Consider the following 576,716-nt stretch of genomic DNA (forward strand, 5'->3'; position numbering starts at 1 on the left):
ACAGTGTGGTACATGCATTAGCTTAAGAGTATCAGGAATGTTAAGGTTTTTTAAGTCTGTATGATGTGTAGTCAAAGCTTACTCTTATTGCTCAAATGTTTTTGCTGTGTTCCCTTGAGGATTACTTTGTGATTGTAAACCAATATGACCAAGTGTTTTACATCATAAATCCTCCAGAAAAACCGAACTACATTTATTAAACAGTTCATTTAGTATTTGATTGAAGTTTTATTTGCTATTCATTTAATTAACAAGGTATTAAACATAACATCACATTTTGTGTGTAGTCACTGAAGTAGATTTCAAGAAAGTAAGTTCTGTTTAGTTGCTAAGAATTCGAAGAAATTGTCCACAATACATCAGCTCTCTGCTTTTTCAAAATGTCTTGGGTTCCCATCTGCACTACACATTTAACACAAAGTTAGTTTTAAAAATCCTTGCTAAAATGCATTATGTCCTCCATTCCTAGTTTTATTTTTGCGTAATTTGTTATGTACTAGAATCCTCTGTTACAGAATATGACTCCCAAGCATGCAATGTGTCTTCATATCAATAGTGACCACAGCAAAATTTCATCTTACATGTAACACCAATGAGGCAATTATTCTTATTTCAGCATGAACAAAAATGGTTCTTTCTAAATAAGCTTTTATGCAATTCAAACTGTGAAGACATTACCAAGTTGTGGTCAGCAAAGAGGCTTTAAAGTTTACCAGAAACCATTGTTTCTCATTCAGTTATTTTACGTTTCTTCTTCAATAAGACATTTTTCAGTCTATCTTAACTTACAATACTAATTATTACTAGACAACAAGAGACACTGAGGAAAAAGCAACACAAAGTCAGTTTCTTCAATTGAGATTTTATTCATCACAAAACATTGACCAGTACAAATATACATATTGCAAATGTAACAAAAGTGCTGTTGCTCATAAATAAAAAATAATTATATGACTAAATGGGATCTTTTATATACAATGCCAGGGGAAACAAAAGCATTTGGAAGACTTGGTCAGTGGCACTAACTTCCTGCATGTAGACATCATCAGCAAGTACACTACTGGCAATTAAAATGGCTACACCAAGAAGAAATGCAGATGATAAACGGGTATTCATTGGACAAATATATTATACTACAACTGACATGTGATTACATTTTCATGCAATTTGGGTGCATAGATCCTGGGAAATCAGTACCCAGAACAACCACCTCTGGCCGTAATAACAGCCTTGATATGCCTGGGCATTGAGTCAAACAGCTTGGATGGCGTGTACTGGTAGAGCTGCCCATGCAGTTTCAACACGATACCACAGTTCATCAAGAGTAGTGACTGGCGTATTGTGATGAGCCAGTTGCTCGGCCACCATTGACCAGACGTTTTCAATTGGTGAGAGATCTGGAGAATGTGCTGGCCAGGACAGCAGTCTAACATTTTCTGTATCTAGAAAGGACCGTACAGGATCTGCAACAAGTGGGTGTGCATTATCCTGCTGAAATGTAGGGTTTCGCAGGGATCGAATGAAGGGTAGAGCCATGGGTCTTAACCCATCACCCGCCAATGCGAACAAGAGATGGCCGAGACGTGTAACCAATAGCACCCCATACCATCACACTGGGTGAGACGCCAGTAGGGTGATGACGAATACACGCTTCCAATGTGCGTTCACTGCGATGTCGCCAAACATGCATGCGACCATCATGATGCTGTAAACAGAACCTGGATTCATCCGAAAAAATGGCTTTTTGCCATTCATGCACCCAGGTCCGTCGTTGAGTACACCATCGCAGGCGCTCCTGTCTGTGATGCAGCGTCAAGGGTAACCGCAGCCATGGTCTCCGAGCTTGTAGTCCATGCTGCTGGAAACGTCTTCAAACTGTTCGTGCATATGGTTGTTGTCTTGCAAACGTCCCCATCTGTTGACTCAGGGATCGAGACGTGACTGCACGATCCGTTACAGCCATGCAGATAAGATGCCCGTCATCTTGACTGCTAGTGATACGAGGCCATTGGGATCCGGCACGGCATCCCATATTACCCTCCTGAACCCACCAATTCCATTTTCTGCTAACAGTCATTTGATCTCGACCAACGCAAGCAGTAATGTCTCGATACGATAAACCGCAATTGCGATAGGCTACAATCCGACCTTTATCAAGGTCGGAAACGTGATGGTACGTATTTCTCCTCCTTACACGAGGCATCGCAACAACGTTACAGCAGGCAACGCCGGTCAGCTGCTGTTCGTGTATGAGAAATCGGTTGGAAACTTTCCTCATGTCAGTCTTGTGTAAAGCCCTGAAAAGCTAATCATTTGCATATCACAGCATCTTCTTCCTGTCGGTTAAATTTCGCGTCTGTAGCACGTCATCTTCGTGGTGTAGCAATTTTAATGGCCAGTAGTGTACTTAAGTGACTTGAGTTGGTTTCTCTGTGGGAGGTAGAACATTCAGAGTGCATTAGTTTTGTTCATTTTTACTGCTGTTACCATACCTGGTAGGTTATATAAGCTGAATAGCATCAGATGTTCAGTAGTCATTATGAAGGGCACAGATGCCACATACTAATGTCAGACAGCATTATCAGCACCTGACAGAGTTTGAAAGGGGTTCATTATAGGTCTCTGTTGGGCCAGCTGGTCAAACTATGTAATATCTAGATTTGTGGGGCGTCAAGATGTGACAGTGGTTCAATAACGTCCAAACAAGAACAAAAGACCAACTATATTTGTCATCGAAGTTACCATCTACCACATCTGCCACAAGGGAGGACTGCTGTATTCTGAACCAGGCACATCATAAACCCTTTGCCACCTGTCTACGAAAACAAGTAGTGGTCTGCCTGCAACATTCTACGTTTTCCTGCACCATTGGTCGGAGGCTAGTAGCAGGTGGACTAGGGAATTATTACTCCGTCTATAGCCCGTTGGTAACACAACACAAATGGCTACATTTGGGCTAGGGCTATGACTGGGCAGTACAGACTGCTGATAAATGGTGTTGCACTGTTCAGCGATGAATTGTGGTTGTGCCCTAACTGGATGACATTTCTCGGCATCCCAGAAAGAGGCGCCATTCATCTGGTGATCTGGAGAGGCTCTGTGGTGTCATTTTTGAATGGACAATATTTATCCACATACAACACATCTTCATGAACTGTGTGCATGATGCTGACATACTCCCATAGCCACCAAGATCTCCAACCCTGCTCCCGATAGAAAAAGTGTTGGACCAGCTCAGACATCACCTCCATCTCAGTACCGGTTTTCAGCGTATCAGGGATCAGCTACAACAGTTGTGGGCCAGCTTGTCTCAGGAGAACATACAACAGCTTCATGACACTCTTCCCAACCACAATAGTGTATGCATCCAGTCCAGAGCCAATACAATACTAATAGGTGGGCTCATATTGCCCAATTCTTTGTAAATTTGACTTAATTTTGTAATCACTGAAATAGCATCACATTCCCTCTCAATCCGTGAAACATCATTTTGTTTCCTCCTCTCCTTCTGTGTGGTTCACTCTTGTCAGGTAGTGTACAACAGTGTGCAAATTAATTGGAACAAGACAAACTTTTAATTGTGCCCATTTATACTATATGTGTAATGCAGTAGTAGCTTACCAAATGTTAATAACTAATTTGTGCTCCTTTTGTTTTAATGAGCTTCTGAATATGCTGAGGCAAGGATTTGACTAGGTTAGAGTACATTTTTGTACACTCTGTCTAGAAACTACACTTTTACTACATTTACTAATATGCATACTTTTGCTGTACAGTCTATTTTACGAAGATGCCCTTTGACAATACTCCACAGACTCTTGATGGGACTGATGTGTGGTGAATTACCAGGTCAATGAAACACCATTACTGTTTTCTTCCATGAAAGTCCTGAGTGCTTTATAATACACAGCACTACCTCATGTTGAAATTTTCCTTAACCACCTGCGAAGGTCAGTAGGAATGGTACACTCCTGTGCTAAGGATTTCCATGCACCTGGATGACTTCAACATGCCATCAACTGGAACTAGTGCCCCAGGGCCACTTGCCATGAAGAAACCCCCAAACATTTCTTTTGGGAGGGTATTTTACAGTCTGTTCCAGATTCTCAGCTCTCATTGTCCCACATCTGCTTCACCTGACAACCCTTGCTCTGTATCCTTCAACAAAGTGGGGCTCAACAATGAAATTACACTTCCCAATTACTGGAGGTCCAATAGTTTTATAATTTGGCCCATGCCAAAAGTTTCTTCTTCGTGCTTTTAACAACTGCTACTTTACTGGCTTTTGTGCCTTTGACCCACAATCAAGAAGCCTACACTGTACCATTAAAGACTCAGTTTCAACCCAAGTAGCCAATAAATATCCCTGAAAGTCCTTACATGTCTTGTAAGGATGAATTCTACTGTTTCCAAGTAGAGTTTTGTCAGTTCTATAAATGGTTTTTTTGTTTTCATCCACATTTGCCTTTTCTCTTTGGAGACAATGAGGCAGTACCACTGTATGCCCTAGTAACCCCTTAAACATTAGACTTTCTCCACACCAACAACAGAAGCAATGTCTCCTACAATCATAAATGTTTGTTCATGAAGGGCAAGTATTTTTGCCCACTTATTGGGTGAAATATCCATTTTAGTTTTCCTCTCGAGAACACAGAAATAGCACAGAATGTTGCTACACATACAAGCACTCAATTGAACTGGAGGGAGGACCTACAACTGTTGTTCACAATCAAGGCAGCAGTAGTCCAACAATTGGGCTGATAAACTTTGTTACAGGTAACCAACTTCAATTCCTTGTAAAATATGAACTTTTCCCAATTAATTCGTACACTATTGAGTATTGATTCAACAATAGGAAATAAATTTATGAGATCTGTACTTGGTAGTAGGAAATACACAAAATAGTATTATTGCAGCCCAAAGCTTTAATCTTAGTACAATGAAATAATGTGTTCGTCAGAAAAATTATGAAATAAACTGTCAAAGCAGCAGGCAAAAACAAATTATTTACTATCAAAAACAGTCTTGATCATAAATTATTTATTCCGGTGACCAGTTTCGACCACAACTGTGGTCATCTTCAGACCAATGAGTAAGAACTTCCTTCTGATGGTAAATCAGAGAGTAGTGATTTACCATCAGGAGGTGGTTCTTACTCATTGGTCTGAAGATGATCACGGTTGGAGTCGAAACCAGTCATCGGAATAAATAATTTGTGATCAAGACTGTTTTTCATAGTAAATATTTGTAACTACATTGATCACTGTTCACTCCCACAATGTATTCAAAAGTAAAAAACAAATTAATCTGATAAAAGAACTGATTTTTGTCTCAAAATGAGGCTTGTCTTTGGTACACTGTGACAACAGCAACAAATTTGTAAAAGACTCAGTAAACATACCTTTTGGACAACAGTAATTTCCAGAGGTTCCTCAGACTGTATGTCCATTCAGCCACCAGGGCTTATGTCAGTAACTTGTAATGATGTCTCCCAAAATTTTAACTGCAAACTATTAACAAACATTAATTCATTACATGTTTAAAACTGAAAATTGGGTTCATTTTTGAAGCTAGTGTAGCAATAACATTCCCTATTAAATTTTCCTCAGTGGGAGATTTGTAATGGTCTCTCACACTTCACAGCACTGGAAGTAATGCAAATGTTACAACTAACATTTAAGCAGCGTACAACAACAATCCAAAAGAAGCAACACATCAGTTTACATCAAATGCAATATGTAGGTTTATATTGAGGATGTTGGAATTAGTCCAGAACTATTGCAAAAATACAAGTACTTTTGAACATGGAACTTATCTCTGCTTATACACTATATAGTAACTGAACAAGTAGGGAAAGGGTGCGAGTGGAGCTTTTGCTGGTGATCTCTCCTGATGAGTGGAGAATGTTCCAACCACTCAAGTAAAATATCCCAAGATCAATACCATGCTAACTAAACAATTTGATGTCTGATTTCCTTACGCAAAGTTCCCCTATTACAAAATTACACACATTGCTCAATTTTATTGTACAATTAATTACCCAAGACAGACACAGTAATGTTTAGGCTTCACAATAAAATGAAGAGTAATTAAAAAGTACTGGAATAGAGGGGTACCCACCATCTTTGGAACTTCTAATATAACTAGAGACCTGAAGATATAGAAACTACACGTGTCCAAAACTGAAGCAACAAACTGGTTTTTCCATATCCTGTGTTTAATTCATTATATAATCATACAAACTGTCAACAGAAAACCATGACATCTGGGCACTATCAAACAGAGTACTGTTGGGTAGTCCTACGCCCACGATCACTGTGTTCACAGTCACAGATGGTGCAGTATGGCACACAGAAGACACCTACCAGACTCTCCATGGTGGAGGGCGATAGGAACAATGGAAGCAGGACAGTTGCAAACTCACGTGGCCTGATGACTTAACATGAACCGTTATGTTTCTTGGGTATGGCGACAGTTTAGAGAGACCAAAACCGTATCACAGAGACCAGGGCAGGGCCAATCACACATGATATCGGACGGAATGGACCATTATTTGGCAGTAAAGGTATGATGGTACCACGTTAATGCTGCATAGCAATTGGCATCGGACCTCACAGAATCCACTGGATGTGTTGTAGAAGGCAAACAGTGTAGAGAAGGCTTCGACTGTGGCCTTTATTGTCAGAGAACTTCCGTATGTGTGCCTCTGACACATCTTCACAAAGGAAACGTCAAGTGTGGAGTCATCAACATACCACCTGGACAGTCGAAGAATGGGCCAATGTTCTTTTGACAGATGTTTCCCAATTTGGTTTGGAGAATGATTCTCAACAGATTCGCATACGAATGGAATGTGGAACACAATTTCGGGACCCGAACACTGTGGAAACCGAGCAATATTGAGGAGAATGGCTGACAATGTGGGCAGGGATTATGTTGGCCATTGTAACACCTCTTCATGCTGTTGTACTGGTGAATTAGAAAGGTTTAACCGCTGTCCAATACCGTGACAATTTTGGGACCTCATGTACAGATGTTAAGAGGTGCCGTGTGTCCAGACTTCGTATTGATGGACAATAATGCTCAACGTTATAGAGCACAGCACGAGTGGTTGATTATTTTTTTTTTAAGAAATGGAAGATACTGCACTCATGGTGAGGCCTGCTAGCTCTCCCGAATTGAATCCCATTGAGCATGTCTGGGATACACTAGACAGACAGGTTGCATCATGTGAACATCCTCCAACCACTCTCCAAGACTTGCAAGCAGCTCTGCACAATAAATGGGCGTCATTGTCTCAACATGAAACTGATGACATCATTCACAGCATGCTCAGACACTATTTAGCCTCTATTTCTGCCAGAGTTGGTCACACCCTATAGTGACCACATTAACCAGTTGTTGGGATGTGTGTGCAAATCCGTTAAGGTATAAAAACAAAACAAAAAACCTTTTCATCTACTGTAATGCAGTTGTTTACATTTTGTTTTCTTTACATTATTTCTACTTTATTGTCAGCAGTCTATAATGTTTTACACCAAAATTTTCGTTTGTTGCTTTAATTTTAGAGACACCAGTGAATTTATGGCAGAATTTGCATCTACATTTATTTTGATTGTTAATGAACAGAAGTACAAATTGAGAACATAGTCACACGAGAGAGAGAGAGAGCGGCCCCGGGGCCGGAGAGGGGGGGGGGGGGGGGCATATAGTGCACATTGGTGACGAGTACAATACTGATAAAGTGATGATCTTGCTGACAAATAAGAAATGGAAAGGAGGCCTTTCTAAACACAGTGCAGCTGAAACACACTGCTATATTAGTAGATTGGTGGACATCATTCAGTCCCAGCTTTGGCAGGTCAAATTGCAAAGCAAACAGGGTTGTCACAGAATGGCTCTGCAATGAATTTGCAAACGCTGTAAATGTCACCAAGTCAAAAATAGTATTTCCCAATCAATATTCATATTCATCATCAGCCAACTGAAGAGATATTTCTCCTAGATTCTCTTCATAGTGGACAAGTGTGTTATGACAAAATTTGTGTACTCTGAATGCTTCAGAGCTCAGCTCTTAACAGAAAATTGCTAATTATATGAACCTGAGAGAATCAGACCTACATTCTGAGTGAGTAATTTGTTTTCGGAAGGACTAGTCTCCCAACACACAAAAATGTATGGGTGGTTTGTAGAAAAAAAGGAAAAATTTTTTTTTTCTTAGTAGTCTCCTACTGCCCCAGTCCTCAAACCAACAGAAGACCGGTAAGCAAGGCTGGCCTTGCATCATGAACTAGAGATATCTTCAGAACTTCATCATGGCAGCATAGGATGATTGATCGATTGAGGTGAGTTATGGGACCAAACAGCAAGGTCATCAGTCCCGCGATTCTGAAGTCAGTTAAAGAAGAAAGATGTTCCGCTAAAAGTGGTAGGATTCAGTCAGGGGAGTCAAATTATAAAATAATGAACATTAAACACACACAGTACATGGCATAAAAGGTGAGACCAAATCTAAAAACGGGAAAGGGGGGTGGCCATCATGGGGTCACAGATCGAGAAGACTATAAAAGAAGTCCCAACCACAACCAACCTGCCCCTGCTCCAAGACTACAGTAGAACCTTATATCTGGAAATAAAAACCACTTTCGTGGAGGAAACTGAGGAACAGTTGAAACATCCATGGATCATCTGCTAATACTAAATTTACGGAATCAGGAAGCCTACACTTAACATGAAGGGCTGAAAGAAGGGTACAGTCCACCAATATTTGGGATATCATCAGTCTGGCTCCACAACCACATTGCAGGGCTGGGTCGTTACGTAGTAGGAAACAATGGGCGAGCCGGGTATGACAAATGGGTAAACAGCATAAAACAGTGGACTTCTTCAGAGAGAAGCGGAAAGAAAAGTGCCAATCTGCAGTAGACTCCTTGACTGTGGGGAGTTTATTACTATGAGCAGTAGCGTTCCAGATGACATTCCACTTTTGGGCAAAGATAGATCTGACGTAAATCTGCATGTCTGCAGCTGGAATCATGAAAGGAAATGGGGGTATGTATCTGCTTCTCTTGCCAAACTGTCAGCCAGTTCATTCACTGGGATGCTCACATGACCTGGGACCCAGAGAAAAATAACTGAACAGGCAACATGCTCAAGGGTAGAGATAAGGTAATGGATAGCAGAGACCAAAGGGTGATGGGAGTAGCATTAGTCGATAGCCTGCAGGTTGCTCATTTAGTCTGAACAAATTAAAACACTGTGGAGGAAGGCCTGAGAAACAAAAAGGAGGGCCCTGTGAATGGCTAGCTCTGCTGTGAACTCATTACATTATCCTGGCATAAATGGTGTTCGAAGCCATTAGGAGACTTGAAAGCGTATACCACTTTATTGATTGTCTTAGAACCATCAGTGTAAAAGATGGTGGCACCCTGGAACTCAGTAAGGATGGCACATATAAGACGCCAGAAATCCATGGACTGACATAGATCTCAAGACCCTGGAATACATCGGTCCTAATCCGTGGTCTAGGCACCATCCAAGGGGAGTATGGAAGGAAAGACACAAGGTGCAATCCAGTGAATGGAGACAGATATCCCGACAGAGGGAAGTGACACGCATGCCAACTGGCAATCCCACCTGTGGGCAGGTGTTAGGAGGGAGACATCCCTTGCTGGCAAAGAGCACAGAGTATGCAGGATGGTCAGGAAACTGGCAAATGGTGACTGCGTAAGCAACAAGGAGTTGGCTACGTCGGATGTATAGAGGGAGAATTCCCACTTCTGTGAGGTGACTACCAATGGGATTAGTGCGAAAGGCTTTTTCTCACCTCCAATAGACAGATGCACCCCACAATAATGGACAGGGTCAAGCAGTTTCAAAGTGGAGGAACTGCTGAACCATAAACCTGACTACCATAATCTAGTCTGGACAAGACCAGAGCACGGTAAAGATGGAAAAGAGTGGAACGGTCTGCACACCAAGATGTGTGGGCGTTGGAGCCAGCACTCAGCAGATGCTAACGAGTGGGAGCTGCACCAGATGCAAAAATCGTCGACATAGAATGCCCAGAGGCCAAACAGTGGTCACAAGCCCATTGATGGCAATGAAATAGAGTATTGACACAGAGATACTGTTCTGAATCCGGGGGGCGCTGGGTGAAATGCCAATGGGAATCCAGAAGAGCCGGTGAGACAAAAACTCGCAGAAAAAAATCTGAAGGGGACCATGGAAGTCCCAGCCATGGAGGGCAACTAAAATGTGGTGGCACCAAGCCTTGTCGCTCAAAGAAAACCGTGACCAGATGCTGGAGGTAAGTAAAAGCCTGTCGGATGGCTGATTCTAATCTGAGTAAATGGTCAGTTGAAGATGACCTGCCCGGAAGTCTCACTGATACGGGGACAAAAGGCCCCGGGATTCGAGTACCAAACATTATCTGAAGATGACCATCCTCTCGAGCAGTTTATGAAGTACATTCATCAGGCTAATTGGGTGGTAGCTAGCGAGATACATTGGGTTCTTACTGGGCTTAAGGAAAGGGTAACTATACTATCTTGCCATTGTGACAAGAAAGCAGTCATCAGCCAAATGCGGTTGAAGACCCAGAGGAGATGCTGCCTCTGGGGAACATCCAAGTGTTAGATCATTTGGTTGTTGGTGGAATCTGGACTGTCTCTTTAAGAGCTAAGAGCCTGCAAGAATTCCCATTCAGTGAAGGTGCATTATAGGGCTCAGCATGGTGCTTAGTGATACAGAGGGATGTCTATTCAACCCTGTGTTTCTGTCGGATAAAGATGGTAGGATAGGAAGAGGATGCCAAGGCCATCACAAAGTGTGTCGTGAGATGTTCCATTAGGACCAATGGATCAGTGCACTGAGCACATTTGAGGTTAAGACCCTGGACAGTTGACTGTCGCTGGCAGCCCAGAAGGCTACGGAGCTTGGACCAAACCTGTGATGAAGAGGCATATGTTCCCAGGGAGGACATATGGTACTCCCAGCATTTCTGTTTACTCTGCTTAATAGGTTAATGAGGTTGGTCTGTGAAGGGTGTCGCTTAAATCGCTGCAGTGCCTGTTGGCGGTCCTGGACAACACAGCAACATTCTTGGTCCACCACAGTACCAGTCGATGACTGGGACCTGTGGATAGAACAGCAGTGCCAGCAGCATGAAGAATAGTGGCAGAGATGCCGTGCGTGACCACATCAATGGAATTCGAGAGGGAGGTGTAAAAGTGTGCAGTAGACTATGTAAAGGCCAATTGGCCCTGCGGAATGCCCAACATAGGGACCCGTCTGCCTGGTGGCAGCAGGGGAATGACACAATCATCGGAAAGTGGCCACTGTCACAAAGGTCATCATGGGCTGACAAATGTAGGGAAACCAAGAGAGCAGGCGAGAAGATTGTGAGATCGATAGCGAAGAAGGTGCCAAGAGCAGCACTGAAGTGGGTAGGGGAACCATCATTGAGGAGAGACAAATCGGGGTCTGTGATAAGTTGGTCAGTTAGGAGATCCCTTCCCATTTAAGTGACATTTCAAGCACAGTGGGTGGTGGGCTCTGAAGTCCCCAAGCAGAAGAAACAGAGGCGAGAGTTGCTGGATTAAGGGTGACAGTTCAATGTAAGGAAGTGGCCTACCTGGAGGGAGGTAGACATTGCAAATGATGATTGCTGGAGTCGTTTGCTCTTGAACCACTATTGCTTCCAAGTTGGTACATAGGGGGATCCAGTCACTAATGACATTGGAGCGAACCAAAGTGCACACCCCACCAGATGCTACCCTGGGGCTCACACAGTTCCAACAGAATGTCTGATAACCATGAAATGTTGCCAAGTGGTTATCACAAAAACGCATTTCTTAAAGAGCAAGAAAGAACGCAGAATAGGAGGAGACAAGACATTGCATTTCCGGTAGGTGACGACAGTATCTGTTGCAATTCCACTGGATGACTGTGTGGTGAGAGTCCAAGTTAGACATACAGAAGCCAAGAGAATTTCATGTCACTCAGCCAGTAGTCGTCACCGACATCTATAACTAAAATGTCAGACTCACGTTGCGAAAGGAGAGATGGCACCTCAGGGGGCATCAGGGGTGCCTTGTCTTGGGATTTATGTTTCTCCTCCTCCTCCCCCCCCCCCTTTCAGAGGTGGAAGAGGACAGGGCAACAAGGGAACCAAAAGAGCAGGCAACCTTGAGGGGCACAGACGGTGTGGCTCGTGGCTGAGTAGTGGTAGGAGTCTTCCGGCCTGAGAGATGCTTGGGAGATTGCAAATGATGATTGCTGGAGTCGTTTGCTCTTGAACCACTATTGCTTCCAAGTTGGTACATAGGGGGATCCAGTCACTAATGACATTGGAGGCACTACTTTAGCCGGGGAGCAGCTCCCGAATGAAGGCCGTGGAAACTGCAGAGGAGGAGGGGGAGGGGGAGGGGAGAGGGGTACAGAGCTGGGCTAACGAAGAGGTAGGAGGAGAAAATGAAATAACAGAGGCGAAAGTTGAAGATAGTGACTCTGGGTGGAGTCTCTCATACTTCTGGCAAGCCACAGCATAAGAAAACTGATCTTGGTACTTGTATTCTTGGATCTCCTTTCCTCTCTTGTAAGCCGGGCGAGCAAGGGGAGTGGTGATCAGCACAATTGAAACATAAAGATGACAGAACATAGGGGCTTCCCTCATGGAGTGGGTGTCCACAGTCACCACACAAGGGCTCTGCAGTACAGTGGAAAGACATATGGCCCAAAACGCAAGCACTGAAAGCACCGCATAGATGGAGGGACATGTGGCACATAACCTTGACCTTCTTTTGAGAGGGTATCCCCCTCGAAAGCCAGAATGAAGACACAAGTATCAGTGCGGTTGTCTTTGCGACCATTCTGCACACATCGAACAAAATGAACACCACACTGCTCCAAATTAGCCCAGAATTACTCATCAGTTTGCAGGACGAGATCTCTATAAAAAATCACTCCCTGGACCATACTCAGAGATTGATGAGGAGTAATAGAAACTGGGACATTGCCAAGACGATCACAGGCATGAAGAGCTGTGAATTGGGTAGCAGAAGCAGCTTTCATCAACAGGGAGTCTGTCCACATCTTACTGAGACTCCACTTCACCAAACTTGTCCTCGATATTTTCCATGAAGAACAATGGGTTTGTGGCGGTGAATGTGTCCCTGTCTGTCCGAGTAAAGATGAGGTAACAGGGAAAGTTTCATCCCAAGATGGTGAGCCTGGCAACCCTGGCCCATCGTGTAGCCAGGGAAAGGAAAGTTGCCAGGTCAGGTGAAGCAGCATTCAATGATCCTTCACCATTAAAAGAGAGAAACGTTTGAGAACAGTCTGATTTTTGCAGCTTGATACACTTCTTGCGCCAAGTATCCGTCCTGATACCACCCAATCAGACCAGTGGCTCTCCCCATGCGCGCTACCCAGCCACACCAAGGGCCATCTGGCACCATTAAAAAAGAGAAACGTTTGAGAACAGTCCGATTTTTGCAGCTTGATACACTTCTTGTGCCAAGTATCCATCCTGATACCATCCAATCAGACCAGTGGCTCTCCCCATGGGTGCTACCCAGCCACACCAAGGGCCATCTGGCACTGCGGCCGTTGCCAGGAGTTCTGATGCTCCAAGAAGATAAGCAACCACTCCTTGACATACATGGGGAGGGAACAGCTGACATATCAGTAGTGTGATCCCTGTGTTGTCAGAGGTCTCAGCCATATGTGTACCACCACACAGACTGGCTACATGTGCTGGTGACCTAGCAAGGTGGAAGGGGGCTACAGCAGGGAAGGGAGAGAGGAGAAGGAAAGGGGCAGAAGAGGACAGGGAGAGAGGAGAAGGAAAGGGGCAGAAGAGGACAGGGAGAGAGGAGCAGGAAAGGGGCAGAAGAGGACAGGGAGAGAGGAGAAGGAAAGGGGCAGAAGAGGACAGGGAGAGAGGAGAAGGAAAGGGGCAGAAGAGGACAGGGAGAGAGGAGAAGGAGAGAGGAGAAGGAAAGGGAGAGAGGAATACACACTGTAGATGTCAGGGAAGGAGTTCTTCCCCAAATGGCTCACACAAAAAAACAGGAAATTTGGAAGTTGAGATCAAACCTCAAGTGAGGACCTAAATGCCAAAAAGGATGAAAGAACAGGCAAAAGAAACAAAATTGCAACCAATACAGGGAACCAGATGGCTAGCCAGGTCGACATAAATCAGAACACCGAGAGAGGGGATGGAGGGGGCAACGGGAAAGGAGTGAGGATAGGGAGGGAGGGTAGGGTGAAGGACGTGCAGCCAGGGAAGGAAGAATTGGATGCAATAGCTCGGGGCCCTGTGTGTGCCCCACATGAACTCACGAAAGAACCGTGAGCCTCCTGCGGGACAGAATAGGATGATTTAGTACAATGGTCTATTGCTCACCTCACAGGCTGCCTTCCATGCACAATTACTAAATTTGAAGGCCTTTAGATGGGATATTACGCGGCCAAAAGAGTACAAGCTAATACTATTATCAAGTACCTACTTTCTTGAAAATTTCAAACATCTTGCACTACACTATATTGTCAGTGCTTAAATTCGGACAGCAAATGTTATAGAAGCCTATTTTTCTTACATTTTGTCTATACTATCAACTGCAGTGTCAGAACTGTCTTCCTCATGCCTTCGCCTTTCTTAGTACTAAACTGATTGCCACCTAACAGATCCTCCCATTTATCTGCTACCTGACTTGTCTGATAAGCCTAGCAAAGCTCTGGAACCTCCATTTTGCAAATACCATTCCCTTGTTGATTTTTCCTGCAGCCATTTTGCTTTAGCTTCATTGAACTTCCACCAAATTTTGAAGTGGGTTTCTCTGGACTTCAAGTATATGATCTCTTGTTGACTGGATATTATAAAACTGAACACTACTGTTACAACTCTAGAAAATTCCATCTGCAAGGAATGCATATAGATGGGAAACAGCTGAGTCATGTACAGCAGACAAATGTTTGTGGCAAGGCAATAATATGGGTTCATATATAAATCTTTAAGCCTCCAGCAGATTTGGTTTACGTACACTATGTGATCAGAACTATCTGGACACATCAGTGGACTTCAATATGCAGTGTTTCCATACTTTTGCCTTTATGATGGCTGAACTCTGCTGGGTACACTTTCAATGAGATGTCTAGAGGAATGGCGGTCCTTTCTTCATCAAGATCAGAAACCAGAGGAGGTAATAATGTTAGATGCTCAGGGCCTGGAACAAAGTTGACATTCTAGCTTATGGCAAAGGCATCCCATTGGCTTCAGCTTAGGACTCTGGGCATGGCCAGTCCATTTCAGAAATGTCTCACTTTTCAGTATGCCCTCATAATAATACTGATTAAATGATCACTTAGGGCAGTGATCATTCTGCAGTTTTTCTGCCTCCTGATCACTTACTCTCTTTGACCTGTGGTGAATTAGTACTTCAATAGAACATTATGAGGTGGCATGGAAGCCACAAACGTGTGTGGCACTGTCTGCAACAACAGCTGTGACAACCAGCAATGAAAAACAGCTGAAGAAAAGAGACATTCATTTCAGGTTGTCTTGTATTTACTATCGGTCTACTGGTGTGATAAAGAGAGATATTTGGATTCTGCCAATATTCTACACAGAACGAACATGGGCAATGGACAGATCTGACATAACCCTTTAACTGCTCTGGACGTGTTCACACGCACCTCTTTGTACCTGACCCTGTGTGCTCTGAACGTGTTTACATGTGCCACCTGGTACTACATATACACATTCAGAATACCAGGTAGAAGGACTGGTGGCACGCGTAAACAAGTTCAGAGCACACAGGTACAGGTACGCGTTAACCAAGATCAATGCTCCTGTTATCCATACCCTTTTTCTTGTTTTTTCTGCATGGGCCTTTGCCTTCTTATTTGACAGATGTTTTCTCCCGTGTCATCCAGCCATCATTCTGTGGTCTTCCTTTTAATATTTTTCCTGTTAGTTTCCACTGGGAAATCTTTGTAGCTCTTGTGTCCTCAATCATTAGGAAATGCCCCAGCCAGGCTATTCTTTTACTTTTAAGTAGCTTTACAAAATCAGCTCCTTGTATGAGACAACCAACTCATAACTGGTCCCTGCTCTCCAGGTACCATCATTATTTCGGATCCCTCCAGTAATTTCTGTAATATTCTCCATTCAAATTTTTTGAGTAGTTGTTCATCAGTGCCATTAGCATCTGTGCTTCACATCTATCTGTAACAAGTGGCCTAATCATAACTTTATACACCGAGGTGACAGAAGCCATGGGATACTTCCTAATATCATGTCGGACCACCTTTTCCCTGGTGTAGTGTAGTGTAGTGTAGTAATTCGACATGGCATGGACAAATCGTTTGAAGTCCCTTGAAGAAATATTGAGTCATGCTGCCTTTACAGTTTCCTGTAACTGCTAAAGTGTCACCAGTGAAGTACTTTGTGCATGAACTGACAACTCTTATGTCTCATAAATGTTTGATGAGATTCATGTCAGGCAATGTGTCCAAATCATTTGTTCAAACTGTCCACTGATCTCCAAACCAATCGTGAACTACTATAGTCTGGTGACATGATGCACTGGCATCCACAATTAATTCATTGCTTGCGAACATGAAGTCCACGAATGGCTGCAAATGACCAAGCTGGCAAACATAACCATTTCCAATCAATGGTCAGTTCACTAAATGTAAACACAGACCACACAGTTATGGAACCACTGCCAGCTCGCACAGTGCCTTATAGATTACTTGGATCCAAGCTACACTTGAACCCCATCATCAGCTCTTACCAGCTGAAATCTAGATTCGTCTGACCAGGCCTGGTTTTCCAGTTGTCTAGGGTCCAACCAACATGGTCTTGAGCCCAGAAGAGGCACTTTAGATGATTTAATGCTTTAGCATAGGCATTCACATCACTCATCTGCTGCAGTAGCCCATACACACCAAATTTCACACCATTGTCCTAACAGGTACGTTCATCATATATCCCACACTGATTTCCGCAGTTATTTCACGAAGTGTTGCTTGTCTGATAGCACTGACAATTCTATGCAAATGCTATTGGTTGTTTAGTGAAGGCTGTTTGCCATTGCGTTCAGTTGTGATGAGAGGTAATACCTGAAATTTGGTATTCTCAGCACACTCTTGACACTGTGGATCATTGAATACTGAATTCCCTAACTATTTCCAAAATGTATGTCCCAAGAGTCTAGCTCCCACTACCATACTATGTCCAGTCTTAATTCCCATTGTGCAGTCACAGTCATGTGAGAAACCTTATCACCTGAGTATAAATGGCAGCTTTGTCATTTTACACTGCCCTTTTACACCAAAATGCAAGCTTTTATTTCAATTGACATGGAATTTACTTTTTTAACATTAGCTCCTAGGTGTTCAAAGTGTGCTATATGCCCTAAATTAAAACCTGCTGCTGACCAATTATCCAAGTAATTTCATATATATAGTTCCTGGTTCGTTAATTTTCACTCCGCTAAGCTGTGTGGCTCCTTTCAGTTCCAACACTACTCTCTCCAATGGTTTCCTTGCAATAACTGCAATGCCATAAACATACCTGTACATCAAATAAGCAAATACAAAAATAAAAAGAAAGCTCAAGAGTGGCATTAAAATTCTGGGTGAAAGGAATTTAATGATAAAATTCACTGACACTGCAATGTCAGTGAAAGTGTGGACAAATTGCAGGATCTGTTGGAACAGTCTAATGAGCACACATTATGGATTGAGAGTAAACTGAATAAAGCGGAAAGTAACAAGGAGTAGTATAAATGAGATCAGTGATAAACTCAACATTAAAACTAGGGACCATAAAGCAAAGCTGTTCTGCTAGCTTGGAAGCAAGCCAAACTCCAGAAATGAGGTAGACATAAGCAGTTACCGTAGGCGAAGAGAGAATTCCTGACCAAAAGAAATCAAATGCTGGCATTAATTTGAGGAAGAAATTTACGAGAATGTACATCTAGAGCACAGCACTGCATGGGTATGAATCTTGGACTGTGGAACAACTAGAAAAGAAATTTAAGAGTGAGATGTGGTGCTATAAAATGATGCTGAAAATTATATAGACTGATTAGACAAGAAATGAGGAAGTTGTCCATAGAATCGGCAGGGACGAATATACACAACAAAATGAATCAGGATGTTTAGTGTATTCCGAGATGGAGGGATAGAGATCTAAAACATTTGGTATATAAAATTCCCAAATTTTTCAATACAGAAACATGGTGAATACAATATTGAAGATGCACTGTGTGTACAAAACTAAATAATTAGGAAATATATTACTTTCCATGGGAAAAGTAAGATGCAGGATTGTGCACTGAGCTCCCCTCCAAAATATACCACAATTTGAAAGCTTTTCAGTCTTATAAATGCTGTATTATAAAATCCTACTCAACTAATAAATTTCCATTCTTTCATTTTCGAAAATGTGTTTTGAGTGAAGTCATACATAAACACACATTTATTGCCACGATCAATTGCAGTCAAATGTTGACTTTCTAGACTGCCACTTTATGACAAAAGTACAGATCTTTCAATAATGTAATGACAGATATAAAATAAAAATGAATACCAATCAGGCACCCACTGTTTAGCATCGCTGGATATTCCTTTTCATATTGGAGATGTAGTAACATGTATTTGCCTTTAATAAGTAAAATTTTATATTTCCTGTGAAATGTAAAAGTAGTAGTAGTAGTAGCAGCAGCAGCAGCAGCAGCAGCAGCAGTAGTAGTAGTAAAAAGTTAAAACTTATCAACAGAAATATGTATTTCTAACTTGGCCAGTGCTGGTTAGGTCCAAAGCCCAGATACAAAAGTATGAGAAAAGCACGCAAGGATGAGCAATACCCCCATCGTTTTGTCAAGTTTAGTCTTATGTATGCTTGCTGGCATTTTCACAGCTCATTCAATCAGACAACTGCAAATCACATTGAGACGTAAATGAGGTTACCACCAGTGTTAAACAGCTTTGTCCAATTTGGAGATGCATTAAAATTATTCTACACCTCTCAACCAGATCCTCTCAGTGATCCATTAATCTACACCCAAGTAGCCATAACACAGAGCATCGATGAGGACAGCAGGGTGTTCACCACAAATGCCATGCGTACATATCTTGGTATACTGACAAGGAAGTCCCAGATCCAGTTCTGTGGTGGCTGCAAGTGCAAAACAGCTGTCAGGCCATTTACACACTGATCATATTTGAAACTTTTGTAATACAATATCACATCTGTTCCAGTGTTCTCATAGTTCTTTGTCATCAACAGAGATTTTATTTGATAATTGGATCTAGAGGGCACATTCAAGGAATACAATAATGTCCACTTGTCCTTTTAAAGATAATGGTTTATATTTGAATAATTGTGCTATGCACGACAAATATTTAAAAAAGATCCAGTTTGTAACAAAATTCACTTTGTATTTTAGTAAGTTAAGGTCTCTAGACGGACCAGAATAAATAGTGCCAACCTTTATTAAGGATCATCATTTAAATTATTTTGTGCACCTCTAACGAAGTCTTGTTTTATCTGCATCCAAAATATGCTTTCTGATTAAGTTTTGTTTAACTTTAGTGTGGGCAACACATACATCCAGTTACTTCCTATCACCTGCCTGTAGGAGGTGGTGGCAAAGTGGGAGTTGGACTGCGTTTGTGAAAGAGAAAGCAGCTGTTACTTTGTGTCAATTGTGGCGTCACATACAGAAATGGTTTGAATTGCCCACAAGGCAACTGTCCTCTCAGTTTTAAATGATCACTGACTTTTGAACCTGACTATATTCTTCAGCCACAAACCTGCTTTACATTCAAATCAGGACCAGAAAAACCACCTGTACTTGACTACAGCTGTAGATGTGGTTAATTTATCTCCACTGTTGGTGATTCAGCCATTTCTAGAAATTAAATGTGAAAATTTCGATTTCCACCTCTGAGGAAGTGGTTATGGTAGTCTCCACCCCATTGTGTGTGTTAAAAGCTCTCTCAGATTGTCATAACTGGGAGTTGTGAAAGGCTAAGGCTTACTCCTCCCATTTTGGAGAGGAGGGGGGGGGGGGGGGGTTTAAGATAATAGAACATTATTCCAGATGTAAAATGTATTGTTACACAACCAACTTTAACTTTTGTTAAGGAGACAGAAGAAGTACTACATGAATGACTATTCCTGTGCTTATAGCACCAATTGTATTCAGAACAAGTAATGACATTGTTTGACAAACCTACCTTAGAGTATCCTAATACATTTAGAGTTCAATGTTCCACTAAAGGCAGCTATTTGCACATTATCATTTTACCTCCACTATAGTTTTTAAACACTGAAGCCTACATGCATGCCTTTTTCCAGCAGTTGTATAATCACGTCTTGACACATTATAACATATTTACTGTACTATAAAATATTGCCTGATCCAAGATTGTCTCCTTATGCTTCTGAGTGTTTATACATTCAGGAGCAGCAGCAGCAGCTTTATTTTGCCCTTTTAGTTGTTACTGTTCACTGAAGCACCATTTCAAGCCACTAGGCTTAAACCCTTTATCACACACAACTCTATGAACCCACGAACAATTAACACAGTGGTAGGTAAGGCACTCCAGAAGTTGTCCGACACTGACGTGTCAGCAACTACTTCAATACACAACTGACCTGGGGAGCGAAGCTTATTTTTTATTCGTTTCTTACACTGATCAAAATACGCAGTTTAGATCCCTATTCTTTAAAACAACATTCAACAACTATTCCAAATTGTGGCCTCCAAAGCATATCACAGCTTACAAAAGCTTTACGAAGATAACTGGAAACATTAATTAGTTCAATAGTACTGAACTAAAAGTTTACGAAACCTGTGCCACAGCCTTGCTGACTTGTTTCTTTGAGTGCTTGTTTTACATGACAAGCTCCTCCATGTATTGTATGATGGCTATGATGAACATGGGACTTATATTTTTTCCAAAATACTCTAAATTCAGGACAAAACTACAACACTGCTTAACTACAATGCAGCAGATAGTTACTGTGTTGTGATACACTGTTTTTGTGGTACTGTTGGCTTGCAGACCACATTTTTTTCTGAAAGTGCTTAAATTTTCTTCTCTGCTTCAGGACTTGGTAAGAGGCAAAGTGGACATCTCATTGTTAATAATTTGAACATGACATTTATTTGATATTACAACATAAGCAATTGAGCATCACTTTTTATGTAATAGCTTTCAAAATACACTTAACAAAGCTTTTTTAATGGCTTTTTGAAGCTCTTACCATTAAAGCAGCATATTGTGCAAATTCTTCCACAGCTGGTAACTCTTCACATCCAAAGAGATGAAAATCACTGAGAGATAAGTATGATAAGATGGAAGATGGCCAAATAGAAGCCATTTCATTCTCCCAATTTCAGACAAATGAGAACTGCAGTACTGAGGTGGTATTGCTGTGAATGGTGATTTCTTGTATTAGTTGGCTGCAACAATTACTGCAACAAGGAATTCTTAACCTTACCCAAAGATCACAATTATACAGAGTGACATTCAAGAAAAGAAATTTATATACAAAAATGCCACTCCAGCCGAGCACCTATAACTTCAAATCAGCGACGAGAAAAAAATTCAAAAATATAAGCATTTCCATTAACGAGATCATGAATGGTGTTAGCGATTGTCTTTGGAAGACTTTCATAGATTTTATTTCCTGTCCATTTACGGCCATCCTTGAAGCCATTACGCCAAGCAAATCAGGCTTTTTAAATGTTTAATCACCAAGCTGTGCTATCAATCTCCAGGAAATTTCCAGCAATGAACAGTACAGTGTACAGTTTTATAATGAGTCTTTTGCCCAGATTTCAATGGAAACAGTAATTTATGGTTCTATGAAGCCTAACCACCTTTCATCCCACTATTGCCTCTTAAACGTCTCTGCCCACTATTCAACACATGCTCAGAACAAAGTTTGGTTTATAACTGATTCACTATCAGACATTTTATTGTAAATAAGATACTGTGAAAGTAACCAATCACATCAGCTACCGTAGCCTTTAACAACAAACATTTGTTAGTGAAAAGCTAACAATTACTTTGATTTTACGCATCTTGTCAGCCTCCAGACCATGAACAAATCACTTTACCTTTTAAGAAGATTTCCAAAACCGTACATTATGTAAGGATGGGAGAGGTATTAAGAGTACTTTATGTTTATGTAAGTACCATCCAATACTTTTTTAAAGTTCAGCAATATGAAGACACTAATAAAAATTCTATTCCTGAGACTGCTTTTGGTCTTGCTTGTTAATGCTTAAGCCCTTCCCATCTTGCACTATTGAGGTATACAGAAATGCTTCCAGGCATCAGTAGTAGGGTGTTTTTATGGCAATTTGATTATAAAAGACACAGTAACTTAGCAGAATTTTACTTGGGTGCCCTGACAAGTCTTGCCACAACCATGCACTAAGACGGCAGAGCATAAAGGGAACTGTTACTTTTACTATGAATGTTCTACTGAGCTTTGTGTAAATGTTGAGACAAACACTTGTTAATTAATACAAAGTTTGCAATTAGAGATGCAAGAGGCATACATTCCTATCAAAACACAAACCTCAATGTGGTGTGTGCAGGAAAAAGAAGAAGAATCTAGTGTTAAAACTCAAGAGCATTTCATTAAACTTTCAAGAAAGTTGTAATGATATTTCAGAAAATGTATATAACTACACCATAACTATGCCTCTCAAGCATCACCATAAGCAGGCTAGATGACATTGCTTCAATAAATTACTTTTCACTTCTTTACAACAATATCCCTTTTACAACAATGATAGGTGATACATATGCACACTTAAATTTTTGAACACATTTTCTAAGTATAACTACAATTAGTTACCTGTTGTTTCTTCTAAGATTTCCTCTTTACTATACATTGCACGACAAAAACTGAAGCATTTACACGATGTGGTCTGATATCAATGTAACTACACAGATGCTGCACACTTTGGTGGGCAAGCCACTGACAGTGAAGTGGTCATTATTAAGGATCTCCATTTGGCTGACTGGTTGAATCTTCCAATATCTAGATTTTTGGGGCATTTGGCTGTGACAGTGACCTGATATCTAACCACATAGGAAAGTGTGATCAGCTGTACTTATAAAGTACCCAGTCGATTATGTCTGACCATCACACGGGAGGATTGCCGTATTGCGCACCACTCAAATCCTGACTTTTCACATTTGCACCTACCATCAAAGAACAAGTAATAGACTCCTTGCAATATTCTGTGTCATCTTGCATCATTGGTTGGAAACCAGCAGCAGTCTGACAGATTTTCACCCCGTGCACATACCACCATTAATACCACATCACAAACGGCTGTGTTTGGAGTGGTGCCATGACCAGAAAGTTTGGACAGCTGATGAACATCAGCACACTGTTCTGTATTCTGTGATGATTCGACGTTCTGCACTACCCCATATGACCATTTAGGAGCATGGTGGCGACATGTGGAGAAGTCCTATTCTTCCAATGTCTTGGAAAGGCACAGCAGTGTTATTCCTGGCATCACATTATGAGGTGCCATTATGTATGACATCAGGTCATCACTGGTAGTGACTGAGGTAACTCTCAGTGCAAGATTACATCACTGCCATCTTCTGTCTTCTGTGTTACTGCCTCTCACACCACAGTAATGAGGTGTCAGTGTTCAACAGCATGAATCTATGAATTGTCTGCATTATGTTGGGACCAGCTCATACATCAATATTTCCAGTGCCAGTACTGAGATTAAATGATCAGTTCACCTCAGGAGAAGTTACAATTGTTTCCGACACCTTTCCTAACCAAAATCAACGCATGTGCCCAGACCAGAAGAGGTGCAATGTCATACTAATAAGTGGGCTCATACTACTTAGTTTTTTGTAAATTTGCCACAATTTTGTAATCACTGAAACAATATCGAATAATGTGTCAACCTATGAAGTTTCTGTGTTTCCTGCTCCTCTTACATGTGCTTAATTTTCTGTCATGTTGTGTTCTTACACATATTTATTTACAGCCAGAAAGAATGTATGAAAATTTTCATCATTGCTCTGGCACTTGATAACACGTCATTGATTTATCTGCCTCCCACTTATAACATTCTATTATTGGAATGTTCCCTATTGGATGGTGGAAAATTATAATCTTACTAAATCAAACTACACTACTTCAACGTATAAGAGAGCCATTCTAATACTAAACAGAAGTAGACAATCGCACTGCGGTATATATTGCACAAGTCTTTATTTAAGATGTATATAGTAAATAGTACAGAAGTGCAAGATCATGTCATCTCTGGATATTTCATAAAAATTATCTACCTTATATTTAACATTCCAGCACAAAAATTAAATTGTTGTGTTAACAGAAATCCAACATTCAGTAGATTGCAGACAATATATAACTACTAATGGCCAGTTTCAAATCCATTTATTTTAACGCCACATGACCTACTGGGCTACAGAGTTCTTTGTTTTACTGTAAACTACTCTAAGTATTTAGTTCACAGAACTTTTACAAAAATAAACATTGAAGTTTTTAACTGATAATGACCACTTACACTAATGTTTAAGTAATATGCCATGCCTAACAAGCAATAAAAGTTAATGATAAATTCTGTATCACTTTCAATAAGTTAACATTTATGAAAATAACACAATGACACAGCAACAGGAATGGCACCACTTAGAAGACGCTAATTATCCAACATGTTGATGTGCCATCATTGTATCTCTTGTTCAACAAAAATCTCATTCCTGACACATTGGAAAATCATAGCTTATGCATCTTATGATTAAAATTTGGTGATCAACATCCCCATCACAGGGACTGCTTTAATGCATCACAGAGCGAAAAACAAAACCAAAATCTGTTTTATCCTAATGAAATTTTATTTAGGAACTTAGTCACCAATTTCTGGCAAAATCCACTTATCAGCCATAATCAAAACAAGAAACTTATGCCACTAGTTAATGGTGCAGAGAATCTGCAAAGAGTTAAAGTCACAACATTAAAGTGTCCCACAAAAGCAATTACAAACCAAACCTATTTCAAATACAAAAGTGAAATCAGTTTTCTAAAACCTGTTTTGTATTCATAATTATATAAAGTATTTCTGTCACAGGACAATCATTACACAATTTGGGCTGAGATAACAAATACATTTTGTGCATTCATTCAAGAAATGTTTAATGAAAGGAACATACAGAGGTGACTTACAAAGACTTCAACTGCTCCAGGAATGTTGCTAGTGGATGGCAGACTAGTCAATATGGTAGTGCTATTTTTATAAAACAAGACCTACACAACATCTTCCCATACAAACCAACAATGTTGGATATTGTCTCAATACATCTGTTGGTTTACATACATGGAGATTAAGAACTACTGTGATGGGCAATTTTAACCTCTCCCTCCCCCCCCCCCCCCCCCCAACAGTAACTTATGACTGAACAAACAAGGATCAAACTGGAGAGGCGCTAATGTCATGGACCAAAGCTCAGAACTTGTTCATTATCCAAGTAGTAAACTACTTCCTTCATTGAACAACAAAATGTGGCACAGCAAATTATCCAGACTTAAACTTTGTAAGTGCAGCAATTCCCAGAGAGAGAGAGAGAGAGAGAGAGAGAGAGAGAGAGAGAGAGAGAGAGAGAGAGAGAGGGGGGGGGGGGGGGTGCACGTATATCAAGCTTTCACCATAGACAAATTACGTGGCAGATCATTTCTTCAGAATACCCCAGGATGATTTAATTCAAGAGGAAGAACAACTTAAAGACAGATGAACATTTCTTTATGTTTGACAAAAAATTGCACAGTCTCTCCAAACACACTTAATTTGAACTCCAAATGCACTCAAATATTAAACACAACTGTTCCAAAAACCTGCAGAACAAGCTACCTAAAAGAGAACAGCTCAATCAGCTGTCACGATAAAAGAATGTTATAAGCTTTTCAATGAAGGGCCTCTTAGTGAGCATGCTCTTTAAACAGCATACCTGAATCACAGGACGGTCTACAGATAAAGCTGATGACAAACTGACTTGAGCACAGCAGCCATCAAGCTTAGGAGCTGTTAAGAAACTTACATAATAACTCAATCATTCAGGTACCTATTTTCAAATTGCTCAACGGTGTCACTAAAATAGACTCAGCATTGACACAAGTTTCCCCAAGTGACATTCCCTGATTTCCAACAAGTTTTAACATTTTTCCCTGACAAATTCCGAGATCCCAACAGTAAGTTAAAAAGTAAGTTGACAATCTGTGTTCGCAGCTACAGTACAAGAAACAATAGTGTAAATGAGGAAATATCTATAAAAAACTTTTAACCAGATGGTGTTTCCTGATGTGAACAAAAATCTTTGGCACTAAAAACAACGTCTTTTGTGATGAATTGTTTAGATGGAGAATGCAAGCCAAATGGTGTGTGTGTGTGTGTGTGTGTGTGTGTGTGTGTGTGTGTGTGTGTGTGTGTTTTTTCATTAAGATCACTAATGTTTTAATTCAACGCAACAAAACATTTGGTGACAAAAATACACTTTTCCTTGGAGTTGCAAGACGAATTTAAAATATCTTCTCTGATTTAAAAAATAACCTCAGAGAAAAGTAGGCTCACGGAAGAAGTTAAGATGCGGAAGAATTGTGTAAACAAAGACTATAGGTGAGCAACAATAAAATGTTGGCTCTACTATGTTTGTTATTGTCACTTATTACCCACTGTGTTACACCTATTATTTTACAGGCATTTTGTGATTTTTCCTTCAAGAAATACGAGTACATATTAAAAACTGCCAGCGACTAAATTTTCTTCTTCTTATCATCCATACTTTCCAAAAAATAAACTTTTTAAATGCCAAAATTTATTAGAACAAATAAAATGTCTACAAAACGCCACACTGTAGAACATATTTGCAGTGAGACAGCTGCAAATCCTGAAATTCATCGCCCATGGCCTATGGCCTGCTAAGGAGCAAAAAAGTCCTGGGTCTGTGGATAAACTATGAAAATCCGCTGTGATACACCACACATGAACAGACTCGGCCCGTCGGCAGATTGGTAAGACTGGATTGGACAGTACAGTCTACACATTAGTTGGAACCGAATGGCTTCAGATCAGCAGGCTCGATCCATTACAGATACCCGCAGAAACTGCCCGCCTGCAGTTTTGGCCCATCATGGAAATCCACTCATGTGGGTAACTATTCATGAGCCACAGACAGCATGTTGTTGAACTGAAATCACAGTGGTCAATCCATGTAACAGGTAACGAGTTCAAACACTTTGAGAATCAATAATAATGACAGGTAACAATTAACCGTAAAGATGATTGCTGAGCCCCAGGTGGGTACGTAGATAAGACACTCAACACATTCAAATAAATTTTCAGCTACAGCTTTTGTCAGAAAATGAGTGTGCACACATCCAACAAAAATCACACACACGACTGAAGTCTCCAGCCACTGCGTCGACAGTCTGTGAGAATCAAATCCTAACAAACCACTCCTCATGCCTCCCTGCCTCTCATCGGCAGCTACTACGCTAGCGGCAAAAGTGGTAGCAGCACTGACTGCAAGCTGAGGGGAGTGGTAGGAAGGGAAGAAGCAGTAGTAATGAGGGATAGGGAAGTGGCACACATACTCGGCTACACCCAGCCAGCAACAATGCACGACACCTCAGTAAACGAACATTCCATATACTGAGACAAAAACAAGATCTTTCCAGTGTGTTTTTTTTTCAAATTTCCCTGGAAAAACCATATGGAGTTTTCAACTTATGATTCTGGGAACTATAATTTATCAGAAAAAATCAATTTATAAACTAAGCTGCATAATCTGAGACCACCTCAATAAAATACTGTCAGTGGAAGAGAAGAGGATGGAGGAAACAGAAAAATAACTTCTCAACAACTCTCAACATCTTCCTGATGTCACTGATTATTGTGCAATTGTTGTTCAAATCAAGAAATTGAGACAGAACAGGACATTCTGGGAGCCAGCTACCGTCTCAACTGTGACTACACATAATTTCCTGGCACATTATCTGATAGTCTTCAAGTTTGTAGCCACATCAGGCAATCATGTGAATACAATTTTCTACAGTCCACTTGGCAGTCATCTTCAGACGATTACACTCCTTGCTAATCTTGCTGGAAGTGATCAATACTGTGAACAGCAGGCCTTTTATACACCATGTAAGGCTAACAGCACCTGTGCCACAAATTGTTGCTGTTGCTCAGTACAAGTGAATGTACAATGCCCCTGTGGTCAAAGCTAGCAAAAATGCAAAACACTATCAAATACCTCTATCAGTATATTCTAATGTAATCGGATAGATAAAATATCTATTCACCAAGGAGCGGCTGAACATACACAAAAAGTGGTTACAATTAGGCAAGCTTTCTGATCCAGTGGTTCCTTCAGGTAGAAGGGGAAAGAAGAGGGGGTGAATGAAAAGGACTGGACAGGTCTAGGAAAAGGAGAAGATTTCTGAATGGTCACCCAAAATGGCAGGTCAGGGAAGACTTTCTGGATGGGATGAGACGGAAAGCCTGATTTTTGAGGATTGCACCGGATTGTTGAGGAGTGCATTGGACGAGATTTGAAAACCTGATAGCTTAAAGGTGGCAGACAGGGTAATATGCAAGAAAGAGGCTACTGCTAAAACATCACAGTCAAGTTGAACATGTTGTAGCACTAGTTCCCACCTGCAGAGTTCTGAGAGACTGGTGGCGCACGTGGTGAAATAGGCACCATGGTTGAGATTGTCATGTTGTAGAGCATGTTCTGCAACAGGATATTGTGTGTTGCCAGTATGCACTCTCTACCTATGCCCATTCACCGTAACTGATCATTTGGTGGCAGTCATGTTGATGTAAAACACTGAACAGCGTTCACAAAAGAGTTGGTATACGACTCATCATTTCAGAGGTGGCTCTCCCCCTTTGCTGGTGTATGTTTTGCCAGTTACAGGACTGGTATAGGTAGTGGTAGGAGAGATTTTGCCCACCACACCTACAATAGCTATTCGTTGCCCTCCCAATCTCTGTAGTATTCTTGTCTGACCGTATGCTCCTTCTATATCTAACTCCCTACACTAAGGCTCCTTCCCCTGTGACCATCAACACTAAGATCTTGCCCTGTGCACTCTCCTACCATCACTTAAACCAGCCCTGTAACTGGCAACCTTATCAAAGGGAGAGCCACCTGTGAAATGAAACGACATGTCATATACCAGCTGTTATATAAATATTTTCCAGCCTTTTACATCGATATGCTCTGCAACATGACAATAGTGACCTCAGTGCCAATATCACCACATGCACCACCTGGGTTCTTCCCCCAGACACTTGTTTCTCAGAACTCCACAGGTGTTGCACAAATTGTAGTAGTAAAAACTTCAGTCAGTTCCCAATGCAGCGACACTACAAAAGAAATGATATTGATTTATACATGCAAATACCAGTCCACATGTGTCTGTTTCTAATAAAACACTGTTCCATCTAGAAATGGAAGCTTTGCACACCTTTGACCTCTGTCATGAACTTTACGCTAGGATGAACGCAATTAAAATGGTTTCCCCAAAGCCACCCCATCAGTTTGCTCAAAGTAATTGTTATTGAAACTGTTTAGTTGGCAAGTGATGGGAGAGCATCATCAACATGTCCAGTTTTTCACCAATTAACATTATTCAACGTTTCTTCAAGAGAAACACAGATAAAAAGACACTATGCTTAGTTCACAAACAAATCAAGCAACCAATACAAGACAACTTCAACTGCTGGATAAAAAGCACTGAACTGGAAACATGTTTTTCAGATTTTCGTATGTGAAAGCTTGGAACAGAAGCTAAAATCATAGCCAATTTGCGAATATGCATAACCAAATTACTCGCAACGGGATGTAGTGGAACCCTTCTTATGAACTTTGGCAAACTGTATAACTCAACAGAACAGCAGCACCAGAAAGAAGTTCTTTAATCACACTGTCAGATAACTAACTCTCCTTGAGAAATGAAAGTGTCTTCCACTTTACTCATTCAGTCAGGTCATTCTGCAATCTTCAGTACATCCTGTTCTTAAGTAATAGATCAATTTTACATAGTTTTTCTGTGAATGAAGATTTGTGGCATTACCTTTGTCCATTAGCAGCACAAAAAATCCCTTTCTCTCATGGATCAGATTGCTGTCCTTTCAACAGAAGGGGTGGAGCCTGATGCAACTTTTGCAAAGTTATTACCCGATTTCTTCTGTTCAGTCCACAAGGAAGTAACACCATTTGCTCCACCAACAAAATACAGCCAGTGAAGAGAAGAGCAAAATTTAGGCCTTTTTCCAAAACTGATGCATGGCATCTTCCAATTCTTTACTCGTGACATCAATCACAAACCACTGACGAGTGACCTCAGTCGAGAAAAGACATTGAAACTCTGAAGACTACCAACTGATGATGATGATCCTGATAGTGCCCAAGAACATTCCACCCATTTTCAAGAAACAGCAATGGCAGTGATGAAACTGCTAAGTGCAGGTAAAATAAATCTTTGCATAAAGGATCCAGTTACATGCGAGTAAAAGAAATATGTTGCCCTGCCAGAACAATATTCAAATTGCCAACATATTACTCTAAATCCTTGACATCGTATGACGACACCTATCAATGGATCATGATTACATGAGTAAAGAACTGGGCAATGACACAATCAGTTTTGGAGAAAAGCCAACATTCTGCTTCCACACTTATGAGTCTTACCTCTGAATTTATTTGCTCGGTGGAGCAAGTGGTGTCTAGTTTTCCTGAAGACCAAGCAGAGTAATATATCTGCTATCGATAGGACAGCAATCTGGTCAATTCGAGAAGGTCCAGATTTATTAAGGCTACTAACAGACAAAGGTAATGCCATACATCTTCATTGATTAGATTACTTTACTTTTACTTAAGGACACACAATACCGAAGATTGCGGAATTTGGGTGCACATGCTTACAACTTGGCTGAGTATTTAAGGGACTGTTCTTAGCCTTCACATAGAAAATGTGTACACCACATTTCTGATTCCATGATTTTTCCCAGTGGTTGAAGTCTGTCTTGATCCCTTGGATTTATTTGTGAGTTTTGATGTCTTGTCTTTTACCTGGGCTTGCCTTTAAGAATCCTCAATGTTCATTAGTGAAAAGCTGGAACATCCATTGTTGGAGGTACATAACAATATGTATATGGTAATGGAAATGGTTGCACATAGCCTTCATTTCAGCATCAAGTTCATGATAGAGGTCAAATGGGATGGAAGGTTTCCGTTTCTAAACTTGCTGGTCTACAGAAAGATGGGCACATCTTTCTTGAAAACCAATGCACAAGGATCCTGCTGACATTGGCAAACAGGTCTTAGGCCATCTCAGATGGGAGAGAGCTTGACCCAAGAGCTGGATAAACTTCACTTAGTGTTTAAGCTGAATGGCTATCCTAACCACAAAATAGTATGTACAAACATATCTGTCATGTCTGAGTTTGGAACTGCTCTGGGATCGTGTGAAGGCACATGTAAACCAGTTGTCTTTCCACCGTATGCTAGAGGCATGACTTCAAAAACAGGAAGAATTTTAAAAAGATACAGCAAAAGTATTTTATCTGCCAGCCAAGATTAGAGCACTTCTTGGCTCAGTACACATGACTTTGGACTGAGAAACCTCAGTGATGATAAAATCCCTTGCCGTTGTGGGAAATCATATTGGCCAGACAGTTCACATTACTCAATACTGATGTACTAAGCACCACCAGCAACACACTTGATGCAGACAAATTAGTCTGTGATGGAAGAGCACTATCTTACTAACAAACAGAATAATTTACATTAAGACACAAATAGTTACCCCTGCATCTTGCTATTGAGACTGGGTTTCAGAGGAAGTTGTTGAAATTACACTGGCAGCCAATACTGTAAATAGAGACAAGGATTACCCTTTCAGTAAGATTTGGAAGTGTTATCTGACAACTGTTGATGACTTGACTGGCAGAATATGTTGATAGTGGTATTGAACAGCATTTTATTATTTTTGTCCGCTTTAACCACTGAGGTGCTGTACGTTCACTCTCTTAAGTGACGGCAGTGATGCTTTGTGGTGCACGTGCTGCTGGTCTTCCGCGGTGTACAAAATGGCTGCCATTCACAGTATCAATCAGTTCCGGTGAGATTAGCATACAGGCAGATAGTGGCCAGTTGGATTATGGAAACACTGTTCACGCGACTGCTTGGTTTGGTTGCAGACAAGAACAATATCACATTCTCAACTTACTAGAAAAACGAACCACCTCAAACCAAACTTACAGTAAAGGAAACCGGGACCTAAACCACTCCTGGGAAGGAAAAATACACTTCAAAATACTTTCATTAGTGCCCTATATATCTAGCACTGACAAAGTTGCAAGTAATGGCCAATGAGCAAAAATTTATGGGTACAACTTGGGCAGCATAATTATAAACTGTAAGGACTTCCTCACTGTCTTTGTGCTACTGTAAAGCTTAGTAATCATGCTCTGCATTGTACTGCCCCACCCTATCAAAGTAGTGATTGTATCATAAACTTGTGCTACTGTCCTGCAAGAATCAATTCCAGCATTTGATGATAACTTTCAGCCATAAAATAAAAGCAACAGCATCTAAAGTTCATCCTGTGCTTTGTTACCAGCAGGAACAGTAATGATTAAAGTTGGGAAAGATTTCTTACAGAAGCTGAGACACTCTAGCACTACTGTAACAAATGAAATTAGACACAAGGGACACTAAAACCCAGACACCTGAAATTAGGATGGGATCCCTCAGTCACACACAAGAATAAATGACAAATGACACAGAAGTCAACCTCAATATATTCTGCCACAATAGGCAAAATTAATCTTCAGAGGTGAGGTCTCCGAGTTGCCCATCTCATGAATGCAAAGCTAAGCAGACCTCAGCCTACTTCATACAGTATCACTAATGCAATTTCTCATGTACCATTAATGACTTGGTAATACTACCATCACTGCACTTAACCTTTAATTAATGTAGTTGCAAACTTGGGACACTAACACCATCATACAGTCAATCTGACATCTTAATTATAGGTGGGTGTAATGTAAATAATTTGAATCCCTTTGGAATTCTCTGTTTTGCACATGGCAGAGTCTTTAATACAATGTAAATAAACGTGAAAACACAAAACATTAATATTAAATAATTATTGATAAACTGGCATTCAGATATGTTTACTACACATTTCATAAGCTAATATGTTTATACGTTTTTCGTAAGCTAATAAGCAAGTTAATGCTTTGATACATTTTTTATTTCTTCTTGACAAACTAATGGAACAATAAATGTAATGCTTTTAACCAGAAAAAATACCTCGTGAAAAATCAGAGCCCTCCAAAGCACAATTTTTCACAGCAGTGCTTGAAGACCTGGGAAGAGCTCGGCATGCATATTTGTCTCTCGCAAATGTAGCAAAAATGCTAGCTAGGCAGATTCTGCACGTTTTCTTATTCCTAGGACCTGATTCTGCTTCCACTGCTGCCTCTGCTGAAGCATCAGGGCCTAAAATCCGGTGGGTCATTATTCTTAACTCTTGCGGAAGTCGTGGGTTCTGAGCTTGCTTTTGCATATGTTTCAGCACAAGACTACGGGCCAGTTCTTTCAGGAAGATACCTCTGTCAACGGGAACTAAATCTGATCCACTCTTCTGAAGAAAATATGCATTTACTGTGCGGATGTCCAATGAACGGTAGAATAAAGACGTCGGCGAATGCCTAGTTCGACTGCAGGAGTATGTGGAGCACTTTTTGTCCAGTTCAGCAACACTTCCTTTAGTGATGTTGTAGTATGGTATTATTTCTGGTTTCTGAGAAGTCAAATCCTCAGTGGGGCTATGATGCATGCAAGAGACAAGAACTGCTTTGTTTGTCTTTGGCACATACGACAAAAGAGTGGTGCCTTGCATAAAACTGTACAAAGACGAAGCAACTGGACTATGCTTATTTGGATGGAAGGCTTGGGGAGTCTCTTATTCTTTTTGAGAGTTCCGACAAAAGTCAATCCTCTTTTCCTTAACTCTTCTACAGCCTGTATTGAGCTGAACAAATTGTCAGCAGTAATGTTGCAATTACTGCCATAGATTGGTTTACACAATCGCAACAGAGACTGTTGGTATCGTCAGTTTCTTATTGTCCGGCAAAGTATCTCCATCAGAGCCTTTTCCAGTGTACATATACCTATTATAAAAGTAACTGGTCCTTGCATCACACAAGGACATTATTTTTAAACTGTATGTACCAGGCTTCTTTGGCATGTAGACCACAAATGAGCATTTACCACAGAAGGAAACTAGTTGCTCATCTACAGTAGTATGTGTCTAAATATTTTTTGGGAATTTTCCACAATTTTTCTAAAGAGAAATGAGGCTGCTACAATTTTTTCAACTTTCAGACATTCTTTTCTAGTTCAAAAGCCATCAAACCGTAAGCAGTTCAACAACATTAGGAAACAGTTCCTAGACATGGCACATTTGAAAATTGCAAATTTACATTTTCGTGGTTGGATTTAAAGACAGAAGAATATATCAGAAGTCCTAAAAAAAGTCAAAAGTGCATCCAAATCCAGGTTTTGAAGTTCAGCTTTGTTTTTGTCAGAGTACTTCTGCCTGACGCAATCTATTTTAGCATTTGTCCATAGTAGGATGTGATCGAGAACTTAAGTCATCAAAATCTATATGCCATAATGAAAACGGGTCTTTTGGATCTCTTGTAGTCAACGTGGTGGATGGAAATTTCATGATGTTATGGCGAGGAGTTCTAACAGCTCAGATTGGATGTGCTTTAGCCCATTTGTACTGATTCTTGCCAGAGAATTAATTGCTTCTCTGTAGCTCATCACATGGATCACTACTTTCATCAGAGTAATTTTCTGATGCACTTTGCCCTGAAAGAGTGTCATGCTCACTCACAATGGGTTCAGTTTCTTTTTTCAGGATTTTCGTCACAGTCACTATCGTCTGATTCCTCCAACCACCTGCTCACAGTTTCCTCAAAGTTTCGGTCTGAAGTATTCACACATTGTATGCTACTTGCATCAGATCCTTTACCTGTAGAATTACTAAGTTCTGCCATATTTCAAAAGCTGTGAAATGGAAAATATTGTGAATATGTAAGGAAAGTAACTGCAGAAAAAAAAAAAAATTACACGAACAGTGCAGTCAAAATGACCATGAGCGGTTTTTGAAATTATGTCCCTCACATTATAGAAGCATTGCCGGTCCACTCACAACTAAACTCTAAGCTAACGAGCTGACAGCCGGAATAATGGCTAGGGAACTGGCTAAATCTTAATTGTTAACAAAAGTGCGCAGTCAAATAAACTGTACCGTGTTCTGGTCTGATATTGTGCTGAAACTACATTTTAATCTTTGGTTGTCATGATGTATTTTTGATCTTGCAACAATAAGGGCTGAGTGCATAAAGCATATAACCTTAGATTAGTACCTACCAAAAATGAACTCTGATCGAGCTGAATATTCAAATCTATTTACTTGAACATTCAACACACCTTATTTGATGTGAGTTGGGTTCAAGTTTGGCTAGCAAAACTTCACTGATCAAGCAGTATCAGTTCCCAATGCAGTGACACTACAACATAAATGATTTTGATTTGTGCAAACAGGAATCTAAAGGAACTAATTAAATATGTAAATATGACACACACACACACACACACACACACACACACACAGCTGAAATTCAAAATTTTCCAATTGCACGAAGTATAGACAATTTCTCTCAATAGCATTCTATGAAAACACTCATCATTGAAGTGAAGATTTGAAGGCGTGCATTTACTTTGTAATAAAGGGACATTCAACTTATTTGCAGGGAGAAAAAAAGTGTACGAGTTCGATGTTAGCCAATAGTAATTAAACTCCTCTTACAAATCTATTACAAGACGGACCCTTTATTTATCACATATTTTTACTAACAAAGTACAAACTGTTTTACTGACAAAGTATCTGCCTAAAACATTAACATTACACCTATTCTAAAAATAAGCAATTTGTTTTTTATATTTTGATAATTTACGAATAAAATAAATGGAAAGATATGGTTGACAAATTCACGTACCACGTCATTTTCTAATTCACGTACCACGTCATTTTCTAATTCACGTACCACGTCATTTTCTAGACTTTTCAATTACTATCATCTGTGGCGGCGGCGGCGGCGGCACCACCACCGGCACCACCACCACCACCACGCTGAAATTTATCTCCAATGCCAGATATATTTGACCATTTCTTTCACATACATTGCTATTTCTGAGGTGGTGATTACCATGGGACATTAGAACACACTGGCTTTTATCTGAATACATACCAGATTTCACTTCAATCCAGATTTGGTAATGTTACAATATCTCTCACTTCCCATCACGTCATCTACCAACCACACACTCATTGGGTGTGTAGAGCCATCAGATGACATGCCCCTTTTTGTTCTGGTCATACATCAAGGTGAGTGTCGACAATATCGCAGCATGAAACGAGTCTGCCACTGGTCCCTATCTGGAGTTTTACTGTCTCCTGCAGACATTGATACTATTGTTGACTATTTGTCCCATTTTGAAGTTAAGTCAAATGGATGTATGTAAACTGCAATTTATATGTGGGAGACATTACTAAAAAGCCAGTGTACACAGCATACATTCCCATGGTTGGCAACATGACAATTTGCTGCCCACTCACTACTCCCATCTCCCCCTCTCCTAGTCCTCAGCAAAGTCCTGCTTAACTGTGAAACGATCTGCAGTACCTTCCAGGGTGCAAGTAATATGTAACAAGAGCAACTAATACATAAATGAAAGATCGCAACCGTGATTCAGTTCAATGTTCGAACTCTCCCTTATCCTGCACACTACTGACATGTCCATTACATATCTTACTGCTATAATTTATTCTCGTGACAACAATTACGAGACAGTTTAATGCAACTTACTTCATTTGATAGACATTCCATTTTGATTTAATTTTCCTTCATGTTTCGTCTTAATGTCACCATCCTGCTCTAAACCCAATTTAATGTTTTTACCTGGTCTTCTAACAGACCAATCGCGACCTAATTTCCCATTTGCAACCTGCTATATCATTAAGTCTCTCACAACCAAAGTACTGATCTGTGTTCTGAATCAAGTAATGTTCTTTAAGCACATTTCCACTTTTTAAAGTTACCTTGATAGATCATCTTATGTTATGAAGAAGTCTGTGAAACATGCAGTCCCTTTGTTCTTTCCCTCCTTTACACCACCACATTCACTAACAAATACTGTGTAATTATGATGTATGGTTAATACCTGTGATTGAAGCACAATATCTTATCAATTAGTGATTTAGTGATGTTGCCAAGAATGTCTCGTGCTGATTTAGAACACAGTCTCAATAAACTGACTGAAGTTTTACATTATATAACACACCTAATGTTAACTAGCTTCATTTTCTGGATTAAAGTAAAAATTTACCTCTAGTCCATGACAATGTTGACAATTTTTGGTTACTCCCATTAACTAGTGACACATTACAACTCTTAATTTGCCCGAAGACACTAACTTTTAAAAAAAGCATTTGTGTGGTGTAGAAAACTTTCACTGTCCCACAACTCCAGATAAAATTCTGAATGATTAATGCTATTTCAATTTTTTTCATTGTTTCATAATGCCTTCACCTCCAATCCAAATACATTAACAAAATACATTTATACCAATCCCGGCAATACTGTACCTTTCTGTTTTTCTAGAATTAAAATCTGTAATTTGTTGCTACATAATATATTGTGCCACACTGCAAACCAGCTACAAAAAGACCTGTACGTTCTTAAATGAACCAATTTACTATCAATTATATTGCACATCTATTCCCCTACAATACACCCACAACCATTAACAGAAGTGTTAAATCTTAGGAGGTATTGGTGTCATCAGCATAACATTTTTGTTGAAAATCACTTATGAAAAATATTGTTACACACATAGTAGACACTTTATGGATCACACACATAGTAGACACTTTATGGATCACGTGAAGCTTCTACAATTTTTCCAAGAGACCATTTTCTCGCTCATGACTTTCTTTCATCTATCCACTTTGTAGCAGACTTTTTGACTTGTCCCTGCCTGGACTTCCCACTTGTCTATTTTGCATCTGTAGATATTACAGTCTGCAGTGTCCTGAATGGCGAGCTGAGCATCAGTAAGGTCTCTTCGTACTTGTTCGGCCCAAGTCATACCTTTAAGGTTTTCATTGGCTGTATCTGGTGTGAGTCTATACTCAGGGAGTCTGTATGTTTCCATAGAATTTAAGGCATCTTTTCTAATGTCAGCAGCAATATTTGAAATTTCCTTTGTAGTTTTGTTGGTTTGCAGTCTATATCCAGCTTCAGTTTTTTGTTGTCCAAGGATTTTCCTAATGACCTTTCGCTTTTTTTTTGCAGATTTTGTAGAAGTATCTTGTTATGGAGTGACAAGGTCTCTGGTACGTATAGCACCACAGGTTTAATGACAGTGCTGTAGTGTGATTTTTGCATGCATGGACATGCACTTTTTTGTTTTAAAGTATGTGCATTCGACTGTAGGCTCTCTTTAGTTTCTGTGCTCAAATTTGAGATTTTTCTAGTCTGGTGGGTTCCAAAATTTCCCCAGGCATTTAAAATGTGGAACTATTTATTCATCCATATTTTGTGGTTAGATTCTGTATGTTTAAGAGTGAACACAGATTCCATTTTCTCAAAAGAAATTTGCAAGCCAACCTTCTCAGTGCATTCCTTGAGTATTTCTATTTGATGTATTGTATTTTGTTCGCTGTATGTCATAATTGAAAGGTCGTCGACAAAGGCTAGGCAGGTGACTTCAGTTTACCTTCCAATCTTCAATCTTCATTGGTTTCCATAGGTCACATTTTCTAAGCTCACTCTCCCATTCCTTATGATCTTGTCCAAAATGATACTGAACAGAATTGGAGATAGTCTGTCTCCTTGTCTGTCTCCAGTTCTGAGATTCTCCCCCCCCCCCCCCCCTCCCCGTGAATTTTACTTTACAGGTTGTGTTGGAGAGTGTCTGCTCAATGAGCTTACGTGTTTTCTGGTCAAGTCCGAGTTCTATTAGTGTTGACAAGGGATTTACAGTTGACCTTTAAGCCTATGAATGTACATATGGTGGGCTTATGTGTAATAGCTCTGTATTTCAAAGTTTTTAGATTAAAAATTTGTTCAGGGTAGGAATGTCCGGGTCCAAAACCCGCTTGATACTCCCCAATCTTGTGTTCAATTTATTCCTGTGTTCTCTGCCATAGGCATGAAGAGAAGATGTAGGTGCCAGTGTAATTCCACAGTACTTGTTGACATCCATTCTGTCACCTTTTTTGTGCAGGCAGTGAATAAGTGCATACTTCCAATTGTCAGGTAATTCTTCTGTTGTCTGAATTTCTTTGATAACTTCCGTGAGTTTAAGTGAAATTTAGAGTTTAATGAATCTGTTACTCACATAAATGGATCACATCACATCCACCTATACTATAATTCGTATCCAACTTTTATACAACACGAAAAAATTTGAAACTCAGTTTGTTAGCAACTGGATACATGACGTGTACTGAAACAGATGAAGAGTAATTTTCCCTTTCACGTACCACAATGTAAACAAATAAACCATATGAGTTTACTCCTACTCCGCCCATGAGCCAACGGTGATTTGAATTTCTGCTTCTGTAATACTGATTTGTTTCTCAATAGCCTTGGGGCAAACTTTTAAGCTGACCTTTTTTTCGATAATATTCCATCCACCATCTGAATCTTAAGCATTCTTTTTTTCGAACTCAAGAAACTGAAAGGAGACAGTTCACACAACACCAAACCCTTTCAAGATCACCTTGACCAATGTTTTCACACACTCCCTACAAACCCAAAGCTTAGAATCTGGCAATCCACAAAGGTACACAAAAGATTCGTATCAATTCCTGACAATGACATGTAGTACACTTGACAGCACAAAAATTTCATAAACTACAGGAAACTGTGTCAGTATTCCAGATCTGTTCCAAGAAGGCACAATTTTTTTCTGCAAACAGAATATTGTGATACACATTTTTGTATGGGGTCCACCTTTAGTACCTTTGTTAAAGAGAACACTGACAAAAGAGCTTCAACCACTAGGATGAGAATATCTTGATTTATCTATAGATATACTGCCATCTATAGATATATTGCCATGTTCACTGAAAAGTGAAACAAGGTGTGATCAAAGAGACAGGAATTTAATTTTGCAGGCTTCATACATCTGATTTTTTAAAAATATTTTGTTGGTGCAGCTGTTCTTGATGTATATCTGCATTATCAGCTGCTTTGAATATTTAGTTAATTGTAGACAGTCAAAAAGGTTGTGCGTGTTTGAGTGCCCATTGAATTTTTACTTTAGAAAAATGAGCAAAGAATTTGCATTAAATTTTGCTTGAAAAATAGAATGAAGTTAAGCATCACAGTTGAAATGTTCACTGGCTTTCAATGAATGTAATACAAGACAAAAGGTTTCCAGTGGTACAAATGTTTCAAAGGTGATTGAGAAGCAACTCAATTACTGACTACAATGGGCAAGAAGTAAAGATAATGGTTCTGGAAAATCATCAAATGACCATCAGAGATGCTGCTGACAATGTCAGAATATGCTTCAGCTCGTGCACAGCTATGTTTTCAGATGTTCTGGACATGCAGCAGGAAAAGTTTATTCCAAAATTTTTGTATGTCGACCAGGAATTTGCCCACAGAAGGCTTGATATCAGGCTTGATACCCAATATGGCATAAAGTTTTAATTTGCCAGAAAGTTTCAAATCAGTGCACACTCCACTGCAGAAAGAACATTAATTCTGGAGAAGATTTAATTAGATGAAAGTAAACAGGGGAATTAAAAATCCACCAGACAAAAATCATCCAGTACTATTTAAAACTAAGCTTAAAATTGAACTTTACATTTCAGTTAATACCTCATTTGCTTTCTCTTGACCTACAAACTCTTAATAATACAGCACTGATCTATATTGAAATTTATTATTTTTCATGCTTTCTGAACAAAACATAAAAACTGCAAAAAATTGAAAAGTCTGTTCTGTGAAATAATTTGCAAAAATGTAAGAAATAAAACAGACCAGAAACACATCAGACCTTTAAACTAAGCTTGAACAGCAAATGAGGTGCTGATTGAGAACTTCAGCTTCCAAGTTTAACGTAGACTCAAAGAATTCTGAAGAGAACCAAACAATTTTCAGGTGGATTATGTAAACTATGCAGTCTTGTCTTCAGTGGCCCTGACATTTCTATCACTATCCACAGAATAATGAAGTTCAGCTTTTCAGTCTCTCAGATTTTTCAATAGAAAATTTTTCAGATATCTGAAAAGAACACATGTGACAAGATCTAATGTATGAACATTCCAGCTGCTACAGTTCTTTGTTTATGATTTTAAATGTTTTAATACATGATTTTCCAAAGCAATATCAACCACATCTTTGGTTCAGTGTTTGAATTGCTCTACATGATTTCAAGCATCATTCAAATTCACATCAAATGTTCCCTGTGTGTTATTTTCTTGATTTTAGACTAATCATTTCACTAAACTTTTTTTTATAATTTTTATTATGCTGTCAAATGCACAAGTGTCCAATGCTCCACCGGTACTAAACAATGATTACTGCAGTATGCCTAAGAAATTAAATAATAGGGGATGCTGAACTCAGAACCTAATGATGATTCAGCCAAACCTTATGTATTTCCCTAGATGCCCTGGTAACTGTCAAGAGGTGATCTAACTTTTACAGCTGCCAAGCTCTTCAGAAGCCACTTATTACAAAAATGTGTTAACCTTTCTTAATGGTGCAAATGCCATCAGTGATCGGTTTATGGAGAAACAGACCAATGTTTTATCAAAAAGTGTGTTACTGGTAAAAGCATGATGTTGCACTCAGGCAGGCATATGGAGACATAAGCAATATATATGGAAATCATTCTCCCCTCTTGACATTGATGGTATCTTTGCACATAATAGTGAACAGCATCAATTGCTTTGAGCTATTACCTCATTTCATCCATTCACATTTTTAATATATAGCATGCTCTCCTGTGTTGTACCATCTCTCACTTTCCCCAGCAAATTTTGTGCAAGTTATTCAATACAAATCAGAATTTTTTTGCTGATCTGTTACATTTAAAATGGGATGCTGCAAGATGCTTTATTCAATGGAAATTCTCTCACCAACTAGTGTCAGTATTACAATGTTAAGTACTTACCTGACAACAAGATGCTGCATCCACGAATGCATTACATCTCCAATTTTTACAACCAACATAAGCAGGATCTTGATACTTTCAACATATCTGTCACCATATGTTTTTATCAAATTACAAAAAAAAGTCTTGTTCAAGATCTAAGGTTTTACGAAGGGTAGTGTAGAGAACAAAAATCATGGCTTGTTTGCTTAAACTTAACTTTCCAACAGACACTACATTATATGAAGTTCCTTTGCTTCATCTGGTAACAGCAAAAAAAGTACTTGCTATTATATTTTGATGTCATTCAGTTATCAAATAAGTTCAATGATTTAACACTAGCAACTAAACAGTGTAACAAATCACAAATTTTAAGGATTACTTTGAAATAACAGGTGTCCTGACAATGAATGAGTGATTCACAAAAACTACGCAATAAGTCAGTTCACAAGTATGAAAGTCAATTCAAAAATTTTCAAATACAGCAGGAAAATTAGAAATAAAGACAATAAAAACTTGTGAAGGAAATTATCGAAATAAATATTGAGTGTTACATTAACAAATACTCCAGCTTTAAAGAAGTATAACTTCTATGCACCGATTAAAATAACTTTGTGATTGATGTTTCAGCAAGTTGGATGGAAGGGACCACTCATCTGCCAATGTCAGTTTTTTCTCATGCTTTGTGCACTCACTGTGTTTCCATTTAAGAGACATGAAGAACCTTGTCAGGCAAAACACATTACAAAGTGCAGAGAATGAAGAGTCAAACAGGTTTATATTAATTGCATTGACACATGGCATGCTGTGTACCAGCCAGCAACATTGCCCTTGCAACAAACATTCAATCACACAGTAAATTTTATCTGAGCTACAAGCTGCTGCTTTCATTACCTCAATCTTCTGAAATAGCCAATCAACAGGACCATGTGTGTTTCCTTATAGAATTCAATGAGCATCCACCAGTTTTCACAGAAATTATGGCTTCCTGCATTAGAATCCATGGGATCATTACAAAACCCTGCCTCTCACCTAGAATTTTAAGTTCAAATAGAAAAGTGCACCACAAAGTTATTTAATATATCTGGAACAGAATCAATAAATGCCAGGTGATGTATGTAAGTTCTTTAGTACAACTCAACGACTTAATGACACCAAATTATATCTCACCGGCAGTAACACGCAGAAGTCTCTGTCCAAGACTTAAAGGGGGCATAACATAATTATGAGGTCTTATGGGGTACAGCACTAGCTCAGCTGGATAAGGATGAAAAAACACATGCACAGCGACCGAGTATAACCTGTCTTACAATGAGTTGGAGGTAGTACTCACAATGGCTTGAATACTCATTAAAAAAATGGACCATAATACACTACATCTATATGTTAATGGCTACTGAAGTGCTATATGAAGTTGCAAAATGGTTATAATTATCAGCTCCATATAAAAAAAAACATTGATCTGAAATATTCCCAATTCTAATAATTCAGAACAAAAGAGCCGAAAGATGAAGGGTCAGGCAAAATACTTACTACTTAGAGGTAACATCTTTTCACAATTTCTCAAGGTGGAAATTTTTCTTGCTTGAGAAAAAACCAAAATTTTCGAAACATTGTAGCAAGTGAATAATGCTGCTCTCTTTGAGAAAATATTCAAATCAAATCAACCTGTAGTTAGTAATATTGCCTAGTGGGTGTAGCAATTTGATCATTTCAAATGTCTATTTCTCCACTTCTTTACTATCACCCACACAAAACAACTGCTTTCACTTAAACCAATATAAATAGAAATGCCTGTATTAAAAAATCAAGAAAATATATTCAATACCAGGAAAAGCAGTAGGCATTACTTTTTTACTAAGTAGTTGTGATGAGTTTTCCCCCTTTAATTCTTCGACTTTCATCTTCCTTTAATCCCTGTGTTTTCAATTATAACTACAGTGAAAATTGTTATCCATATCTCAGTTATACAGATCCACAATTATTCACATTGTCAACCATGAGTAAATAAGTAGTCTAGTCCATTCATGCACAGACATCTCACTGGCATTATCAACCAACAATCTGTGCTCCACATTTTTGATTTTTGTTCAAGTTAGATAGCGTTCATTTAATTATTTTACGAGTTAGACGGCTGCCAAAAATGGAGAATCTGCTAATAAGATAGCCAATAAGTATGGTGTAAGTACTTCTACAATCAACAATAGTAAGAATACCGCTTCATTTTGAAGTGTGCCTTGAAGAAATTGAGAAAACAACTTTTGATAGAAGTTTTCTATTGTTGGTTTTTACAAAAAACCATCACCAGAACAACCAATATCTGGTCCTTTGCTCTGTGAAAAGGCATTACAGTTAAAAAAATTGGTGGCAATCAATCTTTTGTTGCAACTTAGTTTTACAGATTTAACCCTTGTCACGGAATTCACAAACTGGAAATACTTGGTGAAAAAAATGTCAGCTGACGTAGAGGCAGTAAGTTGTTCTAAAGATGGTTTTAAAAAATAATTACTGACTTGGCTTTTGTTAACAAGTCTGATAAGGTTTGAGTACATTGTAAATCATTACTGTGAAAATCCTTAGCTTCTTATCAAGAAAGGATATAAAGCAAACAGAGAGCAAGTCACAATATTAGTTTGCACAAACGCTAGAGGGACCCATTAAATCCCTTTGCTCCTCATCAGCAAATCAGAAAACCTGATATACACAAATCACAACAATGCACCTAATTTATAAAAAGCAAAAACAGACATGGCTGAAGTCCAAAATATTCATTGGCTTATTCATTCATTGGTATGAAAACTTATCCCTGAAGCACGAAAATTTTCAAAATTAAACAAGAGAAGGTCCTAATTTTACTAGATAATGCATCAATTCATTCTTCAGCTTAACTGTTATAGAGAAGATTGATTATTCACAGTAAAATATTGCCTCATATCCTTGCTACAACCAATGGATCACACGTTTTTCAAACATTAAACTGACTATAGGAAACAGTTTTTATGTTATTACTGCATTTACTCGAATGCAAGCCGCACCTGAAAAATGAGAGTCGAAATCAAGGGAAAAAAATTTTCCCAAATCTAAGCCGCACCTTAAATTTGAGACTAATTTCAAGGGGAGAGAAAAGTTTTAGACCGCACCTCCAAATCGAAACAAAGTTGGTCCATTGTAATATGAGACAATTTGGTCGAATGAATGACGATACAGCTACAGTAGTTTGGTTCGAGTCTTAAGCTTAGCAGTTAAGCTTTACCAGGTAGCCACTGCTATGCATCAGGCGCTCTGTCCATATTTATACGGGTACCCTTCCTTTTTGTCGTGCTTCTTCTGGTTTGAATTGAATGCTTATTTTTCTTTGATCTGATAAGTGCCGCTCTCTTTGTTATAGGTGTTTATTTCACTCTTAAGCTGAAAATGCATTACTGTACTGTGTCATGCATTGTTTGTTGCATTCTGACAATGAGTGTTTACGGCCTGTCCCTGCTTGTGGCATGGCTTGCTTTCATGCAAGGGGAATCGTCTCATTAGCGAAACAATGGCAAGAGACTGCCATTTGTTGTTACTTACACTGCTGCTTTCTTTGATAATGATCAACAAGAACCAAATAACAGACTGCGTATGATAGATGATGTTCTGAACGAGTGTTAAGTGAAAATTTTTCTCCGTTTAAAATCTTTGCAGACACCTCTTTAGTACATTACATTCTGCACAGAAATTAGCCATCTTAGATTTAAAAATCTAGTCAATTGCTGTGCTTCATTTCTATCACTATTACACATAAGAATAATACGAATATAAACATGACATGATATGTATATTCTTCCGCGTTTGCTGTTGTCTCACTCTAGTTTAGTAGTTTATTAGGCAGGCAGGATTTAAATGAGATAGCAGCAAACACGAAAGAATACATGGCAAAATGTTTATATTCATATTATTCTTATGGTGAAGAGAATACTGCATGTGATTCACAATTCATAAAAGTTCGCATTAGCAACCATCTCTTCTCACAGGTAGGAAAAAATTCAGAACGTCAAGTTGGCCATATTGATAAACATCCCAAACTGTCTTGCTAGTCGGATTTTCGTAGTACACTGAAATGCTGCGACATTCGTAGATGAACAATACGGAATTTGTATTTACTTTGTTGGATAATGTATGAAAATGCAGTGGACGAAATTCGGGTCAGAGAAAAAAAATCTGTCCTCCACCTTTTTTTTTTTTAATTTATTTACTGACGCAGAGGTTTTGGCGCCAGTATTTATCTTTGTGGCTGCAAAGCATACCTGTGTAGCACTACATACGTTCAACAGCAGAATGTTAGTTTTGGCAGCACCTACCATTTTCAGAACTTCCACTTACTTTGCACTCTATTATAAGCCGCAGACGGTTTTTTGGATTACAAAAACCAGAAAAAGTGCGGCTTAAGATTCGAGTAAATATGGTATCTGTTAAAGAAAATTTAAAAGTCATTTTATCATTTTTGAGTATGATTTAAAGGAGTGTTGTTACATGGTTGTAGATGCAGGTATTTGATTGAAAGGAAGACTGAACAAAGCTTGAAACAAAAATTCAATAACCAATATGGATGATTCTGTTTTGGAGGATATAGATGAATTAATGACAAACATACAAATATGGCAGAAATGTGATGCCAATGATGTGAAAGAGTGGCTAACTTGTGAGACCAAGGTTTTTGAAACATGTGAAATGATGGCATTGTCGAAGGCATATTGCAGCAAAGGACCAGCAATAAATGCAAGACAATGAAACAGAAGAAAATGAAGGTGCACAAAACGATACAGGGCCAACTCATTTTGAAGCATTTTAAATCCTGGAAATCACTTTCAGATTGTTTGACAAATAGTGTGATAAGTGAGTTTACTACACTGAAAATGAACTGATGATGCAGCAGCAATGTAGAGAAAAAATGTATACATCAAATGACACTTCCAGATAATTTAAACAAAACTGAACTACGGCGACTGTCCTATGTGACTTTTTGGGCATTTCATAAGAAAGGTTGCTGTATATTAGTAATTTTAAGAAAATGTGTATGTATGTACAGAAGTGTGAGTCTAAATCTCTTAATAAATTCTCTTTTTTGTTGATTCTGAAAAGTTTAATTTGTTTTTGTTGTTTTCAATAAACAACAAATATGTACTAATCCTAGAAAGAATCCAAGCAATGTACCTGAAAATAATCATATGCACGCAACATACGTTATCTTTCTAGAAGTAATTCTACAAAAATCCTTTTCTTCATACAGGCAATTATCTAGATTTTCAGTTATCCAAATGACTTGTTACAACAATTAATCAAGTTAATCAAGTCTCTACTGTACTTGATAAAGTAACCAGCAGGGCACAGTTTACACACAAATGCAATTAATAATGTGAAGATTAATATTTAAAACTTGAATAAATGATTGTTTGCTGAAACACTGTAGTCCCTTTCATGAAACATGCTTCCAGGCCTACAATTTCCTCTTAGTAGACATCAAATATGTAATAGATTAAGATCCCACTCCAGATTTATCTCATGCCAGAAAATTTAAGACAGTCACTGGGAATCTAACCTTAGATCTCAGGTTTTTTCAGTGTGATTAATGGTATTCTTTTAGGTGTTCAGCAGAGTTTTTCCCCATTTTATACCCAAAAGGGAAAGAACTACTAAACACCAAAAACTACTTAGCGTAACACCCAGAAGCATTAGCAACATCTGACAATGGACAAACCTATAAAGCACTATCTATTCAGTATAGAATTTTCCTAATTTCAGTCTAGGAAGGAACCATGTGACATGATTTCTTTTTTGTGCAGTGTACAGTATTACAGATCTGCAAGCACACACACATTACAGGAGAGCGGAAGGCAGTTCATTCAGTTCAAAACGGTAAGAATGAAAAAAAGTAGATACAAGGGCACAGAAGGGTGGCACAAAAACCTGTCATACTGCCAAGCTTCCTCTAGGCCCAGGAGAATTCCACTGGCTGATGGCAGTCTGTGGAGATGGTTGTGTGAAACATTTTGAATCCATGCCATCAACCCATGTGAGGAGTTTGTGATCCAATGGCTACACTGAGTGAACATTACATGGGTCCCTGTCAACTGGCAGCACTGTTGCCATTCATCAACTGCAGGCAAAAACAATAGCGGTCTATAGATTTACAACAGACATTGTCAAAGATGTCTACAAAATCACATTATGTGACCGGATGACACAGGTGCGTGAAGCTTTCAGCCCCAGCCCAATGCTACTATCTAACACCTTCTTATGCCAACTCAACTAGAGAATAGCAAAATATTTTGTGCACCATGTCATGACATAAGCAAGTTTATTTTATGCTTCACAAGTAAAGCACTCAGAACTTCTCACTTACCATCTGTACAATGCACACAATATCAGAACACTAACATATGTTGCAAGTGTACACAATTTATCTGTTGCCGCTGTGACAAGATTATGACAAGTTATTCTGTATAAAGAATCACCTGTGTGAAGGAGTATTCTCTGTAGGCTGTGTGCATGATTGTATTTATTTGCGAAGGTAGTAAAGTTTATCTGGCAAATTACAGAGAGTAAAATTTGGTGCAATTAGTATGTAAAAGGTAACAACTATCTGAATGAATAATAATGTCTACAGTGACTCAAACTGAGCACAAACGCACACAGTATTGTCATTCACTTCATTTACCAGTATGAATTTTACAGGAGTACTAATCTGATGAAAAGTCTGACAGCAATCAGCATTCTGTTGCCCATGACAAGATTAAACATATTAACCGATGTTCCTGACAAACTAAATTCTCTACAGATAATGTCCCAGCTGTGCAGTGAACTAAAAGAAAAGCTAAAACATTACAACAAGACAAAAATATTTACACATGTCCTATAGAGCATTAAATGCACTGACAATGTAATTATACCGCAATATCCCTTCCAAAAATAATGAATATTTATTTACAGTCTAACATTCTAAATACATTTCCATTAACAGCAAGCAAAGTCCTGGGGGAAAAAGAGGAGACTTTCCAGCTTCTGCCTAATTTTGCTTCAAATTATAGAACACACAGCTATTTCTACTGCCCTTCCATTTATAAAACACCTTTTATAAAGCAAACCTACACTGTTTATATTTCCTCCCAGGGGCAATTCTAGAAGTCAGTCAAGGGGTGGGGGGGGGGGGGGATAAGTGGGAGGGGGGAAATTTGGGGGAATGGAATATGGCTTAACAAAAGGAGAGTTGGGGTCCTCTACCGACAAATTGTTAAAATTTGGTGTCACTTAAAGTAGTTTTTGGTAACTGTTTTTGAGTTCAGGGTAAAAAATGTGTATAAATAGGCATCTTATTTATTAATAAAGTTCAATCATATTTATTGGTTTACGTAGTAAGCATATTTGCCACTCTTATTCTTTTGTTAAGATGTGTTAGGAATACATTGCAACCCATATTGCTACATAATTATAAAAAAAGATTGAATCTGTTGGAGTAATATATTCACTGATTTCTGAAGTCATTTTACCCAGTGTAATATGATACTCCATGAAGGGGGGGGGGGGGGAGTCTATAGCCCCCCTCCACTTGCTACCACCCCTGTATTCCACCAACAACTGAACTAAGTTGGGGAGTACATCACTTCACAGAATCACATTGAACAGGACTACACACATTAAGGTTTGTCACAGCACTTGTCAAAACTGCAGCAATTAAATTGTGCCTCATATCTGACATTTTTTACAACTGAAACATTTTATTACTTTTACTGCAGATGCAAAAACTATCATTTCTGAGTGCATCAATAGCGAAAGTATCAGCATAAACCAGTTTAATGCAGTAGTAAAGGTGGTAAGTTTTCAAGGTGTGACCCATGAGTTTCCTAATAAATTTTAATATAGGCTTACTAGTGTAGCTATTTTTTCAATACTGCATCCACTGCACTACACCATGCACATATTTTTTGTCTTGTTTCAAATACTGTGAATTACATTTAAGACTATAGCAATCTATGTTACTGAACAGCTCTCTCAGTTTATAGTTCACAGTGACAGGTACAATTGCAGGCCTATTAACTTCCGGGAGGGGGGGGGGGGGGGGGGGGCAACAAATATTTGAGATGTCAATCTACTCATTAAGCTTTCACACAGTAAGCCAAGCATTAAAGTTAGAAACTGTGGTATGTCTTGAGGCAGCAAAATTTGCCATACACAATATATTCACCCTTAAGAATGATAGCACTTAGCAATTTCCACAAACTTTACAGTGTTTCAGACCTTTATGAAACTTGCATTATTGAATCAAAAACATGCTTCACTATTAAAATTTGCTGCCATGTGAGAGTTCCATTACTCCATAAATAACTCATGTTCAATGTGAACAGACATGCAGTACAGTGGAATCTCATTAACCACATTTTCCCCACACAGCACATCAATTTTTTAAAGTCGATGTTCCTGCATTAAACACATGTTAAATCAATTCATTTGTGTGTTGAAACTTAAGTATTCATACTGTTTGACAGTTGCAGTTTTTGCTGCCACAAGTTGTGAGAGTGCTGTGAAAATATTCAGGGAGACAGTGCTATTCAGTGTCAGCAACTCTTCCAAGTCCTACAGATCATTCATTATGACAGAACAGATGCAGTCGATTAGGCTGATAGCACCTCCAATAACTTCTGCAACAGCGAAACAAACAGTAGCATGTTATTCAGTCATTGGTTTTTGTTAGCATTTGACATTCGACTGACAGCCCATGATGTTTTGTATGTTAAACAGTGTACTGGTTTGTAATACATAAAAGACATTGAGATAGTTTACAAACAAGAAGAAGATACTTCCAGGAAGTGGGCAAAAATCAACACACGATGCATGCTAATAGTGCACAAAAACTGAACATCCCTCTATCAACATTAAATACCATGGCAAAGAAACAAAAAAATAATTGAAGCATCATGTTTGGAAAGGAGTAAATGGCAAACAAAAATGAGCACATAAGTGGAAAACATGCTACGAAACTGGATTAAGCTAGTTCATGCTTTGAACACATCACATCAACTGATGGTATTTTAATTTGTGCTAAACCAAGCTATTTGGCACCAAAGTTGGGACTTGCAGATTTCAAAGCATCCAATAGTTAGAACAAAAGATTCAAGAACAGAATTTAGTATATAAATATGTTCGAGGCAAGGCTGCAGGCGTGAACATTGACACTGTACTGTCTGGAAAAAACACTCTTCCAATCTTCAGAAAGTATAGCCCCAATGGTATTTTTTTAAAGCAGACAAAATGGACATTTTTTTCACCTTCTGCCTGACAAAACTAGTTCAGTGGAGAAGAATACTACAGTAGAAAGTTTAGTAGAGGGGCAGCTTTTTTATTACGTTGTAATGAAATCAGAACAGGAAAGTTGGTGCCACTATTACTTAAAGCGTGTAGAGCCCACAATACTTCAAATATATGTGGACACTTCCTTCTGTGTCACTATATGAAGCAAGTGCACAAGCAATACTGTATGGCATATTTTGACTTTTTGTAGAATTTAGTTGAATAATGTTGTATATGGCAGTCTGTATCACCTGCAGTAATAGTTAACCTGTTTACCTTCCAAGGGCAGCAATAAACAGCAAGGAGACTTAAGCAATTATTGCACCTCTGCTGTATGTTGTAATAATGGTAATAATGTAGTGAGGTACTGCTTACCACAAGTGGCATGAAACATGCAAATAATGCACAGAAAAGGAAAATTAACATCTGTAACTGGGAAGATATTACAAGGAAAAGGCCTTGTGAAGCTGGACTGGAACATAAATCAAGAGAAGGGAAGGTAGTTCTGCCATACAACCTCCAACACCAGTGAGCAGAATAATGCTGTATGTGTTTTGTAAAAAGGAGTACAGCTAGAAAGTAGCAAATGTGCCCTTTACAGAGGCCTATGTGCCCCGTATAGTACATGGCACTAACATATGTTATGCGCATTTCCTCAAAACATTACAGTAAAAATGTGACATGAATACAGCTAACTACAGTTCTATAAGTATCAACAAAAAAATAACACAATCTGAACACTGTTATACAACTAAAAGAGAATGAAGTATTACAACCCAGCTGAACATAAGACAGTAACACCCACAGTTTGTTACAGATCATGTATGCAATGGAGAAGTGTGCTCAAAAGAATGATGCAAGGACATAAATCCAGAAATTAATTTAAAGCTGTACAAAGAATTTCATGCCTTACTGTACAATGAGCAGTCCATTTACTTGAAAAATCCATGGAAACAGGTGTGCTGGACAGACAAAAGAAAGGTAAGACACACACTTCACAGAAACAAGCAACTTTAAAATACTAAGTCCTGTCAAAAGAAGTTTGCCAAAAGACATTGATATATTGTGTATCACCCAGTGACAAATACAGACCCTTCAAAGTAAACTAAAAGGTGCAATGACCACTCCTAAAGACAGTCAAGGAAAATGAGTTTCCCAAAGCAGATGACCTATTACAGCAGGGACAAACCCCCACAAAAACGTGTGCTCACTAGCCTCAACCTCTGCACAATGTATCTATTGCTTACTGAAAAGTTAACCACTAAATTAATATGCAGGTCATACTAGCAACATATGCTTCAACAGATTTTAATTTGTTTCAGAATACCTAGGTCAGATACTTGCAAACAGTGGGATTTGTTGTTTAGCAAAATAAATGCAGCTTCAGATGAAATATTAACTGCACAATATCGAACTTGAGAGTCAGTTGCATCATGCAAAAGCAGTCCAAGCATACAAAGCACTAAATAGCAGTACAGAAATGGCTCAAAGAAACAAGACGTGTGTGTTGATCTACAACAGGTTTTGTCCTTCCTTGATGCATTCCACTGTTTACTAGCAGACACAGCTTTCATGTTAGTATTGGGAACAAAACAGTAAATTTGTGTGATGAAACCATCACAAGTAAAGGTTCAGCCAAAGTAGTTTCCTGTCTGCTTAAATTTGTGACAATTACAATACACCTGAAGGTATGGAATGCAAACTGACTGTATGGTCTTAACATTGTCAGGTAGAACAGTACCTTTGGGGTTGTAGCACATTAACTTCCATCTGGTCAGCTGCAAGTACTTACAGAATTATATCAATTTTTTTTAATGTTTGGGTTGAAGTTTTCTATATTGTGATAGGGGCTCTGCACAGATTGAGAAAGAAAAGAAAAAATGTGTAAGTTATGGTTCCTTCAAAATTGAAGCCTGTCATTGATAAGGACTTTGTAGATTCTTCAAAACTAACCATTCACGAGATGATGGAAGATTTCAAGGACAAAAGAGCCATTGAGTTGGTTTTCAGAAAGCCACCTGCTTTGAAAATTACTGATGTACTCTGGATGAAACTGCATAGTGATGATCCTCAGGGCATAAGCATGTGTCGTGTTGTCATGATTTGCTTCACCCACAGCACACTTCATAACGAGAACAAAATTGTTCTATTGGATATTAAAGTATATTAAGCCAAAATACAGGCATTTTTACAAAAACTAGCAAACAACTGAGTTCAATGTACCAAATTTATGTATCAACTTTGTAAACTCTTGCTCTATTACTTTAAGAACAAAGTAATCAGTTTACAAGAAATATTACCTATAATTTCCTTACAACTTTTGGATTCTAGACAACCTTATTATTATAGCAGAATACAGAGTGATCTAGAATAATGCTGCATATCCATAGCTACATTACATTTTTTCCATTCTAATACTTTTTTAAAAAACTATGCTTAGCTTAATTTTAAAGAGCAAAACTAAATATTTTCAATTGTCTGTATGCACAAACAATACATATCTGATTAAATTATTATTTTGCAGTACTATGGAATTAACAGTTTTTACTGATTTCCAGAAAACTGCAAAATGTGCCATACAGCATTATTCATGCATGTTTTATATGTGTAATGCAAGTGCATGGGTAGCGACAACTATGAATAAAATTCTGGGATGCAAGACTAGGCATTCGAAATGGAAAAATAATAAAGTTTATTGACCAGTTTGCAGTGCATCACAAAGATACGATGTAACTACATAATAAAAATGCAGTGTTTTTCCTCAGAGCTGTACAAACCACCTTGTCACCTGAGCGAGACATTATAAAATGCCCAAAACAAAAATACATGCCGATTCTTGTACAGAGGAGTCTGGCTCATCTTCATTCTACAATGAGAAAGGTTACATCTTGGATGCTACACATTTTGTAAGAAGTGTCTTTGATTCTGTGCACAAAATCAAAATCTCAAACTGCTCCAAGGCAGCTTGTTTCCATCAGATACCTGTACTTACAGAAGACAACATGCCAGGAAATGAAGTAACTGCAGCTGAATAATGGCAGGGGGGAAGAAAACAAAAAATCAGAGCAAGAAGAAAATCTTGATTACTGTAGCTTCGATAAACATGTTGATTATGATGAAGGTGTTGCCCTGTTGTCAGTCCATGACAACTGATGAAGTGTTGCAGAAACAAATGGCAGAGGAACATGAGGACAGTGAAGACAAGAACGAACCAAAACCCAGGTGGTATTGCTGGAGGCTTTTGTTGGCAAGTAGTTTTTGTTTTGGTTTTATTCTACAGTAATCGTGATCTTTTGTCTTTTGTATATTTATGGTATGTCATAGTGAATACATGGTATCTGTTTTGGTTTCACTTTTTGGAGATGTAGGTGTTTGTTTTCTTATATCAATAGCTCCAGTTGAGCTATATAAGTAAAAGGAAATGTCCAATACCACATTACAGGCTTATAGGTATTGGTTTTTTGGTATCGATAGTTGTGGTTGAGCTATATAGGTCAAGATAAATGTCAGATACCTGCTGTTTTGTTGTAATTTAAATTGTTTTAGATATTATTTGTTTTAGGATGGTGTAGTGTTTCTTCATTGTTTTATATTTTGCTTGCCCCACCGTAAACATCCAATTTTCTGTAGCTGCCCCATTAGTTTTCTTCCATTTTTGGAATGCAACGCTATTGCCACTTATTTTTGCCCGCATTTGTTGGCTTGTGTAAGTAGTGGCATCATTGTCACCTATGGTATTTGCTACAAATGGCTGTTTCTGCCATACGGATGTCATGGGTCAAAGCAAGCATATGGATTCAGGTGCTTCCATAATGCCAATTTATTGCCACAACATGTCCGGAAGCACAGCGTTACGAGACCCAGCATTACCCCATGTTTGGTACCTGTAATTCCATTTTTTCACCAATGAAAAAATCAAATCATTAGCAAAACAGGCATTATTCGGAAGTACATTTTTCCTCTTATGATGTTCAAAATCCTTTCCACTGTAATTTACAGGGGCAAAAGTGTTCCCAATATAAGTTTGGTGTTTTAATCAACACAATATTGGCTTGATATCAAAGTGTGTCTAATGTAACATACATTTTGTTACTAGTTTATGAGATACTAAAATAACCTGCCCATCCAGTACAATGAGTTACACTGCACATTTGGTCTGATGTCAGGTGCATGAGCAAATCTACCTTCCACTCATTTCAGCACTAATATCTCAAGATGACAAAACACACAGATCATAATTTAGTTTTGCAGCAACATTGTAAATGCTAAGCACATTTGTATGAAGTTTATTTCCACGAGTGCTACTGCTTAAGAATTGGATTATCAGAAATCAGATAAAGCCACTTGAGAAAAAATGCAGATCCAGAAGGAATGGAGTTTCAAATTTAATGACCTGCCAACAGAATGATCTGCACATAAGATCAGTTGAACAAAGACAAACCCAACATGGCCCATCCCAAGGCAATATTGCACTTAAGCTGCTTTTAGTAACTAGACACTGAGTCCCACCTCATTCCCCCCCCCCCAATTTTAACACTCTAAGCGCCAAGCCCGTAAAATTTACGGGCCTGGGATCGCGCGAAAATCACCAAGCCCGTAAAATTTACGGGCCGCTACATTTAATTTCATTCAAAACACTGCAACGTTATTTCTACGGGTTTGGCCAGCGCTATACGTTTTTCAGATGTTTATTAACAAAATGCGTCCATAGATGTCACGGCAGCGCTGTAATTCATGTTAAAACTTATCTTTGCGTTCTCAGTCTGTATATCATTCAGTTGTTTGTCATCATGTTTCGGCGCGGTTTATCAGACGCAGAAATTGCGGATTTGATCAATCATAGCGACACTCTGGATAATGTAGAGAGTGATTCAGACGATTCTGAATGCAATGGTGTGTTTGAAGGTACGTATTTCCGAATTTTCCACGTAATTGTGCAGTACGCACATATCTGTTGAACATGTGTAAACGATGTATGTAGTTACACATAATGTGATATTCTTTTTAGAAGACGAGATTGATGACAGTTTGTCTTCAGATGAAGACGAGAATGATGTTGAAGGTGTTGCTTCAAATCCAGCAGCTGTGCCGTATCCGAAAGACAGTGAGTGGACTGCAGTTGACACCTACCGACCTCTGCCTGTCAACACGACACCCAGGCAGATACTAGTGGATATTGATGAGTCGAGTTCTGTACTGGATTGCAGTAAAGTGTTCCTTACTGACAGTGACGTAAATGAACTCAAGAGACAGACAAATTTGTATGCATCACAGACAATACAGAAGAAAAGAAGAGGAAATAATCTGAAGCCCCATTCAGTTTTGAGTTCGTGGAAGCCAGTGACTATAAGTGAGATGAGGCGTTTCTTGGGTATTATTTTCCACATGTGTGTTTCGAAAAAGCCCAAAATTGCGGACCATTGGAGCACTAATCCTGTTCTTAGTTGTAACTTTTGTCCCCATGTCATGAGCCGTTTGCGTTTCACTCAGATACTGTCATGCTTGCATCTTGTTGACAATTCAAATCAGAAAAAACCAGGCGAAGATGGATTTCATCCACTTTACAAAGTTTTGCCATATTATAATAATTTGAAGGAGCGATGTATCCAGGCATATCGTCCCTCAGAAAAAGTGACAATTGATGAAGGAATTTGCCCATTTCGAGGTCGTGTGAGTTTCCGTGTTTACATGCAAAATAAGCCTCATAAGTATGGACTGAAAGTATATGCTGTTGCTGAAGCCAGTAGTGGCTATGTTGTAAATTTTGAAGTTTATGCTGGTAAGCATATTGTTGACAATTCTTCGTCTGCGGTTATTTTGCGATTGTTGTCTGACAGCAGCTTGCTGAACAAAGGCCACACTGTGTATTTAGATCGATTTTATTCCAGTCCAGAGCTATTTCAGCAACTGGCAGAGAAAGGCACTGGAGCTGTTGGTACTGTGAACAAATCCAGGAAAGGATTGCCTAAAGATTTAGTATCTGCTAAGCTGAAAAAGGGCGAAATGTCTTTTCGGCGTAAAGATAATGTATTGGCAATGAAGTGGAAAGATAAGAGAGATGTGTATACATTGTCTACAAGGCATCAAGCAACATTTGGTACGCATACTAAGAGAAATGGGTCTGTAGTATTGAAACCACTTCAGGTACTTGATTACAACCTCAATAAAATTGGAGTGGATATTGGAGACCAACGCCTGCAGTACAATCCGTTCCAGCACAGAACTGTGAAATGGTGGCGAAAATTATATTTCCATTTGCTGCTTATGGGAGTATCAAATGCATTTTGGCTGTACAATGCAGTGCACAGGAAGAAAATTACAATAACAGACTTTATAACAGTGCTTGCAGTTCAGCTTGTTGAAGACGACACACTTGAATTCATTCCAAGAAATGAAGGAACTGTAGGTCGGCTAACAAAGAGACATTTTTTGCAGCACATACCTGCAACTACTAAGAAGTATGCTGCTCGTGTGTGTCACGTGTGCAGTTCCAGGAGCAAGAAACAGAGTGGCAAGGCTTCTCGCAAAGAGACACGATACGAATGTGAACAGTGTGGCGTTGCACTCTGCCTGGAACCTTGCTTTAAAATTTTCCACACTAAAAAACAATATGATTCTGTGTGAAATTTATATGTAATACTGTATACTATCAGAAACATGTAATGTAGTGCCACAATTTTGGTTAAAAATAAATCACAATTGTATTCCCTTATTCGTATGACTTTTTCTAAATTCTTAAAACATCTAAGTGATTTCTATAACTGTACCTTAAAGCTGTGCATTGTAAAGTAGTTTCTTTCACTCAGAATTAAAGTAGAAATGTGCAGCTTCAAGATGGTACCAAATTTGCCACAATCCAAACAGTAGATTTGATGCAGTAATTTTTTTAATATTGGTAAAATTGCCCGGTTTCTAGGGACGGGTGCATAAAATAGGCCTGGTACAGAGAGTGTTAAGCACTTTAGCAGCATCTAACCCAAATTTATCAATAGTTAAATGGAAGGTAATTCAAGTGTCTTACAAAGTTCATAAAGAATGTCCATATTCCAAAAACTGGACAATTTTTTGAATATGGTCTAATTCTTAAAAACTGCTTAAAATTTGAACTATACTGTGAGAGGAAAAACTTTTGTAAAAATAAATGCAACACCTGTATGTGATAGATGAAATATGAACAATACATCATTTAAGTCTAGCTATATGCCTCATACGTAGGCAGAAAGCAGTGATTACAAAACCTATACAAAAACTAGTTAAACCTGGATAAGTAGACATCTAACAACTGCAGTAACATTGTAGTATTAGAAGTTTTTGTACATATGCACATTCTTTCAGTTTGTGAAAATCCCAAATAAACTGTCAGTTACTGCTTAGTGAGAGGCTAGCAACTAAGCAAAACACTTGTTTGGTAATGTTAAATATTACTGTCTGTAAAAATGACTCAACACTGATCACTAACTTTAAAAATATGTTGAAAATTAATAATCAGGGATGGAGATACTCAGTTTTTAATATTTTTATTGCTACATGCTAGCCAGGATTACAAAAAAGGGGATAACGTATACATGTTAGTAATTGTTATGACAGTCCTCAATTTTCAAGTAGTGGTCAACTAGCCACCCTCTGCGTCAACACAGGTCTATAAATTAAACATTTTCACTCCTCCCTGCACATGACCCCTGGAATGTTGTTGAACTCCTGGATAATCACCTCACACAGACATTGCTCTTGGGTAATGGCATTAGAATACACCTTATCTTCAAGTTCTGGGAAATGGGTGGAGGGGGGGGGGGGGAGGTTGGGGTGGAGAGAAGTCTAGAAATCAGGCTGGCCACTTCGTAAGTCCTCACCAGCCAGTCCAATGCTCAGGAAGCACTTAATGTAACAATGCCCAAACAGTTATTTGCAAAGTGTGGCAAAGCATAATCTCACTGACACTACAGTTCAAAGTTCATCTATTTTGAAGTTCTGACCTAACATGGTCAGAGTCCCCATTATGCAACTTTCCAGGAAGAAAGTGCCAATCAGTCCTCTGTGCATCATGACACCCCAAATCATCACTCCTGGAGACTTAATCTTAATGGTGACACTGGGGATGTTATGGACCCCAAATAAACAGTTGCGTGTTCATAATACTTAGGTTGAATTTGACCGTCACCACACAATATTCCGTATGAGGTCAGAACCTTCCCGCTTCACCTCCACAAATTTGAGTCATCTGTAAAAGTCTTCCTCATTCAACTTGTGAATACTTTATGGATGGTATGGCATAAGCTTCAAATCATGCAAAACTCTCTGAACTTTTCCTAGACATGTGCAGCAGGTCCGACAAACGATGGGTATACTGATTTCTCAGCAACATGTACTTTGTGTCTGGAGTTCAGATAGCTCTTGGCTGACTGATTTGTTTGGGGTTTACAGCTGTGACACTTGGCATTAAAATTACTTTTTTACTGGAGCAATTTTGTCTCCATAGACTGCTGGCCATCCATATTTTTCTAAAATTGGCACAGGAGATCAGATAAGTGGTTCATAAAAAGGAAAAGGTGCACACTTTATACACTATTTGGAAACTTTCTTCCTGCCATTTATACATGCAAACGGAGGTGAGCAGTGCCTTCAGTGGAACTACCTATTAACTACTGAAAGTACTTCCAGCTCCTTTTTCTCTGTGAATGCCCGAGTATGGTACATCCTGTATTGCCAGCTAAGCCCATAAATGACCAAAGGTGATTTTCAATTTTGTGGTCCAAATATCTCTAAAATTGTCTGCACCAGCCAATGGTTATTTAATAAGTTGATGGCTCCTGCAATCCACTAACATATGGTCCTAGCAATGAACAGATGTAGCTAACAATATGCTGACTCCAAGTTGGGAACAGTGGACATAAAGAATCAGTCAGCAAAAATTTATCATGGAAGAAAGAGGAATTTAACCTTATGCAGAGGCTTTGCAAATGAAACTTCCTTTAAATGAGGCTATATCAGACAACACTGTATGCATGATTTGCCAGACTTTTTGAAAATCAAATGTGGACTGTACTTTAAAACATAGCTGGCAATACCTTCCAGTGAGTTTTAGCAAATTCCATAAAACATCTAAGGCAATTTTGTCTCAATGTATTCATAGGAACCAGAAAATGATACATCAACTGTTTTTAAATATCAGTTAAATACAGCAATTTTTATAAACATGAGCCTCTTTGTACTAACATTTTTTGATTAAGGCAAGTTGTGAGTTTAGCACTTATGCAAAACCATTTCAAGACCTTTGCTTTTCAGCTGCTACATGTAGGGGCAAAAAAGAAACAAGTGTTAGCTATTCAGCTAACTTTAAGTAGTATGCATATAATCTTTTTAAAAACACTTCTACCAAAGTAATTGTGATCACCAGCCTGAAGATTCGTATGCTGCAACTCTTCCCACTAACCTCTTGTGAAAATGTATTCATGTCTGTAACTACTGCAACCCTTATTCATCTGAACCTTATTATTTTCAAGTTTTTGTGTCTTACAATTCCCTACCCTCACCTCACTTCCCTCCATTACCAAATTAATTGCATCTTGGACAACAGGATGTGGGATCCTATTGATTCAGTGCATTTGTGGCACAAAGCACTGCTCAACAACTGTTCAGTGTCTCTTAAATACTATATCAGAATGTGAAACTTATTTCAAAAATTTCTATTCTCTTCCAGTCAGTTTCACTTTTCACTGCCATGTAAGGCTTAATCTGCAGCAATTCACATAAGCAGTACCAGTAAGAACTTAGCTATCAATTCATGCCTGGGTTTCCTTCAGTGGCCCCAAAAAACAAATAAGCAAAACTTTCTCGAAAACCAACTGAAAACTAATCTTAAGTCATTGCAGTTAACTATAATACTTACACGATTCACTGGAAAAAATGTGACAAAAATCGTATAGCCATCAATAAACGATCCACAAACTGGAGAATCTGGAATGCATTAACACAAATGTTACAACTATTGCCTAACCATTAACACAATAATTATACAATCAAGAACTTTTTTACATCTTTCCAAAACCATGTTGAGTATTTATTTCAAGTGACCATTTGCCAACAAAAAAATCAGTGTTCTGTAAGTCTTTAAATTGAGGTAATTAAATCTCAACTACTGCTGAATTTTTTTAAGCAGTTACATACTGCATGTATACCCTTAATGAACCACAAAGTTACAGCAATTACACTAATCAATTATTTGCTCAAGTAATTTTTAAACCAATTACTCTGATCAATCTCACACAAAGCCATAAAAGTATGCATGTTACATATGCTTACAGAAAGCGAATACTAAATTTTGTCTGACTGGAATACAAAGTTCATCTGCAGTTGAACAATTGACCACTGCCTTTATGTCAACTATAAATTATCAGACTGACAAATTGTATCTGGCTATTAAATAACAAATGTTTTTACTCGCAGCTTTAGCATGGGAACACTTGATGATCATGCTATACACAACCTTTGTCAATAATGTTTATTATCACTAAGAGCCTCTCGGAAATACGGAAGCATCCGATCCCACCCATTTGCTTTGATCCATGAAGTCACAAATATGGCGGAAACGACCATAAACCACGATTCCTAAATGGCGCATATAAAGTCATTACGTACACATGAGGACAAAAATACATCGAAAAACACACACACGTTCCACAAAAAGCCTAATGACACTAACGGGACAAGTGCAGGAAATAGGGGTTTTTTGAGTGGGGACAAACTAAATATAAACAAATTTAGACACCCACCCCCATACAAAACCACGCAAAACGACGAAAAAACCGACATTGGGATCGAACACTTCCCTTGACCTGTTATCCTTACGACATCTCCACATACGGCCGTTCCTGGTCAGAGATGCAGGAACTTTAAGTAGGCCTCATTTCTGCACGACATACTGAACACTTCACGGCTCCATCCAAAAATCCGAATAGTTGAAGAAATTTTATTAGAGACAATGCACTGTCCCCCATCATAGCCGACAACCGAAAACTGTTGACCCTGTCAGTCATATCCATACCTACCAAAGACATAAAAAAGCAATTTGCTAAAATTCACACACGACACCACACTCGCAAACTAAACCAAAAACATCACCTAACACACCACCAGAGAGCACCACCGATCGCATCAAAACGACACCTACAAACACACCACTCTCACAAACTAAATTCCGTGCCGTCGTGACGTCACATCACAACAGCCTTACGTCACGGGTCAAAGCCGACGGGTGGGATCGGACGAACCGAGCCTCTCACCACCATGTAGGAAAATGGGAATGAATAATTTATTCAGATGTTTGGACAATCCCTCAAACTATGTGGAAGAAAGTCCTGGAAAGCAGGGGGCACAAGAAACTACTTTACATTAAACAAAGTAACTTATGAGTTACCTCTAAAAAAATAAAGTGTAAATCCTCTGATATCTTTTGAACAGTAATGTGTTATGAAATTAATACTTTCAAATCAATGCTTACTAAAACTAGCAAAGATTTTAGCTGTAAGAAATATGGAATGTCTTTTCCACTTCCCTAATTTTATAAACTAATTCCTGTTCTTAATTTTTATGCTTTAATTCTGATGTGTAAGGGGTTTTACACCATTTCATGTATCAAGCATATGGCACACTACTGACATCAGTTACACAAGTTATCCAACTTTTCACACAAGACAACTAACATACTTCATTCTTGTTTGATTTACCTCAAATATACTTTGCCTGGGAAAATTCCTATAGTTAATGATTTGACATTTCTTACAATATGTAATACTAAACTCTTACACCAATATAGCTGTCCTGATAAATTAACTCTTCTTAAAGACTAACTTTTTAAAGTTTTAAAGTGAGGAAATAAAGAAAGCACAAATTCCCACCAGTATAAATTAAGTATTATTGCTGCTACAACTACTCTCACACATATTCACCCAATACTGCCAACAGCACTTCGGTTGGGACAGAAGTAATTTAAATCCAATTTTTGACATTTAAATACATTATGGCAACCGTTGCGGCAAATATGATCAGTAGCTCATTTGTAAACATACATTGGTTGTTCCTGCATGTTTAAATAAAAACTTAAGTAACCTATATTTTTAAATGATTCTGCAAGCAACATGCTTGCACAATACTCAAAAATCATCTTACATTTGTGCTTGCAGATGTACATGATGCTGGTGCAGTTTCACACTCCACCTTACTTCATCCACAAGGCACCAATAACGTTGCTTTCAGTGAGCCAGTACTGCCAGAAGTCATATATACCCATTAAGGAGCAATGGCCATAGAGCACGTCTTCATCATACAGAAGATGTCAAGATGCCATTTAACTCTGATTAACTGTCAACCATAAACAGGAATTAGACTACACATTCAAACATTCCATTTTACATGAATCCACAGGATAAACAAAGTATCTGCCAATTGAAAAAGGTATTATGTAACTTTGTTATCAACTTTAAAGTTTACGCATCAAGTTACAAAGAAAAGATGCAGCAAAATTCCACAGTACATCTGTCATTTTCGAAATATCTTGTCAACATTTTCACAACACAACATGTAATAAAATTACATTACTAACAACCAACTAGTTAATAACTGTGGAAGATAATGTCCAGTTGCTTGTCTTCAAGCAATCAGTAATGATGTGTGTACCATGAAAACCCAACAAAAATTAACAGCTGCCTCAGATTAACAAAGTACTTGTTATTTCTTGAACGATATTTCACTACCAAATTGCAATAGCACTATTTGTCAGAATTGAATAGCAGGCTATACAATGTTCTTGTCCTTAGTGTAGCAAAATATATTTCTGTGTGTGTGTGTGTGTGTGTGTGTGTGTGTGTACAAAAATTTTATTCTTTTAACTTTCTATGGAGTGCAGAACAGTTATCATCATGCAAGTGACAGCCTTTTTAGCTGCTACCATAACTCCAACAGTAACATAAGCATGTGGAAAACCATTTCTATTGGTTTTCAATAACCAGGAACACCTTCCTGCTCCCTACGAGCAACATTTTTCCACACCTAATGACACATCAGCACATCTAAACAGTTTCAGGTAAGGAACTCAACCTTGAAATGGTGGAGTAAGCCACATATCAGTCTGATGCCACTTATTGAGCAAATTGAAATGGAGGTTAGTCACACATCTGCAAATGATCAAAGATTATGTCACTGTAGAGTAGAATGGTCAGAGAAATTTTCAATGATAGCTGGGCTGACAAGTTAGAAAGTTTATACTTTCATTTATCAATCAACCTGTAAATTAAACTTGAAATATGGACAAACTACACAACCCTGCCAATTTTGAAACTTTCTACCACTTAAAATTGCACTTAGGATCACCCACAGAACTGCAGTCACATTGTGATCCCAAGCCACACAATTTATTAATGTTCACAATGGACAGCAATGCTGAAGACTATACTTTACAACACCGAATCATTTACAAGAACAACAGCCCTCAGAAATAAACACAGAATATTAGGTTACACCATTTTACTGATTGTTTAGCTCCATGGCTGTGTACTGTATTACCTTAAGAAATACAGCAACCAGCCACTTCATGTATTCTTAATTATTATAACAATATATGTTTTGGGCTTTTGCTTTTGTTCAGCTGGCATAAGCACAAACCATATTGATATACATAAAAACAACAAAGTGGTTGTTTGCTGGATAAAATATAGAATCTTAATGGCTATCAGGAATTCAACAAACAATTTCAATTTGCACACAGTCAAACACACACAACGACATTCCATGGGACAATCTTCTTGAAATTCCACATCTCATTGCAGTTTAAGGCAATGAGGAGACACTGTCCTGAATTCAATTATTAGTTAATACACAGAAAATACTTCCACAAAATTTACGGAAACCAGAATGTTGTCAGTGAATTGTCAACCACCCATAACAGAAAAATATATAAAAATTAATCCTAATTGCTGAACACTGGAATTAAATTCAAATAGTGTTTTCATCTAAGAGCCATATCTGGCAGATAAAGGGATTTTTTAATGGCTCCCCTGTTCATGACTTCTAACAACAGAACATTACAGCAATCCTGGAAACAGCTTATTGTACACTAAAAATAATTCAGTTACACATACCTGAACTAAAATTTCTGGTTCAATGTTAACACCTTGAAAAAGTACATTTTATGATTCTATTACGAAAATTTCTTCAAAACGAAAATGGATACGTACACTACTAATACAATTTATGTAGAAGAGCACTTCACACAGAAGACTACTCAAAACGCAGTTTTTACTCATCTGAACAGTGCATGACAAATCCTGCTCAACGAAAGCCAGAGTTGCCACTTCCCCCCCGACAACGTATCACTCGTCATCAAAATACTGATTCATTAACATTTGGTTAATAATATAAAACTCACTCTAAAGTTTAAACGTATTAACCAACCATTTATGCTGAAACTTCCTCGGCAAAAACACTCCACGACCATTTCCGCCGATAAGTAGCTGAACTGCCCGCATATCATTTACCATGTTGGCCTGTGTAATCTGACAAAAGAACCATTTTTTAATAAAAAAGAATAATTTACATACACAAAAACTAAAATTTTTACAAATTTTATTTTGAAGGAACATTCATTTAAGAGTTAACAAAAACTCAATATGCAACCGATGTTACAGACATTCGTAGAATGTATGTACAATTCAATATGAATTACAATAGTATTTCAACCAATGAAATTACAGTAGTCCCGTCATTACAAACCGCAACGCCATTTGCTTCAAGTTGCGATCTACCGCCACGACAGACCACATCCCGTCTGTCACACGAGACGCCATGATGAAATCTCCTGCAACACGGAAATGGCTTCATGAACCCGTGACCATTAAATGTCTCCTCTATTAAAACATTCAAATATTGCAAACCTTACCTATGATCATCTCTGCGGCGATATCTTCACTTCTTTCAACATAGACATAAAACTATTAAAGCTGTTGATATCATCGCATGCCTGATAATCCCAATCTGAATTGGTGACCTTTTGTCTAGAAGTTTCCAAACTCTTGCAAAGCTCCACTTTCACTCGCTGCCAACGCCTGTAACGTTCTTGCTGCTTGCTTTTAAGTTCGTGTTCCGCCCTAAGCAATGCGCTTGACAAAATCGCCTCCACTCTTAGATCCCTACTACGCTTTCTCTTCATTGTAGATTTCTTAGAGCGGACTTTACTTATCCACTCGACGAGTTCCTCTGTCTGCAGCTTCTTTAATCCGACGTCCCTAAATTGCAGTGAAACCCCCATATCTGCAATTTTAGACCCAAATTTTCCACACCACTTGCTGCAACACCACACGGACACGAACTTCACGACACTCTGACGTCACAAACACGTCATGCACAGAAATTCGGAGAACAGCGCGTGGCCTTCTATATGCGGAGAGGATTAAAACAAAATGGCAGACAGACAACTGTTTAAAGTCGATTCCAATGGACATCAAAGGGCTGGAAAAGAATTGAAGGCGCCGTCAATGACCAAATAGTGTTGTATTACTTTATTGCTAGATCTGAAGCACTTATCAGTCGTGACTGAACAGACTGAGCCAAGTTTACGTGCATAAATATGAGTTCTTTACAAAATTTTATTTCAGGTCCTGTGCAATTTTCCTTTTGAATGGTCGCAATAGCAGGGATTGCACTTCTCAGGACAAAGATAAGCGTTTCTAAAACGACCATTGGGAAACTATTTTGTGTTCCAGACAGTCGACAGTTTGGTAGGTCAATGTTCTCTTATTGTGGGTTCATGATTATGTAGTCTTGCCTCATGCTGAAAACTCTTGGTTCTCTTTTACACAACTGAGGGAGATTAAAAGATCAAAAAGTTATTTCAATACGCTTAACTCATAGGCATTATCTAACGGAATGATCTTGTGTAAATGAGGAAATCCAGAAAACCAACAGGACCTACTTATAATCTGCAGATCGATGAATAACGTTTTCTTTCTGGATACAATTGATTTTTAAGGACTGTGATTCACAAAACATGAAATGTACTTAATCAAATATATATATATATATATATATATATATATATATATATATATATATATATATATATATATATATATGTGTGTGTGTGTGTGTGTGTGTGTGTGTGTGTGTGTGTGTGTGTGTGTGTGTGTATATGTGTGTGTGTGTGTGTATGTATGTATGTGTGTGTGTGTGTGTGTGTGTGTGTGTGTATGTGTGTGTGTGTAACGACGACATCCATACATAGAAATTTGTCTGTGGATGAATGAATGAATAAGTAAATAAAAAAATAAAAGCATATGCTTGGTGAAGATTGTCATTATTCCTAACCAGGTGAATGTAGGCTTGCACTGCTCTAGTCTTTCGCTTGATGCAATGACTCTGACTGCTTTCTTTTATAGAATTAATAAACCTATGCAACCTGCAAAGTGTCGCCATAGCAGTAGGCTATAATTTATGTGGCTGAGAAATAGTACATAATACAATATTTTAAGGTATGGGTTAGTTAATACCCTTTTTAATTTTCTCAGAAGGTGTTCAACGTGGGAGACTTTGAAGCACAAATATACTGTGTGTTCATTCATTGATAGATTGCTGTCAGTCATGAATCCTAGCAGTTTATCATGGTATCCAACATTGCTAAGGTTGCATCTCAGATGTTGCGTTCTTTCTTCATTCATTTCCATTTGATTGTCGATGAACCATTCTTTGACGTTTTCAAAAAGCACATTTGCTGCTTGCAGAGCTTGTGCAGCAGCTTTTCCTTTCGCAAAAACTGGTGTCATTAGCAAACTGTTTCATGTGGTCGCTACAACCCAGATCGTTGATGTAAATAAGGAACAGGAGAGGTCCTATGACAGATCCCTGGAATAAGTCACACTACAGTTTCTGTTCTTGGCAGATTGCACCATGAACTGATACTACCTGCTTTCGGTTTTCAAGACAGGCTTGAAAAATAGCCATCATAACATCTCAAATACCATAACACTTTAATTAACAAAGCAATATTTTATGCAAGATGCTGTCAAATGCCTTTCTGAGGTCACAGAGTGTTGGTGCCACACTCTCCCTGTCTTCAAAACCTCGCCTTATCTCCCTAATTAAGTCCATTGCTGCTGTAATCATTGACTTTCCCTTGTGAAAATCATGCTGTGTGTCCTGAAAGAGTTTATTGTCTTTGAAGTAATTTTGTAACTGGTATTTCATTACAGACTCCATAACTTTAGCTAAAATGGGGATTATAGAAACTGGTCTGAAACTGGACACTTCTAATGGATCACCTTTTCTGTAGACTGGTACTGTCTGTGTCAGTTTTAGGAACTCTGCGAAGACACAAAAGGATACATATTTATTGATTACGATGGCTAGTGGTTGAGCAAGCTCTGAAATACTTTTCTTCAAGGCTGTGCAACATATGCCGTAGATATTTGCACTCTCTGAATGTTAATATCTATTCACTATTTTTGTAATGTCCTTAGGGTAAACTTCCTTCCAGTATTTAAAAGTGTAGCAGCTTACATTTACTATGCTATCTGTGGGATCTAAGTCTGAGTCTGGAATTTAATTTACAGCATTTCCTACTATACTTCCGAAATATTGGCTGAAGGCATCAGGACTACATGAATTTAAGGCAAAGATGGGCTTTCTCCTGTGCTCACTTACCAGATTCCAAGCTCCTTTACATGGATTATAAGACTCTTTAATTAACTGGTCACTTTATTTCTTCTTTGCATCTTCCACTCCTTTCTATAGATCCTCTTGGCTCTTAAGTCGTTACAATGAAGCAGGTTTTTAGTTGGAAGATCTAAAGCTGTCATCATACAGTCCCTAAACATTAATACAACGAATTTTAATTTATCTACCTCAGTTGTATACAACATCTCTCCTTTAATAGGTTTTTCCCTTCCTTGTGATTTGCATGCATGATATTTCTTGAGAATTTTTGGGAATATGTCATCAAATTTTCTTTTCAGGGTTTGAAACATACATTCAAATGAGGAACTGGCCCACATTTTGCAATTTTCTGCAGCCAATTCAGACCAGCTAGTGCTGCTTTAAGGTCAGTTAATCTCTCTTCTTTTAATAAACCTTCTACTGAAAGTACAGTTTGCAAGCCATTTGCTTCATTGCAATTGCTCTTACTCTACATGCTGAGTTCCATTACTAATGCACTGTGGTCTGCAATCAGTGGTTCAATTATACCGATATTACAATCCCATATACTGAGGTTTGTTGATAATAGTGTCTAGACATACATTACCCCTTATGGGGAATTTGTTTGCTACAGACAGTCAATAGCTGTTTATTAAGCTCATGAAGATACTCTCTTTAGTACTACTGTCACCTATAAATATGTTTGAATTATAACACAATGCAATTTTAGATTTAAGGCATGTAAGGTAAGGAACCAGTTTTCCATCTGTACAATAAAGTTCTCAAAGTTACCATCTGGTGAATTGCACACAGTGATAACAGTGGTTCCTTTGCAATAAGATTTTTGTATGCATACACAGATACACGACCAGTAATTGTAGTAGCTCGATATCACGCATTTACCATACCCAAATACTCAGAATATCTGTAATAGTCACCGTCTGCTTCAGCGAACCCGGCTCACTGATACATAAACATCGGTCTCACTTCTTCTAGAAAGAAATAGCGGAAGGTCCACCTTGGTTCTTAAAAACTGGACATTAACAATTGCTATAACAATATGCACATCACTGTAATCACTATTGTTCTTTCTGTATGATAATTTGTGGTCCTATTTTATATTTTCAAATTCTATTTTATTGGGGCGTTGCTCTATCTCCGGAACATAAAACACCTTATTACTATATTCTTGGGCCATATGGCACAGTGTCTATTAGCTTGTCCTTTAGAAGGAAGTTGACACAATCTTGAGGCTGTTGTTTACACCCTTAATTTCTAGTTTCTGAACTTGGAAAGATTTTCTTGGGGATTTTGATTACATTTTCAGTTGTAGTGGCATTTTTCACTTTTCCTAAATGGAACCACGCCTTTTTCTCTCCTTATAGCATTCATTGATCATCACTAGTTCCGATTATCAGATTTTTTTCTGTCACTGGCACCTGAATTTCTGACTGATACAATGGCAGCTGCTTGGGATATTGGTCTTTCTTTCTCTGTAGGTTTCTGAAATGCAGTTTTATAAAGCATTTTTGGTTGTACAGAAGCATTCTGAGTCACGTTTTTGTTTTGTTGGATTACTGTAGCGGAAGAGACGTCTTATCTCTACAATGAGCAGTTCTTTTCGTATTATGTACCTGACACCACATAACAGCATTCACATACAGGCTATTCTAGCTCGAGAGCTCAGCTGTGAACAACAAGGTGCGCACAGATGGGCAGGAGTGAGTAAACAGCTTGTGTCCAATGTAACAGGTGGACAGCGCTGGGCAAGCAGCTTACATGCAGCACTGTGCACAGAACGCGGTGCCTGTTTATAATTAACAAAAAACATTAACATAAGCCACTCGTAGGAACATTTTATGTAGTCTGAGAAATACATTTCCGTTTATTCTCGAGTAATGAAACATTTGGTGTCTGTTCTTGGGCTGCCTCAGGACGGAGAATACTCTTAAGTGTTGGGTCATGCAGCTGGTACCTTTCTGCAGAGTTCACTCTCTTCATTACATAAAACAATTGTTCACAACCATATGCTGAATCAAACATAGATATGATGTCAGCTGTGTTCCTGTGTAAGTATAGAAAGTCTTCTGCGTGAAGATCGCAACACCATCTTGCCAAATTCATGGCTTTGTAATATCTGGCCTTGAGCAGTGGGCTGTTTAACAAATCTATTAGTTCTAGGCCCAGTTCTGAAGGAACAGTATCTGGTGCAACTAAAAATCGAATGCTAAACAGTTTTGACTCGTTTTGTAGGCATCACATACTCTGCAAGCTCGCCTCAAAACTTTGATAAAGTATGATAATTTGCTGATAATCACTAAAACTTATTTCTCCAGGCAATTGAAGGGATGAAGAACACGAAAAAGTTAAGTTTCTGCTACCAAGTTGCCTTTCCAATAGATGAAGTTTGTCCACATATATATTATTTTTATCGTACTACATCTACAATTAATAGATCCTTTCCTTGAACTGACGTATTTAAGCTGTTTAAATGTCTTGCAATGTCAGTTAGGAAGTCCAGGTCTGCTACCAATGTCTTGTCACTGAGTGATGGTTGCCTCTCTCCTTTCATTTCCGCAAACAGCGCAATTTCTTCCTGAACTGCGAAAAATACATCGAGAACCTTGCCTCTGCTAAGCCACCACACTATACAGTGATATGGAATATCACCATAGGTGCAAAATGCATTTGAACTGGCAGTGATTGGCATCAAGGCGCCTTACAAAATTTACACAATTCACCACGACCTTCATGTTGGCGGTGCATTTCACACTCTTAGCACAAAGTATTTCCTGGTGCACCAAACAGTGTATTCTTCATATTTCTTTCCGAAATTCCGTCTTGATTTTTTCCTTCAAACGACTCACAAAACCTTCCTGGCTCCCAACCATTTGCAGTGCACCGTTTGTTGCAACAGAAGAAAGTCCGCACATGGCAAGCACATGTTTTCTACAGATTCACAGATAACGTCAAATATGACGTGACATAAAGTTGTGTCCTCCATCAGAATCACGTCTAGGAGCATTAAAAACCTGTAGTTCCAAATTAACGCCCCTCACAAACATAGCATGCTGAGAAACGTCTGTGACATCTGTGATTTCATGAAGGTCTAACGAAAAAGCTACAAATGTCTGGCACTTCTGCTTGAGTTGATTTTCGAAATCTGTGCCCATGTGGCGCATCCAACGAGATACCATTTGGTAGGAGAGACAAGCTCCTTCGACAACAGCGAGCTGGAATGATTTCACCATGGGATCCCATGAGAACTGTGCTCCCGTTGTTGTAATGGTGTGTGTACCACTTTAGCATGCTCGAAGTGCTGCATCAGTTGAATCTTCGTTGACGTCGCAATCTACAACAGTTGCATAAAACGTAAGTAATAAACGAAATCAGTATGTGTACAGAGCCAACGGCCTTGCCACGGTGGTAACACCGGTTCCCATCAGATCACTGAAGGTAAGCACTGTCGGGCTGGGCTAGCACTTGGATGAGTGACCATCCAGTCTGCCGAGCACTGTTGGCAAGCGGGGTGCACTCAGTCCTAGTGAGGCAAACTGAGGAGCTACTTGATTGAGAAGTAGTGACTCCGGTCTCATGAACTAACATACAATCGCGAGAACAGTGTGATGATCACATGCTCCTCCATAGCCACATTCAATGATGCCTGTGGGCTGAGGATGACATGGCAGCCTGTCGGTAACATTGGACCTTCCAAGGCCTGTTCAGACAGAGTTTAGTTTTAGGTTAATATGAATACAGAGCATGTAGAAGAAGCATATCTTCGTTTGTTTTGAGTTGGATTTACCTCTTGCTGAACTTCGCCCTTCAGTGCGACAATGAGTTGATTTATTGCATTGCCATCCAGCTCATCGTACTGCGTCGCATGAAGAGACATGTCGAGATGCTGCATATGACCCTTCTTTGTCTTATTCAGAACTTTATGACACGCAATACACTGAGGCAACCCATCTTTCTCAACAAACGAAAACTGTTCTTCCCAACTTTGCGAAAACAGACTGTTCCTAGAACTCATTGTCGTCACTACATCCACTACGAAGCACAAGACATAACTAAGCGACAGGCACGTAACTCACCATTGTCGATGTACCTTGCAATGGACTCTTGCTGACTGAGCGAGGTGGTGCAGTGGTTGGCACACTGGACTTGCATTCGGGAGGCTGACGGCTCAATCCCACTTCCGGCCATCCTGATTTAAGTTAGGCAAATGCCGGAATGGTTCCTTTGAAAGGGCATGGTCGACTTCCTTTCCCATCCTTCCCTAATCCTATGTGACCGATGACCTCGCTGTCTGGTCTCCTCCCCCAAAACAACCCCCAACAACCCAACTCTTCCTGGTGGCCTACCCTTTAGTGCCTGCTAACTGGGTGAGACCATGAGCACCTGCAGGCTCCCATGCCCCATGGGGCTGACTTGGACATTATCACAGCGTCATTACACTTACCCCAATACCCAATGTCGAAAGTGTTATACAAAGTAGCAATATACTATCATAATTTAAGTAACTACCAAAGATAACAATCATTAATGGCCATGGTAGATTCAGAACAGTACTTCTTCATAAAATTTATGTGATAAATTGCTGCAAAGTGAAATGATAGGAAAAGGGTCGTTCAGCATTTCAAAACATTGATATTTATTTGCTTCTAAAATATATGCAAAGGAAATAATATTTAGAGGGCACTACATAAAACTTTTTACCTTATCCAAGGCTATTTAGTTTTATTTCTGTGCATCACTTAATGTCATTAACTACTATTTTTGACTCCTTCAATAACATCGACTTCATGACTGTCAAAAAATGTTATTTAATGAAAATTATTTCATCAATATGTGTTAGCTATTAGTTAGTTAGTTTCATGTTCCATGGATCATCTTGCATTATCGATCGTAATGAAGTGGAATGAGTCATTATACTTTCACATTGCAAATTAATTTATATATAGGATTACATTCTGAACATTTCTAAGGTTTTTTTTCAAAAATAAAAATACTTATACTGACATTGTGAGTTAATGAGTCCTACCCACCATATTTTACACATTATGGTGATAGAAATTCTTCTGTGGAAAGGAAGGAATTTTCAATGAGAAACTTTCTCAGTCTGTTGTTGTTTATGCACAATTGAGACCTTTTCTTCATACACATACTGTAAAGCCTCAATAATTTTTAACTTTCAGGTACTGGCCTTTTTGTGGAAGGAGATTCATAGGAAAACTATCCAAGTCCTGTTTGAGTCTATGTGGGAATGAAATCTGGGATGTTTTGACAGCCAGTCAAATATGAATCCGTCTTTATCCCTCTCATTCATTGGAGGTCTGAGCTAACATACAGTTTTTGTAATATAAGTTTATTTGTTTCACGATTGTAAATGCTCTGCATTATGCATAAGTTGTTGGTTTGATTTGTTGTTGTTTTTTCATAATTTCATGCACTAAGTGCATCTTGTTTTCATTTCAAAGTTATGTTCTCTTAAAATTCGTAACTTTCATATTTGTCTCATTACTTCATTATCTAGATTACAATAAAATTATTTTTCCATCGTGAATGAGGAGGTAATGAATAGAATTAGGAAGAAAAGAAATTTGTGGCACAACTTGGCTAGAAGAAGTGATCAGTTGATAGGACACATTCTGAGACACAAAGGGATCACAAATTCAGTACTGGAAGGAAGTGTGGGGGGTAAAAATCGTAGAGGGAGGCCAAGAGATAAATACAGTATGCAGATTGAGAGGGATATAGGTTATACTAGTTATTCGGAGATGTAGAGACTTGCACAGGGTAGAGTAGCAAGGAGAACTGCATTAAAACAATCTTCAGACTGAAGACCACAAAAACAACTTTTAAAATCACAGAATCCCGTGGAGCAGGTGAAATACATTTTGTGTAATTTTTTAATATAACTGATGATGATGATGAGGTCCCATTCTCCGAGGAGCATAGGGGATGATGCGGGAGACCCGCACCGCTGTACTAGGCAAGGTCCTAGTAGAGGTGGTTTATGACGAAATGGGGATGACTAATGATGATGATGATGATGAAGATGACACAACAACACTCAGTCATCTCGAGGCAGGAGAACTCCCTGACCCCACCAGGAATCGAACACGGGACCCCATGTGTGGGAAGCGAGAATGCTACCACAAGACCATGAGCTGCGGACAATATAACTGATACATGTGCCAAATGCGAAGATCTGAAAGTGAGCTTGCTAGCCACTACTGTCTGTATCTTAAACATTGCTACTCTCTGCCTTTACCATTTTGCATATTGTTACTGGTACATTACAGCATGATAGACACACCTTACAACTTGAATGCGTCACCACTTCTTTTGAACATAATATCACCAGGGCAATAAATACCAACATTAATGTATGCATGTCACTTATTTCCACCTGTAGCCAGAAATTTCAACATTGTCATACAGAAGCGAATAATATCACTTCAGTGAAATCTTGTTCAATTTTCTACAGATAATCAACACACTCATTTTATAAAACAATGTCATGATCAAACTTCACTTGCTGAGAACAAAATTTAAAAAAATTAAATTACATGTCATGGATTCTCTATAACACAGTGTCTCTGTGACACACTGTCATTGTTAAGGATGACAATGTTCTCTTTTAAAAGGTACTATTTAAGTGATGATCTGATTGAAAAAATAATGATGAGATGTAATGATGTGATTATCAGAATAATAACAAAACGAAATATACTGACAATTTGCACTAACAAATTATTAGTTTGTAATGCGACATAGCAATCCAATATTTGAAAAGCATATAGTATTTCCCTTGTATCACCTACACAATAAAACTCTCAATAGAGAACATAACAAATTTATTATTTTTTCAAACCTTATTTTTGTGAGTATATTTTATAATGCAAATTATAGAAATAGATCAAAGATAATTTTCTAGGGTTGCTTAGATCGCTTCCCTGTACATTACTTCAGAAACAACCCAATTCATGAAGTGTAGCTAAACCAACATATGGTTCCTGTAAATCACCAACAACATTAGTCAGTGTAGTATTGCTGACAACTGGGAGCAAGGAGAAACAACAGTCATTATATCTGCTGGGGACACGAAGCTCTACTTTGTGGTTTAATGAGGATAGTATCTTTCTGGATGAAATATCTCAGAGATAAAATAGTCTTACATTTGTATTTACAGCTGGGGACAGTGTTGCCAGAAAAACAAATTTGGTATCCTGTGAGTTGGAATGTGAAATGTTAGATACCTTAACCAGGAGGGTAGGATAGACAACTCGACAAGGAATATAAATAGTTGGAAATTAGATAAAGTGGGAATTAAACAATTGTGTCAGTAGAGTCAACAAGATTTGTGATCAGATCAACACATGGTTATCAACACAAAATTAAGTATGGGTAATACAGAAGTAGGTCTAATAATAAACAGGAAAACAGGAATGTGGGCAATTGTTATGAACAACAAAGTAAATACATTCTTGTAGCCATCATAGACTATAAGTGGAGGTGTCTACTAGTTCCATGACTAATGAAAAGAACGAAAATGAACAGATAATTTGTGGTAAAGGCTACAGAGACAAGGCCAATTAGGAATATTATACTAAATTTAACTGAAAGGAGAATATATAAAATGTAGCTAACAAAGTGATAAAAGAGAATAATGAAGTCTACAACTGAGATTCATAGAAGTTGCAAAGTTGCATAGCAGACACGAGCAGAGGACAATTCAATTCAAAGTGGAAGAACTGTAACAACTATAAAAATGGATGTTCCATACAGTCAACATAAAGAAGCTTTTGGAGAAAAAGGTAACTGGCTGTGTGAAAACCGTGAGATCTGGTGGAAAGCCAGTACTAAGCAAAGAAAGAAAGGCTGTAAGTGATAGATGAAAAGAACATATTGGAGAGCTGTATAATATAAAGTAGGTTGAGGATCGCAGTATGAGAAGGGAAGAAAAATGGGATGAGGATTAGATAGGACATGTTACATTGTGAGAAAAATTTCATAAAGCACTGAAATGATTCAGTTGAAACAAAGCATCTGGAGTAGACAACATTCCTATCAGAATTATTAATGTCCTTGGAAGAACCAAACATGACAAAACTGTTCTATCTGGTATGCACAATATATGAGATAAGTGAAATTTCGATGCACCTGAAGAATAACAAAATAAATACAATTCCTAAGAAAGTAATTGCTGACAGCTGTGAATATCACCACCCAATCAGTTTAATAAGTCAATGTTAAGTTATATTAACACAAATAATTAATAGAAGAATGAAATGGCTGATAGAGGCTCACCTGCAGGAAGATCAATGTAAGTTCCAGAGAAATAAAGGAAGACATGAGTCAATATTGGTCCTATAGCTGACCTAAGAAGACTGACTTAAGAAAGAGAAAGTCACATTTACAGATTTCGTGATTTAAAAAGTTTGGGTTTTTAATGGAACCCACTCTTTGCAACTCTGAAGTTATCAGGGATAAAATACAGCGAGCAAAACAATTTATATTGCTTGTATAGCAACCATGTTGCAGTTGTGGTCTTCAGTCCAGAGACTGCTTTGATGGAGCTCTCCATGCTACTAAATCATGTGCAAGCCTCTTCATCTCCAAGTACCTGCTACAACCTACATTCTTTTGAATCTGCGTAGTTTATTCATCTATTGGTCTCCCTCTACGATTTTTACCCTCCATACTCCTCTCCAGTACTAAATTGGTGATCCATTGATGCCTCAGAACATGTCCTATCAACCGATCCCTTCTTCTAGTCAAGTTGTGCCACAAATTTCTCTTCTTCCCAATTCCATTCAGTACCTCCTCATTAGTTACGTGATTTATCCATCTAAACTTCAGGATTCTTGTGTAGCACCACATTTCGAAAGCTTCTATTTTCTTCTTGTCTAAACAATTTATCGTCCATGTTTCATTTCCATACAGAGCTACACTCCATACAAGTACTTTCAGGGAAGACTTCCTGACACTTAAATCTACACTCGAATGTTAACAAATGTCTGTTATTCAAAAACGCTTTCCTTGCATTTGCCAGTCTACATTTTATATCCTCTCTACTTCGACCATCTTCAGTTATTTTGCTCTCCAAATAGTAAAACTCATCTACTACTTTAAGTGTCTCGTTTCCTAATCTAATTCCCACAGCATCACCCGATTTAATTCGACTACGTCCCAGTATCCTTGTTTTGCTTTTGTAAATGTCTGTCTTATGTCCTTCTTTCAAGACACCGTCCATTCTGTTCATCTGCTCTTCGAGGTCCTTTGCTGTCTCTGACAGAATTACAATGTCATCGGCGAACCTCAAAGTTTTTATTTCTTCTCCCTGAACCTTAATTCTTACTCCAAATTTTTCTTTTGTTTCCTTTACTGCTTGCTCAATATACAGACTGAATAACATCAGAGATAGAGTACAACCCAGTCTCACTCACTTCCCAACCAGTGCTTCTCTTTCGTGCTCCTCAACTTGTATAACTGCCATCTAGTTTCTCTACAAACCGTAAATAGTTTTCGCTTCCTGTGTTTCACTCCTGCTACTTTCAGAATTTGAAAGAGAGTGTTCCAGCCAATATTGTCAAAAGCTGTCTCTAAGTCTACAAAAGCTAGAAACATAGACTTGCCTTTCCTTAATCTATCTTCTAAGATAAGTCATGTGGTCAGTATTACCTCACATGTTCCAACATTTCTATGGAATCCAAACTGACCTTCCCCAAAGTCGGATTCTACCAGTTTTCCATTCGTCTGTTAAGAATTCGTGTTAGTATTTTGCAGCCGTGACTTATAAACTGTTAGTTCGGTAATTTTCACACCTGTCAACACCTGCTTTCTTTGGGATTGGAATGATTATATTCTTCTTGATGTCTGAACGTATTTCGCCTGTCTCATACATCTTGCTCTTCAGATGGAAGAGTTTTGTCAGGGCTGGCTCTCCTAATGCTATCAGTAGCTCTAACGGAATCTTGTCTACTCCTGGGGCCTTGTTTCGACATAATGTCTTTCAGTGCTCTCTCAAACTCTTCAAGCAATATCAAATATCCCATTTCATCTTCATCTACATTCTCTTCCATTTCCATAATATTGACCTCAAGAAATACGTCCTTGTACAGACCCTCTATAGATTCGTTCCACCTTTCTACTTTCCCTTCTTTGATTATAACTGGTTTTCCACATGAGCTCTCGTTATCCATACAGGTGGTTCTCTTTTCTCCAAAGTTCTCTTTCATTTTCCTGTAGGCAGTATCTACCTTACCCCTAGTGATATATGCATCTACCTCCTTACATTTGTCCTCTGGCCGTCCCCGCTTAGCCATTTTTCACTTCCTGTCGATCTCACTTTTAAGACGTTTATACTCTTTTTCCCTGTTTCATTTACTGCATTTTTATATTTTCTCCTTTCATCAATTAAATTCAATATCTCTTCTGTTACCCAAGCATTTCCATTAGACCTCGTCTTTTTACCTACTTGATCCTCTGCTGTCATCACTATTTCGTCTCTCAAAGCTACCCATTCTTCTTCTACGGTATTTCTTTCCCCCATATTTATCAATTGTTTCTTATTGCTCTCTCTGACACTCTCTACAACCTCTAGTTCTTTCAGTTTATCCAGGTCCCATCTCCTTAAATTCCCACCTATTTCCAGTTTAACATATCTGCTGTTGGAAGAGGTTCCAAATAAAACGTGACACTGCACAGATAGATACAGAGATGATATGCTGGTTATGGATTTTTGTTAATGAGGAGGAACATAGATTAACAACTGCTGCAGGGACACATCTTTTGGTCATTTGTAATACACCTTTTCGGTAAATCATTTTTTGTGTGTTAAGTTTTGTGTAAGCTTGTGCAAGTGAAGGTTTGATTCATATATAGATTAGGGATCAAAGGATCAATATGGTAATATTAATATTACCTCTACAAAGAAACGATAGTGTGGTTTTCAATTTTTTCTCTGAAGGCATTTTGGGCATGAATTGCTGTTCGATTTTGTCTTTTACAATCCTGATCTTGTCATGTAAGGATCATTGTCTGTAAATCTGAATAATTTCTAATATATTAAGCTTATTTTCATTCAAAATGTATTCAGATGCTTTATTACAATACTAGTCCACATATTTATATTAAGAAGCATTGTGTTACTAGTTTCAATTTCAGCTTCTTTTTTGTGGAAATGATGTGATGCTTCAGTATGCACTTATCTGCCATTGGCACAACTTTGTTACTAATTTTCGATATCTTTTTCTCTTACCATACAACATCAACCTGCTATCATCCAAAGAAGAAGTCCAAGAATTTTTGCTTATCACATCGCAAAGAGCTGTTATTACATCATGATATGCAATTTTTGTTTACAAAATTTCCATTGTTCCAATATTTAGTTGCATTGCTCCCAATACCAATCAGGGAAAATTACAACATGCATAGTTAAATTGCTTCAGAGTTCACAAAGCGAGTGGAGATGGAAGCTAACTCACACTAGCGACTGCACCAATTGATTGTTAAATAATGTCCTTCATATATATTTGTAATTATGTTGATTGTTCTAATTTCTGTTTTCATTTCATGATAGAGCAATTTCTAAAAGCGTTATTGTATGAACATACAAAGTAATTGGAAACCAAAACTGTGTGAAAGAATTAATAAGAAATTTGATAAGGAAAGAAATCTGCAATGCAAAAATTATCAAGCTGAAGACCAGAAAGAAAATATTTAAGGTAAGACGGAATTCATTATTCCACTTTACCATTTGAAGTAGTGAGAGCTACACTGTGACATTTTGCTATTTATTTAAATATCTCTGCAGTACATTACTTTTCTATCTTAGTTAGCCACATATTTCCATATAGTACAATACAGTTGATAGTAACAATTCTAGCAATATCTAGTTTAACTGGTCCAAGATGGATGATCTTGTGGAATGTGGTGCATAATGGCATACTCCATTATGAAAGTAAATATAATCAGTATTGCGGTCATTTAGCAACTGTTTTAATATTTTGCATTATCAGTTGCTGTTATTTATTATAAAAACGGTTTATTGCGATTTATTAATCGTATATATTTTGGTCCAAATTGGTAAGAAACAAAAAATGAGACAAATAAATCCTGGTACCGTATCTGCAGAAGAAGAAAATAATTAAATAGAATTTAGTACAGACATGGAGAATATTAATGCTGCTGTAGGTGAAACCAATATCCAGTCTGAAAGCGGCGCATTTCAGTCAGATATTCGATCAATTTCAAGTAATTAACAGTTTGTGAATTCACTGATTTGACCTTCAGCTGATCTTGTGTTCTCATGTGTACTAGCTTCTAGTGAACAGTATATACAACAAAAGTTGCAAAAGATGTTAACTAATATGACGAATAAAGCTGGAATGACTACATTTAAAAATGAATTTGCTACAATGATATTAGATAAAACGACCTTGAAGTTTGATGTTTCAATACAAATTTCAGGACTTTCATCGACTGTATCTTATTTGCAGTCACAGTTTTTGTAACATTTCTTTAGATGTAACACAAATATCCCAAGGGAACAGAGCAAGAGACGTTAGCTAGCTGTGTAACAAAACTATCAAAGGTTCCTCAGACTTGGTCTGCTAATATAGATATGCTCAGCGGTGAAAATATCATGCTCCATGTTAGTATACAAACATTTCAGTCTAAAGTAGAACATTTCGCTATTGAACAGGAAAAATATTTTAGAGATACAGTTCGATGAATGGGCATACCTTCAGCAGTAACATAGATAACAAAAATAAGCACACTGACAAATGTATTAGTGAAGAGTTACAACAAGCATTGCAACTGTCACCCAATGAATATTTTGCAAGCAATGAGATTTCAAAATTTAACCAGATCCATAAGTTTAAATAACTTAAGCTTTTCACAAGGTGGCCCCCTCCCACTGGAGGTTTGAGTCCTTCCTCAGACATGGATGTGCGTGTTGTTCTTAGTATAAGTTAGTTTAAGTAGTACGTAAGCCTAGGGACTGATGGCCTTAGCAGTTTCGTCCTTAGGAATTCACACACATCTGAATTTGAATTTTTCACAAAGATGTGCCGGTTTGGAAACAAAATGTGTCTACACAGTTGCCTAATTTGTAAAAAGAACTAAAACAAGTATGGAAGACTGTAACACGGTCCTCATCCACAGTTACATGCATGCATGAAAGTCCCAGTCACATGCAAACTGCACAAAGTTTTGGTAATGAAAATATGTACAGTGCTCAGCTCCACAGAACAGTTTTAGACATAGTACTTGGCCTAGGATTGCTAGACAGTATAACACTGCACACTGAGGAAATTTTGATGGCAACAAATATTTGGGAAGAATACCTACACATGCTAGAAAGAAAACTAGAGAAGTTTCTACAAGCAGAAAGTAACGGCAAATGCACAAAAATCTAGGTTTGCAAGAGATTAGATCAAATTTTTGGGTCATATAATATCCTCACAAAAAATATGACCAGATCCTGATAAACTTAGCACAATCAAGAATTACCCATATCCAAAAACTAAGAAGCAGTTAAAAGCATTTTTCGGTCTCTGATCTAACTTTTGGCAGTTGTGTGCAAAACCAATTACTAAATAGTACAGTATTACTAGGTTTACTTCAGGAGAACGCATTATAGCTTTGGGGATGGGAACACACCAATCATTTTATCGCAATCAAAGAAGCTTTAGTTAATTCAGATATTGTATATAATCGTGAGATGAGCAAAGATTTTTGTGTCGCTACAGATACCTCATACACACTTTTGGGATCGTGTCTGTTCCAAACTGATCAAGAACACGGTAAGTATGAAGTAAAAGTTATTAACTTTACATATAGAACACTCACTGAATACGAGCATTCTTATTCAATGACAGAGGTGGAAACATTAGCAGTTGTATGGACATTCAAAAAATTCAATTACTACATTTATGCTAGAAACATAAAGGTATACACTGATCACCAAACTTTGAGTTTTCTAGTGTTATATAGATTATTACACCCATGCCTATTGTGATGGGTATTGTTCTTGCAGTAATATTCATATGAAATAATTCATACAACAGGAAAACAAAATATTGTAGTCGATGTATTGTGTAGACTGCCACAAGGCTTAACTGAAAATGCAGGAACACTAGAACAAGTAACAGACAACTGCATTTTTCTCATGGAAGACAAACACTACCAACAATACTATGTTGATATGTGCAGGAAGCACATTATGAGAAGCAGTCCCACAATGGCACAACGTGAGAACACAGCTGTAACTGGATAATGCAGGCAGTTTGGAACTATGTTACACTCTACACCAGGGCTTCACAACATACATTGTAAGTAGCGTGAATATAAGTAGCGTGAATATAAGGACGCTATGTGCAAGAAGCATGAAGCGCCCTTTGAATGTATCCTGATAGCTAAAAGAGTCACGCGCACTTTGAATAAGAAAATGCTACTTGACACTGAAATCAATATAAAAGATAGGGTCGCCACCAACTCTAGCCACACGACAAAGAAGAAGTAGCACTGAGTCGGAAAATTACTTAATTTATTAATAAGAAAAACTCACAAAAGAACATTCATTGTAAAGTCATTGATAAAGAATGGGATGTAGTTATTAATATGATCCAGGCATTCTTCCCGTGAATCAAATATTGAGTAAAGTAAAAAGGGCGTGAACACCATGCGTAAGTGCAGCCTGCAGCAAGATTCGTGAAAACACGATCTATTCCAGAGCATTTGTTTCAGATAAAAAAAGGGACACTAATCACTACACCTGTGCACATGGAAACGCTATAGGTGGGCCAACAAGGAAAACTACGAGGTAAATGGCGAAGGTAACGGCGACGTAACATCGGTACACAAGATAAGATTGAAGGCAAAATTATTTATTCCTTAAAACATTGATGTAGTGCATCTATAGACTGCTGTTGCATGCTAACTGTGTACAATTGCTTGTGAAATACTACACGTTTCATAACAGACTCGCGTGTCCACTCGGTCCGTGGAGACAATTTCTATGGACCGTGCCCAAATTTTAATCACATGAGACAAAGAAAATTCACAAATACACAAAAATTACCAAGATCTGGAAAAGATTAGAAGCATACACACACAGTTGTAGGCACATAAACATTCACACTGAACCGAGGGCACTTCAACATATGCAACTCCCTTGTGCTGCGTTCCTCTCACGGATCAAAGTCAAGACTGCATTGTGAATCAAACTGCAAGTCTACAAAAGCCTTGCATTCCCTGCTGCAACCCAGCAAGTAAATCTCTATAAGACGAAATTCGTGACCAAAAGCTAAAAGCTCCCCTCTCTATGTGACAACGTGCCACGCGGTCAGTCCAACTCACCCTTCTTCAACTGGAGCACAGCTGTGTACGCTTCCCGTACCGGCAGCAGACTGCCTCCCGCTTCTCCAGCCTCTTCCACGCTCCGCGTGGACCGGAAAACCCCAGGATGCCATTTCCGCCACCAACCTAACGCAGGTGGATTTCTCCCAAGTAGCGGAAACCTCTTTGCCGACTTGACCACTACGAGAGTTGGCAATGAAAGGTGACTACAGGACCCTTTCAACGTGGTCGCGGAGCAAGCTGTGAGTAGCAAGGCGCGAGCATGGAGCAGCGCGAGCACGCTACCCCCACTACCGGACCAGGGCAGAGAGTGGGGAGAGTCACGTGGGGCACACAACAGCTGAAGCCGGTCAATGTAAATCTGCAGCCACCTGCAGGGATATCACTCACGAATTATTACTGTGACAAATGAAACAAATAAAGGAGACTGTACATGTGCCACATAATTTTATTAGCTTAGTGTATGCCTCTACATTTGTATTAATTTGTGAACTGTTACACAATAAAAGGTGTCACTGAAGTGTGGGATTCTCTGTTATCTTGTACTTTTTGCCCTTTACAATTGCGTCTATGTTCAGAGTAATTGTTCTTGTGCATCGTAGGCGCATTGTGCAGTTTAAATTTCGATCAAACAATGCGTTTCTCAGGCACGGCTTGTTACATTTCATTGCAGAGAACAGTTATTCACAAACATACATGGAACCGAACATTGATATTATTGTAGCCGCCAGTTTCTGCAAATGAGGAAATCTATCCTGAGTGAAGTGTCTGTAAAATTCCAAAATGTTTTTCTTGTTCTGAAATTTGTCTCTGTATTCTCTGTCACACTGCAGGTCAATAATTTCTAGTTGCAGCTCAGGACGAATCTCTTCAATATTCGCTGAATATGGAGAGGAGAACAGATCAGAATCACTGTCTAGTGCTGTCAGATCTTGAAAGCGATGATAAAATTCTTCCTTAAGGGCAACTAAACTATGTGAATAACGTTTACAGTCTTTGAGAACATCTTGCATGGATGATAATTTAGGAAAATGAGCTAGATTTCCTGTTTCCAGTTGCCTCACCCAAAGTGTCAATTTCATTTTAAAAGCTCGTATTCGATCTATAAAATGAGTAATTAGCAGATCTTTACCTTGTAGTGAAATGTTCAAAGCAATCAGATGCCTAGTTAAATCTGCTAAGAACGCGAGATCGCATTTCCATGAAGGCTCTTTCAATTCAGGAACACACATGTTATTTATTTCCATGAACATATTTCTCTCATCTAATAGGCAAAAATTCGATTTAATAATTCACCACGAGTAAGCCAGCGGACCTCGCTGTAATAAGGCAGGCTACCATACTGGCTTTCTACATCCTCAAGAAAGCTTTTAAATTGTCTGTGTTGTAGCCCATGCTTCCTTATATAATTGGTTGTACGAACAACAACACTCATCACATTTTTTAGAGTGATACTCTTTGCACATAAGTTTTCCTGGTGGATCACACAGTGAACACCCCTTATTTCATTCGGCACGGTCAGTTTTTGCATTTTCTCCTTCAACAGCGCAACGAAACCTAACTTTTTCCCTGTCATCGCTGGTGCACCGTCTGTAGACACTGAAACTAAAGAATTCCACGACAATCCTATATTTTCAACACTTTCTTCAACACTACTTAAAATATCACCTCCGGTTGTAGTGTTCTTCATGGCTACTACATCGAGGAGCTCCTTCCTCACCTGAAGATCTCTATTAACACATTTAATAAATATGGAAAGCTGCGCTGTTCCAGTGATATCAACACTTTCGTACAGAGCTAGAGAATACGCCATAAAATCTTTATAGATGTTTGCAAGCTGGCTCTGGACGTCGTCTGCCATGTCCTGTATGCGACACATAATGGTCATGTCAGATAATGGCACAATCCGGAACTGTTCAACTTGAGATGGACACAAATGTTCCGCTGCAACCACCAAACATCTTTTATTAAATCGCCATCAGTGAAGGGGAGCAAGGATTTTGCTAAAAACAAAACAATTTTGTAGCTCACTCTGAGAGCTGCCTCAGTTGATTTTTCTTCGTCATCCAGATCTTCTTCGGATAGTTTCCTTCTAAGTTTAACAACTTTCTGTGCGCGATCTGGTCCATCACATTTTCCACTTCTGTAGTCTTTCGCGTGGTACGACATATAATGTCACTGAAAATTAAATTTCCTAAAAGAATTCAGCGTTTTGTGACATACTAAACATTTTGCAACACCATTTTTTTCTGTAAACAGATACAATTCCTCCCATTGGGGGTTGAACTGTGAAATCATGGTTGGGGTTACACAACGGCGACTTGACATGATTCTTAACCAGCGAAGTGTCTGTTAGAGGTAACCGTAGTACTTTTAACGTTACACAGTCGGCGCGAATTCAATAGGCGCGCTGCGGTCCTATTCATACATGCGCGCGCATTTCCCCTCCCTCCCCTCCCACCCTACTCCACGACCTTGCACCTGCTCGCGAGAACGTGCCTGAGCAAACGCGAGTACTCGCGCACAAAACCGGCCAGTTGTTAAGCCCTGCTCTACGCAATAACGTATTGTTTTATAGATGGTGTTCCAACACAAACTCTTGGTGTGTATGAATACTGTCTGCAAGCACAGATAAATTTATTTGGTACACACATCACACATAGGGGCACTATGGTACCACAGAGTGTGTAAGAAAACTTAACTTATTCTGCTACTACCCAATATGCAACGAAAAGTACATCGATTACTAAGCACTAGTGCCATATGCCAGAAAGCAAAATCCATAGCAAACCAAGTAAGACTGAATTGCATTCTATTTTTCCTAGCGAACGATCTGGATTCGTAGCTGTTGACTCTGCCAGTCCATACTCAACAGCTCATGGCGGTATCAAATATTTTATTGCGTTATATGATACGTTTTCCAAGTCTGTAAAGCTATATGCCTCTAAGTGCACTATGAATGGAGTAATTATAAAAAAATTCAAATGATTACATTCCCACAGTAGGAAAACTCATTACTTTGCTAGCAGGCAATGTGTCTTACTTCGCTGGGTACAAATGGAGAGAGTTTTTGCGCCAAAATGGTATACCAATAATTCTAATAGCACACTTCCACCTGCAAGTCAATCTGTGTAAACTAGTGTTTCGCGAATTAAACAGATTCATACGCACTTATACTCATATCCAACACACTTTCTGGGTGCAGTATCTTGATTTGTTTGAGCCAGTAATTAACCATTTTCGTATTGATGACACACAGTACATTCCTGCAGATTTGATTTCAAGTTTCAAAGAAAGAAACGTGTACGTGGTCCTCTTCTGAAATTTCCAACGCAAGCAGATTCCTGTGAAGAAAAGACAAGATCTGCACTCACTCATCAAGTGCGGCTTAGAAAACTGCAACATGAAAAGAATCTCAAAAACATGCAAAATTATGAAGTAGGAAATTATGTTTTACTAAGAGCTTACGAAGAAACAAGCAAGTGGGTGTTACTTTGTGAAGGGTCATATATAAACACACGCATTCCACATCCAGGTTATTATTTGCTCACAAATGCTAGAACCTATAAAATTCAAGGCTTGTACCCACACGAAGATCTCAAGAAGTTTGAAAGTACAGAAAACCAGTAAATGAACATTATGAAATGTAAGAGAATATTCCACATACTGATCGGCCCAAATGAACTAAAACACATGAAACATCATGTATCCTGACTTCGTTTTGGGGTGAGCATTATATTTGCAACATTTGTATGGACTCATATCAGTGATTCAGAAGTCACAATAACTGAAATTATATTTATCCATTTGCATATGTACAAAAACTTATTAAGAAGATGTACTACAGTACTGACTCACTTTTATCTATGTTTTCTGTAAGTTGTTATAATGCTAAATATTTCCACCTGTATAGGTATAAGGTTTTTTTCTAGGGGGCAGAGATGCACTCAATCTTACACATTTCTGAATGTCCGCTATTCTTAATGTGTTATAACACCACGACATTTATTTTGTGAAGAGAGTAAAAAGATGGTTATAAACCTATAAAACTGAGTAATAGTAAAGTGCCACAGCATGATGACCTGTGAATAAGTGAAAAGTTTTATACAGATACACTGTACCATCTGCTATGTACTATCTGAATACATCACAGTCACATCCAAAGACATAATGTACTTGCCTGTTCATAAAGTAAACGCCAGTGGTGCACTCACACAAAATACTACTAAGCAACATCAATGGTAGTGTACTGTTGTCATAAAAATTGTAGCTAGAGGTTTTTCCTCTGCTCTTTTTGGGTGAGTGTCTGTTTGTTTTGTACTTGAATCTTTTCTAATAATAGGTAATTTTCTATTTTGCACTCACATACTTTAGATGGTGGTGTGTTGTAGTGATTTTTCTCTGGTCTGACTTTTATATGTATATAAGTAAATGCAATATTTACTTCATAATATACGAATGCTGTACCCAGATTCTGCAGCGTATTTCAAAGGCTGATAACAGGCAGAGTGAAATCTGTAAAAATTTGTGACTGGTTAAAAAAAATTAGTAGATAAAATGATTCATACAGGGAATCCATAAATACAAAAGGCCATAGGAAATACGAAAGATTGTATGACCTGAAACTGCAGTCATTCGAGGAAGAGGTCCAATAATGTTCAATAATCACATGCCATAGATCAATTATCAGATTACAATGTTCCATTTGCATTTTCAAAAATTCTATTGGTCCACATCTTTAGTTGCATGCTTCCAACAAGAATCTGGGACAATTGCAACATGCATACTGCTTCTGAGCGAGGATGGAGTGCAGCAAGAGTATTTTGTGATTTTTAATTCCCTTACGAAGCATCATTCCAAAATCAGTTTTTCATAGCATACAGTTGAACATAGAGGAATTGTGTTTCCACCACATAATACCACAATAAGCAAGGCGATGTCGCAAGGCACACCACTCATGGAAATGGTGCCAACAACATTGCATACACACACGTTGAACATTGTTTTTCATGATAATGTGCCCTCAAGTACTGGGAAATTAGTTTGGGTATTCATGGGTACAGACTTATGAAAGCAAATGTTGTGAATGGTTGAACTGCTGGAGAATAATAACCATTTAGATACAATACACTGTTTTGTATGTAGAAGTGTAGTGCACTCAAGTAACATTAATGTGGAATATATTGTCACAGTTATGCTGTGTAAGTTCCTTACTGACAACTGGAGCTACCAAAGGGCTTAATGATCGCCACATTAGATATTTTGGAGTAAGAGGATACAGATAGGCCATATATAACCACAAACACAAGCATACCATAAGTGATCCTGTGTTACAAAGCAGAGTTGTCTGCAAGGCATTGCCCAGCAGTTTATGGAAGCACTATTGTTACAGCTTAAGGATTTGTTCAATACACAAGGTCCATTAATTGTGGCTACTATTACCCAATATCGCCCACCCACAAGGAGTAATTGTCCAGTTTGTCAGAAACTTTATTGCATACCCAACTGTTTACAACCATTCATGGAATAATTTATCGACCAATAACTCGCAGAAGGGCTGAAGAAACAACAGATAGTCTGTGGGGAGCACCTGTGGCCCTCGTTCCGGGAAAGTCGATGGATGGTCAAATTTTTACGGCCAGAAATATCTGAAAGTCCAAACCATCATTGACACCTATCCTACACCAAATATCACAGAGACGCTCGACAATTTAGCCACATGCAAGTGCTTTTTTACAGTGGGATGTGCTTAGTAGGTACTATCAGGTGAAAGTACCAGAAGACAGAGGACCACCAGAAGATAGACCTAAAATAGCATATATGGTCTGATGAGGGCATTTTCAGTATTGCCAGACGTCATCCTGCGCCAGCCACATTTCAGAGATTGCTAGATGGAGTTCTGCCTGGTCTGAAACATAGGAAAAGCATGGTATATGTCAATGATATTACAGTTTTTTAGATGATGTGGACGAACATGTGAAACAGTTGGAAAAAGTATATGGTAGACCAAGAGTAGTGTTTCTTAAACTAATTATTGGCAAATGTAATTTTGCACAGCCTCGAGTCAAGTACTTAGGCCATTTCATTAGTGAGGAGGATGTACAAAGCGATTCCTACTTAGTATCAGTAGTTTCTGAATTTGCAGCTCCACAAGTAACAAAACATTTTTAATATTTTTTGGGTGTTTGTGTTTATTATGGAAAATTTATTAAAGACTTTACACAAATTTCTCAACGAATAATGCGTTTGTTAAAGAATGGAATGCTTTGAGCCACAAGATTATAGCGTTTGCAAATGCTTGGGAAAAGTGTGAGTGACTGGCAAAGAGAATAGGCAGCTGATGTGGACTGTCAAGACTTCAGGTCGCAGCTGCAATTCAGAAAACACGAAGGCTTACTTTGCAGATCTGTGAAATACAGACTGTGCACAGTGGTTCTGTTGTCACAGAGGAACAAAGTCTTACAACAGGTACATGACAATTTTTTGTTAGGTCATGGGGGCCGAAAAGTGACTGATAGGAGTGTAGCCAAAAACTTATGATGGTGTACAAGGAAATGATATATGGATCAACATGTGTACAATTGCGCAGCAGGTAGATCTCAGACACAAAAATTCCTCTTTAAAGGTTGCCAGAGCCATCCAAACCCTTTGAAATGATATGGCTTGATTTTTTTCCATTCAACAGAAGTCTGGCAGGTAAATAAATACCTGTTAACAATAATTGACCATTATTCAATGTTTATATCTATGACAGCTATTCCTAACCAGCAAGCTGCTACAGTTACCGGGGCATTAGTGAATACTCGGATTCTTAAATTAGAGGTTCAGAAATATTACTAAACAATCACAGTACTAACTTCTTATCTGATTTAATGAATCATGTATGGTGTGTACTGCATGTACACAAGTTATGAATGAGTCCATTTCAGCTGCAAGCAAGTAGGTTTATGGAGTGCATTCACCAAACGATATCGAATAGACAACATGCAGATTGGGAAACAAATCTTGGGTATGTCATCAGTGCATAAAATTCTAAAGTCCATACTAACACTGGTCTCTGGGCCTACGAGGTAGTCTGCAGATGAAGACTGCGACGTTCCTGTGATGTGCTAAAATCGAAGCAAATAAAATTTACTGAAAGAATACATGAGGTATTACAAAGAGTTCAAAGAGCCAATACAAAGTGACTGGAAAGGTAAGAACGTGTGGGACAGTGTGTAAATAAGCTTACACATTTCAGAGTTGACCAGTGAGTGGTGGTTACTAATCAATACAGGCCAAAGGGGCAAACCAAGAAATTTTTAACGATGTATGAAGGAGCATATCAGGTTGTAGAGATGGTCTCCCTCTTCAATGTCAAGATTCAATCACCTACCAAACCTTCCACTGTATCGGTAGAGTAAAGCCGTTCAGTGGTATAACAGAGTTGGCAGTTGGCATCTGTGGTGGACATAAGCATTGAAGTACTTGGATATAAACAACAGCTGCAGCATAGTTTTACGAGTTGTTCTCAGTATAGTGCAGTGGTCTCCACAATTTATGGGTTGAGTCTCTTTAGTACTGTTGTCATATATATTGTGCTCTTTAGGTTTCCATTCGTTTCATGCCTTCTGTAATTTAAAATCTACATTAAGTGAAAATTTGTGGTATGTTTACAGGTTAGTGTTAACTTCTGCTCACTGTCTAATCGTTGCATGTTATTTCGGATCCTTTACAGCGCTTTACATAATTTACTGATAGCGATAATTTTAGAGTGTTGATAGAAAATATCATGCCTTTACAGTCTTCATTCACATCATATCTTGTACTACTTACATTCAACCAACTTCCGTCACGTTATACTACAGCTACCCGATACTGGAAATTAGTTGCACATCTCACCTGAAGACGAGTTTTTGTGATTATTACTTTATTACAGTTTAAGAACGTTGTAGTGCTTTTGATTTAATGTAATAGTAGCATTACATGTGACAAATGTGAATGTTGCCATGGGTTAACTGGTATAGAAGTAACATTTCAGGAATGTGGATTGGTGTTTCACAGTGGAGAATGCAGTGGGGAAGATAAAACAAGTGGCATATGAGAATCTTCCATGGAGTTATAATTCATGTAGTCGAGACAAGAAAATAGTGGAACAGGGAATAAAGATTTTTGACCTCCAGGCAGAATATTAGAAATTGCACATTTTGAACTTGATAGGTTGAAGGAGGAACTGGACAATGGGAGGTGGGAGAAGGTGACAAGTAATAGCCAAAAGGAGAAACCTTAGAGATCGCATTTCAAATTACGGTTAGCAATCAGTCTGACTTTTAATATGGTGTAGGAGAATTCTCTCAACCAATTTTTGAGCTTAAAGGGTGTAGCAGACTTGTTGAAATTACTTTAAGGCTAGGAAGAAAAGAGTTTTGCTACTAGAGAGCAGTGACAGGCGATATGTAGGCCAATTGCTACAGGAAAAGATAGGTGTAGAATACCAGGTCACATGCATCAGGAATCCTAGCGCCAAGCTTAGCCAGGCAATAGAAAATGTAGGGGACTTGTGCAGAGATTTTGATGGCGAGGATAAGGTACTCACAGTAGGAGGACCAAGAAGCAGTCTATCTAGCAACTTATAATATAACATTAAAGGTAACCTGTAGGAAATGGAAGCATCAACAGCACAAACCTGTGTGGAGTTTGTTGAGGTTTTGCAACATGAGCATCCCTGGGTTAACATGGCTGTCAGCCATATTAAGAAAGAGCTGAGTGAATAACTTTTGATTGAAACAAAGTCTCTTATCTGTGCTGTGCCTATCGCTGCAATTGGTAGATGGGGATACACTAATCATGGTCTGCACCTGCATAGGAGGGGGAAGGAAAGCTTAGCTGAGCACACAAGATAAAATCCCTGTGATTACTGGAATCAAAGGGGTGTATTTTTTTTAGATTAGAGTCGTGTTACAAACACAGAGTATTGAAAGAAATTAGAGCAGTACAAGATCATTATACATGTAACAGTTTACAGGAAAATAAAATTAATTTGTTTCATCAGAAGATTGAAAAACAAGACAGATGAGCTTACTGTATGCCTAGAAGATGTGGAAAATTGTGAAGTGGCAGAAGTTCTGTGCCTCTCTGAACAGCACATAACCACAGGGATTATACACATGCATCTACAAGATTTCAGGCATGCAGTCGCATAAATTCAGCTTCTTCTTCTAATAGTTCCAGCCATCTTCAGAGTGAGCCTAGGTGACTAATGCTCCAGCCCTTGCTCCATCCTTTTTATGTACCTCCGCAGGTACACCCGTGTCTTACAACCTAATAAACCTGTGGTGGCGGAGCACAGTGTTGACACTGGGCACTCTATCATGTATGATAATGTCGAAATTTTAGCCTCAAATTCATCTTTCCGGGACTCAGTAGTGAAAGAAGTAATTGATATTCGGTTGGCGACGAATATAATCAATAGAGACAGCGGCTTCAGCTTGGACACAACATGGAATCTGGCAATATCTGTAATTAATTCACAAAGACGTCATGATGGTGTAGCTCTCCGTGACACATTGAGACAATATTACCTTGTGGATCGACTGTGCAGCCATAGAATTAATTTCCATGTATATTTTATACCTCTTTGCCGCCTATCAACGTCTCTGGCGCCTTGTATATCTTAGGCCACATAGGCAGTGGTTCGGTCCAGGAATTTAAAAAGGACAGAAAAAGTGCTGGATCATGTCACCTCGGCTCACTCTGAAGATGGCGGGACTATATTCAGCCGAAATATTAGAAGAAGAAGCTGAATTTATACAGCTGCACACCCGAAATTTTATGGAGCAGTTTTTGTGTTGATCAGAATGTAGAAGAATGTGCTTGTGAACTGTTACTGCAGAATACTTCTGTGATAATCATAACAGTCTACAGATATCCTCTACCAAATTATCAGCTATTTATTCGAAATCCAGGTGTATTATTTAGTTGCCTGTCACACAAGAAGATATAGTAGTTTGTGAGGATTTCAATGTAGATTTCTTAAAATGTATACCCAGAGAAAATGAACTAGACCTATTATTTGGGTGTTTATATCTACTTTCGGTATTCAATTTTCCAACTCTTGTGCAGCAAAATAGTAGGATGCTGATTCACAATATTTATATAGACAGTGGTCAGGCTGAAACAGTTAATGTGTACCCAAATGCTAATAGACTATCTGGTTATGATGCACAGTTAGTGGAAATAAACAGTTGCCAACCATGAGACAGGTTCATACAAAGCCATGAGTTTTGTTAATGAAAACAGGATACCACGTTTTAAGACTAAGTTAAAGGGGTGGTATGGGATAAGGTACATGTAGGAAGAGATGCTAATGTCAAATTCAAATTATTCCATAGTAAATTTTTGTAAATACTTGAAATCTGCATCCCTAGAAAAATTATCTAGAAGATCTATTTAAAAAATAAAGAAACTGTGGATAATTAAGATGTCACAGGAAGAGGAAAACTTACGTGAAGGCCAGAGTAAGTCAAGGTTTGACATTGCTTACATACTACAAAAAATTCTGTAGTATTTTAAGGAAAGTATTTAAAAATGTCCAGAAATATGCATATACTGACAGAAATAAAGCAGGTAATAAGATTAAAACTATACTAAACATTGTGAAAAGAGAGACAGGACAGTGTGCAATATTCTATAACAATTAAACTAAAGGACAGTGTTGTGACTAATAATTCACAAGCTGCAAGTACTTTCATCAATCATTTTCCAAACATAGCAGAAAATGTAGGGCTAAATGGTTCAGTGTAAGAAGCAAGAAAATATATTAAAAACGTCATTCCACAAAACTTTAAGCAACTGGAAGTAGTATCAGCGTCCTTGAATGAAATTAACACAACTATAAAAATTCCAAAAAATAAAAGCGCTTGCAGAGATGATGAAATTTGAAACAGATTTCTGAAGAGTTCTGCCAATGTATTAAATAATGTCCTTACTGATGTATACAATGCATCATAGGCACAGGGAATTTTTCCAGGCAGATTAAAATATGCTATTACTAAATCACTTCATAAGAAAGGCGACAAGAAATACTTAAGCAACTATCATCCAGTTTCCTTACTGATGTCTTTTTCCAGAATATTTGCGAAAGTAATGCATTCAAGACTAGTTGCACACTTCAGCAGAAACAATTTACTTAGCATATGACAGTTTGAATTTGAGAAGGGTAGCTTGAGTGAGAATGCTATTTATACTTTCACTCATCACATAGTAAAAGCTTTAAATAATAATATATCACTGTTGGTATTTTTTGTGATTCATCCAAGGTGTTTGAGTGTGTACATAATATCACTCTCTTAGAAAAACTCAAGTTTTGTGGAAACAATAGTTTTACAACAGCTGGTTTGAATCATACTTAACAAACAGGATGCAAAAGTCTGTGTTGAAAAATACAGATAACGTCAAAAATATAGAACTGGGTTAAAAATACAAATATGGTCCCACAGGGTTCAATTTTTGGAGCACTCCTATTCCTTATATATGTGGATAACCCTCCACTTAACATTCAAGAAGCAATATTGGTGCTTTTTGCAGGTGATACTAGTGTTATAATAAACCCCATTGCAGAAAAGCAACAAAAGAGTTGGCAGATGGTATTTTCCTGCGAATTCTGAACATGGAATCCTCCAAAAGTTTGAAAAACACACTACATACAGTTCTGGTCAACAAATAGGCATGCCAGCATCTGATCTAGGACATGAACAGGTGTCAGGAAATAGGTTAGAATGCACCAAATGTTTGGAAGTACATGCTGATGAAAACTTGAATTGGAAGAAGCATGTTACCGAGCTCCTCAAACAATTAAGTTCAGCTACTTCCACTCTTGGTATAATTGCTAATCTTGGAAACTAATGTATCAGCATCCTGACATAATTTGCATGTTTCTACTTAATAATGCCTTATGGAATAATTTTCTGAGGTAGCCTCATTACTGTTAGAAAGAAAGTATTGATTCCACAAAAGCATGTAATAAGAATAATGTGTGGTGCTCACCACAGTCATTGTGTAGATACATCTTCAAGGGGCAAGGCATTTTAACTGCACCATCACAATATACATATTCACTAATGAAATTCATCATAAATAATCAATCACAGGTTGAAAATAACAGTGATATCCATACCTACAACACAAGAGTGTAAAACGACCTTCATTACCGATTGTTGAAGCTGTCAGTGGCTCAGAAAGGAGTTCAATATGCAGCAACAAAAATATTTGATCATTAAACGTCTGACAGGTACCGAACGAAGTTTTAAATCCAATTTAAAATCATTTCTCCTGGACAACTCTTTCTATTCCACTGACAAATTTCTAGTTAAAAACTGGTAGCCAGTAAAAAAAATAGAAATTAAGGATAGTTGCATGAATTGGGCTAAAAATAATAATAGTTCATTAATATCAACACTACCAATGTATACATATCCTGTAAATTGACACTTCCCCATCCTATCGATAAAAGATTCGTTCAAATGAGGTATGGAACATGTTACTAGCTAAAAAAGGTTTACCGCAAATTTCGGCAACAGTACCAAAGTGAAGCAAAAAAATGAGCAAGGTTAAAAAGAATGTGCCATCAGATACTTGTGCGACACATAGGACACCGTATGAACTTAGTTCGAGGAACTAGTTTACAGTGTTCTTTTCCATGTCATTTTTTTCTTTATGGATCTGTAGTATGACGCAAGTTACAGATACGGTACCGCAGGCAGCTATAAGTAGAGAGAGGAGATGGATCAACGCAACTGGGACCTTGTTAATAACCTTATTTGAGTGATTTGAGACAGTAAACGAAGAAGATGTACAATAACTTTTCTACGACCATAAGTCAGGTGCAAGATGCAGCAAAAAGTGTGCAAACCATGGTATCACTCAACCAGCGAATTGGAACGTAATGGACTGAACAATATGGCAGGACTTACGGAATGTGTGCGCAATAAGTAGCAACAGGTAATAATACCTGGCAGTCATTCAGAAACGATTAAGTACCTTATATGAGAATATGACAATTTATAGACTGTTACAGGTTCTAGTAGATAGAATAACTATGCAAGCTGAAGGAATACAAGAAGCCGTATATCATGCAGTACATCGGCAATTAAGTTCGGCGTTGATGCCACTGCAATAATCTTTGGAAGGGTTACGTCAAGTGCAGAGAATTTATTCGGCAGAACTTCAGCATGAAATCGAATTGATTCAAAGGAATTTAGCATTATTCTTTTGCATAGCCACCATCGAGGCTACAACAGATAAGGCGAGATTGCTCATACCGAACCGATTTACGGCAGTAAACCGATATTCACATTCTCAATGGCACACCATTCATCCTTACCTGATAAAGCAGGAAACCATCAGTAAATGGGTGCAGCTAGAGACAAAAGAAGTATTAATAACGGAATGAGGAGGCGATGCACATACTCTCACGACAAGATAGGATTTGCAGAAGACTAAAACAAGGTGTGACACTATGTGTCCTTATAGCGTGGTACGGATGGACACAGTTGTTCAGAGGGGAACATAACGCCATACAGTATCACAGAGAAGTGTTGGAACCTAAACTACATTTTCAGAAAATAGGAAGCCACCTAGCACGCCATTCACCAGAAATTGTAATAATCAACTTTTGTGAGGATAGGAAACCTAGTGGCATGAAAAGGATGGAACTACAGAACAATGCAGTCTTGATCAATGATACGATAAATTATATAGCAGGGCATAACTATCGTTTAGCTGCAACCATTACTGGTATGACCTTCATTAAGTTGTCAATACCGATATTGCATTGGTCAGACAAACCTTTGAGTATCCTATATATCCGGATTCTAACATTTCTTAACGACACCTTGAATCCAGTACACCTACATTCCATCGATGAGGACGTATTACAACAGAACCGATGTTCAGCCATATTCAAAATTTTCGAGAACAACATGGGAATGTTACTACCACACGTGTTTCTACTGCTAGCAAAGCTGTGTTTCTCATAGCGAATACTATGCTTTACCTACCCATGGTGTGTTAATCTGCCAGTCCTTCAGACTTACCATCACATCAGACCTCCATAGAACAGCTGGACACCATTCATAAACAATAAGAACTAGACTTGCTTGTCGTAATACTTCTTATCGGGCTATGGCAACTAGGGATTAAAGCTCCATTTTGAGGAGCAGAGTAGAAATGAGCAGTATAACCCCCTCTCGTGAGTTGTCAAACAATTATTGCTAAATGTAAACGTATCCAAATATAAGCCATGTATATGAAGTTTCTAGGGTGAGTAGCGTGAGCAGAGACATCACTAGGAGCACAAACAGTGCAGTATGACAGTATGTAGAACGTTATTCTGAAAACTCTAAAATACGGATTAATAACATGCAATTTTCGAATTCCGCCACTCCAAGGCGTCATATTACTGATGAGAAATGGAGAGGCGGAGAAAACTGTTCATAACTGAGACACCACAGTGCGGATAGGCCTCTGACAGTAGTAGAACAAGGACAACGCGATCCCACTCTCCATTGTTGCCAAATGTCTTTAAGATGGAGGATTCAAGATGGCGGTGATAGATATGGCAATGTCGCAATGATGTCATGGTTGGAAGTTAAAATTTTAACGGGAAAATAGGTCAACTGGGCTACCTCCATTAACCTAGCCCCCTCCCCGCCCTCCTTCCGTTTCTCCTCCCCCAGAAAATGGCAGGAAGTTCAAATTCCAAAAGGACAATGCAACACACCGTGGTTACCTCCACTAACCTAAGGAACTGGTGGGAAAATAGGTCACTTGGGCTACCTCCACTAACTTAAGTCATCTGACCACTACCTCTTCATAGGAATTGGCAGGAGAAAGACTCAACCTGTGCTGGATAAGATGGACTTAAGTCTTTATTTTGCAGGTATTCTTTATTTAAACGATTAGAGGCAGTACCTCCATCCAGTGTGTTCAAAACAAGGTCTGGAATCCAACTAACCTCGTACACAGTACCGCCACCAGAGGCGCCATCATCCCTCCCATGATGTAATTCAAGGTGGCGGTCCTGGGGGGGGGGGGGGGGGGATGGCGGGAAAAGGACTCAGCTTGTGCTAGGCTGCTAAAGAGAGGAAGGAGTGTACTTTATTTATTTTTGGAACAATTTATTTAGGGACGAATTTCATGTAGTTTATTTATTACACTGTTACAAAACACTCGCCCTGATGTGCTTGGGGTCACAGTAAAGTCTGAAGACCTGCAAACTACTCATAAACTGTCGAAATAATGCAGTACACTGATGTACAGACATGCAAACAACTCGTAAATTACCGAAATAATGCAGTACACAGCATACAGACACTGAAACTACTCGTAAATCAGTGAAATAATGCAGTTCACTGATGTGCAGACACACTTACTAATCATAGACTTTCGAAATAATGCACACAATTTATTTAGGGACGGATTTCACGTAGTTTATTTATTACACTGATACAAAACACTCACCCTTGCTTGCTTGAGGCCACAGTAAATAGTCTACAGACCTGCAAACTACTCGTAAATCACAGAAATAATGCAATACACTGATGTGCTGAGACGCAAACAACCCGTAAATTGGCAAAATAATGCATGTAAAAGGCTCTGCAAACACGTTTGCTAATCGTCAACTGTCGAATTCCTGCACTGCACATCCTACACACCTGTTCACAAAATAACGCAACAGACATGAAAACAGCTCGTAAACTGTCAAAAGATAATGCATGTGTAACGCTACGCAAACACTCTCACAACGCTTAAACAGTCGAAAATAATGCAGTGCACAAACACTCACTGCATGTGAAAACGCTTTCGAGCTATCGTCAACCGCGACGTACAGTGAAGTGTTCCAACGTGCGCACGCGTAGATGCCACTGCGAGCGACTGCCGAATAAACAAACACATGGGGAGCAAACCATTGCTCTTGCACCGCTGCTGACGGCAGCCAACAGGTGAAAGTCATGTCTACAGTTACAGTTCTTCGAGTGTTACTTGATACAATCAAGTACAGTGCTATACTATACCTCCTGATCAGTGCATTTGGGCTAGGTGTTGGTAGCTGTACTACATTTACAAGCAGTTTTAGAACACAGAACAAGAGGTTATGTCATGATCGCATGGTTAAAATGGACATAAAGGCGATAGAATTGTGAAAAATACGTATAAATTGAGGGAATATACACCGAAATTTGGGGAAATTGAGAAAGTACTTGCGTGTCTTTTGGTTGGCACAGAACAATTTGTACATAGGAATAGGTATGCGACAGCAAGAAGAATCCGAGAAAACGTCGACATGGAAACGAAGGAACCAGGGAAAGAGGCATTTTTTTTCCATCAAGGCAGTATTCTACTGTATGTCTATTAAGGTAACAGTGTACATGCGAGTTGATTACCGTACTTGATGCTTTTCAGGAAGACAAAGAACCATCTGCCTCTAAACTTTCTTGCATCTGCGTTAAAGGATGACTTAGTGTGGATGGAGTTGTTGGTTGAGATAGAGCTGTAACGAGGTACGATTTAATGGTAGACTGATGATGCATTCTAGAGAGAGAGAGAAAGAAGTTGCTGCAGGTAATTAGACCGTTTTTTCCTCATGTTCTATCAGGATGCATCAGTTGTGTGACATAGCCTGCGTTCGACTCTTATAAAACCACATGTTCTGTGTGGTTCTTAGAGCAGTGTCTATTTGCAATCGTTAACAGTAATCCTCTCGCTCATCAGAGGACTTCCATCTCATGTGTGATCAAACGTGACACATACCTCTAAATGAACGAAGATTTATGCTATGTACTCTTTCCCTGTCGCATCTTGGGTGTAAAATCGATACTTCAGTTTCATAACTAGTTAGCGATAGCTGTTTGTGAGACACTGCAATCCCTGTGTATACATATTCATGACAGATGTGCTGTGATGTCATGACTTGTAATTTCACATGTCAGACACTGCTGCTATACAATTATCTGTTTCCTTGTAAGAGCTATTCTCCTTTACTATCATTTTGTATAGGTCTGACATCGGCATAGTATAATTTCTGAACCATGTTCTGATGTGAGCAGTGGACTTTGTACATCTCTGGAAAGCTATATTGCGCACGTATGACACAGAGCCGCCTTTTTCATGAAATAGTTTTTACGTTCTATAGTCTGTTACCATAGTTAATCGTAGAGAAACCTCCAAGAAGGATGTATGTCATGCGCTGGAAATACACTCCTGGAAATGGAAAAAAGAACACATTGACACCGGTGTGTCAGACCCACCATACTTGCTCCGGACACTGCGAGAGGGCTGTACAAGCAATGATCGCACGCACGGCACAGCGGACACACCAGGAACCGCGGTGTTGGCCGTCGAATGGCGTTAGCTGCGCAGCATTTGTGCACCGCCGCCGTCAGTGTCAGCCAGTTTGCCGTGGCATACGGAGCTCCATCGCAGTCTTTAACACTGGTAGCATGCCGCGACAGCGTGGACGTGAACCGTATGAGCAGTTGACGGACTTTGAGCGAGGGCGTATAGTGGGCATGCGGGAGGCCGGGTGGACGTACCGCCGAATTGCTCAACACGTGGGGCGTGAGGTCTCCACAGTACATCGATGTTGTCGCCAGTGGTCGGCGGAAGGTGCACGTGCCCGTCGACCTGGGACCGGACCGCAGCGACGCACGGATGCACGCCAAGACCGTAGGATCCTACGCAGTGCCGTAGGGGACCGCACCGCCACTTCCCAGCAAATTAGGGACACTGTTGCTCCTGGGGTATCGGCGAGGACCATTTGCAACCGTCTCCATGAAGCTGGGCTACGGTCCCGCACACCGTTAGGCCGTCTTCCGCTCACGCCCCAACATCGTGCAGCCCGCCTCCAGTGGTGTCGCGACAGGCGTGAATGGAGGGACGAATGGAGACGTGTCGTCTTCAGCGATGAGAGTCGCTTCTGCCTTGGTGCCAATGATGGTCGTATGCGTGTTTGGCGCCGTGCAGGTGAGCGCCACAATCAGGACTGCATACGACCGAGGCACACAGGGCCAACACCCGGCATTATGGTGTGGGGAGCGATATCCTACACTGGCCGTACACCACTGGTGATCGTCGAGGGGACACTGAATAGTGCACGGTACATCCAAACCGTCATCGAACCCATCGTTCTACCATTCCTAGACCGGCAAGGGAACTTGCTGTTCCAACAGGACAATGCACGTCCGCATGTATCCCGTGCCACCCAACGTGCTCTAGAAGGTGTAAGTCAACTACCCTGGCCAGCAAGATCTCCGGATCTGTCCCCCATTGAGCATGTTTGGGACTGGATGAAGCGTCGTCTCACGCGGTCTGCACGTCCAGCACGAACGCTGGTCCAACTGAGGCGCCAGGTGGAAATGGCATGGCAAGCCGTTCCACAGGACTACATCCAGCATCTCTACGATCGTCTCCATGGGAGAATAGCAGCCTGCATTGCTGCGAAAGGTGGATATACACTGTACTAGTGCCGACATTGTGCATGCTCTGTTGCCCGTGTCTATGTGCCTGTGGTTCTGTCAGTGTGATCATGTGATGTATCTGACCCCAGGAATGTGTCAATAAAGTTTCCCCTTCCTGGGACAATGAATTCACGGTGTTCTTATTTCAATTTCCAGGAGTGTATATTTCTTACATTGGAATATTAACAGCGCTGCATTCCACACGACTGATTGGTTGGAAACTCAAGGGATCTAACATTATAGCCTGTTTCAAGTGCGTAACCGTGTAGCCTTAGGAGTGTGTGTGTTTATGTTCTCTCTTACCAATGCCCTCCTGGTACTGATCTCAGACACTAGAACAATACTTTAAAATTGATAGCAAAGATGATTCACATAAAACGCTTCGAACTCCATCTGTGTGGAGCTCCATCATGCGTAAAAATCACCCGTTTCTTGGTGTTCTTAACAGTCTGCTATTACATCGCAACACTTTCAAATCTGTTACTATACATCGATAAGGAGTGCTAACCTCCTCTACGTGGGCACATCTAGAGAATTTTTGTTCACTTGGATGGGCGAGGACTCAGCATGCTCCATTGATTCACAGGACGTGGAATGTAGCAGTCTACTTCTGGTTGGCTGCAGATTAAATTGGCAACGGTGCTGCAGGGCAGGTCGGTCAAAGACAGTGTGAGGGCGTCTTTCAGTCTCTAATTTTATCCTAAGACTGCGAGAATGATCTGTGGCTCCTATCTGCAAAGAGATAGATCGTAAATTAAGCACTGTGCTTGAGGTGATAGAAATATCTAGAGCACAGTCTGGTACACTTTGATGATGTATGTGTTCGAGAATTAACAATGAATGGACGTACTACACAGACGTCTATCTTCATTCGCAATGGCACTTGCAAAGTAGAAGAGGGGCGGTTTAGCAATGATACTGTAATTGGTAAGCATGCTATAGCATCATTGGTCAGTGTTGAAATTACTGTAAAGTTGCTAAAATTGTTCGCACTACCAACTGTGATGCTTATTGCTACAGTACATCCATGGTGTCTTTTCCATCCCATCCATCCACTGGTACCGTGCTGGTTACCACATAGTGATTGACGTTGCGTGTTTGAGATGGATAAAGAGTTTTCGTGGAGGGGCAACACCTTCTGGGGATGGTTAGCACAAAAACAGTGATCGCGTACATGGTGGCAATATGGGGAATCAGTCGAAATGGAACGCAGAGCCATCAGCTATTTCGTCACTGTGACAGATTAAATGTAGAGGTCGTCAGTCACCTTTGGACAGCAGTTTGGAAACTCTTCAAAACCCCGCCAAACCCTTCCGGTTTCCTTATGTTGTAACTATCTTTTATTTAAAATCATCCAGTGTGTGTGGTGTGTTATGGTAGCACTAACAACGTGACTTATACCATGCAGTGTCTAGTTTTCTGTGCGAAGCAATGGATCAGAACTTGTTAATGTCAGTTTAGAACCTGACACAGACCTCGAAGTCATGGCGGAAAAAACAAAATGTATGGCAGTGTACAAAGTGTGTTACGGCAGAAAGAAATCAATGTTTCAAATAACGACACAGGGTCACAGGGAGCACCTCTTCGACTTATAGTATAGTTTGTGGGATATCCTACAGTACAAGTGATGCACCTTTACCCTTGTCCGTGCATTGGGTCAATAGCTTTAAATTTAATAGGATCGTCGCATGTGTTCGATGTCAGCACGCAGACGGTATTTGTTTCCGATACATGAAAGGAGATAGATGCGGTAAAAATCTTACTGAGTTCTCTATTGGATGAAGTTAGTGGAGCTCTTATAGTTCGTAATTTTTCTCTGTTGGATGGTACAGAATAACGAAGATAGCATGTTGGGCTGATAGACATGAATGGGCCCTGAGGGATGCGGATCTGCTTCGGACAACAGTACTGGTATGTAGTTTGGGGGCGCACCACAGTGCAGTAGCAAAATCCTTGTCCTTCCTCCAGTTCCCATACTGTCTTTTATACTACCTCGTGGTACGGGAGCAGGCTTCGTTTGGCGCTGATCTCACACAACGTGCACAGTTGGCGGAGCTACGACAACATGTTCACATTTCTACCGAATGGTCAAAACACGATTCGTCGCACTAACTCAGGTCACTCTGTTGCTACACGTGTTGCAGAAGGTGGTAGATACAGCTCTCCCCGACTTCTGCTCAGTTCCTACTTAAATTTGAACGATCGCATGCACAAAGCTGCATAAATAGCAGCAGTTTCAAAAGGCAAAGGGACTATCTAAAATTTTTCTGTAACTGATAGGTCCGAAAAAGTTGACTCGTTTCGAGATGTGCTAGTGCCAGAAACATGATTCACTAGGGGCTGTAATCATTAAGGGCCTTCTCCATAGGATCCAACGCAGGATGTAGCTGAATGGAAAGACTCGATTCCAGATCCCAGACGGCATTTCTACCAGAGAGCGTAACACTAGAGATCTGGAAAGCTAGTGTACATTTCTTATGACCTCAATCAGCACACCATCTTCTGTTGTGATCCTTCTCAATCAACCTTCACCTATTACCCAGTGTATACAGGGTGGTCCATTGATCGTAACTGGGCCAAATATCTCACGAAATAAGCGTCATACGAAAAAACTACAAAGAACGAAACTTGTCTAGCTTGAAGGAGGAAACCAGATGGCGCTATGGTTGGCCCGCTAGATGGCGCTGCCATAGGTCAAACGGATATCAACTGCGTTTTTTTTTTAAATAGGAACCCCATTTTTTTATTACATATTCGTGTAGTACATAAAGATACATGAATGTTTTAGTTGGTACACTTTTTTCGCTTTATGATAGGTGGCGCTGTAATAGTCAGAAACACATTACTCACAATTTTAGACGAACAGTTGGTAACAGGTAGATTTTTTAGATTAAAATAAGAACGTAGGTAAGTTTGAACATTTTATTTCGGTTGTTCCAATGTCATAAATGTACCTTTGTGAACTTATCATTTCTCAGAACGCATGCTGTTACAGCGTGACTACCTGTAAATACCACATTAATGCAATAAATGCTCAAAATGATGTCCGTCAACCTCAATGCATTTGGTAATACGTGTAACGACACTCCTCTCAACAGCGACTAGTTCGCCATCCGTAATATTCGCACATGCATTGACATTGCGCTGACACATGTTGTCAGGCGTTGTCTGTCGATCACGATAGCAAATATCCTTCAACTTTCCCCACAGTAAGAAATCCGGGGACGTCAGATCAGATGAACGTGCGGGCCACGGTATGGTGCTTCGACGACCAATCCACCTGTCATGAAATATGCTATTCAATACCGCTTCAACCACACGCGAGCTATGTGCAGGACATCCATTATGTTGGAAGTACATCGCAGTGAAACATCTTGTACTAACATCGGTAGAAAATTACGTAGGAAATCAGCATACATTGCACCATTTAGATTGCCATCGATAAAACGGGGGCCACTTATCCTTCCTCCCAAAATGCCGCACCATACATTAACACGCCAAGCCAGCCGCGGTGGCCGAGCGGTTCTAGGCGCTACAGTCTGGAACCGCGCGACCGCTACGGTCGCAGGTTCGAATCCTGCATCGGGCATGGACGTGTGTGATGTCCTTAGGTTAGTTATGTTTAAGTAGTTCTAATTTCTAGGGGACTGATGACCTCAGAATTTAAGTCCCATAGTGCTCAGAGCCATTTGAACCATTAACCCGCCAAGGTCGCTGATGTTCCACTTGTCGCAGCCATCGTGGATTTTCCGTTGCCCAATAGTGCATATTATGCCGGTTTACGTTACCGCTGTTGGTGAATGACGCTTCGTCGCTAAATAGAACGCGTGCAAAGAATCTGTCATCGCCCCGTAATTTCTCTTGTGCCCAGTGGCAGAACTGTACACGACGTTCAAAGTCGTTGCCATGCAATTCCTGGTGCATAGAAATATGGTACGGGTGCAATCGATGTTGATGTAGCATTCTCAACTATCCGGCGAACGGTCCGGACACTTGGATGATGTCGTCCAGGATACCCAACAGCATACATAGCACACGCCCGTTGGGCATTTTGATCACAATAGCTGCTAGAGAGAGGAAGGAGGATACTTTATTTATTTTTGGAACAATTTATTTGGTGACGAATTTCATGTAGTTCATTTATTACACCGATACAGAACACTCGCCCTTATGTGCTTGGGATCACGGTAAATAGTCTGCAGACCTGCAAACTACTCATAAACTGTCGAAATAATGCAGGTCACTGATGTGCAGGCACGCTCACTAACTATAAACTTTCGAAATAATGCACACAATTTATTTAGGGACGGATTTCACGTAGGTTATTTATTACACTGATACAAAACACTCACCCTTGCGTGCTTGAGGTCGCAGTAAGTAGTCTACATACCTGCAAACTACTCGTAAATCACCGAAATAATGTAATACGCTGACGTGCAGAGAGGCAAACAACTCGTAAATTGTCAAAATAATGCATGTAAAAGGCTCTTGCAAACCCGCTTGCTAATCGTCAACTGTTGAAATCATGTACTGCACAGCCTGCACACCTGTACACAAAATAATGCAACAGACACGAAAACAACTCATAAATTGTCAAAAGGTAATGCATGTGCAACACTATGCACTCTCACAACGCTTCAGCAGCCGAAAATAATGCAGTGCACAAACACTCACAGCCACACTCGAGCTATCATCAACCACGATGTACAAAAACTGTTCCCACGCGCTCATGCGTCGTTGCCACCACAAGCAACCGCCAGATAGACGAACTCATGGGGAGGGAGCCATTGCTCTCGCACCGCTGCCAACGGCAGCCAGCAGCTGAAAATCACATCTACAATTAAGAGTTGTTTGAGTGTTACACTAAAGTCACACGTCTTTTTAAATAAGCCCAGTTTCATACTGGGACACTGGCGATGGTTCCGATTGACGGTCACCAGTAATTGTGATGAACACTCCTGGATCACTGGTGTCTGACACTGTAGGTATTGCCAACTGATTAGTTAGTGAAATGGACTTGAGCAAGGAGGAACTTTTGTTAGAGCTTCTAAGCAGGAGGGGGAGGAGGGGTATGAAGACAAAACGTTCATTACATGTACATCCACTGCTATGTGGAGAAAGAATTGTTTTATACTCTTTATGTCTATCTGAGACAAGATGAGAAGAAGTTTTTTCAGTATTTTCGAATATCGAAAACTTCATTTGATGAACTGCTAGGAGAAGTGAAAGAAGAAATCACAGGAGTGGGCAGTATATTACAGAAGGCTATCCCAGCAGAGGAAAAACTTGCTCTCACTTTAAAGTAGGTACTGTAATATTAAGTTATTTTATTGAAAGCGTACTTCACAGTTTGATCTGGTGTGTTGTTCTTCCTGTGCTGTTGTAAAGTATATTACGGGTTCGTCACTGTACTCAGAAGCCATCGAGCCATTGGCGAACACACAGATGGTAACTGATTGGACAGTCGGCCGCTGTGCCCGAGAGGTTCTAGGCACTTCAGTCTGGAACCGCGCGACCGCTTCGGTAGCAGGTTCGAATCCTGCCTCGGGCATGGATGTGTGTGATGTCCTTATGTTACTTAGGTATAAGTAGTTCTAAGTTCTAGAGGACTGATGACCTCAGATGTTAAGTCCCATAATGCTCAGAGCCATATGAACCATTTTTGAACTGATCGGACACCCTGGACTGTCCTCCAGTGTAGCTATGAAGTGTTCCACAATCTGCACGGTCGTGATATGGACCCCCAGTAGCGTAATTTGGTACCGGTACAAATCCTATCCAGGAGGAAGAGGAAGCGCTGTAATATTGGTAGGCATTAATAATGACATTCATCAAATCAGATTTCACTTTCAGTCTTGCATGACTGGGAATTATTTTCAATTCAGGCACTAAAGACTGCATGAACAAGCTATCTTCATCTGCTTGTTGCGTTGAATTGTGTTTTGTGGTGTACTTTTCCTTCAAAAGTTATACAGCATATCATCTCCTTCTTCAAGTCTCTTCTTTTCACGTGGCCTTTTTTGCGGTCGCACAGCAGTTTTTTCACGTGCCTACCGGTCTAAATTTTCTCCTCCATCTGTCACTATCATCATAATTCTCAATACTAGAGGTAGTGCTCTTACAGTCAGTTCTTAAAAATCGCAGCTGATCGAAGCAGATGTACTTCTTCCTGGTCTAACTGGCCCTTACTCTCTTCCATTTCCTTTGAAGGATTGTCCCTGCAACAAATAAAAACCATCATAGTATTGTAATATTACCCTTAGTGTGTACATGTGCGTGCGTGTGTATGCGTGTCTGTCACTGTATACTTTTATAGTTTGGCTTCATAGGCTTTATCTTTTTGTTACATATACTTGGGGGCCGGATCATCCAAGATGGATTTACACTTTCCGTACAGAATTGTTGTATTAACTGATTTCATATATTTTACGAGACGTTTGCTTTGCCATGTGGGGTAAAATGAAGTCAATATGTTTTCCCCAGCTCTCGAGAGAGCTATAGTGTAACTCAGCTGAAGGATTCCATAAGAGGGCCAACTTTCCTCATTGTGTGGGTGCAGTGGACGCAAAGAACATCAGAATTACAAAACACATTTCCAGTGGTTCAATCTACTATAATTATAAGAATTATTTTTCCATTGTTTTGTTGGCTGTTTGTGATTCGGTGTATAAATTCCTGTTTATAGACGTTGGAGCGTATGGGAAATCGTCCAACTCAATTGTGTTTCGTAATTCAGTGTTAAATAAAAAAAACACAGGATGGTACGCTAGATTTCTTTGCACCCAAACCACTGTCACCAACGTATGAAAGACCTATGCCTTTCATGTTAGTAGGTGATGAAGGTTTCGGGTTGGCAAATTTATTCTACACCCTTTTGGAGGAAAGTATTTGGACGCTAAAAGGCGTATGTTCAACTGTAGACCGTCCAGAGCAAGACGGTACATCGAGTGTAGTTTTGGCGCATTTTCCACAGACCACTCGATGTTAAGTTAGATTTCACAGTGTATATTCTAAAGACATGTTGCCTCCTCCGTAACTTTGTGTGTGATCGCCATGGAATAGAGTTTGAGGATGTCTGTGGAGGAAATACTTCGAACTCCATCAGAGATAAGATTGCAAACCACTCCTTTAGCCTTGAAGGCGAAGTGCCTTGGCAGCAGCAAAAAATTTAATTGCTAGAAATGTTATGTGAACGTTAATGTGGTTAGGCCTCATTGTTCATTTGGCATTGTCTTTGCGATGTGCATTGTGCAATTATTACTACGTTAACTGTAATAAGTCATATTGTTGCATTCAATGAACCGATTGGAACTAAAAATTATCGAGTGTCACGAACTTGTGCCTCAATAATATTGTGATAAATAAATAAAATTCATTATTGTAGTAGCCACATATGCGTAAATAATTGTAATTAACAATAATATTTTAACTGTATTTTTCGGACCTTAAGGCGGAGCGACTTAAGGCGACGATAAGACGCACCCTTCGTTTTGCTATGAGAATTTTGAAATACAAGTATTTTTTAGATTTTCTCTTCACTCGCCCTGTAAGGGTGGGTTCATACCTTCCACTTTCATCCATTTTGTTTCTTCTTATCACATTAAGACTGCATAACGGTACTCTTGATACTTGTAAACGCAAAGGAAAAGGGGTGAGGAATGCAAATGTGCTTGAAGGTTACTGCCGTCCTAGCCTCTTACAGAGGTAACAACTAAATTTCGCCACTCTTTTATGGTCCGAAAATTAAGATATTATATTTGAAAAAAGAACATACAACTTACCAATTTTCTTTTTCTCACCCATGGTCTTCTCATTGAAATCAGCCACAAACTTCATTATAAATTCTTGTCACGCATTTGTTTTCACCTACTTTGTTGCTACAGTCATCGCTTTTGACATCCCAAATAGCAGGATGACTTTATACTTCACTTACAAAATCTTATGTGTTAACCAAATCCAAACCCATGGCTACAATGTGTACAGTATAATGCGCAATGAATGTTTAGCGTCACTGCCTCAGAAATGACTGCCTGTCTGTTGGCAAATGCAGCACTGTGTCTGTGATCTGGTCCCAGTGCGAACACTGCAATTCAAACTAAAGCATGTCTGGCGGTGACTACTGTGAACACAGTGAACTTGTCCATTACATGTGGTCTTGGTGTGAATGCTCCAGTTCAAACGAATGCATCTCTGTCGGTGACGGTAGCTGGTAACCGTTACCAGTGTCCCAGTGTGAAATGGGAGTAAGAGCCAAGTCATCCTCTGGAAGCGCACGTGTTTACTATTGCTGGCAAGATACCTCTCTACCGGTGAACACTGACATCACAGGTCGCGTTATAGAAATCTGTTCCAATGCTTCCCAGAATAGCACAGGGTGCATTGTTCCTATCGATCCTAACGGGACATGTGAGTGCGTCTAGCCATGCACGCATTTACCTCCCCAGCCTGGCTGACGCATCGCCGTGAAATTTTATCGTGGTGACTCGCCATCTAAACGGTTCTCATGTTATACTGATGTCACATGACCATGTAAATAAGACCTCTCTGATATTGTAAACTGTCACAGAAATAGTTAACGGTTCCTTTTGTAGGAGCTTTCGTGATGTCTCAGCTTGTCCGCATGGAGATTCTGTCCTGACAGAACCTGTTTACGAAAATAGCACAGAATAACGCCAAATGCATTCCTCCGTATGGCCCTAACATGCCACCCCATCCATCACGTGTTACCCTTCTTGGAAATCGTTAAGTCCTGCTTTCAACAAACATCTCTGAAACACAAACGTTCTCACCATTGTGTAGAGGCTCCTATGTCCCAGCACAAAGGAAGTCTTGTCAATCAATGGAGCGTTATGATTGCCTCATACTGAATTTACCCGCCAAATTACTCATGCTGACAGTGGAGAAGCACTGTCCGCCTTTTTTTTTTTCTTTCTGCGGACGAGACTTTCAGCAGCAAAACTATTTTGTAAAGATAGCCATATTGCACTGACAGTTAAATCCTACAAAAGTGACCTACAGATCGTCAAATACGGATAGACTCTTACTCAATTACAGTGCTCTGTCACTGAGGACAGAGGCTTGAATATTACAGTGTGAAACCGACCTCCATGTACCATATCGCATATCGATGTAGCAAACACATAGTTCGTATCCTGCGCTATAGAAAATCGCCACTTCTGCATCCTGCATATAGTTATCGGCCATCAGACACTCTTATATATACCGTGAAAACTGTTGTAGAAAGGCTGGGTGGGTTCCCCTCAGCACAAAGGCGTTACTGTTTCCAGCCCGACCTGCTTGCTTGCTACTTTGCTTTCTATGGCCATCTCCAGGCTCACAGGAATATTGGGAACTAGACACATATTTATCAGTGTAACTACAATTAAATATTAGGATTGCTGCCACAGTCTGACGTTGATCAGTGTACTGGAAAGGTCTCCTTTTGATGGCTGCGGTTCTGGAACGAATCTGAGTATCTATAGCACACTTAATTTTCCATGTAAAAAAATCTTTCATCCCCCTTACAGCTATCGATGTGCTGAATCTATATACCTCCCTTACGATAGGACACACTGTAGCGACCACCAGGCACTCATACATATACCGCAAAGGCTGCATCGGTTCCCCTCAGCACAAAGGTATTACTGTTTCTGGCGCCGACCTACGTGCTTGCTTTCTACACCAATAACCGGACTCTGGGATTACAAGAACACATATATATTTTCGTGTGGTTTGCCAGAATATTATACCATTTACGCCATACTTCTGGATATCAAGCACATAGCAATATCGCTTGCATAGCAGAATCGCTCTCGCAATATAATTCCAAAGATATAGTCTGGAAAATATTTCTCTAGAAATCCGAAACTTTAGACCGGTGGAGCGTGTTGTAAACCCCTCAGTAACTAGAAACTTATCCCGTCCGCGGAGACCTCTACACGAAAACTCGAAAAAAATAGAGGAAACTGACATTTCCACTCCCGAATACCGATGTCGGTGATGTAACAGATTCCAAATCTTACCTATAATTTACAAAGTCGTCTAAGGTGTTTCTCATGTCTAGAGAACCATCAAAAATGTCTTCCACCTGTTTTTCAACTGCTAGATGCACACACCACATGTTCCCTCAACTAAATAAAGATGTGAAATGTGCAGAAGAAGTCAAACAGACAGTTCATATGGTAGGGAATAATGGTCCGGCGCAAACACATGTCCATATTGAATCTTCTTAAATTTCCGTGCAATCATGAAAGACGTCCAACACATACTAGGTATTAGTTCGCTATTCGGCCGTCTAGAGGACGATATGGTCAAGTCAGATACATTCCTGCATCCCAACAGGACTCTCCATTTGGACAGCTGCTACCATTAGCCAGAAACATGGATCATTCCCGCCACAGCCCACTGCCGGCCCGCTATGCACATATAGGCAGTATCATCATTCTAGGAAGACGGCTATATATATATATATATATATATATATATATATATTATAATTTTAGTTACAATTAAATATTACGATCGCGGTCTCAATTGGACGACATTGGACAATGAGCAGAGTATCGGAAATACACCCTACTGACGGCTCTGGCTCTGGAAGTAGAAACGTCTGTACCGTTCTTATTACTTGACATACTTTACCCTTTGCTATCACAGTATTCCACGTCAAATCCATACCTTCCTTACGACTCGGCATAGTCATTTCTTTTGCACATGTCGGTCTGCTACTAAAAATAATACTCTGCCAATAACTGATTGCTGGCGATACGAAATAATACTGACCCAAAATCAGCGATGGGTGGACATGTCTCATACGTTTTCCAGCGAGTGTCTTAGAAAGAGAGGCGTAATCGTCTTACAAACCGCTATATGTTTAAAAAATGACAATATTACTATCACAATCGGTCTTGGTTCTACAGGTGCACCCAAGTATACATGTTAAAATCTGTATCCGCTTTATAAATCGACTCATGGCATTACCTCCGAATTAACTGGTTTATGTAGACAAATACCACGACACTGAATATAGATTGTGATCACAGGAGTGTATATTATCAGACCAGCAGTGCAGTTACACGTAGCCCATGGTGCAACCTCGTGATAAAACACTGAATTTTGAAAGGGATTCTGCTAAGGAACATGGTACGAAACTAGTATTTGCAACTCCCTCTTTCTGCCGCTAGATATTTCTCCAGTATTTATAATGCATTCTGTCTCGATGCCATGTTAGAGGTTCTGCAATATACAGGGTAGTCCATTGATAGTGACTGGGCCAAATATCTCACGAAATAAACATCAAACGAAAAAACTACAAAGAACGAAACTCGTCTAGCTTGAAGGGAGAAACCAGATGGCGCTATGATTGGCTCCCTATATGACGCTGCCATAGATCAAACGGATATCAACTGCGTTTTTTAAAACAGGAACCCCCATTTTTTATTACTTATTCATGTAGTACGTAAAGAAATATGAATGTTTTGGTTGGCCCACTTTTTTCGCTTTTTAATAGATGATGCTGTACTAGTCACAAACGTATAAGTACATGGTATCACATAACATTCCGCCAGTGCGAACTGTATTTGCTTCGTGATACATTACCCGTGTTAAAATGGACCGTTTACCAATTGCGGAAAGGTCGATACCGTGTTGATGTATGGCTATTGTGATAAAATGCCCAACGGGCGTGTGCTATGTATGCTGTTGGGTATCCTGGACGACATAATCCAAGTGTTCGGACCGTTCGCCGGATAGTTACGTTATTTAAGGAAACAGGAAGTGTTCAGCCACATGTGAAACGTCGACCACGACCTGCAACAAATGATGATGCCCAAGTAGGTGTTTTAGCTGCTGTCGCGGCTAATCCGCACATCAGTAGCAGACAAATTGCGCCAGAATAGGGAATCTCAAAACATGAGTGTTGAGAATGCTACATCAACATCGATTGCACCCGTACCATATTTCTATGCACCAGGAATTGCATGGCAACGACTTTGAATGTCGTGTACAGTTCTGCCACTGGGCACAAGAGAAATTACGGGGCGATGACAGATTCTTTGCACGCGTTCTATTTAGCGACGAAGCGTCATTCACCAACAGCGGTAACGTAAACCGGCATAATATGCACTATTGGGCAACGGAAAATCCACGATGGCTGCGACAAGTGGAACATCAGCGACCTTGGCGGGTTAATGGTTCAAATGGCTCTGAGCACTATGGGACTTAAATTCTGAGGTCATCAGTCCCCTAGAAATTAGAACTACTTAAACCTTACTAACCTAAGGACATCACACACATCCATGCCCGATGCAGGATTCGAACCTGCGACCGTAGCGGTCGCGCGGTTCAAGACTGTAGCGCCTAGAACCGCTCGGCCACCGCGGTTGGCTTGGCGTGTTAATGTATGGTGCGGCATTATGGGAGGAAGGATAAGTGGCCCCCGTTTTATCGATGGCAATCTAAATGGTGCAATGTATGCTGATTTCCTACGTAATTTTCTACCGATGTTAGTACAAGATGTCGAAGCACCATACCATGGCCTGCACGTTCACCTGATCTGACGTCCCCGGATTTTTTTCTGTGGGGAAAGTTGAAGGATATTTGCTATCGTGATCGACAGACAACGCCTGACAACATGTGTCAGCGCAATGTCAATGCATGTGCGAATATTACGGAAGGCGAACTACTCGCTGTTGAGAGGAGTGTCGTTACACGTAATGCCAAATGCATTGAGGTTGACAGACATCATTTTGAGCATTTATTGCATTAATGTGGAATTTACAGGTAGTCACGCTGTAACAGCATGCGTTCTGAGAAATGATAAGTTCACAAAGGTACATTTATGACATTGGAACAACCGAAATAAAATGTTCAAACTTACCTACATTCTATATTTTAATCTAAAAAACCTACCTGTTACCAACTGTTCGTCTAAAATTGTGAGCCATATGTTTCCGACTATTACAGCTTCATCCAACACAAAGAAAAAAGTGGGCCAACTAAAACATTCATATTTCTTTATGTACTACACGAATATGTAATAAAAAATGGGGGTTCCTATTTAAAAAAACGCAGTTGATATCCGTTTGACCTATCGCAGCAGCATCTAGCGGGCCAACCATAGCGCGGAGGGATGGGTGGTTGGACTACAGCGGTCCACGCTGCCACTCTGATGGGTCAACGCTATGCCTGATAGGAGATGTGGACCTACTGGGTCTTCCTCTACTGAAGGGTGAAACCAACTGACTGCAAGCCGCCATCTTCTGCTTGCTGTGTGGACACCTGAGTGCCACCTACCAGGCTGTAAGTTTATCGCCTTCCTGGCTGTACATTGTGCATGCTTAGAAAGCTCTGTTCTACAACCGCCATCCAACTGATGTAGTGCTTAGATCTCTAAGTGAGCATATATCATCGAGAGCACTGAGACACATTGCATCCACAGAGGTACGTCTGCTAGCCACCACACTGGCCCTTGCTAAGTGAACATCCTGACCTATTTCCTGTGCAGTGGGAAAGACAATGCTCATTGTAGCAATCACGTTAATAAAATATCATTACAGACACTGCTGTTCCACTGAAGCCTCTAGGTGTGAGACTGAAACACTCATCATCCTTTGGAGCTCAGCCTCTGACACCTGTAACCTCACTGCCTCACCTGCCCAACCCTGACATCTACTGACATCCTGACCTGACTTGTGACAGTTGACCTCCTGACATGAGGGGTGACTGTTACAGTATGGTTTGGGAGAGGGGGTAAAAATTGTAGTGTATGGGAAAGACTCAATTACAGTAAGAATGTTCAAATTAATATATGTTGCAACAGTTGTGCAGATATTAAAATACTACAGCTGGAAAGCTTAGCGTGGAGGAATATGAATTGCACTGGCCCTTGGAACATGTACCTCAGAAACATCAAAGTCTAACAAGACATTTAGATGAATTATTTAAGGACTTTGTCTATGTATCTTCTTTTAAGGGTCTTATGTCCTTCAGAGGTGGCTTACTGATATTCTTTGTGCGCTTTAGTTTTCAAAATCTGACGTGTTCGCGAGCGAGTTTACACAGGCCCCGATAAAAGGGGGGGGGGGGGGGGGCAACCGGGGTATCAGCCCTGGGCGGCAGTTTCAGGGGCGTCAAATTCATATTCTTCAGGAAAAAACCTCGAACCTCGTTTCACCAAGCGCCAAGCATCCCCCAGGCGTTGTACTACCAATTATTCATATGATTTTGAAACACATCCCTGTTGGTGTTTTAAACATTTTCACACATTCTAAATTGATTTCTGAACGAATCATAAGTTGACTTTTGAATGTGTGTATAATGTATAATAGTCTCTGGCAGGAGAATACCCGTCGCATCTAGAAATAAAAAACCTTCCAGCAGACAAAAGGGGCGTTCCTTTCAGAGCTGAGCCGAATAAACTCGAAAGGGTGAATGGCAGTCACTGTTTATTTATGCGGTTGATCGGGTATGCGAATGATCGACGGTGTTATAATTATTAGCGAAATCACAGATTCTGATTGCCATCGTGGAAATAAACGACTAATAGAAATTACAGGTAAGAAAGCTTACATATAATCTTCTCGGTCTAGGTATCCGAGAAAACAAAATTTTGACAGATAATTTTCGCAGTTCGCTAAACTATTAAGGACCAGTTGTAAAGTCCCCGGTTAACAACCACTGTAAGTTCGTAACGTAGCAAATTATTACGAGTTGCTTGCATTGAAAACGTAGCTTGCCGCGCAGCCGGGAGGAGAGCAAATGTTGGTTCTCACACTCACACAGCTGACTCTGGCTACAGGGCCAAGCGAGCCATTGTACTTGCTTAACGGTATGTGCAGTACGTTACGCATGCTCTCTATGAATCTGAAGAAGTACTGTTAAATATTAATAGATTTTTTATACTTTATATAACTAATTGTATGAATAACAGAATCATAGTGCTGAAATACTGTAATACTTTTGAAGATATCATTTTTTGCCTAAAACACATAACAACCGTGCTGGCATTATGAAACCGAGTTAGGACTATAATTTATTCATCTATAGTATCAAATGTAACTACATAGGTCAACATAAGTTAATTTTGTGGAATTTTATTTAATTTCATTACCACAGATTTCTGATGGAATTAATACTACATTGGAAAATTATTATTTCATTGTGTTTTGGTTGCATGAGTATTTTGGAGAGACTGAGACAGTGAGTGGAGGATGTAAGTTAAGTGAGAATGTGATATTTTATTAAAACTATGAAAATGTAAGAGTGTGAGAAAGTGGTTGTGTAATAGGGGAGTTTGCGACGTATGCCCGAGTGAGCTTGATTTTGTAAAAGGCAAACCCGAAGTGAGGTTGGGTACTTAATTTATTTTGTGGAAAGGTATCTTATTTTGTTTTCATTAAATTTTATCCAGTTTCGGAATTACGAGATTTCTAGTCTAAATTACGTGTGGTAATCCGATTGGCTGCCATTGGAAATACCGCGAGTATAGATGTGCTGAAGATGGTCTGATTGGCTCCTTAACATAATAACCAATAGCAATTCAGCATTTCTCACACGTTTGAATAGGGCATTGTGCCTCAGATCTACGGATCGATATAGTCGCTCGGGAGCCGCCACTAGTAAACACCTACAGGTATGTTGAATTGCGCTGATCAAATAAAGAAATCTGCGCATTTGATCGGTTCTTGTGAACTTGATGATAAGCGACCAGAGTGTTGGGTATTTTGAGAAAGTTTTAGCTTTGTGAGTGATTTTTTTAGAAGATTTCGCATGTGAATATTTCAAGTCGTACATAAACTCCTTGTGGCGTGTTTAGTGAAAATTGCGAGACATTATGGTGAGCACTTCTGTACAAGAAGACTACTGAATGACTGTATTAACTCGCAAGTAGTCGTAGGTCAGTGACTGTTTAGGACGTTTAAAACATCGGGACTAAATATCTCCTGCCTGCTTTTGGACATGAACTTGTTACAGAGACATTCAGTAACATTGCATAATTAGTGTTGTGATATTAAATATGGACGAAATAGTCGTTTTCCTTGTTTTTAAGGCAATAAGCCAACTAAAAGGATATTAGACTTTGTTTTTTTTTTCAAACGAGTCACATAAGAATTCCGAATAGTCGATAGTTTAACTAAGTTTCAGCTACGCCCATGGACTGGAGTTATGTAGTCTCTGCGTGATAGGTATTTAGTCGATTTTTCGTCAACGCTTCTTTTGTCGTCTAAACCAGCATCTACCATCACAGAGTGAACGGGCAAACAACCTGAAGCCTTTCCATCTATAGTGCGTTTAAAATTAGTTGAGACTTTTGACGTTTGGCTCACCCTAGAGGACATGACGCCGTTATGCAGGTAACACCAATGGCAAGCCGGCTTGCCCTCCCATGCCACCAGCAGTTCGGTTGGTTATGCGGCCCTGTTGCCACGCCATGGATAAACAGTACCATATGGTGTCGTGCACGCATTAGAGGCACTTATGTCCATCAGCTTGTAACACCAATATCGATTGTAAGTAGTTTATAATGTGTAATTCTGTGTATGTAAGAATGAAGTGGTTGCTCTTTACTAATGAAGGTCATTGAATTGTCAGAGAGAAAGTGGAAGTTTGTAATATATGTATTATGGAAACTAAAATAATGTTTAAAAATTATGAAACGTTATAAAATATGTGTGTTCAGAAAGAGAAATTGTACTTTAAAAACTAGTTCATGCTTAGTGCTCTCGTACTGTATGCTCTGGAAGTGGCCTGGCGGGCATTAAAATCTCGGCAGTCACTGGGTGAGCATGCGACGCAGTCAGTAGCTAGCCATTGTACGGTTAACACCGAGGGTGCCGAGTGCGGCATTTGAAAGCCAATGTACATTGAAATTGCCTCAGATGTGGTTTCAGCTCTCGTGCTCTTGTTAGTATGGAATAGCTCTAAAACGAGAATAATACGTCGCCAAGAAGACTTTATAAAGAGCATCCAACATCAAGAGTGTGAGACTAGATAGCCGCCACGTGCTTGCGACCACTATTGCACCACTGTCCCGCCAACTTCAGGAAGTCAGATATGTATCATAGTATGGAGCAGTAAGTTTAAGGGAATGTTTTACAATAATAATTCCAATGGTATAAACATGTCCCATCATAAATGTGCAGAAACCGAGTATCCTGTTTCTAACTAATTCATGGTTTGCTTCTGTAGTAAATGTGCTAAAGTTCAGTGCCAAAGTGTGTAGTGTTATCGTAAAAAAAAAAAAAAAACATGCTTCACAGGTAATGGATAAAGCACAAATTGAATCCATATGAAAAGTATGCTTTGATCATTACTATGAACTATTTTCTGAAGTTAATTGAACTTAATATTTGAATTACTTGCTTTAAAGTATGAACACATAAACTATTCCTAGTGGGGTTAGAAAGCAATATTGGCAAACTGCATTTTGTTTCTGAAATAGTCACAGAATTTTCCTGAAAAATAGTTTCAGATTATGGGCCCCCACTATATTCTTATCTATTATAAGAAAGATAAGTTAAATACTGTGTTTTCTAAAGAAATCTGAAGCATTTCCATAAAAGAGTCTGTGTAATGTTATTTAACTTCTTTTGTGGTGTCTGTATGTTAGTTAAACCAGGACTCTGGTCATGCCCAATTTTAGTCTCGTGAGGCCTTTAGTAACATCTTACTGCTGAGTTAGCTATTAATTGCAGCAGTAACAGTTATTACTATGAGTGAAATAACTTTTAAAATTCCTGTGATTGCTGATTTGTGTGAATAGTAAATACTGCTACCCACTACTCAGTTCATTCGGTAGTTGTGAATATTCATTGCACTATTCAAAAGGTGTATTAATAAAGTCAATTTAGTAGCTCTTATTAAATTTCCTTGAAACATAATGTTTCGTAAGACGAGTATCGAATGTCCACCGGCACGAACGTTCAATGCATCAGACAAAATAGTTAATAGAAAGTTTCCCAAATATTTGGAAGTTAAAATATAAAATAGTGACAACGTACAAATGGATACAAAAACGAAAGTAGACCAGGACGAGCGGGACGAGAAAGTCCAGAGTGCACTAGGCGGCAGTAGTTCGCTAAACGCAAACACAGATGACGCCACGAGACGGCAACAGGCTTAGGTGGAGTATCATATGCATGTAAACGACCATATTCAAATGATGAACTTTTCGCAAATGAAACAAGACAGGAAAGACAAGTTCGAAGACAGTGGCTATATTAACGACTCGATGGGTATGTTTAATTAATCGAAAGTCAAAAGTGAGTGAAATGCGAGGAGCAGAATCCAAATATGAGGACACTTTAGAATAAGAAAGCGAAAAACCACTGAGCATGAACTATGGGGGAAAGTGGCCAGTATAAGTAAGAATCGGGAGGACAGTGTAGATGCGATCCTGGCTGATGAAAATCTCGCACAAACCGTTGTTAGCGATAGTAACGAAGATGTCGAGTCTGACAATTACATGCGAACCACTGAAGTTAACGATGATTATATTCAGTATGAAGTGAAAGTTGACATCATCTGAAGTGATAATGAAGAAGTGCCTGTCTCCATAAATCAAGTACAAATTTAGGAAACGATCAGAAAATCGAAAATAACGAAAGATCAAATTATGAATTGGCTCTTTGTCTTACACTAGCATTCATGTTTGAATCAGATAGTGAAGGTGAAATGAGTAACAGTACAGATGAAGAAGCCATAGAAATAGAGGAGAGAGAGCAAAACATTACCAAAAATAGATATGAAAGGCCTAATGAAATATTTTCTGAGCAAATTCTGGCGATAGAGACAGAACCGAAAATGAAAGACCATCCAGATGATATGATAGTGGGGCAAAAATTGAAGCGAGCTGCAAAGAAAGTAGAGATCAAAAGATCGAAAAACCCAAATATACATGAGTTGTCAGTTAATAACAGTCTTAGAGCAGTCTGATGGTCGAACAAGATTTCTTATGGAAGAAACAGGAAAATACAGAAAGTAGAATAATTAAACAAACCATTATCTCAGTCAAAATATATGATATTAAATTACAGGTACTTTTGGATACAGGCTCCTAAAGTAGTGCCATTTCACAATCCTTTTTTGAACACATTTCAAATAAACTTGGGTTGGCTATGATGTCAGTGAATGGGGTGAAAATTGTAGGGGCATTTGGCAAGTCCAGTAAGACCATTCAGAGACTGGTATTGGTAGATTTTGAAATTAATGAACAGAAATTTGAACATGACTTCTTGGTTGTACCCAAGTTAAGAGCTTAAATGATTTTGGGTATTGATTGGTTAGACACAGAAAGAGTATTCATCGATTGTGGTAACAGAATTGTCCAAAATTGTCAAAAATCCGGCAATTTGGAAATTAAGTTTGCGAAAAACGAAACTTCACTGGACACAAATGTTGAGCCATTGGTATTACAATACTGGCCATTAAAATTGCTACACCAAGAAGAAATGCAGATGACAAACAGGTATTCATTGGACAGGGTGATTCAAAAAGAATACCACAACTTTAAAAATGTGTATTTAATGAAAGAAACGTAATATAACCTTCTGTTATACATCATTACAAAGAGTATTTAAAAAAGTTTTTTTTTCACTCAAAAACAAGTTCAGAGATGTTCAATATGGCCCCCTCCAGACACTCGAGCAATATCAACCCGATACTCCAACTCATTCCACATTCTCTGTAGCACATCAGGCGTAACAGTTTGGATAGCTGCTGTTATTTCTCGTTTCAAATCATCAGTGGTGGCTGGGAGAGGTGGCCGAAACACCATATCCTTAACATACCCCCATAAGAAAAAATCGCAGGGGGTAAGATCAGGGCTTCTTGGAGGCCAGTGATGAAGTGCTCTGTCACGGGCTGCCTGGCGGCCGATCCATCGCCTCGGGTAGTTGACGTTCAGGTAGTTACGGACAGATAAGTGCCAATGTGGTGGCGCTCCATCCTGCTGAAATATGAATTGTTGTGCTTCTTGTTCGAGCTGAGGGAACAGCCAATTCTCTAACATCTCCAGATACTGTAGTCCAGTTACAGTAGCACCTTCGAAGAAAAAGGGACCAAAAACTTTATTGGCTGAAATGGCACAGAAAACGTTCACCATAGGCGAGTCACGTTCATACTGAGTTGTTTCCCGCGGATTCTCGTCGATTCACTTCTGCCGTACTCAATAACACAAAAAGCTTTGTGTTGAGCGGTCGCCATCTTAGCATCAACTGACGCTGACGCCTAGTCAACAGCGCCTCAAGCGAACAAATGTACAACTAAATGAAACTTTATAGCTCCCTTAATTCGCCGACAGATAGTGCTTAGCTCTGCCTTTTGTCGTTGCAGAGTTTTAAATTCCCAAAGTTGTGGTATTCTTTTTGAATCACCCTGTATTATACTAGAACTGACATGTGATTACATTTTCATGCATTTTGGGGCCACAGATCTTGAGAAATCAGTACCCAGAACAACCACCTCTGGCCGTAATAATGGCCTTCATACGCCTGGGCATTAAGTCAAATAGAGCTTGGATGGCATGTACAGGTACAATGCCCATGCAGCTTCAACACGATACCACAGATCATCAAGAGTAGTGACTGGTGTATTGTGACGAGCCAGTTGCTAGGCCACCATTGACCAGACGTTTTCAGTTGGTGAGAGATCTGGAGAATGTGCTGGCCAGGGCAGCAGTCGAACATTTTCTGTATTTAGAAAGGCCCGTACAGGAGCTGCAACATGCCGTCGTGCATTGCCCTGCTGAAATGTAGGGTTTCGCAGGGATCGAATGAAGGGTAGAGCCACGGGTCGTAACACATCTGAAATGTAACGCCCACTATTCAAAGTGCCGTCAATGCGAACAAGAGGTGACCGAGACGTGTAACCAACGGCACCCCATACCATCACGCCGGGTGATACGCCAGTATGGCGATGACGAATACACGCTTCCAATGTGCGTTCACCGCGATGTCGCCAAACACGGATGCGACCATCATATGCTGTAACAGAACCCAGATTCATCCGAAAAAACGGCGTTTTGCCATTCATGCACCCAGTTTCGTCGTTGAGTACACCATCGCAGGCGCTCCTGTCTGTGATACAGCGTCAAGGGTAACCACAGCCATGGTCTCCGAGCTGATAGTCCATGCTGCTGCAAACGTCGTCGAACTGTTCGTGCAGATGGTTGTTGTCTTGCAAACGTCACCATCTACTGACTCAGGGATCGAGACGTGGCTGTACGATCCATTACAGCCATGGGGCAAGATGCCTGCATCTCGACTGCTAGTGATACAAGGCCGTTGGGATCCAGCACGGCGTTCCGTATTACCCTTCTGAACCCACCGATTCCATATTCTGCTAACAGTCATTGGATCTCGAACAACGCGAGCAGCAATGTCGGGATACGATAAACCGCAATCGCAATAGGCTACAATCCGATCTTTATCAAAGTCGGAAACGTGATGGTACGCAATTCTCCTCCTTACACGAGGCATCACAACAACGTATCACCAGGCAACACCGGTCAACTGCTGTTTGTGTATGAGAAATCGGTTGGAAACTGTCCTCATGTCAGCACGTTGTAGGTGTTGCCACCGGCGCCAAGCTTGTGTGAATGCTCTGAAAAGCTAATCATTTGCATATCACAGCATCTTCTTCCTGTCTGTTAAATTTCGCGTCTGTAGCACGTCATCTTCGTGATGTAGCAATTTTAATGGCCAGCAGTGTAGAATTAGAACCAGGAAATGATGGTCTGTCTAATCTATATGAAATTTATCATGTGAAGAACTTAGTGGTTAATGACACAAAAACAGAAAATTTTAAAGAGATTGTTGGCGAAATACAAGAACTTACGCCAGAACAAAAAGCCGATTTGCTTAGCATTTTAACTGTTAATAGAGGAGTGTTTTCATACAAAACAGCGATGCTAAAGATTTTTGAGTACCATATTGATGCAGTACAACATGAACCATGTATCGTGAGACTTTACCCAGTAGCACTAGCTGAGAGAGAAGCCGTGCAGGCCGAAATAGATAAAATGATCGAATGGGGGGTTATAGAAAGGAGTACAAGTGAATATAATACCCCAATAATTATTGTGAATAAGAAGGATGGAGGCATGCGAGTTGTGATCGAGGTTTGAAGTCTGAATGAAGTTGTTAAATGAGGAGTATATAGTCCAGAAAACTTAGACGATATGTTACAAAAGTTCCACAATGTGAAATACTTGACTAGCTTAGACCTCATGGCGGGATACTGCCAAATCCCACTACATAAAGAATCCCGAAAGTATACCACATTTTTATTTGCAGGAAAATGTTACCAGTATAAAGTTGCTCCTTTTAGTCTAAACACTTCTGTTTCTGTTTTCATTAGAGCTTTATATTTTGCACTAGGAAGAGAACTAAGTGCTAGATTGACAATCAATGTGGATGACTTGTTAATTGCCACCAAAAGAACATTGCGAGTTCCTGAACAAAACCCTTTCTGCTCTTCAAGCAGGAGGAATTACATTGAAATTGAAAAAGTGCGAGTTAGTAAAATAAGAGATAACGTTTTTGGGACATATTATAACTACGTCTGGGATTGGAAAGGACCCAGATAAGTTAGACGCTATCGAAAAATGCCTGCCACCTAAGAACTGAAAGCAGTTGAAATCGTGTCTCGGTATTTGTGGATTTTATTGTAAATTTGCGCAGGGACAGGTGTTTAATAGCCCTAATTTAAATGGGCTGTTAAAGAAAATTAGTGCATTCATATGGACATAAGAATGCCAAATGTGCAATTCTTAACACTTATTCAGAGCCTCTAAATATTTAATCTAAATGTGTTACACACGCTCAGTATTTGTGGCATGCTTACAAAAAAGCCCAACACTTTGCTGCTAGATGTAAAAGCCATTAACTATGGTAAAATGTTCTACCATTTTAGGCTGAATCACACGCACATAATTAATGTAAAGGACTAACATTTTTCTCAAACTCAGACACTCTACAACACCGAAGTATCTCATGTTAATATTTACCAGAATTTTGTAGAATATGCTATGATATCACAAACACCACAGTCCGAAAGTCTCTGCTTCCTGCCACAGCAACTGACAAAAGTTCATGCGACTGGAATAACAAAACCAAATTAATTACTTATAATAAATACCCACATCCTAACCCTCTCACTACAAAGCACAGATCTGGGATGGAGAGCAAATTAAATTGTCTAAGAGCAGAGTTCCCCTACAGCTATTGGCTGAGATAAACAGTGATTGATCGATAAATACGAGGTGCATTCAAGTTCTAAGGCCTCCGTTTTTTTTCTCCGGACTGGAAAGAGATAGATACATGCGCATTGTTTTAAAATGAGGCCGTGTTAATTGTCAATACGTCCTAGAGATGGTAGCACCGTATGGCAGATGGAATTTTACCGCCAGCGGCGAGAATGAGAACTGTTTTAAATACTTAAAATGGCGACGTTTTCCTTACTTGAAAAGCGTGCAATCATTCGTTTTCTGAATTTGCGTGGTGTGAAACCAATTGAAATTCATCGACAGTTGAAGGAGGCAAGTGGTGATGGAGTTATGGATGTGTCGAAAGTGCGTTCGTGGGTGCGACAGTTTAATGAAGGCAGAACATCGTGTGACAACAAACCGAAACAACCTCGGGCTCGCACAAGCCGGTCTGACGACATGATCGAGAAAGTGGAGAGAATTGTTTTGGGGTATCACCGAATGACTGTTGAACAGATCGCCTCCAGAGTTGGCATTTCTGTGGGTTCTGTGCACACAGTCCTGCATGATGACCTGAAAATGAGGAAAGTGTCATCCAGGTGGGTGCCACGAATGCTGACGAACGACCACATGGCTGCCTGTGTGGCATGTTGCCAAGCAATGTTGATGCACAACGACAGCATGTATGGGACTTTCTTTTTGTCGGTTGTGACAATGGATGAGACATGGATGCCATTTTTCAATCCAGAAACAAAGCGCCAGTCAGCTCAATGGAAGCACACAGATTCACCGCCACCAAAAAAATTTCGGGTAACCGCCAGTGCTGAAAAAATGATGGTGTCCATGTTCTGGGACAGCGAGGGCGTAATCCTTACCCATTGCGATCCAAAGGGCACTACGGTAACAGGTGCATCCTACAAAAATGTTTTGAAGAACAAATTCGTTCCTGCACTACAAAAAAAACGTCCGGGAAGGGCTGCGCGTGTGCTGTTTCACCAAGACAACGCACCCGCACATCGAGCTAACGTTACGCAACAGTTTCTTTGTGATAACAACTTTGAAGTGATTCCTCATGCTCCCTACTAACCTGACCTGGCTCCTAGTGACTTTTCGCTTTTTCCAACAATGAAAGACACTCTCCGTGGCCGCATATTCGCCAGCTGTGCTGCTATTGCCTCAGCGATTTTCCGGTGGTCAAAACAGACTCCTAAAGAAGCCTTCGCTGCTGCCATGGAATCATGGCGTCAGCGTTGTGAAAAATGTGTACGTCTGCAGGGCGATTACGTCGAGAAGTAACGCCAGTTTCATCGATTTCGGGTGAGTAGTTAATTAGAAAAAAAAATCGGAGGCCTTAGAACTTGAATGCACCTCGTAATTCGCATTGTTAAGATACTTTTGAGTACAGGCTGCACTGTGATTGGTTCTTGCTTGAGGATTGTTGTGCGAAGACCTACACTTATTGTCAGGCAGCTAATTATTTACATTTCACACATTTTTTCTACTAGAATAGATGGATTTGCACAGAAGGTAGATACACATCCACACAAAGTGTTGATTTTGCTTTGGCATATCCTACCAATTTTACCAAACGCTGTATTTGATGTCCTACCAATTTCCCAGTTTCACAGTCAGTTTTACCAATTCCCAGATTTTGAGTCCTACCAAATCATCAGTTTCCTAATTTTCAGATTTGGCACCACTCGTATAAACTATGGTTCGATGTTATTTTTTATACTGTCGTAGAATCTTATTCACAGTTTAAGTACAATGTATGTATGGTGTATGTGCTGTATTTGAATGGTGTATATATGGCATATGTATGGTGTAGACATGGTATAATTGTGGCATAGTTAAGCCATACGCATGGCATAATTGTAGCGTAATTATAATGTACTTGTGGTGTATGTAGCATAATAGTGGCATAAGTGACATATGTGAGGTATGTACCCCATCATCTCACCGGTTTACCAACTGTACAGCCAGTTTACCAGTTTCCAGATGTGACATCCTACTAAATTGTCAATTTTACCTTTTTCCAGAATTCACATCCTACCGATTTACCAACTGTACAGTCAGTTTACCAATTTCTGGATTTGGCATCCCACCCAACTGCCTTTTATCACCAATTTTACAAATGTCCGATTTGATGTCCTACCAATCTGCCAGTTGTACAAACTATATTTGAAAAGGATTTTTACAGGTTAATGGATAATGCAATTATCTGGAAAACCATCAAAATGTTATAAACCATTGCATTATTTATTTAATCAACTCTGGGGTGGACGTTGTGGCGAAAGAAAATTAATCACCAGGTCGAATTTTAAAGGACCACAAGCTACATAAAAGAATTTGCATCTCTTGAAATGATGAAGGTTTCTGTGCAGTATACGAAACCTGTTTATGTAGAAGACCCAAAGTTACTGAATATAAACACAAAAAGCTTTATCTTTTGATTAAAGGCTGATGATCAACATGAAGTCACAAGGTGCCACCATGTACCAATTGACACATTTTAATATGCACCTAATAACTTTTGCGCTACAAAGCCAGTAAATAAGATGGTTATTGGTTGGATGAAACATGAGGTGAATCGGTCGCTGATTGTGGGGTTTGTTGGTCTCTGCTAAAAAATGTACTCATGTAGTACACAGGCTGGTGCCACCCTGAGATGGGCTAAGGGTATGCAGTGTAGCCTCAATGAATCTCAAGGTTGAAGATTACTTGAAGTGCCTTAGTGTTGTTTATAGTGCAGATGATGCTCTTTCTCTTTCTCCACGTACGTTGCATCAAGTTAATTTTCAATTGTGATTACATGTGGTACACAGTGTGTCGCAGCTGATAATCAGCCTATTGCAACCTGATGAATCATCTGTGAGGATGGTATTGCAACTCTGTCATACTCACATTATTCACTTGGATGATAAAGTGAGAGAGAGGCAGAGAGAGAGAGAGAGAAGGTTTGTGTATAGTATAGATAACTAATATGCATGCATATATGTGGAATAAAATGATCCATTTACCACACACACACACACACACACACACACACACACACACACACACACACACACACATGACAGGAAAACGGCAGCACCAAAAAATAAATAACATAGAGTAATGAAATATCAGGAATATATTTGTGTAGGTAACATATCTAAGAGATTAATGTTACAAGATCACAGGTTAATGTAAGTGCAAGATGAACCATTGCAAAAGTGAAATGCTGGTACATTAATAACCACTGAAACCACCAGAATGTTGTATGCAAGCTTGCAAACGTGCATGTATTCTGTTCCACAGGTGCTGGACATCAGTGTGTGGGATAGAGTTCCATTACTGTTGCATTTGGTCAGTCAGTAGAGGGACAGCTAATGTTATTTGCGGATGACACTAGAGATATCATCTGATGATGGCCCATATGTTCTCGACTGGAGACAGATCTGCTGATTGAGCAGGCCAAAGTAACATTTCGACACTTTAGATCAATGGTTTATGGGCGAGACTTATCCTGTTGGAAAACGCCCCTAGAATGCTGTTCGTGAATGGCAGCACAACAGATTAAATCACCAGACTAACAAACAAATTTGCAGTCAGGGTGTCTGAGATAATCAAGGGAGTGCTCTTGCTGTCATAAAAAATCACACCCCAGACCATAGCTCCAGGTTAGTTCCACTGTGTCTAGTACACAGACAGATTGGCTGCAAGCCTTCAACTGGCCTCCTTCCAACCAATATATGGTCATCACTAGCAATGAGGCAGAAATAGCTTTCATCATAAAACACAACAGACCTCCATCCTACTCTCCAATGACACCACCAAAGTTACAAATGGAATGCACACTATAGGGCGTCTGGCTCTGAGCTGTCCACGAAGTAACCGATCTTTAACAGTTTGTTGTGTCACTGTGGTCCTAATGGCTGCTTAAATTGCTGCTACAGATGCAGTATGATTGACCAGAGCTATAGGGCAAACATAGTAGTGTCCCTGTTGGTAGTGCCACATAGCCATCTGGAGCACAGTCTTCTTGAACTGTGCATTCTCGTGACCACCGCTGCCATCAGTCATGAACAGTGGCTACTTTCCTGCCACGTCTCCCTGCAGTATCACAGAAGAAACATCTAGCTTCTTGTAGCCCTATCACACGACTTGGTTAAAACTTGGAGAGATGTTGATAATTCTGTTTTTGTTGCCATAAAGGCATTCTTGATTAACATCAACTTACCATGTCCCATCTCTACGATAACTAACACCCACTATAGTTAGAATGTGCATTTAAAGCATCTTCATAGTGGCGCAACAAGTGCCACTCATACGCGACTGGCGCAAAATTGGAATAGACATCATCTTTCAGAAGTAGAAACATGCCTGTCAACTTTCGTTTACGTCACACAACTCCTCTTTGGTGCTGCGATTTCTTTTCAGTCTGTGTTGTGTGTGTGTGTGTGTGTGTGTGTGTGTGTGTGTGTGTGTGTGTGTGTGTGTTCAATGCTAGTTAAACCGATTTCAGATCCTTTGGTTACTGTGTATGCAATTATGACTGAAAACATACGAAATATGTGTTTTAGTGAAGTTTTTCCAGATTCTGGCCATGCAAAGTGGAGTCTTAGTTTTTTAATTTTATCTCTAGCAGGCGAACTGTTAAACTGTGGTACAACAACGCAGAAAAATGTCATATGACTTGTTACAACATCAATTGTTGGACCTATGTTGAAAACACATTACACTTTAAAACTGTGCTACAGCATTGTAAACTGTTGCTAAAGAGTACTACATCTATTCCAAGCTGTTAATACTCCACCTGAGAACAGAGTTCTGCACCAGTTGTTCTTCCATCATTGCAGCCAGGCATGTGTCTCAGCTTGTCCCACAATACCAGTTTCTGGTCCGATATGTCAAGGCAGCCAGGCAGCGAGACGCTCCCGTGGATCAGCTATATACAGCCAGTCTCTGGCAAGACTCACATGGGGCCGATTGTAGAAAGCTTTCGACCTTAGAGTAACACCAAGAAAGTTACACGATGTGAATTACGGTATATTGTCTACTGCCATTCACTTTGCAGATGTCTTAGTATTCCAATGTGTCTGCTGAGGACGGGGGCGAACTCATTCTCTAAGTTAATTGATCAATCATTTAAGCTTGGAAGAAAGAAAAAAATACTGGGCAGCTGTTAGAAATAAGGCTGAGGGTATACGAATCTGCTGAAACCACAAAAAAAGACCAGCCTCTGACCAAAATGTGCATGCTACTTTTAACATTACTATTGTGCGCTATAGGAAGCTTTCAGATGATGACTGGCGATTTGTTCAAACAGATGTAGCATCAGTCTGCAGAGCTGTTCTCAAGGTATCGGCCTGCAATGCCTGACCAGCGAAAGAGTTCATCAGAATATATGTGGAAGAAAATAACATGACGCAAATGCAGTTTGTTTTTTATCAAGTGTCACGTTTTCCTGGTATTTTAGGCGCTGTGGATTGTACCCACATCCTCATCATATCTCCTGGTAGCAAAAATGCAGACATGTTTAGGAATCGTCGCTGATGGTTTTCTTTAAACGTACAACCAATTTCAGGCGCTAAGCGTAATCAGAGCATATTAAAATGTGTAAAAGAATCTTACATTACTTGGGGATGAAATCTTTCTACGAAGAAAGCTCAGAACCAACAGAAAATGAAGCTAACAAGAGTTACAATGTAATGAGTGCGGGATTTGTGATAAGTGTATTTTCAACAAAACAGTTATTCGTACGCCTTTCCCTTGTTGTCGCCAGAAACTTTATCAGCTTTTTTTATTCCGTTTTGTCATCATATTGGCTCAATATGATTTCCAGCAAAAATCTCTTTTGTGTGGGAAGAAGTTCGGAAATTGTTTCTTTTTCTGCTTACTTTCCTCCCTCTTCATAACAGGACATTTTCGATAAAAATGCTCTGTATCTTCGATATACGATTAATCTCTGCGTTCGAAGTGTGGTAATCGTTTCGATAGCCGATATCTTGAGTGTCGCCAAGCATATTTCTTGGTATCTTGCATCAACACTGCACATCCTTTGGTGCGTCCAAGCTTAGTGCTACACAGTAGAAAGGTGATCTAAACAAGAGTTCAATTTCTGATCTAACGTCAAAATTGATCTCCAGTCAGCGATGTTTATACAATCGGCCCCTAGGGTTGTAAAGCCCGGTCCACACGCAACGATCTGTCTGCGCAGACATCGGCGCAGATGTCTGTACATGCAAAAGATCTCTGCAAATGTGGTGTGTTCACACGACACAAACCACAATCTACTACTCGCCCGTCATCTGTCGGTGTAGAAAAGAAATATCAGTGGCAAGCGACTACGCTCCCCATAAACGTCAAAAATTTAATTAAGTTTTTTTAAAATATAGAAATGGAGGAAGTTCTGTTGTGGTCTGTGTTCGCAACTTGTGTTGCAAAAAACATTCAGACCAACCGCAGGAAACAGAGAAAGCGGTCAAAATGGTGTAGACAGTGGCTGGTAAAGCGAAAGCAGTTTTCTCACGTACATTTACTACGAGAGTTGCACGGCGAACCTATTTTGTTTTACATTACCTCGTGTTCCATTTCCTGGCGCATTGACACTCCAATTTCATCTTCAATTGTACTCCTGCTTGGTCTTGGCGTTTCTTTATCACTAAGAAAGCCAAGCAGATCGAAATACCATAACGTTGGGTGGTATACTTGATCTACTCTTACACCAGATCTTCTAGATTTCTGATTCTTGGATAACTCTTTTCGGTAAACAGTTCGCTGACAGACTTAATTTACTTGACTTGCTTCATGAACTCATCCTTCAGGACAGCGAAAATAGCTTCACATGTGTTGGGTATTATTTTACTCAACGCTTGTTTCGATATTGCAGTTCAAAATTCCAAATCCTTGTAGCTCCTTCCTGTTGCTAGGAATCTTAATGTTACCGCCAGCCGTTCATGAGGAGAAATTGCCCTTCTCATACAAGTATTTTTCTCATAATATGAGGGGTTACAAGCTTTAAGAGATAATTATAAGTTTCGACATCAATCCGCAAATAATTTCGCCAGTTCGCAACGAATTTTTTTATTTTTATTACCGTTTCTCTGTTTGCCGAGGCGTCAACTGCCCGCAATTTTTCAATTAGAGCATTGTATGCTGCTGTATTTTTGTCTCGGGCACTATATTCTTTACTTTTAATCTTCCACAAACATGGGTGGTTTCCATATACACTCCTGGAAATTGAAATAAGAACACCGTGAATTCATTGTCCCAGGAAGGGGAAACTTTATTGACACATTCCTGGGGTCAGATACATCACATGATCACACTGACAGAACCACAGGCACATAGACACAGGCAACAGAGCATGCACAATGTCGGCACTGGTACAGTGTATATCCACCTTTCGCAGCAATGCAGGCTGCTATTCTCCCATGGAGACGATCGTAGAGATGCTGGATGTAGTCCTGTGGAACGGCTTGCCATGCCATTTCCACTTGGCGCCTCAGTTGGACCAGCGTTTGTGCTGGACGTGCAGACCGCGTGAGACGACGCTTCATCCAGTCCCAAACATGCTCAATGGGGGACAGATCCGGAGATCTTGCTGGCCAGGGTAGTTGACTTACACCTTCTAGAGCACGTTGGGTGGCACGGGATACATGAGGACGTGCATTGTCCTGTTGGAACAGCAAGTTCCCTTGACGGTCTAGGAATGGTAGAACGATGGGTTCGATGATGGTTTGGATGTACCGTGCACTATTCAGTGTCCCCTCGACGATCACCAGTGGTGTACGACCAGTGTAGGAGATCGCTCCCCACACCATGATGCCAGGTGTTGGCCCTGTGTGCCTCGGTCGTATGCAGTCCTGATTGTGGCGCTCACCTGCACGGCGCCAAACACGCATACGACCATCATTGGCACCAAGGCAGAAGCGACTCTCATCGCTGAAGACGACACATCTCCATTCGTCCCTCCATGCACGCCTGTCGCGACACCACTGGAGGCGGGCTGCACGATGTTGGGGCGTGAGCGGAAGACAGCCTAACGGTGTGCGGGACCGTAGCCCAGCTTCATGGAGACGGTTGCGAATGGTCCTCGCCGATACCCCAGGAGCAACAGTGTCCCTAATTTGCTGGGAAGTGGCGGTGCGGTCCCCTACGGCACTGCGTAGGATCCTACGGTCTTGGCGTGCATCCGTGCGTCGCTGCGGTCCGGTCCCAGGTCGACGGGCACGTGCACCTTCCGCCGACCACTGGCGACAACATCAATGTACTGTGGAGACCTCACGCCCCACGTGTTGAGCAATTCGGCGGTACGTCCACCCGGTCTCCCGCATGCCCACTATACACCCTCACTCAAAGTCCGTCAACTACACATATGGTTCACATCCATGCTGTTGCGGCATGCTACCAGTGTTAAAGACTGCGATGGAGCTCCGTATGCCACGGCAAACTGGCTGACACTGACGGCGGCGGTGCACAAATGCTGCGCAGCTAGCGCCATTCGACGGCCAACACCGCGGTTCCTGGTGTGTCCGCTGTGCCGTGCGTGTGATCATTGCTTGTACAGCCCTCTCGCAGTGTCTGGAGCAAGTATGGTGGGTCTGACACACCGGTGTCAATGTGTTCTTTTTTCCATTTCCAGGAGTGTATTTCAATGAATTCACTTACAAACTCTCGAGAACACTGACGAGTGCCAGCCATTTTAATGCCTGTGCGTAAAATACAAACACTACACTGAGCAAACAGCTGTTTCGCGCCAGATTTGCGGCGATCTCCTGTCCACAAGCTCCAACTTGTCTGCGCAGATGTGGTTTGAACCCACAGATTTGAGAGGTTATAAAATAAATAAAATAAAAAATATTATTTAAATATTAATTATTCTATCTGTATGATGATGATTGTGATTGTATTAAATATTTGCTTATCTGGAACGTGGACGTTTAATTATTCGGTATCAGATGCTTGACAATGGCTTTCTCATAAAGGCAATGTTACTCGTAGTTGACCGTGAAATAAAACTGAAATAATCGGACTTCGTAAATAAATCGTTTCCAAAGACTGCTGCGGTAGGTGCGGACTCATAATCTAAATCTCAATATTTCAATAATTTGCCAGCCATGCCAATACGTCGTACAGAGGTGATTGTCTACTAAACATAAAAAAATTACACAGTTAGTTAAATCAGATATATTCAATGAATAAGCCTACAGTTCATAATCCTACTTACTTTTATAAATATAAATTCTTTACAGAATCGAGTGCCTAGTCTGGTTGCAACTCGCAGTATTCTTCAATAACATGAAATATGGCGGTGTGCCAGACAATAGAATAAAATACGTGCTTCTCGCACCACTTCTACCAGAGCTCTCCCCTTTCTTAATCAAACATAAGAGTAACGTAATTGTGCTTTTGTTTTATCAGCGACACAGCGCTGCAGTTGTGTGCCATAGGCTTTATTTATTTGTCACTGATTATTTATTTAATTAATATTTCGAGTTTCCGAGGAAACTCACGCTCGGCATGCAAATGTGCCTTTATATTGCCCCCTGAATTGCGAGGCGAAAGGACACACCTGCAGGCGAGCAATTCACCTAAAGGCACAAGAAAATCTAAGTTATCTACAACTATTTACATGACTTACATTATACACATTATATACAAAATTTGAATGACGCGGGTGCGCCGTAAAAGTTCTTATGTTGGCAGATAGAGTGCGCGCATGCGCAGAAGCGTCTGTGTGACTCCGGCACTGCCGTTATATCGTACAGATCACGCGGCACAGTATTGCAGTTCATATTGTTCGTGTGCGCGCGTTTCTCAGTCGTTGCACAAAGAAAATATTCAACCAAGATTACATATGAAGACTACATTCTATGACAGGTAACTTAGTTTTAAATTTACAATATTTGTTATAACACAATACAACTTAGATTGTTGAATGTTCTTAGTTACATAGTATTGTTTTGAAATACTTCAAAGAAAAATGTACGTATGTTTCAGGTGCGTTGACCTATACACATCGTGTCGTTATTACAGTTCATATTCATCTGCTGCACAATAATTTTTTTTTTTACAGGTTAGTATCGTCGTGGTAAAGTTTTTTTGATCACAGTAACATCGTTGTATAACAACGTGATTAATACATAAGCGTGTCCATTTCCCATTTCCATTATAGTCGTTGTGATGCAGTTCGTTGTGACTCAAGGCATTGCTCATTACAGATCAGACGTGACCCGTCGAGTAATTGGTCCACGTGCAGTTCGTTTTTTTTTTTACATTCCGTGGAAGCTTGGTTGCAGAACCTCGGACGGCACATAGCTGGCGTCGATCCTTGGACAGTCCAGGTAAGAGTGTCCGTCACATTTCGAGAACATTTCATTCCCTGAAGTTCCAACCAAAATTCTTCCACCCGTCGTGTTGTTTTCTGGACAGGCACTTTGTGTCCATTTAATCCAGTTAACATCTTGAAGTTAGGTACTGTAGTAATGTCACTAGACGATGCACGAATTATGCCCTTCACATTTTCAGTTTTTTGCTGAATATAGCTCACCTAAATGTTCGTAGTTATTAATCAAAGAAATCATTCATCGCGTTTACATAGATACGCTGCATAATGAATGGCATTAACCGTTTCTTTCACATAGATTTCTGCGTAGTTGCAGAGTTAGTAATGTTCGTTAATGTCCGTGAACAGAGGTTCACTATGCAATGTCTTTTTGGCACTCGTTTTGTTCAAATTTTTTACATAGTAACAGTTACATGATACATCAGTTAAAAAAATAAGTAATTATACATACACACGTCACATATTTTCTTAGCATAAACATAATACAGTTGCACATAAACATGTTTGCATCATTATTACATAGCTATAGGTTATTACATTGTGTCACATGATGTCATCTGAAATTAAGATAGGTTAGACACAACATTCATTACATCAGTAGGCAAGACCAGGCGTTTTCACTACTCAATAAATATTCAAAATAGTAAGAGAGAAAAAATGTTCGATTCCTCGCGTTTTGTGCGTGTGTGTAGAGTGTCTGTGTGGCCTTGACTACTGATAGATGCTTTTCGTGTTGAGAGATGTGCGTCTAATCTATTTCTCAAAGTAAAAGATCGCTTCATAGATGACGTCTGTCGGTTCGTCAGGTGTCATACCAAGTCAGTGGTACCTACAATAACAAATGTTCCGTGAAAAATTAATATATCATTCACTGCTACGTAATCATAAATTTTATTTTGATATTCCGTCTTCCAGGTGGTGGCGCGCGCTGAAAGAAGAGTTCTTCTGTCTTCAACTGCGACTCTGGAACCGCTGAAATGAAAATTTCTACACTACTTATTATCTGTGTTGTAACAACAGAGTTTATCGAGTTGCTTAGCAATATTTTGATGGGTATGACTTTGACATTATTCAGCATGAAATGCTCTAAGATCTCGGTGTGCGTATTTTTCTAAAATTCTTTGAAGTGTGTCAACGTGTTCCTTCCAACACTGTGTAGCTATCAGTATATCATCTACATAGTGTGTGACTGTCTCAACTAAATCATCGCCAAGCACGGTATCCAGGGCTGTAATGAATACCCCAGAGCTGACATTCAGTCCGAAAGGTAGAACACAAAACTGATAGGTTCGCCCTCCGAACATAAATGCAGTATATTTCCGTGAATCAGGAGTGATACCCACCTGCCAAAACGAATTAGCGAGATCTATTGTGGAAAAATATTTTGCATCTAGAAATTTCTGTATTTGCTCTTCTAAATTTTCGGGTTTTGTGTGAACCGGTAAAATTATTTCATTAATTGCTCGTGCGTCTAACACTAACCTAATGCTTCCATTTGATTTTTTGACAACAAGTAGAGGACTACAATAAGGTGAGGTGGATGGTTCAATACCTTCCAGTCTAACATTTGTTTTAATTCTTGCCACACAGCAGGTCGTTGAGATAACGGTACGTTATATGTCTTGTGGTAGAAGATCTTGTGAGGCTTAACTTCAATCTTGTATACATACGTGTTGATAACACCTAATCGTTTGGTAAAAACTTGTAAATATGTAGATAACACTTCCTGTAGTTTTATACGTTCATGTACACTGAGAGCTGTAGCTTCACTTATCTTATGATCAAGCAATGTTTTCAAGTCCATTAGCTCTGTGTCAGATGAGTGTGTTTGCATATCTTGAATGTCATTGTCAAGTACTAACTGAACCTTGTACCCTGTACAGTGTTTGTCATGCTAGAGTTCTCCTGTCCAAATCAATAATAATTACACTGCCTTTATCATTTAAAATACATTTACCTTTGGAGAAGTCTATAATAGAGTACTTCTCGCTCATAATATCTATTCCTAATATGCAATTTGTCACAAGCTTTTGTACAACCAGGAATGGCCATTGTACGGTTCCATTACCTATTTTAATGTTTACAAAAAAATTGCTTCGTAACCCTACATGACTTATTACCTAGTGCAGTAGTTATTTTACAGTTTTGGGCAGGAAACTCAGGCACAGGTTCCAATTCACACATCTTTTTATAGAAATTAAAAGACAAAACGCTCACAGCTGCACCTGTATCTAGGATAATAGTAGTTGGAATCCCACCTACTACACCAGTAGTAGATGCTAAAACAATTTCATTTGTGTTTGGACGACAATGTGTACTGTCTTGTAAAAGTTCATCTGATATATTCTCATTGTGGTTGTATCTTATAAATAAAACAGGTAATTTTTGTTTAGAATTATTCGGCATATCATTATTCTGTTGTTCAAGTGTGGTGTCAAATAACTGATTAACATTGCAGTCGCCCCACAAGAATTCTTCAGCCACGACCTGGGGCATAGAAGTGACTGTTTCTAGTTTGTTGGATTAGCATTTGTACTAGGTACTGACACAGATTGAGGTTGTGCATCAGGTGTCGTTTCTATTATATTCACATTCGGATATTGCCTATTATGATCTCCAAATTTTTGCGGTTGTTGTTGCTGTTGCGCATTATAACTTACCTGTCCGTCGTAAGGTATGCTCCAATTTTGTCCTGGTGGCTGCTGTGGTAAAGCAGAGTTTGAATGGAAGTACTGATCGTTACGAGTCCAACCTTGATGCTGTCTTGGCTCGTAGTTATTATTATTTCTATTTCTGTTTGTGTTTTTGTTGTTGCCTTTGTATCCGTTGTTACCGTTGTAGTTATTACCGCGGTGCCTTTTGTATGGATTGCCGCATGAAGTGTTATTACTGTTGTAACTATTGTTTGTATTGGAATACGCGTGTTGATTTTGATTTTCGTATTGAAACGGCATGTGAGTTTGCTGTTTTTGCTGTACCGCGTATCCAACTGTGGGCGCGCCAGAATTGAGTTGGCAAGCCTGCATGTTTTGCATACCACTAGTGTAAACATTGTGGTTGCTGTTTTGCCGCGCGAAGCGCTGATCTTCAAGTAACATGTCAACCGAATCTAAGGCTGTTAAAAAATAATCTGAATCGTCATCCGGGATATGTAGGAGTTTTTCTTTAATGTTGAAAGGCAATTTGGCCTTCAACGCACGGAGTATATCACGCGTTGCGACTGGTTCGTCTAAAAAGTGTCCCATGTTCAAGTATTTTTCAAAATATCTGCGTAAGTTGCCATTTTTACTGTTAAAAGTTTCAGGTTCTAAAATTTGTCTTCTGAGTCGCTCCTGGACGGATTGCGACCAGAATTTGTTCAGAAAAGCACGCTCAAACTCACTGTACATGGTACATACGTCAGCTTGACTGTATGCCCAGACAGCTGCATCGCCTTGGATGTAACCGACAATATATGAAATCTTTTTCCGGTCACTCCAAGTGCGTGGAAATGCGTTACTAAAAGATTTAAGAAAAATCACCGGATGAATGGTTCGTTTTTCTGGGATAAAAATCTGAAATTGCCTGTGTTTCATTAAGCTTTCTTCTTCCTTCGCATTGTGATATGGATTTATTCCACTGTAATTACTGGTATGTTCAGCTGGCGAGTAATTACGATAATGTTGCTGTGGTTTACCATGATAATAGCTTGTGTTTGTGTTTGCACATCGTGGTATGTGTTGTAGTCGTGGTGTGTTTTGTTCTTGTGTGTTTGTCGTGTGCGGTATGTGTGTGTCATACTCGAATGTATATTGGTTCCTGAACTGTGCATTTTGACTGATATTTTCGTTACATTCAGACTGTGGTCGATCGGTGAATTGTCTCATGGGTGCAGTGACGGATTGTACTGCGTCACTGATCAGCTGTTTGTTATTAGTAATGTATTGCGCTACGGAGTCGTGCACAATTGTTGGTAAATTTTCACGTAAGCATCTATCAAAATGTTTGTCTTTGTTCACTACCCAATCATGAAATTCTTTATTAATATTTTGAAAATGAGCTGTGGCATCAGATTGTAAGATGTCAGTCAGGTGTTGTTCAACATTGTCAAATTTATTCTGTACGTCAGTAATTCGTTTTTCAAGGTTGTCATGTACTGAAGGATATGTTTGAATTTGTTCAGTAAGAACTTCACACGTGACATTAAGGTTTTTTACTTGTGTCTGTAAAAGTGCTACGTCAGTTGTAGTCTTTTCTTGTCTCGTATTAAGCTGGGAAAATTTAGTACTGAGTTCAGTCATCTGTTTGGTCAGTGTGGCGTCTATAAGTTCCACACGTTTACATAAAGTGTCATTACCTGTCTTGAGTGCTATGAGGTCAGATTTAATTGCGTCATTTTGTGTCTGTAAGGTTGCCATGTTTTCGGCGTTCTGTTTCATTAGCATTTGTAACATGTCGGCAATGTTTACTGTTTGCAAGGTCTGTGCCCCCGTCGTGTCATTAGACGTGACGTCATGCATCAACATGGGCTCTGACTGAGACTTTGAAATTTTTGTAGTGGACGGCCTATTGCCAAAATTTCCGTAAACACTTGCGTCAATGTTTGATAAATCGTCACTACCGGTTGCTGTCGTAAAGTCATTTTCTAACATTTGTCTCTCGTCCGAGTCGGATTGCGTCTGAATAGTACGTCTTTGCTGTTCCATTTTTGCGTATTGATTTCTAGTTATTACCATGCCACACGTGATATATGTTTCAAGAAAATATTTGACACTGATTTTTAAATAAAATGCAGTTGAGCATGAATCGCTCGTAGCAACAATGGCTGTCTGTTAATTTAAAAATATAAACTTAATTTGAGATTATTGGTAATGGCTGCTGTCCATGTTACTACGTATCGTACAGAAGTCGGCTATATTGTACACTCGTGTATTGGTATTGTTGCATACGTTATTGTTTAAGGAAAAGTACTGAGAATGAAATTTATCACTGAAAACTGTTATGCACGAAAGAAACACTACAGAATCTACTGAAAAGCTAATACACTGAATTATACGTCTGGTCAAGCCTGCTAATGCAAAGATGCTGCGTCTTACCTTATTTTGCTGGAAGTTTCATTGCGTCTTCCCGCAAAATTTTAGAATTGGAAAATATCTTCAGATTTTTTGTTATCTCTCATACATTCACGTCCAGGTCCAGAAAGTTGATTTTTCACATGAAACAAAGAGAACAATGTAACAAATGACAAAATAACAAGTCCGACACACAGTCGCCAATATAAAATAAATAAAATAAAAAATATTTTTTAAATATTAATTATTCTATCTGTATGATGATGATTGTGATTGTATTAAATATTTGCTTATCTGGAACGTGGACGTTTAATTATTCGGTATCAGACGCTTGACAATGGCTTTCTCATAAAGGCAATGTTACTCGTAGTTGACCGTGAAATAAAACTGAAATAATCGGACTTCGTAAATAAATCGTTTCCAAAGACTGCTGCGGTAGGTGCGGACTCATAATCTAAATCTCAATATTTCAATAATTTGCCAGCCATGCCAATACGTCGTACAGAGGTGATTGTCTACTAAACATAAAAAAATTACACAGTTAGTTAAATCAGATATATTCAATGAATAAGCCTACAGTTCATAATCCTACTTACTTTTATAAATATAAATTCTTTACAGAATCGAGTGCCTAGTCTGGTTGCAACTCGCAGTATTCTTCAATAACATGAAATATGGCGGTGTGCCAGACAATAGAATAAAATACGTGCTTCTCGCACCACTTCTACCAGAGCTCTCCCCTTTCTTAATCAAACATAAGAGTAACGTAATTGTGCTTTTGTTTTATCAGTGACACAGCGCTGCAGTTGTGTGCCATAGGCTTTATTTATTTGTCACTGATTATTTATTTAATTAATATTTCGAGTTTCCGAGGAAACTCACGCTCGGCATGCAAATGTGCCTTTATAAGGTTTCGCTCAAACCTCCAACTCCAACTTCCAGGTTTGCACACACCTCAGGTTGGTGCAAATCTTCTGTCCACACGCAACGATCTGTCTGCGCAGATGTGATGTGCGCAGACATTTGCGCAGACAGATCGTTGCGTGTGGACGGGCCTTAAGATCTTTGCCTTGAACATGTGTTTCACTTTGTACTAAACTAAAGCCCGGTCCACACGCAACGATCTGTCTGCGCAGACATCGGCACAGATGTCTGTACATGCAAAAGATCGCTGCAAATGTGGTGCGTTCACACGACACAAATCCCAATCTACTACTCGCCCGCCATCTGTCGGTGTAGAGAAGAAATATCAGTGGCAAGCGACTACACTCCCCGTAAACATCAAAAACTTAATTCAGTTATTTTGATATATAGAAATGGAGGAAGTTCTGTTGTGGTTTGTGTTCGCAACTTGTGTTGCAGACCAACCGCAGGAAACAGAGAAAGCGGTCAAAATGGTGTAGACAGTGGCTGCTAAAGCGAAAGCAGTTTTCTCACGAAAATTTACTGCGAGAGTTGCAGGGCGAACCTAACCACTGGCAAAATTATTTGCGGATGGATGTCGAAACTTATACTTAAAGCTTGTAACCCGTCATATTATGAGAAAAAATACTTGTATAGAGAAGGGCAATTTCTCCTCAAGAACGGCTGGCGGTAACATTAAGATTCCTAGCAAAGGAAGGAGCTACAAGGATTTGGAATTTTCAACTGCAATATCGAAACAAGAATTGAGTGAAATAATACCCGCAATTTTTCAATTAGAGCATTGTATGCTGCTGTCTTTTTGTCTCGGTCACTATATTCTTTACTTTAATCTTCCACAAACGTGGGTGGTTTCTATATATTTCAATGAATTCACTTACAAACTCTCGAGAACACTGACGAGTATCAGAAGTATCAGCCATTTTAATGCCCTGTGCGCACAAATACAAACACTAGAATGAGCAAACAGCTGTTTCGCGCCGGATTTGTGGCGATCTCCTGTCCACACGCTCCTACTTGTCTGCGCAGATGTGGTTTGAACCCACAGATTTGAGAGGTTTCGCTCAAACCTCCAACTCCAACTTCCAGGTTTGCACACACCTCAGGTTGGTGCAAATCTTCTGTCCACACGCAACGATCTGTCTGCGCAGATTTGATGTGCGCAGACATTTGCGCAGACAGATCGTTGCGTGTGGACGGGCCTTAACTACAACTAGTAACCAGTGTTGCCAATTTAGCGACTTTGTCGCTAGAAATGGCGACTTTTGCCTTCGTCTTAGCGACAAAAAAAGCTTTTTAGCGACAAAAATTATTTAGCGACTTATCTGGCGACTTTTGGAGTACAGACGACTTTTGAAGTACAAATCAAAACTATTTTGGGCCAGTATTTTCATTAACAACTGTAGAATGGATACTACACTGATTTTGTTCTAGATCACTAAGTTAAATTAAGTTCTTAGCAGATCATGTAGCATTGTTCAGCATTTAGTAAACCTGAATGTGGGAATTGCTTACAGAGTAAGAAAACCTTGACTATAGAACAATTCATTATTCATTACCCACTAGCCTGTTGTCGTCGATAGCGTATCGATCTATAATTCTTCAACTTTTGAACTCCCTTTATTTTTCGAATTGACAAAAAACATACGTAATATTAAGTATAATAAAATACATTTCTGTCTAGCAACCTCTAGTTTTTCGAAATGTTAACTCGCAGTCAAATTATTACCACATGCACAGTGGTAACGCAAGAACAATTCGGTGGGGGTATCTCAGACATTATTACGTTTTAAACAATGAACAATAGGACAGATATCGAGTTACCGAATGAGTAGATTGTTTCATGACCTCTAGTTCGCCTGAGTTTGAATGTATTTTCAGTGATTATAAATTAGTGAAACTTATGTTGTGATGGCTTACATAATGGATTTACCGCAGAAGAAGAAGCAGTACGCTCAAAAATATCGGGATGCGTGGGAAGCAGAACCTGAATTCAATGGGTGGCTGAAACCAGACTTATCCAAGGCAAGATGTCAAGTATGTGCAACAGAGTTTTCTGCTAAATTGTGTGATATTAGAAAGCATTCGAAAACTATTAAGCATAAACAAAAAAATGATTTTAAAAAATACAAACCACCTTACCTGAAAAAAATGTCAATGCTGAATGTTGAAGAAACACTAAAAGTGAATAAAAATAATGCTGTAGCGTATGTAGCTAAAGAATTGGGTTTTAGTGGCGATTTCATAGACGGTATGCGGCAAGAATGGCATAATATAAACTTCATTAGGTGGAATGTCCGCCCTGGTAGCTCAGTGGTCAGCGTGACAGACTGTCAATCCTAAGGGCCCGTGTTCGATTCCCGCCTGGGTCGGAGATTTTCTCCGCTCTGGGACTGGGTGTTGTGTTGTCCTAATCATCATCATTTCATCCCCATCGACGCGCAGGTCGCCGAAGTGGCGTCAAATTGAAAGACCTACAGCAGGCGAATGGTCTACCCAACGGGAGGCCCTAGCCACACGACATTTCCATTTTCCATTAGGTGGAATAACATTACTAACACTGTTCGATTTTGGAGTGAGGTTTTGCAGTATAAAAATGCCGCAGGGGAAAATCCTTTTTCTTTGATTTCACAGCTAGCAATGACTGTTCTATGCCTACCGCATTCAAATACAGAAGTGGAAAGAATATTCAGTTCTATGAACATTATAAAAACTAAACAACGTTACAAAAATGGCTCTGAGCACTATGGGACTCAACATCTTAGGTCATAAGTCCCCTAGACCTTAGAACTACTTAAACCTAACTAACCTAAGGACATCACACACACCCATGCCCGAGGCAGGATTCGAACCTGCGACCGTAGCAGTCCCGCGGTTCCGGACTGCAGCGCCAGAACCGCTAGACCACCGCTGCCGGCAAACAACGTAACAGATTATCGTTAAAGACAATTAATGCTTTGATCATATTGAGAGACCAGCTGAAGAAACAAAATAAAGATTGTGCATCTTTTGACATTCCGTCAGACGTATTGGAGCTTTTTGGAACGAACAAAAGTTACTCTTTTGCGACAAAACCAGTCTAACTGCAACATCATCTTTTGAGCGTCGTTCAGCCCTCTACATCAACTACAGTTCTGTCAGAGCATGAAACAGAAGAGTTAGTCGATCTTCTGAGTGACAACGATGAATAGCTCACATACCGGCATGTATATATTTTGTAACCTAATTTTAGTTCTTGCTTTCTTTTGTTACAAATATAGTTGTATATTTCTAGTATATTTGACTACTGTGATTGAAACAACAATTTGTGTGTTGCGTCAATTATGATAACATGTTTAATTAAACGTTAGCGTATTTTATATGTATGTTGTTGCAAGCGATGCGTCATTTAATTAAGACAATATAGCAATTACGTATGAGACAATTTTTATTAATATTTTAGTAACCCCTCACTGGCTTATTGCACCATTCACAGCACGAAAATTTCAGTATACTACTAGTAAAATCAGTTTTAGCGACTTTCTAGCGACTTTTGATATTGAATCTAGCGACTCGGGTTTTTTAGAGTTGGCAACACTGCTAGTAACTATGGTTTCGTTGCTCAACTGTTTCGATGGCAGTTGAATAACGTTGTTTACAAATAAAAGCCAAGTTTATGTACCCATTGACTGTTGCATGAAATATGTCTAAAAGAAATACTATTTCTTACGTTAAGCCACAAGAGCCTGCATTCTTAACCAGATTAAAACAAGAAGCAGGTTTTGTTCCTAAAGATACAGTTGAAACGAAGGTAGCCGTAATGTTCTAGACCCATAGCAAATATTGCTATCTAAGTTTGATTTCTTAGTGAGAAATGCAGGATAAATCGGAAATTGCTGTATTTACAAAATCCAGTTTCTTTCTTAAGCTGTAGCTTTTAAGATAAAGGGAAATTTGTGTAACCTCGATAGAACACAATGTAAAACATGAACTGCTTTCGTATGACGTTCGCAATACTACTAATGAATGCAAGTACCGGTGATCAGATATTAATGTCTGCTGCAGAAATCTGCGTCACGTCACTCCGACACAGAGAAATAGAACCTACGCGTTCATTTTATGTCGCGCAGATTCGTGTCATTATCCACTGGTGAAAACCGATAAAAACGGAATGTAGTCAATGTCAACACTTTTTCATAGAAAAATGTTATGCGGGGCGTTAAATTTCTCTCTCTCTCTCTCTCTCTCTCTCTCTCTCTCTCTCTCTTTCTAATCCAGGAAATTTTTGCAGATAAATCAGCTGAAAGTGAGGTGTTGATAAATAGGATGTAGATGTGTTGTAGTGCACATTATTGTAGATCAGAAACATTGTAACTTCTTTCAAGAAGTGAAAGGCATTGATGTACTGAAAGCATAGAATTGTCCATGTTCATTTGTCTCAGCAGGTGGAGATAACTTATTAAACTTATTTTACAGAAAGTAACTTTACCAAGCTGCACTGATGATGATTTAGATGACAAAGATGATGAGCAGCCTGTTGTTGTTGTACTGAAACCTGGTGACATATCGGCAGAAGAAGCAGAACAGATAAAGGCAGAACAGCTACAAAGTAAGTTATTTTATTAAGACTATATAGGGTCATTGTATAATTTTAATTGCTCATATGTCCTCTTTATGGTTAAAATAAGGTTTTATGATGCTGCACTGTCTGTTTAAGCTTAGGGTCTGATGACCTTAGCAGTTAAGTCCCATAAGATTTCACACACATTTTTTTGCACTGTCAGATCTGAGGGTAGATTTTGAAAATCTTATACTTGAGAATTCATAGAGATGATTGTTTACATATTATATGAATCCTGCATTTTGTAGTCATGTCTTTTCTGGTTTGACGTAGTGTAATTTTAACCTTGGTATTACCAAAATAATTAGACTGATGAAGTCACTAGAGGCCAGTATATTGAAACTTTTTTTCTTATCTTGGTTTGCCCAAACAGCCATATTAATTTTGTATCAGCACTAGGAGACACTAATCTGTATAAAGTTTTGTTTATCTTTGCTTTTTGGGTTGATTATTGACTATAAGATTTCCTTTGGCAATATAATAGATCTAAAGGCTCTATGAACTGGTTAATACGGAAAAAGAGAAATATTGTGGTTGCAGTTGACATGAAGTATGATGTAGACAAACAAGTAATAATTAGAATACATTAATGAAGTAGTAATACAGTGTTACTTAAATTTATTAGTAAATAAATTTACCCCACTGAAAACTTACGGAATGGTTTCAAATGTAAAGCAATAAAAAGATGACAGATATCTAGTTGGGTTCATCATCTGTTTTTGAACTAGAGTAGTAGTGCAGTGTATTACAAAACTTACAGATCAAAAAATTGATTGGAATCCTTATTTGTAAAAAATGATCAATTAGAATCGTAAAACATTTTCATTATTTATGAGGTTTACGTAACTTGACATACTAATAATATTTACATGGTTCAGAATCTTGTCATTAAAGACTGACCAGTATTTAGAAGATGCTTATCAGTTAGGTTTGTAGTTCTGTTAATTTATTAACTATTCATCAATTTTAGTAGTAACTTGGCACACGGCTGATTAACAATCTGCTGGCTCCATATGTGTTTGAGATAGTTTGAAGTAAGTAGATAAAGCTTCGTAACATTTTTCTCTTCAGAATTTTGTTAAGGATACATTGAAAATACATATAAAGTCTTCTTTTTAAAATTTCTTATTTTTTTGTCTTCTTTTTGCAGCTTCTCTAGTATCTGCCACACATTAAAGATGGGATTATATCAGCCCATGATAAAATTTTAGTGATGTCTCTCACAAATAGTCACTTTTCTGCTTAAATATAAGAACTTTGATGTGCTGTTTAAACTCAGTATCTGTGATGTACAACAATTCCCTGGCCTAAAACTTACTTGCTCTGGGATGGGTAGTGGATTAATTGTAGGAGCAAGCCTATTGAATGCTGTGCCATTTTCTCTCATAAGAGTTTGTATGGGAGCCTGCACAAAGCATACTAGTAGTACTTGGGCACTGGAACTGGCGATTCTCAATGTCGGACATGTATTAAGTTCAGTTTAATAATGAAGGCTACAATATGCCATATATGTGCTTTAATCACAGTACTCTGCAGGCTATACAGATTTCAGGATCTTCGTGATGACAGAAAGCGACATTGGCTGTGTAGGATTAATTTTTAAAACTCTTGTACATGAGGTCTGATACTGGGGTTGTATTATAGATTTTTTAAAATTGTGTGTGACCAGTGTCACCTTCTTGTTGTCATGAAGTTTCTGGGTGTCAGATATACAAGGTGGTCAGAAACAGTCTGAAAAACTTACAAGGGTGTTGCAGGATAGATTGTGTGAGAAATAATTATTAAGAAAAAAATTCAGTACTTTGTCCTATTTCCAACTTAATTAGCATTGAAGTTAGTGAATCAGTCTGTTGCACGTGTTCTTCATTTGATTTCCTGAAACCAAACAAGAGGGCGATATAAAAGTTGGACATGGGATGGGTATAAGGATCGAACTCAACCCAAAGGCTAAGAAGTCTTGTGTGCTGACATTTATGTTATGAGGACTACTGACACTAATTGTATCTGGCAGCGCCCTTGAATTTGTGCATACAGTGGCTTGACTGTCTAACTTCAATGCTAATTAACTTGGAAATAGCCCAATGTATGGAATTTTTTTTTGTTTGCAATTATTTGTCAGCACAACCTAGCCTGCAACTCCCTTACAAGCTTTCCAAATTTTTTCTTACCACCCTGTCTATTATGTTTCAGTTGCATAGTGAACCGACAGGCTACATAGATCAAAGACATTCCTAAGTCTTGCATCAGAATGAGTGACAACAAAAGTTATATTATTAAATATATTTGATAGGAACTTAATCTATCAAGAATAGGCAAAATTTCTGGAGATTTACAACTGATACCATTGCCAAAACCTTTTTATCAAAAAAGAAATGAGTAGATATGTATTTGGACTAGAGAACCATATTCAAACAACTTTCAGTTTCTTTCCTGTGCTTTCAGTACAATGGACATGTTATATAATTAGTTGTATTAAATTCAGTTTGTTTTTGTTGGGAGGTAGATGGTATTATTTGCACCAAGGGCTGATTACCTTCTCCTCTTAGTCAGATATGCTCCAAGGTAAACACATTGGTAGGCGTACTTTCACCTTGGAGTGGATTATACTGTTTGTTCTTATAACTACAGGAAAATATACTTGCAGTGACTCAATGTAAAATAGGAGGCTCATAATCAATTCCCAATTGTGATGTGAATATTTTCAGTAGTTTACCCCAGTCAAATGTTGCAGCAGTTTTCTTAACAATGAAGCATTTTTGTCATTCCATCCTCATTACTGTAACTGAATGACTATCGCAGCTTGACAGTCAGTAGCACGTTACATCTCGGCCAACGAGTAAATGAGAAGGATCAGTTGGAGGATTGGAGGATGGTTGCCTGTTGTGACTTGGAATCACGCCTGTGAGATACTGTGCTAGTTTTTCAAACAAGGGTACAACTTAGCCTTTGCTAATTGTTCTTTTAGTTTTTGCTGCAACTGTAGTGGCTTTACTGTCATTTGCTTGTGGAATCCATTTTGTAAAGATAGTAATACATTACAGGAGAACACCATAAAATCCAGTACAACTACATATATTGATTTATCCCCCAGTTTGAAAAGTATTTTGTTTAATGATTTTGTGCCAGTGGAATATTTCATTGCTTCGACATAATTTAGTTTTTAAATTATTTTGAAACTTTACTGCTTGCAGTGTAATTCTTGCACAGATACCACTATTACACACTGAATATCTTTTATTACATACTAAATATGTTTTATTTAATTCATCAGTTACTGAATCTGAATTGTGCAATAGTTTTTCTGGTATTCCTACAAAAGAGAAAAATCTTAATGTCGATATTAAATTAAAAAAGAACTTTGTCAGAGATTTTTTATAAAATAATTGGTAGTATGCTGAGTTACTTTTATGATATCTTTTATGAATTTGGCATGGTCCTAGCTTTCCTACAAACAATGGTATGTTGCTTTAAGTATGAAAAATTCTATAAAAATATGCAGATTTGTACTCCCACTACACATGCACTACAACATTTTTGACATTTCCAGTAATCTGATTGGTGCATATTAGTCCATCCATTCAGTCTTTAAAAATGTCATGATTGTATGGTACGTATTTTAAGGCAGCATTGCATACTGGTCACAAATACACATCTAGTCCCATCTGGCAGATAGCCTTACAGCCATATTCGATGTACTGAAAGTCATTGAAACACTAGGTATTATTTTTATGCTGATATCCTATATGGCAGTTGATTTTACTTTCTAATCACCCAAAAAAATCTTCATAGGTAATGGAACACATCATTTGTTTATAACTAAGGATCATCAGCATCATCATCATATTCTTGTATATTTTCCTGCCACTGGCAGGGTCTGCTTGGAAAACAAGTCTCATCATTTTCTTTGATCTTACCCACTTCCTGTCAGTCACTTCTCTGGCCCTTTCCTTTTAGCTCTTGTTCTCTTGTTGTTCCTCTACATCCCCTGCATCTTCCTATACATCCTCAGCTCATTCAAATTCTTCACATGCCCATACAAATTTAATATTTTTCCTCGGTGTTCTCTTGAAGTGGTTCCTCATGTATTATCCTCCTAAATTTCATACTGCATCTTTTTGTTGTTCTAATCTGACTACTGCCTCTCACAATTCTCATAACTCTGTCAGCTTGCCTTGCATATTCATTTATCTCTTACTTTCATTTTCCTGCATTACATTCCACATTGTTGTTGTTGTTGTTGTTGTTGTTGTTGTTGTTGTGGTCTTCAGTCCTGAGACTGGTATGATGCAGCTCTCCATGCTACTCTATCATGTGCAAGCTTCTTCATCTCCCAGTACTTACTGCAACCTACATCCTTCTGAATATGCTTAATGTATTCATCTCTTGGTCTCCCTCTACGATTTTTACCCTCCATGCTGCCCTCCAATACTAAATTGGTGATCCCTCGATGTCTCAGAACATGTCCTACCAACCAATCCCTTCTTCTAGTCAAGTTGTGCCACAAACTCCTCTTCTCCCCAATTCTATTCAGTACCTCCTCATTAGTTTTGTGATCTACCCAGCTAATCTTCAGCATTCTTCTGTAGCACCACATTTCGAAAGCTTCTATTCTCTTCTTGTCCAAACTATTTATCGTCCACGTTTCGCATCCATACATGGCTACACTCCATACAAATACTTTCAGAAACGACTTCCTGACATTTAAATCTATACTCGATGTTAACAAATTTTTCATCTTCAGAAACGCTTTCCTTGCCATTGCCAGTCTACATTTTATATCCTCTCTACTTCGACCATCATCAGTTATTTTGCTCCCCAAATAGCAAAACTCCTTTACTACTTTAAGTGTCTTATTTCCTAATCTAATACCCTCAGCATCAGCCGACTTAATTCGACGACATTCCATTATCCTCGTTTTGCTTTTGTTGATGTTCATCTTATATCCTCCTTTCAAGACACTGTCCATTCCGTTCAACTGGTCTTCCAAGTTCTTTGCTGTCTCTGATAGAATTACAATGTCATCGGCGAACCTCAAAGTTTTTATTTCTTCTCCGTGGATTTTAATACCTACTCCAAATTTTTCTTTTGTTTCCTTCACTGCTTGCTGAATATAGAGATTGAATAACATCGGGGAGAGGCTACAACCCTGTCTCACTCCCTTCCCAACCACTGCTTCCCTTTGATGTCCCTCGACTCTTATAACTGCCATCTGGTTTCTGTACAAATTGTAAATAGCCTTTCGCTCCCTGTATTTTACCCCTGACACCTTTAGAATTTGAAAGAGAGTATTCCAATCAACATTGTCAAAAGCTCTATCTATGTCAACAAATGCTAGAAACGTAGGTTTGCCTTTCCTTTAATCTACTGGTATTTCCTAAGATAAGTCATAGGGTCAGTATTGTCTCATGTATTCCAACATTTCTACGGAATGCAAACTGATCTTTTCCGAGGTTGGCTTCTACCAGTTTTTCCATTCGTCTGTAAAGAATTCGTTTTAATATTTTGCACCTGTGACTTATTAAACTGATAGTTTGGTAATTTTCACATCTGCCAACACCTGCTTTCTTTGGAATTGGAATTATTATATTGTTCTTAAAGTCTGATGGTATTTCGCCTGTCTCATACATCTTGCTCACCAGATGGTAGAGTTTTGTCAGGACTGGCTCTCCTAAGGCCATCAGTAGTTCTAATGGAATGTTTTCTACTCCCAGGACCTTGTTTCCAGTCAGGTCTTTCAGTGCTCTGTCAAACTCTTCATGCAGTATCGTATCTCCCATTTAATCTTCATCTACATCCTCTTCCATTTCCATAATATTGTCCTCAAGCACATCCTCCTTGTATAGACCCTCTATATACTCCTTCCTCCTTTCTGCTTTCCCTTCTTTGCTTAGAACTGGGTTTCCATCTGAGCTCTTGATATTCATGTAAGTGGTTCTCTTTTCTCCAAAGGTCTCTTTAATTTTCCTGTAGGCAGTATCTATCTTACACCTAGCGAGATAAGCCTCTACATCCTTACATTTGTCCTCTAGCCAAGCCTGCTTAGCCATTTTGCACTTCCTGTCAATCTAATTTTTGAGACGTTTGTATTCCTTTTTGCCTGCTTCATTTACTGCATTTTTATATTTTCTCCTTTCATCAATTAAATTCAATATTTCTTCTGTTACCCAAGGATTTCTATTAGCCCTCGTCTTTTTACCTACTCGATCCTCTGCTGCCTTCACTACTTCATCCCTCAGAGCTACCCATTCTTCTTCTACTGTATTTCTTTCCCCCATTCGCATCAATTGTTCCCATATGCCCTCCTTGAAACTCTGTACAACCTCTGGTTTAGTCAGTTTATCCAGGTCCCATCTCCTTAAATTCCCACCTTTTTGCAGTTTCTTCAGTTTTAATCTGCAGTTCATAACCAATAGATTGTGGTCAGAGTCCATATCTGCCCCTGGAAATGTCTTACAATTTAAAACCTGGTTCCTAAATCTCTGTCTTACCATTATATATTCTATCTGATACCTTCTAGTATCTCTAGGCTTCTTCCATGTATACAACCTTCTTTTATAATTCTTGAACCATGTGTTAGCTATGATTAAGTTATGCTCTGTGCAAAATTCTACCAGATGGCTTCCTCTTCCATTTCTTACCCCCAATCCATATTCACCTACTATGTTTCCTTCTCTCCCTTACATTCCACAGGTATTTGAAAAGCTTTCCACAATTTTCAGCTGTTTCCCACCCAATATCCTGTTTATTATAGGTCTATTTCTTTTCCTTTTTGTGACAACTGTTTCACACTTCTTTGCATTAAATTTTGGGTTATACTCCAGCATAACTTATTCCCCAAATCTAATTACTTCTGTACTTTCTCCGCATTGTTCCCCGCACCATCAAATCATCAAACAACATTGCTATCACCCTGTCTCCTATGTACATATTGTGTGCGATAATTGTTAACTCAGATTGATAGATTGATAATGTACTGTAAATGAACCACATTTATGTGCATTGTCAAGTTGTCATGCTATCAACAAGAAAAACACACACACACACACACACACACACACACACACACACACACACACACACACACAAACACACACACCAAAGCTCACATTGCAGCTACTGAGAAAGTAACTGCCATAAATAAAATCATACTAGAAAATTTTGGATGATTGAGTTATGCAGGAATGCATGATAATCCACCATCAGCTATTAAGATAGGATGTGTCTCATGCCTGGATAGCTTAATAAGTAAGAGCATTGCTCACAAAAGCAAGGGGTTTAGCTTTGAGTTGTGGTCCGACATGGAAGTCAGGAAGTGCATATTTCAATGCAGAGTGCTTCTGGTAAATACCTGTTGTTTATTTGTATAATTAGCTTAATATCTGTATGACCATACTGATATTTGTTATTTAACAACAGTTATGTATGTGCCACAAAAATAGAGAACTGTCTGTTTACAGTGAACACATAACCAACTGTAATCTTTAGTTATTCAACCTAGATAATCTGATAATTTGAAGAAGTGTGTAACAAGGAATATTCTTAATTTTCTTTGGAATTTTTATCTTTATGCTTTGCTTTTTTGTCAGATGTACATTTGTTCAAGGTCCTTAAACTAGAGTACAGATTCCTCCTCTGAACTTAGATGAAGATGCAAAGACTGTAGGGAAATTGTATTTGTACCTTGAAGATCAGTTTGGATTCTGTAGAAATGTTGGAACACGTGAGGCAATACTGCCCTACGACTTATCTTAGAAGAAAGATTAAGGAAAGGCAAACCTACATTCCTAGCATTTGTAGACGTAGAGAAAGCTTTTGACAATGTTGATTGGAATACTCTCTTTCAAATTCTGAAGGTGGCAGGGGTCAAATACAGGGAGCGAAAGGCTATTTACAATTTGTACAGAAACCAGATGGCAGTTATAAGAGTCGAGGGACATCAAAGGGAAGCAGTGGTTGGGAAGGGAGTGAGACAGGGTTGTAGCCTGTCTCCGATGTTATTCAATATGTGTATTGAGCAAGCAGTAACGGAAACAAAAGAAAAATTCGGAGTAGGTATTAAAATCCATGGAGAAGAAATAATGACTTTGAGGTTCGCCGATGACATTGTAATTCTATCAGAGACAGCAAAGGACTTGGAAGACCAGTTGAACGGAATGGACAGTGTCTTGAAAGGAGGATATGAGATGAACATCAACAAAAGCAAAACAAGGATAATGGAATGTAGTCAAATTAAGTCGGGTGATGCTGAGGGAATTAGATTAGGAAATGAGACACTTAAAGTAGTAAAGGAGTTTTGCTATTTAGGGAGTAAAATAACCGATGATGGTCGAAGTAGAGAGGATATAAAATGTAGACTGGCAATGGCAAGGAAAGCGTTTCTGAAGAAGAGAAATTTGTTAACATCGATTATAGATTTAAGTGTTGGGAAGTCTTTTCTGAAAGTATTTGTATGGAGTGTAGCCAAGTATGGAAGTGAAACGTGGATGATAAATAGTTTAGACAAGAAGAGAATAGAAGCTTTCGAAATGTGGTGCTACAGAAGAATGCTGAAGATTAGATGGGTAGATCACACAACTAATGAGGAGGTATTGAATATAATTGGGGAGAAGAGGAGCTTGTGGCACAACTTGACTAGAAGAAGGGATTGGTTGGTAGGACATGTTCTGAGACATCGAGGGATCACCAATTTAGTATTGGAGGGCAGCATGGAGGGTAAAAATCGTAGAGGGAGACCAAGAGATGAATACACTAAATAGATTTAGAAGGATGTAGGCTGCAGTAGGTACTGGGAGATGAAGCAGCTTGCATATGATAGAGTAGCATGGAGAGCTGCATCAAACCAGTCTCAGGACTGAAGACCACAACAACGACCACCATCTTGAATTGCACATGTATGTATGTCAGTTGGCACAGATTTTATAATATGTGTCATGTACCACTAAACAGTTAGGACATCAGGAAATGAGTTAGAATGAAAAGATGTTTGAAGATACCTTTACAAGATGTATGTGCATTTATTTCTCATCAAATTCTTATGCGCGTGCATTTGTGCCCCCCCCCCCCTCCCCCAAAGCCCCCCCCCCCCCCCCCCCCCACACACACACACATTCTTATCAGCTGACATCAGGACCCTGAAGATGATGATTGCTACCACTTCTCTATATCACTGCTTCTCATTTGATTGCTTCAGAAACCAAGCTGAGTATGGTAGATCCTAAAATGCTGACCCTGTATTTGGCCAAAAACTACCATTTTACCCAACACATAGTAACTTAGAGTAGTGTTGGTGTTGTCGTGGATGAGCTGATCGTTTGATATCACCACAATTCAGATCTTTCTTTCTGATGCTTAAAACAACAGTTTTACTATCTGAAGGGAGTATTACTGGTTTGACTGTGGTACAAGAGGGAGCAAATTTATGTTGAATTATCATCTCCCCAAGCTGGAAAAAAGTAACATAGCTTTTATGATCTTACTCACTAGTGTTGCTTCATTCAGTTGTGGTGATTGCAAAGTTGTCTTGTGGCCTGATTGATGCTTGGTTTCTGGTTTACTCCTATAAAATCCTTACTGGTAAAAATTTTTAAAAAAGCTTTTTGTTAATATGTTTTTTGTCATTTTGGCAACTGGAAAATTGCTGAAGCTGTGGAGGTGGTTACCAATTTGTGCTATGTACAAGACATTAACAGTCAAGTGTAGTCCATTTTCTCAAAAATTTCTGAACAGACCAGAGGGAGTGAAATGCCTCTATAATTACGTAATTTAGAGGTTTTTTTCCTTATCTGTATTTTTGTGAATAATGGGCAGTCTTGGTGGGACTACTTACAGGGGTAGTTCAAAATTAGTCCTATGTAGTCAGCACAACTCTGCCTGAAATAAATTCATAGCCAGAAGAATCGCTACATTGTAGAGTGCACATGATTACTACAATCTCCTGACAGACTGTGATGCTGTAACGAATGTCTATTGCTGTTCTAAGCATAACCTGCCAGAGTAAATTTAATGCATTCATATTTAGTTTTAAATACCAGGTGCAGTGTTTCCTTCCATTCTCAGGAAGGAATAATTGAAACTGAAGGCTCATAATTTCAATGTGTCATTAAAACAACTCCAGCTATTATGCAGGAATGCAATTACATTAATCTCACTTTATTATATGTTGTCAGTTTAATAAAACAAAAGATCATTTCTATTTTTCTCATTGATTGCTTTATTTCATGCAGTGTGTGTATATTTGTATCTCTTAACTATGGAATAGGTAACTATGGAACAGGTGGTTATAGAATATTTGTGGCTATGGAATTTTAGCATTTAGTTATAACCTTTTTTAATTAGTTAATTTTTTTCTTCCTGTGAAGAGATGTTTTAAATCTTGTGTGTTGTCCACTCATTATCCCTACATCTGTTTGATTGTACCCTCATTTACTTTAGGAAAAAACAAGACACAAAGTGCTAAAGTAATATCTTTGAGGAAAGAAGTTTAATATTTTTATGTACTGTGTCTATGGTTTCCCCACATCCTGCCTAAAAAATGTTTGTATTTACAGTTACAGAGCCATTACTTACGTTTTTGTTGTAATTACACAGTTTTTATGTGTGGTAGTAATCTAACTGCTCATCATATTTTATCAACAACTTTTGAAAACCAGTGTCATACAAACTGTTAACTACCACTTTCACATTTAAGTCAATGTTATTTGGATCGAGCAACAATTTGTCAATACTGTTATAATTTAGCTTTTGATCCTTTTTGGGAACTTTACTGTGGGAATTAATAGAAGGCTGGACACCGAAAAGTGTCCTCACTCAGGACTGTTAGACAGAAAATTAGTATCAACATACCTGGAAACAAGAAGTCTCTTGTCAAAACTTTCCCTAATTATTACATCAGATTTACAATATTGCTTGTCTGCATTTCTAGCGTGTGCTCTTCTGGATCCAAAATTCTGATGCAGCATTCAGACACACCACCTTTTTGAAGTTGAGAATAAGTGTTCCAATAAAAGTACAGAATACTAGGATTCAGTTATTTATGATTTAACCAATGCTTCTTTTTTCCTTTTAAAATGAAGCTCTAAGTTTTTGACATCTGCAGTTCTTTTAAATGCATTTGCATCATCTGAACTAACTGTGTATTTATCTAAAAACAACATCTAGAATTTTGTAGTTCATAATCTACATTATATCCATCCTCTGTGAACCACTGTTAAGTTTACTGACTAAATGCCTCTGTGTGTACTGTAAGTAATTTAATCTTATCCTCATGTCCATTCTAGAGCAATATGTTAGGAGCTGTAGTATTTTCGAACCTTTAAAGTGGTTTTTGAAACTTTGCAAGTACATTTTCTCAAGATAGTTCGTGTTTGTCTTCAAGAGTCTACCAGTTCAGTTCTTTCAACATCTCTGTGACATTCTCCTATGAATCAAACAAATCTGTGACCATTCTTTGCTGCCCTTCTCTCTATAAGTTCGGTATCCCCTGTTAGTCCAATGTGGCACGGTTCCCACACACTTGAGCAATAGTCGAGTATGTGTCACACAAGTGATTTCTGGCAATTTCCTTTGTAGATTTACTACATTTCCATAGTATTCTATTAACGACCTGAAGTCTGCCACCAGTTTTACCTAAGACTGAGGCTATGTGACTTCATATCCCTACAAAGTAATACACCCAGATATTTGTATTATTTGACCGATTTGAATTGTGACTCATTGACACTGTTGTCATAGGGTACTAAGCTTTTCATTTTGTGAAGGGCACAGTTTTACATTTCTGGACATTCAAAGTAAGTTGCCAAACTTTGCACTGCTCAATATCTTGTCAAAATCAGTATTTGTTGCATTTCAGTCCTGTTGGACACTTTTCAAAATTGTTCCTATTAGCAGCAGTATGTGTTCTTACATTGGCAGTGTTAACATGATGTTAAATCTGGATTTTTTGTTTTTCAGTTAAATTATTTTTCTGTCTTGTATTGATTATGACAATCTCATGACAATCTTATGCAGTAGAATTTTTCAACAGACAATACTCCTGCTTTGTTGTGTTAAAGCAATATGTATTGTGTATATATCTAAAAACAAAGATGATGAGACTTACCAAACAAAAGCACTGGCAGGTCGATAGACACACAAACAAACACAAACATACACACAAAATTCGAGCTTTTGCAACCCATGGTTGCTTCGTCAGGAAAGAGGGAAGGAGAGGGAAAGATGAAAGGATGTGGGTTTTAAGGGAGAGGGTAGGAGTATTGTGTATATTATACTTGTCTGATATTGGTTTGAGTGAAAGTTATTTTAAAATGGTAGTGTTTTTTCTTCATGCTAATTTTTTGTTCGGCCGGCCGCGGTGGTCTCGCGGTTCTAGGCGCGCAGTCCGGAACCGCGCGACTGCTACGGTCGCAGGTTCAAATCCTGCCTCGGGCATGGATGTGTGTGATGTCCTTAGGTTAGTTAGGTTTAAGTAGTTCTAAGTTCTAGGGGACTGATGACCACAGATGTTAAGTCCCATAGTGCTCAGACTCATTTGAACCATTTGAACCAATTTGTTGTACTGTTTTTTTTCCTCATAATTGCTTGTGTATTTTTTTCACTTGCTTGTTGTAATATGTATCATAGCTCTCAGTTTTTGTTGTGTAATTTCTGTTTGTTCATGTTAAACTACTTGTTGTTGTGCTCCCACTTCTTGTAGGCTTCTCTTGTTTGAATTTTGGTACATCTGTACTAGTCCCTGCTTTTGTGCCTAGTGCAGCCCTTCAGCACCCCTTTACAATCTGCACATATTCTTGTGCCTTAGAAATTAATTTAACAGACTTTTATCACTATTTACTGGGAATTCTTTTAACATTGGGCATACTTTTTTATGCAAGCAGTGGTTGGGACGGGAGTGAGACAGGGTTGTAGCCTATTCCCGATGTTATTCAACCTCTATGTTAAGCAAGCAGTAAAGGAAACAAAAGAAAAATTTGGAGTAGGAATTAAAATCCATGGAGAAGAAATAAAAACTTTGAGGTTCGCCGATGACATTGTAATTCTTTCAGAGACAGCAAAGGACCTGGAAGAGCAGCTGAACGGAATGGACAGTGTCTTGAAAGGAGGATATAAGATGAATTTCAACAAAAGCAAAATGAGGATAATGGGATGTAGTCGAATTAAGTCGGATGATGCTGCGGGAATTAGATTAGGAAATGATACGCTTAAAGTAGTAAATGAGTTTTGTTATTTGGGGAGCAAAATAACTGATGATGGTCGAAGTAGAGAGGATATAAAATGTAGACTGGCAATGGCAAGGAAAGCGTTTCTGAAGAAGAGAAATTTGTTAACATCGAGTATAGATTTAAGTGTCGGGAAGTCTTTTCTGAAAGTATTTGTATGGAGTGTAGCCATGTATGGAAGTGAAACGTGGATGATAAATAGTTTAGACAAGAAGAGAATAGAAGCTTTCGAAATGTGGTGCTACAGAAGAATGCTGAAGATCAGATGGGTAGACCACATAACTAATGAGGAGGTATTGAATAGAATTGAGGAGAAGAGGAATTTGTGGCACAACTTGACTAGAAGAAGGGATTGGTTGGTAGGACATGTTCTGAGGCATCAAGGCATCACCAATTTAGTACTGGAGGGCAGCATGGAGGGTAAAAAATGTAGAGGGAGACCAAGAGATAAATACACTAAGCAGATTCAGAAGGATGTAGTTTGCAGTAGGTACTGGGAGATGAAGAAGCTTGCACAGGGTAGAGTAGCATGGAGAGCTGCATCAAACCAGTCTCTGGACTGAAGACCACAACAACACCACCAACAACAACATTTTTATTTTTCAGTTCAATTTATTTTTTGTATTTCAAGTTGTTATAAGCTTTTAACTTTTGTGTTACTAGAAAAAGATGCAATTTTCCATTCTTTTTGCGTTTGTGACTGGATTTTTTGTTGGATATATTTTTTTATGATTTAACTTTTAAATGAGCTTGCATTAGTCCAGTCACCAAAGGAAAGTTAGAGGAAAAATTCATGTAGCTACAAAGTTTTGTACAGTGGTAGAAACGAGAGCCAAGAACAACATACTAGAAATCCTGATTGGTGTGGTGTGAGTGGGGAGGGGGGGGGGGGGGAGGAGAGTTCTTCAATAATTCAAAATCCAAGGCTCCTATTGAAAAAAATCTTTAGTGCAAAATTAAATTACATTAAACTTTCTACAAAAAATGTCCTATGCATTGTTTCTGGACTGATAGTTTCCGCATTGCAAGTGATGGAAAAATCACAGATTATTAAAAATAGTGTTGTAATTGTATAAAATTAATGTTTATTGTTGATTGAAGTGGTTTAAGAGCAAATATTAAATGTGTGTATCACATCTAAGTGCAGTAGATGAGCGAGGGCAAGTCACCAGACTGTGTTCATGCATTTCTCCTTTACATAGTTCCGGAAACTGAATAGTGAGCAGATGAGTCCCCAAGCTCTTTGTCCTGCTACATCACAAGAAGCAACTAAAGAGTGTTTTTGTTATATCGACCCCCTACAGTGTGCCTTATCAATTACTGGTGATGTACTGCACAGACATTCCAGGTTCTTTATTTTCCACAAAGTGTGGTAACACTGCATGTAATACAGATATGAGTTACTCTTATACTAGCTCAAGAAATGAATATGGACAGAGTCTGTGTAAATATCTGCACATTGATCTGGAGGGAAAATCATATTGTACGGCAGCTGTAGCATTCTTTCGGGAAAGGCAACTTCCCTCACCAAGAGCCCTGCTCACTTTTCAGTTTACAGACAGGCTGTACCTCCCCAGGATTTGCTCTACAGTTCTACTATGTGAGCAGACAGAATAAATTCTCTGAGCTCGTGCTTATATAGTGGGGTCATTTTCAATCAATTGGGTGAGTACTTTTTGCAGTTGTCAAGCTAGCTGTTATATAAAAAAAAGCTATCCATTGTCCACCACACTAAAGAGGTTGCCCCAAGTGTAACATGCTGTCACTATGCATTTGACAATTTCGATTTCACTGTCTCCACTATCAATGGCTGGAATACATTTGCAGTGTGACAGGTATCAAATTCGTCAGCCTAGCCTCAGCTATCCCAACCTCTGAAGAAGCACAGAGGCTAAAATTGGCCCCCACTGCAATGGAAGTAGGCCAAAAAGGTTTTTATGGAGCTTCAGGTACATCAGCATGTCAAACAATGAATTAAAGGACGTTACTGTCCTAATCTTGAACATGGCCAGTCCCATACCATCACACAAATTCACACCCATCTTGCAAGATATACTGTGGATGTGTGGTAAGTGGCTCCAGTTAATGCTGTCCACTGTAGAGGTGTCAGAAATTCCTGAATGGAAGAGATTTGCGCAGTCTACCAGCAACATAATTAATGGTGAAAGAAATGCAGTAAGTCACTCACTAACTCACCACCATTTGTCTACAACACATTACAAAGCTTTACAGTATGCTGTCAACAGTAGACAGCAGCTGGATATCACAGTTAGTCCATTCCTTTTCCCCCAACACTGCATAGATCACTGATGACATCAAACTTGCTGATTAAATGTTTCTTGGCCATTTTATAGAAACTTATAGAAGCTCTCTGTACAACTGCAATTAAATACTTAATAAACTGAAAGTAACTCCACTATATAAACATGAGCTTAGTGTAGTTATTTTGTCTACTTACGTAAGAAAACTGGACAAGAAATGCTGGGGAGATACCGCCTGCCTGTGAACTGAAGCAGGAGGAGGGATAGTGGTGGGGGAGGTCACCTTTTCCAGAAGAACACTACAACTGTTGTTCAGAATGGCTAAGAATCAATTTCTCCTCTAGCAGTGTAGAACAGTGTGCATATATTTACATAGAATCTATCATGAGTTAGTATTACAGTAACTCATATCTATATTCCATGTAGTGTTAATGCACTTGGTGGAAAATAAACACCAATCCTCTCCCCCCCTCCCCCAGCATGTATGTGCACAGGAGTACCAGTGATTTGTAAAGCAAGCTGTGGAAGGGTCCGTGTAGTCAGTACAGCTTTGTGAAACACTATGTAGTTGCTACATGTGATGTAGAGGGGGTAGAGAGAGAGGTGGGACTCACATGTTTGATCTTCAGTTTGCAGGCCTACAAAAGGAGGGAATTGCATAGTGACAAGCTGGCAGCCTACCTTCCCCCATGTGTCAAAAATCTGCAAATTACAGATTTTTCCCCCTATTCAACCTGTCTTGGTCTTTTTTACTTTGTTACATAAACATCCATTTATCTATTATGTCCTTTATGCCACTTCTATTGTATGAACACTAACTATGCAGTCTTCTTAAGTGTTATCAAATAGAAGTAACCATTTTCTAGTTTATTCTACTGCAATATCAGTTTATATACTCACTTAAAATATGTTTAAATTCCATATGTTGTTCAAATTCCATTAAACAGCTGTATAAGAAGATAGGAAACTTGGCTTGTGATACTTTTATACTGTTAAGGATTTTCTATGATGGTTTGCACTGGATTTTAGAGCAAATTATGCAGTGCTTTGCCTTCTATTGCATAGACCCGTAAAAGTGGCAACTTGCTAACACTCAGAATTTCTGGGTGTGTGCATTGATGAGAAATTAGATTGGAAGAAACACGTCGAAGATCTGCTAAAACGGTTAGGTTCAGCTACTTATGCTATTCGGGTTATTGCAAGTTTTGGTAATAAATGTATCAGTAAATTAGCCTACTATGCCTACTTTCATTTGTCATCATTTTTTGGGGCAATTCGTCATTAAGAGAGAAAGTATTCATTGCACAAAAGTGTGTGATCAGAATAATAGTTGGAGCCCACCCAAGACAACCTTGCAGACATTTATTTAAGGAACTCAAGATATTCACAGTACCTTCACTATATAATGAAATTTGTCATTAATAATGCATCCCAGCTCAAAAATAACAGTGAAGTGCATAGCTACAACACTAGAAGAAAGGATGATCTTCACTATTTTGGATTAAATCTCATTTTGGCACAGAAAGGGGTGAATTATGCTGCCACAAAAATCTTTGATAATTTGCCAAATAGTATTAAAAGTCTGACAGCCAACCAACATTTAAAAGCAAATTAAAAGAATTTCTGAATGACAACTCATTCCACTCAATAGATGAATTCTTAGATATGAAGTAGTAAAAAAAATTGTGTAAAGAAAACTTATTTTAAATGACACGTTCCACATCATTACAAAATGTCGTATTCATGATGTATGGAACAAGGATTAATGTATGTACGTATGTATGATCTGAAATTGTTACTTTTGAAATTATGTATCTTTATGTTGCCTGAAAAACAGATGCAATAGGTCTACTTGTCCTGCCCAGGTTTTCTATTCCTGCTTCATACAGTCCGCTAAATACAATGCCTAGTATTTAATGTTCACTGTTGTCGACCTGCTGTATCGTGGAATTTATGAGTAGCCTATTAGTAGCAAGAGCTGATTCAGTACTCAAAGAAATTTTTGTGTAGACATTTACTTGGCACTCTTGCCAATTTCTGACTCTTAAGTAGCATTTTATGAAGTCTGCCACTTGTAGTTATGCAGGAAGATAATCATCTTCATTTCCTATGCCTGTTATAGTATTTATTACCTTTTGTACCCAGCCTGAGACACTGTAAGTGCATAGTGCGTTGAAAATTAATTCAAATATTTCCTATTGTAAAATGTGAGTTGCCAAATATTTTGTAAAACTTGGAAATTTGTGTACATTTTGCAGTTATCAAAGTTTTGTTTGTCATTTTCATTTTGTCTTTGTGCTCAGAGACAGAAACACTCAATTTTAACATTTTTATGTATGATTCATTCCATTGTGGTGTTTCTCACACCCATTAGGCACTGGCAATTGAATAGGAGCATTTTTATTCTCAACTTTGCAAAGATGTCCAAACATGATGTTTTGTAACCAAGTTTAAGTTCGTTAGTTACAGTGTTGCTGTATGAGCATTCCAGTTTGTTGAATGTAGGTCGTATATTCTATTTTTTACTACACTTGTTCATCACTAATAATTTGCATAGCCAGTGTCACATGCCTTAATTCCGGTCTTTTCTTACAACACATTTTCGCCACTAATAATTTGCTAAAAAGTTGTACATAATGTGACTGTATACATTTTATTGTGCCTTGTTGATCTTAGTAATATGTAGACAATACAATGTCTAGTAGCCCTTCGTATATAGTGTACCTGTAAATATGAAGCATTTGTCCAAATCATTGTTAATTGTTATTTTATAATAATATTTTGACACCATTGCGCTGTTCGTAATGAACTGCTGCGCCTATGTTGTTGTTGTTCATAACAATTACTACCCTTAAAGGCAACTCGCCGTTTAAATAAGTGTTTTTATGTTATTTAGTTAAATTATTAAAATTATTAAAATTTGCCTATGGAGTGCGGGTGTTTTAAAATAAAGTACGTGTCGAGAAACTCGGAAGAAATGTCGGGAGCGGCAATTTTAAAAACTGTGCACTATCTGCATCACCAAATATTTGGCTACTGTTATGTTTAAAAGACGTCGAAACTTGTAGACCCTGTTCTAAAACGTGTGATCATGAAATGTATAAATAAACTTTGGTTAAGGATAGGCAGATGTGACGTAGCGCCATGAAGCGGGAGATATGTTAAATGCAGGCTCCTACTGCGTTCTTCCTTTGAATCTATTTCGTTTCATGAATGCGCTTGTGTGCTGACGTCATCGTTCCATTTGGAAATTTTCGGGCGAGTCCATTGTGAGGAGGGGGGAGGGGAAGCCGTAGCAGTAACTGAAATTCATGATACGGCCTCCCCCACGGCAGTGGTATCGTCCATACGCATCAAATCAGCTATCTGCCGCAGGGAGCATATTTCTGTTTTGGAATGCGTATTGAGCCTTGCGTCTTGTTACAATTTTCGTTGCCGCAGTTGGTACTGAGGGTCTACTTTAAGCACATCTTGTTAGTGTTACGATATTTTCCTAACGTAACTCGCGATGATGGCAACCTAAGTTAATTTATTAAGGTAGCTGATACAGACACACACACACTAACACAACAAAGGGTAAAATTTGCCATATTCTGTCCCGCGATTCACTGCTTGGAATTAATTCATTTTACAGAAGAATCAGAAAGAATACGGTCCAAATGACGCGGCCTTAGTCAGCAAGAGTAGAGTGCAACGTGAATCTTTATTATTATTATTATTGGGATACCTTAGGGACTGAGTGTGGAAATTCACTTTCACATTGCTCAATAGTGCGTTTTGCTTACGTGTTGGCAGTTGAACCAACTGGTCTGGACCATATGTGTACCTAGTGACCAGACGGCATATAATACCAGCGACGCTCCTAAAGCACTTGATAACTTTCTATTGATAATGCCTCCGCTTATTTTTCCGGCGAATGTGTTTTTGCTTCGCTTCATTAAGATGTCCCAGAGATGAAATGTAAGTCCGCATCAAAACAGGCGTCGTCGCTGTAATTTTTGCTGATCGTTTGGGTGGGCGACTTATTCTTAGTTACAACGCGAAGTGCCTCTCATGCGTCTAAATAACAACAAATCCAGCAAATACCTGGAAACAGCACCCACGAAATAGAAATAAATGAATCTGTCTCCGGGCAGAATTGTATCATACTTATTACCCAATGACTACCCGTTTCAGAGTACACACTCACTTCGTGTCTGACACGTTGCTGAAGAAAGATAGCCGCGCGGGATTAGCCGAGCGGTCTGTGGCGCTGCAATCATGGACTGTGCGGCTGGTCCCGGCATGGATGTGTGTGTTTGTCCTTAGGATAATTTAGGTTAAGTAGTGTGTAAGCTTAGCGACTGATGACCTTAGCAGTTAAGTCCCGTAAGATTTCACACATATTTGAACATTTTGAAGAAAGATACGTGCTTTTGTGACTGCTAATGATCCTATCGTATCGTGTAGATTCCACGTGGCGCCAAAGACAGTTCGCAGTTTAATTCAGTATTCCAGTGACGCATTGTGTGTGCTTGCTTTTTATGTAAATAAATACTCTCATTTGTACCCCAGTGGATTCTGTGCCAGATTTAAGATTAGCATCTTTCTGAACGTTGCGGCACTGTGCTAAAACACTGGGCTCTTATTGGAGAGAATCCGGCTTCAAATTCCGGTATGACCACCAATGAAATTTCCGTAATCGCCACAAAAATCACAAGGAGAATACTGCTGTTATTCCTCCGACAAGGCCAATTTCTTTCCTATCCTTTTCAAACCGAGCTGGCCAGACTGTCGACCAGACGTCAAGAAGTTACTTAAAATCATCGTCTTTTATTATTGGACTTGGCGGGTTGATTACACGCTCTTGTTTGTAAGCACATCAGTTAGCTGGCAGGGAAAATTCCTCCGAAGTAATGGGAGGGATCGAGACGTTACATTGCGAACAACATTAAGAGCCAACAAATTTTGCTAAATGAATGTACAAACTGTTGCACAGTTTTAAGAGCATATTCAGTGTTTCGTTGATGCAGATTAATTTGTGCCGTAAAGGATTCCGTCGGTCCTTTTTTATTTTCTTCAAAAACAAAACCGTTAAACACAGAAATGCGAAACTAGTGGAGGGCCTAATATGCTCCGCGTGCAGAATAGCAGAGGTAAATGTTGGGAACTGACGTATGGGGCATGTAGTAAGTAAAGTGTGCTGTTGATGTGATCTGTAAGGAAAAAAGCTAGTGGAACAAGGGGTCTCCGCCGAACTCTTTTACTGAGGAGACCACATATGGAAAATGGCGTTCGTAGGAAAACAGGGAGAAGGGGGCTGGAGACAAAGCCCCAACTTACAGTAGTACCTCTTGGCGGCTCCTAGACTGTCAACACTACTGCTCAGTAATCCCGGATGTTCAGTAATACTGAACGTGTGTGAGTTAGATTGGGGATTGTGTAGCAATACTGAACAGATCGAAAACTTTTAAAATGTGTTACGCTGTCTGAGAAATACTGTAACATCTGTGGGCATTATTGACAATATCATTGATAGTTGCTTACATGCGTCTCTGGACTTCCGTGTGTTCGCTGTTGTGCTTATGTACTGAAGTGAGTTAAAAAACAGGAAGAAAAATTGTTCATATTATAGTGCATTGCCGGAATTGTTGATGTTTAGACAGAGGAATATAAAAATCTGAAAATTAGGAATGATTTTTGTAAGATTTTCCAAAAAACCTTACAGCTACGAGGGATGTACATTTTAATTTTTTTAATTATTGAACAAGCCAAGGAGACATTTATTTCCAGTAATGTTCAGATGTTGGGCCGTTCAAAGCATAAAAATTTCTTATAATCTTTCACCTCGTTCAACCTCCGTTTTCTCACCAAGTTATCGTGAGCGACTTTCTGACCTCCTTATAACAGTTTTTATCCACTGTCTCTTATTCTTTTGTTTGAAACAAAACAGACCGCTTACCACTGCAACAGCATCTTGATCGTCCATAGTTTCGAAATAGGCTACATATGGCACGTTTTTATATGGCTGTCTAGGGAGAGCTGCAGTAATATTGCACAATATTATTATACAATAATATGGACCATCTGCTGGCTAATGTGTATCTTAAATACAACGAAAGCTCATCCTTTGCCAGCTTCCACATATAAATAGACCCTGACCCCCAACGTAATTCTGTAAACAGTCGAAAAGATGCGACATTGTTGGATTAGACCATCGTAAGCAATTCACTGGAACTTGTTTCCTGTTAGGAAACAAGATTTTTATAAGTCCACATAGCTCATGCTACAGTGTGACAGAGAAGCTAATGTGAAATAAATGAGACTTACTGGAAAAGGGTGACATGTATGATGAGACGACGTCACATAAATTTAAAGAATCTGTATTCGATGTTCGATGTAGCTGTGCAACAGTTGGCGCTGCTTCTGTCCTATATCTCGAATTGCGTCAATGAGAATCAGCTAACAGAGATTAGAACGCGTACGGTGGCATACATAAAATTATTTTTATGCACTTTACAAAACCCTTGAACAGGACTGGGAATGGTTATTAATGGCATAAAGTAATCTTCGCCGTTCATTGTTCAGTGGCTCACGGAGTATATAACATGTAGATGTGGTCCCAGTCGTTAAATATCTATGGATTTCCATCAGGGGCAGGTACGATGAAACTACCACATGCTTGTAGTTGTGGGGTGGAATATGCAAGACAGATTCATTGAAAGATTTCGAGGACCAGTAATTCATTGATAGAGGAGGTGGCTAACAAAATTTTTGTTCGACCAGTTCTTGAATGTGATTCCTGCGTCTGGTGCTGAAACTAAATTTGATTAATGTAAGATATTTAGAACACTTGGAGACGAACTGTGCGATTTATCACAGGTTTGCTTCATGGAAACAGTCCCCAGTGCAAGAAACTGCTGCGCACACACTGTGCATCATGTTAAAATTCAGGGTATTAAGTTTCAAAACTATTCAAGAAACTTAGTAGATATCTCACAGACATTTCGCTTAACGACTCTGATGGTAAAATTAGGGATATTCGGCTTGAAACATAAGCGTAATGACACTCGATATTCGTGCACACAATTTGCGGATAGGTTAGAATGAGGGGAAGAGTGATATTGGTATATTGTGTACTTCTTGCCACAAATCGTTAAGGCCGCTTTCGAAGACAAAACGCAGACCTAGATTTTTACTCAGTGTGGCTTCTGTAAACGAGACCATGTTCAGAAAACTTGTATGACCCATTCTTGAGTACTCCTGGAGTGTGTGGGATTAGTTTGAATTAAAGGAAGACATCGAAGCAATTCAGGGGCATGCTGCTAGATTTGTTACCGGTAGGTTCGATCAATATGCAAGTATTATCGTAATGTCCTACGGACTCAAACGGGAGTCCCTGGAAGGAAGAAGGCGTTCTTTTCACGAAATAGTGTAACATTTGAGCACCGCCATTTGCGTCAGACTGCAGAACGATCCTATTGCCAACAACAGACATATAGCGTAAGGATCGCGAAGACAACATAAGAGAAATCAGACCTCGTATGGAAACATGAAGATTCTCGCTTCATTCTCGAGTAGAACAGGAAAGGGAATGATTATCAGTGCTCCAAGATACCCTCCGCCATGCACTGTTGGTGGCTTCTGGGAGAATGTACGGAAATATAGATATATGAAAGATTGGTCAATATACATTGTCACTGATCAGGCTATAAACCACCATGGGTCAGGAAACAATGCACAAATGCAGGAGCCATTGCACACATGTCCCCCCATAAATACACGAAGTGATGCAAAGAATCGTCAGTTATGGCTGTAATACATCTAACTTTCCTCCGTATTTCATACGGGCGAATCATACATAGATACTGTTGATAATGGAGGAGGTATGGCCCCAAAGGCCCGTCTGTCGTAGCTCTGTGTAGAATGTAGATGTAGGTGTGCCGTTCATTGAGTGTTACGAAACGTCAGTAGAAGCTCCGTTGGCAACCGTCGGTCTACGTGCAATAGATCTGCAAATAATACGTTTCGTTGACGTATAATCCGCCCCTGTAAACGTACGAGCGCGTGCTGAAAAGTAATGACTCCTAATTTTTTATGTGAAAACTCTTAAAGCATCTTAAATAAAACAAACATTACTAACGTCCCCTGTGCCGCTGGAGGTCTCCGGATTGTAGCGTGTAACATGGCAGTGTGTAACATAACTACAATATGTTGGTGCGTGAGAAACGGCGTGCTGTTTGTCAAGTTTCAAATTCGAGAAGTCCGTTCACACATGGAGCACCCTCTCTTTCAGTTCAACAATGCTAGACCACACACGACCTCTGCGACATCTGCAAGTATCGGATACCTTGGGTTCACTGTCATCGACCACCCTCTAAACAGTCCCCGTCTTGGCCCCATCCGATTTTCCAAAACCTGAATATCAGCTTCGAGGGCTTCACTTTGATAGTGATGAAGCGGTGCAGGCAGAGGTGAGGCTTGTGGCTACGTCAACAAAGCCAAACATTCTGCAGTGACAGTATCAACAAACCAGTCTCTCGTTGGGTGAAACCTGTTCGTTGATAGGGTGACTATGTTGAGAAATAAATATGTAGACTTGAAAAATAAAGACATAGAATGTTAATAACGTTTGTTTTATGTAAAAAGCTTTAAGAGTTTCCACATAAAAGATTCTGAGGCATCTGGATAAAATAGAGGAGACTAAGAGTTTCGCAGAGTATGGAACAAGGACGAACTAAATAAATTGATAGACAAAGAATACCAATACGATACACTCACAAGACTGGCATGGAAGTTTATTAGCTTTTTCCGGATGTCAAGGAATGGAGAAATGGAAATGGATGTGGATCACTTAAAACGGATACGAGGATAGTTCACACCATTAGCAGGCGCGTTGACCATAAGCCACATACCTGCGTAGGTTTATTAAAGAAGTATAATCGTGTTAGTGTGGTGCGACTTGATTCTCGAGCACGCAGAGTGCAATTGCAGGAAGCTGAGTACCTGTGCTGTGTGGAAGGCAAATTCGTGGAGTTGGTGTAACCTACAATTTTCTGAGAATGAAGAACTACTGAGAGCTATTACAGCCAAAATGTGATTAATATAGGCCTCAAAACGTAAAACAATTTTCGTAAGAGCCTATGAATATCTCGCAGTTCAACGTAGGTAAATAAATGAATAAATGCGGAAAATCATACTTAGATACTCTGATTTGAGATTTCGAAGAATTAGTAGTTCGTAGTAAAGGGTGTCTCGTTACAAAAAGTTAGCTGCTTTTATCTCATGAAATTCATTCATACTTTGAGAAGCAAACTTTTACCTAATATTAAATGGAAGGTATTATCTCTTAGACGTACGCCTGGAATTGAAAGTTCAACTTTGAAGTAGCTTTAAAGATGTGTCGTCGCCAAAGCAAACGCTCTTTGGACATCCTTCGCCCATGTATTGAAAGATGACAGTTTATTTATTAGTAGTTCAAGCGTTTGGTTATCACTTATAAATGTGACAGGACACGCTAGAGTAACAATTTCACACTGTGGAATAGGCATAACTGTAGTAACAGCATTGCCGTTCTCGTTGTCCTTCTCTGACCCGATCCGCCTCCCGCCACTCGCTACACTAGTGGTGGAAATTGACAACTATAGTAGCAACAGCAGTGGCCTTCCTCGTTTCCCCCGCCGCTCTCGGAAGAGTAAGGGGTAGGTTCAAATTCCAGTCAGGCTTCTAATTTAGATTTTCCACAGCATCCTGAATTTACTTCATTAGAATGTCGAGTTAGATCCTTAAGAAGGTTACAGACAATTTGTTACTGGACCATGTGAGAAATTTGCTTAGCACTACGTCCGTATTGACCTTTATGTTGATGAGACACTAACACCGCCCCACCTCCCCTTAAAAAAAAAAAAAGAAAAAGAAAAAGACTGCTGAGAGTGATTTTGTGTGTGTGTGTGTGTGTGTGTGTGTGTGTGTGTGTGTTGAGGGAGAGAGAGAGAGAGAGAGAGAGAAGGGGCAACGTGAATGTGCATGTCTGTCTGTAGGCTACTTACAGATTACAATTACGTACCATTTATCAAGAGAAATAAACACTGTTCACGTAACTTCCAAATTAAATTTTAGGTTTGTTCGGTGTCACAAAGAGAAAACGCGTAGTGCACTGTTTATGGTATCGGTTTGATTTATAGGGACGATGTGCGTGGTACATTGTGACTCTTAGTTTGGCTGTTTTCTTTGGTTTCGCTCTGACAACCATACAGGAGTACGTACTGTTCTGACGTATTACACACAGTGTCGGAAAACGACTGTGACAAAAACAAAACTGCGCTAGAATTATTAAGTAGTGGTTAAGACACCGGGTATATGTTTACAAGGGGAGAGCATACTCCTCGTACAACTGTGCTGATTACGATTTTGTTTCGTTTATCGAAATAACGTCTGGTTAATAGTCTTGTTGATGAAGGAGCGTTAAAACGTCTCATCATCTTCTTATTTTTCTTTTTCCTCCTGAAATATCCCCTAGAATAATGAGTGCGCAAAAATTAGCGGAGATGGAACTACTTTGCCGAAAGTCGACAGTTTAAATGTATATTTTTTAGAAGTTGTTATTACCCTGGCAGAGCACACCATCTACATCTACGTGATTACTCTGCTATTCACAATAAAGTGTCTGGCAGAGGGTTCAATTAACCACCTTCAAGCTGTCTCTCTACCGTTCCACTCTCGAACGGCACGCGGAAAAAACGAACACTTAAATTTTTCTGTGCAAGCCCTGATTTCTCTTATTTTTCCGTGATGATCCTTTCTCACTATGTAGGTGGGTGCCAACAGAATGTTTTCGCAATCGGAGTAGGAAACTGGTGATTGAAATTTCATGAGAAGATCCCGTCGCAACGAAGAACACCTTTGTTTTAATAATTGCCACTTCAATTCACGTATCATGTCTATGACACTATCTCCCCTATTTTGCGATAATACAAAACGAGCTGCCCTTCTTTGTACTTTCTCGATGTCATCCGTCAGTCTCACCTGATGCGGATCCCACACCGCACACCAATACTCCAGAATAGGGCGGACAAGTGCGGTGTAAGCAGTCTCTTTAGTAGACCTGTTGCACCTTCTAAGTGTTCTGCCAATGAATCGCAGTCTTTGGTTTGCTCTACCCACAATATTACCTATGTGATCGTTTCAATTTATGTTATTTGTAATTGTAATCCCTAAGTATTTAGCTGAATTTATGGCCTTCAGATTTGTGTGACTTATCGTGTAATCGAAATATAGCTGATTCCTTCTAGTGTTCATGTGAATAATTTCATACTTTTCTTTATTCAGGGTCAATTGCCACTTTTCGCCCCATACAAATATTGTATCTAAATCATTTTGCAAGTCGTTTTGATTTGGCGGATTGTAGTTATGGGAATATTTATGGTTGTAATATGGGATTTAATTATTTAATGCACAGTCAGTGTCCTAGTAGACTTCCCAGCAGCAATCGGTGGCAACAGTGCATACAGTTAAGCGATAACTTCAGCAAGAGCAGGTTGTGGGAGATAAAAGTGCACGTCGCCAGGATAAAGTTATTTTTGGACTTATGAAATTTTTGACGAAGTGTTGGAAACGACAAAAATTCGCTTTGTGCGGGTGACATTACATAAAGGAATGCTGTTTCCGAGTTTACTTAATTGTACAACGCAGGTCGAAGGAGGAGGAAGCCGGGTCACAGTGATCCTGGGCTCAACACCAGAATTACTCATTGAAACTCCGATCTGGCAGGACTACCGTGATTCGTCTTATGTTAAAAGGGAGTACATATTGGATTCGTTTTTCAGAAAGGGCGCGATAGGTTTTCCTAACATGTTTGTCTGACAAAGATAAATTGCCGTTTATAGCAACTTAGACGCAGATGAAACTAAAAATTAACGTGTAAACACAGCCAAATAATTTAATAATATGGAGAAGAAAGAAAGAAGAATAATTCCAAAAAATGGATCCAGATTATGAAATTGGAATTTGGAAATTGAGAAGCGACAAGGAAGTGTATGAAAAAAATGGAAATGTAATAGATACAATGGGAAAGTGGAGAATTACATTTTGTGGCCACTTAAAGAGAATGGGTAACAAGGGACTGACAAAAAAATTCAACTACTTTGACAAATCTAAAAACTCAAATTTCATGGCTTGTAGATGTTAAAAAAGGCCTACACGAGTTGGGAATAATAAAGACATAGAAAACAGGCATGAAATCGGGAAAAGTACAAAAAGTCAAGGGTTTCCAGAAGAAAACACAAAAGAAGAGTGGGAGGACATGGACAGGAGAAAGAAGAGAACAACAGAGTACGTATGGACTACTATTGAGAAAAAAAAAACAAAAATGATGTCATAAATCAGCTGTTTCGCGTGGCCCTGAATTGGCCAGATTCGAATAATAAATAAAGAGGCAGAGTCACTGGGAAAAAAAAGCAGTGACGTCGTGAAACTTACGATGATAATACTGTAACGTTTTAGAGGGAGAGAGAGATGTCTGAAATCAAGGTAAAACCACAAACAATGTACAAATGATTAGGGTTGGAGAACTGTAGGCTAATGGTCTCTAACTTCGAGAATTCAGTATAGTGTGAAGCATTCACATGCTGCAGTGGTAGACCCTGATCGTTGTGACGTGCTTGAAAAAAGAGCTGACCGTGTATCGAGAAACCGGATCTGACCGCGTCTCTAGGTATCCAGGCGACTGCTATGAGACTTCTCGTCCTGATGAAATTTATTGTCAACAATTCGCTTCAGTTTGAGAGCAACTGAAATATTAAAAAATGCATTCTTTGTAGGTGCTTTAATTAGTCGAACATTGTTGTATAAATGATAAAGTTTCGGGGCAAAATGCACTCTCAAGGACGTAGCGAAAGAAACGTAAAGGAGGAAGAAATACAAAACATACGGAGAAGGCTACTCCACATTTATATTCATTACAACCGAGGCAATACTGACTCTACGACTTACACTGTATGACGGAAAATATCAAGCACCCAGAAAGGGAACAAGAAAGGAAATGAAACTTCACGCTTTGATAGAGTATATAGTGTGACAAAAAAGATGGTGGTATGAGTTCACCTACCAGCATGACGTTACACCTCCTATGGCCTGGATTCATGCTCTGATTCGGATGGGAAGGTTGTCAAAAAGACTTTGTATTCTCTCCTGTGCCAAGCTGGAACTGTTTCTTGATACAGTCACTGAGACGGAGTTGACGTCGAAGGATGTCCCACACGTGTTCTATCGGAGACAGATCTGGGGATCTTTCTGGCCACGGGGATGCCACATCATTACACAGACAGTTATTAGAGACACTTGCCATTCGTAAACTAGCGTTGTTCTGCCGAAAAACGCCACCCGACACTGTCAAATGAGAGGTAACACATGAGGTCGCAGGATGTCCGTGATGTACTGATGTGTTGTCAGCGTTCCCTCAATTGCTACCAGCCTTGACCTGAAGTCATACCCAAAGACTCTCCACATTACGACGCCAGGAGTAACACAGCCGTTCCTCTTCAAAACTTTGGGACTGTGGGACGCCTCTTTGGGTCGCCGCCGTACTCATCACCAATGGTCATCTGGAGTAATGCAGAACAGCGATTCATTGCTGAACGCAGTGCGACGCCATTCATCAGCAATCCATACTTCCCAGTCGCGGCACCCCTCCAAAAGCATCCGTTTGTGTTATGGTGTTAACAGTAGGCTACGTTCTTTTCTTTTGCTTGTGCCGTTTGTCCCGCGGATACGCAGGTTCGGCATGGTTAATCGGATGTGGCAATGTTAGTCGAAGGAGTGGCCGGATGCACTTCCTGCCGCCACCCTCCGGGAAGGAATCAGTTTACCCCAACTGTCTGCGACTAGTGTAATCCATGGAATAGTGCGAAAGTGTTCAGATGTCTGCGAGCCGTGTAACTGAGGCGGGACGTGGAGACCAGTCCGGTATTCACCTAGGGGGATGTGGAAAACCGCCTAAAAACCTTATCCAGGCTGGCCGGCACACCGGCCCTGGTCGCTAATCCGCTGGGCGGATTCGATGCGGTGTCGGCGCGTCACCCCAGTCCAGGAAGCAGCGCGTTAGCGCGCTCAGCTAACCTGGCGGGTAATGGTAGGCTACGTGTGGGGCTGTAATATTCTCCAGTCCCGCTGGTTGCTTGTCCCCGACCAGTGGTGTGCGCTGGTACAGAATGTTGCAGGAAGTCCATTACTTCTTCTTGGATGGTACATAAATATGCATTCTTAAATCAGTTATCACCAGACTTGTAAATTTTCCCCTAGAGCAACATGCAGTACAAGAAATCATAACACTACAGTACACAGCACAGAAAAATAATTCCCACCAAGATGTAGTACTCAGAATGTACAACCAACAAACAAAACCTAAAATACAAACCATATGTAAGGATATAGCACTGGAAAAAGAACTTACAACTAGAACATATTGCCAACAAATTATCTGGGCCACACAACGAACAAAACGAACGATCGTTTACTGAAGACAAATGTATAATTAGCATTTCGCACGATCACTCTTCTGAAAACACGAATTCGATCAGCAAAAGCCAAACTCTCAGAATTTTCGAACCCGGAAATATAAAAAATTTCTTGTGAAAACTATACGAAATTCGACAGCGGACAAACTGGAAAAAATATCAACATTAGTTTCAAAGCTACAAGCACTTGGAAGTAAACAGTCAACTGTCTACCTACATCTGAAATATGAAAACACAGTACAAATTTTACACACAGTATCTGAAGGACATACTGTGAATATTTTGGAAGGATAAGAGATATATACATATACGAGAAATTTCCCGAACGACTTAATCGACGAACAAACAGACCTGAAACCCAAGCGCTACATAGAACAATTTATTAACATTTTCGATCACGAGAAAGGATTAACGTATGAAATCACAGATGTTTTTAACCAAATAATATGTGTGCAATCCCTGAACCCAAAGATGACATATATGTAAACATACAACATCGAAACATCCCAACTGTCAAATACCTGTCAAAGTTATCACTAAAAATAACGTACTGTAAAAACTACGTGATTATAGTAATATTATTTCATAACAGACAGCTCACAGCTGGTCCCTGGATGCCATATGATCGTCAACTCCACCTAGACGTAAGTAAAAATGTAATTTATAAAAATGACCTTATTGTCATAAGTAAAACGTTCATGATGCAGGCCATACGGTAAAAACAAACCAACTCTCGCTATTTGTCCTTCACGTTTTTCACAAAATGACTTACGCAAAACAGTTTATAAATAAAGTATTTTGCTCTCAAAAGTACAGTTGCATTAAAACATTATGCTGATCCACTATCGAAACACAAACACGAGTAAGCACGGTGTATTAGCGCGAGCTGACACCGGTGAAAGTATACGATAATAGAAGAAAAAACGTCCCGGTTGACATGGGTCCACAAAGGAGCCATTCGCGAGGAAACAGCGAAAGCGTGGTTACGAATCACTGCTGTCCTCAGTGTGAAACATTCCCCTAGTCCGTAGAAATGCATTTGAAATATGAAGTTTGTACGATATAACTGTATTCAGATTTCACCTATGGTATACCTTAGTAAGAAATACGATACTGCTTCACTATTTTGCAAGTTACAGTATATTGTATAATCGTTCCTGTTGATAGAAGTTTTTCGCTTTTTCGTCCTTGCATTTGGATGCAATACAGCACCTCCTATAATTTCGTAAATTGTAACAAGACTTCAGTTCGCTGCTCCAGTTCATCTGATTCAACGGCAGAGTTGTACTCTTCATTTTTTAGGTGACCTCAGTAAATTCGGAAGGTTGGGGTGGATGATTTGGGACGTCAAGGTACAAGACCTGATCGATATAGTCAGCTTCGATCATACTGACGCGTCAGATGTCTTCTTACATGAGGAGCAAAATATGCAGATGCCCCACAACGCATTTACCACATCTCCCAGACATGAATTATGAATGAAATTTGAGTCCTTTTGGATGGGAATCTACCGGAAAAGTTTATGTTCGAAATGTGTGGCTACTGTAAATGATTCATTGGGCTCCAGAGTTACATATTTTTCAAAGTATTACATGTAAAAATATGATAAATGCATTAATAGTACCGTAGACTCACCGAGATTGCATTGTGCCCACCAATTCGGTTACGAGTGCAGTGCCTTGACAAAATGGCGATAAAACAAGAAAAGAGTGTCTGTGTGTTGGAATATGCGAGACCTTCCATTTATCTGGAAATGTTAGTCGCCACACTGTGAGGATGTGGGACACTGAAAATCCTCATGAAATTGTGGCGCATAAACGAGATTCTTACCTTGATATGTTGCAGTTGTGGTTGTTTCCACAACTGACAGTTGATTACAAAAAATTTCAATTTCCAACAAGACGGGCACCCCTTCATTGGAGCATCGATGTTCGTCGGTGCGTAAACGACGAAATTCCACATCGCTGGATTGGTCGTAGTGGTGAAGACGGCGTGACTGTTCCCTTCGCCCGCAGGTCATTTAGCCCGATGCTTTGAGACTTTTTCCTTTGTGTGCACATGCAGGACAATGTTTATGTACCCACACTGCCAAGAACATTGGAACAGCTCAGAGAACGCTTCAGTGTTGCTGCGATGACTATTGACAGGACGTTGCTACGCAGGGTATGGAACTAGCTTGACTACCGAAGGGACGTTTGTCGTGTGACCAGAGTGATGCTCATAGAACATTTGTAGAGTGCAAAATGCCAACTCGGTTGAGTTTACTATTCAGTTCATACTTTAATCGTATTTGTACATGTAATAATCTGGAAAATACAAAGCTTTGAAGACGACTGAATCATTTCTAGTGGCTCTGTACATTTATCCTAACTATGACAATATTTCATGCAAAAGTCAGTATCGCCTAACAACTACATATTCGGAATTATCTCGCAAACGCCTCTCTTGCAGATCTACACTTACTGGAGCGTTATTGCTTCTATTACCGTATTCTTTCACCAGTGTCAGTTTTGCCAATAATTTCCAATATATACTGTATACAGGGTATTACAGAAAGGTACGGCCAAACTTTCAGGAAACATTCCTCACACCCAAAGAAAGAAAATTTGTTATGTGGACATGTGTCCAGAAACGTTTACTTTCCATGTTAGAGCTCATTTTATTACTTCTCTTCAAATCACATTAATTGTGGAATGGAAATACACAGCAACCGAAAGTACCAGCGTGACTTCAAACACTTTGTTATAGGAAATGTTCAAAATGTCCCCCGTTAGCGAGGATACATGCATCCACCCTCCGTCGCATGGAATCCCTGATGCGCTGATGCAGCGCTGGAGAATGGCGTATTGTATCACAGCTGTCCACAATACGAGCGCGAAGAGTCTCTACATTTGGTACCGGGGATGCGTATACAAGAGCTTTCAAATGCCCCCATAAATGAAAGTCAAGAGGGTTGAGGCCAGGAGAGCGTGGAGGCCATTGAATTGGTCCGCCTCTACCAATCCATCGGTCACCGAATTTGTTGTTGAGAAGCGTACGAACACTTCGACTGAAATGTGCAGGAGCTCCATCGTGCATGAACCACATGTTGTATCGTACTTGTAAAGGCACATGTTCTAGCAGCACAGGTAGAGTATACCGTATGAAATCATGGTAACGTGCTCCATTGAGCGTAGGTGGAAGAAACTAAAATGAAATTAAGCGTTTCCGGACACATCTCCACATAACATCTTTTCTTTATTTGTGTGTGAGGAATGTTTCCTGAAAGTTTGGCCATACCTTTTTGTAACACCCTGTATTTGTATGCCACCTCAATCATATCACTTCACCCTCTCCCCTTACCTCACACAAGTTGTTCCTTAACAAGGCTCGCTTCAGCAGTCTGCTGCGCGGTTAAAGATAACTGAAACGCGGAGAAAAAAGGCACACTGCACGCCAGGAGCTGGCCACTGCAGACGCCGCGTAACACGTCAGAACAGGTGGACAGTAGCCAGTGGCACCACACGTACTCCTTCGATGATGTTGTTGTTGTGGTCTTCAGTCCTGAGACTGGTTTGATGCAGCTCTCCATGCTACTCTATCCTGTGCAAGCTTCTTCATCTCCCAGTACCTACTGCAACCTACATTCTTCTGAATCTGCTTAGTGTATTCATCTCTTGGTCTCCTCCTATGATTTTTACCCTCCACGCTGCCCTCCAATACTAAATTGGTGATCCCTTGATGCCTCAGAACATGTCCTACCAACCGATCCCTTCTTCTGGTCAAGTTGTGCCACAAACTCCTCTTCTCCCCAATCCTATTCAATACTTCCTCATTAGTTATGTGATCTACCCATCTAATCTTCAGCATTCTTCTGTAACACCACATTTCAAAAGCTTCTATTCTCTTCTTGTCCAAACTATTTACCGTCCATGTTTCATTTCCATACATGGCTACACTCCATACAAATACTTTCAGAAATGACTTCCTGACACTTAAATCTATACTCGATGTTAACAAATTTCTCTTCTTCAGAAACGCTTTCCTTGCCATTGCCAGTCTACATTTTATATCCTCTCTACTTCGTCCATCATCAGTTATTTTGCTCCCCAAATAGCAAAACTCCTTTACTACTTTAAGTGTCTCATTTCCTAATCTAATACCCTCAGCATCACCCGACTTAATTCGACTACATTCCATTATCCTCCTTTTGCTTTTGTTGATGTTCATCTTATATCCTCCCTTCAAGACACCATCCATTCCGTTCAACTGCTCTTCCAAGTCCTTTGCTGTCTCTGACAGAATTACAATGTCATCGGCGAACCTCAAAGTTTTTATTTCTTCTCCATGGATTTTAATACCTACTCCAAATTTTTCTTTTGTTTCCTTTACTGCTTGCTCAATATAGAGATTGAATAACATCGGGGAGAGGCTACAACCCTGTCTTACTCCCTTCCCAACCACTGCTTCCCTTTCATGTCCCTCAACTCTTATAACTGCCATCTGGTTTCTGTACAAATTGTAAATAGCCTTTCGCTCCCTGTATTTTACCCCTGCCACCTTTAGAATTTGAAAGAGGGTATTCCAGTCAACATTGTCAAAAGCTTTCTCTAAGTCTACAAATGCTAGAAACGTAGGTTTGCCTTTCCTTAATCTTTTTTCTAAGATAAGTCGTAAGGTCAGTATTGCCTCACGTGTTCCAGTGTTTCTACGGAATCCAAACTGATCTTCCCCGAGGTCGGCTTCTACTAGTTTTTCCATTCGTCTGTAAAGAATTCGTGTTAGTACTTTGCAGCTGTGGCTTATTAAACTGATTGTTCGGTAATTTTCACATCTGTCAACACCTGCTTTCTTTGGGATTGGAATTATTATATTCTTCTTGAAGTCTGAGGGTATTTCGCCTGTTTCATACGTCTTGCTCACCAGATGGTAGAGTTTTGTCAGGACTGGCTCTCCCAAGGCCGTCAGTAGTTCCAATGGAATGTTGTCTACTCCGGGGGGGCTTGTTTCGACTCAGGTCTTTCAGTGCTCTGTCAAACTCTTCACGCAGTATCGTATCCCTATTTCATCTTCATCTACATCCTCTTCCATTTCCATAATATTGTCCTCAAGTGCATCGCCCTCGTATAGACCCTCTATATACTCCTTCCATCTTTCTGCTTTCCCTTCTTTGCTTAGAACTGGGTTTCCATCTGAGCTCTTGATGTTCATACAAGTGGTTCTCTTATCTCCAAAGGTCTCTTTAATTCCTTCGATGATACACAGTATAAAAAAACAAGGAAGAATGTTTTCCAAAGATTTCTGTCCTACGCCTTGACAACAGTTGCTTAAAAAAATAATGCGAACGATCCCCGTAATTGGTCCTAATGCCCATTTCCTTATTTTACAGGACGTTTTTAGTGACCCGAATCTCGCACATAGGGTGCTTTTTTCCCCTTGCAGACCGTGCAGGAGCGCTGTTATTTTTCAACAGCATAAGCATGGTCACCAATATATTTCGCTGTCAGAGCAAAAACTCTGAAGTTAGCTAATAAAGTACCAAAGTCACAACGCAAAGTTTTACTGTAAGTTTGATTTGCACCTATTACCGCAGTACGCTTTCGTTAGTAGCAGGTTGGCGGCTGTCTAGCTGTAAAATATCCGGCCGCCATAGTAGCAAGGTGTATGTCATTGGTTGCCCGGGGCCGAGAAATCGATAAAATTACTCCACAGAACATGTGTTTGTTCCCAGTTTTTACAATCATATCGCACAGTCCCTGCTGTTGGCGGGAACATTTGTCTCGAATTATAAGCTCTGTAATTGTTGCATACATCAGTGTGAATCCTTCATATGACAGTCCCTATTTTGGTACACCTTTATACAAGCTCATGCAACGAAATACGAAGCAACGAATTATTGTTTTCTCCATTATTGCCGTTAGATGTGATGGGCCTCACAATTGTAGAATTTTGTAATGATGATACAATAGTGCCACTTGTACAATATTTTATGGCATACTCTATCTGACTAAAAGTATACGGACAGCTATTAGTGGATATTAATATGGGGTGTGTGTCCACCCTTCGCCTTTATGACGGCTTGAACTCTGCTGCGAAGACTTACAATGAACTGTCTGAATGTCTGTGGAGGAATGGATATCCCAGGCTTGCTCAAGAGCTGAAACCGTGGAAGGTAGTGATGTTGGGCGCTGGGGTATGAAGCGAAGTCGATGTTCTAACTCATCATAAAGGTGTTCCATGTCGGGATTCTGGACCGACAAGACCATTCCAGGAACTTTATTGTCCACAAACAGTTTCCTCATAGACGCTGCTCCATGACAGAGTGCACTGTCAAGCTGGCACTGTCAGTCATCGTCTACCGACTGTTGCTCTAGTGTACGCAGGTAACATTCTTCAGGCATTCACCTACCCAGATCCTTCCATCGGATTGCCACAAAGTGTAGCGTATTTCTCACTCCAAATCAGTCGTTTTCAGTCACTTTTCAGTGGAGCAGCTCTTTACACATCAAACGTTGCTTAGCTTTGACTATAGAAATGTGTGGCTTATGGGCAGCTGCTCGACCATTCCACCCAATTTTTTCTTTCTACGCACAGTCATTATGTTCGTAGCATTTTGCAACTTATGAGAGATTCCTTCCGCTGATTTCATACTATGTTTCACAACAACCGGCCGAAATGCTCGTTGGCCCCTGCCCGTCAGTAGGTGAGGTCTGCACGCCCGTGTTATTCCTTCGTGTGTACAAATCACAGTCACGTCACCAACGGTCGGCATGGGCAGCTTTAGAAGGGTTGAAATGACCCTGATGGATCTGTTACTCATGTGACATCCAATGACTAGTCCACGTTCGAAGCCACTAAGCTCTTCCGACCGATCGCTTCTGCTGTTACTGCTTCTCTACAGACATCATAATGTCCCCCCCCCCCCCAATCCACCCTCCCACTCCTTTTTATACTGGCAGGTCCGTGTCTCGTGACATTAGGGGTAAATTCCGCATCACATAGGGGTGTCGGGATTCTTTTGATAGCCAGTGTATCTAGTTTCAATTATCGACTAATCATCGTCAGGTGCTCTATGAAATATGCGGTGGTACTTTTCTCATATTTTCTGCAAACAGTGGTGCACAGCTTCGGTGTACTTAAAGAACGGCATCACGAAAGCATCAAAAGCTGCTGTAATGTATATTTATGTAGCGGCAACCAGTTTCACTCAAGCGGCCGTCTGCAAGTCACCAGTACCATTACATCAGGTTAAGGGAAGTCTCCTCGTCGGCAGGTACATAATATTATTGTCAATGGAGGTATATGTCACTTACATATGCGTCTATTGTCTTGTACGAGGGCATGCTGAAAAGCAATGCCTCCGAATTTGTTATGTGAAAACTGTTAAAGCTTTCTAAATAAAACAATCGTTACTGACATTCTACATCTTTATTCTCTATGTCTACATATTTATTTGTCAACACAATCAGCTGGCGAGGAACAAATTTCTCCCAACGGGAGACCAGTTTGTTGACGCCGTCACTGCAGAGTGAACCACAATCTCACCTCTGCATACACGCTCATCACTATGAAAGTGAAGTTCTCGTAAGTGTTCTTTAAGTCTTCGGAACAGACGAAAATCGAATGGGGCCAAGTCGGGACTGTATGGAGGATGGTCGGTGACAGTGAACCCAAGGCGTCGGACTGTCGCAGCGCTTACCCCAAAGACATCTAAGTGGGAGATATTGCAACTCCAACTACGGAGTAAGGAAACAAAATTGTAAATTCATTCCTATGTACGAAGTTTACATGTTTCCTATTTACAGTTTACATCCAGACGAATGCGCGTAACTTGGAACGAACCAAACTGTTTGTGATAAGAGCCACGTCGTCTCTTATAGCTCAAAAACAGCGATGGTGTACCACAGAGTGTGTTACTGCTGCGTAATTAGTATCCCGCTAGAACAAGTGTAATTAGATGATATTGAAATTACTAGTTCAACATTTCACCAATTCCTCTGGCACCCGTAAAGGCAGCACATTTCACGGAAAACTGAACGTGATTATTCACACCTCAGTCTTACCAGAACAGCACTGTGCAGCTGGAGTTGCTGTTTCATTATTATAAAACGGCATTATTTTCATGGATGAAATGAAGATCCCAGTTAGAAAGTACCAAAACTCAACTGTCAAACCTAAGGTGCCTTCTGCGTCAAACGAAAGAGGTGTACAATGTTTATCTAGGTTTGTTACAACAAATAAGCAGTACATGTAATGAGGTCGAATAGAAGGGTATCAAAATAATTGAAGCACGTGAAGGAACGTAATTAATACGATTAAAATGTGCGTAGATCTCAAGCAGTCGTCTTGAGTAAAATTATTTTGCGTCTAATGCCGTGAGAAAAAAAGTGAAGCACCCGGAAGGGGACAAGAAAACGAAATTAAACTTCACGGGTTGCGAAGGTATGTGATGTTATTTTGATGGTTACAAAATCGAGTCACATTTACAAAGAACTTGGCAGTATGAGTCCACTTATCAGTATAACGACGCACCCCCTCTGACTTGGGTACATGCACTGATTCGATTGGGAAGGAAGTCATAAAGCCGTTGCATCCACTCCCGCGCAAGCTGGTCCACGACTGTTGTACCTGGTCCTTGATATACTGGCACTGGGATGGAACTGACTTCTGAGATGGTCCTACACATATTCTGTTGGAGACAGATGTGGGGATTCTGCCTCAATATCACGCAGACAGTTCACAGAAACACGTGCCATGTATGTACGAGCATTGTCCTGTTGAAAAATGGCACCACAGTACTGGTAGGGTAACACATGAGGATACACGATGTCAGTGACATACTGCTGTGTCGTCAGAGTTCCCTCATTAACTGCCAGCTGTGACCCGATGTCACCCTAGGGCCCCCCACACAGTGACGCCTGCATTAGCACCGCTTTGCGTCTACAAGACACTAGAAGAGAGGAACCTCTCCTCAGGTCGTCGCTATACTCGCTGACAGTGGTCATCCAGGTTAGTGCACAAGCACGATCCCTCGCTGAACGTAATACGACGCCATTCATCAGCAGTTCACGCTTCCAGGGCGCGGCACCACTCCAAACACAACCGTTTGCGTTGTGGTGCTAAAGGCAATTTACGCATGCGTTGGTAGTTCCCCAGTGCATCTGCTGCTAGTCTCCAACCAGTGGTGCGGAATGACACAGAATATTGCAAGGAATTCTGTACTTGTTCTCGGAAGGCAGGAACAGATGTGAAGGGGTTACGATGTGCGTGGTGTACAATACGGCGATCGCCCCATGTTGTGGTCACTTCTGGTCTACTGGAACCGGCCGGCCGCGGTGGTCTAGCGGTTCTGGCGCTGCAGTCTGGAACCGCGGGACTGCTACGGTTGCAGGTTCGAATCCTGCCTCGGGCATGGGTGTGTGTGATGTCCTTAGGTTAGTTAGGTTTAGTAGTTCTAAGTTCTAGGGGACTTATGACCTAAGATGTTGAGTCCCATAGTGCTCAGAGCCATTTGAACCATTCTACTGGAACCTTGACGCCGGTTATGCCTACCTGTGTACATGTCCTGTGTACATGCAGTCCAACATAGGGTAACTGTCACATCCAAATGCCCCACAAATCTGGATATAACACGATTCGACCAACCTACCGAATGGAGATCTAAAATTTGGCCACTTTGAAACCCTGTCAGGTGCTGATAACATTATCATACACTAGAACGCGGGATCTCCGTGTCCTTCACAGTGACCACTCAACATCTGACGCTGTTCACGCACCTTATATACCCTACCAGGCCTGGTAGCAACTCTAAACACGAACAACACTAATGCACTTTGCTGGCCGTTGTACCTGTCACACAGAATTGCAACACAAATCAATTACATTCCGCCGATGGTGTGTATGTGTACGAAATTGCGTTGACGTCCTACCATGTCTTCTGCCTGCTTCACATTTCATCCTGCAGAAGCTCCTTACACCAATATTAAGTGAAAAATGTAGAAATGTGCTTCGGCCTCACTATCTTCTGCTCCCGTAGGGACCGCGAGGACATGGTTTAGAGACTAATTACAGCGTGGAGCGAGACATTTAAGCAGTCATTCTTCCGGCAAGCACGATTGGAACGAGAAGAAACCCTAACATGCAGTAAAATCCTAAACGCCCTCAGCCATGCACTTGCGGGTTTACAACGGCGAGTAGGATGTGGGCAAGCTGGAAGAGATGGTCATGTCAGAGGCAGAGTGCAAGTCACAAATGCAATGAAAACATCTGCATTTTTTGCAAATTCTGTTCTCTGCAGGCGGACACTGTAGGCCATCACATGGTCTCGTCCCAGGCCTTCTGATTCGTTATTAAAAGCATGCTGTGGGCTATGCTGCGCTTTGCACGGGCTCTGTACAGCGCGTGGACTTCGTTCCACCAGTTCAGCATTTATGATGCGGTGCGTGTATCTGGCACAAACGACAGAATATGGAAAATAACATCTTAAGGAGAAACGAAAAGATAAAATGATTAATTTGTAGGCCTCCGTACTGCGACTGAAAAATGATCAATTTGTACGCCTCAGTACTGCGACCAATAACTGGGTTGTACACGTATGGAGGTGTGAAGCGTTGTCACCTCGCAGTTCACTCCACAATTATCCGTTGGCAACGTCGCGAACGATCATCGCATTCTGCAGCTCTCTGCTACCTGCCGCAGCGAGAGCATCGAAGCGTATGCGGCTGTCAGACGCGCTTTTAAATGTAATAACCGGATATATGAAAACTGGCGCCCAATGAAATCTATGCCCAGTATTCCTGAAAACTACCTGCATACTAAGCCACAACGCGCCTGCACCCTGACATCCTCGTACACCAGAAACGCTCCCTAGTAGTCACTGTCTCCCTAGCATTCCTTTCACTCCCGTGGATAACCGCTACAACAATCACCTTTACCACGTCTCTAAGATTGTAAAGTCCGGTTTGTGCGCCTCCTGTGTTTGTGTGATGATAGGTTTGATATGAAAGTGTCAACGACCACCCGCGGCAAGTGCACTTTGTCAAGTGAAAGTGTTGTCGTTATCCTTGTCTTCAGTCCGAAGACGCTAGTTTGTTCAGTGCAAGCCACTTTCATCCTCGAATTAATTACTGAAGCGTACATCCGTTTGAATCTACTTTCTGTATTCATCCCTTATCTTTCTCCTCTAACTCGTACCCCCTCCCCTTACACACACACACACACACACACACACACACACACACACACACACTCACACACACACGCACACACACACACACACACACACACACTTGCCTCCAGTACAAAATTGACAATTTCTTGATGCCTCAGAATGTGTTCTACCAGCCGATCCCTTCTTTTAGTCAAATTTATATTCTCCCGAATTCTATTATCTTCTCATTAGTTGCACAATGTACTCGTCTAATCTTCAGCATTCTACGTCGCCACATTTCAAAAACTTTTTTTCTCTTCTGGTCTGATCTGCTTTTCGTTCACGTTTCAATCACTCCTGGCAGTTATCTTCCAAAAAGACTTCCTAACACGTGAAATTATACTACAGGGTTATTACAAATGATTGAAGCGATTTCACAGCTCTACAATAACTTTATTATTTGAGATATTTTCACAATGCTTTGCACACACATACAAAAACTCAAAAAGTTTTTTTAGGCATTCACAAATGTTCGATATGTGCCCCTTTAGTGATTCGGCAGACATCAAGCCGATAATCAAGTTCCTCTCACACTCGGCGCAGCATGTCCCCATCAATGAGTTCGAGAGCATTGTTGATGCGAGCTCGCAGTTCTGGCACGTTTCTTGGTAGAGGAGGTTTAAACACTGAATCTTTCACATAACTATGCATGAAACTTGCCCGCACACGTTCAACCGTTTCTTCGCTCACTGCAGGCATCCAGAAGCTTTGAACTGCGCATACCATCGCCGAATGGAGTTAGCAGTTGGTGGATCTTTGTTGAACTTCGTCCTGAAGTGTCGTTGCACTGTTATGACTGACTGATGTGAGTGCATTTCAAGCACGACATACGCTTTCTCGGCTCCTGTCGCCATTTTGTCTCACTGCGCTCTCGAGCGCTCTGGCGGCAGAAACCTGAAGTGCGGCTTCAGTCGAACAAAACTTTATGAGTTTTACTACCTATCTGTAGTGTGTCGTGACCATATGTCAATGAATGGAGCTACAGTGAATTTATGAAATCGCTTCAATCATTTGTAATAGCCCTATATATGTTAACTCTTTTCTCTTTTTCAGAAATGCTTCTCTTGCCATTGCCAGTCTGCATTTATATCCTCTCTACTTGGACCATTATCCATTATTTTTCTGTTCAAATAATAAACTGTTTTCAGTGTCTCATTTCCTAATTTAATTCTCTCAGCATCATCTGATTTAGTTCGACTACATTCTATTCTGTTTGTTTTGCTTGTATCGGTTTTCATCCTATATCCTCCTTTCAAGACACTGACCGTTTCGTTCAACTGCTCTTTCAAGTCTTTGATGTCTCTGACAGAAGTACAATGTCACTGGTAAACCTCAAACTTTTTATTTCTTCTCCCTGAACTTTAATTACTCCAAAGTTTCTTTGGTTTCCTTGACTGCTTCCTCAATGTACGGATGGAATAACGTTGGAGATAGACTGCAACCCAATCCACTCCCTTCACAATTACTGCTTCCCTTTCATGTCCTTCGATTCTTCTAACCGCTGTCTGGTTTCAGTACAAGTTATAAATGACATTTTGCTTCCTGCTACCATTATAATTTGTAATTCAGTAAACACTGTCAAAACCTTTCGCTAAATCTACAAATGCCTTTCTTCCATCTGTCCTGTGCTCAACCTTCGCGAGATCGTCTCCTACTAGTACTTCCACTCTGCTGTATATAATTCGTGTCAGTATTTTGCCGCTATTACTTATGTAACTGACATTTTGCTAATATTCAAAGATGTCAGCAACTACTTTCTCTGGAACTGGAATCATCACATTCTTCTTAAAGTCTGGGGGGTATGTCGCCTGCGTCCTACATCTTGCACGCCAAGTGGAATGGTTATTTCATGGCTGGATCTCCAAAGAATCTGAGTGAATGTCGTCTACGCTAGGGACCTCGTTTCTAATTAAATTTTTCAGCACTCTGTCAAATTCATCTCCCAATATTCCGTTTCCCATCTCATCTTCATCTAATTTTTCTTCTCTTTGTATTATAGTGCCTTCAAATTCATTTCCCTCTGTATATTCCTTCCTTCTTTCAGCTTTCCCTTCTTTGCTTAGTACTGGTTTTGCCATCTGAATTCTTGACATATTTTCGGTTTCTTCTCCTTTCTCCAAAGTTTTCTTTAATCTTCCTGTAGGCGATATCTATCTTTTCCCCAGTCTGACATGCTTCGACGGCATGTTCTCTAGCCATTCCTAGCAGTTTCTCCAAGTCTCATTTGTTAGACATCTGTAATCTCTTTTTCTTTCTTTCATCTATTGATTTCAGTATCTCGTTATTACGGCTTCCTGTAAACTACGTCCAGTGAAATTTGCTCCCAGAAATGGTCGTTGTAAGAATGACTAATCCCCCATGCAGAAGAGCCGAAGGCTCTTTTATATGGTTTTCTACATTATAACAACGACTTGTAAAGAATACAGCAGATGCTCAAACAGGAACTGCATCCCCACAAGTTTTGCGATCAGAACTGATCCTAATTTGTTTTATTTTCTGTGTGAAGCGGTCACAAAATTTGTTCTTGTGACTAGATATAAAACATAACAACCGAACTCCGAACACGGAATTTAAAAAGCCATATCCCTTCTAAAACTGGCATCCACGAGTCGGAGCGTGGAATGCTAGATGTCAATTGGGTATGGACATTAGAGGACTAGACTAGATATGCTAGATGTCAATCGGGTATGGACATTAGAGGACTAGACTAGATATAAAACATAACAACCGAACTCCGAACACGGAATTTAAAAAACCATATCCCTTCTAAAACTGGCATCCACGAGTCGGAGCGTGGAATGCTAGATGTCAATCGGGTATGGACATTAGAGGATATAGGTTGAAGTTCGATGTATTGGGAATTAGCGAGGTGCAGTGGCGGGAAAAAATTTGGAAATTTGTGGTAAGGTCTTACGAAACCAAACTGCTGAGGTCATCGATCCCTAAGCTTACGCACTACTTAATCTAACTTATGCTATGGACAACACACACACCCATGCCCGAAGGAGGACTCGAACCGAGCCGCGCGGACCGTGACAAGGCGGCTACGCTGCGCGGCTGTGGCAGGAAGAACAGGACTCCTGGTCAAGTGACTATAGGGCTATAAAAACTAAATGAGATAGGGGTAATGTAGCAGTATCTCTAATAACGAATAAGAAAATAAGCATTCGGATAAGCGTCTATGATCAGCGTAGTGAACGCATTATCTTAGCCAAGATTGCACGAAGCCAACACGCATTATAGTAACACAAGTTCACATTGCAACAAACTCAGGAGGTGAAGAAGAGGTTGAAAGAATGTACAGTGAGATAAAAGAAATATTTTGAAAATTGGGAGAGAGGACAATTTAATTATAATGGGAGACTACAATTTGATAGTCGGAAAAAGAAGAGAAGGCAAAATAGTAGGAGAATATGGACTGGAAGAGGAGGGAGGAATTAAAGAGGGACCCGTTGCGCAAAATTTTGCACAGAGCATAATTTAATCATTGTTAACAGACGATTTACGAATCATGTAAAAAGACTGCATACGTGGAAGAGAGCTGGAGGTACTGTGTGCTTTCCGACTGATTACGTATTGGTAAGCCAGAGATTTCGTAGCCAGATTATAAACTGTAAGACATTTCCATGTTCAGATGTGGACTCTGACCATAATTTATTGGTTAGGAAGTGTGAGATAAAAATTAAGGAATTGCAAAAATGTGGGAAATTAAGGAGATGGGATGTGGATAAGTTGAAATAACCAGAGATTATTGAGAGGTTCAGAGGGAGCCATGGGCAGAACTTGACTGAAGAAAGGAAAGGGTATATAGTAGAAGGCAAACGGCTAGCTTTGAAGAAAGGAAGGTTAGAGTTTAACTTCTCGTCTACAGCGAGGTCATTGGAGACCGTTCGGAGATGAAATAGTGAAGGCAGCGGAGGATCAAATAGATAAAACAATGATTTCTATTAGAAATCCTTGGATTTTTTAAATTCCGTGTTCGGAGTTCGGTTGTTATGTTTTATATCTAGTCACAAGAACAAATTTTGTGACCGCTTCACACAGAAAATAAAACAAATTAGGATCAGTTCTAATCGCAAAACTTGTGGGGATGCAGTTCCTGTTTGAGCATCTGCAGTATTCTTTAGAAGTCGTTGTTATAATGTAGAAAACCATATAAAAAAGCCTTCGGCTCTTCTGCCTGGGTGATTAGTCATTCTTACAACGACCATTTCTGGGAGCAAATTTCACTGGACGTAGTTTACAGGAAGCCGTAATAACGAGCAGTACGATTATTGTGCTTGTAGTTATTTAACTCAACTGTACTACGAATCAATAAAGAGACTTTTCTTTGCCGGAAGTATATCGTTTACTAAATAGCCTGCTTACAAATGGTAAGTAAGGTCCTGTTGTAGATGGCATTCCCTTGCCTTCCTCTGACCTTTAAACTGACTAATCTAACCAAACTGTAGACTCCTCCCCCTATTACCGGCTGGTTAGATCAGTTTGACGGTCAGAGGAAGGCACGCAATCTCCAATAGGGCCAATCCTAACAAAGCAGTGAGTTGCTCAAATTAGTCTTCGGCCTAAGAACATTTATTAATTTGTATTTATGTATTTGCCGTCATATAGAAGATTTGCCGTCTAGTGACTATAATAAACTGTACTAGCTACTACATGAAAAAATGAAAGGTATACCATTGTTTCATAGTTCAGACACTATTGTTACATAAATTTCAGCATAATATTGCCACATCGTAACCGCACTTTTGTTCAAATCCGGAAGCAACGTCATCAGTAAAGTATAACTCTTAGCACCGGAAGCACGTTTATTACGGACGCCAGCGTGCAGCCTTCTGGACGAAGATTGCTGCTATTTATACATACATCGAATATTTCAGAATACAGAAACGTTACAAACATAACAAAATTTGGAGAATCTTCCGGAAATGAAAAATACCAAATAACAAATAATTACTGGTGGACGGTTTTGAAGTGGTGACTCGCAGCACGCCAGCCAGCGAAGCAGACCGGTACGCCACAATGCGCGCACCATAATTCGCGGCAATGTATTATTGGGCTACTTCGAGATAAGCATTATAAATTGTTAATATGAAGTCAAGTTAAAATTATGTCTAATTTCTAATTACAGATCTAATCACTAATGTTTCAAGGTATCAACAGGCTCGTCTTAGAATATACATCAGTTCTGATCTGTCAATTATGTTTTAATCCCATTTATAAATGTAACATTGCAGTTGCACATTATTCAAGATTTGCTTTTGAAGGTCCAGCAGTAACTGTGTCTGCAGACAAAACTACTGGATTTCAGGTACGTGTATTCTGCAACAGCTGTTTGCATAACAGACGAACCTGAAATTCTGTAATGGTAAATTACTTTTGTACCCTAATGTTAAGGCAGAATCTGTTTCACAACCATATCAGACTATCACATCATGATATCAACACGAGAAACGTATAAACCAAGGGAAGCTCTGTAATGACACCCCGTTCTCTACAGCTACACACTGTTTGCTCGTGTGATGCTACCTGAAATTATCTTTCATGGGACGCAATTTTCCGAAGAAAAGATTGTTATATCAGTTTGTTTCTTGGAGTGTCAGGCCAGACAAGCGCACACTGTTTACTCATGTCCTTGGCACGTCTCGATGGATTTCTGTTAACCATGCAAATTGTTAGTAAATTAATGCGCTTTTGATCTTTTTTAGGGCGAAAACGGAGCCCTTATAGGATCACTTATCTGTCCGTCCGTCTGACTGTCTGTCTGTCCGACCGACCCCTTTTTCTCATGAACGGATAAACGTATCAAGTTGTAATTTACGCCACATACTAAGCTCTATAGTTCCTTAATGGTGTAAAAAAATGTAAACTTCTAAGTCAGTGCAGTCAAAAGATACGGCCATTTGTCACATATTTTGATATTCGCAAACTCACTCATCAAAACCTATGGGATGCTTTCCGTTGACCTAGAATCAAGAAATTTGGCAAGAAGCAAGGTGTCGCTGGTAAAAGTAAAGCAAAAATACAAAGATTCTTAACTCAGGAAAATATGTTTTTCATATTATCCGACTGTCAGTCTGTATGTCTGCCAAGACCGCTTTTTCTCAGGACTGGGTAGAGGTATCAAGTTCAAATTTATGTCACATTCAAAATTTACGGTTCGTTGGTGATATAAAAAATTAAGCTTGCACATCAGCGCAGTCAAAAGATTTGTGTCACCTATTTGGTTATCTTGCCAGTACGAAATCGATAGCAGGCAAAAATAATTGAAATTCTCGATTCCTAGAATGGATGAAGTATCTGTGTACAGGATCCGGCGAAATACCGCCAGCATTTCAAAAAGTTATTACAAGCAAAGATACAGAGAAAATACTTCTATTTGTGACCAACAAATAGTACGCCATTTTATATTAGCTGGTTTTCAAAATTATGTCCGATAAATGGCGTCCTCCCTTGCTGACACATTGAGGAAGGCTTTTCCGGAACTTCTACACAGTGCTTCGTGTCTTTTCCGGTGGAATGACAGCCACTTCCTGGGTGATTGCCTCCTTAAGTGCTTGCAGGGTTGTGGGGCAATGTTTGTACACATGACCCTTCTAGTGTCCCCAAAGAATAAAATTAGAAAGTGATACATCGGGTGACTTTGGAGACCAGGCGATGTCTCCTCGCGAAGAGAAGAGACTTCTAGGAAACAACTATCTCAAAATTTCTAGAGAACGCCGAGAAGTACAAGTTGTGGCTCCGTCTTGTTGGAACTAGACTTCTTCATCTTCATCGTTCCCAAGAAATTGGTTGAAATTAGGTCGGAGGAAGGTCTCTATCGTGTGGCAGTACCGATTTGAATTAACCGTTGTCGTTACGGCATCTTCTTCATAAAAATACGGACCCCCAATACCAAATTCAGCAACGTCGCACCAAACTGTTGCACGATGGCTGAAAAGTGGTCGCTGGAGAATTTCCTAAGGGTTTTCTGCTGCCCAATAGCGGAAATTTTGCTTATTTACAATGCGTAACAAGTGGGAGTGGATCTCATGAAAAGAAATCAAAACACGCCAGCGGGAATGCCGCGAAGAATTTCTTAACAGACAGCACTGCGAGAGTCAAAATCTCTTTCACTTATTTCTTGAGTAACCTTCATTTAGTTTGGGCGCATGTGAGGATCTCCTACAGTCCTATCAGACAATCCAGGGAAGCTGCATGTTAAGTGCTGAACGGTTTGGAGATTGCTGGACGGATGCTCTCAGACGCGCCACATTTACCGGCGTTGTTATAGTACGAGATCGGGTCACCTAGCCAAGCCACTGCGCCTATTGAAAATGGCAGGTATACCGCTATCGATCGATACCCCTCCACATCAGTATCCCCGCCACAGCTCACACGGCGGCCTCTCCAAATACGGGAGGTCTTTTTGCTGGACCCTCCCTGGACATAGTTAAGTTTGTACGGAGCCCTCGGTGCACGAGTCCTGCTTACATTTACCCGTTGTTTTTTTGTGCTTTTCAGTCGACGTAACAATTACTTTTATAGAACATTACCATGTTCGTGTGGCTCCGTATACACACTCATAGACCCACTCGATGTTCCCTTGTTAGTGTCCTGTCGTTTCGTGTGATTCCTCCTCATTTCCTTGGTCTTCATCTGTGCTTCTTTACCTTGTCTCATTCTTCTTTTCTCTCCCTCTTTCTCTCTCTCTGCGACGATCTCTAGGTTCTATCTCTTAAAATTCCTTGTTTCGCTGACAGATACAGTTCTAACTCATGCGACATTCTGACATATCTTGTTCAGTACATCACACAGTACTCTATATCTGACTGTGGCATGTGTGCTTTTCTCTCCCAACATGCACCTTTTTCATCTGTTACGTATCTGTGCACCGCGTACACCATGATAATATGATCTGGCGATCCAAGGTGTCTACAGCCACATACATCATAGTATCGTTTTTTTAAACCTTTTCAGGTACGTAGGGTATGCCGCATGAGAGGATATAAAGTGGATCATCTCCTAGGATAGTTAGATATCGCTCATCAGTTATCTTTCCTCGATGTTATGAAATATTTCGTAAAAATACAGCTTTCAGTATTGCTACTTCCGAAACTACCCGCCACTTTATTTCCATTGCGCTATCAGCATAAGCGCCCACAGTCACATGGAACTGCTCTGTGTCCCGTCTCCTCTATATCTTTCGACAGAGTCTGTTGCTCATATCCCAGAAAACATCGTGAGGGCATAACCTGCTGTTGTACGGTAGGTCCCTGTAAGTCTTAGCAAGGCCTCTTTCTGTACCCGTCGTAAAACTTTCGCCAGCCTCAATCTCAAACGCTATTGCTCCACACTATCTCCGTATGCACTACACTACCTCCATGTCACACTATCTCGGTATGCCACGATGCCAACGAGTATTTACTCGTGATATATTCTCATTAGTTGTAAAAATCTATGTAGGGCCATATGCACGATTTTTTTGCGTTATGGCTGAGGCTTCGGTGCTGACATTTTTACCATGAGCTAGGAATTTCTGCTTTTCACCTAACACGATGCCTAAATAACTGTATTTTTTTTACCCTCCGAATGGCTTCTCGTCCGATCCTAAGCTTATGACTTCGTGTCATAGACTTCTTTCAGTAGTATAGGGACCGTTTTATGAACAGCAACTTTTATTTTCAGGACACTATTTGTGTATTATTTCCATTGCAATCTTTGCCTTGTCTCCTATCTATGCTGTAGATTGTCAGCCACGATTAGAAGCAGATCGTATACCTAAGCTACACAGCCAGATGCTTTTGGCACCTCTGTCATTTTTTGTAGCAGAGCTCCATGCGTAGATCCAAAACTCTTATTTCTGGAATAGAAACTTGTGGATATCCTGAAATAGAAAAATGTGGATATTCTTTCCTTATTACTTCCTGCTTAACTGTACTTGGGCAAGTAAATTCGGCTTTCCTGTTAATACAACAGTCCCTTAAACTTTTGTATAAAGCAGTAGGGCATTGCAAGTCATGCAGGTTTGAGAACAGTGAATGCCACTGCAGGTTACCCGTGCCGAAGCCCATGCTGGTTTTGGTTGAGTCGTCTCAGTTCTTTAAACTTTGTTAGTCTCTTGGAGAGCAATCCCTCTTGCACTTTTGCTGATTTATTTAATAGGCATATGGGTCAATAGAACTTCGCCTATAAGGAATTCTTGTCGTTCTGTTCCTCAAGGAACAGTGACCCCATTCCAACTTTTTAAAGAATCAAACTGCCAAATATAAGACAGCTTCAATTGTTTGATTAATATACAAATGAGTTAATGTGTTGAATATTCGGCCTCAAGAATGTAAGTGAGAAAAGCGTTTGAAATTACGATTAAAGTTTGTTGAAAGTCGCTGTGTGCTCTCATTCTCAAATAAGGGATGAATATAGTCTGGGTAATTAGCGCGCTGTGAGTTATGCAGCCTCAAGATATACACATAGTTTCTAACTGTAGTACTGACTTGTCTTTCTCTGTCAAGCCTTTAACATAAGAGTTTTCCTCTTAACGATCACTATGGCAGTATTATAAATATTTAAATCCAGCTAAAAAATGTATGAAACACTGAAAATAAAATTTTTGTCGCCACTGGAAGCCGTCAGATAGACAACCTGCAACGGGAACCGTGCGCCGTTCAAAAATGTTCAAAAGTGTGTGAAATCTTATGGGACTTAACTGCTAAGGTCATCAGTCCCTAAGCTTACACACTACTTAACCTACATTATCCTAAGGACAAACACACACATCCATGCCCGAGGGAGGACTCGAACCTCCGCCGGGACCAGCCGCACAGTCCATGACTGCAGCGTCTTAGACCGCTCGGCTAATCCGGCGCGGCCCGTGCGCCGTGCACAGCGTTAGCCGTTAATTAATACAGATGACCAGCTGTTCTAATTTCCACGTATTTGGAATTCTCCCTTCCAACGAACAGTCCTTTAAGTCTTGTCAGTTAGGTCATAATCTTATCCTCCAGTTTGCACTCTGGCTCCCGAGCCTTTTTTATCTCACGGGTAGCCAGTCTTACTTCTTCGTCAGTGAAGATCATTACTGAAATATGTGTGTCGTAAATCTCGTCCATTTCTCCTAGCAACGTGCTCTGACTTTCATCTTCCTCTGTATCAGCCGGCAGTAACGCCTGCGACTGGTCGATTTATGTCCGTCTTTTGTTAGCTGCTAATCTTCTCTTTTTGAAATTAGCAAAAGTGTATGTGCTCTATTTTGCTGGCCATTACTGTAAAAGGTGTACCTCGGAGATTTAAGCACAGTTAACTTGAAACGTAATTCATCCACCAGTATCAGGCACTTTAGTGATGCTTTCTTGTGTCCCAGCTGCTTTTCTTTATGAATTTTCAGCCGTTTCTCTCTCTCTCTCTCTCTCTCATCTAGGCTCGCTGATACATCTTACGGTACATATAGACCTCCTTTCTGAAGTTGCTGTATTCTGCAGTCTACAGTACTTTCCATCGTAGTTGTTTATTTCTAACAATCGACGTAGTCCTGTCCATTGCATGTGTTGTTGCTTTTCCCATCCCGCTTGCTGTGTTGTGAAGACTGTGATGATCGTCTCGCCCTAGCAAGTTCAGATCTTATAAGTGACCAGTCAGCTTTTTGGACATTGTAGTGATGAGTCACTATTGTTCCCCTGTGCCCTGTTTATGCTTCACAATGTTCGGAAATTCTCATTACAAACTTCTAGAATTTGTCGAGGGGAGTGGCTGCATAATGTTTCGAATAGGAACCCATGTCCGGAAACGTCATCCAACGACGCTACAGAGCGTCAGATTTGTAGGCACCGGCGCCCGTAAATGTATTTATACACAGGATGATTCCGTATGATGGAACAAACTTTCTGGAATAAAGGAGATGGATAAGTGTATCAGTTTGAGTTCAGGGTCCGTGGTTCGGAAACAAAGGAGTCGAAAGTTACAAATGAAAACCATTCTGTTACGTCTGACGGTGGAATACATTTACCGGTACTTTTGTTGCTAAGAGTGTAGAGTATTCGGTTTTCAGAGATGGCAATCTAGGCCGAAACAAGAAAAAAAAAATGGCTAGCAGAAAAGGGCTCTAAAATGCATACCTGAAGAGCTATGAGCACTTGTTCACCTTCGCTAGTGTGAAACATATATCTAGTGAACATATATCTAGTATGCATTTTACAGCTCATATTTACCGGACATTTTGTCTTGTTTTGGTCCATTCTGCCACCTCTGAAAGTTGCCTTCCCTACAATCTTAGCAGCAACAGTAACAGTACATCTGTTCCACTGTCAGCCGTATCAGAACGGTTTTCGCTTATAACTATCGACTTGTTCGTTTCCGGTACAGGGACCCTTACCTCAAACTGATCCATGTATCTCCTCCATTATCCTAGAAAGTGTGTAACATAATCTGGAATCACCTCGTGGATACTTTTACAGACGAATTTGAGGCTCTGTAACGTCGTTGCATGATGTTTCCCGGCATGGTTTCCTATTCAAAATATTATGTACTCACTCCCTTCTATAAGTCCTAGAAGTTTGTAACAGAAATATCCGAACATCGTGTATAGTATTGTGATTGCCTGTAGTTGACTCGTTATCTACTTACCATTCTTTAATATCTTCAAAGGCTTCTCTTGAACCAAGTTTTTCGTCAGTATTTGAAATAGCTCCTACTCGATATTGATACGTCGTTGATTATTAGGCCTGCTTACGCTTATTAAATTGGGATATTTGATTCATTAGGTCTAGTACCCTAACATCAGTGCAGCTACTACTCTACAGTATAGAGCGCACATTGGCGTCCATACTCACAATGTATTTTCTTCTACCTACCCTAAAATTGCAGTCTTCATACGCTCCAAGTATTCACATATTTAATCGTTATATTGCAAATAAATATTTGTTACTACCAGTTTTGTAGATGTGGCAATAACTTCCACACTGAGCAAGTGCTCGTGGCAAACCTGACCCAACTTCAGAATCATCAAATTCGTGTTAGATGCAGTTATGAGAGCCTTGGGGTCTGGACCTTCCAGTATCGCTATTACTGTATTTGGTAGATTTGGAATTTTGCTGTTTAAAGTTCATGGCTCCTGCACACATTTAACGTCGACCCACTTCTCCTCTGCTAGTCTGAATTGTTCACTCACGACCATAGCGCTCCTCACGGCGTTTCACTGCACTACGTATAGCATCTGATTTGGACTACTAGCCATTTTGGTATTGCAGATGTACTTTTCCCTTCGTAACCGGTTGGCAGATGTCATACGTTAAGCACCTATGAACCTGAACAAGATCTCCGTACACCCCATCCATATCGGATGTAGCGTTTCGCCTTGTGAATACCGTACAAAGCAGATCAAGTAGCGTTTTCACATCGAAAGGTAGGTTTCATCTTCTGAACTGAATCCAATCTGCTTTCAGTCGTACTGGAAACTAACTGACCTGCTTTGAGGATGACCTAATCTCACCATATGTCCGTCCGCAGCTCGTGGTCGTGCGGTAGCGTTCTCGCTTCCCGCGCCCGGGTTCCCAGGTTCGATTCCCGCCGGGGTCAGGGATTTTCTCTGCCTCGTGATGACTGGGTGTTGTGTGCTGTCCTTAGGTTGGTTAGGTTTAAGTAGTTCTAAGTTCTAGGGGACTGATGACCTTAGATGTTAAGTCCCATAGTGCTCAGAGCCATTTGAACCATATGTCTCAGTGCAACAAAGAGAATATCTACTTCCTCTACAGTTTCTAACTTCATAGCATCCTCATTGTGGTTGTAAACCTTATTTGGATTCGCATATTCTAGGAAAACCTCATGAACGTCAATTTCAGAGTAGGTAGAATTTACATTCAAGAGGAACTCTAAGACGTCTGTAATTTTACGAGTATCTAACTCTAGGGTTGGGTGCAACCTTTGTAGTTACTTTGTCATGCAATCTAATTAATCACATTCGGTCGTACTACGAACAGCATAATCTTCAAATATGACGTTTTGGTTTGGATGTAGTAACACCTCACCTTTTATAAATCCATATGTTGGGCCTTTTGTAAATCCATATGTTGGGCACCATCCATCCGTTACCCTGATTTTTATTTCTCCATTCCAGTCTCCTGCCTGACAAACTGCATATCTACGCTCAACAACGAAGCTACCTGTAGTGCCGAGCTTTGTGTATGCTCTTTATATTTCTGAACTTATCATTTCGGGCCACGCCATCCTCCGGTTGTATTCCTTTGGTTTCTTTCAGTTTCTTCTGATTTTAGATTGTGTTTTATTCTTCTTTCTACTCTCACTTGTGCAGTCTCTCATGCAACACATTATTATATGATATACGATATACAAGCGCCAAAGAAACCGCTATAGGCATGCGTATTCAAATACAGAGATATGTAAACAGGCAGAATACATCCTTGCTGTTGTAACGCGTATATACACTATGTGATCAGAAGTATCCGCACACCTGGCTGAAAATGACTTACAAGTTCATTGCGCCCTCCATCGGTAATGCTGGAATTTAATATGATGTTGGCCCACCCTTAGCCTTGATGAAAGCTTCCTCTCTCGCAGGAATACCTTCAATCAGGTGCTAGAAGGTTTTTTTTTGGGAATGGCAAGCCATTCTTCACGGAGTGTTGCACTGAGGAGAGGTATCGATGTCGGTCGCTGAGACCTGACACGAAGTTGGCGTTCCAAAACATCTCAAAGGTTTTCTATAGGATTCAGGTCAGGACTTTGTGCAAGTCAGTCCATTACAGGGACGTTATTGTCGTGTAATCACTCAGCCACAGGCCGTGCATTATGAGCAAGTGTTCGATCGTGTTGAAAGATGCAGTCACCATCCTCGAATTGTTCTTCAACACTGGGAAGCAAGAAGGTGCTTAAAAACATCAATGTAGGCCTGTGCTGTGATAGTGCCACGTAAAACAACAAGAGGTGCAAGCCCCCTCCATAAGAAACACTACCACGCCATAACACCACCGCCTCTGAATTTTCTGTTGACACTACACACACTGGCAGATGAAGTTCACCGGGCATTCACCATACCCACACACTGCCACCTGATCGCCACATTGTGTACCGTGATTTGTCACTCCACACAACGTTTTTCCACTGTTCAATCGTCCCATGTTTACGCTCTTTACACCAAGCGAGGCGTCGTTTGGCATTTACCGGCGTGGTGTGTGACTTATGAGCAGCCGCTCGACCATGAAATCCAAGTTTTCTCACTTCCCGCGTAAATGTCATAGTACTTGCAGTGGATCGTGATGCAGTTTGGAATTCATGTATGATAGTCTGTATAGATGTCTGCCTATTACACATTACGATCCTCTTCAACTATCGGCAGTCTCTGTCAGTCAACAGACAAGGTAGGCGTGTACGCTTTTGTGCTGTACGTGTCCCTTCACGTTTCCACATCGGAAACAGTGGACCTAGGGATGTTTAGGAGTGTGGAAATAACGCGTACAGATGTATGACACAAGTGACACCCAATCACCTGACCACGTTCGAAGTCCGTGAGTTCCGCAAAGCGCTTCATTCTGCTCTCTCACGATGTCTAATGATTACTGAGGTCGCTGATATGGAGTACCTGGCTGTAGGTGGCAGCACAATGCACCTAATATGAAAAAACGTTTGTTTTTAGGAGTGTCTGGATACTTTTGGTCACATGGTGTAAGACAACAAGTGTATGATGCAGTTGTTAGGTCGGTTACTGCGGCTACAATGGCAAGTTATCAAGATTTAAGTGAGTTTGAACATGGTGTTACAGTAGGCGCACGAGCGATGGGACGCAGCATCTACGAGGTAGCCATGAAGTGGGGATTTTCCCTTTCGACAATTTCACGAGCGTACCGTGAATATCAGGAATCCGGTAAAACATCAAATCTCCTACATCGCTGCGGGCAGAAAAACAACCTGCAAGAACGGGACCAACGACGACTGAAAAGAGTCGTTCAATGTGACAGAAGTGCCACCCTTTCGCAAATTGCTGCATATTTCAATGCTGGGCCGTCACCAAGAGTCAGCGTGCGAACCATTCAACGAAACACCATCGGTATGGGCTTTCGGAGCCGAAGATCAACCCGTGTACCCTTGATGACTGTACCACGCAAGACTTTACGCCTTTCCTGGGCCCGTGTCAACACCGACAGCCGGCCGGGGTGGCCGAGCGGTTCTAGGCGCTACAGTCTGGAACCGCGCGACCGCTGCGGTCGCAGGTTCGAAACCTGCCTCGGGCATGGATGTGTGTGATGTCCTTAGGTTAGTTAGATTTAAGTAGTTCTAAGTTCTAGGGGACTGATGACCTCAGAAGTTAAGTCCCATGGTGCTCAGAGCCATTTGAACCATTTGAACCAACACCGGCATTGGACTTGATGACTGGAAACATGTTGCCTGATCCGACGAGTCTCCTTTCAAATTGTGTCGAGTGGATGGACATGTACGGGTATGGAGATAACCTCATGAATCTATGGACGCTGCATGTCAGCAGCGGACTGTTCTAGCTGGTAGAGGCTCTGTAATGGTGTGAGGCTTGTGCAGTTGGAGTGATATGGAACCCCTGACACGTCTAGATACAACTTTGACAGGTGACACGTACGTAAGCACCCTGTCTGACCACGTGCATCCATTCATGTCCATTGCGCATTCCGACGGACATCGGCAATTCCAGCAGGACAGTGCGACATCCCACACGTCCTGAGTTGCTACAAAGTGGCTCCAGGAACACTTCTGAGTTTAAACACTTCCGCTAGCCACCAAAGTCACCAGACATGTGAACATTACCGAGCATATCGGGGATGCCTTGCAACGAGCTGTTCAGAAGAGATCGCCACCACCTCGTACTCTTACGAATTTATGGACAGCTCTGCAGGATTCATGGTGTCAGTTCCCTCCAGCACTACTTCAGAGATTAGTCGAGTTCATGCCACGTCGTGTTGCGGCACTTTTGCGTGCTCGCAGGGATCCTACACAATATTAGGGAGGTGTACCAATTTCTTTGGCTCTTCGGTGTAGATAAGTTTACTTTCTTTCTCCATATTGATTGTCTTAACTTAGCTAAGGACAGCTCTGTTTTGTATTAATTAAAATAAACGTGCATTAGGCAGTCTGAATCCTAGATACGCGCCAAACTCTACGGCACCTTAGTCGCTAAGAGTCATTGTATAGTAAATAAATAAAGTAAAATAAAATAACAAAAACGACGAATGTTTGTTTTGTTTAAGTGTTAGGAGTAGATAAGAAACCAGCTAATTCGATTCAGTCGGATCAATCTACAGGTTTCATTGTACATCGTTTTGGCCGATACAGCTTGACAGCTTGATAATGTTTCCCAACAACTATAGCTGCTACCGAAAATGAGAGCAACCGTACAATAAGTAAGTTTTCTTTTCACAGTAGCCAAAATTGTTAACAAGATAATTTGCGCTTGTCGTACTTAGCCAAATGTTACCATGTAAATTGTTACGCGTTAACCGTCTGTGTTTTGGCGACGAAGTACGTACAAAGCAGACGTTCGATTTTCAAACAAATGACTAAATCTTACTTGCTCCCCTCAGTATGTCTCCATAATAATATCATGGCGGTGAAAGCGGAACGATCGCTATATCTTCATCGACAATTTCAGACGCATGCATGGGTTGCAAGACTAGGTCTGCCGTGCACAGTTGTAATTATTTAAATTCCATAATTTCGTGTGATAGCCACTATTTTGATTAGTCGGCCGTCAGTGTGTGTGTGCACTGTACATTAATTTCTCACTGTGTACAATTGTAAGTGACATAGCAGCTCTCTGTAAATTGTTTGCTGCATGCATTTTGCTCTAATTTTGCTTTGTACTACAGAAGAATGTTCAAAATTAGGTAGATAGATCCTATAAGTAAGGAAGGGGTATCGAATAATACTGGTGGGAAAAGAAATGTGTAACGTGACTGAGAGGAGATACTGGTTGATGGGATACATCCAGAAGCAACCGAAAATCATCACTTTGATAACTTAGGGGTTAGAATTGTAGAGGAAAAGCAAGGCTTGATTACAGTAAGCAAGTTTAACATGATTTAGTCTGCAGCAGTTATCCAGAGCTGAAGCGGTGATGCACTATCGTGGACAGCTGCAGCAAACTAGTCTTCGGGCTGAAGATCACAATATCAGTTTAAAAATACTTGACTTCAGAGGTATCGTAGCTCAATGTAGTACCCGTTGGTGAGGCACTGAGAAAAAACTGTGTAAGGAAACAGTAGGAAGTCATAACGAGAGATTGTTTCTAGAATAGTTGACTAACGCTTACATATGGCCACGTTATTGTAGCCAACTTGTACAAAGGAGTGTAGCGAATTAAACACGAAATGCATTTCTGCCCTCAGTAGTTCCCTGGTACATAGTTAATCTCCTGCACAAAGGATTAGGAGATAGTGTTTGTCCCGTGTGCCAGCCACTGCGCCACCTCGCTCAGTGTCCTGTACAAAGTAAAGCTGACGTTAACCCAAAGGCTGGTTAAAAAGCGAAGTACTTTATTTTGCCTTATTCTGCTGAGGAGAACACACCTATGCTTTTATCCAACCTGGGAACCTGCTCACAGCGAGCCAGTTATGCAGACAGATGCAGCGTGGTGAACCACCGTCAAATGAGACTTTTTCAATTATCAGAAGTGCTGCTAGAAATGAAAGTCTACTGAACTTTCAGAAAGGACACTTGAACCAGTCGGTGATAGAACACACAGACTCTGAATTTGCAATCTGGCAATTATCAGCATAGCTAACAAATCTGGTCGTGCGGTAGCGTTCTCGCTTCCCGCGCCCGGGTTCCCGGGTTCGATTCCCGGCGGGGTCTGGGATTTTCTCTGCCTCGTGATGACTGGATGTTGTGTGATGTCCTTAGGTTAGTTAGGTTTAAGTAGTTCTAAGTTCTAGGGGACTGATGACCATAGATGTTAAGTCCCATATTGCTCAGAGCCATTTGCACCATTTTTTGCTAACAAACCACACTACCATATGTGAGTATGGCATTAAACAGAAGGATATATCATAAAGTTAGTGTAGTGTTCTTTTATGTTATACTGGTTTTGTGCTGGTCATTGTCACGGGCATTTCTTACACGAATTGGAACTACACAGATTTACATAGATAGATTGTTTAGCTTCCAAAATTTTATTTCGAGTGAACCCGGAAAGATACTCGTGGGCATAATATGTCATTGACTTCCATAGGTTATTCTTGTTGAACTTCTGTAGACCAGTAATAGTAAAATTCGGGGGTAAAAAATGCTCTTTTCTTCAGTCCGTGAACTGGTTTGATGCAGCTCTCCAGGCAACTTATATGCAAGTCTCATCATTTCTCCATAAATACTGTATTCTACGTGCACTTGATCCTGTCGAATCTTGATCTCCTTGTACAGTTTTTACACCCTAGCCTCCCCTCCTTCCCTCCCCCACTTCCCTCTATTACCCAAGTAGTGTCCTATCAACCTGTGCCATCTTTTTGTCAAACTGGGTCATAAAGATCTTTTGTCTGCGACTCAGTTCAGTTCTACTTCGTGTATTATCCGATCTACCCATCTAATCCTTAGCATTCTTTTGTGGAAGTGCATTTCAAAAGCTGCTATTCTCGTCTCGTCTGTACTATTTATCGTCCACATTTCTCTTTCGTACAAGGTTACACCCCAGACGAACAGCGTCATAAAAGGTGTCCTAAGCTTAAGTTTGTACTCGATGTTAACAAATTCGTCTTCTTCAGGAATGCTTTTCTTGCTATAGACAATCTGCGTTTTATACCCTGTTTACTTCTGCCGTCATCCCCGCCCAAATAGCAGAACTCGTGTACTGCTTTTGGTGTCTGCTTTCCTCACCTGATCCCTGCAGGACATGATTTAACTTCACTTCATTGGTTTATTTGACATTTGTTGGTGTTAATCTCATAACTACTTTTTAAGACAGTATATACTTCTTTCAGCCGATGTAGCAATTTCTTCGCCGTCTCTGCAGAATTAGTCATCGGTATACCTAAAAGTTCTTATAGCTTCTCTAAACTTAAATTTATTTTTCCAAATATCTGCTTGGTTTCCTTTTTTATTTGCTCTTTGTATATTCCGGTCAATATTTCAAAAACTTTTTTTTATAAATTACGCATTACTTCACCCTATCCTCCGTCCGCCCCAGTAGCTGAGTGGTCAGCGTGACGGATTGCCGTCCTCCGGGCCCGGGTTCGATTCCCGGCTGGGTCGGGGATTTTCTCCGCTCAGGGACTGGGTGTTGTGCTGTGTTCATCATCATTTCATCCCCATCCGGCGTGCAGGTCGCCCAATGTGGCGCCGAATGTAATAAGACCTGCGCCAAGGCGGCCGGACCTGCCCCGCGAGGGGCCTCCCGGCCAATGACGCCAAACGCTCATCATCATCATCATCACCCTATCCTCCGATATAAATAGGCAGAAAGACCCATTATTGTATGATTACACCGTTTCAAAATGGCCAATGGAAGCAATCAGGTTCATTAAATATGGAAGAGTATACATACTGAGCGATCTTAAGTGGAACGACTAAGTAAAAGTAATAGCCAGTAAGGCAGATACCAGACTAACATTTATTGGAAGAATGTTAAGGAAAATTAGTTGTTCCACAAATGAAGTAGCTTACAAAACATTCGTTAGAGCAATAACTGAATATTGCTCTTCAGTCACGGGTCAGTACCAGATAGGACTGATACAGGAAATAGAGAACATCTAGAGAAGAGCAGTCCACTTCGTTGCAGATTCGTGTAGTAGGAACGAAAGCGTGACGGAGTGGTTCAGCCACCTCCATTAGCAGACGCTGCAAGAAAGGCGTTCTGCTCACCGTGTGGGTTACTGTTAAAATTCAGAGAGCATACGTTTCGAGAAGAGTCAACCAGTACATTGCTTCCTCCTACAAATACCTCGCGAAAGGACTATGGACGTAAAATTAGATTCGAACTCGCTCGGAGGCTTACCAACAATCGTTCTTCCCGCGAACCTTACAGCGCTGAAACAGGAAAAGGGGATGAGTGACAGTGGTACACAAAATAGTCCATCACACACCATAATACAGCTTGCAGGTTATAGTAGACAATAAGACGCTGGATCAGTGTTGCCTCACCAGCTGAAGGTACTTGGTCTTAAATGCTTTGGATTAAAAAACAAGCTTGGTATTGAGACACAAAGGAAGTAAAGACATTAGCTGCCAATGGGTCAAGTTGAAAACTTGTGCCGGACTCGGATTGGAACCCGTGTCGCCTGCTTGCTAGGTAGATACGCTGATCATTACGCCACTACAGTGGTCACCACAGCCGCACGGGTACCACAGCCTGCCCCCCCCCCTCCCCCCCCCCATCAGACACATATTCTCAACTTACGCCAAACATTACTGATGTAGTGTCCTTGTTCGTTAGCTCTTTACTCGCAGCATCTGCCCTATTTACGTAAGAGCCAATGAACAAAGTAAGAGCATATGGACTATCAGACCAATTGTGTGATTGAATTGAAGAGTTTCTAGATAACAGAACGCAGCATGACATTCTCAATGGAGAGAAGTCTTCCGAAGTAAGAGTGATTTCAGGTGTGCCGCAGGGGAGTGTCGTAGGACCGTTGCTATTCACGATATACATAAGTGACCTTGTGGATAACATCGGAATTCGCTGAGGCTTTTTGCGGATGATGCTGTGGTATATCGAGAGGTTGTAACAATGGAAAATTGTACTGAAATGCACGAGGGTCTCTCAAGAAATTGACACATGATGCAGGGAATGGCAATTGAATCTCAATGTAGACAAGTGTAAAGTGCTGCGAATACAGAGAAAGAAAGATCCTTTATCATTTAGCTACAATATAGCAGGTCAGCAACTGGAAGCAGTTAATTCCATAAATTATCTGGGAGTAGGCACTAGGAGTGATTTAAAATGGAATGATCATATAAAGTTGATCGTCGGTAAAGCGGATGCCAGACTGAGATTTATTGGAAGCATCCTAAGGAAATGCAATCCGAAAACAAAGGAAGTAGGTTACAGTGCTCTTGTTCGCCCACTGCTTGAATACTGCTCAGCAGTGTGGGATCCGTACCAGATAGGTTTGATAGAAGATATAGAGAAGATCCAACGGAGAGCAGCGCGCTTCGTTACAGGATCATTTAGTAATCGCGAAAGCGTTACGGAGATGATAGATAAACTCCAGTGGAAGACTCTGCAGGAGAGACGCTCAGTAGCTCGGTACGGGCTTTTGTTGAAATTTCGAGAACATACCTTCACCAAGGAGTCAAGCAGTATATTGTTCCTTCCTACCTATATCTCGCGAAGAGACCATGAGGATAAAATCAGAGAGATTAGAGCCCACACAGAGGCATACAGACAATCTTTCTTTCCACGAAGAATACGAGACTGGAATAGAAGGGAGACCGATAGAAGTACTCAAAGTACCCTCCGCCACACACCGTCAGGTGGCTTGCGGAGTATGGATGTAGATGTAAATGTAGATGTAGAGCTCGAGCTTAATGTGCACCTGTACTGAAAGAATCGCTGGCCGTTATCACCTTAATTATGTATGTGATGTCTGTTCTTTCAGAACTGTCCGAAAGAACACACACTACACGCATAAAATTGGTGTTGTAAAAGACATTGCACGCGCTAGACGCGCAGTTCGCTGTGGAGTGAGCACATTTGCTGACACTGAGCTTGCGGGTGGTGAGTAGCTCAGGACGTCGAACGGTGCAGACCTGCCTCGGGCGGAAAGTATAGTCGCGGCAGACGCGGAGGAGGCTGATGAAAGTTGCGCGGATCGATAGTAGTTGGAAACGAAGACGTATTACGGCGGCAGAAGCGGAGGCGGCGGCGGCAGAACGCTGCGGAGGCAGCGCGTGCTCACGCAACGTGAGTGCTGCGTCCCAGTACGGCCGCCTGCCCCCACAGCCGGGCCTGTCTGTCGGTCGGCTGCTGCCACATCTTTAGGCCCGCTTTACACGAGCGCCTTTTTGTCCCAGTCGACTACTCGTGGCAACAGAGTCTACTGCAGCGTCCCTGGCGTTTTAAACCAGTGTCGAGGCTCGCCCGTCACAAATGGTTGTTTTCGTTTGCACATGGACGCCAAAATTGCGTATGTTGTGAGAGCTGAGTGCTGTGCAGTTTGGCACTTGAACGGTGAAAGTGAGTTAAGAAGGGGCCATCGTTTTCGCGAAAAAGTCGAAATTTAGTAACGAGTTTATTAGTTTTAATTCAGACCTTTAGCTGCTTACTGGCGTTGAGAAACATCAACGGGGTAGTTGAAAATGTGTGCCCCGACCGGTACTCGAACCCGTGATCTCCTGCTTACGTGGCAGACGCTCTATCCGTCTGAACCACCGAGGACACAGAGAACAGTGCGACTGCAGGGACCTATCTCTGGCACGCTCCCCGTGAGACCCACATTCCCAACATGTCCACACCACTACATTCGTAGTGCCCCTGCCCGCTATACTCATCACTCGAGACAGTCAACTACCGATTCCCGTACGAGTTCGGGCAATGTGATTGCATCCGCACTGAAGAAGATCATTTGCCGGATAGCCTTATCTGTGTGAAGATGGTATCTGTTCTTTCAGACATGTCGGAAAGTACAGATACCATTGGTGATATTGCAGCTCTCGAAGAATGAAATTACAGCGAAATTCAGACCTTTAGCAGCTTACAGGCGTTGATAAATATCAACTGGGCATTTGAAAATGTATGCACCTTAGGGTGTGCACCTTACGGTGTTGTATGATGCGCAGTTACTATGATTCTCTATCGTGCTATTGATCTTCTCCTAACTCTCTTGATACCATTGCTCTTACAATATCCTGTTTCCAAGTATTCGTCGGCCTTCCACGTTTTCTGCGGTTCGATGGTATCCACAGCATAGTCTTCTTAGGTTACCTGGATTCACCCATCCGTTGGACTTGGTCATGCCATATCATTAAGCTGGTTCACAAGTTCGTAGCGTTTTTCTACAAGTTCAGTAAACACAACACGCATACATAACAGAGACTTAAGTTACCGATACTGTATTCTCCTTCAACATTTACAACAGTCTGCCAGCTCTGGAGTAACTTTCCGATTCAGCGACTGTAGAAATCACGTGATTTTTAGAGGCGAACAACTCGTCGAGCCATATTCGGAGTACATTTTCATTAGGAAAGGAAGTTCCTTGGGGGTAGTTCGATAGAGAGCGGAAAAGGTGAAAATCCGAGGGCGCAACGCCAGGTAAATAAGGTGGGTGGGGAATGACTTCCCAACGCAACTCCTGTGTATCGTTTTTTATCAGTCTAGCAGAATGCGGGCTGGCGCTATCGTAAAGTAGCATCACTTCACGCAGTCTTCCTGGTTGTTATTCTTGGATTGCGTCTGCAAGACGTCTCAGGTGTTGACAGTAAATGTCAGCAGTGATGGTTACACCTTAGGGGAGCAATTCGTATTACATCACACCGTCACTGGTCCACCACATGCATAACACCACTCCTTTCTTTTCCTTATGTTTGCATAAAGACGTCATTTCTGGTCACCAGTAACGATACGGGAGACGAATGGTCTGTGTTGTTCACGAGCCAATTGATGACGAGCAAGCAGAGATAAAGATATGGCCACTCGCCGATTTTTGCGATTGTGGCTTAGAGCATGTGGTACCCAAACCTTCCCCACTCCTTGCAAATGTCGCACGATGGGAGAATGATCACAGCTCATCACATTTGCCAGTTCTCGAGTACACTGACGTGTATCACTGTGGATTGATACGTTTAAACGATTTTCATCAAACCCCGAAAGTCTTCCAGAACGTGGAGAGTCACTAATGCCAAAACGATCCCCCTTAAAAGCAGAAAACAATTTCCTTGCCGCGCTGTTTCCTTTGGCATTATCCCCATACACTGCGCAAATGTTTCTGGCTGTCTCCGCTGCTGTCACCCCTGTATCAAACTCAAACAGATCCTGTGTATCGAGTTGAATGCTGGATAGTTCTGCCCCTGTTGGACGATATCTTGTTCCCCGGGCGTTAAATTCTAAGCCTCATTGTTTATATTCTTTTTGTAGTTTTCGTGCCATGCAAACTAGATATCCTTTTTCGTTGACAATCACATCATCGTCCGCAAATTCCAGTCGGCACAAGCGAATTACTACATTTATATCTACACCCATAACTATATTCACTCCTCGGCGTTTCCTTTTCCATTGATTTAGGGCTTTTGGCACATCTACAGTGACATGGCTACTCTTCACATCACACTTAAGAGCCTGGCCGAGGGTTCATGGAACCACCTTCAAACTAATTCTCTATTACTCCACTCTTAGACAGCGCGCAGAGAAAACGAACACCTAAATCTTTCCGTGCGAGCTCTGATTTCCCTGATCGTTTCTCCCTGTATAGGTCAGCGTCAACAAAATGTTTTCGCATTCGGAGGAGAAAGCTGATGATTGACATTTCGTGAGAAGATCTCGTCGCAACGAAAGTCGGCTTTGTTTTAATAGTTTCCACTGCATATCCCGTATCACGTCAGTGACATTCTCTCCGCTATTTCTTGATAATACGAAACGCGCTGCTCTTCATTAAACTTTCTCGATGTACTCTGTTAGCCCTACCTGGTAAGGGTCCCATATCGCGCAGCAGTACTCCAAAAGAGGACGGACAAGCATAGTGCATGCAGTTTCTTTAGTAGATCTCTTGGATCTTCTAAGTGTTCTGCCAATAAAATGCAGTCTTTGGTTCGCCTTCCCCGCAACATTTTCTGTGTGTTCTTTCCAATTCAAGTTATTCATAACTGTAATTCCTAGACATCTGACTGATCTTGACGCCTTTCGGTTTGATTGACTTACGTGTAACCGAAGTTTGACGAATTCCTTTTAGCTCTCATGTAGATGACCTAACACTTTTCATTATTTACGGTCAGTTGCCGATTTTCGAACCATGTTGTTGTTGTGGTCTTCAGTCCTGAGACTGGTTTGATGCAACTCTCCATGCTACCCTATCCTGTGCAAGCTTCTTCATCTCCCAGTACATACTGTAGCCCACATCCTTTTGAATCTGCTTAGTGTATTCATCTCTTGGTCTCCCTCTACGATTTTTACCCTCCACGCTGCCCTCCAATGCTAAATTTGTGATCCCTTGATGCCTCAGAACATGTCCTACCAACCGATCCCTTCTTCTAGTCAAGTTGTGCCACAAACTCCTCCCCAATTCTGTTCAATACCTCCTCATTAGTTATGTGATCTACCCATCTAATCTTCAGCATTCTTCTGTAGCACCACATTTCGAAAGCTTCTATTCTCTTCTTGTCCAAACTATTTATTGTCCATGTTTCACTTCCATACATGGCTACACTCCATGCAAATACTTTCAGAAACGACTTCCTGACACTTAAATCTATACTCGATGTTAACAAATTTCTCTTCTTCAGAAACAATTTCCTTGCCAATGCCAGTCTACATTTTACATCTTCTCTACTTCGACCAACATCAGTTATTTTGCTCCCCAAATAGCAAAACTCCTTTACTACTTCAAGTGTCTAATTTCCTAATCTAATTCCCTCAGCATCACCCGACTTAATTCGACTACATTCCATTATCCTCGTTTTACTTTTGTTGATGTTCATCTTATATCCTCCTTTCAAGACACTGTCCCTTCCGTTCAACTGCTCTTCCAAGTCCTTTGCTGTCTCTGATAGAATTACAATGTCATCGATGAACCTCAAAGTTTTTATTTCTTCTCCATGGATTTTAATACCTACTCCGAATTTTTCTTTTGTTTCCTTTACTGCTTGCTCAATATACAGTTACATTAAAGCTGCATGTCCTCGGGAAAAATTACGGCCGTAGTTTCCCCTTGCTTTCAGCCGTTCGCAGCACCAGCACAGCAAGGCCGTTTTAGTTAATGTTGCAAGGCCAGGTCAGTCAATCATCCCGACTGTTGCCCCTGCAACTACTGAAAAGGCTGCTGCCCCTCTTCAGGAACCACACGTTTGTCTGGCCTCTCAACAGATACCCCTCCGTTGTGGTTGCACCTACGGTACGGCCATCTGTATCGCTGAGGTACGCAAGCCTCCCCACCAACGGCAAGGTCCATGGTTCATGGGGAAGGTTTCGAACCATATCTTATCTAAATCGTTTTGCAATTGATTTAGATGTTCTGATGACTTTATTAGACGATAAACGACAGCGTCACCTGCAAACAACCTAAGATGGCTGCTCAGATTGTCTCCCAAATCGCTTATATAGATAAGGAACAACAGAGGGCCTACAACACTACCTAGGGGAACGCCAGAAATCACTTCTGTCAGTTACTTTGAACTGAAACCTCTCTGATAGGAACTCACGAATCCAGTCGCATAACGGAGACGATATTCGGTAAACCTGCAATTTGATTACGAGTCGCTTATAACGTACGGCTTTAAAAGCCTTTTGGAAATTCAAACATACGGAATCAATTTGAAATCCCTTGTCGATAGCACTCAATAATTTGTGTTAGTAAAGTGCTAGTTGTGTTTCACAAGAACTATGTTTTCTAAATCCGTGTTGACTGTTTATCGATAGACCGTTCTAGGTAATTCATAATGTTCGAACACAATACATGTTCCAAAATCCTGCTGCATGTCGACATCTGTGATATGCGACTGTAATTTAATGATTTATTCCTACTGCCTTTCTTGAATATTGGTGTGGCCCGTTTAATTTTTCAGTCTTTGTGTACGGATCTTTCGCCGAGCGAGCGGTTGTATGTTATTGTTAAGTATAGAGCTATTACATCAGCGTAATCTGAAAGGTACTTGATTGGTATACAGTCTGGACCGGAAGACTTGCTTTTATTAAGTGATTTAAGAAGCTTCGTTACACCGAGGATATCTACTTCTAATTACTCATGTTGGCAGCTATTCTTGATTGGAATTCTGGAATATTTTCTTCGTCTTCCTTAGTGAAGGAGTTTTGAAAAGCTGTGTTTAGTAACTCTGCTTTAGCAGCACTGTCATCGATACCACTTCCATAGCTGTCTCACTGAGACGGCATTGATTGTGTCTTGCTGCCAGTATATCTTTACGTATATAAGAAGGGTAAAAGAGCGGACCCGCGAAGTTTAGACCAATACCCCTAACTTACGTTGGCAGCAGAACCCTTCAACATATTCTCAGTTCGAATACAGTAAATATTTGCGAGACCGAGAAGCGTACGTCCACGAATCAGCACGGTTTTAGAAAGCATCCATCGCACATGCGGAACTCAGCTTTTCCTTTTGGCACAAGATATACTGTGAACTACGAATGAAGGGCAACAGGTAAATTCCATATTTCTAGATTTCCGGAAAGCATTCGACACTGTGCCACACTGCAGACTGTTAACAAAGGCACGAGCATGCCGAGTAAATTCCCAGATACGTGACTCGGAGACTTCTTGAGTAATAGAACGCAGTATGTTATCCACGACAGCGAATGTTCATCAGAGACCAAAGTACCATCAGGAGTGCCCCAGGGAAGTGTGAATGGTCCGCTATTGTTCTTTGTATACAAAAGTGATTTGACGGACAGGGTGGGCAGCAATCTACGGTTGTTTGCAGACGATGCTGTGGTGTACGGTAAGTTGTCGATGTTGAGTGACCGTAGGGGGATACAAGACGACTTAGGCAAAATTTCTAGTTCGTGTGATGAATGGCAGCGAGCCCTAAACGAGGAAAATGTAAGTTACTGTGGATGAGTAGGAAAAACAAACCCATAATGTTCGGATACAGCACCAGTAGTGTCCTGATTGACACAGTCATTCATTTAAATATCTGGGCGTAACGCTGCAAAGCGGTATGAAATGAAACGAGTGCGTGAGGACTATGGTAGGAAAGGGGAATGGTAGACTTCGGTATATTGGGAGAATTTTAAGAAAGTGTCGTTCATCTGTAAACGGACCGAGACCGCATATAGGACGCTAGTACAACCTATTCTTGAGTACTGCTCGTGTCTTCGATTCAAAGAATGACATCGAAGCAATTCAGAGGCGGGCTTCTAGTTCGTTACCTGTTGATGCGAACAACACGCAGGTATTACGAAGATGCTTCGGGAAATCAAATGGGAATTAATGGAGGGAAGGTGACGTTGTTTTATTTTTCAAGGAAGAGTATTGGGAAAATTTAGAGAATCGGAATTTGAAGCTGACTGCCGAACGATTTTACTGCCGCCAACATACATTGCGCGTAAGGATCACGAAGATACGAGAAATTAGGGCTCATACGGAGGCATATGGTCTCATTTTCTCCTCGCTCTATTTGCGAGTGGAACAGAAAAGGAAATGACTATAAAAAAATAGTAGTGGTACAGGATGCCCTCTGCCACGAGCCGTACCGTGGCTCGCGGAGTATCTATGCAGAGAAGGCATTGATTGTGTCTTGCCGTTAATATACTTTACATACGACGAGAATCTCTTTAGCCTTTCTGCCAGGTTTCGAGACAAAGATTTCTTGTGGAAATTATTATAAGCATGTCGCACTGAAGTCCGCGCTAAATTTCGCGCTTCTGCAAAAGATCAACAGTCTTGTGGATTTTGTGTTCGTTTAAATTTGCCTTGCTTTTTTCGTTGTTTCTGCAACAGTGTTCTGACCTGTTTCGTGTAACATAGGGGATCAGATTCGTCGTTTGTCTGTTTATTTGGTAAAAATCTTTCAATTGCTGTCGATACTTTTTCTTTTAATTCAAGTCACATCTGGTCTACGCTACCGTTGTTGGGTTCGAAGGAGTGAAGATTAAATCTCAGGAAGGCGCCAATCGAATTTTTATCAGCTTTTTTGGATAGGTATATTTTTCGTTTATTTTTGATGGATTTGGGATGTCAACAGTGTGTTCTCTAATCCCTGTATCCGTTTTAATGCTCATTATTAGCTCATGATTATGTGTTGGTAGGAGGTATGCGTGTTTCCACAACCGGATACTATTCGAGTAGGCTCATGAAATAATTGCTTAAAATAATGTTCAGAAAATGGGTTTAGCACAATTTCGGATGATTTTTTATGCATACCTGCGGATTTAAACATGTATTTTCGCCTACATGTCGGGGATAAATGGAAGTCAGTACCAACTTGGGCCTATAATTGTATGAGTCGGGTACATGTTTGAAATTAGACTCAAGTTTTCGTTGAACCTTTCAGCAGCTGTATCATATGAGTTGGGAGGTCGGTAAAAGGATCCATTTTTTACGTACATTTTATAGAGAGTAGTTGTCATCTAATGGTTTTAAAGCAAATCCTTGTTGATAGTAAACTTTGGAGATTGTTAACTACCAAGTTTTATTCATTATACAAATTCTGGATGGCCCTTATTAAACTCTAATTGATGTTTGTCTCCTGTAATACTTTTCAGAGCCTTTGTATAGCTACATTATCACATGCCTTATGAGGACATAGCAAAATTCGTAGTTTATGTTCTTGACGAAGGCCATATAATAAATTCTTCACACTCCTTCGAACTGAAAGAACAGGAACAGTGTCATCCAAACATTTCAAAACGTCTACATGTTATTTTCTCAGCAAAATATGTGGTTATAAACATATCTAACAATAATGATATGCTTTCGGATGTATTGCTGTGTTCTTGTTTCTATTTTGTGCACATTACGTGTACATATTTCGACGACCGACCCATCCGTCTCATTCAGCTGCAGCGAGTTTTTCCGTTACGCGTACCCGCTGCCTGCCTAAAATAGAAACAACTACACAGTATATCCGTAAGCATACCATTAATCAATCCACAGATATGCATTGCTAGAGTGAAAATACCGTACAAAATATCATTAGTGTAATGGCCAATACATGTGTCGTGTTTAGCTGTAATTTTTGTACAGCAGACGGAAGATCACAAGGAATGTAATATATATCAGTGCAAGCGTAACTAGAAACAACTTAGGCATTTTTGCTTTTTTATTGTATGTAAGACTAAATAAATACATAGCAATTTGTCTTATCTGAAATACCGCCAGTGTTTTAATAGTTTATGTGTATTTTAAGAGGTTTAATTAGTCTACTATTAACAGATGTAGCTTAACGATTGTGTTTTTAACCATTTTTGATCAACTTCTGCTTTTCCTCGAATAGTATGCCGTTTACGAAAATGCCCCTATAAGTAGAACGTACTGTTTGTCGTTGACAACAAGTGTCTTTATTCATTTGAGTGTTATTACGAATACTGCGGTCTGCTTTGAACGTGTGTATACAGAGTGACAATTACTGAACTATACGAAATGAAATCATCATGACTTCTGAACGGTTTGCGTTACGACGTTCAAACTGCACGGTTGGCCGCGGGGCATGATGGGGATTAGTATGCGCTGTATGGTTTGGTTTAGCGACGAAGCCCACTTTCATATGGATGAGTTCGTCAGTAAGCAAAATTGGCACATTTGGGGGACTGATAATCCGCATTTCCCGATCGAGAAGTCTCTTCACCCTAATTGGGTGACTGTGTGGTGTGCAGTGCCCAATCACGGAGTAATCGGTGCGATATTCCTTGATGGTACGGTAATTACCGAACGGTACGTGAAGGTTTTGGAAAATGATTTCATCTCCGTTATCCAAAATGATCCCGATTTCGACAAGATGGGGTTCATGCAAGACGGAGCTCGACCCCATCGAAGCAGGAAAGTCGGTACTGCATTATGGCTAAGATGTACCCAAAGGCCACTGGCACGATCCTTGATTGGCCGCCATATTCTCCGGATCTGAACACACGCGACTCCTTTTTGTGGGGCTATATTAAAGACAAGGTATACAGCAATAACCCCCAACCCAATTGCTGAGCTATTCAGGAGGTCATCGACAGCATCGATGTTCCGACACTTCAGCGGGTAATGCAGAATTTCGCTATTCAGCTGCGCCTCATCATCACCAATGCTGGCAGGCATATCGAACTTTTCATAACCTAAATCCGAATATCTGTAATGACGTTTTCATGTTGAATAAAGGGTGTACACGCCGTAGTTTGTAACTAATTTGTTTTTTTATATGGTTTAATTTTTTGTCACACTATGTAAACTGATGTACTTCTCATAACACGATTCTTCAATTAATGTGTTAAACTCAACTAGTACGCAGATTTTTGCTCAACTGCAGAACGTCGTTTCGTTTCAGAAAATCGTAGTAGTACCATACACAAACTGCCTGACGCTGTCATCCTCCCTCACCAAACGTGAGGCTTCAGTGGAAGAAGTGCCTTTGCCAGTCTAGTTACGTATTTCTGTGAATCACATAGCGAATGGGTCAGTGACGACAATGATCAAATGACTACGCCGCGGGGAGTACGGTGCAGACTGCGCATGCGCAGAAACCGGGATCTGGCGTCTGCTAACCCGGAAGTTAACACATTCTCGGCGAGCCCTCTCTAACCGCCGGCCGCTGTGGCCGAGCGGTTCTAGGCGTTTGTCTGGAACCGCGCGACCGCTATGTTCGCAGGTTCGAATCCTGCCACGGGCATGGATGTGTGTAATGTCCTTAGGTTAGTTAGGTTTAAGTAGTTCTAAGTTCTATGGGACTGATGACCTCAGATGTGAAGCTCCATAGTGCTCAGAGCCATTTGAACCCACTCAAACCGTAATAATGGATGTTATTCTGGTGTTTGCTTTGTTTTCGTGACACACGATAAAGATTGCACGAGGTACTGATATTTTTGCAAATAGTGTCCTCACACAAGAGAGACGAAATATCTCAAAGCAAAGTGGAATTTGATTTTTACGTATCACACAATGTTTAGAAAGGAGTACATACGGCCACTTTCTCTTAGCCTTTGTCACTGTTCTTTCTAAGTGTCAAAATAACAACTAAAAATATTATTACAGTAGAGCATCGATTATCCGAAGTAATTGGGGGACATGGGTGTTCGGAAAACTGGTTTGTTCGGATAATCGAACTGTACATGTTTATTTGCCAAAAAGAAGCACTGTACAGTAAATTTATTCATAAAAACGGGCATTTCTTTTAGTATTACAAAGTAACATACAAAGGCAACTTCAGCAGGAATATATAGTACGTGGCACAGTTTATTAAATAAAAATATATACATGTTACATACGCATTTTGTATGAACAATACACACCGTGTACATAATTAACGTTTAAAAAAATCGTTTATTTTGGTCTGTCTAAGCAAGCCTACACGCTTACGAGCAGCTAAGTCACGTACTTTTTTCATTACAGATATCTGAAACTGGTCACTTTCATCTTGGGCTTCAAACCATCACAAGGCAGTATCTAAACAAGTGAACGCCTCAGAAGCCTTGTGAAGGCCCCATTAGAAGTAATGTTCCGCCAGCGGTGGCCCAGAGCGGCGACTACTGTGGGAAACTTGGTTTGGGAGTGAGGGGGATGATGGACGGTAGGGTGGGAGAGTAACAGGTGCGAGCGGGTACACAGTTTGGTTAAGCGGTCGTTCGGTTGACCGACGTTCGGATAATCGACGCTCTACTGTATAGTTAAATAGCTTACATTATATCCGTGTATCTAGTTACGTTCGTATTTACGCATAGTGTTGGCTCTTTCTTTGTTCGGGTATTGTAAAACGTAAATTCCATTTTGCTTTGAGATATTTCGTCTTTTCTTGTGTGAGGACACTATTTGCAGAAATATCATATCCTTGTACAACCTTTGCCGTATGTCACGAAAACAAAGCAAACATCAAAATAAAGACTGGAAGATACAAAAACGTAACATCCATAATTACAGTTAGAGTGGGCTTTGCGGGAATAAGATAACGTGCGGGTTAGCAGACACCAACACAGATCCCTGTTTCTGGGCATGCCCTTACTGCAGTTTACTCCATACTCGGCGCAATCAGTTGATCATTGACTCACTGATCCCCCGCAGTGTGATTGCAGGCTGACTTGCACAAGATATGACGCGGACCCACGACCAGTAGTAATTTTGGCCAGAAATTCACACATGTACAAATCGGACTGAACACTATACAGTGCTTGGTCAGCGTCGTGTCCGGAATCTTTTGTTTCTCCTAATACATTACTCGAAAGATCTTGTCGTTTTCAGTATAACCTCAACTTTTCGTTTTCATTCTAATCACGTATACTTTACACTTTTTTTTGTAAATAAAAACTGCCTTTTGTTGCTGCACTGTATTCTATTTTTCGCAGACGCGTTTCGCGTTTTTTAAGGCATCAGCAGTGGGATCAAGTATGATACAGTTTTGTTTTGATTTGTGTTATTTGTAGATTATAAAACATTTCACGTCTCGGTTTTTTTTTGTAAAAGTTTTTGTTTGGCTTCTGCGCTTCGTCTCATCTGCCCACATGTGAGAGGAAATGCAGATACCAACCCAAACCGCGAAGAACTGTAAGTAATCAGTCTTTTACATAAAAAACCAGACGTGAACTGTTTTATAATCTACAAACAACACAAATCAAAACAAAACTGTATCATCCTACATCCTACTGATTATGGCTTAAAGTGAAAAAGGCGAAACACGTCTGGGAGAAATAAAATGCAGTGCAGCCTGAGGAGGATGGCCACACAAACAAGCACGTTCTGCTTTACACTTTTTGCTGTATCTTCGTTGATGTTTCACCGACTGAGCTGGACAACTGGTTAAGACGATGGATTAATATTCGGTACGACCGTAGCTCAGATCACCGTCTGCCAGCCAGATTTCGGTCTTCCATGATTTGCTTCAGGTAGAAATCGACCTCGGGGAAGACCAGTTTGGGTTCCAGGGAAATGCGGGTAAATGCAAGGAAGTGCTGATCTTAGGTTAAGGAAAGACAACCTTACGTTTATAGCATTTCCTGTTATAAAGCTTTTGAAAATGTTGATTCCAATATACTCTGAAATCCTGAAGGTAGCAAAGATAAAATAAAAGGAACTAAAGGTTTCGTACAGTGTGTACAGCAACCAGGCTGCAACTGAAAGACTTCAGGGCGTGCAAGGGAAGCAGTTGTTGAGGAGGGAGTGAGACAAGTCTTAGGCTATCCCCGATGTTATTCATTCTATATATTGAGCAAGTTGTGAGGGAAACCAAGGAGAAATTTCGAAACGGAATTAAAGTTCAGGAAGACGAAAAAAAAAAAAAACTTTGATGTTTGCTGGTGACGTAATTCTGACGGAGACAGCAAAGGACTTCGAAGATAAGTTGGACAGAATGGGTAGTTTCGTCATACTGATTATCAACAAAAGTGACACATAGGTAAGCGAATATACTCAGTGCTGAGGAAATTAAATTAGGAAATGAGACACGAGAAGTAGTTGATGAGTTTTGCTATTAGGGCGGCAAAATAACGAACGATGGCCGAAATAGAGAGGATTTAAAATACAGAGAAGCAATAGCAAATAAAGCGCCTACGAGAAGGAAAAAATTGTTTACATTGAATATAGATCTAGGAAGTCTCTTTTGAGGGCATTTGTGTGGAGTTTGCCCGCTATCGACAGGGGATCTCAAGTTGATTCCGTATTTCTAGATTTCCGGAAAGCTTTTGACACCGTTTCTCACAAGCGACTTCTAATCAAGCTGCGGGCCTATGGGGTATCTTCTCAGTTGTGCGACTGGATTCGTGATTTTCTGTCAGGAAGGTCGCAGTTCGTAGTAATAGACGGCAGATCATCGAGTAAAACTGAAGTGATATCAGGTGTTCCCCAGGGAAGCGTCCTGGGACCTCTGCTGTTCCTGATCTATATAAATGACCTGGGTGACAATCTGAGCAGTTCTCTTCGGATGTTCGCAGATGGTGCTGTAAATTACCGTCTAGTAGGGTCATCCGAAGACCAGTATCAGTTGCAAAGCGATTTAGAAAAGATTGCTGTATGGTGTGGCAGGTGGCAGTTGACGCTAAATAACGAAAAGTGTGAGGTGATCCACATGAGTTCCAAAAGAAATCCGTTGGAATTCGATTACTCGATAAATAGTACAATTCTCAAGGCTGTCAATTCAACTAAGTACCTGGGTGTTAAAATTACGAACAACTTCAGTTGGAAAGACCACATAGATAATATTGTGGGGAAGGCGAGCCAAAGGTTGCGTTTCATTGGCAGGACACTTAGAAGATGCAACAAGTCCACTAAAGAGACAGCTTACACTACACTCGTTCGTCCTCTGTTAGAATATTGCTGCGCGGTGTGGGATCCTTACTTACCAGGTGGGATTGACGGAGGGCATCGAAAGGGTGCAAAAAAGGGCAGCATGTTTTGTATTATCACGTAATAGGGGAGAGAGTGTGGCAGATATGATATGCGAATTGGGATGGAAGTCATTAAAGCAAAGACGCTTTTCGTCGCGGCGAGATCTATTTACGAAATTTCAGTCACCAACTTTCTCTTCCGAATGCGAAAATATTTTGTTGAGCCCAACCTACATAGGTAGGAACGATCATCAAAATAAAATAAGAGAAATCAGAGCTCGAACAGAAAGGTTTAGGTGTTCGTTTTTCCCGCGCACTGTTCGGGAGTGGAATGGTAGAGAGATAGTATGATTGTGGTTCGATGAACCTCTGCCAAGCACTTAAATGTGAATTGCAGAGTAGTCATGTAGATGTAGATGTACAGAACTGAAACATGGTGGCAAGCATTCAGTAGTGAAGAGACTAGAAGTTATTGATATGAATTGCTGCAGAAGAATACTGAAAATTGGCGGGTAAATCGAATAACTAATGAGGATGTACTGAACAGAATAGGGGGGAGGGAGGAGGGGAGGAAAAGGAATTTATGGCACAGCTTGACTAAAAGAAGAGATCAGTTGATAGGACATCCTGAGACATCAAAGAGTCGTCAATTTGATAACTGAATGAAGTGTGTGTGTGTGGGGGGGGGGGAGGGGGGGGGAGGGGGGATATGGGGATATTAGAGAAAGACCAAGGCTTGACTACAATAAGCAAGTTTAAATGGTTGTTAAGTTGGAATACTTACGCAAGAGATCGGACTAACGAGTGTTGGTCTGATGTACCGGCCTGTCTGATTGTGGTTCTTACACGATTTCCTACGCTTGTTTAGGAAAATGCTGAGCTTGTCCCCAGTTTTCGCCACAGATAGCATACGTAACAAAGTTTACGCAATTTAGGGACACTTGGCGGACGACTTCGTTCCCCTAGGTTAACAAACGTCTGTGACGCCAGGAAGTGAATAGTGCCACAAAATTAAAATAAAGTGAATTTGGCAAATCATGAAAACAGAGCACTCCATACTACCGGATAAACGCTAGGCTTGCCTATGTAGTACCCAAAAAGTTTAGTAGTCGTCTTATTCAGTAGAATAGTTTCAGGCATTCGTTGTGGCGTCGATATGCGATGCAATTTTGGCAGTATCGCAGGTGAATAACGTTCATGCGACGGCGTGCCTTTTTGGTCTTGGTCCTGTGCAAACTAGTTAGCAAGGCCGGTTCCGTCGAGGCTTATATAATGTGCAACTCCAGTCTCGTTTCTTTTGTAAAATTTCTACTAGTCCCCCTCCTCCTGTGCTCTTTCTGTGCTTATTGCTTAAATATATTCGAATTAGGCATGTTAAAAAACAGACGTGCCGGTCCACTCTGTATCGCTTTCTGGGGGAGCAGGGTTCAAATCTCCGTTCGGGCATTCAGTTATAGGTTTTCCGTAGGGATACGACCGATTTCCATTTACATCGGCATAAATATTTCGCAGACCATTATGTGGTGCATGGCGAGCCGTACGTTGTATCGCTTCTAATCATTGCCTTTCCTGTTACAATCACAAATGGAGTGAGGGAAAAACGACTGCCTAGCAACTTCCGCACGAGCCCTAATTCCTCTTATCCTTTCTTCGCGGTCCTTCCGCGATATATTAGTTGGTGGCAGTAAGATCGTTCTTCAGTCTTTCGCAAATGCCAGTCTCTAACCTTTCTCAATAGTGTTTCGCGAATGGAACGTCTTCTTCACTCCAGCTATTCTCATTTGAATTTACATATCATTTCCCTAATAGTTGTGTGTGGCACTCTACGAGATATACTGGAATGTTATTTCATACTTGTAACATGATCTGTCGTGGTCAACAATGGTATGTAATGCAATGAAATTCAATTTTTTATCGAATACAATAAACAAAAAAGAAGAAACTAAAGACTTAATAACGAAAATCCAAATGTGATATTTAATCTTTTTATAATCCGAGTCCAGCTATTACAAATATTTTCATTACATTGAACCAAAAGTTTCTGTGTGACTGTGGCATCCATACGTATTATGAAAATGGAGATGTGTATGTATGTCCTACATCTCGTCGTACACTAATGGTTAGATTCGAACCAAATTGGGTGCACATACCACTTACTGTCTGGAAAGAAGCCCTGAAGGAGTAAGAACCACGTATCTTGTCAAAGGAGTGAGGAGGGGGGGGGGCGAGTAGGAGAAGGATAGAAATGATGGTAACCCACGACGTTGAAGTACCCAGACTTTATTCATCCAACATTTGAGAATGAGGGACTTTATCACATGCAACAGACTTTACACAAAATTTCAAACATTTACGAAACATTTCCCCGCAGATACACCAAAATGATGAAAATTAAAAAGTTATTGCTTAATACATTTTCGCTGTTCATGTAGTAAAACTTCCACATACAGCATGGCGTTTTAATTTATTACTTCTTTACTATTAGCACATTTTGTAGACAGTAGTCACATATGCTGGCCCCTGTGGCCAAGCGGTTCTAGGCGCTTCAGTCCAGAACCGCGCTGCTGCTATGGTCGCAGGTTCGAATCCTGCCTCGGGCATGGATGTGTGTGATGTCTTTCGGTTAGTTAGGTGTAAGTAGTTCTAACTCTAGGGGACTGATGACAGATGTTAAGTCCCATAGTGTTTAAAAAAAAAGTAGTCACATATACCACTGAATATACCTGCAAAATTACATTAATATGCGACACGTCGTTTAGAAGATGTAGTGTCACAAACATTGAGATTTGTTAAGAAGTGCCACATGATGCATGACGTTTTAATTTATTACTACTAACTCTATTCCCAGCACTTTACGCAGACTGTATCCACACACATATGCCACTGAATATACCTACAAAATTATATCATTGTACGACACATAATTCAGGAAATAAGACGTCATAAATATTGAGGTGTGTGAAAATGAAACTGCAGGGTGAAATTCGCTAGAGATACAGTTGAAATACGTGTACAAATATGCGTGCAATATGTTACATAAACTTTAAATGTGTGTGTGACATGTGCGAATACAGGGGGAGCCACGAATAAAAGGCTCTTCCAAAACCTATGGATTATTTATTATTATTCTGGATTTACAATGTGAGTACATTTTTCCAGCACCTATTCTAGATTACAGTAAGTTACTAATTATTGTTCTCCACTCTTCTCTATTTGTCCATAAATCTTCAGGAATGTTGTTCTTCCTCATTGCTGACTGAACTCCCTGTTTCCATGTATCAGGTGGTCGTCCCCTTTTTCTTCTTCCAATTGGTACCCAGTCGATTATGCATTTTGGTAGCCTTTCCTGTTCCATTCGTCTGATGTGTCCATACCATTTAAGTTGTTTGTGCTCGATGAAATCAATAATTGAATTTTTACATTTCATCTTGTCTCTGATTACTTCATTTCTTATTCTTTCTCGTCTTGATATTCTTGCTGAACGTCTCCAGAAGTCCATTTCTGTGGCTAATAATTTTGATTTCAGTTGCCATTTTGTTGTCCACACTTCTGAACCATATGTAATAATGCTCCTAACTATTGTTTTAAAAATCCTTATTTTGTTATCAGTTGTTATGTGTTTGTCCCAGAGAATTCCATTCAATAAAGAGATTGTCGTCTTTCCAGAATTTATTCTTGATCTAATTTCTTTGTCCTGTTTCCCATCATTTGTAATTTTCACACCTAAATATTTATATTCCTCAGTAGCTGTTATTATTCCCATCCCTTCTTCTAATATTAAGTCTCCATTCACTCCACCAATTACCATGTACTTTGTTTTATTCATGTTTATGGATTGATTTAAACCAAACTTGTTTCATGTGTTACCTACTATCTGGAAACAAATACAATACGGGTAAGAACCACTAACCTCCTGTTGGGATGGGGTGATGGACATAGAAGGGTGGGAGGAGGAGGAGGTGATGCAGAGTCAGAGAGGGGGAAGGAGGCATGGACACAGATAGGGGCGAGGAGTAATGGACAGAGAGAAGAGGGGGGAAAGAGGAGATGGACAGATATATTGGGTTGAGGTGATGGACAGAGAGGGGGGAGGAGGAGGTGCACTGGGGGAAGTGAAGATGGGCAGATAGATGGGGGGGGGGGGGAGGGATATGGACAGAGAAAGCGGAAGAAGGATACGGACAGAGAGAGCGGAGGAGATGAGCAGAGGCATGAAGAGGAGGAGCTAGACTGAGAGAGAGGAAAAATGATAATGACAGAGAGGCGGTGGATGAGATGGAGATGTAGACAATGGCGAGGAACCGGCCAGAGATAGGGGCAAGAGGAGACAGGCAGAGACATGGATAGAGAAAGGGAGGAGGAAATGGACAGTGAGGGGGGGGGGGGGAAGGCGAAGGTGGGCTAACAAAGGACTGGAGTAAGTGCATACGCCGGCTACTCAGACCGTCAAGTAGAATAAATGTTTTTCCTCTTGGCAAGTACGTTTAACTCTATCGTGTTATAGCGTCTAGGAAAAAGGAAAGAGGATCTAACGAATACAGTTGTTCGCATTGTAATTACACACAAACTCCGGGATTATTGCCCTATTTCCAACCAATATCATATAGCTTGCGACCGCTACATTGTCGAGGCCGTAGTATCTAAGAATTGCGTCAGCGGTCTTAAAAGTGTTTATGTAAACAATCATCCTCGTTAAGATTACCTCGATACCATTCCCGAAATTGGAGTCTTACGTCTGGAGCATGCGCCGGGTTAGCAGAAATAAAGTGAAGTTAATACGCGTTCTGCAAACTGACGATGGTGATAATTGTAGTTCCTAATTAACTTTCTTGATTGCATGTGGTTGGACTGTCCCAAAAAACAAATTATTTTCGCATTTTGTTGGATTGAGTAGATACGACGAGTTTGAACCCCCGAATGTCATCGACCATGAAAACTTAAAGTCGATTTATGTAGGGCTCCATTTTCAGAAGACATCAGCTTTCAATATTGTATGGATAGTTCTAAAATGCACTGTAGATTTTCAGCTATCATCTTAGACCTGTTGTTGTGGTCTTCAGTCCAGAGACTGGTTTGATGCAGCTCTCCATGCTACTCTAACCTGTGCAAGCTTCTTCATCTCCCAGTACCTACTGCAACCTACATCCTTCTGAATCTGCTTAGTGTATTCATCTCTTGGTCTCCCTCTACTATTTTTACCCTCCACGCTGCCCTCCAATACTAAATTGGTGATCCCTTGATTCCTCAGAACCTGTCCTACCAACCGGACCCTTCTTCTAGTCAAGTTGTGCCACAAATTTCTCTTCTCCCCAATTCTATTCAATACCTCCTCATTAGTTATGTAATCTACCCATCTAATCTTCAGCATCCTTCTGTATCACCACATTTCTAGAGCTTCTATTCTCTTTTTGTCTAAAGTATCCACGTTTCACTTCCATACATGGCTACACTCCATACAAATACTTTCAGAAAAGACTTCCTGACACTTAAATCTATATTCAATGTTAACAAATTTCTCTTCTTCAGAAACGCTTTCCTTGCCATTGCCAGTCTACATTTTATATCCTCTCTACTTCGACCATCATAAGTTATTTTGCTCCCCAAATAGCAAAACTCATTTACTACTTTAAGCGTCTTATTTCCTAATCTAATTCCCGCAGCATCACCCGACTTAATCCGACTACATTCCATTATCCTGGTTTTGCTTTTGTTGACTTTCATCTTATATCCTCCTTTCAAGACACTGTCCATTCCGTTCAGCTGCTCTTCCAGGTTCTTTGCTGTCTGACAGAATAACAATGTCATCGGCGAACCTCAAAGTTTTTATTTCTTCTCCATGGATTTTAATTCTTACTCCGAATTTTTCTCTTGTTTCCTTTACTGCTTGCTCAATATACAGATTGAATAACATCGGGGATAGGCTACAGCCCTGTCTCATTCCTTTCCCAACCACTGTTTCCCTTCCATGTCCCTCATAACTGCCTTTTGGTTTCTGTACATATTGTAAATAGCCTTTCGCTCCCTGTATTTGACCCCTGCCACCTTCAGAATTTGAAAGAGAGTATTCCAGTCAACATTGTCAAAAGCTTTCTCTAAGTCTGCAAATGCTAGAAACGTAGGTTTGCCTTTCCTTAATCTACTGGTATTTTCTAAGATAAATCGTAGGGTCAGTATTGCCTCACGTATTCCAACACATCTACGGAATCCAAACTGATCTTCCCCGAGGTCGGCTTCTACCAGTTTTTCCCTTCGTCTGTAAAGAATTGGTGTTAGTATTTTGCAGCCGTAACTTATTAAACTAATAGTTCGGTAATTTTCACATCTCTCAACACCTGCTTTCTTTGAGATTGGAATTATTATATTCTTCTTGAAATCTGGGGATATTTCGCCTGTCTCATACATCTTGCTCACCAGATGGTAGAGTTTTGTCAGGGCTGGCTCTCCCAAGGCTATCAGTAGTTCTAATGAAATGTTGTCTACTCCCGGGGCTTTGTTTCGACTTAGGTCTTTCAGTGCTCTGTCATACTCTTAACGCAGTATCATATCTCCCATTTCACCTTCATCTACATCCTCCTTCATTTCCATAATATTGTCCTTAAGAACATCGCCCTTGTAGAGACCCTCTATATACTCTTTCCACCTTTCCGCTTTCCCTTCTTTGCTTCGAACTGGGTTTCCATCTGAGCTCTTGATATTCATGCAAGTGGTTCTCTTTTCTCCAAAGGTCTCTTTAATTTTCCTGAGGGCAGTATCTATCTTGCCGCTAGTGATATACGCCTCTACATCCTTACATTTGTCCTCTAGCCATCCCTGCTTAGCCATTTTGCACTTCCTGTCGATCTCATTTTTGAGACGTTTGTATTCCTTTTTGCCTGCTTCATTTACTGCATTTTTGTATTTTTTCCTTTCATCAATTACATTCAGTATCTCTTCTGTTACCCAAGGATTTCTATTAGCCCTCGTCTTTTTACCTACTTGATCCTCTGCTGCCTTCACTATTTCATCTCTCAAAGCTACCCATTCTTCTTCTACTGTATTTCTTTCCCCCATTCTTGTCAATCGTTCCCTAATGTTTGACCTACACTGTGTAATTGTCCTGGTGTCTTATGTGTTTGTTTGTTATAGATACTACAACGATTATTGGTCCAACTTGGGTGGTTGTGAAGTGTAACGTAACCGGGAAAGACTTAAAGGCTCATGAACCCACAAGGACCGAAATCTAATTATATATCACAATAAAGGCGAAATATTTGCGACTGAAGGGGTAATGGAAGTCTCAAAATTTGTTTCGGGCATTTTACACCATATTTTGATATAATTTGTTTATGATGCTTGTTAGACCAGTTTTCAGATACAGTTATCTGGATTACGCCGCTCTTCTATTTCGGTCACAACAATTACTAAAATTATGGTCCATGCTTCAACACGAGTGTTTGTTTCAAAGAAGTTAATCTACAATTTAATGTATGTGTACTTTCCAATTTAAGTCTCTGCGTACGTGACTGTCTGCTAAATTATTTCATAAGTCCTTACTGCGTGATCAATAAATATTCATGGCAAGGGAAAGGAAGGGAAACGATTCCTTCACTTCCGAACATTCAGTTTGCAACTCCGCTGTAATGACAGAGTATTTAGAACTCGTAGGCTCTCCTGACCAAGAGGTGAATACACTAAGCAGTTTCAGAAGGATGTAGGTTGCAGTACTGGGAGATGGTACATACTTAACAGAGAGAAATCTTCAGAGGTAAAACTAACCTCGGACATTCCTCAAGGAAGTTTTATAACACCATTAATATTCATTATATATATAAATGACATGATGGATAGCGTTGGAAGCTTCAAGGGGCTGTTCGCAGATGATACTGTTGTATTCAGAAAAGTTACAACACTAGAAAGTTGTAGCAAAATGTCAGAATGTAAGAAAACCTGTAGATAAACGACTCTTGGTGAATGGATTGGCAGTTAATCCACAAAATGAACAAGTGTAACCCGTTGCTCACAAAGTAGGCGGTAATATCCGTTATTGTACGATTGCACAATTGCCGAACCAGCACTTGAAGCAGTCGCATCAATAAAATATTTGAGAGTAGGCGTACATCGCGATTTCAACTGGAACGACCGCGTAAAACAAATCGCAGTAAAGGCCTATGTGTCAGGTTGGACAAATCCCCACAAATGCGGTAGCTTACAAAAGCCTCATTTTTCCGATACTTGAAAATTGTTACTAAGGATCCGCACCAGAATGGATTGATTGAGGAAGTAGAGAAGATCCCAAGAAGAGCAGCACGTTTCGTTACAAGTTCGCGTAATAAGCGCGAAAACTTGACGAAGATGACCATCCGACTCCAGTAGCATACGTTACAATTTAGCGTTATGCTTGATGTCGTGGTTTACTGTTAAAATTTCGTGAGCGAACTTTTCGTCAGCCAGTATATTGGTTCCTCCTGCGCATACCTCGCGAAAAGATCGTGAAGGCAATAATAGAGGGATTCAAGCTCACACAATTCGCGACTGTTACAGGAAACGGAGAAGTGAGAGTGGTACACGAAGTACCCACCGCCGCACACCGTAATTTGGCTTGTGGAGCGTAGATGTAGATATGACAGGCGGTATTACGTATGCTATTCGCTTTGCACTGTCACATTCAGGAATGTAACTGTGCGGAATCTTCTGTATGGGTGCTGCTTCAACTTATATTGAAACCACTTGTACGGAAAGTTTAATGATCAACACATTCATACTTTATTTTCTAACACATTGCATTACGGTCCTTGTGGAGTCTTCATTGGGTTCAATATGATTCTTGAGTTAGCTGTTTTGCTCTTGAGCGAGATGTGGACGATGGAACGTGCGTTCCAGAGGAGCCCGGAGTATAATTCCTTGACGTTACATTTGCGTTACATGTTGAGAACGGTACTTCACAACAGCGCACCACTTCGTTCAAGGGCATTTATTATTAAAGCTTGACTGCAATCTTGGTTATATTGACAATTTCGCATATCAGCTGTGTATAACAACTGTCGTTGTGTTACACCTGCCAGTGTTCGTCATATGCTACGCGTTCAAACTGGATACCGGTGTGGTACTCGCGCTTGGGTACCCGCTTTTCGCGGGCAGTTGAAGAACACTACTTTCAAATTGCAGGTTCTGTATTCGAGGTCCACGTTTAAGTTGTCACACAGAAGTTTAAAACAACAGTTGTCTCGGAGGTTGATGAACGAGTAAGAAATTGAACCGGTAAGTTTGGTAAAAACATATTACATAACTTAAAAATGTATTTCTCAATAGAAAAACGATTGAGATTAGGTACCGTATTCGTTTCTCTCATGTCTTTCCAAATGCGTTAATACTTTTTTATAGCATATATAACCTGTCATTTGATGAAAATTTCTTCTCTCTGAGCCATTTTTTTTCAGGTTAAGACATAAAGAACCACATGAACTCATAACTGTGGAATAGGGTGGGTAACAATAACCTTTGAAGTACGTCTCGTCCATTTTTGACATCGACACGATCGAAGTGTGAACATTGCCTTTGTGCGAGAATATTATTTTAATCTAATCGTTGGCATTTCTGCTTCAATGCACTGAATATTTAGCCCAATAAGGTAAAAAGGACCAGCCACTGTTCTACCCTGTGCCAAGTAGTTATTCATCATGATGCCCTCTGATATCATCCCCCCTCCCCATTTTTTACCTCTAAAATACTTTACTACGGTCAGTAATTAAACTGAAACTCCGTATACTTTCATTGATTCTGATTGAGAGTAGTTGTTCTGAAGAAGTTCCACAGTACACATTTAATTACGTAACTTATTCAGAAGATTCAACTACAAAATAGCTTCAGTATTGCCACGTCGAAACCACAGTCGAATCTAAATCTGAAGGTAGGGTCGCAAATGATGTACAACACGTAGAACGGGAAGCACGTTTATTACTAATACCGTCGTACAACCAGAATTGAACTGTCCTACACTCCAGAATACACAAATGTTACAAACTTAAGATATTCCAAGAACCTTCCAGAAATGATAGATGCTGAATAAAAAATAATTGCTGGCAGGCAGGGTTGAACTGGCGACCCGCAGCGCACCAACCAGGGACACTAACCACCAATGTATCAAAATACCCATACTTTTCCATTATAATGTCGATGTATGAATAGTGTATTTGTCGTTTGTGTTGTTGTTGTGGTCTTCAGTCCTGAGACTGGTTTGATGCAGCTCTCCATGCTACTCTATCCTGTGCAAGCTTCTTCATCTCCCAGTATCTACTGCAACCTACATCCTTCTGAATCTGCTTAGTGTATTCATCTCTTGGTCTCCCTCTACGATTTTTACCCTCCACACTGCCCTCCAATGCTAAATTTGTGATCCCTTGATGCCTCAAAACATGTCCTACCAACCGATCCCTTCTTCTAGTCAAGTTGTGCCACAAACTTCTCTTCTCCCCAATCCTATTCAATACCTCCTCATTAGTTACGTGATCTACCCACCTTATCTTCAGCATTCTTCTGTAGCACCACATTTCGAAAGCTTCTATTCTCTTCTTGTCCAAACTAGTTATCGTCCATGTTTCACTTCCATACATGGCTACACTCCATACAAATACTTTCAGAAACGACTTCCTGACACTTAAATCTATACTCGATGACTTTAAAATTGGATTGTCGAAAGCGATATTTTTACTATCTTCTCTTGCTTCATGGCCGTGCAAATTTAGTGGCAGCTGCACGATTGTTTTTAGGAGATTAGGGCTCCCTTCATGGCACACCTACTAAATTTGGTAGTCAATGGCGCCTTAAAGGAGAATAATACGTTTTCAGTGCTTACAAATCAATTTAAAATAAACAACCAGTTAGTGCTATGGACTTGCTAAGAGCTGAACAACAAGCAGCTGAAGAAAAAGGTGGCGTGTTCACTGTAATACACGCAGTGAGCATAAGATGGAGCTCCTGCTTTTACATGCTAGAGAGATTTATAAGATTGTCAGCAATTGAAGCTAAAATCTTGGCTACAAAAAATCATTCAAATAGGAATGTGTCTGATATGTTGCAACATCGCTGCTTAACGTGATAATAGACCGTGTTGACCTTGTTGCCCCTTGAAACAAACTACTGAAGAGATTAGTGGCGCCAAATCAACTTCGACAAGAAATGGAGCATGCGAGCGCTTCAACTGATTTAGGAGCATATGTAAAAAATTCTCTCTTCGTAAGAGTATTTGGCAGACTACTTTTTTTGGAAAGAAATACTTTTATTGCCACACCTGCAATTATGGATCCTCGGTTCAAGCGCATTCACTTTGATTCTCCCCTTGCAGTGTGAGCTGCAATAGTGGAAATAAGTAAGGAAATTTGTTCCGAACATAGGCGGATGGCTCAGTTGTCTCCTGAACACAGAGCTTCAGAATGTAACACAAGAAGACCCTAGCAAGCCTTCAGTTTGGTAGCGATATGAAGAAAACAGTTGTCCCAAAACTCAATCACGCAAGAAATTCCAAGCTCTAATTCTGTGCCCAACAATCTAAAACAATGTCTCGATCAGCCAGATTTAAGACGGAACTGTGATCCTGTAAAGTTCTGGCTTGATAGTCATCATTTCTCACCTGTCTTGTCAGAAATTGCTCAAACTACTTAAAAGGGCAAGCTTCTTCTGTTTCGTCCGAACTGCTGGCTTCCTTAATAAACTTTATTGTGCTAGATAACAGAACCAGGCTAACAGGGGAACGTATTAAACAGTGAGTTCTATTAATGTTTGTCGCTGATGATTATTAGTTTCATTAATTAGTTTTTTGTTAGTAAGTTACTTTACAGTATGTTATGTATCCTTTATTGATTAATATTGGAAGTAACAAAGTATCTGTGAATTATTAAATGTTTGTTAATCATTTCTATGGCCGTAATCAATTTTTAAAAATTATTATAAATATTAAAAATGTCGACTGATATGTTGAAATATCGGTATCTTTTATAACCATTTAACAAATTACACTGAAATTTTTAAAAATTAGCCCATCCCTATACTGCATGCACTACAGCTCGCGCATCGCTCCCTCTCTCGGAAAAAAGAACGACTACCTGTTTCAGAAGTTCTCGTTAGAACAGACTACAGCAACCTTTATCTAGATTTTGTCATTGCTCCTCTGTACGGCGTCGTTGGAGGATCCTCGCATTCTGGTTGTGCATTCTCTTCACTATATGCGCGTACACTCTCGTTAACGAAGGCACACGAACGACAGCCAGTGGATTCAGCCGAACCTTGGTCGGCAAGGCATTGGCGTTCGGTCTTTCGTCCTCACCAAACCAAGCAACTGGGACCAAGGGCTGTGGAATCGCAGTTGATCTCGATAACTTGTACTTGTCGAGGTTGTTGCCATTTTATTATTTTTATACAGTAGCATTTTAATAACAGTTTCACCGGCTGATATAAGGGAAGAGGGGCATTTAGCAGTCGTCGCTTGCGCAGCATTTATTTTACTGCAAGAAGCTAATCATCAGGAAAAAAGGAGAAAAATGACAGTGGTGGAGAGCAGTGTGATGGGACTATATTAATGTCTGATAGTAATACTGAATTGGAATATGGGTTCTTTCATAATTCTTTGAGAATGAGAGCTATGGATTTCGAGTCACATAGTGCACACTATTTTCTAACAGCTCACTTATTTCCTCCACGCGTCTAATCTTTGCAATCCGTTTTTAGAGGCGCAATTCATAGGGACCATAAACATTTCCGTTCACAATAAAGCCAGCTTTAATGCTGTCTCCGTATTCTACTCAGTACTCCAAAATTTTTGAACGCAACGGAAACATACCTGTTCAACCGACACAGCAAATGGCTACTGAAACAACGAACATTGACCCAGCGTCCACACTAGGAGGTGGGTCCTAAGCACGACTCACCACCAACGCTTGATGTTACCGCCGTCAATACGCGCATCAAGGCCAACAGCTTCCTTGGCTTCGATTTGCCGCCTGTAAACACTTAAGCGGTTTTCACCTACGAAGCGGTTGGTTGTCGTTCGTTGGCCTTCTTGGTCCAATGTGTACTCGACCGTCCCCACCTCCTTGTTGCCCATGTTGATTTATTAATATTTGGAGTCAGATAGTAATTTGGGCGGCTGGTCAAATTTTCACAGCACTTGCCACGCTGAGATAGTGACGCACTGCATCGAGTGATAGGGACAGTCGAATTTAAACAACCAGTTCTGTTAATAATACAAATACTCGTCTTTGTGTTGCTCTTCTTTGTAGTGTGTTAATGGCTCGTTATGCACATCCTTTCTGTGGTTTATCTTTGTATTATTATCTAGAGGATAATCGTGTTGTTTCAATAATATGAATTCTGGTGGACATTCTAATCTTCACTGTAATTACATTAAGTATTTATAAACGTTGACATTTAAACATTTTTGCATAGCTATGTACGAGGTGCATTCAAGTTCTAAGGCCTCCGATTTTTTTTCTAATTAACTACTCACTCGAAATCGATGAAACTGGCGCTACTTCTCGACGTAATCGCCCTGCAGACGTACACATTTTTCACAACGCTGACGCCATGATTCCATGGCAGCGGCGAAGGCTTCTTTAGGAGTCTGTTTTGACCACTGGAATATCGCTGAGGCAATAGCAGCACGGCTGGTGAATGTGCGGCCACGGAGAGTGTCTTTCATTGTTGGAAAAAGCCAAAAGTCACTAGGAGCCAGGTCAGATGAGTAGGGAGCATGAGAAATCACTTCAAAGTTGTTATCACGAAGAAACTGTTGCGTAACGTTAGCTCGATGTGCGGGTGCAGTGTCTTGGTGAAACAGCACACGCGCAGCCCTTCCCGGACGTTTTTGTTGCAGTGCAGGAAGAAATTTGTTCTTCAAAACATTTTCGTAGGATGCACCTGTTACCGTAGTGCCCTTTGGAACGCAATGGGTAAGGATTATGCCCTCGCTGTCCCAGAACATGGACACCATTTTTTTCAGCACTGGCGGTTACCCGAAATTTTTTTGGTGGCGGTGAATCTGTGTGCTTCCATTGAGCTGACTGGCGCTTTGTTTCTGGATTGAAAAATGGCATCCACGTCTCATCGATTGTCACAATCGACGAAAAGAAAGTCCCATTCATGCTGTCGTTGCGCGTCAACATTGCTTGGCAACATGCCACACGGGCAACCATGTGGTCGTCCGTCAGCATTCGTGGCACCCACGTGGATGACACTTTTCGCATTTTCGGCTCGTCATGCTGGATTGTGTGCACAGAACCCACAGAAATGCCAACTCTGGAGGCGATCTGTTCAACAGTCATTCGGCAATCGCCCAAAACAATTCTCTCCACTTTCTCGATCATGTCGTCAGACCGCCTTCTGCGAGCCCGAGGTTGTTTCGGTTTGTTGTCACACGATGTTCTGCCTTCATTAAACTGTCACAACCACGAACGCACTTTCGACACATCCATAACTCCATCACCACATGTCTCCTTCAACTGTCGATGAATTTCAATTGGTTTCACACCACGCAAATTCAGAAAACGAATGATTGCACGCTGTTCAAGTAAGGAAAACGTCGCCATTTTAAGTATTTAAAACAGTTCTCATTCTCGCCACTGGCGGTAAAATTCCATCTGCCGTACGGTGCGGCCATCTCTGGGACGTATTGACAATGAACGCGGCCTCATTTTAAAATAATGCGCATGTTTCTATCTCTTTCCAGTCCGGAGAAAAAAAGATCGGAGGCCTTAGAACTTGAATGCTCCTCGTAATAGTGGATTTTTTGTTTTTATTTCTTCGGTGGGGTATCGTTCACTTCATGTGAGCCAAGATTGCTTAGTACTTTTATTTTACCATAATCAGTTTTATTACAGTACGCACCTTAAGGTGAGCATCGAAGGTAGCCCTTCACATCGCAAGTTCACGATCATCGAATGGATCTTCAGTTTCCTTGAATCTCCCACCATAGATCTACGCCCGTGAGCTGTATTAGAGCTTCATACGTGAGACACCGACGACGTCCCTGCGCATTTGTCTTCTTGGTAAAGGGTGATAATCCTCAACTTCATACGTTCGACAAGTGACGTAGGATACAGTACAGCCCAGATAATGCTTTAGTAACTTTTTCGATAGTACCACTTTCCGCATACGCGTAAAAATCCATAGCGAGTGTGTCAGAGTGTACCTCACCTGATGGTTCTAGGCGTTACAGTGGTCTCGGTCTTCCTCCTAGGAGACCAGGGTTCGTATGCAAGCCAGTATTCTTCGATAGTAGAGATGGGGTGTTGTGCATAGTCATTCTGAATACTGCCCAGTCGAAACAGGAGTAGTGTCTCCATTGCTGTGTCGGCCTGCCGACCGTGCAACAGAAAGAATGGTGTGAAGCCTGTAGTGTCTTCCTTCGCGGTGTTGTATGTGAATGTCATGATGATGGGTAACAATGTCTCCCAATCTCCCTGTTTAGCATCAACGTACTTTAAGAATAAATCTGCCAGTGTCTTATTAGAGATTTCTGTGAGGATATTCGTTTGTGGATGGTAAGCAACAGTGAGATTACATCTGCTAGTAGTCTTGACTGGAAAACTTTTCCAAGATTGTGCATCATCAAACGAGGTGCTCTGTGCTTCAAAACGATGTCTACTACAAGGAACTATGCAGTTTCCAAAGCTTCAGCACTTGGCATAACTTTTGTGGCAGCATAATGCGAGAGATAGTCAGTGCAGACTATCATCCATCGATTTCCGTTTCTCGATTTTGGGAACCTCCACAATAAGTTCGATTCCAGTTCAGCGAAATGGCGCTGCTGTGAGGGGGATGGGTACCAGATGCCTCAGAGTTAACTGTAGCAAGAGCTTCCACCATTGACATTCTTGACAGTGGCTCATATAGTTTAATGGATCGGTAGAGACTTGACTAGTGATACTTGCATCCGATTCTGTCTGGAGTCTCCACAAACCCCAGGTGAACAGTTTCTGGAACATCGTGGAAATACTATGGGATACTTGGCCATAGATGAGCTTGGGCGATGAGCAACCATTTCTGCCCCATTGGATGATACTTACCGTTTACAGTGCTTCATTTGTTAATTGGAATTCTCCTTTGGTGAACTGCTTCTTCTTCAAGGCTTCTGTGTGTTTAAGCAGTGCTGTATATTGCCTCTGTTCAGCAGTACTGACTGATATTTCATCCACGTTGCTGTGTTCCACCAAAGGATTCCTCAAAAGGCAGTTGAAATCCTTGTGTTTGCTTGTCTGCCACTGTAACATCATACTCCTGAAGCCTTAGTGCCCATCTCATCGGCCGAGATCCCTTAGGCTAATCAACCAGCATAGAGAATGGTGGACAGCCACAATCGAGAATGGTTTGTCAAATAAATATGGCTGAAACTTGTTGATAGCTCCAGCAATTGCAAAGCGTTCTTTCTCGGCTGTAAAGTAGTTCATCTCCGATTTGAGGAGTACTCTGGAAGCATAAGCTATCACCTTTTCAGTTTAACAGCACCTAACTGCTATTGTCAGCGCGGAATTGTGTTTCAGAATCATGCTAGTAGTACGAGCATGATTCGAGAAAACTTCTCTCATCACGAATGTACCGTAGTGTCAGAAAATCTGTGATTGCTCGTATTTCTCCGGATCAGGATGGACTTCATCGTCATTCACAGGATGCTGCAAGATTTTTACCTCTTGGGCAGTGTAGAGAAATCTCTAAGATTCAGGTGGAGGCATGTATTTGAACAAATTTCAACACAGTTGTCAGGCTTAGATGTTCTTCAAATACATTCGAAAAAACGATGATGTCATCCAGGTGGAAATGATATAGTGTCCATCCAATACGTCGAAGTAGGTTGTCCATCATGCATACAAAGGTGGCTGTAGTGTTACATAATCCAAACAGCATAACTTTTAAACTAACAGATATGTCGTCGGGAGTTATGAAGGAAATCTTTTTTCAGTCATCTTTGTAAAACTCGATTGCCAGTAGTCTGTCTGCATGTCCATGGCTGATAGCCTAACAGTCTAGGGTGTCACCAATGTGCAGCAACAGTTTTCATGATTTTTCTCAATTGTTTTTAGCCGATGCAGAAACGCCAAGTGCTGTACTTCTTCACAAGGACAACAAGAGAGAGCCAAGGACACTCTGAAGTTTCAGTGATGCATCTTGCAGCGCCTTCTCTACTTCCTCCTGGATTATCCGCCTTTCAGCTGGCGATACAATGTGTTATCACTGACAAATTGGTGTGGCGTTTTACGATGGGTCATTGGTCTGTATTTTCTCCACTCTGGATTTAAAAACATCTGAAAATTGACGCAGAATGGATATCGTTTGTCATGTTGTTCCTTGCTCAGGCCAGATCCTGTCGGCAGTTCAGTAGTAACTTCCTCTGCTGCGTTGTTTGTAGAGTAGAGGAGCACAATTCTTCATAATGACTCTAAGCTTCCGTTTCTGGACTGGTTTAGCTGTCTGTATGTACATGCCTTTAGGGATGAGTTGTGGCTGCTCGTGATTCTTAGTGATCCAAAGTTCTCCCTGACCGTCTACAATGCTTGTGATCGCCGTCATGTAGATTTCCTCTATTAACCTGAGTAGCTTTTTTCAGTCGAGTGAAGAAGTTTCATAGTTTAAGTGAGCATCTCGACTGACAGTTAGAAATCGTCTCATTGATGATGATGGGATAACAACGTCTTCGGTGGCAAGCAACTGCTCACAGCAATTTTTGTTATATGTGCTGGTACCTCTGTACGACGACAGGAAACGGCGTTTCGGGGAACGTCCTCGATCAGTGTGCAACGACCTACTTCGTCCCAAAGGTCGACTATAATTATCTGCAATTGACTGGCATGAACAGAACTGTTGTGATGGCTTGCGCCTTGCGGCATAGTAGTCGTCGAAAGCTCGCCTTCTTTCTCTGCAGTAGCGTACGTGTCCCGGGTTCCCACAGAGGAAACACACCAACGTGTAGTCGTCTGTTTTCCAAATTTCTGTTCTTCTACTGGGCCTTGTACTTGGCAGAGGAGTTGGTTGTACCTGTGTTGTTTAGATGCTGGTTGTCGTTTCAGGTTTTTGACGTAAGACCTAGTTGACTGAGCCCATTCTCCATGGCACATGTGAATAATGATGGAGATTGGAGCTAAAAATCGATACATCTCTTCTTCGACATTTTCTAGTAGTTCCTGACGTATGTAGTCTCTTGTGTACTCAGTCTCACATTTCTAGCTGCCTTAGAAAGCGTATGATAGAGGCGAGCTTATGATGGTGTCCTACAAGTGCCATGGGTACCACATTTGGCACTCGGTCATCTCTCTGTGGTCCGATTCTTTTCTGTTGCATTTCTTCGATTCTCTGGCAAGACCCGATGAATTCTTTTGTAGTTCTGATCTCCTTTACTCAATGAGCTTGGCACATGTCTTCTGCGACCCCTTTCATCAAGTGAGATTTTTTCGTCTTCTGCCATATGCCACGATGTGGCATAGGACCGAAACGTTCAGTATGTACGACTGCGTCATTCCCCAGGACACGGGTGCCCTGTTCACTTCTTCATCCATTAAGTGGACAAAAAAAAATGGTTCAAATGGCTCTGAGCACTATGGGACTTAACATCTCAGGTCATCAGTCCCTTAGAACTTAAAACTACTTAAACCTAACTAACCTAAGGACATCACACACATCCATGCCCGAGGCAGGATTCGAACCTGCGACCGTATCGGTCGCGCGGTTCCAGACTGAAGCGCCTAGGACCGCTCGGCCACCAACGGCCGGCTTAAGTGGACATCGTATTGGTTTTGGCAAAAGTTTTCCTCACTTCAGCCTGGAGTTTATCCCAGCTATTGAGCTTCTCTCCGTTGTTTTCGAACTGCTGTCGGGCTTCGCCATCCAAGTAGAAATGTACATTTTCTAAACACATCACGTAACGCTACATGTTGTATTTGGCGACGCGGTCGAATCTCTTCAGGCATTTCGTCAGGCCGTGACCAGCGTCTCCGGAAAACAGTGATGCATGACTGAGATGCCGCTGAGTTACTGCTGCTTTGCAATCCACATGTCTCCTGAACATACCGATCTTAGGAACGATGTACTGCTTGTGTTCTGGTTCCCGTCCGTGTATGCGAAGGCTTTAACGTTGCCTGATTGGAGTCACGGTTATGTAGGTGTTTGTACCTGGAGTCACTACCAAATAGTGACACGTCGAAACCACAATCAAGTCAAAATCCGAAAGCAGGGACGTCAATGAAGTACAACACTTAGAACTAGAAGCACGTTTATCAGTGGTACCAACGTACAACCAGAACCGAACTGACCTCCTGGACGGAGAATGAAGCTATTTGTAGAAATTCTGAATATTCCAGAGTGCTGGTGTTTTACAAACACAAGATAACTTCAAGAACCTTCCATAAATGATAAATATTAAATAACAAGCTGGTAATTGGATTTGAACTAACCTCACGCACACGCCCGCCAGCGTCGCATCCACTGCGCCGAATCCGGTCGTGAAGTAAAATAAGAGAACTTTTTAGTAACTGGAGCGGTTATTAATCAATTCAATACACAGCTGCCGAGCAGCAGCGCTCTCCAAATACGGAGAAACTAATAACCTTTGTGGCAGTGACATCAGACGTACATTTCCCTACAGTTGCTTGTAATTTCGAGAAGTGGAATTAATTTCAGAAGCTTAATAAATGAATACGTATGAGGTCACAAATAAATGGAAGACTTCACAATCCGTAGTGCGCCTTGTTTCATTCTCTCGCAACAGTTTCTGTTCAGTTTTGTAATGACGCGTGACGAAAAATCAATGGCATACAATAACCGTCCGCCTCTCGGCACAATGCCAGTTAATAAAGCACGGAACGAATATCGAAACAAACGTTTAGTTTGAAGAAGATAAAGGCAATTGAAGACTAGCTGTTGACATAATTAGCTGTTCTTGAAAATAGGTGAAACAAAGGACGCCAAGTAGTACTACTCACTGCTGGAAAAGATGGCGGGATGATGTTGAGTTATTGGGTCAATTCTAGTGTCCGATTCCACTCGTCGGCATTGAGCAATGACTCATGCCTAAGGCAGAGAAGCTACTTAGATGCAATGTTTGAAAGCAACTTATCATATTCATAAACAACCGAATGTAGCATACGATAAAATAACAGAGACAGTTCACGTGAGTAATTACTTGGCCACAAATTATACCGACAAGAATTAGAGGTAACGAAAAGAAATAAGAACGGAAAAAGAGACATATACATGTATGAAATAAATTATCATCGTAATTTATACGAATAAGAAAAGCACAAAGAACTTTTAAATCCAGTATAGTATAGCGCACGATAAAGTCATAATATCATGAATTAGCGTTAACTTTTAATACTAATTGTTAAATGTAACGGGACGAGTAGACAAGTATCGAAAATTGGCAAAAACTAGGGTCTAAAAAATACTGGAATCGGTAACTGGAGCTGACCTATATAGGTTATTTCTAGTTCCCGAGTCCACCCATTCCATGGTTCATTATTTAGATCGTTTTAACAACAAGTGTGTGCACTAACGTGTTACAGAATTTTATACGAATGGTATTACTATCTTCATTACTATGGAAAAGAGAAAAATTTGGAAGCTGTACCTACAATGTTTATTACTTTTTCGTAGTAGTTCTGAGATCAATAAGAAATCTAGAAATTCTACAAAACACAGATTTATTGCAAAAATGTCCTCCTATATAGGTCAATTCTAGCTACCGATTCCGATCATTCGATGTTTCATTAATTAGATCGTTTCTTCAGCACTTGTGTGCACTAAGATGTAGGCTAATATGTTTTCTGCATTTGTAATTGCTCTCTCAATTACTGCAAAAAGTTGCTAATATTGGAATCGGTAACTAGAACTGACTTAGTTACCGATTCCAATTTTTGTTATACACTGCAGTAGTTTTAGAGAGCAGTTACAAATGTAGAAATGGTATTACGTTTCAGTGCATACAACTGCAAAAGTGATTTACATATGAGTCATGGAGCGATTAGAATCTGTAACTGGAATTTACCTATATATGTTAATTGTAGTTATCGATTCCAATGTTCTTTATTTTTTGTGGATATTTGCTTATCATGTACTGGCTTTTCTTTTGAATTTAGTGTGCCGGTTTCTGCACATTTCATGCTATTGCTTCGTATTTGTTGTCATTCATTTAAACTTCCCGTTTTTCTGATACATATTAGTTTCGCCGCGCCCAGAACTCCCACTTTCCTGTGCTTCTCCCGTTAGATTCAATAATTAGTATAAAATTAACCCTATTTTATAACAGTATGACTTCACCATGTGCTTTGCTGTAATGCAATTTAAAGGTTCTCTAAACTTTTCTAGTCGCATAAATTACGAGAATACTACTTACCAGACTTGAAAATTTGTTTTTAATTCTTGTTCTTAATTATTTTCGTTTCGATATGATTCATGACTAAGTAAACAACTGCGTGAATGTGATTGTAATTTTATTGTATGCTACATTCGAGCATGATACGTTGCTTTCATAGATTGCCTATACGCTGCTTATAGTTATGTCTTTATTTTTGACGTCATTGCTCAAAGCCGATGAGTAAAATTGGACACTAGAATTTATCCGAGTTAGACAACGCAGTGTATCTTGTGGGATAACAATAGTGCTAAAACGTGATTTTCTGCCGCGTGAACTGTATATTGCAAAAAAATACACTTTTAACTATTGAATAATTTCTTGCCGTCTTAATGTTTTGCTAATAAGGAGAGAGGAGCCGTTGAAAAGTCATTGAAAAGTATTTTCAACCAATTTTGTCTAATTTCTATGATAACTAGTCGTGTAGTGCAGTGAGAACGATGGATAACTATGACAATTTCCTGATGCTCGAAGTAAGTTTGAAAAATATATAATGTGATACCGGAAATGTGAAGTGAGAAGAGATAAAACGATATACTCAAGGCAGTAAGAGATGGTGGAGCTGCTCAGTTCTATCGAAAGGTTGATTATTAAAACAAAAATATAATGAGAAAATTTCATTAAGCATCTTTATTTTATTCCCCATTTTGATGCTATATTTAGCATTCACAAAGACCACTTTAAAATTTCATTTCTGTTTTGCACCAGTGATCGAAACTAGCAGTTTCTTTTTCTATTTGTAGAAAGTTCTTACTCTCTTGTCTGTATTTTGCACTCTTTACATGCATAACAACGAAGACTGTTGGCATACACTACTAATATGATGCGAATCAGCTAAACTGATTTACAAGGTTATATTCTAGATAACCATTTATTATTTCGGATACTGTAAAACTTCTTCAAATATTAACCAGCTGAATGTGTACTTTGCGAGAAAACATTGCAGCCGTGGGCATTTTCTTCTCCTCTCATTCTTGTGCTAATCCGCTAACGCAATAATTAAAAAATGTCGCCTTTGTATGCAGGGTGATTCAAAATTCCTATTACAGGCTACTAGAGGTTGTAGAGGGGCTTAGTAGATGACGTTCTGGTAAGTAACCAGTGTTCGGAAATGTGCCGTTTGAAGAGTGGATCATTTTTTAAATCTCCCTGTTCGCTTCATGCTACGCACACAAGCGAAGAAGACGGAGCCGTCTTCAGTCCATGTTGTTGTAACGATAGTATCACGTAATACCTTCGGCCGATCACAACACCGGATGCGAAAAACTTGTACTTTCGAAACTGGGATGGTTAGCTATGATATTCGACGGAGGCGCTGCATTCTCGATTTTAAACAGGACTTTGAAGAGAACCCGAAAACAAGTATCCGAAACATTGCCCATGCAGAGGAAACTCGTTTATCGGGTTCTCAATAATTAGTATTTTCCGTTCATCCATATCGTTGTTTCTTTTTTTTTCCAGGAGGCTACAATAATATTGCACAGTGTATCATAATCTGAAAGTAACAGAGGCAACAGTCGACGACAGTAATCATTAAATTTAAATTTAACGAACCGCCGTGCCCAAATCTCGGCACAATATCGCTTGACAAGTTGACACCGAGTTGCACAATACTGTATTGCCTCCGTTTGCTGCGAGTGTAAAATGGCAGCAAAGGGAGAGGATTTGATGATGTCGATGGAAAAACAGCTAGATGCGATGTATGAAGCAGAATTGTTGAAAAATGCTACTGTTCAATTTGAAGTTGGATCTTCAACGGCATCATATTGGAAAAATAATAGGAAAGAAATTGCTTTTATTTCAGAATTTTTCCTGATGAAATTACCGCCATTTGTTGATCTACAGACAATGACGGTAGTGGTGACGTATTATATGACGAATTTGACGCTCAATCTAATGACATATGAGACATACGGAGCATGGGCGTCCGGAGAAATTTTTCCTTGGCCACCCCTTCTCCCAACCCCTCTCTCGCTCCTTTTGGGGAACCTGTGATACGAAGGCAACAACGCAGCTGAACAAGACAATGATTTATCTGTAACGGCAGACGGAAACAACGTCGGTCCAATTAATCGAACCTAACCGCTTGCCTACACAGGTGACAAACCTACCGAGATCCCATTGATTGTAGGATGACAGATTTGTCAGGTGAATGAAACGTAAACTACAGACCTTTCTCAGGACAGCTTGGGAACTCATGCTCCAGGAAACTAAGCAAAATCGGAGAAATTTTGGAAACTCATCAAATACATAAAAACGAACCACTGCTCTATCCACACCAAGAAGAAAGGAATGAGACCCAGCCACATGGAAAGTTGATTGAATGATGAAGCTGTGTCGTAGAATGTATTAAAATATACAAATAATGCTGTGTAGTATTGCGGTATTAACATAATTGCAAATAGGGAGAGGGAGAAACCGAGCCAGAAAAATTTCACACACACACACACACACACACACACACACAGAGAGAGAGAGAGAGAGAGAGAGAGAGAGAGAGAGAGAGAGAGAGAGAGAACGAGTTTGGGGGTGTGGAGGGGGGGGGGGGGGGCTATACATAAAATGTGAGCGGTGTCTTATACTCTTATAGAGAGTTGGTTGTGCAGAACAAACTGTTCAATAATTCTCAATGTAGGTCTTGCAAGGCTAATGCCTTAACTACTCATATCACAAGCCTCTGTAATGTATTCGTAATTTCGTTTCAGTGTGTACATTAATTGATTCTTTACAATTTTTTCCATCTTTGCTAATGATTTTCTCTGTGGTCACTAATTCGGAACACACATCGGATATGGGAAATTTCCCCATTTCCATAATGTTATAATCTGAAATTCTTCCGTTTTGAAGTTAACACTCGGCTCCTGTGTAATAAAATCACATGAAACATTCGCCTTGTCCCTCTTAACAGTCAACCTATTGAGAGCCCATACTGTAAGTTTCCATCAACATATCTATCTAGTTTTGAAAAAAAGCAGAGATGACGTTTGATACACTCTCCCGATAAATGGCTCCTTCGTCTTCCTAGATATTAACGACGGTATTCATCGGTCGATGGATGAAGGGAATAATAAATCTTCACTAGCTACGATACGTTTCCAGAAGGAACAGATTTTAGTATCAGATGGACAACAATATTATTTAATTATCGTGCACTTTTCATTTAGTGCAACCGTGTGTCTTTTGTTTCCGTCGCAAAAATGTAAGAACTTATTTTGAAAATAAATCCAGCCTCGTGTACTTTCTTGTGTCTAGTCTGGAAGAGACCCATTGGTGCTGAGGAGGGAGCAAATGGATGGCGGCCTTTGCTGTTGCTGATGTACATATACCTGCCCACCTCCTATCTTTATGAGCTGCATTTCAAGATCGAACAAAACGGCGTGCTCGTTTACGGAGCAGTTCCTATTAGAGTACTTTCCTGGGTTTGGTAGTTAAGGCAGGTAACCGTATGGCTGACAGTTTTGGTTCTGCATCTACATGGCTACTCTTCAAATCACACAGGGCCTAGCAGAGTGTTCATTGAACCACCTTCACACTGATTCTCTATTATTCCACCCCCGAACAGCGCTCGGAAAAAACGAATACCTACATCTTTCCGTGCGAACTCTGATTTCCCTTACCTTTTATGATCAGCTTTCCTCCCTATGTAGATCTGCGTCAGCAAAATATTTAAGCATTCGGAGGAGAAAGTTGGTGATTGAAATTTCGTGAGAAGATCCCGCCGCAACGAAAATCGCCCTTGTTTTAATGATTCCCACCCCAAATCCTGTATCACGTCAATGATACTCTCTCTCCCCCATTTCTGTATAATACAAAACATGCTGCTCAACACTGAACTTTCTCGATGTTCTCTGTTGCCCCTACCTGGCACTACACCAAAAAAGGACGGACAAGCGTAGTGTAGGCAGTCTCTTTAATAGATCTGTTGCATCTACTAAGTGTTCTGCCAATAAAACGCAGTCCCCACAACATTTTCTGTGTGTTCTTTCCAAAAAAATGGTTCAAATGGCTCTGAGCACTATGGGACTCAACATCTTAGGTCATAAGTTCCCTAGAACTTAGAACTACTTAAACCTAACTAACCTAAGGACATCACACACACCCATGCCCGAGGCAGGATTCGAACCTGCGACCGTAACAGTCCCGCGGTTCCGGACTGCAGCGCCAGAACCGCACGGCCACCGCGGCCGGCTGTTCTTTCCAATTTAATATGTTCGTAATTGTAATTCCTAGGTATTTAGTTGAATTTATGGCCTTTTGTTTTGATTGGTTTATCGTGTAATGGAAGTTTAACCCATTGCTTGTAGCACTCATGTGGATGACCTCACACTTTTCATTATGTAGAGTCAATTGCCAATTTTCGCTCCATACAGGTATCTTATCTAAATCATTTTGCAGTTGGTTTTGGTTTTCTGATGACTTTACTAGACGATAAACGGCAGTATCATCTGCAAACACCCTAAGACGGCCGCTGAGATTGTCTCCTAAATAGCTTGTATAGATAAGGAACACCAGAGGGCCTATAACACTACTTTCCAGAACGCCAGAAATCACTTGTGTTTTACTCGATGTCTTTCCGTCAGTTACTACAAACTGTGACCTCTCTGACAGGCTATCACGAATCCAGTCGCATAACTGAGACACTATTCCGTAAACACGCAATTTGATTACAAGTCGCATGTGAGGTACGGTGTTTTTAAGCCTTCTGGAAATCTAGAAATACCGAATAAGTTTGAAATCTCTTGTCGATAGCACTCAACGCTTCGTGTGAGTAAAAAACTTGTTGTGTTTCACAAGAACGATGTTTTCTAAATCCGTGTTGACTGTGTATCAGTATACCCTTCTCTTCGATGCAGTTCATAGTGTTCGAACATAGTGTATGTTCCAAAATCCTGCTGCATATTGACGTCAATGATATGGGCCTGTAATTTAGTGAATTACTCCTACTGCCTTTCTTGAATATTGGTGTGACCTGTGCAACTTTCCAGTCTTTGGGTACGGGTCTTTCGTCGAGCGAGCGGTTGTATATAGTTGTTAAGTATGAAGCTATTGCATCAGCATGATCTGAAAAGAACCTAATTGGTATAATATCTGGACCGGGAGACTTGCCTTTCTTAATTGATTTAAGTTACTTCACTACTCCGAGGATATCTACTTCTAAGTTACTAATGTTGGCTGCTGTGCTTGATTCAAATTCTGGACTATTTTCTTCGTCTTCTTTGGTGAAGGAATTAAACGGGTATTTCATTACTAAGAAAACAAATGTCATTAGAACTTGAAATGCAATATTTCGATCTTCACAGAATTTTCCACGGGTTAAAGCTGTAAACTTCGTTTGGAGTAGCGAATTCTTTTTCTGCTTATCGTTGCCTGCTGCACACTAGTGCAAAATGAAAAATGGCCACCTCAAACAGTAGTCCATATGAACGAAGTTTTGTTGATGGATTATACAATACGACAATTAATTTGGTCGTAATAACATGGCAAAAAACTTAGGAAAAGACTGTCTTGCACAAAAATTTCACTATCTTGCGTAACCTTCTCTAACTACGATGCAAGTCATAACAGTACTGAAACCGAATCGATAAAAGAACCTACTGGAAAGTGACCGCCCTATAGCTCTACTGAGTCCATGTTACAATCTCATAAAAAGAATGATTCTAGAACCAATACGCACATTGATACTAGAACTCATTCCTATTGAACAAACTGGATTCAGACACCATCGCAGTTGTGTATACCAGGTACTCAGCCTAACAACACTTACTGAGACTGAGTTTCAGAAACGCTTGAAACCCACAATGGTGTATATTGACCTGACTGCAGCCTACGACACGGTTTGAAGGAAAGGTCTTATTTATAAGCTTCTCCACGTGGTTCCGCGCGGCCGAATAATATCTTTATTGAATAATTATCTCTGCGACAGACCTCTGTGTTCAGTTCTTTTTGACTCGCCCTGTGTATACACTGTTAGTACGTTCAGCTCTATCCTTACGACTACATCGTTTTATACCTAATATTTTTATATATTATCCCAAATACATGTAAACCATTCGGTAAATAAGTAACTAACTGCGATACGGTAGCCCAGTCAAGCTGGCCGATGTGGCCGAGCGGTTCTCGGCGCTTCAGTCCGGAACCGCGCTGCTGCTACGGTCGCAGGTTCGAATCCTGCCTCGGACATGGATGTATGTGATGTCCTTAGGTTAGTTAGGTTTAAGTAGTTCTAAATCTAGGGGACTGATTACCTCAGATGTTAAGTCCCGTAGTGCTCAGAGCCATTTTGGTTGCCCAGTCGTGCATAGAGGTGTCATCTGATGTTTGGAGATAATGTTCCACGCTACTTTCACCTATTCACGCTGCTGTCCAATGGATGTTGCACCAGAAGTGCAAGTCGCATCGGACGTCGATCCATCGTATACCACACAGCTAAGTATTTCGCCAACATGGACGTTTGTATAGATGTTGTATATAAACCTTGTATACAAGATATCCCATATATCTTGACCACCCCAAATAACTTTTTGTCCAGAAGCAAAATAAAAACCGGCATAATTGCCTTTCTTGTAATTTTGTTAATTGTAAATATGTGATCAGCTGTTTGTCTTTCGTAACATCCTGTAGTTTGTACATTGCTTTCCCACAAACCTTCAACTGAAGACTGTTGGCTGAATGGCAGGTACGCATTTTCCTTGTGTTTCCATTTGTTCCATGTCCATTCTAGCAAACGAATGAGTTACGTTACCCCGGGTACCTGCACGCGGGTACCTGGTACGCGAGAGTCAGAGTCAATTTTGTGTTAAGTTTTTAATAACGTCGTGTCTACGTTAGTGATACACTAGAACAGGATTCCAGGAAAGGAAGTGGATTACCGAATAAAAAATATAGGATGATATTTGTTAATATATATAATTTGCGTTCATAGCGAACAAACTTACAAGAAAGGCAGTCATGTTGATAATGTCCGCCTGGTAGCTAATCAATATTTGCTTTACAGGTTTTTTGTATTGCTTCTGGACAAAATGTTATTTGTGGTGGTTAAGATAAACGGTACACCTTTTATGAACAGTCGCGTGGTGGGAATATTTAGGTGTGTGTATGGGGGGGGGGGGGGGTTCGCTCTACGCTTTCTGTTTCCTCAGAGTTCAGGATAGCGTTAAATCCTGCCTGCCTTTCGGCGAAGTAGCGAAATATACACTTCTGCGAAAGCAATCAACAGAACCATTAAAAGACGCAGAATTTTGGATGGCACCAACACCGCGAACAAATTTCGCCACATCGAACATCGCATCTGCAGCATAAACTATGAGGAATTTTATGTGTGAACACCCATCTGACGATGAATCTGTCGGTTCGAAACCAATGACGGCGGTTGTTTATCCCTAATAAATAGCGTTATTGGCAGTGGTTGGCTGCTGATATGACTTTATTGTAAAAATTAACCTGTCTTCTAGAGGCGTTTATTCAACATTTTTCACTACTGTTCTTCAAAAGAAATTTTTTTGTGTTCTTATGCGTCATACTTCAAATGAGCAGAATTATACTCGTCTATGAACTATATCTTCCCTGAACATTTCAATGTGAATCTGACAGACGATTTAACACTTAAAGACTTCAGAAACATATACCAATATACATAAACATATACCAATATACATATACCATATACATATACCAATATACCGTGAAATTACATGAGAATTTATTTGGAGATGATCAAGGCGGTAACAACTTGGATGTCCACCTGACGGTCACAGCACTGATCATGTAAGCGAGTGGATGCGACTGCCGAGAGATTGAACATCGCGGAAGTTTGTTTGTAACTGCGACCTAATGTAGACATTAGGGCAAATTTACGAAAAAGTGGACAAGAAGAAGCTGTAACCCAAACAGCCCACTCGCAAAGTAATGAAAGACGGAATAGCTCCTTAAAGGCGCTGCAGTCTGGAACCGCAAGACCGCTACGGTCGCAGGTTCGAATCCTGCCTCGGGCATGGATGTTTGTGATGTCCTTAGGTTAGTTAGGTTTAACTAGTTCTAAGTTCTAGGGGACTAATGACCTCAGCAGTTGAGTCCCATAGTGCTCAGAGCCATTTGAATAGCTCCTTAATTTTGTCAATAGTTCAGTGCTTCAGACGAGATATATATTGCAGTTGTACGTGGGCATGGAAGATAAGAGTTCATATCAGTGATGTGGTTATTAGATATTGAGCACTTACTCATTTCGACAAAGACGAGGCAGAAAGTTAGTTGTGGTCACTGTTTTCAAAGGAACTAATTGCGTATTCCCTTGAAGTGATTTAAGAAAATTACGTTAAACTTAAATCTGTATGTGCGAAACTGAGTGTTAGCATTTTCATCTTCCAGACAAATTGTGTTTAGGAGAGTGCTAGAAGTTGGTGTGGATCCACAGTTTGGGCAAAATTTATTCAGATAACACTTCAATTGAAAATCATAATTCGTTACTTGAGAATGACAAGAAAATTATTCGAACTAGTAATCATTTTGGGAAACAAAAACATGTATTCGCAGTTAGTGAATAAAACTGATATATGAGTAGATGATAATTTTCAAGTTCAAATACACTTCCTATTCTTTGTCACCTATAAAAGAAATGTCTTTTTCTTGCTTTTAGATTAGTTTGCAGAATAGTTCATTTTTTATCAAACATCTCATCAATAAATGTATATGATTTTAGAATTTTTGCCATTGTGGCATGTGAAGAAACTTGTTGAGGGGAGCAATGTGTTGTAGCTCATTAAAATCGCTTGTATTCCAGGATGACGATCTGTGACCTTCATTCATGACCTCCTTCAAGAAAAAAATTGAGAAATCATCTATGCCCTGGTTTTTGACGAATAATTTCGTTGTGGCTCCAAGTCAATTTTACGCCTCGAATCTGCTTCACAATCGAAATTTTATTTTTATTTTTCTGTCACAACTTCGTTTTTATACTCATTATACGATTTCTTTGGCTAATTACGTTCGCTGTAATTCTCCACTGATCACGGAGAGCAATACAGATTAACAGTCTGTCTTGAAATCTTGAGTAAGACAGTGCTGTAATAGCTACGTTTTCTTCTTTTGATGTAGAAGTGCGAACAAATTTTCAGATCGTCTCTCGACTTCTTCGATAGGAAGTTACCAGTTTGTAGCAATATTTAAGCTGATTGTTCTCCAGTTTTTGCAACCATTTCGGTTGAGCCATCAAGCATGGTACTTAAAGTTCGTAATACGTGTTTTTCTCCAAATAAGCACCGCAGAAACAAGTTTGTTACCTAGTCAGGAAAATCGAATGTGGATTGTGAATGAATGGTGGAAATCCTCCTCAATTCGCTCGTTATGTGGAGGGAATACGATAGCTGGTAACACCGCTACATTGTGGGAAGAGAACAGTTTCGTTCAAATGAAGGCTCCATGTTGGATGGGCCTTCGGCGCTTCATATCGTATTCGGTGGGCGGTAGAGTTGCCGCTAAGAAGTACAGGCATGGCGGTTGCAACATGTGTGCGATTCTTGATAAACGATACCGCTCGCCCGCACCGAGGTGCTGCTGTTGATGAACTCCACGCAGGCGGAGATATCTACTTCGTGGTTTGTCCAGGAAAGCATACACAGCGTGCTAGGGATCTGTTGGGTATGCATTGCGGACAGACAGCCGCCCTTACGAACTTTCCAGACTTCTGCCCAGTCATTAGGAGTAAAATCGATAGACAGAAGAGCTCTTGAACTATCGCTTACATAATTGTGCCTCATCGCTGCCAAGGATGCGCGACAGTGAGGCGTAACCGTATGCGTATCTCATTAATTCTCGCTGCGATCATTTTCACAGCAGTGCAGAAAGATTCTGATAAGCTGTCTTGCATTCTAAGTGCACAGTATGTTGTCAAGTGCCCGTTTAAAATCAAGAAGTAGGAAAGCGGGCTTGAGAACCGCTGAAAGGCAAAGGTTCCGCAACGTACTACGTAAGCATAAAACAGTCAGAAAAACAGAAAAACAGAAAAAAAATTAATACGAGGAGAATTCCTGTTTGTCACTTGTTGCGGCCGTTTAGAAAGAGGAAGTTTTCAAGTGGACCAAGAACTCACAGCACTTTATCTCGACTTCGTGAGATAAGAGGTGAAGAGATACGTATTCATTTCCACTACATTAGATTGAAAATAGGTATACGACTAACAGTAGAATTAGTGGACTCTAATTGGACATGACGCAGCGTACGATGTTAAGAGGGCGTGTACGTTCCGCTGCGTCATGACTACGTGGCAACTGAGTGCCATGCCACTGTTCTAGTAGTAGTTCCTTTTAGGTTTTGAGATCGAGACGGCGCATGCTAATTTGGTAAAGACAAAACGCGGGATTCAGACTTGCTGCCCAAGCTTACCTGTAGGAAGTGCAGCCCGCATGTAAAAGGAACCGAATCTCTCTTTTAACGAATAACACACTTAGTACACTGAAGCGCCAAAGAAACTGGTATAGGCATGCATATTCAAATACAGAGATATGTAAACAGGCAGAATACGGCGCTGCGGTCGCCAACGCCTGTATAAGACAGCAAGTGTGTGGCACAGTTAGATCGGTTGTCGAGATTTAAGTGAGTTTGAACGTGGTTTTACAATCGGCGCACTAGCGATGGGACACAGTAGTGAGGATTTTCCTGTACGACTATTTGACGAGTGTACCGTGAATACCAGGAATCCGGTAAAACATCAACTCTCCGACATCGCTGCGGCCGGAAAAAAATCCTGCAAGGACGGGACCAACGAGGACTGAACAGAATCGTTCAGCTTGACAGAAGTGCAACCCTTCCGCAAATTGCTGCAGATTTCATTGCTGGGCCATCAACAAGTGTCAGCGTGCGAACCATTCAATGGGACATCATCGATACGGGTTTTCGGATCCGAAGGTCCACCCGTGTACACTTGATGGCTGCACGGCACAAAGCCTTACGCCTCTGCTCCCCGTCAACACCGATGTTGGACTGTCGATGATTGGAAACATGTTACCTGGTCGGAAGAGCCTCGTTTCAAATTGTGTAGAGCGGATGGACGTGTACGGGTATGGAGACAACCTCACGAATCCATGTACCCTGCATGTCAACAGGGGACTGTGCAAGCTGGTGGAGGCTCTGTAATGGTGTGGGGCGTGTGCAGTTGGAGCGATACGGGATCCCTGATACGTCTAGATACGACTCTGACAGATGACACGTACATGAGCATCCTGTCTGATCGCATGCGTCCATTCGTGTCTATTGTGCATTCCGACGGTCTTGGGCAATTCCAGCAGGACAATGCGACACACCACACGTCCAGAATTGCTACAGAGTGGCTCCAGGGACATTCTTCTGAGTTTAAACACTTCCTCTGGTCACCAAACTTCCCAGACATGAGCATTATTGAGCATATCTGGGATGCGTTGCAATGTGCTGTTCAGAAGAGATCTCCACCCCCTCGTACTCTTACGGATTTATGGACAGCCCTGCAGGATTCATGGTGTCAATTCCCTCCACCACTACTTCAGACATTAGTCGAGCCCATGCCACTTCGTGTCGCAGCGCTTCTGCGTGCTCGTGGGGGCTTCTACACGATATTAGACAGGGGTACCAGTTTCTTCGGCTCTTCAGTGTATTATGTCATTATTATTATTATGGCGCCCAGGGTAGATGCGACAATTCATCCGTACGACACCAGTGCTGGACGATGTAAGCTGTGAGAATTGGCATTCTATCGTCTTGGAACATAGTTCACCAGGGGGAACATAGTTCACTAGGGGGATAGACCTCATCAGCTGAAATGGTCACATAATCCGTGGCAGTAATGCGACTTTTTGCAAAGTAATATCATCGTTATTATTGTTATTATTATTATTATTCTTTCTTTCTTTTCTCAGACGTTATGTCTGGTCAAAAATGGAAAGTGACGCGGACCTTGATCAAGCGTGATTTCCTTTTAACTGTACGGTATATGTTATATTGCATTTAGGAACTTTCGGATAATTGAACACGTATCAATAATTACGGATTTCTGTAGTTGTATTTAAGTTAGGATGTAGCTGTATTGCATTGATGTACTGGTGGATATTGTGTGGTATGACTCCAGTAGTTGATAGTATAATTGGTATAATGTCAACTTTATCCTGATGCCACATGTCCTTGAGTTCCTCAGCCAGTTGGATGTATTTTTCAATTTTTTCTCCTGTTTTCTTCTGTATATTTGTTGTATTGGGTATGGATATTTCGATTAGTTGTGTTAATTTCTTCTTTTTATTGCTGAGTATGATGTCAGGTTTGTTATGTGGTATTGTTTTATCTGTTATAATGGTTCTGTTCCAGTATAATTTGTATTCATCATTCTCCAGTACATTTTGTGGTGCATACTTGTGTGTGGGAACGTGTTGTTTTATAAGTTTATGTTGTAAGGCAAGCTGTTGATGTATTATTTTTGCTACATTGTCATGTCTTCTGGGGTATTCTGTATTTGCTAGTATTGTACACCCGCTTGTGATGTGATCTACTGTTTCTATTTGTTGTTTGCAAAGTCTGCATTTATCTGTTGTTGTATTGGGATCTTTAATAATATGCTTGCTGTAATATCTGGTGTTTATTGTTTGACCCTGTATTGCAATCATGAATCCTTCCGTCTCACTGTATATATTGCCTTTTCTTAGCCATGGGTTGGATGCGTCTTGATCGATGTGTGGCTGTGTTAGATGATACGGGTGCTTGCCATGTAGTGTTTCCTTTTTCCAATTTACTTTCTTCCTATCTGTTGATGTTATGTGATCTAAAGGGTTGTAGAAGTGGTTATGAAATTGCAGTGGTGTAGCCGATGTATTTATATGAGTGATTGCTTTGTGTATTTTGCTAGTTTCTACTCGTTCTAGAAAGAATTTTCTTAAATTGTCTTCCTGTCCATAATGTAGGTTTTTTATGTCGATAAATCCCCTTCCTCCTTCCTTTCTGCTTAATGTGAATCTTTCAGTTGCTGGATGTACGTGATGTATTCTATATTTGTGGCATTGTGATCGTGTAAGTGTATTGAGTGCTTCTAGGTCTGTGTTACTCCATATCACTACTCCAAATGAGTAGGTCAATATTGGTATAGCATAAGTATTTATAGCTTTTGTCTTGTTTCTTGCTGTCAATTCTGTTTTCAGTATTTTTGTTAGTCTTTGTCTATATTTTTCTTTTAGTTCTTCTTTAATATTTGTATTATCTATTCCTATTTTTTGTCTGTATCCTAGATATTTATAGGCGTCTATTTTTTCCATCGCTTCTATGCAGTCGCTGTGGTTATCCAATATGTAATCTTCCTGTTTAGTGTGTTTTCCCTTGACTATGCTATTTTTCTTACGTGTGTCTGTTCCAAAAGCCATATTTATATCATTGCTGAATACTTCTGTTATCTTTAGTAATTGGTTGAGTTGTTGATTTGTTGCTGCCAGTAGTTTTAGATCATCCATGTATAGCAAATGTGTGATTTTGTGTGGGTATGTTCCAGTAATATTGTATCCATAATTTGTATTATTTAGCATGTTAGGTAGTGGGTTCAGAGCAAGGCAGAACCAGAAAGGACTTAATGAGTCTCCTTGGTATATTCCACGCTTAATCTGTATTGGCTGTGATGTGATATTATTTGAATTTGTTTGGATATTAAGTGTTGTTTTCCAATTTTTCATTACTATGTCTAGGAACAGTATCAATTTAGGATCTACTTTGTATATTTCCAATATTTGTAGTAACCATGAGTGGGGTACACTATCAAAAGCTTTTTGGTAATCAATGTATGCGTAGTGTAGCGACCTTTGTTTAGTTTTAGCTTGATATGTCATTTCTGCATCTATTATCAGTTGCTCTTTACATCCTCGTGCTCCTTTGCAACAGCCTTTTTGTTCTTCATTTATAATTTTGTTCTGTGTTGTATGTGTCATTAATTTCTGTGTAATGACTGAAGTTAATATTTTGTGTATTGTTGGTAGGCATGTTATGGGGCGATATTTAGCTGGGTTTGCTGTGTCTGCTTGATCTTTAGGTTTCAGATAAGTTATTCCATGTGTAAGTGTATCAGGGAATGTGTACGGGTCTGCAATGTAACTGTTAAATAATTTAGTTAGATGTTGAATGTGTTGAGGTGAACTTCTTTAGCCGGAAATTTGCTATTTTATCTTTTCCAGGGGCTTTCCAATTGTGAGTAGAATTAATTGCTTGGGTGACTTCATGTTGCAAAATTATCACTTCAGGCATTTGTGGTATCATCTTGTATGTATCTGTTTCTGCTTGTATCCACCATGCATGCCTGTTATGTTGTACCGGATTTGACCATATGTTGCTCCAGAAGTGTTCCATGTCTGTTATGTTTGGTGGATTGTGTATTTTAATGTGGGTGTTATCTATTGTCTGGTAAAATTTCTTTTGGTTTGTGTTGAGTTATTATTATTATTATTATTATTATTATTATTATTATTATTATCATAATCATCTCAGGACATAACACAAAAGTAGGTAGCGGTTGGACAAAAATATGGAAACACCACAAACACAACACATTACCACGCCTAATACAGTGTAGGAAAACCGTTGGCGTTCAGAATAGCTTCCAGTCGTATCGGAATGGTTAACTACAGGTCCTGTATGGTTTTTAAGGGAAACATATACCCTTTTTCCTGCAAAACAGTGGCTAGTTCAGGTAACACTGATGGAGGTGGATAGCGATCACGCACCCTTCTCTCCAAAGGCTGACTGTGGTGCCCACGGTAGATTCGACAATTCATCTTTACAACACCAGTGCTGGATAATGCAAGCTGTGAGAGTTGGCAATGTGTCATCTTGTTAGTTCACCAGTGGGATGGACCTCATCAGCTGAAATGGTCACATAAACCTTGGCAGTAAGGCGACTTTGCAGAGTAACAATAGCGTCAAAAGAATACCACGATATGGCTCCCCAAATCATCACAGAACCGCTGTCACTTTTCAGTCTTGGAAAACTCGGCCAGAAGTTGGAAAAAGTGTGAAAGAAGACTCATCCGACCAAATGACATTCTTCCATTGCTCCAAGTTTTATGGCTCCGGTACAACGTTTTCCCCGTTACGGCCATTTTCATCACTGACGTGTGTGGCTTTGGAATTGCAACTCGCCCAGCAACCCCCAGTTCTGGAGCTCCCTTCGCATTGTGTTGGTGCTGACAGCGTTTGCAAGTACACCATTCAGTTCTGCAGTGATTTTTGCAACCGTCATCCTCTTACTTTTCGTCACAATCTTCTTCATTGACTGTCCGTCATGATCATTCAATACACACTTTCGTCTGCATTCTGACTCTGCGGATGATTTTTCTCTGCTTTCCCTGTATGCAGTGTAAATCTTTGGTACGGTGCCTGTTGAAACACAAAACACATCGGCTACATTCGGTATGGAAGCACCCGTCAAGCGAGCACAAACAGTTTGCCCGCATTCGCAGTCAATCAGCTCCGTCATAATGCACTCACAACTACACAGAACACTGCTATGACCACGGCTGACACATGCAACGCCTTGAGCCCACTGCACACATGCCGTTCGTAGTCAAATACGACAGTGCAACGTGTGGGCTGGACTAGCATCTGCATTTATGTTCAAACACGCATTTCTCGCGGTGTTTCCATATTTCTGTCCAGTCCCTCTACCTGGACGTGCAGAATGAATTTACAGGTTAATGTTTAATTTTGACATCCAGATCACAACACTCGGCATCACTGCATGCATGTCTTTCAGACCATCATTACAATCGTGAAATGGACAGTTCTCCATAAAACGTCTTATTATCTGTCCCATCGTACCACAGTCACACACAGCACTTCCACCACCTCAAGATGTGACCACATCTTTGTTCTATTCAGATACGGCTGAGTCTGCACCATTCGTGTCGGGGAAGACCAAACTCTGCGATCTTCGTTGTTGGGTTTCGAATTAGGATCGCCTTTCTGGGAGGGATGTTTATTTCAGCATTCTTTTCACCTCTCGGGGACGTCTGAAACGCCTGTTAGCCGAAGGCCGACCCAAGGTGGCTTTCGTCACTTCAGGCGTATAGCTGGTGGATTCTGGAAACCGCTGCTTAGGAATAAATTCTTAAGCGACTCCACCTACTTGAGAACTGGCGTCTTCCCACCTTTTCTTCGGATTTCAGAAGAAATCCGAAGGGACAATATTGGCTAGAACAGGCAACCACTGAGAGGGAGGTGATCTGACTGTGCTGGTAACTGTCCTCATGGCCTCATTCAGACGTACATATGTCTTAGTTGAATGTGTGCGTTTTTCCAATGCAAGAGCACAATATTCATCAGCTGAGTATGCAAGTGGAATTTCAGCATGGCGTAGTGTATGCGCATTTATTCCCCAGCCGTTTCGCCTTATTTTTTGGAGTACGTCTACTCTTCAGCTAAGCTTTTTTGACACGTTTGTGCAGCGCTGTTTAAATAACAATCCCTGAAGCAATACAATGGGACCACGCCTAGTAAAGCATTGTGGTGTTCAAACCAACATCATCTTTGGGACAGCATTATACAGCAGTTAAAACTGTAAGCTAATATACAGGGTGTTTGAACAATAACACCGAGCGAGGTGGCGCAGTGGTTAGCACACTGGACTCGCATTCGGGAGGACGATGGTTCAATCCCGTCTCCGGCCATCCTGATTTAGGTTTTCCGTGATTTCCCTAAATCGCTTCAGGCAAATGCCGGGATGGTTCCTTTGAAAGGGTACGGCCGATTTCCTTCCCCATCCTTCCCTCACCCGAGCTTGCGCTCCGTCTCTAATGACCTCGTTGTCGACGGGACGTTAAACACTAATCTCCTCCTCCTCCCTTGAACAATAACCCTACCTGATCGTCCCAACCCCTCTCAAGTATTCAGGTCTGTGTGGCTCCGGGCCTAAGTGAGCAACTTCCGTGCGTGGAGCATATCTTTTTCACTGCGTCAGACAATTATGTGTTATATTGAGCTAAGATTTATTATTTTGTTTACCGATCTCGCGGTCTCCGCCGTTTAATTGCAATGTACAGTTCAACAAAAACCTGCCGTACTGCGTCAAAAGTAAATGAGTATAAGCTTCTCGTTACCAATAAATGACGTTCGTTTTCTGTACTAAATAATGGTTGTAAACAAAAAAGAAGAGGGAAGAGGAAAGAAACACAGCTTTTCCATCGTTACAGCGGGGCAGTAATTTTGTAACCTCTTCGTTTACAACAGACCACATTTATAAAGGGTCTTCGAAATTTGCGCTGTTGTGCAGCGATGTGCAGCACTGTCCACTACCGACGAGTGTAGGATCGACAAGCCCAACTGCTGGCAAGTGCTGCGAGGTATGTCATCTGGTGACATCACACGTTCAACATCTGTCATCCACTTTTGGGATATTTCAGGACACTTACGACTCCATGTGTCTTATATTAAATTCATTGTCGCAACAGCATCTACATCACTTCGAGTGTTTTTAAACATTAATCAGAAACATACTGTATATAGACGAGACCATTCGATCTATTGCCGAACTGTCGTCTCGTGCCACTGGCGATTTCGTTTTTAACGAGGATATTCCACCGAAGGGACTCTATTTAGCGGCCATCGTGCTGCTTACACAATTATATTGAGTAAGGCTTCGAAAACAGAAAGTTAGGTAATTAATTTTTTGTTTGTTTGCAGCTAATTTTCTGCCGTCTGGTTCACGTAGAAATCAACGCGCCACAGTACTGTTGTACTCAGCCAAAAGAGTCAAAACGAAATTGCGCAACCCATTGATAAAGTGAAGTATCGTGTGGTAATTCATTTTCAACAGCTGTGCATATGTTACAGCTGTTGCAGGCGTCTAAGGAATGCTTCTCGATTAGTATGGTGGGGTCCTTTGGCGCGGGGGTTTCAGTACGTACCAGAACTGCAGACACGTCCTTGCAAACAAACAAAACATTAATTACCTAACTTTATTTTCCCGAGTTTATAAGTAAAGCTTGATGACTACCCCTCGTATGACTTGCTTTTTGGGATGTTGTATTGCAGCTAGGTCAGCTTATGCCACGTCTATTTCAGAGCTAGAAACTACGCTTCTTGAGAAATGGAAAAGTACTCCTTAAATCTTAACTACACAGTGGCTTTTGTGCTTCACCTATTCTGAGCTGCAGAAACCATTTTCTTCTGTTTCTTCACTCTTGTACGCAGTACACTCTAAAACTTGTCGGTCTGACAAAACACGAGATGTAAGACACGTTAGTTTTGTTTTAACAATTAACATGTAAATCACACACAATCCGTATTACTATCATACAGATTTTAATACCTTCTATAAACTTACATTTACGCAATGTTGCAAATTATGCGTTTGTCTCAGATTTAACCTCATCATTTGATGTGTATATCCTTTCGCTCAAAAAATGGTTCAGATGGCTCTGAGCACTATGGGACTTAGCATCTGAGGTCATCAGTCCCCTAGAACTTAGAACTACTTAAACCTAACTAACCTAAGGACATCACACACATCCATGCCCGAGGCAGGATTCGAACCTGCGACCGTAGCGGTCACGCGGTTCCAGACTGAAGCATCTAGAACTGTTCGGCCACGTCGGCCGGTCCGCTCAACTTTTCTTCAGATTTAGCAAGAAAAAGTTATCGGAAAGGGTCAAATAGTCGGAAAAGTTCATATAGTTTTACAAAACAATCAGGCATCTACCTAAGGGCACGTTATCATTATTGAAGCAAACTTCCTTCTTTGCAGGATGTGGTCACGTAAGATAAGGCTCTGTCTTTGTAAGGATGGATTGTCATCACCACGCTGCGAAAATAGCTAAAAATTGTATCCATGACTTTTGATGCAGATCGATCCGTTAGTAGATGCTTTGGTGCACTTCCATCTTTTATGATCTTTGTCTTTGGCATGTTACGAAGAATTTATTAGCATCTATCTAATGAATCGTCGAAGAAGCTAACTGGTGCGTTTTATGATTGTCCAAACATTCTTGAGCAGTTCGTTATTTTAACGTTTTTATTGGTGGCTAATATAGCACAAAAAATAGGGCTATAGATATCATTCGAAAAGACTGAGGTAATCGTACCAGAACCACTAGTTATCGCCCACATAACAGTAAATAATAGGTAAATAAAAACAACGAAGCAGTTTAAATACATAGAAGAAATTATAACATTCAACTTGGACGAGAAACCTGCTTGGCAAGAAAGAACTAATAAAATTCAACCAGAAGTGACATGTGGAAGTGAAACCCTTTTCAAACTCATCCCCCCCCCCCAAAAAAAAAACCCAGAATCGACAAAATCATACAAATAGAGAGAAGAATAGCTATAACATGCATAAATAAGAAATATAAAAAAGATAGACAAAGCGGATAGTGCCAAATGAAATTATGTATAACGAATTGCAGCCCATAGCAGACAATATACGGAAAAAAGGCTCTCCCTTTTTTTCTTTTTTTGGCCGCATTATGAGGACATCACAAATCAGATTACCAAGAAAAATTATAGAGAAACATTGGAACATGAAGCAACAAGTAGGACGGATGAAGGAAATCAGAGAGGATAGGAAATTGCTAGAACTTACGCTGGAAGATTTGCAAACAAAACAGAAAATTTAAAGAAACTGAGAAACACAAAAATAAGTTTTAAATCAAAAATAGACCACAGAAAAGCATTAAAAAGGGTATTTACAGATGAGGAACGACAAAAAAGATCAGAACAAATGAAAAAGTAGTGGGCAATTCGGAAAGTAAACCTATTGAAGAATGTGACCAGAAAGTGATTGACGGAAGTGCTCCAATGAGGCCATAAAAGCAGAAGAAGAAGAAGAAGCAGAAGAAGAAGCAGAAGAAGAAAGAAGGTGGAGGATTGATGGCCACACACGCTGCGCCCATCGAGTAAAAAGCTTTGTCATCCTCAAAAATTTGCGTAAGCTGTGGTGGCCAGTCTGTCCAGACCTTTGTGCAGGCAGCGAGCTACCCTACCTTGAACCCGCTGTCTTACATTATGGGACTGTAACCTTTTACCAGTCTTGTCAATCGTACAAGTTTTGCTTACCTTGAGCTTTTATCTTCAGTGGATGCACGACTGCAGCTCAAAAGCTTACTTCTTAACTGTCGAAAACATGGGAAGCCTTTCTTTAATGTCGGGTCCAAAGTAACTTTTTTATTTGTTGGTTCCAAACATTTTAAAACGAAGTAAGTTATTACACTTCGTAATCTTAACACCTTTTTGTTTACATCATCTTCTTAAATAAACTGCTAAAAGTTACTTTTGTGAGATTTTACAATGCACCATCTGAATAATTGTACCTTTCCAAAGATCATTGTATATTTATCGCACATCCGTGCCATCTTTCAGAGTTAGGTAACTTTTCGAACGTTACTCGTGGACAGTGATTTCGGAACAGCTACATTACTGAAGCAGAAAATACAGTGCTCCACATAAAAGTGAAGCACCCAGAGGACAGGGTCAGATGCAGATGTACTCGTAACTACGGACACATACGCACCATCGGCAAATGTAAATGATAAGATGTGCCAATCTCTGTGACAGATAGAACAGTCATTAGAGTGCTTTAGTGTTGTTCATGTTTAATGTCGTTACCAGAGCTGGCAGGGTATGTAAGCGATGTGAACAGAGTCAGAGTTTGAGAGAGCACTGTGAAGGCCGCGGAGATGCCGCGTACTCGGATGAGAAAACCGTATTAGCACCTCACCGGCTTTGAAACGCGTCTCATTGTGGGATTTCATTTAGCTGGTTGGTCAAATGATGCGTTACGTAGATTTGGGAGGTATTCAGGGGTGACAGTGGCTAGGTGTTGGACTGCAAGAGAAAGTGATGGCAGGCATAGTCACTCTCAAACTTCAGGTCTACCACGTCTGACCACCACAAGGGAGAACTGCCATATTATGCACTAAGCACATCTTAACCATATCACATCTGCACTTGCTGACCGAGAGCAAGTAATGGAGTACCTCAAACACTCTGTGCTATCTCACGCCATTGCCCAGAGTCCAGCAGAAGCCAGACTAGGGGAATTACTGTCACATAACAAGCAAGATCACATATAATAGATGTTGTGCTTTGTGAAGAATCGCTTTAAAAATGCATCTCTACATTGAGGTCATAAGAAATGTACAAAATTCTATCACCAGTACACTGGCTATTCAGATCTATAGTATTACGCTTTTTGGTAGAAACGTTGTCTGCAATTTGGAGTTAAGGCTTTCCATTCAACCACACACCTGCGTTGGAGCCTATGGAGATGTCTTTTAATGATTATAGCCACTTGTGAATCATATCCCTGGCACCCTCGTATCTCGAAACAAGTCATCTTTTTCGAACCTATCTGCTATAGTAAAACCCCTGCCCGTCTTTTAACTGTTCCTTAGTCTCTGCTCGACCCTCCCTGCAGCTTTTGTTCATGTGATCATTCCAATTTAAGTCAGAACCGAGCAGAAGTCAGAGAGTGACAGGGCTATCTTTATTGACAACTCAGTGGAAATGGAAACATGTTGTCCTAGCTCTGCCAACGGTGTACGAAGTGAGGCCAATGCCAAACGAAGCTTTCTCCTGCAAGATGAGGTAGTAGAAAAGGTAGTACGAGCAGTTATGCCAACTGAGAGAAGGATGAGGATTTTGCTACTGCAGTGTGGTGCGTTTCCAAACTACATACATGGATCACAGTCTGAAGGAGATCTGTATTCCTCATGTTGCATTCACATCTGTCAACCAAACATTCTGTTATCGTTAATTAGAACCATCCAAAAGAGAAAAAACTACAGCCTGTAAAAGCTATAGTAACATCATCCTGTAGAGTACTTGATAAGATTTCACGACTTCCCTGTCTTACATATATCGAGAACAAGTACCGTATGTGTGTTGGCATTGAGCATATGTGGTGATCCTATTAAATATACAGGTATTAGTCCATTGGAGCAGGTGGCCAATAATCGAAGTCGCTTGCACAGACCAATGTAAAGTTTCATCCCCTGTACTGTAGGAGGACCATACCCCACAGACACTCAGTTACAAGAGAGGCTGTCTGTGTGTTGTTGAACACATGCTTTTTCTGCTGTGATACATCCAAGCAATGTATGGCTACAGATTTGTACATTGCCATACATTTTGTTTTTTCCCCACGACTTCGAGTTGTGTGTCAGGTTCTAAACTGACATTAACATGTTGTGAGCCATTGGTTCTCACAGAAAACTAGACATCGCTTGTGTAAATTATGCTGCTGCTGCCACAACACACACAGGATGATCAGAATAAAAGACAGAGGTAGTGTTCCTTATCGACAAGAAAAAATGTGGAAGACATTGCAACATATGGAAACTGGAAGAGTTTTTAAGCATGGTGGACCGTTCCCAAAGAGCTGTCTGAAGGTGATTGATGACCTCTACATTTAAACTCATCTTTCACAGTGATGGGGTAGCAAATTTCTCAGTATTCCATTTCGACTGATTTATCATATTGCAGTTATGTACGCAGTCACTGTTTCAGTGTTGGCCATCCCTGGAAAGTGTTGCCCCTCCACCAAGACTCTCTGTCCATCTCAAACAAGCGATGTCAGTCAGTCATTATGTGGTAAAGCCTATCAGTGGACGGACAGGATGGTAAAGGCACTATCTATATTTTGTAATAAGCACCGCAGTTGATAGTGCGATCAGTTTTATCTATTTCACCAGGTTTTCCGTAATTTCAACGCCAACCAGTGACACATCAGAATGTGTTCCAGTCTCTGAATCATTGCTAAACCATCCCTCCACTACTTTGCGAGGACCATTGTGAATGTAGATAGATGACTGTGCAGTGCGTCCATTAATTGTTAATTCTCAAACCTATACATACCAAATCATACCAGACTGTGTCGTATATCGATTTTCATATTTCTACCACTCTGATCATAGAAAATAATTTACCATTACGATTGCCCACCTTTTGCTATGTGGATGGGACTCGCAGAGCATTCTCGCATTCTCTGGATAAAGTTAGAGATTGAAAGATCACCTCACATTGTCTGTGACCAACCCTCCGTGCAACAGTGTCACCGATTTAATTTGCACTTGACAAGAATCAGGAGGCTACAATCAACATTCAAGGAACAGAACGAGCCGAGTCGATTACTGTTATTCAGCGAAGTCTGTTCTGCTCCAATCTTACTCATGCCACCCACCCAGGGGCACAAGATCTCCGTAGATGCACTCACATTGAGGCAGTTAGCGCCCCATATTGGTGGATCGTGGATATGGAAGTTGCCTCAGGAGAGGAAAAATGGGTTTATGACACCATTCATATCTGAATCAGTCCATACGTCTAGGCCAGAGCGGATGCAATGTCATACTGTTAACTGCACTCATTCTGGCAAATTCTATGTAAATCTGACTCCACTTTATAATCACTGACAAGCCATGACACACCCTCTGAACTAATGAAGTTTCGTTTCGTTTCCTGCTCCCGTTCTGGGTGCTTCACATTTTTTTCAGGCTGTGTGTATCACGCTGTGTGTACATTACGCGCGTACCCTTTACTCTTATCCCTAGATTGATTTGGCCCGTGTACATGCAAAAAATTTATTTTCCTCGAACATTATATATGTTATCTAATTATTAAATATTTTGTACTGCTAATCTGCAGAAATTCATTTCAGTTACGTCGTGGCTCAGTGCATTGACAGCTAAGGAATAAATCTTGTTTTCATGGTAGGAGCCTAGACCTAACAGGCGTACAATGGATCGTGCAGTTGTGTGTTCTGGGTTAATGACTGCGACGAATATCGCAAAGTTTCGAATTTATGTTGTCATGTATAATGCAGGGAAAGGGAAGGGATGAACACCAAGAGAGGCAAAGTTATGATTCATCGTCTCGCTACCGGGATTTGAACCCTCCACGATATTGTCGTCTGCTACTCTTTCATCTAACTCGGCCTTGGAGACGCTAATAATAGGTGCTAGCGGCGTGTACCACCGTAATTGCACAAGAGCAGCAGCGAATTCCTCTATACGTCACAAAATGCGCATGCACTGCGTTCAGTTTCACTACATATTCCACAGTTGTAATTATCTATTAACAGTTTCTAGTTTCTCTAAGTGATACTGAATGGAAGAATAGAACCAATTCCTACCATTACAACAATTTCAGATTTGAACAGTCCAAAAAGCGATATGTGAGCGACTAAACTGACTGTTCTTCTTTCCCTTCTTTGAGTTTAACGTTGTACCAACGTCGGTGTCATTATGTCACCTCAGAAAGTGATCGACCACAGCTGCTCTGATCAGGGTAGCTACAGGAAACTTAATACCGTGTAGCTGAATCACCATGGTGAGTGCAATCATTTGGCGCTGAGCCGCTCGGGTAAATATTTTCATACTTGTCGTAATGTCTTTTTAATAAATGAAAAGAGAAAATATGACACTGTAACCGGGAAAAAAATGACAGCTGTCAAGACGTATGTGTTTTACTTGCGTTGCGTGCCCTGTCAAAGATGGCAGCATTATTTTCACCAATAGGTTGGGACAGCAACGAGTAGTTTTTATAGAAGTTTTGCCACGCCAGTCCGTTCCTCGACGTGTGGCAGTTTCCGAATCCTGAAGGGTAGTACAGTTGGCCAGTAACCGTTCCTTCTGCGCCGCCTTCCCGCAGAAAAACACACAAAGTTGACGCTGTCTTGGGATGGTTAGATGAGTCAGTACTACGATTAAAGCAAATGATTGTTCCAAGACGGTCTTCTTCTGGTGGCTTCAGAACTGTAACTTCCAATATTTGGTTCCCTTTATATGGGTATTTGATCATTTATACCCTACTTCCAGTCGCCAGATTTCGATGTAGATTTGCTTCTGTTTCTGCTGAAATAATGACCCTACGACGTATACGAGTAGAAAGATTGAAGAAATCCAAACCTACATTTGTAGATTTGGAGAAAGCTTTCGGCAATTTTGATTGGAACACACACGTTCAACCGAGCGAGGTGGCGCAGTGGTTAGCACACCGGACTCGCATTCGGGAGGACGACGGTTCAATCCCGTCTCCGGCCATCCTGATTTAGGTTTTCCGTGATTTCCCTAAATCGTTTCAGGCAAATGCCGGGATGGTTCCTTTGAAAGGGCACGGCCCATTTCCCTACCCAATCCTTCCCTACCCCGAGCTTGCGCTCCGTCTCTAATGACCTCGTTGTCGACGGGACGTTAAACACTAACCACCACCACCACACACGTTCAATTAAATTCTGAAGGTGGTACGGATAAAATACGAAAAGTTGTCTACAACTGGTAAGGAAACCAAACTACAGTTATGAGAGTTGAAGGAAATGAAAAGGAAGCAGTAGTTGAGAGGAAAGTGAACATGGTTGTAGCTTGTCCCAAATTTTGTGTAATCTAATCTGTACAGCGGGAAAGCAGTAAAGGAAACCAAGGATAAATTTGGAAAAGAAATTAAAGTTCAGGAAGACGAAATAAAAACTTTATGGTTTGCTGATGACATTGTAATCCTGTCGGAGACAGCGAAGGACTTGAATGGACAGCTGAATGGAATGGATATTGTCTTGAAAAGAGGTTATAAGATGTACATCAACACAAGTAAAACAAGGGTAAGCCGCGCGGGATTAGCCGAGCGGTCTGGGGCGCTGCAGTCATGGGCTGTGCGGCTGGGCCCGGCGGAGGTTCGAGTTCTCCCTCGGGCATGGGTGTGTGTGTTTGTCCTTAGGATAATTTAGGTTAAGTAGTGTGTAAGCTTAGGGACTGATGACCTTAGCAGTTAAGTCCCATAAGATTTCACACACATTTGAACATTTGAAAACAAGGGTAATGGAATGTTGTTGAAGTACATCAGGCGATGTCGAAGGAGTTAAAGTAGGAAATGAGACACCAAAAACAATTTACGAGCAGCAAAATAAGTAACGATAGCCAAAGTAGAAAGTAGGCATATAAAATCCGGACTGGCAGTAGCAAGAAAAGGGCTTCTAAAAAGGAGAAATTTGTTAACATCTAATATAAATTTATATGTTAGGACGTCCTTTTTGAAGGTATTTGTGTGGAGTGTAGCCTGTTACGGACGTAAAACGTGGACGATAAGCGGCACAGACAAGAAGAAAATAAAGCTTTTGAAATGTGCTGCTATGTAAGAATGCTGGCAATTACATGTGTAGATCGACTAATTAATGCGGAGGTACTGAATCGAATTGGGGAAAAAAAAATTCGTGCCACAGCTTGATTGAAAGAAGGGATCTGTTGTTAGCAAACGGGGGCTTGAGTCCAGAAACGAAGTTCTAATTGATGTAGAATGTAGTTATTTTTCATAGATGACCAGGTTTGCACAGAATAGTCTAGCGTGGAGAACGGAATCGAACAAGTCTTCGGACTGAAAAAGCAGCAGCAGTAACAACAACAGTTTTGCTAAATATTGAAAACTCTTTAACTCTTATCTGGTTTTTCCTGTATTGCTGACTCTGTTCTTATCTTTCGTTGGGAATCACCACACACCCCCACCTGGCGCCTCCTCCTTCGTTTTCCGTCTTCACGTTTTTCAAAAATGTTGCGGCAAGTACTGATCATTGCATTGTGCAGTTGCCATATAATATGTCGTTTCCCCTTTTATTTCGCCTCTGAATATATTGTCTCTCGTAAGCATCAGGATCTGTGTTCCTCCTTTTCTTGTTCTACATTTTCTCCTGTATATTTTAGGCACTCACGATGATCAGAAATCGTTTGTGTCTCTGTTCAAATGTTTGGCGGGATCTTCCTTGTCGTTACAGTACGTAAAGACGGCAAATAATTCATATCCTCGCCCGCTATTTAATCATAAGTACCAGTAAAATGAGTGTAATTTCATTCGTTAATCGTTAGCCCCAAAAAGTCTTACTGTGTGTTTGCCTGTAAAGGACTATACACAGAAATCGTGTCACCATTGGACCAGATACATACTTCTTCGACGAATTTTCGGATGCACATCATTTTGCAGAAGCAGTTTGTAGTACGCACCTGTTATAGAGGTCCCCTGGAGCACTCTGTCTGTAGCTATGACTCCATTCATGTTACACGGAAAGATCATAATCAGTTTTAACTTTGATTGCACTACACTATCCCCAAACATCTCTCTCAAAGCGTTGTAAATTTCCGTTGGGTTTCTTCCATGTAGGGATTCGATTTTGACGTTGGAGCGCAAGCCTCTACGTGTAATCAGTCCTGACTTGGTCTCAGCCTCCGTTTTGAAACTGAATTACTCACGACACAGACACGCAAATCAGCAAACGCACATACAATCGTCAAGCCTAAAGTTTCACTCACAACTTACCTGAATTTCAACTTGATCACGCCACCGTAACGGTCGTGTGTACACAAGTGGGCAGGACCTTTTAAATGACATTCCTATTAGGAGAGGAAAGTTTCAGATCCACATCTAACAAAACGAATTCACGTTTACAATTCATTACCTAAATCAATTCACGCGACTACCAGGCTAGTTTGACGGAGCGAAATCGCGCAGAAGTCAGCACACTGGACTGGAGAATGGCAGTTCTAACCCACCTTCCACCATCCAAATCTTGGTTTTACTTGATTTCCGTAAATCGCTTTAGGCAAATACCGCGCTCGACAAGAACTTGGCCAGTTTCCTTGCCCATCTATCCCCGATCCAAATTTGCCCTTCGTCTCCAATGATCTGGACGTCAGCAGGACTTTTTTAGGTTAGTTTTTGGAATGAGACCAAGATCGATCTGCCCATATTCCTTATCTAGTATGTAAATGAGACTGATCTGCGTCACTAACGACCTACACGTCCATGAAATTCTTTTTTAAAGACTGTAAAAACAGACTATCAATTTGGCCACCTGTCCCGCTGAGACATCGAGTGGCATCAGATTCGAAGAAAGTTTTTTTTACATAATTAATGTTTTCAGAATTCTTGTTAGTTACTGTGTAGGAGGCAGTTACCTTCCAGATGGATTACTAAATCCGAAACTGTGTGAGTGCGAAGATAGATGTCGGCGTCAAAGCACCAATTTTTCTGTTCTGCGGCTAGTAAGTGGGTGTCAGTAGGCTCTACTCCAGCCAAGGGGAGTTATTTTCTGCTCGAAGTGTCTGTTTATTCGAGCAGGTACCTCACTTCTGGAACACTTCAAATGGATCTTGACGTATGTACGCTTTCTGCATCTAGATCTATATTTCGCAAGGTACCTCGTTTACAGCAGTTCCTTCCTCCGCCCCCTTCCTGTTGCAGTCCCGAATAGTGCTCGGAAAATAGGAGTGATAGTAAGCGCCTGTACGACCCCAAGTCTCTCTGATTTTATCTCGATGGTTTTTTTGAGAGATATACGGTTCAATCATTGGTTGATTCTTGTAGCAACATACACTATCGGAATTGTAACAGTAAACCACACCGTGATGCACACCGCCTCGCTTGCAGCGTCTGCAACTGGAGATGGATGAGCATCTTCGTGTCGCCTTCTAACTTACTGAACGAGCCGGTGACGGAACACGCTGCTTTTCTTTTGATGTTTTTCATTTCCTGTGTCAGTTTTGTCTGGTAGAGTTCGCAGACTGACAAGAAGTTCTCACATACTGGTCGCACAAGGATTTTGTAAGCTACCTTCTGTCTCAGTGAACTTCACTTTCTGAGGACTTGTCCAATGAATCTCTGTGCGAAATCCCTCTTACGTACGCAGTGGCGTAACCAAGGCCGTGAGCCCTGTGCACTGTTTGGCTTGTGGGTCCGGTTTTGTGACAGGCAAAATAAGAGGCGAAGCAGAAGGGAACAGTCGGAGAAGTATACTGTAGGAGTATAGTCTTAATCTAGCGAGATATCACAAGTTTTTATCTTAAACGAGACACAGTTATCAAGCAACTAAAAAAACATTTGTGGGTAGAAGTGTGAGTTTTCGCTTTGATTCTTTGTACTGAAACGTTAAAAATTTAATTTCAGTGTTTTTTCTTTCTGCAACACCATAACTAATTTATCGATGCCTTTTATCTAAGGCCACAGTATCCTAGTAAATATTACAACAGACAAACTATAACAATACTTACTTGTGATTATTTAAGCATTAGCGTATTTCATTTACAAATTAGCGAGTTTGGTAGTCTGGAGTTTGTAAATGGCAATTTGGTGACTTCCGATGGAAAGAAGTAACATAATAGCTTTTGCCTAAAACACAGGGTATCCGAAATGAAACGCTCTTTTTGAAACATCTTTAATACAACATGTTATCATTTTGGTATGGTGCACCCTGTTCTCAGCATACCCTGACAGGAAAAAAAAATCCAGCGGTGGTAACGTCAGGCGACCGGGGTGGCCATGGGATTGGACCATCTTCGCCAGTCCATGTTTGTGGGAATTCGTACTCAATGTTTTATGACTTTCCACATGCCAATGTGGAGGTGCTCCATCTGCTGGAAGCGCAAGTGTGGGTGTCGATGTCTTATCTGAGGGAATACAAAATTAACTAATTATCTGAGGGAGTAAAAAATTAACTAATTATCAAGACCGATTAGTTTTTTTGTGATCCGTACACTTTAAATAGCTCCGCACGCCAAGCCTGTATTTGGGGTCTAGATACAGAGGGAGGACAAAAATATAGAAACACCAAAAATACAGCATATTACCATACCTAATACGGTATAGGAAAACGGTTGGCATTCAAAACAGCTTCCAGTCGTCTCGGAATGGATAAATACAGGTCCCGTATGGTTTTCAAGGGAATCCTCAACCGTTCTTCCTGCAATATAGTGGGAAGTTCCGGTAACAGTGACGGGGGTGGATAGCGATCACGCACCCTTCTCTACAAAGTAGACCACAAAGACGCAGTAATACTGAGATCTGCCGGCCGGTGTGGCCGAGCGGTTCTAGGCGCTTCAGTCTGGAACCGCGTGACCGCTACGGTCGCAGGTTCGAATCCTGCCTCGGGCATGGATGTGTCTGATGTCCTTAGGTTGGTTAGGTTTAAGTAGTTCTAAGTTGTAGGGGACTGATGACCTCAGAAGTTAAGTCCCACAGTGCTCAGAGCCATTTTTTTTAATATTGATATCTGATGATTGTGATGGTCTGGAGAGACGCGAGAATTCCCCTTCGTGCTCATAAAACCAGTTGTGGACGACGCGAGCTGTGTGAACGCAGCATCACCGTTGGGAAACACGAATTGTACCATGAGATGTACCAGATCAACCAAAATCATCACATAATCCTTGGCAGTAATGCGACCTTTCAGAATAACTGTGGGGCCCATGCAATACCACGATATGGCTGGCCAAGTCATCGGCCATCCCCCCGCCATTTGTCACTCTTGGTACGTAAACTCGGACAGAAGATCGAGACAGTGCGAAACAAGACTTATATGACAGATTGACATTATTGAATTGCTCCATAGTCGAGGGTTTGTGGTTTCCGCACCTCGTTTTTCTATTATGGGCCTTTGCATCACTGGCTGTGTGGTTTTTGAATTCCAGCTGGCCCTGAAATACTCAACTTACAGAGCTCCCTTCGTGTTGTTTTGGTGTTCGCGATTGCGACATTCGTTTCTGCAATGACTTTTACAGCTTCGTCCTCTTACTTTTGGACACAGTCCTTTTCAATGATTATCCGTCACGATGACTTAACACACACTTTCATCCGCGTTATGACTTAGCGGACGATGTTTTCCCACGTTTCCCTGCAAACGTTATAAACCATTGATAGGATGCCTCTTGAAACGCCAAACACTTCGGCTACCTTGGTTACTGACGCACCTACCATACGAGTACCTACAATTTACCCACGATCGAGTTCACGTAGCTCCGATATAATGCACTCACACAACACTTTTCTTATCACGACTGACATTTGCAACGTGTTAAGAACACTGCACAGATGCCGTTCGCGGTCAAATATAGCCGCGCATCCTACAGGCTTGGCTAGGATCTGAATTTATGTTCAAGCAGCATTTCTCGCGATGTTTCTATACCTGTGCTACTAGGATGAACTTGTGGTGCGTTTCGTAACAAGGGAAATTTTGTTAGAACTAACCCACAAAAATAACATTTTAGAGCAATTTTCGAATTAAGAACGTATAAAGTAGCATTTAAGGATTAAAATTCAATTGTATAAATTGTTGTTGTACAGTGTTGCAAGATTTGTTGAACTGATGAGATTTAATTTAAGAAAGAAAAGAATTGAAATCAGTATTGGAATAGTAATCTGTTTCATGCCCGTGTGAAAATCAGTATTTCAGTTTTAATAATGACTTAGTGTAACTATAAGCAAATCAAAAAGCTCCGCCGTTCTGGCCTCAGGCAAGCCAATCGGGACCGACCGACCGCCATGCCATCCTCAACAATGGAACCATATTATGGATGAGGTATGGACCGCCGTTCTGGGCTTTGCAGGCCTTGGAGCCGCAACTTCTCATTCAGTTAGATACTCAGCATGGCTGAGTGACCACGTTACAATCCTCCCAAAAAGGATAAATCTCTGGCAGTTCCGGGAAAAGAACCCAGGTCCTCCGCATGGCTGTCAGCAACGCTGAACGTACATCTACTGAGGCGTACATAAACAATCGGTAGTAGTATAAGTATTACGACTAAGTATATATTTAAGAAAAAACATTAGTGATTTTTAAATAATTCTCATTTATTGTTCAGTCTCAGTTACATATTTTTAAAAAACTTAAATGGCATGTTTTGATCACTTTGGATCATTTCCAGTTGTGTCAGCGACCCGTTTTGTCTATTCAGAGCCTCATATCAGAGTACTGTAGAGTACAATACTTTCATTTTAGGATCCGAATTGACAAGTAAAGTACAGCACTCTGATATGAGGTTCTGAAGAGAAGACGGGTTGCTGACGCAACTACTTAGGCCTGAAGATGATCCAAAGTGATCGAAGCATTTTAATTAAAAAAAAAAAACGTAGAACTGTACTGATCAATAAATGAGAATTATTTTAAATATCAATACATATGCTGATTCTCTTGAGACGAATATGCCGGCTATACTGAAACAGTGTTTATTTTAAGAAAGTGACTTGTTTGTTTGACTTTGAATTTCCAGGTGGTTTGAAGGTGGTTTTATACCTTGCTATGAAGTCATGAGTCAGTAAGCCAAGTTTCATCTTGGTCGTTTCCCAGAATCTCTCGTTAATGGGCAAAATTATCTGACGATGATTTTCAAGAGACCAGAACTACTGCTTAAATGATGGTCATACAAAAGCTGGAATTAAAAAAAGTGAATGGTCCCTCTTTTGGATGAAATCAGGTATGGAAGAAATCGGCTTTCCGAGAAATCGAACTACCTTCACACTGCCGCAATTACGTTATCATTGTCTGAGAAGCCTTAGCGATTTGGAGAGTGACATGTCAGGCCCTACAGTGAATCTGACGCGAGGGAGCGCGAGATGATTGCTGGCGTGATTCATGCCAGACGTTGACTGAATAACTCAGGCAAGTAAGTATACACAAAATAATTACTTCCACGACTTTGACGATTGTAAGGGAGTCCGGTCCGCAATACAATACTGAAACACAGATTACTTTTTTATTTTAAATTTTTGTTATGCAGGCTCCTAGCCTCCAGTCTAGATCTTCTTCTTCTTCTTCCTCCTCCTTGCTTTTTCACGTTTCTCTATGAAGTCGGCATTTTTATATGGCCTTTTCCAGTGATCAGTGGCATTTGGTAGCCGGGTCCGGATGCCCTTCCTGACATTGGCACTCCCCCAGGGATGGAATCTATGTGCCCCATCTGTCTCCATCTAGAGTAAATCTGTGTTCAAGTGTGAGACGTTTCTGAAACGTTTGCGTGGCATGTAACTGAGGTGGAACTTCGGTACCAGCCCAGTGTTTATCTAGCTGGGTGTGTGAAATCACCCCCAAAAACCATATCCAGGCTCGCCAGCTCGTCTTCCGCCGCCATTAACCCGTAAGTCACGAGATATGGTCTCTCAGTCCGCGCGCAAATTTTCGGACTCTCTCTCCAAGGGCAGTTCTAGTGGGATCCTTGTATACGCACGCTCCTTCCTTATATCGCCAACCCTAGAATGTTTTGCTGTCGGCTGCATTGTCCTGTTCTTTGTTTGTTGTTAACACGCGATATTGACACGTGCTGTTGTCTCTTATACCGCACCTCGTGAATTACGTACCTGTTTTCTTCGCTATCGTATAAAATGTTCTCGAAGGAACATGTAAATGTTAACGATCCTAAGCTTGATAAAATTGTTTATCGGTGGGTAAATGAAAGATGTCGGTGATATAGAACAAGAAAAAAGTCAATTTTACAATAGCCAGTTATCACTTTTCCGCTAGCGAACAGGATGGTGAATCAGAGGAAGAACTTCAGGACAGTTCTGATGGAAATGTTGTTGTTTCTCCAATTAAGCATTTAAAGTGTTAAAGTCAAAATGGTTCAAATGTCTCTGAGCACTACGGGACTTAACATCTGAGGTCATCAGTCCCCTAGAACTTAGAACTACTTAAACCTAACTAACCTAAGGACATCACACACATCCATGCCCGAGGCAGGATTCGAACCTGCGACCGTAGCAGCAGCGCGGTTCCGGGCTGCAGCGCCTAGAACCGCTCGGCCACACCGGCCGGCTTGTTAAAGTCAAATGTGCCCTGAATGGTGATAGAAAAAATGTAGATCGCAGTACTGAATGTCAGTTTTGCAGACTGCAATTTTTATGTGGATGTTTAAACCCGCGCATTGAGTTTTATGTGACCATTTACTAGCTACGAAGATACTAAAATGTATCAGAATGTGAAATTTAGTTGTCTGATAGCTCGTTTATGTGTACTATTTAAAAAAAAAATGTGTGATTTCGTGTGATAAAAAGTAAAATAATGCAGGCATTATTTAGTACAATAGAATGAGCAAAGAGTATTTAAACGACACTTGAATAATATTGTAAAAATAATGGTTATGTAACTTAAATTAAAAATTTCAAATGATTTGTGCCGTAATTCTCGGGTTAAACTTTGGAATCCCAGAGACCCCACCTCGTAGTATATGTTACAGAAAAGTCACCTCGTGAGTTAACGGTTAGTCCCCGAGGCGGATTGGATTCGAGGCAGCCTCGCCCTCTCCCCCCGAATCCTGGAAGCTGTGCGTTAACCTGCTCGGCTGTCGGGACGGGTAGGCTACAGCGCGTAAATACTGCCCTACGGTACTCAAAATCTCACATATTTCGCCAATGATTGTTCGGTAATCATGTGTAATAAAGCGATAAGGGATCTTCCCGCCTATTTGTACGCGGTGTCTGTATTGAGCGTCAACTGCCAGTCCCTGCACCAAGCGCCGATCCTCCGCAGGTGTTCCTGCGACCCGCTACAGTTTTCTAGCGTGGGGTCTCGGCCCGAATGGGCTGGTGTAGGGAAGTTGGCGAGGGCGAGCAGTTCCCGCGGCGGCAGGAAGTGGGTCGGCGGTGCAGCGAGCGCGCAGATAGCTAGCCGCGGCTGCACCACGCTAACAAGTGCCTGGCTGGCGCGCGCTGGCGGCCCAGCGCGTTGCGTGCGCGTCATCGACCGGCTGTCCTGAACTGAAGCGGTCGTTCATTCGCGTTGACAACACCAACCAAATTCCTCTCCCCCCCCCCTCACCGCCTGTTCCCCCTCTCCCCCTTCACCACTCCCCGTGAAACACCCCTTTGTACCGCGCTGGCTGCTTTCCCCGCGTCATAAGCCTCGCGGTACTCCATCCCGCGTTACGGTAATTTATCGGATTTCTGTTTTTCCACACCGCCATCGATAATCCAGCAATAGTCGCACCACGGTGGTCGGTTTACATTTTATCTGAACACGGCGCAGAAGTTAACTGCTGAACAACCTCCCCGCATCTGATTCTTTGAAAAATCGAAGACCTATGTATAAAACAACTGCATACGTCAAATTGTTATACAAACGGTTAAACATGTAAGCGAGAAGTAGTTTAGAAAAGATATCAAATTATATTTACAGTCTTTTGCAAAACCTCTTAACTGCTTTCCCAATCAAGCAATGGATCAGTATAGTCTGTCTAATTTGCGCTGCGTTTTAAGCAGAAGCTAGTTTTTCACGTATCTCAATAATGTTTATGGCGTCATTTCTCCTGAACTAAGAGTCACACAATAATTTAATTTCGCAGGTATATTCACTAGTGTATGTGTATACCATCTGGAAAAAGGCGTTCAGAATAGACTTAGTAGGAAAGAATTAATGAATTGAAACGTTACGCTTGATGCTGAAGTTTTGCAGCGTGAACAGAGAAAATGTTACTAAGCGATAATTTTTTTTTCTTCTTTCATCATTTCGTAGAATGGTGTTAGCGAGAAAGCCGGCCGCTGTGGCCGAGCGGTTCTAGGCGCTTCAGTCTGAAACCGCGCGACCGCTACGGTTGCAGGTTCGAACCCTGCCTCGGGCATGGATGTGTGTGATGTTGTAATGTCTCTTGCAGCGGTCTCTCCGGGATATTTTCAGAAATTGTATAAATTATATAACTCAGTACATATCTCAAAATATCTCTTCTTATCTTACCGATTCCTAAACTTTAATATACGATGATTATCAATGCAAAGCAGTTTCAAGCCCTATTTTCCTTGGAGCGTCCATTTACTCCATGGAATAGCTTCTCTGCTATCTATGTTTTCTCTTATAAAAAGACTGGAGGAGATCTTGGCGATTAGTGTATATGTATGTATTGTTGAGCTAGTCGCCATCTTGATGAGATTCTGTATGAGAAGGAATTTAATACATGAACTAAACTAAAGTAAGTGTGTTCGCGTATTATTTAACTGATTATTATTGAAAGTGTCTGCTTACTACGCTGTGTTGCACTGGACCAGTGGGGAACGTCTGATTTACATTGGACGAACCTGTCGCTTTGTATGCTCAAGATATCCAGGTACTTCAAATAAATAGGCTAACACGGTCTTACCAGCAGATCTCCGGTCTTCCCCATGTGATCACCGAAAGTTAATAATTATTACAAATGTTTTCAGGAGATCGACTGACAATTTTCGTCGCACCGAGACTTCGAAATTGCTTCACTGCCTTATGAAATTTAAGTTAAGCTCAATTGAATCAGGATAGAACAGTATTGAACTGTGTGAATGTGGTAAGCCTGTTTTGTGAATTAAATTCCCTTAACATACGTATGTTTTTACTATCCTGATCAGTGAAGCTAAATCAGGCCGGTGTGAGAGAGGTTTTTAAATTTTTTGAATACCACAAAATTTTTTTAAAATGTCCGTAGGTTAGTTAGGTTTAAGTAGTTCTAAGTCTAGGGGACTTATGACCTCAGATGTTAAGTCCCATAGTGCTCAGAGCCATTTGAACCATTTTTTGTTAGCGAGAAAGGTTTGAAATTACGTGTTAAGTTCGTTGGAAGTCACTAAATGCGCTTATCCTCTAATACTGGTTGAATGCAGAGTTAAAAACTTGTAGGACTTGTAGACATGAGTGAGTACAATATACACTCCTGGAAATGGAAAAAAGAACACATTGACACCGGTGTGTCAGACCCACCATACTTGCTCCGGACACTGCGAGAGGGCTGTACAAGCAATGATCACACGCACGGCACAGCGGACACACCAGGAACCGCGGTGTTGGCCGTCGAATGGCGCTAACTGCGCAGCATTTGTGCACCGCCGCCGTCAGTGTCAGCCAGTTTGCCGTGGCATACGGAGCTCCATCGCAGTCTTTAACACTGGTAGCATGCCACGACAGCGTGGACGTGAACCGTATGTGCAGTTGACGGACTTTGAGCGAGGGCGTATAGTGGGCATGCGGGAGGCCGGGTGGACGTACCGCCAAATTGCTCAACACGTGGGGCGTGAGGTCTCCACAGTGCATCGATGTTGTCGCCAGTGGTCGGCGGAAGGTGCACGTGCCCGTCGACCTGGGACCGGACCGCAGCGACGCACGGATGCACGCCAAGACCGTAGGATCCTACGCAGTGCCGTAGGGGACCGCACCGCCACTTCCCAGCAAATTAGGGACACTGTTGCTCCTGGGGTATCGGCGAGGACCATACGCAACCGTCTCCATGAAGCTGGGCTACGGTCCCGCACACCGTTAGGCCGTCTTCCGCTCACGCCCCAACATCGTGCAGCCCGCCTCCAGTGGTGTCGCGACAGGCGTGAATGGAGGGACGAATGGAGACGTGTCGTCTTCAGCGATGAGAGTCGCTTCTGCCTTGGTGCCAATGATGGTCGTATGCGTGTTTGGCGCCGTGCAGGTGAGCGCCACAATCACGACTGCATACGACCGAGGCACACAGGGCCAACACCCGGCATCATGGTGTGGGGAGCGATCTCCTACACTGGCCGTACACCACTGGTGATCGTCGAGGAGACACTGAATAGTGCACGGTACATCCAAACCGTCATCGAACCCATCGTTCTACCATTCCTAGACCGGCAAGGGAACTTGCTGTTCCAACAGGACAATGCACGCCCGCATGTATCCCGTGCCACCCAACGTGCTCTAGAAGGTGTAAGTCAACTACCCTGGCCAGCAAGATCTCCGGATCTGTCCCCCATTGAGCATGTTTGGGACTGGATGAAGCGTCGTCTCACGCGGTCTGCACGTCCAGCACGAACGCTGGTCCAACTGAGGCGCCAGGTGGAAATGGCATGGCAAGCCGTTCCACAGGACTACATCCAGCATCTCTACGATCGTCTCCATGGGAGAATAGCAGCCTGCATTGCTGCGAAAGGTGGATATACACTGTACTAGTGCCGACATTGTGCATGCTCTGTTGCCTGTGTCTATGTGCCTGTGGTTCTGTCAGTGTGATCATGTGATGTATCTGACCCCAGGAATGTGTCAATAAAGTTTCCCCTTCCTGGGACAATGAATTCACGGTGTTCTTATTTCAATTTCCAGGAGTGTATATGGAATAGGAACCCACGTGCGCAAACGCATCGTTTCCGTTCTACGACGGTTTCAGTTCATGTGCTTAACGTATTCACTTCTACATGAGTAATAGAATTAGAGGTGACGCAGTACAATTATTAGGCAACAATTAGAAACGAAACATAACGAGGCATCCATTTATCACTTAAGCAATTTGGAAATTTGTGGTAAGGTCTTACGGGACCAAACTGCTGAGGTCATCGGTCCCTAAGCCTACACACTACTTAATCTAACTTAAACTAACTTACACTAAGGACAACACACACACCCACGCCCGAGGGAAGACGCGAATCTCCGACAAGGGGGAGTCACACGGACCGTGACAAAGTGCACCAGACCGCGCGACTACCCCGTGCGGCTCACTTAAGCACATTTGCCTATATTAACACTTAAACATTACGTGTTTATGTTATTCCAAAACAAAAAAAGACAACATACTGTACGTACGGTACAGTAATGATGCATTAACACATCAGCTGATGGTCTGGCGTAGTACACGTCGCCTTGTCTACCCTATTGTATACCAAGACAAGCAACTCAAGACTTTTCCCTTTCCCTCACTAGACGTGGACGCGTTACGCCGTTGTTTCCGGACATGGGTTCTTACTCAAAACATTATGTACCCACTCCACTCTATAAGTTTTGGAAGTTTGTAACGAGCATTTCCGAACACCCTCTGTATTCTGGCCAGTTAACGCTGCCTCAAGTCATACACACATTTTGTAACTGTAACACTTGACATATTGTGCTACACCTTTAACGAAAGATTATAGCTCGTACTGAGCACTGTAACAGCATTTCAAACGTTTACATTCGGTCAGTAACTGTATAAAATATTCAAAATCAAATTTTTGTTGCCCTTAGCAGCCATTAGATAGGCCACCCTCAACTGGAACCGTGCGCCGGATTAGCCGTTTAATAATACAAATTATTTTGCAAATGTTTCGTAAATGGAACTACATACTTCCTACAAGGATGAAATGGATCTCCACCACCGATCTCCGAAGGGCTGGATTTCCCAATTCAAGTTCCGCCTCCGTCTCCGCGTCTGCACAGATACTTTTCAAACGCAGCTTTTTTCGAAGAAATGAAAAGCTTAATGTATGTTCGAAACCGCACCCAGAATCTGAGGTGCGAGGGATGCGGAGGCCCAACTCATGCTGGCGAAAAACTATTACATTTCCGTTTTTTTTCAAACTGGTAATGAAATTGAAACGTATGTCTGTGTATCGGGGCAGGGCCTGAGTTCGGTTTGTGAATGTTATATTTTGCTAGCGTAACCATGCCCCGCCCCCCTTCCCCCAGCCGGTCCCCTCCTGCCTCGTGCGCCGGGTACACACATGTGTGTGTCCACTATGTAGAGGATTTGTTGATTTTCGTAAGGACGTTTTGTAACAGAGGAACTGGGAACAATCCATAATCGGTTGTCAGATCATGGGTAGCGATCCGATCACTCTTTAAAGTCAGTCTTTCATGTACTGCTCAGTTGCTCAGTATTAGGCGGTTTTCATTTAACAGCCACTCCCGTGTCTCAAAAGTAATCATAATGGAGCCTAGGAAGAAATGCGGTTTGGAACTGGATCTGTGAATTTGGCGCAAATAATGCGATGTATAAACTTTACAGAGACAGAACGATGGAAAAATTGGTAGAAGCCGACCTCGGGGCAGATTAGTTTGGATTCCGGGGACGTGTAGGAAGACGCGAAGCAATACTGACAGTACGACTTCTTATAAAAGATAGGTTAAGGAAAGGTAGACCTTCATTTATAACATTTGTAAACTAAGAAAAGGCTTTTGACAATGTTTACTGGAACACTCTATTTCAAATTCTGTAGGTGGCAGGGGTAAAATACAGGGAATGAAAGGTTGATTGTAATTTGTACAGAAGTCAGATGGCACTTACAATAGCCGAGGGGCATGAAAGGGTGAGCAGTGGTTGAGAAGGGAATGAGACAGCGTTGTAGCCTCTCTCCGATGTTATTCAATCTGTATATTGAGCAAGCAGTAAAGAAAAAAAAAGAAAAATTTAGAGTAGGAATTAAAGTCCAGGGAGAAGAAATGGAAACTTTGAGGTTTCCAGATGACATTGCAATACTGTCAGACACTAAAGGGCCTGGTAGCGCAGTTGAACGGAATGGACAGTATCTTGAAAAGAGGATGTAAGATGAACATCAACAAAAGCAAAACGAGGGTAATGGAATGTAGTCGAATTGAATCAGGTGAGGCTGAGGGAATTACTTTAGGCAAAGGACACTTGAAGTAGTAGAAGAGGTTTGGTATTTTGGATGCAAAATAACTGATGATGGTCGAAGTAGGTAGGATATAAAATGTAGACTGAAAGTATTTGTATGGAGTATAGCCATGCAAGGAAGTGAAACATGGGCGATAAACAGTCTAGACAAGAAGAGAATAGAAGCTTTTGAAATGTCGTGCGAAAGGTGAATGCTGAAGATTAAGTGGGTAGATCACGTAACTAATGAGGAGGTAGTGAATAGAATTGGGGAGAAGAGAAATTTGTGATTCAAACTGACTACAAAAAGGGATCGGTCGGTAGCACACATTCTGAGGCATCAAGGGATCACCAATTTAGTACCGGAGGGAAGGGTGGATGGTAAAAATCGAAGACGGAGACCAAGACATGAATGCAGTGAGCAGATTCAGAAGGACGTAGGTTGCAGTGGTTACTCCGAGATGAAGAGGCTTGCACAAGATAGAGTAGCATGGAGAGCTGCATCAAACCAGTCTTTGGACTGAAGACCACCACCACAACAACAAGAAACTTTACAAGAAAAGCTAGTGAAGTAAAAGTGGTACAAACACTTCTTTACAAAAAAAATTAAAATCTTTACATTTTGCATTTTATGAAGAATGCAGAGAACTCTTTAGTACCACCCTATACTTTAGCCACGCTACAATAAAGTAACAAAAAGGTAATTTTGAAGGAACATATGAAGAAAAATCTAAAATGAAATCTGGTAAACCCACAGTCCAAAGCACTTGATAAATTAATTTTTGAAATGATGATCCTCCACGCCCTACCGTTGAATTCCATGGATGGTCTCTGATCCAAATGAGTATGTAATCTGTTATGGCAAACTTTCAGTTAAGAGGACGTAATTTTTTTATCTTCAACACACCACTTTTCATTATAGCTTCTAATCGTTGAAGACATGAGCAATTTACGGTCAAATTAATTTTGTTATACAAATGAATGAAATGAAAATTTTTTACGGTGCTGCTGTTATCCATAATTGATAGCCGCGTAGATACCACCTCCATCTTGTACAAACAACTGTGCAACCTCTGATAAAACCACTGCCTTTATATCCCTAATTTGTTACACCCAAACGATCGTAGATTCAGTAGTTTAAATCATCTCGCATTGATATGTTTTACTTAAGTATCAACAACAACACCTGACAGTGAGCACCAGAAGTGTCAAATGAAACGTACGAGCTTTGCATTTGATACTAGCAAGGACAGGTAGTATTGTTGTTAGTGGTGATCTCAAACTTCTGACTCACCAGGCATTGTACGAGGTGCGTTCAAGTTGTAAGGCCTCCGTTTTTTTTCTCTGGACTGGAAAGAGATAGAAACATGCGCATTGTTTTAAAATGAGGCCATGTTCATTGTCAATACGTCCCAGAGATGGCAGCACCGTACGGCAGATGGAATTTTACCGCCAGCGGCGAGAATGAGAACTGTTTTAAATACTTAAAATGGCGACGTTTTCCTTACTTGAACAGCGTGCAATCATTCGTTTTCTGAATTTGCGTGGTGTGAAACCAACTGAAATTCATCGACAGTTGAAGGAGATATGTGGTGATGGAGTTATGGATGTGTCGAAAGTGCGTTCGTGGGTGCGACAGTTTAATGAAGGCAGAACATCGTGTGACAACAAACCGAAACAACCTCGGGCTCGCAGAAGGCGGTCTGACGACATGATCGAGAAAGTGGAGAGAATTGTTTTGGGCGATTGCCGAATGACTGTTGAACAGATCGCCTCCAGAGTTGGCATTTCTGTGGGTTCTGTGCACACAATCCAGCATGACGAGCCGAAAATGCGAAAAGTGTCATCCAGAAACAAAGCGCCAGTCAGCTCAATGGAAGCACACAGATTCACCGCCACCAAAAAAATTTCGGGTAACCGCCAGTGCTGAAAAAAATGATGGTGTCCATGTTCTGGGACAGCGAGGGCATAATCCTTACCCATTGCGTTCCAAAGGGCACTACGGTAACAGGTGCATCCTACGAAAATGTTTTGAAGAACAAATTTCTTCCTGCACTGCAACAAAAACGTCCGGGAAGAGCTGCGCGTGTGCTGTTTCACCAAGACAACGCACCCGCACATCGAGCTAACGTTACGCAACAGTTTCTTCGTGATAATAACTTTGAAGTGATTCCTCATGCTCCCTACTCACCTGACCTGGCTTCTAGTGACTTTTGGCTTTTTCCAACAATGAAAGACACTCTCCGTGGCCGCATATTCACCAGCCGTGCTGCTATTGCCTCAGCGATTTTCCAGTGGTCAAAACAGACTCCTAAAGAAGCCTTCGGCGCTGCCATGGAATCATGGCGTCAGCGTTGTGAAAAATGTGTACGTCTGCAGGGCGATTACGTCGAGAAGTAACGCCAGTTTCATCGATTTCGAGTGAGTAGTTAATTAGAAAAAAAAATCGGAGGCCTTAGAACTTGAATGCACCTCGTAAAACCAGTCAGGGGACCGCACTTATGACGACCGCAAGCTTCACAATCAAACATTTTCTGCAAACATGCCTCCACATAGTCCAAGTACGGAGCTCGGACGACAACGTTATGCTTGTTTTCGCTGGCTCTGACGTTTTGATTTGAAAAAAGCAAATAGGAAACATGATATGAGGTGTAAATTACTCTCTGGGTTCGGATGTACTCGCATGACTGTTATAACTATTTCACAATCAGTAGAGCAACATACTTTAATCTCTTGTCATTCGAAACTCCTTTGAATTAAGCAGCAGGATACAGTCACGAGAGAAGCCGAAACCATATCACAGACTGACGGCAATATTGTGATATCTCTGAAGGAGCTATGAAAACCTCAAATACGCATCTACCGCGGCGGATTGATCAGTCCGTCACTCTTTAGACATAAATAATGCTATTTTCCGAGAAGTAAGCTTTATTCCTCAACATATCCTCCTGTCTACTCGATACACCTTTACCAACGTTTCTCTCGCATACCTAACCCTGTCAGGAATATGATTTTTCAAGGTCTGCAAAATACTGATTCGTTTCTGCTATGATGTCTTCATCTGACGTGAAGTTCTTCACACCGGGCCGATCTTCCAGGTTTCCGAAGAGGAAACAGCCGTTCGGAGCATTATGTAGAGAAATAGGATGGGCAAGGTAGTAAATCATAACGCAATTACAATTTAGCCGTGGCAACGACAGACGTGATGACCCACCTTTTACCTTGATGAAAGATAACCATTTTCTTCGCCGAATAGAGTCCTTTCTTTACCCCTTTGTGGTGAAACTTATATATTAAGGTGTCGTGATGTGAACCTGTGACTGTTTTGTCCTTTGCTAGATAGTCTATAAATATTATGCCTTGCGAATTCCAAAAGACAGTTACCAGTACTTTTCCCTCTGACGTAATGGTTTTTACTGTCTTCGGAGCAAGTTCCGTGGAGGAAATCTACTGGTTTTATTGTTGTTTGTTGCATATAAGGGTACCACTTTTCATCAACCTTGATGACCAACTAAAAATACTAATGTTGAATACGTTTGTCTCCTTGAAACACTGCCGGCTGGAGTGGCCGAGCGGTTCTAGGCGCTACAGCCTGGAACCGAGCTACCGATACGGTCGCAGGCTCGAATCCTGCCTCGGGCATAGATGTGTGTGATGTCCTTAGGTTAGTTAGTTTTAGTAGTTCTAAGTTCTAGGGGACTGATGACCTCAGATGTTAAGGCTCCACAGTGCTCAGAGCCATTCCTTGAAACACTGCGGCGGGTGTCTAAGTAAAGCTGCGAGCGATGGATCGTAGACTGTGTGACATGTGGAAGTTTGGGTCGGTCATGGCAGCTTGCTTGGATCTGCATCTACATCTACATAGATTCCCCACAAGCCACCGATTGGTGCGTGGCGGAGGGTATCCTGTACCACTACTTTCATTTCCTTTCCTGTTCCTCTCGTAGATAGAGCGAGGGATAAACGACTGTCTGTATGCCTCCGTATGAGCCCTAATTTCTCATATCTTATCTCCATGGTCCTTACGCGCAATGTATGTTGGCGGCAGTAGAATAGTTCGGCAGTCAGCTTCAAACGCCGGTTCTCTAAATTTTCTCAATGGTGTTTCTCGAAAAGAACGTCGCCTTTCCTCCAGGGACTCGCATTTGAATTCCCAATGCATCTCCGTAACGCAGCCCGCCTCTGAATTGCATCGATGTCTTCCTTCTATCCGACTTGTTACGGATCCCAAATACTCCAGCAGTACTCGAGAATAGGTCGCACCAGTGTTCTATATACTGTCTCCTTTACAGCTCAACCTGTCTTCTCTAAAATTTTCCCAATAAACCGAAATCGACCATTCGCCTTCCCTACCACAGTTCTCACCTGTTCGTTCCACCCCATATCGCTTTGCAACGTTGTGTTTAAGTCGCCTTGTGTCTTCCTACAGTCAGTCAACTTCGACACCTTATCCTACACCACCGTATCATCAGCAAACAACCGCAGGTTGCTGCGCACCCAATCAGCCAAATTATTTATGTATATGGAGAACAACAGCGCTCCTATCACACTTCCCTGGGGCACTCCTGACGATACCCTTGTCTCTGATGAGCATTCGCCGTCGAGGACAACATACTGGGGTGTATTACTTAAGAAGTCTTCGAGACACTCATATATTTGTGAACTTATTCTATATGCTCGTACCTTCGTTAACAGTCTGCAATGGGGCGCCGTGTCAAATGCTTTCTGGAAATCTTGAAATATGGAGTCTGCCTGTTATCCTTCATCCATAGTTCTCGGTATATAGTGTGATAAAAGGGCAAGCTGCCCTCCGCAAGAGCGATGCTTTCTAAAACCATGCTGATTCGTGCACATAAGCTTCTCAGTGTCAAGAAGATTTATTACATTCAAAATGAGAAGATGTTCAAGGATTCTGCAGCAAATGGAAGTCAGAGATATTGGTCTGTAACTTTGAGGGTCCGTTTTTTACCTTTCTTGTGTACTGGAGTCAGTACGCTTTTTTCCAGTCACTTGGAACTTCGTGCTGGGCGTGAGATTCACGATAAATGCAAGCTAGGTAAGGGGCCAATGTCGTAAAGTAGTTATTAAGGCGACCGTTCACGCCAAGCGGAAAATCCGGTTTCGGGTCCTAGTCCAGCACAAATTTTCATGTGTCACCAATGGGTAATATATTGATACCTAATGAGCTAATGTCAAAAAGAGTCCGAAATTGTGAATATGTTTCATAAAACACGTTTGGACTGTACTTGATTAAGTTTAAAGAAACCTGTGAAATTACACGATTTCGCGTACTGTCAGCTCCGAGCATCCGCGGAACCCATCTGGCCGACACTTTTCTCATACGCAAATATACGTGCAGAATATTACTGACTCGTTCATTTGAGAAGTTCACGGTCTTGTCTGTCCCACAATATCGTGAACTGTGTTCACCATTTCTTCTCTCGTTCCTTCACGTGGACGTCCAGCGCGCTCGGCATCTCTCCTGATCGAAGGGTCACATCGAAATTCTGTGAACCACTAGCGAACCATGTTGTAGAGAAGTTTCTATAATGCTCTCTCAACCTATTTTCCGTTCCAGAATGAGATTTTCACTCTGCAGCGGAGTGTGCGCTGATATGAAACTTCCTGGCAGATTAAAACTGTGTGCCCGACCGAGACTCGAACTCGGGACCTTTGCCTTTCGCGGGCAAGTGCTCTACCAACTGAGCTACCGAAGCACGACTCACGCCCGGTACTCACAGCTTTACTTCTGCCAGTACCTCGTCTCCTACCTTCCAAACTTTACAGAAGCTCTCCTGCGCAGGAGAGCTTCTGTAAAGTTTGGAAGGTAGGAGACGAGGTACTGGCAGAAGTAAAGCTGTGAGTACCGGGCGTGAGTCGTGCTTCGGTAGCTCAGTTGGTAGAGCACTTGCCCGCGAAAGGCAAAGGTCCCGAGTTCGAGTCTCGGTCGGGCACACAGTTTTAATCTGCCAGGAAGTTTTATTTTCCGTTCCCTTCGCCGTCGTACTACGCAAAAAGCAAGTCCTTTATCAGACCATGAAATTTATTTTTCTCCATTTTCACGAATGAACACACAAGTACTGGCTGACAACTGTCGCAGAAGTGCTCTAAGAAAAGAATGACGACGAATTTATACGAGTAACATGGGATTGATTTACGACTTCATTGCCAATAAGAAATCTGCAATTCGTCAAAGTCATGTACATCTTATCCGCCCTCGTGTATACTGATGTTTTCAAATTATTCGACTAAAGACAGTTTTTCCAAAACTTTACATTTATTACACAGTTACATCCACATACAGATTATATTTGTACATTCAATACTTTGCATGCATGCCTTTGTTCTTAATCAACAATTTTATTCGGTTTGGCATAGTTTTTATTAACTTTTCACATGACTTTTTATGTCATTATTATGGTCCCAGATTTCCTCGAGTTTCTTCATGAGACCTTGTTTGGTGGTTATTGTAAATTTCTTTATCCTCTGTTTCACAATAGTCCATAAATTTTCAATTGAGTTCATGTCAGGGCTATTCCCTTGCCAGGGCAACACTTTTGGCTTTCTGGCAAGATGCTCCATCATGCATAAAAATGGCATCTTTATTGGGAAACCACTCATTTATTTGGGGGAAAAGTTGCTTTTCAAAGATTTCTTTATATTGTTCTTGCCTCATTGTCCCTTCGACAATGTGTAATCTGCCAGTACCTTTCGCGGACATCGCACTCCAGACCATAATGGAAATTGGATGCTTCGCACATCGCTGCACACATTCAGCTTTAAACTGTCCCTCAGGTCTGCAACGAACATACTGGCTGCTTTCTTCCATCACAGTGAATACAGATTCATTACTGAAGCATACCTGAAGCATGTGTACAAAATTGCAAGTTAGAAAAGTTGGGAATAGTAGTATAGGAAATATCAACAGTCCCAACATTCAAGTGTGCATTTCTTCAGTATCAATAAAACATCACAATTTCGAGCCAAAACTCCTGACTTTAGAGATCAGACCCACTCAATTTACCATATCATTGCACATACCTTAGCCTAGTCCTCACTTGTCCACTCCTGTAGTTGTTTAGCCCACTGCAATCTTTTGATTTTCATGGCAGGTGTGATTTTCCGTTTTTTCCCTTCGGCATGCCTTTAAACCACGTTCAAACAGCCTCCTCCTCACTGTCACAGGCGAAACTTTACACGCAAACCTTTCAGCTGGTGGCTCAGGTCTGTAGAAGTAAATTTACGGTTCATTTTTGCCATGTTTGTAAGTCTTCTCATTGTTCCAGGAATGATTTTTCTTTTACGTCCACATTTTTCTTTCCTGTTTGGCTTGTATTCACCATCTTTCTGCATTGAAAGTTTGATTTTGCTGAGAGTTTTCTGTGATATTCTCATTCTGTCAGACGTCTTCCGTTGCTATATAGTATCAGTTCTTATCCCTTTTCACTCTAAATGTAGAGTTATCACTCGGCCAGAGCGTCTAAGAACCGTTTGTGTATTTGTGTTATCACTGAATTTCATGTCATATCATAGACGTACAAATATTTTATTCATGTTTTTTTACGTATTAATAATTGCATGTACGCAAAAGACTAAGCTGTCATGAGTCGTAAATTGAGCTCATCATCCATCATTTCATGGACAGAAAGAGCTGAATTCTCTTCTATCTTGTACCCGAGTACTGTTGGAATGACACTATATTTCAAGAAGAAGTATTTCGCATTGATTCGGAGTGCGCGCAATTTTAAAACTTCCTGTCAGACTATATACTTCCCTGCACAGCTGTTCCCGACTGCTCTATCCAAGCACGACTCACGACCCGTCCTTGTGGCTTCATTCTGTCGGTACCTCTCTCCTACTTTCCAGTCTTCACAGAAGCTCCCCTTCATGCCCTGCCGCACTAGCATTCTAGAAGAAAGGCTACTGTGCAGTGATGACTTAGCCGCAATCTAGGGCATCGTTCCCAGTGCGATTTTTTACTCCGCAACGGAGCATGCGTTGTTTTGAAACCTACTAGCAGATTAAAACCGTGTATCAGACCGGGACTAGGACCTGGATCGTTGCCTTTCGCTCATACCGACTGTGATATCCAGGTGCGACTCACAAGCCGCTTAACTGTCTTCACTCTCTGCTAATTTGTTTGTTAGACAGACTTGTGACCAATTGCTTGAATGAATGGTATGTTCCAAGTACGAAGGCAGGTACTGGTTGCTTTCTGTGCAACTAGACGGAGAATACTTTGCGGTGGTGCCAGTGTGTTCTCTGCTTCGCGCTACACGCTTTAGCGGTCGCCTACCCTGGTAACTGGCAACGCTGGGTAAGCGCCACATTCGGCCATCAGAGATTTGTTTTTGAGACTGGCAGACTGCACCAATCGTAGACCCTCTGCAGGTCTTCGTGCATTTCACTAGCCTTATAGAGCTGCAACCTCCTATAGACAATAGCATCGTCCGAGAACAGCCTCACAGAGCTTGCGGCCTTAGGCTACACCGTATTACATTGTTTTACAGTTACACGGAAGTCACACCTTTTACGTTGTGTGACTTGTGCGATACTCTTTCATTTTAATTTTCTTTGTAAACAATTAAGAATTCGTAATTCCCGCGGTAACACCAGGTATGCTAACTGACCGCAATCCGGAAGATCGGGAAAATCGATTACGCGATATTCTTTCTTCAACAATCATATGTAGAATACCTGGTTAAATGTAAGAAAGGCTGTGATGATACTAATCTTTCTAGGATGAATGTATCATTGAAAAATGTCCTCTTGGGACGCTCCATATTCCCTATTTACGAAATTTTTCGTTTGCTTTCCTATGCAAGATATTTAGTAATTTCTCTACTTAACGTATGTGCCAGCAGTGAGCATTGCTTTTCACCAAGGTTGTACGGAGGAGGTAGCAAGATAGGCCCCCGCCAGAAGGTGCGCAAAAATTCACCGAGAAAAACCAAGGCAGAAAGACGGTTTCAGAATTAAACGGGAGAAGTAGTTGAGTTTTTCCCGTTTTCGTATCATCTATCTTCGACAGGAAGCCTTTGTCTCGGTACGCGTCACGCTGTTGTCGCTATGTGATTTTTACAGCGTCATTTCGAACAGGTAGCATCAAAAACGAAATGACTTCAAGCACTAACGTCGTTAATGTGGCAACAACGTGCGTGGCCCACGCAGCTGCCTCCTGTACAGATAGCTCATGTTCAACAACGGAGTTCGTGCTGCTAATTCGCTACAGAATTGTAGGATCACAAAGGTCGACAAATTACTGCCGAAGCAAATATGCTATTTGACCGACGGCTTTCGATTATTGCAGATTTCTGCCGACTGAGGACTGGAAGTAGACGTGGTGGAGGCTAGCAAAATGGGCTTCACTCTCCGGCCGGTACTGTACTTTTGCGGCACCTAAGTTTCGCTTGGTAAAATCTACCACTTAAATAAAAAGAACTTCAAGACCAAACATTGTATGGCTAATTGATCATATTTCGGGACTTGTTGTTAGTAAAAAAAAATGGTTCAAATGGCTCACTGTGGGACTTAACATCTGAGGTCATCAGTCCCCTAGAACTTAGAACTACTTAAACCTAACTAACCTAAGGACATCACACATATCCATGCCCGAGGCAGGATTCGAACCTGCGACCGTAACATTCGCGCGGTTCCGGACTGAAGCGCCTAGAACCGCTCGGCCACCGCGGCCGGCTGTTGTTAGTCGTTGTACCTATAGACAGCTGTATTTTGTCCATCCCAGATGAACCTTATGTGAACATTACCATTGCTCGTTGGCTGCAGTGCTGAAGCATCTGGTAGGCCGTACTTATGCATTAGGTTTTTTGTTGTCGTTGTACTGCGAATGAAACTCTAACGCACGGTAAAGCACCTTCTCGGTTTAGTTGCTAATCAGTGTTAAATGTTAACCGATGTATTTCTTATGTCAGAGTCTCACTGGGTAGTCATTTTTTCTGTACTTTCTTGCTTAAACCCATACAAAATTATAAAAGTTTAGATCAGCGTGGATCAAAAATTGCAGCGAGTTAATTTCGCCGGAAGGGGTAGGGGCGGGAAGGGGGAGGTTTGGTAGTTCTATCAAGGGCGCGGGATCGTCTCGGTACGGCTCTGGATGTAATAAAGGGCCTGATGAGCCTGATCTTCCGTGGATATATAAATTAATAAAAAAATTCTTGTCGGGAAGCTCCATACTTCCTGTATACGAAATGCTAACATTAACTTTACAGGACTGGCAGTGTCAGCACGCAAGACTTCATTTTTGGATGCACTGCCCGCTACCCGATGCGCTCCCGGTCCGCCAGTTGCGCGAGGCGCCACCACGCTTAGCGCGGCCACACTACGCTACACTTCCGCTGTCTTTGCCGCCGCCTGTTCCGCCATCCGCGCGCCTCACAGCGGCAGCTGACGTGTCTTTTTAGTAGCAGCCTCTCCCGCTCTCCTCCAAGGCGAGTTATCTCTCTCCTTCTCCGTTCTCCTCGCAGTCTTCTCTTCCTCCTCCTCTTCTTCCCCTCCGTCTTCCTCCTCCTCCTCCTCCTCCTCCTCGTCCACGAGCCACGCGCAGCCGCCATTGCGCTCGTCCTACGAAACTGTACCCGCCGCCGAGAAAACGATAAATGAGAAAATCGATTTTCTTGCCTAGCACTGTAATAACCTCGCCCGCGCTATAGGACTTTTAGAAAACATTTGACGGCGTAGCGTATCTTGTGCGGTATGGAATTATAACATTCGTCTATTGGAGCCGGCGTACCGACGGAATTTTGGGCATCGCGAAAACTGTGGTCAGGCCGGCGTTTCACCAAGGCCGCCGCTGGCGTCGCCCGGTCGCGGCGCCGACCCCCGTATCCGCCGTTCCGTCTGCTCCTCGCCACGCTTTACTTTCACTTGGCTCCCGGCTTCTTTGTCGCCATCTTGATTCACCTCACCTCGCGGACCGCCTTCTAGGTCGCTCCTCCCTAGTGTCTTGTTACCCCAGCTGCGCTTCTTTTTGTTTAGTATTGTATTTATTTGGCCTTCAGCTGCCCAGCTATTTCAGCCAGAGTTACGCATTCTCTGCATGCGTATATGACGAGTGGCAGCAGTGCTTGACAGGTGCCGAAATCATTAACTCGTACATTCTTTGTAATTAACACCTACGTTATCTCTCCTATACTACTTTTCCCCTTTATCCTGATCATCCCAACAAACATTTTGTCCAGAAACAAAATAAAAAATATAACAAGTGAATGTTGTTAGGCTGCCAGGCACAGATACCTTTCTTGTAACTTTGTTCGCTGCTATGATACTGAACAACAATATTTCTTTTTTAAACAGCGCCGTATATTTTTTAATTTTGTAATCCACTTCCTCGGCCCAAGACCTGTTCAGAATCACATCACAGCGTACCACTCGCGTAAACATGGCATCATTAACCGTAGAACACCAAAAGGGACGAAAATATAACATTCCTTCTAAATCAGTTTAAAGTTTACCACTGCACCGATTATTCAAAGAAGATATTAATTTATAATTTACGGATTAGTTAATTACTATTAATAACTCCAATAGTATGTTACATACCAAATTAAGTTCAAAATGTACTGTTTTATACCCTAATGTAATCGTAAATTTTACGAGGATTTAGTAGGGTTAAAAACATAATACATAATTGACTACGACTCTCCTGTACAAGCAGACACGGCAAATAGCCAGTCCGCAGCTCGTGGTCGTGCGGTAGCGTTCTCGCTTCCCACGCCCGAGTTCCCGGGTTCGATTCCCGGCGGGGTCGGGGATTTTCTCTGCCTCGTGATGACTGGGTGTTGTGTGACGTCCTTAGGTTAGTTAGGTTTAAGTAGTTCTAAGTTCTAGGGGACTGAAGACCATAGATGTTAAGTCCCATAGTGCTCAGAGCCATTTTGAGCCAAATAGCCAGGGTAACGTAACGCGTCCACTTGACGGAGTTGAGAATAAACAAACGGAACACACATGGAAAACTCACACCGTTCATTTAGTCAACTGCATTCAGTTGGAGGTTTGTGTGAGTGGAACGTATACTAAAGAAAAGATGGTAGAAATCATTTTAAAGTACTATAGTACTGAACTACATGTACCCGTAGTGTAAATAAGAAAGCACTATTGCTGTTACTGTTCGGCTAACTTCCGTTCTTTGCAGATGGTAACATTTCTACCATATCCTTGTTAGTGTGCTTTTTATTGTGACTAACATTCAAGTGAAGACGGTCGACTGAATGACCTTGTGTTTCTATTGATTATAGTCAACTGCAACGAATGGACAGGTTACGTTACCCCGAGTACTTACAGTGTGTGTTTGTACAGAAGAGTAATAGTCAGTCTTGTATTATGTTTTTAATCATGTCATGTTTATGTGATACATTGTGATATATTTCTGGATAAATTTTTGGTTTTTGGAAGTGGATTAGCAAACAAAAAACATAGGGTGCTATTTTAAAAAATCGAGCTGCTGTTCATATTTTCGTAACGAAAAAAGTTACAAGGAAGGCAGTTATGTTGGTTTATCTCCCGCTGATAGCTAAAGAACATTATTTTCGTGAATTTTTTATTCTGCTTCTGGACAAAAAGTTATTTGGAGTTTGAAGACAAAAGTGGGACACTTTGTGTAGCAATAAAGCAAATTCCCGATGGACTTCCGATTTCAGCTACATTGACATTCCTGTCTTTTAGTCTTGATATAATAATTTCCACCTGGCGAGCGTGCTTCACATAGATTTTCAACAGTGGTTAAGCGAACTAACACCACCTATAAGGAAAACGTACAAAATGTGCAACCATTGTCCGTGTTAACGGTTTCAGAGGTACTGGACATGCAGCACTTCGAAAAATATAGCCGTATTACATAAATATGATTATTGGCTGTCGCCTTAGAGCTTCCTACCTTTAGCAGAGAAATTGTTGATTTGCCTTTCTGCAATTTCATAGATCTTTTTGTCTCAATCCGTAGTGGAACACTTAATGGTCTTTTTTTCACCTCAAGTTTACTCCCACTGATTTTACTGGCGGGACCAATACAAATAAGACTAGTTCACAAAGAAAAAAGGAAAACAGAACTGCTTTAGTTAAGTATTACATGGCTCAGTAGAAGAGAGTATTTTTCACGTCATAATCTGACATTGGAGCTCGGTGGGTAAATGCTAGACTGCAAACCCACAGGCGTGGTGGTTGATTCCTGCTCGGTTCAAGGATTAATTATCTCACTTACTGCTCCTTTCACCTCTGACAAACGTTTTTAACGTTCAAAATGCGATGTCCCGTCGCTGCGCGGGATCCACTTTAGACTTCGCTTTAACTGGCTGCTTTCAGAGGCCGGAGGAGGGCAAGGGCAAACCACTTCCAACAGGATCATGTCTAGCGAAGCACTGCGCTGTTCAAAAAAGCCTTCATGTTGATGACGGCTGTACTAAGTGCTCAGTGAGAGAAAACACAAAAATTGGGCATGTTAATGGCACTGCCACCAGTAAGTATTGTACCGTTAGGCTATTTATGCGAGTGAGACAGATACCTGGTCAGCAGAGAAGCATAGTTAGAGCTACGTGTAGTTTAGGTATTCGTGTAGCTTTATATCTACGTGCATTTTACGCAGTGTCACAACAGTGATCAGGATACCGTGTGTTAGTTTGATTTTGTGTGTAGGAGAGTCGGTATCTGGGCGGCTGGATCTTAGTTTGAACCCATTGCCCTCGATTTGCTGGAGCACCAATTGAGGGATCCCCTTTCTGTTTCACTTACCTGTTGAGCGCTGGACAAGTCATTGCTTGTATGCGCTCCCACATCTCATAAATAATTTTACCTCACAATCTGCCTATCAGTAAGTCTCCACTAAGAGATTTTTTCCAAAATTTCTTTCCTGTTTCCAATTTTTTTTGTTTTGGCATTTTGTTTAGTTCACCGTTTATGTAAAACGTATGATACGTTAATGATTCGATGACCATTTGAAACTACACACGATATTGTTGCTGTACAAATTCAGGATGCCACGTTAATTCCGTCTGATACGGACTGCATGAATTCTAAACTGTAAATCACTATATGTTCGTGGTTCCCCTTCGCTTCATTAATCCTGAGTGCGAAGACTAGTCCTTCTCACTTTAGTGGGAGAAAGTATTTTGCACTTTCAGAATTTTTAGGCAATAATGTCAAGGTGCAATCTTATCAACGCTGAAATGGATCTCCATGAAACTTCCCTCAGATAACAGTCAGATGTAGATAAATATGTTCCCTGCGAACTGTCGTTTGGTGTTTGTTGAACCATTAACAGCAGCGTGAGTGATAAGTACAACAGTGAGTCACTCGGAAGTCATTTCAGTGTTTGATAACTATCCGTCTGTGAATCCATTCAGAATAAATCCGTAGTCCACCCTAAATCACGCTAGGTATGTATAGCGATATTATTTTAAATTTATAGTCTGTGCAGTTTCATTTCATCTAAAGGACGGCGTCATAGAACCACCGAAAACTGTTGTAGTGAATATCTATTCACAAACAAGTCGTTTCGATCAAATAAACAAATTACAGGTTTAAGGAAAGTTCCTTGGCGTCAAGTTATAAAACTGCTTTTAGTTCCAGCATCTGTGACATACACGTGTATGTATTACCTTATCAATTTTTCATAAGTACCCAAATCCGGTAGTCCATTGCAATATTGCGCATATTGTCTGGCTAAAGTCGTACCATAACTGCCAGTCCACAAAATAGACAACGGACTTATTCAAATAGGTTACAATACTGTTTTGGCCTGAGAGTATGCTTAGCTCGGCAATGGATTGCCGATTTTTACACTTACGGACTCATGAAAAATGAATAAGCTAGGAGACACACGTGTGCGTCACAAATGCTGCAAATAAAAGGAACCTTCCTTAAACCTGATTTAGTGTTAATTTGTGACTTGGAGATAGTCGCTTTGCCGAAACTAGTTATCTGCCAATGTCCTTCTAAAAATTTAAATCAGTTCTTTTACTAGGAATCGATGGTAGGGTTGCCAATTTCTGCAACACGTCAGTAAGGGACAGTAATGATAACACTGAATTTTTTGGCCGAACAGCTGCTATTTTATTAAGCGACGGTCATACAGCATATAGTAGCCAGAAAACGTAGACTAATCAGTGTATGTAAAATACTGTATTAATAATTGGAATGTAATGTATCGAACAGCTCGTTTAAACACTTGCAAAACATTTAGAGTATTAAAACAATATTAGCATGTATCATTTCATCATGGGTTAATCTTAGGCAGAATCGTTTTCACTTATTTCTTCTGTTTTACTCAACAGTTTCTGATCACTCTCAACAATAAAGAAATCCTACCACCTGTAAATGTTAGTTACAACTTGACGCATTTATTGTTGCTGACGTATGTTAGCCGTGGATGTTTACTTTCTCTTATTTTTAGATGAGCAAATATCTGTTTAACTCGTTTAGGAGATAAATTAGACTTTATTACTTCGACGTTCACCGTATTCGTACAACGAACAACTGATGTCAACGGTCGATCAATGATGACTGACGTCTATTGTCTACGAATAATTGCCGGTGGTTCGGAGCAGCAGTTGCTGTTCTTTCGTTTATAAATTATCGTTCATTTTGTCGCAAGTTTTGATACTTCAAAGTATTGTTTAGTAATACGTAGACTGTGTTATTTAAATTACTTTGACAGTTGTCTTTGGTTAAAGTTTAAATAAAGCAAATTCAAACTGGTCCCGGTGGAGGTTCGAGTTCTCCCTCGGGCATGGGTATGTGTGTTTGTCCTTAGGATAATTTAGGTTAAGTAGTGTGTAAGCTTAGGGACTGATGACCTTAGCAGTTAAGTTAGCGATAAAATATTAAATAAGATATTTTAGCGTCCCATACAAGATTGATACAGGATATTTTTTTTAAAACCTCAAATACGGTAAATATCTTACTATACGGTACGGATTTACAACTCCAAGTCGGTGCAGTGGTCAGTGAAATTACTTTGGAAAAAAGGACAACAGAGAATTCTCTCGTTAATGTCGTTCGTACCTTCCAGATATCCATAAGTGAAAATCGCGAATTGGATTCCACATAATACGCGCCCATATTTTTTAGTATCGTAAATATTCGGTATCTATTGTGCAGTAGTTTTAAAGCGCCATATTTCAGCCAAAGGGACGTCGTATATACATTTTTTTTTCTGTTGTCCTCATAACATTACGACGTGGGCTTTCTTGCAGCTCTGGGGATAATAAACATAAAGAAACTAAAGCGTTTGTAAACAGCAGTGTGCCTTTAAAGAAAAACGTTGAAACGTCTTCAGTCTTCATATTACTGCGTTTTGTGTGTCTTGTCTTTATGTGCCATCAGCAGCAGCATACTGTATCATTTTATGAAATGAACTTATTAGATTTCGTGATACATCTACACTACGATAGTTAAAACTATCTTTTTTTACAGAAATCTTGCGACGTCAGTGGTAGGAAAATGCGGGGTATATCCATAAAAATAACCTCCAGCAGTGCCTGTAACACCTTTTAAAATAAAGGTGAACTTATCACACTGTAATGACATTGGACGATGCTGCTATGTAATTCTGCCAATTAAGTATTAATCCTATTATTACTGTAAATATACTCATTGTAATAAACATTCTGTTTGCAAGTGGACGGTAAAAATCAACATTTTCGCTGGAAGATTTGTTGTCATGAGTATTACGATACTTGATTTGTATGACAGAAATCATGGGAAGTACTGAACTAAAGGTTGCTGAAACAAGAATTTCAGACTGATAATTACGGTGAAGTTTTAATATTTCGATAATCGCATGTGAAAATATGTCATAATAATGACTTTTGTGTGAGAGGATAAATTTGGTAACAGGTCTTGTTGCGACCGACCTATCTCCTTTCTTTTCCATTCTGTATTGGGATCGTTTTACCGCTAACTGTCGGTACTGCTCCCCGTCAGCGGGCGAACATGAGTCAGAAGAAAGTGCGCAGAGTTCGAGTGGGGAGTTTGCTGCGCATGCGCAGTAGTATCCGGTATGTATACTCTGCAGAAAGCTCGATAGCGCAGCTTTTCCATTATGTTATGCGCCATAGTGACGCTGCGTCGAACGGGTGGGACTGGGGGGGGGGGGGGCGCCGTCACGCTTCCACAATTCCCACAGTCATTGACCCTCACCAGTGACAGAGAGATACAGTTGTAAAAAATAATTCCCCACGTGTTTTCAGAAACTACCTGCTAGAGGCGTTTTCTACGTGTTTTCTTTGAAGAGCTGTGTTTTCTGCCATTCACTTCTCCGGTGCACGAGCCACACCCACGGCGCCTTGCAATAGCCCGACGAAGTCTTCCGCACGTAAACATGAGCTCGCATTCTGATTGATAAATTTGTATTAATGACCGTAATTTTAAAAACTATTACGTTGTCGTGTTTTGCCCTTACAAATTCGTTTTACCACCATTCTCTTGCTTTCGAAATGCATAACAAGTCGGGGTTTTTCGGAGGCACTTATCTTGTTTATATTTTGCAGAGAAGGGAATTAGGCGATGTTTAATGAAGTTGCTGATGGTAAAAAAATGAGCAACATATATAAACTTCTGACGGATTTCTGTACAAGTGTATGATGGATCACGTAATGACGAGAAAGGCAAGGCGTTCTCCCAGCAAGCGTGTGTGATCTTAGGCCCATCAGTTAACAACTGAATTGCAGTACATTCTGCAAGGCACTGCTCCATTAAAATATAAAACTCTGCGGGTGCTTCGTACGTGGGAAGCTACAGAATATTTTCAGCAAAATTACAGTGCTGCGTTCCTCAGAAGATACACGTAACCTGAATCGTGAAACCGCTTAATCATTTCCACAGTGGACTTAAAGCCTGTCATTCCTCCCGTAAAAAAACTGGAAAAAACCACTCTTATTTCCTTAAATACGAACAATTTTCGCCATTTCTTGTTGTGAGAAACACTGGATCGGCGCTTATCTCGCTTATTGTTGTCATTGGTTAGCGCGTTCTGTGAACATCAAAGACAGACAAAGTTTGCTTAGTACAGTGTTGACTGGTGGTGTGCTGTTACTTGCGTTTACTAAGCTATTATGCTTAAACGCAAATACACGTTTTCTTTCAACTTAAAAGAAAAATATCTTTTCCTCGAAGGGGCAAGGCTTGGTTACGAAGCTCAGTGTAAAATTTATAATGCCCGATTTTCAATTGGACTTCTTAGGAACTCCAGTATTGTTCAGCATGATAAATCAAATAAACGTAAACTGGCTTCTGCAGCTGTTGCAGAAATCAATGGCTTCTTCAACAACAAAAATTAGACAATTTTGTTCCGCACATCCTAAGAAATACTGCTTACCGGTACGTTGTTTCCATGAAACATACATTTAAAAATGTAAAATATTGCCGTCATTAACATGCGTTATTAAAGCGCTGTAATGAAATCAAATCTTTGATATTCAGGTTCACAGAGCTTTTACATTATAATAACGAAAGGTGGGAGAGTATGCTAAGAAAATTGGCATTCCGGAAACTACACCGAAAAGCTTTAACGTAACTTTAACGTAAATCTCGACATACGATATGCCCTGTAAGCCGAATAATCCTTCTCAGTGTGGTTTACGAAATTAAGGTGCTATTGGCTTGTTCTCTGATGTCCTGTTTCTTTTGTGACATAATGTAGCATACAGAGAGGTGCCCAGAAAAATGTAGGCACTCTTTACTAGTTGACATCTTTTTTTTTTTCCTCCAACAGATCTTGGCACGCATTTTCCAGCAGATGACAGTGCAGTAGTGAATGAAGTAAAGTTGTCGCTTGAACAACGCAAGGTTGTATTGAAGTGATACTGGAATTCGAAACTGTGACGGAGGTAACGGTAGTGGCGTAACGTGTACGGAGCGAAGCCACCATCACGTACAACAATTTGTCGTATTCGGGGTAAATTTGGAGCCGATGATACCGTTCAGGATGTGCATAAGGAAAGGTCAGGCCGACCAAACAAAACGGGTTCAGCTTCCAACGCTGCTGTGTTGCATAATTTTACTAGGTTACCTCAAAAATCTGTGTAGAAGGTGCACGTGAAAGCGGGATAAGCCGATCAAGCGTATGGCTGTACAATTCAAGATTGCTGCCCGCTTTGAACGAGGACGACCCGGATCGAAGGATATTTTTTTAGAGTACTGCGAGTGCTTTGAAAGCATGCTTCGCTACCATCAACGGTTTGCAGGGATGGTTATCTGGTCTGACGAGGCGCAGTTGAAACTGAACGGTACTGTAAACCGCGGATCCTGAAAATCCTCACGTTCACGTGGACAAACATGTTAATCTACCGGGTGTTACTGTGTGGTGTGTTCTGTCATCGCGCGGTTTGATTGGCCCAATCTTCTCTGAAGGTACCGTAACGGGTGAGGTGTATCTTCGTATGCTGCGAACATCGATTTTACCTGCCATCCGAGAGATATTTGGAAATGAAAGATTTTACTTACACCAAGGAGCCGCTCCGCCTCACCACCACAGAGATGTCAGATCTACTTGGCTGAATTTCTACCAGAACTGTGGATAGGTCGAAGAGGAGATGTTGAGTATCCTCTGAGGTCTCCAGACCTTACACCTCTTGACATCTACCTATGGGGGACCTTGAAAAAAGAAGTTTATCAACAGAAACCAGCTACACTGAACGAGCTACGAGAAACACCGACGCGTCCTGTGCGGCTGTCACACCGGCAGCACTGACAGGCGTAATTAATACTATCAAAGAGTGTGTACATTTTAATGGACCCCTCAGTATATGAGAATATCGAGAATAATTTTAAAATTAAAACAAGATATTCCACGGAAACTATTCAGGCCAGTGCCCCGATGTACTCACATTCTGACAAGACGGGGGCATAGCACTACAGAGATTTGAAAAGCTGGAAAAAGTAGACAAAAACTTAATAAAAGTTCTTCAATGGGAAATTTCGGATATGACAGGGGAAATACGTTATGTAATTAGCGAGCATAACATGTTTGTCCTTAATACATTTTTCCAGAAGAAAAGAAATAGGAAGTGGACGTGACATTAACCAACTGGAGCCACAATGCCAAGTTTATCAAACAATAAATAAACTGAACAGGACGTGAGAGGCTTTAATCATTTTGGGGTGTCGGTGAAGAGTATAAAATGAAAGTAAATAAATCTGTGACAAAAACCTGTGATAAAATATGGTAAGCCAAACCTCGTTTAAATGTAGGTGATAACTGATAAGCTACTGGAACGACATTAGTCAGTTTCTTATTCAGGAAGTGAGATCACAAGACATGGACAGTCCCAGAAACGCGAAAAAGAACGTCACCCTTGACAAGAGATGCGTAGGAACCAGGATATACCGAGTGAGTGTGGTGCACTGGCAATACAAAGGGCTCGTATTCGGGACGACGGCGTTTAAATTCACTGTCCGTCCATCCAGTTTTCCCTGATTTCCCTAAATCGCTTAAGACGAATGCTGTGCTAGTTCCATAGAAAAAATATGACCGATTTCCTTCCTCGTCCTTGCTCTATCCGAGCATGTGGTTGGTATATAATTACCTCGTCGTTGATGGGACGTAAAAGTTAATCTTTCTTCTGAAAGCTTGTTTTTCGCGTATCATTGTATGGCTCAGAGATTAGGATTTTTGTTTCTTGGAAAGGAAAACGCCAGGCTTGTTTTAATACGTCGTGTAACAGGCACATCTTGAAAATCACATGGACTGATAAAATTACGTCCTTAGAAGAGAGGATCTACATCTACATGGATACTCTGCAAATCACGTTTAAGTGCCTGGCAGAGGGTTCATCGAACCACCTTCACAATTCTCTATTATTCCAATCTCGTATAGCGCGCGGGAAGAATGAACACCTATATCTTTCCGTACGAGCTCTGATTTCCCATATTTTATCTTTGTGATCGTTCCTCCCTATGTAAGTCGATGTCAACAGAATATTTTCGCATTCGGAGGAGAAAGGTGGTGATTGGAATTTCGTGATAAGATTCCGTCGCAACGAAAAACGCTTTTCTTTTAGTGATGTCCATCCCAAATCTTGTATCATTTCTGTGACACTCTCTCCCATATTTCACGATGATGCGAAACGTGCTGCCTTTCTTTGAACTTTTTCGATGTACTCAGTCAGTCCTATCTGGTAAGAATCCCACACCGCGCAACAGTATTCTAAAAGAAGACGGACAAGCGTAGCTAGGCAGTCTCCTTATTAGGTCTGTTACATTTTCTAAGTGTCATGCGAATGAAACGCAGTCTTTGGTTAGCCTTCCCTACAACATTTTCTGTGTGTTCCTTCCAATTTAAATTGTTCGTAATTGTAATTCCTAGGTATTTAGTTGAGTTTACGGCTTTTAGATTAGACTGATTTATCGTGTAACCGAAGTTTAACGCGTTCATTTTAGCACTCATGTGGATGACCTCACACTTTTCGTTATTTAAGGTCAACTGCCACTTTACGCAGCATTTCGATATTTCTTCTAAATCGTTTTGCAGTTTGTTTTGATCTTCTGATGACTTTATTAGTCGATAAACTATAGCGTCATATGCAAACAACCGAAGACGGCTGCTCAGATTGTCTCCCAAATCGTTTATATAGATAAGGAACAGCAAAGGGCCTATAACACTACCCTGGGGAACGCCTGAAACCACTTCTGTTTTACTCGATGACTTTCCGCCAATTACAACGAACTGTGACCTCTCTGACAGGAAATCACAGATCCAGTCACATAACTGAGACGATATTCTGTAAGCACGCAATTTCACTACGAGCGGCTTGTGTGGTACAGTGTCAAAAGCCTTCCGGAAATCCAATCCAGATATACGGAATCGATCTGAAATCCCTTGTCAATAGCACTCAGCACTTCATGTGAATAAAGAGCTAGTTGTGTTTCACAAGAACGATGTTTTCTAAACCCATGTTGACTCTGTGTCAAAAGACCGTTTTCTTTGAGGTAATTCATTACGTTCGAACACAATACATGTTCTAAAATCCATGCTGCATATCGACGTTAACGATATGGGCCTGTAATTTAGTGAATTACTCCTACTACCTTTCTTGAATATTGGTGTGACTTGTGCAACTTTCCAGTCTTTGGGTACGGATCTTTCGTCGAGTGAACGGTTGTATATGATTGTTAAGTATGGAGCTAATGTATCAGCATACTCCGAAAGTGAAGTTTATAGAACTCTACAAAGGAAGAAGTGCAGATTATTGGACATCTATTGCGACATATTGGTCGCCGCACTAAATGTAACACTAGAGATATATATCAATACAAAAAACAACTACAGAGGACCACAGCTGAGGTACACAAATCAAATTATGGGATACTGCGGATGCGCAAAGAAATCTAGATGATCGAAAAAGACATGACAAATGAGGATGTGCTACTAACCACACTGACCTGAAGTGGAAAGCTGCTATCCAATCCTACAGGGGGACGACAAAAATATGAAAACATCAAAAACACAATACATAACCGTACCTCATAGGGTGTAGGAAAACCGTGGACATCCAAAAAGCTTCAAATTATGTAGAAACGGATAAACACAGGTCCTGTATAGGTTTCGAGGGAATCTTATACCATACTTCCTGCAAAATAGTGATACGTTCAGGTAACGATGATGGAGGTGGATAACGATGACGTACTCTTATCGCCAAGGTCGACCACAAAGGATCGATAACATCCAGATCTGGGTACAGTGGTGGTCAGGGGAAATGCGACAATTCATCGTCGTGCTCACAAAACCAGTCCTGGACGATGCAAGCTGTGTGGACAAGGGTCCTGTCCTCTTGGAACACAGCGTCCCCAATCGTGAACATAGATTTTACTATGAGATGGACCTCATCAGCCGAAATAAACACACAGTCTTTGGGAGTAATGCGACCTTGCAGAGTAACCATAAGGCCCGTGAAACATCAAAATACCACTGCCCAAATCATCACTGAAACCCCTCCATGTTTCACTCTTGGGGTAAAAACTTGGTCAGAAGTTGGAAAAGTATGAAACAGGGCTGATCCGACCAAATAACATTCCTGCATTTATCTGTAATCCAGCTTCTATGGCGTCGACACCATGTGTTCCTGTTACGAGCAATTGCACCACTGACGTTCTGTTTTTGAATTGAGCTCGACATGCAATTTTGTGCCATTGGAGCTCCCTTCGTGTTACTTTCGTGCTGACAGTATTTGAGAGTGCGACAATCAGTTCTACAGCGACTTTCGCAGCTGTCGTCCTCATATCCGTCGTTACAATCCTCTACAACGGACCGAGCGCAGTGGTTAGCACAATGGACTCGCATACGGGAGGACGACGGTTGAAATAGGCGTCCAGCCCTCCTGATTTAGGTTTTCCGTGATTTTCCTAAATCGCTTCAAGCAAACGCCGTTATGGTTCCTTTGAAAAGAGCACGGCAGACTTTCTCCCCCATCCTTCCCTAATCCAGTGGAACCGATAACCTCGCTATTTTGTCTCTGCCTCCAAATCTACCAACCAACTTCTACAGCGACTGTCCGTCTCTATCACTCAATACACACTTTCGTCCTCGTTGTGACTTGGCGCATCACGTGTCTCCGCTTTCCCTGTATCTGGTATAAATCTTCGGTACGATGGCTCTTGAAGCATCAAAAGCTTCGGCTACCTTGGTTACAGAACCACCCACCAAAAGAGCACCAATAATTTTTTCATGTTGGAATGCGCTGAGCTCGGTCACAAAGCACTCAGAAGTAGACAGAAAACTGTTCTGACCACGACTGACACTTGTAACGATTTGAGGACATTGCGCAGGCACTGTCCGTGGTCAAGTAAAAAAGTACAACCTGCAGTTTAGCTAGCATCTGCATTTATGTTCAAGCACATTTTTATCGCGGTGTTCTCGTGGTTTTGTCCACCGCGTGTAGGGCTCGGTGGTAGAGAAAAGAAGAATCCCGATACGAAAAGCTATCCGATCTTCATATCACGCGTAAGTAAAAAATATTAACTCATTAAGGAACTTCGCCTGTTCTTCTTCTTTTTAATATCTGTGAGGTTGGTCGTGTTCATTACGAAGAACTGTTTGTCATCCATAATTGGGCTAGAGAAAGTATATGTTGTTCTGATGTCATAAATGCAAGAGCAGCTATCCAAAAAATGTGCAATGTATTTCAAAACAAGTCCTTTTTAGTTCTACGACTGTAATAATAAAAGTAATGCTGATATATATGTTTAACAAGAGAGATCTTATCCGCGTTGTCTCCATCCTTGAAACTCAGAAGCATCTATATGTTAGCACGACGAAATAGTAGACGGGCCTCCTAAGTCGCAATTTACGATTTTAATTAGGGCTTCATGATTTTCAAATATCATTCCCCGATGGATTTCTTTACGCGTACTGGAGGTACAGTGAGTACATTTATTAAGTTTAGGGTGCAAGGACGATGAGACAGTGTTGTGCTTCTAAATGTCATTTCCGCGTCCTTGGTTTGGCTGTCGTGAGACTTGTCATTGTCATGCAGTAACGAATTCACTCTCCGGCGACGCGCTGATACACCCATCACCTGTGCGTGACGTTTCACATTTCTCTCTGACTTTCTTGTCTAACGTCTTCTTTATTCATTTCGCTATTTTATAGCGACGAAACCAGGTAAGACTGAGTGATTGAAGCTGTGGTGAAAACAACTGTGAAGTGCATGGCAGAGCGTGCACCCCATTGTACCAGTTATTAGGACTTTTTCCCGTCCCATTCATGTATGGAGCGCGGGAAAAATGATTGTTTAATTGGCTTTGTGCGTGCTGTGATTAACCTAATCATGTTCTCACGATCCCTACGGGTGCGATATGTAGGGGCTTGTAGTATATTCCTAGAGCCTTCATTTAAAACAGGTTTTTGAAATTTTGTTAGTAGGCTTTCGCTGGATAGTTTACGTCTGTCTTCAAATGTCTGCCAGTTCAGTTCTTTCAACATAATTGTGACACTCTCCCACTGATCAGACAAGTCTGTGACCATTCGTACTGATCTTCTCCGTATATGTTCAATATTCGCTGTTCCTCCTGTTGGTACGGGTCCCACCACAACTCAAGCAATATGCTAGAACGAGCAATATTCTAGAATGGGGAGAGAATGGGTCGCACGAGTGATTTGTAAGCAATCTCCTTTGTAGACCGATTGCCCTTCCCCGATATTCAGCCAGAAAAAAAGAAAAAGCGAAATCTACCACTTTGCTTTACCCACAACGAATCCTATGTGCTCATTCCATTTCATATCCGTACAAAGTGTTCCATCCAGGTATTTGCACGAGTTGGCCGATACCAAAAGTGACTCTTTGATATTATTGTCATAGGATTTCGTTTTCTGAAGTGCGTTCTTTCACATTTCTGAAAATTTGAATAGAGGTACCAAACTCTCTGTCACTTTGAAATCTTATCAAGATCTGACTGAATATTTGTGCAGCTTTTTTCAGACATTATTTCATTGCAGATAACTGCAACATTTGTGAAAACCCTGAGGTTGTTATTAATGTTGTCCGCAAGGTCATTAACATACAGCATGAACAGCAAGGGACCCAACACACGTCCCTGGGGTACACCCAAAGTCACTTCTCCATCTGTTAATGACTCTCCATCCACGTTAACTTTCTTCGTCCTCCCTGCCAAAAAGTCTTCAACCTAGTCGCAAATTTCGCATGATACCCCATACGATCGTACTTTTGATCATAAGCTTAGGAGTGGTACTGAGTCAAATGCTTTTCGAAAATCGAGAAATGCTGCATCTACCTGACTGCCATGATCCATCACTTTTCGTATGTCACGCCGGAAAAGTGCAAGTTGGGCTTCATATGATCGATGTAGTCGAAATCCGTGCTGGATGGCAAAGAGGGGGTCAATCTGTTCGATATACCTCCTTATATTTGAGCTCAGAAGATGTTCAAAAATTCTTCTACAATTGGATTTCAAGGTTCTTCGACAGTAGTTTTGTGGATCACTTCTACTACCCTCATCGCAGACAGCTGAGACCCGTTCTTTCCTCCAACTACTGGGCCCGCGGTTTTTTCTTTGAGAGAACTACGATAGATTATAGTTAACAGAGAGGCTAGCTCAATTTGGGTATAGAATATGATTCGGATTTATGGATTTTAACGATTTCAGTTGTTTGTTAACGCCACTGACTCTATTACCTGTATCATTCATCTTTTCAGAGGCACGAGAATTAAATTGGAGGCAATACTCCTTCGTTTTCCTTTGCAGAGGAACATTTGAAAACAGAGTTAAGCATTTCTGCATTTGCTTTCACACTCAGTTTTAATTCCTGCCTCGTCAGTGAGTGACTCGACACTTTGGTGCCACTAACAGTCTTTACATACGGCTAGAATTTCTTTAGCTAGTCATTGGAGACGCATTCCATTCTTGGCAGACATTCGGCATCCCTCTATCCTCAGGGTAAGGTGGTACAATTTCGATCAGTTCGGACAAATGCTATCGTAACTGGAAACACGTTGAGGAAAGAAATAATTTAAATTATGGCACTTTTTCTTTATCGTTTAACGAATATGTAACACAAATACTACACCGTTACAAGTCTCGGTTTAAACACAAGGAAAGGCTACAGAATTGAGTGAAATTGTTCGATAATGTACCACACTAGGTACAATTATGATAACTTCTTGGTACAATTCTGATCATTTACATCTTCCATATAAAAAGCACTTTTCCTCTCGGGCACCGGCGAGTACTTCATGGTACCAAACATTACATTTTTAGCAGCGAATCCAGTCACCCTTTGCCAATGATTCCGCACTATAATAATGCAAGGAACGAAATACACAATTATTCCGGTTGTTTGCTGTGCGATTTGAAGTTTTTAATACTTTTTCATCATTTCTCATAGACTATATTTCTTTTTATTGTTTTTGTTGCATTTGTTTATTTGTTTGTTTGGTCCCTGTTTAAAAAGATTTCTCTTGCTGCAGTGGTCGTCCAGGTTTTCATCTGAAGTGAGTCGAATTGATGTCTGTGTTTTCCTTTTCCGAGACGATACTTTTTTCTTTGGAGTTGGCAAAATGTCCTTGACAGCATCGTGTTGAGAAATGGTACTGGATGCTGGTGTTACAGATTTGCCGTGCGCTTCAGTTACACCTTGTAAAGATATGCGCTCTTCACCCAGAATGATAGCAGTAGCTTGATTGGTGGAGGCTGAAGGAGCAGGAGCCTCAAATGACGTTGAAGGTGCAAATTTCTTGTCGGCAACAACGTCTTTGCAGAAGGGCATTATTCCTGTGCACTGAAGCCCCTTGACTGCGCCCCCAACAGATGCAGTTTTGCTCCAGGCATCACAGAAAATAAGTACTGAATCTTTGTTTTGTAATGCTTTATTGGAATTACGATGAATCCACCCAGTTGGATTTTTGTGACATTTAGCCTTTGGAGACTTGAAGAAAGTTCTGTCTAAGCCTGATCATAAAAATTTCTTCATTAATGTAACCCGATTCACTCATCTCCGTAATGGAACTATGAGGTAAGTCATCTTGAAATTCAGGGCGTTTCCTCATTCCCTAGAACATTAACGTTGGTGGTAAATGTTACAGATGCATTCATGCATGCAGCAACAGTCACATTTTGCTCCCTTTCCACGTTTGTTAGTGAAACAACTTCTCACTTACCTTTAAGACTACCTACACAGGTACCCAAAATTAAAGCAGCAAACGGAAACTTTGCAAGGGTGCGTCTGTTTTGCCACAAAACAGTGTGAACAGGTGATAGTGAAGTAGAAACAAGGTAAAGAATTAAGAACGTAATCAACTGCAACGTGCATAATGGTAGGTAAAAACGTTCGTCGATTTCTTCAAACTTAACGTACTTGCACACACATTCTGACAACCGATTAATGTGCCCAGAATGGGGTGTGACCGTCTCTGGCACCAGTACAGGCCTAACAACGACGGCACATGCTGTGAATGATGTCATCAATCTCATGTTGAGGCAACAACGCCCATTCTTCCTGCAGAGCTCCCCACAAGTCTTGGAGAGTGGTTGGTGTATGCTGACGTGATGCAGCCAATCTCCTTAGTGCATCCCAGACGTGCTCTATGGGATTCAAATCGGGAGAGCGAGCAGGCCACGGCAAGCGTGCAATATCTTCCATTTCCAAGAAAACTTCAACTAGCCATGCTCTATGAGGTCGAGCATTATCGTCCATCAGCGTGAAGTCTGGACCCACAGCAACTCACAACAACAATGCAAGAGATTCCAAGATCTTATCACGGTACGTGACAGCAGTTAAATCTTGCTGACTCACCCGTACAATTTCATGAAGAGGTGTTCGAGTGGTCAACATAATCCCTGCCCACACCATTACGGATCCTCTTTGATATCGATCTCTTTACACAATGTTTGAGTCCAGAAATCGTGTTCCACGTAGCCTCCAGATGCGAATCCGTCCAGAATCACTCTCCAGACCAAATCGGGACTTATTTATGAAAAGAACATTGGTCCACTCTTCGACCGTCCACGTGGTATGTTGACGGCTCCACTCTAGGTGTTCCATTCTGTAAAAACACGCCAGAGGTAAACAGACAGCAGGTCTCAAACAATAAAGGCCGCTCTGCTGAAGCCTTCTGTACATCGTTTGCCTCGATACAACACGTCCCACCGAGCGAGGTGGCGCAGTGGTTAGCACACTGGACTCGCATTCGGGAGGACGACGGTTCAATCCCGTCTCCGGCCATCCTGATTTAGGTTTTCCGTGGTTTCCCTAAATCGCTTCAGGCAAATGCCGGGATGGTTCCTTTGAAAGGGCACGGCCGATTTCCTTCCCCATCCTTCCCTCACCCGAGCTTGTGCTCCGTCTCTAATGACCTTGTTGTCGACGGGACGTTAAACACTAATCTCCTCCTCCTCCCTCTACAACACGTCCAGGGGATGCTGCGAGGTCAGATGCCAGTTGCAGTGCAGTACTAATGGTGTGCCGTCGTGCCCTTACAGCCAAATAACGGTCCACTCTTTCTGATGTCACACGTGGTTGGCCCTGTCCTGGTCTCCGTGATACAGTTTCGTTCTCTATAAACTGTCGCCTCATCGGAGAAACAACAGAACTATTCACATTAAGCCATGGGGCCACATCAGTTTGCGACTCTCCTGCTTCCATTCTTCCTATGGTCCTCTACAGCACAGAGTCTGTAGACGTTTTCTCTGTGCCATACTGCACCGTCTGTTACTGTGTACACAGTGATTGTGGATGTAGGACTACTCTGCACACACCATCTCGCTTGATAGGTGCCCTGACGTCATTGTTAGCGTGGTTGGCCGTTGATCGGAATGCTATCTTCCTTGCAGAACACGATCGTAACGACATTTGTTGACAATTTGTATGATTATATCTTGATTTGAACACAGGACGGGGAAATAGCAGTTTGATGCTTTAATTTTGGACACAAGTGTATTTTTGGAGGTCTGTTGTTAAGAGGAAAGCCGGACTCATCCATATTATAAATATACTATGGTTTTATCAGACAAATGGTATTTCTGTATGATTTCTTCCAAAGTCTGAAAACATTTACTTACTACCGCTCTATTTAAGTCTTTCGCTCTGACTCATAAAAGATTTTCGCAGGCTAAGGTTAGCGTGTCTCTTAAGAAATGCTCTAAACCAATCGATTCCAGCAACCTTACTTTCTACGTTCCCTGGATGTTTCAAATTACTTTCTCAGCCAGCCGAACTGCAGCTCGTCTTAACTGGAGTAGCGACAGACCCAGTTCCGCCTGTTCTAGAAATAAAACTTTTTGGACCAAAGCATCTTCATTTCAGAATTCAGCACTGTTGGATGACCAGTTCTGTTTTTTATAGTCGGAGGTAACCCAGCTTGTATTTCCTTTTTAATTTGTACTTTAATATGCAGCGTACCGAAAGAAAATCGTATAATTCTGGTGCAGCTCGAAGGCTCAAATTTCCATCCATTGCACTCTTTACTGCCTCATATAATGCAATTAGATTCCATTTATTGTAGATTTTCTTTTCTGGTCGTTTCTGGGGCATCTAAGAGAAAAAAAGAATTTTCTTTAAAAATTCGCAAGAGAAAATATTCTTAAATGTATAGAACTTATTTGAAGTAATTGTGTATAATGTTCCTACAGTAATGAGTGTTAACAAACTAAACTAAAGCACTGTATTAATCGAAATCGTGCCTTTTTTCTGATCGTAAATTGCCGATAATGAACTATGCCAAGGGATGACAACATTTCACACAGTCTCTCTATAGATGCCTCACAACACGCCAGAATGGAAAACAAGTCTCTAATCTCACTAATAAAGAATGTACAAGCACATGTAAACTAGTCAGTGTATAAGAGCACATAAAACTATGGAACTTCACTTACCCCTCAACAAAAAAATTTATGTCTCTACAGCACAAACTAGTCTATTCAAGGCAAAGACAGGAGGAGCTGCATAAACATTCCGCACTGCTACGCCAAGCAAAGGAAAGTACTACCAACACTACGAAACTGAAAAATGACGTGAAACCTTATGATGATCGGAATTGCACCTATATCGAAATTGTACCACATTACCCAGGCGCCGCGCTCGGTAGCCGCGCGGTCAGAGGAGTCTTGCCACGGTTCGCGCTACTCCCTTCGTCGGAGGTTCGAGTCCTCCCTCGGGCATGGGCGTGTGTGTTGTTGTCCTTATCGTCAGTTAGTTTAAGTAGTGTACCCTTTATTCAGAAGTTTATTTACAGTGAATATATTCCAAGGAGCGTCCGACCCATCATGAACTGTCACGAACTTCACGCGCTTCATACGCGATTGGAACGGGAAGAAGCCCTAACAAGCGGTACAATGCTAAGACCGTCTGTCATGCATTTCACATTCGTTTTCAGATTTCGTATATTGGGATTCAAATTGCAGCGCTGACGGCGTGGCTTGTGATAGCTGACAACGAAGGGTTTCTGCACGCCCCTTCCCTTTGCGCCTATCCCGCTGTGAAGTTGCCCCGCAACGCTCATTGCTGACCGATCTTCAGTGGCAATCACCTGCAACGCCCCTTTTAGGAATCGCCGATTGTTCGCTGGCCGGTATTGTATTAAAGGGCAACGACAACCGCCTCTACCGTTATATGCACTTCAACCATTGCAGCTGGGCCACTTCCTAGCGTCAGAGTGACTCGCTTAGAAAGAGAATTCATCTTTCTACCTGTCCTGTAGGTAGCGAGTTTACTCATTATTTTGAATGAACGCCTTTTTCCGTAGTTTTATTTTTATTTATTTATTTTTAGCGTTTGGTTACATTTAATGTACAGCCAAACACACTGATGAGCCAAAGAACCTGGTACACCTGCCCAATATCGTGTAGGGTCCCCGCGAGCATGCAGAAGTGCCACAACGTAAAGTGGCATGGACTCGACTAATGTCTGAAGTAGTACTCCTTCAGGGTTGTCCATAAATCTGTACAAGTACAAGGGGGCGTAGATGTCTTCTGAACAGCACGTTGCGAGGCATCCCACATATGCTCAATAACGTTATGTCTGGGGAGTTTGGTGGCCAGCGGAAGTGTTTAAACTCAGAAGAGCGTTCCTGGAGTTACCCTGTAGCAATTCTGGACATCTGCATCTACATGGTTACTCTGCAAGTCACACTTAAGTGCCTGGCAGAGGGTTCATCGAACCATTTTCATACTACTTCTCTACAATTCCACTCTCGAATGGCGCGTGGGAAAAATGAACACCTAAATCTTCCCTTTCGAGCTCTGATTTCTCTTATTTTATTATGATGATTATTTCTCCCTACGTAGGTGGGCGTCAACAAAATATTTTCGCATTCTGAAGAGAAAGTTGGTGATTGAAATTTCGTAAATAGATCTCGCAGCAAAGAAAACCGCTTTTGTTTCAGTGAGTGCCACCCCAACTCGCGTATCGTATCAGTGACACTCTCACCCCTATTGCGCGTTAACACGAAACGAGCTTCCCTTCTTTGCACTTTTTCGATTTCCTCCGTCAATCCTACCTGGTAAGGATCACACACCGCGCAGCAGTATTCCAGCAGAGGACGGACAAGCGTAATGTAGGCTTTCTCTTTAGTAGGTTTGTCGCATCTTCTAAGTGTTCTGGCAGCAAAGCGCAATCTTTGTTTCGCCTTCCCCACAATATTATCTATGTGGTCTTTCCAATTTAAGTTGCTCGTAATTGTAATTCCTTGGTATTTAGTTGAATTGACAGCCCTTAGATTTGTGCGATTTATCGTATACCCAAAATTTATCGGATTTCTTTTAGTGCCCATGTGGATGACCTCGCACTTTTCTTTGTTTAGTGCCAATTACCACTTTTCGCACCATACAGGAATTCTCTCTAGGTCATTTTGTAATTGGAATTGATCGTCTGATGATTTTACTAGACGGTAAATTACAGTGTCATCTGCAAACAATCTAAGGGGGCTACTCAGATTATCACCTAGAGCCGACGATTGTGGCCGAGCGGTTCTAGGCGCTTCAGTCTGGAGCCGAGCGACCGCTACGGTCGCAGGTTCGAATCCTGCCTCGGTCATGGATGTGTGTGATGGCCTTAGGTTAGTTAGATTTAATTAATTCTAAGTTCTAGGCGACTGATGACCTCAGAAGTTAAGTCGCATAGTGCTCAGAGCCATTTGAACCATTTTGAACGATACTCCTTATGCTTGCAATTTGATTAAGCCTTCTGGAAATCTAGGAAAATGGAATCGATCTGAGATCCCTTGTCGACAGCACTCATTACTTCATGGGAATAAAGAGTTAGCTGTGTTGCACAAGAACGATATTTTCTGAATCCGTGTTGGTTATGTATCAATAAGTCATTTTCTTCAAGGTGATTCATAATGTTCGAGTACAGTATATACTCCAAAATCCTACTGCAAATTGAGGTCAGTGATATGGGTCTGTAGTTCAATGGGTTACTCCTATTTCCTTTCTTGAATATTGGTGTGACCTGTGCTACTTTCCAGTCTCTATGAGCAGACCTTTCGTCAAGTAAGCGGTTGTATATGATTGCTAAAAGGCGCTGTTTGGTCTGCATACTCTGAAAGGAACTTGATTGATACACCATCTGGACCGGAAGACTTGCCTTTCTAAAGTGATTTGAGTTGTTTCGCAACACTTAAGACATCTACTTTTATGTCACTCATGCTAACAGCTGTTCTGGTTTCGAATTCTGGGATATTTACTTCGTCTTCTTTCGTGAAGGAATTACGGGAAACTGTATTTAATAATTCCTCTTTAGTGGCACCATCATCGGTAACATTTCCATCGCTATCGCGCAGTGACGAGATTGACTGTTTTTTGCCACTGATGTACTTTACATACGACCAGAATCTCTTTGGGTTTTCTGCCATATTTTGAGACAATGTTTCATTTTGGAAACTATTAAAAGAATCTCGCATTGACGTCCGCACAAGATTTCGAGTTTCTGTTAAACTTAGCCAGTCTAGAGGATTTTGCGTTCTTCTGAATTTGGAGTGCTTTTTTCGTTGCTTCTGCAACAGTGTTCTGAGGTGTTTTGTGTGCCATGGTGGATCAGTCCCGTCTCTTATGAACTTACGCGGTATGAATCTATCTGTTGCTGTCGATACTGTATCTTTGAATTTGAGCCATATCTGGTCCACACTTACATAATTAGCTTGGAAGGAATAGAGACTCTCTTTAGGAAGGCATCAAGCGAATTTTTATCTACTGTTTTAAATAGATATACTTTGTGCTTATTTTTAGTGGTTTCGGTTGATATGGTTTTGAGCCTCGCAACAATGACCTGGTGATCACTAATCCCTGTATCCGTCATGACGCTCTCTATTAGATCAGGATTATTTGTGGCTAAGAGGTCAAGTGTGTTTTCGCAACCATTTACAACTGTTCAAAGTAATTCTCAGAGAAAACATTTAGTACAATTTCGGAAGATGTTTTCTGTCTACCACCGGCTTTGAACATGTATTTGCGCCAACAAATCGAGGGTAGATTGAAGTCTCCACCAATTATAACTGTATGAGTGGGGTACTTATTTGTAATGAGATTCAAATTTTCTTTGAACCGTTCAGCTACTATATCATCTGAGTCGGGGGTTCGGTAGAAGGAACCAATTATTATTTTGGTACGGCTGTTGAGTATAACCTCTGCCCATAGTAATTCGCAGGAACTATCTATTTCAACTTCACTACAAGATAAACTTTTACCAACAGAAACAAACACACCACCACCTACTTTATTTAATCTACCCTCTCTGAACACGGTTTGAGCCTCTGCTAAAATTTCGGCAGAATTTATCTCCGGCTTTAGCCAGCTTTCTGTTTCTATAACGATTTTACCTTCAGTGCTTTCTATCAGCGCTTGAAGCTCTGGTACTTTTCCAACACAGCTACGACAATTTACAACTACAATACCGACTGTTGCTTGGTCGATTCTCGTCGTTTCTTTGCCATGTACCCTTTGATCCTGGAGCCCTTTTTGATCGTGTGTGGTGCTGCATTGCCCTGCTGGAATCGTCCAAGTCAGTCGGAATGCACAATGGACATGAATGGATGGACGTGCAGACATGATGCTTGCTTACGTGTCACCTGTCAGAGCCATGTTAGACGTATCAGAGGTCACATATCGCTCCAACTGCACACGCCCCACACCATACAGAGCCTCCACTAGCTTGAACAGTTCCCTGCTGACATACCCGTTCACGTCAATCCGCTCGATACAATTTGAAACGAGACTCGTCCGACCAGGCAACATGTTTCCAGTCATCAACAGTCCAATGTCGGTGTTGACGGGCCTGGGCGATACGTAAAGCCTTGTGTCGATTCGGTCATCAATGGTTCACTAGTGGGCCTTCGGCTCCAAAAGCCCATATCGATGATGTTTCGTTGAATGGTTCACACGCTGACACTTGCTGGTGACCCAGCATTGGAATCTGCAGCAATATAAGGGTTGCAGTTCTGTCACGTTGAACGATTCTCTTCAGTTGTCGTTGGTCTCATCTTGCAGCTTCTTTTTCCGTCCGCAGCGATGTCGGAGATTTGATGTGTTACTAGATTCCTGATATTCACGGTACACTCGTGAAATGATCGTACGGGAAAAAACCCATTTCATCGCTACCCCGGAGATGCTGTGTCCCATCGCTTGTGCGCCCCCATAACACCACGTTCAAACTCACTTAAATGTTGATTACATACCATTGTAGCAGCAGTAACCGATCTGACAACTGCGCCAGACACTTGTTGTCTTACATAGGTGTTGCCGCATTATGCCTGTTTATCTGTATTTGAATACGCATGACTAATCCAGATTCTTTGGCGCTTCAGTGTATGTATTAGAACATTTCTAAACCGAAATACATTGCAACATATTCCTGTTATACTTATTCTACAGTTTTCTTTATATAAATATATTACATTTGCACAAAAATTTATATAGTATTTATATACTTTCGATAGTTCGTGGGTAGTAAGTAAACGACAGGAGTTGGTAACTAGTTCCCAGATCTTACTAAGAAGGACAGTGTATCTTTTCGGTGTCTGTCGGACGATCTGCAGGGAAAAGTGAAGGTTAAAATTGATGTTCCAATCTCATTGATTCGATGCAAATGGCTAGAAATGAACTGTGGTTGAGTCTCACTCTTATTATTATTATTATTTTATTTATTTCTGTTACCTACGAAGTAAACCAAGATTTTTGTATAATACCTGCCTGTAGTTTTGCGTAAATTTTGCCTCTTTTATTTTAAAGTGATTCAACTGTTTACGAGTTCTTGAAAGACTCATTTTTGAACAATGCAGTTAATGTGAATTCGTGATAGCTTGAAACGATATTGTGTTTGCGACATATTCATTGCCTCTTTTGCTAGTCTGCGCAGATGCTAGAATGTTGTCCCTGTGCGGCAAAAAAATAGTACCCAATGGCCAGCTGCACTATACTGGGCAACTACAAAGATTGTAATGCGCTCTTGCCATCTGATGTGGTTAGAAGCTTCTTACGTGAGACTCTTCTACCACACATACCTGCTTTTCGAACGGCTTATGCTTCCGCAGATAAGACATGTTTCTTTGGAGAGATAATTTATTTCCTCTTTTTGTCCCATAGTCGACATTAGTCTTTCCTGTGGTATTGCCCACATAGGTGGCGCAGTAGCCGGAACACTGAGGTGACGGAAGTCATGGGTGACGATATGCACATATATTCAGATGACTGTAGCATCGCCCATACAAGGTATAAAAGGGCAGTGTATTGGCAGATCTGTCTTTTTGTGTTCAGGTGATTCATTTGATAAGATTTCCGGTGCGATTATGTCCGCACGACGGTAATTAACAGATTTTGAATGCAGAATAGTAGTTGGAGCTAGACGCATGGAACATTCCATTTCGGAAATACCGAGAATTCCAAATTTTAAGTATTACCTCTCACCACGGACAACACGGTGGCCGACGGCCTTCAATTGGGGACCGAGAGCAGCGGCGTTTACATACAGTTGTCAGTGCTAACAGACGAGCAAAACTGCTTGAAGTAACCGCAGAAATCCATGTCGGACGTACGACCAACGTAGCCGGTAGGACAGTGCGGCGAAATTTGGCGTTAATGGGCTATGGCAGCAGACGACCTACGGGAGTGCCATTGCTAACAGCACATCTCCTGCAGCGCCTCTCGCGTGCTCTTGACCATATCGCTTCGGCCCTAGACGACTGGAAAATCGTGGACTAATAAGACGAGTTCCCGTTTCAGCTGATAAGAGCTGATGGTAGGGTTCGAATGTGGCGCAGATCCCACGAAGCTATGGACCCAAGTCGTCAACAAGGCATCGTTCAAGTTGGTGGTGGCTCCATAATGATGTGTGCTGTGTTTAAATGAATGGACTAGGTGCTCTGCTCCAACTGAACTGATCTACACCTACAACTGCGTAGGAACTCCGCAATCCACCATACGGCCCGTGGTGGAGTTTACCCCGTACCACTACTAATCATTTCCTTTCCTGTTCCTTTCGCAAATTGAGCGAAGAAAACACGACTATGTGTCTCCATATGAGCTCTGCTTTCTCGTCTCTTATCTCAGTGGTCCTACCGCATAAAATTTGTTAGAGGCAGCAGAATCGTGTGGCAGTCAGCTTCAAATGCCGGTTCTCTAAACTTTCTCATGCAGTCAATCATGGGCTTCATGTTCCCGAACAACGATGGAATTTTTATGGACGACAATCCACCGTGACAGCTGGGTCACAGTTGTTCGCGATTGGCTTGAAGAACATTATGGACAATTCGAGCGAATGATTTGGCCACACAGATCACTCGCCATGAATCCTCTCGAACAGTTATGGAACGTAATCGAAAGGTCAGTTTGTGTTCAAAATCCTACACTAGATACTATTTCGCAGTTACGGACGGCCGTAGGGGCAGCGTGGCTCAGTATTTCTGCAGGGGACTTCCAACGACTATGCCGCATCAAGTTCTTGCACTACGCCGGGCGAAAGGAGGTCCTACAGGATATTAGGAAGTATTCCATGACTTTTGTCGCCTCAGGTTTTATTAAGCCTCACATTAGGAGGAGAGGGCTAAAATCCCCCGTCTATCATCTTCACGTAGAATTTCTGTCGTTTCCAGAAACCGAGGAGGTTGTCTCTAACAACTCCGACGTCTTCGAGACGTTAAACTGCAGTCATTTGTCCCACTTTCGGAATACCTAGCGGCTTAGTGTACCAGCGACATCGTGATCATCAGCGACGGATTAAATAAGTCTGATGAATCAGACAGCATCCCAAGTGTAAACGATCAGCATGCAATACCTGTACTTAGCTAAGCCATGCTGTAAGCTGTCATTAAGTGAGTTATTTGACAACAACCACAGCCTGGATGTCTGTGGAAATACACCTAGAGGGATCCGCAAACTGGAAAGTCCGTCGTTTTCAGGTGTTTCGCTGTCTGCAGATTCGAATCTAATGTTGTTAGTGGTTTCTGTAAAAGTGTTGATTGACGCGTTGCCGATACCGGATCTCAGTCTCATAGCGGTGTTGCCATCCAACGACTAACACATCTGATATTCACGTGCAGTGTCGGGTATTCACGTCAGTGGTACGCAGTAGCGACGACGAAAATTCCTCAGATCAGACCCACATCTCTAGCTGGCTTGTGTTAGCATTTTGCGCGTCTTTTTGTTTGGGATGCCTACAAAGTGTTCAACTTGAATTTTACACTGGCTGTCGTGGACGAGGTTGTCTTAAAGTTTCTTTTAGCCTCCATAATTTGATACACGGCTGCATAAATGAAATGTGTGAAACGGTGGCTCTGTAAGTGCCAGGTTGGAAATCCAAAGGTCTGGGTTTTTATCGCTAGTCTATCCTAATATATTTCTCTGTTATTAATCTCTTCTTTCCCCATCGGCAGTTTTTTGTTAAACTGAAAATTACTAAATTGCACCGTAGTTTGGAACCCAAATAAGCTGCAGGTTCCCCTATAACAGGCTGAATAAAGTACTACTTCCAGTAGGGCCATCCCTTGTTGAGCAATGTGGTGCTCAAACCGACCTTTGTATTGTGAACGGTATTACTTGTACAGCGTGTATCATAAGACCTATTGACACTTCTCAATCTTCGATGCTGTGAAATAAACCCCTTCTACCGCAAGCTCTTTGTTTCCCATATCTTTGAAGGAGGCAGTATGAACCAAAACAAGTAAAAAAGTTCAATATATATGGACTCTAAAATGCGTTCAGTAGCAGAGATGTAAGCGCTTTAGACCCCACGTTTACTGAACATTTTTTCTTGTTTTGGACCATACTGCCTCCTCGAAAAATATGGAAAACAAAGAGCTTGCAGTAGAAGAGATTTGTTTTAGAGTACTGAAGATGAAGAAGTGCCAAAGTTCTTAAGGTACGCATTTTAGAGCCCATGTTTACTAGACTACTTTGCTTCTAGTATCGTGTACTTTCAGCTGTATGCGTTTACGTCATTAACTATGACACATTGTGTATATATAAAATATTCAAAATTGCTCCGTGCAGCAGAAACTTTTCGTTAATTATTCTTGTTTCCTTGTTTCCGTAACAGATGACAGATACATCAAACTCATAGTTAAAGCTTCAAAGAGCTGATAGTATTCAGAAAGCTAGTCCATTGTGTGCTTGTGTGGTGTGTCTCTGTGGATTAGAATGGCCAACACGGAGGTTACTGACACATTTGCCGTTCCACATGCAAGTCATAGGACGAACTATGTATTTCCAAAATACTGAAACAATCTGTAAAAACGCTCTGTGGTGGAATTGTGCTGTGAGATCCAAAATTGGCGTTTTTGTGGAGTTTTCATGTGAGATGTAAAACGTGAGTTAGGGTATTGTGCGCTACTCTTGCAAGCGCAATTAATTGCGAATTAGTTATTTATTGACTTAGATTGAACGAAAAATGAAAATTGTTTTTATACTAGCTTCTGCTTGAATCAGTACCTGCGGTTAGGTTTTAACCCTTGCATAGCAAAATTTAGTTAGATTGTGAATAGCCAAGTTTGGACGAACTTTTGTTCTTGTTCCATCACCACCAACAGCCAAGCGACATCAACATTGTTACAAACCTGAACAAAAGGGTATTAGTTAAAAGTCTTATTTCGAATAGTTGTGAAACGTTCAAGTAGCATACTTTGGGGTTTTCCTTTTTTATTCGCCCCCACGTTTACGGGACATTTTTTCTTGTTTTGGACCATACAGCCTCCTCGAAAAATATGGAAAACAAAGAGCTTGCAGTAGAAGACCCCTTGCGAGTATTTTACTGGCGAATTTGGTACTCAGTTTTTGCGGTTTAGCATCTCAGATATCTGAAAAAATGAATGAAATCCGCACAAGTCACACTGTGCGTGCTCCACAATGTTAGTGTTGTCTAGTAAACAGAGACAGAAAGAATTCGATTTAATGGTAAAATACTAACAGCATCTACATCGTCACCATATTCTCATTTAAAATAGAATGAAGTAATCATGAAATTTGCGCTTTCCTTTGATCAGGGTTTTCTCTAATGGCGTCTGCTTGACAGTGGTGTCTTTACATTATAATCTAGTGCAGTGCTCGTCGAACGTCTTGCTCAAGGGCCAATACTGACGTTGTTAGGAAGCACCTAGAGTCGCATATGTATCGATCTTATTGTTAACAATTGATAGCTTGCGTAAATTAGTATTTTACGAGCCCGCAATAGACAGGTTGTAGTAAGACTGGAGTATACTGGCCGCCAGACTCCAAGTAATGATCGTTAAAAGTCGACGCCATTCGAAACACTGTTATCTTTCAGATTGCTGCCAACTCAGCGACACCAGAGTTGAGACACTGCAATTGCCTGACGAAGTGGTGTTGTGTTATTTGTATGAGCAGATGATTAATAACAGTGATTTTACCTATATGTAACACGTTCACGCCGGGCTTGTAAAATGTTTTTCTCGCCGAGGGGCGAGAATATTTATCAGTACCTCTTGTTGGTAAAAGATCACGTTTTCGAAACTGTGGCGGGTGCTGGATTCGCGTCTATTTTGGCTGCGATAATAAGTTCACTATAATATTCATAGTAGCCTAACCACAATCTTATTTCCTTATCCATTGTTAGACCCGCTTTCGCTCGTATTACTCATGATGCTGTGAGATAGGAGGTGCTAGCGCGAATTATTGGTTTATTGCACCACACGTAATACTTTCCATGCTCGACTCAGTTAAACAGCCACTAAGCATGTAATGATACTCGTGAAAGACGGTACACCTGTTTTGAACATATTCGACGAATACGTTTTTCTTAAAATGTAATTTTATACAATTATTATTTTTTTATCCATGGAGTTCTGGGAATGCAACCAAACCATTTCTTCTCCTGTTGTGGTGTTTCGGCTGTGAATCGTCGAGCCATCTTCCGACTGAACCATACGCCATAACGCTAGTCAAACTTCTTTGCTCAAGAGCCAATACTGACATTGTTAAGCGGCATATAGGACCGCAAATTTTTCGGTCTAATTATTAATTGATAACCTACATAATATACTAGCTATGTAATTTATCCGTGCTGGCCCTCCCAAGTACTGATCGTTAGAAATCGACACCTTTTGGAACACTAGTTGCAGAATGTTTGCCCGCTCAGCGACACGAAAGTTGAGACATTGTAATTGTCTGGCGATGTGTTGTTGTGTTGTCTGCGTGAGTGTTTGATTAACTGATTAATAGCAGCAACTGTAGATATATTTAAACACATCTTACAATAGGAGATACAATAACAAGTATTCGTACTAAATGTTTTGAGTGTCATTTTTTTTCTACTCATTGCGTTGTATTACAAGTCTTAATTTAATTTGATATTCGTTTGCAACAAATATGTGCCGCGTGGGAAGATGACTTTCTCTGTAATGCACATGCCCGCAGCTCATGGTCTAGTGGCTAGTGTTGCTGCCTCTGGATAACGGAGTCACGGGTTGGATTCCCGGCCGGGTTGGGGATTTTCTCTGCCGGGGACTGCGTGTTTGTGTTGTCCTCATCATTTCATCATCATCATCATCATCATCATCATCATCATTCGTGACAGTGGCTAGATCAGACTGTATAAAAAAATTGGATTGTGTAAAAATTGGGACTTTTTACGGGCGCTGATGATCGCGCAGTTGAGCACCCCACAAACCGAACATCATCATCTATGTGGCACACGCAGGAATCGGCGTTACTTCTGTTTGAAATTCATACCATAGTCGCTGATCAGTACGAGGCACACACGTCCGTGAGTTGCCAATACTGAAAGACAAACAAGGAAACCTTTCCCCCTGTCAAATACCTTCACCCTGCAACGACAAATCTTATCTGCCCGTGCACCCAGCTTCATCCCTGAGATGACCGGTCAGCTTTAAGCACTCATGCAATAATTCCTCTAGTGTATTTTTGATTCGGCGACCGAGTCAGGTATAGCGAACAGTTGCAAATGGTAATTATTTATTCTGGAAAATTTAAGTATAAAAATTATTTAATTAATATGTCTTGTGATGTACTGTTTTGGCTTTCTCGTCCATGTCTGCACCTGCAGTATTCTAATGCGTACGCTCTATGTTGTGTTTTCTAAATGCGGAATCTATAACTATCATGTGAGACAGCATTTCACTACAGTGCCATAAAAAGTACTTTGCACCTGCCAGTCAACGAAAGGGACGCACCACATTTCCACTTGTAGCGACACAACGACAGTTGCAACAGGGCGCATGTCGGATAGATGGCAACCATGCAGAGCTCGTACGCTAGACTGCAAGATAAGATTGGTCCTCTCAGATACAGGCAACACATGCTCGTAACTATCAAATGCATTACAATGTTAATCGCGCTGTAGTTGCAGTTGATATGTACAACACGGTAGATAAACTTTTCTGTGCGTACAATGCCATTTAGACGGTGGTAAGTACGTCGAGAAAATTTTAAATAAAACCTCGACCTCACAGGTCTCTGTAATTTGAAGAGCGTTGAGAAACTGCACTGTTGTAATTATTGGTCACTTTTGTTATAAATACGCGAGAAGTTGGCCGGCAGCCCCAAAGTACTGATGGCTACATGCCGGCACTGTTCAGAACATATAGTGTTGATTATGGTCTACTTTAGAGTGTTGCCAACTTGACCCATCTTAACAGTTATGACGCTGTAGTTACACTGTGGTTAGCAGAGTGGGACTGCGTTCAGGACGACGACAGTTTAAACCCACGTCCGGCCATCCACATTTAGGTTTTCCGTGATTTTCCTAAATCGCTCCAGGCAAATGCCGGGATGGTTTCTTTGAAATGATACGACCGATTTTCTTCCCCATCCTGGACACGATCCGAGCTTGTGCTCCTTCTCTAATGACCTCGATGTCGACGGGACGTTAAACCCAATCTTCCTTCCTTTCTCCCTTCCTTCGTTATAGTTGCGTGCTGAAGAGTAATTGGTTTCCCCACGGGTGCGGATGACTTCGGTTAATGATACATTTGCCCTTATAAAGTTTTATAAATGAAACACCAGCTTTGTTCCACCTACTGCGTGGTATTACAACAGCCTTAATGAATTTCTTTTTATTTACTACAAATAAGTTCCTCATTTGAAGATGGCCGTCTCTGCAATGCACATTCACAAATCCGTGTTACGGCTGTGTCAAAATTTATGCAACAGTAACTGGTCAGACCGAGTCGCGCACGCCCGTGTGGTACCAGTAATGGAAGACAAACAGTACATCATTCCCTTTCTCACGTTCCGTGACCCGTAAGTGGACGTTCCGGTTACCCCTCTGTTCCTGAGGCAGGCGGGCAATTTTGCTTAGCTTACGGGCGAATTCACCAGCGTCAATTAAAATCGAGCACATCTTAAAATACTACTGTCTCTGAAAATATTTTTGTTTGTTACTAAGCAGGGAAACTACGCTCTTAAGAAGCTCTTAACATTAGTTGAGATTTTTTGGATTAGGCTGCTGGCTGCTAAATGCGTATTGTTACAAAAGACGGCTCGGAACTGCGAACCACACGAAAACTTAATTTGGGCCGCAGTTCGACGACCAGTGATATAGTGAATAACGTCGGTAACGCCAAGAGGCTTTTCGCAAATGATGCAGTTCTCTATGGGAAGGTAGCGACTGCAGGAAACTGTACCGAATCGCAGGAAAACCTGCAGGGGATCGATGATTTGTGAAGCAATTGACTGTTGACGCTGAACATAAGCAAATGTGAAGTATTGCATATAAATTAGCGAATAAGTCCGCTACTGTTGGATTACACTTTTGGCGACGAATCACTGGAAACAATTTTGTGCCATAAAATACCTAGGAGTAACGATCCAGAACAATCTAAAGTGAAATGACCTCATAAAACAAATTGTAGGAAAAACATCTACATTTACATTGATGCCCTGCAAGCCGCCATATGGTGTGTGGCGGAGGGTACCCTGTACCACTACTAGTCATCTCCTTCTCTGTTCCACTCGCAAACAGAGCGAGGGAAAAACGACTGTCTCGGTGCCTCCGTATGAGCCCTAATTTCTCGTGTCTTATCTTGGTGATTCTTACGCGCAGTGTTATGTTTGAGGTAACAGCATTACTCTGTAGAGAGCTTCAAATGTCAGTTCTGTAAATTTCCTCAATAGTTTTTCCCGAAAAGAATGTCGCCTTCCGGCATTTCCGATTTCAGTTGCCGAAGTACCTCCATAACACTTACGTGTTGTTCGAACCTACCGATAGCAAATCTAGCAGCTCGTCTCTGAGTTACTTCCGGCCTGGTACGGAACTCAAACATTCGAGCAGTACTCACGAATAAGTCACACCGGCGTCCTATGTGCATCTCCTTTACAGGTGAACCCTTAATTCCTCAAATTCTGTCAATAACAGAAGTCGACTATTCGCCTTCCCTACCATAGTTTTCACATGCTCATTCCATTTTCATTGCTTTGCAACATTACGCCCAGTTATTTGAACAACTTGACTATGTCAAGCAGGACGCTAGTAATGCTGTATCCGAGCACTACAGGTTCGTTTCTCTTACTCATCCGCATTAACTTCCATTTTTTGACATTTAGAACTAGCCGACATTCATGACACCGATTGAAAATTTTGTCTAAGTCGCCTTGTATCTTCCTACAGTCAGTCAACTTCGAGACCTGACCGTACATCACAGCATCGTCAGCAAACAACCGCAGATTGCTGCCCACCCTGTCCGCCACATCATTTATGTGTATAGAGAACAACAGCCGCCCTATCACACTTCCCTGGGGCACCCCTGACGACACCCTTGTTTCTGATGAGCACTCACCGCCGAGGACAAATACTGAGTTCTATTACTTAAGAAGTCTTCGAGCCACTCACATATCTGTGAACCTATTCCATATGCTCGTCCTTTCATTAACAGCCTGCAGTGGGGCACCGTGTCAAATGCTTTCGGAAAATCTAAAAATTTGGAATCTGCCTGTCGCCCCTCATCCATAGTTCTCATTATATCATGTGAGAAAAGGGCAAGCTGAGTTTCGCACGAGTGTTGCTTTCTAAAACCATGCTGATTCGTGGGCACAAGCTTCTCAGTCTCAAGAAAGTTTAATATATTCGAACTGAGAACATGTTCAAGGATTCTGCAGCAAACAGAAGTTAGGGATATTGGTCTGTAATTTTGAGGGTCCGTTCTTTTATCTTTCTTACATACTGGAGTCACGTGCGTTTTTGTCCAGTCACTTGGGACATTTTTGCTGGGCTAGAGATTCACGATAAATGCAGGCTAGGTTAGTGACCAATGCCGTAGAGTACTCTTTGTAAAACTGAATTGAGATTTCATCCGGAAAGGGTGATTTATTTGCTTTCAGACCTTTCAGTTGTTTCTCTACACCAGAGATGCTTATTACTATGCCATCCATACGGGAGTCTGTCCCATGGTCAAATGACGCTATGTTTGCACGATTCTTCTGTGTGAACGATTTCTTGAACGTGCAGTGTAAAATTTGGGCTTTCGTTTTGCTATTTGCAATTGCCACATCAGACTGGTCAACAAGGCACTGAATGGAAGCCTTAGACCCTCTTAGCGATTTTACATAGGACCAGAATTTTTTCGAGTTCCGTGCCAGATCTTTTACTAAGGTGGTAGTTTTTATATACTCCGCGCAAAGATCTTTTCACAGACGCACTAATCTCTACTAACCTTTGCTTGTAGTCATTGTGCGTTCTCTTGTGAACCGAGAGCGCAACAGCCCCTTCTTCCTAAGCACCCACCGAATTTCGTTATTAAACCACGGTGGATCTTTTGTCTGTCTGTCTGTCTGTCTGACTGTCTGTACCCCATATAATGAATCCATAGACATCCCACTGTGTACTCGGCAGGTTAAAGTCGCCTCCAACCAATATTGCATGATCTGGGTGTTTGCGCGCTTCTGACCGTAGAGTTTCCTTGAATGACTCATGACTCTAGAACTGTCACAGTGGAATCGGGTGGCCGGAGAAAACATCCAACAAGTAACTTGGTTTCACCTACAACTGTAATATGCGACCAGATAACCCCACTGTCACACTCAACTTGGATCTCAATAGAGAGAATATTTTTGTCAACTGCAATGAACACTCCCCCTCCTATGGCCTGTTATCTGTCTTTCCGATATCCGTTCCATGACTTGTTAAATATCTCAAAGCTTTCCACATGGGGTTTCAACTAGCTCTCAGTCCCAAGAATAATTTGAGCGTGAGAACCATCCTGGAGCGTAGTAAATTCAGGAAATATACTAGGTATACTACGACAGTTTACTGATAAAATTTTGACAGTCGAGTTGTCTTTACTCTGAACGCCGTCTGACTGCCCTTGTTGCGTATCGACCGGCCAGTGTTCATCAGAACACCTGAAACTACCGTCTAGCCTAAAAAACTCTCACGTACACTCCGCAAGTACCCTGCTACCGGAATAGCTGCTTCCTTTGCGTAGTGCACCCCTGACCTATCAAGGAGGGTCCTACAAATTCCCACACGATAACGCAGGTCTAGATATCTGCAGCCAAGACCGTCACAGAGCCTACAAAGCCTTTGGTTGAGATCTCCACTTGGCTCATAATCAAAGAACTCTGATCATATCTGGGAACAGTGCCACAAATGGCCTCAGAACCCATGTGACAGGCGTCGTTGGTGTCGAAGTGAGGCACAACCTGCAAACGTACACACCCTACACGCTCGATAGCCGCAGGTCTCCACATCTCGGGTGAAGCCCCCTCCGCAGGCATACCGCGTGGACATTGGCTTCCTTTCCAACCCTAAACGCTGTCTGCCTATGGGACTCCATAACGCGACTCCATAACGCGCCAAACGCTGGAGCTCCCGGTAACTAGGAAACCCCTCCTCCCGTGAGCCTGCTCGGACCCTGCTGAAGGATTGGCTCCCTGTCCACTCACAGGATGCTTGGGCGAGGCCAGGCGGCCAATCTCTACATTGGCCCTCCGCCTCGAGTGCGCGAACGCGTTACCAACCCACCACTCATCCTGCTGTGAGGTGGATCCACCGCGCCGGATGCACTAGGAGGTGCCTCGGAAGCAGAGCCCGTGGGCAAAACAAGGGACACCTGATGTGTCCCATGCGACGCGCCAGATTCTCCGCCACCGCTCCACTCTGAGGCAGTCGCCTCAAGGTAACTGATCGTACCCAAAACCGCATTCAGCTGTTCGCAAACTGCGGCCAGCTCCTGGTGCATTCGCACACAGCATGCACACATCCTAACCATCCTAGAAAGACTAACTGAAGAAGTAAACTATAAAAACAGACTGAATCCTAGATATGCAACTTGCTACTCTCCTGGTGTATCACCATTTGACGCTGATGCGTTAATGAGCTTTGTACCTGGTTGTTCAGTAAGAAACTACTGCGCTACAGAGTGACTGAATTTACACGTAATAAAGGCGAGATTAAACCCCCTGTACATAAAAATTCGCACGAAATTTAATAAATATAGTATGATGAAAAGACAGAAAAAGATATACACTAAACTTGCCGCTCTGTAGACGTATATCAGCCGAGAGCTGTAGTTGCTAGGCTGAAATTCATTGGAACACTCACATGGAAATGAAGTTCACCCACGCAAGAAGTGCCTTAAAAACACGTATTCGACCTATTACTGAGTACCACTCATCAGTTTGGGACCTATACAACACTGCCGTGCTGAGTTAATAGGGGAGAGGGGGGGGGGGGGGGGGAGAGAGAGAGAGAGAGAGAGAGAGCGGCCGGAATCGATTTACTCGGCGGAAGAGTGGTACGGAGTCGCTCAACAAACTCCAGGCGCAGACGCTACAAGAGAGTCGTGTGTCACGAAGAGGTTTACTACTGAAATTTCGAGAGCGTACTTTCCAACAACAGGAGTACAACATAATACTTCGTCTCCATACGTGTCGCGAAATGACCACAGCGCGAAAATCAGGGGAAATTAGAGGTTTATCGGCAGTCGTTCTTCCCACGCGCCCTTGAAACAGGGAAGGAAAGAAAAGATAGTGGTTCCAGAAATGCCCTCAGCCACACACTGTAACTTGGCTTGAAGAGTACCAAAGTAGGTATAAACATGTTGTATCGAAGTCTTTGGTGCTGATGTTAGCTGAATTCATAAAGAAAGGTATTCTCTGTGCAAAGAGTAAACAGGGGTGTACAGTAATGAAGTCAGAATAAAGTAGTATGGCAGTGACCTCTCGTACTCAACTCACCGTCTGCTTCTGTATCCACAGTTCTGACCCCATTTTACTGATACTGCAGTCCGTGTGGGGGTCGTAGTTGGGTCTTAACACACCATAAAAGATCGCGTATCTCAGTAAATTGTACTGACACGACATCTTTACCCCAAATAGTATGTCCAGCGCAGTGGTAGGTGGTCATGAACAGTGTGTAATAAATGACTTTCCAGATAAGTAATTAGCCGACATTGTTCGCAGCACGCACCAACACGCAACCACACTGCTGTGGGTAAGGTGCGCAGCGCGACGAACTCACTGCCAAGGCTGGTCACTTTCTGGGGAATTGTTCGTGGCTATCTGACAACGCCGAAGTGATTCGGCTGTTAACATGTTTTCCTATTTTGCTAAAGTTATAGTTACATTATTTTAATAAGTACATCCTAATCAGTTCATTGAAGAGCGACTTTTTACACTTTGATAAATAGTTGTGGACCTATAGGTATTGGCGCACAAACCTTCCAACGAACTGAAGTACGCGTGGCAACTTTCGTTGGGCGCAGCTAGCTATCACTACTTTTGTGTGACGTCAGTTGCCTGCTATAACGCACAATATGGTTGAGATGATAAGAAAGCAACCATAGCTGCAAGAGCCTGAAATTTTACTTAGTACACGATTCAGAAACGTAGTCTGTATGACAGTGTATTCATAAAATGACTTCGTCATAATTCTGCCATTAGTTCTCCGGAGGCATGATACTCCGACCGTGGTAGGGCGCCGATTTGCCTGTGGCAGCGACGTGAATCAACCTGTGACCTTCCATCCTTCGCTTTTCACCGCAGAAGGCGACATAGACTGTGCTGGTGGCACGTGGGGGAAATTATCGGAAACTGAGATCAGAACGCTTGAGTTTGCTCGACCGCAGGACCCTGCAGTGGAAAGACAGCGCCGCGCCACGTGATCTTCTTCGGCTGCGTCGGTAAATAAACCAGCCAGGGAAACAGTTCGTCTGTCAGCCCGCTGAGCCTGATAAACAGTGTTAACGATCATTGCCGAAAGACAGGGCGCAGCCTGTCTCACTGCGCCGACCTCAGTTCGTCGGTAACGCTGACAAGGAGAATTTGTTCATTTTCTTCCTTATCTTCGACCTAACTGTCGTTTGGTTTCCCATCTACGCACTTCGGGAAGTGAAGGAAATGCTTCTTACAAACGATAAAGTTTCTGGCCATTTACAAGATGTGAAGTCGTTACAACAAATACAGTTATGAGAAAGAAGTGACCTCTACACTAAGAAACAGATCTGTTTTGTGACTGTTATGGAGAGGTCTGCATTTGCGTCTGTACTGTGCAAGCAACCTCCTGATGTATGTCGGGTGGTACTTGTGATACAATTTTCATTCTCGCCCCACCGTCTCTGTTCCATGGTGGACGGGAGAACGACTGCTGCTAAACCTTCGTATGATCTCTAATCCCTCAAATTTTCTCGTTGTGGCCATTTCGCGAAAAGTATATAAGAGGACGTAATATGTTGTCCACCTCTTCTTGGAGCACACGCTCTCTGAATTTCAGCAGTATGTTTCTCCGTGATGCTCAACGCATCTTTTCCAGCGTCTGCGGATGAGTTAGTTGAGCTCTTCGTAATATTCTCGCATTTACTAGATCATCCCGTGACGAGTCGCAGCTATCTTCGTTGGATCTACTGTACGTCTTCTACACTCATGCTCATAAATTAAGGATAATGCTGATACATGGTAAAACAACGCTCTGGTGGGTGGTTTGCGGGCTTAAATCACCTCGGGGTATGACCATGCAGTGGATTTGATCTGCGGTCGTCGCACGGTGGCGCTGGCAGCAGTCCACATACGCAGAGGTGTGTTGGTGCATGTCAGAGTACTGTGCAGCGAGTAAGTGAGCAGACGTTTTCAGACGTGCTAATTGTGACTGTGTGTTGAAAATGGCTCAAAGAACACATACTGATGACTTTATGAGGGGTAGAATACTAGGGCGACTGGAAGCTGGTCAAACACAGCAGGTCGTAGCACGGGCCCTCCTTGTGCCACAAAGTGTGATCTCAAGAATATGGCAACGATTCCAGCAGACAGGAAACGTGTCCAGGCGCTACAGTACGGGTCGTCCACAGTGTACAACACCACAAAAAGACGGATATCTCACCATCAGTGCCCGCAGACGGCCATGGAGTACTGCAGGTAGCCTTGCTCGGGACCTTACCGTAGCCACTAGAACAATTGTCTCCAGATACACAATCTACAGACGACTGAACAGACATGGTTTATCCGCCCGGAGACCTGCAAGGTGCACTCCACTGACTCCTGGTCACAGGAGAGCCCGTAAAGCCTGGTGTCAAGAACACAATACATGGTCATTGAAACAGTGGTCCCAGGTTATGTTCATGGACGATTCCAGGTATAGTCTGAACAGTGATTCTCGCCGGGTTTTCATCTGGTGTGAACCAGGAACCAGATACCAACCCCTTAATGTCCTTGAAATGGATCTATATGGAGGTCGTGGTTTGATGGTGTGGGGTGGGATTGTGATTGGTGCACGTACACCCCTGCATGTCTTTGACAGAGGAACTGGAACAGGTCAGGTGAATCGGGACGTCAATTTGCACCAGTATGTCCGCCTTTCCAGGGGTGCAGTGGGTCCTATCTTCCTACTGATGGATGATAACGCACGGCTCCACCGAGCTGCCATCGCGGATGAGTACCTTTAAACAGAAGATATCAGGCGAATGGAGTGGCCTGCCTTTTCTCCAGACCTAAACCCCATCGAGCATGTCCGGGATGCTCTCGGTCGGCGTACCACTGCACGTCTTCAAACTCCTAGGACACTTCAGGAGCTCCGACAGGTACTGGTGCAAGAATGGGAGGCTACACCCCAGCAGCTGCTCGACCACCTGATCCAGAGTATACCAACCCGTTGTGCGGCCTGTGTACGTGTGCATGGTGATCATATCCCATACTGATGCAGGGGCACATGCGCAGGAAACAGTGGCTTTTTGTAGCACATGTGTTTTCTCAACTTATCACCAATACCGTGGACTTACAGATCCGTGCTGTGTGTTCCCTATGTGCCTATGCTATTAGCGCCAGTTTTACGTAGTGCCACGTTGTGTGGCACCACATTCTGCCATTATCCTTAATTTATGAGCATGAGTGTACATTATCCAGTCACATTAATCTGACCACGTTTCAGAAGCCGGAATAACCACCTTTTACAGCTGACCGCTGCGAAAGTGCAGGGAGTCATTTAGGTTCTAGAAGGCACCAACAGGGGTGTGGAACCATGCGACTCCAGTGCCGTGGCCAGCTGCGCTAGGTTCTCGATGAGGAACCATGACGCGAACAGCCCGGTCGAGGTCGTCCCACAAATTCTCGATTCGCTTTAAATGCGGGGGGTTTGGTGGCTACAGGGGTACAATAAACTCATCCTTGTGCTCTTCGAACCACGCACGTACATTGCGAGCTATGTGACACGTTTCATAGTCCTGCTTGTAGATGCCATTATGCCGATGGAAAAAAAAACTGCATGTTCCCAAGGATGGATGCATTTTTTTTTATCCATTGTGCCTTCCAGAATGACGAGATCACGTAGGGAATACCTTGGGAGCATTCTCCACGCCATAACGCCCCCTCCTTATTTGCTTTCAGACGTTCCACGCTTACAGCCAACGGCCATCTGTCCGATGGAGCATAAAACGCTATTCGTCCGAAAATGTCGTCTGTCGCCATTAATGGACATCCAGCTGCGGTATTGGCGTGAAAATTCCAGCCTTCGTCGCCAATAAATAGCAGTCAACTTGGTGCCTGAGCTAGGCGCCTGCTGCAGAGGCGCCTACGCATCAACGTTCGCAGTTGGACGTCTGTTCGCCCCTACATAACCGTTTGTCACCCCTGTCATGTATGGCCCGTGGTGTATCACTATTGTCTCGGCGCCGGTTTTTTATAGCTCCTTTCTGTCCTGCACGGGATATCTAACCACTGCGGCACGCGAACAGTTCACAACCTTAGCCGTTTCGGAAATACTTCCGCCCTTGGGCTGAAAGCCAATGGTCATTCCCATTTAGACGTCTGATAAATCCCTCATTACTGCACTGTTTTCTGCCTCCCGCAGACAGGCTTTATATACCCTGCACTACTAGTGCTGCCACCTGCAGTCTGTGAGTGCTTTTGCGTGTTAACGTCGAACATACGCGATGGTCACATTAATGTGGCTTGACTCTATATCTTAAATACATCGATGAGCCAAAACACTATGACCAGTGCCCGCCGTGAGATTGGTTGCCGCCTGCCCGCGGTTAGGAAAGTTTACAAGCGAAGCAGGGACAAATGAAGAATCATTATAGTGGCGATACGGCCGCATAATTATGGAAGAACCCGCTGACATAACAGACTTTGACGTAGGGAAGACTGTTGCGTCCTGGCACTTAAAAATGGCAAATCTGGTCGACTGTTCACATGTCGCCGTCGTGAGGATCTATGAAAAGTGACTGAAGGTCGGTGAAACTGCGGTTAGGATACGAACTGTCGGACGTCGACGCCTCTAATGAGAACGTGGGGCAAATCTGGCAGATCTGATGACGAAGTGCAGTCCTGGTGCAGGCACAGGTGTTTCGGAGCTCACCGTTGAGCGGACATTGTTCAAGATGGGGCTCCACAGCAGACTAGCCTCCGTGTTCACATGCTGACTGAACGAAATCACCAATTACGATTGCGGTGGGCACGGAAGAATGGATCATGAATCAAACGAAACGTGTCGCCTGGTCGGTTGCATCACGTTTCTTGGTAACCTAGATCGATGGTCGCGCTAGACATCCAGGTGACTGGCTGCTCGAAACGTGCACCGCCCCAAGGATGCAGGCCTCTGGTGGCAGTATTAGGCTATGAGGGACATCACTTGGGCTCCCATGGGACCTACGGTAATAATCAAAGGCACAGTAACAGCTGTGGATTATGTAAACATTATCGGGGACCACTTGCATCCCATTTTGCTAGATGTCTTCCCTGACGGCGATTGATAAATTCCTGTGCCAGAAAGCCAGAATGATACTAAAGTGGTTTGATCTACACCGGATGAAACGTATATGGGATGCATTCTAAAGGTGAAGCAAGCCCACGTTGTATTCTTGCAGATGTTTCGGACCTCACCGTTCAGCGAACATTGTTCAAGATTGGACTCGCACAGTTGTTTATTTATCTTTATACCATTTGATCATATAATACACTCTGTTTTATATTTTGTGTTGAAATGAAATGACACAAATGTCCTGTTTCTTTCATTATGTGACGTAATTGTATCTGGTGAAATGGATTTTGCCTCTGGGTCGCGCTGGGAGACGGTACTGATTCAGCAATTTTAGTAAGGGGACTCGCGATTTAAGTAAGGATTAAGATTGTGGTTTAGTGTCGTGTCGACGAGGAGCTCTTAAGAGATGCAACACATGCTGGATTAGGGAAGTATAGAGAACGGGAATCCTAAATCTGGGTGACTAGACGCCGATTCGAATCGCCGTTCTTCATTGCGCCACCTCGCTTGTTATCCCACGGTCTACGTGTTCGACGCTGGGTATCGTTACCGTTTCTCCAGCGGACGCAACACATTGGTGGGAGACGGTGTAAGAAGGCAGTCTTAGTAACCAGCTAAGCAGGCTGTCTGTAGTCGCAAAGAAACGACTTGGCGAACTTTAATTGTACGAATAAACTGTGTTGTTTCAGGCAAGTCGAAATCTCTGATTTCGTATGAAGGTTTTCACTTCCCTGCCTATTACCTGTTATTTACTCTCAGTCAAGGGGGAGGGGGGGGGGGGGAGGATTCACTAGTAGGCGGCTAAGTGGACACGGAACGCACAATGTTATCTTCTGGTCCAGTGGTTTGATGTACGGGATTTTCTGAGTGGCTGTCAGAATACTCCATTACTTTTTTAATTCAGGGCCAAAAAAAACAGTAACTCGACGAATGTAATGATTGGTTAAAGCCGATGCCGGAATGATCCGATTGGGTTCCGCAGAAATGTAGGAACACAAAAGGCAATGCTGACCGTACAACTACCTTAGAAGCCAGGTTGAAGTAAGGTAAATACATCTATATTATGTTGTCTTTTACTTGTTTCTATAGCCCCTCTTCCGCAGTCATAGTTTTGTATATAATGTGGGCTATATTCCGTCTTTTGCGACTGCAATGAATGTCTTATTTAAAAGAATCTTCGATGGGCAGTTTTTTGGCTCCTACTTCATTTTTCTAACGCCCTTCCACATAAAGGCATTTTGTTTCACGCACAAGGAATATATTTTCGTTTTCGTACTTCGTAAATCAACATTGGTTTCATATACATCGTTTTTAACGCGGGGACTGTGATGTCTGGTGAAGTGCACTGTGCTGAAAGTCGAACACCTGTGCGTATAAGAATGTCAGGAGACGAAGTAGGAGCCAAGAAAGGAACCACTCAATAAAGCAAAACGTGGTGTAAATAAGGCTTTTATTACAGTCGCAAAAGGAGGATTACATACCGTATTACATTTTTTACATTTGTAAATTTAGCTTTTTTTATAGTGTTGACTAGAACACACTCTTTGGAAATCTGAATGTAACAGGAATAAAATACAGGAAGGGAGTGGTTATCTACTAATTGTAAAGAAACCAGACTGCAGTTACAAGACTCGAAGGGCTTAAAGGGAGGCAACAGATGAAAGGGGAGGGAGAGAGGGTTGTAGGATAACTTCTAATGTTACTCAGTCTGTACATACTGTAGAGTGGAAGCATAGGAAAGCAATGAGAAATTTGGAACGGGGATTACTGTTCAAGCAGAAGGAAAAATATTTAACATTTGCAGATGATATTGTAATTCTGTCAGAGGCAGCAAAAGATTTGGAAGATCTGTTGAGTGGAATAGTTATTATTTTGAGAAGAGGTTGTAAGGAGAAGATTAACATAAGTATAACTATGTTAATGGAGTGTAGTTGAATTATGACAGATTAAAGGAGGTGTGTAATACAGACTGGCAATAGAAAGAAAACCATTGTCTGAAACAGAAACTGGTTGACATCGAATATAAATTTAAGTATTAAGAAGTCTTTTCTGTAAGTATCTGTCTGAAATGTAACCTTATTTTGAAGTTAAATCTATATAATAATATAAATTTCTGTCCTAGAAAGTTTTTGCTGTAGATGTTTGTGTTAAGTGTAGCCTTATTTTGAAGTGAAACAGCCAAGAAAAGAACTGCAGCTTTTGAAACATGGTGACGGAGAAAATGCTAAAAATTAAATGGGTATACCGAGTAACTAACGAAGAGGCACTGAATCGAACTGAGGAGAAAAGAGCTTTATGGCACAATTGATTAAAAGAAGGAATCGTTTGAGAGGACTCGTTCTGAAGCGTGAAGGCGTAATTAATTTGCTAATGGTGGGAAGTGGAAGAGGGGGTGGGGATATTACTTGGAAGGGAGGCCAAAGTTCAAATACAGTATTCAGGTTCAAGTGGCTGCAGGTTGTAGTAGATACGCAGAGATGAAGGAGCTTGCTCGGGAAAGACTCGTATGGGCAATTGCCTCAAAGCTGTCTTTGGACCGATGACAGGAACAGCAATAGAAGTGCACTTGATCAGCTGAAATTTCCATGTAATTCTCGAATATAATTCGTTCTTGGGAAATACGTGTAAGAACTAGTGGGAAACTATTTAAGTGCGGACACTCTTTCACAATGCCCACGAGGAGGGGGAGGAGAACACTTCACGACCCAGCAGTACTTGCATCCACTAATAATGTCTTCACAGTGAAACGTTTCAGTAACATTTGCGTCGTGCTGACGCGCTCTTAGCTGTGATCAAAGACTTTTACATTGTTTACTTGGCGCATATGTTCACTGTGTGCAGTCCCCTCAGGAAGACGTTATTAGTGATGCTGGTAAAGTTCTCCTATACTTTCGTTATCCTTTTGCAGCGTCCAGCGATCTCAGTTACTGAGAGATAATTTTGTTCACAATTGTCCTGCATTGGCGAAGCCGTACCACGAGTCATGTTGGCCGGTATCAACTTATGTTACATTGTTCATTGAAACTGTCAGTCGACCTCTATCCAGCACCTGCTCTTATTAAAAGTCAGAAGGGCTTGTGATTGTGCTGTATCTTCGTCCTACAGTGATCGTTTGATGGAGGCGCTCAACATGCTGGCCTTGTTATAGGTGTGGCAAGCTGCGCAGTAGGGTGCGCAGTAGACCGCCCGGGTCATTGCAGAGTGCAAACTGTGCTCTGTGCTCACGGCACACAGCTCTGTGCCGTTACTTTAGTAATCAGCTATATACTCTGTACTTTTGTACCACAGCCATCAGTAAGAAATAGGAAATTTAAACAGAGGTTCGCAATCTAGTAGGGTCTATACAAAAGTTCAGTATAGATCGCAATTTACTTATGCATTTCTGGTAACAGCCATCTTAAAAATGTGTTGTACGAAACCAAAGTCAAATGTAAGAAAGAAATATGCGGACATTGTGACGGTGTATACGCAGATACTGTCACTTATTTACCAAAATACAAGAAATGTGTAAAAGGTATTTCTGTCCAGTAGTACACATCGGAACCATCGCAGCAAGTGCTTGCAGAGTTGTGTGATCGGAAGCATCATATGGAGTTATCAGTTATGGAATTCGATAGTTGGTTATATCTGTTACGTCATCATTTAATTATTTTTTATTTGCAATTGGATCACTAAAGTGAGTGATTAATAATGCATTATAAACGGATCTCATAAATTGCAGTGCACATCTTTGTGCATACAGTGAAGTTAACATAACATTCCTGCAAAAGACGTAAAGCAAATTAAGGTATGAGCAGGTAAAAGACACTCTCACATTTGAAAAATGAATTAAAATTGTGGCAGATGAAAAAATACGAAAGCATCAAACTACAAAAATATTATGAAACGCCATCACTCGCCAGAAACATATATCAAAAATTGGTTGCTCTCTCTCTCTCTCTCTCTCTCTCTCTCTCTCTCTCTCTCTTTCTGTATTGACAGAAAGGTAGAGACATACCATAAATATCTATTTGCTTTGCTTTAGATAGTGAAGTTACATAGGTTCTCACTTATGAAACCTATATTTGCTGGAAGAGTTGGTGAGATGGTAGAGGCACTAGAAGAAGCTTCTGGAGGACTAGACATAAAACATCAGTCAGCCACACAGGTCTAGTTTTTCCACAGTTTCCCCAAATCGGTTAAGGCGAATACTGATGATGTAGTTACACTGAGGAGGTAACAGCTGGATTCCTTACCCATCCTGTCCAGTCCGAGGTTGTACCAAGTCTCGAATGATCTTGATGTCGACGTACGTTAAACTCCTACTTCATAAAATCATTGTTGTATACTACTTTATAATGTTACACAGGGTGCCCCAGAAATCTTGCGGCAAACTTCTAGGCGAGGTGGGTATATCATAAGGATTGAGAATTGCACACCAATCCATCTCCGCAAACGACGTCGTACGCCGCTAGATGGTGCTGTACACGAGAGTGCTGGAGGGGAACGCGTGGATTTCCTCATTCGAGCTCTAGCTAGAATAGGAGAAGCGTGGAAAGGTATACGAACGGCCGACTTGCAGTGTTTTCACAGTGGTTTCTGCAACAACATGGCCGAGATGCTCATTTCTCAGCTTAAGCATTGTTCACTGACGAGGCCACATTCATTAGAGATAGCATATTCAATCACCACAATCAGCATATGTGGGCACCAGAAAACTCTTACTGTGTGGAGCACCATGCGACGCAACGTCGCTTAACAGTTAATGTGTGGACGGGTTTTGTCGGCGATTCCTTAGTCGGGCCTTACCTTTCACCATCCCGCTTGACAGCCGCGAATCAACAGAGCTTTCTGGAATGGGTTCCTTGACCTTGCTTGAAGACACTCCAGCAAACATGAGGAGCAGCATGTGGTTCCAGCACGACGGGACGCCTGCTCATTTTGGACTGGCTGTTCGTAGGCATTTGAACACGTCATCCCCGCATCGATGGATCTGTTCGCCGTCCCGCACTCTTTTCGAATTCATCGAGCCTGTGTGGAGCCATGAAATCTCTCTTTTATCCCAATCTTGTCTAGTCTGAAATGGATCTTCACAGCTGCTGCAATCGAAGAAATTCCCGGTGTGTTTTAGTGTGTTCGGCAGCCAGTACTCCGTGGCTGTCGGACATGGGTGACATCTGATGGTGCATACTTCGAGCATCTGTTCTAACATAAGAGCAGTATTCATGTCGTATACGATGTGTACTCATTGTGCCCAATAAATGTTTCAAATTAATCATTCTCTCGTTTCTTTTCCGATCTTCGACCTTGCTGCCACTTACTCCTGACATTTGCAGAAATGGGTTGCTATGGATTTCTCAAGCCTTACAATGTGCCGTACCTATCTTAGACTTTTGTCGCAAAATTTCTGGGACACCCAGCATACTACAATAACTACACTGGAAGACCAAAAAAAAAAAAAAAAAAAAAAAAAAAAAAAAAAAAGGCACACCAGCTAGGAATTATCCGAATGGGACATGGGACAGTAATCATTAGATGTGATGTCCATGTACTGGTAAACAAATCATACAATTTCAGAGACGCAGAGATTGATAGAGATGTTGGATTTTCTTCTGGGGGATATTGTGCCAAATTCTGTCTTACTGGCGCGTTAGATCGTCAAAATACCAAGATGGTTGGAGGGCCATTTTCATAATGCTCCAAACGTTCTCAATTAGGGAGAGATCTGTCGACCATGCTGGCAAAGATAGGTTTGGCAAGCACGAAGATAAGCAGTAGACTCTCCCACTGTTTGTTATTGCCATTATCTTGCTGAAATGTAAGCCCAGGACGGCTTGACATGAAGGGCAACAAAACGGGGCGTGGAATATCGTCGACGTACCGCTGTGCTGCAAAGATGCCGCAGATGACAACCGAAGGGGTACTGGAAAAAAAAGAGAGAGTGAGGGCACCCCAGGCCATCACTTCTGATTGTCGGGCTATATGGCGGACGACAGTCAGGTTGGTATCCCACGGAGGTCCGGGCGTCTCCAGACGGATGTTCGCTGGTCGCCTGGGCTCAATTCGAACGCGACTCGTCACTTAAGACATTTCTACTCCAGCAATGAGATTCCAGGCCGAAGACGTCTCTGGAGAAGCCCCAGACGTTAGAGTATATAATACTGTTCCAGTACTCAACTCCCAAAAACTATCTTTGAAATACCGCAGCAACTCTAACGAACAGAAATTTGCTACGTAACGTGGTTGTTTAATGATTTTGATTTTTATTTTGGTATTGAGGCTTCTAAAATCATAGCCCTCGTGTATAAAAAGAGGAAGGGAGGAGTGTCAGCAGTTTGTCCAAGGATCATTTTACGATGATGTACGCGGCAAATGCTAATCATACACTGGTGAGCCAAAACAACATGAGCACTGCCCGCCTCTAGACGGAATGCTGCCTGGCGCTGCTGAGGGCCAGTGACGCGGTAAGGGAAGTACATAAACGGAGAAGAGACTATCCATGACTTATTCTAGCGACGGTACAGGACACAAATGGGGAAATACACTGACATATCCGACTTTGCCAAGAGGCAGATTATTATGGCTCGGCTTCAGGGAACGAGTATCTTGGAAATGGCGAAACTGGTCAGCTGTTTACAAGCTACTGTCGTGGCAGATGTTTGAAGGACGGTGAAATCGCGAGTAGGCGACAATGCGGTAGACGTCCCGTCCACGACTCATCATAGATCGTGGAGGTTGGAGGCTTTGATTAGCAGGATAGGGCCTGATGTGTGGTAGATCTGACAACGAAGTGCAGTGCTGGTGCAGCCACAAGTATTTCGGAGCATACCGTTCAGCTCACATTGTTGAAGGTGGAGGCGATCCACCGTGTTCTCATGCTGACCGAAAGAAATCATCAGTTACGATTGCAGTGGGCACGGGATCATCGAGAATGGACTGTGGGTTAAAAAAGTCTCGGTTGAGTCACGCTCCATGTTACACCAGGTCGACGGTCGCGTCCAGATACGCCGTTGTCCACGCAAAAGACTATTCGAAACGCACCGCGCCAGGCCAGTAGTATCAGTATTATACTGTGCGATAGCATCTTCTAGTGGGACAACGCCCATGCAACAAGGGCAGAATCGTGCTACAGTGATTTGAGGTAACCTCAAGTTAAGGTCTTGTCCACCAAACGCGTCTGATCTGAACCTGACGGAATACATCTGGGACCCTACAGGGCCCTATCTTCGCGCCCACATCCACTGCCCAATAATTTACGGTAACTGCGTGACCTGCGCGTAAATACCACGTAACATCGGAAACCTACCAAGAGTTTTTTAAACCCGTGGCACGCTGCATCGCTGCTGTACTGCATTCGACAAGTGGACCAGAACGCTGTTAAGAAAGTACTGATAGTTTTTTAGCTCATCAGTATATATGAATGCATTTGAATATATATACATGTGTGGTGGACGGCCGTGGGCCTTGTTGCAGGAACCACCCCAGCTTTTGCCTGAATTAATTACCGAAAACATTTAGCAGGGTGGCCGGCTAGAACAAGAGCCTCGCCCATCTGAACCTTAGACCGTGTTTTACCATTTGCACTACTTCAGTTAATTATACCAGACGTACAGTTCTCTTAAATTTGTACGTAATTGAAACAAGTTAACGTAGTACATAAAAATAATTACGCATTGATGACTAAACTGAAAAAAAATTGTTATGCATTGTTCGTTAAGACTTTTCACTGCACGCAGCCCCACACACTTGCCACTGTCTGTGTAGGACCACGTCCATGCTGCCACGCGTCTCCTCACGACGAGTGAGATGCTGAACTTATAAAAATGGCGAGACGTGAGTATAATGCGCCAGAAGTTACCTCTTTTTATCATTAATCCCCCCTGCTCAGAATTCTCGAAGTAATCTTCAACTGTGAAATATGCAGCAATAAAGAGGTACACTTTGACTGCATTTTTAAATAAATGCTTTCTTGTTCTCTCTCTCATTTCCTTTGACAAATTATATGTTATAGAGTCTTAATCCTCGATAGAAAATACTGGTTGGAGCTATTTCTTTTTGTTTTCCGTGATCAGTTTAATTCAAACTAGTTCTCGTCCCATGATGACGTATAGAACTATTTGTGACATAAGTAACACACCCAATTGAATGGCACACCCAATATAATCTTCCAGTTTTTCGTACACACTCCGTTCCCTCAATGAAGTTTAATGGTTTGTTCTGTTACATATACCGATGAAAGTGAAATATGATACAGAATTTTTTCATGACCTTAATATGTTCTGAATTTATCAGTCCAAATATAATATTTAATAACAACTGTAGGTTCAGTTGTAAAGTGCCGGACTTACAGATACTACAGAACAGCAAAAAATCGAAGCACCGACCATGCTCATTGCTGCCGGTGGTTCTATTAAATTGGTCGAAATGTTTTGTACTTACCGCAGACCTTCAAAGGCAGCTTAGATTTTTTAAAATTGTTTCGTAAATTAATGTGCGGGTTCTGACTTTCAGATCCAGTCAGTACGAATAAAATAGAAGAGGGCTAATCCGTAAGGTCCCCTGTAAGGCGGACGGCAGGTGGATACAGTTTCGCGATCCACGTGAACAGTAGGAAACGTGTAATTGTAAATAAGTTATTGTCCGAAACAGGCACACTAATTTCAAACGAAATGACCAGTTTCGGCCGGCATAGATCATCCTGAAATCATAAAATATTTGCTGTGGCTCAATTCACCACTGCGGAAACTACGTTGTGGCCTCCACTGTGATGGGATTCTACTGAAGCATGTACTTCACGATCTGAGCATGGCCTATGAAGGCCATTGCGTTTGACTTGGTCGGATAAAAAATTATTTCCAAAACAATCAATCACTATAATCTCCAACTCGCTAAAATGTCTTTCTTTCCAAACTGTGTAAGTATTCCGGCTCATTCTATTTACAGACATATTGCTTGTTGAATCTTCCTTTTGAGACGATACTGGTATCGTTTGAGGATATGTTCACCATGATATTTAGTGACGAATATATACAGACATTCGATTAAACAGGAAAACGAACTTTTGTCCTCGCAGAAGGACGGACTACAAAAATGATTTTTTTCCCGAAATACTGTAACAGAGGTCGTTGAGTAGCAATGTACACCACAACAGATCTTTACTGTGAAGTCTTGCGTGATATCTGTAAACAGTTATCGCGGCTGTGCAGTCGACTTTTTTTTGACAGTTTGGCGCACTCGTAGCCGTGAGTTCTCAACAGTTTCATTCACAGACACGCAGTCCCGAAGCTTTTATATCATAACCAAGGTCCATCAACAAGAAATTAAAGTCCTGTCGATAAAATTCCGTTTCGGAATGTATATTAACTGTCAATTCCAAAGCTACTTTGAAAGGTATTCGCAGCAATTTGTCATATGCTATTCGTTTACCTCTCGCAATGAAGAGAATTCGCTACTGCTATAAGAGGAAGGAAAAAAAAAACCCACAAGTGATGCTGGTAGGGGTGCATCGCCGATAGTACTGGTATGAAGTAGCAAAAATGATGGATTCTAGCCCATCTTCCTTTTATCGTGATAAAATACAAGTTCGTTCCTTTTCTCCTGTTATTGCTACCCACAACGGAACTGATGTGGCCATTGCTGACTGTTCGGTCGCAACTGTGCATCGTAAGGAGTAGCTTGTGATAATCAGACCGAAAATATTTTATCTTGACGTCCATTTCATTGCAGTATCATCTTTCGTGCATCTCATTTAGACCTATCTCAATCTTCTCGCATGTCATACTATGCTTTGGGTTCATGCCAGCAGAATGCTTCTCTTTCACAAGCTACAAGGCTTTCGGACCTCTTGCCAATTTGTATGCTACTTCTGACTTCACGCGTCTTGTCTCTGTCCCAGATATAGTAAGTCAAAAATACTTTATTTTTCCGTAATCTTTTCGATCTTTTCAAGTTTACCTCTAGATGGTTTGTAATATAATCTTGCATCACAAGACAGTTAAGACGATTTCTTTCCTTGTCGAAGGCAAATCATTGAGGACTTTAACTATAATGACAATGCCAATACGAACTAGACACAATAATTTTTGAGATGCTAGTTGTACGGAGAATATTAAATAATGCTGCTCAATGAATTCGAAATAAAGGCAACAAGTAAAAAGAAATGAGGGAAAGAGTATTGAATAAATTTTGCAATTACATTTTTCGAGATGTGTGTGTTACATCCGTATGAGTTTCGGAAAAACGATCGTCATCAAAAAGTTATGTGTATTCATTCACAATATTATAGTTCTATCTGGCACATGCCGACTTGCTGCTTGTACGTTATCTGATCAAAAGTATTCGAACACGCGTTTTGTGGACATTAATATGCTGTGTGTCCACCCGTCGCCTTAATGACAGCTTGGACCCTGTTGGGAACACTTTGTCACTTGTCAGAATGTCTGACGAGGAATGGTAGCCCATACTTCCTCAACAGTCTAAACCACAGATGACAGTGATGTAGGACGCTGGGATCTAGAGCGAAGTCGACGTTCCAACATATCCCAAAAACCTTCCATTGTGTTCAAGTCGCGATTCTGGCCAAGCTAGTCAGTTTCAGGGAAGTTTTCGTCCACGAACCATTGCCTCCCAGGTGGAAATTTGGTAAGTTCCTATGGGACCAAACTGCTGTCATCAGTCCCTAGGCTTCCACATTACTTAATCTAACTTAAACTAATTGACGCTGAGGACAAGCACGCCCTTTCCCGAGTGAGGAATCGAACCTCCGGCAGCGGGATCCGCGCGAACCGTGGCAAGGCGCCTCACAGATGCTGCATTATGAATGAGTACATTTTCATGGTGATACAAACAAACATCGTATCGTAACTGTCCTCTACTGTACACAATACACAATGCTCTAAAATGTGTTCATATACTTCCGCATTTAGCGTTTTCTTAAGGGCAATAACAGGACCACAAACTGACCACAGAAAACACCCCCCCATACTGTAACACTGCCTCCTGCGTACTTCACTGTTGACACCAGACGTGATAGCTGGTAACTATCTCCACACATCCGCCAAATTCAAAATTTAACGTCGCATTGCTACAGGGTAGAGCGTGATTCATCACTCCAAATCGCTCGTTTACAGTTATCCACTGTCCAGTGCCTTCGCTCTTTACACCACCTCAAACTGGCTTCGCTCTTTACATCACGTCAAACGTCATTTAGCATTCACTGCAAATATTTGTGGCTTATTTGGCGCTGCTCTACCATTATACTCCATTTTTTCATAATCCTTCGCAGAATCATTGAGCTGGCTGGACTTCTGGTAACACTGCTGATTTCATGCAGCGTTATTTTTCAGCACCCTATGGAGTGCTCGGCGATCCCTGTCCGTCAGTACATGTGCTGTGTCAGGACTTACGTACCTATGGTTGTTCCTTCGCGTTTCTACTCCACAATCAGCTCACCAACCGCCAACTTGGGGATTTTTAGAAGGGTTGAAATGGCCTGGTAGATTTGATATTCGGGTGTCAACCAATGACCAGTCTACATTCGAAGTCACTGAGCTCTCCCGACCAACCCATTCTGCTATTATCGCTCCTCTACTGGCAATACAATACTCAGCACCTCCTTTTAAGCTGGCGCGCTCGCCTCTCTTGACATCTAGTGGTCAGTTACACGTTACATAGGAGTGTCCAGATTCTTTTGATCGGATAGTGTAGGCTGCCACTGTGACAAAAAGTAGAATTATGCTATAATGTATCTCCTTTCGATTATTTGTTGGTTAAAGCGTTAAATAAATATTTTTTTTAAACTAATCGTGATTGCTTCCGAGTTTTCAAGGATCGAATCAGTGGTCAGGCGAATCACTGGCATACAAGCTGGATAATGCTGTTCGAGAATGAAAGACTAGAAGGAAAGTTTTCGTACATTAGGCAAAGTACGTCAGCCAATGGGACCCACTGGGCACCCGTGAAAATACAAGATTTAACTCCATCTTCTCATCAACACTTAGGAATAAAAGGTGACCCTTCGTTGGTCCGTTGCTTGATTTTTTTTCCGGAAGACGATGAAAATTCTCCATCAAAATACACCCACGCTAAATCGTGGATAGTGCTTTTGAGGACAACAAAAGTGTTCGAAATCACGATAAATATATTACAAGATCAGTTAGGATAAATATACCGTAAGAACAAACTGACACACTAACACAATACCGACAGTAAAGTCCTTTATTAACAATAACATCATCAATAGGCGATGATAAGCGTGTTACATCGATCGCCTGTTTCTAACGCAGCACTGCAGCTAATAAATTATGTCGTATCGCGCTATTTATGTCTACAAGGGGCACAGACGAGAAACAGCGCCGGTTTAACATACTGTTTTCCATTTATATGACACGGTTTACTACCTTATTTGGGTATGAATTCACAAACTTCCGCACAAGACAGCAACCAGGTTGATGTTCGAAACAGAGAAACCTTAACTTCTTTATCCTAATTTCTCTGAAACTACTCGAATTTCGAGCAGCGAGTTCGTATCTTTCAGATCTACGATGCGAGCAACCGAAACTGCTACAATTCCATTTGAAAAAACGAAGTTGATACCGATAACTTTCGAATTAATGTTGCTGTGACAAGAGACTATGTCGTTAGGTGAAAAATATCTTTTAATTCTTCCGGGTACGGCGATATTCGTCTAGAATTGAAAGACAACATTTTATGTCCGTTTTTGCATCTACAAATAAATATTTTGACAAGATACTGCTTTCAGCAAACACTGATATTTTTCTTTTTTCACTCATTTATGTTTCAGTGAAGCTCCATCATCGTCAGTGGGTTTCCTTTCTTTTTATTCTTAATAACACTTACTGTTGTTCATGTAGCTGTCTATCTTCTGAAGCACAACTGGTGTTTCGGCGCAGAATGTAATCTGCAATTTTTTGTGCTTAACACATTGCCAAGACTCTTATGAAATTATGCTAACAAACACACCCTCAATCACCGTGACGTATGAAGCAGAAACTCCCACTAAAACATGTATGGGTGAAAAAAGGAAGAAAATGGTGTTTCTTGAAGTATTCCCGTCGGATTCATACTTTATTGTTTCCAGCTGCCACTGTCCTTCGCAAAGTATGAGTGTACTTACAGCTTTAATACAAAATGGTTCAAATGGCTCTGAGCACTATGGGACTTAACATCTGTGGTCATCAGTTCCCTAGAACTTAGAACTACTTAAACCTAACTAACCTGAGGACATCACACACATCCATGCCCGAGGCAGGATTCGAACCTGCGACCGTAGCAGTCACGCGGTTCCAGATTGAAGCGCCTAGAACCGCACGGCCACCGCGGCCGGCTTTAATACAAAGAGCCCATTTACTGTCCGAAGCTGACAGTCTTAGACTTGACTGGAGATATTGGAAGAGGTATTCACTAAAAACGGATGTCATTGTGTCAAGTGATTCTGATTTAGTAACAGACTCGGCTTGCAGACGCAAGAAGAAATGTTGCTGCCTCAGATGCACGCCCGAAAGATGACTGAATAGAAGACAATTGTATTTTCTTAAGGCAGAATCCTTCCGAAAGATATTTATTTAAGAATTAAAATATGACTCGCCCTGTATGAAGTACCACCACTAAAATTTGACGTTTAAAATTAAATCCGTATCACAAGGAATAACTCCCACTTGTGATTGATTTCAGTTTCTAGAGCTAATAATAAAGTAGGCTGTCAAAGAAGAATGAGTATGATTCATAAATAAAGATTGCTTTATTTCTTCTTTTCCCTTTCAACTTAATTTCTCCTAACAGGATGGTTAGTTCTATTTCTTCAAACAGAAAAGAATATGCTGGTTGATTACTATATTTTCTCGCAGCCAAGAAGTACTCCGTTTCCATTTAACTCGCCCCATATCTGTGTGATGTGACAAAAGGTTTCTCAAGAAGAACACAATTCTTCACCTTGCTGATCTTTGAGGAGTGCTTGCCTGAAACACGTCCATACCGGTGTGGCGGTACTGTGTTGTCAGTCCACAGTCGGCGTTGCCTGTTCTCTCCACTCGCCATGTGGTGATCGATTTTAATAAATAGCGCGCTTTCTTCTCGTTTCGAAGCAAATAGGTACATACTTCGCCTTTTTTTCTGCTTATGATTCTATGATCAGACTTAATCACATTACTGTTCATTAAATGGCTCTGGTGCAAATGGCTCTGAGCAGGTGTACCAGGTTCTTTGGCTCTTCCGTGTATGATCGTCATTTCCAGATTTTGTGTCTAGCGTTACATAAGAAACCTCGATCTCTTACATCACGGAATTGGCACTACTCGGCAACCGGATGATAATCTGACGAACGAAAGCGGTCGTGACACAATGTATATGAATCAATACAGCAGTGGTTGTGCTCATTAATTATTAATATTCTTTTCTGTTTGCTGTACAATACTTGCCGAGTGCTGTTTGACTGAGAGAAGTGATGGATCGAACCAGTTTGTATTCCCTTGATTTCAATACTTATAAGAAAAAATCTTAGCAAATATGCCCTCGAAGAATGTTAGCCAACACATTTCCCACGTAGTAGCTACTGGTCCGGTTAAGCAACCCAGAAATGGCTTCTTAATAATAATAAAGTGTACCATATGACTTCGACTAAAATAAGCATTCATCTCTCTTGACAGTAAGGAAGCATTTGGCAATACGGTTCTGCATCGGAAACAATACATTCTTTCGTGGTTTGTTCTTATCATCGTACTATGCATTAAACTTTGCTTTCTGATCTCTAGTAATATTCGTGAGCAAACCATAACAGTGATAATCTAGCCATGACCCAGAGACAAACAGTGAAGAACTTGATTTAGCTTAAGGATAAAAGTTTTGACTATGACATTTATTCACTCATAAGACAGTGATGAAATAGAAGCGAAACTAAGTGCATAAATCAAGATATTATATTCTAGGGCAATGGAGACTGCTTACGGAATAAGGCCATGTAAACATAATATGAGTTTGTATCATCGTAAATTAATAAAGTAGCTCAACAACAATTTAGTAATCCCGTAAAATTTCTAGCTCCCAACCAGCGGAAGCCTTGGTTCTTATTTTTAAAAAAGTGGGAAGACGTGTGTAGTTCGTCGCTCTACAGACAATCGTGTGTAGTACGCCTGTCGCAAACAGATGAAAAACATTTCCACACTAGTGCACCTTCTACGCCTTACTGTCCCTGTGCAACACTTGGAAAACTGTTTCACTGTTTCAGACCATTCAAATACTGCGCGTTTGACCACACATCTCATTTTGTTACAACAGAAGATCTCGTACTGAGATGACAAAAATCGTAGGATAGCGATGTGCACTTATGCAGATGGCGGTAGTATTGCGTACACAAGGCATAAAAGTGAGCCGTCATTTGTATTCAGGTGATTCAAGTGATGAGGTTTCCGGCATGATTATGGCCGCACGACGGGAATTCAAAGACTTTGAACGCGGAATGGAAGTTTGAGCTAGACGCATGGGACATACCATTTCGGAAATCGTTCGGTAACTCAGTATTCCGAGATCCACAGTGTCAAGAGTGTGTCGAGAATACCAAATTTCAGGCATTACCTCTCACTATGGATAACGCAGTGGCCGACGGCCTCCATTTAACGACCGGTAGCAGCGACGTTTGCGTAGAGTTGTCAGTGCTAACAGAAAAGCAACACTGCGTGAAATAACTGCAGAAATCAGTGTGGAACTTATGACGAGCGTGTTCGTCAGGATGGGCTATGGCAGCAGACGACCGACACCAATGTCTTTTCTAACCCGTTCGACTACCTGGAAACCATTTGCAAACATTCATAGGCTTCGTGTTCCCAAACAGCGATGGAATTTTTATGGATGACAATGTGCCATGTAATCGGCCACAGTTGTTCGCGATTAGTTTGAATAATATTCTGGAGAATTTGAGCGAATGATTTGGCTACCCATATCGCCCCACATGAATTCCATCGAACGTTTGTGGGACATAATCTAGCGGTCAGTTCGCGCACAAAATCTTACACCGACAACACCTTCGCTATTTTGGTCGGCTGTAGAGGCAGCGTGGCTCAATATTTATACGGGGGACTTCAACGACTTGTTGAGTCCATGCCAGTTGTGTTGCTGCACTACGCCGGACAAAAGGAGGTCCGACACGATATTGGGAGGTATCACATGACTTTTGTCATCTCGGTATGTGTATGTAGCGACGAGAAATTAGTGAGGTGGTACAATTTAATGTTTACAGTTTGTTTTCGCAGTGGCCTAAAGACTGAAGTTGGATCTTACAGTTATGCAGATAATACTAATAGCCAAAAGCGACAGTGATGATCCATGATAATCAGATGTGCAGTGCTGCACAGGAGAACCACGGGTGATTGCATTCTCTATGTCAAAGAGACTTGGACATGGCCAGATTAAGAGACCTTGGTCTGACCCAACTGAGATTCTACAGAGCAACAGTTAAGGAAATATCAACATTCAATCACAATGATAAAACTGTATCGGAAGTCGAAGGTCATGAACTTCTCTAACGATGGAATCTGTACATATAAATTCACGTTTTCTAGATTAGCTGGTGGTGTAAATCTTCCACTTCGAAGTGGAGTTGCTACATCATTAACACGCCATTACAATATTCCTCACTTTGTGAGCTTTATTTATCTTACTTTTTAGGATTTGCTTATCACAGCAGGAAGTGCGAACTTTACATATTGAGTTTTCACGAGCTTCAATACACACTGTTATGTAAATATTCGCACATTTTCTAAGACATGCCGCAGAGAACCCCGATACTGTTCGTTTATTATTTTTTGCTAATGTTACTCATCTAACTCAAATTTCCTGCCAAAGTTATCGACTCGAATATTTAATATAATGAGGTATATTTCTGATTCATAGTAGTAGGTTCACCAGCATCCAATAAAATATTGCTGCCCACTTTTGAAGACTTACTGTTCACGGGGTGCGTTTCAGCGTTGCCGTTGGTACTCGGAGGGAGCCATTTTTTTAACAAGATGTTAGCTTTACAGTGAACGCCCATGGTCTGGCTTCTGTCGTTTCGTTCGCTTTTATTCTCAGCAGAGACTTCTCACCTTATCAAGGATGGCAGTAAGCTGCTAATAGGCATTATGCTGATGTTCACTTTAGGCATCTATCAACAGACGAACTGAATGATTTAGAAGAATGTCCCTGTTCACTATCCAGGTACGTATACATCTGTAGTGAAGTAGAAGGTTACATTTGTAGTCCCTTCGCTTTATCGTATGTGCTATGTATGTTACTGCAATTACTTTATGGAGGAAATTCTTTCGTGTTGCAGTTTTGCTCGTAGTTCTAAAACAATATTCCTTGTACGTAAGTCGAACTACTGTTGAGGGTACTATTGCCACATGTTAGGCAAGAAGATGACAAAGACTAACACAAAATATTGAGGAAACAGCTGAGTGAGGGGTCCGAGATCAATCGGGCTGTTAACCCGGTTGGCGATGAAGAAGTTCTCGGCATCTTCAGCACATTGTAAAATAGTGTGCCAGGTCCAGACGCCATTCTTAGCGACATATTGAAGTATTTAGGTGCAGCAGTTGTTTCCACTTTAAGAAGGCTAGTCAGTGAGTTTCTTGCGCAAGAGTCTAGGGAAAAGATTTTTACCAAGGCAAAATCCTGTAGACCCATTTGCCTATTAAATGTTCTTGCGAAAGCGTTTGAAAAAGTAGTAAGCAAGTGGCTTCACCTTCACAGTAGCGAAACTGGAATGATTCACACTCAGTATGGCTTCGCAAAGAGGAAATTTAACCACATTCTGAAGGTGGGGGAGGATTCAGAGAGCCAGTATGTTCCCTATTGGTTGTCGTATCTGGTGCCGTCGATAACCTTCGGTGGCACTCTTTATTTGCTCTGCTGAGGCATCTTAATTGTCGAGGTAATCTTTATAAATGATTGTAGACTACCGTGCGCGTAGAGAGGCCCAACAACAATAACCACCAAAAGCTGCCCTCGGGGGGAGAGACGCCGAATGGGTCACGCTCAGCCAACCGTTTGTTTTGTATACTTTCTAACAGGACGTCGCCCATATATAGAGTAATAAGCCCACTCGTAACTGCGAAACCATAGGTATGCCGGATCACGTGCAGCTGTAATGTCCAGTTCTAGAAGGGAAAACATCAGCTTCAGGTCTCTCAAATCTACGACGAAGTGCGGAATAAGCTGAAATCTGCATTCTTATGACATCATTCTTCTCAGAGACCGTCAAAAGAGACTGTGCAGACCAATCAGAATGGTGAACTACGTAAGTGTAACTTCGGTTGCTCATCTAAACTGGGCGGAGAATACCGTCACCATGTGCTGAAGGACTCCCGCGTGCCTCTATGCCCTCAAAAACTTTCGGAACATGTTTCCTCAGGATGTGAAACGGAGACTGTAGCAATCACTCGTTCTACCGAACCTCCACTATTGTAGTGAAATTCAGTATGGCACGATTCGTGAAGAAACAAGACTGTTAGAACTAACAATGAATGCTTGTGTGCGTTACATAAGCAGCATCCGTTGACATGACCATGTTCGTGCTTCATGTGCCCTGCTAGGGTGGTTGTGGCCAGACAAGTTAACGGAACTGCCACACGCTACAACTACTTCATCGGCTCCTCAGTGCGCAAACACCGCAGTATCTCGCATCTGAGGTTACACACCCTTCATGCCATCATAATATAAACCAAGGCCTCACTTATCTAGTGTCCTAGGATTGCCCATTCATAAATCAGAAACATTTGCTAACTCCTTTGCTGTCCGCCTCTGGGACAAACTGCTCGCACTGTTCAGTGCTGCTTATAAGAAGCTGAAGAAATTCCTTTTGTCTCCTCGTAGCGTTTCCCCAAAAATTAACGTATGTGGCCAACTTTACTTCTGTCAAATAGTAAAGCCAATGCTCCAATTTCTCTCCTTTGTCTTTTCCTTTCTCTCTGAGTCACATCACGTTTTCTTCCCTTATAGTCATGAACTGTTTGTTATTACTTTCCTCTTTCCGTCCCTTCTCCATCCCCTTCTCCATGCCCATTGCTGCTAGCAGTCATAATTGAAAATCTACCGTGCCGTAATCTCTAAGTATTGTAGTATTTATCATGTACTACTGTAATTTTTATTTTCTAAGTGTACTACAACATGCTCACCGAAGTTCTACAATCTGAAATACGTAGAGCGCTTGTTTAGATGCAAAAGAAAGCCTGGGGGCCCTAATGTTGCCAGGTTGAATAAATCAATAAATAAGTAAAGTACTACGTGTCCAGACTGGAAGAATGACACGTCCCGCCGGTGTTGAGGAGGGGGGGGGGGGGTATGGCTCGATACCGGGACAGGAATAAGGGGAAAAAGTTTAGTAGAGTGTCAGCTTGTCTTAGTTCCCACGATGAATTGTCTCGTATCCTAAGTCGAGTCTAAAAGAGAGATGCATCTCCAATATTTCACGCACCATATAGGTAGTGAAACAGGGAGTATTCCAATACACCGTCTAATAGATATATCTTCGTTTGTACCAAACCCCGTGACGGTGTAGCGGATGTCGAATCTCTCAGTTTCTAAAAACTATTAATTTCGATATATTCACTGACTTAAATGTGCTATTAGTCTATTGCCAGTAACAATAGTTTGCTGCGGAAACGAAATACGTATACGCGACACGACCCAAATAATGTTCAAAAAATTAGAAAGTTGCGCACACAGACTGTAATAGCCTTGTTACAACTGTCGAAACCTGGCTGCTACTACGATATACTTTATACAGTGTGACAAAACACTAACTCTCTGTCTTTAAATGGGGATGGATCGTATACATTTCTGTCTCTGATTGGTGCGGTGGAATGAGAAGTAGAATGCGTGACAATGTAGACCCGAAGTGACGGAGACGCTTAATACCTTCCGTCCAAGATAGAGAGCCAATGACTGGTTTTTACATCACAGCAAGAGGACTCGTCTGAAATGACAATAATTTTCTATAGATAAAACAGCTTCTACGAGTTTAATGGGATGTTTTATTGTATTTGTAATAATACACGTTTAATAACGATGCTTTCACTATTCATTTGTTACGAATTACAATATTCCCAGCCATTTGTGTGTATCAGTGAAGTATATCTTGTTGTATTGTAAAACTCCTAGTTTTGCTTATATGGATGATTTCGAGGTTGTGTTCACATACCCACCATAACACCAGGATGCTTAAATTTGTGGCGTGCCACTTACAGAGCGCCATATCTTAATTGACTGAATTTTGTATTCAGAAAAATGGCCGAAATTTGTTACTTGCCTAGATAGATACACACTGTCTATTTCAGGAAACAGTTGGACGTGCAAAATGTTTTAAAGTGTGTATATTGTCTTGACCGCGAATCAAACCATTGGACACGAGTATTTTAGTTTCTCTCAGAGTGCCTGCTTAATCCTTCCCATTCAGTCTTTAATTTTGTTTATCATTTTTTACACTTTTTGCTGTTGACCTTCATTCTTGTAGTTAAAGTCTTAAAGAAATAGCAATTTATAACTGAGTGCTTATGCCATCGAAATCATGTGTCCTAAATAGAAATCCAACAACCTTTACATTTTCAAAAGCATGATTAAAATCCTCGTGATACGTAATTAGTACTTTAAACTATCAGATAAGATTTTAAGGAATATATATAAATATCTGTTACCATGGCCACTCATGGAATAATTGTGGACTGAAAGCCGATTTACCTCTCTTCCTGGTACACTCTTACGTTGTGTGATCACCAACTGAACCCGAACCTTAAGAATGGACTTCAGTTCTTGTTAGTTTCTAGGTGTTGGTGATTGTCGTACGTATGTGTTTAAAGTTAATTTTCAGGTGGGAAGAGATAGGTTCTGTGGGACGATATCGTCGCTGTCTAAGAAGAGCCGCAGGTCTTACCATACCCTGCTGAGTGTAGGGACAGCCAGAAGCAACTACGACGGTATGAAGGAGATCCCTGAGGTGCGAAAAGCACCTTATGTAACACTCCCTTCATTCCATTACCACTTTCTCTTCGCTTGCACACAGTCCGTCCTGTCCATAGACAACAGTGTCGGTCGGTACATTGGCAATACTTCAGTAGCAATGCACCCACGAAGCGAAGGTATACTTGATGTAGCACGATTTTCGGTGTGTGGTGTGACTGGCGGGTATTTTTATGTGAGATTGATACTCGTCGTTCCTGTCATCTTCCTAGCTACTACTATGTACGCCCTAGATACTACTGCGTACTTTTTGTAACAGAATTCAATAGTTCTCGACTAAAGAAATGTAAAAATACAATGTTTCACTGTATTGCTGTGCTAAAAATGATTACGTTCGGCTATTTAAACAAGAGCCTGCGTTTCAGTGAAATCTCGTAAAAATAATTTCACCAGACGCCGAAAGATATATGGTACAATGCGTAAACCAAATGACTTGCGAAGATACACCCGTGGTGCAGTAAGAAATGAAGATTTTTGCTTCATCATCGGGATGAATTGTCAGTTTTTGTGCACTGAAGACGTCTGACACCGGCCCAAGTCATAAAGGGTTTCCACTAAGCTCGCTTAGTGCGACATATGTGGTGTAGTAATTTCATTAATAGCTTCTTGTTTGTAGAACGAAATTTCGGGTCCGCAGAAACCGATTACTTCTTACCAATATCTATTGGCAAAGACTTGATAGACTGTTATATCCCTCGATCTCATGACAACGGCTTACATTTGTTTCATTTCATCTGCTAAAGCTTTTCTACTGTTTATTTCACGACAAGTTTTCTGAATGAGCGATTTACACTTCCGGCATGTACACGAACGCCCTAATCTTCAGTGTGTGATGCACTACTGAATTTTAAGACTAAAACGTTGTTTGTGAAAATACCCTATGCTCTACATTCTAGGAAAAAAAAATCTGATAACGCATGCGCTGTAACAACATTGCGTGATGGGAGTCATCTACATGTGAAACACACAACGAAAAACAAGAAGTAATACAGTAAATTTAATTTCGAAAGTCAGTTGTTGAATTTCATTATTAACAGTGCTCTTGAACTTAGTCATAATTAATGCAGCATCACATTTTAAGACGTATAGACACGGTACCTTCCGTAAAATGAACAGTAATTATTTCTTTAAAAGACATTTTACGATAATGTAATGTTGCCTTTGAAATAAGCAGTAGCGTCTTTTTTTAATTCAAACAGTGAAATTTTTATAGTCGTTCCAGCTACGTTGCATTCGTTCGTCGTCTGACGGCACCAATTGTTTACGCTTGATACCACACGTGCGTGTATTCAAGAGGTTATGTTCTTCAGTGTCTTAACTCTTTATCACTGTTCTAGAGTGCAGAATATATCTCCGGAAGACCACCATAACGGACTGTAATCCTGCAACTGGCTATTGGTTTTCTCCTTACAACAACGATAGATCCCTATACCCTTGTGTGACATTCTTTGGACCGATGAAGTTCATTTATCAGGGAACTGTAAACATGCACAACACACGTCAATATGATTCACAATTCCTTCAAATCCGATAGTACAGTAATGTTTGAACTTACCTTCTGGACGGTTTGACAGTAAGAGCACAGTTACATTCCGAGACGCTGGACTCCATTGAGTTTCACGTTTCCCACACAGGCGTTCTTCCCCTTCTGACCGAAGAGCTCCCTTTACAGACCCTTCCATGCATTTGGCTCCAAATCGATGGCGCTCAGGTGCATTGTGTGCGTGCTGTGCGAAGTTATATAAATGAGCAGCGAGGCCTGTGAACTCCACGGGTAGCCCCATTCGGCAGCCAGCGAGATCTCCGATATAAATGAATTCTTTCTGTGGTACCACCCAACATATTTTGCATACTACTGGAAGTACAGTTAATCCTTCGTATTCTTTTATTTGACAACACTTCTTCATGCAACCTTAACTACCACTGGCGCTATGACGTTTAAGAATATTCACAATCTTATGAGCCAGTGATTAGAGGCATGAATTGCCTCCAACAGAATCCATTTTGAGCATTATTTGTAAATAATGCTAATATAGCTGCCGCAAACTGAGAAAGCATCACAGCGTGAAGAGTTTGATGCGAGTTTCCGTAAACACTGTTTGTAGGATTCATAAAGCTACGACCTATTTAAAACTCTTACATACGCCCAAGGCGGACCTCAAACCTGCGATATCTGATTTTAAGAAGATGAGACACTGTCCCGGTGCCACGCAAACTTGCATTAGCTAAAGTGACTTGTTGTACCTGAGGTCCTGCTTTTGCTATCTCGTGGCATGTAGAACCATGGGTGCTGAAGACGCTCCTTTCGTTTTTTGTATCGACTCTGCGTACTTCCACTTGCCTGTTGTGCTGCTGCAACTGCCCGTTTCCACCGTCGCTCAGGTACTCTCTTTATTCACACGCTAGACGCTCGAAGGCTTACGCAAATAGTCTGGATCTAGCAATCTGTGAGCGCTGAGTGGGTGCTGTTAGAGAGCGTCTTCATTGAGTTTGTCGAAGGCAAATAATTGTGTCCTTACTGAGTGGGCAATAGCTCAGTTGGGGAGCAACGATGTAAGGAATAAACTCTCAGGCCTTCGTAATTATCATTCGTCTCAAGCGGTGCATAGGGATCAAGGACCTAACAGGGTGGCCAAACGAGAAATTCAGTTCTGTTACTTCCAGCTAAAGATCAGGGTCTCAAACAATTTCCCATGTCGCTATGCAGTAAGCTTTATGGATGTTTATTTGGAAACAACTCAAGTGGTGTTTCTTCCATTTTTTAAATTGTGGGAAGAGATTCCTTAGACGAAGAGTTTTTATCTCCCTGCCCTAAGCTTGTTGGTGGAAGAGAGTTCCACCGTCTGTATTAGTCAGGAAATGGAAGAAGAGGTGGTTACATACAGTTTCCGATCACCAGCATTCGAGACAATTTCCTAGGCTGAATCCGATCCTGTCGTCAGTGTCTGATGGAGTGAGAGCATATGCCACTGTTTGTGGTGGTCCGTGGTCGGATGGGTTCGTTAAGCTCGACGCCCTCCATTCGCGCTTTTCGGAAAGAACAGGTATGCACTGGCACCTACACCCCTCATCAAAAATGACCCTGATGTGCTGCACAAACTCTCATAACCGTCGGCTGTGCGAGATAGTTTCACTTAAGATGTCCGACATGAAAGTAGGCCACATGGCGTCAGTCAGTTTAATCTTAACATCAATATTGTAACGTATTGCGGTAAGTTGGTAAAGAAATCCTTTACTGCACTATTACGCTATTGGCGGTTAATTACTGGCAACAGGAACTACCGTAAAATACGTAGGAGTAACCGTGCGAAGCGACCTAATATGGAATGACCACGCTAAGTTAATTGTAGGAAAAGCAGATGCCTGAGTGCGATTTATTGTAAAAATCGTAGGGAATAATGTAATTCATCCACGAAAGAATTGGCAAATACAACATTCGTTCGACCGATTCTTGAATATTTTTCATCTCTCTGGGACCCTTACCAAATACGATAAGCAGAAGATATAGAGGAGATCCAACGAATAGCTTCACGTTTCGTCACAGGAGCGTTTAGTAGACGCGAGACAGTTACGGAGATGTTACGAAACTCCAGGGCGGCCGCAACAAGAGAAGCAGTGTGTCACGGCGAGGATTACTGTTAAAATTCCGAGAGTATGCATTACAAGAAGAGTCGTGCAACATATTGTTTTCTCTCACGTATATCTCGCGAAATGACCACGACCAGGAAACCAGAGAAATTAGAACTGATACGGAATTTTATAGACAGCCTTCCTTCCCAATCACCATGCAACAGGAAAGTGGATTGTGGTACTAGAGGTACCTTCCGCCACAGACTGTACGGTGGCATGCGGGGTGTAGATCTACAGTAGATGTATACGTAATGCAAAAAGATATCCGCCACCTGTTGTGTGTCTGGAATTTTGGTCTGATGTAACTGTTATAACCGAAACTGGTTACCTCTAGTAGACAGTAAATGAATTGTGATTTGGACTGTTACGTATTATTTTTGTCCTCGTTTAGACTTCCAGAAGTCTGCCAAAGTAAGGCTTGTATAATTCCTATGAATAATTAAAAAAAAAGCAGAGAGAGAGCCAGAGAGCCAGATTTCTGATTCCGTCGCCTAACCCCTTCGTCTTTCTGTAGTCTGAAATTGCTTCGTATGTAATGATCCTGATGTCGATGAAGTTCAAAAGTGAGAAGGTTGCTGCCAATAAAACGCAGTGTTTGGTTCACCTTCCCCACAATGTTCCTATGTGATGACTCCAGTTTGAGTTGGTCGTCATTGTAATACTAGGTATTTAGCTAAATTGATAACCTTTAAATTTATCTTATTTACAGTGTAACCGAAACTTAACGAATTTTTTTAGTTCTCTTGTGGAGGGCCCCTGACTTTTTATTGTTTTGGGTGTCGTCGAATAAGCCACTGCCGTCTCCTGTCCACTTGTCAAACCCCAACTAATGCTCGGCGGATCAACACACAATACCAAAGCAGAATAACGAAGTTGACCTGGCAGCAAAGAATAAATAAAAAAAATTTAGCAACGAGTACCACTTCTCTAACGAAGCTTCACTAGTCACTGTTTTAAGTTTACACTACTTTATATGAGTTGGACCAACAAGCTTGGCAATAGATTATATTCACCGGTTAGTCTTTGGCTCTGCTTCGTTTAAAACTGTTGTGAGGTACCGCTCTACGCAATAATGCACTAAGAAAAAGTTCTAGAATCACAACAAGCAAACACTTTCGCTCAAATTCGTTACAAACCCTGCCTTCAAATCAGAAGCACCTACACATTCTGTCTGCGCCTGTAAGAGTGGATACAATCTTTGAGCAAGAACACGTGCATGTCATGCTTCTTTCGAACACAGAGTTTGCTCCCTGGACCTTGACACACTTCCCTCACTTGCAATCTCCTGCAGCCGCAGTGGTTTCCCTATATCGCGTAAGGCACGTGTCAGAATGATTTCTTTGTTAAATACATAACGAATTTCTTTCTCAGTCCAAAAGTGTGGTCCGTCTCTAAAGATTTCGTCGTAAACGGGACGTTAAGCTCTAACCTTTCTTCCTTCTTCCAGCAGACCTGATCTGCGTCGCATGGAATATGAGCCAGAGACCTGTAAAACCTTCCAGCATTTGATGAGTCCTAGTCAACGTTCTACTTAGTCCTATGACCATGCGGCACACAAACCGAATGTAACTGAATAAGCTTGATAAAAAAATGGTTCAAATGGCTCTGAGCACTATGGGACTCAACATCTTAGGTCGTAAGTCCCCTAGAACTTAGAACTACTTAAACCTAACTAACCTAAGGACATCACACACACCCATGCCCGAGGCAGGATTCGAACCTGCGACCGTAGCAGTCCCGCAATAAGCTTGATACTGTGACTTGAAAAGATCATCTAAAACGTAATGGTGACGCCAGATAAGCTGTAACCTTTTCATCATGGCAATTAAAGGGGTCGGCAGAAGAAAATGATAATCCTTAATTTAATACGTATTAGACTCATAGCACTGAATGTTGAATTTTTGAATGCTCAGCATACTGCTAACAAGTAGTTTCTATATGTACTGCTACAAAGTGTTGTCTACTGTATGAATTAATTGTCTTATTCTATTTATGTCTCATCTTTGAATATAACCCAAAATATAATGTGCAGTGCCAAAAATACGCTCTTGTGGATTAGCTCTTTCTTCTGCTGACACGTACAGTTTCCTTATGGCTACATTACTACACAATTCACCATTCAGACTGGTGCTGGGTGTTCTTTGCTCCGCTGTAAGATGATTCTGAAACAGCGTTGCTCATTGTAAAGTAGTTCATATTCAAGTTAAGATAAATATTTGCTTCTGAAACCGTGGTGTAATTTACTTATACACTGAGCTGACAAAAGTCATGAGATACATCTTAATATCGTGTCAGATCTCATTTTCCCGGCAACTCGACGTGGCCTGCACTCAACAATTAGTTGCAAGTCCCCTGCAGAAATACTGAGGCATGTTGCATCTATAGCAGTTCATACTTGCGGAAGTGTTGCCACTGCAGGATTTTTAGCACGAACTGACCTCTCGATTATGTCCCATGAATGTTCGATGGGATTCGTGTCCGTTGATATGGATGGCCAAATCATTCGCTCGAATTGTGCAGAATGTTCTTCAAACCAATTACGAACAACTGTGGCCCAGAGACATGACATCGTTGTTTGGGAATATGAAGCGATGAAAGTGTCGCCAAGTAGCCGAACATAGCCATTTCCAGGAAATGATTGGATCAGCTGGACCAAAGGACCCAGTTCATTCGATATAAACACTGCCTACACCATTATGGAGCCTCCATCAGCTTGCACAGTGCCTTGTTGACAACTTGGGTCCGTGGCTCCGTGTGGTCTGCACCACACTCAAAACCTACCATCAGGTCTTACCAACTGAAATTGGGACTCATCTGACCAGGCCACGGTTTTCCTGTCGCCTAGGGTCCAATTCGATAAGGTCATGAGCCCAGGAGAGGCAATTTCGTTTTGTTAGCAAAGACATTCGTGTCGGTCGTCTTCTGCCATAACCCATCCTGACAGACACGTTTGTCGTGAGTCCCACCTTGATTTCTGCAGTTATTTTGTGCAGTGTTGCTTTTTTGTTCGCACTGATAACTCTACCAAAACGCCGCTGCTCCTGGTCGTTAAATGAAGGCCGTCGGCCACTGGGTTGTCCGTGGTGAGAGGTAATACCTGAAACTTGATATTCTCGACACACTCTTGACACTGTGGATCTCGGAATATTGAATTCCCTAACGATTTCCGAAATGGAATGTCCCATTCGTCTAGCTCCAACTTCCATTCCGCGTTCAAAGTTTTTTAATTCCCGTCGTGCGGCCATAATCATGTCGGAAACCTTTTCACATTTCTCACCTGAGTACAAACGACAGCTCTGCCAACGCACTGCCCTTTTATAGGCGACACCACCGCCATCCGTGTATGTGCATACAGCTATCCCATGACTTTTGTCACCTCAGTGTAAATCTGATCTTATTCTTCTCTGTGAACTTGCTAGCAGCTTGTATCTAGCAGCTGAAGAGTATTCCGCACTAGTCTCGCAAGCATCTGATCACACGAGGTAAGTCAGCGGGTCTTTCAATTAAGCCATTAGGATAATGACAGTATTTCTCAGACAAAGACCAGTTTACAGGTTGTATCCCATGGCCTGGATAACAGCAACTAGTGCTGATAAGGAGGGGAAGAAGTAGGTGACAAGTGGGCAGCTCCCTCACCTGGATCAAGGCATATCTTCATACAACGAACAGGAAACCTGTGAAGCAGTGTTATTTTGGTGCTTGTGGACTCAGAAAATGACGCCTCTGTCTTTGAGGAAAATTGTATGTCTCATAAATTACTTCACTAAATCTCCAAATTATAAGCGTTTTCCAATCTTGAGAAGCAAATGAATTCGGAAACTTCCTTTTCTGACAAACAATAGATATACGTATTTGTGAGTAAAACGTAGATGGTTCCTCATATGAAACCATGAGAGAAATTTCAGTTTAAAGACAATAGACTTACTTCTATCACATCACTGCACATGGGTACAGTTTTTACACGACTTCGTCTGATGCTTTACTTCTAATATTAGACTATAAGTATACTTCAGTTTTTAGCTGCGCGCATACCGTCGTTCGTTGGGGTCAACAACCCTGAAACTCTGCCAAGGTATACGCTATAAATAACTATCTACTCAAGGTTCAAGTACCTCGTCTAGTGATTGGTGGAGTAATTATTCTTGGGAAGAGCCGTGTATTGAGTACTTTATTTAGTGTATCGTTTCTGCTGCAACTGTGTTTGCTTATGAGGACATAAAATAATCTGGGAAAGTACGCAGAAACATAGACATTGCGCTTAATGAGATTTGTTGCATTATCACGGGTTGTTTAAGACCTACGCCGGTAGATAAACTCCACTGTCTTGCTGGCATAGCATCTCCTGAAATTAGACGCGTCATAGCTGCTAGGTGCGAGAAAAGCAAAGCTATGACTTCGGAACCACACCCTTTATATGCCCGTCAGCCAGTATGGATGGGAATAATCGAACGGTTAAAATCGATACCGGTATTTTATTTCTGAACAACCGGTATTTTTCGATATTTGTTTGGCCTCAGTTATAACAGTTGCCTTCTATTCCTTACTAATAACCGTGTAAAAAAAATGAATATGCTAAAATGTTTGTTTTTTAACTAAACCTTTTTTAAAAATAAGTAATTTTTATTCGCAAAATTTCCATTGCTTTGAAATATTGCGTTATAATAGAAAATGGGAAAAGCGATCAGTACTGTTTTTATAACAAGGCGGACAGAGACGAGCAACAAATGTACGGCAGAAGAATTTATACAGCGTCGCTGAGACGCGGCGTGTACATGCAGTGTGCAAGGCTTGCCCACACCTGGTCTCTGCGGTAGGTTCTCACTATCGTTATCGCACAGAATGGCGCCATCCCTAGTCTGCAAGTACATTGTGAAGTGCGTTACCAATGAAGTACAGTTCTCCTTTCCCTTTAAAAGATTTCAGACGGGAGGAGCCACAACAAATTTGCGACACCACACGAGGAGAAAACTTAAAAGTGAATTAATGTGTTCTTTTCATTCAGTTGAATAGATAGCACATTTTTATTGAAGCTAGATGAGTGCAAAAGCTCAAGTTCTTTCTGCTTTCTCTAAAAGCATATTGAGATCTCATGAATAATCTTAAATGGAAATACTTTCTGCTTTTAATATTTATCGCTGGAATAAGATTCAGAAATTTATTTCTGTTACAGAAGAATGTCTCTGTAGCACATATTTTGAAAGAAAATCAACCCACTCCCACAATCACGGGATTTCGATTTATTTTTCAAGGTCTTACCAAGAGCCCAGGGAAAGGCCAGTAATGTCTGAGCTAGAGAGGGGGGATTGAAGGGGAAGGGGCACAAAATGCTATGTCGGTTGTTTGGAAAAAATGATCTCGAACCCGCCCTTGGTAAGCTTGTTACAAAGTCTTATTTGACTGCTACCCCTTCATCGTGCCATAACTGTCACTTCTTTGCCTCTGGAATGCGCACTCAACAGGACTGTACATGCAGTGAGCACGCCAACAGGCCAAACGCATTCATACGATAACCGTCTGATAACGTCTGGTAATTTCTATGAATTGGGCGGAGAGTGTGGTCTAATAGCGTCATTGTTGGTGTGCGTCATTTTTGTGGCGGATACATCTGGAAGTCTGCGAAATATGACAAAAAAAAGAACGTCATGTAGTTAGTAAACATTTTCATTTCAAGCGATGAGTTGCTGGATTGATCGAAACAAAAGTGGATTATGACGGTGAAATTTCCTGGGTTATTAGGCAAGTTTCCCCTCCAAAGTTTGGACTCGAGGTTTAACTGATATGCCGGGATCTTCTTCCGGAATCTTTTGGTGTTCCTTGAGAGCTGGGCACTGTCGACAAAAACCAGTATTAACTGCACTTATAAAAGCACGGTTCTCGGATTATTGCGAATAAACGAATCTATTGGGTACGATTTCTAAGGCTACCATTGTAGTTTGTGAGTGTACATATTTGACCAGTTTAAACGGCTTACTCGATAAACCGTTAACTGTGCCAACGATGGAGACACTCCATTTGGCATTAAGCCTAAAATTACTACGGCCTTGTCACGTGCACATAGATGCAGTCAAAACTCTGTGCCAAACTGAGATTCGACCCGAATTTTTACCTTGCGCGGGCAATGCTCTTATCAACTCTACTCTCTAGGCACAACATAAGCATCTTTTTCTCACAGCTAGGCGGCTACCCCGCGTGGTCTTAGTCGTCTTGTCACGGTCCGCGCGGCTGCCCCCGTCGGAAATTCGAGTCCTCACTCGGGGCATGGGGGTGTGTGTCTTCCTTAGCGTAAGTTAGTTCAAGTTAGATTAAATAGTGTGTAAGCTTAGGGACCGATGACCTCAGCAGTTTAGTCCCATAAGACCTTTACCACAAATTTCCAAATTTCCTCACAGCTAGAACTTTGACAGCATATCTCTCGAGCTCCACAGACGTTTAATTGAGTACTTTGCTTAACTAACGGCAGAAAGGACATTTCGGGGAAATAGCTTAGCCACATCCTGGGAATTTCACTGCCCAGGTTCGCGTCTCGGTCTGCTGCACAGTTTTTAATCTGTTACTTGTTTTGATAACACCGATACTCCGCTGCATAGTGATATATGCTGGTCGCGTGCGAGGTGAGACTGACTTTATTTCGAATCTGCACCGGAACTACTGGTGGTTGGCTACGCACCCCCCACTGGATGGAGTGCCAGTAATCCAGCAACTAACTTTGCCGGACAGCAAGTGGTGAACAACCATACCATTCAAAACCACCTACTCCTTACGGCATGCAGAACTCAACGGCCGACCGTGTACGTCTGCTCACCGCGCCTCGATGTGGAATATCGGAATGTTTGCCATTAAACACTTACGGGCCGCGCTGTCTGAGGTCCCATGTCGCGGATTGCGCGGCCTCTCTCGCCGGAAGTTAGTTTACGTTAGTTCAAGTAGCATGTAAGTCTAGGGACCGATAACTTCAGCAGTTTGGTCCCTTAGGAATCCACACACATACGCACTTCAGGCAAACAACCAGTCTTCGGAACCTCTCGGACTGACTCTCTTCGGTTTTCTTCATACTTCACGGGGATAATGTCAGTGCCAGGAAATCAATTTCCTAAAGTAATACGACACAATTCTCAAACTCGAAAAAAATCACCTTTGAATATTAGAAGATTTTGGAGCGCTGTGAAGTATCAAAGATTTCGAACATTTGTTAACGAAACTCCAGGTAGTTGAGTGCGTAGCGTGTTAGTTTTGTATTCGTTGAATTTCTGTGTCGATTATCCGTTGGAGCAACACGATTTTAATTCAATTTTATATTTATTTTCGAATGGAAATATTTATTATAAAGTACCGAATCATGACTTTCGTTAAAAATAAGATCTTATTTTCAATCACAAATCGCATAAAAATAAATTAAAATTCGATGCACAAATTCAAAATACCTTGTTGTTAAATCGAAAATAATCTGTTTCAACAATAGCGCTCACTCTCTGTAGGTAGAAAAGAACTTTTTTTCTGTTCGATATTTCGTGTTTGTGTACCAAATTTTAATTTGCTGTGAATGCTCGCGTTTTCTTGCGGTTAGTAATTTTAATATTAAGTATGTTATTTTTGTTAAAAAACTTTGATTGAATATTTGCTGATTAACATTTCAATGTGATATAAAATTAGAATTCAAATAAAAAAGGTACTCTTAGAGAGCCCCGAACCGTTGACTCACTGACGCAACGCTGTTGCGCCACAAGCTGAGTTACCACAGCTCTAATCGAAGTGTTTTGTACTTCACAGCGTTTGAAAATCTTCAGGTGTTCAAAGGCGATATTTTCGAGTTTTCTATATTCATGCACTGTTTCATAAAGAGAGCACTTAGCGACTTACAATAAACTTTAAGCATAATTTCGATCTCCTCCTAAACTACTTATCGCTTTCGTGCTTAAAGTCAAATATTTAACATATTAACTCATTTGTAACGTAATCAGTAATTTGAAACTGATTATACAAGGGAATTAAGATTCTTTAAGGACTTGGAATTACTGGTAGTTCCTAATCATCAGACATTGCGCCACTGTCCTCGATTATGCGCCAAATCTGTTTGTAGTGCCTCGTGGACTAAGAAGCATCTGACACGGTTGACGGCGATTTGACAGTCGTGTGGACACGTTAAGGTTGGTGGATGCCTTGGTGCTAATTGAGAGGACAAGCTATGTGACGGCACCGGTTTTATCTACTTCCCTCCCCTCCCTCCCTCCCTCTCTCTCACCATCAGCAGCACAAACATGACACCAAATTCAGCACACCCTCTTCACAGACTGTTCCGGACAGATTCAGTTAAAATACAACACTCACGCTTTACGAAGGAAAGAACTCGCGTTGAGGAAGAGTACAGAAGAGAATCGCCTGTGTCCTCTCGAAGAAACCTTCCGGCGTTCTCCTCTAGCAGTTTGGCGAAAATCGTGGAAAACCTAAATCTCGATGGTCGGGTGGGGATTTGAACTGACGTCCTCCATAATACGAATCCAGCGTCTCACCGCCGAGCCAGCTCGCACGCTGCAAAGAAAGAAAACTTTTCCCATTAGGGGACTTAGAAACCCCTAGAAACCCCTCGGCGGTCTCCCAGCCACAATGCCAGCCTACTTCACTCTGCCAGATAGACGATGAGCTAACGCTCAGACTGAAGTGAGAGCTGTTGTAAGAGGATACAAACGAAAGCTCAGGCGTTACTCAGGATCAGCCGTTGAGAGGAGCAATCAGCTGATCGTCTGTCGCCGATCGAAGATAATGCTGTCTTGTCAAACTGGCGACCTAGCCCGGTCCCTAAGACATTTAGTTTTTTGTGCTGTCCTGTGTAGTCCGTAGTGTTAGTGTGACCTCATGTTAATGACGTGGCAACTTTGAACATCAGGAGCATGAACTTCATGTTGACCATTAGTTGTTACCGGAGGGAACTGTCACGTAGACAGTTAATTAGCAACTACACTGGAGACGTAACCGCTACACAGAGAGAGGTTTCCGATTCGCGTGTTGCTGAATTTTTGTTATCTGAATCTTTTATTCTGAATAGTTACTCTGTATGGCTTATGAACATCTGCCCGTGTATCGTTGTTTTCGCACAACTTTTCAACTTCCCTGGGCCACACTGGAAGAAGACGAGCATTGTTGGGCCGCGCATCTATACGGGTAAGGAAAAATACATATGCATTTCATTTATCATGATTTTATAAAAACGAAATTTTATGGAATTTTTTTCAACCGATCATGTGATATACGATCACTTCTTGGGTCGCACTGACAGTTGCTTTGGGCCGCACGCGGCTCGCGAACCGTGGGTTGGACACCCTGATCTATAGACTGGAGCCGGGCTTTATTATTACTTCAGTAACGTACTGTACCAGTTGTTCATGCCTTAACTGTATTTGTGTCCTAAAATATGTTTACTGTGTATGCCAAATCCTGACATAGCAATGGATATCCGGCGGTTCCACACTATAATCGATATGAAGCACATAGCTGTGCGTTAGGACTAATTGCTGTGTTCTCATTTTCTGACTGCTCGTAATTCTTGTTTCAATTCTTACTTACTTGGACTTAGTTTCTCGAATACTAAGTAGCATATTGGACAATAAGTTTCTTCCAGCGAACTCGATCAGCTGCCACGATAGTGGTACTTCTTTCAAGCATAGAGCTTGTATTGCAACCTTCAGTCTTCTTTCAGCAACGATTTTGTGCAGGCTGCATAAACTACTTTTTCTCAGCATGTCGTCATCTGAAACATGGTCGCAGTATGTGATTTTTAAAATTTGCTTCATTTATGAGAAACATTGAGCCTGACATCTTGGATATTCGGGAATCCAGCCGGATGTTCGCGTCGTTCTCGCACGATATTTCAACAGCGTGCCTCGCTGTCTTCTTCAGGTGCTACCTGAGACTGGTTCTTGGGTCGATCGAGTCCAGTATCGTGTGAGAACGACGCGAACATCCGGCTGGATTCCCGAATATCCAAGATGTCAACAGATCGCCGGGAAAGCATGAAGAATAACATTTAGTCTGTTTGTTGCTTTTGCTGGCATTTTCCAGGTCTCAGATGCATATATAGCGATCGATAGAATGATAGAGGAGTCCAGCGGAAGCTTTGTGGACATACTTATACAGTCCAATTGCCATATGGATCGCATTCGTTGGAAGAGTGCAGAAGCTTTTCCATTTCTGCTGCTGACGTCTGGGTCTATGTTCCCGTTATTACAGAAAAGGCAGCCTAGATGTAGAAACCGGTCCATATGCTTCTATTGCACCATATTTTGAGTAGATACATTTCCACTTTTGATGCTCATTGTGTTTTCGGTCATGTGTTTGAGCGGAGCGAAAAAAAGACTTTCTATAAATTTAACAATGGATTTTTGTTCGCATTTTCATTGCCAAACGAAAACTGGGAACTGGATAAGTAGAATATCAAAGTGACCACCATCCGGTCTAGTTCTGCAAAAGAAAATTATTTTTCTTATTACAACTTATTTTTAACTATACAGAAATGGTCATTCCATCCAGCTTGGTAGTCATTAGTTCTACTATTCGAGGTCTTTCTGCCGGATGTATGATGTCATCAGCAAAATGGAGATCCGTAAGACTAGATTGCCCATTCTAGCGTATGCTGTGTTGGAGTGGTCGGTAGTTTTTCTTGTTATGAAATATATGACTGAGATGAAAATGAAATTGTGACAAAATGCATCCTGGTCTGACACCTAACAGAATATTAAAGAAAGAAACAGCAATTCGAGTCTAGATATAAGTTTCTGAAAACACCTCTGAGATTGGCAGGAATTCCATATAGGCTTAAAGTATTCCACAACGATCCTCGGTAAATACTGTCAAAAGCTTTCGTAAGACTCTACGAACTGTAAATGCTGTGGGCCGTTGAATTATATGTATTGCTCTATTACGTTTCCAGAACAAACATTTGTTCAGAGATGGGTCTCCCACTTCGATAGCCAGCCCGTTCTTGTAGTTGACAATCTACTGCTCCTTGTGCCCTTTTCAGAAGAACGAGGAAAAAGGTCTTCGCCTAGCACCGACAGAAACGTGATCTCTTCACTTCACATATTATGTTAGATTTCCTTTCTTTGGTACCTTAACAATGATACCGCTCCTCCAATCTTCTGTAATTCGCGTTTTTTTTTTCCAACAGGTGTTTTAAAGTTCATTAAGTTCCATATTTTAGAATTTCGCCTGAGATTTCATCCAAACCAGCTGGAATATTTCTTGTTGTTTCTGTAGCGGTAAAGAGTATAGTGGAATCGGAGTGCTACTATGAAGCCCAGTCTCACTCCTTTCGCATCCGAGTTTGGGACCGTCAATGGCCGGAGTTCGTTTCACATTCAGATAAAGATAAATCGATGAAAGGAACAGTACACTTCTTCCTCAAGACAAAAAAGTATTTAAATTGTGCATTCGAAGAAGGAAACATATGAGAAATAAGTATTAGTCTGCGTGACGCAGAAATCTCGTCTCACAAAGTAAAAAATACACAATTTCACATTTTAGAAGAGCACTTTGTGTTTGTCTTATAAATTATTTTTATGTTCCTTGCGTTTCTTTTTCTAGAACACTCTAAAACACTTGATAATATCGATGTAAACCCTCTAAAAAGAGCCAAAGACAGACTTTCACCTGCTCGATATTTTTATGATTTCGTATTATACACCTTATCCTTAACTAAATCCTACAGGAAAATAAAGGTGATTTAAAACCAGAGGTGAAGTGTTACATTTTAATAGCAGAACATTGTTCTACGATTATTTAGTTGAATACATGGCCAGGTATTGTCCACCAACGTGTACGTATGAGTGAGAGCTTTACGTGGTGGAAGAAAGGTTGTTATAGATGTTATTATGCATCATAATCCTTAGTATGATTTTTAACGTCAGTTAAAATACATATTTCTAATCGAGTTACCATGAATGAATTGCGGCATAATAGCAAGTTCTCTCCTTCATCACGGTTAATGTCTTCTCTGCACGCGAGGGGCTTCAAAACTAAAACTAAAATTCAGTATTTCTGCTGTTGAAATTAGTATTGTATATTATGCAATGTATACACTCAAAGCGAAATATACGGTATCCCATTGCGCAGTTCTGTATGCAGTAATCTTTGTAACGATCTCAGATATTCGTGCGTCAGTGCCTTCGTATTTTTAGTGTAGTAAGGTGTCGGGACTTTGGTGTAGCTACATACATCGACTGAAGTGTTCCGTTTTAAGAACAGAGACTCGGATGCGCATCTGGTGGCACAAAAACTATTTGGAACCTCGAACAAATGCAGGTAAGCCGTAGCAACGTTAAAATTGTTGTGGGTGAATATGACTTATCTGTTCATACCATAAGACTAGATGAATTACAGAGACAGCAATATGATCCACTGTAGCATAATCGTATGGATCAGTGTACTAGTTGATGTGGACTTTGTTCTTTGGTGGATGAAAACCAGAAGGAATTCAGAAACGTGATGCTAGAGCTGCAAGCGGCACGTTTCGTCATCGTGAGAGCGATAGAGAGTTGTTCTCGTTCAAGGAGCTTAATTGGCACTTGCTAGAAGATAATAACTGATCTCGTCACGAAATATTATTGGGTAAATTTAGGCATTCGCTACTCGATATAAAGTAGAAAGCAGTTGTACTACCTCCGTCGTGCATTTCGCAAGGATATTCCGATTATACCTACGTTTACAGCTACGCTGTATATTTTTGTTTTTAACGCGTGCTGTACCTCTGGATCACGGGGTTCGATTCCCGGCTGGGTTGGGGATTTTCTCTGCGCGAGGACTGGGTGTTTGTGTTGTCCTCATCATTTCATCATCATCATTCTGGACTATGTAAAAAATTGGACTGTATAAGAGTTGGGACTTTGTACGGGCGCTGATGACCTCGCAGTTGAGCGCCCCACAAACCAAACCAAACATCATCATCAACGCGTGCTGTATATTGTGACTTGTGCAAGTGATGCATAATGTGTCTGACTTTCTGTGTAACAAGGTAATAAGAAATCCTGAAAGCACCAAAACCATACAAGAGCTCACAAATCACGCGTAAACGCCAGAATATAGTCCACGAGAAACGCCGTAGATGATGAGAATTATTACCCGAAACCCGTCGCATAGGAAACAAATGAAGGCAAATCGTGACTGGCTTCAGCAAACGCTATAAAATAACAAACAAAACCATTGTCTTTACATCTGCATGGTTTCACGAACTATTTCTAATGGTGAAAAAAACAAATAAAATTTTTAAGTTTAATGTTTTTGGTATGTGTTAATTCCGTTTAATTACCAATTCAGAAAGAATTTCTGCTGTTTATTCACGTACGCTTATGAAGAGATCCATTAATGGCCTTAACTCTCCTAACACATAGTGGAACACGCTGTTTGTAATATGGGACTATGCGTTGAGGATATATGAATGAAGGTTTAGTGCATAGACGTTACGGTCAGTTCGAGCGAACGGAGACAATTTAGTGAGTCGAATGTGGCGCTACTTTTAGGGACATCGGATTCGAACACCCAGGCGGAAAATTTTAGAGGAGTTCAAAGTATACAGATCCAGTGTCACTTCGGAGAAAAAAAGATTGCTGGTCAACGCCACGTCGACAGCGAAGTCATTAGAGATGGCATTCTTATCAAATGGAAAGATTTGCAAAATGATAGCCTCGGTCATAACTCTGGCAGGCTTTGACCGGAGCCTCAGAACTCTAGCATGTTTATAATACGAACCAGTCGTCAGACTGTCTTGTCAGTTACCGCAGCTCTTGTGTAGAAGGCAGTGACTGGAGTATCCACCGAGAAGAGTCGTTTCCGCGGTAATGTTGCTGCTGCTTTCGCCTAGAAACCATTGATAACACGTACAAATGTTCAGTCTGCCTTATGTTATCTCTCTCTTAGAATATGTCTCTGCAGAATACGTTTAGATTGATTTTGCAGCAGGGGAAGAATGTTTTCCGCAGTGGTGAGCCACCTTGCTTGATACGTAGATCGGTGTGAGGACCCGGCGCGTGACTGACGAACAGTGCTGTGACGACAGTTAAATTCGGTAGTGGTCTGCAGCTCGGATCATCTACTAAAGTGGAGCCAAACTGAACGCAGGCGTTTGTGAATACGTAACGTGTTAAAGTACCCGTACAGGACCTAATCTTTCCTGCATTTGCCTGGAAATGTTCCTCGCCACAAAGCAAGAATGAAAACTCGGCGGATTGTTAAGTGAATCTGTCAAAGTTTCCAATAATTATTAACTATAGTGCATTTAACTATGTAAGTGTTTTAGTACAAGTAGTTTCTTGAAGTTCAGTGCTAGTAGTTGTTTTGTAGCCTACAGCAGATCGTCTGTTAATCATAACGCGTCCTTTGTCAATGTTGGACATTCTCGATCAGAGATAATATGTTGTTCAGTAAAAGTTTTACATTAGTCTCATGACTTGTATAGTTTGTGTGTGTGTTTTCTTTTTTTTAAACCTCTTTTTCAACGCTCTTTTGACTGTAGGAAACCGCTTCCTACAGACACATCTGTAATGGAAGTAGAAATAACCTAAGTTCTCAAGCCAGTTCAGCAGAGCACGGATCAGTGCTGCTTCTGTACAGTGTTCGTGCTGTCAATATATGTCACTTCACGTGATGTGGCGTACACAGCAGCTACGTCATTCGTACATTCAGCCACTATAGTGTGACGTGGAACATTGACGATCTGCCTCGTAGAACTCGCCCGCTATCAACAGAACTAACTGATAACTCCCTGTCTCTCTCTGTGGTGTGTGTGTGTGTGTGTGTGTGTGTGTGTGTGTGTGTGAGCGCGTGTGCGGGCCGCGCGGTCTACCCGGCTCCTCCCGTCAGAGGTTCGAGCCTTCCCTCGGGCATGGGTTTGTGTGTTGTCCTTGGAATAAGTTAGTTCAAGCTTAGGGATCGATGATCTCAGCAGTTTGCTCCCATAGGATCTTACCACTAATTTCCAAATATCTCTCTCTCTCTCTCTCTCTCTCTCTCTGTGTGTGTGTGTGTGTGTGTGTGTGTGTGTGTGTGTGTGTGTGTCCGAACAGACTTTGGAAGGCCCAACGATTCCGATCGACCGCCGTGTCATCCTCAGCCGATTGGCATCACTGGATGCGGATGTGTAGGAGCATGTGGTCAGCACAACAGTCTCTCTGTCGTTGTCAGTTTTCGTGACCGGAGCCGCTTCATGTCAGTCACAAGGGCTGAGTGCACCTCGCTTGCCAACAACGCTCGGCAGCCCGGACGGTCACCACCCAAGTGCTAGCCACGCCCAACAACGCTTAACTTCGGTGATCTGACGGGAACCGGTGTTACCACTGCGGCAAGGTCGTAGGCAACTAATCACTGCTGCCTGCAAATTATGGCTAGTAGTTAGCCCGAGGAATATGCAACTGTATTGCACCTTATCTTTTTGGAGGCAACTGGGAGCACTGAGTTGACATAGACAGCTCGGATTTGTCCCTGTACGATCTACTTAATAACAGTAAACAGTACAAACGTCCTCCCCCCCCCTCCTTCCCCCGTTACTGTGATGCGTGGAGGAAATGACCAAAGGGAAGATATGTACCGATCGTGGATCAATAACTTCTGTTTCGGAGTGGCAGCGGTTCTAGGCGCTACAGTATGGAACCGCGCGCCCGCTACGGTCGCAGGTTCGAATCCTGCCTCAGGTTTGGATGTGTGTGATGTCCTTAGGTTATTTAGGTTTAGGTAGTTCTAAGTTCTAGGGGACTGATGACCACAGCAGTTAAGTGCATAGTGCTCAGAGGCATTTGAACCATTGTTGACTTCTGTTTTTGTTGATCATCGATTTGTCTGACGCCTCATTACCGTCCCACCAGAATGTGGAGACGAGGAACATCAGCGCACGTGACAGGCGTGCGGTCCCACCGGTTCAGAGGCAGTAGAGTCAGTTATGTTTTGTGTCGGATGTACGAATGTCGGCCGCCGCTCATTGCTATCGAGGGCAGTTTGATGGCTGCACAGTACCAGAATGGGAATCAACACAACGGAATGGCCTGCTCTGTCTTCTGGTATGCACCCTATGGAGTACGCTTGGGACTAGTTGAAATTTGAAGTGCGTCGTCGCAGTAACACTGGATGCCATCAGCAGGACCACCTTCGAACAGCGAGACAGGCTTGAACAGCATTGTCTTGACGATGTTGCGGACAGCATGCCACAGAAGATCCAAGCGTGTTGCACTGCGTGGGATGGAGCAACAGGATACTGAGCATTACCCAGCATCAGGATGTGCAAAAATATGAATTTTCCAACTTGCTGCTATAAAAGCAGCCATTGATTTATTTTTATTTCACAGCAAAGCTTTTTTTAGCTTCAAAAGCTCGTCTTTCATCCTCTGCTGTCTGAAAACCTAAGACTAAACGCATCCGCAGACTTCCACATAGTGCAAAACATTTTTCAGCACTTTACGAGCAAATTGTTTTCATACTTCATACCAGACGCGCATTTACTGTAAAATTTGTTCTGTAATACTGTTCAAACATGCGATGCCCCTCACCTGTTGGTTTGAAGATGAGATAAAGCAACGAGTGTTGTTTCTGGTTTTATCCAGTTCACATACTGCTGCTTCATGAGCGCTAGATTACTACATAGCTACTCACCAAGGAAGATTACAAAAGTTTAGCTGTATTCACCCAGTGCTTGCAAGTCAAAGAAAGCAGAGTAACAAAATGTGAGAAGCTCAACAGCATGCAGCAAGTAAGTAATCTTTTCTTGCAGTAATTCAACTGTAGAAGAAGGTAGAAAAGCACACTGCGTCAATAGAAAATAACTTCCTTAACTGTATGTAGGATGTTTGTAGAACAGAATATAAACACATATGTCAAGACTTTTCCTAGCCTGCTGCACAGGTATTGCGGGGGCTTTTCTTGTGCTATTTATCGTAACAAATATACTTCCCACACTTTCTCGTCAAATTTGCGCTGATGATATGCACCATACAGCGTCTCTTGTCACAAATTTTTGTTGCTTCGGCGCAGGGTCAACTTTTGACAGGTATATTAAGCAGCTTCCCATATTTGACGTGTAGAACGCCGTGTTTGAAAGACCTACCAACTTCCTGATTGGCAGGGAAAAAGGCTGTAAAGAACTTTGCTCCTTGACGTCAGGTCTGCACATAAAACTCGCAGTCGGTCCTTTTTGCTGCAACCTGTTGTATTTTAAATGCTACTAACGTCGAACTAAATTCCAATTATATACAAAATTCAGCCTGTTTTGTAGCAGCCTGGCACTCTTGAACTTAATGCCGACTGATTTCGAACGTTGGATGTTCAGTTGCTTTCACTGTCTGCGAAACGTTGTAGCGCATTCTCCATATGCAGTCCCCATAAAAGAGACTCAAAATAAACTACACACGACGCCAGGCATTCAACTGCGAGTCTTCATCTTATAGCAATATGATTTTGCGTTCTGCAAGAGTAGATACTATATTTAGCTGACGGCTCTTGTGCGCTTCGCCGCAACGTGGAGCTTCGCAAACTACTGCGGCCATTATTGGATTACACTTTCATTTGTTACCATTCGGGCCAGGTAAATGGATGGTTTTAAATGTTTTGTAATGTAAATCCAGGTATGGATTTCCGTAGAATGTTGCTCGTTGGGTCTCCCCCACTTTCGTTATCCTTCATTTCTCCGCACACACCAGGTGAAGGATAGTTCTACTGCCTTGCTGCAACAGTTGTTGAACAGACGTTTTTGAATAAGCCTACCACAGTTTATATCCGTAATTGAAATAAAGTTTTTTCGGCTACTGTCAATTTAGTGCTGGCAGTCACGGAAAGTGGCAGCCGTAGCACGAGTTAAAGAAAATGAATAGTCCGACATGGCTTGCGCCTGATTTTACCGTCAAAAGAAGAGAATCACTTTCCAATTTATCATACGACTTTGAAATCGAAGCGTGTGACAGTTGTGCATGTTTAGGCGGAAAACACTATAGTAAGGTGTTGTCTGTTACTATAAGGAAAACCAGTCGTCTGTCCGAACGTTGTTTTGGACCGCACGGTGCTTAACAGGGCATAATCTTTCTGGAGGTGCGATGCCCTTTCGTACCTTCAACCCGTGAACCGGTTCACCGACACTGTTATGTAGAAGCTGCTTACAGTTTACCGTGGAGCCCGAACGATGCTGCCGCTTGACTTTGGTACATTCATGAGGTTGAAACCACGTTAACTTCAAGACATAAATCCCAAGTCCAACACGAGATCATACCGCGAACGTACAGATATGTAGTCTGCCGGCTAATGATGGAATTGACATTAATTTCCAGAAACAAATCGAAAGACTAATTCAGGATCAAGACCCTAGCATTCAGATATGTAGTCTGACATCCACTAAGTCAGTGCAGTTTTCAGTAATTGTCATACAGCAAAACGCAAAGTAATATTTCCTCTTTTGCCAGGATTTAAAGAAAATCGTAGCGCCCTTAGATTTCACAGTTTGCTAAGGTAAGGGACGATGCACTTGCTTAAGACACACCAAGATAATCGTCACGGACAGGCATAAACCACAATCAGTTTTGGGGAGCGGGGTTACGAAGCTAAAAAGTCCAGCGTTTCACTGTCCTACTTCCTAGTTGCACGAACACTGCCCCCGTGCTACAGAGACGAAAAACACCTCGCCAATAGAACCACAAGCGCGGTGATCTGCTTGTAAGAAAAGCGAGAAATTTTGCAGTGCTCAACTAATTCGCTGGGGAGCAGCACACGTGCTCCCTTCATCGGAATAGCAGCATTTGCTAAGGATTAAAATGCGCAATACCGGAAGCTTCCTTAGCTAGGAAATGCGTGCTAGATCTCCGTGACTCTTCTCTCTCGAATATAAGCATCAACAGGATGAAGATGTCATTTTCCAAAGTTGTTGCTCATTGTTTCAGTAGGTCCACCGCATCTTGTTTCAAATATTGATGACTGCGTAAAACTACAGTGGTGGAATTTGTCGCATCAGATTCCATAATTCAGTACTTTTGTTATAATCGTCGAAAGTCTTAGACGAATTGGCTTGATTTTCCTCCCTCTCTCTAGGAAGCAAATATACACAATAATATACATCAATTTTATTTCAGTCTCTTGATTTATTTCTATAAGAGGAGTTGTTATTTACATTTTAACACTCTTAAGGAAGCGGATGGAAGTGCTTGCGTCATTTGATCTGTTTCTTCTTCCGAACCATCACTGTTAATCTTGGAAGGGACACAGAATAAACTTTACGACATAACACTGATAATTTTTTATGTTTTTACACCTACAGTTACCTCGTCTGATTTCACTGTTGCCATTCAATACTTGACCAGTTCTCAAAGTGCCTTGATAACCGCTACTCATATCGTGTAGACATTGAAAGAATTAATTTTTCAGTGTATTCCTCACTTACTACCCACGCACAAGAATCTCCAATATTTCCCGTCTATTTCGTGGTTTCTTTTTTGCAACAGCATTTACCGTAACCTTCCAACAGTTCTCTATAGGATTGCGATTGGGGCTATTTCCAGGCCATTCTAACGTTTGAGCCCCATTTTGTTTAAGGAAAGTTATTACCTGAAATGCAGAATAATTAAGTTGGAACATCGCCTGCTTCATGCTTGACACAAACATTGATCACAGGACCTACTTGCAAAGCTCTGTAGCAAGGTGCCGAATCGTCCTGGAAAAGGCAGCTGGAAATATTTCCAAACTAATCGTTTATTGTGGGCATAAGCTCCCTTTCAAGGATGCTGATGTATACTTGCATTGGTGGTGCCATTTATGAAGTCCAGGTGACCTACTCCGTGGGTAGAAATGTATCCCCAGGCCATCTCTCCTGCTGGATGTTCGTGTTATACACGAAGGCAAAAATTCTTCACGTCCTCTGCGACGCACGAACACTTTGCCATTGGAGTCACACAGATTAAATTTACACTCATTTGAAGAGATTACTCTGTTCAACATCTCCAGCGTCTGTCAAATGTGCTACAAATAGCTACTGTTGTCGCATTGTTTGTGTCAATAAAGATTATTTTTCTAGGTCGACGGGCAGCGAGCCCAGTTGCCAGCAGTTTGTTTCTAAGAACGCCACTGGTTACTGAGACGTCACAAATTGCTTACCAGTCTCGCTTTAGTTCAGTTGATGCGCGACGATCCTATCTTGTATGATAGTAGATGCCCTTTTCCTATCTCTTCCTTCCTCGCGATCAACGTTCGCTTTCTCTCTCTCTCTCTCTCTCTCTCTGAATTTTTCCAGTAACCTCGAAGTTGCAGTCCGCAGTTCGTGGTCTAGTGGCTAGCGTTGCTGCCTCTGGATCAAGGGGTCCAGGGTTCGATTCCCGGCCTGGTTAGGGATTTGCTCTGCCCGGGGACTGGGTGTTTGTGTTGTCCTCATCGTTTCATCCTCATCATCATCATTCCTGTCAGTGGCTCGATTGGAGTGTGCAAAAAATTGGACTGTGAAAAAATTGGGATGACCATGCAGTTGAGCGCCCCACAAACCAAACATCATCATCATCATCGAAATTGCAGACTGATTAAAACCTATCTTAGAGGGTACCTGTCTTACCCTGAGAGGAGCTGACGCATAAGCAAGTATAGCAGCTTTGGCGTTAATTCCACTTCAGTCTGTCAACAAAAGATCTGTACGAACATTGCTTCATGGTAAATGAAAACAATGGCAACAAGGAGCTGAATAATGTTGGAAAAAAATGTGGTAGGAAGTGAAACAATAAAGGCACGTGTTTGGCGTAAAGTTAAGCGCCGGCGCGCCAGTACGAAACGAGAGAAGAGAGAGGACTGTGAAGAAGACGTCAGCCAATTGCACGCTGCCCGACCCCTCTCCAGGACGACAACGCGAAGGCAGCGACCTCTATGCGAAGAGGACATAAGCGCTGCGCCGACTGGTGGCAGCCCAGTTCTACGACTTCTACAGCAGCAAGTTCAAGAATAGTATCAAGACTAGCCAGTTCTTCAGAAGCATCAAGATTAGACACTTCAAGACCAGCGACTTGGGAACTGTATAATACTGAAGAGATTTCTTACATACATGTTGCCCTTTATTTGCGACACTTATGTGTTATTGTAAAAGTTAAGTATTGTCATTGTTCATTTTCATTTGAATTGTCGTCTAGTGATCCGTGAAAGCAGCGTCCTAGACACACCATATTCGACGACTATGAAGTATTCAACAGTAAGAATATGTAACAGACGATTTAAAAACAGTGGACTGGTATAACCAGAAGCAAACAGCCGCCAAAGACAAATTAATGAAGTAATAATTGGTGATGCAGTAAATAATTCCACCACTGTAGTTGTCAAAGGCAATGAGTTCAAAAAGCTTTCAATGGCGAACTGCCCGTGCTCATGCGAACAAATTTTTATCTACAGAAGTGCTAGTCCCTTGTTGAACTCCTGTTTTTTTATTTATGTACCGATATCGTTCTAAAACAAGAAAAGAAGTGGAAGAAAATCTAACGTGGAACAAAACCGTAAATGTTATCAAGAATAGTTCGGTGATTGAACATAGGGCATACTTCTGAGAAGCATCATAGTCCCATTTAAAAACCTGAACAACAGAAACTGTACGGCTGTGGGACATTGGAGGAGTCTTGGCAGAGGCGTGGCTTACTCCGATATCTCCGTCGTTACCGTGACTCTCCCAAGTAGCCCACAAGGGAAGTATGAGCGCCGATGTGGCTCTCGTTATGGATTTCCGATAAACGTAAGCAGTTGAAGGTGGCTTTTTGTGTCGCAAGCCAGGCTGCCTTCTGCTAGTGCCTTTTCCCAGACAGCAGAGCGCCTGCTTCTGACTGGGCGCATTGAGCAGTGAAAGGGTGCTTGGTCCAGAGCTTCGTCCTAAAACAGACACACAGCCACGGACTTTGGAACCAGCTGCGGGCCAACACCTGCGTCGCCGTTTTGAGAGGAAAAAGTTGCTCCTGTACAGTGGACACTTCACTGCATCAGAAGAGCTTCGTTCGCCGGCAGTCACGGCGTACCCCAGCAGAACCGCACAGAGGCTGAACGATCGTTCTCAGAAAAAAACGTACGGGCTAATTAACTCTACAAAAATCAGTAGTATCACTTCATACATTAATTTAGAAGGTACAATATTTTTACCGTCAGATATGATACAGAACAATAATGTGTTAACAATTAATGTAACGGAAGCGTTCTACTAAATGTACTTTGAACTGGCTGACAAATACTTCTGCTTTGGGATTTTATTCCGCCATATAGATAGGTAGCCAACGGTCTTGCCGCAGTGGTAATACCGGTTCCCGTCGGATAACCGAAGTTAAGCGTTGTCGGGCTGGGCTAGCACTTGGATGGGTGACCATCCTGTCTGCCGAGCGCTGTTGGCCAGCGGGGTGCACTCAGCCCATGTGAGGCAAACTGAGGAGCTACTTAATTGAGAAGTAGCAGGTCCGGTCTCGTAAACTGACATACTGCCGGGAGAGCGGTGTACTGACCACATGTCCCTCCATATCCGCATCCAGTGACGTCTGAAGTCTGAGGATGACACGGCGGCCGGTTGGAACCACAGGGCCTTCCAAGACCTGTTCGGACGGAGTTTAGTTTATATAGCTAGGTAATGATAATGTAAAATTGAAATTATGTATTTATAGACGAGATCTGGATTTTCTTTAAAAATATTGTGAGTGCAGTTTCTTTTCCCACTTATGACGGTAGCAACTTCCACAGAAAATTATTTTCTTCAGTATTGTAACCTGCTGCATTACGTTCATTGCACGAAAACAGTGCCGCAGACAGACTTGGGACTCCAGTTGTCACTCGTAAAACGAATCTCATTCTCCCAACGAATACACCTTGCCCAAACACAACTTGCGTAACGGTCCACGACTAGGCAACAGTGGATGCCAGAAATCTGCTGCGATTCCATTTCCCCCTCTCTTTGGCTTCCCCTCTCTTCATCCACCACAGCGATGCACCCTCCCGAGCTTTTGGTGGAATAGATGCCTTAACCGTGTGCGTTGGCCAGCCCCGCCCGAGGGGTGGCTGATACAACGGCGGGAATCAGGGGAGGGTGCTGCCAGCTTTGAAAGTGTACCTGAGGACATGAAAAAGAAAAACCGTCAACTGCGATGTGCGTCACCTGTAAACAACCGTTCGTAAGACATCTCATATTTTCTGCTGTCAGACAACAGAAAACCTGAAAATCCCTCATGGTTTGAAGCTGCCTTCGTAGCTCAGTTTTTAGGCGGTTTCTTTCCTACAGTACAGTAGAAGGAAAGTACTGTCATAAACCCTTACGAAACTCTTCAGTTCCTACAATGAACTGCCGAGCGTTGGTGCACAACAGCCCGTAGCTTCTTAGCGCGACCAGGGATATTGTTATCTGTTTGATATTTACCATTCACATTTCAAGAACTTGTGACAATGACAATGATGAAGTCTTGCTTTCTGTTCATTGCAATGTAAGATTTACTGCTTTCAGTCGCGCCAACGTGTTCGTTTCTTTATCTGAATGCTGGTATTGTTACCGGCATCTTTACCTGTGCTGCTTCATCGAAGTCATAACTTTAGTTTGATTCTTTCGTTGCAGGGAACTCCGCCATGGATATTCTCTGTCGTTCCACTTTCACATTTTTAGAAACCGCCACTTGTATTATACCTTGACATTTGGAAAGAAACAGTGCTTTTTCACATGTAATATGTTGTCCATATTCTCCATGTGGTATATGCAACACAGTCACGCCACCAGTGGGCATATTCCCTTCATTCTTGTAGCATTCAATTCCAGTAACAGTTCTATACCTGACACAATAAAAGAAGCTAATGTAGAAACCCTACATTCATAATAGGAATTTTGGAACGTATAAATAACTAATCAGGCAAACTAACTCAATTGCTCTTGCTATCTCAGCACTGCATCGGTTTAGTTGCTCATTTGCAGCCCGTAGTGCGAACTACTACTTAGCAAATGACAGAAAGTAGTGAAAAATATAAAAGACAGCAGTTTCTTTGACCGCTTACTTAAATAACTGGAGAAGTAAGTTGTGTGATTGTGAGTAACCCTTCAAAATTTAACGCCAGCATAGAGAGATACATTGCAGAAAATATTTAGACCCTATAGAAATTTAGAAGGGCAGCTATTTTGGCTGATTACATCAGCTGACAGTACCTTACACATGGATGGGTCGTGACGGAGGATGCGAGAAAACAGTTTTCCCGTATCACAGCACTGTCGCTGTGTTTGTCCATGAACTGTTGCAGGCAGCCTGCTCGCAGCTGTTTCGTACCTGATGCAACGTCTACTTGTTTGACGTAGCAAATATTATTAATGTAAAAGGAAGAACTCCCTTACTAATCAGGTGTACAGTACCAATACAACCACCCAAATTGAGACCAGTATAATAAACTGCACCTCCTGCGGCTGCGTCATAACTCGCTCTGTTTGGTTTCATGCTTTTATGTGGCGTTTTCATCTCTCTTTTTCGTCAGGTATCCTTTACTATCAATTAACCGCTCACTTGAGCAGTTTCCTCTTTTAGTAAACACGTCACTATGTGACTATTGTAGTTTATTTAACTACGACATAGGTTTCGGCCTTTTATGCCATTTTCAAGTGATTGTGTTAATGACATAAACTCAATCACCTGAAAATGGCGTAAAAGGCTGAACCATAGGTCGTGATTAAATAAACAATACAGGAAAATAGTGGTGTATTCATTTAAAAATTATTGTATGACTGTTGCTCAGCAACATCAAAAACAGTTTCCTCTGTGTTGCAGTATCATTTTCAACAGAAGTAAAATAAATGAAAAATGGAGATGTAATTTGTGTTCTCCAGGCGGAAGCTGAACCGAGTGCATGTAAAAAGAGTGGCGCTCACGGTTTGTTAAACACTTTGTTAACACATACTGAGCTGACAAAAGTCGTGGGGTACCTCCTAATATCCCGGCCGACCTCCTCCTACCCGGATTAGTGCAGCAACACGACGTGGCATGGACTCAACAAGTCGTTGGAAAGCCCCTGCAGAAATACTGAGCCATGCCGCCAGTATAGCTGTCCATAATTGCGGAGGTGTTGCCGGTGCAGGATTTTGTGCACGAACTGAGCTCTCGATTGAGTCCTATAAACGTTCGACGCGGTTCGTGTTAGGCGGTGTGGGTGGCCAATCTTCCGCTGAATTGTCCAGAATGTTCGTCAAACCAGTCACGAACAATTGTGGCCCACTGACATGTTTGGGAACATGAAGTGCATGAATTGTTGAAAACGGTCTCCAAGTAGCCGAACCTAATCATCTCCTGTCAATGATCGGTTCAGTTGGACCAAAGGACTCATTCCAATCCATGGAAACAGAGCGGAGCCCTCAACATTATGAAGCCACTATCAGCTTGCACAATGCGTTGCTGAAAACGTAGGTCCACGGCTTCGTGGGGTATGCCCTTCAAACCCTACCATCAGCTCTTATCATCTGAAATCGTGACTCATCTGACCAGGCCACAGTTTTGCAGTCGTCTAGGATCCAACCGATACGGTCACGAGCATCCTAACGTATATGTTCGTCCTCAGCACACCTCTTGACACGGTGGATCTCGGATTATTGAATTCCGTAACGATTTCCGACATGGAATGTCCCATGGGTCTAGCTCCAATCACCAACCCACGATCAGAGTCTGTTAATTCCAGTCGTGAAACCATAATCACGTCGGAAACCTTTCCACATGAATCACCTGAGTACAAATGTCTGCTCCTCCAATGCAGTGCCCTTTTGTACCTAGTGAGCGCTATACTGCCGTCCTCTGTATACTATGTGCATATTGCTATCCCATGACTTCCGTCAGCTCAATCTAAATGATTGAGCTTCAACATGATTTGGTGTGGACTAATTAAGTTAAAACCAATTCAGCGATTTTATCTCTGTTGACAGGAGAAGGACAGAGAGAAAGAGAGTTATTCTGGAAGCAAGAGAAAGATTTCGGGTCTTGTGAAGCAGGGATACAACCCGTCTGCTTTGACCAATGACGTCATACATTACTCATAGATAATAATGTCTTCACTTTCAGCCATAGACAGTAAAACAGTTCTGTGTTCCGGATAAGCGCTATCATTGTACATTAAAATAATTGAATGTGATTTTAAAAGAGAACGCTACATATTATTCAAAATATTCTTCGTGTGCATTTATTTAAATAATTGGTTGTTTGCAATCCGTTCGGTACTTAATTTCATTCTTATTGATAGTGAGGCAATTTGGACTGTTAGTTTCTTATTTTAGGACACTTTTTAGCATCTCATTTTCGTTTGTAGATATGGATTTATCTGTTCCAATGAACCTGCATGATTTGAGAGAGGTTATGGGTGTAGACCTGTTGGCCACGATTTGTTTTTTACAAATGTGTGGTCTCGTTGCCGAGTATGTTCGATGTCGTGAGTGCGGCGAACATATGCGCCTCACAAGTGTATCTCGCCGCCGTACTCACGACTTATTCGTATGGCGCTGCACCGAAGATCGGTTGTGGTTGTCCATTAGACGAGGGACGTGGTTCGAACAATCTAACCTCGCCTTGAGAGACTTTATGAAAATCACGTACTGTTGGTGTTTGAGATATCCTGTGTGGCTGTGTGTCCATGAATGTCGTGTGAGTAAGCGTACAGCCGGCCGCGGTGGTCTCGCGGTTAAGGCGCTCAGTCCGGAACCACGCGGCTGCTACGGTCGCAGGTTCGAATCCTGTCTCGGGTATGGATGTGTGTGATGTCCTTAGGTTAGTTAGGTTTAAGTATTTCTAAGTTCTATGGTTCAGCCTTTTACGCCATTTTCAGGTGATTGAGTTTATGTCATTAACACAACTCCATCACTGGCTCTGAGCACTATGGGACTTAACATCTGTGGTCATCAGTCCCCTAGAACTGATGACCACAAATGTTAAGTCCCATAGTGCTCAGAGCCTTTTTTTTTTTGAGTAAGCGTACAGTTGTGGATAGGTACTCTATATGTAGGGAAGTTTTTAGGGAATACATGAAATATAGGGGGCCGGGTGTTATGGTCGAAATTCAGGAGTCGCATTTTGGCAAAAGGAAGTACAACAGGATGGAACCTCCAGTGGGTTATGGGTGTATTTGGGGGAAGAGACCAAACAGCGAGGTCATCGGACTCATCGGAATAGGGAAGGACTGGGAAGGAAGTCGGCCGTGTCCTTTCAAATGAACCATCCCGGAATTTGCCTGGAGCGATTTAGAGAAATCAAGGAAAACCTAAATCAGGATGGCCGGACGCGGGATTGAACCGACGTCCTCCCTCCAGTGGGATTATGGGTTTAGGTGGCTGTAGTTTCAGGTCAAGAGTGTGACGATGTAGTGTTATAGTAGTACCCAATCGAAGGAAGGAAGTTTTGGTCAGCTTAATTGAAGATCACGTTGCAGAGGGTTCCATTGTAATTTCAGATCGTTTTTCTTGATATAGGGATTTAGAGGAAAGAGGTTATCAGCATCTCGTAGTTAATCACAGTACTGAGTTCAGATTATTATGCACAGGGGCTTGCACAAATAGCGTAGGGGGTTATTGGTCAGTTGTGAAATCTCTTGTAGGGAAGGGGAAACGCCGAATTTCCACACTTCAAAGTCACTTAGATGAATTTTCATGGAAGCGTAGTATTCCCCAAACATATTGCCTGTTTAAATGTTTTCTTACACGGGTTGGGCAAATGTACCGTCCGAAATATGTTAGCTAATTTCACATTAGGATGGGAGGTGTGGGGGTGAATGTGTGTGTCTGTGCGTGCGTGCGTGTGTGTATGTATGTATGTATGTGTGTGTGTGTGTGTGTTTTCGTAATGTTTTGTTTGTTGTGTATGTGGGTATGTGATTTTTGTTGATGTCTTTGTAGGCGAGCTTCGGTTCGTTTAAGAAGTTCCCGTGTGGTAAGTTCAGTTTTCCATTTTTTTTCTTTTACTGCATTTGACTATTTTGACGTATTTCATTGTTGTATTACACCGTGACGTATGTTTCCGTGTACTCCAGTACGTAATAGAAATTTCGCAGCTGTCGTTCGTCTTTCGTTTCCCAGCACTAGCATCAGTATGATTCTTTCGAATCTTACTAGCAATATTAGAGGCGAAACGCTCGACACAACTAAAATTTGCATCCCGCCCTTCAGTTGACCTTTACACTGACACTACCTATTCGAAAAGAACGACGTATGTAACATTGATGAAATTTACCTGTATATGTCAACTGGAGAGCAGGATACAAATGTTGTGTATAGCTATATAGCTCAGTTAAAGAATGGCATACCATTGTCACTGCTGTGATCAAAACTATAACTTTCAGTCGATGCTATTAGCATCGAAGGCGAAAAATAAACTATACCCCATAGTGAAGTACGGGATACAAATTGTATGTGTGTCGTTTTATTGCCTCTTCGCGTAGTTCAACTGAGGTACAGGTTGCAAATGTAACGTGCGTCCATTTCCACGTTTTCGTTAGCAGTGTTCATATACAGGGTGTTACAAAAAGGTACGGCCAAAGTTTCAGGAAACATTCCTCACACACAAAGAAAGAAAATATGTTATGTGGACATGTGTCCGGAAACGCTTACTTTCCATGTTACAGCTCATTTTATTACTTCTCTTCAAATTACATTAATCATGGAATGGAAACACACAGCAACAGAACGTACCAGCGTGACTTCAAACACTTTGTTACAGGAAATGTTCAAAATGTCCTCCGTTAGCGAGGATACATGCATCGCATGGAATCCATGATGTGCTGATGCAGCCGTGGAGAATGGCGTATTGTATCACAGCCGTCCACAATACGAGCACGAAGAGTCTCTACATTTGGTACCGGGGTTGCGTAGACAAGAGCTTTCAAATACCCCCATAAATGAAAGTCAAGAGGGTTGAGGTCAGGAGAGCGTGGAGGCCATGGAATTGGTCCGCCTCTACCAATCCATCGGTCACCAAATCTGTTGTTGAGAAGCGTACGAACACTTCGATTGAAATGTGCAGGAGCTCTATCGTGCATGAACCACATGTTGTGTCGTACTTGTAAAGGCACATGTTCTAGCAGCACAGGTAGAGTATCCCATATGAAATCATTATAACGTGCTCCATTGAGCGTAGGTGGAAGAACATGGGGCCCAATCAAGACATCACCAACAATGCCTGCCCAGACTTTCACAGAAAATCTGTGTTGATGACGTGATTGCACAATTGCGTGCGGATTCTCGTCAGTCCACACATGTTGATTGTGAAAATTTACAATTTGATCACGTTGGAATGAAGCCTCATCCGTAAAGAGAACATTTGCACTGAAATGAGTATTGACACATTGTTGGATGAACCATTCGCAGAAGTGTACCCGTGAAGGCCAATCAGCTGCTGATAGTGCCTGCACACGCTGTACATGGTACGGAAACAGCTGGTTCTCCCGAAGCACTCTCCATACAGTGACGTGGTCAACGTTACCTTGTACAGCAGCAACTTCTCTGACGCTGACATTAGGGTTATCGTCAACTGCACGAAGAATTGCCTCGTCCATTGCAGGTGTCCTCGTCGTTCTAGGTCTTCCCCAGTCGCGAGTCATAGGCTGGAATGTTCCGTGCTCCCTCAGACGCCGATAAATTACTTCGAACGTCTTCCTGTCGGGACACCTTCGTTCTGGAAATCTGTCTCGATACAAACGTACCGCGCCACGGCTATTGCCCCGTGCTAATCCATACATCAAATGGGCATCTGCCAACTCCGCATTTGTAAACATTGCACTGACTGCAAAACCACGTTCGTGATGAACACTAACCTATTGATGCTACGTACTGATGTGCTTGATGGTAGTACTGTAGAGCAATGAGTCGCATGTCAACACAAGCACCGAAGTCAACATTACCTTCCTTCAACTAGGCCAACTGGCGGTGAATCGAGGAAGTACAGTACATACTGACGAAACTAAAATGAGCTCTAACATGAAAATTAAGCGTTTCCGGACACATGTCCACATAACATCATTTCTTTATTTGTGTGTGAGGAATGTTTCCTGAAAGTTTGGCCGTGCCTTTTTGTAACACCCTGTATATAGGTCAACGGAAGTATGGGATACAAATATTACGTACGTAGCTCCTTCTGCCATCGGTAGTGCTACTATCTACGTAAGAACAGACTATTAGTGGTAGCTGAGGCGAAAGAAACAACACACATAAAATTTGTATCCCGTGCTTCAGTTGACCTATATAGTTCAACTGAACAACAGGATATTAATGCTAACTTGTATCCCGTACTGCAGTTAACCAATACAGTTCGAATGAGGTTCGAGATACAACCCATATATATGTGACGTGAAGTATTCTATGCTACGAATATTTCCATCCATTTTTCCCCTTAATTTTCCACAGAAATAATACGATACAAACACGCGATATCCTTAACGTGAAAATGCTACTTGCCTCGATATATGTCAACTATATATTCCTTTGTTTCTGAACAGTCTTGTCAGCTCTTTCATCTGTATAATAAATGCTCTCTGGCCAATTCTGGCGTCATTGGTCAAAGCCGAAGGGTTGTATCCCCTGCTTCACTAGACCCAAAATTTCTTTCGCCAGTCGTCTGTCTGTAGCATGAGAACGAGCGGAAGTGCCTTTGGCAGTGGTAAATGGAAGATGGTGCCGCAGCCACACGTGTAGGTCTGTTCGCTGTGCTGCCGTTTCATTATGTGGTGGTCCCATAGTTTATTTTTGTGCTGAACAGGTTCAGTATAGCGTGTTGACCTGCCCTCACATAAACGCCATGTGTTGTGTCGGTTGCCCACAGCTGCTGCATTTATTGAATTGTAATATTATTTCTGTAAAGCAGCATCAGAGTAGCTCGCAAATAGCTTTGTTGACTAGTATTGCCCACTTGACGAAAGCCAAATGTTATTTTTCTGTACAACTCGGATAAATCGCCCCCCTTTTCTCAGTAACAGCAACGCCTGGCATGGGTCTACAGAGATGTTGCAGTCGTACTCAGTATGCACATAGATGGTCGGGAATGAAATACTCGCAACTCCATCTGTCTGTGAAAAGTTGTTGGCCGGCCGCCATGGTCGAGCTATTCTAGGCGCTTCAGTCCGGAACCACGGTGCTGCTACGGTTGCAGGTTCGAATCCTGCCTCGGGCATGGATGTGTGTGATGCCCTTAGGTTAGTTAGATTTAAGTAGTTCTAAGTCTAGGGGACTGATGACCTCAGATGTTAAGTCCCATAGTGCTTAGAGCCATTTGAAAATTTGTAATTCCACTACCCAATAACTCCATAATTAAAGGGAGATTTGAAAGTGCTTGTATTTCTCCAGTTTGTCAATAACTAGGCTTCTACTATACAGTTACACGTGTAGCAACTTTCTGTATCACTTTATGCTATTTTTTAAAAAGCCGTTTTTGCTTCACCTGCAAAATTTAACAAAATGGAGTTACGAGGTTTTCATTGCCTACCGTCGATATCACTAGTTTTGTGCGTCATAGCTCTTTCTCTTTGTTTCGTTGTTTTATGTAGCGTTCTCATTTGTATTTTTTCTCATCGTGTATCTTTTACTATCGATTAGGCTATCACTTGAGAATTTTTATCTCTTCTGCCGTCTCATTATCATTTGCCTTTAAAATAAACGAAATTTATAAAATGACGTAACTCCTCCAAGTATGCGACTGTCAGAGTAGTTGTCGCTGTTGACTGTTGTCCCCCGAATTCAATTGTCTTCGTAGCGGTGGGGAGAAAACGTGACCTCTGGCAGTTGGTAGCGTGTTTAGCTGTGCAGCGGTCGTGTGTTCTGTCTCGTGTTATGGCTGCCCGACATTTGCCACAACCAGAATCGGACGTAACGTTGAGTGAGAGAGAGAGGGGGGGGGGGGGGATTGTGATTATTTTTCTCTGACCTGTATAGACAGTTTTTCACAGCCAAATAAATCACACAAAAAAACTTACGCCTTGGAGGCTACAAGATCTAATGGATCACGGTGGCGTGTGTGCACGGTACGTACCGCACTTCAGGGTGCCTATAACTCGTGACGACCTGGAGCAACCACACGCTGCCGATATCAGATGCAGAAGGTGAACATGTTATTATTTATTTTATTTACTGTATGGAAATAAACATGCAATTTACAGTGATATTTACACAATACAAAAGAAATATTTACACATAACAAAAGGAATGTACAAGAGTTATGGTGACTAATTGTATCATAAACTGATATCCAGAGAGTCTATCCAATCCAGTGCTGTTGGCGAGGCTTTGATTATGTCGTTCCAGGCTCCACTAAAACATCTATTGGATCATTCCTCTACAATGTGTTCAACAGACTGTTCTGCTGCTCCACAGTCGCACTTCGGGGAGTCTGAGAGTCCCAATTTGTACGTGAAGGACTTGGTTCTTCCATGTCCACATCGGATTCTGTTGAGCACACACCAGGTTCTTCTAGGTAGCTGGAAGCCTGGTATACATGTAGGGTCTTCGAGGCCACCGCGAAGTATGCTGGTGTCGTTTTTCCATTTCTCCTTCCACACATCTTCAATCTTGAATGGTTCGGGTTCTCGAGCTGTCCAGAATGGTTTCCTTGATTTGAGACGCGTGCAGGGTAGATTGAGCATCACTGGGTGGTTAGCCTTTGGGAAAGCTTTGCGTTATTAATCTTTTCCCGTTCGCGGGCCGCTGCTTCTTGTCGTCTCAAATGCTACTGAGAGCAGACAGGCAAGTTAGCAAGTCGCCACGAGCCGTGTACTGCTGCACACCAGCACGAAAGGCCGCTGCGTCATTTGTGCAGCTCCTTCCCCGCCCTTAGGACTAGCAGCCAAATGTCTCTCTTTGGATACGGAAACGAGAATGAATTGAATCTCACCGAAGCTGCAGGACACGCCGTTTCACTCTTGTCGAAACCGTTGTAAATGAGCATGACGAAAAATTCTGTATGTGATGTTCTGCATCTTGATAAATTTGAAATTCGGTTGCTGAGAGCTGTCAACAGTATGGCCATAGTATGTATACGTATAACAGAACATATTTCAGGGCAGATGAACAAAATAAATAGAGAAATACCATTGAATGCGAACGTTAGACGAGGAAGCTCCTCAGTCTCAACTTAGTTAAATAAAAATTCTCTATCTACAGTTTGGTGTGGATTTGTCTCTCTACTTCTAATGAATTTACGGTTGTTGTTTCATGAAAAAACAGAAGGACAACTAGAGCGGATGAGATTCATGTAAGGATCTACAGCGATTATGTGAAAGAATTTGCTTGGTTTCTAGCTGTAGTTTGTCCTAGGTCTCTGGAGCAACGAACGGTACCTAGCGATTGAAGAACGAAAGGAAGAGCGCATTTCATTCCCGTTTCCAGGAATGGTCGTCACATAGTCGCACATAATTATGGGCCTGTGTATATGACGTCAGTCTGCAGTGGAATTATGGAACGAGTTTTTTGTTCACGCGTATTACGTTTTCGGATAACGGAAATCTCCTCTATAAAAATCAACGTGGGTCCGCAAACAGAGATCTTGCGAACACAGCTCGCTCTGTCCATCAGGCAGATGCGTCAGCGTAATGTCATATTGCTTGACTCCCGGAAGGCATTCAATACAGTTTTGTAACGTCATTTAATGGACAAAATACGGACTTACCGAGAATCGGACCACACTTCCGAATATGTATAGGACTTCCTTGCAGATAGAACTGAACAAGCTATTCTTACCGCAACGAAGTAGGAAAACGTAAAGGTAATTTCAGGAATACTCCAAGCAAGTGTGATAGGACTGCTACTGTTTACAATGTATATAAATGATTTAGCAGAAAATGTCGGAAGCACCATAAGATTGTTCGCGGACGCTGCGGTTTTCTCTAAGAAGGTAGCAACGCCAGAAACCTGCAGCGAAATACAGGAAGACCTGCTGAGGGTTGGTAATCGGTGCAGAGAGTGATTGTTTGACCCGTGTCACAAATAAACGTTAGGTATTACGCGTAAAGAGACAAAGGGGTCTAGTACAGTTCGATAGATTATTGATGAAAAATCACTTGAAACAAAAGCTATCCTGAAGTACCTAGAAGTAAGCATCCGGGCGAACTAAAATACTCGCATTAAACAAATAGTAAGAAAAACGGAAGCTAAACTGAAATTAATTGAGAAAATATTAAGGAAATGCATTCGTGAAAGAAATGGCTTAAAAAAACAATTATTCGACCGATACTTAAGTACTGTTCGTTAGTGTAAGACCGTTACAAAGTATAATGTTAGGTTGGTGCATAGGTTCGTAGCGTTTTTGTTTTACATATTGGCATACCGACTAGTATGGGTTTATTTATCGATTGTCTCTTTTATTTGCTATTTAAGTTCACATATTGTCATTTAGGCATTTGGAGATAGTAAGTGGAGCTGTGGACGCTAGAAAACAGGGTGCCAAATGGAGAAATCGAAACTTTTCCGACGTATTCTTCTGTTTGAGTTCAACAGAGGGGTGACAGCAGCGGCGCCAACCAGAAACATTAGCTCCGTCTATGGGGATAATGCCACTGGACACAGCACGGCAAAAAAATGGTTTCCTCTTTTGATGGATGACCATTTTGGCATTAGTGACTGTCCATGTGTAGGAAGACCTTCGGGGTTTGACAAAGATCGTTTAAACGAATTAAGCCACAGTGATCCACGTCCGTGTGCTCGAGAAGTGGAAGATGTCTAGAGCTATGGGTATTCCACCATAGTGCGACATTTGCATGCAGTGGGGAAGGTTCAAAAGTTTGTTGTACCGCGTGCTCTAAGCCAAAATCACAGAAATCAGCGGGTGGGCGTGCATCCCTGCTTGCTCGTCATCAACTGACTCCTGATCAACACCGACCATTCCTATCCTGATGACCATAGCTGTTTAGTCCCATAGTGCTCAGAGCCATTTGAACCATTCCTATCCTGTATCGTTACTGGTGATGAGAAATGGTGTCTTTACGCTAACGTAAGGAAAAGAAAGGAATGGTTGAGCCCAAACAAAGCAGGAACTCCCCGTACAGGGACATGTGCGCATCTACAATAGACGATGTTATGCATCTGGTGGAACAGCGACGGTGTGGTGTAATACGAATTGCTTCCACGAGGTGTAACCATAACGGCTGAAATTTATTGTTAACAACTGAGACGTCTTGCTGACGCAGTCGGAGAGCAACGACCAGGAAGACTATGTGAAGTGATGGTACTCCATGATAAAGCCTGGCCGCATTCTGCTAGACTGAAAAAAAAGACTACGCAGTAGTTGGGTTGGGGAGTCATTCCGCACCCACTCTATTCACCTGATGTTGTGTCCTCAAATATTTCACCCTTTTCGCTCTCTGTCGAACAACCTCCAAGGAGCGTCCTTTCCGGATGATAACGCGCTCCGAACGTGGCTCGACGAGTTCTTGACCTCAAAACCACGTGATTTCTACGGTCGCGGAATCGTAAAGTTACCGCAGCGCTGGCAGTCTATTATAAGTTGTGAAGGAGAATATGTTATTGATGACTAAAGTCTGTCTTACATGTACCTGTTGTGTTTATTAAATTTAGGGAAAAACCTTATGAACTTGCACCAACCTAATGGAAGATGTAAACAAGATACAACGAATAACAGCACCTTTACTTCGTGGGATACTTGGCGCGAGACCGTTACGGAGACGCTCAACGGAATCCAGTGGCAGACGCTACAAGAGAGGCATGAAGCGTCACTGAAAAATTAACTCTTGTAATTTCGAGGGCGTACTTTCCAAGAAGGATCGGAAATACCTCCACATACCTCTTGCGATATCATGATCGGATAATGAGAGAAATTTGATGTCGTACGGAGCTTTCCGATAATCGTCTTCTCACGCATCATTGATAAAAGGGACAGAGGGAGAGTTAATGGTACCAGGAATACCGTCCTCCACAAACCCTGAGGTGGCTTGCGGAATATACATGTAGGTAGAAAGGAAGAGTTGATTGAGAAAGGCTGCAAGCTACGGGCGTAACGTCAATCGTAACGGTTCGAAACACGTGTGTGCCGTTTCAGCAGAAGCCTACGTTCACAGCCAGGTCACAGTATCCTTTTGGCACAACAGTTCGCCGACGTTCTCTCTATCTTCTTCGGCTTCTTGCTGTATTACTCTGTTTTGTGAGGAAACCGATGACTACAGAGAGCCGTCGCTGAAATATTGTGCCAAAGGAAGACTTGGAACCTTTTCTACAACGGAGAAGACATCAGTCGGCTATAACTTCGGGAAAAATACGCTGGAAATGTGTGTTTATTAACATTGAGAGCCACAGCCAGGCACAACGTAAGAAGATTCTTATTGCAAGTGGGGATTCTCTTTATGAAAATAATCTTCGTAACTTTCTTTCGCATATACATTGTAAACTGTCATGTCATAGTACAGAGTACAGCACAGCAAAGTTTCATTGCAACATAGTTGGAGCATCTTCCGTTTATAAATGGTTTGAGTAGAGCAGATCAAATTTATTCCCGAAATCCACTCAAAATCCCCCCCTTCCACCCTCCCTTCTGTGTGTGTGTGTGTGTGTGTGTGTGTGTGTGTGTGTGTGTGTGTGTGCGCGCGCGCGCGCGCGTGCGTGCGTGTTTGTTTATCGTCGTTGCCAAAGTCGTTGAATACTGAACAAGTTAGGTGGGTAGAGTTTGTTCAAAGGATCATCCAATTAAAAAAAAAAAAAACTTAGGTTAAGATTTCTGGATGCGCACTGAAACGACTTTCGTCTCAGTCATCACCGTCAGCCATATGACGCCGACGGCAGAGTGAAATACTGTAGCTGTATACATCCTTACTGCTCACGTGTGTTTTGCAATGCTGTGTATCCACTTTTCATTAGGTCCACGTCTGACTCTTTCCTCTTCTTGCAATCCGCCAATCCAGCTACGTTCCTCTGGCACTTTAATTCCATTTTCACTACAGTGACAGGGACGGTGAGAGCCAGCACTGGGATCGAGGCAGGATGTGTGATTGGACCCCACTTCAAATACAGCAATACAATTTTATTGTTATTTTAAAGAAGGTTTAACACGATTTAAACGTAATTGGGTGAGCGTTGGAACTACACAAAAATAATTATTAAGTTGAAACAGATAATAAGCACAATTTATTATTTAACAGTAAACGTATGTTCGCAAAAACATTGCACGAGACAATGCCGGCGGAATTAGAACGGACTAATAGTTAACTTTTTATGGTGCAATAGGCTGAATCAGAACATGCAGTTGTGTACACACGTGTATTGTCGAGCCACTATAAACAGCAAAAGTCCGGTTTCATGTTCGATGCCTTCTGGATGACAGAGCATGTAAACATTCGAGGAAATTATGCAGGCAGCAACACGTCACTGTGTTGTGTCTACAAAGGTGCCCCGCCAAGAAATCGTACGAAGAGTTCCGACGCAGAGCAGAAAGTTTATATACAGGTGTATTAGAATAACTGTTCCTAATATTCTGCTGTCATAGAGGACATTAACATATACATTTTTTATCTGTAATACAGTGTATGCAAATGCTTCGTTCTTTATACAGAAACCAGTGCTCATCGCCCATTTTAGGTGCATTTCTTTCAGCTGTTATCATGGAAATAACTACTGAAGTTAGTTTGTTACTATAAGTCACAGAATATCTTCTGTGAAATTCATAACATTGTTTCTCTACGGCAGTGTCTAAAGATGGGATTCTAGATTACAGAACTGACACAGAAAGTTAAATTGCCTGCCTTCAATATGTAATTTTTTCTTTTGAGCACATTTTCTGCATACACATTTCCGATTTCCACACCCGTTTTCACTCAGAAGTAGAACAGATCGCGGTAGCTACAAATTTAAATAACATTTATAAATATATCTGTAATTTTCATTGGATGTAATTATAACAATTCCGTACAAAGAAAGTAAGTTATAAACGACAAATTTCTGGATATTGCCTTATTAAGAAAAACGTGTAATTTCGCGCCGTATGTTATTTCTGAAATCTAGAAATATTTATTACGGCACACGTTGTTAAATGTTCTATTACAATCAGAGCTGCTTAAACAGACCTCGTCGTGTCCCCATTTTCCCACCGCAGCTTTGAAAGAACCAACAAACCAGTCGAATGAATCATAAATGAAGGTGTAAAGGTTAAAAACACTGAGAAAAACACGAGCGCTATGACACTTTCGTGGAGTAGGAAAATGAAAAAAAATACTCTAAATACTGTTTTGGAAATTGAAGACACTATGACTGATGAAATTACAAATTCGACTTCAGATGCTACAGAGTAATGAATTATTGTAAAATCTGTGTACGCTCCATTTAATTTTATTGTGTAAATTGGTTCAATTCACTTTCACTTCACTTTAAAACATAAGGTTAGGTATTACACTGATTCGTACATTGACGAATGTCTACATCTACATTGTTACTCTGCAAATCACATTTAAGTGCCTGGCAGGTGGTTCATCTAACCACCTTCAGAATTATTCCAATCTCGTATAGCGCGCGGAAAGAACGACCACCTATATCTTTCCGTACGAGATCTGATTTCCCTTATTTTATCGTGGTGACCGTTTCTCCCTATGTAGGTCGGTGTCGACAAAATATTTTCGCATTCGGAGGAGAAAGTTGGTGATTGGAATTTCGTGAGAAGATTCCGCCGCAACGAAAAACGCCTTTCTTTTAATTATGTCCAGTCCAAATCCTGTATCGTTTCAGGGACACTCTCTCCCATATTTCGCAATAATACAAAACGTGCTGACCTTGTTTGTACTTTTTCGATTTACTCCGTCAATCCTATCTGGTAAGGATCCCACACCGCGCAGCAGTATTCTATAGATGACAGACAAGAGTAGTGTAGGCAGTCTCCTTAGTAGATCTGTTAATTTGCTAAGTGTCCTGCCAATAAAACGCAGTCTATGTTTAACCTTCCCCACGACATTCTCTGTGTGTTCCTTCCAGTTTAAGTTGTTCGTAATTGTAATTCCTAGCTACTTAGTTGAATTTACGGCTTTTAGATTAGACTGATTTGTCGTGTAACCGACGTTTAACGAATTCCTTTTAGCACTCATGTGGATGACCTCACACTTTTCGTTACATAGGGTCAACTGCCAATTTTCGCACTATTCAGATATCTTTTCTAAATAGTTTTGCAATTTGTTTTCATCTTCTGATGGCTTTGTTAGTCGATAAACGACAGCGTCATCTGCAAACAACCTAAGATGGCTGCTCAGATTGTCTCCCAAATCGTTTATATAGATAAGGAACAGCATAGGGCCTATAACACTAGCTTGGGGAACACCAGAAATCACTTCTGTTTTACTCGATGACTTTCCGTCAATTACTACAGGAAAGCACAAATCCAGTCACATAACTGAGACGATATTCCATAAACACGCAGTTTCACTACAAGCCGCTTGTGTGGTACAGTGTCAAAAGCCTTCCGGAAATCCAGAAATACGGAATCGATCTGAAATCCCATGTCAATAGCACTCGACACTCCATGCGAATAGAGGGCTAGTTGTGTATCACAGGAACGATGTTTTCTAAACCCATGTTGACTGTGTGTCAATAGACCGTTTTCTTCGAGACAATTCATAATGTAGAACACAATATGTGATCCAAAATCCTGCTGCATATCGACGTTAATAATATGGGCCTGTAATTAAGTGGATTACTCCTACTGCCTTTCTTGAATATTGTTGTGACCTGCGCAGCTTTCCAGTCTTTGGGTATGGATCATTCGTCGAGCGAATGGTTGTATAAGGTTGTTAAGTATGGAGCTAATGCATCAGCAGACTCTAAAAGGAACCTAATTGGTATAGCGTCTGGACCAGATGAGTTGCTTTTATTAAGTGATTTAAGTTGCTTCACTACACCGGGGATATTTACTTCTACGTTACTCATGTTGGCAGCTGTTCTTGATTCGAATTCTGGAATATTTACTTCCTCTTCTTTTGTGAAGGCATTTCGGAAGGCTATGTTTAGTAAAATTTGAAGCCATTTTGACTATTTTTCGACCATGACTGTTTCAAGAAATATGTAAAGGTTTTGTTAAGTATTGTTTAGTATATTTAGTATTGTTAAGTATGGAGCTGATGCATTACACATAATAATGGCTATCACGAACATGAAATACACACACTATCACAACACAAAACTAAAAATAACAACAAACAATGTGACACAGCTTCCTCACACAACATCCAAAAACCCAAGTACATAACGTTACCATATTTAGATGTCATATCAGACAAAATAGCCAAGATGTTTAAAAAAAAAATCGGGATCATCTTTGCCACCAACAACTTAAAAAAGAAACTGATACATGATATCTCACATCCCACAGAGAAACTTAACAAAGCAGGAATTTATAAAATTTCATGCAGTCATTGCAACAAATATTACATTGGCCAAACGGGAAGAAATTTTAAAACCTGCTTTAAAGAACACATTGACTGTTTGACTTGGCAAACCGAATAAATCAGCGCAAGCGAAACATATAAATGAAACAGACCACAGTGTTACAATAGACAACGATCTCAAAGTACTACATAATTTACAAAAGAGATGGAAAATGGACATCTTGGAAGAAATGGAAATATTCATCCATGGCCACAGGGGAATAACTAGATCCTGAATGCTTCTTCCACAGGATGACCACAACATTTACGAAAAGACTATGTAACATCAGTAGTACTTATTGTAAAATTGTTTTTGTAATGCCATTTAGCCTGAAGATGAGGTATGACCCTCGAAACATGTCGCTAAATAAATAAGTAATACAATAGGCGACAAAGTTTATGACTGGTAGCGGTAATTTAAAAAGAAAGTGTTTATTAACTTTGTTTTGGCAGCACTGTCTTCTCGATGGTATCTCCATTGCTGTTGCGCAGAAAAGGCATTGATTGTTTCTTGCCGCTAACGTACTTCACATAGACCAGAATCTCTTTGGATTTTCTGCCAGGTTTCGAGACAAAGTTTCGTTGTGGAAACTGTTACAAGCATCTCGCATTGAAGTTGCGCAACTGGCGTGTTTATTTCGTTGTTTCTGCAACAGTGTTCTGACCTGTTTTGTGTACCAAGGAGGATCAGCTCCGTCGTTTGTTAATTTATTTGGTATAAATCTCTCGATTTCTCCCGATACTATTTCTTTGAATTCAAGCCACATCTGGTCTACACTTATTAATTTGGAAGGAGTAGAGATTGTCTCTCAGGAAGGCGTCAAGTGAATTTTTATCTGCTTTTTTGAATAGCTGTATTTTTCGTTTATTTTTGGAGGATTGTTTTTGGAGGTTACAAAATTCATTCTCGCTACGACAACCGTTGGTCACTAATCTCTGTATCCGTTTTGATGCTCGTTATTAACTCAGGAGTATTTGTTGCTAAGAAGTCAAGCGTGTTTTCCCAACCGTTTGCTATTCGCGTGGGCTCATGAACTAACTGCACGAAATAATTTTCAGAGAATGCGTTTAGCACAATTTCTGATGATCTTTTATGCGTACGTCCGGAATTAAACATGTATTTTCGCCAACATATCGAGGGTAAATTAAAGTCACCACAAACTATAATCGTATGGGTCGGGTACGTGTTTGATTTCAAACTCAATTTTTCTTTGAACATTTGAGCAACTGTATCACGTGAATTGGGATGTCGGTAAAAAGATCCAATTATTATTTTATTCCGGTTGCCAACAATGGCCTCCGCCCATACTAACTCACAGGACCTATCTACTTCAATTTCGCGACAAGATAAACTACTTCTAACAGCAACAAACACGCCGCCTCCAACCGTGTTTAGCATATCCTTTCGGAATACCGTTAGGTTCTTCGTAAAAATTTCGGCTCAGCTTATCTCCGGCTTTAGCCAGCTTTCAGTGCCTGTAATGATTTGAGCATAAGTTCTTTCTATTAGCGCTTGGGCCTCCTGTACTTTCTCAACACAGCTACGACAATTTACGAGGGCCGTTCAGAAAGTAACCTCCGGTTGATTTAAAAAAATACACCAAGTTAAATAAAAATATTTTAATATATACATCTTACAACTACATCTTTGCACTATTTTTCTACATAGTCTCCATAGCGATTGAGGCACTTATCGTATCTCTTCACAAGCTTTGAAATTCCTTCTGCATAAAAATCACCCGCTTGTGCCTGGAGCCAGCCTGTGACCGCATCTTTGACCTCTTCGTCGTCATCAAACCGCTGTGACCCGAGCCATTTCTTCAAATGCATAAGAGGTGATAATCACTTGGCGCCAGGTCTGGGCTGTAAGGTGGATGGTTGATAACGTCCCACTTGAAGGACTCAAGAAGGGCCGTCGTTCTGCGAGCAGAGTGAGGACGGGCGTTATCGTGCAAAAAAACGATACCGGAAGTCAGCATACCACGGCGTTTGTTCTGTATAGCCCGTCGTAACTTTTTTATTGTTTCACAGTACACGTCTTGATTAATGGTCGTACCACATTCCATGAATTCAACCAACAACACCCGTTTGGCATCCCAAAACACCGTTGCCATCACTTTTCTGGCAGAAAAATCTTGCGAGGCTTTTCTTGGTTTGGTAGGCGAATTTGAATGTGCCCACATCTTTGATTGTTCTTTTGTCTCAGGGTTCACGTACTTAATCCAGGTGTCGTCACAGGCCACGATTCTGTTTAACAATGGTTCTCCTTCGTCCTCATAACGTGACAGAAAGTCTAATGCAGAGGCCATTCTTTGAGTTTTGTGATGGTCGGTAAGAATTTTGGGCACCCATCGTGCACAGAACTTACGGTAACCCAATCTTGCTGTCACTATCTCGTACAAGAGAGGCTTAGAAATCTGTGGAAAACCAGTAGACAACTCCGACATTGAGAAACGTCGATTTTCACGAACTTTTGCATCAACTGTCTGAACGAGTTCGTCAGTCACCAATGATGGTCTACCACTCCTCTCTTCATCATGAACGTTTTCTCGTCCACTTTTAAATAAACGTACCCATTCACGGACAACTCCTTCACTCATAACTCTTGGTCCGTACACGGCACAAAGCTCACGATGAATAGCTGCTGCAGAATATCCTTTGGCTGTAAAAAACCTTATGACAGCACGCACTTCACATTTGGCGGGGTTTTCTATTGCAGCACACATTTCAAACTGCCACAAAAACTAAACTAGCGCAGGTACGACGTTCACTCGACCACGGCTTGATGCCGACTGACCTGTTGAGTGCGTGAACGCACTGATGGCGTCGCTACTCCCCCACAACCCGCACTGTGACCGATCGGAGGTTACTTTCTGAACCGCCCTCGTACAACTGTTATAACGATGGTTCCTGTATCTACGTTCTTCCTATGTTCTGCCTGCACCCTTTGTGACTGAGCCCTTCTTATGTTTTCCCGAGACCGTCTGTCTAGTGCCAGTAAGGATGCGAACCATATCTTGTGTTCCGTTCAAAAATGGTTCAAATGGCTCTGAGCACAATGGGACTTAACATCTGAGGTCATCAGTCCCCTAGAACTTAGAACTACTTAAACCTAACTAACCTAAGGACATCACACACATCCATGCCCGAGGCAGGATTCGAACCTGCGACCGTAGCGGTCGCGCGGTTCCAGACTGAAGCGCCTAGAACCGCTCGGCCACAATGGCCGGCCCTGTGTTCCGTGTTCGTCCGTACCCCCCCCCCCCCCCCCCCCGGGGCCCCACCCGCCGTCCCACGTCCCCTAACGTGCCCACACATTTCGGTAAACAGCCAGCAGCGCTCATCTTGGGTCTTAATAAACCGCTGCAGCTGTATTTAGTCCTTTATTATTGGATCACTACCGGTTTCGTGGCACTAAAAGCCGCATCTTCAGGTGAACATATAACTAAAACATTGAAAAGTTCGGAACTTTGTATCCGACAGTCGTTGTCTGTCAGAACAAAACACCACTAAGCGCAACAAGTCGTGCAACGGGTAGTATATTATAACCTATTCGCCTACAAGACTGCCAATAGAGCATTGCGAGCCTTTTGTTCAGCAAATGTTTGAATCATATTATCAAAGTCTACAGTGTTGATGTAGACAGTTTTTCAGACAAGCCAAAGTGCTGAAGTATCCTCCTCCTCTTCAGTTTTAGAATCATTGGAAGAGTGCAAATGGTTCAAATGGGTCTGAGCACTATGGAACTTAACATCTGAAGTCATCAGTCCCCTAGAACTTAGAACTACTTAAACCTAAACCTAAGGACATCACACACATCCATGCCCGAGGCAGGATTCGAACCTGCGACCGTAGCGGTCGCGCGGTTCGAGACTGTAGCGCCTAGAACCGTTCGGCCACCCCAGCCGGCGGAAGAGTGCAAAAGATGCGCAAAACTACATATACATCCAGAAATAAGCTTGAAATTTTAAGATTGTGCATCTTATTCAAAAGATCTATACGCACATTCGCGAAAACTTGTTACTTCCGTGCGTCGTTTCCATCACAGCAAGAGGTTGAAAAGTAGCACGAGCTGGAAATGTGAACACCGTGTGCGATCTAGCCGGCCAGCATTCCACTCCCCGCGGTGGCAATGATTCTTACCCTTGTGTTTCATACGCAACACATTGCAGTGCCGCTGAGAAAAGGTAAGAAATTATGCTTTGGCCCGACGACGGCAGCGCAGTGAGGCACAGTGCAGGGAGACTTCTGTGCAGTACTGCCAACTCCGTGTGTCGTATCGATATTTTGCAACGGCCGAAACGAAAGGTGGAAGTAATAATGTTTCGTGAAAGCGGATAATAGCTTTTCGTTTATGGTCACTCACCGCCAATGACATTATAATGAATCAATACACTGGTAATAACACAGCGCCACCCACTGTTAGTTTGCATACGTTGGCAGCTCATTCAACGACGAAGGCTTCCTATATCTATCGATAAAAATTCTGGATGAGAGCAAGAGGCAAATTGCAGCCTGCAGACAGTAAAAATTGTTGTATCATTAACGTTTTTCAGTTGTTTAACTTCAGCACGGTTCTCATTAAATTCAAAGAAAGGTTGAACATCAATTGAATGACTTCCGTTTCCTGCATTACCTCTGGACACTGTAAATACATCATACTGTTAACTGTTTGGCCATAAATGGAAAAGATACAACGGTGCACTCGAGAAAATAAATTTATGCGAACTCACAAATTAATAAATAGTATTTATGAATTATTCCGTCACTTCATGGTAGAACAAATCCGTATTCAAAGTTGAATAACAAGTAAACTATTTATATTCTACTAATTTTTGTTTATTTGTAACTAATTTTAGGATTACTTGGCCGTCATCCAGGAAACAACAATCTTTATGATGGCCCATAAGCCGAAAACAGTTACAAATAAGCAAAAATCAGTAGAACAAAAACAGTTTACATGGTATTCAACATTAAATAAAAAATAGTAGACTGGATTTGTCGTTTTCTTTATCATTGTACGCTAAAGTTGGAACAAATCCCAGGCTGAACAACTTGCTGTTTCAGTGGTGGGAAAAACTGCAGTTTCTAAATAAAAAGTTTTAATATGTAAAATTTCTATTTGTTTTAAACATTGGGTTATTAAAAACTAAGTAAAGGAAGCCGTGCTCACTATCCCAACGAAGGCAAACGACAGCCATTACATTCGGCCGCACGTTGGTCGTCAAAGCGTTGGCATTCGGCCTGTTGTCCTCACCAAACCAAGGAGTTGGGACGAACGGGTTCAGCCATGTGGAATCGCAGCTGGCTCAGATAACTTGTCGAGGTTGCTCCATTTTGTTATTGTAATAAAGTAGCGCTTTAATTGTAGTTTCGCCGGCGATATTGTGAGGGAAGAAGGTGATTTAGCAGTCGTCACATATGCAGCAGTTATTTTACTGCGAGACTGTGATCATCAGACAAAGCAGAAAAGGAAAGACATTGGTGGACCACCTGTCTTTTAAAAGGTAGGGAGCAGTATGACGTCTGACTTAAAGCTGAATCGTAATATGGACTATTTCATAATTTCTTGCGAATTAGAGCTACAGATTTCGAACTGTTATTGAATTGCGTAGGCCCAAAATATTCCAAAGATGGCACTTCTTTTAGGAGAACTGCATCTGCAGTAAAAAGATATCTATAAATATTCCATTTTCTTTTTCACATCATTTTGTAACAGCTCACTTACTTCCCTTCAGGCGCTTAATCTTTTCAATTTTTTTTTTCTATCACAGTTCCTAGGAGCCCATAAAATTTGGTGAAAATCAGCAGAGGATCGTTGCTTTGATAAGCAGACTCAGAAAAGTGAAAGGTTTGTACACAGTCACATGTCTTTCATTAAAACTCTCAAGGCTAGCCAATGATGCAGATATACACCTCACAATGTCAACATTAATCCAATCATTCCCATATCAAACTGCACTGGTATGAAATACACTGAAAGAGAACTTACAACATGCAAATACGCAGGGACCAGAGAGGAGAGAGGTCTGCGCAGTGCAGGTTGGCCTCTCAGGGTAGCACAGGACCCAAGCCTCCGACCAAATACGAATACCCGCACGGAGAAGCGTCGAGACTCCGCGCATCCTCGGAGTGGCATTTGGAGCTCGGGTTTCATTCTACAACAGATCGCTTCATTGTGAACATGTCCTCGGACACTGTTGCAGTAACTGTTAAAATGTGATGTAGCGCGATGGACGTGCTATATAAAGAATTGCAAATTTTTTGTGTAAACTGCCTCCATTGAAGACACCGATGTGCTCAAGAGTGAAGACCACCGCAACTGTGCAGAGATAGCTGGCGATAAAATTCAGAGGCAGAAAATAATCTGTGATCTGAAGAGGAAAGAACATAGTATATATGTGAGAGACTATCAGAACTTGTATATAACCAACTGAAAGGTGATCACAACGAAAAGACAACCATTAAAGATGCCGTCAGCTTTCGAAAATCCATTTACAACGGTAGGCGGAAAATTCTACCGAAATTACTTACAAGTATACAGCAGGTTCATGGTTTTTCTAAACACATTAAATGTGAAAACTACACATGGGGCGGATTTGTGGTTACATAATGATCAGAACCTTGTAATATGCTGTGAAGCAGAAAACGTCAAAAATCTTAGTGTGAAATAATATATGTCAATGGAACCACAAGTATTGTACAAACTTTTTGTCAGCTGTTTACGATCCATGGACTTGTTAATGGACGTTATATTTCAATGTTTTTTTCATCATTGAACGATAAGAAAACTTCACCTTATCAGCATGTCTTTTCAACACCTGTTGATGAATGTGATAATCTGTGTTGAAATTATCTGCGTCAGTAATTTTTTCAGACCTTAAAGAAAGCGTAATGAACGCTAGAAGTGAAGTGTAAGATAATGTAAGCATCCACGGTTGTAAATTTCTGAGAGTCTAGTATCCTTTTAGATCGCTTTATTGCCTATATCGCAAGTTTTGTTACATAGATAATCAGTTTCAGGGAGTTCATTGGTCATCTTCAGATTCATAATTATAGAACCTGCAATATATTAGACATTGTGTAGAGTGGTAAATTGTTGCAGATTATGTGATTATGCATCTGAAGATGGCTACTGAACTAGTTGAAACTGGTCATCTATGTAAGAAAACTTGCGATCTAAATAAAATACAATAAAGTGTTCTAAAAGGATACTAGACTCTCAAACAGAGAAGATAGTCTCCTGCTTCACTGACTTTGGCAGGTGATCATAACATCGTAAATTTTATCTAACACAGATCTGGTGGCGAAACATGCTAACGTTGGGGCTTGCTCACGCCCATTATTCTTGAAATGAAATCGGGAAGTTTTTGTCTTATATATTTGGTTTGCTGATGCTGGATACTGAAATAATTGATTACTATTTTCTTGAGGACTTAATGTCAGCGATGCCTGCATGTGAAAACTACAAACACTCTGCGACATCTTAGTAGATACTTATATAGGCAAAAATGCACTCTTTCCTCCATCCGCACGGGCAGAAGTTACGTTGCAGTACACAAAAACCACCAATGATTGCGAAAGTTTTCACAAGTACGACAGTCACTTCTACTCCGGCAGCCCAAGATATATACAGATTTCTTGAGGTACTGAAGAAAATTTAACTTGACACCAAAACTATAGTCAGTTCCTAAACCTCTTTGTAGTACATACACCCTGGGTAGCGCTAAACGAACTGTTACAAAAACCAGTAATTCATATTTAAGCAATAGCGGCATAATCAAACTCGTCTGTCCTTATTTGTTACGACAGAAAAACGTTTTACAGCTTTGCCTTGATGTATGTATACTACCAATTGCTTTGAACGGGAGGACTGGGGTCCTTCCCTGCCCGTTGCGGAACTCGGATGGGTGGGTGGTGGTGAGGGGGGGGGAGATTAGTGAACCCTCCCTCGACTTTTTCTGGCGCAGTATTCTCTGTGTGTAGTTTACAGGACCATTGAAGAACAATACTCTCATTGCTGTGGCATACGATGATAACCTAACCTGTTGACTATCGGTCAGAAATATGCAGCACAATCGTAATTTTGTACAATACGCATCTTTCGCCAACTGTGTGTTTGTAAAATCTCTTATTATTGTTGTTGTTCTTGCTCTAGTCTTCAGTCCGATGGCTGATTTGATGCAGTTCTCAATGCTACTCTATCCTGTGCCTCATCATTACTACGTAACCACTGCAAACTACGTCCATTTCAAGCAGATTACTATAATTAAGTCTTGGTATGACTCTAGAATTTTTATCCCCTACACGTCTCTCCATTAACAAATTGACTACTCCTTAGTGCTGGCTACCAACCGATCGCTTTGTTTCGTCAACTTGTGTACAAAAATCTTTTTTCCCCAATTCAGATGAGTACCTACTAATGAGTTAATCAGCGCGCCCGTCTTCTGTGGTACCAAATGTCAAAAGCTCTTACCTCCCAACACTTAAATTTATATTCGATGTTAGCAAATTTCTCATTTTTCAGAAACACTTTTCTTGGTATTGCCTGTCTGCATTTTGTATCTTTTCTGCTTCCGCCATCGTCAGTTATTTTGCTTCCCAAATAGTAAAACTGTCACCAGTACTTGTGATGTTTCATTTCCTAATGCAGGTCTGTCAACGTAACCTGATTTAATTTTACTACATTCCGTTACCTTTTTTGTTTTTGTTCATTTTGATGTTTTCAGAACACTGTTCATTCCGTTCATCTTTAATTCAAGATTGTTTGTCATCTGTGACAGAATGACAGTCTCCACGGTGAACTTAGAAGATTTTTTCTTCTCCCTTAACTTTGCTTCCTTCTCCAAATCTCCTTTACATTTCGTTAACTGTTTCTTCAATATACGGATTGAATAATATTGGGAAAGGGCTTCAACCTGTCTCTCTCTCTCTTCTCTACTACTGCTTCCCCTTTTGTGCCCCTCAATTCTCGTAACAGTGGACTGGTTTCCGTACGAGATGTAGACAGCCTTTCGCTCCCTGTACTTCAAAGCGCGTGTTCCAGTCAAAATTGTCGAAAGACTTTTCTGAATCTACAGATGCCACGAACGCAGGTTCATCGTTCCTTCACCTTATCCTCCCCGAAGTCTGCTTCTATCGGTTTTTCAGTCAGTAAGTACACCTACGGGAAAAAATCGGAACATCAAGGAGCTGTGCGACGTAAAGGAAAGTTGTAGACGTGATTCTACATCCGAAAGATGATGTCTATTCAAATTTCCCGTCAGTCGCATAAAAGTGGTGCTAGTAGCGCAACTGTCAGGATGCAAATCAGGTTTGCTTTTTAAATACACGTTGCAACGGTCATGAGCGGCAGTTACCCTCAAGATTGGACGTGGTGAGTCGATGTAAGTCAAGAATGGCGTTATGGCGACAAAGACGTCATTATCAACGCCTCAGTAACTTTGAACGATGTCGTGTAATAGTTGGGTATACCTTTTGCGGTATTGCAGAAAGACTTCCCAGGAATGTAACCACTAAACATCATTTCTGCCAGCGGTGGTCGCAACAATGTACGGTCGCAAGAAGACTGGGGTCCGGACGACCACGTAGCACAAGCGAGAGAGAGGTCGTGTTTGCCGTACGACTCTGGCGCATCGTACTGCATCTGCAGCAGCAATTCGAGTTGCAGTTGGCACCACAGTGACACAACGATCGGTTAAAATTGGTTACTTCAAGGACAGCTCCGAGACTGACGACCTGAGTGAGAGCTCATTAGAAGGCAAGGTGAAGGTCTTTTGTGTATGATGAAAGCTGGATCTACTTCGGTGCCAGTGACGACCGTGTGTTGGTTAGGAGGAGACCAAGTGAGCGCCTGTAACCAACCTGTCTGCATGCTAGACACACTGGCCTACACCTAGAGTTATCGTCTGGGGTACGATTTTATATGCCAACAGGAGCACTGACTGCTTATTTTGTACGTCAGTCTGGTGATTCGACCTGTTGTACTGCCATTCCTGAACAGCATACCAGCAGGTGTTTTCGACAGTATAACTCTTGCCCACGTACCGCTGTTGTAACCCAATATGCGCGACAGAGTGTTGACACGTTGTCGTGGCCTACTCTATCACCAGATCTGTCTCCAGTCGAGTACGTATGGAACATCGTCGGACGACAACCCCAGCGTGATCCACAACCAGCATTAACCGCCCGTGGGTTAACCTATCAAGAGCAACAGGCATCGAACTCCATCCCACAAACTGATATCTGGCATCTATATAACACAATACATGCACGTGTGCATCCTTGCATTCAACATTCTGGCGGTTACACCGGTTGTTAACGCACCAGCATTTCACATTTGCAATGGCTTATCTCGCACCTGCGTTAACTTGTGATCTTGCAGTGTTAATCACTTAAATGTGTTGCCTAGATAAATGTATTGCCAAAATTTCGTTACTCTACTTTAATTACTTTTTGTTGTTGGGATTTTTCCATCATTTTAGTTCGCGTCGCTGTTTTGCAACCATGACTGATTAACTGATGGTTCAGTGATATTCGCACCTGTCAGCACCTGCTTTCTTTCGAAGATTCGTCTTGAAGTATGGAGGCATTTTGGCTGCCCGACCTATCTTGCATACCGGGTGTAATGGTTTTTTTCTAGGATTGAATAAATCTCAGTGATTCCAGTGGACTAGTTTCGATTCTAAAGGTGTCATTTAGCCGCGCAAGAGTCAACGACAAATTTGAACGGAGAATAGAGCGGCAGTTGCAGAAGCGGTTCTTGCTGCTGCTGCTGCAGCAACAAACAGCCGCCGCAGCGCCGGGGCAGACACCTGCCGCGCCACAGCTGCTGCACGGCAGCGCAGACTGCCTCTCTCTGGCTCTGCCAGTCACACAACGCACAGCGAGCTGGCCGCGAGAATGGCTGCGCTTACAACGCGGAGTTTTTACAAGGATCGGCAGTACGTGTACTAGTTAATCTAGATCTCGGTACATCTATTATCTACATAAATACTCTGCAAGCCACAGTATAGTGCTTCGCGAAGGGTATCGTTTACCATTACTAGGCAATTTCCTTTCCTGTTCCACTCACAAATAAAGCTCTAATTTCTCGTATCTTAGCGTCGTGGTACGTACACTAAATGTATGTTGACGTTAGTAGAATCGTTCTGCAGTCAGTTTCAAATGCCTGTTCTCTAAATTTTCTCAGTAGCGCTCCTCGAAAAGAACGTAGACTTCCCTCCAAAAATTCCCATTTGAGTTGACGAAACATCTCCGTAATACTTGCCTGTTTCTCGAAACTACCGGTAACAAGTCTTGCAGCACGCCTCTGAACTTTTTTGATGTCTTCCTTTAATGCGACATAGTGCGCAACCTAGACACTGGAGCAGTACTCAAGAATGGGTCGTACTAGAGTTCTATACGCCCTCTCCTAGATAGATGAATTACGCTTTCCCAAAATTCTCCCAATAGAAAGAAGTCGAGTGTTCCCCTTCCCTACAACCAACCGGAAATTCTCATTCGTATAGTATCGCTTTACAACGTTACGTCTACATATTTGATTGATGTGACTGAAGCTGCGCCGCGCGCTCCGAGGCGCCTCACAACGGTTCGTGCGGCTCCCCCCCGTCGGAGGTTCGAGTCCTCCCCCGGGCATGGGTATGTGTTGTCTTCTTTACTGTGGGTTAGTTTAAGTTAGATTGAGTACTGTGTAAGCCTAGGGACCGATGACTTCAGCTCATCCATATTACGTTACATTTTTCTATATGTAGAGCAACCTGCCATTAATTGCATTACAAAGTAATTTTGTCTACATTTACTATGTGGCAAAACGCAGAGGCCTCAACTATCACACATAAGTTTTACTGTTGGGTTTGCCATAAAAGAATCCATGCTAAAGCTTAGTAAAATGCCGAAATTTATAAGACAATGACTGACATTTTAGTTTTTCGAGCCGGCTGCTGTCTCCGAGCTTCAGTCCGGAACCGCACTGCTGCTACGGTCGCGGGTTCGAATCCTGCCTCGGGTATGGATGTGTGTGATGTTCTTAGGTTAGTTAGGTTTAAGTAGTTCTAAGTCTAGGGGACTGATGACCCCAGATGCCATTTTTTTAGTTTTTCGCGAAAAAAGTTACCGTATTATATTGCTGGGATAGGTATACATTTTGAACTCTGTCTTCTAAAAAGAATGTAAAGTAAATTTTTCTCGCGTCTACGCGAGATATACTTTGGTCGTAGTATAACAGTCACAAAGTCTTCTTCGAACGCAGGATCGCTAAGTTCACCCAACAAGATTTCGCCTTATGGTCTACACCGACCTATTACGATCCTAGCAACGCGTTTCTGAATTTGTTAGATGTCTATTGTTAGGCCTACTGGATGAAGACTCCAAACACTGGTGTGGGTCTTGAATATCCCGCACTTTCCAAGAACCCTTCCTATAAATCTATGCCCACCATTCGCCTTCTCTTATCCTGATTTTACATGACCATCTCATTTCATATTGCTTATTAGCGTTACATTTATCCACTTAAATTGACTGCCATGCATTAGACTAAGTATAAATTTTGTCCAAGTCTTTCTGAAATTCTTTACGATCGTCCAGTGGTGATACTTCTCAAAATACAACAGCATCATCAGCGAATAGTCTTAGAGTGCTGCTGATCCCATTTGATAAATCGTTTTTGGATGGTGAGAAGTCCTATTACGCTTCCTCCGGAAATTCATTGTTCCATTCGTCTCTGTCGAACATTCGGCGTCCAGTGTAACGTTTAACTTTCTGTTAGTCCGATATTGCCACAACCAGTCACACATTTGGAAGATACACCGTATGATCGTATATAAATAACGATTAGTAAAAGAAATGTGAAAAACGTGAAAACGTTGCCCTTATTTTTCCCTCTCGAACCATCTTTTTATGACTGACACTAGGTGACAGTACCAAATAATATTTCTTTCCTAGCCTCAGCCTTCTTATCCAAAGATAATAATTTTGTGGTGAAAAAGAGACTTGATTTACGACTCCAGCCTTGTTGTGTTTGTTATTGCTAGGCATCTACATCCAACCACACTTTGTAGATCATCGCAGCATATTCTGGTATTTGTTTTCGTTTTACTCCATTTTAGTTTCCTTTCTCCTACGAGTGTACACCCCAACATGCATTTTAAACAATTATTTTCTACTACATGAGTTTGGGTTTTGACTTGTTCATTCTAACACTCTTCTTTCGGTTCCATCCACAAGAAATAGAATCGAAACAGCGTTCGAGAAATGTGTCCATTTTCCTTCGATTTCTGTTGTTTGAGTTTTCGTGCACGCTGCCAGATATAGGGTCCACTGCTAAATTTGTTCAGCACATCATCCAGGTGTATGTCATATGAAATATAGTGACATGAATTAAAAAACATTTTACCTGCTGATAACTTTATCTTTGACAACTAGTTTTGTTCTTAATGTAAGTACACACTTGTATACAAGATCGAGAGATTGTTTATAGACTTTGTATAGAGACATCTAGATACTTTGTGTCGTGTGCACACTTGAGTGTCTTGTTTCGCAATATTTGCAAAATATGGGTGACCTTTTTGGAATCGCTGCTTGTGCAGTTATAACAATGGATAGTGAAAGAAATCGAAAGAGTAGACGTTGCTGGAAACGTGAACTGATTATGAAGGGTCCTTGTTTCGACTATAATTTAATTTCTACTTTGAAAGTAGAAGGCAGCTGGTTTTTTTTTTTCAAGTAATTCGTGTTGCGATTTTTATATTCGGAATTACAAACTTCCCACTAACATGACACTGTGACAAATCTTCAGTCGCCTGCAACACTTTCTTTGATCGCACCTTGATAAGTGATGTTTAACAGTATGGAAAACAAAAATAATAAAAAACCGATGAAGCTTTTTCCACGTAACAAAGATAATAATTGGAGGCCATGTCTAGCAACATGTCCACACTATTAAATATTGCACAACATTGTCTAAGATTTGTCTCATGTCTCCATTTCACACGGTAGTCAAAAGTTCTGCGATTTTGTTGCAAAAGCGTGTCTGTAGACCAATCTGTCTCAGTTGTCTATATACAAAATCGCTCGATTGTCTGTAGACACTGTCTAGATACAAAACTCGCTCGACTTTGTACACTAGTGTGTACAAGGCCTTATTAGTCATTTCCCTTTAAATACTGCTGTCCTCAGCGATTGTTCTAGGTATTTCAGTGCTCCTCTCTTTCCTTCTAACGGTGATTGCTCTCACAACGCCTCGCCCCATTCCCTCAAAAAACTTTAAATTTTGGTATTATGTTGTTTAGACTGAATAGAACAATTATAATATAACAGGAACTGGTTTAATAACAAGCAGTAAACCTCCTATTCCTTAAAGAATAGAACTCATATGTACAAAACATCACATCTTACGAACTATGTGTCGTACAGTGATGTAATTGTGCAGGTAAATGCAGCGGTGCCAACGGCCTTGCCGCAGTGGTAACACCTGTTCCCGCCAGATCACCGAAGTTAAGCGCTGTCAGGCTGGGCTCGCACTTGCATGGGTGACCATCCGGTCTGCCGAGCGCTGTCGGCAAGCGGGGTGCACGCAACCCTTGTGAGGAAAACTGAGGAGCTACTTGATTGAGAAGTAGCGTCTCCTGTCTCGAAAACACATACGACAGGGAGAACGGTGTACTGACCACATGCCCATCCATATCCGCATCCAGTGACGTCTGTGCCTGAGGATGACACGGCGGCCGGTCGGTGCCACTGGGCCTTCATGGCCTGTTCGGGAGGAGTTTATTTTTTAAATGCAGCGGTTTATGTGGACACAGTCTACAAAATTTGTTGCGAATAGAATTAATAGTGAAGAAGTAATAGATTAAAACGTCACGCCTGATACCGCAGTGTTACTGCACGAAGACTAAAATTTAGTAAGTGAGAAATTGTTTTCATTTCATCATTTTGTGGGGGGTGTATCAGCGAGGAAGAGTATCATGAAGCTTAAAATTAAGTGTGAAGTTTGCCGGAAGTCGCTGCGTGCTCTCATTCTGAAATACTGGATGACTCTAGACTGGGTAATTTGCGCGCCGTGAGATACGTTGCCCCCAAGATACAGGGTGACAATTATTGAACGACGTTGGTATGATGGGAATGGGTATGATGGGAATTAGTACGCGCTGTATCGTTTGGTTTAGCAACGAAGCTCACTTTCATTTGGATGGATTGGTCATTAAGCAAAATTGGCGCATTTGGAAGACTGAGGATCCGCATTTCGCGATCGAGAAGTCTCTTCACCGCCAATGGCTAATTGTGTGGTGTGCAATGTTCAGCCAAAGAATAATCGGTGCTATATTCCTTGATGACACGGTGACTACCGAAAAGTACGTGAAGGTTTTGAAAGATGATTTCATTCCCATTATCCAAGGTGACCCTTATTTCGACAAGATGTGGTTCATGCAAGACGGAGCTGGACCCCATCGAAGCAGGAGCGTGTCTGATGTCCTAGAGGAGCGCTTTGGGGACCGCCTTGTGGCTCTGGGGTACCCATAGGCCACTGGCATGGGCCTCGATTGGTTGCCATATTCTCCTGATATGAACACATGCAACTCCTTTTCGTGGGCTATATTAAAGACAAGGTGTACGAGCAATAACCTTAAAACCACTGCTGAGCTGAAAACATCCATTCAGGAGGTCATCGACAGCATCGATGTTCCGACACTTCACCGGGTTCATGCAGAATTTCGCTATTTATTACGCTACATCATCGCCAGGAGCGGTAGGCATATCCATCATGTCGTAACCTAAATCCGAATATCTGTAGTGACGTTTGCATATTGAATAAAGTATGTGCGTGCTGTAGTCTGTAACTAATTTACGTTTTTTTCATGTAGTTCAATAACTGTCACCCTGTATATACGCAGTTTCTAACTACAATACTTGACTTGTTGTATTAAACTTTTAACATAAGATTATAGCTCTTAATGGCATCAAGCGTGAAGGGATGCAGGTGATGCGCAGCTGTCAGTGTGTCTTCGATTACTACCACACGTCCCATGCAAGCGCAAGAGAATGTCCCCCGTAGCATAGTACTGCACCCGCCAGCCTGCATCCGTGGCGCACTGCACGCTTCGAGCCGCCGTTCACCACGATGTCAGCTTTTATGGAGACTATCATCGACCCTGTGTAGCAAAAATGTGACCACCCGAAGAGCCGACACGTTTTCATTGATCGACGGTCGAATCCCGATGATCCCGTGCCCACTGCAATCGTAACTGACGATGTCGTTGGGTCAACAAGTGAACGCGTACGTGTGATCTGCTGCGGAGATCCATGTTCAACAATGCACGATGAACGGAGTGCTCCGTCGGTAGCACGTGAACATTCGACCAGCTTCGCTGTTTTCCAGATACTCGTTCACAGCCTCTGCCTAATAATAATCTGCCCTTTGTAAAAGTCGCTTACATCAATGGATTTCCTCATTTCAGGCCCATACCTTCGCTAGGCTGATCCCTCCTCCACATCTGCTCCGTTTATACACTTTTTGTTTCCGCATCACATGCCCGCAACGCCCCCAAGCAGCATCCAACGTGGTGGGCAGTGGTCATAATGTTTTAGCTTATCCATGTATGGTTGCCATGTATTTAAATAGCTACAAATGTTAACAGACAAAACCAGCATGCGGTAATTTCCTGTATTTTTGCCCAAAATTTGGTGACCCCTCCTTTTCATATTTGTGATATCCAGGCGACTGCTTAATTACCCCTAGGTAGAGCCCGCCCCGATTGATTTCGTTTTGTCGACGGGACTTTCGCAGATTAAATATGAGAGGAATGACCTACTTCCCTTCAGCTGTCGGAGTGCTAGATTCGTCGTGCTGTGAAATGTGTCAGTATATTGAGAAGTTGACACGTCTTCCTGGTGCTTCCTTCGGAACATTGTGGCCATTTATATAGCTGTTCTTATGCCAATTTATCATATGACTTAAAATTAATGAGTTGAACTCTACTTTCTAAACTGCAGAAAAATCGCACACTATCTTTAAGAAGTTATTCTATAGTGAACTCCAGCAGACATTTTCTCTAAAAATCTGTCTGCCAGACATTTTAGGTCATTGGGTAAAACGACAAATATTTTTCTTTCGGCGAGTTTGAAGTCTGTTAATTCCTTTCTAATGCTAAGTAACGTCCGGAGTGCTTTTTTATATCATTTCCGTTGTTGAAATCTGAATGATCGTTAATATCAAATTTAACGTAATAAGCGCATCCTGATACTACAAGTTGAGCAAGCTTTCTGTCTCAACAAGTATGTGCTATAGTTCAGGTGACAGACATTGCATATTATCTTTAATATGCCTTTCGGAATAAAACGTGGAAATACGTACTATGTTCCTTAATGAATAGTTTATACAAAACTTTTTGCGTTTAAGACATTAATGAATGGATGTAGACAAAATAAGTTAATCTTTTAACCTTTGGACACTTTCACCTCTAAGGGCCGCTGTTATTCGTAACTCAAAAGTTATCAGAACGTTGAAATAGTCGTTTAGAAATATTGGCAATGTTCCATCGCCACTCGCAGACACGGTCAGTATCTATTCCTAGCACCACTACAGTTTGGCGCGTGCGACGTAAACTTTATATCGAGGGCTGTGGAGCTGCCTATAAACCACGTATCATACAGACATGCTCTACACCTGCCTTCTGTTGGTGTGTGGATCGCCCTGCGTCAGAGGAAAGAAATTTTATGCTGTGACGAATAAAGATACTCCTTATAGGTCTCCGATGGTGACGCACAGGTTTAGAGAACGCCTGACAGACGTTACGTCTCTGTTACATATCTGTATTACTAAACGGCTAACCAGGCGCACAGTGCACGGTCTCAGTCGCACGATGCCTATCTAACGGCTTCCAGGGGGAACAAATATAATTAATGACCAAATTTCAAAATTTAGAATGCTGTCATAATCTGTTCATTACGGGGTATAATATTACCTTAAAAGTTTAACACAGTAAAATATAGTGTTCCCAGTTAGAAATGGCTCTGAGCACTATGGGACTTAACATCTGAGGTCATCAGTCCCCTAGAACTTAGAACTACTTAAACCTAACTAACCTAAGGACATCATATACATTCATGCCCGAGGCAGGATTCGAACCTGCGACCGTAGCAGTCGCGCGGTTCCGGACTGAAGCGCCTAGAACTGCTCAGCCACCGCGGCCGGCTCCCAGTTAGAAACTGTGTATACGTCTTGAGAAACCATAACTCACGTCGCGCAAAATAACCCAGACAACATTCGTACAATTACAGGTAATTGAAAACCCTTACGAAATTTTTTTTTCGCTAATGCTCCCCACAAAATGATAAAACGAAAAAGTTTGCAGCTTACTACATTTTCGCTACTCGTGCAGTAAAACTTCAGCATCGCGGATGACGTTTAATTTATTATTATTTACCACTAACTCTGTTCGCAACACATTTTGCAGAAGTGTCTACTTATACCACTAAATGTACCTGCAAAATTAAATCATTCTGCGACACATACATGGTCCAGTCACATCAGTGTGACAAACGTCTGTGGCCGATGTCAACGTGGAGTAACCGCTCACAGAAGGCAGGAGGCAGCACCAGTAGCGCTGGCTACATTAATCTGTCGGGGGGACGCGGAAAACAGTGGAGTTGTTGTAATGTGGAAACGGAGCGATTTATCTGACGTCAGATGGGCATGATCATTGGATCTGAGCCAAGTGTCTATGCAGCGGGCGCCTGGTTCATGCACCCATGCTGACCGCTGTCCGTCGGCGACGAAGGAATTTGCACGCCAAAACCGCGACTGGATGTCCACTAAATAGCGACAGGTGGCCTTTTCAGATAAACCACGTTTTATGATCCTTCAGACAGATGACCGTTAGCGTGAGCAGCTTGAAACGTCTGAAAGTAAACACCTTGCATGGCGACATGGCGAGGGGGATGTTTTCATGACATTCCCTAGGTGATTTTGTGATTCTGAAAGGCATAATGGATCAACAAAAGTATGCATGTATCCGTGAGGACCATAGTCAAGATTCTGATACATGGTCACATTAATGTGACTGGACAGTGTAGTTCAGGAGGTGAGACATCACAAACATTGAGATGCGTCAAATACTAATTTTGCTCAAAACTAAGCAAAAATTACTCAAACAATGCTCATCCAGCGTTTGATAATGAGAGCGTCTTCCAAAAAACGTTGAACATAATTTCAGACCTTTTCTAAACTGTTTCTCGCTTACATGCTTAGCGTCAATATTCAACACATTAACTCATTTATAAGGTAATCAGTCATCTGAAGCTATTTTATACATAGGAATTCGATTATTTAAAGAAGAAGGGGGCGGGGATGACTGATAGTATCTAATTCCACATCCACATCTACATCATACTCCGCAAGCCACCTACTGGTGTGTGGCGGAGAATACTTTCGGTACTACTATCTGATCCCTCCAACCCTGTTCCACTCGCGAATAGTGCGTGGAAAGAACGATTGTCGGTAAGCCTTTGTATTGGCTCTAATATCTCGAATTTCTTCCTTGTGGTCAATACGCGAGATATATGTGGGGGGAAGAGATATGTTGTCTAACTTCTCCTGGAAAGTGCTGTCCCGAAATTTCAATAGTAAATCTCTCCGTGATGCACAACGCCTCTCTTGTAACGCCTCTCCGTAACGCTCTCTCGCCAGCTAAACGATCCCGTGACGAAACGCGTCGCTCTTCGTTGGATCTTCTTTATCTCCTCTGTCAGTCCTATCTGATAGGGATCACAGATAAATACACAATGCTCAAGAATCGGGCGAACAAGCGCTTTATAAGCCACTCCTTTCGTGGATAAGTTACATTACCTTACGATTCTTCCGATGAATCTGAGTCTGGTATGTGTTTTCCCACTAACTGTTTTATGTGGTCATTCCACTTAAGGTCGTTCTGGATAGATACGCCTAGATATTTTACGGGAGAAGCTGTCTCCAGCTGTTTGTCATCAGTAGCGTAGCTGTACAGTAGTGGATCTCTTTTCCTATGTATGTGCAGTATCTTACATTTATTTACGTTCAGGGTCAACTGCCAGAGCCTGCACCATTCATCAATTCTCTACAGGTTGTTCTGCAAATTCTTACTATCTTCTGGCGTTGCTACTTTGATATAGACAACTGCATCATCTGCGAATAGCTTTAAAGACCATCCGACGCTTCCTACCAGATCATTTATACGTATTGTAAACAGCAACGGTCCTATCACAATTCCCTGTGCTACTCCAAATATTACCTTTACGTCTGTCGATTTAGTTCCGTTAAGAGCGACGTGTCGAGTTCTATCTGCAAGAAAGTCTTCAATGTAATCGCAGGTCTGCTCCGATACTCCGTAAGCTCGTATTTTTTCCATTGAACGGCAATGCGGGGCGGTGACAAATGCCTTACTGAAATCAAGGAACACGGCATCAACCTGAGCACCGTTGTCCACTGTGCTGTGGATATCATGGAGGACCAGAGCTAGCTGAGTTTCGCAGGATCTCATTTTGCGGAATCCATGTTGATTTTTATAGAGGAGATGTTCATTTTCCGAGAACATCATAATTCTTGAGCATAAAACATTTTCCATAATTCTACAACAGATTGACGTCAACGATATAGGTCTATAATTGTGTGGATGTGTCTTAGGGCCTTTCTTAAAAACGGGAATGATCTGTGCTTTTTTCCAGTCGTTAGGTACCTTTCGTTTCACAAGCGATCTACGATAAGTTACTGCTAGAAGGGGAGCAAGTTCTTTCGCATAATCTTCATAGAATCTTATAGGTATCTCATATGGTCCTGAAGCCTTTCCGCTACTAAGCGATTGTAGCTGCTTTTCGATTACATCCGCTTCAACTACATTCCGTTACATCTCTACCTGTATTACGCTGAGTAAATGTTTTTGACAGATTTCCTCTATTTAACCCTTTGTTGTGTGTCATCCTCATATCAGTCAGTCAGTTCACCTCCTCTTTGGTCTTCTTCTTTCCTTCGAGTCGTCATCTGATCTGTTCTCATGACATGGCCATACCACTAGTCCACTGTGCTGGACTTTCAGCCTATCTTCGAATTGTCTCATTCTGAATCCTATCCCTTATGGTACCTACATACATGTCTCAGCCACAAGTAAATCTAGCCTCTTGCTCTCGTTTTCAGTGATTTCTGTCATTTCCATGCTGACTTCACGACTGTCTTATTTCGTTTGACTTCGACGTTTATGTTTCCGTCACATAGAATTCCATATCCCGACCCGATTTTACTCGGTGATCTACCTCAGGTTTCCGTTATTTGCCACAACGGAGCCGATGTACTTAAAGCGTTTCACGAGATGTGTAGCATTCAGTGAAATGTTTAAAGTATATTTCGTTGTAGTTTTTCCTCCGGGAGAAATCTTGGACCTCTCGTTGCTTCGCTTGACTATGTCATGGCAGAGGGCATCAAGATACTGCCACGACTTATGCAACGTGCACCGTCGAAGAACGATTCGGGAATGAGCGTTGTGGGTATCAGCATAAGAGGGCATTCATTCATGTCGAATGGTCTGTGATGTGGAGATCTCACATACCTTTATGCACCGCCCTGCTCGGAATCCTCATTTGAAGTAGACTGAATATTTATGCAAAGTTTCGTAACGCCAGACTATGACGTGTAACAACACTGCTGTCCCCGTTAGGTTTTCCTGGATAACTGGACACTCATTTCCGTTTCTGTGAGACCTTAGTGACTAAAAGATTTACGGCTATATTGAGGATGAAATATAGCCTTAACTTTCACCCTTATCACAGGTACGCAAGTCGCCCAATGTGGCGTCGATTGAAATAAGACTTGCACTCGGCGGCCGAACTTCCCAGAATGGGGCCTCCCTTCCAACAATGCCATACACTCATTGTTTTCAAGGCTATATTGACAGAGAATTTCAATTCGGATCGTTTTCACATGCTGCAATACAAGTTGGAATCTATGGAAAATCTCCGACTACATTTCCTCGTGTATATATGTCTACTTTATAAACCGTGCAAGAGTCATTGGATGCCGGGGTAGGGAAGATAAGGATCAGTACTGTTTCCAGTATTTGAGACCATTAAGGATGAATTCTATGCGCTACTAATATCCATATTATCGTAAATAATCTTGATAAAATAACCACTGAAACTCGCCATTGTGGCAGCGAATTGTTTTTTGCAAGGCCATGAAATCTTTCACTCGAACTGGCGATATACAGTAAAAATCCACGATGTAGAGCTTATAGATACACTTTTGTAGCGTTTTTGCTCTTGGATGAAGTATTAAAATCGAAGTGTATTTTTATTACTGAGTAATGTTAAACTTCCATGTACACGCACTTATGTTCATAAATTAATGGTCAATAGAGATCCACGAAACATGAGTCACGGCTTTGTGGCTACCAAAACGTGTCCTGCAAACTTTATAACATGTGAGAAAGATTCTGTGTTTACGCTACTTTTATCAGGGACTAACAAGTGGAAGTGAACCCATCATGTTAACCTGTACCAGACTGTTACGGATATGTTACGTCGAACGTGGGGCGAATGTGGTTGTTCAGGTAGTTTCAGAATTACTATTGCAGGCTTCTAGCGGTGCAGGAGTGGACTTAATAGATTCAGTTTTGATAAGGTATCGAATCATTTCCAGACATTCCGCTTCACGATACGTACACAGCGAAGACAATGGGTTCTTACCTGTGTGCTGCACGTAAGTCCATGAGACGGGCAATGTTTCGCCTACTCGCCGTCGGTTTCTCTCGTACGTGACGAAGGCAATCCTCTTCTTAGTCGATAATGCGGTGCCTCCGTGGACCACCACAATAAATTCTCCTCATCTACGTGGTTACTCTGCTAATCACAATAAAGTGCCTGGCAGAGCGTTCAATGAACCACCTCAAGCTGTCTCTCTACCGTTCCACTCCCGAACGGTGCGCGGGAAAAACGAACACTTAAATATTTCTGTGCAAGCCCTGATTTCTCTTATTTTATCGTGATGATCATTTCTCCCTATGTAGGTGGCTGCAAACACAATGATTTTGCAATCGGAGGAGAAAACTAGTGATTAAAATTTCATGAGAAGATCCCGTCGCAACGAAAAACGCGTTTATGTTAATGATTTTCACTCCAATTCACGAATCATGTCTGTGGCACTATCTCCCCAATTTCGCGATAATGCAAAATGAGCTGCCCTTCTTTGAACTTTTTCGATGTCATCCGTCATTCCCACTTGCTGCGGACCCCACACCGCACAACAGTGCTCCAGAATAGGTCGGACAAGGGTGGTGTAAGGAATCTTGCACCTTTTAAGTGTTCTGCCAGTGAATCACAGTCTTTGGTTTGCTCTACCCACAACACTATCTATACGATCGTTCCAATTTGGGTTATTTGTAATTGTACTCCCTAAGTATTTAGTTGAATTTACAGCCTTCAGATTTGTGTGATTTACCGCGTAATTGAAATTTAGCGGATTTCTTTTAGTTCTCATATGAATAACTTCACACTTTTCTTTATTCAGGGTCAATTGCCACTTTTCGCCCCATACAAATATTGTATCTAAATCATTTTGCAGTTTGTTTTGGTCATCTGATGACTTTACAAGACGGTAAATAACAGCATCATCTGCAAACAATGTGAGAGGGCTACTTAGATTGTCTCTTATGTCGTTAATATAGATCAGAAACAATAGAGGGCCTATAACACTTCCTTGGGGAACGCCGGATATTACTTCTGTTTTACTCGATGACTTTCCGTCTATTACTACGAACTGTGACCTTTCTGACAGTAAATCACGAATCCAGTCGTACAACTGAGGCGATATTACATAGGCACGCAGTTTGTTTAGAAGACGCTTGTGAGGAACAGTGTCGAAAGCCTTCTGGGAATCTAAAAATATGGAATCAATTTGACATTCCCTGTCGATAGCACACATCGTTTCATGAATGTAAAGAGCTTGTTGTGTTTCACAGGACCGATATTTTCTGAAGAACTATATTTTCTGAATCCGTGTTGACTATATGTCAATAAATAGTTTTCTTCGGGGTAATTCATATTGTTCTAACACAGTAAATGTTCCAAAACCCTACTGCAAATCGACGTTAGTGATATAGGCCTGTAATTCAGCGGAATACTCCTATTTCCCTTCTTGGGTATTGGTGTGACTTGAGCAATTTTCCAGTCTTTAGGTGCGGATCGTTCTGTGAGCGAGCGGTTGTATATAATTGCTAAATATGGAGATATTGTATCAGCGTACTCTCAAACGAACCTGACTGGGTTCTACGTATGTTTCTCATCTTGGCAGTTGCGAATGTACCAATTTCTCGTAGCTGTTGTTGCAGTCGAATGGAAATGTTACTTGATGTCTGCGCCGAGAGTAATCCCAGACCGCTAATTACAACACGTACTGACGACGGCTCCCTGTTCTCAGTTTGTGTGTGTATCGTGAAGAGGGAGATATGAAAGTGATCCCATTTTCAGACATGTTTTATATCCAAACGGTACATTCTCGGGCATGGGTTCCTTATCAACGTTTATCTACTGAATCCTCTAGAAGCCATTAAAAGGAATTTTCAAACGCCCTGTAGATTTGATATGTGCAGAATCATCAGGAAGTAACTGAGAGGTAAATGAGCACTTGTAGCCAAAATTCTTAAGTTTCTCTGTGTGACTGCTATCGAAAAATTGGCGAGGTGCGAGTAGGATTTTCTCTCTAGGGGCTCCGTTCAAACTTAATTATATGTGTAGCCAGTTCATCCATCCCGGGAATCGACAGTCTTTACGATTTTTGCCGGTTAGTGACACTGGCAAGATGTCGGCCCTGGGAATTCCAAGACTTTCGAAAATGTTTTAATTTTAATTCGGATAACAAATGAATTTTCGTGCGGTACAATTACAAATTCACTATTTTCGAATTTTTTTTCCTCTAATTTTCACGGGAAACTTTGCTTCTTACCAAATTTCATGATTCTTGGTCAACGGGAAGTAACCTATAGTTTTAGATGAGTGAGTATGCGCGTATCAAAATGTGTGACATGAACAGCTATATCTTTATTGCAGTAACTTAGAAACTTACACTTATTATACCACCAAGAAATCATAGACCTTTGTATGTAACATAAATTGCAACGTGATACGTCTACCCTTTACTGAGAAAAGGGACTTTTAACAGTCGTACAGGTAGAAAGACAGGTAAGAAAGTGATCCTAAAAGGGTACCGTTTTTACCGGCCGAAGTACGCAACCCTAAAAAGCCAATACAGTGCATTATTGAAACAGCTTAAATCATGTGTATTAAAGTTTATTTTCACTTAACCAGTCAATCTTCGTGGAGAATAGTTCAGGACTAAATGATTGTTACTTCAAATGCATTCTCATTCCTAGGAGGCACGTGTATCCAAGCGTAGTTTTTGAATGAATACCACGTTGAAGAACTCCAGTGCACGATGTCGCGTTAAGAGCTACAGTTGAATAGTGTTGTTATCTCACCAAACTTTGCTGCCCTCCCTTCACTATTCGGCTAAGTGCTTCTTAATTACAGCACTGTAGATGTTTTTATTATCCACTCCTGAGTACACACATTATCCGACGTATGTTCATCAGGGAACAAGTATATTCTAGGCTCGTTTGGACTTGATTTATGATAGGATTATTCCTTCCCATTTTGAGAAAAACCTTTCACGGAGAAGTTTGAGAAGTCATACAAACATTAACCTTTCTCCGGACGCATGAAATGTGAAGATGAGGGAAGAAAAAAATAAGTAATATAAAGAACCGGTACGCCTTGGAAACTGGTTTTGCGGTTTTCTTCGAAGGCCACTAGTTGGTATTGCTCGTGGTACTGTTCACCTGTTTCTCTGGTACGAACGCCACTTCAGGAAGCGTATGTGTGGTTCATGCGGTGCTGAGGCGTGTACTTCTTCTCTGGTGTTGCTGTTTTACGACAGGAATTGGCGGGACGCTCTCCACATCACTCTGTCCTGTGCCTTTTCTTTAATCTGCCGGCAAGTTCCCCCTACTCTAATGTCATCCAGTATTCGAAGCCTTCTGGTACCCCTTCCCTTGCAATCTTTTCTTCGATGACTCTTTGTTGCACCCAATTTCTTCGCAGCATATGTCCAGTCAATATGTTTTCCGCATTCTAGCAATTTCATGTCCGCTTGTACTCTGAGATGCTTCTTTGTTCCTCATTGTGTCCCTTCATTTCACTTTAAGTATTTTCCTTCATAACACATTCACAACTGAAGCAAGATTTTTTCTCTTTGTTTTTGATTGATGCAGTGGCATATAATTTCATACTCCGCACAAATCACTTCACGAATCTCTTTTTTTCTTCTACTGTAATTCTTTTTGCTGTCAACAAACATGTCATCTTTTCAAAAAAGTCTTTCCCCCTCCACTCCTTATTTCTTCCACACAATTATAATTTTCTGTCATCAAGCGTTGTAAGTACCGAAAAGATTTTTCTTCATCCAAGGTCTTTCCTTTCTTTATACTTTAACACAATTTTCGTACACCCTACTTTCATCCATATCTAACCTGATTAATCTGTTCTTTCCTGTTACTTTCCTTCTTTATTTTTCCAGCCTCATCCAAAGCTTTCAGACTTACATTCTTAATCATATTTCACTTTCAGAACAACAAACATTTCATCTTTTCAAAAGACCTTTTATCCATAGCTATTCTATTCATTCTTCTGATATTTTGGTACTCACTGCTGAATTACAGTATTTCTTCAATAGTTTGCGAGAAGGGCTTTAGAACTGTCAGTGGTTAACTTTACCGCATCCCATTTTCTTTCCACTTGTCTTCTTTTAATATTCTTCAGCCTTGCGCTATTTATGCTACTAGGGAGTATGATCCTTACCAGCGATCTGCATTCATCTAATTACATTTTAATATTAATAATTATTATGTTTGAATATGTACTCCAGTGATCGCTGAATCAGTGTTACTGTCATCAGATGAGATGAGAGTAGTTTATTTTGCTACACAGTATTGCTGGAGATGTGTGTTAAAAGAGGTCATTATTCCACGTGACTGCTCTAAAAGATTTTAAAATAACCGTTGTGAAACAATGATCTGTTTTTAAAAAATAGAACAGCCCTTCTGGAATAATAAACTCTTTAAATGAAGTTGGAAAGAAAAATATAGATACAAAGAAGGTAACTACAAAGAAACCATGGGTAACAGAAGAAATACTTCAGTTGGTTGATGACAGAAAGAAGTACAAAAATGTTAAGGGGAATACAGGAATACTCGCTGAGAAATGAAATAAATAGGAAGTGCAGGAAAGCTAAGACGAAATAGTTGCATGAAGAATGTGAAGAAAACGAAAAGAAATGATTTTCGGAAGGACTGACTCAGCATAAAGGAAAGTCAAAAAAATCTTCGGTGGAATTAAAAGCAAGGGTGGTAACAATGAGAGTGCAACGGGAATTCCATTGTTAAATGCAGAGGAGAGAGCTAATAGGTGGAAAGAGTACATTGAAGGCCTCTATGGGCGGGGAGATTTGTCTCATGTGATAGAAGAAAAAACAGAAGTCGATTTAGAAGAGATAGCGGGATCTAGTATTAGAATCAGAATTTAAAAGAGCTCTGGAGGACTTGAGATCAAATAAGGCAGAAGGGATAGATAACATTCCACCAGAAGTTCTAAAATCATTGGGGAAAGTGAGAACAAAACAACTATTCACGTTGGTGTGTAGAGTGTATGAGGGTATGGATATACCATCTGACGTTCGGAAAAATATCGTCCACACAATTCCGAAGACTGTAAGAGCTGACGTGCAAGAATTATCGCACAATCAGCTTAAAAGCCCATGCATCCAAGTTGTTGACAAGAATAATATACAGAAGACTGGAGAATAAAATTCAGGATGTGTTACATCACGGTGCCAACGGCCTTGCCACAGTGGCAACACCGGTTTCCGCCAGATCACCGAAGTTAAGCGGGCGCTGATAACCTCGTTGTTGTGCGCCCTAAAACACTAATCATCATCATCATCACCGAAGTTAAGCGCTGTCGGGCTGGGTTAGCACGTGGATGGGTGACCGTCCGGTGTGCCGAGTGCTGCTGGCAAACGGGGTGCACTCAGCCCTTGTGAGGCAAACACGTGTGACTGAGAAGTCTCGTAAACTGACATACGGCCGGCAGAGCGGTGTGCTGACCACATGCCCCTCCATATACGATCCAGTGACGCCTGTGGGCTGAGAATGACACGGCGGCCGGTCGGTACCGTTGAGCCTTTCAAGGCCTATTCGGACGGAGTTTTAGTTTTGTGTTACATGGCGATTAATTTGGCTTTAGGATAGGTAAAGGCACCAGAGAGCCAATTGTAACGTTGCGGATGATAATGCAAGCAAGACTTAAAAAAAATCAAGACACGTTCATAGGATTTGTCGACCTGAAAAAACCGTTCGACAGTGTAAAATGGTGCAAGATGTTCGAAATTCTGAGAAAAATGGGGGTAAGCTATAGGGAGAGACGTGTAATGTACAATATATACAAGAGCCAAGAGGGAATAATAAGTGTGGACGACCAAGAATGAAGTGCTCGGATTAAAAAGGGTGTAAGACATGCGTGTAGTCTTTCGCTGCAACTGTTCAATCTATACATCGAAGAAGCAATGATGGAAATAAAAGAAAGATTCAAGAGTAGAATTAAAATTGAAAGTGAAAGGATATCAATGGTACGATTCGTTGATGACATTGCTATCTTGAGCGAAAGTGAAGAAGAATTACATGATCAGCTGAATGGAATGAAGACTGACTACAGAATATGGACTGAGAGTGAATCGAAGAAAGACGTAAGTAATGGGAAGTAGCAGAAATGAGAACAGCGAGAAACTTAACATCGGGATTGATGGTCACAAAGTAAATGAAGTTAATGAATTCTACTACCTAAACGGCAAAATAACGAATGACGGACGGAGCAAGGAGGATGTCAAAGCAGACTAGCGCGGCAAGAAGGGTCCTGATCAAGCGATGTGTACTAGTATCAATCAAAGGCCTTGAGGTAGAAATTTCTGAGAATGTACGTTTGGAGCATAGCATTGTATGGTAGTGAAACATGGACTGTGGGGAAACCGGAAAAGAAGAGAATCGAAGCATTTGAGATGTGGTGCTACAGAAGAATGTAGAAAATTAGGTGGATTGATAAGGTAGGGAATGAGGAGATTCCGCGCAGAATCGGAGAGGAAAGGAATATGTAGAAAACACTGACAAGGAGAAGGGAAAGGATGATAGGACATATGTTAAGACATCAGGGATTGGCTTCCATGGTACTAGAGGGAGCTGTAGAGGGTAAAAACTGTAGAGGAAAACAGAAATTGGAATACACCCAGAGAATAATTGAGGACGTAGGTTGCAAGTGCTACTCTAGATAAAAAGATTAGCACAGGAGAGGAATTCGTGGCGGGCCGCATCAAACTAGTCAAATTACATGTGACCATCAATCCCGATGTTAAGTTTCTCGCTGTTCTCATTTCTGCTACTTCCCATTACTTTCGTCTTTCTTCGATTCACTCTCAGTCCATATTCTGTAGTCAGTCTTCATTCCATTCAGCTGATCATGTAATTCTTCTGACTCAAAAGAAATTTTTAAAAAACTACGTCGCGTGTGGGCCCAGCAGCATCAAAGTTAATTTTCATCTGTCTATTTATTTATGTATACATTTATTTCACCGGGCAAGATTAGGCCTTCAGACCCTCCCTAACATTTGAACAGACTTCTTCACGGAGAAAACATTACAATTTGCACGCGCTATTTTTGGAATCTCCGTTAATTGTCCAGTTCTGTGACTTATTAACATTAAGAAATTTTCTCATTTAAGCTTGTAATCTCCAGGTGCATCTATGAGACCGTCATCATCCTTTCCGTCCTGTTTAAAGTACCAATGAAATTCAAATGAATGATGAAATGATTTGCAAATTCCATACATGCGTCCATTCTATTCTTTGTCCAGTTTAACATGGTTTTATAAGAATGATATGCTGGTTGCATTTTTCCTCGTACTATTAAGATGGTCAGGATCTAAGTAGTTATTCTTTTAAATAATGGTAAAAGCCATCTTTTTAGCTCGTTCTGCGTACTTATCTTGTGATTATTAACTTTGAGATTCATAGTAGGATAACGCAAAAATCTGGTTACCTTTAATTTTTAGGAATTCGGAATGAGTAGTGTTGAAACCCCCGCCAGGCTCTCTTAATTTTGATTTCTGTAAACGACACCATGTGGTAGTGTTTCCTAAAAGGCCACGGTTGGCTCCCTATCTCTTAATTGTCGCCCTGGTACTTCACTACCTTATCTAATGACCCCGATGTTGATTGAACGTTGTCCCTCCATCTCCCCCCCCCCTCTCTCTCTCTTCCCCCCACTCTCTCTCTTTGTGTGTGTGTGGGGGGGGGGGAGAGGGAGGTGTTGGTTGGAGTGGGGGGTCATTCCATTATGGAAACTCCATTAACTATTAACTTCGCAACTCTGGCTTGTCCCAATGTAGTCTCTAAAAAGTAGCATGAAAATTGTTTCTGTACAGTGTGTCCCGGGAGGAATGGTCAGTATCCAGGAATAGGAAGGAACGATCATTCGAAGCAAAAAAGTCGTGTAAACATGTGCTCTCCAATACATATGTTAAGAGCTATCAGTGCTTCTTCATCTTCGATACGGTGAAACAAAACTCTTCTATTGAAACTCTTTGCTTTCCATATTTTAGGAGGAGGCAGTAACAGACCAAAATAAGAAAAAATCTTTGGTTAACATAGGCTCTAAAATGCATACTATAACAGTTATGAGCTCTTGTTTAGTAGAAGAAATGTGCTGTATAGTAGCTAACATGAAGAATTGCTCATAGCTTTCAAGTTATTTATTTTGTAGTCCATGTTTACTAGACACTTGCTTCGAATGATCGTTCCTGTCACATCTCTGTAGATTGACCATTCCTCCAGCGACACCCCATGTATTTGTCCTTTAATGAAAAGACTTGTCTACATTTGCTAAAGTGAACACATTTTGTGGTTTTATTGTGTGGCGATAACAACGTGACATGAAGCTATTAAGAACCTCATCGCTGCCACAAGTGCATGCCATCGCCTCGATATCACTTCTTAAACCAACACGTGAAAATTATAAGTAGCGTATGATTGCTATGCTTGAGCTTACCATCTTGCTGTCATCGTATATCTGGAATGTAGTGAAACTGAGAAAGTGCCTCATGAAAGTGTGAGAGGACCGTTAGTGTTCCCGGCATGTGCCATCGACGTAGCGGACAGCACTATTAGTCGTACGGACTGTTCGAAGACGACGCAGTTGTATTCAGATAAACCATGTCATCATAAAATTGTTACGAAATTCTGAAAGACATTAAGGTTTCAGGACATAGTGCGAAGACTGGCAAGCTCATCCTGAATACAAGTAAATGTTATGTATCGGGGAATACCTTAAGATAGGTGTCTTGCGTCAACTCTTCAGTGCAAGGAATGAAACAAATTGTTTCCTCCAACCTGCGTCTCGCGGTAATGAACGCGAAGGTATATTTGTAGAAATTCGAACGTATTGATGGATACTTATTGTCTTTCTTCCCTCATATTGTAGAAAGTGAAGTCAGTTGGCTCTAGAAAATACGGCTAAATAAAAGGCTAGTGGACAAGATGTAATTCCATAAGAGTTGTTCAGAGTCATTGGAAAGAACGCGGTTAAAGCGTTGCGTTCAATATTTCAGAAAATATGGAGAACGGAACATTGGCCAAAACACTGGAAAAGTTCAGTATTCATCCTGATTCCAAAAGAAGAGTATTTCTAAAGACTTTTCGAATCCCCGAACAGTCGCACTTATCTCACATTCTAGCAAAGTCATGCTTAGAATCTTACAAAATGGACTTAGCCGGTGTATAGACCGAAGCTACCTGATGAACCAAACTGGATTTCGTAAAGAAAGAGGGACCAGAGAGCAAATTGCCAACTTCCGATGGATAATAGAGAAGGCAAAATAATTGCAAAAAGATGTGCGCTTTATTGATTATGCTGAAGCTTTTGACAATGTCGACCGCAATAAATTTTGGGGAGTAGTCAGAAACATAGAATTGCCTGATTACGTCCTTCTCTTCATACGGAATTTTACTCTGATCAACAAGCCACAGTAAAAACCTTATATGGAGCATCTAAGTGGGTCAAGATTAAGAAAGGTATACGGCAAGGCTGCATATTGTAGTCTTATTCATTCAGTCCGTATGCAGAGGACATTATGAGATTTGCCAGGTTAGATAAAGAAGAAAGCGGAATAAAATTTTCTGGCATAAATGTAAGTAAAACCTTAAATGTGCAGATGATACTATCCTTATGGCAGAAAGTGAAGAATAGTTAAAGATCCTCGTACTGAAGGTGAAAGAAGAAATGAATGCTGAATGTCTAGAAAATGAACATTATGGCAACTATCGCTTCAAGGAGAGAGGAGAAACAGTGGAGGTAGTTTCTATGTTCAGTCGTCTCAGATTTCTGCTGTTGGTGATTGCAGGCACTAAATCAAGAGACGCTTGTTGCTTGCTAGAAAGGAAAGTCAAAACTTGATAATGTTTATAGAGGAGAGACAAAACTTAAACAACGACGATCCGTATATTAAGGGATATGGCCTTCCCGTTTGTGACGTACGGATGTGAGATCTGGACCCTAAGAAAGGCTGAACGGGTAGAATAGACTCCTTTGATGTGTGATGCGTGATGTTGGAGGGTACTCCTTAGAGTTCCATGGACCGCAGGCAGAACGAATCGATCAGTACTATAGTAACTAAAACCAGGCTGCTCCTTGAAAGGTGTTATACTGATCTAAAAACTGAGCTACTTTGGACGTGTCATGAGAAGATGTGATCTGCTGGAAGACACGATAACGCTGGGGGAGATGGAAGGCACAGGGAGAAGAGGCAAAGGATGAGCTGGGTGGTTGGCACCGCAGGAGTAGTGGATCCTAACCTGGAAGGTACAGAACAAATACAGTCTATTAAGTGAGGCCGTCTTCGTGCTAACCAGTAGAAAAATGTATTTGACAACAAGCCAAAACATACACATGCATCACACATGAACAAACGAAAAATGCCATTGCAATTAATGAACGTCGAGTCACCCGCAGCGTCGATATATAATCGCTTGGCATCTCCGACGCATGCTTGAAACCAAGTTTTCCGCGTATTCACGTGGAAGAGACCTCCAGATGTGTCGAGTTTGCGTTGACAGCTGTTTCAAAGTGACTCTTGCTTACACTTGACGCTATGTTTCACGAAAAAAAGGTTAATAATCATTTTTTCCAATTTTGGAGTCACTGTACCGGTTGAACCATGTTCTTCAAAATCATCCCCGTTTTTAACTAATTCACGGCGTATTATCCACTTTTGTGCAAGTTACTTTGAGTTCCCCATATATGTAGCATTCGGTATATAATAGGTTGTTGCTGGAGAGTAGTTTCACCTCAATAAATGTACTGGCTATGGATTAGGACGCTTACATTTCTGCCTAGAACTCGAGTGAATATTTGTAAGTTGTTTCACGACAGTGGCTCTGCGCTAGCAACAACATTTTTCGTCATTCTTGTTCCACAGGAAACGTTTCATCGCCTTGTAGCAATACAATTTTGATTCGTCACCAAAAAGCCTCCTTGCGGTGTATGGCGGAAAGTAGTTTCGGTACAACTGTCACTCCCCCCCCCCCCCCCCCTACTCTGTTCCATTAGCGAGTAGTTGGCAGGAAGAACGATTGCCGGTCAGCCTTTGTGTTGGGTCGAATCACTCTAATTTTATCATCTTCTTGGCCTCTCCGCGAGATATATGTAGGAGGAAGCAATATATTTGTTGATTTTTCTGGGAACGTTCGCTCTCGGAACTTGAACAGGAAAACCACACTGTGATTCAGAACGTCTCTCTTGCAGTGTCTGCCGCTGGAGTTGGTTGATTGTATCTGTAACACTTTAGTGCTTACAACATGAACATGTAATCAGTCTGCCATCTGACTTACTCGCGATTAATTTTATACGGTCGTTCCACTGCAGATCGATCCGTACCCATTCTCCTAGATATTTTATGAATGTAAATGCTTCCACTGATTGCTCTGCAATTTTTTAATCATGCAATAAGGGTTCTATCTGTCTATGTATTCGTAGTACGCTACATTTGTTTATACTGAGGGTTAATTGCCACTCCCTGCGCCATGTCTTCCTGCATTTCGTAAGAATTTTCTAGCGTCGCCTCTTCGCTGTATACAACAGCATCATCCGCGAAAAGCCTCCGAAATTCGGACGTTATCTGCTAGTTTATATATATATATATATATATATATATATATAGCTCGTCCTATAACACCCCCCTGGGGCACGCCCGTAGTTACTTTTACTCCTAAAGACTTCCGTTCAGAATGACATGCTGTGTTATGTTTGCTAGAAACTCTTCAGTCCAGTCGCACAATTGGTCTGATATCCCGTGCGCTCGTATTTTGTTCATTAGGCGGAAGTGCGTAACGGTACCGAATGCCTTACGGAAGTCAAGGAACAAGGCTTCTACGTGGACGCCTGTATTTACCGCTTTCTGTGTCTTGTGGACGAACAGAGCGAGCTGGGTTTCACACGATGGTTGTTTTCGGAACTCATCCTGGGTCCTACAGAGGAGCCCCTCGGCTTCCAGAATTGTGAGAATAAGTTAGCATTTTCCAAAATTCTACAACTGACCGACCTCAGAGATAGAGGCGTATAGTTTTGTTTATCTGTAAACAACCCTTCTTAAAAACAGGAATCAACTGTGCCCTTTTCCCGATTATCGGGAACACTTCGCTCCTCCAAAGACCTATGGCACACTGCTGTTAGAAGAGGGGTAAATTCTTTTGCGCACCCTATATAGAATGGTAATGGTACCCCGTCAAATCCAGTTGCCCTTCTTCTGTTGAGCGATTTCAATTGCTTTTCTACCCTGTGGTCACTTTTTTCGATATTAGCCATTATGTCGTTAGTGCGACGGTATAAAAAAAGAATTACTGTGCAGTCTTCGTCTGTCTTTGGTTTTATACATGCATGTGTGCGCGGCTAATCTCTCTCATATTAATCTTACGATCTGTACCCGACATATTCAATGGTGGCACATACTAAAGCATCGGTTCTCAAAACTTCCTCTGCAGGATTTCTTACTTCTGAAGATTTCCGTGCAAATTTCTCGAGTGTCTCTGATCCACTTTCTCACGGGTTACAGTGACATGTTACGATTCTAGTAACACGGCTCAGAATTCATTCGATTTCCGCCTTTCAAAACTATGGAACAGGACAGAAGAATTGGTAGCACTGGTGTCGTGTATGCGATCCACTTTGCAGACGCACCGTTTCAGGAAATCAAAGTCTTGCATTCGACGATCCTAATTCTTAACTTACCTGTTCTTCTCATTTTCATATAATTTCTTTGCATCCTACATGAACGATGTGACATGCTCCAAACGTTTACCATTAATACTGTAATCATATTCTTCCATTCTCAGCGATAACCTATAATATCTCAATAAATCTTTACATCGCACCGTACAGCTTCATTATCAACTAATGTTAACAATAGCTGTGGGAGGTTTTTTTCGAAATATATAAACATGTTTTACTATGTATTTTTAGAGTTATTAAGTGCTGCACTACCCTTCAAAGTGATACCGCTATGTGACAACACTCTTTGTCAACAGTCACCAAGTGTATGTAAACAACTCTTTCAGTTCCTCGACAACAGAAGTCAAGCATCCAATAGAGAACCGCTGCGTGAACGTCCGCATCGTTGGAAAATCTCTTTCCCCCAGATGTCCTTTCAGTTTACCGAGAAGATGGAAATCGCAAAGTAAAATAAGAGTTGTGGACTTCCTCATCAGCAGCGCCTACATCTGTGCGGCGCTGGTCAAATTGTTGGCACCATTTCTCTATGGTTGGACACGACACAGCATTTTATGCATATACCGTCAGAATTTCACGGTGAATCCGTGCACAATTTAGACGGTTTGTTCAAAAGAATCGTTCGGTCCACCATACCTCAACTTTGGAGAACACTTATAGCTATTGCACTCCCTCACCGTGATACACCTGCTGTCGGTAGAGCAGCAGAACTGTGTCTCCAGGAAACACGGAACACTTCTGACGTTGAGCCACCTTCTTGCGCAGTGATCAACGGGGTGACGCACGTAACTTACTTCCTGAACTTCCTGCATACATAGTGTCGAATTTAAAATATCTTGTAATCTATTTCGATCCTTTCAACATTAGATGCCATCGCCTGAAAAGACAGTCATAAACATGTCTACAGAAGCCATCAAAACGGGAAGATTTTATTCTGGTGTCACAATGCCCAATTGCAATATAACGGAACGTGTCAATGGACAAAGCAATATGAAAAACTTCGGCAATCTTTTTTGTACAATTTTATTAAATTTTTCAAAAGGACAGCGCTGATTTCCATAAACGTTCGAGCCTATGTAAACTTTTATGCCTGCTTCGTAACACTATTCTACTCTGCAGTAGGACCTGGAATCGACACGGCCAATCTGAGTTTACGCTTCGAACACAGGGCTGCACAAAATGATATCCGATATCTCATTGGTTCCTGCCCACATCTTTTTACTGGTAGAGTTTCTGGTGAAGTGATTTTAGCACGTCATACTGGTGCTTTCTGTGAATGAATAAATAAATCTCAACCATTCGTCCCCTCCCGGTTTCGGTATAGCTACCAACTTTCTTGCAAATACTCAAAACTTCCTTTGGACTCTCGTTTCTGTTTTCATTTTTAAACCAAAGAGCATCTCTCACGTATTTGCACAGGGGCAGAAAAGAATAATTCATCATACTAACCCTCCTTATTGCTTTCGATACGACAAGACGTCCTACGCACACGTGAAGTTACGAACATAGCACAATTTGTAAAAGCGAACTGTGTCGATAAATAGTGTTCATAACAGTACAAAAGTGGACGACGTTATCGTGGTCACGTCTACCTCACGCGTGCTGCAGCTACGAAGTCAGTTCTGGCACCCAGCCAAACGACAGAAAAAGAAGAAATCGGTCGCCATGTTGTGGCTTTGAAACTATTGGTGGGACTATTTTGAAACGTCCACCGCCTGATTTGTAGGCGAATAAACTATGTGAACTTGGTCGAAAGACCTCTCATTTTCTTGCTCAATACATCAGCAGTAATTATTACTAATGCAATTCATACAGCAAACTCCGTAAACAATTTTCAAAACTAGGACGTCGTTTCTTGTCCGATGAAACTAAATATTTTTGTAAGTTTCCGAATTTTTTCAGCAGTGTACTGAAAGCAACACTGTAGACGTTTAAGTTAACATGAAAGCGACTGGTCTCCAAGGCCTGTTCATCTGCGGAATTCATCATTGCCTTGTTCTGCAAATAGTAATCTACGTTTAGAATGTGTGAAGCGAAATCGCTGCTATCGAGATATCAACATTTACTTACGATCTTACATTTCACATACGTCATTCGGCAACGTCCTCTGAGATAACACTACTGATAGTCTGGTATGTAAGATATAAGACACAACTAATTAAAATCCCTCTGCAACGCACAACAGTAGCTACAATAACGATGGTGGAAACATACAATGGAATTTAGGTACCAGGAGGTAGCCTACAACGGAAGAACGTCACGTTTAACTCTGCTCCAGATATTTCAACAAACTGGATGGCACATTGCTTAAAACAATAGCAACAATAAATGTCTACTTTTATTATACGCAGTTTCCATTTATTACGATTTCTGTACCGGACCGCTTCAGCATTTCACCTTTGTCATGCAGGATACTATCGGCGATTTTTCTACCACTTCTTCGTACAATTCTACGCCTGGGCAGCAATGACTGTAAAATAGTTAGTTACATGTTTCATATAATATTTTCGCTACAGAAAGTGAAGTCAAGGATCGAGTCAGATCACTGTGTGTTTATATGAATGCGTGGCTTGTCCGCGAGAACAGATGCTACACGTACTCACATAATTGTTTCGCCTCGATCCATCACATTCAGTGCGAATGCACAATTATGTTCGACCTCCTGTGAGAATCACAGAGTAGCGGGCGTGGAGAACGTGCGGATAGGTGGTGCTCGGTGGGAACGTGTGTCACCCGGGAAGGTGTGCCGAGATGGTCAGCGCAAATGCAATCATGCATCGTCCGGATGGCGCAGCGGTTAACGCAACTGCCTACAAATCAGGATATCCCGTGTTCGAATACTAGTCCGCCACACATTTTCACTAGTCGCCGCTGATTCTGCATAAAGTCCCGATGCAACTGATGTCAACAGTTCCTTCCCTTTTCTTTCCTTTCTCCACCCTAAATTTACCTAATATTGTGTGTCTAATCAGCGTCCTACATATCAGAACTTTTATACTACTGGCCGAGCGTTCTGACCCGGATTTTGGGCCAGCGGCCATCTAATGGGGAGAAGCAGTGTCTAAATAGCCGGTTTCACTGCTTTTCCGAAACACCCTCAGATGAGTGACTAAATAATTTTATCGCTACATAACGCACACCGTAATTCTTCAGGCTTTCCCAGCGATCTGTTGACATCTGGAGGTGTCGGGTGTTCTGTCGGATATTAGTGCCGTCCATGCGCAATATTACGATAACGTGACTCTCTTGTTCCATCAGTTGCTACCTGAGTCTCACGTAACACGCCTCAGGACAATAGCGTGCACTCTTTGTTAACAAAATTTAACTTCAGTAAAGAATTTTGTATTCTACCATTGGTTTTGAACTACGTTGAATTAGTGACAACAGAGTTCTTAACAGAATATATAGGTTGTTTCAGGTAAAGTGCTTTTCTCTGTAACTTACAAAATAATATATGAAAGCAATATTTATTTAGATGGGTAAACGAGAAGAAGACGTTAATCCTTCGGCAGAGTTATGAAAATAGTTCATTTAGTTATTTTCCAGAGAGTTACAACAAGCTACAATCTTTTAAACAGACAAATATTTTTTCTATCATGAAGCTGACGTATTTAAACTGCGTATAACCAATTCGATTCGAAGTGACATCAGTTTTAATTAGTGACGTTTAAGGATGAAGCCGGCCGGTGTGACCGAGCGGTTCTAGGCGCTTCAGTCTGGAACCGCGCGACCGCTACGGTCGCAGGTTCGAATCCTGCCTCGGGCATGGATGTGTGTGATGTCCTTAGGTTAGTTAGGTTTAAGTAGTTCTAAGTTCTAGGGGACTGATGACCTCAGATGTTAAGTCCCATAGTGCTCAGAGCCATCTGAACCATTTAAAGATGAATGCAACTTGCTGTAGATAACCGGCTGTGTTCAGATGGATGTTTTGGTGGCGGAATGTTCATTTAAGTGAGGTGTTCAAACGAGTGCCCAATGTCCTGAATGCACAACTAAATGCGCCTACTAAACGACCCGCAAGCGACATCTTAAACTTGCTGGTGTCAAGGAGCTACAAGATTTCCCCATTGTGCTGTTTGGAGTCATTTGAGATTGTGGGCTCTCTAGATATTCCCACAAAGAGATCTACTGGTATTAAATCGGCCGACCGTACGGGTTATCCCTGAGAACTACGGCTTCCTTCAAACAGGACATCGAGGATGTGGCTTAACTCAAGGCACTTGTGGACACTCTTCCTTGCCGAATTCAGGCCATTATCGAGGCTGGCTGCGGTGTTATATGATTTTAGCGCGATGTCTCCCGGCAATGACTAATTGTTTGTCTGGTTTTTATGTGCAAAGTCTCAAGTACATCAAATTGGCGGATTAGATGTCATCGAGCTGTGTATCCAAGTGTATGGAAGTGTAAGCATGTTCCGAATACGTTTTCTCTAGAAATAAATCTACGGCGGGAAATGAGCGAGTTCGAATGGGATACAATTGTAAAAGACCATAGGGTATTTCACAGGAGATGTAAGTTCCCTGTCGACTTCTGGCAATGCTGTTATGGAGTGTAAACGTCAGGAAACTGCAGAGATCACTCATCGCTCTAAAAGACCAAAAAAATTAACTGAAGAGAACAAGAGAAGTCTGAAGCGGGCTGTAGCAGCCGACCGTCAGACGTCTTTGTCACCTACCGCAGATGGCTTTGTCTGCTGCTCCGGTACAGAGTTCAAATAAATCCGTCGGAGGGGGCGTATAGGATTCGTCTTCTAAAGATTGTGCTGCAGTCGTCCGGAATCCAGCGATCACGAGTACGAATGAGCGACGTCACTTCGAATGGCGCAAACAACTTCGTCACTGGCCTGTGGAACTGTCGAAGGGGAGTGTACGGACAGATGAGTCATTGTGCATTACGTGGCACTCACATGGGCATGGATGAACTTGGGGAACAACTAGTGACCGTTACATACTGGACTGCGTTGCCAAGAGAGTGCGTGGAGGTGGTAGCACTGTAAAGGACCTGCATTACAGGGAACTGGTTTTTTTCATTAATGTAAAAATGAATTTCGGTGTTCATTAAAGCATTTTACGTAATAGTCACGCTGCGGCTACACTTCGGAACTCTTTGGAACAAATTAGAGATCTAGCTGCGTGCCGCAAAAATTCGCCCGAGATCCCAGCAACAGTTGTTGACCGTGCTTCGGGTAGTATGAGAAAAAAATTCACCTTTAGTATATCAAACATGCAGGAAAACTACGCCGCAGTTACATTATCAACAGAGGTATTAAACGATATTAGTTGCACAATAAAGGGTGTCCGAATATTTTCGAACAAATAATTTTAATTATTATTCACAGAGGAGACATTAGTGTACGCAAAAAATTATTACGCTGTTACAAGGGATATTTGTAAGTAGTTTCTTAACAAAAAACATGTTCATGTGATACTGTACTTCATCTTCTTACGTCATCTCTTTCATTGCTTGCTGGTGCGGAATGACTGATTCAGAATTATCTTCTACGACCACCTCCTCTTCTCGAATACTCTGTCGGACAGTCCATATTTATTAAAGTTTATTTTTGCCGTCAATTATAAAATCACACCAGTGCGATTTGCTTCAACACTTGAGTCACTTCGCACAGGTGTAACGTAAAGTGAAAATACTATATAAACTTTTGGACAAAACAGAAATGGGTAGCGCCACCTACTACCGACTGCGGCATCCGGGTTTGTCTGCAGATAGCCCAAATATACGACTACTCATCGAAAGGAGAAACTTGACAGTCGCCATTCAGTTATTACATGCAGTATCCGATTTCAAATGAAATAATAAAACACACTCTAGAGTTGAATGTAGTGGAAGTGTGGCCTAAGAACGACAATGACATCATTATCGGTAATCGATGCTGCATTCACTCCAGCGATAGTCAGCAATTTTTAACCAGAATGAAATATTAATGCTGCATGTCACTTCTCCAAAGCAGCAAACACAAGGACGTTCCTTGATTAGAAGGAGTCCGGCCGCGGTGGCCGAGCGGTTCTAGGCGCTTCAGTCCGGAACCACGCCGCTGCTACGGTCGTAGGTTCGAATCCTGTTTGGGCGTGGATGTGTGTGATGTCCTTAGGTTAGTTAGGTTTAAGTAGGTCTAAGTTATAGGGGACTGATGACCTCAGCTGTTAAGTCCCATAGTGCTTAGAGCCATTTCAACCATTTGATTACAAGGAACTTCCTGGGACTGGGAAGCCTAGGTTAGCGTTATGTAGTCCGCTGTCGGTCTCGGCATTTTCGACTGTTTTGGAAAGAAATCGCAACATGGAGTCTTCAGAACAAATGATTCGGTACATACGTATCCAAACTCTGCAAAACCACCGAACGGTGTATGGCAGAGGGTACAAGGTGTAAGAGAATCATTACTTCCTCCCCTCCGCGGTACGCAGCTCATGGTCTAGTGGTTACCGTCATTGTCTCTGGGTCGCAGGATCCCGGGTTCGATTTCCGGCCGGGTCCGAGATTTTCTTCGCTCGGGAATTGAATGTTTGTATTGTCCGAATCATTTCATCCCATTATCAACGACGCGCAAGTCGCTGAAGTGGACCAAATAGATAGACTTTCACCAGGCTACCGATAATGCCATACGATAATTTCACCTCCCCCCACCTCCCTCCCTCCAGTTGTTTAGTCGATTCCGACTCTCCGTGACCCCATGTATTAAAGTACACCTACTGTTTGTTAAGTAAAAGCGTGGTCTGCATTACACACAGATGGTAAAAGATATTGCCTTAGTTCTTTCGTAGTCCATTAGGGGGAACCCTTGTCATTCATTCAATGTCCATAAAGCGTTAGTTTACTTTGCATTCTTGACTGAGATACACATGAAGAGACACGCGTGGCGTTTTGAGGCTGAGTTCCTCTGTGGCCACTTCAAAGGTCGGAAAATAAGTCATGCCGCGGCGACAACCTATTATATACCGAATGCTATTTCATCTCCAAACCCGCTATGCACATTATCGAGCTGTTCCAGGACCTCCGGGTAGCACATTAAGACGACTTTTTAGTTCTCCGCTGTTATACTGCACATAGAGCAGTAAGAGCCCTAAACACGACGTAAAAGAAAAGCCTTCTTTACCTCCTGCTTATACAGATTTAACAATAGACACTAAATAGGCCGTCAGAGGCCGTTCTTCAGCCAGTCTCCAAGTCACACACTGAGCGTCGGGCCCTTGAACGCCCATCCATATTTAGGTTTTCCATCATTTGTCAAAATCACTTAAGGTAAAACCTAAGAGGTTCCTTTGAATGGGCACAGCCGAAATTATTCCCGGTTCTTCTCAATTCCAATATTGCACTTCTTCTCTACTGGTCTCGTCGTCAGTCTGCCGTTAAATCCTTATCTTCTATCGTTCCTTTTCATTCCAGATCTCAAGTTCTCACCGAAACAGCATACAGTGTACCATGATTCATATTGCATTACATATCTTTCGATTTTCTTCTTCGCGTGAGGTGCCAGTGCCGTGAAATTATTGTGTTAAAATCACCATTTCCACCATGGATTTATTTGCAAATTTCCATTCATTGCATTACCCAGCCCCATGGGTTAGTTTCATTTATGAAGGTTTCAATTTTTCTACCGTGTTATCGAGGCATACACCATGTAATGCACTTCACTGTTCTCCGTGTGGTTGGCTGCCATGTGGTTGGCTACCAAGCCACAGCCAAACAAGACGGCTCAGAGATACAAATTGGCCGTGTCGTTTACAAACGAAATTAATTATCTATATCTTTGTGGATGGACATCACATTGAAACTGCTGACATCATATATGTAATCAAGTTCCTCCCACATGCGACGTTTAGGTCTGTTCGAAGGCACTGTTGAAGCGAGGTCGTCGTTATGGCAAAAGTGTAGCGGACACTGGATCTTTCACACAACACGCACGCTGCATGAAATTAACTCTTTGATACTTAGATGCCATAACAGAAATATGTGATCTTTCTCCTTTTTACGAGTGACTGAACGGTTTACCAGTGCTATGTTCAAGAATTCGCGAGATGTCTACATTCTGGATTTCTGGCTTGCGACATATGCAAATTTTGCAACATGTCCAGTTACTCGTGTCTTGTAATGCTCACAGACTCCAATGTCATCATCGTCGACGGGACGTTACAGACTAATCTTGTTTCCTTGTAAAGGCGTGTTCCAACAGAAGAAGAGGACAGGGGACTTAATCTTCAGAGTATGACATCGCACTGAAGACATTCATTTCTGATTTTTCGCAAGCGTATTGCACGATAGTGTGGGGATTTCCTGTGTCACAAATTCGTATATTGTGTCTACACACCTTTTGAAATGGCTTGTGATTAAGGGGTGGACTCGTGATCGAGAATAGTCGTTACGTGGTTTCCGTAAATATGTTGTGCAAAATGCCTGGATGGTTTCTTCGAAAACTACACGGTTAGTTTCCTTCCCATGCTGGTTTATGCTTTGTGCTAATGACCTCAACAACGACAGGAGCTCGCTTCCTTCCTTCCTTCCTTCCATCGTTTGCGTAAGATCTTCCAAAAGATCGTCTGTGCAGTGTTCAGCTCTCCAGCGACCTAGTAAAGTCAACCACTTTCTTGGTCGCTGTCAGCAGTTGGTGTCCCGTTACAGAGGCGTCCCGAGGCTGTCATTCGCTGCGTCTTTGTGAGTAACATTCTACTGTTGGAAGAGTGTGATACCAGTTAACGACCAAACCTTTCTGAGTGTCTGTCGACAACTTTACGAGAATTAATCAGAAAGTCTTAAGCGTCATCTCTACAATAAAGTTAGATAATTAATTTTTCGTTCGTTTACAAATACGTACCTGGAGCCCAGTACTTAGCTCGCCTCTAGGCAAGCCAAAACAAAATTGCGCAGTCCAGTAAATGAGCCGCTTAAATGAGTGCAGTATATCTGTCGTTCGGCTGAAATAGTTCGATTGATTGCGGTGACAGACTGATGTGCTGCGTAGCGCGAGATATAGGCTAGGTTGAAAGCTGTAGCGTAGCGCCGGCCGGAGTGGCCGAGCGGTTCTAGGCTCTACAGTCTGGAACCGCGAGACCGTTACGGTCGCAGGTTCGAATCCTGCCTCGGGCATGGATGTGTGTGATGTCCTTAGGTTAGTTAGGTTTAAGTAGTTCTAAGTTCTATGGGACTGATGACCTCAGCAGTTAAGTCCTATAGTGCTCAGAGTCATTTGAACCTGTAGCGTAGCCTAATGTTTACGTTCGCGCCATATTTAATCGATCGCTTTCAGGCGAACGCCAGTTGCTCGCACTCGTTTTAGTTTCTCGTGTCTGCTGATAAAGTGGGGACAGGCCGCAGCATTTTGCTGCGACTCCACTAGCGGCGTGCTACCGTTCTGTAGCGCAGGGATTTCTGTGTGAACAGCACTGCAAACACGTAGCTGCAAACAAACCAAAAATTAATTACGAAAGTTTATTTTTTCGAAGTGATAATCAAAACTTTTTGTGAACATCTCTCGTATTAACTGGTGCTAAGCTCTGATGACAGAAAATAAAAACTGCTGGACCAAAAAAGAACTCTTTCCTTATTTGATTAAACTGTGAAGTTTTGCAGTATTGCTGTAAAAATTATAGGTACTGTACATTGGTTAAATAGCTTCATTTGGAATGACCTTGTCTGTTCCGGATATCGATAACAATCGTAGCAGGCGAAAGAGTTAAACTGCATCAGTAAAATGCCGGCATTAAGTGTGTGTATGTTATTGTCAAGTGGATCTATTCTAATGCTGTTTTGTAACATAGAGGTTCTACGGCTTATGATATTTGTCGCCCATCTCCAGTCGTTTCCTTGTTTTATCTCATATTCGTGCTACGGGTTCGAGTGCAGAATGTTATATGACGAGTATCCACTCTTGCCCTGCGGTCGTCTTGAAATAGGATCAGTCGGTAGTATTCGTCGAGGGCAGAGTGAGGGAGTCTCGTATAGCCCAGCGCAAAACAGTCAACGATGAAAATTTTGTCGAATTTTGTTGTCAGATTTATTTCAGTATATCCTTTGCATCAAATATTGCTGGCGTTCTTTTATTTCGAAATTAGATCAGCTCACAACCAGGGAAATCAATGAGAAATCTTCGTCGGAAATGATCAACAACGTACAGTCACAGTGGCCGCCAATTCAGAAGCGATAAAGAGTCGTCCGCAGAATCTTGCAGCGGTGTCAAACTCGTCGGAAGCTCTTCTCGCGGCTGGTGCTATTGTGTCTGTTCTGTCCTTGTGTATTACTGCGGAGAACGGCATTCACAACTTGTCAGCACTCTTTCCTATATGAAAGGGAGAGCTGAGATTTGGAAGTATCTGGCTAGCTAGTCGCCAGTTAAGATGCCAGGTGTTAGTTAGTTAGTTAGAAAGCAGAACGAATCAGTTTACAATTGTACTACACTTTGACAGTGATAAATGCCAACGTTGTGATAGTTTACCTGGTTGTCATTTACATTAACCGATTATATGCCCATACAAATTATTCTCAATGGTCAAGTCAGAAGATGTGTGCTCTTTCTAAAAATAAAACTAATAATATGCCGCAAACGTAACGCATGACAAATGCTTTGCAGAGTTTCATGCAAAGCATTATTATGTTTCATGTTCCCTACCTATCTAATATTATTAATTAATACTGTAGTTCATAACTTGTAATAATAAATATTGATTATCAAATATTTAATAATAAACACACACTAGCGTAAAACACGTTTTATTTTGATTATTCTTGTTCCACAGTAGTGACGATGTTATGTGCCAATGGGATCATTGTCAACCCACTGAAGAAAAAACTCCTTTCAGAACTCACAGCTACAAATTCATGTTTCAGCTCTTGCTTGTGATCACTAATAAATGATATGTGTGAAAATCATAAAACTCTGTGTTAAAATGAGTTTTGGACATATACGAATTACTCATCAACTATGTTTGTTTTTATTTATAGTGATTTTCGTGGCATGTAGCTCTGTACAGAAGATGCTGAAGTTCAGATGGGTATCAAATAACTAATGAGGAGGTACTGAACTAATTAGGGAAAAAAGAAATTTACGGCACAACTTGAATAAAAGAAGAGATTGGTTGATGGAATACATTTTATCAAGGAACGGTCAGTTTCGTTATGGAATGTGGGCGTTAAAAATTGTTGCAGACATAGACTTGAATTCGGTAAGCAGGTTTAAACGGATGTACTGTATAGGTTGCACCAGTCATTCAGAGATGAAGAGGTCGGTACAGGATAGACTATCATGGAGAATTGCACCTAACCAGTCTTCGGGCCAAAGACCACAACAACATAGTGATTTAAGCTGTAGGATGTGTATAACACACACTTTATGATTACATTTTCAGAAATTATTCTCTGGGTAGTGGTAGGGGTAAGATAGATACTGCCTACAGGAAAATTAAAGAGACCTTTGGAGAGAAGAGAACCACTTGTATGAATATCAAGAGCTCAGATGGCAACCCAGTTCTAAGCAAAGAAGGGAAAGCAGAAAGGTGGAAGGAGTATATAGAGGGTTTATACAAGGGCGATGTACTTGAGGACAATATTATGGAAATGGAAGAGGATGTAGATGAAGATGAAATGGGAGATAAGATACTGCGTGAAGAGTTTGACAGAGCACTGAAAGACCTGAGTCAAAACAAGGCCCCGGGAGTAGACAACATTCCATTAGAACTACTGATGGCCTCAGGAGAGCCAGTCATGACAAAACTCTACCATCTGGTGAGCACGATGTATGAGACAGGCGAAATACCCTCAGACTTTAAGAAGAATATAATAATTCCAATCCCAAAGAAAGCAGGTGTTGACAGATGTGAACGTTACCGAACTATCAGTTTAATAAGTCACAGCTGCAAAATACTAACGCGAATTCTTTACAGACGAATGGAAAAACTGGTAGAAGCCGACCTCGGGGAAGATCAGTTTGGATTCCGTAGAAATGTTGGAACACGTGAGGCAATACTGACCTTAAGACTTATCTTGGAAGAAAGATTAAGAAAAGGCAAACCTACGTTTCTAGCATTTGTAGACTTAGAGAAAGCTTTTGACAATGTTGACTGGAATACTCTCTTTCAAATTCTGAAGGTGGCAGGGGTAAAATACAGGGAGCGAAAGGCTATTTACAATTTGTACAGAAACCAGATGGCAGTTATAAGAGTCGACGGGCATGAAAGGGGAGCAGTGGTTGGGAAAGGAGTGAGACAGGGTTGTAGCCTCTCCCCGATGTTATTCAATCTGTATATTGAGCAAGCAGTAAAGGAAACAAAAGAAAAATTCGGAGTAGGTATTAAAATTCATGGAGAAGAAGTAAAAACTTTGAGGTTCGCCGATGACATTGTAATTCTGTCAGAGACAGCAAAGGACTTGGAAGAGCAGTTGAACGGAATGGACAGTGTCTTGAAAGGAGGATATAAGATGAACATCAACAAAAGCAAAACGAGGATAATGGAATGTAGTCAAATTAAGTCGGGTGATGCTGAGGGAATTAGACTAGGAAATGAGACACTTAAAGTAGTAAAGGAGTTTTGCTATTTAGGGAGTAAAATAACCGATGATGGTCGAAGTAGAGAGGATATAAAATGTAGACTGGTAATGGCAAGGAAAGCGTGGAGGGTAAAAATCGTAGAGGGAGACCAAGAGATCAATACACTAAGCAGATTCAGGAGGATGTAGGTTGCAGTAGGTACTGGGAGATGAAGAAGCTTGCACAGGATAGAGTAGCATGGAGAGCTGCATCAAACCAGTCTCAGGACTGAAGACCACAACAACAACAGTGGGAAATGTGTAGCATAAACCTTTTCAGTTGTGTTTGCAGTTAATTTAATTACTTGTTAGATTCTTCACATCACTAAGTAAGCGCTAAAGATTTTTATGACTGAATCGAACGGGGTGGCGCAGTGGTTAGCACACTGGACTCGAATTCGGGAGGACGACAGTTCAAACCCGTCTCCTGCCATCCTGATTTAGGCAAATGCCGAGGTGGTTCCTTTGAAAGGGCATGGCCGATTTCCTTCCCAATGCTTCCCTAATCCAAGCCTGTGCTCCGACTCTAATGACCTCGTTGTCGACGGGACGTTAAACACTGATCTCCTCCTCCTTTTATGACTGAATAAATCAGTCCTTTCTGTGACACATTAAGGCTGAACGATGGATAATAATAAGTACCTCGAATGTTACATTTATGAACTTGTAGGTGTCAATGGATTAATACTCTCCACGGCTAAATATATAAAAAAACGGGCTAAATATGGGTGGCAAGCCTCGCGATGACCATTGAGACAGGGCTAAACTTCTCACAACTCCACAGTCATTAATTATAATCCCTGTATTTATGTGCCCTCTCTCGTCGGGATTCCGAGATACGATTACTGGATTGGAATGTGTTCGCCTGTAGCATTTCATAAACTGTCTCCATCTAGGTCTTAGGAACTTTTATCTGTAACCTCCACGACGACAAAAGAGGAATACAGTTCAAAGTCAGTAGAGGAAAAAAAAAATTTCCGCGATAAATGTTGTAATTTATTAGCTGCAATGAAACCTTAAACCTGGGGAAGTCCGTCTCGTTCATTAAAATATTGCCGTTCAGCTCGTTACTGTACTCTACAGCATAAGTTGAGGTCTCTGCTTACTGTGTATGTGTGTGTGTGTGTCTGTATACGTGCGCGTGCGTACGTGTTTACTATGTAAACAACTATACTCACCTAAAAAACGGGGAATAGTTCAACAAGAAATCCAACCCAGCTCATGGAAGTCCACTCTCTGATGGTCGCAGTTTCCCGTACTCCAGAAATAATTTGGTTGATCGTGAAGGGTCACTCACACCGGCCTTCGCAGGACACCAGTTATATACCAAACCGCTGCACGAAATATTTAACACTTGAACCATTCGATCACTGTCAGCAACAGAATTCAGACATTCCCATTGTCTATTTCTTGCTAACGGCACTAGCATTTGCTGCAAGGAAGTAAATTTCTTTACAGTTAGTGTTGGGAAACACTGACTAACGGGAAATCACAAGCTCTTAAGCGAGTCTAGCCGGCTGGGACCGCGATCCTTTTAGGAATGTTGCGGATAGACCGTCTCGTCGTTTTCATCCTGGAGAAAGTCTCTTCCCTGGATACCAGAAACCGTCTCTAGCGTGCACAATAGGCACAAGACGAGAGCAAAGGCTTGAACATATGTTCGAGTAAACATATACTGACCACCTGCTTAACTGAATTCGGTCCAACTTTCGAACACAATGCAGCATCGATTTTGCGTGGTATGAATTCAACAAGTCCTTAGTAAGTTTCCGGAGGTCTGTGGCACCAGATGTCTGTCGTGGCCACCGGGCTAGCACTCGACATTGTCCCACGTGTGGGACCATCGGGCCTGCATCACGTGAGTTTGGCGGCTAAGACATCAACATGAGCTCACTGTCATGCTCCTCAAACCACTGTAGCTTGCTTCTGGCCTCACCTCATGAGCAGTTATCCTGTTGGAAGATGCCATCGCCGATGGGGAAGACATAATACATGAAGGGATGTATGTGGTTCGCAATAATGTTCACGTTGTCCTCAGTGTCATGGTGCCTTCGATTACTACCACGGGTCCCATGAAAGCCCAGGTGAATGTACTTCATAGCATAACATTATCCCCACCGACCTTTGTCCATGGCACAATACTTATTTCGGGTACCTGTTCGCCTGGATGACGGAGTATCTGGCTTACGACTGATCGATCGACCTGCTGTAACAAGGAACGTGATTCATCCGATCAAGCGACATTTTTCCGTTGGTCCAAAGTACAATCTCGGTGATCCCGTGCCAACTTCAATCATAATTGATGCCGCTATTGGGTTAACATGGGAGGAGTCGTCTGCTGCGTAGCTCTAAGTTCAACAATGTCGGCTGAATAGTGTACTACGAATAACTTTTGTCCATACCACCGTTCTTGTCTGTCGGCAGATCTGCCGCAGATTGCCGTCTATTTTGCTTTACGCAGCGGGAAAGTCTCTGACTCGTATGTTCTGTGATGACCAGTGGACGTCCAACACCTTGTCGCCTACTCGAGGTTTCACCATACTTGAACCGCTGTCATTAGATTCTCACGACAGTAACACGCGTACAGGCGAGTAGCCTCACCGTTTCTGAAATGTTCATTTTCAGTCACCAGGCCACAACAATCTGTCTTTTGTCATCATCGCTTATGTAAGCGAATTTCATTTGCGGTCCTTATCATCTCTAAAATGATTCCCCGTTCGTTTCTGCTACCCGTACGCAGGGTGTTCGGAAATTCGCGTTACAAACTTCTAGGATATGTAGAGGAGAGTGAGTATATAATACACTCCTGGAAATGGAAAAAAGAACACATTGACACCGGTGTGTCAGACCCACCATACTTGCTCCGGACACTGCGAGAGGGCTGTACAAGCAATGATCACACGCACGGCACAGCGGACATACCAGGAACCGCGGTGTTGGCCGTCGAATGGCGCTAGCTGCGCAGCATTTGTGCACCGCCGCCGTCAGTGTCAGCCAGTTTGCCGTGGCATACGGAGCTCCATCGCAGTCTTTAACACTGGTAGCATGCCGCGACAGCGTGGACGTGAACCGTATGTGCAGCTGACGGACATTGAGCGAGGGCGTATAGTGGGCATGCGGGAGGCCGGGTGGACGTACCGCCGAATTGCTCAACACGTGGGGCGTGAGGTCTCCACAGTACATCGATGTTGTCGCCAGTGGTCGGCGGAAGGTGCACGTGCCCGTCGACCTGGGACCGGTCCGCAGCGACGCACGGATGCACGCCAAGACCGTAGGATCCTACGCAGTGCCGTAGGGGACCGCACCGCCACTTCCCAGCAAATTAGGGACACTGTTGCTCCTGGGGTATCGGCGAGGACCATTCGCAACCGTCTCCATGAAGTTGGGCTACGGTCCCGCACACCGTTAGGCCGTCTTCCGCTCACGCCCCAACATCGTGCAGCCCGCCTCCAGTGGTGTCGCGACAGGCGTGAATGGAGGGACGAATGGAGACGTGTCGTCTTCAGCGATGAGAGTCGCTTCTGCCTCGGTGCCAATGATGGTCGTATGCGTGTTTGGCGCCGTGCAGGTGAGCGCCACAATCAGGACTGCATACGACCGAGGCACACAGGGCCAACACCCGGCATCATGGTGTGGGGAGCGATCTCCTACACTGGCCGTACACCACTGGTGATCGTCGAGGGGACACTGAATTGTGCACGGTACATCCAAACCGTCATCGAACCCATCGTTCTACCATTCCTAGACCGGCAAGGGAACTTGCTGTTCCAACAGGACAATGCACGTTCGCATGTATCCTGTGCCGCCCAACGTGCTCTAGAAGGTGTAAGTCAACTACCCTGGCCAGCAAGATCTCCGGATCTGTCCCCCATTGAGCATGTTTGGGACTGGATGAAGCGTCGTCTCACGCGGTCTGCACGTCCAGCACGAACGCTGGTCCAACTGAGGCGCCAGGTGGAAATGGCATGGCAAGCCGTTCCACAGGACTACATCCAGCATCTCTACGATCGTCTCCACGGGAGAATAGCAGCCTGCATTGCTGTGAAAGGTGGATATACACTGTACTAGTGCCGACATTGTGCATGCTCTGTTGCCTGTGTCTATGTGCCTGTGGTTCTGTCAGTGTGATCATGTGATGTATCTGACCCCAGGAATGTGTCAATAAAGTTTCCCCTTCCTGGGACAATGAATTCACGGTGTTCTTATTTCAATTTCCAGGAGTGTATTTTGAGTGGGAGCCCATACCTGCCATTTGAAAACATGTTTGTTAGGTAGTTTTGCAACAGGGTAATCATGGTGGGGGAGGGGGTTCTTTCGCCTGGTTGGCTGATGTCATTTGACGTCTGTCTTACGTCTCTCAACTGGTTCGTGACTCATCCACGTGTCTACGAGTGTTAGAGGTGGTGTGGAGTGTTGAAGGTGATATGGATGTAATCGTTGGTCATCCGCAACATACCAGACGGTGCTGGGAGCAACATCCGTTGCACACGCAATTGCTCTTGTATTCGTTGACGGACTTCAACATGATGCAGTACGGCCTCTTCCAGTTCGGGTGCGTGGCGTCTCCTTGGAGCACACAGTCACGCCTGTTGATGGTGAGTGTACCCCATTCTCGAAGCCGTTGCGTGATTGTTGCGAAAGCCGGCCGCGGTGGCCGTGCGGTTCTACGCGCTCCAGTCCGGAGCCGCGCTGCTGCTGCGGTCGCAGGTTCGAATCCTGCCTCGGGCATGGGTGTGTGTGATGTCCTTAGGTTAGTTAGGTTTAAGTAGTTCTAAGTTCTAGGGGACTTATGACCACAGCAGATGAGTCCCATAGTGCTCAGAGCCATTTGAACCATTTGATTGTGGCGAAAAGGGTACGCAATGGAGTCGAATGTTGTGCATATCCATCTTGATAAAGGCAACTAGCAGCTCCTCCATTATCGTGAGCTTCGCCATACGGAAGGATCATATTGCGTTTATTCTGCAAACGTGTGCTCATCCATGTTGCTCGAACACTGACAGACATGTGAATGAAGCTCGGACTGGGTGTCAGAGAGGTAGGACAGACGTCAACTGACACGAACCGATCCGACTTAAGCGCCCATGACTATTCTGTTACATAGCACCCATCATGACTACCCTGTAGCAGACCTTCCCATACAAACATGTTTTCAAACGGCTGTTTCCGAACATGGTTTCCCATTCAAAATATTATATATTCACTCCTCTCAAGTCTTAGAACTTTGTAATTGGAATTTCCGAACAACCTGTACACTCTCCTTACTGCGTGTTGTGCCTGCAACGTCAGCAGGCGAAATACAGTGTAGCAGTGGGCAGTGTTGATAATGTTTTGCATTGTCAGTGTACGTCTGACGGGAAATACAACTGACCCAATATCGATCCCTGATGCGATGTTGCTACCGACTAGACTCTAGACGATGGTGAATTAGTTCTTGTACAGTGTAATAAATTGTGGCTTGTTTGCGAACATTGTGTGCTTGTATTCACAGAGGCTTCCGAGGCACCGGCGGACCTGAGCCAGAGGGTGGTGTTTCGCGCCCCTTCCAAATCGACGCCGGCAGCCGAGCCGGACGGCGGTGGAAGAGGGAGTGGCAACAGCGGCAGAGGCGGAGGCGGAGGCGGCAGTAGCAGCAGTAGAAGTAGCAGGAAGCGAGTGGCGGCCGGCCCAGAGGGGCCTCAAGCCCGGGCTCGGCCGCGGCCCCGGCGCGCCCCTGCCTCCACCAGTCTGCTCAGCTTCGGGGACGGCGACGACCAGGAGGTCGAAGACTGAGCGCTCCTCACTGGCCGGAGGCGGCGCCCACTCTGCACTCGCAGCCTCCTCTGCCGACCAGCGACGCTCTCCTCTCTGAGGCGCAGCCGAGCCTCGGTCCGTTCGTCAGCTTTCATCTTCGCTGCAGGTACTACCTTCGCAGCCAGTCCCCTCGTTTGTGCTCCGTAGTACTCTATCTTCCACAACACGTTCATTTTTATCAGCACTCATAGTCTACGATGATTTTACGATTTCTTTTACCGATATAGTATTCCTTTAAGGATAATTTAAGTCCCATAAGTAGTGAGTTTGTTTATTTATCCTTGTAGGATACGTCCAATTTTTTCACTGAACAAGTATTTCAACACATCACGAAATGTTTATAACATGCACTCACCATTACATAAAACGTATACATATTAAAAGCAGTTATGAAGAAAAAGACAGTTACACATCAATATCGAACCTCTTAACCCAGTTCAACATGGCTTATAGTTATGATTTCATTAAGCCAATCCTACTGTCTTGACAGTAAAGACAAATCTCTCTGGTGAGCTGCTGACTATTTACGGATGAACCATTGACTAACAGTTTAAAACAGAAATGAAAGCACAGACCAAAACTCTTATTAAAATCCTTAGGGGCAAATAAATACAAATCGTATATGCCCATATTTAGATATTTACACCTCATTACCGTTCGGTTTTGCTGATGCTACTGTAAAGAGACAATCGCTGTGGGAAATAAACTGCGTATAACAACAAAAATGAGAATATTTATTATCCTTCCTTGACAAACTGCTGTACATTTCCCTCATATGCGCAGATTCACATTGATTTACGACTGATTGTGCCCGGTAGTTTCCTGTCCCTCCCTCCCTCATCCACCGCTCCCCTGCATTCTGAAACATAAACTTGAGAGAAATTTCGTGTATAAATACCAGGTTAGATGTGAAGCGCGACGAGTTGTGTAGCTGTAACTATTCATGTGAACTTTTACAGTTTTAATTGCTGCACAGTCCTAAAATCCTATTTTCGTCCATCTGCGTAACATCTGCTATATTGTAGTTTCTTGAACTTAGATTTTCATTATCTTGAAGTATTCTGTTCTTGAGCTCCAGTAGGCTGTGTGTGTGTGTGTGTGTGTGTGTGTGTGTGTGTGTGTGTGTGTGTGTGTGTAACACTGACCGCCTTCGCCGACAGTTTACATTTGAAATCACATTTACAGCGCTAATAGACTGTTATCATTGCTGTGTTTTGCACTATTTCCCTAAGTAAGACACTTCAGGAAATATTGCGACAAAAATAAGTTATAAGCACATTGGTTCAAAAAATAAGTTGTAACTGGACGTCTCACAGAAAAGTGAGCTACCTTCCTCAGTTCAGTTGAACCCGATGGAGCACACCACAGAAGGATGCATTGATCAGCAAGAGCGTCGTCACGATTCCTCTTCCGGCGGTTCATATTTGGGTTTTCCGTGGTTTCCGGGGTACATTACTGTGCACCTTCTCTCTTAGTTTCTCCAGATCCCAGCAAAGGTAATAGCGTTTTTTATCAACGAATGTGCGAATTCCTGTGCCCAGACCTGTGGCAGTCCAATTTTCAAATGCTGCATCACGGTTTCTGTGTGTTACTCGTAACAAGTCTGTCTATACACTAAATATTCTTTCTTATTTAGCTTGGATTCCATAATTTTGAAGGCTCTTTTAGCAGGTAGTAAGAAGTGAAAGCCGGCCGAAGTGGCCGTGCGGTTCTGGCGCTACAGTCTGGAACCGCGCGACCGCTACGGTCGCAGGTTCGAATCCTGCCTCGGGCATGGATGTGTGTGATGTCCTTAGGTTAGTTAGGTTTAAGTAGTTCTAAGTTCTAGGGGACTGATGACCTCAGAAGTTAAGTCCCTTAGTGCTCAGAGCCATTTGAACCATTTTTAAGAAGTGAATGCCGATTTCTAAGATAGAGTAAATACAGGGTAAATACAATATTAGATTCAGAGGTTGATGGTGGCTTAGAAGACTTGAGATCAGGCGATTAATCAACGTAGAGTGTAGAGTCTAGGATACTGGAGCCTTCTGGAAGAATATCACCCACACAATCACGAAGATATAAAGCCAAATAAGTACGACAATTATCGCACAACCAGCTTAACAAGTCTTGCATCTCGACACCAGAACCAGCACCAAGCGCCAGACACATTTGACAGAAAGGAGCAAGACTTAAGAAAAATCAGTACACTTGCATAAGTTATGTCGATATAGAAAAAAAGTTTAAAACTTGAAACAGTACAAGATGTTTGAAATTGAAAGTTTCTGGCAAATTAAAACTGTGTGCGGGACCGGGACTCGAACTCAGGACCTTTGCCTTTTGTGGACAAGTGCTCTACCGACTGAGCAACGCAAGCGCGACTCAATACGACCTGTCCTCAAAGCTTCACTTCGCCAGTATCTCGTCTGCTACCTTCCAAACTTCACAGAAGCTCTCCTGCGGACGTTGCACAACTAGCAATCCTGTTGTGCTGGGGTAGCTCAGTCGGCAGAGCACTTGCCGGCGAAAGGTAAAGGTTCTGAGTTCGAGTCTCGGTCTGACACACAGTTTTAATCTGCCAGGAAGTTTCATAATAGCGGACACTCCGCTGCAGAAAGAAAATTTCATTATGTTTGAAATTTTTAGAAAAATGTGTATAAGCTATACGAAGTGATGGGTTGGATAAGTTTGTACGAGAAGGAAAGGGACAGAAGACTGAAAGTTTTTACAGTCCTGTGAAGAATATCTGTCTGTAGTATGGCCGGCCGCGGCTTACCATAACTTGCACGCGAGCGGTGTGTGCGGGCTGTGGGCTTTGCAAGGGCCGGCTGTCCCTCGGCTTTGCTCAGTCCTTCACGGAAGTATGCAGGACAGCGCGTCATTTGAGTTAGTATTGCAGTGCGGTATTTTTCTGTCCGTACAACTCTCTTAAGTTTGGCAGAATAGTGGTGTCATCACTGTTTACCCTTCGCCACTGCACGAAAAAAAGGCAATCTTGTGATCTATCGTCACAAACCTTTAAAAATGAGTGGGAATTATACAAGGTAGGAATAACAGTTCTCAATATACACGATGCACTCGGGTAAGCGACATTTTCTGCAAATTTGCTATGAAACGACATTACAGTACCATGCAGGAAGAATTTAAACTTTCAGCTGGCAATGAAAAAGCCAAAACTTACAAAGATCGACAGACGGGATTAATCGTTCTCTCCATCAAAAAGCACTTTGTGCTAAATCTGCAGCCATGGAGCTCGTAAAGAAGTTTGTGGCACAAATAGGAAAATTTCTGAAGTCGTACACGTTGTTCCGCTGTCAGTTGCTACAGTTATCGACGGAAGTGAACGAAGAATATGGAGACTTTCTATATTGCTGCGAAGTACGTCGGTCAAGTCGTGGAGCATATCTCTAATTATTTTTCTGTTTAAAACTCGGTGTTGTTGATTTTATAAAGGAAAAAGGAGTGCAGGAATGAAAATTAGAACATCCCGAATGGATTGCAGACCTCGCATTTTAAGTAGACCTGACTGCACACTGTCGACAGTAGGACATTGCAAGGAGAGAAACAACTTGTTACTTGTTGCGGATGCATTTAAAGAGAAAATCACGTTGTAGAATCGACAGATTGTGACAAACACAGTCGTGTTCCGTAAGCTCACTGGCGTTAAAGAAAATGCGAGGTTTGAGGAATTCATTGTGGCCTTAAAAGAATTACAAGTTTCACTTCCTACAAGTTCTGAGGACACTACCAATCTCATATCTGTTTTCGATCAGTTTTCGAGAATGTTTGCCGTTTCAGTTGGAAACGCCGGAGTGCATGTGCAGATGTAACTGACTGATCTGCAAGGTAACTCCCGTTTTAAAGACAAATTCCTTTAACGCTAACATCAGGCAGGACGCCCACATTGCTTTCTCTGATAGAATTTCCACGTCACTGTAATGAGGTTCCGAAAGTGCTACAATATTTCGACTAAATAAGTCACGATTACGTGGCAACATGATTGCGAAAATCTGTGAAATTGTTTGCGTCTGTCTGTATGCCGACACTTTGTATCACATAAAAAATTATATGTCTTCAGCGCGCAAAAAATAATTAAATAATACTGAAAGTTTGTTTTGTTTTTTTTTATCTGTGTTGTCGAAAAATTTTAAATATAAAACCAAATACGGCGCGGCGCATTCGCCATTTCGCCTTCAGACAGCGTGGCGTAGCGGTGAGGGAAACGTACCAACAAGGTTGAGTGCTACGGCATTCGTGCCAAGGCACGGCCCGTGGGCGGTTTCTGGGCCACCCCTGATCTACACTGTGACAAAAGTGGCGCCACAGTTTAATTATTTATCCCTTACGCCTTAACAGTAGTTCAGTATCAGTACATCCATTTGTGATGTATCCTGCCGTCGTAGCCAAGATAAGTAATCCTCGCTCATGTGGCGACGCTCCACCTGAAGATGCAGCGCTGGTAGTGGAAGGAATTTCCGTGATCAATATTTAGTTTGTAATCGAAGGTGTATCGCTGGCATTCAGTTTCTGATCACCAGATTTTGCATCGACGTTTTTGGAAGATTAAATCCAACACTTATATAATGAAGTGATCGCATATGGCATTGCTTATGATGTTCATCCGTCACGTTGGGATGCTTTAGGTCGACAGTCCTCTTAATCTCTCTATTTATTTAATTCCATACTTCTTTATAACAATAAATGCCTTGTGGCTAGTGCCTCCCGTCGGGTAGACCGTTCGCCTGGTGCAAGTCTTTCGAGTTGACGCCACTTCGGCGACTTGCGTGTCGATGGGAATGAAATTATGATGATAAGGACAACACAACACCCAGTCCCTGAGCGGAGAAAATCTCCGACCCAGCCGTGAATCGAACCCGGGCCCGTTAGTTATGACATTCCGTCGCGCTGACCACTCAGCTACCAGGCGCGAATTTTTTAACAATACAGATACAACACTACACTCCACAATCACTTATTACAGTCATTCACAAAATACATTTCACACTCGACATCGAGGCTGATTGTGACAAAGGTAGTACACCTCCATTGTTCACCAAGACAGCAGTGTGTTATATCTACGTTGTATGCAGAGCTTTGAAAGAGGGAATGCGTGCATTATGTATTCTCTAGTTTATGCTACTGTGCTAGATGATGCGGAAGTAAACTCCTGAACTTTTATTCGGTTATATTGGGTACAAATATCTGCCAAACCTCTTTTTTTTAATTTGTTCACACTTTCCCTTATAACTACAGACCAATGACAGGGCGGAGGGCTAGCTTTCTTCAGAGTGGCCATAATTGATTCTTTACTCAAAACTGCACTGTTCCGTTTCGCGGCCCCTGCAATCTGGCAACAGGGTATCAGCTTGGCAAGGGGAGTGGCGAGGGATTGAATCAAACCAGCGCATCGTTGACACTACTGTATAGCAGCTAATGTTTAAGTCCTGTAACTCCAAAAATATTCTGTCCTGTGTTCCACAAAGGAATGAAATCTCCCGTAATGGGAATGGTTCGTGTCTTAACCGTAGCTACATTACGAATAAAGGAGAGACATTTGTCTCTGCTCCGTCTGCGTTAGTTTCAAGTAATCAGCAATAGAAGACCACAGAAAGAAACCTCTCTTCTTAAAGAAGGTTACTGTAACTGAATAAAAGCTACAGAAAAGTTCCAAGTATAGGCGAACAGTCTTTTTCATCGAAAGTCTTTAGGAGTTCTTCAGCAACGTGAAAATAGCACAGCTGTGATCAGCACACTCGCGCGACGTCTGCTGACCGATCAGGGGAAAGCTAGAACAGCTTTACTAGCAATTATCAGTTCTCAAAGGTTCCTGGATCGAACAGAAAACACGCTGGTAGGTCATGGAACGATCGCTGGAAATTTTTTCTATGAGGAGAAGTACCTTCTGCCAGAACTGAAAATCTGGCAGAAGTGCCACAACACTTTGTTGGCGCCTCTGATACAAAAGGAATACAGTAGAACCCCTTTAATCCGTCACTTTCGGGACCGGGACCATGGTCGGAACGAAAAGCTCGGATTATCCGAAAAATCTAATATTTATTGCAAAAAATATAAAAAGACATTAGTACAAAAAATTAAACGATTTAAGAACATAAAGACGTCTACAGTAATATGAAAAAAAGTTTTTTTACACAGTGTTAAACAATATATTAACAAAAAATGTCTACACACACTATAATATGTATTGGTTTTAAAAGGAAAAACGACAAACAAATTACAGTACTGTACTGCCCTTAATAACGTATAAACGATATATACTGTAAACTAAAAAATGTTTATAGCACTGTATATAAAAAATTAATTTTTTACAAAGAAATAAACTATTGTATATATAAACTAAGAAGTGATTATACTGTATGCATTGCTTTTACAGTAAAAACGAAAACAAAGTACTTGGAAAAAAAGTCAGTGATGCATTTTTGTTTAGCAGATGTTATTCTAGATTTAGCTGCAGTGTCCCTTCATTTTTTTATCCACAAAACGTCCATTGGAGTTGAAATCGGCAACAATCTGGTCGTCATTGAGCTCTTCAAAAGCGTCACAGTTTTTGTCACATTCGTTGATCCACTCTTCAACTTCATTGGCAGGGACGTTCGGCTCCAGAGTTTGTATATATCTTTAACGATTTCCAGTGCGTCGTTTTTTGCTCATCTTCGGTATGCTCACTTTCAATTATAACTTGTGGCCAAAGCTTAAGCCACGATTTCCGCAGTGTGTCAGGTTTCAGTTCATCCCATGCTGTAGCGATTGTGTAGATAGCATCTTTGATGTTCAGGGATTTCATTGCCTTAAATAATTTATGACCTCCTTCAGATTTTTCCAAGATTGAACTGATATACATTCTGCGATATCGCCTTTTTAACCATTCGATAACGCCCTGATCTATTGGTTGGATGAGTGAGGTCACATTAGGAGGCAGGAAGAGAGGTTTTATGTCTCGTTTCACCAAATCTTCCTCAGATGGATGTGATGGTGCGTTATCCAACAGCAGTAGAGCAGGAACGGACAGATTTTTTTGTTTGTCTTTTTCGACCGATGGCACAAACTCGCCGAAAAACCAGGATTTAAAAAGGTTGCAGTCCATCCAAGCAGATTTTTGATTGCGGTAATAAACCGGCAAGGAAGATAAGTTTATATTTTTGAATGCCCTTGGCTTCTTAGATTTGGCAATGACGAACAAGGAGAGCTTGTGGGTACCATCTGCGTTGCTACAAGGAATGACTGTTATTCTATCTTTTATAAGTTTCTTCCTACCCCGGATTCATTTGAAGCTGCGAGCGTTTTTGTTGGCAACATTTTAAAGTTCAGCCCTGTCTCGTCGCTGGTATACACTTGGCAGGGTAACAGTTCATTTTCTTTTACAATTTCTTGAAACTTTACAGAAAACTCCTTAGCAGCTGCGTCTTCGGCAGATAGCTTTTCACCGGAAATAGAAACAAATCGGACACCATGACGAGTTTTCCAACGATCAATCCAGCCTTTACTGGCAGCAAATTTACTTTCGGATTTCAGTTTTTTGTGAAAAACTATCGCTTTTTCTTTGAGAATTGGCTCGGATATTGGAGTTCCTTTCCTTCTTTCTTGACAAAACCACATGCACAATGCGTTATCAAGCAGTTCAATTTTAGGCTTTTTTAATGTTTTGCGATTCTTCAGAGTGTTTTCACCATCAACCGTAACTGTATAGGATTCAATGTCTTTCCGATTCTTCCTCCAATCCTTAATTGTCGTAAGACCTACATTCAGTTCCTTTACAATTTTTTGGAGCGCCGTCTCCTTTGTCCAGTCTTTGTAGCACTGTTAATTTTTCATTTAGTGAAAGAGTTACGTGTTTACGTTTGAATCCAGACATGTTGAAAAACAGACAACTGTACACACAATGAATCTACAGTAACACGTACTGTAGAGAACTCGGAATAAATCAAACAACGACGTTTTTTAATCCCAACAATGGATAAAACTGCACAATAACGAACAGTATAACAATATGCACAGGCGTCCAGTCAGTGAGAAGTCGGCACAGGCCCGCGAGCCTGAGCATGGTCGGACGAACCGGAGTGACGGATCATCCAAGGTCGGATTAGAGGGGTTCTACTGTACTGGAAGTTATGGCTCACGCGAGACATTGTGCAGCAAATAAAAAATTCTCCAATATACAGATTTACGGCAGGTACGACTACTGGAAGTGGCTGGCCTGAAGCAGTTCACTCCTTCTGTGCGATTCGTCAACCCTGAGACGCTTTGAGTAGAACACCTATTTCTGAGTTTGTACAAACCACCAGACTCGAGGGCACTCTGGCAACAAATACATCCTTCAATAAGGCCCCCAATAGGAACTAGGTTTTGACGCACTCATTATTTCGATGGTGCAGCTAATATGTCTACACAGAACAAGTATGTCAAGGAAATCCTTCTTCAAGACCAGTCATCCAGTGCAGTAACCGTTATTTGAATCTTGCAGTACGGGAAGTTTCAACTAGCTGTGATCCATTGTGTGGTGTCTTGGCGACTGTGACAGAAATTTCAATGTAGTTCTGGAGTTCTCGAAAAGGAAAACGTATATGCCGCTGTTGTGCTAAGAGTTGCACGAATAAAATCTTCGAAACTTTTAAGGAAAAACTGTGTTTCAGGAAACAGTGAGCAAAGTATTGGATGCACAGGGCTAAATGAGAGTCGGAGGACGGTCGGTCCCGCGGGGCCATGCATAGCGGCTCGTAGTGTTTTTTGAGACTGTTTTTGACAGTCGCTGTTGCAGTATTTGGACTATGAGAACAACTGGCCAGATATCTATAGAATCCAAATTTTAATGCATCCGGAGTGAAACCTTCCGTAGACGTTCTAAAAGCACTACTTGAGAATCTTAGAGCTGTGGAAGCCTTTGATATGCTGTTAGACAAAGCTAAATATTATTCTAAGAACGTAAATCTGAAAGACCCAAATATTTGACGGCCAAGAAAAATTCTAGCGAGACTGATACATACAAAAACATCGCCTCTTCCTGAAGAAGTGTCTCATGAACGAAGATTTAAGAAAATCGTGTTATAAATTCGTGATCGCATGCTGAATGAGTCTGACCGAAGGTTCGACCAAGAGAACCTAAAGCGGATATCCCATCTTGAAAACATACTTGTTGCCTCCTCCAAAACAGATCCTCCGTCTACACGACGTTTGGAAGAGTTATTTGGAGTACTTAAACAGCAGATTTTAACCTGTGCGTGCTTCAAGCACTGCTTGAAATGTTGCAAATCTTTAAGACTGTTGTGTAACCATGCAACGTATACTCCTTTAGAAGGGAGTATTTGTGAATGTGATAGGGCTAAAGAATGTTTCAGGAAGCTGTTCGACTAATTGTTCTGCTTATTACAGTTCCATTGTCGTCAACATCCTCTGAGTCATCATTTAGCGCCGTGAAAAGACTTAAAACTTGCATCAGATTAACAATGATACCATCGAGACTCACCCAGCTATTCGTGGTCATCTTCATCAAAAGACGACAAAAGAAAATTAATCTTACGGATATCATAAAAGAATTTGTTTCTCAAAGTGTGGAAAGGAAAGCAACATTCGGAAAGAGTATATAAAACTTCTGAACTCCAAAAAAATAGAAATGCATTCTTTTGTTCAATGAAATTATAATCTTCCATTAAGACAAGATACACAGTGTATACCATAATAATTTATGGACAGTGCACACTTTCGTGGTTATTATGAGTATATATCTGTTCCGGCATCTGTGAACGGTTTTCGAGCTCGTAATCGGTCAGCAGGTTGTTAGACTTCTATTCTGTGGCAAGGTGTGTTTTTGAGTTTACATGGCATACATGTGTGTACAACTTTCTGGATTGTGTTGCGAGCACACAAGATCCAAATATTATTTCTCTGCTCGGATGCTAAGGTCTAAGAACGTTGCAGCCAAGTCATTGCTCATGGCATTGCGAATTTGACACAAAACGCAGAATTAATCCAGTAATATATGATATTTTACGATAAGAACTATATTTTGTGTTGCTTACAATGAGCACTTGGTAGTGTACCTTTCGGATCTCTGAAGGCCTGGAGAATTTTACTGTATTATGATGTTGAACATCTGAGGAGTAGAGTACTCGCGGTTAAGGCGCTCAGTCCGGAACCGCGGGGCTGCTACGGTCGCAGGTTCGAATCCTGCCTCGGGCATGGATGTGTGTCATGTCCTTAGGTTAGTTAGGTTTAAGTAGTTCTAAGTTCTAGGGGACTGATGACCACAGTAGTTAAGTCCCATAGTGCTCAGAGCCATTTCAATCTGAGGAGTAATGAGCTGTGGACTTCAGTGCCACAGTAAGGAAGAGAAACACAGGTATTTTACAGATATACATTGCGAGAATAGATCTGTAGTATTGTGTTTCTTAGATGGGGATGTGCTGCTCGTGGTTTTGGTCGCCTGATTTGGGACAATGACCACCCGTCGGTTTACATCGCATTGTATCGAACCTAAAGCAATCGCTGAATTGCTCATCGTAATTGTATTCAAGACCCTAGTTTGTAGAAGTAGCATCAAAATCTTGTGCCTGCAAGCATTGCAGATAGCTCTAAATGCGATGCGGCAGAGTAGCCCTTTCGATTGGTGAAAGTCTTGCCTTGCTACATACTAGATTAATGACGACAGGTGAGACAGGTTTACAACCGAAGATAAATACGCACATAAAAAAAAAAACTTTTGCACTACCTCGGTTCCGAGAGTTCCGGAACCTGTATAGAGAATTGGAATAGAGATCAGCATTAACATCATTTCCGCCCTTTTTATTGCTTATGAAAACCACACATTACATGTTGTAGCACAATACAGCGAAATCTTCAGAGGTGGTGGTCCACATTGCTCTATACGCCGCTATCTTTAATACTCAGTAACACGTCCTCTTGCATTGATGCATGCCTGTATTCGTCGTGGCATAATATCCACAAGTTCATCATAGCACTGTTGGTCCAGATCAACCCACTCCTCAACGCGATTCGTCGTAGATACCTCAGAGTGGTTGGTGGGTCACGTCGCCCATAACCAGCCCTTTTCAATCTATCCCAGGCATGTTCGATAGGGTTCATGTCTGGAGAACATGCTGGACACTCTAGTCGAGCGATGTCGTTATCCTGAAGAAAGTCATCCACAAAATGTTTATGGTGGGGGCGCGAATTGTCGTCCATGAAGACGAATGCCTCGCCAATATGCTGCCGATATGGTTGCATTATCGGTCGGAGGATGGCAGTCACGTATCGTACAGCCGTTACGGCGCCTTCCATGACCACCAGGGGCGTACGCCGGCCCCTTATAATGCCACCCCAAAACAGCAGGGAACCTCCATCTTGCTGCACTCGCTGGACAGTGTGTCTAAGACGATCACCCTGATCAGGTTGCCTCTAAGCACGTCTCCGACGATTGTCTGGTTGAAGGTATATGCGACACTCATCGATGAAGAGAACGTGATGCCAATCCTGAGAGGTCCATTCGGCATGTTGTTGCGCCCATCGGTATCACGCTGCATGGTGTCGTGGTTGCAAAGATGGACTTCAGCATGGACGTCGGGAGTGAAGTTGCACATCATGCAGCCTGTTGCGTACAGTTTGAGTCGTAACACGACGTCCTGCGGATGCACGGAAAGCATAATTGAACATGATGGTGTTGCTGTCAGGTATCCTCCGAGCCATTCCGTAGGTAGCGGTTACCCAGTGCAATAGTAGCCCTCGGGCAGCCTGACTGAGGCATGTCATTGACAGTTCCTGTCTCTCTGTATCACACCTCCATGTCCGATCAACATCACTTTGGTTCACTCCAAGACGCCTGGACACTTCCCTTGTTGAGAACCCCTCCTGGCAGAAAGTAACAATGTGGATGCAATTGAACCTCGGTATTCACCGTCTAGGCATGGTTGAACTACAGACAACACGAGCCATGTACCTCCTTCCTGGTGGAATGACTGGAACTGATCGGCTGTCGGACCCTCTCCGTCTAACAGGCGCTGCTCATGCATTGTTGTTTACATCTTTGGACGGGTTTAGTGATGTGTGAACAGTCAAGGGGACAGTGTCAGCGATACAATATCCAAAGTCAACGTCTATCTTCAGGAGTTCTGGAACCAGGATGATGCAAAACTTTTTTTGATGTGTGTAGCAGCGCAGTACATCCATTCGAAAACTCCTCAGAAGATGTGCGATGATTTAATTAGTAGACGTCTAATGTTTCCATGGTATTTCTAAATCACTTCCAACAAACACAAAAAAAATTGTTCAAATGGCTCTGAGCACTATGGGACTTAAATTTTGAGGTCATCTGTCCCCTAGAACTTAGAACTACTTAAACCTAACTAACTTAAGGACATCACACACATCCGTGCCCGAGGCAGGATTCGAACCTGCGACTGCAGCGGTCGCGCGGTTCCAGACTGTAGCACCTAGAACCGCTCGGCCACCCCGGCCGGCTCCAACAAACACAGGTGTTAGTTGCATTGATGTACTGGGTACACATCTAAAAGTGTGGCACAAACATCGAATCTTCCCAAAGGCTTGTAACTCATTTCTGACAAAAGCAGGAGTGCTTCCTTCAACAAGAGGTTTATTGTTATTATTATTATTATTTGTTGTTGTGTGTGTTAGCATGCTTTTCATTTATTATTCCACCCTCAGTTGCAGTTGCAAGTGTCTGGTAGATTTAGGCAACAGCAGGAATCAAGTCAGCCTACAGGAAGATTCCTTGATGCAGTGCCAGATATGTTGAAGCAGGACACAGAATTATTTCCAGACCTTGTGTTTCCTCTATATCCAAAGTCTACAGCAATCGTCAAACCACCAGCATTGCTTAATGCACTTCATAAATTGGAGCAGAAATCAAATCAGCATGCAGAATTCTTCCCAGACTTTTAACTTCCATCATCATCTACATCTGCATCACTCATTGAGCTGCTAGCATTGCATAGTGCATGGATGAAAGGAGTGTTATTCTCAGCAACATACAAGCTGAAAGCGAGTGACAGTAAACAATCTGTTACAGGCTTGTCATCAGAATGAAAGTTCAATGATCTGGTAATTTTTGAAAATCCTTGATTTATTGACATAAAAGTAGAGATATAAAACTGTGAATAGCATCAGTTATGTCAGAAGTCAAACAAATAACTGCAATATTCAACTTTCACATGCTAAACATGCCACCGAGTTTTCATACATCGTGTGTGGAATATTACTCAAGAACAATGAAAATATATCCAACAAGAGAATACCATACAGTACTATAAGACTATGAACAGTATCAATTATGTCAAAAGTAAGAGTTTTCATACATCGTGTGTGGAATACTACTCAAGAACAATGAAAATATATCCAACAAGAGAATACCATACAGTGCTATAAGACTATGAACAGTATCTATTATATCAAAAGTAAACACAAATAACTGCAGTCTTCAACTCTCAACAGTATCACTGGGTTGTCATACAGCATTTGTTGAGAACTACTCAACAACAGTGAAAATATATACAACAGCCAGAATGCCACACAATGCACTCAGTTTCAGGAATCTGTTTTCGGAAACTTGATGTGTGCCATCCCATCCATCCTCTGCGCTGTAGAGAATGTCTCAGGTAATACCTTTATGTGCATGGATTTTATGGAAATATCTGTTGTGCCCTTCAATAGTTTACCCATCAGAACACTTCAGAAGAAGGCTTCGCTACAAATTTCTGTGTGTGTTGTATGCAGTATTTCTGATACGACAACACCACTATTGGATGTTAATGCAGAGTTATGTACATATTTGAACTTATTTGTGTACTTTACAGACTTAACAGAAATTTAAAGAATTAATAATAAATGATTATCTATCTCTCAAAACGGTGTTTCATTCACAAAAAACCTCAAACATATGCAGCCAGAAGGGTGGTTGGAACATTTTTGTTGCACCTTCATGGTTGATAAGCTTTATTACTCCAAGGACTGTACAAAGAATTTCGACAACAAACAGTGTACATTTCATTATTGAATTTGTCAGTATGTCGACTGCAATTGAACATGGAAGAAGACGAGTTTCAAGCTGTTATTAAACATTTACGTTTGAAGAGTTTGATTGCCACACAAATCAATACAGAATTGGATTAAGTTCACGTGACTGTGCACCATCATTGAGGACCTTTTACTTTTGGATTAATGAATGTGAATGTGGTCAGACAAGCACCAAAGACATATTGCACTGTGGCTGTCCAGAAAAGAAATCATTTACAAAATCCGTGGTATGGTAATAAAAATTCGTGATATTGCTGAGACTGTAGGCATCCCAAATGACGAGCGCTTTATATCCTGCGTAGAGAATTAGCTATAAAGAAGCTGTGTGCGAGGAGGCCGCTGTGATTGCTCACAGTCGACCAAAAGCGCATCTGGCACAACGTAACAACACACTGTCTGGCGATGTTTAACGACAACCTGCAAGACTTTTTGCGCTGATATGTGACTGTTGGTGAGACGTGGATTCTTCATTACACACCAGAGTCAAAATGGCAGTCAAAACAATGGAAAAAGGCTGGTGAGAGTGCACAAAGAACTCGAAGACCACTTTGTCAGCTAGTAAGGTGATGTCCACTTCTTTTTTCGGATTCTCAAGGAATAATCCTCATAGAAGGCAGAACCACAAATGGACCCTATTATTTCATTGTTGCATCGTTTAAAACTTGACTCCGCTGAAAAAAGACTAAGATTGGCACACAAAAAAGTGCAGGATAATGCATCATCCCACAAATCAGCAATGGCAATGGCGAAAGTGCATGAAATTGAGAACTGAATTGGTTCCTCATCCACCAGTTTTTCAGACATAGCCAAAAGTGACTTCCTCCTGTTCCCTAACTTGGAAATTTTGGAAATATGTGGTAAGTTCCAAAGGGACCAAACTGCTGAAATCATCGGTCCCTAGGGTCAGATGCTACTTAAACTATCTTACGCTAAGGACAGAACACACACACACACACACACACACACACACACACACACACACACACACACACACAGGGGAGCCACTCGGGCCGTGGCAAGTCGCCACAGACCGCGCAGCCCCTAACTTGAAACCTTGGCTTGCAGGAAAGAAATTTTCGTCAAATGAGGAAGTGATAGTTACAGTCAACAAGTATTTAGCCAAACTTGGCAGAACCTATTTTTGTGGTGGGATGAAAAAGCTGGAGGAGCGCTGGAACAAGTTTGTCTGTCAAAGAAAAACTGTCGAGGAGTAGGGTGAGTTGTTAATGTAACAAACATTTTTTTATTTTTTTACCAGACTTGTCAGACCACCCTCATATGATTACTAAAGTCCAGAGCATGAAGATCTCATCATTGAACGTGAACCATACTAGGGGTAGGGAGTTTGGGAGGCTAGGAAGGTTTGCTCTAGATGGCCCGTAAACAGGTTGACATAAGAGGGTGTCACATGGGTGCCCATCACTATGCTATGGATTTATTTGTATACCTTCCCCCCCCCCCCCCCACTCGGTGGCACAACATTCAGCTGAGCGCAACAGCTGTTTCAATAGCTGCTTCACAACTTGGGCCATCTGGATCCTTCGCTCCACCACCAACTTCTGTGATCTAAGCAGGTGGAAGTTATCCTTGCAACACATCCTTCACTCTCGCATCCTGGCTTCAATCTCTGGTAAGCCACTGTCCTCACACACTCCACCCAACCGTTTTCCTCTTCGTGTGACCTGTTACCCCCTCCAAGTTCATGTCCCGATGTCTCCTTCAGCATGCGCCACCCCCCTCCCCCCCCCCTCCCCCCTGCATCTGACAACTGTGGGTCACATGCTTAGCCCATGTACTTGCCACCCCTTCCTTCTGCATTTCTATCCAGCAAACCTCCGAGACGCTAGCCACCCACGCCCAATCCCTCTCCCAGCCTCCTGCTTATTCCTCCTTCTGTCTACCCCACCCAACATAATCGTTCTCACGACCTAGTCCATCAAAATGCAGCACTGACACTATTCGTCCATGTGGCACCATGTAAGGACATAGACATGTGTATGCACATGTATTTATGCGTTTGTGTGTGTGTGTGTGTGTGTGTGTGTGTGTGTGTGTGTGTGTGTGTGTGCGAGAGAGAGAGAGAGAGAGAGAGAGAGAGAGAGAGAGTGTATTTTACTTTACCTCTAAAAAGAATGACTCTGAAAGCTAGCAAGTTTTTGTGTTTCTATCGACAACTCAATGCTTCTGCTTTTCAGTTAGTGGTCTCCTTCAATTCAAAAGTATTTACATATATGTCTGCCATGTAAGATCGTCTAAAAAAACACCTTGCCGTAGAATAGAACTCCTGCACACTGTCAAAGGATTATGATAATGGAACCCTTCACAGTTAAAGAAAGAGATTTTCCATGCTCATTGTTCACAGTGAAAGTGCACTCAGTCAAAAAATGTTAAATAGCTCACAACTGCTGCCAACAAATTTCTATTATATCGAAAGTTACATACACAACGTCAAACAAATCAGTGTTAGTTAAAGAAAAATACTAACACATATCTTGGGTGATGAGTATTTTGATCGACCTGGAAACTGACTGTAGCTGTACCTGTAAAAGATGGTTAACTGTGCTAAAGCAAAGATCGAGAAGACTGCTAAAATACACTCCTGGAAACTGAAATAAGAACACCGTGAATTCATTGTCCCAGAAAGGGGAAACTTTATTGACATATTCCTGGGGTCAGATACATCACATGATCACACTGACAGAACCACAGGCACATAGACACAGGCAACAGAGCATGCACAATGTCGGCACTAGTACAGTGTATATCCACCTTTCGCAGCAATGCAGGCTGCTATTCTCCCATGGAGACGATCGTAGAGATGCTGGATGTAGTCCTGTGGAACGCCTTGCCATGCCATTTCCACCTGGCGCCTCAGTTGGACCAGCGTTCGTGCTGGACGTGCAGACCGCGTGAGACGACGCTTCATCCAGTCCCAAACATGCTCAATGGGGGACAGATCCGGAGATCTTGCTGGCCAGGGTAGTTGACTTACACCTTCTAGAGCATGTTGGGTGGCACGGGATACATGCGGACGTGCATTGTCCTGTTGGAACAGCAAGTTCCCTTGTCGGTCTAGGAATGGTAGAACGATGGGTTCGATGACGGTTTGGATGTACCGTGCACTATTCAGTGTCCCCTCGACGATCACCAGTGGTGTACGGCCAGTGTAGGAGATCGCTCCCCACACCATGATGCCGGGTGTTGGCCCTGTGTGCCTCGGTCGTATGCAGTCCTGATTGTGGCGCTCACCTGCACGGCGCCAAACACGCATACGACCATCATTGGCACCAAGGCAGAAGCGACTCTCATCGCTGAAGACGACACGTCTCCATTCGTCCCTCCATTCACGCCTGTCGCGACACCACTGGAGGCGGGCTGCACGATGTTGGGGCGTGAGCGGAAGACAGCCTAACGGTGTGCGGGACCGTAGCCCAGCTTCATGGAGACGGTTGCGAATGGTCCTCGCCGATACACCAGGAGCAACAGTGTCCCTAATTTGATGGGAAGTGGCGGTGCGGTCCCCTACGGCACTGCGTAGGATCCTACGGTCTTGGCGTGCATCCGTGCGTCGCTGCGGTCCGGTCCCAGGTCGACGGGCACGTGCACCTTCCGCCGACCACTGGCGACAACATCGATGTACTGTGGAGACCTCACGCCCCACGTGTTGAGCAATTCGGCGGTACTTCCACCCGGCCTCCCGCATGCCCACTATACGCCCTCGCTCAATGTCCGTCAACTGCACATACGGTTCACGTCCACGCTGTCGCGGCATGCTACCAGTGTTAAAGACTGCGATGGAGCTCCGTATGCCACGGCAAACTGGCTGACACTGACGGCAGCGGTGCACAAATGCTGCGCAGCTAGCGCCATTCGACGGCCAACACCGCGGTTCCTGGTGTGTCCGCTGTGCCGTGCGTGTGATCATTGCTTGTACAGCCCTCTCGCAGTGTCCGGAGCAAGTATGGTGGGTCTGACACACCGGTGTCAATGTGTTCTTTTTTCCATTTCCAGAAGTGTATTAAAGTTGTGATACCAGATTATTTTGTTTGGAAAGGTGAGTGAATAGTCTGATTGATTTTTGTGGAAACATAGATTCGATAAAGCTACGATGTAGGCTGTATGAAGAGGCAACGGGAAAAATGATGAATGTCACATTTTTGTCGAAAATAAGTTAGAAGTGGCAATGCATAGTTGAAGACGTGGAGAATGCACATTTAGAATAAAAATTGTGCTATTAGCAGATTCTCACATAATGTTCTCAACAACAGAAGATGACTGAACTCACAATAACGTTTCCCATTAGAGGTCACTCTTTTATGGAGTGTGACCATAATATTGCCTTCATTAACAAAAAGACACCTGCCGAAATTCCTGACCGTTGGCTGAACCACTTTTCTGCAGCTAGAGTGAAACCATCTCCTTTTGACATTCTCGAGTAGATCAAGCGCTTCTCAGATCTTGGACCCGGCTTTTTATGTCCTCTGTACAAGAAGTAGTGTCATTTTGCCATTTAGCCAGCGAAGGAACTTTTGTTGCAACAAGAGTGGGACGTCTTGCTCAATTCTGAAGGTCTTACGATAGTGCATGGGAGAGTTCATCAATGCAGCAACCACTCCGTGGCCCATGGCCCCATGAAGGTGAGGATACAGCTAGTGAGCTAAATTCCGAAGAATTCTTCTTTCCGGATTATTTGTGCAAAGGTAAGATGGTTACTTCTATTTCACGCTCTTAAAATAAAACAAAATATATGGCATTGTGGTTAATATTAATCTTTCACCACAAGAAGTCTATCAGATCTCATCCCACTCTAACTTAAGAAGTTTAGGGACCTCCAACACTTGATGCAGCAAGGGATTTCTACGTGAAACTTCCATTTTATGAGACAAAAAAGCAAAGATCAAATGTTCAAAGTATCAGTCCAGAAGTGAGAACTAAAGACATCCCCGTAAATGTATTATTTCAGTGTAACATTTCTGACATTCATTTTTGTTTCCAATACTAGTGTGTACTAATCTGCAAAACAGTCTTTCCGCTTGTTCACCATTCGCAAAGCTACTTTTCACGTTTGATATTGCAAGGAGCTATACCTGTTCCTCTCTTCTCTACAGTTGTGCCAAAGACGGCGGTCCCACGGCTCCCCGTGGCTCGCTTCACCGTGCCTCAGTACAACTTCCCTTCTCGTATTCACAGGACTCCTCATTTCCAAAGCTTACCCATGAAGCAAACTATTATACCCAGTACCATGTTAGGTTACAGAACGTTAAGAAGAAGAATCAGCTCATACAATCACTGTGATCTCATGACTGCCGTTAAATTAATTCAACTACCCCCCCCCCCCCACTTCCCCCAGTTACATAATTAAAGGTGAATAAATGAAAAGAGACGGGCTGAAGGGCTTGCCACCTTTCATTACATCCTTCTTGCCCAAGAATTTTGCGCAGATGGTATTCATCTTACGAAAGATAATGGGGCATCAGAAGCTAAATTTTACAAAGAGCTTTACCTCGTATGGTCTACAAATTAACCTAGCAAAGCACCATAGTCACTAGCTGATCAAAGGGTAAAACACACAGTACCTTCGGCAACCAGAACAAAATAAAGATAAAAGAAACTACATTCATCCAAAGGGGAACCGTCTTACACATTAACCCTTACGGTTGAAAGCAATTATGTGATCATCAATAAGTCCGCAATGTGCATATCAAACGCCTTGCTGGTCGAACATTCTGTAGTTTACCACGCGTAGAGTTGGTATCATGTTACGAAATTGTTTGATACTCAGCCCTTATCAACTTCCATTTCCCTGATTAGTCTTTCAAGCGAAGTGATAAAACATAATCTGACTGAAGGTCCACTCGTACTAGTTATGTACTATTCTGATGTCTATTCTGTACCAATGATTATAACTGACGTAACTGTTTTGCAATAAACACAAAGAACTTAATAATGTTTTTCCTTAGAATATCGCCAAGTAAGTATATGCTAAACAAGAATTTAAGAATTTAAACAAGACAAAATCTAAAAGATGAAGTACGTAGATCTGTGATAGAGAACTCAATTGGAAATTATGTCCGAATCCTTACGATTTTACGTAAATTCAGTTGATGCTTTTATTTGGTGAAAAAGTTACATAAAAGTGCGTATAATCGGATCGAGTTTCCTATGTCTATTGTTATAAGACAGATAATTCCTGATCGGTTGGTCTTATTACTATCTGTCGCATGTGTTAATATCGTTTAAATGCGTCAGATGTGGTCAAAATCTTTGTACTGAGCTACGAAAGCTACTGTTTCGCTTAATCGGCCATTGTGCATGAAATTGGACACTGCACCTGTCGTCTGCGTGCTCGCGGCGAGCGGCTGGGAAACAGATCGCAACTGTAGCCTTCGCAAAAGTTATCATGTGCATTAGTAATCAGTTCTGTTAATCTTGCTTTGTACTTAAAAATGCAAGATTGTAGCAGGCAGTAATGATTTTACTCCCTTGTTCGGGCAGCCATCTTTAAAACTTTTATGTAATTAATTACTGAAAATTATTGCTAGATTTGTGAACTTTCTTTCAGCAAAATTTAAGTCAACAAATGGAAAAGCAGAGGTGACGAATGCATAATGCTTAGTTTTTAACGAGATTCATAATTAATATCATATTTTGAAGTACCGTTTCTGAAAATGTTAATACAACGCTAAAGATCATAAATTTCGCAGGATATATTATTTGTACCAAGGAACGAGGGTGGAACATTGATGGAATGTTCAGTTAAAAGCCTATTCACTATGATAACGATCTATAATTTTCAAATTAATTAAGTATCCACACTTTCAATATGATGACTGTTACTCCACTCATAAACCTCTACAAAACAAAATGAAAGCCTTGCCTTACCGTAGTTGCGTCGTTGGAAATGTGGTTGATGATGATATTATTATCTGATAAATTACTGTAAGCCATCAACATGGTGCTTCCCAGAGCGATTGTTCCAGCTGCAGCCATGGTTCACAAAATTTCACAGCGTCATAAGTCCTGAAATTCTTGCATCCATCACTTGATAATTTCAGGGAAGACTTAGGAGCGTGAAAGTGTCAACTTTTATAATATTCTGATGAATTGTTTATCACCAAAACAGTTTTACATCTGTGACCATCGACAAAACCACATCTACCACGACAAAACCACATCTACCAGATCATGATAAGTAGCTATATTAAACTGGAAGTTTAATGAAAGGCTTAAAGGTAGTATGTGGTCTGTGAAAACATGGCGTGTGTAGTTTTACTTGTAAAGCTAGCACAAAAGATATAAGCCAAGAAGCTTGTAATGATATTACTAGCACACAAAATTTTTTAATCTTAGGATGAGCCAACATACATAATTATTGTTGCACAATGAACAATATGTAGTACCTGCTTCAATTAAAAGTCTACTGAAAGAACAATACACACAATACTGAATATGAACCTGATCTAAGACTGCAAATGCAAACATTGTCACATGAGAACTGTGGGGTGTTCCTCGTGTCACACTAGAAGGGGCGTTCACTGCGTCAGATGTGAAGTGGAATTTTCACAATCACCAAACGTTCTGAAGACAGATGTGGATCACCGTTGAGGGCATATAAGCATTCGTAGTTCATTGGGTGGGAGTGACATGAAAGGCAGGCTCATCTCGGACTGGATGCCGGCAGATCACCTCCTCCCTCCACCAGGAATCTTCAATAACAGAGTAGCAATGGGACTGTCAATGGAGTGACAAAAATTACTCAACTGAGGACATGACCCAGACATCGTGTCTTCGCAGTATTGGTGTGGGGTAGCTAGTGCTTCTGGACGCTGAGACTGGTTGCAGTTTCTCCCAGACATCGACAAATTACTGATGGATGTTTTCTGTGTTTGTTAACCCGACTGTACAATGCCAGTGAGGTGTTAATGGCTTCGTTGAGAGGTGAAGAGGTTTCGGTTGTGGAGTACTTCTATCAATACGTGGTTGCTATCCATGAGTTTAGAGTGAAGTATATATGTTTATCAAGCCTTTTTCTGTGGAGGATAGCATGTGGGTATTCTTCATAGTAGAAAGAACGTGAAAATCGAGTAATAGCCAAGTAGCACAGTACTGTGTATTGGTAAAGACTATCTATGCTCTAAATCTCTTACGGGGAGAGAAAGTGCAATAATTCATGATACACAGACCAGTGTTTGAACTGCCATAGGAAAAAATGTTCATTTCCTGCCGTCCATAAAGCGAACATCACAAGAAGTCTCCTTGCACTTAGCTTAGGAGTTTCCCACTGTAAACATCAACACTTGCGGCATCCCATGTTATACCACTACCATGTTTTGATGCAGAGCCACTCTTCTGTTCTTCTTTTCGGACTCCCACCCGTGGGACTAGCCCACCAGGCAACTCAGTGTCCCACTATCCCCCCTTCCATCAGTCACTCCGCAGCAAAGGAGGGTGATCCACTTCAACCTGTTGCCACTTGGCGAGCAGCCGTGGTGATACCCGCTGCCGCCACATGGGTCCGTCTCTGCACACATGCTGACCAAGTCTCCATCTCGGCCCCATTTGATGCTTGTGATTCTGCACAGTTTTCATAAACAGATCAAAAACATAACTATCCTAATAACCTGGTTTTTCATAATAATTAAAATTTCTCCATGCAGCAGTCAACCTAATACGAAGTACATTGCTACTTTCCCCACTTTCATTCAACAGAACACTATTAGGACATTCATTTCCCTATGATGCCCCAGTTTCATCAGTGCATTTAGCCAACACTGATGCGTACCAGTACTCACATATCTCCTTCATGATTGTAACTTACACCTCATTTAATAAAAACATTAGCATTCTCAGAGATGGCCTCATTCTTCTTCTATCCAGTTAATCCTAATCCAAGACGTTTTACTACTTCTTACACCTATCGTAATCTCACATCACTGATCGATACTACATACATTAAATTGTTCACCTCCTCTCATTACATATTGCATTTCTGTCTGGATAACATTTTTCTTTGGCGTAAACTGCTTGTCCTTTGTCAGTATCTCATCTCTTACTCCAAGAAGGTGTAATGTAGCTAATATGGTGTACACTAACTGTTTTCTTGATGTAATGGCTTCTAGCTTGACTCCGGTTGCCTGAGAGATTCTTCTTATCATCAATGGACGGTTATAAACAGAAAATAATTTGTAATGTAGCCATTTTTTGCATATTCGAGAGTCTGAAAAATTTGGCTAGTATTTTCTGACCCACAACAAACTCTTGCAGTCCCACATTTTTGTTAGTACATTCCTTTCGCTTGCGTCCTGCATCTTGTGTTCTGTTAAACACCTGACTGACAGATTATTTGTCCTGTTGTCTATTTGGTGGAACATTTACTACTTCTCTCAGTTTGTCCGATGACTGATGGTTCTTTAAGATAGTCAAGAGGAACAATAACGTGATACTGTATGGAATCTCTTTAACTGCATCTTGAAAATCCTTCAGAAATACATCCCACATGGTATATTGTTTGCTGCAGTATAATCTCCGCAAGTTTTCAAGATCTTTCGTAATCCATTCTGTGGGATTTGAACTTTTGTGGTATGATGAAATAAAAATAGGCCTGATCCCATTTCTCTGTAGTGTTGCTTTCCATCATACCGGTCTGCATTGGCGACCTTTATTTGAAATGATTTTGCCTATATGACTGACTTACGGGAGGAAATCCCTACATAACGCCTGAGATTCATTGATCACCGTTATTTTCCATAAAGGTGTGTGTGTGTGTCACAGATTTGTTTGTGAGTTGTACCACCACCAACACGCAGCATAATTCACATTGTGACCTCAGAGGTGGTCCCTTTAAATCGGTTGCGCCATGTTGTCTAAATTTCTTGAGCAAAATTGTATACAGTGTTGCCTGCGTTGCTCTAGTCGATGGTTTTTGCCTTCTGCAATGCATTGCATGTGGAGAGAGCCTCTCTAATCTGTCTTTCCATTTTTAAATAATAACTTAATGTTTTTAATGTGAAGAAGCACTTCTTCGGTTGAAAACGGATGTAGATGAGGTGGCTATAACAAATGACTTTATTTCCTCTGGTATACAAAGAAAGCGTAGGGGGAGATATCTAGCAATGTTTCATGACTTCATGGGGTAGGAGGAAATCTGTCAATAATGCAGACTGTCGTCGAACCAGCAGAGCTGCACTACCTATATTTGCTTAATGGTTTTGCTGAACGATGTTTGTGTTATTGGCATTAGACGAAATAAATGAATAGGTTGGCTAGATCCATCCCCAAACAATCAGCGATTAGTTTTCCCTGCCTGTCCCCCTATTAGAAAAATAATTTTTACGCCAGTACACTGAGGATTTGATTTCCCTCTCAGAAACTTCTACATGTCATATATTGTAACTAAACAAATTTTAGCATTGGTCTCGATTGTTTTGACTCAGACGGTGTACAGTACCTTTCTATCAGTGTTGCGCCGCAATGAACTACTCGTCCGCTGCCGCCAAGGTAATCGAATTTAATCAAACTTCTGCTGTGTAACGATATGGTGTGTGTTTGCAAACGGTCGATCGTTAATACGCCATGACAAACACAAAGGGCAATGATAAAGTGTAAATTATCACCTTCAAAAAAGTAGAGTAATTAATTCTTAAATTTCTGCAGATACATGTCTGTAAGCATGATTCACATCGATATCGCCCGCCATAATGCTGTAGCACGCCGCTAGAGGAGTGAAAAGAAAATGAAGCAACCCACTGATCAAGTAACGTGGGGCAGAATCCACTTTTTGCATTAAAAGGTGGACAACGCTGCAACTGACCATGGGGAGTTGACTGAAGTGAACTGCAGCGTATTATGACTCTGTTGTTAGGTGATACAGACGCTTCCAGTGCGTTCAAACAAGACTGAATGACGAACGAAGAACAAAGCGGCAGATCATCTCTTTGAGAAAAACCTGGGATCAAGGGCGCCCATACTCGGGGGCAAGCGTTTTTCTTTCAAGAAAAGTGATTTAAAGTCGGTATGATGCATGTTTTTAATAGGGTCGGAGTGGATTTTTTTATGGCTCCTTACAAGTCACTGTTCGTCTTCCAAAATATTAACTATCTCCGTACCACCGAGTTCTACCCTCCCATGCCTCCCCTCTCCGACAAACTATCATATGAGTGCCCTTGACAGGAATCACAAGAGAAGGGCAGACTCTAATGCTCCAGTTCTGGCGTATCACACTCGAGGCGACAGTGAAAAACGCAAAAATCAGTAATGGATCAGAAAATCTTGCATATCATTTCACAACCGCCCGCTCTCTGGATCCCACTTCTGCTGACACTCATTCAAAATTCCGCCGAATCGAGGCAATAGTGGAAATGTTTCAGTTATGTCAGACCAATCGAGATGACTACCTTAGCCGACTTATCACCATGGAGGAGTGATGGTTGCCTCACTATGACCCCCCGAAAAAGGAGTAAAGCAAGCAGTGGAAACATGTGGATTCACACTTACCAAAAAAAGCGGACGACCCAACCATTATTAGTGAAGGTGATGGTGAGTGTTTTTGTGTCTGTCATAGCTAACAGATAATGCTCATAAGGAGAAAACCGTCACAAGAGCAGACTATTGAAATTGCCTAATGCGGATACACGAGGCTTTGAAGACGAATTGTGTTGGAAAGTTGTTGAAGGCGCTATCTTCTCTGCACGACAACGCCCAAGCTGATTCTGCGTAGGACACAGTCACACACTCTACTTTTTTGGGCTCACCTACTGGCTCATTTTCCGTATTTCCTTGACATGACAGCTAGCATCTTCTTCGTCTGTTCTCGGATGATGGAACAAGTGTGTGGCATGCATTTCCAAAGTGACACTGAAGTGGTTTTCGAAGTGGTACATTTCATGAACAGCCAAAATGCAAACTTCAACAACCTGGATCACCACCAAATCGTCCATCATTGGAAAAATGTGTTTGTATAAGAATCAGTCCCCTTTCATTTGCGTCGAACGTAGTACTTACAGGAATTTGCGACGGTGCTGCTCTTTATACTGTGCGAAACCTTGTGTTTCGTATCTGAAATGGTTACAACTGACTACCGTGCCCTAACAAGGATGAGCGTGGCGTCCTCAGTGAAAAGGATGGAAGAAGAATTAGCCTGCAACCTCTCACAGATGACGAAGTCATTAGATGCAGAGCATAAAGTCGAATTGAACGAGGCTTTGTCTGAAAACCGTCAGTGAGTTTCCGAAGGAACCATTCTAGTATTCGCTATAAGTGATTTACAGAAACCACGGGAAGAAGCTAATAAGGATTGCCTCGTAGGGAATCGACTAATCTCGAATATATATCATTTGCGTTACGTTCTGCGACACCCGCTAGGGATGGGGAAATCCTGCCAGTTAGAACCAATATGGGTATTTTAGTTATGAATAACTGGTATTCTTCGGTATCTGTTCGGTCTCGGTTGTAACAGGTATTTTCGATTTTTTTCTAATAACTGGGTGGAAAAGCCTGCATGTAATTTGCCATAGCAGCAGTGTTTTTTTTTTGGTTTAAAAAAGAACTTTTTTTGAATAACGAGTAGTGTTTGTTCATAAAATTTCCGTCGTTTTGCAATATTGAGTAATTGTAGAAAGGTGGAAAAAGCGACCAGTTCTATTTTAATAACGATGCTGACAGTTCAAAACGTACAACAAACATTTGAAATTAGTATTGAATAGAGATGGAGAATCCACTCCTGAGTTGATTCGAAGAGTCAGATCCTTCTAAGGAGTGGGTGATGGGTGATTCAGAAAAAATGAATGGTAGCTCAAATGATTTCAAAAAGGCATCTCTGGTGGCTGTAATGAGCAGATGAAAATTCTCCAGCAGGCTCCTCCAGTGGCACCCCACTCCACATCCTTAAGGATACGTTTCCTAAGCTACAAAAAATGTGTTGTAGACCATGTGCACATGCGGATTTTCATACCTTGTTAGTATGTGAAGTTTTTCTCATCCATAAAAACAGCATAAAATAAAGCTGCGCTTGTTATTGGCTGTCAGGCCGTACCCATTCAGCTATCTCAATAGTACCGTAATGCCAATTATGACATTTGAAAGTAAGCACAACGTATCACCCAACCTTGGAGTGGAAAAAAAAATTGGACTCAGCTGAGAATTGAACCCAGATCCTTTCCCTTCCCAATGTGCTGCACTGACCGCAAAGCTATTGAAATAACATATTCGCTATTTACAGCAGTACATTAACAGAGAAAAAACTTGAAGCACCGTGTCCCTGCGCTTCATTTGAAAAGAAAACCTCAAATTTCAGAAGCTCAAGGAGCGTTTATATACTTTTGAGCGAGTTGTTACTTCTTATCTTTTGACTTAGCATTACACTCTGAATGCGTTGTCCGTGGCCACATAAGCTGCGGTCTTCAGCCACCGCGCGGTAGGAGTGTATTGCAAGGCGATCCAGGCAGCACGCCACTCCCAGTAGCTCGGCGCTCCCACCATTCTCACAAATCGGACCACTAGCCATCCACTAACTCACTGCTCCCCATCACTTTCAGCGATCGGATTATAAGGTACCTCGAGCTCCCTTTCCCCACTGCTGTTACGGATTAGACTGCAAGGTAGCTCGCTGCTCTGCACCATACTCATGGATGAGATCGCACGGAGCAGATCAGACGGCGACTTGAGGCGTCACTTTGTTCTCTGCGCTCTTTGCACAGTGATACAGGTTGCAACTTGCCTTCCTGACTGAACACCTCTCCACCTGAGACTAGCTTTTTATAAAAGTAATAGTATGTGTAACACATAATTATTTCAATGTATATGATAGTCCATGCCAACGGCCTTGCCGCAATGGTAACACCGGCACCCATCAGATCACCGAAGTTAAGCGCTGTCGGAATGGGCTAGCACTTGGATGGGTGACCATCCGGTCTGCCGAGTGCTGTTGGCAATTGGGGTCCACTCAGCCCTTGTGAGGCAAACTGAGGAGCTACTTGATTGAGAAGTAGCGGCTCCGGTCTCGTGAACTAATATTCGGCCGGGAGAGCGGTGTGCTGCCCACATGTCCCTCCATATCCGCATCCAGTGACGCCTGTGGGCTGAGGATGACACGGCGGCCGGTCGGTACCTTTGGGCCTTCATGGCCTGTTCGGGAGGAGTTACATGATAGTCCATGCACACAGGCTGTCACAGGAAGAATGGTCAATATTTACGGATATGACAGGAACGATCATTTGAAACAAAACACAAAATATGGGCATATGCACTATTTCAAAGTGTTTCTGAGATGGAACACATTTAAAGTTACTCCTGTAGATTTTATTTTATTTTATTTTACTTTTTTTAACTCGAAATCTAGTCTGTAGCGAAACCGTGTTGTAGTGCAAGATTAAACTACATTAATTTCGTATAAAAAGATCCTATTAATTCTTTCTCTAGGACTTATAGTTCGCGCAAAGAGAGTGAGAAAATAATTTTAAAAAAGTCTTCTGTGACGTGCATATGCTGAGATGCGTTGTAAGCCAATTTGAGGCAGTTTCCTGAATTGGTAGCCCACATGTCCTATAACAAATTACTTGTTCTCGACTTCGTCTACAGTACTATGGTACATTGTAAACAATGACAATGAATTGAATTATAAAGAAAATAAATAACAATGTAAATTAAATACGTTCTGTCTCGGAAACCATTCAGAATAGAGCATAGGTCCACATGAAGTTTTATGCTTCAAATGATCATCGTTTCTGTCATCCCAGAATATTGATCATTTGTCGTGAGACAACCTGTATGTTATGATTAATTTTTTTAATTATTCTGTTAACCTGGACAGATTCATGCCTTCAGGGCCCCTCTTACATCAGACCAGAGTTTTATATGCAACCGCAAAACTCATTACAATCACAGTTACTTAAAAGAAAAAGAATCTTAATATTTTTAATACGATATCTCTTGTTCTTCTCTCTGTATGTATTAGGCATTTGGTTGTTACGCCCTCTTGGTTGAAACTGTTGATTTTCCTCGGTCTTCCTATTATATCTTCTGTCCACTCGGTAATAATATCATTAAGAATGTTCCAGCTACTCTTCTTAACAGTCGGATCTCTAGTGCTTGTATTCTGATGGGAACGAGTGTTTCTGCTGTGTTGTCCAAGCCAGAGCTTCAAGAGCTAGGGAGCAGTTCTTAATCTCATCAGTAGTGGGTTAACAATAAGCTTCATTATTTGGACTATGTCGATCTGAAGGATTTTTCGACTGCGTTGTAACCTCAAGACAGAATTTTTCGCGACTACTGTTATTTACCTCTATGCAATAATCAGTTAAGTCTATGTTTTGTATGCGGCTCAATGATAGTAATCGCTAAATTCAAGTAGACCAAGTTCCTTGGATGGGACAAAGGGATCAGCTGCAGCTTCTACTTTGCCTATATTCTTCAGATCACACAAGCTTTTGAAACGTCCCCTTAGAAAATTTTATACAACTGTGGTTAAACTGACACAATATTTTTAGCGCAACGCAATCTGACTATCAAAGATCCCTGCAAAAGAATGGCCCTGAGTAACATTAAACTATACCTTTCACAAATAACTTACCTCACAAAAATCTTCATTACTCGAACTACTGCAATACAGCGAGCGCCACTATTGCCAGCTAAATAAAAGATTCAAACTACAGAAGGCACTAACTACTGATAGGGATAGTTAGCAAATGAAAGATATTAATAGAGAACAAACAATGTATTTACCTTAATAGTCATAATATATATAGCAGTTCATGACAAATTACAAAACTCCGCCATCTCTCTCCTCACATCCACCACTGCTGGCGGCTCACCTCCAACTGCGCAACGCTACGCACTGTTCACATCCAGCTGCCGCTGCCTAACACTACAATGGCAGACAACAATGCAAACTAGCCACAGGCTGCATACAGAGCGCTACGTAACGTTGCCAATAAGAAAATATAAACAGCCTACTTACATAAAGAAAACATAAACAGCCTACTTACACTTTTCCAAAAGCATCTAGTCTTTATGTTTTAGATTAATGTATTGACATGCTTCAGTTATCATTTCTGTCAGATTGATTGACTCTGCTTTTTGCTTGTAATAAATTTTATTTTCAGTGATAGGAGGTTGTTTGTAAATCTGATGTGCAGTGTCTCCGAGATTCTTAAACTGTTTTAGCTCTTCTGTTCATCAAGGTGCAGGTTCTCCCTTCGGGTTTCCAGTATTTGGGGGAGCGTATTTATTGCGTAATCTAGTTAGTTTGGTAGTAAGTCCATAAAGCTTGTCTTTCAAATCTAGGAATGGAATGGAATTCGTCCCTCCCCCCCCCCAAATTATCTCTTGCATCTCCAATACACGTTCAAGTACACTTATGCAAGTTAATTCTCTGTATGTTGTCATTTACGGTTTATTCCTTGGATGTTTTAGATAGTAAGTCACGAATATGGAGATGTGAGCTTCATCCAGATACGAATTTCTTTACTTGTGGATTTCGTGGCAAATATATGTATCAGAATGTGACTATAAGCTGCATTCTAAGTGTAGGTGCAAGCTGAAATTCTATTACATTTGAAGAAGAAACTGCACACGCGAATTCCAAAGTGAATGGGCAAAATATGTACGTGTTACTAGCATTATTTGTATGCTCCTAAGTCGAATCGAATTTTGGAAGGTCAGTTTTGAAACGGGCTATCCCGCCTACTTTCGCAGATAGGCAAATTTTGTTAAGCTATTTGATATTTACGAACTTATATCCAACTTTTTTGTCTTCATTACCGTTTGATGTGAGTAGCACGGTCGGCAATAAGTCAGAGCGTTTGTATGCCGCTGCTTCAGCTCCTCATCTGTTATTTCTGTTGTATCTTCCCAAGACAATGGAGTCTATGTTTACGGAACTGGAGAGCATGCTTGGCTTGAGCCAAGTGTTCCCGTACGTTACAAGAAAGACATGGATGTCGATATTCTGAAACGTAGCTTTGCAGTTCATTTGCACTGCTTTCTTCCAGCCTTTATCCACATCATTATCCTGCAATTTCTTGTTCACACTGTGAGTTAACAAGCATTGCGCTCTCATTTAAATATTTGGCCGAAAGAGTCAGCCTACAGGAATTGGGAAACAAACCCTGTTGTCGAGGACCTCGTGCCACACAGGGTGCAGATTCACCACGAGATGGGGAAACTCACAGGCGTATATTGTCTGTTAAGCCCTGACTGCTGTAGTGTGTGAGTGAGACAGACGAAAACCAATGTCATAGAGAAACCCAGTAGAAGCCATTTTTGGCCGAGGAGACATAGCAGTGTTAAATATGGCGCACCTAAGGTCGACCATAAAAAGAAACATTTATGAAAACTATTTAATTCTGTAGTAATGCAGGGAATGAAGCCAAAGTAATTTTAAGCCACCATCCTTCATAAATTTTTATGGCGGTCCCAATAAAACTTGAATATTGATCATATCTACAATAGTTTAGGATTTACTGCTCAAGTGAAATTCATAAGTTTTGTAAAAAAGACCTAAATGCTAAAATCTCAACGCTTTGGTGGAGCTTAACGATCGACATTTCATATAGAAGCGCATCATTAAAATGACAAACGTTGTAAATATCAACTCTGTGACTATATTTGTTTAAAAGATGTAGTAAATTTATTTATTTATTTATGCATTTATTTTACCTGGCAAATTTAAATTATCAGTACTTTCAGTTAAGCATCAGATCATCATTTCCTCCACACAAAACACATTGAACGATGACAGCATGACACCTTATTGAATCATTAGGAAATGGAATAATTGTTGTAAAGTTTAGTGCATAATAGTTACTTTTGTTCTTTATTTATTTATCAGAAAGCACATTGGTGCAAGGTTACTGGCCTTGACATTCAAAGTTAAGGAGGAAATTGTATTGGTTTTATGAAAAAGAATTTAATAGTGGATATTATTGTTACTTTATTCAGAACTTGAAAGTGGTCAAGCTCTGATTATTTAAATATGTTAAAGTGTAAAATAATGTAGAATGAGCTGTAGCCAATCAGATGGACGGCTTCAGGAAAGGGAACTGTACTAGTCAGTTGAGCGAGTATGTTCGGCGCGCGGGAAACGCGGCCGGGGGCGGGCAGAGGACAGTGCTGGTGCAGACGCGAAAGCGGACAGTTCTGGTCTAGACACCAAAGGGTACAGTTCAGATTGAGACGCGAAAGCCGACAGTCGGTCTTTAGGCAGATAGAAAGTGAAACGACTTAGAAAAATTTCGCGTTGTGCGGTATCGCGGGACTTAGTCTCTGAGCGGTGAGCAGCCTCGTGCCTGGTGTGAACTCTTCAACTTTTCGGGTAGTTAATGGGATGGAGTACTGGACTTGATGAGATCGTGAATGATCGAACTGGATATGTGCTCGGGTGTAATAGTAATTCTAAATACGACTACTTTCGCTACTAGTTTCTATTCTGAATACACATTATTCTAACCTAATCGCAACTGTGTGGCCTACATCATTTATGGGTCGTTAATTTAGTTCTCGATATTATTATTATTGTTCTTGTATGTTATGATAACTTTGTATTTCGCAAACTTGCCTTCAGCCACACAATTTAACCAAAGGGTCACAATTGTCTAATTTTGGGCGTGTAATGCGACGCGTGCGGTGCAACCCCTAGACGAGTTTGAGCCGAGACATATCGACGAAGAGGAACTGTATGAGAGCCCGAGCATCTTCGGAATGTTAGCTTGCAACACGCTATATAACCCAAGTTCGTATATCATGTTATTAAAAATTTTCAACTCTCAGCAGTGAATCCTCGCATATTGTCAGCCTTGTCTTCGCGAGTTCGTTAATCACTGTGACTTTTTCAGTTTTTTTTTTTTTGTATATGATATAAATTTCACGATTGTGGGTCTAGCTTTCGCGCATCATAACGTCCTACGTCCTCTTCTATAACTTCTGAATATAGAATGTGCTGCATGTATATTTGATTTCACTTTAAGCTTCTACTATTTAAAATGTGTCTGTGTTAACAGTAAATATTTTTTATTTTTCCAGTGTACTTTTCAGTGCTGCACAACAATATTTAAACAAATTGCCTTGGACTAAAAGAATTACGAGAGATATACTGTACCATTATACCAAAATGAGAAAAAAAAGAAAATGCCGCTAGTGCCAGCAGATAATTTCCGTGGCTTCGGCTCATCATGAAACCTGGCCTCCTCCGTAGTGAAGCGGTAGCATTACCGCCTCACACGCGGGGGGCCCGGGTTCGATTACCGGCAGGAAACTGGGTGTCGTGTGTCCTTCATCATCATTTTCACCATTTCATTGACTCGCAAGTCGCCGATGTGGCGTCACCTAAAAAGGACTTGCAATACGGCGGCCGAACAATCCCGAATGGGGTCTCCCGGCCAACAATGCCATACGATCATTTCATTTCATTATCATCAAACCTGAAGGGACATCTCAAATCGAAGCATCCTGCAGAATCTCTGGAACGATGTGGGTCAGGAAGCCGATCAAGACCGCAATCAATCGATGCAGAAAATCGAGAAATCAGATCTCGTGAACCGTCCTCACTGACGCCTGCTTCCACCTAGAGTGAAGGTATCCTGTCAGAATGACAAATTGGGCCTTAAGCTGTATTCAGCCCATCAATGTCGTCAGGTTCTGGACTAAGTTCTAATTTATCTCCTTTTTTGATGCCCTCACTCCCAACAACTTTTAACTTACAGCAACCACTAAGTAAATAGATAAATACTATAAAGTTTCACACATTACATAGAAGTGTGGGATTAGATGTACAGCCTATAAAATGATTTGCAAAGAATACTATCCTTTCTCTGTAGCTGAAGACACAGAATTTAAGAAAAATTATATATGCTTTGCCCAAATTTTAATTCACCAAGTCGAAAAAAGTAATCACACTATCTAATTCCTAGTTTGTATCATGAGTACTTCGATAAAATAAAAAATGATTTGGCCACGGCAAAGGCAGTCTGCCTTACATCTGATGCGTGGACGAGTGTAAACAGCATTAGTTTCTATTTTCTCACTGCATATTTCGTAGATGAGAAGAGTGAACTAAAGTCATACCTTTTACAGCGCTGACAGAAGACAGACGCTCTGCAGAAAACATCTCAAACTGGGTATAGTCTGCTACTGCTAAATACGATAATGATTTTCAAATCACCTACATAATAACAGACAATGCGTCAATTATGAAATTGACTTCCATGCTTCTTAAACTTCAACATATCCCATGATTTGCACGTTCTTTCAGCCTCCCTGTGCAACACGCAATTCAGAAGTCCATACCGAAAACCATTGATGAGGTCAAAAGACCTGTTAGGAGAGACCCTTTGCTTTGAGCAAACTTGCTGAAATGCAAGAAAATTTAAAAAAATGATCGATTGAAACTGAAACAAGGTGTCCCAAACAGGTGGAACTCTACTCATGAATTGTTGCAAAGATTTTCTTTAAATAAAGATCCCATAATTTCTTACATCGCTATTTAGGCGGAAATTCAATCACATTATACTTAAAAGATACAGACTTGGAGATAATGCAACAGGCTTTACAGATTTTGAAAGTTTTCGGTGAGGTAATCAAAGAGGTGTCCTCAGAGAAAACAGTCTCACATTCAAAAATGAAAATCTTGCCAAGATTAATGGAATGGCAACTGAAATCTTTTAAAGACGAAAATAAAGATTGTCCTCAAGATATGGAGTCATTGGTTTATAATTTCCTGAAAGGGTTATCAGAGTGGTTTGGGGTTATCTCGAGGAACGAATTGATTGGTCAGGCAAAATTACTGGACCTCCGATTCAAACGCCATGGATTTTCAGCTGACAAAACACTTCAGAATTGCTATATGAAGGCTATTGCAAAATGAAAGCGTTGGTTGTACAACAAGAAAAACGTACCTCATTTCCCAACCATTTACCACCGTAAGCAATTGTCGACTGGGACAAATATTTAGCGGAGGGATATTTGCCTTGAAACAGCAGAAAACTGCTGTGGCCAACGCTGTATCAGTTGGTTCTAAAAGTGTTATGCATCACAGCAACATCAATGCCCAGTGAACAAATATTTTCAAAAGCAGGGCAAATGTCCATTGAGAAGAGAAACAGACTCACATCGACTAAAATGGGTCAGATTTTATTTATAAATGACAGTTTTGATTAATTTTTCCTTTTGGGGTACACATGTAGTAATACTGACTGTAGCTATGTTTTAATTACAGTTATGCTATAATTTTTATATTGAATTTTTTGCAATAAAAATATCAAAATGTAACAAGAACCAGTCTTCATTCTTAAAATTTTTCCACTTGATAAAAGGTATTAAGTGTTTTGTTGTAATATTTATAATCTTTACAGCAGACGATATTTAAAACTTTTGTATGTCAAAATTAATAGGTATATAACACAAAATTATTACTTCTCTTTACATGTTCTTTCAAAATAGGACCAAACTACATAAAAATACTGGTTTAGTGACCTGAATTAAAAAGGCAATATGCCTTCCTTTTACTTATTGTATGAGCGAGTGGTGAGTCATGAAAAAGAACTAGTTCATTCCAGTGAGTGACCAGTTCTGATCTTCTGGCCGGTATGGCCAAGCGGTTCTAGGCGCTTCAGTCTGGAACCGCGCGACCGCTACGGTCGCAGGTTCGAGTCCTGCCTCGGGCATGGATGTGTGTGATGTCCTTAGGTTATTTAGGTTTAAGTAGTTCTAAGTTCTAGGGGACTGATGACCTCAGATGTTAAGTCCCGTAGTGCTCAGAGCCATTTGAACCAGTTCTGATCTGATCTCTGAAAAGAACAATTCTGCCCATCTCTAGTATTGGTACAGCATTGCTAAGACGTTAATGTACCTATTGTCATGCAGCGAGGCCTATTAGACGGTAAGTGTGTACGTACAGTGTGCAAGACCTGCCCGCGCCTGGACTATATGATAGTTTCTTGCTTGTCCTTGGACACCAATTGTATAACAGAGTGGCACCATCCCTAGTTTGGAAGTATTTTACAATGTCTGGTAGCAATGAAGTACAGTGATCCATTTGCTTTAAAAGTTTAAAAAGGGGATGAGGCACATCAAACTAAACAACCTAAGAAGAAAACATAAACGATGATCCTTATAAGAGAAGTAAAATTTAACCCATATATCTATAATTTTATTCATGTGTACTAAATTTGGGATAATGACTGAATCCTTAATTCTGTGGTTGCTTCAGAGTGAAAAACTGATACTACCCATGATGCAGGAAAGTCACTAACTTGCGACGGTTTGCTCTCGTGGTCACCGCGCTCGTCTCCTTCGCCTTCGCCATCTGGAGACAAATGAGATCGATTTCTGGCACAGCCTCAAGCCCATATCGATCGAAATCTCCTACTCCTTCACCTTCATTAAATTTCTCAATCTTTGTGTTTATTACTGAAAGTAACAGCAGTGAAAAACCGAAAATCGGTTAAGTCAGAAGCTGGTTATTTTGAGTGGTTTTAACATTCAGATTAAACTGAAGTAAAAAAACGATATAACCGAAAACAGGGTTGTTTCAGCGATAACCGCCATCCCTGCACCTCGCTCAGTTCAGAAACTGAAGGGGAGTAGTAGTTGTTGCTGTTTTTATTAGGTTCCACTTTGTTGTGCTAAGCACCCTTACTATATTATTAAACTACTCAGTCGAAAAAATTAAAAGAACAAAATAATGTAAATATAAAACAGCAATACGTAACATATAATATGTACACACGACGATATGCGTATAGCAGAGATTCATAAAATTTTGTTATTCATAAATATTTTATACTTGACAGAAACGTTTGAGGTAGACGTACACAGTATATGCCCTGAGGATGGGCTATATGACCGAATACCGGTCTCGCAAATATTTTCCAAGGGCAGCTCATGATATACAAGAAGACGTCCTTTATCAATGTTGTTGTTGTGGTCTTCAGTCCTGAGACTGGTTGGATGCAGCTCTCCATGCTTCCCTATCCTGTGCAAGCGTCTTCATCTCCCAGTACTTATTGCAACCTACATCCTTCTGAATCTGCTTAGTGTATTCATCTCTTGGTCTCCCTCTACGATTTTTACCCTCCACGCTGCCCTCCAATGCTAAATTTGTGATACCTTGATGCCTCAGAACATGTCCTACCAACCGGTCCCTTCTTCTTGTCAAGTTGTGCCACAAACTCCTCCGCAATTCTATTCAATACCTCCTCATTAGCTATGTGATCTAACCATTTAATCTTCAGTATTCTTCTGTAGCACCACATTTCGAAAGCTTCTATTCTCTTCTTGTCCAAACTAGTTATCGTCCATGTTTCACTCCCATACATGGCTACACTCCATACAAATACTTTCAGAAACGACTTCCTGACACTTAAATCTGTACTCGATATTAACAAATTTCTCTTCTTCAGAAAGGCTTTCCTTGCCATTGCCAGTCTACATTTTATATCCTCTCTACTTCGAGCATCATCAGTTATTTTGCTCCCCAAATAGCAAAACTCCTTTACTACTTTAAGTGTCTCATTTCCTAATCTAATTCCCTCAGCGTCACCCGACTTAATTCGACTACATTCCATTATCCTCGTTTTGCTTTTGTTGATGTTCATCTTATATCCTCCTTTCAAGACACTGTCCATTCCGTTCAACTGCTCTTCCAAGTCCTTTGCTGTCTCTGACAGAATTACAATGTCATCGGTGAACCTCAAAGTTTTTATTTCTTCTCCATGGATTTTAATACCTACTCCGAATTTTTCTTTTGTTTCCTTTACTGCTTGCTCAATATACAGATTGAATAACATCGGGGAGAGGATACAACCCTGTCTCACTCCCTTCCCAACCACTTTATCCATAACAGATACAATTAAAATAATAACGAATACGTGAGTACGCCAATTTGCGCTATGGAAATGACAGATCTATCGAAGTTGTAATTGTCGGGTAGTTAAGACCTACTTCGAAACTCATTCTTTCTCAAAGCTTAAGAATTATTACACAGTGGTAGTATATGCTGAACTACGAACCATAGTTTTTGCGTTTGTGGCTATGACAGAACATGAGTATTATTCGACAAGGCATGCAGAAACAGAGCTTACAGCGGTTCCAGCTGCCATAGTTACGAACTCACACAGCACCCTCCCAAGCGAAGGTCAATATGTACTGAACGCCCGCGCGATCTAGACTGACGATAAGTAATTCATCGAGAACCCACGCTGGGTAAATCTTTCACCCAGGACGTGGGCGATGTCCAAATAGAGCTGTTCTGTCGTTAATTACCTTCAACATCAGTTGCTTTTGCTTTTCATGCTGCACTTGGCTGTGGAGATGACTGTGCAGTTCTTCAGTACGTTCGTAGCTATCTCTTTACAGGCGAGAGCAACAGAAGAGAAAAGCCGATTCGAATTTGTAACTCAATCTGTCGGAAAGTACTTAGATAATTCTAAACTTAAAGATCACGCATGTTAGATAAATGCTTATTTGAGTCTGATAATATTTTCAGGACATATTGAAGTGATGTGAAACGTATCCGTTTTCGGGCTGTTGACATAATAATTTTTTTTAGATACTGCTCATTTACAGCTGAGTACACATAAAAATAAAAAAACTTTGTTTTAAGCTGTCAAAAAGTATGTTCTTTTACATTACACGCAGAGGAAATCATATTTTAATCTAGCGTCACACTTACTAGCATTATTATTGTTATTATTATTATTATTATCGTTATTATTGTCAAAAATGTTCGATCATTTATATCAAATTTCATCATGGAATATATGTAGGATGAAATTGTAGTGAAATTGCAGTCTTTAAAATGTGCCTAGAAGATGTCTACAATCACCACATTTATTTGTGTATTACACATTTTTGCATTAAACCTCGCCCTACAATATCATTCGATACTACGTTAGCGATGAAAAACTGGCTACATATGTTAACATACTGAATTGGGCTGACACTAGTAATGAGACGAAACTCTAAAGCTGTTGACCTTAGCTGTTAATGAGCTCCAGAATTTGTCAACTAAACATATTGCTCCATTTGCCAGCTTCATTAATACGTGATAATTTTATGTGTTTGGAAGTAAATCTGTACGTACTGATGTGTAGAACAGAAAACACTGTGCGTTTCTTTTTTTTCAAACTCAAGAAAAACTTTTTGCAGAAAGCTAGTCAATAATTTTTCTAAAACATTATTTGCCATTTATTCTGTTATATGGCTGAGAACAGGTTCGTATACTTGGCTCTTCTGTGAAATGAGCTAGTCCTGTTTCATTTACATCAAATACACTACCATATGCAACACCAAATAAGGATACATGTGATTCAAATTCACTTTACAGCACAGATTAGGTACATGACAATATTCAGGTGGATAGGATTCCAGAATTTTGACCAGTCGGTGTGACATAGTAGTGAGGCGACATGCATCCTGGAGGACGACGGCTTAAATCCCCCTCTGGCTCCTCTCAAAAAGACATTGGTGGTTCCTGTAACTACTCTTCCCCAGTCCGAGCTTTTGCTCTGTCTCGAATGACCACGTCGCTGATGGGATGCTAATCCCTAATCTTACTTCTTTTTCACTGTTATATGTTGTGATGTTGGACTATGATAAGTGAATATGGTATCAAGCAATCATGAGAAGCAATCACAGTCTCTAAAATGTCGTGAAGTGAATGAAATCGATGTTGGCTGTATTCCTAAGGAATCCCTTTCCAAAATTTTTACATGCTACTCCAGAAAAGAGTCAACAGAGGTTGCCTGAAGAATGTGGCGAACAAGTTGCTGAACGTCCATGTCTCAGACATGATTGATACCTGACATGTCAGGCGAACATGCTGGCCAGGGAAGCAATGCTACCTGTCCTTGTGTGAAAAGGGTTGCACATTCCTCGCCTCATGTGTGTGGACATTACACTTGTAACATAATGCAGTGCCTTACTCAGGAAATGAACGTTTTGAACTGGTGCGCGAATTACATATTTGCCATCGTGAACAAGGCACTGCAATCATTAAAATTACTTGATAGTTAACATGTGACGTGTTGGAGCTAGTTTCCTCCAATCAGAGTGCTCAACATCATATACGAACTGTTCGCCATTGCAAAACTGCCAGTACAGTTTGCCAGTCGCTTCTAGTTCCTTGTCAACATACTTTCTTGATGTGTTTGGATTCCAAATCATAGGTGTGGCACTTCTATTTCGTATTTCATCACACAAAAGTAAAACACACACACGCCGGCCACGGTGGCCGAGCGGTTCTAGGCGCTTCAGTCCGGAACCATGCGACTGCTACGGTCGCAGGTTCGAATCCTGCCTCGGGCATGGATATGTGTGATGTCCCTAGGTCAGATAGGTTTAAGTAGTTCTAAGTTCTAGGGGACTGATGACCTCAGATGTTAAGTCCCATAGTGCTCAGATCCATTTGGACACACACACACACACACACACACACACACACACACACACAAAACAATGCTAAAGAAATACACATATTTCACACACAACACTGACTAAACACTACTGCATACCTCGCACAAGCCGCAATTCGGTGTCACATACACAGTTAATTATAATCACAGAGATTGGCTTATGTTAGATTAGCTTCGCACCACTTTGTCGAAGCCGAATTTTTGTAGGCTGCAGTTCATCACTGCCGCTGGCTCACCGATGTCATAAATATAATTACGAAACACAGTGTTGTGGCATAGCACAATGGTTAGCGAATAAACATGACGTGTAGAAGGTCGTAGGTTCGAATCTCATCAAATTTGGTGAATTTTTTTTAATACTGTATCTAATCAAAATAGTTTGATTCTTATTTTTGTTCAGCTAGCTGGGTTATTGCATTTTTTAAATTTCTAGTTCTTTGCCACATTTTCATGATCATAATACTGACTTCTTTATTGTGCTCTTGTTTTTCTTCTTACAATTCTTTTTTCATCTTTAATCTGCCGGTGTTGCCTGTAATCTGCAATCAAGAACCAATGAGGGCTGCGCATGGGTTGGTAATGCAGCAGCTCATGTAAACAGTGTGAGGGTAGTTTCTTGTAACGAATGCTAGCGAGAATTTACAGTTTGCTTTTAGCGCTGAAACTGAATTTTTGCTCATAGAGGTTAGCTATAATCACCGTGAAGAAAATGATCGCGATTTTAGTTCTGCTGCAGACTGCCGTTTTCTCAGATACGAGGTGCATTCAAGTTCTAAGGCCTCCGATTTTTTTTCTCTGGACTGGAAAGAGATAGAAACATGCGCATTGTTTTAAAATGAGGCCGCGTTCATTGTCAATACATCCCAGAGATGGCAGCACCGTATGGCAGATGGAATTTTACTGCCAGCGGCGAGAATGAGAACTGTTTTAAACACTTAAAATGGCGACGTTTGCCTTACTGAACAGCGTGCAATCATTCGTTTTCTGAATTTGCGTGGTGTGAAACCAATTGAAATTCATTGACAGTTGAAGGAGACGTGGTGATGGAGTTATGGAAGTGTCGAAAGTGCGTTCGTGGGTGCGACAGTTTAATGAAGGCAGAACATCATCTGACAACAAACCGAAACAACCTTGGGCTCGCACAAGCCGGTCTGACGACATGATCGAGAAAGTGGAGAGAATTGTTTTGGGGGATCGCCGAATGACTATTGAACAGATTGCCTCCAGATTTGGCATTTCTGTGGGTTCTGTGCACACAATCCTGCATGACGACCTGAAAATGCGAAAAGTGTCATCCAGGTGGGTGCCACGAATGCTGATGAACGACCACATGTCTGCCTGTGTGGCATGTTGCCAAGCAATGTTGATGCGCAATGACAGCATGAATGGGACTTTCTTTTCAGCGGTTGTGACAATGGATGAGACGTGGATGCCATTTTTCAATCCAGAAACAAAGCGCCAGTCAGCTCAATGGAAGCACACAGATTCACCACCACCAAAAAAATTTGGGGAAACCGCCAGTGCTGAAAAAATGATGGTGTCCATGTTCTGGGACAGCGAGGGCGTAATCCTTACCCATTGCGTTCCAAAGGGCACTACGGTAACAGGTGCATCCTACGAAAATGTTTTGAAGAACAAATTCCTTCCTGCACTGCAACAAAAACGTCCGGGAAGGGCGCGTGTGCTGTTTCACCAAGACAACGCACCCGCACATCGAGCTAACGTTACGCAACAGTTTATTCGTGATAACAACTTTGAAGTGATTCCTCATGCTCCCTACTCACCTGACCTGGCTCCTAGTGACTATTGGCTTTTTCCAACAGTGAAAGACACTCTCCGTGGCCGCACATTCACCAGCCGTGCTGCTATTGCCTCAGCGATTTTCCAGTGGTCAAAACAGACTCCTAAAGAAGCCTTCGCCGCTACCATGGAATCATGGCGTCAGCATTGTGAAAAATGTGTACGTCTGCAGGGCGATTACGTCGAGAAGTAACGCCAGTTTCACCGATTTCGGGTGAGTAGTTAATTAGAAAAAAAATCGGAGGCCTTAGAACTTGAATGCACCTCGTACATGGCGCATCACTAGACTGTTGTTAGCTTAGGACATGAGTTTAAATCTAGGGCTACAAAACGCACTTCAACCATTAGTCATTTAAAATCACTTGCATCTCGCATTTCCGACCTACATCGCGGCGGCCACTTCCAACATTGCTCCGCGTTACACATTAAAAGAACTGCGAAGTCACCTGTCGTGTTTCTGTCTCACCTATAACTGAGGGTTAGGTGGCGGCCGATATGGCAACACTGTAATGGCAAGTGACAGGCATGTATCCGTGTCGTGTGGACGGCTGCGGATGATGTTTGTGTTTGTGAAGGAAAGGGAGGGGGTGAAAACCATTTCCAGCACGTAGCCACCTCCTCTCGAATAGCAGCTGGGGCAGTCGAGTTAAACGTCGCCATCAGTAGTCTGATAAGCCTTCACTCCACGAGACATTGTGTAGAGGTTTGAATTCAGCTCAAGGTTTAGACGTAAATTTTACCTGTATGCAAACACCTCTCCTCCTCTTGCAACCGAGCGAGGTGGCGCAGTGGCTAGCACACTGGACTCGTATTCGGGAGGACGACGGTTCAAGCCCGCGTCTGGCCATCCTGATTTAGGTTTTCCGTGATTTCCCCAAATCGCTCCAGGCAAATGCCGGGATGGTTCCTTTGAAAGGGCACGGCTGACATCCTTCCCCGTCCTTTCCCAATTCGATGAGACCGATGACCTCGCTGTCTGGTCTCCAACTCCCAAACAACCCAACCCAACCCCCTGCTTGCCAGCCAAATATTAGCGACGAAAATTTCTTACACCGTCGTGATCAGTACCGGGTACCTCCAAGTCGAGCACACAATGCACTGGCGTCCATTAGCGATTTCGGCTACGGAGTCGGGTTTCCACGTTTTGCCCTGCTGAATGTGACATTTGGAGTTGCATTAAGAGCTCTGTCTCTTACTCTAAAACTTCTCTAAAAATGGCTCTGTGCACTATGGGACTTAACATCTGAGGTCATCAGTCCCCCAGAACTTAGAACTACTTAAATCTAAGTAACCTAAGGACATCACACACATCCATGCCCGAAGCACGATTCGAACCTGCGACCGTAGCGGTCGCGCGGTTCCAGACTGAAGCGCCTGGAACCTCTCGGCCACACAGGCCGGCAAAACTTCTCTGGCGTAGTGTTTGTTGTTCAGGTTGCAGGTAGGAGTCTATATCGCATATTGCAGTCAGTGACGCCTAAGACACTTGATATTTACCAGCTATGCCGCTGAAAAGTGCAGGCTGCAGATTGCGATCGCCACTGCAGTCAACTGGCACACAACAGGAACACTAAACTTGGCCATCTGCCGTGTCAGGGTCAGCGTTAACTTGTCAATTGCAGTCTGCGGCAATGGACGTCGACGCAACTGCGTGCATACCGCAGCATACTGAATCGAATCGTCGCCGCGGGTAGCTTCACACTATTTTGTTTCTCCGTCATCGAGCCGACACTAGGACGCAATATTGCAGTGAAACAGTGCTTGCATTGTGTGGTCCAGTGCTCGGCCATTGCTGTGCAAGATTCTCTCCCGTCTACTGCGTCCTCACAGGACACACTGTCGTAACAGCACACCCTGTACGAGCTGTGGTGCTATGATAATGCAAAACTATCTGCATCGTATGATTCTGGTCCATTCGAACTCGCAAGCATGTTGATATTCCACTCCTTGACATCGATTAGCCATTGTGGCACCTTCTTCCATGTTTTCCTCTTCGTATGGCGGCTCTTCAATGGTGAAGGTGGCTAAACATACATTTCCCATCGAGTGAGGTGGTGCCGTCGTAAAACACTCGACTCGCATTTCATAAAAAGATGTTACGGCTACCCAGTTTTAGCTGTGGTTTCCCTTTACTGTCTAAAGAAAAAGTTGAGGTTGTGCGTTGGAAAACGACAAGACTGATTTCTTCCTCCATCCTCCCCATTCCGAGCTTGTGTTTTGTCTCTAATGGCCTCTTCGTCAACAGGCTTAAATCCCATCTTCGTTTCTTCATTCCGACATTTTCACCCGAACATAAAATGGGACTGCAGTGCATGCTCTTCGGCATACACCCCCAATGTTGCTCACTTGTTGTCGGTACACTGGCGTACACAGCTTCTATGGATGGATTCATTCACGCTATTCTCTGTAGCAATTGCATTTTCACAACCGTTAGTGTACTAGACAATATCGACGGAATAAAGTCCTGTCAATGTGTTCCTGTTGCATGTGATCCCTTGGATGATCTGTTCAAACACTTTTGAGTTCCAAAATCAACTAACAACATTTTTGTATCTGCATTAGGAACAATTCGCAACAGATACACATTCTGCCTACACGGGATTTCTCTCTTGCTGGTTTCACAGCCTCTGCCTCTTTTCAGTAAACTTCCCACTAAACATTGAAACAAATAGCTAAGCTTCACAGACTGATTCAAACCTTTAAGTTGTCACAAGTTTCTCTTGATACCTGCCAGACACCCCATGTGTCAGAAAACGACTGCAGCACAATCTCATAAAAGTTCGATACAACATGTACTGCATGAACCATAAATAAATTTTTTCTCAGTGACAAATCTTGAGATTGTGTCCAACTCAAAGTCTCTGACGCATACGGAGTGAGGTGACTCGTAGTTACATCCAACTCGTATTGGGAGAAAGCTGGACTTGATTTTTCGTTCAGGACGGTCATGGCTTATTTCTGCCTTCATCCTTGAACAGCGGGGGTAGTGTTCTGTCCATAATGATCTCGATGTGAACGGGACGCAGCACTTTTTAAGTTCCCTTCCATCCGTCTTCTGCACATTTCAATCACGTTTAGTGTCACATAATCTTTTTGGAAAGGTGTATTTTAATTTTTACGATTTCTGTCGCGTTATCTTCGTCTTTGGTGTTTAGGCCCTATGGGCTTACACAATCTTGACACCTTACAGTGTGGGTCTTCCTTCTTCTTCATGGCGCTGCGTTTTGCACCTGAGGTATCTGAATGATAGCGGGCCGGCCAGGGTGGCCGAGCGGTTCTAGGCGCTACAGTCTGGAACCGCGCGCCCGCTACGATCGCAGGTTCGAATCCTGCCTCGGGCATGGATGTGTGTGGTGACCTGAGATTAGTTAGGTTTAAGTAGTTCTAAGTTCTAGGGGACTGATGACCTCAGATGTTAAGTCCTATAGTGCTCAGAGCCATTTGAACCAATGATAGCGGCGCTGCTTATTGCACCAATAACAACTCCTCTTCTTACGTTTCCGGAAGCGTCAGCCACTAAGACGTGTCCTGCCACCAGTTGACTTCGCTGCTGAAAAAAAAAAAAAAAAAAAAAACATTAGCGCGGCATTTCCTGTTGTTCCAAACTGAGTATCTGAGAGGCGGTAACTGGAATTTTTATACTTTGTAAAAATTAACGTGTCATTGGTTAAATTATTTCGGTACTCAGTTGTTTTACAGTTCTTTTCTCTCTTGTTACCGAAGTTCCGATTAATATTCTTTGGCAAGTCCTCGTAACAGTAGCGGAGCGAAAGAAGGGTTTAGGTACATTTTTGTTCGTGAAGAGAACCAGTCTCAATCAGGTGAAGAAGCGGATCACTTTGCGCAAAAACATGGTATGTATATTAAACACTAAGTTTCTTTCACAGATACCTACCACCTTCGTTGTAAGCTGTTTCATTTCTTGCGTACGTGTGGTCATACGTCACATTTCCCTCATAAAACGTAATATATATGTCAAAACTATCAACGTTACTCTAGTCACAAAAAGTGATGGAAATACACGCTGTACGAGATTCCTGATTAATTTCTCAACATGATGATACATTCTTATGAAATTATTTTTTGTTGCACGCCAAGAATGTTGTGATTTTAGCTATTGTATTTATTCATGTTCATCTAAATAGTAGTTGTCTTGTAAACTTACAGTAAAACGGTGTTTGAATAATTTGTGTTTGATGTTTTGACGATGCAGGTGCTTCTTTTGTCGTCATCATTATCGCTGCTATCAACAACATCGTACTGTATACCTTCGGTCACTTTATTTCACTATCGCGATTATCTGTCGTAATGGACACAACCACTTCACATTCACTTCGTGCTTTCAAAGGTACCTTTCTTTCTTTCCAATTTCTTTGTGGACCTGGAAGATTGTAATAAGATAAGAATAAGAATGAGGCAACCAACGGATAGCATCGAGAATTGGACGGTAGTTTTTCATCACTAATTGCAGAAAATTCTGAATCCTCAATCAGTGGCATGGAATCTAATTTAGGATCCATGCTTTCAGAAAGGTAATACAGAATTATTACACTATTTGCTCAAAAGTATCCGGTCGCACCCAAAAACATACGTTTTTCGTATTAGGTGCATTGTGCTGCCACCCATATTAGCGACCTCAATAGCCATTAGACATCGTGAGAGAGCAGAATGGAGAGCTCCGCAGAACTCACGGACGTCGGCAGTTGTCAGGGGATTGGGTATCACATGTGTCATACGTCTGTACGCGAGATTTCCACACTCCTAAACATCCCTTGGTCCACTGTTTCCGATGTGATAGTGAAGTGAAAACGTGAAGGGACACGTACAGCACTAAAGCGTACAGACCGACCTTGTCTGCTGACTGACAGAGACCACCGACAGGTGAAGAAGGTCGTAATGTGTAATAGGCAGACATCTATCCAGACCATCACATATGAATTCCAAAGTGCTTCGGACTCCACTGCAAGTACTATGACAGTTAGGCGGGAGGTGAGAAAACTTGGATTTGATGGTCGAGCGGCTGCTCATTAGCTACACATCACGCCGGTAAATACCAAACGACGCCTCGCATGGTGTAAAGAGCTTAAACATTGGACGATTGAACAGTGTAAAAACGTTGGGTGGAGTGACGGATCACGGTACATAATGTGGCGATCCGATGGCAGGCTGTGGGTATGGTGAATGCCCAGTGAACGTCATCTGCCAGCGTGTGTAGTGCCAACAGTAAAATTCGGAGGTGGTGGTGTTGTGGTGTGGTCGTGTTTTTCATGGATGGGCTTTGCACCCCTTGTTGTTTTGCGTGGCACTATCACAGCACAGGCCCACACTGATGTTTTAAGCACCTTCTTGCTCCCAACTGTTGAAGGGAAATTCGGGGAAGGCGACTGCATCTTTCAACATGCACACGTTCATAATGAACGGCCTGTGGTGGAGTGGTTACACGACTCGACTTCGTGTCAAGCCTCACCGACCGACATCGATACCCCTCCTCCGTGAAGAATGGGCTGCCATTCCCCAAGAAACCTTCCAGCACCTGATTGGACGTTTTCCTGCGAGAGTGGAAGCTGTCATCAAGGCTAAGCGTGGGCCAACTCCACACTTAATTCCAGCATTACCGATGGAGTGCGCCACGAACTTGTAAGTCATTTTCAGCGAGGTGTCCGGATACTTTTGAGCACATAGTGTAATTATAGATTCTTTCAATAGTTTATTCACCACTATGAAACTGAAGGTCGAATATTAAATTCTCGGAAGTTCAGATTTCTTATCCATCGAATCTATTATTTTGTATGAAGACTGTTTTCGTCTCTGAATTCGGGAACGTAACTATAGTTTCACATTTTAACCGTTTCAAATAATGTATCCATCGTGCACGTCCATGTCAGAAATGGACGTCACTTTTTATATGTTCACTGTAGTATCAAAATTTCAGTCTTTTGATAGTTTTTTAATATACACTGCGTATGACGATGTGGAATAGTTTTTAGTCGTTTACAAGACCGGCTTTCTTGACGTCGTTAAACAGTTTGCAGTTTTGGATATACCTTGATATTAATGATATGTACCATTCGCATAGGAGTGTCTTAATTACGTGTACCATTTGCATTTTTTATTAATTAAACTGTTCTGGAATTCATCATCTGTTTTTGACAAAATTGTAAATTTCCATCTCTGTGAACCATTCACGTAAGCGCGACTTTATTAAAACCATAACACAAAATTGTCTTTGATTCTTGTGTACAAGCACACAAGCATTTCTACTTTCTCTTTATTGGTGTGCAATGTACTTTGCTGAAGCTTCAGTTGAGGGCGGTTGACTGAACTTCCGGTTTTCTTTGTGTTTCCATTTGTTTACTGTAAACTCCATCTAGAGAACAGGTTACGTTACCCTGTTTACCTGCACTGTGTGGCAGTACAGGAGAGCCACAGACAATTTTGTGTTACGTTTTTTAATAATGTCGTGCTTGCGTGAATGGTTCACTGTGAAATGTTTTTGATCAGTTCCTGAGGAGAGGAAAAGTTGGGGTACTATGTAAAACAGACGCACTGTTGTTGATATCTTCCCAGCGAACCAGGTTACAAGAAAGGCAATCATGCTGGTTAAACTCCCCCTGACAGCTAAACAACATTTTCTTGATATATTTGTTACTTAGGTTCTGGGCAAAAACTTAATTGGGGTGGTCAAGATGAATAGAGCACCTTGCTTATGTTCTGTGACGCCCATTAGAGCCTACGTTAGCTAGCTGATATTTACACTTTACTGGAAGCCTAGACCAAATCTTTGAATTCTTTCTCTGGTAGTCTTCTTTGCTATGTCTATCCCCCGTTCAGTTTCTGTTCGTCGTGGAAGCCTTTTCAACTGTCGATAACTGACCTATACATTTTTCGGTCTGAGATGTCTCTTTGATTTAATGCGTCCCGTTCAATATCCTTTCTTACCCCTCTGAATCGTTGGTCGCAAACTTTGGGTCTGCTGTCAAGTATACTAAAAATCTGTCTTGGCGAGCCTCATGCCAACCACCTTAAATCGATATTCGTAAAATTTTTTTCTTCTTTTCCTAATTGGCTCGATTAACTGTTTATTTTCCTGGTGTAGTTCTTCCCTTCTTCGTAATCTATAATGCCTGTCCACGATATTTTGACCCATTATTTTGTGGAGCATTTTTCTCTCGAATTTCTCAGTTTTTCGTAGTGCTGATATCCCTGTCCTTCGGAGATTTCCACAATACACGGAGACTCCTTTTTAATAACAGTGTTGTAGTGTCTTAGTTTTACCTAAACTTGAGATGGCTTTTCTTTGGTGTAAAGCATGTGTTCTACGATAAGAACTACCCATATTTTTTCACCCTGATGTTGTTGGCTAGTTTTCAGTTGCGCTATTTCTCCCTAGATATTTAAAGCTGTCAACTTTTTCTACCATGCCATGTATCGCTGTGTCTGTTGTGTAAAGAGATAGGCAGGTAGGACTTTGCAACCAATTCCTCTTCAGGTTTTACCGGAGTTATCATCAAAAGCAAGTAACCCCGTAAAATAAAATCCATAGTAATACAAAGCGATCGCGCTGACGGTGGTACAGGACCACCCCTTCCAGTCCAACGACGAAGTTATCTGTTATTTAGATGCTCACGGACATAAAGCTACATCTATACACATATTGCGCGAATCATCATAAAGCGCATGGCGGAGTGTACCTCGTACCAATGCTAGTCATTCCCTCTCCTGTTCCACCCACAAGTGGAAGACGTCTTTAGAGTCGTCAGTTTTCTGGCAATTTGCCAAACGGGTGCTGATTCATATACCTTCTCTTCTCCCACGCTGTCTTACATCATGTTCCTCAAATCTATTGTACAAACAGAAACAGTCCTTTGTGGAGAATTTTGGCCAGTTTCCTGTGGCTTTACTGCTCCAGTTTACATTCAGGGCGACGACATCTACTACGAAATTGTACAATCGTTCGATTTTCCGGGCACTACATACAGTTGCGCCTTACACTGAATACATGTCTGCGGGTTACTGTAACGAGTAACAACACATGTTGGACACCCATCGTGAACTATAAACAGTGATAAACTGCATTGTGGATGCATCACAGACGATTATGCATTCTTTTTTAAGGTGGTGTCACCAATGCCAGCACATAAGGCAGCTGTTTTAGCTCGATGCATGTAACTTTGCCGGCTATAATTTTTAGAACGGAACCGACAGCAGAACATGACCTCTGAACTGCCTCTTTAAGATTCCTTGTAATTATTATTATTTACAATACACTCCTGAAACTTGGTACACCTGTATTATTGCATGAACGTAATCCAGTGCTGTAATTAGAATTTCCTATTACAAATACAAATGATACTTAATCTATCGTGTATAAGGACGTTTTCGTTCCAAATTTGATTTTTAGTAAATAACTTGAAAACTAATAGAGGTAAAATATTGGTGTCACGTATACAATGTATGTTGTACATGTAACAGAGATTAAATACGAATTTTCATCTTTCTGAGTCTAATGTTTAGCACCTTCAGTTTTTTGTAAAAACGCCGATTTTTGGCCAAAATATTGCTCTTATCAAGTCGCGACTTGTAACTTTTAATTGTGACATACATTTGCGTATTCTGAACAGTTTTTAGCAGTGTAGTCACATTATTCTGCGCCACTTTTTTTTAAGATCGTATATTTTGCTTCGCATTTTTATTTGATCATTCTGAGACCTTACCATGTTAACATTAATATACTGAAGCATACAATGACGAAGTTTGGAAAAGTTATTTTAATTTTTAATTTCACTCTTAGATTATAGTCCAATCCTTTGTATACTAAGCACAGGCGCATTATGATGACGTGGCGCTGGTGGTAGTGAACCGGAGTAAGCTCCGGCACACTCGCTCGCCTCTGTACCTCTCACAATGATAAAGCGCTTGTTTTGCCTCAAGTTGGATGCATTGGGTTATAATTTTTTTCATACAAATACGTCATGCACCTTTACGATGGAGTTTAGGAGTTTTCCCTCATAATTCTTCTGACTGTAACTGCTTAATAAAGAAATCATTCGCGTTTAAAGAAATCCGTCTTCCTGCGTGAATTACCAGGGTATATGCAGTTTACGAGTAATACAAGCAGAATAGTTTCGCACATTATTATGCCTTAAGCTACATTTCATGTTGTATGGTACGTGGTCTTGTGGTACCAACATGAGAAACCCACGACAGCTAGACATCTTATAGACAGCTAACTGCAGAGATATGGTGAACAATGCAATTACGAACAGAGCTAATGAAACCAGAAACGTTACATGGTGTTTGGGCGTTACTAACTTAAAATTCCACTCAGACCGTCCTAATTCAAGATTTTTATGATTTCTCTTAATCACCTCACAGCAAATCTGGTAAGGTTCCTCAGTTCCTCAAAGAACCCACGGCCGATTTCATCAATCAGCTTCATCGCATCCAATCTAGTGTTTGTCTCCAATGGCCACGACGTCGGCTAAGTATTAGTTATCTAAAATCCTTTCGTTTTTATCTCTCTTAATACAATGAAGAGCCAAAGAAACTGGTACACCTGCCTAATATCGTGTAGCGCTTCCGCGACCACGCAGAAGTGCCGCAACACGACGTGACATGGACTTGACTAATGTCTGAGGTAGCGCTGGAGAGAGCTGATACCATCAATCCTGCAGTGCTGTCCTTAAATCCGTAAGGGTACGAGAGGGCGGAGATCTCTTCTGAAAAGCACGTTGCCAGGCATCCCATATATGCTCAATAATGGTCATGTCTGGGGACTTTGGTGACCAGCTGAAGTGTTTAAACTCAGAAGAGTGTTTCTGGAGCCATTCTGTAGCAATTCTGGACGTGTGGGGTGTTGCACTGTCCTGGCGGAATTGCCCAAGTCCGTCGGAATGCACAGTGGTCATGAATGGATGCAGGTGATCAGAGAGGATGCTTACGTACGTGTCACCTATCAGAATAGTATTTAGACGTATCAGGGGTCCCATATGATTCCAAATGCACACGACCCCACGCCATTACAGAGCCTCCACCAGTTTGAACAGTCTCCTGCTGACGTGCAGGGTCCATGGATTCATGAGGTTGTCTCCATACCCGTACACGTCTATCCGCTCGATACAATTTGAAGCGAGACTCGTCCGACCAGGCAAAATGTTTCCAGTCATCAAGGCGTTGCCGACCGCAGCGCCGTATTCTGCCTGTTTACATATCTGTATATTTGAATACGCATGCCTACACCAGTTTACATGGCGCTTCAGTGTATATTCCTCTTTGATCAAACGGAGTCTGACACAAGAAACCATGATCATACGTTTCACCATACATCACATGGGTACATACGCTAGTTCATCTTTTTCCCAAAACTAAGAATAATTCTGTTTCCGTGTTTCTTGATTTTCTTACACTGTTTTCCTTCGGGGTCATATTATTCTGGTTAGCTGTTCTGATTTGTAAAAGTGGCATTTGCGGCTGGATTACAATGTAAATTTTACGTAATACGTAAAATGGAATTTTAATTATTAAGTCTACAACTTTGCTTCCGCCCATTTTGCAATAGACGGCAGTAGCGGCAAGTGGGATGCGGGTCATAGATGTAATATAATAAACTTAGGCATCTGTAAACATAATTCCATAAAATTATTAGTCGATTTGTGATTGCGTCATAAGGTTATTCTCGATTAAGTACGTCAACTTCGTACCCATTTTTCGCCATTTGATGGAAGTTTTAATTTTCTGCTTTAACATGAAGAAATCTGAGACTGTGTCTTTTAAAATGCTGGTAAGACCAATGGTGAGGGAACTATTAGTGGAAAAATGTGCAGAGAATATTTTCAACGCCTTAAGAACGGTGATTTTGATATCGAGGACCGGCATGGCGGTGGAAGACAGAAAGTTTTCGTAGCTACTGAAACAGACGAAGACAGTCACAGGACAGCTTTATCGAAAGCAAAATCCGTCAAAATTATCATGGAAACATTGAAATGAGAAGTCCTATCCTTCCCGCTATATTCTCCATACGCTGCTCTCTCTCTGACTACCACCTTTTTCGATCAGTGGCATACAGTCTGGCTGACCAGCACTTTCGATCATATGAACAAGTGCAAAATTGAATCGATTCATGGGTCCCTACAACAGCCGTCCAGTTCTTCCGCCACGGGATTCGTATGCTATCCGAAAGATGGGAGAATGTAGTGGCCAGCGATGGTCAATACTATGAATCATAATTTTTTTGTAAGTTTTTCACAATAAAGCCCCGAACTTCGAGAAAAAACGGCGGAAGCAAAGTTGTAGACCTAGTATTATTTTTCATGAATAAGGAGCCAGAATGGGTTAAATGCGTAATACGTGATGCAGATGATAATGCTGTTTTTTATTTATCGGAGATCCCATCCATACTTCTCACGTAATACCTCGCCTGTTTAAGGTGCTATTGAAGTGGAGGGATGAATAACCTATCGAAAATGACTATCAGCCCAAAACTGTTAGTAATCTACGTTAAGAATCACAGAGGTTTAATAATGTTTCCCCACGTTTCATTTATAGTCTGCAAACTAGGAGCGTCGCAAATTAAAGAGATTATTTATTGTAACAGAATTAACTGAAGTGACATATAATTTATGAGCCTTATTAACATTTTTAACTGATTTATTGTTGATATGAAGGACTGTAAAACTTTTTTTCTGTGCTATCGAAGGAGATTCTGCAGTGAATGCAAATAAGAAAGAATTCTATTTCATAAATATAATTATAAGAGCTGCGGAATAGTTACATTTTTCTTGACAAGGGACTATCTGAAAGCTGTACTTATTATCTCAAAAAATAGATACATATTTTTTGTTTGTTTTCAACTACATGCCTGCTGCACTGGTACACATTGAATTTCATACACCATTGTAGCGTAATATGCCACTGGAGGAGACAAAATAATACTAGACAGCCCATTGATAATGTGGGGTAGCGTTGGGGTAACTCATTTTCTGCATTTGGAGAGGAAAAGCTGCGAAAACGGACGCTGAGCTTGTGGAATAATATGGTATCAATGGACTATCATGTGACACAGTGGTCAGGAGACGGAAGCACTTTCAGTGCAGTGAAAAACTTCTGTATGACTAAGAACAAAGTAGCAGACCTCCTCCGGTGAAGAGCCAAGAATCGTGAAAGAAGAGAAGGCCCAGGTGTTGGAAGCCCGGTGTATCACAACCAAGGTGACAGAGGAGAAAGGATGGGATTATGCTGCCATCTCGCTGCTTGCTGCTCGCCGGCATGGCCCTGCGATGATGGATCAAACCCGCTGCGTCTTGAAGGTCCATTTAACCTGCACCACCGCTGCTCGCCCCACTGCTCGCTACGATCCTCGCCAGGTGATGATATTAAGCTGGTTTGTATTTCGCGCTGCGACTGTCGCCGTATATCCTGAACTCTGACTGTGATTGGCTACTTCAAGATCACTTCAGCAGTGCCGAAGTTGACGCTGCTAGCACTCTGCTCAATAGGTAAACACCTGAAGGGTAGTTGTTCCCGGAGGGCATCGAGCAACGAGGCTGCAGCGTAAATGCATCGATATTACCGGCTGGGAGTGAGGTGCGATGTGCCAGCAGCGAGCAGCGAGGTGCCTTTAGGGATGGAAAACCATTACCAGTATTTTAGTTCTGAATAACAGGTATTTTTCGGTATTTGTCTTTTCTCGGTTATAACAGGTGTGTATTTTTTTACCAATAACTGAGTAATAAAACGAAATATTAATTAGCAATGCAGTGCTAAAATTCTTCGTTTTTAAATAAACATTTCTTTAAAAAACAATAATTTTTATTTGTAAAATTTCCATTGGTTTGAAATATTGCGTTATTATATAAAATGAATAAAGCCCCCACCTGGTGTACACAGTAGTTTCTCACTGTCGTCGCTGGACATCCATTACACTGCAGAATGGCACCAGCCGTAGTCGGCCGCATGGCCGAGCGGTTCTAAGCGCTTCAGTCCGGAGCCGCGCTGCTGCTACGGCCGCATGTTCGAATCCTGCCTCGGGTATGGATGTGTGTGATGTCCTTAGGTTAGTTAGGTTTAACTAGTTCTAAGTCCAGGGGACTGATGACCTCCGATGTTAAGTCCCATAGTGTTTAGAGCCATTTGAACCATTTTTGTTTTTTATGTTTTTACGAAGTGATGTAACCATGAAATACAACGCTTGATATCGTTAAAAGATTAAAGATTTGTCTGCTATTTCCATGAAATAATGAATGAGTAATGCAATTATATAAGCCGAGCGGTTCTAGGCGCTTCAGCCCGGAACCACGCGACTGCTACGGTCGCAGGTTCGAGTCCTGCCTCAGGCATGGATGTGTGTGATGTCCTTAGGTTAATTATGTTTAAGTAGTTCTAAGTTCTAGGGGACTGATGACCTCAGATGTTAAGTCCCATAGTGCTCAGAGCCATTTTTGAAATTATATAAATTAAGAGCTTAACAACAATTCATTCGTAGTATACAACAAAAGTAGAAAGTAGCTGATCTGCTGCCTGTACCTACATAATATGCTATAAACTGCTCATAGCCCTTGAAAACGGACAAACTATCACCAAAAACAGAATTCTTCCACCTCAGTTTTCACCCTTCAGTACTGACTATTCATAATGGCCAGATAGCGGTATGATCCCCGATTACAACATGATTTCTGAGCAAAGTTTCAAAAAGTTAGAATCAATAGGAGAATAGAGGTGATTTTCTTGTAGCATTGAACCACTTATCTATTTTGGAGAACAGCAGTGAACGGTGGGTGGACTAAGTCTTTTTTTTTTTGCCTATTTAATTTAATACTTTCATTCTATGTACCTTGAAACATAGGGTGTCAAAATTTTTAAACCTTTGTTCAATTCCTACGTTTATTACAAAAAATAATAGGAATAAAAAACCTGGTTTTAACACTCAGTTTCAACTGGCGTGAAAAAAAAAAAGAAAAGAAAACGATATAGCCGAAAACCGACTGTTTCAGCGATAACCGCCATCCCTTGGTGCAAGGAGCGAAGATGCAGCATAAATGTACCCTAACACATGTGTCAGTATTCAGCATCTCGTACGACATTCTGACCATGGCAAATGCTGCCGCCCGCTGGCTTCCGCGAGTGCTCACAGCCGTTCAGGAAGTCCATGCAACCGAGGAAGCAGCGGTATCAGGACAATCTAGATGACTTCTTTAGCCGCTTTATAACCGTGGACGAGAGGTAGGTGTACAATCGTTCCGAGATGAAGGAGCAAAACAAACAGTGGAAACATGTGGATTTACCACTGCCGTAAAAGGGGAAGTCTAAAGCATCAATGGGCAAGGAGATGCTGAGGGTTTTTGTGGGACTGCCGTGTTGTGGTGCTAACAGATTATGCTCGTAAGCAACAAATCGTCTCCAGAGCACGATATCTCCTGACAAGGTTACAGGTGGTTACAAACCTGCCCAAGACGGTATTTCTGTTCCACGACGACGTCCAGACCGGCCGCTGTGGCAGAGGGGTTCTAGGCGCTTCTAATCCTGCCTCGGGCACGGATGTGTGTGATGTCCTTAGGTTTAAGTAGTTCTAAGTCTAGGGGACTGATGACCTCAGATGTTAAGTCCCATAGTGCTTAGAGCCATTTGAACAATTTGAACAACGTCCAGCTCATTCTGTCACAGGACGCAGTCACACCTGCTGCCTCTTTCGGGGAAGAATTTTTTTTGCACCTCCCGTGCTCTCCTGACATGACACCCAATGACATCATCTTCTTTCCTTGGATGAAGGAACCATTGGGTGACAGGCATTTCTATAATGACGACGAGAAGATTTTTGAAGTGGAACATTCCCTGAACTGTTAAAAACTAAACTAAACTCCGCCCGGAACAGGCCATGAAGACTCAACGGCACCGACCGACCGCCGTGTCATCCTCAGCCCACAGTTGTTACTGGATGCAGATATGGAGGGCAGCTCACCGCTCTCCCGGCCGTATGTCAATTTACGAGACCGGAGCCACTACTTCTCAATCAAGTAGTTCCTCAGTTTGCCTCACAAGGGCTTAGTGCACGCCACTGGCCAACAGCACTTGGCAGACCGGATGGTCACCCACCCAAGTGCTAGCCCAGCCCGATAGCGCTTAACTTCGGTGATCTGACGGGAACCGGTATTACCACTGCGGCATGGCCGTTGACATCTAAAGTGAATGTAAGAAATATATTTCCAAACAAGAAACACAGCATATACCGTCGACAGCTCTTAACGGGGACTGGTGTTACCACTGCGGCAAGGCCATTGGCCTGAACAGCTACAGAGCAAAATTTTACAACCAAAATCTTCAATCAGTCATTGCAAAAAAATGTCGCACGAAAGAACAAACACCATTACCATGCCTCATGGCCACAGTTTGATTTTTTCGGAATCATAATTAAAACTTTATTACTGCCCCTCGTATAGATTTTTCCGAACTACCTACATTTCATTGCTGCCACTGTGTGGGCATTAAAGCAGGCAAATAGAGTTTGCTCACTCCGAATGTGCACGCAAACAATTCCCGTCGCTATGGTCTGACCGGCAGGCTTACGAGTCTTCGTATGGGCATTAGCCGTTATGCTCCTCAGTCCTGAGCAAAAAAAATGGTTCAAATGGCTCTGAGCACTATGGGACTTAACATCTATGGTCATCAGTCCCCTAGAACTTAGAACTACTTAAACCAAACTAACCTAAGGACATCACACAACACCCAGTCATCACGAGGCAGAGAAAATCCTTGACCCCTCCGGGAATCGAACCCGGGAACCCGGGCGCGGGAGGCGAGAACGCTACCGCACGACCACGAGCTGCGGACCAGTCCTGAGCAGAATTTTGCGGGTGAAAGGTTTATGTTGGTTGTCAGTGCTTTGTTCTGGAACAAAATAAGGCTAAAATATTGAATTTCAGAATAGATATAAGCTGACAATTCAAATACATAAATATATTTTATTATTATACATGAAAATATTATCAGAAAATTTTTCGTGCGAGGGGCTTCAAAAAGTAAATTACACATTATTAAGACAGGTCAAGTAACTTTTATTAAATACTGCATTGTAGTTGAAAGAGGCACACCCGGGGCACAATTTCTCAGCACAGTAACTTTGTCAGCGCAAAGAACGGTTAGAACATTCTACCAGTAGTTCAGTTCCTAGACGGCAGAAATCCGCTCCTTGTTCATAGAGACATTCGAGACCCACTGTTTGAACGTCTTCGTCGGAAAAGCTGTTCACTGGCGGCTCGCGTATAGACATTGTGGAACTGCAGCACTTTCCACTTGATATCATCGATAACATTTAATATGACGAGTCCGTTTTCCTTTAATTCTTTCTTTGCACTTGTACAATATATGGAAATCCTTCAGCTTAATTTCAGTAAATATCTCCCAGTACGCGAAAGCGCAAAAAAATCGTTGTATGGAACTGTGCGCTTCTCAGTTCGAGCGGCGTGGTACTTGACGGTCGTACGCATGCGCGCTTGGACGCCGCACATGAAGTCAGCGAGAGGGGGGGAGCACTGTTGCTCCCGCGGTGCCGATCCTGGCGTACTGGTGCTTGGAAAGGTTCTTTTACTGCACCTTTGTTGTGCTTAAAAACTATGTTCATATTCTTGAAGATGATCATATGCAGAAAACTTTAAACCTGACCTTACATACCCACGGAATAAGGCCTGCGACTTTAACAGAGCTTCAAGAGCTTAAGTCTCCAAAGCAACCTTTCCACCAGAACGTTATACTTAAGAAAAGACGTCGTTCAACACTTGATATTCTAATATCTCAACCAGGCATAAAAAATAACAAGAAATATGTTTGTAGCTTTAATTCTAAGTGGAGCCATCGGGAAACTTGACTTTGCAGCTGTAAAGTAAAAAAAAAATGTACTGTTTTGAAGTGCTATAACTTGAATGAAAGACAGGTTTAAAAACATAAGCAAAATGAAAAACTGAAAGTGTGAGAAGTCAAACGAAACAAGTTGTTAATGTAGTTTCAGTGTCACTTTTAGGAACCTTAAGTATTAAGAAGAAACTTAATGAAACATGCAGACTTTCAATAAATGAGCATAAAATAAAAGTTAAAAAGAAGCGCGATATTTTCGTCCAAAATAATAGATAGCATTTGCTTTTGTGGAAACTTTAAAACTACCTTACATGGACTCAACGAAAAAGACGATTCAGCAAATAAATGATTATTTAGAGGCTTTATAAACTTGGCATCTAAATTAGATTCAGATTTGAAGAATGACTTAGAGAGACCAATACAGTCTTAATTGGTGTTTCAAATACCATTCAGAATGACTTACTTGGCTCCTACTACGAATATAGCATGAGGAGGTGAGAACGGAAATTAGAAAATTTTCCTTTGTGGCTGTCATGGCTTATGACAACAGATGTTTCGGAACACACTCAGATACTGCTTGTTCTACGGTGATTATAGTACCGGTAATGTACATTTCCTTCACTGTTACGCACATGAATTTAATTTAACAGTGAGAAATACGGCATGTATTACACTAAACGAAAGAATATTTTTCTTTAACATTCTGCCTATCCCTGTATTATTAACAAGATCGTCTCAATGTGTGTCCATCAAGAAGCATATGGACGTCAGCGTTCCACATTCACCCTCCACAAGGTAGGAATTTCAGCCTATGTAGCATGAACGGATCCACGAAATATTTGCAATCTTTAAAAAACGTCCTTGCTACAATTCAGTCAACATCAGATACAGAGAAAATCATTGCATAAACAACAGGAATTTTAAAATATCAGACTGATGATAATACCAAGTTTTGGTTAGAGTTTTTACGTCATATTATTCTTCACTTTGAAATAATTTACAACCAAAAGGAATTTCAAATAATCAAAATGTTTAATGATAATATATAACAAATTTAATCAATATATTACGAATTTCAGAACTGACTAAACATTATGCCATGACTAACATAGAAAGCTTGAAACTGAACTAACAAAATACTATTGTGGGTCTGATATCCATGAATGTTGCGAATTAACTGAGCTACTGAAATTTATCTTTGAATTTTTTTAAAAAAGCCTAAAAATTTACTGGAGCAGCACTTTCTCTAATTTTAGCTACGAGCCGCCACTGCCTGCAGTTGCTGCGAATCAGATCCCCAGTTGGCTGGACACTTTCATCTTCCGTCGATGTAGATGACCTTCTGCGTTACAGAGATCTATGCGGCCTTTGTCAAATGTTTGGCACCACTTGCTTCATTGTGGCTGGGCGCGACATTGCATTTGGTCCACGTACTGACAGAATGTAACTGAATCTGTGTGCAGTTTAGACGATTTGCACATACGAAACGTACGGTCCCACATATTTCATGCGTAACTTACTTTTTGAAGTACCTACGTATATGATCCATTTTGTTATTTTTTATGGAAGTTCAAAAAAAGTTGCTTTTTTGTGAAACAAAGATATATTTTGCATTTAGAGCATGCAGAAAGTGAAACCATTACATCTAGGGACGCCACATCTGAAACGACTTTTCTTCGTTTTATTCGTCATCTCAGATACATTCGTGGAATGAAGCATCCGATGTCTGTTCAAAAAATTCCGGAACTTTGTGCACAAAATTTTTCTTCCCTTACTTATTATGCATGGTCTCTTTCGAAATACTCTCCTCCACAATTGATACACCGCTCCGAAAGCCGTTTCCACTTCCGCAAACAGTCTTGGTATGCCTCTTGCTGGATAGCGCGAAGCACCGTCTGCAATTTTTCTTTTATCTCGTCTATCCTTGCGAATCTTCTTCCTTTCAATGGAGTTTTCAACTTTGGAAATAAAAAAAAGTCCGCAGGGGCCAAGTCTGGAAAGCACGGAGGATGGGGCAGCACAGTGGTTTCGTTTTTTGTGCAATAGTCTCACATCAACAGGAATGAATGTGCAGGTGCGTTATTGTGATGCAAGAACCATGAATTGTCCCGCTACATTTCACGCCGTTTCCTTCTCACATTTTCTCGCAGCCGTTGCAACACGTCCCGATAGTACCATCGATTTATAGGTGTCCCTTGGCACAAATTCGTGATGAACTAATTCATCAAAATCAAAGAAAACTATCAGTATGGCTTTCACGTTTGTCCTGACCTGTCGAGCTTTCTTGTTCTTGGATAACCTTTCCCGACCCTTTGTGAGGACTGAACCTTGGTCTTAACATCGTAACTATAGACCCACGTCTCATCACCGGTTATGATTCTCTTAAGGAACATCTCGTTCTCATCTGCGCGATCCAGCAGCTCTTCACAGATTGCGAGGCAAAGGTCTTTCAGGGATTGACTCATGAGCCGTGGGACGAACTTCGCGGCAACACGATGCATTCCAAGAAGCTGTGTCAGGATTTCATGACTTGATCCCACTGAAGTGCTAGTCTTCTGCAATCTCTCGGACAGTCAGTCTTCGATTGTCGATTGGCACGCAAAATCTCGTTGACGTTACTGACATGAGTGTCGTCGGTATACGCCGAAGGGCGTCCTGAACGGCGGTCATCTTTAACTTCCGTCCGGCCTTTTTTAAAACCGTGTGAACCATTCACAACCTAAGAACTCATCACCGTAGGCTTACTGCATGCTTTCGCGTGTCCCTGTAAAGATTTTCTTGAGTTTCACGAAAAATTTAATGCCTGAAACGTTGATCCTCTAAATTTGCCATCTCGAAATTCGCTTACTCTGCGACACAACGTTCTACTCAGTACAGCACTGAACAGTAACTTACAAGCATACAACAATGAACGGGAGACGCTGTGTTGTTCTGGACCGTTTCGTCATGGGAAAGGCATAATTTCTGTCATCAACTCCTCCTCTTATTCATTTTGTGGGCCTATTGTGAATGTGAAAGTATAGGTTGTAGCCAAAAGTAGTTCCAGCGCACATCTAAAATAATGTAGAGCCATATTGTTGTGAGGAAATACACTGTTATTTACTCAATAGTGTAGGTTGTTACAGTATTACGGCATCTTATAAACACATTCTGGTTCTAAATGACTTAAAATAGTAGGAAGTATCTTCATTTCTCAAAGCCATGGTAACACTGATTATCGGCGTTCTTCAGTGAGATGCTGAAATTTATTGGGAGCTTGCAGAAACGGAAACAAGTGATGTACAGAAAGCACACGGTGTAAAGAACACCGTTCTACCATACACACCAAGTTTAGTTACTTGCCTGATCTAAAAAAAAATAAAAGTAGTACATAAAATATACATGAGGACTGGAGAGGTTATATCCTTTGTCCGCTACCGAAGTAAGTGCGTCTTTCGGGGATATATCGACACTCCGACATTCCGAGCTGCAGCTTCGTTTGGTTGGAGCCAGCGATCCTCGGTGTAGTCCTTATCTAACTCACAAGGTCAGAAAAAAAGGTAGTGTGTGTGTGTGTGTGTGTGTGTGTGTGTGTGCGCGCACACACACACACACACACACACACACACACATACACACTACCTTTTTTTCTGACCTTGGCAGCCTCTTTCCTTCCAGGAAAGGAATTATCCAGTCCCATCATTTCTACATTTCTAAAGGCCGAGGGTATGGGCAAATCATATATTCGGCTTTTCGATGCAATTTTGGGGTCTTTCTCAACACCCACGTAGCTGGTCGAAAACGTACGTCCCCCAGGGGATGCCTAGGATGGGCTACTTGCCTCGACGACTGCTGGGCCTATGCCGGACTGAGCTCACTTGGAATTCGCCACGTGACATGCCACTTTACACGCAAATCCCTCTCATCCGGTAACAAGGCGAATAAAACGGGAAATACGATGAGGGTTCCTACACGCTACATAATTTATGTACACTCTATGTTTCGCCGACCGCTATTTATTCTCTTCTATTTGGTTACTCAACTTCCTTAGTACACCGATAAAAGTATTATTGCACTTTGTGAAATACACTCCTGGATCGCTTAACCTTTCAAAGTTTCGAGTGAGAGAGGACTACCAGTTGGGAGTACCGAATGTTCAAATCCCCATCTGGCCATTCAGATTAGGTTCTTGTGGTTTCCGTAAATCACTTCGGGCTAATGGCGCGATACGTCCTTAGTAACTGACACGGCCGATTCTCCTCCCAATCCCTCCCAAGTCCAAGCATTTCTTCTTTTTCAACGAGCTCGTCGTTATTGAGGTATGAGGCTGCAAAATAAAAGCATATAGCCGAGAATGATAAAAGTATTCGCGACACAAATTAAATAGACTCAGGTTGCGATCTATTTTATGACAGATGGCGCTTGGAACCGAAAACAGATTCACCGCTGTGGAATTCACACAAGTGTTGGTTGTACGCACGACGTGGGAATTTTATTTTGGATACAAAAGTTTATTTTGGATGCAGAAGTATGGAACCACTGGATGCATGCTCTCAACGAAATCACATCCATCCTGAAACCGTGAAGGTAGCAGTGGAGTATATTCCAACTCGCATACCAAGGGAGTCTAAGAAGTTGACAAAGTGGGGTAATAGAGAAAATCCGGTACAACAGTCATTTGTGTGATATCTCTCCTGTAGACCTAATCCATGCAGTCTGCTGCTGGCGCAAGCTCTTAGACCACAAAATAATCGAAAACTTTGCAATTTGTGTGCTGCAAATGGAATTTAATTTCAGGGGCAAGACAGTTTTTTAACTGTGTAAGGAAGTCAGGCGTCACTACGTAATGCCTCCGAGCAGGGAAGATTACATACCATTGTCGAGCATTTGTGTGCACAAAACGTGCTCGTATTTGCTGAGGCAATGAGCTGCTTTTCACTGCTTACATATACTAACAGAATATCGTCATTTAATCATGTTTACACTGTATGGTACCGTACATTCATCGAGATTTTCCCGAAGGTCTGAGTACCGCACTATCAGGTCGATAGATGAGAGAAGCTAAGAAACAGAATTGATTGACAGTGGCCCGCAGCCGAAATCGCCAGAGTCCGCAGAATATTTATTTTTCGTGGTGTTGCATTAACGTTGGTGTGTGTGGGTGTGGGTGTGTGTGGGGGGCGGGGGGAGGGGGGAGGGCAACATCCATCTCTCTCCTCTTGGACTAAAGTAAAGAGAAATTTTAAGCAACGCTATTCTTATAAATTGCATCTCAGAACATGCCTTTGGACGTTATAGCTTATCACTGACACTCATAAGCTTCGTCCTTCGTTTCATCTAACTAACAGTTGTGTGTCGATTCCAGTAAAGAACATATCAGGTTCTGTCTTGGTTTCATATAACTAACTGCTGTGTGTTCGTTCTAGTAAAGAACATATCACTGACCTTTTTTTAGTACACTCCTCACACTGCCAAGAAATCTAAACTCGCACTTTCTCGAAACGTGTAGATGGATTTTTTGGAAAGAGATGCCGTCATCATTTGAGAACATTAGTGAAACATCTGATAAGTGAGCTCTAATTAACCAGACTCTTGAACAATGTATGTTGTTGTTGTGCACTTCAGTCTGGAGACTGGTATGATGCACCTCTCCACGATACTCTCTCCTGTGCAAGCCCCTTCATCTCTCAGTAACTACTGTAACCCGCATCCATCTGAACTTGCTTACAGTATTCATGCTTACAGTATACATGCTTACAGTATTCATGCCTCTATAGTTTGTATCTCCCTCCCCCTCCCCCCCCACGCCACATGCACTCACCACACACACAAAAGTTGACTGTTCCTTGAGGACTGAGGAAGTGTCCTACGAACCTATCTCTTGTTTTTGTAAAGTATTGCCATAAATTTCTTTTTTCCCCAGCTCTGCTGAGTACCACCACATTAGTTACTAATCTATCCATCTAATCTTCAGCAGTCTCCTCAAGCACCACGTTTCAAAAACCTACGTTTTCTTCTTTTCGGATCCGCTTGTTGTCCACGTTTCACTTCCCTGCAAGGCTTTACTCCAGACAAACACCTTCAGAAAAACTCACGCCCCGTCCTCACAGATTTACTTCTGCCAGTACCTCGTCTCCTACCTTCCAAACTTAACAGAATCTCTCCTGCGAACCTGCAGAACTAGCACTCCTGAAAGAAAGGATATTGCGGAGACATGGCTTAGCCACAGCCTGGGGGATGTTTCCAGAATGGGATTTTCACTCTGCAGCGGCGTGTGCGCTGATATGAAACGTCCTGGCAGAGAGCTTCTGATTAGTTTGGAAGGTAGGAGACGAGGTACTGGCAGAAGTAAAGCTGTGAGGACGGCGCGTGAGTCGTGCTTGGATAGCTCAGTTGGTAGAGCACATGCCCGCGAAAGGCAAAGGTCCCGAGTTCGAGTCTCGGTCCGGCACACAGTTTTAATCTGCCAGGAAGTTTCATATCAGCGCACACTCCGCTGCAGAGTGAAAATCTCATTCTGGAAACCTTCAGAAAAGACTTAACATACTTAAATTTATACACTCAAGCGCTAAAGAAACTGGTATAGACATGCGTATTCAAAGAGGTATCTAAACAGGCAGTATACGGCGCTGCAGTCGGCAAAGCCTATAAAAGACAAGTGTCTGCCGCTCTTGTTAGATCGATTACTACTGCTACAACGGCGGGTTATCAAGATTTAAATGAGTTTGAACGTGACGTTATAGTCGGCGCACGAGCGACGGGACACAGCATCTCCAAGGTAGCGATGAAGAGGGGATTTTCCCGTACGACCATTTCACGAGTGTACCGTGAATATCAGGAATCTGGTCAAACATCAAATCTCCGACATTGCTGCGGCCGGAAAAAGATCCTGCAAGAACAGGACCAACCACGACTGAAGAGAACCATTCAATGTGGCAGAAGTGCAACACTTCCGCAAATTGCTGCAGATTTCAATACTGGACCATGTCAGCGTGCGAACCATTGCACGAAACATCATCGATATGGGCTTCAGAAGACGAAGGCCCACTCGTGTGTCCTTGATGACTGCATGACACAAAGCTTTACCCCTAGCCTGGGCCCGTCAACACCGACATTGGACTGGACTAGAAACATGTTGCTTGGTCGGACGAGTCTCGTTTCAAATTGCATCGAGCGGATGGACGGGTATGGAGACAACCTCATGAATCCATGGACCCTGCATGTCAGCAGGGAATTGTTCAAATTGGTGCAGGCTCTGTAATGGCGTAGAGCGAGTGCAGTTGGAGTCATATGGAAACCCTGATACGTCTAGATACTACTCTGACAGGTGACACGTACGTAAGCATCCTGCTGATCGTCTGCATCCATTCATGTCCGTTGTGCATTCCGACGGACTTGGGCAATTCCAGCACGACAGTGCAACACCCCACACGTCCAGAATTGCTACAGAGCGGCTCCAGGAACACTCTTGTGAGTTTAAACACTTGTGCTGGCTACTAAACTCCCCCGACATGAACATTATTAAGCATGTATGGGATCCCTGGCAACGTGCTGTTCAGGAGAGATCTCCGCCCTCTCGTAGGCCTACTCTTACGGATTTAAGGACAGCCCTGAAGGATCCATGGTGTCAATTCCCTCCAGCACTACTTCAGACATTAGTCGAGTCCATGCCACGTAGTGCTGTGGCACTTCTGTGTGGTCGTGGGGACCTGCACGATGTTAGTCAGGTTACCAGTTTCTTTGGTTCTTCAGCGTGTTAGATGTTAAAAAATTCCTCATTTTCAGAAATATTTTTCTTGGTACAGCCCATCTGCATTTTATATCCTCTCTACTTCATCCAGCATCAGTTACCCTGCTGTCCAAATAGCAAAGCTCGTCCACCACATGCAGTGTCATTTTCGAAACTGATTACCTCAGCATCGCCGGGTTAATTCGACTACTTTCCATAACATAATAAAATTATAAACAGCCGACCAGTTGCAATGAATAAAGAATCCATTGCAACTGGTCGGCTGTTTATAATTTTATTACGTGAAACCGTTGCTGTTGTGCAGCTATGTTTAAAATATTGACTTTCCATAACAATTATTTTTTTTCTTTTTGCTGTTCATCTGCTAACCTCTTTTTCAAGACGCTATCGATTCCTTTGCAACTGAAAAAAAAACGCATCAGTTACACTTTCATTTTTGGGGTTCCGTGCTTCAATCTTTAAAAACGGAACCCTTTGTTTTCCGTCTGTCTGTCTGTCCGACTGTTAAGAACTACTTTTTTCACGAACGGGTAGATGTATCAACTTCAATTTAATTTCATATAATAATGAGGTCTATGGTCCCTCGGAGGTTCTAAGTCACTTCAGTCGAAAGATACGACTATTTATGTCAGATATTTTGATACTCGAAAACTCACATATCAAAATCTATAGGATACATCCCGTTGACCTGGAAGCACGAAATTTAGTATGAAACTAGGTTTCGCAGTACAAGTACAGGGAAGAAATCTGAAAATTGTTAATTTGTAAATATAACACCGAAAAATATTGTTCTGTCATTTTTTATCCGTCTGTCTGTCTGTCCTTCTTTTACGACTCCTTTTCTCTGGAACACGTTAGCCTATCAAGTTAAAATTGATGTATCTATATCTACATGTATACTCTGCAGATCACACGTAAGTTCCAGGTAGAGGGTTCATCGAACCACCTTCACAATAATTCTCTATTATTCCACCTCGAACAGCGCGCGGAAAAACGAACACTGCGAGCTCTGATTTCCATTATTTTATTACGATGATCGTTTCTCCGTATGTAAGTCGGCGCCAAAAAAATATTTTCGTATTCGGAGGAGAAAGTTGGTGATCGGAACTTGGTGAGAAGATTCCGCCGCAACGAAAAACGCCTTTGTTTTAATTATGTCCACCCCAAATCCTGTATCATGTCAGTGACACTCTCTCCCCAATTTCGCGATGGTAAAAACGTGGTGCCCGTCTTTGAACTTTTTCGATGTGCTTCCTTAATTCTACCTCGTAAAAATCCCACACCGTGCAGCAGTATTCCAAAAGAGGGACGGACAAGTGTAACGTAGGCGGTCTCTTTAGTAGATGTTACATTTTCTGTGCTCTGCCAGTAAAACGCAGTCTTTGGTTTGCCTTCCCCACAACATTTTGTATGTGTTCTTTCCAATTTAAGTTGTTCGTAATAGTAATTCGTTGGTATTTAGTGGAATTCACGGCCTTTAGATTTGACTGATTTATCGTGTAACCGAAGTTTAACGGATTCCTTTTAGCAGTCATGTTGATGACTCACACTTTTTGTTATTTAGGGTCAGTAGCCAATTTTTGCACCATACAGATGTGTTGTTGTTGTGGTGGTCTTCAGTCCAAAGACGGCTTTGATGCAGCTCTCCATGCTACACTATCCTGTGCATGCCTCTTCATATGCGAGTAACTATTGCAACCTACATCCTTCTGAATCTGCTTAGTGTATTCATCTCTTGGTTTCCCTGTACGATTTTTGTCCTCCACACTTCCGTCCAATAGTAAATTGGTGATCCCTTGATGCTTCAGAATGTGTCCTGTCAACAGATACCCTCTTGTCAAGTGGTGCCACAAATTCCTCTTCTCCCCAACTGCATTCAGTTCCTGCTCATTAGTTACGTGATGTACTCATCTAATCTTCAGCGTTCTTCTGTAGCACCATGTATCAAAGGTTCTTTCCTCTTCTTGTCTAATCTATTTATCAACCATGTTTCACTTCCATACATGACTACACTCCATAAAAATACTTTCCAAAAAAGACTTCCTGACGCTTAAATCTATACTCGATGTTAACAAACTTCTCTTCTTCAGAAACGCTTTCCCTGCCATAGCTAGTCTACATTTTATATCTTCTACTACGATCATCATCAGTTATTTTGCTTCCCAAATAGCAATACTCATCTACTACTGTAAGTCTCTGATTTCCTAATCTAATTCCCTCAGTACCACCTCATTTGATTCGACTACGTTGCATTATCCTCGTTTTGTTTTGTTGATGTTCGACTTATATCCTCCTTTCGAGATACTATCTATTCCTTTCAACTGTGTCCTTTGCTGTCTCTGACGGAATTACAATGTCGCCGGAAACCTCAAAGTTTTTGTTTCTTCTCCCTGGATTTTAATTCCTATTCCAAATTTTGTTTTGTTTCCTTTACTTATTGCTCAATATATGTACAGATTGAATAACATCGAGGATAGGCGACAAACCTGTCTTACTCCCTTCTAAACCTCTGCTTCCCTTTCGTGCCCCTCGACTTTTACAACTGCAATCTGGTGTCTGTACAAATTGTAAATAGCCTGTCGCTCCCTATATTTTACCCCCGCCACATTCAGAATTTGAAAAAGGGTATTCCAGTATTCCAGTCAACATTGTCAAAAGCTGAAATCGATCCAGATGTTTAGGAGACTTTTCGCCGCCGCTTTACCGGGCATACACATGTCACATATATTTAACTTGTTTTCCTCATATTTGTAAACATATTTCATCTGGATCTTCAGCGAATGTCGCCCTACAATTTCATTTTCACAAAGCTCAATGTTATGATGTTTTATCTTCTGAACTATGTGTCGTACTGTAATAGAATTTGGCAGGTACGTTCAGCGGCAAATTTAGATACTGTCTGCGTAATGTGTTAGGAATAGAGACAGTAGTAAAGAAGTCATAAATCAAAACGCCGTAATGATGTAGCAGTTTTCAGGCCTCTCAGTGTTTCTGACGTCGTGTCTCGTGACAGTGTTGACTGGAATACTCCCCTTGAAATTCTGAAGGTAGCGGGGGTAAACTACGGGGAGCGAAAAGCTATTTACAACTTGTAAAGTAACTAGACGGCAATTATAAGAGTCGAGTGCATGAAAGGGAAGCAGTAGTTGAGAAGGGAATGAGACAGGTTGTAGTCTGTCCTCGATGTTACTCAATCTGTACATCAGTGAAGGAAATCAAAGAAAAATTTGGAGTAGGAATTGAAGTTCAAGGATGAAACAAAAACTTTGTGATTTGCGAATGGCACTGGAATTCTGTCAGAGACAGCAAAGGACTTGGAAGAGCAGTTGAACGGAATGGATAGTGTCTTGAAAGGAAGATATAAGATAAACATCAACAAAAGCAAAACGAGGATAATGGAATGAGGTCGAATTAAATCACGTGATGCTAAGGGATAAGATTAGGAAACGAAACACTTAAAGTAGTAGAGGAGTTACGTTTCTTGGGCTGCAAAATAACTGATGATGGTCGAAGTAGAGAGGGTATAATATGTACACTGGCAGTGGCAAGAAAAGGATTTCTGAAGAAGTGAAATTTGTTAGCATCTAATATAGATTTAAGAGTTCGGAAGTCTTTTCTGAAGGTATTTTTCTGGAGTGTAGTCAGTATGGAAGAGAAACATGGAGGATAAACAGTTTAGACAAAAAGAGAATAGAAGCTTTCGAAATGTGGTGCTACAGAGGAATGTTGAAGGTTAGATAAGTCGATCACGTAATTAATGAGGAAATACTGGATAGCATTGGGGTGATAAGATATTTATGGCACAATTTGACCAAAAGGAGGGATCGGGTGGTAGGACATATACTGAAACATTGTGGGATCACGAATTTTATATTGGATAAAAGTGGGGGGGGGGGGGGTAAAAATCGTAGACGAAGACCAAGAGATGAATACAGTAAGCAGATACAGCGGAATGTTGGTTGCAGTAGTTATTCGGACATTCGCACAAGGTTGAGTGACATGGAGAGCTGCATCAGACCAGTCTTCAGACTGAAGACCACAACAACAGCAATAACATCTTGTGAATTATGTGTCGTAGAGTGATATATTTTTGCAGGTACATTCAGCGGTATATGTAAGTGCTGTCTGTAAAATATATTGCGAATAGAGTTAGTAGTAGAGAAGTAATGAATTAAAACGTCATGCATGATGCGCACATTTACTGGTGAACGGCGAAAATACTGTACATTGTAGTAAGCGATAAACTGTTTTCCTTTCCTCATTTTGTTGGCGTGTCAGCGAAAAAAAGCCTTGTTAACATTTGAAGTTGTGTGAAATGTTTGTTGCACGTCATTAAGTGCTTCCATTCTCAAATACCGGATGACTCTAGTGTATTTGCGCATCGTGATCTACGCTTCTTTTTCACCCACACCTCTTGGAGAATAGGTGGTTCTTTCCAGACAGTGAGTGATGCGTGTATCGAGGCTGATTGAAATCTATCGAGTACTTTAGTAGGAAGAGATGTGGAACGCACACACACATACACACACACACACACACACACACACACACACACACACACGCCACACCACACACACACTCACAGACACGATAACTTTTATAGTATTTACTATTTCTCCTGGAACACCACGTATAGTAGGGTTCTTAATGCAGTGGAAAAATGAATAGTAAGTAGCACGTGAGTTTTATTCGTGATGACAGAACTGCGAAAAAAATCTGGTGTAGCTAAATTCCAAACAAGAAAATTAAAAACAATATTACAGGAATCTCAGACCAATGGGAAACATATTTTAAACATAAATGGATAATATTCTATGGAACTCGTTCAAGTCTATATACCAAGGTGGTCGCATTTTGACGATGAGTTAGAAGACCTCTGCAGAGAGTTACAAGAGATCATAAATGACAGCAAATCTCGCTAGAAGACGATTATGTGGGATTTTAATTCGAATGTAGGAGAAATACTAAAAAATGGTTCTTGTAATGGAATGATACGAGAAATGACATTAGCAGATCTGCTGAGAAGAATTCATGCTTGTCCTTAATGCGTATTTCAAGAATAAAACAAATGGAAACTAAAATTGACAAGGACCAAACTAAACTAAAAAGGAAGTTGATTACATTTTATCAAAAAATAAAGAAACTGTTCAGAATGTGATAGTGTTAACAGATTTCATAATTTCGAGGTCAAAGTCAATAGCAACAGACAAGAAATAAAAAATGTCGATGAAGAGAATTTACTTAAAATATGGTTGTAAACCAGATCAAATTAAGCAACTAGTTCAACATTTTAGAAAGTGTATATTATAAAGACATAAACGAGAGGGGTAAACGTTATTAAACAAAGCTACTGACGTAAAAAACTGGCTAGAATCAACATTTACCTGTAGTGGAGATACAGGCAGCGACGAATGGACGAACTTAAAACTCTTGAAAATGAATTAAAGTAAGACTAAACCAATAGTACAAAATAACAGTTATGTCATAGAACCAGATTATTGTATTGATGAACGTCGAACACAATGACTGCCTGGAAAGGAAACGAGAAAACAGAAGAGTATAAATGGCCGGGAGTATTTTTAATGTGCTAAACAGCGTTTCTGAAAGTAGGCTTCCGACAGGTGTTTAAAGGCAAGTTTACCATCAGTCTGTATTATCAGTTGTGGCGCAGGGGAATGAGGCATGTACTTTGAATGAGAAAACTGTTCAGTGGCTGAAGGGTTCTCATCGAGCAATGGAGACACACGTGTTGGTAACTGCTGAGAGAGACGGGAGAACAACAAATGAGTCAGGAAACTGACTAAAATGAGGGACGTAATTATGATCATAATTAACATGAAATGGAGGTGGGCGAGATACGTAGTAAAGTGAACGAGTAGAAGGTGGACGAATTGGATTCCAAGAGATAACAAAAAGACCGAGACGACGAGCTAATGAAGGGCTAGTGAATGACATTAGAAAACCATGTGTGATGGATATGAATGCGTATAGTTGCAAACTACAATGAGGTGGCAAAAATCATGGGATAGCCATATGCACATATACAGATGGCGGTAGTATCGTGTACACAAGGTACAAAAGGTCAGTGCATTGGCGGAGTTGTCATTTGTACTCAGGAGATTCATGTGAAAATGTTTCCTACGTGAGTGTGACCGCACGACTTTGATTGCGGAATGGTAGTTGGATCTAGACGCATGGGACATTCCACTACGGAAATCGTTAGGAATTCAATATTCCTGGATCCACAGTGTTAAGAGTGTGCCGAGAATGCCAAATTTCAGGGATTACCCGTCACCACGGACAACGCAGTGGCCGACGGCTTTCGCTCGACGACCGAGAGCAGCGGGGTACGCTTATGTCTGTGAGAGCTAACAGACAAGCAGCACTGCTTGAAATGACCGCAGAAATAAATGTGGGATGTCAGTTGAACGCATCTCTTAGGACAGTGTGGCGAAATTCGGCGCTAGTGGGATATGGCAGCAGATGACTAGCGCGAGTGCCTTTGCTAACAGCACGAAATCGCCTGCAGCGCCTTTTGTGGGCTTGTGACCATGTCGATTGGACCCTAGACAACTGGAAAACCGTGACTTGTTTAGGTGAGTCCTGATTTCAGTTGGTAAGAGTTGATGGTAAGGTTCACGACTGGCGCCGACCCAATGAAGCCATGCACCCAGGTTGTCAGCAAGGCACTGGGCAAGCAGGTGGTGTCTCCATAATGGTGTGGGCTGTGTTTATATGGAGTGGATCATTGGCTGGAAATGGTTATGTTCCACTACTGGGAGACCTTTGCAGCCATTCATGGACTTCTTGTTCCCAAACGACGATGGCATTTTCGTGGATGACAGCGCGCCATGTCACTGGGCCACAGTTGTTCGCCATTGCTTTGAAGAACATTGTGGAAGTCTGAGCGAATGATTTGACGACCCAGATCGCTCGACATGAATCCCATGGAATATTCGTCGAACATAATCGGGAAGTCAGTTCGTGCACAAAATCCTGCATTGTCAATACTTTCACAATTATGGACAGCTATAGAGGCAGCATGGCTCATTATTTCTGCAGGGGACTTCCAGCGACTTGTTGAGTCCGTGCCACATCGAGTTGCTGCACTACGTCGGTCAAAAGGACGTCCGACACGGTATTAGGAGGTAGCCCATGAGTTTTGTCACCTAATTGTAGAATGCATCGAGAAGTCTAGAGGAGGGTGAAGCAGAACTCCATCAACAAATTTTCGGAAGTTGTTCAGAAGTACCTTCAAAGTGTTTTGGTATAAGGGACCCAAAGTCTCCAACAGCTCGTTACAGAGTTATTACATTTCACTTGGTTTCTAGTCCCAATTTCCTTTGCATCTGTACTGCGCTAAGAATACAGCACAACCGTGCAAATGCCGACGGTATGCGCTGTGTGTCTCGTTTCCATTCGCTGAACAGTAACGCACTTTTAACCCATTGCCATGAAGTCTGCGTTCAGTAAGGCTATCTGTCTGGAGTTTTGTTTTCCGATAGTGTTAGATGTGTGTTAACAGTGATACACAGCAGTACTGTGGATGGGTTTATAAATAAAGAATAGTTGGCAGACATGCACCTCGTGGATGGATGCACAGACTACAATGAAAGAGTAGCGCAACGACACTACGCTGAACTGTTCTCGCGCCGTTGCCAACCATATCACAGTACTTTTGCATCTGAGGGTTTTTGCATTCTCTGTATTATGTGTTGCATGTTTTGGTTATTGTAGTACATCTTGAAACTAATGTCAAAGTTGCTGCTTTCGTCGCCTTTCAGCATGCAGATTCGTGCTGGAGCTTCAAATTTACACTGAATTGAGGGATCCCTATAAAGTCTCTTTCAAAGGATGTGGACCATCTCTCTAATCTTGCGTCGTCTCGTGCAGAATAGAAATCTTCATAAGTAACGCGAGGTAATTGTCTTAAGACCCTTTATGGTCCAATGTAATGAACGAGGAGCTTCTCCGACAGACCAGCCTTTCGAACAGGAGTGAAGATCCAGATGAGATCACCAGGCTGGAACAAAACAGGGCGCTGACTCGCATCGTGCCTTCGACAATCCGTTTCTTCAGCCTACAGCGAGTAGAATACAACTAACCACCGATGTTCCTCACCCCTGGTTAATAACTGACCGATGTAATCATCGCCCACTTTGTCAGAATGAAACTGAACCATTGTGTCCATCGTTGTTTCGTTGTTGCTTCACGACATGCACCACAAGAATGGTATAAATCCCGTAGTCTGTCGTTTGGCAGTGTTATAGGTGAACATTACGAAAGGTAACACCTCATCCCAGCCGCTCTGTTCGACTTTGACATACATGGATAGCATGTCAGTCAATGCTTTATTAAGGTTGTTAAGCCCATTACTTGAAAATACAGTAGTAAATAATCATCATTTGGTGTGCAGTGTTGCACTAACAGTTTACGCGGTGGCCAAGCGGTTCTAGGCGCTTCAGTCCGGAACCGCGCGACTGCTACGGTCGCAGGTTCGCATCCTGCCTCGGGCATTGCTGTGTGTGGTGTCTTTAGGTTAATTAGGTTTAAGTAGTTCTGAGTTCTAGGGGACTGATGACCTCAGATGTTAAGTCCCATAGTGCTCAGAGCCATTTGAACCATTTGAACTAACAGTTTATCTCCACAAGTCTCGACTAAAAAGCTTTCCCTCGATACGTAATGATTGATTTTGGGGCTCTGTGTTTCAGTACAAGTATTCCAATACGAATTTGCCTACCTCAGATGCCTCAGCTGTTTTCAAAACTTTTGTAATGGCATATGAGTCAGTGTAAACAATAATACTCTTATTGTCACTAGTAGAAGTTGAGAATTGTCCGCGTAGGTCAATCCTAGCATGCTGGAAAGGCAATTGTGCTGGTGGAATTGGTATGAGTCGTCCAGGTGATTTCTGAGAACTTCCAGAACACTGATTCTCGACACAAATAAAAATTTCTAGAATCGAATATTCCAATTCAAATTTACAGAGGGGGTGGGTCTCATACTGATGACCCTTTAGATCTACCTCTTTATCCATAACACCATACTGATAGTTGATTCTTTCTCATCATATATTTGTGTGACAAAGAAAGCGAAGCACCCAGAAAGGAAGGAGTAAGCGAAATGAAATTTCACAAGTTGAGTGCGTATGCAATGTCACTTCAGTTATTACAAAATCGAGTCAAATTTACAAAGAATTTGGCAGTGCGAGCCCACTTATTACTAAACATTGTACGCCCCGTGGCTAGATACATCCACTGACGCAGTTGGGAAAGATGTCACGAAGTCGTTGTATCGTCTCCTGACGCAATCTGGCACACAAATGGTATAACTGATCCTTGATATCTTGGATACTGTCACTGGGAGAGATTTGACGTCCGAGCTGACCCATGCATCCTCTATTAGAGGCAGATATGAGGCTCTTGCTGGATATGGGAGTACCTCATCATCATGCAGACATTTCATAGGGACATGTACAATGTGTGCACAAGCATTGTAATGTTGAAAATGACACCAAAATTCTGTCGCATGAGAGGAAACACATGATGAACCAGGATACCATTTTGGCATCAGGGTTCCCTCTCACTGCCGGCTTTGACCTTGGTCATACCCAATGGCTCCCCTCATGTCGACGCCATTCAATAGCAGTCCATGCTTCTCAGTCATGGCACCACTCCATACGCAGCCTGTTTGTGACATGGTGTTAATGGCATCCTGTGCATGAGATGGTGATTCCTTAATACAGCTGTTGCTAGTCTTCAACCAATGGTGCAGGATGACACAGGATTTTGCAGGGAGTCCATTACTTGTGTTCACAAGGTAGGAGCATGTGTAAAGGGGCTGTGACGAGCTTGGTACACAATACGGCGAACCTGCCTTGTGATGTGGTCAGCCACGTTCAACCGGAACCTTGATGACAAGTGTGTCTATGGTCACATTCCCATACAGTACAACACTGGGCCACCGTCGCATCATAATGTGCCACAAAGCTGGATACTGCACGATTCAACAAACTGGCCACGTACAGACCTACAATGAGGCCTCATTCATACTCTGTCAGGTTCTGATAAAGCTGTCTCATACGAGTATGTGGCAGCTCTCTCTCTCTCTCTCTCTCTCTCTCTCTCTCTGTGTGTGTGTGTGTGTGTGTGTGTGTGTGTGTGTGTGTTATTTAAACTTCCCACGAAAATAATCAAGTACACGTTATTTATATGATGTTAACCAATGGTAATAAGAACAAAACGAAGTATTTTCTGATATGGAATACTCCTAGACCTAGAGCAAGGGTGGGTAATTGTTTTGGCTCAGGCGCCACATTGTGGAAGCGGAGGTTTGTGGAGGACCGCACCTTTTAAAACGATTGCATTCGTTAGTTAACTTTGCATTTCACAGCAGGTATAAATTGTACAATAAATTCAGAAAATATAAGTGCAACAGTTGGAGATTTATCCAATTTATTTATTTAACTAATTAATTATCATCTACATCTGCACGCACATTTAATTTTAGAACCAGTTCAATGGGACAGTTTTATTGAAATCAGGAGAGACATTGCTCGTTGAGAGTCTCATACAGCCTGGAAGTTAATGTCGGTCAAAGAGCATCGATACTCACTCTTGTTGATCTACAACCTAGAAAACTTCGCTCAAAAAATTTTGTACACCCAAATACGGAGAACATTTTCCCAGCAAATTTCTTCATACTTGGAAATTTTTCAGCTGACAATGATTTGTAAAGATCAACTAAAGTTGTAGCATTAAACATTTATTTCACAGAGCGATCTGACTGGATGTCATTAAGTTCAAACTGCAGCTCCTCAGGTGATGTGTCAATTTCAGCCGTGATGGGATACGCTAGGAAATTGAATTGAGTCTCAGTTTTCTTGAAGTCCTAAAATCTTCTTGTGAACTCTTTTTCCAAATTCTGCAGATGATTCCTGATCTTAGCAGAAACACTTTCAGGCACTTTCTGTTTGCTAATAAAGGGAAATATCAAAAATTGCCTTCGCGTGCTTGCCTTGCAAATATACCTAGTTTTGCTTTGCTTAACATGCATATGCAAACAACCACTTTCCCTGCAATGCCAGATTCAGTTCATTCAATTTCTTAACTTCCGCAACCATCATCACTTATTTTCACTCCATACATCCTATTTTTGTAACAAAATCATATCTCCTTTGTGTGCAGAAATAAGAGGACTTTATTCTGCAATACCCAGACTCTTTTTAACTCTGTACCCAGGCACAACCACTTCACACTATTGTGGTAAATTGTGTTTTCATACTCTGGCCCATATCCTCAAGAAGAGATTTGAACAGTCGAGAATGGAATGCTCTTGCTTTGTTTGTGTTCACATCAACAACAACAGGATCTACCACATGCTTTAAGTCCAGTGCAGCTTTACAAAGGCTCTCCTGATGCAAAGTGCAATGAAGAGACGAGACATCATTGTCTGTGTCTTGTCCTTGTAACTTGTTTTTTTAAAGTTCTACCATACATACATTTTCTCCACTGAAAGCCTTGAGGCCCCTACGTTGTAATGCTTCCCAAAAGATCCAGGATAAGCCTATTTTCTCCATACAATTCACGGCACACTCAAGCTAGTCCTAAGCATTGGTTCTATCCCTAATTGTTTATAGGCCAAATAATTCCTCTGTGATGGCAAAATTCTCGTTAATTCGTCAGATAAAGATGAGTAATTGTGCAGTATCTTCATTATCTCTGCTCCCATCCATTGTCACGGAAAACCAAACAAAATCGTTGCTCGAAACGTTCAGCTGTTATGTGTGTTCGTCACTGATTAAGTCAATGTGCTGCACTTTAGTGCTGTCATTATGCTTCTAACGTCAGGACACAATATGCCTGCACACTCTACCATGCACTGCGTCATATGTCGCTATCCGAAATCGCTTGTTGCGTTTAGCAAGGTTATAGGCTCTCCTGCAGCTTGTTTCTGTAGCGCTGTTTTGAAGCGTTGATTGCTTTGTAAATTACGTTTGTTGTTTCTTCAGTCTTTTCACATACTTCACATCTTTAATTTTAAGCTATCCCTTGCAGCCAGATCCGCTGTGTTTTGTTTCGTAGTGCCGTTTCAGACTTCACTCCTTGAACACGGATGCCGTTTCACGACACAACAAGGTCACGGCTTTATTCCCTGTGACAACAAAGAAATATATATTTGTCCATTTTTCTTAAACACACGACATTGATCACTGATTTTAAGTTTTTTCGGAGTGTTCATGGTTCCAATAAAATTGGAAATTTCTATCTTTACTGTTGCTTAGCAAAAATAGAAATAAATCAGACCAGCTGGGAAATCTCTGCACATCGCACTATTCGAGGAAACCAAATTGACACTGGGCGTCGTTGCTGATGGGAGGACAGAGTGTCAACTTGGTTAGCACGAATAGTATCTACACTGATCATGCGTGCTGACGTGGCCGTCCTAGCGGGAATCTTCGGTCGCGTATGGGAAGGAAATCTCGGTTCAAGGCGGATTTTTCCGTCTGTCTTGACGGGCTGCACAAAAACCATCAGCGGGCCGCATGTGGCGCGCTGGCCGCTATTAGCCAGCAGCTATCCTAGATCGTACTTATATCGTTATAGTTTTTTCTTGTTCGAATTATTCATCGGTGCACATTTGTGAGGCAGCGCTGTAAGTTATGAGAAGCTCGTCAGAAGAAACACACTACCATTTCTGTTGATAATTAGACACTGTCACTTTCATCTTATTCCTACATCTACATCATACTCCGCAAGCCACCTAATGGCGTGTCGCGGTACCACTATCTTATTCCTCCAACACTGATCCACTCGCGAATAGTGCGTGGGAAGAATGACTGTCGGTAAGCCTCTGTATTGGCTCTAATTTCTCGAATTTTCTCTTCGTGGTCAATACGTGAGATGTATGTGAGGGGAAGTAATATGTTGTCTGACTCCTCCTGAAAAGTGCCGTCCCGAAATTTCAATAGCGAGTCTCTCCCACAGCAGTGATCTGCATAGCTCAACGTTAGTTGTAAAGGCTTGCTCTCACAATCCAATGAGATTACATATGTTTATTGCATCTAAATATAGGATCCGTTGTCAACCAACGAGCAAAACATTTAAACAATAAGACATAAAGTTGAAACGTTGAAATTTATGGTCTGTACAGAACAGGGTTGGAAAACCAAAACGTAAAGTTTCATTACAAGACTTGTGAAGATGTGCTGGCCTAATTTCGAACAGCGCAGTATTTTCTTGGCAGCCGTGCTGCGTCCATCGTCAACAACTTCAGCAGGTCAGTGTGTGCTGTTTCTAGTTAGGAAGTCAGTAGGAATAGAATCATGCCCGTGCAATGACGAACTCTTATGTACTCTATAATGCTGTGGTGCATCATTTGAGGCAGACTCATTTCAAATACTGCACAGTATCGTCATTCTAGTATCTCACTGGCTGGAGCAATGAAAATTGTGAATACAGGGCTTCTGGAACATAATCAGCATTATTGCAGCTGTTGTAACCATTTTTGAATTCTTAAGCGGTGGAGATTTTTTTATTTATTTTATTACCTATCTTTTATAACGAAAAAAACAAGATGACTGTGGGAGTCACATGATGTGTCACACTGGTGGATTTCTGTTTGGATCTTTAAAAGATAGTCCTATTTCCCCTAATGTGGCGTTCCTCAAGGTAGTGTTATAGGTCCTTCGCTGTTCCTTACCTATATAAACGATTTGGGAGACAATCTGAGCAGCCGTCTTGGGATGTTTGCAGATGACGCTGTCGTTTATCGACTGATAAACCCATCAGAAGATCGAAACAAATTGCAAAACGATTTAGAAAAGATATCTGTATGGTATGAAAATTGACAGCTTACCTAAATAGCGAAAAGTGTGAGGTCATCCAAATGAGTGCTAAAAGGAATCCGTTAAACTTCTGTTACACGATAAATCAGTCAAATCTAAAGGCCGTAAATGAAACTAAATACCTAGGAATTACAATTACGAACAACTTAAACGGGAAAGAACACATAGAAAATGATGTGGGGGAGGCTATCCAAAGACTGCGTTTTATTGGCAGGAAACATAGAAAATGTAACAGATCTACTAAAGAGGCCGCCTATGCTAAACTTGTCCGTCCCTCTTTTGGAGTACTGTTGCACGGTGTGGTACCTTTACCAGGTAAGATTAACGGAGTACATCGAGAAAGTTCAAGGAAGGGCAGTCCTTTTTGTATCATCGCGAAATGATACAGGATTTGGGGTGGACATCATTAAAACAAAGGCGTTTTTCGTTGCGAGGGAATCTTATCAGGAAATTCCAATCACCAAGTTACTCCTACGAAAGCGAAAATATTTTGTTGACACCGACCTACAAAGCGAGAAACCATCACCAAGATAAAGTAAGGGAAACCAGAGATCGTACGGAAAGATATGGGTGTTCGTTCTTTCCGCGCGCTATACGAGATTGGAATAATAGAGAATTGTGAAGGTGGTTCGATGAACCCTCTGCCAGGCACTTAAATGTGATTTGCAGAGTATTCATGTAGATGTAGATGAACGTTGAAAGGTCAGCATATTTAGTCTGCAATGTGAGAGTCACAAATACCTATCTCAACAGCAGTATAGTATTCACTATTCAGAGATGTCTCCTCTCCATTAAACTGCTGTAAAGGTGTAGACGTGCTAGCAGACATGAATTATCTCCCTGAAATTAAATATTATCTACTAGATAAGTTACCTCATTTCAGCAATCAGGATATACTAGCCTTGATCCATCTTCTGCAGCTGTGAAACATGATGGTTTTCAGTAAATCCTTTTACAGACATCTCCAAATGTACTTTTGGTGGCATCTACCTAGGGAGACAGCCCTTCCATGGTGTTGGGACTTGCAAAGTAGTAGAAGTAGCAGTAGTTTTATTCATATGCGGATCACTTTTACAAGGATATTGGACTGCCTTGGTACTACAATTTAAGAAGAACAGAAGTAACGTAATTCATATTTATAGGAATTTACATATTAACAGGTCTAATTTGGCAACAATAGACAGGTAGTGCTAAATTTTTGTTATTAATTATCTTGACAGTGGATTCAGTTTTCAGAATCGAAATGTAGTCAACGAGAAAACAAAACATACAGGGTGTCCCAAAAAACACCGCCGAGCTTGAGGGACAGGTTCTTTATACCAAAGCAAGACAAAAATTTCATGTTCAGTACAATAAAACACGTATCTTCTATTGCAAGGACTTTGTTTTCGATATTTTTGGTGGAGGTCGTTTGTAGCAAACCAAGGAAACGTCAACTAAACACGGGATCTAAAATGCCTACCTTAAGAGCTATGAGCACCTCCGTCTTCCCTAGTTTCTACTGAACAAGTGCTCATAGCTCCTGAGGTATGCATTTAGGACGCATTTTCGTCGTTTAGTGTAAGAAACTTGTTCCTAAAGCTTGTCGGTGTTTGTTTTGAGAGACTATGTGTATGGCACACGATACACTCTTGATATTATGGCAGAAATGAGCTATGTGCCCGAGGACATTCTCTAGGGCGCCAGTGTTCGGAACTTACTTTTGATTTTGCATTTCTGAAAAGCCTTTAGCCAGCACAGACATTCTGATGAGCATCGAGCAAAAATTAACAGCTCGAAAGAATGTTGTGCGGAAGCCGAAGGTACTGCGAGGCGAAACTGCTGCAGATACTTGGAACATTTCTGTTAACACCATGCTGTTCTCCTGGTGGATGTGCTTGGCGGGCGCAGTATAGATCTAGCCATGCCAAGTAAGTGGATGTTGCAGTTAATGAGACGTGCTGCGCGTTACAGGATGCTCAATACCAGACACTGCGCCCCTGGGATACACTAAGAAGTAGCCGCAGTCAACGAGGAAAGGAAGATCTTAACACCTCTGTACTGGTAGTATCATGCGCACCTACTACTAAAATAGAGAAAAAGTTTCTTCAGAGCAACCGAAACCTTTTTAGAGGCATCCAAGGAAGTCCCCGTCCATAAATGGCATATATGATTCATCTTGATACGGCTGGCAGCAAGTGAAATCGTTACTCTTCGAGTAGCACTAAAATAAACAAATATCTCTACAAGAAAAGCAAACATCAAAAGAAAACCAGAAGAACTTAAACACCCAACAACGTAAATTCCTTGAGATCTTCACCTCAAGCCACCTCTTGAGGAAGAGGAAGAACAATACAGTTACGACATGCATGGAACTTCCTTTTGGTTGTTCGAATTAATGAACAACTGGAACTCCCAACAGGCTGCGATCGTGAGTCACGAAATGCGGAAGTTGTATGCAAGGAGCATTCAGGCGAAGTCGACGATGTGTGAATCTGGGTCAACAGGTCACTGGTACTAACCGGGAACCTGGTCGGATGACTTGCGGGAATATCATATCATGTAGAAGAAGGTAGTGATTATAAAAACGTTAGAAATAGTCACAATCGAGCTGCAGTAATCCATTACAAACAGTGGTGTAAGGTGCTTAACATGTTATTAGGAAGGCATAAACCATGTGATATCCAAATAGAATAACTAATTTTCGGGATAAAATTAACACCATATGGTCAATGGTAAAGGAAGTATATGGCTAACAGCGTAAGGTCAAGGATATACAGTCAATATGTAGTGAAAATGTTTTTGCTACTGATTAGTAAGACATATATACATTATTTAACAATCACTTTCTGAATATAGCAGACAAATTAGATAAAAACTTAGTTTGTACTGGGGGAATTTAGATCTCTTGGAAAAAAACTTTCCGAGGCCGACAGCTGAAATACACTCCCGAAATACTTACAAGGGCGAGATTGAGCCAATAATTAAATCGCTGAAGACTAAGGACTCTCATAGATATAATTGGTTATCTAGTATTGTACTAAAGCGCTGTGTTACGTATGTTAGTCCAGAAATTAGCAACATTTGTAATTTTTCCCTGCGGAATGGTTAGTTTCCTAGACAGTTAAAGTACTCAATAATGAAACCACTTTATAAAGAACGAGCAAGGAATAACGTTGACAATTTAGACCTATTTCTACACCATCAGTGTTTGCTAAAGTTGTTGCAAAGGCTATATCCACAATGGTAATTGCTCATTTCATTCACATAATTTACTGTGAAATGCGCAGTTTGTCTATTTAGAAATGGCTTAAGAACTGAAAATGCTATTTCCTCTTTTCTTTGTGAGGCACTGGACAGATTAAACAAAAAGTTGCAAATACTAACCGTCTTCTTTGATTTAATTGAGGTGTTTGATTGTGGTGATCACAAAATATTATTGCTGAAGTTGAGCCATTGTGGAATAATAGTGGCTCACAATTGGTTTGTCTCATACTTAAAGAATGGACAGGAAAAGGCCATTCTCCAAAGCAACGATAACAGCTATGAGCAGAATCTGACTGGGGTATAGTTAACTGGGCAGTGCATCAAGGGTCAGTTCTGGAACCACTACTATTTCGTATATATGTGATTTGCCTTCTTATGTGACAGGTGATTCTTAAATATAAACACAAATAAAACGAGAAAGTAGGGCCAATATAAAAGGGAAGGATAGTAGTACTATACCTCAGATAAATAATAAGCTTCAAGAAAATAATGCAATTAGTGTAAAATCAGATGAAGTAAATACATTGACGATTATGTCAGAAGAAGATTACAACAAAAAAGTACTAGAATTTTTCGACCAAAATAATATCAAAATTATCGACCAGGATCCAACGAACAAATTTAAAGCACAACTAAACAAAGCACTAAAAAGATGTAACTTCATATTCACAGATAAAGATATAAAAGACTCCATTATAATGAACGCAACAACACCACCATTGAGTGCCCAGCCCAAGGTACATAAAGAACAAATCCTGATTCGTCCAATTGTTAACATGTTAATAGTCCAGCACATGCTGTAAGTAAAACGCTCAACATACTCCTTAAGCAATATTACATATACAAGAAAGAATACACTACAAAAAGTTGTTATGATATTGCTAATAAAATTAAAAATATAAAGCTACCAGAAAATGCAATACTCTTACCACTCGATATATCTAACATGTACACAAACATTACAGTAACAAAAACTATAGAAATCATTAAAAACATCTTTCTCTAATATAAGACACTCACTCAAGGAGAAATTAGTCAAATAATAGAACTTCTACAATTAATCAATTCCTACAATTATTTCTCATTTCAGAACAAAATTTATCTCCAAAAAGATGGGGTAATAATGGGCTCATGTCTAGCAGGTACATTAGCAGATATTTTCGTTAATACTTTAGAAGAAAAATTTTTCAACAAGTTCACTCAAACAGCCAAAAAAAACTTTATTATTAGAGATGTGTCAATGACATCTTAATCCCGTTCGATTGCACAATAGATGAGTGCAACGTCATGCATTCACGATTCAGCAGTTTACATCCAAAAATTAATTTCACTATGGGAAGAGAAAAAAAAAGAGCATAAACTATCTGGATTTAAAAATTTCTAACGAAAAATCTGAACACATATTCGATATGTTTCGTAAACCAACGACAACAGAATAATTATCCACAACCAGGTCATGCCACCCGAGAGCACACAAGCTCGCATCTTTTCATTCTATGTTACATAGACTAAACAACTTACAACTGGAAAAAGAAAAAAATTGAGAAAGAGCTAGATCTTCATCGAAATGTAGCTACAAGCAATGGTTATCCTAAAAACTTAGCAGTCACGTTATTCAAAAAGAAAACCAATCAAACGCGTGCTAATCCCACAGATAAAAAACTTTAACTAGCGACAAAAACGAACCACATAAAAATAAAGTTCTTGTATGCCCATATCTAGGTATTATTTTCGACAAAATTACTCGATGTTTCAAGAATACAAAATTATACACCAGTTACAGAACCACTAACAATCTACAACGATTATTGAGACACATACCACGTAAATCAGAACCGTTTTCCCAATCAGGAATGTACAAAATTAACTGAAGAATGCCCAAAATTTTATATTGGACAAACAAGAAGAAAAGTTAGTATACGATTTAAAGAGTACACGACAGTAAGCGGCAATAACCCATCCACATTTGCTGCACGCTTAAAAAGACACCAACCACAAAATATCTAACTTCATAATTACACAAGTCAGAGAAAGGAAAAATTATGGATGTAATGGAAGAAATTGAAATTTACGTCCATCTAAAAGATCAGTCAGACAGAGTTGTAAATGAGCAAAAAAATATGCGAAATGGTTAAATCCTAGACAACTTTCCACCAGTTCTACGGCGACCCATTACGGAACCATAGAATGTAAAATTATCGCTACACTCATTAATAAGTATGACTGTAATGCGAAACACCACGCAGCCATAAAGCTATTTCTACTCAACTCTCATAGTTCTCAGTACTGTTTCATTAGAGTACTGTAATAGACTTCATATATAAGATCTTTGTACCGACTATTCAAAACTGACGTGCTTCCACAATAACAGAACAAATATTTACAAGTTATTTTAAAGAAATTACATACAGTCATATTCACACCGATGATGAACGATAAATAAATATAACTGAGAACAAAAGCGTATGCAAGTTAAGTAGCAAATTTCTCTAAAATAATTATAATCTTCCTAGTGTTAAATACGTTAAAGCATGGATCTTATATATAAGAGCTTTACAACACTTGCTCGAAAGTAACGTGCTCCTGTAATAGCGTGAACATCTAGGATTTATTTTATGAGCATAACATGGTGTCATAGGAGCAACGACGTACATGACATAATTTACTACTAAAAATTCATCCATAAAGCAAGTTATAATGCGCCTAGTATATCTACAGATATGACTTGTTCCTACATCAAAATCACAAGTGTCACTAATATATCCAATGTATGATACTGCCGTTTTAGATACTTGAAAATGGCCTAAGGCCAAAATTGTACAATCGTAACTGAAATAAAGAGAATGGCAGTTGAAGGCATCGAAAGTCTTTCAAAAGATTCATCGCAGCTGCGGACGCTGTCGCATTGAAAATTATAAAATATTTCTGTTTGCTGATGATACTAGCTTGGTAGTGAAGGATGTTGAGTGGAACCAACTAGTGCATTTCAGGACACAAGTTTAGCGCATGTAAAAAATAAATTGATGCTAAATCACAGTATTACTCAGTTTCTAACACAGAGTTCAAATATCGTGAAATTTTAATTACACAGAATTAGCATATGATTAGTGAGTCTGGACAACCCAGATTCCTGGTTGTTCTGATAGATGGCCAGCTGTCATGAAAAGCCCATATTCAGCATCTTGTTCAAAAACTGAATGCTGCTTTATTTACTGTACAACAGTATCTGCAGTGAGTGATAGTCCAATATGTAAATTAGTCCACTTTGTTTATTTTCATTCGCTTATGACATAAAGCAATATGTTCTGAGATTACTTTCCCGTTCGCAAAGGCTATTGTTGACTCAGAAGCGGGCAGTGCGAGCAATGAGTGATGTTAAGTTCGCAAACCTCTTGTCGACCTCTGTTCAGGAGTCTAGGAATTATGACATTGGCCTCTCAATATATATTTTCCTTGATGTCGTTTGTTAACAGTATAAGCTTATTCCCAACAATTAGCAGCTTTTAGTCAGTTAATATTAGGCAGAAATTCAGTCTTCAGTTGGATCGCACCTCTTTGACCGTGGGCAGAAAATGAAATGATCGTGTGGAATTTATTGGCCGGGATATCCCCTTCAGGGTTCGGCCGCCGTATTGTAAGTCTTTTTAGTTGACGCCACTTCGGCGACTTGCGTGTCAGTGATGATCCCTGACGCCACTTCGGCGACTTGCGTGTCAATGACGATCCATGTCGGGAATCGAACGCGGGCCCCCATACGTGGTAGGCGGTAACGCTACCGCTACCGCTGCGCTGCGGAGGCGGACTTGGGCAGAAAGGCGTGCATTGTTGTTCTGCATCCATTTTCAGTAAGCTACCGCAAGGAATAAAATAAAATCTTAGGAATAACCTTCTCGCTTTCAAATCTAAACTTAAGAATTTCCTCATGACTCATCCTTCTATTCTGTTGGGGCGTCCCTGGAACTTAATTAAGCATATTGCTGTACTGCATTGTTGATTATACTGGTATATACTAGGAACCTTGTCTGCGTAGGATTCGTGCAAATTTGATTTTATGTGTTATTATCTTTTCTGGCATTAAGTTCATGTACTGACTCGTACTATGATCTTGAAGATTTGCTCCTCAGTATGGTCCTACGGAACTAGACGTCTACGGTAAATAAAATAAAGCAAGTACTACATCCCGTCTACACCAGTGCAGTCTGGCCTGCCACATGCACAGTGATCGAACTCATACAGGCAACGATAGAAGCATGCAGATCGTTAATTGATGGGCCAACGTCGTGTGAGAGAGCTGGTTCATAAACAGTTTTCTCCCACACATAGTGATAATGGTATCAGTATTGAACATTGTTTGTTAGCTGTAAAAAATATATTGTTTCTTCATTACAAAATATGTAAACAGTGTCGATCAGGAGTCGGCAGCCATGTAATAATCGCGCGCTGCGTCGTCAAAACCTGGATACATTATGAGCCCCGCATGTTTCCAACTTATATTTTCAAGGTATGAATAAAGGATAAATTACGAATAAAATTCTACAATACTTTTGTATTCCTAGTAACATTGTTTGAAATGATCTCAAAATCTAACGTGTACAGCAGTTCTGTGAAAGAAACATATTTAATTTTTAAAGCATATTTTTAATTATAAAGAAAAAATTTGGAAAAAATAGAATTTTTATAGCAAAGCAGAAAAGAAACCGTACACGTGCAGAGTCAGTATTATACATATAAGAGACGATTACATATTCGTAGCCAACATAAGTAACCTCTCTTCGAATTGTATTCTTTCATAACAGGCTAATTTCCTCTACAAATTAAACGAAGTGAATTATTCTTGTATCGTAGGAAAAGTATCTCGCTGTACAGCGTTCATTATAAATTCTACTCAACGTCTTCTATTTTATTGTTGTTGGAAGTTCTGTATTTGATGACTGGCGAAAGTCGTATAACCATTCAAGGAGCACTACTTACAGCTATCGATTATCACAAAAATAAGAACAGGAGAAACAGTAATCGATCTTATCCGCTTTACCCTGCAGAAGAAACTCATCCTACTTAGTAGCTATAGACGTCAAGGATGCGTAAGCGGCAGTGACATGAGTGTACAACCGCAGAAGCTGGATGTCCGACACTGCGAAAACCCATCGCCTTATCCTCATCGTTCTGCCTGTTACACGATGTGTGCTTGTACTGTTCAAGTAGCTGGCAGCCGTTCCCAGTTTACGGTATTCTGTGGTCGTTGCCACTGTGGCACTTCGATCGGACATGTCCGAAAGAACAGATACCATCTTCATATAGTTAAGGCTAACCGGCCATTGACCTTCTTTTGCGCTGGATGCACACGCATTGCCCGAACTCTTGCGGGACTCGGTAAGATTGTCTGCCGCGAGTAATGAGTGTAATGGGCAGGGGCACTACGAATGTAGTGGGTAGACATTAAGTTGGGAATGTGGGTCTCACGGGGAGCGTGCAAGGGATGAATACCTACAGTCGCACTATCCTCTGTGCCCTCGGTGGCTCAGATAGACCGCCGCCACGGTAGCTCAGCGTGTTCCGTCTGTAATAAAAAAGAAGAGTAAAGGAATTAACGATCAACTTGAACGGGTGTCTTGTGACGTCCGCCCAGACCAAACGCAACGAACAATACCGAACAGGCCGGCCGGGGTGGCCGCGCGGTTCTAGGCGCTACAGTCTGGAACCGAGCGACCGCTACGGTCGCAGGTTCGAATCCTGCCTCGGGCATGGATGTGTGTGATGTCCTTAGGTTAGTTAGGTTTAATTAGTTCTAAGTTCTAGGCGACTGATGACCTCAGAAGTTAAGTCGCGTAGTGCTCAGAGCCAATATCGAACAAAATGAAAAAAAAAAGAAAAAAAAGATGGATAGAGCGTCTGTCATGTAAGCAGGAGATCCCGGTTTCGAGTCCCGGTCGGGGCACACATTTTCAACTGTGCCTGTTGATGTATATCAACGCCTGTCGACAGCTTAGGGTCTCGATTTAATTATCATTTAATTCAATATTTGTGACTTGCTATTTATAAACGACAGTATTGTTTTCACCCACCACTTTTTAACTATTAATGGTGAAAGTCTCATCATTCTAGGAACATGCGCGAGGAGAGGCAGAACAGAAAAACTCGTTTTCTACATCGCATTTGGAAGGTCGTTAGAGACGAACCGCAGAGGTTCCAAAACGTCACAAAAGTCTAACAGTTTCTCTGTCTGGCTAGAGGCGTAAAATGACTTCGTCAGTAATAGTGGAGTCGTAAGATTTGCTTGTTGTTTGGAAACTTCTAGGTTTGTAATGGAACTGACAATTCCATATTGATATACACTGCTGTTTTTACAACACACTTGCTACTTCCAAGTAGATATTTTATGGAGGACCTAACCAAATAGTGCAATAGTAGATCTTTATATGAAGCTGACATTTGTTAATGCAGTAGTTAACATAGCTCTATTGCTTTGAAGATAATGATTAATGGCTGTGTAATTCAATAATACCCATATAAAAAACAAGTAAAAGAGATGTAGCAGGGAATAATGTAAGGAGCTGTGATTTTTTTCAACTACAGACAATTTCAAGCCAGAATAGAATTTTAATGCATTCTAATTTTTGAAAATTCTTGTTACATGGATATATAACGGTAATAATTGCGTCTAATGTGATTGAAGCGTAATGTGAATGGGTAACGCAGCAGACAATTGAAATTCCCGCAACTATACCTGGTGTAAGAGCACGAGCCCAGCAGTCCGTTGCCCCAGCGGAGTGCCAGAGCGTTCACCGGGCGCCGCCGTTTGCCTGCCAGTCAGTGAGCTAGTGCCCAGATGAATATCAAAACCAGGGACACTTCGCAACGCGACATACATGACTTCTACAGACGCAACATAAAAAAAAATAAGGCGCTATTAAATAGCGGTCGCCCAGCCTAGCTGGGTATGCGTCGAAGCAGCGAGTCATCGAGTCATCAAGATCACCGCCATTCTGCCATCATGGCGACAGGACACCCTGCCAAGACGAGCCAGTTGCCACTTTATTGGCCAGGGCTCGAATCGAGGCTCTACTGGCCACTGAGACGGGCGGTTATCGCTAAAACGACCGGTTTTCGGTTATACCCGGGTTTTTCATTTGCAGAATCTGCAGAATTTTGCATTACACGTTTCAAAGTATGTAGACCAAAAACTTCAAATAAAATAGTGTTAAGCAACAATTTAGTAAGAAAATGGGATAGCAAAACTTTCTATGTTTGAACAGCCGGAGTTACTCAGTCACGCGGAAGTATCAAAGGCCGCCAACCAGGAAACGTGAAGATTTCAACACCGCTACACAGTCAGACTCAAGAAGACCAGTACTGATTCGGTCATTACGAATGACATCGTATAGCATATCGTCTGCTCGATGAGATAAATACTCCACCCCGGACTAGCCTAGAGCACTCTGTCAGTAGGATCGATCGCATCCATGTTGTTCGCATTCGTTTCGCTGATTGTAGTATGGTAATATCTTGTGTGTGAGATTGTTCTAATGTCGGTCTTACACTTGCTGCTTTGAGAGAAAATCAGTGGTCAGTAGCCACGGATAATGAAGTCCAACATCCAGTACTGAAGTCAGCACACCAGCCAGCACTATTGAGTAGCCCAGGCGTCTGCCAAGACGGCTGCGGATCAGAGCACAAAATACCCCGAAACTCCTCAGCTGCACGAGTCTGATGGCCCACCATACCAGTGGGCCAGGTTCAGCATTCAGCATCATGTCACAGCATCCGACATCACGGTCCACGTGATGGGAAAATGCGGACATTTATCTCGGAGGGATCGAGTACTCCCCGAAACTGTGTGTGAATCAATCACACACGTCGTGGTCATTGCCATCTCCAAGCAGATTTGCTGAGGGGGCGTACTTACCTCACGAGCGGATGGCAAACAGCTGCACTTGGCCCACATTGACTTCCACTCCGAGCTGATGCAGTACCCTTGACAGACATGAGTCCGCTGTTGGATTCAGCGGATTCTTCTCCGGACTATGTAGCCACCAGCCGTTGCAGAAGTCGCAGCAACGAGTTGTATTCTGAATAATAAATGAAATAATCTTGAGTACTGTTTTATTACGTCTAACGACGCCACACAGGTCCTTGGTCTGTATCCTGACAAAACAGTATGGGTTTACAGCGTGCCTATGGGCGACCCCTACAGATTAGTGGTCAGAAGTGCTCCAGTCCAGTACCAGTAAGAGTTGGAGGCCAACGATCCGGCACACCAGGATCAGCAACAGCTACACAGGATGAGTCAAAGAGAAAACTTTAAGTGTTCTCAAAGGGAAAAAAAAGTAATTCTCGCAGTGTCCTGGCTAGGGTTTAAAAATTCTGAAGTTACTTTGTATACACAGACACAACTGGCTGATTTATCGCAGTTCAAGGATAATAGTCGGTAAGCGTATCTTGTTCTGACACTTCGTAAAATTTTAATAATTTAACGGCACGTAGAGCACCATGTGATAGATTTTCACCAGCAACATGTACTACATGTACAAAATACGGTCACACGTCTGATGATTGTTCAGAGTGACATTGGTTAATGGTTAGACGCAGGAATTACATGTAATTTCTTGTTTGTGCAACTGTGGCTATTGAGTTATTGTCGGAAGTAATGCTAGTTCGGTCCGCGTAAAAGAGAGAAAGGTAAATTGCACAAAAATAGCTTAGACACGATCAGGTAGTACTAACAAGGCAATAGATGCTCTTACGGAGCAAGTTTCGAAATTGTTTGAGGATAATGAACAACAGATAGCACTTATTGAACAGTTAAATCAGCAGTTACCATCTTTATTGGCAGAACAACAGCCACAATGAAGTTTGAATAAAGTTAAAACTGTAGTAAATGTTACTCTTTCATCCGTTGATCCTTCAGCAACGAAGCTCATAACCCGCTTCTCCGGGAAAACAACAGAGGACGGTACTGTGTTTATGGAGTATACATTATCCATGGCCGCATTAAATAGCTGTTCAGATGAGACATGCCTGCCGATGGCCAAGTTACGTATCACAGGCGAGGCAAGACTCTGTATCTTGTATCATGAAGTGTTTAGCAGGGTGCCAGTGAGTTAGCGGAGGGTTCACATAAGACGTATAGAAAACAGAACAGTTCACGGTTTCTTTAGGAAAAAAATCAGTAGTTTAACACAGAAGGCGAATAAAACAGTGGAACCTTTTTCTGACATATTGTTGCATGACAGCTTGAGGAAATAAAAGGAAATATAAGTTTTTAGTAGATACTGGGGCACACGTGTTGGTTGTTGAGTCTGGACCTCGTGGATAAGAGGAGACTGGAAACGCCGAGGTATAGATTGCGCGCAATAGGGAATAACAAAATAGATTCAGTGTGGGCAACACAGCTCAAGTTTACAATAGGAAACACGTTGTTTGATGAACAAATGGAAGTACCTTCTGCAATACGCGGTTGAGACTTTCTGGTTTGGTATTATGTTAAAATGGATCTTTGGCAACAAACAGTTGAGCTCAACTGGGATTTGTGTTCGATAGGGACTGCAGTTGCAAATGTTTCTGTGTAACAAGGTGCACGCATTGCTAAGGTAGAACCAAGAAAGCTGTGTACAAGTACATTACAAGTTGTTTTGAATGACACAGTACCAGCAGGTACAGGAAAGATAATTAGGGTTATGATAGACATCGATGTTCCGCAACAAGCTTTATGTTTAATAGAACTCTGTCAAGTAATGACATGTTGGATAAACAGCATTGTTTCCTACAACCAGGGTGAACAAGTGAAGCAACTGGCAAAAACCTTAAAAGAAGTTTGGCAATGACTGAGACGTGCAAATACAAAGGCATTGGCCCGTCAAGAGCCATTAGCCAGGGTACAAGTAAATTACCTGAATACAGAGTAGGACAACGTGTTCTACTAACAACTCCAAATACCCCAAAGGGTAAACCACACAAATTCTTGATGAAGTTTCGAGGACCGTATCAGATAGTGGAGATGACTTCACCAGTAAATGTTAAGTTGGAATTACCGACGAAAAACATTTTAAGGGTACAGTTGTTGGGTTACCACAAATACCTGCAGCCTTACCGCAGGAAAAGCAATTACTACTGCGGAACGAGAGTAGCACAGAGCGAGACCTTATCAGGTTAGGTCTATGGATAAGTAATAAAATATCAATTTGTTGTGTTTAATCTTCAGTTGGTTTACCTAGATTAATACTTTTGTTTTGTTTGTTATAGTAGTTTGCTTTGAGATACGCTTTTTTATTGAGGAGAAATGGGATTCACAAGTAACTCATTTCTCCTAGATGATGTCGAAGATGACATCAAACTGTATTATCATGGGAATAATACTCTTGCACATATGTGAAGCAAAGGTAATTAAAATGCAGCCATTGGAGAATAGAAATTGGAAAGGTACCAGAACAAAAATACCTCATGCTACACACGGACAGTTATGTACAACATTCTTAACATCACAGCAGTTTCTGTTGGGACTGCAGCAAGAGTAAGAAGAATTTCCAACAGGGATATGACATGTTGTACCACTAGTGAAAAGTAATGTAGCATTCTTCTTTCATGTTTAAAATTAAGGTTATTCAGATCGATCTAGGGTGTACATTAACTTACTGCTTCCAGTTGCAAGTTTTAAATTATCATTATCAATTTTGCACGGTTCACCTGTAACCAGTCAAATAGAAAATTATGGATAAGCTTGTACAAGTGCAAAGTAATGAAATGTTATCTGTGTCAAAACAAAGAAATACACATATTCTTACGTCATTAGAAGATCTTAGCAATTGTGTCAAAGAGCTGGTCACCATTCGTACAGCACAGGTATTTCAAATTGACAAGCAGTCATGTGCAGTTCAGTTACTCCTGGGACATATGAAAGCAAAAGAGCGTAAAAAGTATTGTCAATGCCGCAACCACATTTTCAGCGGTTTCACAGGCACTGGTTACATTCTATTTTTCTGACGGAGCCAGTAACAGTCAATTGCTACAATAATAAGACAGTTATGGGGATGCCAAAATTAGAGTTAAAACAAAGTGGGTTATTACTGAATGGTACCAAGTGTGATACAGCCAGAACAAGGTTTCACCTTCCTACTACTATTACGGGTATCACAGTAAGAACGGGAACTCAACCAATGTTTAGCGTGTTACCCGAACAAAACTTAACCTTCCTAAATTATGTTTCAGATGCCACTTTACTATGGACGGTAAATGAATTAGTCATTGCAGAAAAGGACAAATTTCGGTAGACCAAATGTTTCAGCATGTGCGGAAATATCACGAGAAGCGAAAATAAAATATTGTTACAATCAGTGTATCAGCCAGTAGCTGTCATTTTTGCAGTGTGCTTTTGTCTCAGAAAGAGAATAAATCGTGCAAAGGGAACAACCATCCATGAAATTCCTTTCGAATGGATTCATACCAGTAAGTAAGAGATTCTAAGGCAAAATGTAAAAAGAAGCAAGCTAGAACAATAATTTTGAGCTAGGATAAGATTTTCTTTGTGCTTAAGAGAACAAAAAGTTCAGAGTGGATGTAAAAATGTAAAATACTTAACCAAACGTATAAAAAAGGGTAAAATTTGGGACGAAATTTGTTAAAGTGGAGGGAAACGTTATGTGACAAATTGGTAATGAAACAGGAGAGTAAAATTTTTAAAGTGCGAACAATCGCCATTACTCTCAGTCACGTGGACGCATCAACAGCCGCCAGCCGGGAAGTGAAGTATTTCAGCACCATTATTCGGTCAGGAAAATAGCAGGGTGAAGACTCTTGAATCAGACTGCAAGCAAGCTCAGCAAGACATCGTTAGAAGGGTGCCGACTGAACTGCCTTCGTAACGTTACATGAGTGACACTAGGTGCGACGCAACACTGCGTGCTTGAGGTTTGACTAAGCACAAGAACAGAGCCTCTCGTCGACGTCGTAAATTCTCCACCCCCACTAGCCTAGAGCACTCGATTTGTAGAATCGATGGCGTTCAAGTCATTTGCACCCGATTCTCTGGTTGTAATATCTTGTGTGTGAGATTGTTTTGATTTTGGTCTTACACTTGCAACCTTATGAGAAGGTCAGCTATCTGTAGCCTTGGATAATGAACTTCAGCATCTGGTAGTGAAGCCAGCAGAGCAGCCAGCACTGATGGGTAGCCCAGGCGTCTACGAACACAGCTCCAGTCGAGGGCAGAAGCTGCCCCCAAACTCCAGCATTGCACGATTCTGACAACTTACCGCACAGCGGGGCCATGTTCGGCATTCAGCATGACTTCAGGGCCCGATATCGCGGTCCACCTGATGGGACAACACTGGCAGTGATCGGGGAAGCATTGCGCTCTCCCGGAAACTGTGTGTGAGTGAAACACACACGTCATGCTCACCGTCATCTCCAAACAGTGCTACCGACAGGGTGTGCCTACATCGCCAGTGGGCGCCAAACCACCGCACCAGTGTCTCAGCGACTTCCACTCCGGACGATCCAGTGTCTTTGAGAGCGTTGAGTCCGCTGGTGGATTCAGCGGATTCCTCTCCGGATTATGTAGCCACCAGCCGTCGCAGAAGACACGGCAGTGACTTGTATTCTTAGTAATAAATGGAATAATCTTGAACACTGTTTTATTGTTTATAAAGACGCCAGGTAAGTCCTTGCTCTGTGTCCTGACAAACAGTTTGGATTTCCAGCCTAGCAGTGGCCGAGTATTACAATAGGTAAATAAAAGAAATCTTTGTCAGTTGACCATTCGCTGCTTTTCTCGTAAAGAGAAGAGGGCTTGAAAAGTACAAAAAATCACCAGTACGCTCCTATTGATGGCGATTTTTCTGAAACTTTTCTCAAAAGTCGAATTATAATCGAAGAACATACCACTGCTCGGGCGTTACAAAAAGTCAGCGCTAGAAGGGTGAAAACCGTGGTTGGACAACTCTTTGTTTTTCACGTTAAGTGTCTGTTTCCGAGGTCTACGAGCAGCTAAAACCATATTATACAGACACAGACAACAGATCAGCTACTTTTTATTGTCATTGTAAATTAAGACTGAACTGTTAAGTTTTCATTTTATTACTGTTGCCACAATTTCCTTTCTCTTTCACAGTTCGTAACAATGGCAGACAGATAAAATTTATAACGTTCTCTTTTTTTAACTATTTTGAATGAAAAGCTCGTTTTGTAGTCAGATATATTTATTTAGTTTTAACCAGCTGTTGGTAAGTCTTGCACGCTATTCACTGCATATGCACACACATCATGCAGTAGCCCGCGCTACACGCCGTCAGGGCATAGTGTACATTACTGTCTCAATACTGTACCGATGCTTCTGTCATGTGTTTTTTGCTCGTTTCTAATAGTCGGCGTTGTTATTGAAATAGGACTGATCGATTTTCTGATTTTCTATAATATCCAAATATTTCAAAGTAATGGAAAGTTTACAAATAAAAATCACTCGTTTTTTAAAAAGTTTTATTTAAGGGCTAAAAATTTTAGCTTCGCTGCTGTGGCAAACTGATATACTGGTTTTTTATCCATGATTAGTAAAAAATAAAACAACTTGTTATAAACGAGGCCCTATCGGTTTCAACTAATCGGTTTCTCCCATCCCTACTCGCCAGTGCCAGTTGGTGTCAGTTGCTGCCAGTTGGTTGCCGCCTTGGTGCTTGCTCCCATGGATGGTTGTACCCAGGGGGGGCGCAGAAAGCGATGCGCATAAAGCAACGTGTTTTCTGAGTTGTGCGCATGACGTCACGGTGGAAGCAGCTGTGCCAAACAGTACACAGTTCGAATTGTGTGTGATTATTTTTCTTGTGTTGTTTTGTGTTTGAAGGAGTATTTTGATTGAGTTCTTTCTTCTGAGGTACTCAGTCAACAGCGGAAACATTCGGAATTCGGGAGTGTTAACGGTTTTTGCTGTAATTGATATTTGATTAGGAAATGAAATAGTGAGCGATAGTGGACAGCGGGATCAACATTGTGTTCGCCAGCTCTATAGTTTATGGTTCGTCCTGTGAAATTCTTATTGGAGAATCTACAAGTGAGTGAGAAAGTTAATTTTTACAATGCCATGCTGTGCTGTTACGGGCTGTTTTTCCTACAACCGGAACACGAAGGGAACTGACGTAATGTATCACAGTTTCCCGCGTAATGAAACATTACAAAAACTATGGTTGTCGAAATGTTGTAGGAAAGATAGTGTAAATGTTGCGCATGCACGAATATGTTCTCGCCATTTCGCAGAAACAGATTACTTAAGGGATTTACAGTCTGAATTGCTTAATTTGCCCCGAAAAAGAATGCTCAACACAGATGCAGTTCCTTCGTGCAATTTGCCGTGCGGTAGTGCGACTGTCAATGTGTCACCCGCAACATAAGACAGAACCAAACGGTATAAGAAACGAGAACTACATAAGAGATCTCTGGAAACTCTGTAAAAGCTGTCACCAAATAAGAAACATCATAATAAGAGCACATGTACAGATGACAGTTTTTTTTCAGACACAGATAAAGTTACTTTGATGAATACTATAGCGGCTTTAGAAAGAAGGAATGTTGTTCTTACAAACAAGAGTGTGCAGCTTCGAGCTCTTAAGTAAATTTATTTCAATGCAATTAAATGAATAGTTTCTGATTTATTTGAGCCGAGATTTCGAATTTCAAGTGTGTGTCAGTGTGATTGTGATCTGATATTTCACCGATGTGTGAGGCATAAGCTGCGATAGAATATAACTCATAAGTTTTAACTGTAATATTTTATCAGCAGAAAAGCAGTTTAGACATCTCAAATCTGGTATAAACAAAATCTTCCGCCAAAAACTTGACGTAAACGCGCATGCCGTGTCGTCTGCTTGTGAGCGCTTGCATCCACGCTGACGTCACTAGGCCAGCCAATGGCAGAGCAGAGCGCTTACTGCCCAATCTTATTATTTAGTAACCTTGGCTGTACCTACACTAAGTTGGCAGCATCAGCCTGCTGCATCAGTCCTGGTCGAGGCCAACATTCCAGCCGACACCAGATAAGGGACTGAGCTTGACCGCTGTCTACGATGCAAGGTCGAACTACGTCTACGCTGCACTGAGTGTAGCAGTGGCCAGCATGCTACTGTAACGCTTCATCAAGATAGGGTCCATTGGTCGAGGCCAACATTCCAGCCGACACCAGATAAGGGACTGAGCTTGTAATAAATTAATAGAGAAATTCTGCTACCTCTGAGTGGCTTCTGACTCATCTGCTCCAGCATCCTCTATCAGAGCATACTCACATCCTCTGCACGATATATTAAAAATGGGATGGAGCCTACAGTTGTGGTTCGACGTTTGCAGCAGTTAAGGGAAACATAAGTAAGTATCATAATGTGCATTTCATAATTACTTTTGCCGGCCGAAGTGGCCATGCGGTTAAAGGCGCTGCAGTCTGGAACCTCAAGACCGCTACGGTCGCAGGTTCGAATTCTGCCTCGGGCATGGATGTTTGTGATGTCCTTAGGTTATTTAGGTTTAACTAGTTCTAAGTTCTAGGGGACTAATGACCTCAGCAGTGGGGCCCCTAGTGCTCAGAGCCATTTGAACCATAAATACTTTTAGGTTTCTTGTACCTGTTGTTCCTGGATTTTTCCTCTTGCTGCTGTCCTAATTTTCATTGTGTCGGGTATAGATTCAATTGTGGTACCAGTGAAGTGCCGAAGGAATGAACCAGTGGCAATGGTTGTGTGTACACTGTGTGACCTAACACACTTAAGAGTCCTGCACTGAGTGAACTGCAAAAGGGAACTTAAGCTTGTGTAATGTAACTGTGAAAACCCATTTCTGGTATTTGTTCTCAGGACTAGTTTTTAGAAACAGCTACCGGATGGAGCCTTATAAACAGTGTGTGTGTGTGTGTGTGTCTGTGTCAAACGTAACTCGGTATCTGTTTTATCTGTTAAAAAGTCACTGACAGACACTTATAGCTGTTGTGAGTCGAAGACTAACCAGATGTGGCCACAATGATTTGTAAATAATTAACTAGTTTCACGTGCAGCAACAGGGAGATTTGGTGTGCCAGATTCTTTGAAGAGGGTAGAATTAATGCCATGAGCGTAGGTAGACGTGATCAGTGCTGTAAAGCGGGTCAGTTACTGCAATGTGCTGACCCAGCATTGCCCTAAGGCACAACCCCCACTTATGCCTGATACTGAAGAAGTTCATCAGCCAACCAACATTCAGCTTCAAATCACGCCAAAAGGTGGAAACAGTAAAAACTTAACCATCGAACAGGACGGAAAACATAGGTCGAAGGAAGGTGCGAACGGTTGGCTGATGAACCTGTCCTATGTAAACACAAGCTTGGCTTGGAAGTATAACCCACCAAAATACGTGGAACAAGATTTGCCCCAACAAGGCGCATAAGCTTGGGCTCCAAATAACTAAAGAAAGCAACTTGGCGATTTAGTGCGTAACATACAAAACAAAAAATACTTTGAACGTCCTAAATAATGACACATTCAAGGACAGAGTAATTTACAAAACCCCAGTAATTTAAAACACACCCTCAAGTAACAACTCTATGACAGTTACCAAATGGAAGCTATTATGTTTGGATCCGAGTGACACGCTCCTCAAATTGTCTGGCCAGATGCAGGAACAGAGGACAACAACAACAACAGAAGGCTGAACTGAATCCAGTATAGAAGCAGCAGGGCACAGACGTGCTCCGGAAGCGAACCAGTCACGATCATCACGCTCACAGCGGAGTGCAAGACCGGTCTCTACGAATGCCACGTGGTCTCGGAACCGAAGCAGAAGTAGTTCAATGAGCATACAAAGCCGCAACTTCGGAGCCTCCAGCAGATGTGTAGATGACGACGGCCCACAATTCGCCTCCAGACCTGGTCGGCCAAAGGAATAATGTGTCCACTCCCATTTCCGGTGCAGTTCCCTCGTGCCCAGAAGATGCTCCTCCAGACTAACTTGAGCGGTAGAACAAACAGCCAGCCCGTTGCCCTGTGGAAGTGCGCTGTCTCTGCTGTTTCAACTACCCAGAAAAATTGTCTCAACGGCACTCGCGGTAAACGTGCCACGTCCCCTTAATGCCAAAGAATGTTCCAGGAATGTGATGCGAGCTACCGGCCACGTAACGGTTCAGCCCTCCCCCCCCCCTCCCCTCCCCAAAACAGGAGCCCAGGGGACAGGGCAGTTCTCACAAAGGGAAACTTAATTAAAACTCTCTCTCCAAACTTGGCTAAGGTGCACCCACAACCCACTTCCACTCATTTCCTAACAGAGCCTAAGCGTGACTGCAGTGGGTACCTCCAGCATCTTATAAGGCCCCACAAAGTGGGGTGTCAATTTTCAGGATGCTTGTAACGTCCCCTTTGGAAAATTATAAATTACTGTGCTGGTAAACCTCTACGTTATTTGATTTTCAAACAGCTGAGCAAAACTGAATGTACTCAGACATTTCTCTCTCTACTTATTCTGATCACTAAACTGACACACAATATTTTAGCACAACGCAATCTGACTTACAATAATCCCCACAAAAGAATGGCCCTGACTAACAATAACCTATACCTTTCATAAATCACTTGCCTCACAAAAATCTCCGTTTCTCCAACTACTGCAATACAGCGAGCTCAAATACTGCCAGCTAAATAAAAGATTCTAACTACTGAAGGTACTAACAACTGATAGGCACAGTTAGCAAATGAAAGATTTTGATAGAGAACAAACAATGTATTTATCTTAATAGTGTTCAAAGGGCATAATATATATAGCAGTTCATGACATTCAGTCTTACAAATTTCGTTTTTCTGACAGACACACGTCCAGATCGTCCGCTCTCAAAACCCTGCCATCTCTCTCCCTACATCCACCACTGCTGTCGGCTCACCTCCAACCGCGTAGGGCTGCGCACTGTTCACATCCAACTGCCCAACACTACAATAGCGAATATTCCAACAATGCAAATCAGCCACAGACTGCACACAGCACAGTCAGCGATTTTCATACAGAGCGCTACCTGGCGTTGCCAACATATAAAAGTAAACAGCCTACTTACATGCTTTACTCGCTGAGAGTGGTGAGTGTTGCTTCATGTCTCATCTGTACACATCATTAACATGGAGGTATGCAGTATACGACTCACCATTATTTTCATCATAGCCACAAACGTATTTTTTGCTGCTGCTTGTCTATGTGAGCAGTGGACAATACCACCTCTGATGCCATGGCCAACAAATTATAATTGCTCAATAAGCAATAAGGTGCAAATTTTCTTCAGTGGTTTTCAGCCAGTGCATCCCATGCCACGCCATGTGATGTCACATAACATGCCAGATCTAGTTTGTATCTTAGGCCTCCTGGAAACAAACAGACCTGAACTTATCGAATCAGTTAACGTAGAGGAAGGTATCAGTGATCATAAGGCTGTGGCAGCATCTATGATGACAGGTCTATAACGAGTGTTAAGAAAGGTAGGAAGATATATTTGCTCAGCAAGAGTGACAGGATACAAATTTCAGAATATCTCAGCAGCAAGCATCAAATAATCGTTGATGAGGACGAAGGTGTGGAGAACAAATAGAAAAAATTCAAAGGCATCGTTCAATATGCCCTATACAAGTATGTTCCGAGTAAGGCTTTAAGGGATGGGAAAGATCCATCATGGTTTAATAGTCGTGTTAGAAAACTGCTACTTAGACAAAGATCACTTCATCTCAGAGTCAAGAGAAGAAAAAACCTAGCTGACAAACAAAAGCTGAACGAAGCGAAAACGAGCGTAATGAGAGAAGCGTTCAATGATTCTGAAAGTAAGACGTTGCCAACTGACCCGAGTGAAATCCCTAAGAGATTTTGGTCGTATGTAAAATCAGTAAATGGTTCAAAATCATCTATTGATTCTCTCAGCGACCACACCGGTACTGAAACGGAAGATAACAGAGAGAACGCCGAAATACTGAATTCGGTCTTCCGAAGTTGTTTCACCGCAGAAGATCGTAACACTGTCCCTCCTTTCAAGCGTCGTGAAAACGTCGAAATGGCAGATATTGAGACAACCGATGGCGGAATTGAAAAGCAGCTACAATCGCTTAGTAGTGGGAAGGCATCAGGACTAGGTGAAATACCTATAAGATTCTATAAAGATAATGCGAAAGAACTTGCTCCCCTTCTAGCAGTAATTTATCGTAGATCGCTTGAGCAACGAAAGGTGCCTAACGACTGGAAAAAAGCGCAGGTCATTCCCGTTTTTAAGAAAGGCCGTAAGACAGATCCACACAATTATGACGTATGTCGTTGACGTCAATCTGTTGTAGAATTATGACGTTCTTGGAAAATCAACATCTCCTCTATAAAAATCAACATGGATTCCGCAAACAGATCCTGTGAAACTCAGCTCGCTCTGTTCCTCCGTGAGATCCACAGCGCAGTGGACAACGGCGCTCAGGTTGATGCCGTGTTCTTTGATTTCAGTAAGGCATTTGACGCCGTTTCGTACTGTCGTATGATGAAAAAAAAATACGAGCTTATGGAGCATCTGAGCGGACCTGCGATTGGATTCAAGGCTTTCTTGCAGATAGAACTCAATACGTCACTCTTAACGGAACTAAATCGACAGATGTAAAGGTAATATCCAGAGTGCCATTGGGAAGTGTGATAGGACCGTTGCTGTTCACAATATATATAAATGATCTAGTAGAAATCTTCGAATGCTCTTTAAGGCTATTCACAGATGATGTAGTAGTCTATACCAAAGTATCAACGCCAGAAGATAGTAAGAATTTGCAGAACGACCTGCAGAGAGTTGATGAATGGTGCAGACTCTGGCAGTTGACTCTGAACGTAAATAAATGCAACATATTGCGCATACGTAGGAAAAGAAATCCACTGCCGTACCGCTACACTTTTGATGACAAACAGCTGGAGATAGCGTCTGCCGTAAAATATCTAGGCGTAACCATCCACAGCGACATTAAGTGCAATGACCACATAAAACAGATAGTGGGAAAAGCAGATACCAGACTCAGATTTATCGGAAGAATCTTAAGGAAATGTAACTCATCCACGGAAGAAGTGACTTATAAGGCGCTTGTTCGCCCGATTCTTGAGTATTGTTCATCTGTCTGAGATCCCTACCCGGTAGGATTGATTGAGGGGACAGAGAAGATTCGACGAAAAGCGACGCGTTTCGTCAAGGATCGTTTAGCTGGCGAGAGAGCGTTATGGAGATGCTAAACAAACTTCACTGTCAGAAGTTACAAGAGAGGCTTTGTGCATCACGGAGAGATTTACTACTGAAATTGGGGGACAGCGGTTTTCAGGGGACGGGCAACATATTACTTCCCCCATACACATCTCGCGTATTGACCAAGAGGAGAAAATTCGAGAAATTAGAGCCAATACATAGGCTTACCGACAATCATTCTTCCCACGCACTATTCGCGAGTGGAACAGGGTTGGAGGGATCAGATAGTGGTACCGAAAGTACCCTCCGCCACACACCATTAGCTGGCTTGCGGAATATGATGAAGATGTAGATGTAGAGTGCGGAAGCTTCCAAGCACATCAGCCAGATGCGAGTCATTGGTTTTTAAGTACGAGTATAAGTCAGAGTAATCTCCCAAGCCTTGCAATCAAGTAAGCTCCACACTTTGCACACTCTTTGGTATTCCCGTTCGTTGGTTGTTGGTTCACCAGACATCAAGCTTTTGAACGCCTCAATCGACCTGCAACTATTCCTCCAACAAAACGGATTCATCAGTTACATGCTGACAGAGAAAGACGTCTTTCTTGTTGATTAAATTAAACTGCTCGCTGTCAGGGAAATATTCTCTTGTTATTTTCATCTCTTAAGGCTTTAAATATGAGACAAATTTTTCTAGACATCATGCCAGAAAGTTAAAGGACTCTATAAAGTGAAATTTTATCTGACTACGACAGTCCACTGCGATAAATTTAGTGGAAGCTTTTATTTTAGCTGTTTTTTTTTTCATTCGTTCACAGTTATTCATGATTATAAAGTGCACATTATAATTCGTTATATTTTGAAACACAACAGTCACCAGAAAATTATGTCTACAATTTAAATTACAGATATCATGTGCAGCTCAATAAAATCTGCCTTTAAAGTGGCTGCTTGCTTGAAGCTTTCTTTGTATGCATGGCAAATTTCTGCTGTTCGAAGAGTTGCTTCCTCTTCCAAATTAATCTGCTTGTCCTGCAACAGGTAATTTTTTACTCACTCAGCAGTCTTTTGACACAACTGTTTGGTAAACCGCTCCTTGCAATCTACTTTACAGTACAGCTCAAACTCTGAATACTCGTCATTACAACTACAGTGAACTTAGACAACTACATTATGTGGTGAAAGAATTTCGTTTCTAGTACATGGCTGCAGCGAGCATTCAGTGTCTGCATAAACGACGAATGTCAATTATAATTGTTGTTGTACAAGTCGAATTTTGAGAATTATTTCTTCGCTTGGGGCATTATACTTCTCATTGGTGTGAACTGTGAGCAGTCCACTGTTTGCGCTGTCAACTTCTCTTTACAAGGGAAGTAGGATGAACGTCGTTCACATACCTCAATTTAACGGAGACAAGCAGTAATGCTGCTTCGTGCTAGTCTCGAAAGGTTTTTCATTGAACAGAAAGGGTGACTTTATGCGCTTGTAATAGATACCGTTAAGACATTCACGCTTCTCGCTTTTATGCTGTTCCAAGACATACAGTGGGACCACATATAACTTCTTTCCTTCGTGTTCTTCTTCAGTCCCTCCTATAACCATAAACTCATACTCAGAGTACTGAATACTATACACATTAAAAGATACATTTACATTGTTTTCTCAGGTATCACTACATGACTCAGTTAAGTGGGAAAAAGACACATTTGCAAAAATTTAATAGATCTGAATATGAAAGATCGCTAGCCACAAGATTCACATGGTTATTTTCTGGGTACAAACTATCTACTCCCAAACTGACCATTTCAGGCAATAAACATCGTTCTTTCAACTAACGGTTACCACAGCTTTCTTGTCTTTACTTTTTAATTCACTCTGTGACATTGGCTCAGTACTATTCACTGATGTCGGCAGAGAGAGACAGAGCTGCGTTCTTGGTGCTCATGCACAATTTCGTAACCTTGCCAGACTTGCGCAATAGGAACTGACAGATTAGTGAAACATTTATCTTAACTGGCCGACCCAGCTCCCGCACTCTGTTGGTCAAAACAGGGAAACATGCGGCAAGAAATTGTTTGTGATCTGTGAAATTATCATGATTGGCTATTACACCAGTACATAATTGGTTTTTAAAAGTTGAATCCACACAGACCAGTCCAGACTATCATCACTGATTTTAACATGCTTCATAGATGACTTACCCATTAATGCTTATACAATAAAACCACAAAGTTGGCAATGATGCTCAGCCTACCAAGAGGCTTCTTCTTCTCCTTCTTCCTCAGTCAGCTACTAACTGCTGCAGATATTCTGCTGATCAACAGTCAGTGGACTGTACTTTTGAGAGTCACGGATACCTACAGATTTACAACACTGAGTGATAAAAAAAAGCCATAGGGAAGAAAATTTATTTGTATTCATAGATATAGCAAGAAACACGTATAACGACATAAAAGAGAAGAGACTCTGTGAACGATCTGCATAAGCAGAAGAATCAGTAGGTAGATGATATCAGACTTATATTTTTTGTAGAGAATTGCCGCACACACTAAATTTTGAGGACACGTAGTACAGTTCTTCAACCATTGCTCCAAGTGAGTACTTTATATATGACGACTAGTATAGAGTCTGCAAAACTGAAAGGGAAAAATGCGAAAAGATAGACAATCGTTAATACTAGTATATACGATAGACAAGTTTTTCGGAGAGCTGCTTGCTTTTTCCAAGAAGAAGAAAGCCTTCAAACGACAAATATGATGGTTCAGCATCAAATAATTGATCACGAGTCGCTCTCGCCTTTATAGCCCCTTCCAACTGAGTCAGCCATTGCTGATGTCTGTGCATGTGCAGTGACTGAATTCCATATTTCACTGTCTCGACAATCCTGACAAGCAGGGCTTGCACAAGTACTTAGTCAGCAAATCAATACTTTTTCGCGCCGGCCGGGGTGGCCGAGCGGTTCTAGGCGCTACAATCTGGAACCGCGCAACTGCTACGGTCGCAGGTTCGAATCCTGCCTCGGGTATGGATGTGTATGATGTCCTTAGGTTATTTAGGTTAAAGTAGTTCTAAGTTCTATGGGACTGATGACCTCAGCAGTTAAGTCCCATAGTCCTCAGAGCCATTTTTGAATACTTTCACAGTCTGTCATACAGGGTGAGTCACTAATTATTGCCACCTAGAATAACTCCTAAAGTATGATAGTAGCGGAAAAGTTTGAGGGACAAATGTCGTATGGGACAACGGGTGCAATAATATGACGTTGGTTTTTTGTTGCTAGGTGGGGTCGCGGCAGAGACATGAAGGTCAACTGTTTTTTTAAACGGGATGCTATAGTTTGGTACTTATTTTCTGACAGCGTCTATCGAGACGAATCCAATGATGTGTAACAGTAAGGTCTTTGAAGGTCAACGAAGGTCAAAAAGGTGGCATGAACGTCCATTTACAGAAGGTGTTCGAAGTGATGACCGTTGGTATCAATGCAGTGCTGCAATCTTCTTATCATGGATAGAGTGGTATTCCTTATCACTTTGGCACTTATCGAAGCACATGCTCTGACAATGCTCTCTCGTATATCGTGCAAATAGTAAATACCCGCCAAATACTGCGTATCCATCTGACGTGCCACTGACATGTAAACAACATTCGACGGTTTCGTAATACAACAGTAATAGGAACGGTAAGTCTAGTATCGTCGAATAAAGCGAATGTGAATGATGTATTCCTTTGAAGAACAAATCGATATGCTTCTCATTTACAGAGAATGCCAAAGAAATTCCGTGAGAGCTAGAAACTTACACGCTGAAAGATATCGTCAACGTACTCACCCTACGTGCATTTAAATACGTGTATGGTACATTGAGAACAATTGGATCTTTAACGCATAGGAAACATATCCGGCAAAGGAAACGGAAATTGGCATTCTAGCCACTGTGGTTCGAGATCCTTGTGTTAGTTCGCGTCAAATCGCAAGGGAATCTGTCATGAGCCAGAGTAGTGTTGTTCGTGTTCTGCATCGCCATAAATATCATCCTTACCATGTCAGTCTCCACCAAGAATTAACTGGTACTGATTGTATGCGTCGCATTGAATTCTGCTGATGGGCTCAACTTCAGATTCAGGGAGATGCCACATTTATTAATTTGATTTTATTTACTGACGAGGCTACATTCACGAACCATGGAAATGTTAATTTGCGTAACAAGCATTATTGGGCAGCTGAAAATCCATGTTGGCTGCGGCAAGTTGCACACCAAAAACGGTGGTCGGTGAGTGCATGGTGTGGGATTCAGGAGGACAGAATTATAGGCCCCTATGTCATCGAAGGAAATCTTAACGTTAAGAAGTACATCACATTCCTGCAAGAAACATTAGGTCTGTTACTGAAAGAAATACCTTAAGGAACAAGAAACAATGTAGTATCAACACGATGGGTGTCCGGCACATTTTTCGCTGATGCCTAGTAATGAGTTGCAGAGACACTTCCCAAATCGTTGGATTGGACGCGGAGGAGATGTGTCGTGGCTGGCTCGTTCGCCAGACTTGACGCCTCTGGATCTTTTCTTGTGGGTATTCCTAAAGGACATTTTGTTTATAAAGACGCTACAACTACACCGGAAGATATGCATGATATTTGAAGTTTACAATGAAAAATAGGAGTCGCTATGATTTAGCACGAGGTGCATATTATATGTTGCTGTGCATGAAATTTAGCTAATATGTTGAATTTTTCTTTAGATTTTGGGGAGGTCTCTCTCTCTCTCTCTCTCTCTCTCTCTCTGTGTGTGTGTGTCGCCAATCTCAAGAAAATTGAGTTTATGTAGTGCACTCATTTTCGAGCCGGAATGTGACGAGAGGTTGTACTTTTGAAATTGGCGCCTTCTTTTACTCCCTCACGTGGTCCATCTGTTCACTTATTGAGTGTGTGAATATATGTTTCATCAACATATGCAATGGTCTACTCTTTTCACAGTAGTTTTTTATTTTTTTTAAATAGACAATATGCTTACTGCGTATTTCTACATGTTCCACGAGCACCTTACTGTTATCTGTTGTTTTATGTCACCTGGTAAACATTAGCCATGTTAATTACCCCAAAATGTATAAGCAGCACATGGCAATTAAAAAATATCGTTCCTAAACCTTAATTTGTGGTGTAGGTATGTAATGAAGAACTATTACATTTAAAAGACGTATTTTCCCTTAGCACAGGAAAAAGTGACTTCATTTTGGGACACTGTTTGTTTGTCGTAAGAAAATTGTGTATCATTCTATTAACAACTTATTCGTTAGAATCATGTAAATGTAAGATTTTGCCCTCTTTATTCTTCTTTTTGTCAGAAGTGAAACACTAGTAGCAGCCTGAACACTTTCCATTATACTTTTTAGTGGGACTTTTATCGCCTCTTCCGACATAAATTTTATTATGATATAATAATCTCTCGTGCTTGCTTATTCAGGACTTTTCCTGCCCCTATGGTGCTTGGAGACTGGATCCCATGCTGTGCATAGCAGTACGATCGCTAGACGTGCACTGCACGGCAGAAGGCAAAGGACAGCGGCGGCCTCCCCTCCCGAACAAACGAATGAACTCACCCAGCGCTTCGGACGAAAATTCATTGCTCATGGCTCACCGTATACAGCGCGAACTCTACATTGGTTGCCTCTGTAGAACGTCTGCAGTGGTGCTTTCCGCTTCATCTGTACATTCAGTCCGCTTCATTTTATTGTTTTCACTATAACGGAATTAGGAATTGTGTCTTAAATGCGTCTTGCAAAGGATCCATAGTACTGGGCCATACGCTGTGTTCAATACCAGCAATAATAGTAATAATAATAGTTGAAATAAAAATCTAGAAGTTGTGCTTTTCAGTTGTGTATTTTCACTTTGGTTAGTTCTGCCTATACCACTATTTTCTGCTGCTATTTGTTTACTGTTGATTTTCTTGTAGTTGACATTATCAGGTGCACAGTTTAACCCCATTATTATATTGATAAACACCTGAAAAGATCACATGTAACCAAACCACAAATAGAACATTACCACGCACGATGCTTGCGTCGCGACTTGAAAATGACTTTAAATATTATGAATCTTTTTTTCACCAATGAAAAGAAATTGGCAGAGCTGTTTTTACCCCGGACTCCACTCTACACTGTACAGAAATGTTACAAAACGGTACACACATGATCGCAACGGCACAATTGGGAAAGTTGATTACATTCAAATAGGTTTCGATTTAAACAAAGGAGAACAAAAACAGCGACACCTAATCCCTATTTACCTGTGGTCTTTTGGCACGTGAAAGCACACACCGAAATCAAATGGCTTTTCTGAAAGCTAACTGTGTTTGTGTAACAGGGAAGGTGGGATGAATGATGAACTCAACACTCGCCAGACCGGTTGTGGAATAAAAGCGAAAACCACACGAGAGCTCGTGGTTCATCGCTAGTCAGCTCCACCACAGGCGGAAAGAGGAGTTTTCTTCATCGTCTTTGCCTTGTAGCGCGCCAGTTTGCCAGCTGGCAAGACCAGTAGTAACACATTGGCGTCTGAGAGCCTTCATGTGGTTATCTGTTACAAGGAACGCTATAGATGCGTAGTTCATTAAAAACTTTCGATCTTATTGTGTAAGGTGTTAGTTTCTGTTCCAGAATAGGAAGCATTACATAAATGGCATTATTCGATGACAGCTTGGCGCCAAAACTGAAACACTGTGAAAATATACGATTTTATTTCAAGTAAGCTCGGTACACAGTGGCTATTCCAGTGTAGTATATTTTGCATCACGTAGTAAATATGCACTCAGACAGGGTGTAACAAAAATGTACGGCATAAATTGCAGGACACATTTGTCACAAGTAGACGAAGAAATTATGTTACATGACCATGGGTCTGCAAACGCTCTTGTTTCCATTACAACTCATTTTTTCCAACTCATCAACCACGGGAAACACACACGAAGAGAACGTACCAGCATACCACTTGCAACTCTTTCTCACAGGAGATGTTCAACATGCTCTACGTGGACATTGATACATGCATCAGCCCGCAGCTGCAGTGAATCTCGGATGCACTGATGTATCCCTGGAGTATTGGGTATGGTTTCGCAGCCTTCCGTGATATAGGCACGGAGACTCTGTACGTCTTGTACTGCGGTTACGTATACAAGAGCTTTCAAATGCCACCAGAGATGGAAGTCCAGTGGGTTTAGGTTCAAAGAGCGTGGAGGCCAGGCAACTGGTCTGTCTCTACCTATCTATCTGTCACCAAATCTGTTATTTAGAAGCCGGCAGACATTAACACTAAAAATGAGGAGGTGCTCCGTCATGCATGAAGTACATGTTTTGTCGCACAGCTAAAGGCACATCTGCGAACAGATCAAGAAGAACATTCTCTACGAAGCTGTGATAAATTCGTTCAGCCTGGGTGGAAGAAAGAGACGCGTTACAACCAGTAAACAGCAATGCCGACTCAAACATTGACAGAAAATCGGAAAATCTTTGTTGATGACTTGCTTAAACAGTTGCATGAGGATTGACTTCAGCTCATACATGCCGATTGTGAAAACTTACAATTGGATCTCGCTGAAACGACGCCTCATCTGTGAGCAGCACCGTTTCGCCAAGATTAGGGGTTGACCCTTTGTTGAATAAACCATTCACAGAGGAGTACCCGTGCAGGAAAATCCGCAGCTGATAGTGCCTCCACGCGCTATAAATGGCATGGATACAGCTGGTTCCCGTGTAACCCTCGCCAGACAGCCATGTGGTCAACTTTCAGTGTTGCAGCTAAATGCCTTGTTCTGACACTAGGGTCCTCGTCAACTGCATAAAGAACTGCCGCCTCCCGTTGCATGTCCTCATCCTTCTAGACCACCCCTGGTGGCTAGTATCAGGCTTAAATGCCCCGTGTTCCCTAAGTCGACGATCAATGGCTTCAAACGTTTTCCCGTCGGGGCATCTCCGTCCTGGAAATCTCTCCCGGCAAGAACGCTGAGCGCAGGCACCATTGTTGTTAGCTAATCCGTATATCAAATGAGCATCTGCCGTATCTGCATTTGTGTACACTGCCACTGCACGAGCAGAGTTTCTGATTAACTATACGTGGTAAGCCGTGTGCTTGCAACGGTAGCACTGATTGCTGGAAAAGTTGATGTTACGTACAAATAAGCAATGACAAAAACGTTCAAATGTATGTGAAATCTTATGGGACTTAACTGCTAAGGTCATCAGTCCCTAAGCTTACACACTACTTAACCTAAATTATCCTAAGGACAAACACGCACACCCATGCCCGAGGGAGGATTCGAACCTCCGCCGGGACCAGCCGCACAGTCCATGAGTGCAGCAATAAGCAACAACGTACGTCGCATAGCAATAGCGACATGGAAAACAAGACACTGGCGGTCCACTACGTAACCAGACGTCACCAAGAGTGCATGTTGACGTCAGCAAAAGTGAATGTTCTTGTGTATTCCCCATGATTAGTGAGTTGGAGAAAATGAGTTGCAACATGGAAACAAAGCGTTTCCAGACCCACGTTCATACCACATAATTTTTTCGTCTACGTGTGAGGAATGTGTCCTGCAATTTCTGTCGTTCGTTTTTGTTACACTCTGTATATTGCCTGCTTTTCCTGTTATCAGCATGATAACGCAACAGTAACACTTGTTAGTTGCACTCGGTCATGTAGTTATAAAATGTTATTTGGTAAAATTTTCTTTCGAAGTTTATTTAACGTATTTGTACAAAGCTGCTTCGACCTGAAACTATAATTCACTAATTATCAGTTGCTCTGAGATACAAACGATCCAGTGGCAGCATGCCCAAAACCGTACTTATGTCATCGCCGAATTGCGCGAGAGGGCTTGGAAAAAATTGTTCGACCTTGGAGTCCCTAGCCTTCCCGAGATAACAGTTGTGCCCACAGCAGATAGAAATTTTTATCGGCGGTTATAATTTATAATGCCACATAGTGTCATGCTTTCCTGTGCTTCCAATTAGTTAATCTTACTATTTCAAGACTAATTGTGGGGGATTAGCATTCTATGGTGTTGCCTATGTAGAGGGTGATTCCATGTGATATTTCAAACTTTCAGGGGTGATGGAGAAGGATAAGCGTATAAATTTGAAGTAAGGGACCCTGGCCCAGAAACGGCGAAGTCGAAAGTTATAAGCGAAAATCTTTTCTCATATCTCTGACAGTGGACGTCTTCTAATCGAAGCACTTGCTTTCCATATTTTGGGTTGAGGTAGACGGCTCAAAACAGGAAAAAACTGTCCAGTAAACGTGGGCTCTAAAATGCGTATCTTAAGACCTATGAACAGTTGTTTGTCTGTGCTACTGTGAAACACATCTCATTTACCAAACGAGTACTCTTAGCTGATAAGGTATGCATTTTACAGCCTATTTTTATTAAACATTTTTTCTTGTTTTGGTCCATATACCTCCTCCCAAAATATGGAAGCCAAAGAACTTCCACTGGAAGAAGTCCACTGCGATTGGTATCAGAAGAATTTTCGCTTATAATTTTCGACTAGGTCGCCTCCGGACCGGAGTCCCTCGTTTCATATCGATACATTTACGATTCTCCATCATCGCTGAAGTTTGTAAAGTCATCATGGAATCGTTCTGCGTTTTTCCTACTCGAACCTCAGCGCAAAAAGAAAATTTCATTAGTAGTTTTGAAATGAATAATTTGGACTCAAAGAGATCTACACCATAATCCACAAGCCACTTATCGGTGTGTGGTGGAGGGTACATCTTTTATCACTAACTGAGTCCTCCAACTCTGTTCCACTCGCGACTAGTGCGTGGGTAGAATGATTGTCGGTAAGCCTCTATATTGGCTCTAATTTCTCGAATTTTCTCCTCGTGGTCGTTACGCGATACGTATGTGGGGCGAAGTGATATGTAGTCCGACTCTTCTCGGAAAGCGCTCTCTCAAAATTTCAATTATAAATCTCTCTGTGATGCACAACGCCTCTCTTGTAACGTCTGCCAATTGAGTTTGTTGAACATCTCCGTAACGCTCTCGCGCTGGCTAAACGATCCCGTGACAAAATGCACCGCTCTTCGTTGTATCTTCTCTATTTCTTCTATCGGTCCTGCGTGGTTCGGATCCCAAATAGGTGAACTATATTCAAGAATCGGCCGCACAAGCGCCTTATAGGCCACTTCCTTCGTGCATAAGTTACATTTCCTTACGAGTCTTCCGGTGATTCTGAGTCTGGCATCTGCTTTTTCAGCTGGTTGTTTCACGTGGTCATTCCATTTAAGGACGGTCTGGATAATTACTCCTAGATATTTTACGGCAGACGCTGCCTCCAGCTGGAATGAGATTTTCACTCTGCAGCGGAGTGTCCGGTGATACGAAACTTCCTGGCAGATTAAAACTGTGTGCCGGACCGAGACTCGAACTGGCGGGCAAGTGCTCTGTCTCCAGCTGTTTGTCATCGATAGTATAGTTGTACAGTAGTGGATTTCTTTTCCTACGTATACGCAATATGTTACATTTATTCGTTCACGGTCAACTGCCAAAGCCTGCATCATTCATCAATTCTCTAGAGGTCATTTTGCAAATCGTTACTACGTTCTGACGTTGCCACTTTGTTACAGACAACCGAATTATCAGCGAACAGCATTAAAGAGCATCCGACGTTTTCTGTTAGATCATTTATATACACTGAAACGCCAAAGAAGCTAGTGCAGGCATGCATATTCAAATACAGAGATACACTCCTGGAAATTGAAATAAGAACACCGTGAATTCATTGTCCCAGGAAGGGGAAACTTTATTGACACATTCCTGGGGTCAGATACATCACATGATCACACTGACAGAACCACAAGCACATAGACACAGGCAACAGAGCATTCACAATGTCGGCACTAGTACAGTGTATATCCACCTTTCGCAGCAATGCAGGCTGCTATTCTCCCATGGAGACGATTGTAGAGATGCTGGATGTAGTCCTGTGGAACGGCTTGCCATGCCATTTCCACCTGGCGCCTCAGTTGGACCAGTGTTCGTGCTGGACGTGCAGACCGCGTGAGACGACGCTTCATCCAGTCCCAAACATGCTCAATGGGGGACAGATCCGGAGATCTTGCTGGCCAGGGTAGTTGACTTACACCTTCTAGAGCACGTTGGGTGGCACGGGATACATGCGGACGTGCATTGTCCTGTTGGAACAGCAAGTTCCCTTGCCGGTCTAGGAATGGTAGAACGATGGGTTCGATGACGGTTTGGATGTACCGTGCACTATTCAGTGTCCCCTCGACGATCACCAGTGGTGTACGGCCAGTGTAGGAGATCGCTCCCCACACCATGATGCCGGGTGTTGGCCCTGTGTGCCTCGGTCGTATGCAGTCCTGATTGTGGCGCTCACCTGCACGGCGCCAAACACGCATACGACCATCATTGGCACCAAGGCAGAAGCGACTCTCATCGCTGAAGACGATACGTCTCCATTCGTCCCTCCATTCACGCCTGTCGCGACACCACTGGAGGCGGGCTGCACGATGTTGGGGCGTGAGCGGAAGACGGCCTAACGGTGTGCGGGACCGTAGCCCAGCTTCATGGAGACGGTTGCGAATGGTCCTCGCCGATACCCCAGGAGCAACAGTGCCCCTAATTTGCTGGGAAGTGGCAGTGCGGTCCCCTACGGCACTGCGTAGGATCCTACGGTCTTGGCGTGCATCCGTGCGTCGCTGCGGTCCGGTCCCAGGTCGACGGGCACGTGCACCTTCCGCCGACCACTGGCGACAACATCGATGTACTGTGGAGACCTCAGGCCCCACGTGTTGAGCAATTCGGCGGTACGTCCACCCGGCCTCCCGCATGCCCACTATACGCCCTCGCTCAAAGTCCGTCAACTGCACATACGGTTCACGTCCACGCTGTCGCGGCATGCTACCAGTGTTAACGACTGCGATGGAGCTCCGTATGCCACGGCAAACTGGCTGACACTGACGGCGGCGGTGCACAAAAGCTGCGCAGCTAGCGCCATTCGACGGCCAACACCGCGGTTCCTGGTGTGTCCGCTGTGCCGTGCGTGTGATCATTGCTTGTACAGCCCTCTCGCAGTGTCCGGAGCAAGTATGGTGGGTCTGACACACCGGTGTCAATGTGTTCTTTTTTCCATTTCCAGGAGTGTATGTAAACAGTCAGAATACGGCGCTGCAGTCGGCAAAGCCTATATAAGACATAAGTGTCTGGCGCAGTTGTTAGATCGGTTACTGCTGCTACAATGGCAGGTTGTCAAGGTTTAAGTGAGTTTGAACGTGGTGCTTTAGTCGGCGCAGGAGCGAAGGGACACAGCATCTCCAAGATAGGGATGAAGTGGGGATTTTCCCATACGACCATTGGAATCCGGTAAAACATCCCATCTCCAATGTCTCTGAGGCCGGAAAAAGATCCTGCAAGAACTGGAACAACGACGACTGAAGAGAATCGTTCAGCGTAACAGAAGTGCAACCCTTCCGCAAATTGCTGCAGATTTGAATGATGAGCTGTCAGTAAGTGTCAGCGTGCGAACCATTCGACGAAACATCATCGATACAGACTGTCGGAGCCGAAGGCCCACTCGTGAACCCTTGGTGACTGCACGCCTCGCCTGTGCCCCCGTTAACACCGACATTGGACTTTTGACGACAGGAAACAAGTTGCCTGGTGGGACGAGTCTCGTTTCAAATTGTATCGAGCGGATGGACGTGAAGGGGTAAGGAGACTACCTCATCAATACATGAACCCTGGCCGGCCGAAGTGGCCGAGCGGTTCTAGGCGCTACAGTCTGAAACCGCGCGACCGTTACGGTCGCAGGTTCGAATCCTGCCTCGGGCATAGATGTGTGTGATGTCCTTAGGTTAGTTAGGTTTAAGTAGTTCTAGGTTCTAGGGGACTGTTGACCTCAGATGTTAAGTCCCATAGTGCTCAGAGCCATTTGAACCATTTGAACGTGAACCCTGCATGTCAGCAGGGAATTGTTCGAGCTGGTGGAGGTTCTATAATGGTGTGGGGCATCTGCAGTTTGAAGCATATGGGATCCCTGATACGTCTAAATACTGTTCTGGCAGGTGACACGTACGTATGCATCCTCTCTGATCACCTGCACCCATTCATGTCCATTTTGCATTCCGGCGGACTTGGGCAATGCCAGCAGGACAATGCGACACTCCACACGTCCAGAATTGCTACAGAGGGGCTCCAGGAACACTCTTCTGAGTTTAAAGACTTGTGCTGGCTACCAGACTCCCCAGACATGAACGCTATTGAGCATATCTGCGATGCCTTGCAACGTGTTGTTCAGGGGATATCTCCACCCCCTCGTAGCCTTACGGATTTATGTACAGTCCTGCAGGATTCATGGTGTCAGTTCCCTCCAGCACTACCTCAGACATTAGTCGAGTCAATGCTACGTCGTGTTGCGGCACTTCTGTGTTCTCGTGGGGGCCCTACACGATATTAGGAAGGTGTACCAGTTTCTTTTGGTCTTCAATGTATAGGGCTATATTGCCAACAGTAGCGGTCCTATCACAGTTTCTTGGGGTACCCCGGAAATTACCTTTACATCTGTTGATTTTGTTCCTTGAAGAGTAACTTGTTGAGTTCTGTCTGCAAGGAAGTCTTGAATCCACTCGCAAATCTGCTCCGATACTCGATAAGCCCATGTTTTGTTCGCTAATCGGCAGTGTGCGACCGTGTCAAATTCCTTTGTGAAGTCAAGGAACGCGGCATCAACCTGGGCACCATTGTCTAGGGCTCCGTGGATCTCATGGAGAAACAGAGCGATCTCATTTTCGAAGGATCTCTGTTTGCGGAATCCATATTGATTTTTATAGGGGAGATTTTCATTATCCAAAAACTTCATAATTCCTGAGCATAAAACATGTTCCATAATTCTACAACAGAGTGACGTCGACAATATAGGTATATAATTGTGTGCATCTGTCCTGTGACCTTTCTTAAAAACGGGATTGACCTGCGCTTCCCTCCAGTTGCTAGGTATTCTTCGTTGCTGAAGGAATCTGCGATAAATTACTGCCAGAAGGAGACCAAGTTCTTTCGCGTAATCTTTGTAGAATATTATAGGTATCTCTTCTGGCCTTGACGTCATTCGACTGCAGAGCAACTGTTGTTGTTTTCCTGTTCCACTATCGGTTATCTCAATATCTGGCATTTCGACGTTGAGAGGAGGGACCATGTTACGATCTTCCACGGCGAAACAATATCGGAAGAACGAATTCATTATTTCGGGCTTCTCTGTACCATCTTCGGTGCCAGTATGGCCACTGAGGTAATGAATAGATGATTTCAACCGAAATATTGATTTTATAACTGACCAAAACCTCTTAGGGTTTTTGATCAGATTGGTTGACAAAGTTTTACTTTCAAAACAATTGGTCGCTTTCTCATTGCTCTCCTTACGCTCATTTTCGCTTTGTTCAGCTTTTGTTTGCCAGCAATGTTTCTACTTCTCTTGAATCTGAGATGTTCTCTTTGTTATGTAGAAGTTTTCTAACACGCATATTAAACCATGGTAGATCTTTCCCATCCCTTAACACCTTACTCCGAACATACTTGTTTAGGATATATCGCACGATACCTTTGAATTTTTTCCATTTGTTCTCCAAGTCTTCGTCCTCATCACCGAATATTTGATGCGGACCGCTCAGATACTCTGAAATTTGTATCCTGTCTCTCTTGCTGAGCAAAAATGTCCTCCTACCTTTCTTTGCATTCTTTGTAAGAACCGTTGTCATAGATGCTGCCACAGCCTTATGATGACTAATACATTTCTCTACGTTAAGTGATTCGGTAAGTTCAGTCCTGGTTGTTGTCAGGATGTCTAAGACGTTACTCTCACGAGCTGATTCTCTAAATATGTGCTCAAAGTAATTTTCGGACAAAACATCCACAACAACGTCACACAAATCCCTGTCTCTGGTGCCAGTTGTAATACATGACACTCCCTGTCTATACCTGGCAAGTTGAAGTCACCCCCTATTACAACGGCATGATGAGGTAAACTAGTAATGGTATTCTGCAAGTTCTATCTGATGCACTCTACCACTAGAGCTCCTGATACAGGCGATCTATAGAAGCATCCGACTGCCATTTTTGACCGGTCTTTGATACTTGATGACACCAAGATTAATTCACAATCGGAATCCGTGGTAACCTCACTACATTTTATAGAATTCTTTACCGCAATAAACACGGCTAATCTATCTTTCCGATCAAATCCAATGTGAACTTACGATTTCAACCAACTTCCTGTTCCTAATACTATCTGTGCATTATAATCTTCAGTAAGCGATATTAATCCTGGGACCTTTCCCTGGATGTTCCTGCAGTTTACTAAAATCATATCAACCTTTTCTATCTCTGATCTGCGACGACGAACATTCTCTGAGGACATTGTGGCTAATTTATCAGGCAAAGCGTCTTTGATCCCAAGGGAGGGTTTCTCTAATAATAATAATGTTGTTTCATCAAGCAATCATTTCGACTTGATGCCATTTCCGCAGGTTGAATGTTTGGTGTCTTAAATATGACTGTCTGATTTAGACAATTGTGATGTGTGGGTGAAGAGTGTAGTACTGAGTTTTTGTTGTCGGTGACACGAGAGAAAAAGAGAGCGGTGCCAGCACATAACTTATTTCTTTCGATGAATATCAAGGGAGCCACCGAGTTTGGGGGTTGAATCGCCGTCAACGGTCACTTGCGATGGCTCCGTGACACCCTTTTGCGAGATTTGGATTTTAGTCTAAAACATTAATCGGCACACAGTCAAGCGAGGAGAAGTCGTATGCCATAATCAGTTCTCTAAATGTCTGTTTAACAGAGATGATGACCATTTCTTCCACCTTTAGTATTCAGAGTACCGGTGCGTTACTGAGAATTCCTCAAGAAATTTAATGGAAAAATT

At 41.5% G+C, this 576,716-nt stretch overlaps 1 protein-coding gene, 1 long non-coding RNA gene and 3 pseudogenes across 3 annotated transcripts; 2 read left to right on the top strand and 3 right to left on the bottom strand.

Annotated features, from left to right (window-relative positions):
- Positions 1–250: 250 nt before the first annotated feature.
- On the bottom strand, positions 251–66,531 carry LOC126179053 (uncharacterized). Of its 2 annotated transcripts, none has more exons than XR_007536677.1 (6): positions 66,133–66,531; positions 63,853–64,044; positions 61,574–61,641; positions 43,261–43,398; positions 21,290–27,279; positions 251–5,510 (listed from the first exon to the last, which is right to left on the bottom strand). It is a non-coding gene; the product is annotated as an uncharacterized LOC126179053 (long non-coding RNA). The 2 variants fall into 2 exon arrangements; XR_007536678.1 differs by having other exon boundaries at positions 257–5,510; positions 21,290–21,500.
- Positions 66,532–146,338: 79,807 nt separating this feature from the next.
- On the top strand, positions 146,339–457,463 carry LOC126179069 (uncharacterized protein KIAA1143 homolog). Its single transcript, XM_049924580.1, has 3 exons — positions 146,339–146,530; positions 147,196–147,328; positions 456,437–457,463. Exons 1-3 carry the CDS (start codon positions 146,423–146,425, stop codon positions 456,715–456,717), a joined length of 522 nt encoding a protein of 173 aa, XP_049780537.1. The 5' UTR covers positions 146,339–146,422; the 3' UTR covers positions 456,718–457,463.
- On the bottom strand, positions 377,917–378,033 carry LOC126097622 (5S ribosomal RNA; annotated as a pseudogene).
- LOC126100718 (5S ribosomal RNA) lies at positions 384,926–385,043 on the top strand (annotated as a pseudogene).
- Positions 457,464–514,007: 56,544 nt separating the features above from the next.
- LOC126102143 (5S ribosomal RNA) lies at positions 514,008–514,125 on the bottom strand (annotated as a pseudogene).
- Between the last annotated feature and the right edge of the window lie 62,591 nt (positions 514,126–576,716).

This window comes from Schistocerca cancellata, chromosome 1 (genome assembly GCF_023864275.1).
Source record: "Schistocerca cancellata isolate TAMUIC-IGC-003103 chromosome 1, iqSchCanc2.1, whole genome shotgun sequence".
NCBI lineage: Eukaryota > Metazoa > Arthropoda > Insecta > Orthoptera > Acrididae > Schistocerca > Schistocerca cancellata.

Bases quoted from the DNA above. Each gene is read 5' to 3' on its own strand.
- LOC126179069 (XM_049924580.1), top strand. From the start codon at position 146,423: ATGTCTAAAAGAAATACTATTTCTTACGTTAAGCCACAAGAGCCTGCA. The intron at 146,531-147,195 runs GTAGCCGTAATG...CTTATTTTACAG, and splicing joins AAGATACAGTTGAAACGAAG to AAAGTAACTTTACCAAGCTG. The intron at 147,329-456,436 runs GTAAGTTATTTT...TTGTATTCACAG, and splicing joins AAAGGCAGAACAGCTACAAA to AGGCTTCCGAGGCACCGGCG.